Source organism: Xiphophorus couchianus, chromosome 6 (assembly GCF_001444195.1).
Source record: "Xiphophorus couchianus chromosome 6, X_couchianus-1.0, whole genome shotgun sequence".
Taxonomy (NCBI): Eukaryota; Metazoa; Chordata; class Actinopteri; order Cyprinodontiformes; family Poeciliidae; genus Xiphophorus; species Xiphophorus couchianus.
In genome coordinates this window covers 24,240,116-24,727,355 of record NC_040233.1, presented here as the reverse complement: position 1 = coordinate 24,727,355, position 487,240 = coordinate 24,240,116, and the positions used below count along the sequence as shown (strand labels likewise).

Genomic DNA, 487,240 nt, shown 5'->3' with positions numbered 1-487,240 from the left:
AAACACACCGTTTACTATGCTCTCAATGTACTCTGCAACATTTTGACCTTTTTTTGTCAGATTACAACCAAAAACTTCAGTGTATTTTATTTTGTTTTTTATGTAAAAGGCAAAGATGCATGATTTTTAAATGTTTTTACAAATGAAATACAGCCGCTCCGACTGAGTCAGTACTCTTTAGGACTACCTTTCACGGAGCTACAAGTCAAAAGTCTCTTGAAGGTCTGCACATTTGGACTGAGCTTTTTGCCCATTCTTCTTTCAATAATAGCTCAGTAAGTTTGGATGGAGAGCATCTGTGTTGTAAGACGAATCCTGCTATAATTAAGATTGCAATAATTGGTTACAAGTAATCAAATTAAGTTTATCCAAGTTTAAGTTGTCAAGTTAAGTAAAGTTAAGTGAAGTTTGACAAACTACAGTCACTTACTTGTGACCAATCACAATTTTTTTTAAACAATTGTAGATGTGTTAGGGGAAAATTCTTTTATTAAAGCAAATTACAGTATAGTAATAGGTAGCCTAATCTATCAGCAGGTATTAACTGATGCAAGGTAGGTTTAATACATCCTGTTGCCAATGACTCCATGTTGTTGTCAAAGAAATCGACTATAATCTGATAATTTTCAAATACTTGAATATTGTTTATATTCACAAAAATCCTAAGCAACTACAACTTATATGATTTTTGATATCCATAAAACTAATAGGCCTAATGAGTTTATATTGGGCCTATGAAAAAGAAAACAAAAGAAAAAACTCTGGGTCTTCCCAAAACATTGTTGTTCGATCAAATAAAGAAATGTTCACTATATATACTTCTTGCAGGATCACGGAGGGGCTGGTGCTTATCTCCAGCAGTCATTGGGTGAGACCTGGCTACACCCTGGACAGTCGCTTAAATTCATATTTCTAGGGATCATCCTAACTTTGGGGAATGCCCCCTTCACCTCTATAAATGAAAAAAAAATAAATCTTTGTCTCATATATTTCTTATAGTTACATTAGCTGGCCTAAAACAACAATAATAAGTTTCCTGTCTTTTCACGGGGTTCACATCGCAATAAATGGGAAGTCACGACAAGTAAATAACAGAATCATAATGCGCCTTACCTAATGTTATTATCAGGGCGCATCTCTCTGAATCATGCCCGGTGAGAGCAGTGCCACACCCTCGGGCACCGTTACCTCAGCAGCACCGGTACTGGGTGCTCTGGGTTGGTGTTGGTGGGTGGGTGTGATCATGTGACGCCTTCATTTCCGAGACAACAATACAACACCGAATCGGTCTGCATCGTCTCTCCCGCTCTCTCTCTCCCCCCTTACCTGCGCCTTGCTCTCGTTATGGCGGACGGCGAGAGGTCCCCGTTGCTCTCAGATTTGGGGGATGGTGCTCTTGGCAGCGGTAACGGCGGGGTTTCTCCCGGCGCTGGGTCCTACGGTGTGCCCAACAAACCAGAGGGTGAGTATGCAGAGTGATGCATCCTCTGTCCTTACTCCAGCCTCTGTTAGCCTAGCTTACCATAGCCTCTAGCACTGACTGGGCATTACGGTTAGCCTGTTAGCTTCACTATGACAGGGACTAATTGTGGAGGTTTTATGTTGCTTGATAAGGATATTGTACATAAAAGCATCTAATGAACACACTCCCTCTGATAAATTGTGTAGTTTTATAGAATTTATATGAACCAGGTAACCGTTGTATTATTAGCTTAAATGATGCTAACTCTTTAGCAACTATTTGCTAAGCTTTACCGTGAACTTGTTTTAATGACACTATTAGAATGAATATTTTTGGGGCATTCTGTTATTTTGAACAGTTTGTTTTAGCTAAATGTTGTCTCTGGGTGTCTAAATAGAAGAAATGGTAGCGGTTGGCTAGCATCCTAGAAACACCTGATTTGATGGACAGTAGGAAGTGACTACGGATGCTGCGGAGGGATGCTGCGACCCATCATAACTCCCAGGAAAAGCATTTAAATATTCAGAGAGAATGTATTTCACTTTTCACTAGCCTCTCGGTTTTCTCTGAATTAAAAAAAATAGAGCAGACAGTTTTGCATGCTTTCATATGATTTTTAGGTTAAGCTGTTCCACACACTGTAGTTTAGCGGCTCTCATCCGCATTCCAAGACTGTTTTTCTACTAAAGCTCCTTTCTGCTGAACTCCAGACCTAATCTCATTATCTTGTTTGCTGTAATGGGTTACTTGTCATGAGTCTTATTTTTTTCCCGGTCCACTGCATTTCTCTTGTGACTTCCAACAATCACACATTTGTCACACAGGCATTACTACTCTTATGTTTTGTATTCTATCCTCCTTGTTCAGGTTTCCCCCATTTCCCCAGTGCCAGTCAGCCCTCGGTACTCCTAGGGGAGGACCCTCCACCCTACTCCCCACTCGCCTCCCCGGAGAGCGGAAATGCCCCTGTTATCAGCTGCAGGGTGTGTCAGAGCCTCATCTCCGTGGAGGGGAAGATCCACCAGCATGTGGTGAAGTGTGGGGTTTGCAATGAAGCAACGGTGAGTTACTCCAAAAGAGTGTACAGCAAAATATGCAAAAAATACTCGGACACATAAAATAGAGGTACCAACTATTAGATCTGTTATCACAAATTAGTTTAGATCTCAGTTTACCACAGATTTATTGAATACTCAATTCCAATTTGTTGAAAAGACTTATTTACAGCGCTGTCTCCACCTTTTGCTTGAATTTTCAGCAGAATTGAAAATGTCAGAACAATTTAAATTAAGGTAATTTCCAAATCTGGATAAGAAGGAAAAACAAAGTATGGAAAAATATGTGCATTTCTGCACTTTTTTTCATATCCAATTCTCTAAGGATTGTATTCATTCATTCATTCATTCATTCAGTGAGTGAGTGAGTGAGTGAGTGAGTGAGTCAGTCAGTGAGTCAGTCAGTCAGTCAGTCAGTCAGTCAGTCATTCAGTCAGTCATTCATTCATTCATTCATGGATTCCTAATTGCACTTTCTGTACCATCTGAACAAACGTTTGTTGTAGTTTATTTTTAAATGATTGACCAAGGCATTCAACCTTTTTGTTTTTGTCAGTTTGTTTCGTTGTTATTCATTTTACATTTGCTGTTGTATTTCTAATCGCACTGACTGAACAACGTAAGGTTGTGTTCCGTTTACATGTTAGACCAAGCTTGTGAATCTGTTGGTGTATTTAAGCGCAATATACTAGTGCAGAGTTGTAAAATATATTTATAATTAAATACATTTATGTCTGTGTTTGAAATAAGAATTGTTTTAAGTTAATTCAGCACTGTTTTTCTGTATTGGACTGGTATCAGCGACACTAAACCTCAGATGTTTGTATCGGAAGTGAAAAAAGGGCATAGACCCTCCAAGAATAAGCGAGTGTACATTAGATGAATTTGAATTTTTATACTTTAATGTCAGGTCAATTACTGAGAAAACCAAGTAGCTGGCTCTGAAAAGCCCTGAAATGTTTACATGAAAATGTGTAGAAACCCTGTTTGCAGCAGCTACTTGTTGTATTTTACTCAGCTTTTTCCTACTGACATTATCATAAAGTATCCTGATGTTGAGCTTGTGTGTTTTTTTTAAAATTGTTTCAGAGTCATCCTTGTCTGGTTCATTAAGCTTACAGAAATCAATTTTATTCTTCACCCCTTGTTAAACGGGTATACAAAATTAAAAAAGGTAACAGGAGGATCTATTGGTATTAGATTTGTATCTGCACATGCAAATTTGAGACTTTTATCTTTACATTTTTCAATAAAAAATGTCTCCATTGTCCGTCTTGACAGCAGACTGGACTATACTTGTAACAGTGAAGCTGTTAAGAGGGAACAGAGCAGACTGTACTTCTTGAGAAAGCTTAGGTTCTTTAGGTAATTTAAGCTAATTTTGCACTTCACTTAGAAGTAAATAAGCCATTTCAATGTCACACTGGCATCAACATAGATTCTTGCTGTATCAAATATAAGTGGACAGCTCTAAACATGAACATCCAGTCCTGGTTTTAAAACGTACGCTGAGTCATTTGATATTGACATGGTTCAGACTCGTCGACAATATATCCAGTTATTTATTGCAAAACTTCTGATGCACTTACTGACGGATGTAAAATCAGTAAAGATGGATAAAATAGTTTGTGACTACAGAGTTTAGAACCAGATCAAAGGCATTGAGGTTGTTGACCACTCCAAAACTCCTCTGCTGTATATTCACTGACAGATCGCTGTTTGAGGCACAACTTGACTGTGAGCATAAGTGCTGTGTGCCAGCAGGCGTGCATGGCATTTTCCAGTGGAGAGCTAAGATTGTTGTTGTGTAACTGACAGCCCTTTTATGGCATACTGAGTAATATCAACTCCTATAGCAATCAGAACAAACATTACACTATAGCAAACATTAAGGCCTGATTATTATTTTTTAGAGAACCACAAAGATTTCAACAAGAAAAGAACAACAAATAATGATCCACTAGTTGCTATTTTCAATCGGCCTTTCGATTGTAACAATGCTGATTATTGTTAAAATGTAGTAAATTAAACTGACTGACTTCCAATTCTTATAAGACCTTTTTTAAATCCTTTACCAGACTCATAAGCTGCCACAATTCTCCCTCTTGAGGCCTCAGACAGCTGTTTGGATCTCACAGTGGTGTTCATTCTCACTTCATCAGTTAGGAGCACAACAAATTAAATGTCTGAGGATTAAACAGGAAGAACCTTCAGAATGCTGAGTCATTGGGCCATAATCAAGTGCAGCCGATGCACTATGGCTGTGTGTCAAATTAGCCAATTTTTAAAGGTCTATTGATTGTTTTATCACTTGAACCTTTCAGTATTGTTATAATTCACCATCTTCTTTCGGCTTTTCCATTCAGAGATTGCCTCTGCAGATCATCTTTCTCCATCTAGTCCTAGTTGGGGTTTTTTGTTGTTGTTTTTTTTACTTCTCCATGTCCCTAACCAGGGGGAGAACTAAATCATGCAGGATGCCGGCCCTCGAGGACCGACTTTGGATACCACAGTACATACTGTTGGTTATTATATACATAGGCCAAAAGTAGTGAGACTTATTGATCGTCATATATTTAATGAAATACAACTTTGATTTTTCATAGATTTTTTTTCCCTTACTTCCCAAAACTGAAAATTGAATAATAACAAAGCCTGAGCTCCAAGAGTAGCACAGTGTATCAGTCTCTGCCTCTTCAAACCTTGAAGGTTACAACATAACTGCAATATTGATATATTTTATTCTGTCTTTAACAACAGTTTGAATATTCAGTTACCTGTTAATACAGCTACTTATGTAGTTATTGTCTGCACCTATGTGGGATAACCTCCAAAGGCAGAGAATGTGTCACAAACTGTGTTGCACAGCATTCAGATCTGCCAGTTTCATTTCTCCTGCTGTCAGTTATACAGTCTTTATGTGGGATGTTAGCAGTGGCAGTCACCGCTAACTAAAAAGTTAGTTCTGTCATTGTTAAAACACTGCAACAACACGGTATTCAATTCAAATTATATCTGTCACTGAAAGATTACAATCATTGCTCACCAATAACGTTTTTGCATGTTTTAATAAAACATGTTTCAATAAAATGTACATGTTTTATTCTTTAGATATTGTATTTATGTTTATATGTTGTCCTCTATTGTCTGTGTTTTATTGTTTTGTGAGGACAGGAAGCAGAGCTGCTCAACCCTTTCAAAATAAGAGCATGGATATAAACGTCTTAACTACTTGAATTCTTACGTTAATAACCTCTGCATTATCACAGATGTTGAGCTTTATTCATCTGAAAGTTTACAAAGCAACCAAGTAAATAGTACTTTAGAATATATCAGGTAATATTAATTTTGGGGAAACTAATTGCACTAAATGTTTTAAAGCTAAATAAAATATTTGCTTTGGACTAGCGGAAGTGTGGCCACTACTGGATGTTAGGGTATATGCGTCTCTGTAAAGACAAAGAGGTTCATGTTAAATTTATGTAGTCTTGAGTTCAGAATCTGGATCTTATTTCCAACACTTACCTTAAGCATAAACAGAACAGTTCCTACTCTAATGACTGAGGTAGTTGTTTTAATGTAAAACAAAAAGGTAAAAATGAACGACAGACTCAAAAATAAGAGCTGGATTTTTCTTTTTTGTTTATTCCTCCACACCTCTGAGCTCCAAATTAATGTTCAGAAGGATTTGGTTGGATGAATGCAGTATAAGTCAGTTTGTAATTAGGTCTTCTTCCAAATGGCATATTGTCAGTGAAGTTTATAATGAAAATATTCATCACACGCAGCATTATTAAATAATTTAATTTGTAATCAGAGCTGATTTCTGCAGAGACAAGGACACGAACAGACATAAGCGACACGTTTAAAAATGTCTGCACGTACAATAGCTCTCATTATGCTTGTGTGGTAATTACAACAATGATTCAATTATTTGATGTAATGCTCTGAAGTCTTTTGAAATTATTACCTCTATCGAGAGATTGCAGAGTTGTGACAAGAAAACAGTTGCTCAGCCCAAACTTTACTTGCCAACTCCTAATCATGTGTTCGACCACAGAAAAAGGTTCCCGTTGATTGAAGTGGGGGGAACGATTTGACAGTTGCACTGATGAAATCGCTGCGAGTAATTTCACCAGCAATCACAGCTGCATTCACAGGTTGACGTGGTTCCTGGAGGGTGCATCGCTGGCAGTGCAGATCAATATGCAGATGGGAGAAGAAATGTAAGATTTGCATCAGCCTGTACCGATAAGTAATAACTACTTGCAGATGGAGGCAACATATGTAGATTTACACAATACATTATGTAGAGCTTGTGTAAACATGCACTGTTAGGCATGTTTTATCAAGCATATTGTCACCCAGGTCTCTAATTAAGCTGTTTTAATTCAAACATATAAGCACCTGCAGTTATTGAAATTAAATATGCCATTTTCTTTGTTTATTAACATCATTATTTGGGTTCTGTTAGGCACATATTGTCCTCTTTCATTACCGGTTGTTGATCTGCTCGTTATTGCAGCAATGTTTGAAGCTGCAGTGCACATCTCTCAATGTTTGTGTTCTTATTACATTAAAATAATTTCCATTTGAAGAGGGGTAATAGAGGAATATAGAGTGGGTATTGTACTGACTGAGTCTGCTAGTGGCTTTGATTCATGGAAGGATTAGAGAGACTCCTGATTATAGCTGTAATGTCCACAATATGTCATTCTTGATTACAAACGAGAGAACTAGGATTTATGCTTATAATAATGTCCCGGACCTTTAGCGGATGGCAGTAAACAATCCAATGTGTTTGTGTGTTTTAGCATCACCATTTTAGCTTCCCTTTGGCTCAAATGGTAAAAAAACTAACAAAAAAAAAAACAGGATCAGCTAGCATCCATCCTGCGGTTTTGGGAGAAGTATAAACCCATCTGAATGTAATCTGGATTGTCTCATCATTTGATCAATAGGTGGAAACTGACTGCAATACACATCATTGCAAGTCGAAGATTTTGCACTTAGGCAGATTTATACCAAAGCAACAGAGTTTGTATCAGACACAGGAAACAAAAGTGCATGATTTATTTTGTCAGAACGGGGTGAATAAACACCTAAAAAATATTTAGTTAAATGAAACCGCTCAGAGAAGTGCAACACAAGTAATGACATGTAAAAGTACAAACTAAAGATTCACCGATCTGATATTAATATCTGTATTGGTCCCAATATTGAAAAAAAAAATCTAGATCAGGTATTGGTGACAATGTGCCAGATCTAGTCAGTTTAATTCTCTGTTTTGTGCTCTGAACAACATCATGTTTTATTTATTTATTTTACGTCATATTTAGAATTATTAATTGCACTTTCTGAACCCTTCAAAATAAGTTTTGTTGCAGTTTACTTTTGCGTTTGACCAAGATAGTAAATCTATCATTTTGTCAGTTTCTTTATTTATTTATTTTACATAGGCTGTTATTCTCTTGATTGCACTGATTTAACAGACTAAAGTTGTGTTGTTTGTTTTACATGATTGACCACGTTTGTGAAGCTATTAGTGTATTTAAGTGTGCTTTATTGGTACAGAGTTATTAAATGCATTTTAATTTAGTACATGTATGTTTTTGTTTAAAAAGAAGGAAATGTTTAAAACCGTTCAGCATTGTTTTTCTGCATCAGATCGTTATCTACTAAACTTCAGATATTTTATTGGTAACAGAAGTAAAAACAGTGGATCGGTGCATCCCTGGTACAATTTCTTCTTTTTTTTTTTAAAGAAATATAAAAAAGGTCTGATTAAAACTTTATATGATGGTACATGTAGTGAAACAATCTGTGATTTTAAGTTGATGCCTTGAAGAAAATATACCATGTGCAACAAAAAAAATTATGCGCACCTTTAATAAGACACTCAAACATAGTTGGGGCTAAATAGCGCTCCAGTTTATTATTTATGCTTAATTTTTTAAAACATATACTTCTTATTTCACAAATCAAATGCAAAGTTTTGGGTGTTCTTATACCATTCCACATGCTGCTTAATTGGCTCTTTGAGTATTGTTTTATATTTGAACTCTTACTAGTTATAAATCACCACCTTAACTTGCAGTTTGTGTACAGTTTCTGCTAGAAAACAATTTTCTCCTTCCTGTACTATTTATTCATCCTCGCCCATCACATATAATTGGCTCGTTATCTTCTCCTCTTCGGCTCTGAGGTTCTGCTGCCTTCTGATCTCCTGAGCGTTTCTGTCTCCCTCTGCAGCCCATTAAGAATGCCCCAGCAGGAAAGAAGTACGTTCGCTGCCCTTGCAACTGTCTTCTCATCTGCAAAGTCACTTCTCAGAGGATTGCCTGTCCCCGACCATATTGGTGAGAAACTCTGTGTGCTTGTTTTCTGATCGCGAATGCACAGCCCTGCAGAACTCCTGTAACACACTGTCCTGCTAGAAGGAAAGAAAAGCAGAGGAAGCAAGGTGCAGTGAGAACAGCAGGCCTTCAATTAAGGCCTTTCTGCCAGCACAGTTAACATGAGGAGACCTCATTAGAACGACCGTGGCATGAAATTTTTACTTCTATTTCGCAAGTATTGTGAAATGTGGAAAGTCACTATAGCTCAGACTGTAAAAGTTTTTTGTTTTTTTTCCCCCTGGTATCTCCAACTGCATGCTAATTTTGTCATCCATATATCTGTTTATACTCAGGACAATTTTTAGAGCAATGGAGTTTGGATGAACAACGAGATTCGAAAAACTCCTCAGGCAATTTTTGCAGTTTTGACAAAAGCTTTCTGTCTACAGTCTCCAAGGTGCAAAGGAGATTCCAAGCCTCTTTAGAGAAAAATACATACAGTCTATCCCAAAACACAAAGCTGTCAGTCCTAATAAATGTATTGTTTTAGCAACTCATCCGAACTTTATGATTTTGATGCCTGGTTTGCTTCACAGAGGTGTTAGGATCTAGGAATTGATGTTGCAGTACAATCTTCTCCATTTTATCAGCACATGCTGTTTGCTTTTTATCTGCTGTGGATCATAAAGCAGGCTGCACTAAATACATGCAGACATAAGATCAATTCCAGCACATCGGAGAAATTTGAATCAAGACACAGTTGTCCTCTCTTTAGCAACAAGCGCAGCAAGTTCACCAACGATCAGTGATAAAAAACATAAAATGAAACTTTGTTTTAAGCCCAGTAGATATTTTATTTTAGTTTGGGAAATTATTTGCAATGAATGAGACAATTTACCTTCTAGGACAACCCTGACTATTTATATGATTTCTGTGTAATGTAACCAGCCATGCTTTCTATTTGCCTTTGCTGAAATGTTTAAAACTATAGGCATGAAAACTCAAGTTTGCCCACATTGAGAACCCAAAAATACTATTATGACGTCCCCTACCAGGGTTTACTCTCAAAATATAAAATTAGTAATGGCACATTTTCATTTTTTATATGAAGCCTTCGGCTGCAGTAAACTTTGCTGTTGCTGGTGGTGCACTGCCTGTGTTTGACAAAAAAGTTGTGAGGCTATTTTTTTAAAGAACAAAAAAAGCTTATTTTTCTACATCTGCGTATTACATTCCTGATTTAACCTCATGTTTGATTTCTTTGACGGTAACTGATTTTTTAAAGATGATCTTGGACTAACAATTCAATAAATTTCTCCACATAAAAACATTATCAGCAGGAGAAAGATGAGATTTTGTTGAAGACTGCAGCTGTGTGTGTCAACTTTAATGTCTGACTGGACGTTGGTGGCAAAGCCCTAATCTTAAAAATTTGCAATCAGGGCCTCAGAAATTTTTAGAGATGCACAAATCAGACGACTGGTGCTAATTTTCCTTCTACCCACAATAAACATTGATTTATTATTCTGTGTTTTGGTCTCTGTTCCTTAAGATTTAAAACTCCCAATTGTTTCGGTCTTTAAACACATCAACAGCACATACCTTGTTTGAGTTTAGTAATAATCATGCAGAGATTGGAATTTACGCTTTAATGCATCAGTGGAGATAATTTTTATTTGTTGAATTTAGAATCATCGCCCTTATCAAGAAAACAGCAGAACATGCTTTTTTGTTTTAAAATATGATCGACAAGTTTCAATCATTGAATTATAATAAAGTTTACACAGACGGATTTGCGAGTTAATCATGAGAATATAAACTGGGATAAGCAAGTTAGACCTAAAATAAAACTGATATCTGTTTCTGCAGGGAAACGGCTTGATTTGTGCGCATCTAATTGTTTAAAAAAAGATCTGAAATCAGGAATTTATCAAATAATAAATCTATAAATGCAGATCATAGTTAGGCTTTCGGCTACAACCTCTGTTGAATTAAATATATAGCTGTATTTAAAAGCATTACTCTTTAATTCTTGCTGAAATCTTGTACCGTTTTACCATTCTGGTAAACGTAAGTGGAAATATTTACATAATATTCCTGTTTTCACTAACATCAGCCTAATGGAGTATAATTGCTCACTGAGCTCTGCAAGCTGTTTCTGCTTATTGTGTGCATACTTCGTAGGCAACTTTCCCTCATTAAATGTTTACCTCCAGTGTCACTGTTTTGCATTCCAGCCAGACACGCTGACTCAACCAACACTTCTCCGTTCCTCTGTCTGATCAGTGATTCCGAGCCGCTGTCTGTGTCGGGTGAAGTAGATTTTTATGGAGGTTTTGTGTATAGTAATGAGAGAACGGGCTGCTGATGGATTTCATAAAGCCGTGGTGCAGCACGCCCTTGAGATAGCAGCTCAAAACATCAGGCTTTTTGACAACGCAGTTTGCCCTCACACCAAATTTTATCATGATTGTGATAATTCACTCGTGGTGGGAATGCTGACTTTGTGTGCCTGCCTGTCTCCTTCCAGTAAGAGGATAATAAATCTGGGTCCTGTTCATCCTGGGCCGGCCAGTCCTGACCCTCAGCCTGCTGGAGCCCGGGTCTCCTGTGGACACTGCAGCAACACCTTCTTGGTAACAGCTTTCTCCTTAAAAACACATCAAAATAATAAAGAGAAACAAATATTGTCAGAATTCAGCTTGCAGCACAGTCTCTTTTTTTGGTGAAATTTGTAAAAGTTACACAACTTCCTTCAGTCAATCAATCGCTGTGGTATTTGGAGGTGTATCTATGCTCCTCCGCAGCTGGAAGCCCAGCTCATCAATGTAAGTGTAATTTGGAGGCGTGTTTGTATCTTTATTATGATAAGTAATTTGTTTTATCGTTGTCTCAGTAACAATAAAGTTATTTCTAACATCAACATGTGAAAATCTCAGCCCTTTTTGCTCGACTTTATGTCAATACAGTGAAGGGCTGATTTGTTGATTAATTTTGGGAGCAACCCATTAATGATTAGATTGCAAAAGGTGCTTAGTAGGAGCTAAAACATTATCATTTGTGGAGTTTTGGATAGAACATATTTACAGACACAGGTTTCTTTTTTTATATCTTAAATCCAAAATGTATATATTCTTGTGCAGTTTTTGCTTAATTACTGCTCTGGGTATGTTGTACTTTTGACAAAATTACCAATTTTTAAAGGCATTCTCCAGTTAACGATTAATCTATTGCCAAATTAGTTGACGATTATTTCAATAATAAATTTATCTAATGTCAACCTTATCTTGTGCAGCTTTAACAAGGCCAAAGGTCATTAACATACCACCACTGCTACTACCATGCTTTTCCATAATGCTAGAAAAGCATGGAAGTAACAGTGTGAAAGGGACCCTGATATTGGGACCCATCAACAAGGCTGTCAAGTAAAAAATAGAGAAAATCATAAAATATTTAGAAGAAAGTAACTAACATACAGGTATGCGAAGCTTTAGGTAGACTGAAGAGCAGTTCCACTGCTTTGCTGACCAGCAGAATAATAATTAAAGCACATTGGCTTTTGTCTTTTTGATCCTCGGGTGACTTTTCTTCCCTCCAACTGAAGCATTCTGGGAGAATTTCTGCAGGTCCACAAGATATTTATGAAATATGCTGGTGCAAGTAAATTATTAAAAAGACAGGACATCCTTCCTGCGAGCCAAGAATGTGCTGAGTTATCGCTGCAGATCAATAGCCATAACAACACACTGCTGATGTATTGTGGTCATTTTGTGTTGAAGGGAAAGAAACATTTTTCCTTGCTGCTTTTTTAAACAATCTACAAGACAAGTAAAGATAGTTATGAAATATATGATGGAAGAGAGGACATAGGTTTAGCTCAAGAAGGAGGAGAATGGAGAATTGTGTTAAATATTGTCTGACTGATGCAGAAGGGGTTTTTTAAAGTTTAGATGAACGTTACACAACCGCTTGAAGGCAAGATGGCTGAATGAAAATACAAATCTGTGCCCTGGGTGGGTTTGTAAACTAATTAGTTTTCACCCAAGCAGTGATGATATGTTGTGTTGGTCTGTCTGGGATATATTTTCACTCATGTATATTTATTATGGAAATGAGAATAGAGTTTTAAGTACAAAGTGCCTGCTGAAGCAACAAACTGCAACGCCTGTTAGCGGGAAATAAAAAGCGATTCCCAGTGGGCACACTTGATAAGTTTTTATCACTGTAGCTGAAACCTTGGCAAACATGCAGCTTGCTTTTTGGCTCCATTTGATGCTCAGGGTGTTTAACTTTTGTGATTTCAGTGGACAGAGTTCACGGACCGGACGCTGGCCAGGTGCCCGCACTGCAAAAAAGTGTAAGTAGCTTTACGCAATTTTTTTTTTTTCTCATACACCAGCTGACTTTTTCTGTGCTCATTTTCTTTACCATCTTTGGCCTCTGGCTGAAGCTTTAACCTGCAGAGCCAGAAAAGACCAAACCTTCCCATTGGTTTTCAGGTGATAAAAAGCCTGAACTTATTTATTCCTCCTCAGTTTCATTTTGAATATGTTCTTCCCTTGAGGATTTAGTTTGAACATTGCTGCAGTCCATGTTTCTGTAATGTATAAATAAGCTTCTTAGTGTTTTTCACAATGTTCTTGTGATCAGCTGCAAAGGAAAAGAAAAGCAGCTCTGAGGTGGTTTAAATCACACCTTTTTAATAGCCAGGGCTCTGAGGCAGAAATTTGATTAAGATGGAAAATAACTGAATATAAAAAATACTTGTACTTTTTCAGACTTTATTCTCCATCCCATTAAGTAAATATTATATTTATCCATGTACCCAGTCGTCTATTTATCCGTCCACTCAGTCAAGTCATAGATTTAGAGATTCTGTATTAAAATACTGGCATCTGCAGCACATGAATTTGAAATTTCTTCCAATTTTGTGTTTATTGTTTAAAACGAGCAAAAAAAAAAAGTATTGCAAGCTTGGAAATTTTAAGTTGCTGTTTAATTTTAGTTTGCACATGTACAGTTAAACCAAAAACTATTTACAATAGGGTTGCACAGATTGCAGTTTTCTGACTGATCACAGGTCTTTAAAAGCCTGAGCTGCTGATTCTTATTTTGGCCACTACCCATTGTTTTATTTTTCCTTTGGAAACGTTGCTTAATATATTGAGAAATTAGCTAACTTGGAAGCAGAGGAGTTACTGTTGTCACCCCCTTTCAATACAGAACAAAATTGAATAGTGGTTGATTTTCAGATCTCTTCAAAGGTAGATAAGATCAGTGGATACGATCGATTTCACATATAGTTATTGACTGACCACAGATCACCCCAAATTAGATAATTGGTGCTGATTTATCAGTGCACCTCTGATGCATTCAGCTAAATAAATATGATTTGTGTTCACCTAAAACAGTTCAAGTGCCTTAAAAGAAATAAACAATGAGATGAAAGTGATATTTAGTGATGATTCATATCTGCATTATGGATGAAGACGAAGATGCTGGAATTATTCTTAAGAGTAAGTCCAGTGAAATTTATAAAAAAGAAAAAACGCACAGTTTGCAGGTGGATGGAGTATTTTCAGGTTATTTTTTTGTCTAAGTGGGTTTGATGATGGTTATAAAACATCTTTCCGCAGAACAAAGTGAGTGAAAACTTTAGTTTCCTCCCTCTTCGACATGCACATCAGCTCAGTGTCATAACCAGCAAACAGTCCGACTGAAAATTTATGGTGGAGTTTGAAAAAGAATGGTCCATGACAGGACTCCTTCGTGCAAAGCTGATCGGTCTGCAGCTGGGTGAGCAAGTTGGTAACTGATTGATGAAGGTCTTTGTTTTTCATTTGTAAGGTCCATGCCTCAACAGCTCAAACTGTCAGGGAAAAAAAGTGAGGGAAGAAAGAACAAAGTGCTTTTTTTCCACTTTATGATGCAGTCGTTTTTCCTGCAATTAGACTAAAAAGACTTAAGTCAGAAGTTGGAGACTTTTTTAAATTTAATTTTATCACAGCAGAACTCCGTCACTGTGCTTATAATTAGCTTTATTTAGGAAACTTTGTTAGGTCAGAATATAAATGGAAGTATTTCTGGAGGTGTTACTTTATTCCCTTGTTTACAGGGATAACAGAAAAAAAAAGAAGCAGTTGCTATTTCTTTACGTTTTAAACACGGAGCGAGGCCATATTGAGTGCTGTGAGTAATAACCCTACACATGCCAGCTCTAACAAAGCCATTGTTAATGACAACAGATGCGCTGAGCATTGTGAACATCTGCGCCTTTCCTGGTCATTAAAATGGTTGCTGTTAAAACATCGGATGCCGTGGTGGTTTTTGTTTGTAGCAATGAAAAAAATCAAACGTTTCCTCTCCTCCTCCGCAGATCCTCCATTGGACAGAGGTATCCCCGGAGGCGAAGTTTGTGGTGCTTTCTACTCTGCTTGCTGTTCAGCATTTCCACTGCTGGACTAATGGTGAGTGAACCCCAACAAGGATTTTATATTAGACGGTCGGAATACCAACAATCTTTTTTTAAAATGTTTTTATTTATTATGTATTTCCTAGGTACATTGTGTCATTTTATAGCACAATCAAATAATTGCTAATTTCAGTTGTTATAAAAATGGTATTCGTATAAAACATGACTTAAAAGAAATGTGATTTCCTAATTTAATGCCTTGAAATTGAGCCTCTGTCTCTTTAAAAACTTCAGTTCTTTCTGGAACAAACTCAGTTCCACTAGGTGTTTGGCAATTGCTGATGGCTAGTCTGAAGGAGCTGAGTGCAGGAGGAACAGGGGAGGACCGCTCTTTTAGGCTTGTAAATTACACCTCTGAGGAGCTGTGTCCTCGAGGGCGGTGCGTTTTCAACAGCTGAATGGTTGTGATGGAGATGAAAGGATTTCTCAAACATGTATGAAAGAATCAAAGCAACACTGTAGGTATGTTTCTGATGAGGGAATAACATTATAACATGATGCTAAAAAAACAAAAAGAGTTGATTTTACATAATACTGCCCATTTAAAAAGTCAGCCAAAAATAGATGGAAGCTGCAACCTACACCATGACCATCAGAGGGTGCAAGATGAGCACAACATGTGTAGATCTGCTTAGAGCTGTGAAGAAGCCAGTAAATGTCTCACCATTTAATCTAGTTTTATGAAAAAGGCTGTTTTAATTACAAGAACGATACAAGAGATGATAAACGCCAAGTCTTCATACGAGTGCACTTCATCAAATTTCTAACAGCATGTACCTAAAGGAAGGAGGCGCTCAAAAGGCATTCAGGATTTAATTTTAAAAAAGCACATTTTAAATGCAGGGATCTAAAGATTGATCTTCAACAGCTTTAACATGTGGAACAGGCGTTTGATCGGCAACAGAAGATGAGAGATGGGACCCAGAAAGAAACCTGAATCATTTAAACAATCTGGATTGTTCATAATTGAGATAAGAGCAGAAAAACTGATAAATAGGTCAGAGGAGGATGTTTTCTGACCTAATTAGTGTTTTAGTTTCTGTCTCAGGGATTGGTGTCATGGCCGACTGAAAACATGAACTCCAGGTTCTGAAAGAAACAGGTTTCAGTCCAACAGCTGAAGGTTTGACAGCTGGAAGAAATAACTTTGATCTGGAGGTTTGAAAACTTCTGATGGGGTTACATTCATCCATCCATCCATCATCATCCATCCATCCATCCAACCATCCATTTGTCCTGTCTTGTCCATCCATCATTCACCTTTTTCTCTCATCCATGCACTAATCCATCCATCCTTTCTTGTCCATCTATCCATTCATCATTTTCTCTCATTTACCCATTCATTCATTCATTCATTCATTCATCAATCTTTTTCTCTCATCCATCCATCCAGTCTTTATCTATAGTTTTATATTTAAGGCTTGCCCTCTACAGAATTTTCTGAGATAAATTTCTGATGAATTGTTTCTAAAACATATGAATCCTGAATATTTAAATAAGTCTTCATCTGTTTTCCTTTTTACAGCCATGGCAGTTTCCTTCTAGAGTTTGTCATTTGAAGCCTGTATCTGCAGTGAAAAAATGTTTCTATGAGTCCCCCACACTTTTCAATCCTAGTTCCTTCCACAGTTAATCGCTTTTACCAAATAAAATCTATTAAAGCTGGTGGCTGTAATGTGACAAAACGTTTACTGGGTGTGAATATTGGCTCTAGCTCGTAGATTTGTTTTATAGTTCCTTTTACATTACAGAAGAGGTTTTACACTCATTCTTGAATAAAATAAAATATTTAATACATGGCTGTTTAATTTTTTCCTGGGGTTTACTGAGAGCAATTTATTAGCTAATCCACAAAAATGTTAATATGTTAATCAGCAGTGAAAGTTTGCTGATGCTTAACTGAAATTCATTGAAGATTACAGCAACATAATTGGGCATTCCAGAAAAAAAACCTCTGCATATATGATTATGTCTTTACGCTGCTTGGTTACGTGGATTTTCTATGTGTGGACTGGAACTAGCCGATTGTTGTCGTAGCGTCATTTAAAGGGCCGGCTCTGTTCTGTCCCGTCTTGCTTCAGGCTGGAACGTGGGTGAAGGCGCAGACCTACCCGGGCATCTACGCCTCGTGGGCCGTCATGCTGCTCCTGGTTCTGGTCACCTTGGCTCGGGCCTTTTACTGGGTGTGCATGAGGGTCAGCCAGCCGCTTCAGAGCTTCACATAGAGGCCCGTCATCTGCCACCTCCCGACCCGACAGGACAGAGGAAAGATGGCTTCGAAACAAAACAGAATATACAGTATATATTTAATCCAACCCCCCATGAAGAAGAAGTTCTGCTCCTCCTGTCTTTTCCCTTCTAGTCAGAAATGTTTCCAGAACTGGAATGGTGGCAGCTGCAGCTGCTTTATTGTATCTAAGTGGATCCAGCCTAGTGTAATGATGTCCTAATCCAATCATCTGGCCAGTGTGGGGATCATTTTAACATTTTAACACTTGTTTTCCTCCTTATTCCCGCGCTGTTGATAACTTTCGGCTTCAGTCTGTGGCGCTCCTGTTTTTGTTTTGAGGTTATTCCCCATCAGTCCAGACTCAATGTAAAACCATTCAGCCTTTAAGATGTTCAAACTGCAAAACAACTGTCAGATGAAGCTATTAATGCCGGCTTAAGCCTCCCTTTGTCAATCAAAAGATCAAGAAGCTATAGAAAGTTCTCTGAAAAATTACAATTTAGTGGAGTACGGTCGTAGGCGATGATTTTGCCCCTCCTTAACTTTATGTTTATGTCAAATTATTCCCCTGAGACTGACTTTGATCCAAATCAGCTTGAAAGCCTTAAGAGGAGGTGTGATAGAAGGATTCAGCACACAGACATGCAGCTACGTCAATGAATCACAACAAAGGGGTGATGCTCCTTTTTAGAGCTGCCTGGCTGCATCGAAGGCAGCCCAGCCTCCTTCTTCAAAGATGGACCTAAAAGCAGATTTTCTCCTCACTTTTGTCCTTATCTCAGCAATAGAAGAAGAAGTAGTTGAAAGGTTTTTTTTGTTGTTTGATGAGAGCAAAGCCACAAGATTTATCTTAGACGTTTCATCTTGTTTTTTCTTTTTTTCTTCCTATCTTTAAATGCATCATATAAACCGATGAATGAAGACATTCCCATTCCCTAAAACATTCCATCATACAGGATTATTTTTGTACTTTTAGTTCCTTTTCACTAAAGGAAACAAAATCTGGTCAAATGGAAAGTTGTTTTGTTTTTTTAAACTTATTTTTGGTTGCAGTTCACTGCCCTGAATTTTCGTCCACTTTAATGATGAATTTTTTTGAAGACGGAGGCTGAGCTCTCATTAGTTACAGAATGACTAATATAAGAACAGCTACACACTACATATATTCTCACTCGTCCTGTTTGTGGTTCTGACTGCAGTTATGTTTTTGTTGTTCTCGTTTATGTGAAGTATGATGGCTTTTTTTTCTGCTGGATTGTAAATATTTATGTTAATGAAAAACAGAAGTGACTAAATGAATTGTTTCTTTGAGTTCAACACTAACTGCTGTGATTGTAAGTTTATTTGTTTTTAAGAGAGTTATTTTTGCAGCTCTTCTTCTGTTATGTATTTAATGGGCTGATTTTGTTACTAACCCAATGAGCCTCCGGACGCCTGGTTGTGTCCAAACGCACGTCGACAAAACTCACAACTGTCAACATTCTCACATGCAAATATTTAAATCAAGTACAAGATGAAGAGAGGAGATTAGGTTAAGCCGTTACACTGAACTGAGGTCGCAGACAGTTCTTATGGAAGTATCATTATTTATTATGCACGCTGCAAAATGGGATCACTTTTACATTTCAGTTACAGTTTTTACAGTCTTATTATGGATGACTTCTGACAGAGCGAGGTTTTTTCACAGCCTCCCTCCTTTGTATTTATTTCCAGTACAATAATCTAACCGTCTCCTTCTATGACCACAGCATTTATTTATAAGGGCAAAATGAGGTGAAAGTGATCCTTTTGCACTGGAGTGATCATGTTTTATTATCAGTGACTGCAAACTAGATTAATCATGTTAAATCCAATAATCAAGAAGCTGACTGATGCTCTTTTCAGAGTTTGTTTACACTCAAATAAAGACATGATGATGATGAACATGATGTATGAAACGGCTGGTCTTTCTTTCTTGTTGCTGCGTTTTCTATTAAGAGGTGCACCTGGGTTCTAGACCAGGTTTTATACACCACAGCCCAGGATGGATTTGAATTGATGCTGTTACTTTACGTTAGAGTGGAAAGCCCCACTGAACTCACAAATCGGTGCGAAATAAAATGAGAAGTGCATTTTCTTTATTTTCCAGGTGTAGAAAAGTATGGAAAAAAGCAAACAGGACAATGGAAAAATATTACTTTTGCAGAGTTTATGCTCCATCTCAGAGATCTGGTGTCTGCGTTATAGTACAGTGAACCTTTTTGTCATGTTGAGATGTTTTGAGCTGTGAGATATGATTCATTATCCTGCTGGAAGCGGCCATCAGAAGGAAACTCATGTTCACCAACAACGATCAACCAAGGCTTTAGTGTTTAAACAGCAGGCAGGCGCCACTTAGAGAAATATATTTAAAGATTTAAATTGTGTTCAAATTATTTAGCAACTGTGTAAATGAAAACTATGTTAAATAATTGTAACACATCAGTTGTGTTGAATTATTAGCACAGTAAATGTTAAATAAAATGGGTCATCCTTGTAAAGACACATCATTGTTGGATTTTGACTCAATTCACATTATTAACACATCTGTTTTAAGAGTGTAGCAAAAATAATTGAGATAATGCAGCCAGGTTTTGGCATTTTCAAACATAATTTATTGGAACTTCTTGCTGTTAAATAAATTTTATAACAATGAACAATGCGATAGCTGTCCATACCTAAGAGTATGTCTTGTCGATGTAGTCTCCAACCTCCATATTAAACTTCATCTGGTCCATAGATGTATTGAATTAATTGTTCTATATTATTCAGCTTTGTTTAAATTAAAAAAAAACCCAAAACATTGGACAAGTTTGACGATCATAAACTAATCTCAGTTACAGAATACTGAGATTAAGCCATCTTCTTTCTCTGTAGTGGGATAATTGAAGTTAATCTGAAAAGCAAAATTCAGCCTTTTCTCATTTTGCAATACCTCCATTAGTCTTATCGCCATTTTTTCCTCAATACCATAGCGAAATGTTTGAAAGCAGCTCTTTTTTTTACCCCCCTCACTCGACCAGGCCTCCTTTTCGGCATCCTCTTGAGTTTCATGCGGATATATTTTTTGCCTGGACACAAAGAGATGGAGGGATTAAGTACGAGGAGGAACCTTTCAGAAACCACAGCTCCCCGGAGAACGGCACAACCCTGGCAGGCTAAGAGGCCAGAAAGATAAAAAAAAAAAAAGAAACAGAAACTGATTCCAAAGCCTTCTGGTTTTAAAGTGAAAAGTGGCATCAGCAAGCTTTCATTCTGTCACACATGAATCCACACTCTGCTTTGGGGCATTTTGTTGTGAATTTATTGACTTAATTTTTCATTCATGAAATTATCCCCCTTTACCTCTAAAGAGAGAGACGAGCCATGTCTCCGCTCAGCTTTTATTCTCTTCTCTGTATTGATAGCTTTCCCCCCTGTGAGATACTCTGCTGACAATTCAGCTGATGCGGCACAGCCATAAAGCACAGAGGAGAAAGGAAATCTCTCATGTAAATCATCTCTCTTGTTCCTAACTCGGATTATTACGGCCAACCCTGCGATGAGATTTCATTATACGGCAACCAGTTACAGCAGGAGGTGCAATATTTTGTTCTAGCACCGCTGATTATGCCTTTTAAAGCACCACTTCACTGCTTTGGGGGACATTTATTCATTATTATACTAACAGCATGATGTGATTCTTTTAAAATATAGTAACACAATCATTTGAATGGATCTTCTATCATGAACATTTGAAGGAGCTGCTTTTGTCCAGCACATTCAAGTCCAAATTTCAGACAGGTTTTTGTATGAGCAGAAATCGCAGCTCTACAAATGGACTGTGTATTTTATATATTTGGACATGTTTGTAACACATTTTATAATAACCAGGCTGGAGGAAGATGCATAAAGTGAATAAAGCAACAGCAACACTGAGCCGCTGGGTTTAACCGATAAGGGTAAATGTTTCTAATGTATCAAGTCTACACAGCAGAGCGGCCTCTGGGTTTTTACATAATGCGATCCAAAGAAGGATCAAAAGCAATCTGCACATAAAAATGTTTTTACATCCCTAACCACCTGCAAACTGCATCAGCTACAGTTAAAACTGCCAACAAATCAGATTATGATATTAAAGAAAACTGATCTGCAGCGTGTCACCTTGCACCTGAAGCAAGTTGGAACTCAAAATATAAACCTTCTAGTTACTAAACATATATTTAAAGGTAATTTATGTTAAAATGTCTGGAGACAACATGGTACAGCATCTTGCACAGATACTGTTGAAACCAGATATTTCATTAAAAAGACAAACATTTATTTCTGAACTTGTGATATTTTAGACTAGAACTTAGCTGTTTTAAGTAGGTTAGGATTATGTTGGTTGTTTTTGTTGCTTTTTATATTTTCAAACTGTTGCTAATTTGGCTTTATGCTTAGGACGTGTCCAGACTTTGTAATACCATCTGTTTGTGATGCAGCAAATATCTTAGTACAGGTGAAATAAGACAAAACTAACTTACAAATAACATTTCAGCAAGATGTAGGAGCTTGTTTTGAGTAAATTCCTTAATATTAATGGAAAAGTATGAGTTCCATCGGTAGATTATTTCAATTACAGCAAGACATTTTTCCCATAAGTGAAATAATCTGCCAGTGGAACAAGTACTTTTTCATCAAAATGAAGGAATTATTTACTTAAAACAAATATCTTGCTGAAAGGTATTAATTTTGTCTTATGTCAAGTGTAGTAAAATATTTGAACAAGAAAAAAAGCCAAAATTACTTGATATGATTTTGTGTTTTTGCAGTGAATGTCGTCCAAGACTTGCAAAACTACAATATATTAAGTATTTTAGTTGAAATTTGACATGCTGCTGTATAAACATAGAAAAGTTTATCCTACATTCATCTCAATGTGTAAACATGATTGTGGTTAGTTACTTAAAGCATTTGCATGGAAGTGTAATGATTAATTGCTTTGGTAAGTTGCTTGAGTTTAATCTGTTAGTTTAGAACTGATTTCAAGAATAGTTTCTGGATGCAAAATCTCCTTTTATAGCATTACATAAATGGTAAGTTGGTAAGTTTAAAACCTCGCAGAAACTAAAGTGAGACATTCTCAACGGCAGAAAGGCCACAGGGATTACACACTTTTAGAGCACCATCACAATAGCTTCTCAACACAGTTGTCAAAGCGATTGTGTTTTGTCATTGTGAAAGTTCTTGGTAAAAGCTTACAAGACCTGATTTATTAGTTTTTATCAAGGATGAAGATGATATTTTTCACTGACATTGTGCTAGATGACTTCTTCAGAACAGGATATTTTGAAGAGAAAAAAGATCAGCATTACATTATAACTCTCATACCTCCTGAACTTTCAAAAATATACCAGCATATGAAACATATAGTTAGCTCATATATCTGGTAATTCAAAAACCGGGAACTGATACAGTGAGCAGGAAGCAGTCAATTTCATACAACCTATTTAGATTTACAGAAATTGATTTGATTGCAAATGAGCTTCTAAAACATAGTTTTCACTCGGAACATAAATCTGAATCTATACAATCTTTTTTATATAAGGTTAAAAAAAATCTGAACTATTCAGAACATGTGTCAAAAACATTCAGATGCAGTTAAAAAATCTGAAATTGTGCCACTCGGCCTATATCTGTGAAATATTTACCAGCATATGCATGTGAGGTTTGGGTGTCTGGGTAATAAGTCCAGGGGGGAAACCCAGGCATATTGGTAGGGGCCTGCAAAACTCCTTGGGGAGGTTCCCATAAGGTAACCTAATCAGAAGCCCATACCACTTTAACTGAATCCTTTCACTGTGGAGAGCAGCGGCTATATCTGGACTTACAGAGTCAGCTGCTTGTATCCATTATCTTGTTCTCTTGGTTGCGATCCAGAACTCATTAGTCCCATCATAGTTAAGGGTTGGGAATGTAGACTGACTATTAAATTGAGAGCTTTACTTTCTGGCTCAGCTCTTTTGTCATCACACACAGAATGGAGCACCATCCATATTTTAAGGCCCTAATCCATCTGTCCATTTCTGTTCTATCATACTGCTACTTGTGAATAAGTCACAGAGATACCCAACCTCCCCTTGAAGAAAATATGAATCCTCAATCTGGCGGGAGTAGTAGGTGTATTTTCACATCAGGACCATGGCTCAAAACTTGAGAAGCTGATTATCATTCTGGTCCCTATCTAAAGACACCAACAGAACCATATTGTCTGCCAAAGCAGATGAGACCCCAAAGGTTCAAAACCATATGCCATCCTCTCCAAAAGTATGCCTTAACATCTTCTTTATTAGCACTGCACTGTGTTAAGAGCACATACACAGTCTTGCTTTGAGTATATGAGATAAGATAGCCCTTAAACGCATCCCCGGTACCCCGTGTTCATCAACACCACCCACAAATTGCCTTGGGTTATATGGTAATAACACTTGGTCCACAAAACATATATACTGGAAACCAAACCTTTATGAACCTCACAGCAGTTCCATCAGTGTAAAACTCTGGTCCACTAATCCATAGCCAGAACAAATGCAACTGTTCTTCCTGAATCCAAGGTTCAACAATCAGTTGGAGACTCCAGCATCCTGGAGTAAGCGTACCAGGGAAGCTGAGAAGTATGATCCCTTCAAAATTGGAACCCACTCTTTGGTCCTCTTTTTTACAGGATTGAGACCAGTAATTCATGTGACATTGATGATCATGACAGGCCCACTATGTCCAAGGCCTTGAGCAATTTGGTATTAATCTCATCCATTTCTGGTACCCTGCCATAAAGGAGCATTTTAACAATCACTTCTTAAGTCGCGAGTGTCTTTCCCCAAGTCCTAACATATGGGAGGATATGATAATAAAATTAAGGACATCCACAAAGTGACTCTTCAACCACTCAAGAATATCCTCAGTCTGAATCAACAGACTGGAATGGTCCCTGTTTCCCCTTTCTGGGTCATTGTACATTTTGGTAGTACTTTGTTAAACCCAATCTGCACCCTTCTCTATAGCCACAACGTTGCTCCTGCAACCACAGATCCACTCTGTACCTGTCTAGTGTTTTAGGAGTCCCCAAAGCCAATCAAGACCTGAAGGCCTCTTTATTCACCTCTGCAGTTTTGCAGGTTCTGTGATATTCACTGCAAGGGGAACTAATCACCATAAGGCTGCTGCTCCTGGAAGTCACATTTGAGATGTAGAATCTTAACTTAACCCAATCTAACTCAGACCATGAGAGAAATTCTCCCAGAGGTGTGAGCTGAAGGTCTCCATAACGGGGGTCTCTATAAGGCTTTCCCAGTCTTTCTCACCTCTAAATTGAGCTGCCTTTTTCAAGTTCATTGTTCACCTCATTTGCTAAATTTCTCCTTTTACTTTCCTGCTGTGTTTGTCTGAGAGTGTGTTGCTCTGTTTTGTTATGCATAAACTGAAATCTCTTGGCAATTTTCAACAATTCATGAGACACTCTCGGAGAGCATCTCTTACTCTCAGTCTGTGGATATTGCAGCAGTACAAAAAAAGCAGAGCCATGCTAATGCCCTGATCCCTCTTACTTATAACAGGATTTGACCCTTAAGACTCACAGCATGACCCTCATCTGCTGCAATACCCTCATCCTGTTTAACCTACACTCTCACTATTGTCCTTTAGTCTCACACATGCACTTTGCAAACACACACGCATGGGAAAAATTTGAGATCGCACATAAAAAATTTAATCTTGACACACACATGGACAGATTTCAGGACCTCAAACCATCACTGCACTCTTTCCCATCCTCCCACACACATGCAGGCTCAACAATATGATGTAACCCCAGCTTCATTTTCTGCCTAACACCCAACCTTGATGGATACAGCTAAATGTGAATCGCAAACAACTGCTCCTGGCGCTGCAGAAGAAGAGGAAAGAAATGGAGCGATGACAAGGGATGGAGGAGGATAGGACAGAGAGAGGAGGATGTAGGAGAGGTTGCAGTGTGTGTGTGGTTTAACTCGCAGAGAACGGATGATGGGATTGCACGAGTAGGAGAGACAGAGTTGAAGGGGAGAGGCATGGAGGATGGAGAGAGATGAAGGAGAAGAGATTGAGCAGGCAGCTAAGCGCCAGATTAAACTCTGGGGTCGTCAGCTGTAAAACAAACAGTCCTTTTAGCAGGGATCAAATCTAGACTTAACCCTCCTCCCTCTCACTTTTTCCTCCCAAAGTCTCATCCTCCTCATCTTCTGTCCACACAAACACAGAGATTGGCACGGAGAAGATAATGCTGATCGCTGAAGTAGAAAGGAATAGCAGGAGGAGGACAATTTCTGTGGAAATGAAGGCTTGGGTTTTGTATTCTTTACCCTAAATGGCCCCTTCGAGAATGGGAAGTCTTTTAATACTAAGACAGAACTCTTTCATTATATTGTCTGCCTCCCTTATGTGCAACTTCTCCTCGGGATGGAGAGGTTATATAGCATAGAGAAAAATGAGTTTTCTTCATATATCTCATTGTTTATGTTGCATTTTTACAGTAATATTCCCCCGACATTGCTGCTCATCTCAGAACCCTGCTGCCTAGTTTAAATTTCTTAGTGATTAGGTCCGGATGCCTCCATCGGTCCCAAGGCTCAATTTCCAAACTGTCAGCTTTTATCCATGGCGCGAGGATGCTTCCTTTGTTGTGTCTGCATATTTTCATGTGTGTCCTGATATACAGCTTCCTCCACATTCAGTGGCAACCCTGCTAAGGCACAGAGGAAGAATGTCAAACACAAGAAGGTGCCAGAAAACCGGAAAAAGGAACTGATCCAAACAGATCACAACATACATGGAGAACTGGGACTACAATCGAGCACTAAGGAACTACAAAATACCAACCAAAAATCTGTGTAAAAAATAAGAACCAGAAAATAGAACTTGGACAAACTAAACTCAAAGTTCTTTTGGTCAGTACATCAGTAGTCCTGTGGGGTTTAACACTGTTCTAACTTTTTAGAGGGGCTTGCAGAAGAGTTGTGCTACAGTTGCCTTAAAATTCTAAGTCTACAACAATCCTAAAGGACTTCATAAATAATTGCAATGTTCTGTGCTGCTTATTTTGTTTCCAATGCTATCACTCTCTGCACTGGAGTGCCGCAAGGCATTGTACTAGGCCTTTTGTTTTATTTCTGTTACTTCCTACACCCAAGACAGTGGCAAAATATTGTTAAATTTGCTGACAACACAGTAGTTCTGGATCTTATCTTCAACAGAAGGAGACAGCCTACAGTACATAGAGGAGGTCTAGTATGTGGCTGATCACCAATAAACTTGTTGGTTTATGTGGCCTACTCATCTATTTGCAACAATTTCATATTTTTGTATGGAATAACCTCTCTATTTGCAGATATTTCCTTAGTCTATTTCTAAAATTTGAAGCATTTAAGCTTGGGAAGCTGAAATACCTAGCCCTAAGCTAGCTGACTTGCTATTGGCTGACACTTGTAAAGCCAAGAACAACATTCATTTTCCTTCGCACTGATTGGCTGCAAGCGCTCAGATATGACTGTAGATATTAGCTTCCACGTAATGCTAAGACGGTTTCCACTGTACGTATTAATGCATATTAGTATATATTGGTGTTTGAATTATTAAGTTAGACAGCCATAAGTCTTTTAATACTCTGAAGTATTTTTGGATATTAGAGTTATGCATTGGCAGTGGTCTCTAACTCTCGTGTATCATGTATACAAGGGAGCCACTGTATTTTCCATTTAATTTGAAGTGGGCATCAGTGCAGAGTGTTATCAGTTATAAATATCTGGGTGTCCATGCCTCCATTGACTGAATAAATGCTAAATTTAAAAGGCAAGAAGCCGGTACCACCAACCACTCGTTCTTGTATTAGGGATTGGTGCGGACTGGTACAAGAGGGACAATATAGTGTGTAAACTTATAACACTAGTTCACCAACAGCTGGTGCTTGTAGGAACAGAACCTAACAGGTGAATAGTTCCACTAGCTACAAATTACATAGTTTCTGTGAATTTTCTCAATTACTTCTGAACCTTGGATATGCCTTTTGTGCCATTGTACCTACTGTGAAGCTGAAATCTCAACCTCAGAATTAACAGTTTGTTTTTACTTTGCAGCAGATGTGGTATAGCTCATAGGACAAGGACCAGTTTGGTGTACCCCCATGTCTTTCAGACCATTACATGTAAACAGAGATCTAATATCTGTGATCCGTGTGATATTAATTTGGAATATGGCTTAAATTAATTTAAATAAAAATCCTGCCCCCACATATAAAGGTTAGCAATTAACCCAGAAAAGGTTTGGAAATATTTAAATGACAATTTGTAGTTTTGAGTTGTTCACTTTTCTGTCTATTCAAAACGTCTGGTTGCTAAGAAACAGAAATAGGTCATGACATTTCAGAATCTCTGAATTTTTGGGTTCATTAGTGAGATGTAGAGGTGTTGGTGAGAAGTTTCCCTGAATTTAGTTGAATCCTCGTTTGCTGTATATATATATATATATATATATATATATATATATATATATATATATATATATATATGGAAAATAAACTTTGGCAGCATTGGAGTTACAGCATATAGTTTAAAACACAATTACCTCTGATGCTGACCAAATGTATGTAAACTTTGAAATAAGTTACATGCAAAATCTCTAAAATATGCTCTTGTTACGCTTAGTAAATGTAAATAATATTGGTAATTATAACTAACCTACAACAAGAGAAAGTTTGGTCTAATTGAACTTCAGACAGTGAGAAAAAAAGTGTATTTTTATTTTTGATTTATACATATTCCTTAAAGACAGGCACTAGCTCCCCTTCATCCCTGCGAGGATAAACAGGTATAGACAATGCATTGATGGATGATGGATGTGATGGATGGATGTTCCTCTTCAATTCTAGGTTTAATCATCAGACACCACAACGGTTTATTCGGATTAAAAGCTGCCAACCTTCAAAATTATTGTTGAAAGAACCCCTGATATTTAACATCTTAGGGCTTCAGATTTATTTGTACAGTTGGACAAATAGGTTTTACTTTTGGCTCATTGAAATGAAATCCCGACAACTACTGAGAAAATGCTTCTTTCACCTGAAGAACATGAAGGCCTATTGGGTCAAAAGTGGAGTTTCAAAGGACTGTTCATGCTTTTATACCTCCAAGGCTTCAGCTACTGTGATGGTGTCTTTTCTTGTTTCAGTAAAAGAGAGATTTCAGATTTATTTTTATTTTATTTTTTTAGAATTTTTCAGAATGCTGCTGCTCACCTTTTAACCAACACATGCAAGAGAAATCACATTACACCAGTTTTGAGCATCACTTCACTGGATACCAAGTTATTTTTAGAGTTCATTTTAAAACTCTGGCCCTTACTTTGAGAGCTCTTCAGAGTCAAGCCCCCTCTTAAATCTCCGACCTGCCTCACATCCCTGCCTGAACCCTGAGGAGCAGATGGGATGGAGCCTGTCAGGGTGGAACATGCTGCACTGCTTAACTTCTGTTGACTCTTTTAAGAAGCAACCAGACGCTTTCATTCAAACATGTCGACGTTTCCATGGCTGTGGTTGCATTGTGCTTTATGTATTGTGTTTTCTTTTGTTTTTTTTTGTTTTACCCCTCCAGGGGGTCTTTTGTGGGCTCTAGTGTCCCTTATATGACAGTGGGCTGACAGGAAACGGGGAAGGAGAGGGGGGAAGACATGTGGCAAATATCGTCGGGTCCGGGAGTCGAACCCACGACGGCCGTGTCGAGGACTCAAGATCTCCAAATATGGGTCGCGCTAACCACTACGCCACCACGGCACGCCCCATGTATTGTGTTTTTATGCATCTTTGTCTTTTTGTCTTCTGTAAAAAAAAAGCTACCTCAATATCTTTTACTTATGTATCTGCTTATAGAAGACATGTATCATCTTGAAACAAACACTTAAGGACTTACATTTCCTCATTAAGTACACTCTACTCAATCCCTTTTGTACTTTTTTATTTTTAAGGTGTGATATACGTATGTAAAGTTCCTCAAACATATGAGTGCAGTTATCTTTTTAAGTGTGAGTGTGTGTGTGTGTGTATGATTTCAGTCCCAGAGTTTTTGCATGTGGCCCAGGGTCCCCTGGCAGCTAAAAGCACGACATTCAACTCAATTAGTGGCATGCATAATTGATAGCTGTCTGGGAGTGTATTTGTATTTACACTGGAATTAAAAGCCTCCGGTGTCAGCTATCACATCTGAGGAGCTGTAAGTGTAAATGTGTATGTGTGTGAAACTGCCCTGGAGAAGTGAATGTATAGAGATGCATGTGCATCACAAGGAGCCTTAGAGGATAGAAGATTTTTTTCTGCTGCAGGGAAAACTAATTCACAGTTAATCTCTCAGCAGCACAACACATTCTTTTGGCTAATAGGTACAAGACGAATGTACAACGCTGCGTTCACTGCAGCTACTTAAAACTTTGATTTAGGCGGATTGGTTACAAATGCATCTTCTCTATTTTCACATTTTTGGACAAAAGATTTAAAGATACTAACCTATTTTTATATCAAGCTTCGTCAGCAAAATTGAATACATTTCAAATTATTTCTAACAATCAACAAATACCTTTTACACTGTTCACATTTTGCGCCATTAAACCTGCAAAGTTCAGTATATTATGTTGACATTTGTGTGAAAGAACAATACAAAGTAGTGCATAATTAAGGATGCATGCTGTTTATTCAATAATGTCTAATAAATGTCAGAGGGCCTTATGGAACAGCTGAAGATAAATTCAACTCAGCTAAACTCAACTTATTAATAATTAGGACATTTTGAAGCCTTTTAGTTCTACTTGAACGGTTGAATACAAACCTTTGAGAACTTAATTAGTAAGAGATGTTGAACCCCAGGTATTCTCCTCCTCCTTTTACTTTATGATGGCCTCCATTTTGTCCATTTGCTTAAAAAGGAAAGTCAAAATCCAGACATACATATAATTGAGAGTCTGTGAAAAGAATTGGACACTGATGTTCACAGATGCTCTCCATTCAACTTGACCGAGTTTGAGCTATTTGCAAAGAAGAATGGGCAAAGATTTCAAAGGAATTCAAAAATACTCTATAAATCCTAAAGGGAAGTTTCTGTGCTGCATCTGTCTCGAGTTTTGAGTCAAGGGTCAATTACAAATTCATACAACATCTTAGAGATTTAAAAAAAAAAAAGAAGAAAATGTGGAAAATGATGAATCTTTCTGATTACTATTTTTTTAACAAATAAAATTCCAATAAAATAAACTTTTGTTCGTAATGTGGTATATTGTAAAAGGTGTAAAAAATTTTGTAAAGTGTGGTTTACTGATGAATGAGGAGAAGGATTCAGCTTCTATGCACCACAAATCTGGAATAAACAGAAAACGTCCAAACAGCCAAAACACTCAGTGCCTTTAAGTCTAGAATAAAAACCCACCTGATTAGAGTTGCTTTTGAAACATAATCAGTGAAACATTAATAAACAAACTTATGTGTGACGATAGCACTTGACAAAATGAAATATTTTAATTGTTGACTGTTTTCTATGATTTTTGTTTTTATGAAGTAAAGCCCTTTGAAATGCCTTGTTGCTTCCAAAAAAGCTTCAATAAATCAAATTTTAAAAATATGAATCATGTCATCAAGTGAGAATCATGAACTTACCTTCGCTTACTTTTAAAGTTGTGTAGATTTTTTACATCAACCTTAATTAAACCAAACAGAAAATCCCTTTAAACGGTGTTACTATGTGAATATGATCCTGAACACAACGTGTCAGACGCCTCCAGCAGACGCCAGTGCGGCAGAGTGCTGAGCAGTCTGATAACCTTGGTCAAAGTCACTGCCGTTGAGCAAAAAAGCAGCAGCAGAGGGGTGACAAATGGCCCTGGCACTGAGTTCATCACCTATTTGATTTAGCAAAGAGAAAACCACCCGTCACCTTCCCTCAGCGCCGTTCTGCTACCCCTGACTCGAAGTGGAGGAGGGAAAGTGCTTTCTCCTATTTCCTCCTGGTTTATTTCCCTCCAGTTCGTGCTTCACCTCTGCTTTGAACCTTTTGCTCTCTCGCTTGTATGGTCATCTACGGTTGTTATACTGCTAACGCTGTTTCTCCTCTCTGAGAAATAACTGTTGCTTACAGCAGATGCTGCCCTAAAGATTTATTAACTTTCAGTTCATCAGATTTTTTTGCCTCACTCTTTGAAGGCTGAAATCCCAGTATAAAAATAAAATCTTTTCTTGTCCAAATAAAATTCTTATGCCAAATGTCATTTCCTGCTGATCATTTAGTACTTTAAATGGTAACTGAACAGGTGTTAGACATAATTTATGCCTCTATATTGAACAGGATCTTTGTTTTTGATGCTTTTAATATATTTGATTATTTTGCATAAGAAATATAGTATGTAAATTGTCAAATCCTGAGAAATAGGAGGTGTTCCTTTTCTGTGTTGCTCAAACACAACTAAGGTTAAATTTGTTGGTCTGATATTAATTCATCCAGCTGTAATCTAGTTATATTGTAGCTATTAACACAAATTATGTCCCACAGGATAAAATGGTTTTTATGCCATGGTTTTAAACAGTATTTTACCTTTTTTATTGTAATAAAATGTAACCCTGTTACCGTTTTTTCCTTACTTGGTTGCCATATTGTATGTTCTGTCTGACTTGCAACACATTTTTCTTTTTATATTAATTCACCATTATAGGTAGGATTAGGCTTTTAAATGATGTCTATGTGACTGTTGGCACTACAAAATGTATTTAAAAGGGAGTGCCATTGTCTTTAAAGTCAAAAAGTAATTTTAAACCACCTTTCTGGCTGCTCGTCACAGTAATCAGGCTGATCAGAATTAGAACAGAAATTACAATGTCTACCTAAATACTGCCAGAATTTTAGTGTTTTAAATTACAGTTTTCGTAGTGAATTGTAAGCATCTGGGACTGACCACAAGAAACTTTTAAATTCCTTGACAGGGTGTCAGTTTATTATGTCTTCTTTCCCAGAAAACATTTCCTCTGGCTGCTTCTTCATCGCTGGATACAATACACATGTACAATTTTCTGTCTATGAACTCAAATTCATGTTGCAAGCATGAATGTCACTATGTTTACCCTTTGCAACGATTCAGTTGTGGTTTGACGACAAAGTTTTGGCTTTCCAACTCACGATTTTCACGTATTCCTCAATTTCTAACACGGTATAGAATAAAACGGTTGTTAGCTATAAGCCTGGAAGCTGAGCAGATTTTAACATATGCCTGTGACTTGTAGGTTTTGTGAAGAAGATCAGAGCTGCTGGAGAAACTGTGATGATTGTTGCCAGAGAATCATGACAGAGTGAAACTGTTTTAATGTTGATATTGTTCTTCTTATTGTTTTTTACAGTTTCTATCATAGTTCTATTTAAACATTTTTAATCTGTTTTTACATATTTATTCTAACAAATTGTAACCATTTTATTGAATCTAACCTTCGTTGGTTGCCATATTGTTTACTTTTTCTTACGAACTAAACAAGAACATCTTAATCAGTTTTAGAGTTTTTTTTTAGTTTTTGACCAAGTTTTTCTAATTCCTAATTTCTAATTCTAATTTTCTAATTCCATGAAGGAGGCAGGAAAGGGAGCAATAGGAGCCAAGAGGGTGGGGTGGGGTGAGTGGCTGGGGGTCAGATGAGACAGAGGGTTTAGGATCCAGTCCATCCATCCTTCAGTACTCCCTTGACTCGGAGTGGGCCGGCGGACAAAGTGATCATTGTTTCCCAGTTGGCGAAGAGCTTTCCACTCCAGTAAAGGTAACGGGACATTTTGATTTCTTACTTTACTGTTTTTACCACAAAGATGATTTCACAGCTAATGAAGTAATTAGTGAACATATGTATTATACTTATTCAAAATACTCTTTTTTAAATATCTTTACAATTTGTATTAATTTATTTTTATTTTGACTATAGATAAAATAGCATTCATAATTAAAGTGGCTTTTAATGCTCCTAAGCTGTAAATGAGCTGAGATAATGTTAAAAATTGTTTGTAAATGTTTATAATTTCCTTTTTGATGGCAGACCATTTCGAAGCTGGCCTTAAACGTTGGCCTAAAGGTGTGAAATATCCCGTGACCCCTGAGTGTCCTCCCACATGAGAGGAAAAAGGGAAATAAAGTAAGAGCTGAGGAGGAGAGATCGTTTTGTTGTTGCTCCAAGATAAGGGGATATTACAGCTTGTGGAAAGGAGCTTATGGCGGAGGAGAGACATGATTCACTGGGGAAGAAGTGAAGTGCTTCTTTCTCGTATAGATGAGCTTTTAGCCTTCCAGGGAGAACGTTGGCTGCAAATCGCAGAGGGGGCGGGGTGTCTATGTGGTGTCTCTTGTGTCTATGAGAAGATGATGTGTGTGTTTACCAGGAGAAATTATACAAAACTAACAAGAAGAACAATTTCTGCAGGGGGGAAATTATGCTTCTACATCCTGATGAGTTAAATATTATCTTATGCACCTCATAAGTTTTATGCATGTAATGAATATCATGAACTCAGGCTCATCGGTAACCGAATATATATGACAATAAATAAAAATTCAGTGACGAAGATGCTGAATTATTGCATCTGTTCGTCTGTCTTTGTGACAGATGCAGTGCAGCTGTAACTCCTCAGTCGGGCACCTTTCATCACCTTACTGGAGCCGAGGTAAGATTGTGTGTGTTTGTGCTGATTTTCATCTCGGTTATTTGCATATTTGTGGGTTGACATTTGCGTAGGAGGACTTTTATATGAAAAAAAAAAAAAGTTATTATAAATTCCCTCTCTGCAGAACCCGTCTCCGTCTTGCATTTTAATGTGATAAAAAATAGATTATGCGACAGACTGGCGACCTGTCCAGGGTGTACCCCGCCTCTCGCCCGAAACGTTAGCTGGAGATAGACACCAGCACCTCCTGACCCCACTAGGGACAAGGGTGTAAGAAAAATGGATGGATGGATGAAAAAATAGATTAAGTCCCAGCTCACATAAAACTCACAGCTGAAGTTATGAAAAATACAACATGAAGCCAAGTATGTTGAATGTGCAAAATCTTCCATCTATGTTACAAGTTTTATTTTTTTTCTATCATTTTTTCTTTATCTTTTTTGACACAAGCACAGTAAAGTTGTAGATGTTTTTTGGATTGTTATGCAATGGTTGTGCTGAAGCTTTTGAAAGTCTTTCTACCACAATCCAACTTTTTCATAAATCCTGCAAATGATTATAATAAAAAAAAATTGCAATAGTAATATATTTTTTAAAATATTCTAAGGTTGTCTTGATCAACATTCATACAGACTTATTGTATTTCTGAGACCTCTACAGCTGCTCAACCAGCTGTAATGTGTAAATGCATTGCTAATTACATTCTTTCATTCTTTATAGAAAAAATGCAAAAGCTTGGAGTATATTTTTATTGTTTGAAAGTTAAAAAATATGTTTAAATATCCCAAATGTTTTCAAAATGTATAGATATTGGTCTTTATGTGTCAGATAATTGCATTTTTTTATTATTATTATTTTAAAATGTATATAAAATTCTATACATTTTGGTGTATGTTTAGATAAAAGACCCAATAATTTTTTTCACAGTTCAAAAATCATAATTTTATGATTTATTGTATGAGGTTTTAAAAAGTTAAGCCTTATGCCAACAGTCATCATTTTTAAATATTTTTAAGACCTCAACCTAAGATGTTTGTACATTCATCATAGCCTGTTGTAAAGATTAATCAATGTATTAAATATATTTTTATCCAAATTCACAATGCATAAAAAAATTCAAATAATTGTTCTGTTGCTCTACTGTAAAGGTTCAAACAAACCACTAAACTAATTTATTTTTTTCCTATGACATTGAATATGGATTTGGAAAATAGAATAAATTATGCAGTTTTTTTTAATTGTTTTATTAAATTACCATACACTGTTCAGTTTTTAAATTGCATATTTTTCTGACTGAAGAACTTAGTTTTTTCTTCTGCATGCTAGCTCCACAGGAAACTTGTGTTCATGTTTTCCTAAAAGAAATGCTTCTTCAGGCTTGTTTCATTCTGGATCCAAATTATTAACAAATATTTTTATTGATTGTATGTATTTGGATGTAAAGCTCTGGTGCTACCACTTTGGAAAAGGTTTAAAATGTAGAAGACACACATGACTGCTGAGCTGCACCAAGTCAGCCCAAGGTTGTTTGAGGCCCCTTGCAGAATTTCATTTTCCTGCGGTTAAATGTACCAGTCAGCTCCAGCATTTCTCATAGTCAATTTATTCTTTTTGCAGTTTTTGATGTATGGAAAAAAATTTGATAACCTTTGACCTTTAATGACTTGAGAATATGCTGAGTGATTTTATAGTCTGTGTCTCAAAAGCTATAGGAGTTTGATGAGCTACAACATCTATAAAAACAAACAAACACAATGGTGGCTTTGATCCAAAATGGCTGACTTCCTATTGGGTTTGGACCATGGCTCCAAGAGACTTCTTTGTACGTCCTCACAAAATACACATGTGTGGCAAGTTTCATCATTCTGGGTTAAAGCAGAAAGGTTCAATTAAATTCTGGGTTAAATTATCAACCTCAAGCTATTGGGGTTGATAATTGGGCTTGGGGCTGATAATTTAAAGTATTCTAGGGGGCGCTGTAAAGAACTTAGGCCACATCCACCAGAGACTGTTGTGGATTCCTGATGGGGGGCAGATCAGGATCAATCCCAGTGAGTTTGGTGCAGCTCGGTTCAAATCCGTGGAATTTAAAGTCAGACACATTGCAACAGTGTCTTATGTGGCTTCACCGCAGACAATAAGCACAAAACAAAACATAGGGGCATGTATAGTATTTGAGTCCGTATGTATAATTGAGTAAATTATATTGGAGAAAATTCCTAATGAATTCAGACTTGTGCAAGAGATTCTTGTTTTAAGTTGCATGTTGCATATATATTCCACAGTGGGATAAGAACAGTTCAAATACATCATTTGAAACCCATAACCACAATTAGCATATATAAACTTCTGACCAGAACTTTCTTCACATTACTTAATAAACATGATGAAATTCTCACCTTCTGACAACAGAAAAAGAAAACAGAACGCAGGAGATTCATGACAGAAACGAAAGTGAGAACTGTTGCACTGGATTGCAACAGATTTCCAAAGTTGCCTGAAAATGCTGACTAATATCTGTAGCAGAGATAGAAAACCACATAGTGTACAGGGACCTTTCAAAAACAATATATCATGGAAAAATGAGATACAGTCATTCAGTTTTTCTGTATCTCAGAAAAACCAGGTGTCAAAATCCCTTGAAGATGTTTTCAGCTCTGAAACTTCTCTTCTCTTCAAATATCTCTTTAGCATGACAAATGCACAAAACTTTCAGATTATAAACTAGAAAATTAGTTGTAGTTAATTGCTAAAGTATGACATGGTATTGAACAGAATAGAAGTAGAAATCATTTTTATTCTTAACTTTAAAATAAACGCAAAATAATTAACTGTTCATCAGAGGTCGAAACAAAACTAAATAATAGAAATAATTATAAAAATCTTTGGTTTAGATATTTGTATAAAATCTGTGTACTGTTTGGTACACACTTGTTTGGTGTTTTATAAGAGCTTCTGTAAATACAAAATGTCGACAAGAGGAATAAAACTGCTTCCTATTAATCGACCACCTCTGATCTTAATATTTAATGCAATTATTTTAAACCTCGGTCACAGTAAAGAGATTAGAAAGTGCTGTCATATTTTAATTCGTTTTTAATGAGACAGCAGGTTAACTATTGCAGGTAAAAACACCTGATTTGTTTCATCAAGCTGAACCAAAGCAGCTTGTACAGCAGGTATTTGTAACACGGTTTTTAATGAGGAGTTAAGCTCCTGAACTAAAACACCTGTTAGGAGATAAACCTAAAATAACAAGACGACCTCAGACGAGTTGAATATCTTTTTTCCCCCGGGGTCCTACCGTGTAATTTGTCCTACCGAGAGCTCTGTGAGGCACAGAGCTTTCCGAATACACAGAAGTATTACTTTTTTTTATTGTACCGACCAACTTAACCGAAATCCTATAATCCATAGCAAGAGAAATCATCAGTGAGGAAAAATATGTTGAACTCAGATTTAAGGATCTGGGACGATGATAAATGGATCTCAAGGGTATTGCCTCAGCTTTTTAATAAGAATCAGATATTTAAAAGAGAACAAACTTTGCTTATCTTTGTTCCTATCTGGTTGGAAACGGCTTTATGCCAGATCAGTTTACACAGTGTGGGAATGAAATGGCTTTAAATTTGGAACGCTTTAATTTTTTATTAAAGCAGTGGAAATGATGGATACCTAATGTGTTAAGAGCCTTTTTTATTAACCACACTGTCTTTGTCTTAATTCTGCTGTTAGTCAGGTTCAGTGAAACATCGCATGAGGCTCTCTAAGGACACATTTGAATAGAAATGATTTCTGCAGAAGGTCAAAATGAGTTGCTTGTGTCTTTTTATCATGAGATAAACTGTTTCCCGCTCTATATGAAATTGGGCTTCAGCTTTGTAATGAAACCTGTGCAGGAGGTGCAGTGAGACAGGAGTGACAAATTCAAAATGGAGGAGGGTTCAGATCAAGAAGGTGAAAATGAGTTGCTTGTGTTTGGATCGTTTATCGGCAGGTTTGAAAGATGAAGTCAGGCAGGACTTTCCACCAAGTATCAGATATGCAAATGACATTGTGATGTTTAGAGAAACAAAGGAGAGCCTGGAGAGAAAGTGTGCATAAAAAGAAAAGTTTACAATGTAGTTTAAAAATAAGATTCTCATTAGGAGTGGAAAGCATTTGAAAAAGCCAACTTTAAAAATTTAGCAACTTTCCTGACAGGTGAAAGGTTCAAAATAATAAAAAGGAGCAACTTTTCTGCACTCCATTCAGCCTTCCTGTTATCAACAGAAAGTCTTGCTCTCTCACACAACCTGAATGAACCAACAATAAGTCCAAACATCTCATAGAAAACAGTTTTATTTTAAATAACTGTTAGAGTATTAATTGTTTGTAAGTAAAAAGATTTGATTTTCAGTCTGGTGGATGAAATTTCTCTGCTTAAATTTGGTGCAGGGTTAAAAAATTTTTTTTACAGTACTGTGTAAGGTATGAATTGCCCACACTGTAATCTCTTTCTTTGTTTTATCAAAGTAGCCAGAATTTCTCATGATATTTTATGGTGGTCTTAATCAACAATTCTTTAAAGTTTGGATTATTGGGAGGGTAAAATAAGGAACAGACTGAGGGGTCCAGTTGAAGTTTCTACTAGTTTTATACACTGCTCAAAAAAATAAAGGGAACACTTAAACAGGTGTTTAACACTTAAAGTGTTCCCTTTATTTTTTTGAGCAGTATAGTTTGACATTTCATCTCCTTCCCACAGCAGTGCTGTTTCCTGACTGGGCCTACAAACCAGCCTGGTCTCCTGGTTCCAGGCAGGTCCAGCTGTGGCACTTCCTGTTGGAGCTGCTGGGCTGCGGTGAGGGCGGAGCCATCGGCTGGGGGGGCGAGTGGGGCGAGTTTGTCATCAGGGACCCCGAGAGGCTGGCCAGACTGTGGGGGGAGAGGAAGGGCAAACCACACATGAACTACGACAAGCTGAGCCGGGCGCTCAGGTAAAGACTTACCATTCCTATATATGAGCTGATCCTGCCTCAAGCTGCTGCGCTCAATAAATTAAAAAAACCCTCCTTGGCAGTACAAGTTGTACGTATTAAAATGTAGCAACCAAAATGCCTCTTAGATGCACATTGCGTCTGTGAGAAAACAAGCAACTAAAGTGCCCTGGAGGGACTGGAGTGCACACATCAGCATTTCAGTCTGACACAGAAACACGTTTTGCTTGCAGATACTACTACAACAAACGCATCCTGCACAAGACCAAAGGGAAAAGATTCACCTACAAGTTCAACTTCAGCAAACTCATCCTCGTCAACTATCCAGGGTACCTGCCTCCGTCCAGCCATCAGGTCCTTATCAACAATTTACAGGGTTTCAGGTTGCTTTTTGTCATCTGCATTTCCTAAATAATTCGGTAAAAATCACAAAACCTTCCTAAAGTTATTTGATAAAGAGTTTTAAAGCCACATTTTTAGAAAGAAGACGCTGTTCTCCCTTCTTTTATTGGCAGTCCTAGAAAAGATATGCAAAGTAAACTCAGACTTTATTGCAGTAGCAGAATTTACCACATCACCGGGCAACATTGAGACACACAGGACAACAACCACATAACAATAATTCATGTAAAATAAAATCTTCTAAAGCATTTTCGTTATTTACATTTAACATTTTAAGCTAATCAAAATGAGTCTGACTTGTTTATTAATAATTTATGACTTCCTGTTTCGCTTTTCAAAATGGGAAAAAAAAACCCAGGAGAACATGGGATTCAAATGGTGAGCTTCAAAAAGTGTGTTGAACTTTTAAAGTGAGGAAATGACCAAAGAAAAACCATAAATTCAAGACATCATGGTCCTAAATGATTTAAACAAACAAAAATTAAACATCAACTTCACCTCTTCAGGCTGAGGGCCTGTTAGAGTGAATTTTATCCTAAACTCGTTGGGTCAGGGTCAAAGTTCACAGCAGGGGCAGCGATATTTATGGTACACGTTAGATGTTTAATATAGAAATAAACCTGCTAAAATTAAAGGTGCATGAAAAATTTCTTCACTGGAGTGAAGCATCAATTAATTCTAAGGCTTTTTAAGCTATAATTACCTTAAATGCTTCAAAGTAAAACATTTTTCCTCAACTTAACAGTTTTACAATCTGAATACCTGAAAATCTATTAAATAATGTAATACTGTATAAATCAAGAGTCTGACTCACCAAAGAAGGGAGGGAGTAGGTTAAAGGCTTAAGACAGGGTAATTATTTTATAAATTCTGCAATAGTAAGGATTATTAAAGAGGCAATTTGCAATTTAAAGGTAAAATGTGCTGCCTAAGCATGTAAAAATCTTATCCTTTTAGTTAGAAAGTGAATTACAGAATTCCATTTTAATGTCACAAAACTGAGGAACCACTTTCCTCCTTTTGTTTTTTTTAACCCTTCAGATCCTTTCATCTACATTCCTCACAGTTTTTAAAAAGTTTGAAAAGTTAAACGATGAGATTTCAATTAAACCTGCAATTTTAATTCAAATTAATACACCAAAAAACACAAGTTCTGTTGAGAAATGTGCTTGTTTTTTTAGACAAAATGGATCAAATGTGTTCAGTGTGTGACTGCAAGCACAACCTGGACTCTTTACTCCAAGCAGTCGCAGGCCAGGATCGGAGTAATCTTGGAATAACCCAGGCTTTCCATGAATTAGTCCTCGTATGGATCGCAGCATATGCTGCTCCCAAACCTCTATACGTCATGCAGAATTAGCCGTGACAGAACAGATGTGCTCGTTCTAACAGCCACGTGCACTGATGCTTCTCCATATGACCACAGATGCTGCTCATGGAGCTGTGCTCCGATAACAAGTTCAGAGAGTCTTCTCCTTATTCTGCAAGACAGTGTGACTAAATCATTCCAAAAAAAAAAAAAAAAAGAATCAATTAATCAAATCTCAGAACAGTTCTCTCCTTTAATTTAATCAATATTAAATGGGCCTCAGGGTTCCGCTTCTATTGGTGGAGAATGTTCTCCAAATTCTCTGAATTTTTGACAGCCGAGCTCCCCTGCTGATCAAATGATTTAGCATTAAATTAGGAATGAGTACATTTCCAGAAATAATAATAATAAAAATAACTTTGCAGTTTCAGTTTCTTTTCCATCATTTTGCAAGCAATTTCTCTTTTTTCATGTATCATGCTTTCTGTTTAAAACATGTGGTGTTCCTAATGTTTTGGCTGAATGTTGGCAGACTACATTGTGTTGATGGTTTCTTCCATCCATCCATCCATCCCTCCATCCATCCTTCCATCCCTCCATCCGTCAGCTGGTCCACAGGGCCCCGCTATGCCTCCCATTCCTCCCCTCGGAGAGTGGCCTTCCTCTCTGTGGAGGAGCAGGATCATTGATAGACAGAGGTAATCATAGTGAATAAAAATCACATCTTTAGCTCATCCAAAGAAGTGATTTTCTTGCTCACACATCTGGAACCAGCTGGATTATTTTTCCTAACCAACATATTTTTTTAATGAAAAATACAACAAAAGCTAAAAATCTGTTGGTCTGAAGGAGAAATTGAAAAGGTGTAATACCACACAATTAATCACCAAATATTGCAGAAGTACTTATTATCTGTAGCTCCTATTACAAGGACACAGTTTCTGTACTTGAATGCATTTCAGGCTGAAACTTAGTGACTATATATGAAAATAAATGTTTACATACAGTCACTATGAATATCATTCTGACACATCAGAAATTCAGAAAACGTGTGCTTCCAGTATTTATTTTTTATTTGTATACAAAATACAAAATTATTCAAATGCATATTTATAGACCCCTGAATTATTGGTGAATTCATGTGAACTTTTCCTTGGCAGTGTTATGCAAAACTAAATTCAACCTTGGTTTTAAATGTTGTTTCTGGCAAAGTGGGTAATTTTTTTGAAAAAAATGTAATTAAAATAGACAAAAAAAATCATGAATGCTAATAAATCACTACCACTGCTCATCTTGCTTTTGCTAATTGCAATAACTATAAATTCTTCTTTTTTATATTTATGTATCATGCATGTAATGAATCTCTTGATCAATTTTTGGAGAATTTTGTCTCTGAATAAACCTAAAGCTAATTTTCATGAAAAAAAAGTTTCTTACATATTTGTTAAAATTGTCGCCAGTAAAACTGTCAATATTGTATGAGATAGACAATCTGTGAAAAGCTCTGGACAAAAGCAACCAATCAGAGCCAGGAGGAGGGCTTTAGCGATGTCAATCAACCTTATGAACTAGTTGTTGAATATAATAATGGTGGAGAAACAGCTTACCGTCACAGGAAAACAGTTTAACCGCAGTTATCGGTGATCGTGCTAACTAGCCTTAGCATTCATAACAGGCTCTGCTGACAAGGAGAAGCTATATGGGTATGACTGACAGCGCTAAGACCTGCCTACTGGCTCTGATTGGTTGTTTCTAGTTAAGATTGTAAGAGGTTTCATACCGTCATGACATAGTGAGTGTTTCAGCAATTATGTAAAAAAAAAAAATTAAAGTTATATAAAACTGCATGTAACTTTAATAACAGACAATCTGTGGAAAAAATTAGCTAACTAGAAACAACCAATCAGAGCTAAGAGGCAGGTCTCAGCAATGTCAATCACATGTTCATATAGCTGCTCATCTTCTTTCACTCTCCCCCTTGCTGAGACCCTCCTCCTGGCTCTGATTGGTTGTTTTTGGTCGGGAACACCGCATTTCTTTAGAGGACAGCACAGGGGGGAGGTGGAGGAGATCCATTTTTTCACAGATAATCTGTCTCATAACAAACTGTCACGACAGTTTCAACAAATATGTAAAAAAGAAACCCATATTCTTTATAAGAGTTACATACTGCAGCTTTAAGGATAGCTGAGTGCTTCATGGTTTGGAAAACGGTTTTGTTATTGTGACGTTGACAGATTAAAATTGTGTGTCTGCGCGCCGCTCGTCTCACCGGAGACTCACATGATTGATGTTCCTCCTCCACAGCTGCTGGGCCTCTGCCTCACACCCTCCTGCTCCCCAAGCCGCTCCCGGTGCCTCAGCCCCTCCACGGCCCCTTCGCCTTCATCCCCGCTGCCGCTCGCCCGGAGGTCGGCCAGAGAGAGCCCAGGGAGTCGGGTCTAAATGCAAATGGCTGGCTGCACAGAAGCTCCGCAGACTGGGACATGAATCCCCACATAAGCTGGAACCTGTCAGGAGAGAAGCAGCAGGACGACGACAGAGTGGGGAAACATGCAGACTGAGGACAGGGAATACAAATGAAAGACTTTCTTTCATTAAATCTCTCCAGTTTAATTATTTTTGTCTTTGTTTTGAGTCATTGTGGCATAGTTTAGTACCTGTGGATTAAAATTCACCACATTTGAAGACTATTTATGGGCTTGGACTTCCTTTTTAATAGAACTACTGATAAACCCTGCATCTTTTATGGGGTGGCAGGGGAACTAAACTTGTAAACAATTACCAACATAGGACTTGTGTTTTGGTAAATAAATCAATGCACTTGCAGCATACATTATTTAGCTGTTTGTCTTGCTTCCTATCCCCCTGCTTTGAGCTTTATGAAAATGATATGAGTGGTATGCCATAAATGATGCATTCAAACAGGGACTGAGGAATTTTCATCAAAGCGGGTCCCACATGTCTGTCATCTATGCAGCATCAGGACCAGCTCCCTCTTCTTGCAGTTACCACTCCAACAGAGCAGGGGGCAGTAAAGCGTTTGAGATGCAGAAGACCTTTTACAGGGTTTGCTCCTTTACAGTTAGCCGGTGAATGAACCGGGCAGAAGGGATGCCGAAAAGTGAGGGAGGAGTCTGAAAAGCGTTTTAGTGCTGGAAGAGTCGTTCTCTTAAATCAGGAAGATAAAGCCACAGCAGTTTAAGTTAATTAAGTTAGCCTTAAGGATTGGAAGACAATTTCACTCGTTTTAGTTAGTTGTGTTTCTTTAGCAGGACTCGAAATTTAAGTAAAAACAGAACTAGTAAATTTTTATCTTATATATCCTGAATTGAATTTTTTATGAATGTAGATTTTTCTTTTCAATACACAATTTTAAAATATCGTAAATCAAAATTTTCAGGTAAATATGTGATCCCGGTATTTGAAGGCCACGTAAGGACGATAACTCTCATTAAAATAAAAAATAAATCAATAACTTTATAGATGTAAATAAATAATACACCAAAGCTTGTAATTTATTCTTTTAAATTCACAAATTACATTTATTTTCATGAAAAAAAAACCCGCCACCGACCCCTTAGTGCGCCGCTCGTCTCACCGGCTGGCGAATGGCGCAAAGCCCCGTTTCAGAGGGGGAAGCTATGTAGAAGGAAGATGTTTCACTCTGATAATATTTTTGGATATCATAAATGGGTTCATTATTTTTTTGTACTCCCACATTCATTTTGTTACATCTCATAAATATTTAAATGTAAACGACAAAAAACAATTAAAAATAAATGATTTTCCCCAATACTTATTTAACTGTTTCGCATTTTCATTTTTGATTTTGTGTATAACGTAAAATAATGTATAAAATGCCAAACATGCCATTCATCTACGTTCTGTCACAATTACAGAAACGATTACCAATTTTATTTAGCTATTTCTTTTTTTTTTTTGTTTCCAGACCGAAACGTTAGTTTCAAGTTATGTCACGTTATTTTTAGGGAAACGTGACTCCTCTGTCATGTTTTAGGATCTTTGACTGACATGTCATTTTGGCGCCGAATATTCAGTTATTATACCGCTCTGTAGCGCGGGAGTTGTATGTTTTCGCGTATACATGTTGGAGCCGAACTATAGTTAATTACTAAGTTTTAATTCAGCATCAAGCGAAGAAAGTGTTTAAAGACAACATGCAGCGGAGCATCGCGTAAGTAACGACTGTGTAAACAGTTTAAAGTTTTAATTTACTGTGTTGAAGGAGTCTATGTGTCTTTAATGTAATAAACACCCACGTAATATGTGTTATATGTTGTTTTTGCTGTTAAATTGTGTGTTAAAACGGTTCCTACCGCGACCAATAGCAGTGTATTTGTGTCAATAGTTGTAAGCTAGCACTAGCATAACATAGTTATAGCTAACTGTGGTTTAGCTCTCAAAAATGTTTATGAAAGTGAGACTCTTATCTTAACGTGGAGGTTCTGGGACGCTTTTCAGCTTGAAGTAGCTCAAGTTGTTAAAACATAGTGGTTGTGAAGAAGCTTTATGATGCTAAGCACTTGAATACACCCAAAGCAAGCTAGCAAGGTTAAAACACGGAAAAGCCACAAACATCTACGTGTTTATGGGGTTTTAATCTTGTATAACAACACAACGTTGCTCCGTAATTGTCAACTGGAAGTATAATGTTGCTGGACTTGCGTTGTTTCGTGAAAACGTGTTGCCTCTTAAATTTAAAGGATCTATTCATATTCCTGTTCTAGATCGTTTTTTCAGCCCAGGAGCAAGGCTAAAGACAGCCAGAAGAAAACTGCAGATGAACCAGTGAAAAAGTAAGTTGTTTTTCCATGTTAAATCACATATAACGAGACAATGCTGCAGTTGTTTCCTTTATCTATCTATCTATCTATCTATCTATCTATCTATCTATCTATCTATCTATCTATTTTCATCACAAAACTCACCCTCCATACTCAAAATCCACTGTTTGTTTACCAGATTCCATCTTATGAAGTTCATAAATAAAATTGCTGTCATTTTATTTGCCTATATTCACGCAGCAAACTGTCTAGGGAACTTTAAAAGTAAATTTGAGTCTAGTATGTATTAATATCGTTTTGCATTAAATTCTCAGCATAAATAATTTCCCCTCAAAACACTATTAATTGGACATTTTAAAAAAGGTAATCTGTTTACTTTTATATTGACAATTTATAACAAACTGCACATATTTGAAATACTTACAAGTTAATCTTAAAATTTTAGAATATTGAGAAGGAGTTCAATAGTTTTGCCATTCTTTGCTATAAATGAAACCAGTTCTAGAATAGCTCTGCTCACATCGGAGTAGCAAAAGCAAATGAGATGGATTAGCTTACTAACAGTTGATTGTGTCCTTTAGTGCATGTTACTGAGGAATATTGTCTCTGTTGTCCTGATATTGAGCTGTTAGCATATCATACAGCAACAGTCTTCAGTCAGAGGCCTCATCAGGTACGTTGTAAGACTGAGTGCTACTGGAGATCCCTTCTCCCCACAGCATCACCATCCACAACGACTGCGTGACATGAATTTGGTCAACATTAGTTTCCATTTGGGATAAATGAAGCATTTTTTAAATTGAATTGAATATTGTATTGAATCATTAAACAGAGAGAGGGATATTCGAATGTTTATTCATTGTAATCTGGTAGTTATGACTGACAAATAAATAATCATGCAGGTTTTATTGGTACCGTCCTAATAATTATGCAAAATTACTGATAAACTAATAAATCTGCATATTAACACCATAATAAGTTATTGAAACATATTTTAATTTTTTTTTATTTATTGTGATTTAGCTAATGTAGATAGATTTTTAGAGCATATAAAAAATTAAGTCTTTTCCTACCAGTAGGTATTTATCCTATTATCTATGATTTATTGTGATACATTTCTTATAAGAATTTTTATTTAACATTGTCAAGATAAATTACAATTGATTATGTTTAAAGCCCTCCAAAACTGTCCATATTGTTGGGATTGTTTGTTTTACTTTTATTCTCCACTGTTTATTTAACAAAAGTGTACCAGTAGATATCAATACATTTGAAAATATGATTAAATGCGGTTACTGTGTGCAGTTTACTGATACAAATCACACTTCTTTATGTGAATGAAGCATGTTACAAATGGGAATGTTTCTCAAGAGCAGTATTTGTGTTTGTGGGACTATAATTGCTGCGACACACTAAAAAAAGAAGTAATAAATAGTTCTTATTGTCACATTTATCATTATTACAACAGTATCACACAATATCGTGATAAAATCTTCATCCCATACCGCTCTCCCCTGATGATCAAACTATTTTTGATATATTTTGGCTGAATGCTAATGTTTTATAAAAGCTCTGTCTTAATGGGGATGAAGCTGCCTGAGTGTGAACTTATTTTCTGACACTCGTTGCAGTTAGAAGCTGATCAACATGAGGAACATATGCGGTTTTGGTGGAATAGCAGTTCTATGTAGATGTGTGAATTAGTTTTTGAAACCGTTAATGATCAGAAGATGCTGTGAAAACTTTTCTGCTCAATCTGGAGCTGCTTTGAAGATGATGTGTTCATTATCACTATAGTGTGTAATCTTTAAAGCAAGTCTTAAGACTCACTTTAATTGACTCGCCTTTATGTAATGACCCTCTTCACAGCTGTGACCGCTTTCCTTTATTTCTCTGATTTTATTTTTTTTCACTTCTTTTCCTGCTGACCCCCGTCTTTTTTTCCCTTTAATATTCTTCGCGTGTGGTTTGTGTTTATGTTCCTCACCGGTTTGTCTTTGCGTGTTTCCAGGCCCATAAAGAGCCCCTTGAAGGTGCAGAACGGCGTCCAGGAAGCGGATTCGCCGATCAAGAAGGTCGCCAAGCGCAGCCGGCAAATCGTGGACAGCGATGAAGACGAGGTGCCGCTTGTAAAAGAACAAGGCGACAAAGGTGCTCCCGCTAAAACCGAGAAGGTAAAAACGCCCGTAATAAATCCACTGGAGCTGCTGTAATGAAGAGCTCCCACAGGCTTATCATTGGCGTTTTGTTTATTTAGTGATGGGGGACATCACTGTTACACATCATTGTCAATAAGCTCCATTTTGAAAAGAGCTGATTATCAGCATTGGCTGGCATTCAACCACCTGTTATTTGATAAACACTCCTCTTAACCGCCCCGCTCACTTTGCGGGGTGACGTGTCTGCAATTATTCATTATTTTCTCTCGGAGGGGAGAGAGTGTGATGGATATGCGAGGTTAGTCGGTGTGACCCACCACTCTGCTTGTTTATGTGTGGCCAGGTGGTAATAATACATCCTCTCCTGTCCTGTTGGCAGCAGAGCATCTCCAGTAGAGATAATGTCAGTCGGCACCTGATAACTGCTTTTGTCTGCGATTTATCTGTTGGTTCAATTCACTGATGTCTAATTGCTCCTCTGAAACATGTAAAAACAGTGTCCAAAATTAACTAGAAAGAGAATTTATAGGCCAGTTATAGGTTTATGACTATAAAGGTGCCATAAAATGAGGCCTAAAAGAGATGAAGTGCTTGTCAGGGCCATTGGTGTTAAGACTGCTGTGGAAAAGCTCTTGATTCTGTCAGATTTCTTTTGTTCTTTGCAATTTTGTTGCACTTAAATCTTTCATATGATCAGAAAAAATCGTATCTGATAGCAGACATGTCGATCTTCCTAGCTGCTTTTCCTTTGACCATGTAATTGAGCAATAGGATGTTTTGAAAATTAATTTGCTTAAAGGGAACATGTCAATTTAGAAAAAAATTGTTAGGTGTTTTTTAGTTTTTATTTCAGAAAACTGCAAGGGAAACAAATTTTTCACATCACGAGTCACATGATCAACCAGATTTTACTACTGGCAGAAAAGACGAAGAAGTCGTTGAAGAATCATTGCGCTGCGTGTTTTTTAATGACTTATTGCCTGAATAAGATTATTCACATGTGATTTTAACTTTGCATTTCTTTGCGGGTTTTTTTGTTTACTTTTCTTTTTGTTGTTGTTTTTTGGTTTGCTTTCAGAATATACACAAAGTTGTGTGCACATTTGTAATGGAAATCAGCTTGTGTTTTTCAATTCAATCCCAATCTTTAGGATCACGACTCAATTCAGAAACCAATTTTTGTATTTAAATGATCTGGAGATTCTGTTTAAATTATGTGACTGACAAGAGGAAAAGATTTTAGTCTAAAAAAAAAAACAATAATTATTTTAAAAAATTGTCGGCATTTAATTGACACCTGATACCGACTCTATTATTTTTTTGTGTTTTATTTTGTTTTATCTACATATTGCTATTACCATTATTATTTTTTGTATTGTTTCTTTGCTCTTTTTTTATCCATTTATTCTATAATGTTATTGTTTTTTACAGCACTTTGGCGCAATTTTAAACCTGTTTTTAAAAGTATAATTAAATTTGACTTTGGCAACAATCTATAAGATTCCATACTGTATCAAATTCCAAAAGTTTATAAATCTATGAAAAACAGTTTGTGCATAAAATTCTGTAACTTCAGTTACCTGTATTAGGTTAGCTTAGATGCTTGGCTTTTTCTTGAATAAAAAAACATTAAGAACAAAATATTTTATTCCTTGAAAATATTCTCAAAACAATAATGTTATCGTTGTTTGCAACTTCTGGGACAATTTATCATCCAGCAAAACTTTGTAATCACGACCGACCTAAGAACAACCAAACTCTCTTCAAGCTTTTATATTTTCGCCATTTCAGTTCTTTCAGTTAAATGGTTTCAATTGAAATTGTAGTCAGCTATTTTCCAACAAATGTTTCCTGTAAAACCCTTTTTTAAATCAGCTCTACCTTTGGAGCTTTCCGTTTCTCCTGGATTAGATTCTAATTAGATTTTAATGCGAGATAAACAACTTTGTTCCTGTTCCCTCCATCAGGGTCATGTTTTCTTCCTGCAAGCTGCAGCTAAATAGCCATGATGTCTTATTGCCAGTTTCAAAGGTGTGTTTGTGGAAATGAAGCTTTATGTGGAAATAACCCTGGAACAAGTGATTATTAAGGCCTAGGAACGGCTAAGAGGTAGTTTCCAGTTTCTGCAATGAGTCGTTTTCTTTTCATCCTTGAATTATTTTCCTTCTTTTAATCGCTAAAATCTCTAAGTCGAGGATTTAAAAAAGAAGTTGTTGTTTTATAGATGAACGTTCCAGCAATTGCTTGTGATGCTTAATTTATTAAGACTACAAGCAGCATGTATTTAGAGGCTGATTTAAAATTACTGAGTGCTTTCTGTAAAAGATGGAGAAGATTTGATTCGAATGAAACCGAACATTTACTCTGGTGCTGAATCTGGTCTGTGTGAGACGCTCTGGATACTCTGGATGTGTGTTGTGTTTTTTATTGTTCTCTGTTTAAAGTTTTAAATCTGCTCTCTGTCATGTCCTCTCATCATACATCCTAATTTTTTATTTTTTTTATGATTGGAAAATGTCTGTTTATTTAAATATCTTAAATAAGTTTCTTTTAAAACTGATCAGTGTTTAAAAGAAAAACTTTGTGTTTTCCATCCCTTTAAGTAACAATTACTGATGCTTCTGTTTGTTTTTCAGACGGATGATGTGTTCAAAGCCGTACTCACCCCGTTGTCTCCAACGCCGGCCCCATCCACACCCGTAACCCTGGAAACACCGGAGACGTCGGCCTCCTCAACGTCGGCCTCCTCAACGTCGGCTTCCTCAACGTCTTCAGGGACGCCCAGTACTCCCAGTTCCACCTCCACGTCTAGAATTATGAAACGCAAAACTGGTCAGTATCCAATCGGAGTGGATTTTCATAAATACAAACCTCAGAATAACTTTCCATTTCATAGTTTTTTTCTCATTCTAACTAAAATGCACCTTCATTTTTATTTCATGCGTTCAGGGACGTGTTTTAGGGTTTTATTTTATGGAGACAATGAGCCTGGTTCTCTGATTGGCACATATTAAGAGAATAACCTTTGAAAACCTTTTGTTGTCTCAAACTCCTGTTGTTCTTTTATTCTGAATCAGCCCAAAAAACCTGAAATCATCTTAACTGAGTTCTTTCTTTTAATATACAGTATCTAAAATTTCTGCAGTGTTTAAAACAAAAAAAAGGAATAAATTTAAAAGTCTAATTCTTGAAATCCTTAAAAATGCTCATATTTCAACTCTCAACAGCCTGAAACAGTATTTAAGTTAAATGTTAAAGTTTTACATTTATCAATGAATTTTCATTAATATTTTCATTTCTGTACATATATTTTTAAGTTTATGGTTCTTAAACAATTTAATTAGGAGGAGGCCCTAATTAGTTAGGAGAAACTAATTTAAGTTGACAATTTTATATTTAACCATATTTTTTAAAATTTGTTAAATAAAAACAATCGGGTAGTTATGTTAACTAGTTTTTTCTTTTTTAATAATTTGTGTGGGTCTTAAATGTGAATTATAATCTTAAAATGTCTTAAATGTACTGAAACTTGAAAAGACCCGTTTTTCTAGATTAAAAAAACATTTTTTGAGTGTTTTTTGTAAAGTTAGAAAAGTTGATCAGTGTCTAAACACTGGTGCATAGAGACACTATGATCAGGATTAACCTGGTTTTAACTCTCATTTTTTTAAAATTATTTTTTAACATTTAAAAGAAAAATAGTGCTGCACTTTTTTAAGGTAATTGTTTTAAATCAAACCGAAAATGAACAGATATACTTGGCAGAGGCATGAAAGCATATGTCCACAATCTTTAACCTTATGAATTTATTTTTGTACAACAACTAACAGGCCAAAAGTGTCTAAAATTCTTCATTTAAATGTATCTTATAATACAAGTTTTGCTTTTCTTGTTTCCAGTAAAAAAAAAAGACAGGTTCTCATCAACTGAAAATCTGTTATTGTACAAACCAGCTTCCTTTGGTTCGGTTTTCTTTCATTCAGAATGCTGCAGCTGCTTGTTGTTCCTGTTTTAAGACGCGTTTGTTGGTTTGAGCTCAGATTAGGAATCACAGCTTCAGACGTTTTCCCAGTAAACTTCTCAGTGCGCTGACTTCCTGCTCAGTCATTGTTAGCAGCCAGCCGCACTTAGCAGCTCTCTCTCTTTTAATGGTAATTTCACATGCAGTTTATGGAGTCAGAGCACAAACAGCCTGTATTGATTTTCTCAGACAATTCTGCAATAACTGACAGCTGGGCAACATATTAGTCTCCACTTATACCTCCTGCTGACTCAAATGGGGGATTTTTATCAGTGTAAGTGGACTAGTTTGAGAAACTCTTCTGTAGAAATGTAGTTTAACCAGAACCGGTGTGTATCCAAATGACTTACAGTGGCAGTTTACCATCACTTTAACATTGACCAAATAAAAAGACACAAACACAAGTTTTTTCTCACTGTCTGAAGTTACATCAGACCAAACTTTTCTTGTTTTATTTTTGTTAGAATTAACCAAATTATTTCTATTTGCTAAATAATATAAACAATTTTTAGAGATTTTTTTTGTAACTTCCTTCAAATTTAGTAGTTTAAATAAATTTGTTCTGTATCAGTGATAACTGTCTTTTAAATTGTATGATTTGGGTCAAACTGACAGACAATGAAAAGGTTTACCTCTAACTTTGGTCCAGGCATACCTTTTATTGGTTTTGTTCAAACAGTATTCAGGGATTGGAATGGTCTAGTCAAAGTTCACCTTAAAATCTGAGGCTGGAAAGACTTGCAGTAGTGAAAAGTAGTGGTTCTATAAAATATTGACTCAAAGGCTGAATTTAAAATGACACTTTTTTGATCTCTATTTGTACAAAATGTTAGAAATGTTCCTTCAACTTCTCTTTTCTGCATTGTTTTGGTCTAACAGATGAAATCCTCACACAATTATGTTCATGGTTCAAGGTGACAAAATATGAAAATGTCTATCACTGCAGATAAGGATTATTTTAGTATTTGAGTATTCTATTAAATATTCTGATTGGATAAAAAAAATTGGCACATTCTGCAGACTTTTCGTTGAACTACTTCATCTTAAAAGCAAAAAATATATATTTTTTTGTATAGTTTTGGCTCAATTATTAGTTTGAGGGTGTTTCAGTCTGTTTACTCAAATTAGCAATTAATGGATTACTAAATTAGTTGACGATTATTTCAATAATTGATTAATTACAATAAATCTAATTAATCATTTCAGCCCTAGTTGTAACCTGATTGACTTGAACGCTACTCCTAAATGTTGCTGCAACCCGACAACAACGAAGACCTGAAGCCGAACTTCAGCACAGTTGAAACATTTTGAACTTTGACACCAGCAGGCGATTTTAATTTGTTCCTCCTCAAGCTGCTTGACTTGATCATTTGCTAGCAGGAGCCTAATGGGTGAAAATAATCATTCCTTCATATCGACGGGGGGGAAAACAAGACATTAATCTCAAGCTGCAATCATTAAAAGTTTGTTGAGCACAAACAGCTGACCAGGCTGCGGTCCATTTGGGTTTCATTTCTGTGTTGTCTCCTTGGACCGTCTCCCATTGACAACCTTTAGACTCGATTATGTTCCACCATCTCTCATTAATCCTATCTGCTGAATCACAGATAGGATTCAGCAGGCCCCCCGTCCTCCTGCTTTTATCATTCATTTCTGCATGTATTTGCATTATGATAATAACGTTATTACTGATGCGTTGTTCTTGCAATGTTTGGTTTCTGCTGACTGGACCGAACCAGCAGAGTGTTGCTGTCCTGGTATTGTTGCTGATTTTTTCCCCATTGATTCAATCCGTTCCCTTTTTGAAGTTTTCATGTGTGGATTATTGTCCCGCAGGTTCAGTTAGCATTTGATCGCCTCAACATTTAACAGTAGAGGTTTGTTTGTCTATGCTTCATTATTGGCAATAAGTATAAATTAGAAAGACTTTAATTAGGATTACTTTGCTTGCATTTTTTTGTCTTCCACACCTGCAAGATAAGCTCATTGGGTGAAAATGAAGGCTACTTGGAGCTAAAGACTTTTCTAACACTTCAGCTTTGTTTTCATTAAGGAAAGCAACGCTCCTTTTGCTTTTCCTTTCGCCAAAATAAAATCAGCGCATTCTCTTTTCATCATCTCGTTCCCTTTGTGTTGGATGGCTGCACCGTTCGGTAACAGGCGTGCCTGCTACCATCTCTGCCGGGGAAGCGATCGCATTAAAGCAACACACTAATTCGACCTGAAATTGCATTCTTAATGTCCCGGGTTAATGCTTTCATTATGATATCTGGAAGAAAAACAACAACAGCAGTGCTACCTTCGCTAGAATCTTAACAAGAAGCAAAACAGAGGCAGATGTGGAACGGAAACCAGAATTGCCCCCAAGCACTGCTGTTGCATACAATTATAGAGGAAATTACACTGGAACTGCAAGCTGCTTGGCTGCATAATATCTTTCTGGATGAAATTAGTGTTTTCATTACCAAAGTACGTATCTGTGACACTCTCTCTTCTCTTTTTTTTGTTGGCCTACATCTGCAGTAAGAGAGTAGAGTCATCCTGTTTTTCATCTTCACATTTCTCTCTGTTTAATCATGGCATAATTTCATCTGGGACCCCCTTCACTTCATTATTTTTTGCTTTTTTTTGTCTCTCTCTTAATTTAATTCCTCTCCTGATGTGTGCAGCGAGGAAGATGTTCCCCAAGAGGAAGCTGGATGAGAGCGAGAGTCGGAAAGGGGAGTTTGAGGTCGCGGAGGAGCAGGGTCAGCAAAACAAACGACCCCGCTTGGAGAGCAGTGTCAGCAGTGCAGGTACGCTTTCTTCCTCTGCAACGAGCCTGATAACAGAGGTCACATCCTGTGCAGGTCTGGAAGGCCCAGGTGAGCAGGGAAGGTAGAGGAAAAAAATAAAGCAACACATTGAGTAGTTTATTAGAAACCTCTGAACACAATCACTTCTCAGTTTTCTTTAGAGTGGCATTTTCTGTGATGGACCGAGAAAAAGTAGAGTGTGTTTCTCTTTAAAAAATAGAAGGAAAGTGAATGTGGGGTTGCCATTTTGTTTATTTTTTTGTAAATAAAATTCTGAACTTTGACTAGGACATTTTAAATCTTAGTATAAATAATTCTATTGTATTTTTGACTGTTTGTCTAATTTCTCCATTATTTTTTGCCTCTCCTTCCCAATTGAAATACTGTTGAGAATCTGATAATATTTAACTTTTCATATGTACAAGACTTTGTGTGAGTTTCTGGCATCAGCATTCTGCATACAATCAACTGATTATCCAAACAGATTAATAAAATGAGCTGCTTACATTGTAAGTTTTGCAGGTCATTTTATTGTTTTAAGTCTTAAAAATTGTCCAAGTTCAGTTTCCTAACTCAATTTGTAACGTTTAATCAAGACTGTTCAGTCTGTGAGATTCTCAAAAAAACAAATGATTCACTGAATGCTCATTTATGGACTAAACATTCAAAATCTTTTTTAACTAAACATGGATTACTTTCCAGCTTATTCCTTTTCAAAAAGGTTTACAACTTCAACAGTTTTTTTTTTAAAAGTTTGCAACAATTTTGCTTAAACCCAAAGACTATAAAGACTTTGTTGTATTTTCTGGTCTTTTTCTGTTGACTTTTTTATTCTGCTGCCATTTTTCTTTGCACTGCCACAAACTTTTCCATCTCTCCTCCACCAGTCTCCACTGGTGTTCCTGAAAAGGCTTCTTATTCTAATGGGTTGAACAGGCAGACTATTAATTAGTTTGAGCACTGCTGCCACCTAGTGACCGGAGGCTTGTTTATCATTCAAGCATGAATCAAGACACTTGACACAAAAAATCCCACCCCACAAAGTGCTGGTTTTTATCTTGATTTGTCCTTCAAACACATTTTTTTTCTGTCCCTGTTGAAGTTTTAGCAGCATCCCCAGAGCATGATGCTGCCGCCACTATGTTTGAAAATTACTGCTGGATTCCCTGGTTTTCATGATGCTGTTTGTTAACTAAAATTCTCTAAAGTTTTATTTCTTTCCACTTCATGATTATGCACTACTTTCTGTTGATTTGTTACAAAATCCCTTCGTTAGAACAAACAGGAAAAAAAAACAAACACTTTCTGGTTGCGACATGAAAGAATATGGAGAAGTTCAACGGTTAGGAATACTGTTTGCAAGGCGTGGAGTCTTAAAATTCAAACACCAAGAAAAAACATGCCACAAGTCTTGCATGAAATGTGATAGCACTGATGTTTCTTTTATCTAACACTTACAAGCTTCTCCAACCATCCATAAGAAATTAATTGGATTCACTAATTGACTAGGTGATCAAAAGGAAAATTGCAGTTATGAAAATTTATCAGATGGTAATCATTAAAAGCGTACTTTTTGCTTGCATCTCTGAGATGTATGCAGCTCGTAGCCGCCTGAGCTTCTGGTCTGACAGAGGAAATGTTTTAAAACCACATTAATCTTCTGTTTTGCTATTTCTGGAAATTTTCTTTGCTGGATGAAGAATTGGGAGAAAACAAGAGTATTAATGACTCGCAAATGATCCTTAGCTTCTTCCCTGACACATCTGTTCCTTTAATCCACAATAAAACCACATAATACAGAAACATAGGCAGCAAGAAGGCAAATAATGTGCAAATGAAAACTAAAACATTACAAGTAATTGGTTTTTCCTTCAAAGGATTATTTTATCTTTTAATTTGCTGGTGTTTATTTGGGGCAGTTCCTCTCACTAGGGCCCATAAAGGATCAGGGGAATCTTCCTGATGGCAGTTTCTGTTGCATTTAGACCATAGAGGAATGATAACAACCAGGCAGTTGTAAAGATGATTCCTAATGTTTTAAATCCATTTTTATATAGATTTAACGCCTAGAGGTGAAGATGTCCATTGGTTTTATTTTGTTATTTCGCTTTATAAATAAACAAAGCTAAATTGAAGCTTTGTGTATTTATTTCTAAAAGCTAACAGGGTTTTTTGTTCTATTTTGGTGTTTTTATACCATTGTACCACATGTCTTATAATTTTTTTTTTCTCCATGTCAGAGTTTGAACTCTTAGAGATCAAATTATCTTAAATAAGGAGAAAAGACATCCTAACTTGTACTTTCTTTCTAAAATGGCCATCATTATAGAAAAGGGAGAAAAAGGAAAACCTTACCACATGAAGGAAATCCTATTTAGATTTTTTTTTTTATCTCCAAATCCTTTTCCAGACCTTATATGATTGTCCCTCTGTAGCCCTCTATTTTTCTGTGTTTTATGGCCTAATTGGGCAGCTGCTGCTATAAAGGCTACCATGCATTAGTATGGATGTAATGATACTTAAAACTCCAAAATCATAGCAAGGCTTTATATTGAGTTCACAAGAATGGGACAGGATGAGAGTTTAAGATTATTTACAGATATTTAAGACTGACACATTTTTTGTTTTGCTATTTGAAGTTAAATCAGACTAACCTTTTCTTGTTTTAAGTCAGATACAATTATCAGAATTATTTCTATTTACTAAATGCCAGAAAACAAGAAACATTTTTAAGGGTCTTTGTAACTGTCTTTGTATGTTGTGTTTTAGCATTTAAGTTGAGCTGGAATCTTGTTAACCTTTGCAAGATTTTGTCTGAATTGCTTCAATGAACTGAATATTTATTATTCCTATGGCTCAATGACTTACTAATCTTTGCTATTGAAATAAAGGTTGTCTTATATTTTATAGGTAAAGTTTTTAAAGTTGGGGGATTTTTATGAAATTAGTGTACTTGTATCAGTTCATTTTGTTCTTCTTTGTGAAAACAATTGAGGTGTTTTATCATGTTCTTCATTTAGTTGTATTTTATCAGGAGGTTGTAGACTTCAAAGGTTCATTGTACCTTTTTCTTCATTAAGTTCAGCTTATTGAGGATTTGCTATTAATTAAGTGAGCTGTGCAAAGCACAGCCAACTTTTAAATGTGAGTGGCTTATTTGAACTTGAACAGCTTAAAAAGCACTTTGTATGGCAGACTTTGTATTTAATTTCTGAAAATACTGAAGTGATTGTTAAAAAAATTCCCCGATTCCATCTAGACCTTCTAAACTTTGACAGTCAACCTACAGAAATTGAGTTTTCCTGATATGCAGAGGTGATTTCAATAGGTTAATTCAACAAGAGGTTAAATCCTGTGTTTTTTAATTATACTGTGAATGACTAAAACAGGAAAATCCCATCACTGACCTCTAAAGACACAATGCATGTTTTTAATTTTAGCACAGCGAAGGGAAACCTAAATGCTTGCTGTTTAGCCAGAATGGCTGCACTGTATCAAAGCCCTTTTTAATTGCACCAGGATGAATGATTGGTTAAAAAGCATCGGAGTCCTTTGTTTTTCTAAATGAGTACTTAAGAACAGGGTAGTAATCCTACCTGTAATCCAGCTTGCAAACCAAACAATTCTGCTCCAGAAAGAGTTTCATAAATATACCCGTAACCTCCTTGATGAGTTGGAGAAGTGTTTTTTTGTTCTTCTTACCATCGATGGAGAGAAAAGTTTGACAACTACTTTATTCCCAACTGCTGCTTTCACTTTTCCCAATTTGCTGGTTTGTGTTTTGACAACTCATCTCATTAAGACCAAAATTATTAAGCTAAAGCAATACCACTGCTGGATGTATAGACATTTCTCACATTTTTTTGCTTTTTTAGATCATTAGTTTTCAAAATAAAAAGTAGTCTTCAACTAATGATTTCATTTATTGGAGGAAAAAGCTATCCAAACCAATCTGGTCTTGTATAGAAAAAAGTAACAACTGTCTTGTTAAGTTATGATGTAACTGTGATTAACCACTTTTTGGGGTGGGGGGAAGCCTAGTTTTATTTCAATCAGGCCTGATTGCTGCCAGACCTGAAATCATTTACATAACAAGATACGTCTAATAGGATGAAGTGAAAAAATATTAAAAGGCAACATATTATGACTAGAAGACAATGAAGGACTAATCAGAAACACATGAACTGACATCAGTTGATTTAGGAATTTTAAGGCCACTAAAATGAATCAAAAAGCCAATTGAAGACACATCAGGCACCTTGTCGTCACTGATGGAACCATGAAAACTGTTTTTGGTTTGTAAATAATTCTCCAGTAGGATATCCAGCAATCAGTTTGATGTTAAGATCAAGCCCACCTATGATATGCTGCAATCCAAAGCATACTCACAAGTCCTCTGACTGAGGTTTTGGAGTGTCCTAGTCAAAGTTTGTGCTTAACATCATGTTAAATATCATCCAACGTGGCTGAACTGAAACAATTCTACAAATGCCAAAATGCCTCCCTTGCGATGTAAAAGACACATTGCAAGTAATTGCAAGGGTGACTCAATCAGTTATTGAGTTTGGTGGCAGTAACTGCTTAACATGAGGCAGCTTTTTTAGTTAATTAATGAAATCAAAATAATCTTTTTTGTCCCTCAGGAAATGCAGGTCCACCAACAGCAAAGTGACCGTTAAGTTGAAGCATGTAGATTCACACAAATATAAAAATATAAAAACAAAAAGTAAAGTTAGCATACTCTGATCCAAAGAAAAGTGCAACTAAGTAAGATAATTTAAGAAATGTATAACATGGGTATTTCTGCATAAAAACAGACTATTTGCAAAGAAGTGAAAAATTGTAAACATTGAGCTTGTGGAAGCAGTGATTGTTATAAAATTTTACAGAAGCTGGGAGGAAGGACCAATTACAATGCTACTTAGTGCACCAAGGATGCAGCAGTTTGAAGTAGCTCCCCAGTTCATGCATGAGATCAGAAAGGTTGTCCAACAGCAGTGTTAGTTCTTCAAATCTAAACCGTCATTTGAAAAGTGTTTATTTTTCTTAAATGATCTTTGTTTAATGATACAAATCATGCAAAAATTGTAAACATTTCTAAGGGCACATATGCTTTTTCACAGCATTTATTTGTTGTGTTTCCCAGCTTTTTGGACAACCTTTTAGGAAATGTTTTGATAAATCCAAGATGGTAGAGCTAAATTCAGCAGTTTTTGGCTTTATTTAATGTGTAGCTCAGAAAATTAAAGTTTTATGCCCGTGTTCTCAACCAGCCAATACCATGACCCCGTCCGTCTGCTGGGAGTCGGTGCTACAAGTTTGTCAATAGCAATTTCCCCTCCTACCTGAGTGTCTCGAGTGAAAAGGAAAGCTCAGAAATATCACCTACAGCGTTTATTGAACAAGAAAGTATCTTCAAACATGGCCTCGCTTAAAAAAAAAGAAGAAAAAAATGGCTGCCCTCAGTAAACCTGCTGGCATTTATCTCTTCAATGACTTCACTCCCTTTCTGTCTTCCCCTGTGTAGAGAACACCGATGAACCCATGGAGGAGGGAGCAAAGGAAGAAAAGGTTGAAAAGCCAGTGGCTCAGGCTAACAGCCCAGACGAGGAGGTGGGGAACGAGAAAACAGAAGGAGAGAAGGCCAAGAAGGAGGAGGAGCAGGTAGAAGAAAAGATCTCTGATGAGAAAGAAAAGAAAGCTGAGGGGGCGGAAAAGAAAAATGAAGCAAAGAAGAAGACGGATGATGAGAAAGGGCCTTCTGTCGCCAAAGACAAGGTGGCTGAAAAGGACACGAAAGACACAGGGAGCCCAAAAAGTCAAATGGAAGAAAAAAAGCAGAAAGAGGCGAAGGAGCAGAAAGATAAGGAGCCAGCCAAGAAAACCCCAATCAGCAGTTTCTTTGGTGAGGAGAAATTTGCATTGCTCTGTGCTTGCATTAAAAATGTCTCCCAAAAAAAAAAAGTGCTGCGCTTTTATCTGTGCGAGAAGACAGTACATTTCTGCCCGTCATCAAACCCTTGCTCACCTTTTTCTGTTTCTTTTTCTGCCTTTATTAGCTCCCAGGAAAGCAGCAGTTAAGACAGAGAAACCAGAGAAGAACGAAGGAGAGAAAAAGACGAGTGCTGAGAGGAAGAGCTCCGAGGAGGAACAGAAAGACGCAAAAGGGTGAGAGAAGTTGTGACTGGAAGTTGCATCCAGCTCAGGTTTGTTTGGTCGGCTGCTATGCTGCAGAATCTGCAAATAAGCTATGTGAAGTAGATAATTTATACACATTAGGTTTCTATTGATTGAACTTCTGTTTCCATTAGATGCATAAAATTCACAGATCAGCTGAAATCAGGACAATTTGAAGTTCCTGTATAACACAACAGAGTTGTCATTTATTCAATTTTATTTTTGTGATCTTCATCTTGCTGAAGGAGTCTTTAGTCAATAATACATTTTAGGAAAATGGTAAACAGTAATGCCAGTGTAATGCACAATGCACTCTTACCATGTGATGTAAGTGGTTCCTACACCTGGAAGAGTTTGGCTTTCAGGATTTTTCAGAAATAGAAACAGGGCACCAGCTCATTTGCTAAATATTGTCCGGTTGTCTGTTGACCTCCATTCATCCATCCGTTCATCATTAATCTAATTATTCAAAATCATCTTTTCGTCCATTTGTTGTTCATTCAATTGTTCAAAGTCGGATTTCCGTCCACTCATCCTCTACTATCCATCATACGTCCAGCAATCTGATTGTCTCTCATCTCCCTTCTCTCCGCTGTCCATCTAATTGTCGACCATCAGTCATCCATCTAATTGTTTACCCTCCATTTGACCATTTTCCATCTGATCGTCCAGCGTTTCTTTATCTGTCATCCATCTGGATTGTCCCCCATCATCTGACATGGATCTGTCCTCCTGTTCTTTCATCTAATCATTTCCTTTCTATCACGATTTTTGCATATTTGGTATTAAACAGCTGAACTCTGTGGAAATATCTGCTGTAAATACAAAGTGAACTTTTATATTTATTGTTTAAAAGTATTGTATAGAAAGCTGAATCTTTATAGAAACAGGATTTTTATTTAAAAAATGGTGGAACTGTTGACTTCTCTCTTTTCCTTTGCCCCTGTTTTCCCTTGGAGACATTTTCCAAGGTACTGACTGTTTATGAACTAACACCCCAACCTCTCTGCAGCTACACAAAAACCTGATGCACAGTTTGTCCTGATAACTTCCAGTCTGTTCTTTGTTCCCAGTCATTTCAGCTGCAGTAGTTCTTCTCTTAGACCTCCAAACAGTGGGCAGTCTTCCCCTCTCATTGTCTCTGTCTGCTGGTTTCCTGAGCTCATTTGTGGAAATGAGATATCGAACAGTCTCTGTGTCTTCAAGTTGCTTCTAATTATTTGGTTTGAAATCACAACTTTTCCCTACACCAGAGCCACTATCTGTGATTCTGTTGGCCATATATTTGGAATTAGGAAAATAAGTTTGCTCAATGGAAACAAGCCAATTTTGAAAACTCAAATTTTTGGATAAGATGTTTTGGCTCTAGAATGAGGTGGTTCTTCAGCTCTATCGAAATGAGTGTATTTCGCAAAACTGCAATGGATCAACAGGTGGATTTTACTACTGGTAGTGGTATAAGGATGATGCATGTTTTTTAATGAGTTATCACGTGAACCACTTATTCACATGTAGTTTTAATTGCATTTCTTATTTGATGGAAACACCACAATTACAGAACATTAAGTGGAATATCGACAAAGTTTTGCATACATTTATAATGGAATCACAGCTATTCAGAGCTCCATGTCTGTCCTCTTTTTCTGCACATAATCAGTGACAGAATGTTCTCCTCCAGCTTAACTTAGAGCTGTCCTTGGTTTCAGTTGTATTACTAATTCATGTACCGGTAACCTTATTTGTTTCTTTCCTGACACTGAACACATCCACATACCAAGTTGCTGAGCTGAACTCCAACACTGAGCTCTTCATAATTTACACTCGTATCTAAAATGGAAATAATAGAATATTTTGTTAGGAAGAGCTACATAAAGCAAAACTTAAACTCAGTTTCATTGAATAACGCTCCAATATTTATGTGCATAAATATTGACTAAAATAAGGACTAGTTTAGCAACATAACAGAAAGATGGGGAGGAGGAAGAAATGGATCTAATTTAATGAATTCAGTGAGAAATATTCTTTTTTTTTGTTATTCTATCTTTTTTTTGTTTCTTGATGTATCACTTCTACTGTGATGTGAAACCAAACTCCATAAATACCGTCCTGACTACAAACAAGATTACTGTACAGTAAATATCAAAGAACATAAGGAATATGCAGCTCTGGAAAAAATTAAGAGACCACTTACAAATTATCGGTTCATGATTTTGCTTTTTATAGGTATATGTTTGAGTAAAATGAACATTGTTCTTTTATTCTATGAACTACTAATAAGATGTCTCTGAAATTCTAAGGAAAATCTTTTTTGCAGAAACCGAGAAATCGTCAAAATAATGTAAATAATGCAATGCTTTCAAGCCTCAAATAATGCAAAGGAAATATTAAGTTCATATTAATTTGGAAACAACAATACTAATGATTCAACTCAGGAAGAGTTCAGAAATCAATATTTGGTGGAATAACTATGAAGTTTTCAATGGGGTTCAGTGCAGCGGGCTCTTCATTTTTTCCAGAGCTGTACATATTTTCTTTAACACAAACATGAGGCAAGTTTGGATTAAAAACCTAGAGCATATTCCTTGTACAATTTAAGAAAAGACCCAGATAACTTGACATCTACTAAGACTAATTAAATGTTACTTAAAATGTCTAAACTCTGCAGTTTAAACAGATTCTCCTGCTTTAACATTCAAGTAGCTCTCATGCCAGATGCGCCTGTAAAATCTACCTGTTAAGAGATTCAGGAGGAACTGAAAGTCTCATTAATGTCAACTTCATAGTTTTACACACAGCTAATTAGGATCAGCTGGTTCATAATAATTCGCAGATAAAAAAAAACAACACAACTTTATGTGTGAAGTGCGAAATGCTTCAGCCCAGTAGGTGAAGAATAGACTTAATTACTTTCAGATTTGATTACCTGTACAGTTAATGATCATTATCATTAACCTGACAGCACTGTAGCTCAACTAAGAGCTGGTATCTGCATGTTTTAACATAATTACTGACCGGTGCTGGAGTTCATTATTAAAAACGAAGCAATAATTTAATATCCTTGGATATCGGCCACCAATGAAGCTTTTATCTCTTCTGAAGTGTTGTCAAACTATCATTTTAATCAGTAACTCCTTAGATTGTGACCCACATGTTCATTTAACAGATAATTAAACTGCTGAAGAAAATCCAACTTTAAATTTATCCAAAATGGTGTCCTTGTACGGACATGAAAGTAATATATATGCATGAAATTTGAATGAGTATGTTAGAAATATTTTAATTTAAATTTGTTTTCCTGTTTGTGGAATTTATCCATCATCACACCCTTTGTCAAAAGTAAAAATAGACTCTTCGGAAAAGAAAAAATAAATATTATTTGGAGTTCAGTACTCATCAGATAATGATTGAAAGATGCTGAACATAGACTGGAAATTCAGTCTATGTCAGAAAGGAGATTATTACATTATAAATATATTATTTAACAGTGAATACTGTCTTCGTTGGTCATTTATAGTTAATAGAGGGCAGGTTAGGATGCATAAAATAACATAAAATGTCACCAAATCGCACTATTTAATCCCAGTTTTTTTGGAAATCAGTGCTGCTACTTAAATTGATAGTATCCTTGCAATCTCTCATGAACTTTCTTTTTATTTTTATGGTCAGTTGTCATAATGTTACATTAAACACCTTTTACTCCAATTAGTTTGATTAGCCAGAGAGAGAAAATCAGCATTTTATAAAAATTTTAACTGGCATGGCAGACCTTACAGGAAGATTGGAAATTGGTTTCTTGTGGTGAAAGTGTCTCCAGGGAGAACTAACTCAGAGTCTGAGTCTTTTTTTTGTGATGGAACAACATGCTAATTAGGTAACACCTCAAAACAAGGATGTGAGTCTCTGATTTGGTTCACTGGTTTATTAGGAATTTGATAACATGTCCAATTTATACTAGAAGAAATCCAGGTTTCTCACTTTAACTACCTTCTTCTGTAAGGCAGGCTGCATTCATGGAGTTAAAAATGTGTGGCTAGAAATGTTTCTGATCAGAAGTTTGACTAATTTGAATGTTTTGGCCAAAACCTTTTATTTCTAATTACAATAGTTTCACTTTTTATCTTTCAGATGGTCAATAAGATGAAAAATGTACTTTTCTGTAACGCATGATCTGCTTAACAAAACATATATAAGTAAAAATAAATAATAATTATCATAACCATGGCCCTTTGAAAATACATGACTATATGGAGTGATTTGCACAGTATCTTACAGCAATCAGACCCGATCTCCAACCTGAACTTCCACCAGAACTGCTGGAAGTTCACTTCCAGCAGTGTAATCTTCATTTCTATAGATTGAAGTCATTGTATAATACTGCTAATGTCCCTGGGGTCGGCCGGAGGCATTTTTCCCTGGTTCAACTTGGAGATGAAGAAAAGTAAGGTAGAAATAAAAGCAAGAAAAAATCCCCCAGTCCTTAGATTTGAAGTAATCCAGTTATGATGTCGAAAATGTAAATATAACTATAAAAACTGTCACTTTAAAAATAACTCACAGGCAAAGTTATCAGTAAGGACGAGAGAGAGCAGGATAAGCTGTTCCTCCTTCAGCTGCCACAGCAGAGATGTGATTGATTGATTGATTTGCAGGATTTTCTGGCTTTAGCTAAAAGTTACTTTTTTTAGAGTCTGTCTCTGTAATTTGCGACATCCAAAGCAACACAAAAGCGTAATACTTTATAAGAAACGACGCGTCTTAGCAAACAAACTAATTATAGGAATTATGTCCAATTATCTATCCTTTTTTACTTGAAACATGTTTACTATTACAAAATGTGTTTCAAATTTTTAACTCTAATTTGAACTACTGTGCAAAGCTGAGACAAAAAAATCATAAAATTGAATCTTCAGGTGCTTTATATGCAAGGAAAAATCCTTTAAAACTACCTTGACGTTTTGACTACTTATTGAAAGCCCTATGAAGCTAAAAGCTAAAATAAGCTACAAGCTAAAACTCATAAAATTCATCCTGTGTATATACTGTAGCTCTCCAAGTCCTATATCTGTTCAATTTTCCCTGACATGGAGACCAACCGTGTGAAAAACAGATATTCTTCCTTTTTCTTAAATTAAGACAAAAAAAAAAATCAATTTGGAAGTAAATCAATATTTGTATTTAGGAGTCTCTGTGTGGCACTGCTCTTAATGGTAACATCTATGTATTTGCCTTCAGGGAAACTCTAGGTGTGATGCGATTACCTGTGCCATCAGCCACTTTTAATTACTGCAAAGCAAGTAATTAAACAACAAACAAACAGTTAAGGCTGTGTATAAATTGTAGATGCCTGCATAATGCAACTAAAGGTGGCTGCAGCTGCTCTAAGAGAAACGTCATGGGGATAAACTAATCTGCAGAAAACAAAATGAAGGCTTTTTATATCCTTTCTATGACGTTTCAGCCAGAAGGTGCTGTAATGCTGTTATTATTTTAACCTTTCCATGTAAAGTAAGCCAGAAGAAGCAGCAACAGCGTATAATTTATTTGTCTGTTCGAGGTCGTAGTATCTATTCCAGCCACAAACTATTTTTAGTTTTGGAAGGAAGCAAAGGCATTTCATCTGCATAACTATTTATTTTTCATTGCTGCCCTGTGTGCAGCAGTGAAAGAGTGATGGGAGAATGCATGCAAAATAAATTTCACAGCTGTAGTTTCCATTTCATCATGAATTCATGCCATACTGTGTGAAAATAACTTTTTAAGGCAGTTCAAAGAGTGTGTTTTGCAATTAATTAAAGTTTTAAAATCTGTGCATATGCTTTTCTTTTTTTTTTTATTTGATTCATTGCAAAAGTCGTATTCTAGAAATGTTTGATATTCTCCAAAACTCTCTCCATCTTAAAGTCGTCAGATCTTGCTTGACTGGCTTTCCTTAAACAGCACCAGTTTTTTATTTATTTGTTTATTTTTTGTTTTTATCTGGAACAATAACATGAAGTCTCTATTTAAAACATTTATTAAATCTTTCCAATGATTTCAAGTCAGATTTATTTAAATTTCCTCAATTCAAATGAAAACAATAATTAATTTGTTTTGTTTGGGCGATAAGAAGCTTCAGACAGCACTATTTTTATGTTCCTAGATGAAACTGAAAAGAAAAGGGGAACTCACCTTTACAGTTGCTGCTCTTATTTTGAAGGACAACTTCTCTTTCCAAATAAGAAATGCTAAAATTGCAGAAACCGTTGAGGTGCTTCTAACATCTTCACATTTCAGTTGATTTTCAAAAAAAATTTTGATGCAGTGAAAATTTTTTTCACTGCATTTTGTTATATAGTTTTTCTATTTTTTCTTGTTTATTCTGGTTGTTTCCTAATTTAGTTTTTATCGTTTTTGAAATATTCATTTATTACTGGGGGCTGGTTTGGTACGGCGATGATTAATTAATGCTGGACTGATATTTAATTGTTCCTGTTTGGTTTTTTTTGTTTTTTTTTTCAGTGAATCAACCTCAGGAGAGACGAACTACGATCCTTCCAGACCAAACTACCATCCGGTGGACCACGCCTGCTGGAAACAAGGCCAAAAGTAAGCAAAGCCTGGTTGTTGTTTTTTTTTTTTGCAGGTGCATCCTTGTCTTGTTTAGTATTAACGGGTAATCATAAATATCACGCTCAGAGTTCCTGCAGGATGTTAAGCAACCCTAGAAAAATAGATTTAGCTAAAAGCTATTTATCCCAGACTGTGAGATCCTATTGCATTAAATAATAAATACAAAAGCAAATGAGAAGAGGCAAAACATGCAGGAAAGTTGGGGCTAAATCTCAAAATAAAGCCTATATGTTTATACTGTGTATTTATTTAACAACTCTGCTAATTCACTCACCAGACTGTTTTTTTTTTTCCTAAGGACACAGCTGTCCCAACATTTGTCCTCCTTGCCCTCGTTTGATAACCTCAAATCAAAGCTTATCCTCCTGCTGCTCTAATTGCTGGTTGTTCCCAATATCCGAGTCAGCTAAATGTCGTCCATGTAAAAAAGAAAAGCTGTCATTGCTGCGGCTTTGCAGGCTAACTGCATCCTCATCTTTCTCCAGAGTGCCGTACTTGGCAGTGGCTCGCACCTTTGAGAAAATTGAAGAGGACTCTGGCAGGTAGGAGCTCCATGTGGAGGGAAAAACGGCAAGCAGCGTTGGAGGGAAAATGATTGCAACCCTTTTTCTCTGTCTCTCTCTCTCTCTTTCTCTCGCACATTTCAGACAGCCAACTGGGATTTTTTTGGAATAACAGAATGAGAAGGGAGAAACTCTGATCATTTAATTTTGTTAGCTTGGGGCATACAAAGTGGAAGAAATGTTGAAATTGATCTGCAGCTGGTTTAAAAAACTTTGGTAATCAGTTCAGAGAAGCAAAAATACAAATACTTCTGACAAAGAAATTCTTTCTGCAATCTAAATCAGACATACAGTGAGAAGTTTAAGTGTACTCTTAACGGTCATTAATCTTATTATTGTAAGCTTTAGAAATAGTTGGTTAAGCTGACTTGTTTCATGGTGGTATAATGATACAACATAAAACAATTTTAATAAAAAACAAATTGGACAGGTCTGCATTTCCATTGATCGTATAATCGCATTTTGACATTTCCAAAATAAATTTGCTTAAAGAAACTGCAAATTTGAAAAAAAAAAAATTGATTTTCAATAACATGTTTTGGCTCTAGGATGTAGTGGTTCTTTGTCAGTATTGTGTGTATAAACTGACCAAAACATGTGAAGTTGTAGAAAATTAATAGTTCAAATGACTTATTAAAAACCAAAAAATTAACAACATTCATCTCCAGTAACGAGTGCTCCTAGAAGTCCTTCAACAGTCTCAGAGGAATATTTGAAACCAGAGACTTTCTGCTATACATCTTGATTCCTATTTCTCCTTAAAGGATATTGGATAAAAATTGCCCCTAACTATGACTTCCTATCTAAAACTGATGTCTACTGTTTCACAAATGAGCTCCTGATATGTCTGGCCGGGTCCCATTAAGGATTAAAACCGCACAGACAAATCTCATTTCCTTCTCCTCAGTATTTACAGGATGGGCTTGAAATTAATTTAAGTCGTCCTCCTTGTCTATCCCCTTTGTCATTGTGTAGGCTGAGAAACATCGAGACGCTGTCGAACCTGCTCCGCTCGGTGCTGCTGCTCTCTCCAGGTAAAGGCTACTTCATCATGGCTGTAATGGTGAGGCTGACGCTGCTGTGCAGGCAGCTGGCTGCCAGCCACTCCATCAAGCGGAGGGCGGTGAAGCCAGGTTGCACATAAAAGCGCCGGCATTGTTAGTCTGCGTGTGAGTGAGTACGTTTACAGGAATCCCAGGCGTACCTGTGGGATTCCTGTAAAGACTATGCTGATATGTTGCTGCTTTTTAGTTTGAGTTTTTCTGAATGTGGTTCAGTACTACCGCCTTGTTGACGTCTGAGCTCTTGGCTTGTGTCCGCCTCGTTCTGTGTTCGGGGTTCTGGTTTATGAGTGTGTTTTCTTGTCTGCACTCCCACTGTGTGTTTATGTTTGTGTAGTGGAGTCTGAGTGTGTGTTTTAGGGATGAAATGATTAATTGTGATGAATAGATTATTGAAATGATCATCAACACTGCAAAAACACAAAATGTTATCAAGTATTTTTTGTCTAGTTTCCAGTGCAAATATCTTAATACATTGAGTTAAGAAAAAAACTATCTTGGACTTTTTAATCAAAATTAAGGAAGTACTGACTTGGAACAAGTCTGAAATTATGAAATCTTCAAGAAAGCTGCTGAGTTGGCAGCAGTGAGATAACTTTTGTGACATGCAAACGTGCAGACATGACCTGGTGGGCCAGTTTGTCAGTCAAACCTCTCTAATGGGAGAGCAGAAAAGGACAGCAGCTGATTTTCAGACCTTTTTTTGAGGTTGATAAGATCAGTGGATAAGATCGGCTTAACATGCAAGTATCGACCGATCACCGAACTCCCGTAATTAAAGAAATCAGAGCCGATTGATCAGTGCATCTCTAAAAATAATCTTTAGTTGGCTTGTTTTTGCTTCAGTTCATGAATGTTCTCTTCTGTTTTTCTGTTTGTCTGAGCTTAACACACACACACTCACTCCTTTTCCTAGACGACCTGCTGTGCTGTGTGTACTTGTGTCTGAACCAGCTCGGCCCCGCCTACCTTGGGATGGAGCTCGGCATCGGGGAGACGGTGCTGATGAAAGCCGTCGCTCAAGCAACCGGTAACAAACACAAGTGAAGGCTTGTGCATTCGCCGCCTCAGCTCCGCTCATCAGCCAGAGAGTCGGCCACCGCTCACCGTCTCGCTCTCATTACTAGGGCGACATTTGGACAAAATTAAAGCGGAGGCGCAGGAGAAAGGAGATTTGGGCCTCGTGGCCGAGAGTTCCCGTAGCAACCAGCGCACCATGTTCCAGCCGGCCAGTCTGACAGCAGGAGGCGTGTTTAAGAAATTGAAGGAAATTGCCAGCATGAGTGGGAACTCGGTGAGCCACAGAATAACATTTTCATTAGACGAGAACAAGCAGGGGGAATATATTGTCTGCCTCTTTGAATTAGCCCCAAGAAAAGAAAAGGGAAAAGATGTTAATGCAGTTGTGCAATGAACAAGAAATTACAGAGCCTTGCAAAAGCATTTATGCTGTTTAATCCATCATCTAGAACTGGAAGGAGTCACACATGCAAACACAACAAGAGCACCTGATGTGGTCCACCTAAGCTGGCAGGCTGAGATTTAGTCATAGAAGCAGCACAACAGGTACCTCTGGAGGAGCTGCAGAGAGCAACAGCTCTGATGGAATCTGCTGTCTGGAACATGTGTTGCTTATGCACTCTTTAGTTATAAGGAGAAAAAAAACAGAACTTTTCAGCTTACATTGAAAAAGATTGTGTGCCAGAAATGTAGCATTTCACATCACCTGCGACTCTCGTGGTGGTGGCAGTGTCATGCTGTGGGCACACTTTCTTGTAGCTGGAAAATGGAAGCTTGTCAGATATGATGTTGAATTGCGCAGAGTCAACTTGAACTGGGTTCAGTTTAGTTCCTTTAAAGCGTCTCTTTAAGGAACAGGAGCTTCTTAAAGAGACACAAGCCCAATTTCAAGGCGTTAAATTGCTAAGTCAAATTTCTTTTAAGCTATATTTAATATATACAGTATTGAAGATAACATAGTTACTTGAATATGCTGTAAAATGAAACTATGTGCCTGGAAAATTCATAATTACTCCCATTTATTTTACAGATCTTGGAAACCGAGAAACATTCTCTTTTAATTTTACAATTTTGCATCAATTGTGTTGATATAGCACCTATAATGTTGATAAAATTCATTGAATCTTGTGCTAATATGACAAAAAGTGAAAAGTTCTGGAGTTTAAAATGTTTTTCAAGGCTCTGTGGTTTCTGCCAGTTAGTTTTAGGCCAGATAAAGGAAAAGAAGGACATTAAAGTAAATGTGCATTGAACTGGAAATGACTAGCTTGTGTAATTCAAACAGTAGAGGTCTGTGAGTAAGTTGTCACCTGGCAGGAATCTCTTCTGTGCAATTAGTTCATTTTTCCTGCTTTGAACATGCATTTTCTACTCTGTGGTAACCTCGCTCTTTTTTAAATTTTATTTCTTTTTTCATATTTTCCTGCATTCTATCTCCTCTCGCTCTTCTTCTGTGAATCTCAATTTCCTCCCGCCTGCCTCAGGCCATGAATAAGAAAATCGACATCATCAAAGGCCTCTTTGTGGCGTGCCGCTTCTCCGAAGCCCGCTACATAGTCAGGTAAAATAAGACTCTCCCACACGTGCACACTCACACGCTCAGCTGCTTGTGTGACCATAGGCATCTGCATGTTTGTAGACCCAGATATACCACAGACCTCCCTGTGTGTTTCACTGTGTAACGCTTATCACGTACAGCAGGTGGGGGGAAGAAGTAGAAAGGCATCTGTGATGCGTGGTGTTGACGTTTTGGTTGTGACGGGCAGGTCCCTGGCTGGGAAGCTGAGGATTGGCCTCGCTGAGCAGAGTGTCCTCTCCGCCCTGAGCCAGGCCGTCTGCTTGACCCCGTCTGGACAAGGTAAACATCTTCTGTCAGCTCTTATCTTTCCTGCTTTTTACAGCAGGCGTTTCTAAACTGCTTTCAGTTTAGGCACCGGGACCTTTAAAATATATTGTGTCTTATCAAATATTAAACGTAATGGGAGTGTAAGAGCTGATACCAACAGTCTGAACTGAGGATTTTTCAAAATGGAGTTCATTTTTTATTCACCACAACTCAAGTTCAGACAGGTGCCATCTAGAAATGTGGACGATTTAAATATTTTCCAAACTCGTCCTTCAGTCTGTCCATCTATCCACCCTAGAGATGGGAAGATTTAGGCACTTTGTGATTTGAATTTAATTAATTAAATTCTTCTGAGTTTCTCAATATCGGGTTTGAAAATAGCATTAAAAGTCACCTATCATGGGTCATTTAACAAGTTAGGACAGGTCTATTTGCTAAATAAACCATGTTCATTGCATTATTTTGCACTATCTGTCCATTCTCTCAGTTCAATGACCACCTTTTTGCTCACCATTCATCAATTTTTTGTCCCTTCTCCATCTATTAGTTCTACGTTGTCTGTTTGTTCTTCATTTTCCATTCATAAGTCTCTTTTCTCTCATTGTTGGCCCACCTTAATACAATGCCCTGTCGATCATTGTCCATCGTCTGTCCATCCACTGATTTTCCATTACTGTTTTATCATTTGTCTCTCCTTCCGTCCATCTCTTTGTCTAGTACCAACCTGTCCCTCTGTCTGTTGTTTTTCTACGACTTTAAATGTTTTAAACTGAACCCGTTGTTCTTACGTTGGGTCTGGTTCAGACATACCGTGCTTTTATTCCAGCAGATTAAAGATCAGGATGATCTAGTCCTGAAGTGACAACTCTAGAGGCTGATTGAAGTTGGTACAGAAAAGCCGTGACATGGTGCTTTACCACAATGCCAAATCAGAAGCCAATTTGAGCCTTTTGTTGTTTCATAATTTGTGGGACCTACAGATAAGACCTGACTGTTGACCAAACAGCTACAAATGCCCAGAGTTGTTTAGTATTGTATCAATCAGAGTGATAGGTATTTTGTTTACCTAAATACAAAGAAAGAATCAATCAGTCACATCACTTTGTCTGTTAGCACTACAGTGCAGCTCGGTAACTTTTAACTTTTCTCTAGTATGATTGTATGTGAGAGTAAGAAGTTACAACTCACTTAGAGTTCACATATGGAGCAGAAGGTGTTTCATGAGTGTGAATAGGTGAGCGAGAAACACGGCAGCACTTTGTTCAACCTAGATGAGTTAGAAAAGTTGCTAAACTTATGGACTGATTACACGCCCCTATAAATCTAGAGGGGAAAAAATGGAGAGCAGGTTAATGTAATGTCTGTTGTGTTTTAAAATTGTAGCAAAAAGTTAAGAAGTTTGCTGCAAAATAAAACTTACTCCTTTGCAAAAGCCTTCATACCGCTTGAATTTCTAAATTACGAAATTGCCATTCAGTTGTAGCTCTGGAAACAGGAAAATCAGGAAGTGGACTTTATAGCAAGGCAGTCTGGGTAAATCTGAACCAAAACCAGCGCTCAAGTCTAGCGCTGGAGGGGACAATAACTCGTGATCGTCTACCAAAGACAAAAGAGAAATCTTGCAACTGCTAAAATCTAATGCCGCTTCATTTTTGTTTACATTTTGTAAAGGAGGAAGTTGCGCTCAGTGTCTTCTTCCTGGTGCAGCGCCACCACAGGCGAGGAGGAGGACAGGTTTTTCAATTAGTTTAGTTTCTTGACACAGTGCAGTGTAAAAGAGAACTGTAGCAGCTGAAAATGTAACAAATGTTGCAACTTCAAACAGAGTCTACCAGACTTTCAGGTGGGAAAACACAATTAACTTACCCACAGCTTGCATATTCCCAATAAAAATGTCTTTCTTTCCTTCCATTTTGAAAATATGTGCTGCTTTGTGTTGGTCTATCTAAGTTTGTGGTTTTGATGTTAAACTATATTAAAGTGTTGAAAGGGTATTTGTGTCTTGGAAGGCATTGTATCTGCTTTAAAAAAATGAGTTGGACAGTGTGAATGTGAAGGTTATTTTTCTTCCATTGAACCTTTCTTAGAAGCGTGCTGTTTTTCTTCCTGCTGTGTTCTGCTCTGATTGGTTGTTGTTTCACAATCTGGTCTCCGTTACTTTAAAATGACCAATGTTGAATCCGCTTCAGTTTTTTTTTTATGCTCAACATTTTTATTTTAACTTACTTCTTCTCAATCTATTTTGGAAACTTTCTTAAAGCCAGTTTTCTTTTTTCCTTGCACTTCTAGAATTACTGGCATTTTACCCACTTAACTTATTTAGACCTGAAGTTGCAAACTGTATGCGTTTAATTAACAGTATTCATTAACCTACTCCCCCCCTCGAGGAGTAAACCGAAAAGTCAAGGAGGTGACACTTAGAGGTGAGGATGGAGTAGGGGCATGTCTTATTTAGATTTTACATTTAAAAGCAGTGTTAAAATATTCATTGCATTAATTAGCAGAGTCAAATGTCAAAGCAGCATCTTTTAAGTGATAAAGCCAACAACGTACGACCGTAAGCCGACGCGGATGTACAAGACGAAAACGGCAACAACCGGTGGTGTGTAATCTGAGTCGCGGAGCATATTTTTTCACCATTACGTTGTTGGATTCATCACTCTTTCGGGGGACGTTTTGACAGCGCATCTTTCACCGATCGCTCCCAGCGCCCGCGCCGACTTGTTCTTACCAACACCTGAGACTCCAAATTAGACGGATTCCATCGTGACTTATTAAAATGTGTTGTTCTGTCATGACCGCTGAAGGTATTCAGTAAAAAGAGTCAATTAGACCCAGAGCTCGGTGGGGGAAATTTGCATTGATCTTTGCTCTGCACTTGAAATGTTTTTCTTATTTATTTCGCTGTTATTAAATCAGGCAGTTCAGCCAAGAGCAAAGTTTATTTAGTTTCTTTTTGTTTGGCTGCACTGGATCATTGCAATCAATCATTCATCTAAATGTGTAATTTAGTTATAATTTAAACATGATTGTTATTAATGTAACGTAATGAAACAAAATAAATAATTAGCATGGTAATGTATTTTAGCCTTTTCAGACACATTCAGACTAAAATTACATCTCTGGCTTATAAAGAATTCATCACAGAACATGATTCGTGTGCAGATGCACCCATTTCTTTTCTCAGTTTCTCGGGCTTCAAGGAGTCTCTGAACTGTCATCCAGTAAATTTTAGGTCATACAAATGTTCAAACACTTCCCCAGATCTGTTTGAAAGAGATTTTCCGCCCTCTATCTTTATAGGTTTCCCTCCTGCTGTGATTGATGCAGGGAAGGGCATGAGCGCTGAGAGCAGGCGAGCCTGGATCGAAGAGAAGAGCCTCATTCTGAAACAAACATACTGGTAAGTGAGGCCTCATCTTGACTCCCTACAATTTCTGTTTATTGATGCTGGAATATATTTATATCCCTTTAAATTCTACAGAAATGTATTATTTTTTCTTATCCCAAACCTGTGTTTGACAGCGAAATGCCAAATTATGACATCATCATCCCAGTTTTACTGAAAGCAGGCATCGACCAGCTGCCTAAACACTGCAAACTCACTCCAGGTAAGCAGCCAATCAGGAGCCAGGAACTTCACACTAAACACTAAACGTTGTGTTTATTGATCCTTTTCATGGAGGCGAGCCGGTTATTTTAAGTTAGATATTTATCAGAAAAAGATAAAAGCACTAAAGTAGGAATTAGCGCCTAATTATAAAGTTGTTGGAGCATGTGTGATAAGCAGCTCTGGCATCATGGTGGGAATTTATAGCGACTGCCATCTGCGTGGTGCTACATTGGGAAAGTAAATTGGCAGATTTTTGGTCAGTTAGTCGCTGTTGGCAGGTAAATGTCTGCTCAGAGTCGGGGTTTCTACGCAGGTTGGACGAATGTGGACATGAAATCAGGACACAAAACGTTGGATATCTTCGTTTCATTCCTTGACCAATGGTCTAAATGTTGTATCAATCCATCTGTCTTTGGATGGATCAGTTTATACATCCATCTTTTCATTCATCCACCCATCCATCCATCTGTGTCTCTCATTTCCTCTGTCCCTCAGTCATTCATCCACTATGGCTGAGCATTTATTGTACTGTTTATCATTTATCTTGATAAATTTCTTGTCATAAGAAGTTTGATTCGTCACGGTAAAAAAAAATACAAAATGGTTCACATCGTCAGCATTGTTGGTTTTTACTATTTTCTCCACTATTCAATGAAAATATCAATAAATTAGAACATATGTGTGCAGTTTTAGTGGTATAAATCACACTTAATGTGGAATGCTTCTCAAGAGAAGTACTTGTGTTAGTGGGGCTACTATTGCTGTTACACACAGAGCCATATAATTACCTAAAACAAGCAATAAATAGTTCTTATTGTCAATTTTATTGTTACAATAATAGTTGCACAAAATATTTGATAAAACTTTGAAGTCAATATTGGCCACTCCTATCATCCACCCATTTATATTTCTGTCAATGCATGGGTCAGTTTCTGTTCACACATGCATCCATCTCTCTGTCCAATTAATTGGAATCTGTAAACATTAAACTTTGATTTGTTGGAACGTGCAGACATCTGATTTGTTGTGAACTGATCATTAAAGGAGCTTGTACATTTTGTATCTTAGCTTCTCGCCCTGAAAGAGTTTGGGTTTGTGATTTGAATGATGTCACTCATCAGGTTTTTGAAGCTTAAATTAAGAACCCAAAGAGGTGTGAGTCAGAGAAGTTTGTTATCGGAGCCAAATAACAGTAAAGACAACTTATTCAGGTGTGATTTTTGTCACTCAGACAGTTGTCGGAGTGATGTTGATGTTTCACGTGAGAATGTGTCACTGAAATATTCCTGAGGTTTGAAAACTTCCTCATCTTTCCTTACCTGAAGGCCTGTTTGCACCAGCTCTGCCACGTCAGACAGAAAAAGATCTCTTCACGATGAAGTCTTTGACTATTTATTATTTATTGAAAAAATGCATTGAGCTGTATTTGTTTGGGTGTGAATTTCTGCTTCTTCCAAGTTGTCACACCAGCCTTCGTATTTGCAGGAGTCCCGCTGAGGCCCATGTTGGCTCACCCCACCAAGGGTGTCGGCGAGGTGATGAAGAGGTTTGACGAGGCAGCGTTCACCTGCGAGTACAAATATGACGGAGAGCGTGCACAGGTGTGTGTGTGTATGTATAGTGACAGAGAGCAACTGTTTGTTTTTCTTCCTCTTGGCATCCAACATATGCCTGCCATATTTGTATGCATGTACCTTTCGGCTGTGTGTCTATTTATTTATTTCTTAAATATGAAGTATTACTGCTGTGCACTCACTTAGCTGTGTTTGTGTGTGGATGCCTGAGCATATCCTTAAGATAAACACTGGTTCTGCTTTTACACTCTGCCTTTGGATAGAGGAAGCTAACGCTGTTAGCCAGAGAAGGGCGGCGGGGAGGAGTGGAGAAAGGTGAGATTAAAAGCTGAAGCAGCCAGACAAAAACTGCAAAGAAACAACAAATGATGGCAGAGGGCATGAGAAATATTTGGGCGACGTAAAAAGGCACAGCGAGACAGAGATTGTCATGCAAACGCCTTCAGCTGTATTGTTAATTTTAGGCAGTCATGCCAGTGAAGCTCTTTGAACTCCGTAGAATGGGAGAAAGAAAAATGAGCATGGAGAGAAGGAGAAACAGCGAGCCCTATGACGTCTCTCTGCAGTAGGTTTTACCTCAAAAAGCCAGCAGGGGGACTCGTGTTGTAGTACTCAGCTAAACACTCTGTGTGTCTGATTGGTTTGTGTCTTACCAAAGGATCCCAGTCTCTCCCTATGAGACAGCTGATGAACCACAATTATTCTGCATGCTTTTGATTTTTTTTTTATGAGTATCTGTTATTTACAGCTACAGAAAAATGTTTCTCTTTATTTAGGTCATTTAAAATACGTAAGTGCACCTTTAAAATTAAACAAATTTTATACAGTTAGTATCTACACTGGTCAAAATTGCAGAATAACTCTGAGCTGACATATATAATGCATTGACAAAATAATAGCAATCTAATGCTACACTATGCCGATGTTTAGTCTGTGCCAATGAAGATTCACCACAAGCAACGTTATGAGTGGTCAGAATGCACTCATTCTTGTTTATTGTGAAAGTTTCATATTGTAAGAATTATGATTTATTCTGACAAGAATAAATAAAAAAGATGTTTGTTGTATTTTTGGATTTGTTTCAATAAATGCAAAAGTATGATTTTAAGCTGTTACTGTGTTCAGTTTAGTGATAAAATCACTTCTTCATGTAATTAGCAAACTGAAGAAGCATATTTAATGTTTTTTAGCAACAGTATTTGTGCTTGTGGAACTTTGATTGCAAAGAAGTAATAAATAAATGAAATAAATATTTTTAAACTTTTATTATTACAATAGTACCTTAAAATATTGTGATAAAATTTAAAGTCCATACCACACACCACTACTTAAACCTACTTGATTAGTTCAGCTTATAATTGTTTCATGTTTTGGGCAAACTCCTACATTGTGTATATGGCAATGAACTCCTATCTTTCCATCATTAAGCAAGAGTTGGCGGGGTAAAAAATACCATAATCTCACTACAAATGAGACCTCATGGAGGATTATCATAAATGCTGATTGGTGTGCGCCCCACCTTCGCACCCTGTTCAGTGCATCGACTATAAATCCATCTATCAGGAACGACTCCACTCAGTCAGTGAAGTGCGCAGCAGAGCAGAGCGCAGCAAAGATGAATGCAGTAGGGGAATAAAGGTATATAAAAAATGATTTAAGACACCCTTCTTTTGTTTAGACTTTTTCTTTTTTGAATTTCCCTGGGAGATTTAAAAATAAAAATGAGTCTGCACAAAGAAACTGACACAGGAGTCACAGGATATAGGACTTGCTGCCTTGATCCAAACAACTCCATTCATCCAAAACATAATGTGTACCCCAATATAAACTGTATTTGATGTTAATGACTCCTCACTGTTATACAGATGGGCATTCTGTGCACTCTTCTCTGTATACTTGTGTTGTTCAGTTTTTGGTTATTTCAATAAAGGAAAATAATTATTTAAAATAAAAACAAGCCATGCTGGTGGGGGCCCAGAAAAGCCTGGCAGCCCGCCAGGCTTATAATACACTGGGGGAAACCCTGGGGTAAATGTGGGAGTGACCTAATTTATTCCTCAACAGTAGGAATAAAGTAGCATTTTATTTAACTAAAGTTAAATACATTTTTGTCTGTTTTCATCAGAATTCATAAATTTAAATATCCACCTGTCCCAAAAAACCCAAACTTTAATTTAATTTTCAGACAATTTTTCCACATGTCTGCAAACTAATCTGCCATATTAAACTTCAGTCATCCTCTAATAACATATTTAGAAAAACACATTCTTTACCAAAAATGTGAAATATATATTTAGCAAACTTCATCACTTAAGACTTGTGTGACAGACAAACCCAAACATGGCTAAATTTACAAATCTGTCTCCTGATGAGATTTTTAAAATACAGTTCATTTTTACTTTGGAGTTGTCACACTTTAACAATTAACACATACTGTTATGCATCTGCCTAATAAGGCAATCTGAATTTGAAAATAGGAACCCTGAGAGCCAGTTGTTGTTTCTTTCAGTAAAAGACAACACTGTTGTTACTGATTACATATTTGTGCTCAAGTTGTCAAAAGCTACATGTGATAATTGGCGAAGTTTCAACTTGCTCTCTCACTTCACAATCACGCGGCCTAACACCAAACTGATTGTTTTGTAGACATCCTAACAAAAAAGCATAATTGCCCTGCAGCACTTTTGAAGTGTAGCTCCATCTGTCCCTCGGGCGGCTGTCAAACACTCTATAAATCCCTGTTCTTCCCTCTCTTTGGTGTACATGTTCTCCACTCTTTCATTTGTCAAACCTGATATTAAAATCTCAGTGTTTACTTAAAGTATTGATTTCTCCAACTCATACAGTCATTGTTTCCCTCACAGATTCACATTCTGGAAAGCGGTGAAGTTCGGATTTTCAGCCGCAACCAGGAAGACAACACCAGCAAATACCCAGATATCATCTCGCGTGTCCCCAAGGTAAAACACTTGAGCATAGCGTTCTGCAGCTTGCCCCTCGGGACTGTGGAGAGATAGACGCCGTCTCTGCCACGTTTGTCAAATGAGGGCTTTTACCGCTGAACACATTTGTCTTTTGTTTTTGCTACTTTTTGTCAACCTTTTCTCTCATCTGTCTTACTTTGTCGTGCTCACGTGTTGCAATTTGAAACCTCTCATCTATGTTCAGTTGGTCCTTTACCTTCCTGCAGTCATTAAATTCTGCTAGCAGCTATAAAGAGAGCTTCAATGCACATAAAGGAGGAATTTCAAACCAGCTTGTGAAGTGACTTCATCTTTGTAATAGATGTGGAGACCCCCAGTTATTTAACTTTAAATTGCAGCTGTGTGTCGGCTCGCCAAATTGTTGAGAAAGAGATCACAACCACCTGAGGCTTTGGCTGTTTGCCTGAGGTTATCTGAGCGTGCTCACTGCCTCGGTGCCTGCTGAGTGTGTTTTTCTGCAACAGCAAGGAAGTGAAGTTCCACAGACATCCAAATCAGTCCGCTCTTTCTTTTCATTCACTGGTTTCCAATAATGTGTAAAACATAGCTGGAGTTTATTACAGAAAATTGTTTCAGAGTTTGCAGAAGAGAGCAGTCTTTAGACCGAACCGAAAGTTCAGTCAATTGTCTATAAAGTGAGTCGATGCCACTCTTGTCGGTTGCAAAGATGCCATGCCATGTGAAAAAATGTGAAATTTTATTTTTGTTTTTAATGTTTGAACAAGTTTGTCTAGACCTTTCACTATGCCACATTTTTGCTAGACCATAAACTGTCCCGCTAATAATTGCAATAACCAGTAATATTTTTGTTTCGAGTTAAAGAAATATAAACCTTTTGTAAAGAACACTTCCCTTCATTCTTCAAGTCCTATCTTCTCTTCCTTCTCTCTGTTGTCCTTCATTTATTCCATTTCTCCCTATGTCTTCCTTCTTTCTTTTCTTCCATTCTTGTCTTACCTTGTTTTTTATCTGTAAATATTTAATCTTTGTCCCCTTTCCTGCCTTTTTCATGTCTGTCTTTCTCTTTTTTCCTCATGTCCCACTTACTTTTCATCTACATACTTCAGTGTTTTCCAAGTTTCAAATGTAAAGCTTGTAGAAATGCTGCCATAAATCTGTAGTTAACTTTAGTGCTTTATTATTTTTTTAACTTAAAGGATTGTGTGACTGTGGAAAGTCGCCTGGAAATGTTTTAAGTTTGTGTTAGAACTCTGAATCAGGCTTTTCCAGACGAGTTTATTTGAAATAAACTCGCTCACATTAATGGTAACTTTTCTATAGTGTAACGTAAACTGAAGCTTCAAGAACAGGTCAAGCTCAGGACTTTTGGTTTAGTCTGTTCATGCTTTCTCACTGCTAAAAGCAAATATGTGAACTTATTTCCATATAAATGAACAAACGTTTGTCCTAAAAGGACAAAATTGGGAATTTACTATCAGAAATGCTGTTTTGGTCCCAATGAATAAGTCATGGTGAAATCTAATTGAAAAGAACACACTCGTAAAGTTGTTTGTGCACAATACTGAGCATTTTGGTGGTGATTTGCGGGGCCAGACCCTCATTCTGTTTGGTCTCTAAATAATCAAACAGGAAGTGGAGAACTCAGACCTTCAGTCTGTTTTAATAAGACAATACAGCCTTGCTGTTTGTTCAGGCTTACCTGTGTGATTCCTAACCAAATCTTTGCTTGTAGAGCTCATTTTGACTCTGCTTCTTATTTTCATACATACAGGCTTTATTTGTTTATTTCCTGACAGCACTAATAGGAGCTCTGGGAAGTTATTTGTGCAGCAAACTGTTCTTTTACTGTCTCACATGAAACACTTTCTGCTGGGTGGACACTTTGTTCTACCAGGTGGTTTAAGCTGCTGCTGATGATGATATGTATTCCCAGTTCAAAGCTGGCTGAGATACTTTACTCTTCCCGTTTTCTTGTGTCTCCCTGTTCTTTCAGACCAGACAGACCCCTAACTTAGTTTATTTCAATTTTAAAACACTTATTATTATTATTATTATTTGTGTTTTTGCTTTGATCTTAGAAAATATCAGCTGTGAAAAAGGTCTACAAAGTCATAAAGGTTTAACTATAGATATTTATTTTAAAAGCCAGGAGGGAGGCAGCATGTTTTGTAAGATCTCTACTTGTCTGAAATAAAAAATAAGTTCTTTTTACCCTTTGTGTAGTTCCAGGATCAGTTTTAGAAATTAAAGCATGATGATGGAGAACTTACCTGAACTCTGACAAAAAATAAACGTTTTATCCTCAGCCTGCAGTCCAGAAATCCTGTGTATTCATGACCTGAATGCTCATATTACACCCCATTCTTATCATTCTTCATAACATCTGCCCTCTAACAAATCCTTCAGAATGTCTTTGTTCTTTTTCTTTTTTTTTTTCTTCCCCAATTCAACTTTAAAGGCAACGTGACTTATTTCCTCTCATGCTAACCTTGTTGCTCCCGGTCTCCTTGTCGCTTTCTTACATCTTTTTGTTTAATCATTCCCTCCTTTTGTTCCATTCTACTTTAGGATACTTATACTTCTTATAAGTACTTCTAGTTTTTTTCTCCTCTTTGTACTCTTATCCATTCATGTGTCTTTTTCTCTTATCCTCTTTAGACTTTGAGGCCACTTGTCTGTAATTTCACCTTTTTTCCACCCCTAACTTCTCAAATGTTCACCTTTCCCCTTTTTGTTTGTGTGCCATTTCTCCTGACTGCTGCCTTCTCGATTTTTTAAAATATTTTTTTAGCTTTGGTCCTTTTGTGTCAGTGACTCTGTAAAAGTATCTTTCGCCCTCAGAAACCGGTTCTAGCGGGTAGTTTTCATGGACTATTATTTACCCCACTATAAACCACTCTGTTTCCACTGCATCTACCAGGCTAAAAATTGACCATCTTGGTAGAATTGTACCTCTGAAAATCAGCCCTGCTGGGCAACTAACACTTTTAATATTACCCCAAACCTATGAGAGTATGTGAATATGAGAGTTTGTTTCTCCTTGTACTTGCAACAGATTGCAAAATACAAGTAATAGCTGATACTTTGGAAGAAACTCAAATCAAACCAATAATCAGATCACACAGAGAGTTATTAGTGCTAACAGATTAGTGCACAAACTTAAACACAAAAAATAACTAAATCACAGCAGTGGACAGATTTAAGAGCACATATGGGAGCAAAACACCAACACATCTGACAAGTGTTCAATTACAAGTTTCAATCTGTATTTTTCTTATTTTTTGTTTTTACAAAATTTGTACATTTTTACTATTATTTTTTTTTTACCTTAAGTGCAAAATGTATGTATATTTTTTTTTGTCCAATTTCGGCTTAAATACCACTCTGAATATGTTATGCTTCCAGCAAATAGCCTTTTTTGAGTCTGTATACTCCAGTTAATGATTAATTAATTATTAAATTAGTTGACAATTATTTTAATAATCGATGCACCTCAACCGTTTTAGGCCTAGGTAAAACGGTTGAGTTTTCTGTTACTGAAAACTTCAATAACAGAGTTCATCTTTTGACCCATTTGTTTATAAACTGAAGATCAGGTGGACTGATACAGACTCATCCTGCACATGTTTGTCTTCTCAGGTAGCTACAAATGCGTAGCATGAGACTTTCTGTTTTACAGGTCCCCAAAAATGAATCATTTTTTCCTTTTCTTTAAGCTTTTGTGGCATTATCAACCAAATTGTAGCTTTCACAAAGCCTCAGCAGTCCTTTCTCAGTCTCTCCCTCCCTTCTTGAATTACTCAACAGGAAATAATGCAATTTAGGTAACAGTTTGTCCTTATTACCACTCTATTATTAATAGCTGTTTTCCTTTGAAAATAAGTTTTTGGTCTATTAGTGTAACATCTAACTCCAAGCACTCTGTAAATTTTGTCCCACTGTTTCATTCATTTCTCTTTCATAACGATGTGGGGGGAAGAGTGAGCGAGTGAGTGATGCATTTAGGAGAACTGCAGAAAACTGAGCTTGGTTACCCTTGGGGTTAACTGCAGATGGGCAATGGACTGCTATGAACAACTGTAATAGAGTATATTCTGCAGCTATAGAGATCACTCCTGTTTATTTTTGTGAGGAAAAGCATTCTTTGTGCGAAGAGAGAGGAAATTAAAGGCTGGACTCCTTTTTTAGAGCAATTTCTTCATTAATTTTGCCCTTTCTTGGAATTCTTTCAACTTTACCATCTCCTTTTCTAGTATTACCTCTGCCTAAATAATAGCCAGAGGTAATGAAGGAAAAGAAGGTACTCTTAAGCTCTGAAGTATTCAGGCTTTATTTTTGGATTGTGTGGAAAAGATGTATCATTTAAATAATGGGTTCATTTGGCCTTGAAATTATTTTCCTGTTTGTGCTGATTATGATTCCTAATTTATCGTATTTCATTTTCTCATGCTGTGAAAATAACCCCTGTCTTCTCAGAAAATTGATCACTGATCATTAATGTGGCAGATCATCGGTTTAAGAAATTGCTTAAATTAAACTTGCATCTCTTTTCCGGACGTTTCGTTGTCAGAGTAGAATATCTGTGTTCTTTGAAGACCAAAAATTTCTCTTCCAGCATTGCAGAGATGGTCTGATTAGATTCTCCAGCACCTTGCTGCATTATTTTGCATATTAATAAGGGGTAACCAATTTTTCTGTAGCTCCCACAGAGCCTTAGAGCTTTAAATTATGGATTAATATCAATACATAAATATTAATGCCGATCCATTAATTGGTAATTAATGCACAACTTAGCCTAATGACCTTATGGGCTTAACACGGTTTTAATATGAGACTGTTTCCAAACAACCTGTTAAAGTCTAATGTGTCTCCTGCTCTTAACTCTGATAAACTGCCTTGGATTTCATCTGCTGATTAACTCCCAGCCTCCTGCAGGCTGGAAATTTTTAACAACCACAGAAAAATCCCGCTGGACCCAGATTCATCCTCAAGATTTCCTTTAGCCACTCGGCTTGGTCCTAAAAATTAACAGTAATGGTCAGTTTAATCCGCCCATCAGTCATGTGGTTTATCCTGGACTTAAACTTGATCACTGACTTCCTGCCCAGGGGACTAAATGTCAGCTGGTGAGACATCTTCGTTAATGCAGGCAGGATTAACGACAAACAAAATGATTTAGGGTGAAACCTTTGGTTTTTGTTGCAGCTTTTCTGTAATGATGCCCTGCTGTATGTACAAGATGTGTTTGCATCAATACTTGTGTAGGTGTTGATTTTAGAAGTTTTTTGATATTTATGTTTTGTGTCATGTTTATTAGTATATATGTATTAAAAACAGCTTGGACAAATAGATTTAATATCACCATGTTTATTTTAATTAGCTGAATGATATTAATTCTGTTCTGATCAGGTTGCAAACTAATCTGGCTAAAAATGTGATCAAACAATTCGCTTGCAAAACAGACGGAGGTTGAGCACAAGTGTCTTTGTTGTCTTGTTAAATATGGAATATGATTATGCCTTTTCCAAATTAGGACAAGTATGGAAAGAATCAACATACATCTGTTTGTCTGTCCTTCAGTTAAATTCATATCAGTTTATTTATACAGCGCCATTCACAACTGTAAATTCAATAAGATGAACAGATAAAAAGAATTTCAGAGACATAATCAGCAATCACACAAACTTTAACTGAAATCTGACCAATCACCTTAATGTTTTCTTAATTTCCTTCTTTTTTTGACCAGTCACTGCAAATCGACTGAATTTTGGTCATAATATTGTGATGGTGATATTTATGATGCTGTTTTAGGTACATTGTAGATGGAAGACATTTCCACCAAAATCTTCAAAATTAAAAAAGAATTACTTTCTAGGAAGTTTTTTCTAGTTTTTTCTCCTAGCAGATATTTAAATTTTTTTTTCAAGAAAATATCTGAGACTGATATAAAAAATTCTGGGGGGTTTTTCTTGCAAATTTTTGACTTTCAAGCTCAGAAAGGTTCTTGTTTTTTGGAGAAACGTTTTGATATTAATCTTGGCTATATTTTTTTCTTCTTTTTTCTACATAGCCCTAATAGGCCATCATAGATATTGCCATCACAATTGTATCACCATTGCAACATTTTTTAACATCTTTTGGCCCTAACTTGTATTTTTATTTCCCCTTTTAATTGACTTAATAGTAATGCTTATATGCTAAATAGAAAGTCACAAATTTCGTACTAATGTTTAGGTTCAACCATTCATAAAGGTTTGAGGTTTTAAAACCTTCAAAAAACAGACTTTGATAGAAATATCTGCTGTGCACTCTTCTTAGCAAACTTTTGTTTTAATACTTCAAAATCCGACCAAGAAAGGGCTTAGAAGTGTGCTAGTATCAGCCAGTGGGAAATCTGGACATAAAAAAAATATGCAGGAACCCTCATCTGTTCACAAGAGGAGGCATTGGTCTCATACATCTGCTGTGCTACTGCTTCACTTATTCATGGTGTATCCCACCCCCTCAGGTGCACCAGTTCTTTTATTGTCAGAGACTGCCTTATGTTAACATTTTCTTTTTTTTTTAATTATTATTATTTTGTGAATCTTCCTTCTCCTCCTCAGCCTCTACGCTGATGGCCATGATATACAACGATCTGCTCCTTTTTCTGGTAGATTTGCTCAAGGTTTCGTCTTTATAGACCTATTATAGACCTGTTTTTTTATTAGCCTGTAAGATGAATTAAAGCGTATACTCTCATATTGGCAATGAAGTGAGTGAGATCTGACATCAGCAAAGCAGAGTTGCATCTTAAAATGCTTGTTTTACACAGCAATCTCTCTCCTGAACTGATGGTGATGCCTGCAGAGAAAATATCATTAACAGAAATCACATTATGATTACATTAGAAGACATTTCAGTACTGTAACTCAAACAGTTGCAACTTTTCAGCCTCACTGGGTAAAATGTCGGGAAGCTGATAGTCTGGAGCTCAGATTTTAAGTGTTTTCAAAGCAATATCCTGGATATTTCTAGGCTCATCAGCAGACATCTCTACGGTGGCAGAAAGGGGCAATGAAATGCAAAAGGCACAACAGAACAGCAAAAATTCACAAAAACAGATTGTGCTAAAATGTTATTCAGACCTTCCACTTTAGCAATAATTCCACTTTAGCATATCCAATGTTTTAGCATAGCTTCCGCTGTAGCTTATCTTCTGCTTTAGCTTATCTTCTACTACAGCAATAATTCTGCTTTAGCATAACTACTGTTTTAGCATGTATTATTCTTTAGCATAGCTTCTGATTTAGCATAGGTTTCACTTTAGCCTAACTTCGGTTTTAGCCAAACTTCTGATTTGGCATGACTTCCTTTTGGTGTAAATTATATTTTAGTGTAACTTTTGTTGTAACTTTTACTGTTGCATTGCTGTTTATGGATTTTGTTGATCCTTCTGGGCCACCGTAAGATTCAGTGCAAAATGTTTCACATTATAATAGTTCCTGAGGCAGCATAAAGACTTTCAGTTTTCTGATGGTACATTATATTCTGACTGGTCTAATTTGTTATTGTAAATTTAGGTTTTTCTAACTTCTTACACTTTTTTCATGCTACCAATTTTTCCTAATTGACTTTTGCATATTTATCAACTCCTTATTTTTATGTTCTTGCAGGTAAAGAAGGACTCTGTAGTGTCTTGTGTTCTGGACACGGAGGCGGTGGCCTGGGATCGAGAGAAGAAACAGATCCAACCCTTCCAAGTCCTCACCACTCGTAAGAGAAAGGTACGAATAAAGAGGGGCGTAGTAAAGGGAAGGGAAGACTATTAAAATATGTGCTTTGTCGTAAAAAAGAAATAGTAGGAGATAATGAGAAGAGAAAGAATGTGTGAAAAGGTTAAGAAGAGAAAACAAGACGAAGACAAAGACCCGAAGGTGGAAGAGAGCGAGATAATGGAGTGAAATGATCCGACAGACTGGGGGAGATGGACAGGGGAAGAGCTGGGAAAAAGTGGTAGGAGACTGATAGGTTAGAGGCAGAAGAGTGAAATGGATCGAGAAGGGAGGCTGAGATTGGAAATGTCAGCAAGGTGTTTATTCACTCCTGATCAGAGTAACGGCCTCTTTCCATTACACCAATCACATTAGGCGGAAACTGCTCCCTTCACCCTGTCTTTTCGTGTGCGAAATGACACCCCGCTAAATTTGGGAAGGAGAAATAAACGTGCGGATACGAGCAACGCCATGATGAAAATGGCCGAAATGATTACGTAGATGATTTTCTTTTTTGCTTGATACTTTTTCCTGTTATTATGCAATCATAATTATTGGTAATGATAGTTTTACGCACAACCTGATTATACATTGCAGGTGATAGGTATTTTCCTTTCGAACCTAAATAAAAGAAAGAACCACAGACAACGTATATGAATTTTACGTGGAGCTTTTGCAAAAGGGAAAGCTCTGAGAACTCTTCCTCCGAAGAATCCACAGAGCATTCTGATCTGCCCTCACAAGAGCTCCTGTTTTTATTGTCAAAGAAGAACAGGCAAGGGGCAGTCAAGAAAACAACAGAGGTCGTAAAGTTTCTAACCCAAACATCTAACAACCCAGTTCCAGATGTGATATCTGATCAAAGGTCTGAGCCCGGTTCAAATCTCGGTCAGTACTGTCAAGAAAACAAAATACGACTGCTCACAGGTAGTTACTAAATTAGGAGGTATTCTTGTAAAAGGATTTCAGGTCTGAGAAACTTAGTGTTATCTATTTCTCATAAAGTTGAACCGACAGTAGTGACCTCCAGGTCATTTAAAGAAGAGAACACTTTAAACAGAAAATCACAAAGATCTATAGACTTAATGTGAACTAGAGTAAGAAAATAAAATGATAATACCAAAAAATCTCTAACAGCAGGCTCTGGTGTTTTTTACCACCACAAGCTTGTGCTGAAATGAAACATTCGAGATGAGGACACAAGACCCGATATGCTCTAATTAAACTTCATTAATGAGTTGAGAGTGAAATTAATGAAAGAAAGGAGAGGGAGAGAAGTCTTTCAGGTTTTAAAGCAAAGTCTTTTTTTGCCTTGGCAAATAAATCTCTGACTCTGAAGTCAATACAGAGTGAAAAGCTCAGGAAAAAACAACCTTAGTAGGTTTTGGGCCACATGAGTATGAAAATCTAACCGGGAGAATAAACTTGCATTTCAGAAGTATTTGCATATAAAATCAAACTAATTAGAGCTCCTGATCTTAAGCTGATTAGCCAGTTTTTATCTTTATGAATTGCATTCATTGTATCTCTGAAAAATGAGTTATTGTACATTTTCTGTTTTCAACATTTTCTAACAATATAAGTGTATAGATTAAAAATGTCTAAGGTGTGAAATTTAAAATGTTACCTAGAATGAGGCTCTGCACAAATAAGTCTTGAATAATTGCAGCTTTCCTTGGTACCTTAAAAGGCCTCTTTTTACCACAAAACCAAAATACTTTTTAAAAACAAATATATGGACATGTTTGAACATATTATGTATTTTCACCCTCATATTGGGGTAAATGGTCTTTAACTTGCAACTCAACAACAAGTAACAAGCAGAATTCAGTCAGAAATATGCACATGTGGAGAATCAAAATAGGGCTTTCAGAGCTAAAACATTGTATTAACAGCCAAACAGGCATAATATGAGGTTTAATAGATTTAACCTAAAGCACATCAAAAGCTACTCTGCATTGGCAGAACCTTGATTTCTTGACTGTACTTGTTAAAGCTTCCCAATTTTTGTCTGGATGTGATCTGTTTTGAAAGGCCTTTGCAGCTGCTTCTTCAGAAAACTGTTGACAAAACGCCTCTGCACACCACAACTGGTTAGTGGTGCTAAAACTGGCATTTAATTAGCAGATTCCCATTCGAAGATAGACTAAAATACCTCAATTTTTCCAACATGAGCAGAAGTTGTTTATCTCGGACACATGTTCAGCCGTCCAGCTGCAGCAACCAAAAAAACTACAGTTGTTAGCAGGCACACTTTTTTTTTTAAAGCGACATGTTTCACTCTCCTCATTTTTTGGTCAAATTCTCTTCAAACCCACACCCGACTGAGAAGCATACAGCTTCGGGATGCACTTTTAGTCATTTCTGATACCAATATAGATATCTGAGGTTTAGTATCAGTCAATACTGACCAGATCCAGAAAAACACTGCTAAATTGACTTAAAATGTTTTTTTTAAAACAAGACATAAATGTACTGAGTTACAAATTTATTTGATAATTCTGCACCAGTACAGCACGCTTAATCACACCAATAGCTTCACAAGCTTTGTCAAACATGAAAAACAATTTGAATTTGTTGAGCTAGTTGAGTTAATGTAATTAGGAATATAACAGCCAACGCTAAATAAATGATAAAGAAACTGACCAATACAATAAGTTAAGTTAACTTGCTCAAACATGTAAAACAACAAGCTTCAACAAACCTTCTTTCTAATAGTTCAGAAAGTTAGAATTAGAAATTCTAAATATAATGTAAAATAAATAAGAAAGCATGACATTGCTTAGAGCACAAAACATAGAATTAAACTGAATAGATTTGTCCTTATGGATCGGTAAAATTGTCACCGATGTAAATTTTTTCCAATATTAGCAACTATACTTATATGTATATTAATATTGGATCGGCACATCTCTAACGAAGCTCCTATTGAATAAAATGTAAACTTTTGGAAAAACTATGTACTGTAAGTTTCTTGCTTTTGTTACAGTTTTTGAGAGAGAAAAAAAAGCACCTTAATCACCTCGGGATATATCGAGTCCAAAAGTGTAAGAACACCACTTAAAATTTTTTAATGGCATCTATAAATTTGCTAATTCCCGTGTCTTAAATTAGATATATGCTACAGCCTGTGAAATAGATTAACAAATATTTGAAGCAGGTGGTTCTGCCGAACTCGACGGCACTTCATTGTAGTGCAGAAGTCGAGGAATTTTCCCCACGGGACCGCGACAGAAACGCCTGTAATAAGCCAGGGTCTGGTGTAAGAACCGGTGGGGGTGAGCATGATTGGAGCAAACAAGATGAGGTGCAAGAAAGGTGAGATGTAGAAGGAGAAGAGACGAGCAAAGTAAGCAGAGGAGTCGAAAATAAGATGTGCACGCTGAGGAGGTGTGATGCTTTTAAAAGGCAGAGAGGAAGTGGAAATGCTAGGTGGGTAACTTTAAAGATGAACCGAGAACAAATCAAAGAATCCTTTGTAACAAATCCCAAGGTTGGAAGTAGAAATTTGTGGATACCATGTTTCTATTAGCATATTTTTGTCAAAATAAAAATACTAAAGAAGTGTGCTGTTCCTCTGCAGGATGTGGACGCCTCAGAGATCAAAGTCCAAGTGTGCGTGTACGCCTTTGACCTCCTCTATCTCAACGGAGAGGTAAGGCCAAGTGATACAAATATTACCCAGAGATCTCTCAATTGTTCCTCTTGTCTTTTTAAAAACTTCCACTCGTGCGAGTGCATATTTATTTATTTATTTTTGTTGCAAGCACGCACGTGTGCTCGCAGCCCCGCCGAGATGCCGGCATCGTCCTTGAATACCAATGACGGTGCTACTGGAGGCTGTAACTGGATAATGATTGTAACGCTCATTGTAATTCCAGTTGAGTGTGTCTTGATTGTGTGTCTGTCTGAGACTCTCGACGTCTGAGAGGGAGTCTGTTCCTCTTTCAGGCCATGTGTGTGCTGCAGATGGTGACTATGACTGAGTGAGGATGTGTTTGTGTCCTATTTATGCAGAATTTTTAAGTGAATTTCTTAAATCTGCTGAAGACAATGCTAATGAGTGGGTGCTCCCATCATCCTCTACAATGTGAGCTCTCCCAAGTGGATTGAAGCCAAATTGCATCATTAAAGGAGCTTCAATAACTCTTAAATCCTGCCTTTTCAAGGCTATTTACCTCTTAATTTGTTATTTATGCAAATGTTATATCTTAATATTTCTTTATGCTGAAGCTTTTTCTCATTGTCTTGCTTTTGTCCTAAGTGATTTATTTATTACCCACTGTTGATTTCATTTAGCCTCCTAAATTGAATATATGGACACAGCTATTGAGTTGGACTGCTATGTTTTTTGAAATTTCATTGAATAAATATTATTTTACGCTTAATAGCAACATATAATGTATTTCAATATATACCTGATTGCAAAAGTATATTTAGGTTTGAACTACTCAGTTTGGAGTTTGACTCAAGTACAAGTATAGAAAATAAAAATAATATTGATATTTTAAAGTATTGCTGAAGATTATATCAGCAGAGATTGTTATTTTGTTCTGTGTTTGATTAATCATGTCATCATTTAGGAATAAATGAAAAGTTTACATGTCTCTTAGATGAATTTAGATGTTATTCACGTATTACTATAGCAGCAACAAACATTGTCCAGAAACTCTGAACAAAACAAATTAAGAAACAATGTCGATTCATCCATCCAGCCACATATCTACACATCATTCAGTAAATTGTTTCCTCATCATCTCCCCAGCCATTTCTCCATCCATCCATTCAGGCTGGATGCATGCACATCCAACAACCTATGTTCATCATAGATTGTCCATCATTCATTCAATTGTTTTTCCATCTATCTGTCCATCCAACCACATGTCTGTTCAACATTCAATCATCCATATATCCATTATCCATTAATTTAGTTATTTTTTTCATCAATCATCTCTTAATCCATCCATTTTTCCATTCAGCCATTTTTTAAAAACATGTTTTTTGCCCAACAGATTTACTTTCACAAGTGGAACTATTCTATTCAACAAACATTATCTGTCCACCCATTTTCCACTCATTTATTAAATATTTTTCCATCCATGCATCTGACCTCATGTGTCCATCCGTGTATTCAGCATTAATTCCTACACCTATCAGATTCTCCCACATACATTTAGATGGAACTGGAATTGAAAGCTCTCCAATTCATTTTCCACTCTGCACAGTTCCTTCTCAATGTATGAGGGAGCATCTGATTTCTATTCTTTTCTTGTCAGGATGCAAGGAACAAGAGAACTACGCTTGCCTGTGTTTGAGGTTATATTAGAATAAAACAAATTACCTTTCATTCTGAATAATTTATCAGTGAAGTAATAGTCGTTTTTCTACCTGATAAGTTACCAACAGGCTTTTAAGTACGAACAAATTTAAATACGTGCACTATGAATAAACATGCACATTATTTCATTAGTCATCCATACAACAAATGTGCTCCTCTTGTTCCCAAGTTCAGCTGTGGTTTAAATGTTTTAAAATGTTGATTAAACATAAAGGTCTTCAGAGAACTTGAAAATTAATACTGAAAATACTTAAATGATAACAAGATGGTCTGATTCTTTGGCTGCAAAATTTTATGAAAAAATGTGGACAAGCATATTGTTGCTTAAAACAGTTTGTGTACTTAAGGTGACAAAAGTTATGCAATCTTCGTCACATTTTGAAACTTTTGGATTTGGGGACAAAAGCAAACAAAACTTTTTTTACTAAAAACTCCTTTGGTTTGATGTTGTTTCTGTAACCATGTTAAATTTTTGCATATATCTAGAAAAATACCAATTTAACCACACAAGAGGAAAAAACAAAAACAAAATATGTTTAAGACGTAACTTTTTAGATCAAGTTAAATTTACCGGTTAGACTTGTCACAGTAACAAATTTTGCAGGACAGTAAATTGTCCCCGTAATTATTGCAATAAACAAAATTGTGTTGTTTTTGAGACCATTTTCAGATAATGACATAATAATCCAAGTTTGAATCGATAAATTTTGATTCTTTTAAAGAACACTTAGCACTGGGGGACATATTTAAATATCCAAAATAAAACGCAACAACCAAAACTAACAAATGAAACCGAAAGAAAAGACACACACAACCAAAACAATCAATAAAGTTCATTTAATGGACACTGTCAACCAAATTGCCCTTCGAAAAATATTAATCATCAGAATGGAAATTATCAAGCTCATTTTAATTTATTATGCGATTAATTGATTGTATATTATGATCGGCTTAGTACCAGTTGTACTTTACTTATGACTAGATTTAGCTGTTGTACAACAGACATTTTCAGTTTCAAAAAGAAAAAAAGTCCTTGTTTACAGTTCAGAAATCTTTCTCCAATGATATCAGATGGTAAATTTAAAGGTTGGGAGAAATGTTTCTGCAGCCAAAACAGAAAGCTGCCAAAAATGCTGACTGTGTGAAACCATAACCCTCAGCTAAAACCTGACCAGCCACCTGGAGCTGCGAGTTGAGGACAGACGGGACACAAATACAAGTCATCGATCGTACATGGAAAATAACCTTCTTCCAGGCTTAACCTCGCCGGGGAATAGAAAAAACCAAGGGCTTCTTTTCACATTTTTCAACTGAACATCCTCTGATAACTACTTGTGAACCGGAAAGAACACTAAACATGATTTTATGGTTGAACGGAGGAAGCTTTGATATGACAAGAAGACTAAGGGCAATCCATCTGCATGACACATGTACCCAGTCTGCTTTCATTCAAGGCTGTGCTTTGATGCGTGCCACTGTGTCATTATATGCCACATTTTGATTTTAATAGCATAAACGCAACAGAAAATCTGTCATCATATAGGTAAATACTGACTTGATCCATACTCCATGCATGTTATGTCATATTAGGGCACAGACATAGCCACAGACAAACATTTTCCATTTTAACTATGTTGCAAAGATTTGTAGAATTTGCATCATATATGTCCTTGGATCACACAGAGCTGGATTTTAAATTAACATTTTAATTATTTACCTCACAGACTAAATTGATTCTCAAACCTCCAAGAGATTGCATCTGTAAGAAAATCCATCTTAGTATATTCTAGGCAATGTAAAAAAAAAAAAATCACTTATATGTTTGAGACTTCATTGTTCTGGAAGACTGCAGTTTCATGTTTACATTTCCTGCACACTTATTTCTACTGTTTCAAAGATGAAGGAAAAGTTTCAATTAAAATACAATTTAAATTTCACACCAAAGCATTTAAAGAAATGATAAAATATTCAGTGGGAAAAAATTCAACCTTAAATAATTGATTTTTACAGTCACTGGTGAGATGCTAATTAGTTCCTTTTATGTTAAAATATTGTACAGCTATTAGCCAACAGGAGGGCATTTCTCCTGTAGCTTTTAACGAATTTGATGTACACAAAGACAGATATTTGACCATTTAGTAGGACCGAAAGGTTTTTTTTTTTTTTTTTTTGTTCCGCATGCCTTGTCACCAACCCTTTGGCATTTAGGTGGTCTAATGGTTGTTGGTGAGACTTGGTGACTTTAATATACTTCACACATTTCTGCACCTTTGAAAGTGTTTGTTTTGGAGATCTTCAACTGATCTTTAGATAACTTTAGGTCCCCAACTGGCCTTGTTTGTGACACTTCCAGTTGTTTTAAACTTCATTATTGCTTTACCTTTAGATCGAGCCAGGTTTAGACGAGTGGAACTTTCTCTGTTATTTCCAGACTCCTGAAAACTTTAATTGAAGATGTCAAAGCCTTAATGGCACAGAATTCTTTTTCAGCACCAATAAAAGTAAAATAGAAGTAATTTTATTCAGATCAGATAGTGCATAATGCATGCAATCAATTTGGGAATAATTTTAAGTATAGTACACAGATCAGCTCGGTTTTGCAAAAGTTTCTTCCAGCTGAAGGGCACCTATTATGCAAAATTTACATTTGTACTTCCATTTGGGTCTCAACTGCTTCTAAAAACTGCCAAAATGCTTAAAAAAACACTTAGCTGTTTAGTTAATGTTTTTTTGGTGTTTGGAAAATAAACCATTTCCAAAAACCTCACAATTGTTATGTCACAATCCACAGGCACTGCACACTGGTTACCGAGCAAGTGATGCCAACTGCTGGAAAGGACAAGTATTACCATCCAGAAACCACTTACTGCATTCTTATTTATTGTGCAGGAGGCTCTACTAGTGCTTTTCAAAGCAGTATAGCTGTATTATTGTGCATCTGTTTGCAGCCATTGTCTTGTGCGAGTGTAAACGTTGAGTTGGAGGGGATGCGTGAGCAGCAGCAGCTTATTTGGATTAAAAGTGACAAGAGGCCCTAAAACATCTCATTTTCTTTTCAAATGCACTTTACAGATAAATTTGACTTGGATTTCTAGTGTCTTCCACTTTGATGAGTATCTACCAGAAGTAGGCTTGCACCACATTTATTCCCCAGCATTATACAAGGCAATGGCTTATTAAAAAAATCCCAAATATTGTTCAGCCCAACATTGCAAGAGTAAATAATAATAAAAATATAGTTCAGGTCCATTTATTAATTAGTTCAAATGTTCTTTATTCTACTGCAATAAAATCCAAACTAATTTTTATGTGTTTTTCCACATCTTCACTAGAAGTAACTGTTTTATATGGCACTCAGTACAAAAAGCATTAAACCTAAATGGCTACCCGTGTTCAGACATATTTAATTTTAGTCAGATTTATGTTTTGGACTATCAGGACTAAGAAGCAGAACAGCATGAAGAAGGCAGATGTGTTGATGTCATGTATAATAAAAATCCACATCTGTTTACTTTTAGTGTCTTGGCTGCTGTCTGTACACTTCCCAACCTAGCCAGGTTCTGACAGATTTGTCATATTTAAGAGCATTTGTCACCATTTAGTTAATTTTTCATCAACCCAAAATGGGAAACGCATTCAAAACTGAATATATAGAAAAAAGGAAGAAAAATAAATAAGAAACTGTGTTGTGCATGTTTGTATGCTTACATGGGGGCGTGGGTGTTTGTATGTGTGCCCAAAGCTGGTGCATCCAAGACTGTATTCTGAGAAAGTGCTTGTTTATACGTGTGTGGGCAGATAGTTGATGGTATTTCATCCTTGTCATTGCGAGCCTTCGAGCTATCAGGAGGAAACGGTTGTAATGATGCGGTTTTGCCATTTTCTAATGATGTTTGTGTTTCCGTCTCCGCGCTCAGTCCCTGGTGCGACAGCCGCTGTGTCGGCGTCGGGAGCTGCTGAGAGAGAGCTTCACAGAGGTGGAGGGAGAGTTTCTGTTCGCCCGTTCCATCGATTCTCACGACACTGACGCCATCGCGGAGTTCCTGGAGCAGTCCGTCCGAGGTCTGTGAAACAGAGGCAAACTTTTTCTTCTCGTTTTCCTTCCTTTTGTCATTCCTGTTTGTGTCATCTTCCAGTTTGTGTCATCTTCCTGTTTGTTGGCTCCCCTGAATCTCTTCGTGTGTGGGTGCTTTGAGTAAAAGTTTCATTTTATTTGTGTCTTTCTCAGCTGCCTTAACGTGTAAACTGTCTGTGTGAGTGTATCCAAAGCAGCGCCAGAACTTGTGGGTTGTATAATGGATTTATTTTGTGTTGTGTGTGTGTGTGATTCTGACGTATAAAGGATGTGTTTTCCTTGTGCATATGAGTTATGTCCCCGTCCTTGTCCACGGCCTCTTTGTTTCCCAAAACCCGTTTGTTTCCCTTTGAGACCCACCAACACAAAGGCACTCCGTATATCCAACAGATAATCTCTTAATTTCCTTTCTGCACGTCCAGATTCGTGTTTTGGTGCATTAATGTGTTTGTTTGTGCAGACTCCTGCGAGGGCCTGATGGTGAAGACTCTGGAGAAGGACGCGACCTATGAGATTGCTAAGCGTTCTCACAATTGGCTCAAGGTCTGTGTGTGTGTGTGTGTGCTGGCGTGTGCGTGCGTGTGTAAGAGTGTACTGGGAAATAATCTGTTTTTATTATACAGGTAGAGTGAGCAGCACTGCTTTTCTTATAAAGTAAACATGTTGCTGGGAAATTCTGCGTCCTGAAATTCAAATGGATGCTGCTACAGAAATAGTTGTGCAAAGTTTAAACATAGCAGCTCTGGTTTTAGTTTGAATAAGATGGAGGTGCCCTAGTATGACCCTTCAACCTTTAGATGATTCCCTTCTTCAACTGACAGCATCAGGTGTGTTGCAGAATAAAAATGCTATCCCTCTAGGACTGGATTGGAGCACTGATCTAAAACGAACAAGATTACTTAGGTCAGTATTGAAATCTTGATTATTTTAGGGCTCAAATGAATCCTCAAATAATCCTGATACCTCAATTACTAAAAACCCTCAAAGCAAGTTATCAAAGCATCATGAAGTATGTTGTAATAAATACTGTTAAACTATTCAGCACACAGTAGTCTGGTAGGAAGGATTTTCGTATTGCACGACATTCTTTTAGTCCAATTAATCACCACGATAATTAATGGAATACTCAATGGCTATGAATAATTATCTGCCATTCTAGATTATTTGTCGCAGACTGGATCTATTTCCCCTAAAGAGTTGCTCTGTGATATTTATTTTTAAATACATATTGAGCAGCAAAATATCACAGATAGTTGATGCCAATTTTTCATAAAAAGGATTAAAAACAAAGGATTTCAAGTGCAGTTTAACTATTCATATTTCCTTTTTACATGATCAATTTAAAGTGGATCTCAAAGTTCGACTTTGTCGGGCGTTTTAGTTGATTTTTCTGACTCTGAAGCTAGAATTTCCTGGTTTTGACTACAAATAGCCTTTCAAAGTATTTGTTGAAACTTTTGATTTTTATGCATGTCAAATAAAGAAAATACATTTAATCCTTAACAGGTAATGTTAAGGGTCATAAGTATATTTTTAAATTTGGTTTTTGGTAAATAATATCTCTGTAACTCAGAGTTTTTTCTCCCTTCCAGTTAAAGAAGGACTACCTGGACGGTGTGGGCGACACAGTGGACCTCTGCGTGATCGGTGCCTACCTTGGAAAGGGAAAAAGAACAGGCACATACGGTGGCTTCCTGCTGGCCTGCTATGATGAAGACAATGAGGAGTTTCAGTCAGTCTGCAAGGTAAATTTTTATGTTTCATCAAGGGAGCAGGAAACCAGTTAACTAGCTGCATCCATTTAAAGGCTTTATAAACATGCCAATTCAGATTTGTTACATAAAGAACAATTAAAAATCAGTTTGTTGAGATGGTCTTGCATTCCTCACAGAAACTGAAGACTTCTGAAGCATTTTCAGGAAGCAGCCGAAGCTCGCGTCTTTAGCTTTCACCCCCACATGAAAAGTGTGGGAGGTGGAATGATTGGATTAAAAATTGCATTTGTAGTGCAAGCAACTTTTGGATCAAACTTATCTTAGACAAGAAATTGCATTATGATACCCAAGGGTTTTGTGCTTCACATGTGCAATATTTCTGTAGAGTGTATTTCTTTCTTTCTGGGTACATTTTCCACCCAGAAAGAAGACTAAGAGTTGGTCTTCCTCTTAAGTCTTGGCTGGAAGAAAGTCTTTGTTTCTTGAGAGCAAGTGCCTCTCAAAATAAGTGATAAGCTTGTTGTGAAGCTCGCATGATCACTTCAGTGTTTAAGATATAAAGAGCTTAAGCAAGTTGCACAGTTTGTTCTCTACTCTGTCCTCTAACTTCCCCCATCTCAATTTTTTAAAATTATTTTCTTAATATTTTTATCCCTAAAGAAAAGAGAAAAAGATTTAGTTCGCTGCAATTGTAGCAGAACTGTATTGGGACCACAACATTCCTCTTTTGAATGAAGCACCTCAGCAAACCAAAACCTGGCTATTTGATATTAAAATCACACTGTTTCATTGTTTTAAATTGTCCAATTAATGCTCAAGTTTATATATAGAAACCTAATTCTTTGAAGTTCTACATATTTGAAGATTTTTTTGACATGAATATTGCTTTCCAAGCTCCCAGTGCCAATTGTGCATAGTTGATTGTTTAGTCATAACCTTAACGTCTTCAGTCACCTTTCTGTTAGTTTTTTATTTACATGCATTTCTATAATAATTTTTGCACATATTTTAGCTCTATGAAGGCCCAGCTTTCAATTTAGTTATTAACCTGCTGTTAAAACTTAATTCTTGTTTTTCTTAAAATACCCAGTGCATCACTTTATTCACAGCCACATCTGAAAACAGATGTGGGGAAATAATACATGCAGTCTTCAAAAATCTCTGTTTTATTTAGGAAACATTGCTTTATTTATTCATAACTTTATCTTTATGTCTCTATCTCCATCTCTCTTGGGTACATTTTCAGTACAGTCTAAAATCCTTTAGTATCTTGTTAGTTTGCAAATCTTTTTGAAATGTAAGACAGTAGCTTGTAAGACAACTGTAGCTTAGAGTAATCTTTGTTTTGATTGGATTTAAATTCCTAGACATAATTTTACCTGCTGCAGTTGAAGCGCAAGCAACTAAAGTTGGGCCTAAATAAAACACAAACATCTTTTTAAACCTTAATATTGTTTGTAATACTATTTGTAATTCAGTCTATAAGAACTAGATTATGGTGCAGAAGATGAATTTTTTGATTTGATGCCACCTTGTTTATTTGGTATTAGGAAAAATCCTGCCGAAGTGTGATCTGACAAGACATAGCATCTAAAGTCAACGCAATATTTTAACGTATCTCATGTTTTTAGTATTAAGCTGTTTTTACTCTTAAATGCAGAGGAGCTGCTCATGTCCTCGACCTTTTCACTGTCCGTCTTGCAGAGATTTCCCTCCCATGTTCCTAATAATAACTGCAGGTGAAAACAAAGTGATAAAATAAGCCTCTTTAACAAAATGTTCTCCCTGTAAGCTGCCTTCAATCCAGCATGGCCCATGAAAATCAGTGACATTAAAAAGTGTGTTTGACATCTTCACAAATTTTTATTTTTCAAAACAATAACAGAACAACTCAGTAGTTTTAACTGGTTTGTTTTCAATTCTTTAATCTAAAATCCTACATCCAGCTGGTTGCAGAGACAAAGTGGTAGCACTGCACCAGATTCTGGAATCGCAAAGTCATCTTATGCATTATTGCATATGTTAACCAGTGTGACACATCATTATCCCTCAGCTAGACATGAAGACTCCTCCATACCCTTAGCTTGAAATGTTCTGTAAAATAAAAATTATTCCATGTCAAAAGTTTGGGTAAAATTTTCCCCTTTTCTGTATTCTGTTCAGTGTAAATGTATTCATGATACATTTAAATAAATGTGGGGTTAACATGATCATAAAGAATCTATCATTGTTGGTGTTCTTTAATTAGAACATGTCCATATAAAGATACGACACTTCCAGTATCTAGTGATTTGACTCTGATTTTTAGGGTCACAATTTGATCCAGAAACGATGTTTAAATTGTGTGACTGGAGAAGAAGATATCATAAACAAATATATCATTTATTTAGAACTATTCTATAAACTTCTATGCTGTTTCAAATTCTTTCAGTTTATATTTTAACAAAAATAATTTTGTTCATAAAAATATATAACTTAAATTACCAGTAGTAGGTCAGCCTAGGTGTCTGACTTTTTCTTAAATAAAAAAATATCAAAGAGTTATTCAAAATGCGTACAGTGGGCGAAACAGCCTTCCATTGTGGGTGAGTGGACGAGTAATGCGACATGCAGAATACTTGCAAATAGGAGTAACAAAGTGGCAAAGACTTAAACGTATTTTAAAATCGATTTTGGAGCATTTGGAGTTGATTTAGGATTCACAGGACTAGGAATGTTGATTTTTCTATATAATCAATCTTGTCCCTTCTCGTCGGCGCGAAGTCTCAATTTCCCCGTGGCTCCAGGGTGCGGTCCTCTGCTGATGTTTCCTATGCTTCCTTTTGTTGAGTTGTCTCGGCGCCAGGGACTAAGAGCGAAGTTGTTCCTCTTTCTGCCGTCTTCTATACTATCTCAGCCCATAGTTAGCTGGCGTACGTGACTTTTTGCATGTTCGATGAGTCGGTGGAAAGTCCCAACCCTTCCCAACCATCAGCCCTTGCATGACGCACAGCGCTAACCTCGTGAACCTTTTCTGGCCTTTTCTGCAAGGCCATCTGTTTCTGCTCAGCTCGCTCATTACGACACAGCCGGCGATCCATTCAGGGGTCCTCGAGGGCCGGCCTCCTGCATGTTTTAGTTCTCTCCCTGGTTTAACGCACCTGGATCAAATGATGGCTCGTTAGAAGGCCTAAGAAGAACATTGACATGCTGAAAAGGTTGTCGGTACCACCAGGGAGAGAACTAAATCATGCAGGATGCCGTCCCTCGAGGACCGACATTTCTGCTTCTGTTAATTCATTCTAAATCAGTTTTCTAAATCAGATACACAATCATCTCATCCTCCACATCCATCACAACTCCGAGTCTACACACCCAGATCAACACATAAGTTTTATACATAATTATCAACCACAATCATCATGTTTGTATCAGCCTTACAGATTAAAATACACGACTATATGTCAGAAAATCATTCAGTGTTTAAGTGTGCACATATATATATTCAGTTGTAATTATACTTAAATCAACTCATAGATCACTTATTTCCCCCAGGCCTTTATGCTCTGTTTTCTGCGTGTACCTGGAAAGATCTCACAACCCTATGCCAGTTTTCACGACATTATGCACTTCTATCCTCATGATTGGTTTGCATTAGGTTTTGATTTTTTTGGGTAATTGCCAAAAGATTTAGACGCGATTTAATAATATTTCGTTGCATAGTCCCTTGCCTCCCTTTTTTAAATCTTCAAATAGTTTTTAAACCAGTGCTGTTCTGTAAATACAAAAAAGTCAGTGAAAATGATCCAAACAGAAAATCCAACCCATGTATGGTTCCGTATATTCATAAAAACTGTTATGTAAGCAAATCATTTTTACAGAGGATGACCTAAGGCAGAGTACTGACTGCAGTTTAGTACTTTTATCTGTAATTATATTTATAAAACAAAAGAGAAATGGTGGCATGCCGTCTGAATATCTCACTGAGTCGGTTGTGTGGATTCAAATCAGGAAGGACGTGTTCTGCAGGACACATGAACTGAACGACAGAAACATTCAGCTGAACTTGTGTAAATATGCCATTTATCTGTGTTGCTTTGCTGCAGCCCAGCAGTGGCTGCGAGCTGATGCTGTGTGACTGCAGCATCCAGCGCTCCTGTGTGTGCAGCATTTCATCATCTTCTTGCTCCCACAACGCTGGGCGTGAAGCAGAGGCAGAACAAAAGAAACCAGAGGATCGTACGTTAGCGTTTGACTCACTGTTTCTTTTTCCCCTGCAGATCACATTTATGCTCATGTCCTAGTGAAATGTCCTTGCCACAACATTCAGAGCCAGTGTGAAAATTATTGTAAAAAGCTGCACACAGTTTTATAGTTGGACTTTTAGATTCAGGTGATGTTAGCTTTGCAAAGACACCTTGGTGAAATCTTATTTCATTTGTTCCCTTTGGACTTTTTTCCACATCTTTATGTAAATCTAAACTTATTTGTTCGCAGTGTGAACCGTCAAATTCTAGTTTACCGAGTTGAAATATAAAAAGTTAAAATACAATATTCTGATTTCGTTGTATCATTTGTTGCCTGCTTGCCTAACAGGCATGGATGACTCAGAGCTACAGACCTTTTTACTGGTTTTTGACGAAAAATACAAAAAAACATTTTGGTGCAGAAGTGAATGCTACACAAGAAAGACATGAGCCCTACAACGTTTGGCACAGCATGAAATCAGAAGAATAAAAGGAAAAACGACCCTTTATCACATGGTTTATACTTGTGAAGGAGGGAGACTGAAATTCTGAGGATTCCTCGTAGTCCTGGAAAAGTGTGAAATTTGTTGTATTTTCCAGTTATAGATCATTTTAAGATTTTCAGACTCACTTCAGATTTCCATTTCTAAAAGATTCTGATTGCAAGACAGGCTTTCTGTGAAAAAAAGTCTGGTGCAGTATCACTGTTGCGGTTTAATATTAGCTTTTTATTGGATATTATTGAGTATATGGTGATAATTTTATAGTTGGTGTTTATGAGACTTGAAGGAGGAATTCTTTTGCACTTTATATATTCTAATAATAATATGAATAATTTTTCATGGCAATGACAAAGGAATTAATTGAATTCAATAACAAAAATGTGTATCAAACATCATCATTCCCATGTTGAGACCTAATGTTTTAGAAGAAATGTTTATTTTAGTTTTGTTTATTTTATGAATTAGTTACTTTAATTTAGTTTTGTAAATCATTTAAATTGAGAGTTAGTGTGACAATAGGTCTGTTTGTTCACTACAGTTCACTACATACTGTTATTTTGGGTCAGGAATGTCTTATCACTGAGGGATGGTAAGAAATGTCATTTTTGATTCCTTTGTATGTCTGGTAAATGTGAATAATTCCATCAACCAAGTTTGTTTTTATAGCACATTTCAGCAATTAGGCAGAACAAAGTGCTTTAAATCAGAACAACATAGAAACATGATAAACAAATAATAGAGCCAACAATTGTGAAAACCAGTAACAGATCACCATAAATACACGTCAAATATGTTTGTTAATGTTGCATTTATTACGATTCAAGAGCAGCTCTAAACAAAGCTTTGTAGTCTTGATTTAAAGGAACTCAGCGTTTCAGCTGTTTTGCAGTTTTCTGGAAGTTCCAGATCTGTGGTTCATAGCAGCTGAATGCTGCTTCTTTATGTTTGGTTCTGGTTCTGGAGATGCAAATTAGACTAGAACCAGAAGACCTGAGAGGTGTGGGAGGTTGATACAACAACCTTTTTTCAACGTACTGAATTGACAATAAATTGACATTAAAACTTGGGCTGCGGTTTGATTCCCGGCCCGGAGTCTTTCTGCATGGAGTTTGCATGTTCTCCCTGTGCATGCGTGGGTCCTCTCGATGGATGGATGGATAGATGGATGGATGAAAAACGTCTTTGAATTCCTAAAATTATTCTTTCATGGTAAAGATATCTTCCTCTATCGTCAAACTGCAGCCATTTTCTACAAACACGTTTTTAACGCCTGTAGGCCTCTGAAATGTTATCTCACAGTCAAACAGCACTATTGATTGGATTAAGCTGCTGGAGGAATTTGATTATCAGTCCAACTAAACAAACAAGTCACTATAATTGGCTCAGTGAAAGAGGTGTTGGGTTCTCACTCCTAACAAACTGTACCACAGCTGGCTCGCTAGGAGAACAGATAAATAATGCATAAAGGTCCCACAGCTGAATTAAACACCTCTAAACCTTGAATGCTGCCTCGCTCTTGTACAGTTAAACTTCTCACGGTCACTTGCAGAATATATCTCCCGGTGACTAAATGCTAAATTTTCATGATATGCCTACATTTTTTCCCCCTTTCCCACAGCGTGTGTCATCCTTTTAGGTGTTTACTGGTGTCTCGGCGAGTTCAAATCCTTTGAGAGGCGACATGACACTTTAGGCGAATCAGGCAGACAAGATGCTCGAGTTGTGGGGGGATTTGCTTGCCTTTCTGTGTTCTGCCTCCTGCTGCCAAATGTCTGCTGTCGCCCCACGAGGGAATGTGTGTGTATATGAGTGCGCGCCTCTCTTATCTCTTCTCATCTCTTTGCAGATCGGGACAGGCTTTAAGGATGAAGATCTGGAGCAGCATTACAAGTTTTTAAAGGTGAAGTAGAGCTGCATGAGTGTTGAAGTGAAAAGCTGGGCTAAAATAATCCAAGTTTCAGGACTGCTTTACCTTTTATTGTTTTGATACATTGTTCTTTTACAATCGAAATCATCCTCCTTAACACAGATGCTTGGAGAGAACTCATTGAAATCATTCAATGTAGGGTTAAAACAATTAATCGTGATTAATCGGTTTTTTGAATAATCGTCAACTAATTTAGTAATCAGTTGATCGTTAATTGGAGTATTTGCTGAGAAAATGTGCTTGAATTTCACCTGAATGGCATTAAAAGTGAAGAAACATAGCTACACACTAAATCACTTACCCAGGAGAAAACATGGCTGTGTTTCTCAAACCTCTTCAGGCTTAACCCATTAAACAAACACAGACCACCTAACTCAAGATTGCCCCTCAATAACACTACAATATATACAATCTGACATGAAAATATTAGTGTCTTAACTCAGTTATTTTTGTCTCCTTTGTTTATCTTCATAAGGGTGGCACTCTGTGTTTTGAGTTATTTGCATATTCTGAAAAAGTGGATTTTAAGCTTTCTAATTATCTCAAACACATAAAAAAAGAAGTTGTTCTTTACTACCAAGTGTCGCATGAATTAGTAACATTTTAGGGCTGTTTGTAATTTAGAAGCATAATAAAAGAAAAATAATTGCTTTGGCAGAAATAAAAATCCTCTTCTTAACAATTAAATATAAAAATTATCCACACGTTTCTATCTGTTGTATTTATTTTCTGATTAATTCAAAATAGTAATAACTGTTGGCACGCAAGCAGAGCATTATAAGCAAGAAAAGTCGTTAAACAAATGACTGTTCTCACCAATTGAGACGCGGTTATAGACCCGTTCAAAAGAATCAAATCATTCATGAATAACTTATCAAAACTCTTGGCTTCCTCCGATCATATAAGCCAGCAGTATCTTTGGTTTTTCTTTTGAGTGACCTGGTTTTAAACCACTTATCCATTATTATTTCTAAACGCAGTCCTTTGGTAAGCTAGCTGTATGCGTCGCATTTTGAGCTGAAGCCAAGGCAAATTAATAGTAATTACTTGCAATACCTTGCGGACCAGTAGGGGGCTTCTGGGGACCACAGTTTGAGAAAGACTGTTCTGTGGGGAAGAAAAAGCAAATAGTGAATGGATGTACAGTATTAACTACCCCAGTAGCTTTGTGCAGGAAAGAGGCAACAACAAAGAGTACATACACCTCATTATCAGATGCAATACTTTCATCAGAGGCTCTTTCCAGGAAGCTCACATTACCAAACACAGAAACCTTGAGCCAGGCTACAGTCTGCAAAACCAAGCAAAGTGCTTATCACTAATGCACGCAATAACTCTTTCAGTGGCTTTATCCTTAGAAGAGGCAGAGCTAAACACAGAAATATATCCAGTTGGTTTGCAAATGTGGAAATCCATGAATTACTGCTGCTTCACCTTTAAAAAAAAAAAAATGCAGTGTTGAGAGAAACTGTGGGGGCGTTTTCTGACTTTGGGTAATGAATTGCTTTTTCAATTTACATTAGAAGAGGTTTGTTCCAGAGCAGCGGAGCAGCAGCATTTTAAGCAGTTGTCAACCGCTCTCTGAAAATGATAGCTGTTGAGAGAGCCCGACTTCATTTGACTTCATCGGCTCATTTTAGAGCCGCTGTTTCAGCAGAGAATGGAGCAATTTGTCAAATTCGAAACAACATTTCTAAATATACGTTAATGTACAACCTTTTTTATTTATTTTACATCGACAAAGTAATCATTTAAACATTAGAGATTTAAGTATCTGTTGTGTAAACAGTCTCACAGAAGTAGCGACTGAGAATGAGGTTTAAAACTTTTTCTTTTTTTCCTGGAGCCGATAAAGCCTACACTGTAGAGGTTTGTAATGAAAGTGATGGATGGTGAATTAAAGCGAGCCGGTGGTGTGGCCGTGCTGTTCTTGTTGCAGCGACGCTGCAGGCCAATAGGACTCTTGGCAGGGAGACAATTGGCTTGTTTACACGGCTCTGAGTGGTAAGGTGCTGTGTTAGAATGAGGGCTAGCCTGAACCCTCGTTTCACTGCTCAGATGCTGATTTTTGATTCACTTGGAGGCTTTTTGACCAATAACAATGGAATAAAAGTGAAGCAGGTTGCTTTGTGCTAGCCCCAGTTTCCTGTTTCGCTTGTTAAAAAGCTTGATTTGAATGGATTGGATATTTTTCTAACAAATATTATCCTCTTCAGAGTTATATAAAGAATTGCTTTAGAGTTTTTACATTGTTTTGCTGACTGAACATTTCAACTATTGTTTGTGGTTTAAAAAAATGTAGTGTCCATTTTACAAGCCATCTTTATATTTTTTGTTTTAAATGTGTAGTTTTATTTAGAATAAAATTAAACAATCAGCACATTCATGTTCAATTAGACTTTTAATACTCAGCACTTTAACATTTAGTACTAAAACTATTGATTATTGTAAAATGCTATACTATTAATTTTATTTCTAAAATTGCTTCAATCTAAAACTATTTTGAATGTTAAAAAAGTTGCTGCTTATTTAGTTTTCTTCTTTCCTTATTAATCAGATGAATTAAATCATTGATAGTGATGTTTATGTATTTCTAGACGTTAGTCACAGAAATTACAGATATACGCTGATCAGAGACAAACCTGATTTAGCTTTTAAGTGGCCGGTCTAAGTTTCCTTAACTGATTAGTGTTTTCCTGCTATTTCGCATTAATACGAGAGCTGCTGAAGTTTTTCAGCCATGTCATCTATCCCTAAGGTAAGCACTGTCAAAGCCGCCATTTTGCTTGTCAACCGTGTTTTACAGCTTCTATTTATTTCGACTTTGAATTCAGGTCAAATTTACAACAAAATATCAGGGCTTGGCTAAGATTTTTTATTTTTTCCAAAAATAAAGTCATAATACTACAAGAATACAGTTGTAGTAATGGAAGAATAAAGTCATATAACAATAAAGTTAAAATAATATGATAATAAAGTTGTAATATTAAAGGAATGTAGTAATTTTTTGAGAACTCCAACATTAAAAATAACAAAAATAACAACTCAAAACAAATTACATCAAACAACATGCTATTTTCAGACTGAAGAAGTGGGAGTTTTCCATTTCTTTATATGAAACGATTTACTTGTTTTTATATATCTTTGATTTAACGAATTTTAAAGGGTTTTAGTTAGAAAAAAGTAACAATTTTCACCTCTGGATCATCAAAAATATAACAAAAACTGTAAAAGCAATCTGTTATGGTAAAAAAAAAAAAAAAGTATGCATAAAAAAACCCCCACTTATTTGTTTACTGCCAGCAGGGATGGACATAGTCTGTTCCTCATCCCAACAGCTTGTGGGAAGAAGCTGGTTAACACCCTGCAGGACCTGCAGCAGATGCTTGTTGTGGAGAAGCCACAACAAGCATCTGCTTGATCTATGTCTTTTTTCCTGAAGGCTGGAAGGGAGAGTGGGGGGTGGCATGCTGGGAGATGGATGGTGACGGTCCTTAAAGGTGGCTGTGGCTCTGAGAATGCAGCGTTGGTTTAAAAAGTTTCCTCTGGGAGGGGAGGGGAGCATCAGTGGTTTCTGCTGGCTCCTTTCTAGCTGCTGCTGTTCAAAGACTTGAAGCGTCCAAACCAGGATGTGAGTCGAGAGGTTGAGATATTTTCAGTGGTGCATCTGAAAGACACTAGCTCAGTGAGCTTTTCAACTACTCATTGCTTTAGTGTTGATAAAGTCTGCAAAATTTATCATTATTCTGATATAAAACCTTTATTATGTGGTCATTATTGAACTCTATACAGACATGTATTTATAAACATTTTAAATATATTTTAAAAATGCTTTAATTTCTATTGGTTACACAGATTATTCACTTTTTATTTCTTGCATATTAAAGTTTCACAATGGAACCTTTGTTTTCAAGTGTTTCTGGTACAGCAGTAAATCTGATGCACAAAGAGTGACAGATGGCAAATCCGCTTTTCTTGGTCAACTAGGAATTATTTTTTGCTTCAAAAAGCAATTTGATGGGACTATTGTTGTGCTTAATGGACTTAATGTCAGACTATGTCAGTCTATCATTGAAGCTTTTCAAGCCTAAAATAGCATCACAATGCTAAACATGTTGCACCAAACGGATGTCTACATCACTAATACCAGCGTCCACATTTCTAAAAAAAAGGACTTTTTTCAAAGAAGTTCCATAAATCGGTATAATAGCACTTTGCACCAATCTGATGGTTGAATAACCACATAACTTTGTTGTTATGAATAGCTTTCTTGTTAAGCTATTCACAAAAAAGGCTATTGTTTGGAAATATTTATTTTGTTGATGCATGGTTTTCGATTATGATGCAATTAATATAAAGGGCTTATGTCACTTTTCTTTAAAAGAAGAAACAAATTAATTCCCGCCTGCAATAAAACTAACAACAGGCTAGTAAAAAGACTTTAAAAATGCAGAAAATAATGTAAGAGTCAGAATATCTGTTAATAAATCTCAATAAAGTAAATGTTTGAAAGACAGAAGTAATCAAAACAATACAAAGGCCTGAGGGAGAAAAATGAGAAAAACATTAATAAAATCCACCAGAACTTACATTAAAAATAGTTGATTTTTAGCTCTCACCTTTCTTAAAATAAATTGTAATATTGACCAAACATTAAATTACAAAATAATTCAATGAATTTTTACTCACTCTGAAAGAATGCATTGAAATCATCACCACTGCTGCATGCAGCAGAGACAGCTGCCCTGTGTTAATATGTCAAGTTTGTAATTTCATGTACAGTGTAATTATTATATTCCTGAAGGCATGAGGAACACACATCACGTAATAGAGTACTTGACCTATTTAATGGGGTTTTCATTCAAAATGAAGTGATTTCTGCACTAAACTGACCCACAGCATCAACAGACTGTCTGAGGTAGATAGATACAAGCACTTGAATTAAACAGAAAGTTTCCTGAAAAGCAATTAAGCCACCAATTTTAATGTTGTACACATACATACAAGACTATGAAGTAATTATATGATGAAAAATTAGACAATTCATTCAGTGCTGCTTTGTTTTGTTTATACTAGAACCCATTATACTGGAGACCCTGGCGTTTAAAATACAAATTTGTCTATGTGAATAAATGGGATTCTTGTAAAGAAACTATTTTAAATCCATCAATGAAGAGCTTTTCTGTAGACTCAGTCTGGACTGGTTCTGTACAAATCAGGGAATGCATGCTAGCATGCCCAGGCGTGGTCAACCATCAAAGACTGTTCAATCAGCAAGGTGTGTGTAATAGTCTGTATAGTCACAGAGAAAGGCTGGGTAACCCCCAAGCAACGAAAGCCTTTCTCACATTTATCATGCTTCCTTTGATTTCAGTGCACATATTTTTGTTTTAGAGAAACGGAATTGGAAAAATAAGGTTGAAAAGTCCAGACATTTGCTAATTTTAGCTGTTTTTGATCTAGAAGTTACTATATAAAATTAACCAAAACCCAAAAAATATTCAAGGGACAAAGGAAGTCATTGAACTAAAATCTATAAATTAAAACAACCATAGACTATAGAACCATAGAACAACAATTTGCAGAGAATAACAGCCCACACCTGATTTCATTTATGGATTAAAGCAGATATTTCCATTCACTAAATTATAAGACACACAAACTTCTTCTTTTCAAGCTGTCTGACATTAAATCAGGCAAATTGTTTTTGGATAGTTAGGTTTATCAAAATTATTTCTAAAACTCTAAATTCATAAAAAATGTCAGCGTATTTATATAAGTATTTTTTACTTTTTTAAATTCAGAACTTTGTGTTTAAAGATGCAGAGTGAAGCTGGCATGAGAGAATGTCTTTTTCACGGTGAAACAGAGCTTTTACTGAGGATGGACTGAAAAGCCGCTCTGCAAGGAAGAAGCTGTTACTCCAGAAGCAACGCAAAAGTTCACAAATGCATTCTGGGACAAAGAATTTAATTTTTAGTTACATTTCCTGCGGTTTGATTGAACTAAAGTGGAAATATTTGGCCTTAATAGCCATCGTTACATTTGGGGGAAATTGCAAAATTGAGGAAGTCATTTAGAATTTTGCCGTTTCCGTCAACGTTTTCTAAAGTGATACTTCACAATGCCCATTAAAAACTGTTGATGGAAATATGGCTTCACTCTCATAAACAAAAGTGTCCCCAAAGTTGAAAAGATTTGCAGTTCTCTCAGGAAAAATGGGCTAATATCCCACAGGCTACTAAGAGAAGCATGTGGAAGGAAATCCCAAAACTTTTGACCTAAATCTAGTTTAAAAGTCAATTCCACCACATATCCATCTATTATAAACATATGAATTTGAAAAAAGTTTTTTAAAAAAAGCAAGAATATATATATATTGTTTTGTTTATAAATGTAAATAATTGTAGTAATCCTAACTGACCAGAAAAAGAGAAGGTTTAGTCAGATTTCCTATCAAACAGAAAATTCATCTTTTTATAGTGAATGGAAATATATGTTATTGTGCAATAACAGATATTTATTTGCATCTTGTTTGTAGTGAACAAAAGGCAAAAAGTCGAAATGAGTAAATTATACTGATAGAAATACAGTGTTGTCAGTGTTACATTGTTCTTATATCTTGCAACACTAGTGAGATGTTGAGCTTGTATTAAGCCAGTTGATTAAAAATAATGCTGACACTTGTCTTCTGTGAAGCTGCACTTCAAAACTTTGCCTTTCTACTGGATGAATATTGAGCTGCTGATTAGCATTGATAGTTGAGTTCTTCATCTTAATAAGTCTGAGTTTGACTCTCCAGAGCAACACAACAGCCCTAATAGGTGTTTCTAAAGTTCAGATGCATTTTGGACTAACACTAAATGTGTTTGCTTCTTTATTTTTAGGAGTTGCGTCAGAATAAAAAAAGTTGAATTATGTTTCTGAGTGTAATTTACAGACTACAACTCTGAACCTCGACAAAACTTATGACAATCAGCCACAACTTTTAATAAGACTGCACACCTGCCAGCTCATGCATTGTAATTCAGTGTGTATTAGAGCATTAGACCTACATTATTTATTCCTACAGTATAAATAATGTGCTGGGAAACAGCAGCACTGCTTTAATGTGACCTAGTTATCTGGCCTGCTACAGTCTAGTTAACAATTCACTCAGAAATGTTTTTTTAATCTAAATCAAGGTCAGACTGAGATAACGATTCACCTCCAGGAATGTCATTCTTATTCCTTGAACAAGATTTCCAAATGTTTTAATTTTATTGTTCACACTAAATGTTTTTGCTTAAAGTTTTTAAATGAACATTCTTGTTCTTAAGATCTTATGATTGATATTTTAAATGAGTTTTTATTGTTTTTACATTGGTTAAGTTTGTTTTGTAGCACTTTGAGAAGCCGATCTTATCCGCTGATCTTATCTACGTCGGCAAAGGTTTAAAAATCAACCTCTGGCCTTTATTTCTCTCCCATCAGAGAGGTTTGACTGACAGACCTTCCCATCAGCTCATGGCTGCATGTTTCCAGTTAACAACAGTCATCCCACTGTTACAACTCAGTGACTTTATTGCTGTATTCATCAACATTTCAGACAAAAACAAACATAAAAAATTGGCCAAAATCGGAACCGATAAGTTCGATTTATCGGTTCATTATCGGTTTATTAAAGATAGGCTTTATAAAGATAGGCCAGAAAACTGCAATCAGTGCACCTCTAATTTGAGATTTAAATGTGAAGTGGATTATAAATAAAATAGTTTTTTTTAAAAGAACAGACAAATATTTGAAATACCAGACTTTATTTTGTAATTGCATTGTCTAATTCTTCCATTCATCTATCCATCCATTTACCTGCTGGTTTGATTCTCTTTGTCATCCACCCTGTCTCTCCCTTCATCCTCCACTCTAGTCATTTTCCCATCCATCCTTCCCTCTTTCTGTCCATCAATCTCTTTTGATGCATCGTTGTGTTCCTGTTCTGTCTGTCCAGTCAGTCAATCATCCACCCATCCGGGTTTCACACTTTAAAACCTGACCTCTGTAAAAGAAAAAAAACCTTCTACAAATTAATGGTGAATTTTCATCTTTATATATTAAAACTTGTCTTAAAGAGACTGAACTCTAGAAAAAGAATGGAATAAATAAACAAGCCTGTGTTTAACATTCCTGATTTCCTGTTTTCTAGGAGCACACCCTGGCCAAGCCGCGCCCATACTACCGCGTGGACCAATCAGCCGAGCCCGACGTGTGGCTGGACGCTGTGCAGGTTTGGGAGGTGAAGTGCGCCGACCTCTCGCTGTCGCCCGTCTACAAGGCTGCCATGGGAATGGTCAGTTCAGCCGGCGTTAATCCGCTCCCTTGTGTGTTTCTGCAGATAAATCCCGTCAGTTCTGGTCTGCTGCCCTGAATGAAGAGTCATTATTAATGCGTCTTACTTGAGTTAATGAAACTGCTGCTAAAGAAACCGGATTTAGCGGAACGATACTTGTTATTGAGCAGTGGGTTGGCAGAGTAAAAACTTAGCATCAATATACAGCTCGGAAAATACATGGTATTTTAATATATTTGTCTTTTTTTACATTTGTGTCAAGCTTTCTGCTTTTGTAATTGTACAACCTGCACTTTGGATGAGGTGGAAGTGAAAAAAGAAGGAATTTACATATTTTCTAATCCTTCAAAAACATTGGATAAAGTCATTACATCCAGCATTTGATTCGTTTTCAAGCAGTTTTGGGTATTGGGTAAAAGAAAATGTGATACTTCAGCACATGGAAGCTAATAAAAGGCTTAGAAAGGCATAAATTAAACCAGGACAAAGGGTTAAGTCTTGCAGCTCGAATTAAACTCAACAAATGGGCTCATAATTACTTTTAAAGTCCTGAATCTTAAAAGAGTGCATTACAATTACAAGGAATAAGTGCTCACATGTACCGGCAGCTTTTTACAGTACTAAAATGGCTAACCCTGTCCTCAGGTGGATGCAGAGAAAGGCATTTCTCTGCGGTTCCCTCGTTTCCTTCGCATCAGAGACGACAAGAAGCCCGAGGACGCCACCACCGGAGCTCAGGTACGTGACGTTAAGTAGAAAACCAGCCAAGCATTAAAGCACAAAGCCTCCAGTACACGACCAAACACGCTAACCGGGCAGCATTGAAGCAGAAGGTTAAGCACGTCGACCTTCTGCAGTCTAAAAATGACTCCAACACGGTTTAAAAAAAAAAAAAAAATCTGTCATGTTTGTTTGGATCTTTTAAAGTGTCACAGAAATGTGACGCATCATAATCAATATCATCATGGTCACTTCACAAAAGCGGACCTGTAAAATTTCAAGGATGAGCAGCCCTGCAAGGACAGCGTGTTATTTTTTATTTTTCATGCAAGCGGGAGTGGATGCAGGAGTCTCCTGCAGCAGTCTGAGCAAAGCTGCTCACTGAAAGCTGCTGCTTCCTTCAGGCTCAGCTGCAGATTCAGACCAACGTACGACACTTTGAAAAATGTCACTGTTAAAGTCGCTACATTACAATCGCAACCACAAACTTCCAAGTATTTTACTGGTCTGGAATTAATTACATTTTAATCAAAATCAACAAAACGAGCAACATCTTCAATCCTGATGCCCTTTTTCCTGAATAAATGTCAACATGAGCTTAGCAACAAAGATATTTATTGTTTTTAATCTCTTGTTTATGTTTTTCAACTGTCAGATTCCTGCAAAATACTATTTTACCCATTCAAATTTCCTGTGTTTTATGAAGCCTTGACCATTCATGGAACTTCTTTAGAAATGTGGACTGCAGACGCTGACATTAGCGTTGGGGACGTCCGTGCTGCTGCTACATGTTTAGCATCAAGTTGCTACTTAAGGCTTGGATGAGCTTCACTGACAGGCCAACTCCTCTTAGCACAACTTTAACACATACATAGTGTTTTCAAGCATCTAATCAGATAATTTTTGGAAGAAGAAATTAACCCCATGTGGACCAAGAGAAGCAGCTTTGTCGTCTGTTGAAAAAGATTAAAAACGCAAGTTTTTGAGACTTCTTTTTTAGTTTCTAAAAGCACCACATGCCCAGAATTTATATTTAATTCTTTTAAATATTTATTGCGCAATGTTTCTCAGTAGGACCATATTGTGAAAAATGTTAAAAATACAAGATAAAAGTGATAAAATTATGAGAATAAAGTTGAAATACGAGAGTAATGTCATATTACGAGAATAAAATCATAATATTATGACTTTACTCTCCTAATTTTATCACTTTTATCTCGTTATTGTACCTTTGAACGTTTTTTAGCATGGCACTAATACTTTGTCGTATATTTCAGTCTTACTATACACCTAAATAAACAGTAAATGTTTGTGAAAAAATGAAACCAGATAATACGTAATGTTTTAAAATGGAAACCAACATCATCAACGTTAAGCAGAATTAAAGTACGGCTTAGTTTAGCAGGAGATTTAGACTATTTATTTCTCGTAAAGCATAAAAAGTATCAATTTGTTGTGAGAAATGATTCAAACTTGGTTTACATCTGGTTTAAACATTGGTGTAGAGTTGCTCTGATCCGGTTTTGACAGGTTTCAGGTTTTCTTTGATCTAATTTCTAATTCTGATTACCAACTCATACAAACAATATTTTTTATTCAGCAATTACATTGCAGATATTTAACAATTACATATGTAAACAAGGGGAAAAAATCACCATTTATATGCTGCAAGTTCATTAAGTTTTTTTAGAGGGATGACAAGATCAGTTTTAAGGCTTATTTGAATTTTTAGTTTCCATTTAATAAGTAAGTAAAAAATATGTAATTTTCTATGTTTTTCTTTGCTTTCCTTTTTTCATATGAAATAACCAAGAACATGTAAAAGCTCCTAAACAGAAAATTGACACTTTTTTTTAACCACAGTTCACCATTTAATACCTGCTGTTCTTTTAAAACACTGCAGGAGAATTTTGTTATGTTGTAAAAAATTGGATGCAAACTGATTCCTCGAGTCGCTCTGATGCTCACAAACCGAGGAAAAAAGCAGAGCTGTTGAAATTCACTGACTGTCACAACTTCACAGGGAAATATGCTATCTGACGCAGCGTCGGACTATTTTGATGCCGTCTGATTTTTATCTTGTTTCAGAGGGGAAAAATCTATATGAATTAAAAGTTTATACACAGGTCTGACCTAAGTTGTCCTTGATGTACAAACTAAGGCCGAAGATCCAATACCTCCTTGCCAAACCCAAGTCCCATCTGAACCGTTTTACATTCCAAACTGTCTGTGACTCGAATGCAGAGTGTGGAAGTGTGTTCATTGCTTTTGGGAATCAAGGTGGAACATCGGCAGCATGTAAATGTACAGCTGCTTCTCAAGAAATAAGAATGGCTTTCAAAATGTAATTTATTAGTGATTCAGCTCTAAAAGAAAACAGAAATTCCGTACAGTGATTTATTTCAAGCTTTTATTTCTATAAATGAAAACTGAAATCTCAATGAAATTACTTATAATGCAGAAAAATCATCTTATTGAAAACTATGTTCCTGCATTGTACACTAAGTAAGTGGTTGGGGCTCCTTTTTCAGAATAAACTCTGGAAACTCATTGCTTAGTCTGTTATAAATCTATATGAGTTTTACATTTTCACTTAAATAAAGTTGAAATAACATTCTAATTCACCGTGATGTACCTGTAGACAGAGTTTCCATCCAGTGATGATGCTCAGGATTAAATTAAAACATTGGAGTTGGAGGAAATCAGGAGAACCTGAACTTGAGACAGAACATGTTGGGCCCAGTCTGTTTCAGGTGGAGAATCAAAGCTTCACCTTGATAAATAATGTGATGTTTCATTGTTTTCCTGCTCTCTGAGCCCCCCTGCTGTGTGCCCATTATTCACTGTCCCACCCCGTCCCCTCACCTCTCTTCTCGACCTAAACCCTGATAAATGAACACACCCTCCGTCTCCCAGTCAGCAGCTCCGAGTCACCGACTTCAAAGCTCGGGATATGAATAATCAAACTGTTATTTTTAGCTTTTCCTCTTCATGTTACTGACCCAACTTTATGATCTTCTCCTCCTTCCCTCCTGCTTTCTGTTTTCCTCTCCCTCTATCTATCTGAACGCTGCTCCTCCTCGATCCCTGCAGATCGCTGATTTGTACAAGAAGCAGCAACAGATTCAGAATCAAGGGGAGAAAGCTGACCCGGAGGACTACTACTGAGTCTCTGCAGCCATATGATGAAAATCTCGATGTAATTGTAAATATCTTCTCCTTTTCAGTGTTGTTCAATGAAAATAAAGGCGTCTACCAGTTTTAAGCTTCCTGTAATTTGTTATTGATTTATTGAAGCTGCACGTTCACTCATTACGGTTTCCCTTTTGAGGGCGAAAATTGCATAAACATCTCGGCGCATGCCGTGCACATAAATCCACAAACCATCATCGATTTGGCAGTTACCGCTTTTAATAGATCTTTATCTGAAACTCACATTGCTAAAGCACGCAGGTGGCATACCAATACTTGTGCCCAGCTTCTTCTCCTGCAGCAGCAATAAAAAAAAAAAAAGCGCAATCGGAAATAGGAGGACAAGCCAAGGAGATTTCCAACTGCCCAGGAAAGTTATTAGGAACAGGAATAGATGCAGAGCTGACAGTTGCTCACAGTAGGACAAAAGAGAAGCCCTGACGGCGAGCATGGGATGGATGAAAATCTGCTAACTGTCCAGCCTGAATCAATCATAGACGTGAGGAGGAGACGGGAAGGGGGCCAGTTTGAGAGCCAAGGACGTGCGATTATGATGTAGAGAGGAGTTTTCAGCAGGATGATGATTTCATCTGAGAAATGGGTGTGCTTGTGACAAACTGAGACACTTCATGATGGGTTTGTTTTGATTCTGTTTTGTGAGAGTTTCTCTGAATTTTTTCCAAAACGAGTGCCTGTGTCGGAAATTTTTATCTTCTCAGGGAGTTTTGTTTAGCTCACAGGTACTCACATGGAGCAAGGACAACAGCTGCAGGGAGCGCTGTGAAAAAATAAAATATTGGCCTTAAAATAAACCGAAAGCATACCGGCTGCCAGGGAAGTTACAATAGCCATATTTGAAACATTTCTGTCAAAACAAGGTAGTGTGACAAGAAAATGCAACAAAAGTGTGAAAGTAGATTTGACCGTCATAGTGTCTGATCTGATTCAAACAGTCATCCCTCTTGTCGGGTGTTTTTCCTCACATTTTAAAAACAGCAGTTGCTGAAAAAGAAAAATCTGAACAAGTTGCTATTGCACAGTTGTAGGCAAGTCTCCAACCTTCCAGCCATCAGCAAAGTGATTGAAAAACTGTTTCAACAATCTCTTAACAATGACCAACCACTTTGACGTAATTCAGTCCAGTTTCGGTGCTCACCGCAGTACTGACACTGACACAAAGTGTTCAGTGATAGCCACAGTTCTGTTGGACTTCTGCACTATATTACTGGAGATCTGGATCTAAATCTGCTGCAACACCTGACTGGTTAAAAACCCCATGCTGGGTTCCCCTAGTTTTAATATCTACAATTGTAGGATCGGAAAAGGTCTTAAACTCTTTATTATATTTATAGATAAGAAATAATACTCAGAGACCAGTCCTTCAACTGCAGGCCACGGCGGGTGGAGATTTATAACACTGTTCCACAGATCATCTTACAGTACAAAGTCAAATCTCAAATATCTCCCCCAAATCTCATTGTATTCTTAGAGTCAGTCTGTTTTATAGGATCTCATTTTCATTGGTGTAAGTTGGTAAGTTTACTGCCTGTGTTTGACGTGTGTCCTTGCGTAAGAATTCTATCAGCTTTCAAATGAGTGTGTATTGGAGTTTCTTTGGGAATATTAAGACCTATTGACCTCCAACATCTGCTCCATTTCAAAGGTGCAAAACAAGCCAATTATTATTGTTATCTATCCAAACAGTTTATTTCCCAGACATTCTTCCCGTCTCACTTCGGCTTCGCACGCAAAGGGGAAGCTGGGAGCCAGGTCAATTTGACCTTCTATGGCACCAGATTTCCTCAGTACAAAACAACTCCATAAAGAGTATTTCCACTCTTACACAATCTACCTCTAGCTCAGATCATAACAAATACAAAGATAAGTTATTGTAACTATGCAGATGATGCCCTGCTCTACATCACAATGTCACCAGGTGACTGAACACATTCAAGCACTGAACAGATGAACATTTAAATGTATGGATGTGCCATATCATTCTCTCCAGTTGAACAGAAACAAAACTGAAGTTATCTTTGAACCAAAGGAGGAGCAAATGAGTCTGAACTCCTACCTGAACCTTCAGAGACACATAAAGATAGTTACAAAGTGCTGTGTTGGAAACATGGAACAATCAGACCTAGAATATAGAGATGGAAATGTAAAGTTAAAGTTTATTGATCTTTGAGAATGCGTCCTAGCATTATTATGAAATTACCGTTGTTTTACCTGAAAATGGTCTCAAAACAACATCATCATTTATCGCAATAACTTCTGGGACAATTTATTGTTCAGTAGAGTTATGGTGACCGGCCAAGCTACAGTCCTCAACAGTTTTTGTTTGTTTTTTTGTCCTCAACGCAGTTGTCCCTGGTTCAATTCCCTTCTCTCTTTGCCTTTTCTCTTGTCTAGTCACTGTTTAAAAAAAGGCCACTAGTGCCATAAAAACCATTAAAAAAATACTTCCTCAAGCTAATTTTCTTGGTTATTAGTTTAGTCCCTTAGCACTTACCATAAATGATCGAGTAATGAGGTACGACATAGCGAGCATGGCCAACCTGCTTCACATCTGCTCATGAGTGTTTTAGATAATGTGCCACTCTGCCCACATGCAGCCCCACATGCACGTTCAGTTCCCTGCTTTTAAGTGGGTGGACGTGCAGCCGGTTATCGCTCCTCTCTTGCATCAGCAGGAGACGACACTGAATGCAACTAGATGCAGGGGAATAAACCGAAAGCGCCGTCGTTGTAATTCTTGTGTCTGTGTTTGCCAGTTTGCAACTTTCCAGCTTATATTGGTCGCATTTACATGTGAAATGCTGCAGTGACTCGCTCGGCATGTGGCATAATGTCGCTGTTTTCACATGCAGAGTGGTTTGGATTTCCTGTCCTCAAAAGCATGTGAGGGTGCTGTTTGTTATGGTTTATCTGTATGCAAGTATTCCCAGTGTGTGGCTGTTGGTTTGCCCATTATTTCTGTGTGTGGGCCGCTCTGCGTCTGCTGAACAAGAACTTTGAGAAAGAAGTCATTGTAGCTTTGAAATTCCAAGTCTAGCTCTGTCTGCTGCTTATCCCCCCCCCCCCCCCCCCTCTTTTTATCTCTTTGTGTAAAGCTAGGCTTATTTTCTTAATGCCTTCCCTCTCCTTGTTTGTAATTTATTCATTTCCTGTCCTGCATGTTACTTCTGACACTTCATGAATATCATTAGCACATCTCTTTCTTTCTCCTTCATCCTTACCAGAAACTAAGGGCCCTGCTGGTTTTTCCTAAAATCTGAATTTCAAATGGCTGTCAGCTGTACTGTTGCATTTGAGGTTGGCTTGAACACAAAGCGAGAAATGGAAGAAGCCATAATAGAAATCAAACAAGCAACAGAGCATGAAATATTGAGAAAGCAAATATGTAATGAAGTCAGTTGCTTATTGTGTTTGCAGAATGATACTGTAGTAAATAGCTGAAGGTGCGGCGCAGTCGAAACTCATTTTTGAGCTTGTTTGAGGGAAAAGAAGCCTCCTCAAATGGCTGCATAAGACAGTTTTTAGATCCTCGCAAAAGTATTCACACCCTTTTTAATGTTTTTTTTCTCCATTTAGAGCCACAGATGTCAATGTAGCTTATGTGACAGACCAACACAAAGTAGTGAGTAACTGTCAAGTGGAAGGAGACAAATACATACATTACTTGACTCCCCAAAATTTAAGATGTCTTGTTCCATGGACACACTATTTCACTGATAGCTAATGTTTTTTAATCAATATTAAGGAATTATTGACTTAATACAGGCTCCTATATTCTGCTGAATAGTAACGTGTAAGTTAGTTTTGGCTTTCCTTCCAATTTTTAATAATGCCTCAGACAGTTCTTAGCCCAATTTTAATAGATACTGTGATCTCTTCAGATGTTTTTCTCCAATAGTTTCTTAAATAGACTAACATCTTTTCCACAACCATGGGATGGGATTTCTCCTGGGAACAGGTAAGCTTGTAAGGGTTGATTGGACTAAATACAAACGAAATCGTGTTAGAGGCTTCAAATGACTTTCGACTGGCCCAGTCAAAGTTTACAGCTAAATCCAATTGTCGCAAGATTTGGAAATTGATGTTCACAGATAGTCTGCATCCATCCTGACTGGATCTGGGTATCAAGCAAAGAAGATTAGGCAAACATTTCACTCTTGATGCGACAAGATGGTAGAATAAAATAAGTGTTTCTTGCCACACTTAAAAAAAAAAAAAAGGAAATCTTGCGGTAAAACTCTGGCAGCTGTGGTTGCCAGAAAACTAAAATTCCAGGTAAAACATGTTTTTCTTTCATGGTTTGATGCCATTGCTATTATTCTTGAAAAGGTTTTGTCTTAAGGAAAATAACTGGGTTTTTTCTAGAATTAAAACAACTTATAAAATCAATGTACTAACACTGATTACTTTCACATCAAATTAACATTTTGAAATTATTTTTTAGCCATGGATTTTTCCTGTCACAATTTTACTGTTTATCACTGATATACAGTATATATTTATTTTTACAATACTCACTTTTCTGATTATTATTACTTTTTTTTCTTCCACTTCAAATCAGTGATCAGCTTTGGGTTAAAATTCTTTGACAAAGGATTATTTTTGCAAGACACTGAGTGAAAGTGTGTGTGCCCGACGTGTTTGTGTCACTGATGTTTACAGAGGGGGGCAGCTGGCTCTCCTGCGGGACGTTGCTGCGCACCAGCCTCCTTTCCCACCGAGGTTCCTGCCCGTGTTCAAACAGCTGTGCTGTTAGTTCACATCAAGTCACCCGGCCAGGCCTGCACCTGCAGGGGAAGCTGCTTCAAACCTGCCTGCTCAGCGCCTGTGGTTTTTTCCACTTGTTAGGCACTCACTGGAGGCTCTGTGGCGTTCCCAGACAGAAAATGCTCCTGGATTGATCTTTGATCTGCTGCTGAAGGAGATGAAAGGCGAAGCTGTGCTGAAAGTGTCTCTGTTTTAGGATGTGTCCCCTTAAAGCGGCATTATGGATTATCTCCGACTGCAAAAAGAAAAAGGGGGAAGCTATTAATAAATAGAAGGAGCAAGGTTTCACCTTTCTGTCCTTATTTGCGCCCCGCCCTCCTCCCTCACTCCATTCTCCCACATAAGCTATCTGTCTTCTTCACAATACCTCTTTCTCCACCCCGAGAACAACGCGTTTGTTCTCCTCCACCGCCTCCCCGTCCTTTCTTTCCCTTCCTATCCCTCCATCCATTTGTTTGGTGCTCTCTGTGACATCTCTGCCATGCCAGGCCATGAGGGAGAGGAGGTGGGACAGGCCCTTCCATTGTCTGCAGCCGAGCCCACGGCATATCAATAGTTTTTGTTTCTTGAGCAGGAGCGTTGGCCAGTAACCTTTTGGATTTCATGATGTCAGATCTCCTCTTTTTTGCTACGCTCTTTGTATGATGTCGGTCCTAAATGTGAAAGATGAAGCTAAACTGAACCTGATACTTAATTTATAGGATGTTTCAACAAAAATGTGAACTTCTGCAAATAATTTGTCACATAGGGGAAATAATTAACATTTTTCAAGTGATGCACACCGATCCTGTTTGATTAAAGACAACAAAGACTTCCATGGTCTCTGAACTATGAAAAAATCAGAAGTTTTCTTCTGCTGTTGCAGATTGCATCACTTGGGATGCGAATATGAGTCATTTATGTGCGGCTGATGTCGGTTGCCTCAGCAGTGACAAACAAAACAAAAATACTCACTAGTTGCTCTCCGATGCGTTCCTGAACAAGAAAGCTGCTAAATGTCAGGGAGTTTATGCAGATGACTTATCTATGCAAGTGGGTTGGGGCCACTGGAAAAAAATAGAATGCTAACTTTCATTTGACTTCAGAATTAGGTTTTTTTTTATCTTTTTTATTTTAGAATTCTAACTTTACTCTCAGAATTGTCTTTAATTTCATATCTTGAGTTTTTTTCCTCATATTTTAGACTTTTTTCTCATAATTGTGACTTTTTCTCCTCAGAATTCTGGCATTAATCCTTGAATTCTGACAAAGAGTCTTGTTTTTCATTTTTTCCGGTGGCCCTAATCCTCTTGTAAAGTCATCTTCATCACAGCTTCTCAACTCTTAAGCCCCTAACATCACTCAACATGCTGCTATTTACTGTTTAGCCATTGACTTCAGCTCGGTCAGTCTTAAAGCCTCTATGTTACCACTTTTTGCCAATAGTTGTATTGCTTCCCCGCTAACGGCTTTTAATAGCTGTTTCAATTTATTTTTCTTCAGAGCTTGGAGACACAGTGCCTCCACTCATTAATCATTTCTTCCGTAGGATCCACTATCTGCATTTTCTTTTAGGTGATGTCAACTTCAAAGGTTTCAGAACTTGACATAAACACAGTTGATACTGCTGTTTGGTGCAGCCGCTGTTGATTTGGCACACTCTGCGTTTCAGGTTGCTGCACTGAGATGATGCACTTTTCAGTCATATTTTTGTCATCAGGCCTTTCTTTCTGTCTCTACTCGGTGGGTTGTCAACCTGTGTCCAATTAGGAAACCTAGATGGCACTTCTTTATTTATGTTTAATCCTGGCTCCCAGCCTTGACTTTTAACAGGTTTCTGGCCAATTGCTCTGCATGGCTCATTTGCTTTGTTTGAGTACGAAAACGTCTCACTTGATTATTCGGGCCCTGCAGCATAACTGTTGATTTAGTCATAACCGCTTTATGATGGGTTTATGATGATGGCAGTGCTTGTTGTTCCTTACTTCTCAGGCCCACGCTGAGAGACTCGTGTTAAAGGGGAGGTTGAGGGCAGAGAGGCACATTGCACACTGCACTTCATTGGATCATTGTTAGCCCCTCATTGGTCTTATGACCTTTGTTTGAGCCAGCCTCTGTGGTGAGTGTCTCCTCTGTCGCTCTTTGTTTTGTTTTTTTCCCCTTCGTCTTGACTCTCAGCCAAACCTCAAGCGAGCCCAGTTCAGAAATTGTCTTCCTGGTCCAGCTGCACACGTCAGCATGCTAGTCCGTTAGCATGTTAGTCTGTAGCGTGGTTTGGCTACTTCAGAGGAAACCTATTATGCAAATCTACACTTTGCACATGTGTGTACTTCTATTTGGGTCTTTATTCCTTCTTAAATAAGCCCACAAACACCCAGCCAGTTTTTGGTAATAAGTTAATGCTTTTTTGGTGTCACGAAATGAGCCGTTTCAAAAACCTTCTGAATATGCAATGTCACAAATCAGCAGGTACTGCGCCTCACCTGTTAGATTCGGTTTTACCGATGTATGCGCTGTACAATGGCTGCTGTAAAAGATAAGTCTTGCAGTTAACTTATAATCCAGAAACCACTTGCTGCATTCTCATTGATTGTGCAGGAGGCTCCACTTCTATTTTTTAAAGATGTACGGTTGTAAAAATGCGCATCTGTTTGCAGTCATTTTCACATGTGAGTGCAAACGTTTAGTTGGGGGTGTGGCCAACAGCAGCTTATTTGGATTTAAAGTGACAAGCCCCTAAAACATCTCAAAATAGGCAGAACTGAGCAGACTATATTTTCATAATCTTTTCTGGGTTTGTCTAGCAAATTTGTGACTTTTCAAACTCAGAAATTAGGTAGAACATTTCTGAGATGTTTTGGGGGATGTTAACTCATTTTCTTTCTGTCTACAATAGCTTTAATGTGCTGTCATACCAATATGCCCTCACAGGTTTAGAATAATGTGACGTTACACCCTCCAATCCTGACAACTGATCTGAAGCCTTGTCTGCATTGATACTAGAAAAAACACGGCAAAGGACTCGTGTATAATTTCGCAAAGAAAAAAAAAGTTAAAAGGCTCCACAGTTCAAGTCTCTTGCCTGCTGGTTCTTCTGTATTATTTAGCAGCAGATAAGCTCTCGCTCTCACTCTCGCTCTCTTACATTAGTGTGCTATATCACTGCCAGATAGAGGAATGGGGGGCCCTTCCTTCTGTATGTGATACAGTTCCTCCCTGCCAAGCCCAGCCTCCGCTGCCATCATTCGGCTGCTGACGAGTTTGGGTCCCAGCCACTTTCTGCACCTGCCAGACTCATAAAGAATCCCCCTGTTCCTGCGGGAGACCCAAGGCAGAGCCTGCCACAACTGTTAAGGACGTTGCGATTTAGACGTTCAAACCAAAGCTTTGACTGTCAACGGCGCCAACAACATGGCAGATGGTCCGTTTTGTTCGGCTGATCCCATCAGCGGGCCGTTTGAGGTGTTAAGATGAACGAGTGGTTAGGATTTGCCACAAGAGGCAAAAATAAATAAATTAAAGTTTGCCTTGGTTTTACACCGACTTGTTGCTTAATGATATGCTACTGTCTTGGTTAAGGGCTTATATCCTAAGAGATCCTTGAGTTTTAGCTCTGAATGTTGAACTTGAATAAAATTAGCTGAAGGGGATGGAGTGGACATCTTTATTTAAATCCCCTCCTCTCACTTGGATCATACATAGACTTCTGAATCACTTTCTGCTTTTAAGGACAACTGTGGGACAGTGATTTTTGCAGTTTTTCTGTGAAAAACTGGGTGTCCCATACTGCATTGTGAAGGGCAAGGCCAGACTGGGAAGACTTTTGCACAGGAAAATGTGTACTTCATGCTAGCAGCTAAAAGGAAACATTTTTATGATACATAATAACAGGAGCCATGCAGAAGTTTAATATATTTTTATTGCTTCATTTTTACATGTAAGGAAAATTTTAAAAATAATCTGTTAACAGCTTTTTTCAACCTATAACCTACAACCTATACACAACCCTAAAGCAGCAGTGTATTATGCAAAAATGAAGAAAACATACAGAAAACTACTGATGTTGTAGTTTTCTGTAGGACTGATTCTCTTTTCCCAACTCTTCTTTTTGTTAATATTCCTTTATTTCCTGTCTGACTAAGTTTTGTCCCCATATTCTGAGTTTTAAATTTTTACCCAAGACTTCAAAACTGATTCCATATTGGCAAATCTTCAAATTAAGACCAACATAGTTTGTTATTTTACTGTTTTTGAAAACATAGAAATCCAATAAAAAATTTCAGACATTCAGAACAAGACCTCAAACATGAGGGAGCGTTTTTTTTAAAAAATGAGGCAGAATCATGACAATGGTTTTATGATGGTACCTGTTTCATTGTGGTCCTTTTTAAGGTAATTGTAAAATGTACATCATAAATGTTTTATCTTTCTGTGCTGCCTTAGTGTCTTTTAGACTGTTTTATGTTGTGAAAAGCCATCTGGAGATGTGGCTTGCAAAATAGCTGAGGCTATAAATGTTATAGTGTTCACAATTTGCTTATAATTACACTTGTCTCCATGCAAATAAATAATAAAGAAGAAGAAAGTGGAGGCAGGAAGAGCCCAGATCATCACCACTCCTCCACTGTGTTTGACACATTGTTTATTCATATCCAACTTTTCAAACCAGTTGTATGTTATGGTGCCTTTATATTTTTATAAAGAAGTGGCCTTCTCCTAAAACCCTGCAACTATTCTTTTTCTATTTTTGTTATGAGACAAACTTTAACATTTAACATTCTGTCAGAGTGCTGTGGAGTCGGAGTGGAAACTCTTGGGGCTTTTACAATTTCTCTGAACATTTATGTTCTGACCTTGAGGGGAATTTGCAGCAATGTCAATGACTAAGAAGATTGGCAGCTGACTTAAATGTTTTCCACCTGTGAATAATTTTTCTTTCTGTAGAGAAATGGACTCTGATTGTTTGGAAACGGCCTTAAAGTCTCTCCCAGATTTACAGGCGTCGACTTCTAAGCCTCAACGGTCTCTGGTGGGGTTTTTCCACCTTGGGATTGTTAACAAGTTTGCAGACAAAAACAGACAAAACTAATGGCTCTCTGCAGGTAAAGTTATAAAAAGGTAAAATGGTAAAGGATATGTACTTGTCTTCGCTTTATCAAGTCAAGGACCCCAAAGCACTTCACACTACATTCACCTATTCATGCACACATTCACAACCTTTCAAATGGTGTATTAATTTTAGGTGGAAAAAAGGGAGTAAATTTCCACCACAAAACTCAAACATTTATCTAGAATGTTTGAGAAACATTCTAGAAATTTTCTAAAAAAAAAACCTCAAAAATTTCTGAGTTTCATAAGTCGGAAATTTTTGACTTTTGAAACTCAGAAGTTTCCACAAATTTCTAGAAAATTTCTGAGATTAATTTAAATTTTTCTGCTTTTGGAGCTCAGAAATTCCCACAATTTTAATCAAATTAAAATCAAATAAAACATTTCGGAGTTTCTTCTGGCAAATTTAGTCGTTTTTTCCATCTAATATGGCCCTAATACACCGTCATACAAACTACAGGATAGTAGCCACGGCTGCCCTGGGGCTCCAGGCCCTCTGTCCAAAACCAGCAGGCAAGGCGGGTGAAGTGTCTTGATAGAGGCAGACGGAGCAGGAAGCAAAGTGGCAACCCACCAATTATTCCAAGTAAAACCTGGCTAAGACGACATCCGATCACTTTAATAAGTAAAAATGTAAACTGAAATCTCTCTCCCATCTTTGCATCCTGTCCTCACATCAACCCATCTATATATAGCAGGGCTCTCCTTGCTCTCCTGCTCTGTCTGCATTACTGGAAAAGTGAGGAGTGGGCACTGCAATCTGAATAAACAGCTTTGTCTGAGCAGGAGGAGGCTGAAGAGAAAGAGAAAACTGGATGAAGAAAGCGCCATTGACAGACAGGCAAACACGAGTCAGCCCCTGTCCCCCTCAGGCCCCATTGTCTCCGAGTGCTAGACGCCAGCGAAGGACAAGAATCTGAAGAGAGGGAGGACAGCGAGCTAAGAGTTGCGGCTTTGTTTGGCCGACTGGCCTCAGACCCGGTGAAAGTGCACGCAGAGGAGAAACAGGGGTGAGATATGGAGATGGAGGAGAGAGCACTAGACTGACCTCGTCGGAGGATCTCCTTCATCCTCCCAGTAAACAGAAACCAAACTTCCCATTATTCCCTTCGTGACGTTTAATCATGAGCAACCCAACTGCAGACTGCAGATGGCCATGCTTCCCTCTCACCTACACTCCAAGTGTTAATCAGCACTCAATCACAGGATGACGAGGGTTTAATTTAACATGTTGCATCCATCATGCTGAAATGCTGCTCAGAGTTCGCAAATTCGCCCCAAGTCGCCCATTGTTCACACAATTAATTCAGCTACTGTACGGCGCAGGTGCCTTTTATTCTCCCACTTCAACGGATAATGTGTGTTAATTTGTTCCAGGGAGGAAAACGCAGAGCGATGGAGGATGGAAGGGAGGAGGAATGGGCCGGCCCAGGCCTGGGATGAGGGGTGTGGTTGGGTATAAACCAGGGGACAGTGAGGTTTCTGTTGTTGTCCTGTCTCTCCTGGCGTCCTGCTTCCCTTCATCCACTCTCTTTTTTTTCTGGTTTTTCCCTTCTCCTCCTTCCGCTCACGCTCTCGGTGGAGTTGGGACTCTTCCTCGGCAGAGTCCTGTCAGATTTGCAGCGTCTGTTCATTTTTTGGGGGGGGAGATCCAACAGAAGCCAGAAAACCATGCTGAGAGTTTTGGCGTTGGCGTCAGTGGTCCTCCTGGGAATAGGTAATAAAAGGAAAACAAAATCTTTTCACTTTTTCTAATTTTATTTCGATGAGTTGTCTAAAAAGCTTGCCCTGAATTTCACCTTAAAAGCAAAGGTGTTGAAATTATTTTCCAATTGATGTGAGGTCAAAGGTTAAATGAGAGAAGCTTTTCTCTTGATTGCTTACTTGAAAACTATTGAACCTGATGAAACTAAGGGAAGAATAAATGCTTTAGCATTGAATTAAACCTCTCTTTGCACTGAATTAGTACTTAACTGAGGCATTCCAGTTGCTTTCTGGAATTGTGTTGCATTGATTTGAACGGCGGTTCATTAAAATCTCCACAGAGTTAATTATAGCAAACTGATTGCTAGAATGTAATAGTGGGTGGGATTGGCTAAGTACTGAGCTAACCTGGTACAAATTTTCCTTGATAGCCTTACTCCATACTCTGTGTTATTTGAAAGTCACAAATCTGAGGAAAAATGCACAATAATTACAAATGGCATTCCACTAGGCTCCATTCTCAGCCCACTTTTTTTAAATTAAAGATCTATGTAATCTTGCTATCTTATGTTGTAGAGCATTTGAAAAGTATTACTACCATATTTTAATGGTACTAAACCTAATTATTCAGTGTCACCACATGACCACTGTTCTTTAGTCACCCAATTAGTGAATTATTAAGTCAGGATGTCCTTAATCTTAATGCAGAGAAAAACTCCAGAAGTTACTGATTTTGGTCCAAAAATGCAAGATTAAAGACAAGCACTTTAATTTTTTGGTTTTCTTTCTAAAAATGAAAGAGAATGTAAGAAACATGGTTGTTGTTTTGAGCTCTGAGCTAAAATTTACCATCCTTAATCAGTCCATCAATATATCAGCTATCTGCCAGCTTAAATACACGACCATGATAAAAGGTTTCCTGTTAGAACAGAAAAGCTGGTGAAAGCTTATATTTTCAGATGGTTATGTTGATGAGGTCACATTCTGATCAACACTAAGAAAATGGGTGGCATACCACTCGTCCTTAAATCTCTGCACTGGCTTCCTGTTCGCAAACGGATTGCTTTTACAATTTGGTCAGCACTACATATATACATCTCAGAGTTGCTTCTACAAAAATAATCCATCTAGGTTATTAAAGACCTCTTCACTTAGTGCTCCAAGTACCAAACTTAACAAGTGGAAGCAGTCTTTAGTTTCTACGCTGTAGAAAAATTGAAATGCAAAAAAAAAAACTGTTGGCTCCTTTGTATGAAGACTGAAAACATTATTGTTTCCTGCAGCTTTCCCATAAATGTCATATTTTATGAATTCATTTTGAGTTCTATTCATTTGTTGTATTTCTTTTTTTTGCATTTTACTGTTTCTTTTAATGTGATGCCTTTTTTTCTGAAAGTATATTTTCAATCTTTATTTTTTTCTTTACATCTATTTCTTAAAAGCACTCTAATCTAGCTAGCGTGTGAAAGGCACCATGCTAATAAACTTGCCTGTCCTGCATTAGAATCTGCTCATTTTTACATGCACTACAGTGCAATAAATTAACTGCCATCATCCATGTGTGTTACTTCACCATATCAGGTGTCTCCTGGTTTGAAAAGCAACGGTGTACTAATATTATGACTTTTAAACTGAGGTTTGGCTGTCAAACACAACCCTCCTCCCCATCCAACTCCTTCCTGTCAGCTATTTGTAGACATATATATTTTTTGTCAGAATTTTAATTAAAAATGTCAAGTCTGATTTCATTGACAAGCAGTGCGGGGGCTTTTTTATATCGCTGGAGGACGCTCGCAGCGAAAGCTGTGAACTTTACTCTGTGGGTGTTGAAACAGGCAGAACGCTCTGTGTGACTTCAGAGCTTATATACTGCGGCTGTGAGGATGCTGTGACCTGCAGAGGATCATCCACATGTAGACGTGAACACTGTTGAACGGTACACTTGGCTGGAAGTTTGCAAGTTGTTTGAGATGCTGAGTGAAGTGTTTGTCTAGGAAATTCAGTATTTGCTTTTTTTTCCCCAGCTAAAACCAAATTAGCATTGATTATTAAATATTATTCAAGCATAAGCAGTGCAGACAGTGAAGTCTACATTACCCAAATTAATGGAGAAAATTATAGTCGCTTTTGACTTTTAGAAATTCAAACCTTATTTCAGCAGTTGCTTGTGTGAATCAATGGAGGCACCAAGTGTACAGTTAGTCAATTTCAGTTCATATTTAATTATTTGTGAATCACAATATCGATTTAAGATCCTACTAATGAATGTGGTTTTATGTAATTGGTAAAATAAAATAAAAAAACAGCCAAAAAAACAACAACAATGTTCTGTTTGCGTAGACATCTCTGGTAAAACAGATTTTTTTAAATTTCTTTCTTAAAGGTGATGTATTATGCTTCCTTGAAGAAGTTAGGATATGCCTGCGGCCTTTGCAAAACATGTTATTTAAATTTTTTTGTACAAAATAATCTTTTGATAAAGAGATTTTAATCTGGTCAGTTCTGCCTGTTTTGAACTCCTTTCAGAACAAACTGTTTTAGGGCGTCTTGTCACTTTAAATCCAAATAAGCTGCTGCTGGCCACGCCCCCAACACAAAGCTTACACTCACATGTGACAATGGCTGCAAACAAGCAGAAGTAGAGTCTCCTGCACAACCAACAACAATACAGCAAGGGGTTTCTAAATAGTAAGTCAACAGCTAGACACTTGTCTTTTTCAGCAGCCATTGTGCAGCACAAGCAACGGTAAAACCAGCTGATGAATCGCGCTTGAGTTCCACTTGGGTTGCTAGGTAACAGGGTGCCCATTGAATCTGATTCAGCAATCTGGAGAATTTTGAAACGGCTAAATTTACATACACCAAAAAACATTAACTTATTGTAAAAAAATGGCTTTGTGTTTTCTAAAGCACTTGAGCAGTTTTTAGAAACCCAAATGGAAGTATAAAAGTATGTAAAATAAGAATTTATTTTATAATAGATCCCCTTTGATTTGCTAAGAAAGAATACATATTTGCATCTTCTTTGTGTCTTGCAGCACCCCAGGCATCCCAGGCCATTACTGTTTACACCAGCTGGGAGCGCCACGCCCTGGTGGGCTCAGACATCAGACTGTCCTGCACCTTCTTCTCCTGGCGCTCCATTTCCGAGGATGTTTCCTTCACCTGGAGATACAGACCAGACGGCTCCAAGGACAGCATCTCTGTAATGCAAACATTTACATTTACACACGATGTTACACAAAACCCACAGCTGCTGCTGCACAGGTGTGCTTGCAGGAGTTAAAAAGAAAAGAAAAGAAAAATCATAAAAATCAGGCTCAGAACTCTCTCAACAGAAACTCTTTAAACTTCTTGAAACATTGATGTGCGAGTTGCTTTCTCCACCCTCATCAGAGCTGTTTATGGCTGCAGCTGTTTCAGCAAAGAAGCTCCAATAAATCACAGTGCACTACATGTCCACGAGCCAACGGCAGACAAACAGAAGATGGCAACAATTTGCGAAATAACAGAGCATTTACTGGCTGAAAACACCTCTTACAGAGAGCCGCAAAAAGAGCCTGTGCTCCCATTTTCTCTTTTCTGCTTAAATAAGAGCTCTGTGTGTTTCCTACTCACCACTTGAGGCCACATTTTGGTCACAATGAGAACCATTAACAGGCATCTAGACTTGCAAACAATGATTGCATTTTCTGTCAAAGCTCTGTTTTGTTTTGTCTGCCTCTGCCAGGCACAAATAGGGGCAAAAAATGTCGAGCTTTTCTGAAGGGCTCTTTCTTCAAGGATTTTAAAATAAAAACAGAGAGCTGAGAGTTTGATTTTCTCCAGCATGCATTAGTTGAAGAAACTTTTTGCCTCTCCTGCAGCAGCCTGCTGGAGTTTAATTTCACTCTCCCTGCTCTTATCGCTCTATCTCTCTAATCTTTCTATCTCCCCATCCTGACCATGCCTGTCCACCTCACCTAATCTCTTCCTCTCCAGCCCTGCAGACTTTGTCCCTCTGTCCTCTCTCATTACGTCCTCCCCTCTCCTCCTTCGCCTTCATCTGTCCCCCCTGCAGAGTCTTCACTTTGAAACTGAGTTTTCATTTTATTTATCATCATATTTTCAATCACTCTTTTCTTTCCCCACCTTGACAGATTACCCGTTTCGCAAATCATTCTTTTTCCATGCTGTGTTTGTCTTTTCAACGTTTGGTAATCGATTTTAGAGACATTGATGTCAATCACAGTAGTCTGGAAGTCTAACATCAGATTGACCTTAAGTCCAGGAATGATTCTACAAATGTTGGGAATTGAAATGGAAAGAAAACCAAGTTCCCAATAAAAGGTTCTGTTTTTGGTTTTTCAACCAGAGATTTTAAGTTTTTGTTGAGACAAGCATGTGCGAAAAAACTTAAACCAAACAAAACTAATAGACATTTGTACATAAACATTTAAACAGAAATATGAAATATATTCCAATTATTTTTTTATTTAAAACTAAAAAGCAATCATTAATCCCACTGTTCTTAATAAAAGTGTAATATTGATTACAGTGAACCACCTATTCGCAGTTTAATGTTCACAGATTTTTCTGGGAGGTGACTCTAAATTAACTGCAGAAAACCCACCATACATTTTTTCATAAAGTACATCTAAAACACTTGGAAAAAAAAATGCAGCTTTAGAAGTTCAAACAATGCTACTCGACACTATTGGCTGGCATTTGTAAATTAGCCAATCCGGGAGCGCCATTTTCCTTGCCGCTGCAGATTGGCTGAACCCTCAAGAACAGAGATTAAGGAGATCATGGATGTTAGCTTCTGCTAACGGGGCTAAGATGATTTCCAGTATATATTAATTCTTCTTAAGGTATATTTGATGTATGAACTATTACAAACAGGCAGTCATAAATGTGTTTGGACGGGGTCTCAAGTATTCGCAGATATTAAAGATTTGTAGGTGGCTGTGGTTCGTAACCTCCGCGACACCCAACAGTCCACCGTGTTGCAGTAATGAAACAATGTTCTAAGCTAGAACAGATCTGTAAGATATTTTTGATTTTGCTAGAGTTCAGCAAAGAAATTGAATGTTTGAAGTTATTTTTACGGAATATTGTTCCTTTATGCCGTTTCTCATTTAATAGAGTAACATAAATAAAACAAGCTGCTATTAGCAGATTAAATAGCAACATTTGATTGCTTAGCTTCGTACGTAAAGGCTACAGTCGCCTGCTGATTGCCAGCTGTAGTTTTAATAGAGTTATTTTAATAATAGTGAATATTTTCTAGTGAGTGATTTTCACGGACTGAAACTTGTCATGACCTTCTTTAAGCCAGCTGGCTAGCAGTGCACATCAACAGGTGGAGGAAGGGTTGTACTTTCTCTGTGTTAAAAAAACCAAAATTGGCTATTACAGGAATTTCTCTAATTCACTCGCACACACCCCAACATGTGTGTGTTTGTGTGTGGGATTGTGAAGCTTAAGAGTTTAAACCATAGACATAATAAATCTAGATCTTTATTATGTCTATGGTTTAAATTCTGAATATTTCCTAATACCAATGACTCATGCAGACCCAGTTAATAAATTAGAATATTATTGAAAAGTCCATTTATTTCAGGAACGTTATCAGTATGTGAAACACAATATGTAGATTACTACACATAGATGAACCTTTGAAAGCCTTTATAATTTTCCACGTATAGCTAATGGCATTTTAAATTACAATATTACATCAGACCATGAAAAAAAAATTATTTAATATAGACATGTATCTTGAAAAGTATGTTTAATAACAGTTTAAGATTGTCACTTTTCAAAAGATACTTTAAATCTGACGCATCGAAACACATATTCTAATTTATTGAATAATATGACTATACTTTTAACAGTTGGCCCTGATACCCAAAGTGGTTCTTTACAAATAAACAAACGCTTTTGATACTTATTATTTTTCTATTTGGAATTTTGTAAGATCTATTTTTTGCTTAGCTTCATTTTAATAACATCTTGTTACCAATAGTTCGGATCACAAATCTTTTCCATTAGTCAGAAATATTGGAAATATTGGGAGACAATGGTCATCTTTCAGTATTTAATAATTACCAGTAATGTCAAAAATAAAATAATTTAAAATCACTCAAAAGCTACACTTTTTGATGAAAATGCATCATGTTTTTGGGTGCAGTGTACATTTTTAAGTGCTGTATTGTGATAAAACTTTAAATTACGAATAGTTAAACTCACATTTTGATGCATTAATGCATCAAAATTATTGATGCATTAATACGCAATTATAAATGCAAGGTACAAATTATTGTACCTTGCAAGGTACCTAACAAGGTACAAGCTAGGTACCTTGTTAAGCTTGTACCTAGCTTAACAAGGTACATGCTGACCTTGTTAAGTTTTTGCAACAGGCTCAGCAGCTGGATTTAGGTCTGAATATCCATTATATGAAGGTCTAAATCTGGAGCTTTTAAATGCATTTTCAAAAAAAACAACAACTGCAAACTTAATCAAAGCAGCATAGAATGATTCCTGATTAATTTCACTCCATAGATCCAGATCCATCAGGTACTCTTGAGTGCTATTGGTCAGCATTTCCTCCTCTGTCATCCCCAGATTGCCCACTTCGCCGGTGGTGAGGCCTACACTGACAACAAAGGCGTGTTCAAGGACAGGGTGGAGTTCGTGGGGAACCCGAAACGTCGTGATGGCTCCATCCTGATCAAAAACTTGGATTTCAGCGACAACGGCACCTTCACCTGCGACGCCAAGAACCCCCCTGACATCGTGGGGCGCCCCTCCAGCGTCCGGCTGCTGGTCTTTGAGAACTGTGAGTTAGCTGCTCTGATCCCATCATAGTTCTTTGCAAACATTCAGTATTCATACCTATTGAGCTCATCACAACCACAATATCTTATCTGTTCCTAAGGGACATGTTAGATCAAATGATGTTTATGAAGATCTTATAGATAAAGTTCAGATCTAAATCCTTATACTTGGTTTTGGCCTATCAGGCATATCAAGCTCATTTTCATTTTGGATCGCATCAAGATCATGAATGTCCTTATAGACACGGTTCCAGAATGTATTGATAAAACCCATTAACAAACTATAAAAATATTAATAAAATGATGTCTCTGCATTAGATAAGTACTTCTTAAAATTAAGTAATATTGAATATATCTTCATATTGATCAGTCCCTCCAGGATTTCATGACTGTTTTTGTGACTTTTTTAACTCAAAATCATTGATTTTGTACTCATTTATAGATATTTACAAGAAATTTTGCGAATTTCGAAGACTGAAGCAGTATTATAGCAGAAGTAAGAAATACTCCCACTTACAGGTGGGAGTTGGCATCACTTAAACTTAATGTTTTGGACCGTTTTTTCAATAAACCCACAATTATGAGTTAGTGCAAAAAAGGGCAGGGATTTTGCATAAATTTATACGTTTGTGGAATTGCAAAAAACTAGAGTGACTTATTGATGGAATCAATAAGTCCCTTTACAAATAAAAACTGCTTTGATTTGATTGATGAAATCATATTTAAGCAAACCACTGTCATCTTGAAGGCTCAATGTGTCCCTCTGCGGTTTAGAGGGCCACATAAGAAGCTATGGCGGGCCAGATTTGGCCCCCAGACCTTAAATTTTAACTCGTGGTCTGTCACATAAAATCACAATTGAATATGTTGAAGTTTGTGGTTGTAACAAAACCAAGTTGTGAAAGGGATCAGGTCCTCTGTGTGAAACTTTTGAAAGTTTTATATCGTCTTATATGTCTCAGTAATTTTTGTCCTATTGGAAAGCAAATATTTTTAGATTGGTGTAATTGCCCCAAACTTTGAAATTGATCTCAGTGGAAGCAAAAGAATATTTATCAGAGAAGTTGTCGCACCATTAAATGAAATCGATTACAATTTTATCTCAATCTTTATTTTAGACTGCTGTCACAGTCTGCATTCTCATTCTCACTTTCCCCAATTTTTCCCATCTTCTCCATATTTTCTCTCTCCTTCTCCCCCCATTTTTTTTTTTTACCTTCGCTGTATTTAAATATTTTCATCTTTTAGTCAACCTTTCTTCCTCCTCTGTTCTAATGTAATATATTACTTTGTTCCTCCTCCTTTTCATCCTAACTCCTTTATTGGCAATCCATATCTCCCTCTGATTATTCATAAATTATCTGTATTGATCTGATTCTCTCTGTCCTACTATCCCATCTTCCCCCTCGTCTCCTCCCTTCTTAGTGCCCATCCAAGCGGGTGTGATCACGGGGGCCATCATCGGTGTGGTGCTGGGCCTGCTGGTGCTGATTGTGGTCATCTACTATCTAATGAGGTTCCTGGTGGCGCGTCGCGTCTTCAGCCTTAGCGTCAGGTCAGTGCCCAGACTGTGGGGTCTCTGCAGGGGGCGGGAGCAGAGGCCGGAGCCCATTCCTGGCACCGACACATGTCTGGCCAAGGCCCTTTGAGCAAGGCTGAATCCCATTTCCCCCTTTGCCTGGCATACTTGGACTATGTAGTCTAAGATGTTTCTTTGGACCAGATAAGAATTTAAAAACTCTGGTTTTTCAGGGCCGCATTTTAAAATAAATGTAATATCTGCCCTTGCATTTAAATTGGATGAGTATCTTGACGCATAGCAATTAATTTAGTTATGTTTGATTCCAAATATGCAAGAAATTGCAACATCTTTTGCAACAAGAAAAAAATAACACTGTAATGACTCGCTAGATGTATTCCAGATGAAAAATAAATCTACAATGTACAACGATTATTTAACTAATTTAGTGCCTCAACTAGGTCTTACATTTTTTTATCTTAACAACCCATTACACTTTGTTTCAGGTTTCAATAGTGTGACTTGGTAAATAACCCTCCAACTTTAACTTACTCTACATTTAACATAGCATCCATAAATTGATCACTAGCTAAGCCGGGATGCTACATATTTTTTAAACATGAGTGCTACAGCTGACTGGTACAGAATCTATGCAACAGTGGGTCAAATGTCACAGCGGCTACCCAAAATTACCATTAATTAATGTCATGCAACACTATGCAAATGCTCTGTCTTTGCTCATGAAGATTCACTGAACTTGGAATTGTTCAAACCGAAAGTGAAACTGACAGTGTTGCCTACATCTTGAATAATTTAGATGATAATTATTTTACCACCTGCAGGTATTCTTGAAGTATTGAAATATCTTTGCCCTGCAGATTATTTATTAATTTAATAGTGGAAAAAAATACAATGAGGTTTTGACATTATGATAAAATTGGTGATGTAATCCGTCTATTAGCATTTAAGCCCCCAAATTTTTGTGTTTCAATAGTTGACATTTTTTACTTTTGAAATTCTGAAATTTTTAGGTTTTTTCTAGAAAATTTCTGAAATAATTTGGTGGAAAGTCAACAGCCCTCATACGGTATCATAAAGATGTGACAGGGCTTGATATTACACAAAATTCCTATCATTTTCTTTTTAAAGTCTTTTTCTGGAACAACTATACACTATGTAAGATCTTTGGCTATCAAACTAGGAATGCATTACCTAAATAAAAATAAAACTTTCCATAATTTAAAGTATTTCTGCTTTTATCTTTTATCTTTAGTACCATATTTCTGTTCTTCCTTAACAAACTTTTGTTTGTTTTCTACAAGTGGCAGGAGTCCGGATAACCTTACAAAACGGGATTCAACCTTACTTTGTTTTTTTTGAAGCTTTGAAACTGGAAGTTGATAACAAGCTTTCAATTAGATTTAATCTGCAACATAGCAAGCATAGGTCCAAAGTAGGAGGATTAAAAGTTGTGAGGCGACATTTTCTGAGTGGATAATCCACAAGATCATGACGATGATGGATCCATCGGCTTGCAAATTCCCTTCCCATCCTAACACATCTGGCACCTGGGGGCTGTGTCTGAGACAGGCCAGTAGATTAATATGATGGTCTCTTTATGATAGCTGGCAGGCAGTGCTGCCCTGTGACCACTGGAGGGAGAGATAGATACGACATCCTGACATTGTCTTTCTTTTGTCCCCTCCAGCAAACATGGCAAGAAAAAGAAAGAGGGATCACAGCAGAGACAGGCAAGTTTCCTCCTCCTCTTCCTCTTTTTCCTCCCTCTCCTTCAGCATCCTCCTCCCCTTCTCCCTCCTCTCCCACACATGCGTCTCGTCTGCAACGACAAGCTCAACAGATTGGCTTGCTGTCATCATCACATGACGATTTGTAGAGATTACAACAGCATTCAGCGATTGTTGAGAGAATTCGGGATGAGGAAGCATGTTGTCAAAGGGAATATTCATCTCCTCTGCATGGCGGTGCAGCCGACATGACGGTGCATAGCAGCACTCTGTTATAATCACATTCTCCCCAATGGCAGTCCAGGCATCTCCAGTTTGGCCTCACACTCGGCACAGCAACATTACAACAACAAAATAACATGCCATTCAAACCCTGCGCCCCCTCCAGCTCTAATAACCGCATTCAAGCTGGTAAAATCCTCTTGCTGTCTCAGCGTTCAGTCCGCCTTTCTATCCCGTGGCCCTCGCCCTTTCCTTATTTCCCTCTGGGTGGGGGGGGGTCTCAAACAGCCCTGGGCCAAAGAATCAAAGCAGCGGCTGTGAAATGACCCAGTCTGGGTTACGAGGACTAATGCCGGCGCTGCGGACTGAATAGAGCTGTGATTTGCTCGCAGTGGGGAAACAGACAGGAGCTGCTGATTTTGCTCACTGGGAGTCAAATAAAAAAATCACTGGGCCTATTATGGTCCAGGCTGTTATCAGTGTTTTTACGCAGCTGCTACGTAACAGAAATGTTTTTTTTTTTTTTTTGTCCCCTTCTCTTCCTTGTGGGAGTTCGATCGCCTCAAGAGGTGGATTAATCAGACATTTTTTTTCGTGGCTTGTATGCTTTTGTGAAAACAAGCCACCAGGGCAAGTTGTGTTTGATTACTCTGCGGTGATGTGGTGGGCTGCAGGGTTGCGTGGGAGTATTGTAATCGACTGGAAGCAGCGTGCTGATAATGAGGGGGGGGGGAGAAAAGTACGTCAAGGGATTTGAGTTCAAGGCATTTTTGTCAATTAAAACTCAGCTTTGAAAATGGAGACGCGCGCAGATACCCGAGTCGGGAAATCAAAGGTGCTGCTGTGACAGGATTGTCATTTAGCCGCAGGTAGATTGAGGCGGTGGTATGGCAACACATTGTAACATATAATCAAAGCACACACCTATCTCTAATTACTCCTTTTAGATAGCACTAATAGCTTTCCTCAGAGAGACTGAATGACATTACTAATTAGGAAATTAAAGTAATCTAAAATATTATTGCTACAAGTAAAATAAGGAACTTATTTAAGTGTGTTCTAGGAAAGCTAGGTTTGGGATAGGGATTTTTTGGAGTAATTTTGGAATGGGTATGGGAGTTCAAATAGAGTACAAGCCTGAAACTTTATAAAAATTATTTCAGCTTGTCATGGAGTTCTGCAGAGCCCCGATAATGAGCTGTTCATTTGATTTAGAAATAGGAATGCATTTAAAAGTTGCATGTCAATGGCTCTCAAGAGCTGTAACAGGAAATCCCTGCCTCATGCTACATGTGATATGACAAAAAGCACACTTGGAAGTTTGTTTTTGAAGAAGTAGATTCAGCGTTTTTTAGAATAAATAGCCAAACAAATCATGAACAAAGTGATTATTGTTGTTATTCTTAAAGTGGAGCAGTTTTCTGACATGCTAAGCTAATGATAGTTTAGCATTATGAACTGAATTATTTGCAAATAATTCCATTCATAACATATTTCAGAGTAGTTCCAGTTAATTATTGGCAAACTAAACTTACAGAAATAATGTTCTCCTGTTTTTTAAACATCGTTTTTTGAACATAGTGATAATCAGTAGTCAGTATAAAGCCAGACACATGATGAACTCTTAATATTTGCTTTGAAGATTATGTCTTAATAGTAAATGTCTGCCACACATGTGCATCTCCTTGGAGCCATATAGCAAGAATGTTGAGGCCCACAACTCTCCATCCTGCCTTAAAACAAGTTCCCTCATCTCTGCGGAGCCCCTCTTTCTCCCCCCTGTCTTCTGCTCTCCTTTCTACTGTCGTGTGATTGTCAGGTTTTTCTTGAGCTGCTCTCAAGTGCCTGCAGCGTGTGACAGTGCATATATGAATAAATAACTCGCCGCCAAGAGGACACTGGGATATTTGACAACGCTGTCATTTACAGTTACTCTCCTGCAAGCCTGTGCTCGGCTGACAAACACAGAGCAAAAGCAGATATTCTATCTGAGCTCGCTCTGCTTTATATTTCAGTTTATTTATTTCCCCTCCACACCTTCTCCTCTGAGATGATTTGGTTTTTGTTGCTACGCCACACGCAGTCGGACCTTTGGGATTTTATGGCCCGCTTATAAACGACTGATCAAATAGCCCTGATTAGGAGGCTCTGCTGACACTCAAGTTTCTTTATTATTATTATTTTATCAACCTTACTGTCTTTGTTTAAAGCTGCAGAAAGTAACTTGTATGAAGAATATATTTTTTACATGTTTGTTAAAACTTTCACCATGTTGTGACAGTTTATGAGACAGATAATCTATGAAAGGATCAATCTCCTCCACCTTGTCCCTGAGCTACCACTGCTGTCTGAAAAATGCACCGATCCCAACCAAAAACAGCTAGTGAGAATCAGGAGGAGGGTCTTAGCGCTGTCAATCAATGTCATGTATTTGCTGTTAAATGTGCTAATGGCAGAGAAAACAACTTAGCTTTCCAGGAAAATCGTTTATCCACCGTCAACAGTGGTCATGGCAACTAGAATTAGCAGCACACCATCCCCACTATAAACAGTGTTGGTGCCGTACTGCGTAGCAGAGAACAAAGGGGAAGAGAGGAAGATGAGCCACATGAGATTGTGATTGAAAGCGCTGTTTGTAGTTAGCACTGAAAGCTACATTTTTTTTATAGATTATCACGACATTGTGACAGTTTCAACAGATATGTAAAAAAATTTTTTTAATAAAAGTTACGTACTGCAGCTTTAACGGTTTGCGCTGCTTGCACTACAAACCCAGACGCTGTGTGAGGAAGTGAAAACGGGATTGGGGAGCCGGGTGGTGTGTGCCGTCACGCTCCCCACATTAGAGGATGTTGTGGAAGAAGACTTTACCCCTGCAGTCCCACTCAGGGAAAAGTTCCCTACAATAAGCACACACACTGTTCTGGAATGATAATTGAGTGCACTTGGTATCGATCTGAGCTCACACACACACACGCACACACACTTTTATATATAACCCACCCATTCTTCTCACTCCGTCTCCCTATTGCCTCCCACTTCAGTTCACTCCCACCCGCACTCTCTTTCTCTCATTCAGATTCCTTTCATCCACTCCTCCTGTCTTCCTTTCCTTTGGCTTCCTTGCTGACCATGGGAAGCATCCATCTATCTGTAAGCTAATCCCCCCCCCATCACTCTGTTGATTCCCCTTCAATTTCCTCCTCGATCCTCCTCCCTCTCCAGTTCTCTCCCTTCCTCCTTCCTTCAGGTCCTCGGGGTTCTGATCCACTTTCCTGCCGGACAGGAAATCACTACCTCTCACTCCTCATCTACCTCTCAATCTCCCTCCTCACCTGTCACCTCCTCTCTCTTTAGTATGCAGCAGGGGATGCAGCCACTTTCCCTCCCATGCCGCCGTCCTCTCCGTATTTCTCCACTGTACCTTACGTTTCCTTTGAAGTGCGCTCTCCACCTCCTCCCCACCCTGTAACCAAGGTGGTGCTGCATTCTGCCTGAGCAGCCTGGGGTGTGTCTTTACAAAGCAGGGCCGTCGTTAGCGTGGGAGCTCTGCAGAACAAAATGCTGGAGCCTGTTGCAGGAAGCATAATGGTAAACAATGCAGTGATGTATGAGAGAATGTAAGTATAATCGGAGATAATGACACCGGCTGGGCCTGCGCCGCTCCCCCGCTGAGCTGGGTGTCTGCTGCAGCAGGCGCCTTCAATCGTGTGCTGCCTTTGCAGGGTGGATAATTAAAAATGATAAATTCTGTAATGCAATCAGTGGGGTATTATTAGTTGAAGCTTCAGTGGGTGGAAACAGCCTCAAGTGGGCTTTCCAGCATTGACTAAGCTGATGTATTAGAGCCAAATTATTTCAGTCTCCGGGTTTCAGATCCGTTCCTGTTTACTCTGTTTACTCTGCAAACACAACAATGGAGCGGCCCACAGTTCAACCTGTGGAAGAGCATCTAAAGAAGCGCAATACTGTAAAACTATTACACGTGTGTGAAATTTCATTAATCTCCATTAGAGCATTATTGCACGCTTGTGATACTTTTCAATAGGTTAACTGACAGGTTAATGCACTGAAATACAGCTATTGTGAGGTTAAGTGTAGCCCTGACCTTATCTCCTCCTGGTCCAGGCCTTCCTGATGGATTTGTTGTGCTGAAGCGACGCAGCGTTTGAGTTTTCCACCTTCTGGCTCTTCCTTTTATAGATTTTCTTTTCCTGCAGATGGTTTCAGACAATGCTCATATATTGCACAGACAATTTGCGGAGCGAGTGGGAGTGAATTGTGGTATTACAAAAGTAAAGGTCCCATTAATATTTAAAGATAATATGGGTTTGGAAGAACAACAAAAATCAATGCAAAGCTGAGTAAGCAAATAGTTCCCTGATCAAATATACTGCAGTTTCTCTTTTTCCTCCAACTTTGATCTGAATATGAAGAGACAGTCAGAATGCTGGTTGGAGTCTTGTCCAAGTTTGAATCAAATTCCAGATATGGTGTTTACATAGAATATAAAACACTTGATATTTCATTCTGCAGCATATTTGCATTAAAAATGCATGCATTGATATGAATGTGTACATCCTTAATTTATATATTTATCTGGCTTTCAAAGAGCCACACTATCCTGTACTCCACTTTAGTAACAATTATTAAAAGTTCTCCCAGCTTCCTGAGGGCCTTTTTGTCACTGCTTTGGATGATTTTTCATTTATTCTCAGCTACATTTACAGAAAATTGTGCAGTGTGGCTTTAACAAAGTGTTTAAAGTGAACATGCACATGACACAATAAATTGCAGGTCTAAATAAACTTTATCGAAACTTGACTAAATCCACTTGTGAAATCTGGTTTCTTGTAAGGCAAAGACAAAGAAATAATGGATGACTTAAGATCAAGTATCTGTCATTGTGTTTAAGTGATCATCATCATGGTGGAAATTATGCTAACTTCCACTAAAGAATGAGAAACCAGTTTATATTCAACAGTGTCCTGTAATATCCTGGGTTCTCAGAACTGGAATCAATTATTATCATCCATGCTTTTCGAACATTAAAACTTAAATATGTGTCTGAGATATTGGGATTTCTAGTCATGTCTAGATAACCAGGAGTTTTTACATTCCATGTAAGCATTTCGTAAATGAAACCAAAATCTGGATTTAGAATAACAGGAATGTTCAATTATAGTGAACAGACTTACTCAGAATAATCTAACACAGTGCTATAAATAATCTAAATTTCTTATTTGCTTCTAGCTTCAACTGGTAGCATTTATTGAAGTAAATATGTGTAAAAAAAAAGCAAAACCTAAAAATATAAAATCCAGTGTATGAAAAGAGTGTAATGAACTCCACATTTACTTTTTCTGGAATCCCCTCTAGACAGTCAGTTGACAGTTTTGTTATGGAGACTTGATGGTTTTGTGTTTTTTAAATATTTTTTTATCCTTCCTAACCATCATCATTGTTTTTGGTGTCAAAATAATTACAGCTTTGCTTTGCACGCTTCTAGTTTTTTTAAAACATTCATGGGCAAATATGAAGGAGTGGCTTTTTTCTTATATACAATTCCAAATATTTGAAACAAAAAATCTGATTGGCATCACTAATTTTAATTACTCTACAGTAATAAAATATTAGAAATAAAATTCAGTAAAATTTTTTTTTACAGGAATTGTTGTGGGTGTCCATAATTCTTCCCTTATTTTGTTAAAAATATATATATGTATTTTGAAGATGGGATTTCTCTCCCACTGGTTAAAGTTGTTTTTCTACAGTTTTCAGGATGTGTAAGAATTTTTGCACATCTTTCTAGGGATGCCAACAAACGTACTTGGCTAATAATTTATTTACAGAACAACATCTTAATTGCTTCACTCTGAATTGAAGAATACAAACTAAACTTTTAATTTTAAAATTAAGTGTTAGTGTCCTGCAACACAGCACTAGTGTCTGCTACAATTGCTCAGACTTTTGAATCCAAATTACACATTGAAATATTCACCATAAACAACAGAAGACCAAAGGCAATGGAAATTCAGACATTTGTAAACATGTTCCTACACACTGGAGACGTCTATTCCCCCAATCAGAGGAAGCAGATGGTTTTACACATTCAACCATCTGGGATGTCTAAGACGTTTGACAAAGTGCAAGCAATTTAAAGAAAAGAAAAGAAATGAAAACATGGCAGATAATTGGTTGAATCTCTCAATCAGCCAATCAGATGAATCTTGTTTTAGGGAATGGAGAACATCCTTCCTCTTCTATTCTTTACCCTTTTTTAAAAAAAAAAAAAAAAAACATACTCTCTTGATGTTACTGATGCTAACGTAACACACTGATTGTTTTCAAACTAGGAATCCAAAAGAAGGATGCTAATTGGTTAGAAATAACTTGTTCTAGACATAAACATGATTGCATGATATTTATCGGGATATAACCCCAGTATTGCTTAAATTAAAAATAGAGATGGATTCAAATCTCACATTAAAAAAGTTACAAAATTTGCCGCGCCATCATCCTCTTAACTACTTCCTTTCGTCTTCGTCTTGGTTTGTGCCAGTAGTAACAACTGGTTGTTGATCATGTGACTCATGTGATGTGAAAAAAGTGTTTCCATTGCAGTTTTCTGAAATAAACCAATTTCAATGCATCCTAATGTCTATCAAAATTGGTGTTTTGGGCCCAGAAGTTAGATTGGAAACAATCGTCTGCAGCCAGAAACATGATTACTATCTAGTATCAGAAGAACAAAGCTGCTCTCCAACGTATTTAAAAAAATCTTCTTGGATATAATCCCTACATTTCTGAGATTCAGAGTCAAACTTTTTGATGACTTGGCTGTGAAAACCCACTCTGGCTGTGTGTGTGGGGGGAGATGATTGTGTGTTATTGATCAAATGTCACTCAGTTGTCACAGGTGTATGGAGTCTGCCTGCCACTGTGTCCCATCCTAACGCATGGTTACCTGTTTTGTCACCCCCGTACAGCTCTGGACACCGCCCACTCTCACTTGCTACCCCCTCCCCTAAAAGGACTGCGTCTCCCCCACCCCCACCTCGACCATCCATATCTCTCCCTTCTCTAAATGTGTTTTTCTCCTCTCTTCACACAGCTCCGCCCGTCCAGTTTAACTCCATCTCTCATCTTCTCACCTCTCACGTCCTCTCCTGCTGCCTTCCTTTCCTCCTGAAGTGACTCTCCTCCCCTTGTTTCCTCCCCCCTCTCCCCCCTCCGCCCACAGGGCCCCGCGCCTCCCGCTGACCCCTCCAAGGTGAAGGCGGCCGCCTCGGAAAAGAAGAAGCAGGAGTCTCGCAAGGATAAGAAATAGGATACGGGGCAGGGCTGGGGCGGGCTGCTCCAGCCCCTGCGCCAGGTACTGGCGGCGAAGGTCCGACCCAAACAGAAGCAGCAGCAAACTATCATCAAGGGGGCGGAGAAGGAGGGGGGAGGCGGCGGCGAAGAGGGATCTGGTCGGGTGCTTATGACCATTGAGCTGGAACTGACCCGGCAAAACGGGGAGGAAGGTTCCAGTGGTGAGGCAGGGACCGGGAGGTCGGCGCCGCCGGGCCTCCTCTCCCGCCTTTCCGAACGGTTCACCTTCAAATAACAAGAGAGTTAAACCACAAACCTACTTTACATCCAGCACTACAGCACCTGAGTCTCTGAATAAATATATTAAATCATATCTGCTCTTGTCACAGAATGTAGACGCTACTACTGTACGTGGGCCCAGATGTCACGATAATCTCTAACACCGGCCCGGATCCCTGACTGCTTTTGTTAGGTCATAAGATATGCCATTTGAAGCGAGACCCCGAGACGGCCCGGGCTTGATAACAAAATCTAAAAAGGCTGCTCCCTGGGTTTTGCCTCTCTGGTTCCTTTCATTGTGATCCTATCCACTGAAAAAAGCTTTTTCTCTGAGTGCGTCCGATACGCATCACAAATCCCTGGCTGCGGGGACAAGCCAATTTGCTCTTTTTTTCTTTCCTTTCCAGAAGTGATGTGTCAAACTCCAGCTTTCTCTCCTTACGCTGATTTCTGATTTTCTCCCACCCACACCTGTCCCTTCCCATTTCTTCCTCCTATTCCAATAAATTTCTGGACTTTCTTGTTAATTCAAATTACAGAAATGATTTATATGCTAACCACTCTGTCCTGTTCTTTCTCTTCCTTCCCCTCTTTTTCTTGCTCCTGTAGATAAAGGTCTGACTTCTCCATGACTGCCTCCACTCCTCTAGTCTGCTCCCTCTTTTTCTGCCCAGCCTGATGCAACCCCCATTTTTTTCCATTATCTGTACTCTCTCAAGACAGCACTGGCTGTAAGAATAGCCCCCCATATTTCACTGTGCAACAGTGTCAAATAATTTTTACAACGCCTCATCGAAGACGGCGTTTGTGATCACTGGGCTAACTGTAGAAGTCTTTAAGGCCTAGCTATGCACATAACTCGACAGACCACCCCTCATGTGTTTAAAATCTTCCCCCTTCACTTTAATGTTTACGACTCAATCACGTCCACCGAGCGGAGCTGCCAGCGCACACTGGACTTCACATAGAGGAAAAACAGAGCGTGATAGCCGGAGAGAAATATGATTCCTGCTCTCAGCCGACGCAGATAGAAGTTCAAGCCCCGGAGCTCGGAGGTGATTCAATCCTCTCACATTTGAGCTAATGGAGGTTGTCGCTGTGTCCCTGCCCAGGCTGAAGGGGGGCTATTTCTGGCCTCTATAAGAGAGCACAGGCTTACAGTAACAGCTGCACATTTTTCAACCAACAAGGGGGGGTTGGAGGTGGAGGTGATTTTTATTTTTTTTCCCTTCCCGTTTGTGCCTGAGAGAATGTCCGCGGCCGGCTCAGCGGCCGGTGACTGACGAACTGGAATGACGTCACGGCCTCCAGCGGCCGGCGGATGGATGCTCTCAGAAGTCTTACCGGGAAGAGGTGCAGCTCCCGAGTTATTTTAGGTCCAGTTAATCCACTCGCACGGTTTTCCTAATTATTTTCGTGTGTGCTGGTAACATGATATCTCTCACCGCATCTCCCCCCTGCCTCCTCCGCCGTCTCCACTTCATCTCTGCCCCCATCTTGGGAATCATCTCCCCCAGTTTCGCTGCCTCTGTCCTCTATGTCTTTGGCTTCCCTTTATCTCTTCCCTGTCCTGCTGTCTACTGAGTCCGCGCCGCATTATTCCCACACTGAAAAGGTCTATACACAATCCAATCTACTCTTTAAGCCGCTCCTTATCTGACTGGCAGGCCAACAGCTCAATGCTTCACTCTCATCCGTCCTTCCTCCTCTTCTGCATCTTCGTTACTCCCTTTACCAAACTCGGAGGCAGACGTTTCTTTCGCGCCGTCCTCCATCTTTGCCAGTGATTGACGAAAAACGCCCTCCTGCTTTGCCCTTCAAACACACCAGAGGCAAGACTTTCCCCTAAGTCCGGGTCTCAGTTAAACACCTGCATTCAGTACCTATTGTCATTTAGTACCTGCAAACAAAGAATTTCAAGGGTTAGCATTAATTCAAAATACTGAATTTTATATATAATGTACTTTATCATTTGCAGATGACTTCATATTTCAACCTTTATCAATGTATCAATGTACTGCAGACTTTTATGAAATATCTCAGATTATGAACCCTGATTGAACTAAGATTACTCTCCCTGACATTTTGATGTTGTATATTATTTATTGGATTCGTAAAATCCTATAGTAAAATCAGAGTAGGTGAAATAGACTTAAAGTTTATCACAATTTCTTGTGGTAATATAACAATAAAAGTGACAATAAGAACTATTTATTGATTAATTTTACAGTATGTATTACATTTATTGCATTGTTAACAATAAGATAAATACACACCCCTTTTTTTAGGGACTTGAGTGTCCTATTTGTAATATGCTTCATTAGGTCACCAGTCACATAAAGAAGTGTAATTCATGTCAATAAACTTCAAATCGTCGCAGCATGTAATCATATTTTCAAATTTATTGATATGTATTCAGGCATTCGGTGAATAAACTTGGGAAAAATATTAAAGCTAACAATCCTGACAAAACAAACCATTTTAAAGTTTCAAACATCATTAACTGGAATTTATCATGGTGATGAATCCAAATTATTATCATAATAAAAAAATGGATCCCGATAAATGATAAATAATACAGTAAATGCCCACCCTGACAGTATCAAATTTCAAATTATCAGTTGTCAAAGTAGGTGTGAAACGTCCTCGTGATAATTTGCCTGTATGAAACGTCCTTTACCAGATGGGTCCTTTTGGGTCCATCTGGTACGAAACGACCCAAACTGCAAAGTTACAAAATGGCAAAGATACTAAATGATCATCAACCACTTCCCCTTTGTCCCTGACCCTGATTTGCCCTCCTTTTTTGCTGGTTTGAAAGCCAAACACATTCCAACGCCCCCTACTGGCTGAGGAACACTCCTGCACTCAAGACGTCAAGCAGAAACTTATCCTTCAAGCAAGCTCTCTTCTGGTCGCAAATGTCCATGTATGTGTTTCATGTTACAGAGTGTTTAAAAAATAGATTTGTTATAATTCCAAACAATGGCAGTGAGTGAAGCAAATAATGTTTTCTGGGGCAGTTTTTACATGTGCACACATATGGAGAACATGTTTACCAAAGCAGGAAAGAAATGTAATAGTACTCTATAGAATATGCCGTTGTATTTCTGGCCTTGTGTGTTATGGCAGGTACTGTGTGGCTGTCTCTTGGGTGAATTTTATTCGGAGATGGAAGAAAATTGAGGCCGTGGTGCAGAGAGTGAGAGCGGATAGCCTCAGATTCATCATTCCATGGCTGGGGAGGAAAGAAAAACCACAGAGGAAGGTGCTTGCTGTGGAAGCAAAGCTTTGCAGGAAGAGACTTATCTGGCCTGTTAAGCCCTGCCAAAAAATCTGTATGTATCACTACAGATAGTCTGCTCTTCCCCCTAGAGCTTTTCTTTTAAAGGTGCTCCATCCCAACCCTGAGCCAAAGATGGATCGTAATCTGCGAGCTTGATATGCAGGACAGATAGCGCAGACTTGAACTTTTCCCTGAAAATTCATAACAGAAATAGGTGGTGTTGAAATCCACACATTCATCTCTTTCACTCGTCGCTGTTTCTTATCCAGTCAAATGGATTCGTTAGAATGTTTTCTTGTTTTAAAGCAAAGCCACACAGATGCCTGACATAACATGAATAGTATTTACTTGCTTTGTAAAATTATTTATATGCAATATAAACTGTTTTAGCTATAGTCTCTGATTAACATTTTGATTTGAAACAACTGGAGCTTCTTAGATTTTTTTCAATGCTCATAATAATCTAAGGACGCTAACATCTTTTTGACTCTGTATGTTGTAAAGAGAACACAAGAATAAAAGCCATAAGCACAGCTGTTGAGCAGTAAACCCAGCTGAAAATATCTATTGTTTTTTTCCCTTTTTTTCCTGAAATAATGTTTGAATTTGTTAAAAAGAGGAAATTCTTCCATGAGAAACACAAACGGAGAGAGTCGGTACAAATGCTCCTGACTGGAGGCATCGTCTTGTTGGAAGTTGAACCTCTGTCCAGGTTTTCTTCCAAGTTTGCCTCAAGTTTTACATTCATTTAAATTTCTATCAACTGGGAGCAACTTCCCAGCCCCTGCTGAAGTTTTCTGTGAAAAAAACAAATTCAGCCCCAAAATTTCTCTTGGGAAGAAAGGACTGCAATTCTTGCAAACTACTGGAAAAACTTGTGGAGCGACACAAAAATATTTATCCCATTTGTGCTGTTTAAAAGGCAAAACACCATGGGAAATGGTAAATCTGAGTTTGGATAAAAATCATATCTCACTCATTGTTTTAACATGAACTAAATAGAGATAATTTCATTAAGTCTAAGTGACCAATTTTATTTTGTTTTAATGTCAGTGAGTGAATGAAAGTTGTCTTTTTATGTGTGTGTGTGTGTGAATATTTGGTTGCAATTACCATATGATTGTTCAGATGATAAAAAGACAAAACAACAGTTTAGAAAAAACTATAAATAGCTCTATTGACAAGGGAGATATGTTTATACGCAAGAAAAAAAATAGTCTGATCACAGGCGAGGTCTAAAGACCATGATTCAAAGAATTCAAGCTTTCATAAAAATCATAAGATGCCACAAAGAACTACTTATTTTTTTCAGTTATAAATCATTTCTGTATTTTATATCAAAACAAAATGTCATAAATAACCAAAATTGTCTTTCCAGGAGTATCAGTAAGAAAAAAGAACATTTGTCAAATTGAAACGAGGGCATCTGTAAACATGTTTAACCCATTGATATGCTTTGCTCTGAGCCAGTTGTAGTGCTAACTGCATTTAGGATTGACTTTCTGCTAGAGGATTCAGGTAAATAAAGCCTCCCCACAGGATGAAGCTCATCATGAAATGGCTACCTTGGTGACAGTGTGTGCTTATGCTGACATTCAGTGTTAGTTTTCCACTTCACGTTTTGCATGCATGTAAAAAAAAAACGTTAATTCTGGTTTAAATTGATCAGATCACATCCTTTCCTCCCGAATAGTTTGTAGCAAACTGAACAGTTTGCCACAAACGGCTCTGAAGCTCCTTCAGAAATAAGATTTTTCTGCTTCTCTGATAAATTCCTTATCTTTCCCAGCCCGTCATTCAAGGCGAACAGAAATGTCTTGATGGATTTGCAGCTGTCTTACACTCAGTCATTTCATTTTCAGATAATCTATTGAACTATATTGTTTTTAACCTAAACCTTTTTTTTTTTTTACACTTTTCAACAACTTTATCAACAATCTGTCTGCTGAGTTCCTTCGTCTTCCAGAGGCTATTCTCTAACAAATGTCTGAAGCATTCACAGAACAGCCATTTCTATTTCCACATTAAATCACAGGTAGACTCTGCTTACACATTTGGTGAATTTTGTAGGCGACTGGTTGCCCTGGATTGTATTTGGGAAATGAGAGAACAGGAGGAGGATTACAAATGCATGCTACACTTTTCAGATTTGTTTTTGTGAGAGAAAAAAAAAACAGTGTGTCCCTTTCATTTCACAATGATGAAATGATGATGCCCTGTGCTGTGTTGGTCTTACATCACAAACTATTCAATTAAAACACTTTGAAGTTGGTGCTTTTATGTGAAAGAAAAAGGTTGTAAAGGTTTTGTGTGCCATGTGAATGTTCTTAACAGCTGGCAGGAGAAGAAAACTCATTAGAAAATAGCCCTGACTTTATTAGCAATCTTAGTACTTCTTGCTTGCAGCGACAGGAACGCTTAAGGGGACAAAATCTGTTTTTTTAAAATAGTGAACAAGAACCACCAGGTGGTTTGCTTTTAATGAAAGAAAGAAAAACATATAGAGTTTAATCAGAATAATTTTGTGCCCTTTACTGCTAAACCACATCCAACGGAAATTAAGTTAACCTGCAAAAAATGCTTGGCAGCTATTCACAACCTTTTCACATTTTTGCAAAGTGACAAAATGAGATATAATTTTCATAAAGGCTTAATTTTTTCTGACCTAACGAGCAGGTGTGGTTCAGTGAACGTACATGACCTTTTCAGAAATGCTCTGCTTCAGATTCAGACGCAGTGCAGTCGCAGACTTTAACTGATGCACCTGCTCAGCTGCGCCGTCCAGCCGGCCAGCTGGTGGGGGGATAATGCAGAGCAAAGCTATTTTTTTATTTATTTATTTTTTACTGTTTTGTTTAGGCAGAGAAAAAGGATTCAAATCCCTTGACATAGTATTTAAAGACACAATGTGCTTATGTTTTGAAAGGTTTTTCTTGATTAAAGCCTAGTTAGGTTCAAAAGCATACTTAAGATTTTGTCATATGAAACAGAAATTCACTGTTTACCTGGCAGAAGATGCAGAATATTATTTGTTTTGCAAATATAATTTCTAAAAATGGTAAGATTACTAGATTTTATTTTTTTTCGTAGGTTAAAATGTATTTTGTGGGTCAAATCTGATTAAATATATTTGAAAAGATCTGGTTTGGAAGTAATTCGGACCACATTTTATCTGTCTGAACTGGTCCAAGCTTTATCGACAAGCTGAGCAGAAGTTAATCAGATAAACGTTCGCTCACCATCCACCTTGTCACCTTTAACATGTTCTTTTTCTTTGGCCATGCCCAGTCCTTTTGCACAACTGAATACATAATTTAATAGATTTTGCAGTCTGCAGAATATTTTTCTTGATTTTAATTTGTTCAGTTAGTGGAAGAATAAAAAAGCCCTAATCAGCATAGATTATTTTATTGAGGAGACAACCTGTGTCTCCTCACCTACTTAAAAACACGATTTGAATAAAACACATGCACTCACCACCATTTTATTAGGTGCACACTGCCAGCAGAACTCCCTGATGCTTTCAGAAGATAATTCTTCATGGCATAAAGTAGACTTGGAAGAGCCTGAAACATTCCTCAGAGACAATGGTCTAAATTCAAATGATAGCATCATACATTTGCAGCGAATTTCTTGGCTGCATATCTTTATATAAAATCCCCTTTCCACTATGTCCCATATTTTCTTTTAAATATATTAAACATTGTGCTGGAGCTCTGTGCATTCAGGCTGAAGGATGTTGTGAGGATACACAAACCACATAGTATCTACTGCGACATTTGCTGACGCCAAAGCAACACCTCTCTTTAAATTCAACATATTTATGTGTTAAAATCCCATGTATCAGGAGTTTCTGATGTGAGATTCTCATTTCTTTCCCATTTTGACTTCAGCAACTCATCTTTACCATAAATGCCCAACTGCACTGAGTTGCAGCTCTGATTGGTGGATGTGCCATTTGCATTAACAGGCAATTCCACAGGTGTGCTGTGACTGAATATGCTGTATGCAGCAAACAAAGAAAGAACATGAACAAACAATAATAATGATTGAAGAGTTAATATGCAAGCACAAGTGACATCTTGTACCAATGGTTATGACAAAAGAACCAAACAAGCATGACTGAAGGTGCTTTGTTGTTTGATTAGCATGATACATGGAGGTTTGCTGTGTTGTCTGTTATGTTGAGCAGCTTGTGGAACATTATTCTTTCTCCAGTCAGCTGCAGGGCTTTTATGGGAGTCTCTAAAACAGAGCCAGTCTTCTTAATCTGCTTATTCCGTTTCTTTAAGTCACTGGCTCTGATGTGTTTGCTCCAGCAGATGGCTTCAAAGGAAATGGCACTACTTACCGAAGATATACACCATGTTGCTCCAAATGTTGAAGGAATTAAGTTTCACCGAGAAGGTAAATGTATTCTGTTGCTTTTTTTTCTCCCCAGGTAATTTCAGGCTTTCACTGCCATTTAGATGAAAACGGTATTTTGCTTATTCGTGCTGTTTCCAAAGTCCCTTCTCTTCTATGTACCACTCACATTAAAAATGAGTTGATACTTCTTAAAGCTGACCACAAAGTGATTTAGTCCTTGCTTATATTGTATACTAATTGTCTATGATTACATTTTCTGTTAAATACGATCAATTAACAAGGATTTCACAGAAGGCTTTCATTTTCCACGCTTTCTAGATCTTGTCTGTCCAGTAGCACAAGATAATTAAAACATCAACATCCCAAATATCAGACATTTATTGTGTTCGGCCGCTGAGTCACTAACATGGTAGAGGTTGAAAGTGAAGATGAAATAATGACTTACTTTAATATCTTTACAGCTTAAGGATAATAATCTTTACAAAGCTAAACATTCAACAGTTACTGTTGGCATAAAAACAAATTTAAGATGTATTTTTAAGAAATAATGAAAGCTTTTACTTCCTGTCATTGGGGATAATGAGTGTTCGATCCTCAACGAGCGAGTCAGCGTTCTGGCTCCCACAGATTGGTTGTGTGCACATGTGGTACGATCAATCAGTCAATCAATTAGAGATCCTCCTGAGCTGAACTCATTATGTTCATTAAGCACATATTTCCACAAAATCAATTTCTTCCTTTCCAGCCTCCCCTCCTCCACGGTCGCAACCAAAGAGCTGTCAAAGGATGTCAGGGACAAGATACTAGGTCTGCACAAAACTGGAAGGGGAAACAACAACCTTCTGCACTAAGCTGTGTGAGAAGTTGACAGCTGGTGGTTCAGTTATTGGCAAAAGATAGGAATAGGAAATTGCCCTCATCTTTAAGGTTAATGTATTATGATCACGAATAAGGTCAGAAATCAGCCCACAACTCCTCAGGAAGAGGTTGTTCATGATGTAAAAGGACTTACAAAGAGCAAAAATGGAGACACACCATGAACCTGCAGTAGAAAGGACATACGAAGAACTTGTCTCAGTTTGTCGGAGAATATCGAAAATATTCAGAGAAGCTTCTGAGGAAGGTCCTGTGGCTTATTTTGCAATAAATCATAGAGACTGGATGATATAACTGAAAAACATATCACTATATAATCATTTGATATCAGTCTATCTATAATTATTAATGAACTTTATGCTTGAAATATCCAAAATATTACCAAATCAGTGACATGACCTTTCCACAGTTTTCACTCCACTATGTTTCTTAAGGAATAATGAGTCACATTAGTGAAACCTTAAGCTGTTGCCGCCCCAGTTACTAAACAGGTTGTTGCTAGGTAACCAAAGAGTGAGTTAGTTGATGCCACCAACCTGGCTTACTACATTAAAGTACTATTTTCATTGGCAGATTATTTCACTTATTACATAGGGTAAATGTCTTGCTATAAGTGAAATAATCTGCCAATGGAACAAGTACGTTTTCATAAATATTAAGGAATTGTTGACTGAAAACAAGCTCTTACTTCTTGCTGAAAAGTTACTTGTAGATTAGTTTTGTCGTATTGTAAGTCTACTAATATGATTACACAAGAAACTAGACTAAAAATACTTGGTAGGATTTTGTGTTTTTGCAGTTTGGTAAGTGACCCAATACTTTTGGCGATGCAGTGTATACCATTTAGTTTTACAGAGCTCTTCATGACATGTTTAACCTTTTCTTTCAGCCTGGATGAGATTGTGGAAAATGTTGAAAGACCAGAAACCTATGTGAGGAGTATGGCACAGGATATTGAAGTAGACACTTTACAGGGAATTAGTCATATTGCAGTGCGGGAAGAACTCAAGCATAAAATCAAGCCTCAAAGTAATTGGCAATTAGTTAGGAGATATTTGGAGCTTATTTGACACAGGATCGTTTGCTGCATCTGTTGTGCGAGCCCAGCGGTTGACCTGCCGTATGTCGGAAAAGACGGCAGACTGTGAGCCAACCGAGACGTTGCATTGGCTTTGAATCAAGCTGAAGACTCAATGAAAACTGGATTCAGTGGCACAGCTCACTGCTTCGCTCATCTATTTGGACAACAGACACCAGGACTGCCTCAGAATCCCAACAGCTGAACACTCTGCTGCTTCCTCATTATAAACCTCGAGGCCTCTTATCGATCCCTCATTATCATGTTTATTGTAAATACTGTATGCGTTATGTAGAGAGCAAGGTTTCATTTGTAGCGCTGACAGCGGTGATTGATGAGCTGTTGTTAACCGAAGGGCCACGTGTGGGAATATTAAGCAGGTGGGAAAGCATTTGCTGATGGGGAATTGAGAGGGGAGAGAAACCCTGGGAATGGTGTGGGGCAGGGGATGTAAAGCTCAGGTTACCCAGAGAGAAGGGAACATTGAGGGGGGTAATGGGATATTTGGTGTGGTGCAGGGTGCCAGGCCCAAAAAAAGCCAGCAGCAGTGTCTTCTGCACATGTTGGTGGGAGACCCCAGCAGATCCCAGACCACCGAACTCGTCCTTTACTGTATAACCTGCAGACGTCTGGACACCAAGCATGGGCAGAGAGGTAAGTTCATAATCTTTTTTACAGCAAACAAAACAAAAAGCACTTTTTAAATACCTGTAAGTTTTAATGTAATAAAGCAATGGGTTTTGAACCAGACAGAGCAGAAGTGGTAAACCAGTGCGCAGAAGTGAAAAAGTATCCACACCAATTCAATATTTTCACATACTGTCATGCTACCACCACAAATTTCTGTATTTTATTAGCATTTTTTGGGTTATAAACTGACAAAATGAAGAATGTGTAAAGTTCAAGATGCTGGTTTTTAAAAATAAAAACTCAAAAATGTAGCATGTGCTTTTAGTCTTTGCTGTGCCACGTTGCAACAGTTTTACAACCATTCTACATCTAAAGACTTAACATTTTTAATATCAATTTTTTGAAAGAGATTAATCTCAGTCAGATTACATGAAAAACATCTGTAAACAAAAAAAATTAAGTCCTACAAACATAGATTTATGTTTAAACAAAATCTAGTATTTTCAGTCTATTCTAGTTCAAATATTTTGGTACACCTGAAATAAGACAAAACTAATTTACAAGTATCTTTTATAAAGATATAGGAGCTTATTTTTAGTACTTTTTAAAATGATTGACCTAAAACAAATGCCTATTTCTTGAAAAGTTACTTGTAAGTTTGTAGCTTTGTCTTATTTCAAGTGTTCTAAGATATTTTACCAAAACTAGACCAAAAATAGTTGCTAAGACTTTGTGTTTTAGTAGCGCTTCTTCCTTCTTCTCTTCAACTCTAATAAGCTTCAATCTGTATCAAAAGATATAAATCCCCACGTCATGATGCAGTCACCACCATATCTTCCCATGCATGTGGTGTGTTCAGGGTGATGTTCAAACGCTGGTCAGCATATTGAAAATATGCAAAATAAGGTAAAGTCCTGATCTCATTTGACCAAAGTAAACTTTATCTCTATTTTTCTATCCCAGATTCTCTAACCTGAGCAGTGGATCATCATGCTTTGTTAATATTCATGTTGTTGTTTGTTCTCTAGCTTTATTTAGTTGTATACAAAATAAATACAAATGCAAGTTTGTGGTTGTAGCATGACAAAATACTTTTACAAGACTCTGCTTGTATGTTGTGCTCCCAACATGTGTAAGGGGAATGAAGTCTGTGAGCATTCTTTAGCAACAAAAGCCCCCATCTCAGGTTGATGGCCCTCCTCCCCAATAAGTTTTGTTCCTCCTCGCTTGCTGTTTATCTGGGTTATTTTGTAATTTTCCCTGTATTCTCTCCATCAGGCCTCATTCCATTTAGCTTTATGGGAGGACAGCCTGGTAATCTTCCTCGTGCACAGTGGGGGGAAATTGCTATGCCAGACACATTTCAGGCTCTCCACCGGCTCTGCGCTCCCTCTTTGGCTCTTTTTTTGATTAGGTTTTCACCGTGTCACTCACGTGCACGCTCTCCCCTCACATTCTCCCGCCTTCACTGCTGCACTGACATGCACACGTGCTTGCTAAGAGGAGACTGACAGCGGCAGATGATTTCCATGATGCGCCATTCTTCCAACTGTTCCCAACTCACACACATACACACACACACACGCGCTCGCAAATGAGGAACTTCCACTGTGACAAAAAAAATCTTTTCCATATTCCGTGAATGGTTTGCCAATAGTGCTGGGAGATTGAAATGAAACGGCATACACAAGTCCATTGTGCTTGTAATATACTGCCATGAATGTAAATGTCCTTGGTTTAGGCTGCTGTTTGTTGTATCTGTGTTTTTCCACAGTGGGGGACAGAGAGTGGAGGGAAGAGGAAGAAGAAGGATAAGAACCTGGACGAGCTGAAGAAGGAGGTGGCCTTGGTGAGCAAACATGCCGCCCCTGTGCCGTGATTGATTTCATCTCCGCTGCTCCCAAATGATCTCCAAATAACGCTACGCCACAGACACCAGATTATTTAACAAGGCTATAAATGAAAAACGTGGCCCGTAAACAAAATGGCAATCCAACTTGCTCTGTGCAGTCGGCTGCAGACGAGCTGCAACGCCGGCCTGTTTCTCCTCTATCTGCTCAGCCTCCCTCTGGCTGCTCCGCTTTGTACTCAGAAAGACTCTGAATAATTTGTGGGCCACCAGCAGCCTGGTGCCGGGTTTCTGCCTTTCGCAGAGCTGTAGTTCTTTGAGGTGCTGTCAGAAAGCCACCAATCGATGCCCATGAAAACTGGGTTAAGTTTTACTTCTTGCACCACGTGTGATAAAGTAACTCCTGTCAATAAAAAGTAGGCCTCCATCTGATTAAAGGGGAAAATCCCTTTGAAACTGTCAACAGTGAGTTTTGTGATTGTCACATTTTACCTTCATCACTCTGCTTTATATACTTCTTCATTTAGTTCCTCCCATTTCTGTTGTTTTTACACAGTAAATCACCTTAATCACCACTAGCTGTTGGGGGATCAATACTGACTATAGCCCAATATAAATAACAGCTGAATGTTTTGAGAACACAAGGTCGTTCAGATGAGTTTTGGCCAAATTGCTTCCTGCCGACTGAGGTTTCTGTTAGTAAAGAAAGTGAGAGATTTTGCTCTTTTTTATGCTGGGTAAGACAAAACAAACACTGTTTATTTTGTAAGATTGACGCAATTCCCAGAGATGATTGCTGATTAATGTCTTACTGCGAACTTCTAAATTCAAAAGACCCCCAAAGACGACATGATTACAGGTTATTTGTGGAATATTACCAACAAAACTGTTTCGTTGCAAAACCATCAAATCCTACCTGATAAAGAGAAATTGATTGTCCATTTACTGGAAGAGGCTTTTTAAAAAATTGATGTAGTGACAAGACACCAAGCTGAGTTTCTGGGCTGTGGAAAACTAAACTGGTTGCTTAGTGAGTTTTTATGAGACAGTGCAGCTGTTAGGAGTACTTATGGGCAGCCAGTATATCACAAGGCAGAAACAGCAATCAGGGAGATTTCAGTTTGGAGAAACGGAGAGAAGTTCTTATAAAGGAGTCAAGCTAAAAGTCTCTAAGAACAGAAACTGTTCAATACAGATTTTCTTTAGTATCTAAAATAACTGAAAATTATCCTAATATTTTGAGTCTGCATTACTATTTGATGGTACACCATTATACAGCCCACGCTTTCCTGGAACATTGAGGCTACTTTCCAGAAATAACTAGGTCTTTTCTGGCGCTTACTGAGCACTTTCATAAAACCTACTGGTTATTTTTCAGAAGGATAATTAGGGTAATTAATGGAACTCCAAAGACACTTTCTTCGAGCTTTTATGCAAATGACTGGTTACTTTACTGGTCACTATTTGCTAGCCTCATTCAGGAGTCAGACCGTGCTTTGAGGTGGCTAGACAATAGAATAAGTTCCTGGAACATTATTTTCCAATAACCTTTTTGGATCTTACTGGTTACTTTCCCAGAATTGACTACATACTTTAAAGAACCAGGCTGCAGCACAAGGTGATTTACATTAAGGTACATTCCCTTAAACTTAGAGGTAAATTTTAGGGAACATTTTACCATAAGCTCCATATGAAAAGGGCTTTGCCGTACGTACATTCTGGCACATAAGCAGAAAGTTTTGAAACAAAAGTACCTGGAATTCCTTCAAATTATCCACGTTTGCCAAACAACTTCATGTCTACCTTTAGTTCGCCACTGAACTTCTGTCTAAGTTTTTATTTTAAACAATGGGAATTGTATTTTATCAACAAAAGGTCCTCATAAAAACCTGAGTGTGTAATAAAATCTGATTGCCTGCACATCATTTCACCAGATGGAAGAATAAACATTCTGCTAATCCCTGCAGAAAATGGCTAATATTTGTCAGGAGGGTTTACTTTACAGCAGCCCTTTGTACTTGAATGGAATGTGATTAAATGTCACCAGAGTGAGTTTGTGCTCTAAATTCTTCTGTAAAAGGAAAACAATTATGCCAGCTATGTTTTAAAGTTTATGTAAATTTAGACAATTCCTATGAGAACGTACAGTATATGTAGCTCTAGAATACTGAGAGCAGTGTAGTAGCTGTTAGCTGGTTAGCTGTGTGAAATCCAAATTTTAGGTTCAATTCAGCAATGGATGATGCAAATAAATAATTATTTTTCTAGATGTAACCATGATGTTTACTTTTTACCCCAGATTGAGCCAGATGTTTGCTTCAATATGCACAGACAATTTTGATGTTAGGTGTTTTCAACCCTGCTTCAGATAGCCATATTTTTCTGTTTAATCTGATTTTCACAGCTGTTATTTAGCTGAAACCAGCGTTCTTTGACCAAATTCTACAAAATAAGGCATTATTTTCATTGTCAGACACTCTCTCACTCAGCCTGGATACAAACATTCTTTTCATCAACAGAGGAAAGGATTTAAATTATTTCCAGAAATGATAACAATCAGTGAAAAACGGCAATATACTGCCAAGAACAAAATGTCACTTTGACCTGTTCTCCAGCTGCGCTTTCAGATAGACAAAATTGTCCCTTTGACTTTGTAAACATGTGACTCATTCTGGATTAGAATAAATTCACAAAGCACAATCATTTTACAGAAGCGTGCATTTCTGTACATTTGGAGAGCTTGCCTTATGAATAATATCATAAGCCGTCGCTCTTGAATGCAGCAGACATACATTTATAGAAAACAAAACTCATGCGTTTCTGCACAATGAGATGCAGTGGGGTCGGACATCTTTGACCTCTCTGATCTGTCATGAGACATGAATCATTTATTTGAATCCTCTGGGCCCGGTTGGAAACTGAGAATAAAGCATTTTTCAGTAAGACGGGGCAGTAGTGGGACTTTGCTTTTCCTGCAGCAGCCATACAGCTTCAGATCACATAGTATATAACACTGAATGACTCCTTATAGAATCATAACTAGTTTTCATTTCATGCTTTGCCAAATACGGACTGTGTTTGTGTTCAGCCGAAGCACAAGTTACAAGGAAATATTTTATCCTTGCAGGATGACCATAAAATATCTGTGGATGAAGTGGGAAAACGCTATGGAGTGGACCTGACACGGGTAACAGCACACACACACGGGCCTCCTGTATTTTCACTTACACACAAGCACACAATAAAGAGTTGCTATAATATCCCACATAAAGATGTAATCTGTGCTTGCCTTCCCTGGAAGGCAAAATGCAAACCGAGACCAAGCGCGTTTTTGGTTGATTTCGACCCACTGTGGCGCGCCCGGCTCACCTGGGCTGTCCTTCATCTTTAATCCCTCACACACACAAACAAACTTGCATTCTTTGATGCAAAAAAAAAAAATCCTACTATCGCATACACGGACAGACAAGCACATCACAAAGCCTTTTTGCTGTTGCCACATTTGCTGCTTGCCGTTAGGGTTGATATTGCGGCCTTGCAGGTGAAGTGAAGCAGATTTTATCTTGGTTAGATTATGAAAAAATAGAATCACTGGGAGCGCAGGTAAAGGTTCAGGCAGCACAAATGAATTCAGTGCGAGTTCCTAGAAAGTCTAATAACATTTTTGTATTCCAGGTATTTAAAGTATATAAAGAGATTTTATGTAAATCAGACCATGACATCTGAGTAAAATGTTCAATAAAGTCCCAGCTAAGGAACTCTTACAGGCAGAGTCACCCAGTTTATTGTGCTTATTGTGTTAAATAGGCCAGGCAGGAATACTTGATGCTCTGCAGCTGAAGCAGTAAAATTGCCTTTAAGCCATGGTAGAAACTGGGCCGTTGTGTTGTAAAAAGATATCCACTGCAAGCAGAAGGACATTCATCCCTAAAAATTGCTCTCCCTCAGGGCCTGACCAACGGCAGAGCTGCAGAAGTTCTGGCCAGGGACGGTCCGAATGCGCTGACTCCGGCTCCCACCACCCCAGAGTGGGTCAAGTTCTGTCGTCAGCTGTTTGGTGGCTTCTCCATCCTGCTGTGGATCGGCGCTGTACTCTGTTTCCTGGCCTACAGCATCCAGGCGGCTGTGGAGGACGAGCCGGCCAACGACAACGTGAGAAAATGCATGTAAAAGCATTTAGCACACTATACACACTGCAGCTCTGCCAAAGCACACATCTTCCCTACAGATGTGCTGACCCCTACTTCATGCTCTAATTTAGGGGTGTCCCCATCAAGTTTCCTGCCCTCTGAGATTTTGTATGATGCATACCATGGCTATTGCAGACAGAAAAAAAGGAGTAAACATCCACAAAAACAAAATCTAGAAGAAAAAAACAAGGAAATGTCTGAGTTTTAAAACTCAAAAATTTGTCATAAAACATTCAGAAATTTTCAAGAAAAAGTAAAAACAAATTGGAAAACTGGATTATCTTTGACTTTTGAAACTCAAAAAATCTCCAGCTTTTGAGACTCTATTTTCAACTTTTGAAACTCAGACGTTTCCATGTTTTTTTTTCTAAAAGATTTCTGAGATTAATCTAAAAATGTTTGACTTTTTTAGCTGAAATTACTTCCTTCTTTTCTTTCTACGATGGTCCTAATTCACCATCATAATTTTGAGTATTAAACGATTAATGTCCTGACCTGATGTTTCAAAAACACATTTAAAAAAATGAGAAGTGAAGAAAGAGCTTTGGCATTTCTTTTATATTTTATTTTATCCACCTTATTTATCATTTAACAGGCTGTGTAAATCACAAGTATATATATATATATATTCTTTTTCTTTTTTTTGGTGCAACAGTTTTGTTTGCACAGGTGTGTTGTTTTGAGACAAGTCTGATTATAACCTCACATAGCGGTAGGTACTGTTCCTATTTGGAATAACAGAATTTTTAGAATAAATATACATATACAGTATATTTGATCCCTTATTTTGATAGGATCCAGATCCTGATCCAGTCTGAAACCACATGATTGGATCAGCACATCCCTATTTATGGTTAAATTTTTTTCTCCAAGCTCCATTCATTTTGTTCAGACAAATCCGTGCAAACTGTGTTTTATTGAAGTTTTGAAGTATAAGAAACTATTCTCACTGTGCAGTGATAACATGCTATACACATTATGGCTGCAGTCAGGTGAACTGAAAAACATTAATTATCTCCTCATCATAGCAGCTGTCTGTGGGGGAAATATATTTGTTACATTCGACAACAGCCAGATTGCAAAAAAAAAAACAGACAACCGAGTCAGCGCATCTCCAAAACTGCTGCTCTTGTGGGCTGTTCCTGGTCTGCAGGGTTTACATCTGTCAAGCAGTTCAAGGAAGGAACGGTGGGTCATCGATGCACATAGAGAGCAAAGGCTGGCCTGTGCGGTAAAACAAATGAACTCGAAGTCAGTACTCTAAATACAGCACATTACAGTTTCTGTGAGGCTATATAGTCGCAGACCACTGTGGGTTTCCATGCCAACCTCTGCCCACCAACAGTGGGCATCTGAACATTTGAATCAGTCCAGAAAGGAAAGGAAGAAGGTGGCCTGGTCTGATTGTGATGAATTAGGTTTTATTTTACATCATCTGAATGGCTGGATGCATGTGCACCGCTTACCTGGGAACACGGGATGCATGGAAAGAAAAACACGCCTGCAGAGGCTTGTTCTGCTGGGAAAAGCTTGAGTTATGCATCACACTTACCATACTTGAAACCACCTACCTAACCATTGTTGTGGGTCATTTTAATAATATTCCCTGATGGCTGGGGCCACTTTTAGCTGGATAAAAGATCCTGACACAAAATAAAAATATCTCAACAATGGCTTTGATGTATTGACTTTGCCTCCAAATTACCCAGACCTCAATGACATAAAGCATCTGTTTGATTTACCCAGGGTCATCTTACAACTTCCATGACGAAAATTATCTCATGCTAACATCTTGTTGCTACCGTAGCTCATGTCTTCATGGGTTTATTGGGGTGCATGGTTTAACATGTCATGTTTAACACCCCATTAGACAGGCAATGTTATGCTTGAAGGCAAAAACAATCAACTTTGAGTTTAGTTTTAACAACCTGGTTTTATTTTTTTTTAAATTACAGTGTTCATTTATTTATAAAACAATAAATTATCTTCTGAGATGCTATTTCTTGTTTCCTATAAAAACAAAATCATTAATCTACTCAAATAAATTGCTCAAAGTTGCGTGAATGGAAATGGCTATAGTTATAGTTTTTGCTCAATTTGATGAACAATCAAACTATCAGACATTAAACATTCATATACAAAATCAGACTGTTGCTTTTTCTGCACAAACTCATCAGTCTAGTCCAACCCTGAGGCTTACGAAGCTTTTTCTATCTAAACCTAATGAAATTAGATGAACAAAACCATAAATCCAGTAAAAAAAAAAAGGAAACACTATATTTCTTTCCAGTCATGTTTTGTTCTGCCATCTTAAGTGAAGAAACTGTAGCTCCAGCATGAGCTAAATTATCCCAGGATAATTTAGTTTATTAATGACACAAATGCTTATATCAGCAAGATGCTATTCGTCAAAATATAATACAATAGACTAACTTTGCACTAAAATAGTTTGGTTATTAAACAAGCCTCCCTGCTGTCAGGAACCATCACTTACTCAACATATTTAGAGGATTATTGAACAAAATTGCTTGACAATTATAACAATACACCATAATGCCTTCACTTGTGGAAGGTTTCTCCCATTAAATGCAATATTTTTATTTCTCCATGCATTAGGTGCAGCTCCTGGATGTATGATGTTCTCTATATGCTGCCGGTTTAGTGAGAGCAAACGTGTGAGCTTTGCTGTCTCCAAAATCCATCTGCAAATGAGCACTCTCTATTGGTTTGCAGAAAATAACATATTTTGCTATGATTGACCAACATTTTTTAGAAGAGCGCTCATTCAGTGTGGCTATAAATAACATTGGCAAATTGGCAGAAAACCTCAACAATGCTTTTTAAAGTTGCTTCTGTTACCATCAGTAATGTATATTATAGTAGTTATGTATTTTTGTATTTTGTAAAGCATTTTAAGTGGCATTAAAAAGAGAAAAACAATCAAAAGTAAGCTATTAAAAGGCCCCCAGCAAAAAACACAACAACAAAAAACCTAATAATTGAAGAGCATTTCACAATTCATCTTTAAATGTTTGAATATTTGAAGGCACACTTCAACAGAGACTTTTGTCCGTGTTATAGAAAACTTTGTATTATTGAGCACATGAAACATGAATTTTGACAGGATATCAGCAAAAAAGATCTTTATTTATGATTGTATTTTAATATATAATGACTATTAATGACTATTAATGGCTAAAACAGGAGATAAACAACCACAAACACGAATGGACAGTCTTTTTATAATAAGTCTATAGGTTATGTTTGTCTTCAGGATTAGCACAAAATTTTAATGCACACCATTTTATTTTTGCAGTAAATCTTTGTTTGTTTTTCTTTACATTCTGTGTTGCAGCACTGCCCTTTGTTCAACACATACTCCTCTCAAGGGAGACTAATAAAAACATGTTGATGTGACTTTGACTAAACATAAGCTGGCAATATGATTCCCCAGGAAAATTACCTCATTATGAATAAAAGACGTAAATAACCAACATTTACTTAAAGTGGAGCGTGATGGGTAGCTCTTCTCTTCTAATGATTACAAAATAACATACTTGAAGGCATTCAGCAGCTTCACTTTGTCCTACATCTCTCAATAAAGATTGCCTCTTGGATTTTTTTCTTGTTATTTAAAGGTTTTATAAGCACTGGAGGCCTTTACTGAACAGTATTTTGACAGGAAAGAGAATTAGAAGATACGCAGCAAACAGGCCGAGGCTTTGAACCCAAAGCAACCTCTTCATGGTTCCCCTTCCTTAAAAGTTTTCCTGGTTTTGACTGTCTGCAGTGTGAGAACTGTCCCTGATTTAAAAAAAAACCAACAAATTCCTGGCATACCTTTGGAAAAGTACTCATGTCAACCATGGAGCAAATAGAGTAATCGCCACTCATTCTGCACCTTATGGCTCTGAGTCATAATGCAATCATCATTCAGCTCTGACTATTCTCCAGTCAGCTTTAAACCATTGCATAACATACAGTAGATACAGCCGTGCACACTCACGATAACCTTTATCTCCCTGCGATTAAATCTCTCCGTTCAGTTCTGAGTGTGTAAAGCTGGATGCTCTGGTGAGCTGCTTCAAAGCTCTCACTGACTGCAGCTTTGACACTTTGTAAAATTCAGACAGTTATTTAAGATTAAAATCATCTCCCACAGAGCCTCGCATATGCCTATTGTCGGATAAAAGCATATTATCTAGTGATAAAAGTGTTCTGACATTTTCTGGTGTTTAAAATTGTCCTTAAATTGGATAATTATTTGCACAGTTTTAAGCTTCATGTTTAGATGTTTGCATATTGGCTCTTTCATGCTTAAAATGCTCAAACTCACCTGCTGGGACAGATGCAGCACCTACGTTTCTGCACAGCAGGTGAGCGAAAGCAGCTTTCCTCCACAACAAGCAGAGGGAAAAATAAAGAGGAAAAATCTGCAAATACCATGAGGGACAAAACAGAAGCAGAAGCTGCAAAGAAAAAACTATGTTTGTGGCAAATGCTAACTGTGACAGGGGATTTTCTGAGGATACAGATTTATTTCCTGGTTCAGAACATTTGCACATCCACAGTAGTAATAAAAAAAAGTCTTTCAAAAGGGAAACAGCAAGAATGTTCTGTTATTGCACTCAAATAAAAGCAGAACCACGGAAAAAGCAAACTTCTCATGGTTTAAGACTTTTATTTTCCAGCAGTCCAAGGCAGAGAGTGCACCAGCTGGAGACGCTTTTATCCAGACTGACTGGCTGTCTTGTTTGCATCAGTGAGAGATGAACCCGTAGAAGCTTTTTTGCTGTACTGCTGAAAATAGATACTAAAAGCAAAACAACAATATGCCATAACATATCTCTGAAAATGATACAAGACTACAAAGCAACAGTCACTCTCTTGGTGGCCCAACGGATCACAATTTCAGACAGGTGCTCTCTTGGACTAAAGCTGAATGTCAAGATGACAAAACATTCTGTTCTACAGATGCGTGTGAACTTCTGTAGCTGCAGCGACTTGTATAAATTTTGATATCCCTTTGAACTAAAATGTTTATTCTGGGATTTTATTTGACAACCAAACATAAATATGTGGATAATTTTGAAGTGAAAGGAAAATGATGATCATCACATTTTTCATTAAAAAAACCAAACCCTAATCTTACTTTTAAATTGAACCAATTCAATTCAAAAATTCCCTTAACAGTAAACTTTTGTTATTTTACTCAGAAAATACAGTTTGTTTGGGGAGGTGTGAATTCATAATTGAACTCTGATAAAACCCAAACTTTCGTTTGGTCGAAGTGAACTCTGGTGCGGTTCGAATGCGTATGTGAACACCAGGCTGAGACTCCTCCAAAAGCAGGAAGCAGACTACAACGCATGGCATCCTGGGTAAATGCCAGTAAAACAAATGTGCAAGTTTAGGGCTAGCAGGGGAAATAGCTTGACATCATTTACCAAAGACCAAAGAGAAATCATACAACCGCTAAAATCTGAAAATACTCCTTTTGTTTCCATTTCGTGACGAAGGATGTTGTGCTCTTCTTCAGAGGTTTTTGTGTCGTTTCCTTCAGTGCTTCTTGGTGCAGCGCCCCCACAGGTGAGGAGGGGGAAGATGTTTTTCAAAGAGTTTAGTTCATTTCACACACTGTAGTGTGAAAGCAAACCTCACCAGCTGAAAATGTAACAAATGATGCAGAATGCAGATGTTCTGTGGTGGCCTTAAAAATGAGAGAACATTGAGAATAAGAAGCATCATGAAGTCCAAGAGGCACACCAGACGGATCAGGGATGAAGTTTTAGTTAGGTCATAGAACAATATCCCAAGCTTTGAACATTATAGAGCAATGTTTAATCCATCACCTGAAAATGAACAGAGTGACACGACTGCAAACCTACTAAAACATGACCATCTACCTAAACGACCAGGCTGATGAAGGAAAACATTACACTTAAAAGAAGCCAAGAGAGCCACAGGTGGGACAATCTTTAAAAATATAACAACAAGGCAATGCACCATACCCATGCTGGTATGGTGGGAACATCATGCTGTGGAAATGTTTTTCTTCAGCCAAAAGACAAAATTCTAAGAGTAAAATTGGTAAAACCCAGAACATCTGAGTTTTGGAGCACACTTTAACCTTTTAGCAGGACAACAATCCCGAACATTCAACCAGAGTTACAATAGAACGACTTAGAGGTACATTCATGTGTTAGAATGACCCAAAGTACACATCTAAATCCAGTAAAAACCATTCAATCTGACTGAGCTTTCACTATTTTGCCAAGAATAGTGGGGAAAAATTCATTCTCCAGATGTACAAAGCAGGTTAAGACATGCCTCAAAAGACCTGTAGCTGGAAATGCAACAAAAGGTATTTCTGTGCCACTCAGGGGGGTGAAACTGAATGGACAAAACACTTTTCAGAGTTTAATTTGTAAAAAAAAAAAAAAAAAAACCAAAACATTTACTTCACCTCATTCTTGTGCACTACGCTGTGTTGGTCTAAAATCCTGATAAGTTTGTGGTGTTAATGTGATAAACGTTGCTAGTGGTCAAAGGTTATAAATACTTTTGCAAGGATTAGATCTATAATTAACATTATGTTCTGAGCAATTTAAAGATGCTTTCTGTGCTCTAACATGCCTGAAACAAAGTCCATTAAGCGGGTAATGACGCTGTGTCCCCTGTGGCTCGCCTCTGTTTTCTTTCAGCTGTATCTGGGCGTGGTGCTGGCTGCCGTGGTGATCATCACTGGGTGCTTCTCCTACTTCCAAGAGTCCAAGAGCTCTCGCATCATGGACTCGTTCAAGAAAATGGTGCCACAGGTACGGTGATGCATTAGGTGGCTGGTGTAGTCTCAGAGCTTTCTGAATCAATAAGCTATCCCTCAAGTAGGGCTTACACACTCACTTGAGTGGAAACCTAATAAGCTTGCACAAAGGAAAATAAATGTTTGAGCCAACTCTGGATTGTGAGTGTGTTTGCATAAAAACTCCCCTCTCGTTATCCACCTCCAGCTCTTCGATTGCCTAATTCTTTAATCTATTTATGCTCTTTTCCCTCCCTTTCCTTTGCCTCTTTCCCTTACCTATCTTTTCCGTCTTCCTCCTTTTCTTCTATATCAGCTTTTAATATACTACTACCCCCTCTGGCAGCTTTTTTTTAAACATCTCTCTCCTCATCTTACTAAATCCTCTCTCTGTGCAAGATTCCCTGTCTCCTCCTGACAGTTTTTCTTCATCTTTATCTACATGCCAGCAAGCGATGGTTATTCGCGAGGGGGAGAAGTTGCAAATCAACGCAGAATTTGTTGTCTTGGGAGACCTGGTGGAGATTAAAGGTGGAGACCGGGTTCCTGCTGACCTCCGGGTGATCTCTTCTAGCGGATGTAAGGTATTGGACCGAAGGTCAAATCGCAAAGTTTTAAGGTCTCACAGGTAGTTCTAGTGGTGCGATAGTGTCATTAAACTTAAACTGGCTCAATTGTTTAAAGTTTAATTTGAGAAACTCCAAGGTTTGACGGTTTAAGTTGAGTGGATGTTTTAACATATTTAATCAGGGAACAGTTTGAGAATCTCATAGTTTGATAACCCTAAGTATAAGAATAATACAACCCAAATCTGCTTTTTTTTTATCTATATGTGATCTATATCTGACTTTTTCAAGGCAGTCTGAACGATCTAATTTCAATCTTTTCACAGTCCGATCTGTGCCACCTCCATATGTGGTACTAATTCGGATCGTTTTTGATTGTTTTCAAAACATCTGCAGTCTGAACAGTCATGTTGTATTTTACCTGGCTTTGATTTCATTGATAAGAGAAATGTCATAATTTTGTCAGATGTGGAAAATCAGGACGTAAACAATGGATAAAAATTATGATTATGAACTTAAGAGAGAATCTGTGTCACTAAACGCATCATATCAAAGTCAGACATTCCTTGCTCTGTCTAGCAAACAAACTTCTCAAAGGAAGTTGCAGTCAATGCTCCACAAAAGCCGTTGCTATTAGTGGTAAGTTCTTTTTATTAGCTTTCTTTATCTTATTACCATTTAATAAAACTGTTGGCTCCCGTTGCTGAATAAACATTAAAATCAATTCACAAACACTCCATCATAAACAGAGCGCAGCTCTTTGACGTCAACGCTCTTCTTCCTCACATTCAGGTCACTTTGGGGTTGTAAACTGTTCACACTGAAGCCTCGTTGTGGTTGAGTTTAATTAGCAGAATGAACGACCACACGCAAAAAATCTATTTCAACAAAAATCTGGAATTGAACATAACATTTTATAATAAGCGATATGAACTTATATGCAGAAATTTCACCTTTCCAGAAGGCCTTCACCGTGACAACTTAGCTGACGTAATCTTTGACCTGCGGATGATGTTTTGTTCTTCTAGTTTACAAATCAATAAGCTTTTGAAATGATTGCATCCTTGTTTTTTCTCTCCTTAATATATACATGCTGGCAACCTTGAACACAAATTACCTTTGGACAGTGATGTATGTTATCTGGTGTTTTAAAAAACCGTCCTACCAGAGCACTTGAGAGAAAAGGGTATAAAATAAATAATATAACATATTTTTGCTTGGATTTAATAATTTGCCAACAACACATTGATTGTGGCCTAATGATGATACAAGAGGAAACTTATTTGGGTCAAGCATAGACTCAAAAGACCCTGCCATGGACTAAAAAACATAAAGAAACATAAAGAAAATTTTTTTTAAAATCTTACTGATGATAAACCAGATGGTTTATCCAATTATCTCTTCACCTGCTGTTGTTTTCTTAAAAGTCAGACATTTTCCAAACGCTATTCTTTGAAGATATTTAAGAAAACCATCTGGAATTTCAGTTATAAACTGAGAGTAACCAATTAGGAAGGGGAAAATATGTCACATCAGTTATGCAAGAGCTTAAGGTATTATGATTTGGTACAGTTTACTCTAAAGGATAATTTATTTCTTCCATTCAATTCAATTCAAAACTACTTTACTTGTCATAGTCGTGGGCTGGAAGGCTCTCCAGTAGCTGTCAGTCTTGCAACACATCTGAAGAGGCCTCTGACTGAAGACTGTTGCTGCATGACAAGAAATTTTCTGATTCTCTCTTTGATTAATCAAAGAGAAGAGTAAAACGGAAATATGATGTATGATAAAAACTCGGAAAATAATGTATGGTTGAATTTTTTTATTTTTTATTTATTTTATTACTATTATTTTTTTTAAAGTTATTTCAAGACAAAAGAAATGTAAATAACTTTGCAAAGTTAGTTCACAAACTAAAGTCATGACATTATTACTTTGTCTTGTTACCATGGAGATGTTTTCTATATTTTTACTTTGCATTTGTGAACAGTTTTAACAAGAAACAGATGCAACATAAACTTTTTCGCAAACTGATTTTGACACTTCCTCAGCATCTTTACTGCAAATGATTCCTACGGTCTGCTGAGAATATTAGTAGTTTTATTAGTTTCTCTCATATTTGAACATAAACCAAAAGTCTGGTTGTAAATCCAGTAACATGAAAATTACAGGAGCCAAAGGTTTTATGATGATCTGTTGAAACACTGTCATTAGATTTTTAAAAAGTTATTATTAACATACCGATGCTCTGTTTTATTGCTTTTGGGTAACTGGGATTGGAATCTCACTGCTGTCCTAAGGGTTTTATAATGAAATATTTTAGCCTTTTTCAATTGTTTTGTTAAAAATATTAATTTTGATTCTCAAATGGAGATTTCTTAAGTAGGTCTTCTAACTTTATCCCATCAATGATGATCTATAGTTCTACAGGCAAACCAGTGTTTTTGATTATCCTTATCTCAAAACTACTTTTAGCCACAGTTATTAAATTCTGAAGTTCTCATCTTTTTATTTGCAAAACCGGGTCAAATCCAAAGGACAAAATCCTCTCTCATCTGTGATGCACTTTTGAGTTTCTCTCTAGAAATATTACAATAAAAAAATGTTCCTTTACTTTAATGAAATGCTAAAGTTTTTTTTTTGTTTTTGTAATGTTGGTTTTCTAATATCAATCAGTATTTTAAAGACCTTCTCTTTGGCCAGAATATAAATAGGATATAATTGCAGGGGTTTATATTTCTTAAATTCCCCTTAAACATGGAGGAAACATCAAAAAGTGGCAGAGTAGATATGTGTTCAAAAATGCAGAAAATGCTAAAATAAAAAATTGCTTCCTACTTAAATTTGGAGTTTAGACAGATATCTGTGGTCAGTAATAATAACTGCAACTATGGTAAAAAAAATAAAAATAAAATCTGGGATTGGACCCAGTTTATCTAGACAGCACACAGGATGTGGAGGAGATTAAAGAAGGTAGAAAAAAAAAAAAAATTTGGGAAACATCAATACAATTTCATAAAATGTTTCCAAACATATATTTACCTATAACTATAGAGGATGATGAATGGTGTATTATTGATCAAAATGTTAATATATTGCATATTAGTGGTACAAACCTTCTTCAGATCTGAAATTAAAAGCCACAGAAATTTGTCATATTAATCGATTTAAAAACGATTACTGGTTCCTTTTCATCGCCGTTCTAGTAATTCTCTCCACCTTTATCTCGTTGAATACGTCGGTGTCACTGGATAACGTTTTCTCCATCTTTCCTCTTTTTTCCTGTAAAGGTGGACAACTCGTCTCTGACTGGAGAATCTGAACCTCAGACTCGCTCCCCCGAGTTAACGCATGAAAATCCGCTGGAGACCCGAAACATCTGTTTCTTTTCCACCAACTGTGTCGAGGGTCAGTAGGCCAAATCCAACGAAGATTGCCTCTTATCTCCTCAAGATGGCTGTCTTCAAACTATTTGGTGCAAAACATTGTTATGACTCTCTATCCAACCATGAATGTGTTTCAGTGCAATAATGAGCTAGGCCAGCATTCCTCCATGTGTGCATCCTACACTAGAGTGAAGAATCTGATCTTTATTGCAAAAGGATTGGCACTGAGGCTTATATTTAAAATTAACTGGTTAGATTTACCTCTAGTTGAAATGCTTGTGAATGTGTTACAGTGTCAGATTCCTCTAAATTTATCCCATTCATCATTGCAACAGATTTTACAGGTGAAATCATTAAAGTGTTTCACCTTGTTGGGTTTGGAAGATATTTGTAAAAACTTTAACATTAATAGATATGAGAATATTTTGATCAGAATACAAAGATGTTCTTCACTTTGTCCTTTAAGAACTATGTAATTGTGAGACATGCATATTTTTTAAAATCCCTCAAAACAAAACAAATTTTGACTTAAAATCCATTACCTTCACTCACACTGTAATTTCACTTTTCATAAACATTACAACACTTCAACTATTCGACTGCTGCTTTAACTAACTACAGATAAAGAATTTATGGATCTTTAAAAGTTAAATTTAAAACTTTGTCAGAGGAAAAACATGACCTTTATGTGGCATGTTTTTTACGATGTAGCACTGGACAAAGTATAAGATGATTATTATAACCTGGAATTGCAATATGAAATAATTGTTATTTAGTAATTCAGTATTAATAATTCAATTAAGCTATTTACATAGCAGCATGCTTTATATTCAACAAATATTTGTAAATATAGGATCAGAGCTGGCCCAAGATTGTATGGCAACATAAGGATAAATTAGCCAAGCATGCTGACTGCCTAACATCAGCCGCCTGAGCATCACTGTGTTCAAACATTAAAATGTCTGAGTAATCAACACATAATTTAATGTTGAGCAATCTTGTCAATTTCCATTAATTATTTTAAGAAAACAGATAAACAGATAATTTTAGAAGCTGATTGCTGCAGATAAATAGTGAAGAATGAGTTATTTATCTGGATTATTTATTTTCTCCTGCAGTCATGTTTAGTCAAGAAGGGAGGAATTTATTCTTTTGCTTTAATCAAGAAGTCTATGGTTCAATTATTGTGAATTCTTGAATGAATATGGAGTTAAATGAACATTTTTAAATAATTTTAAATATGCTCTAAATGGAATTGTTGACTTATTAAAACTTGACAACAGAAAAAGGAACTAATCAATTTCTGACATTGATTTTGCCCTTTCATCTTTTTGTACCTTTGTGGTTTTAGACATTTTGTTCCGCCCATAGAAACATTGCATCAGGATAATCAATGAAAATCACTTCAGCTGTCAGTGGTGGACAGGTACAAGCTAGCTGAATGGATGTTTTGCTCAAACACTTAGTTTAGCATCTGTTTAGTTGCCCAGTCATCATTCTCTAGCAGGCACCTATAATTCACTTCCATCTATCATAGCTCTGCATTCAGCCGTCATCTTCAGCATTAGGCCTCCTTCATGTTCACAATATACATTATTTACCTTCTGTCATGACTTCCTCACTATGAACACTCATTATTCCCTTTTCATATTCCTCACAGAGACAGCATCAGGCCACCTGTCTGAAAGCTGCCTCTGACACTTTGTGATCTACCATGAATTTACTTTAGAGAGCTCCCATTACAAAGAAAAATATGTTGATAAAAATATTTAGCCTTTTTGAGGCTTCCAATTGAAATGCTTACCGATTTGATCAATTATTTCAGGCTTCCCTCTGTATTTTGATGTGAAGTTAGATGACCTTAAATGTTAGATTACTTTGTCAAGAAGTTTTTATCCAACTTTTAGTGTAAAACTAACTCAGAGTTTCTGCCTCCCATCAGGCACCGCTCGTGGCATTGTGATAGCCACTGGTGACCAGACTGTGATGGGCCGCATCGCCACCCTGGCGTCTGAACTGGAGGTGCGCCAGACGCCCATCAGCGTCGAAATTGAACATTTCATCCACATCATCACCGGCGTGGCCGTCTTCCTGGGCATGAGCTTCTTCATCCTGTCGCTTATCCTGGGCTACACCTGGCTGGAGGCCGTCATCTTCCTCATCGGCATCATAGTGGCCAACGTGCCTGAAGGCCTGCTGGCCACGGTCACGGTGAGGAGGGCAAAAGGTTTGGTATAATGGAAGTGGAGAAGTTTTCTGATTAGAGAAGTTTATTTTGAACAAACACACTTTATTCTAGAACAGAGGTGGCTAAACCGTTTGCCCTGAAGGCCAAAACTGGTGAATTTCTTTTCACCGGCTAAACAACACATTAAATAAATAAAAAAAACATCTTTATATCAAGACAGATCCAAAACATAAAAAGGATTTTGGACTGTTAACTTATTAAGAAAAGCAGACAATTTCCATAATTTTTGGGTCATGAATTGTTTTCTTGTTGGCCAAAGTTTTACCAGTTTTGACATGTGGTCTTGGATCAAACAGAATCATTTCAAGGGCCACAAATGGCCCCCAAGCCACACCTAGGACACTATTGCTGTACAGTATAAAAACACAAAATCTTACCAAGTATTTTTGTCTAGTTTTTAGTGCAAATATCTTAGTACACTTGAAATAAGACAAACAAAATTACGTAACTTTTCAGCAAGACGTAATGAGTTGTTTTAAGTAAATAATTCTTGAATATAGATTAAAAACATTTTTAAAAAAATTAAAAACACTTATAACAAGTGTTTATAACAAGACATTTTTCCTGTTTTAAGTTTTAAAAAATCACAGTGGAACTATTAGTGTTTGCATCTACATCCAAGCATTATTAACTTAAAACAAATGTGTTAAACTAGCTGAAAAGTTACTTTTTAAGATATTTTTTCTTCATTCAAATGTACTAAAATATTTGCACTAAAAAGACAAAAAATATTTGTGGGATTTTGTAAAGGAAATGTTTCATTTAGTTCAAATTATTAAAGTATAATACTTTTTTGTGGTGTCAAAAATATGCTTCAGGTTTACATTCATCATATGCCTGAATTTAATATTTTTGACCTTTTCATCAGATATTTTAACAGTCTTTTTCCAGGGTGGAGTGATTACATGATAATCTACACCAGGGATGTTTTGAAAAACAAACATTTACAGTAAAAATCTGAATTTATGTCCTTCTTATTGTTTGGCAAGATGTCCAGTAATGTGTTGCATCTTTACAAAATATTTTGAGATGCATTCTAAGGCATATGACATAAATCTAAATGAATATTTCACTGCCCTTCTTGTTAATGTTGCTAAAAATCACATGAATCAGTTTGCATAATACACACATGTTTTAAAAGGGTTAAATTTGAGGCTCCTTCATGCTTTGTCTAGGCTAAAACTGGGTTTAATGTGCACATTTTGGGTGATGTTCTCATTCTTCTTCTGACCATAAAACCTTTTCCTGGATAGGTTTTTATCGTCCAACATGGAGCCAGATATACATTTTCAGTGGAGTTTGTTGGTGTCGCTTTTCCAGCGGCAGGGTTGAGAGTTTGTGGTTCTTGGGTTGTTCTTGAACATCTTAACCCAATTTTCTTTCACCTCATGTGGCAGGCTGGTCCAGATAGCTGAAACGTGGACACCGTTTTTTTTGTTTTTGTTTCTAGAGGAAAGTGATGCCAAACAAATACCAAAACTGGTCGTGGAATAGATACAGTGGGGTAATGTTAGATAGATAACTGAATGATAGATAATGTTAAGCTTCTGGAATGACCTTCCCAAAGCTCCCATCTCTGCATTAAAAATGAATGCATAAAAGCTGGACCCATGCCAGGAAACAAGCCATTTTAAATAAACCAATTAAAATGAACTTCTGCCAAGATGAGTGGTCAAATCTCCAGACAGAATCTTGCCAGTAGCTTGCTGATGGCTACTTAAAAAAATCAGTAGTTAAGTTGTTCACTTCTCAAGGGAGATCTGCCAAAATATTAATGAGTGTGTATACATACATTCGTTCATCTGCCTTTTTGATTTCCCATTTTTAAGCTACCGAAAGAAACTTGATATTAGGCTTTCAAAGGAATAATTATAGTATATACCCTTTGAGACAAATCTTGTTGTTTTGCCACAAGCCTTTTGCGTTAGTTATATTTTCTAAGAAGAACCAAATAGATGCAAGAAAAAAATTAGTACATAAAAGTTGAACTTTATGGTGGATTGAATGTGATGTTTGATTTATTTTTGTGAACTCAACCGAATAGTTTTGGGTTACACAGAGTATGATTAGCATTTAAAGCTGTTTGTCAGATTACTTTGCTATTTGGAGCAAAGCAATTCCAACTACACTGAATGAAGTCTGGTGACTCATTTTCTCTCTCTCTCTCTGTCAGTGCAGTCAGTTGATGTCTAAAAAGAGACAAATTGGCTGTCGGGGAAATAACTTCCTTTTTAGAGCAACAGTAATTGTTTGAACATAGACAAATGATAAAAAAAGTTAATGTGTGGAAAATTGTTGTAGATTTAGAGATTGTCATCTGTCCAATGTTTTTGCATTCTCTCCTCCACACAGATGTTGCTCTTGCATTCAACCAAAGACTGCTTGTTCTTCAGTATTAGCTGATGTTCAGCCTGTAAAGATAAACAATATTTCTGATACTTTTCTTGCTTCTTCCCTTCACACGTTCATATTTTAATGCAGATTTGATACACATTCATATGCAGACATATTTATATGCAGATACGTTTATCCTGAGATTAGAGGTACGGTGACAAGCTGCAAAAAGCTCCCTGTTTTCTGTCAGATTACGTCACATTTTGCAGAACCCCTTGGCAATCCAGTACAGAGTGGAAAAAGTGTTTAGTGTCAGCTTAAGTCAGATGATTTACAACACATTCTGTATTTGATTTTCATTATCCAGGATGCCAGGTTCATTCTGTGGAAAGGTTTAGCTCAAGATGAACCCAATTTTCTAAGTCTGACTTTGATTTAGCCTGTGTAAATCATACAGTTTAAACCCAATGCAATCATGGTTTGAAAAAACAAACAAACAAAAAAAGCACCCACTATTAATTATTTCATTTTGTTGTGGAAACGCGGAGATCTCCATCCGGAGCTAAAATGATTTAAATCTGCTCTCCACACTCACCACAGATTTCACTACATCATTATTTATTGAACTGAGAAGGATCAAAAATTTAAACACGTAAAAGTACTCTCTGAAAACTCAAAAACCTCAGAGAAAGGAAGTGTATTAAGTGTATGTATTTACCAAAACTGTTAGTGGTTTAAAAAGCTGAACTTACTCTAATCATCATGTTTACTGAATAATAGTGCCAAACAAAATAGAAAACAATGAGGTAAAGATTACTTTTCATTACTAATATAGATTTTAGAGAGTAGAGAGTTATTGTTAGCAATTCTTTTTAACTTCATAAACTTGTAAAACTAGGGTTTGAGCTTTGTTCTCGCCCACAGGGACAGCTGTGTCTGACAGGGAGCTGCAGCATCCAATAAACTGAGTCCTTTATCTAACCAGCATCATAAACGGTGAAAGATAGTTAACATGATACAGAATGCCCAGTTTCATTTATGGACTCGATAATATGCATGATTAATACCAATTATAGAGCTTTACAAGCACAGAAGTGGATAGTAACCACTTACTTTTACTGGAGTAGTAATATGTTGAATTAGAAATGTGCTACCAGTGCACAAAGATATGCAGTGATTTAAAAACATTTTACAGTGTAAAATCAGGCTGGGCAGGTTTTAGTCGAGAACTCTGATACTTATCTCTAAAATTGGCCTTGATTGGCCTGGTTTGATTCTTGGGATTGGCTTGGGGTATTTCCAGTTGTAAACTTCTGATGCCGTGCTCTGCCATTTCATCTGCTATGTCACAGTCCTGATATCACATCACAGTCCTGATATTGTGTTTTTGGTTCATTAGTTCAGTTTACAAAACATGGAAATAGAACTAAGCCATCGTTATTGATAGTTGTTAATTACACCTGAGGCTTCCTGGATCCTAAAGCGCTCTCTGAAGTGATTCATAATGAAAAGTTGAAACATTTCACTGTTGAAATGTAGTTTTCCTTTGACAATAAGGAGGATGAGCTGAGACTGATGACAATGTCGTTTGAAACGCCATCAGTTGACTTTTCACTGGTCACAGCAAATGAATTAACTTTCAGCGACTGGTTTCTTTTAGCATCCTTCTGAATTTTAATGTGTATTTCTTAGATGTTTGGTGGAATGTTGCCATCAGTTTGAGTTCGTTTGTGTTGAAGAATCTATTGGAGCTTATGGTGTGTATGTTTGTCCAGTCTTTTTATTCTGTATGTGACTCTTAACTGGCTGTTTACCAATCAAACACACACACGCACACACACACACATACACACACCCATTCTCTTACCAGGCACCTTCACCACGCATGGTTTCACAAGCACAAGCGCTTGAATGCACCACTGCGTTCATATGCTCTCTGCGCTCGTCGACTAACAATCAACCATCCTCCAATCTCCTCCTCTTCCTCTCCTCCTTCATCCTCCCAGGTGTGCCTGACGCTCACTGCCAAGCGAATGGCCAAGAAGAACTGCTTGGTGAAGAACCTGGAGGCCGTAGAGACTCTCGGCTCCACCTCCACCATCTGCTCCGACAAGACGGGCACGCTGACCCAGAACCGTATGACCGTGGCCCACATGTGGTTTGACAATCAGATCCACGAGGCAGACACCACCGAGGACCAGAGTGGTAAGACAGAAATGAGTTCAAACAGGAGAGGAGCAACAGAGATCTGGAAAAATGAGGATTCACCACGTCAACATTTTTCTCAGTAAATGTTTCCAAGTGACCAACACAAAAAGATCAGCAAGCTGGAAATTAGTCTAGAAATTAAGTTTTATGTAATAAAGTATTAAACACTTTTACTCAAATCTAGCAGCTTTATTTTGTTTCTCTGAAGCCAGGATGTTTTCTTGGATCAAAGGCCCACCCTGTTCTCATCTACAAATTCTTGAAAGAAATTTCCAAATCTTTTTCTCCACTCATCCTTTCTTTAGTTGTATGAAGTTTGCCAGTATAATAAACATAGAAACTATCTCGCACCTTGACGTTCCCAGTCCCAAACTTCACTGTTGCTACTATATTTTGGTGGTGATCAGTGTTGTAATTTGTCTAGGTTCAGTAGAAGTGAACTCTGGTTCGGTTTGAATGCATATGTGGATGCCAAGTGTGGAGACCGCTCCAAAAGCAGGAAGTGGACTACAGTGCAAGGCATTCTGGGTAGATACAACCAAAGCAAACACTCAAGTCTAGCGCTAGCTGGTGAAATGGCTTGTGGTCTTTATTCCTACAATTTCTTAAATCTGATGACGATCCATTTTTGTTTACATTTTGCAAAGAAGGAAGTTGCGCTCATGTCTTCTTCAGAGATATTCATGTTGTTTCCTTCAGTGGTTTTTGGTGTAGCGCCCTCACATGGACAGGATTTCCTAGGAGTTTGAAAATGGATCAAATGTTGCTATTTTGGTCCCCAATCGAACCGAGTCTACCGGACTATCAGGTGTGAAAACACCCTAACATGCATTTTCTTCAACAGCCGAATCTTGTGCAGTGAGTCTGAAAGCAGAAATTTCAGATTTTTGAACTATTTGTTCTCTTCATGGAAAATGTGTTCCTGCAAATTCACTGTCTCTGAGGAGTCCCTTGTTACTGGTCCGTAACTCTTTAATCTCAGATTTTTAAATGTTTATTTTAACTTCAGTGAGATTTAGTTATGAGCTCATGGTCAACTCCGGTTGATGGTGAAATTGTCTTAATTTCTACTCACTGGATTATTGGATTATGGTCCTAACTGTGTTAAAAAAGATTTCCTTGTCACTCAGTAATGTATCTGTCTCACTGGGAGAGATACTAGTGAGACAGATAGGCTGAGAAATATTCTGACATATTTTAGCTGGTTTCTGAAATGTTCATGCCTTGTTGGATCTCTTTTGCATCATCTATTTATTTATTTATTTAGATTTCTTGAAATGTATCCAAAATCTGCTGTCAGTTTCATTATTACAAGCATTTTAGAAATACATTTACAGAGAAAAATGTTGATGTGTTTCCACACTTAGTTCCCCTGCTGTAAATTAAGGAAAGTTCAATTTATAGAGTGTGAGGGAATGCAGGAAGGAGGAAAGGGACCACCTGCCAAAATTCATCTGGCCAATATTTCCACTGCCAGCAAACATGACCGTTCACTCTGCTGGTTTCATTAATTGAGAAGAAGTGTGCAGTGGGTGGCACAACCCACAGCTCTTCCTCGGCAGGACTGCCGCCGCGCAGCCAATCGGATTCCTGCCTCCTACCACTGAAGGATATATCAAGCCAAAATTCATCAAGAAGCCTCCAGCATTAACCAAAAGGTTGGGCAGAAAAGGAGCAGGTGTTCCATGCATAATAATGAGCACTGACTACTCTGTCGTCTTTCATTGAGTAGCCGGTGGTTTTGAGAGAAGGAAACGACATGCTGCATTTTGTTTTTGCAACTGCTGCAGATTTTATGAGGCTTCTCCTCCCATGTTTGTCACTCTCAACCACTCCAGCCACAAACTGCCTGTCTGTTTACACAGCAGCACTGACAGCGAGTACTCCGACATGCAGGCAAATATGAAAAATGAATGCAGCAGACTGGGGGTCATTTTCAATTCGATTGGGTGGCTAGCCTCAAATTTTCATACAAACTATTTCCTACTAGCTCTTATTTTGGAGACATTCCAGGTAAAAAAAAAAAAAAAAGGTCTAATTTTCCAGACTGGGGAACTGAAAAATCTTTTCTGTCAAAGAAAAACTGTTTTCTTAACTTAAGTGACCTCGATACGTGTTATTTAGCTGCAATATCCAGTGCCACTTTGTGAACCCAGAGTTGAGTCAGTTGAATAAATACTGAATGAGCTCTGTTTAAATAAAGTCTAACGCAGGTCCCTCTCCACTGCTTCCAGGTTCTGGTTTTGACAAGAACTCTGGTACTTGGTTGTTCCTGTCCCGCGTGGCTGGTCTGTGCAATCGAGCTGTTTTCAAACCCGGACAGGAGAACTTCCCCATCCTGATGGTACACGCAATCCACACACAGTCTGACACGCGATATAACACAAGTTTTCCAAATGTTCCACATCAAGCTGCAGGCTCATGAATTATCTCGACTCTTTACAGCAGTGGCACACAATCCATTTGGTATAATGCAAGGCCATTATGAGCCGGCTTTTTTTATGTGGATCAACTAATGCATGCACATAATTCATGAGACATGATTTTGCCTACTGCTTTGCCAGTAGGGTGAAGTTAACAACATAAGGGAAGCGTCAGGTGAGCTGTCGCTCAGAAAGAAGCCTTGTTAGAATAAGTATTTGATCCCTATAAGTTAAAGAAGTACTGCATAAATATGCAGGTACAATATGAAGACAAGAGTAGACTTCTTAAATTCTAAGACTTTTTGAACATCTACTGGACTGAAAACGCTTTCATCCAATAGTCAATTTTCTTATTGCTTTCCCTCCAGCTAATAAATAAAATTAATTTTAGAGAAGGATCAACACATCATGGGACCAATTTCAGTGTTTACAACATTTATAGAAATGAAGCAACAGCAAGAAAGTAAAAAAAAAAAAAGTCAAATACAAATTCACCACATGCATTTTCTGCCACTGATGTAGAACCTTGAATCTTTTTCAGCATTATGAACCATTCTGAATATCTTGCTGTGAATTTGAGTAGTCTTGCCCTTTCTTGGCAGGTTTTTCTTGCTGTCATGTACTTTATATATTCTAGTAATTAATTCTGGTCTTCAAAGGGTCACTAAGAGTTTAGATGTTTGTTTTAATAAACCAACCAATGCTTTATTTCCACAAAATGTTACCTCCTGTTGTCATTTTGCTGCTGCTTGCGACACTCAGTGGTTTTTCACTTTAACAGCTAGTAAATATACATTGCACTGTAAAACAAATTAGTTTGATTTGCAGCTTCTCAACAAAATAGGAGTAATATCAATACCAATCAATGCTATTTTTACAAATATTATTTGTAACTTTATCTGCAGTGTTATCTCATGAACCTTCACTCCAATTCTTTTCACAGATTTAGATATCGGACAAAGAGAACATGATTAGGAGACTGTTTTCAAGTGACAAATTCAGTTATTAAGGTAATAAGGTAGCACTTTGGCAATATGTAAAAAAAAATGTAATTCCCGTCTAACCTAAGAAAACTGTATTTGGATTCTGCAACATTGGAAAACATTCAAACATTTACAAACTCCTTAAAGGTATGCCTTCAGATCTGAGTCAGATTTAAGTCATGATTTATAACAAAACCTTCAGTTTTTTGTCAGTGAGATGTTGACTTGCTGAACTCTTGTCCTGCTCCATGACCCAAGTGTATTTAATGTAAAGTAACAAATTAATGACTAGACATTTTCCTTTAGGGTTTTCTGGTAGTACAATTTCCATGATTCCATCAATTACATGAAATTTAAGGCATGTGGTAATAATAAAACACAATACCACCACCATTATTGACTGCAGGAATAAAATAGTTTATCTGAAGTGTTTTTCTTTTCTCCTTTTTTTTTACCTGATGTAATACAACGTGCAAATTTCTCAGTTTCTGTTCAGTTAGTAGATCACCTAGATGTTTTGAGGAAACTTGAGAAAGGTTATTGGTGTTCCTGTGTGAATTTGTCCCGTGGAGGCTGTTTTTTCCAAGTCCTTTTCTTACTCTGAAACCATGAACTCTGACTTTAGGGAAGCGAGGCTCGGAGCACATTAGATTTTGCTTGTGTTTTCAGACCGTTTCTAATAGAGATTTCTTCATTTTACTGATAAATGAAAACCAGAATTTGAAAACTGCTGCTTGTATTCACTCAGGTTGTCTTTGCTTGATATTAAAATGTGTTTAATGAACCAAAACATTTAGATATGAGGGGAAAAAAGAAAGCAAATCTGTTGGAAGCAAATTCTTTTTCACACTCCAACTTGTTTTTTTTTTTATTTCTAAGCACAAAACTCATTAAATATACAGAGCCTGTTCATGTATATTTCAGTGATACTCTGCTGTAGGTGCTAAAATAAATGTCAGACAAATCTCTGGACTCAAGAACCAAACAAGTATTTAAATCTGTTTCTACAGTAACAAACAACTTCACTGTGAACTAAATGGTTTCATTGCCTTTGCTGATTTACCTCAACCTGAAAGCCACTTCAGATCCGTGTTGCAGTGTCAGTTTAAGTGTTTCTTAAAAAGAAACATTTGCAAAAATGTTTCTTTTTAGCAAAAGAAAACAGAGGTGTGAACACAGAACCGCTGATCCTTCTGTGCTGTAACCTGAGTTTTGTTTAAAGATACAGGAGATAAAGGAGAATTTGACTTGTTTCTTGAAGATATTCCTCCTTGCATCTCAACCTGCTGAAGAGGATTAGGGAACCTGAAAAATAAAAATTCTGACTTTAATCTCAGAATTCTTTAAACTTTAATTTTCTGTGATCAAAAGTCAGAATATTCACCTGAGCTTTTCTAAAAAAAAACAACCAAAACAACAAGTAACAATTTCTTCAACATGTTTAAATATACTGAGAGGTTGAATTATTCTAAAATTATACATAGGAGATACTGAGAGAAAAACATAAATATGCATGTTAGTTTGGAAAGTGCTTTGCTTGACAGACCAACAGTAAGAAAAATAGTTCCACCTAACAAAAGTTGCAATTCACACTTACACGCTTAACCTCACGTGTAAACACACACATAGAGAATCATGCAGTACACCCTGAGAAATAACTCACCCACACTGACAAAAAAAACACACACTGCTGAGTAGGTAAGTCAATATTATCCCAGTGTTCTAGCAGCCGCTTTCCTCCAGCCTGTGCTTCATTGACCTGAAGAAATTCTCAGTGTGGCTCACAGTTATTGGATTACAACTTCTTCTGTGTGAGGACAAACGCCTCTGCTGAAGCCTGTCTGTCCCTCGTGGTGCCCGGCTTCCTCCCGGCGCAGAATAACAGATGTGTCTCCTGACAGCAGTCAAACACAGCAGTGCAGGCGCCGGCACCATTACTAAAACAAGTCCCCATCTGCACTTGTGAAGACAGAGAAATGGAATTTCCCTTGATCTATTTATTCATTCATGAAAAGGCACAAACAAGGACAAATCTCGCGGAGCGCTCGTCCTTGTTTCACGGCTGTTCATGAATGAATAAACAGAAACAAAGAGAAATTTCTTGTCCCCCTCGAACTCCCTCCTGGGTTTTTGGGTGTCAGGTCATCACTTTTGCACTGATTTTAATAATCCAGCATCAAGGATTGTTGTTATCCTCCTGGAATTTTCATAAAAGCCGATATGAGTGGTTTATCAAAAGAGGGTTAGTTAAAAATTGGTGACAAAACTCTAATTCAACCTTCAAAATGCACAAAAAATAAAAGCAAAATGAATCCATTAGGTGTTTTGTGAAATAGTATGTCTTGACATTTGTGTTTGTGGTACTCACTGCGGGGATGTTGGTGCAAGTAGATAACATTTATAACACTTTCTTAAAAAATAAATTTTTGTAGGTCAGCTTTAGATGCGCAGAAGTAACGATGTTACTCAGATTAATTTTAGCCTCATGGAAATAAAACACTCTACGGTTGCTTGGGACTTCTGCTTGCCTCTTATTTCATTCCTGTATGTTTTTGCTTGAAATAAAGTTATTGGGGGGGGGGGGGAGAGAGAATGTAAGGAGAAAAAATGGAACTGCTGCGTAAACAGTCTTTACGCACTTCAAAATAAGAGAATGAAACAGTTGAAAATCAAGACTTCTACATGGACATTAAACTTTTTTTACCTGAAAAATTACAAAACAGGCAAGTAAATTAGCCTGTTCTAAATTATTTTTTTAAAAGATGAATTTATGGGAAGCCAATTGTCCTAAACGTTTTCACAATTAGCTAAAGCGCTAAATGAAAGATTTGTGTCACTATTAGCAGATTAAGTATAATGATAAAAATTAAAAATTATTTCCATGCATTATTTTCCTTCCAAATCACAATTATTGACTAACTTATGTTGGTATATCACCAAAAAAACTCCAAATAAAATATATATTGTATATACCTGTTTGTGATTGTAATGTGGAGTGTACTTTAGCGAGGCATGACATTTGGAGGACTGAGTCAAAAGAACAACTGATGGGATTCCAATTCCTTCAGGTCGCGACTCTTAATAACTCAGCTGTTTGTAATAATGATCTGACTCATTACTCAAGCAGCATTTATCCATCATCGGGCCCTATTAAGTCCAAGCCTTTCTAATATCCAAAATATTAAAAACTGAGCTTGAGAGAGACATAAAATATCGTGCATTATCTTTTATCTGTGAACCTTTTTTAGTCAGTTTATTGTTTTGTCTGTATTTTCAGAACTAGGTTTTGGGTTTTTATTGCTTTTCTATAGCTTTGAAAACAAGCCTGTGGCCAAATCATTGTTGTTGATGTAGCTTCGCTGCCTGCATTATTGATGAGAACCATAATGTAAATAAGCAAAGTTTTCGAAGGTGTCTCATTTATACCATTAAATAAGACACTATAAAAAGTTTTCCTTCGCCGCTTTGCCATAAACACAAACCGGGAGTCATTTTTTAATATGCGGATATGAGTGACTGCGCTAATGTGATCCTGTGTGTTCCCCCAGAGGGACACAGCGGGGGACGCGTCAGAGTCAGCCCTGCTGAAATGCATCGAGCTGTATTCAGGCAGTGTTCGTGAAATGAGAGCCAGGAATCCCAAAGTGGCTGAGATCCCCTTCAACTCTACCAACAAGTACCAGGTAAACATCAATTCATCGATTCAAGGATTTCTGCTGGTGCTGCAGGGAAATCCCGTTGGAAGTTTGTTACTTTGGACTTTGCCTTGTATTTAAATTGAGAACACATCCATGTCATTTTGTGTAACGTCTAAACTTTAAAACACAAAAGAACATTTAAGATCCTTCTCTACTATACCTACCCCAATTCTTTAATAAAATTGTCTCCTTTCTTAAATCTGGCACATACTATTATATATTTTCAAATATATTAAATGTAGAGACTTATCCATCTTTTGCAAAACTTATTTGTTTGCATTTGTAAGACTTCCACAGGTCTATTTCTGAAATGTAAATTTTCAAAAATATTTTAAAAATGTTTACAAGTTTTAAAAAAAGTTAAACGTGGGTTTGTATGGAAGAGGATTTTAAAAAAAAAGGAATTCTGACTTTGATCTTAAATCTCTGAGATTCTGACAGTTAAAAATGTCAGATTTCTGACAATTATAAGAAAAAAGTCAAATTGAAATTAAAGTCAGAATTCTGACATTAAAAGTCCATTTCTGATATCCTGATATTCCTGAGAAAATAGTTTAGATTTTGAGACAGAAATCAGAATTCTGAGTGAAAAAGTCAAATTCTTCTTTTCTTTTTCAGTGGCCTTAACCCTTCATCCGAATTTTGAGTGCAGATACAGATGAAAATGAACACAAAGGAAAATTATCCAAAAATAAGAAGAGCAATGCAACTTTGCTAAAATCAAAGTGCTGCAGACTGACAATGCAAACTTAAAAGTTCATTGATTATTTTCAGTCACGTCTCATCAGGGTTGTTTTATAACTAATAAGCTCTTGGGTTATTAGCTGCTTACTTCTAACAGGAGCCCACTGCAGTCTTTATATATGGTAGAAAGCCTCGCTGACTTCCGTCCTGGCTGAAGTTTATTGTCTTAATTCAGTGTGAACGATTCCCTCAGGAATTACACAACTTGCAGAAATGATGGGAAAGAAACTCTGTTCCCTTGAAGTCCATCCCTCCATTTTCTATCCAGACTTGTCAGTACAGGGTTGTGGAAGTGGGGAGGACTTATTTTACATTAAAACATAAAAACTTACCTTATTAGTAATCAACCGAGTAGCTTCTTTAAACATGCACAGTGGTAGTTTTAAAATTTTATATTTCAAGACATATAAAACAAGAAATGAAATCAAATGTTTTATCTTAAAAAATCACTTTTGTCTGACATCAGTTTATTCAAAAACATTAATCACTCGTGATTTTTTCTGTGTGTTTTTTGTAGTATAATGCATTTATTCACTTCTAAAAACAAAATTAGCTTTTTAATTTTCATTTTAACGAAGATTAGAACAAGTTTGACCAAATACCCAATTATGTGACATGCTGAATTCAAGCGGGGTAGCAAATAGTCAATAATACATTGAATAAAGTAAACACAATGACTTTTTTATGTTTTGCTCAAGGGTATGGTAGCAATTACAGCTTGTGGATGTGTCTGTCACTGCACCAATAACCAGAGCACTAGAAGATCTGAGCCAGCGTGTGAACAGCAGTGATGTCTTACCAAACCAAGGACTTCCTGCATGCTTTATTACACCTGTTGTCAGACTGCAGGTAAGAAGTGTTAGGAAGGAGGAAAATCTGTTGTGACTCAGATACAAATGATCTGGGGGACTGTGCAGTTGGTCCTGTTGGAGAAAAGGTAATAGGAAGGTATATCACAACAACACATGTGAGAGTCTGATTGAACAGACGCAGCGTGAACAGAGGAGACTTTCAATGTTCGTTCTGTCAAGTCAGCCTCAATGTCACTTTCATTTAAATCAGGTGGAAGACTGTGACACCAGCTCCCCAAAAGGAAAAGGAAGATGTCTGACTAGAGCTCTTTTTCTCTGAAATATCACATCGCTATCCTTATCTTTCCTTAAGCTCTCCATCCATGAACTGGAGGACAATCCCTCTGGTCATCTTCTGGTGATGAAGGGAGCACCGGAGAGAATCCTGGACAGGTTTGTTGATCAATAATTTAATAGTAATGGAAATAGTGTTTTGTTTACCATTTTGTTGTGCATGGCAGATACTTGATAATTTTCATTTCTTGTGTAGGTGAACAAAAAAAAGCAATGCTTGTAAAAAAAAAATGCACCTTCATATATAAAAGTCACTGGAGCTTTAAACTCGCAGTGTTGTCTTAACGTATTAAAACAAGGCCAGGCGTCTTCTCTGTTGAATACAGTGACACGGTCCTTCATCAACATTGGCACACACGCCGCAGTTTTTTCAGATTTAATCTCACACACACCATCCGGGCCGCTGTAAAGTGTCACAGCAGCAACAGATGTAAATTAATCTGCTGGTGGAAGTAATCCACAGCAAATGCAACATGCCCTCATACTAAAGTGAAATATCACCCCACCTCCTACAGCCTGGCTGCTGCCGAGCCGGACTGTTTCACTCGCTGAAATTAGGTTGTACAGGTTCAAACAGCAGCTGTCTGTCACTAATCTTAGACAAAATAATGATAAAAATCTTCATAAATGAGTATCTGATATCACTTTGAATTATTGTTATGCTACAGTGTGTTTTAAAACTCATTCGAATTAAAAGTTTAAACAAAACTAATGATTATCCAAACATTATACCTATATATATACATATATACATTTGATCAGTCAGTGGTGAGATGACCATTAAATAAAATGTCTCTTTTTTTCTTTTCTGTCTTTTTTGCATAACATTTTAACTTGTTCATGGTCTATTAACCATTATCCTAATGTTTGCTATTCAACAACATATGATCAGACTAAATGGCCAAAAGTAATAATTAACAATTACGTTAAATCTAATCAAGCAGTATTTAATTAACTATTAACTTAACAATGTCTATTTAATTAAATATCCCTATGCCATACTCCATTTTTAGAGGGGGGCAGTTTATAACTGCTTATTTTGATAATTCAAGTACAGAATATCCATTGATATGCATTAATATGCATTAATATGCACAAACAGTCTTTTCCTTACAAAGAGGGTAAAACCAGTCAGTGGCAAGAAAAATGATTAACATTCCTTGATTGGCTGCTTTGCAAATGCAAATTCATAGCATGTCAAGTATTAAGTAAATAAATACATCATCAAATCATCAATAAAATAAATAAATGTTTCAATAATTTACTTAATAGACAGTTTATTTGTTATATGATATTAAATAATTAAAATGCAGGTTTATATATGTTCCAGCACGGTCCAGATGCATTAAAAGCATTTAAATCACATTTGATCGAAGTTTCACAAACTGAGGCGTAAACTAGTGGAGTTCAACAGATCAGTGACTTCGACTTTGATGGGCGAGTTTGACAGAATGATTTCATAGTGAAGCTCCAGGAACAGAAACAATTATATAATTAAATACACTTTAATTATTTATCTGCACTTGATATTACAAGTTTGAATTTTAACAGTTTAATGACATATTTAATAAATCAACTGTCTATTGAATAAATTATCTAAACGTTTAATTAAACATTTATTTCATGCTGCATTTAATTGTTAATGTTTTAATTTACTTAATTTTGTCCATTCTTGGACTCTTCATTGCCAGGTACCATTGAATGTGGATATTTCAGCTGACCAAGTTACATTATTTGTGAATAATTCTCTATTAAAAATAACAACTGAGAATAGTGATATTTTTTAGCAAAGTATTGGTGACAATTAATAAATCAAATATAATAATTAGCTATTATCAAGATTTCATCATTAGGTAATATATCTCTGACATTTTTATTCTTATATAATAACAAAAAGAAGATTGCATATTATAAATTGTTCGATATAAAAATATAGTGTTTTAGAATGTTAGAAAAACACAGAATCATAATTTCTGAAGGTATACAGTCCTATTTTAATGCAATCTGAAAAATAGTTGACACATTTTTCTCAACTGGACTTTACTGAACGTGGGAGTGGCTCTGAGTCTGTTGTTAAATGTTGCAGGTGCAGCACCATTATGATGTATGGCCAGGAGGAAGCGCTTGATGAAAACTGGAGAGATGCCTTTCAGAATGCCTACCTGGAGCTGGGCGGACTGGGAGAGCGAGTGCTCGGTGTGTGTTGCGGCATTAGAAGATGTGTGTCTCGTAATAGGTGGAGAAGAGCAGCAGTTGGACACAGCACTTACTTTTTATTATCTTCTTGGTAAACAGGGCAGTTTGCAGAAAATGTCCCCATAAAAGTGCAGACTGCTATCCTTGCAACAAAGAAAATGGCACTGCAGTCTGGCACAGAAAGGCAGCAGGAAACAGGACAAAAATGACCTGCGTTTATAAAACTTCCTTCCAGATCCGTTTGTGAAATGTTTTTCGCAGATTTACTATGAAGTGTTGGAAGACCTGAGCTAGAAATTGGGTTATGTAAGTCAACCTGGGTCAAATTCAAGTCTAAAATATAACATAATGTTGTAAAATTATATTTTCTCTTGTAAAATGTCAGACACCTTTTTGGGTAAAAAGTCATTACCTTAACTGTCTCCAGCATATTCTCTACTCTGACTCAGTAAATGTCAGCATCTTGACAGCAGAAGAAAAACCTTGGCGTATTTTTTAAAAAGTGCCATAGGTAATAATTATGTGCTATCATCATTTTGTAAGAGTATATGTCACTGCAGCTGAATGTGGAACATTGCCTCTTTTAGAGCAAGACCCTGGAAATCGTAAATTATTGTGTCTTGGTAATGCCTGGGGTGATGATGATCATGGGTTGTGTGTTTCAAGACAAAAACAACATGTTTTCTACATGTTTGGGATGGATCTGGCTTCACATCAAAACCAATTTGTTTTGTCTTGATGTTTTGGAGAAATGAGATGGATAATTGGAAAAGATTGCTTTTTTTAATCATAGTCATTTCTAATACAAGTGGGCAACTTTACAACTTTCACTTCCTCAGCAAAAATTATAAATTTTCTGTTTGCTTCTTAAAGAAATTTCCATAAATTATGTTAAAAATTAGGATTAGATTTTACCAATAAGACCTGCTTTTCAAAAGTAGAGATCATTGTAGATTGGAAAGGGGCGTCTCCTCATAATGGTTGGCTTGGTTTCCACCTGTGGGTCAGATGATGAAACATGATTGGTTAAAGTCTGAGGAAATTGGCCTTTAGAATAAGCAAAGAACAGACTGGAACTTATGATGCTTTCAACGAGCCATACTTTCACATTTATTTAAGAAGTTTTTGCCATATGACTCTAATCTATACAATGACAGGAGCAATTGTAAAGGTGCCAAAAAAAGATTTTTCTGTCTTTTTCACTTCCAATTTAATTTAGGAAATGTGGGATTGGTTCTTCAGATAGATATCTATTTTTATTGATCATAAAACCAATATTAATATTGGTAATTTTGGTAGCGTTTCTGGAAAAAATAAGAGTGAAGGTAGCCATAAAAATCTTCTCTTTTACAGGAAGACTTTTCTTTTTCTTAAAGAGCTGCAGTAAATTCAGTCCATGATGTGCAATCAGCTCCTTGATCCCCCTTCTCTTGCAGGATTCTGCCACTTGAATCTGTCTCCATCCCAGTTTCCTCAAGGATTCACCTTCGACTGCGACAACGCAAACTTCCCCACAGAGCAGCTCTGTTTTCTGGGTCTCATCTCCATGATTGATCCGCCGCGCGCCGCTGTGCCCGACGCTGTGGGTAAATGCCGCTCCGCTGGCATCAAGGTAATTGGTTGCACAGTTTTCAGCTGTCATTGTTGTTCCTGAGAAGCCCTTTCCTGTGGCTTTAGATATCAAGCTTTTTAGAAGGGAATATTGCACATCAAATGTCTTTTCATATCACAGCGTGTACTTCAAATGACAAGAGATCGCCTCCAGGGCCACGATCGATGATGACCTGTGGACAAACAAAGTACATTGTATAAAAAAAGCTCATGCCATAACAGTGGCATTAAAATGCTTTTGCCCATTTTTCCTTCTTTAGAGAACAAACCGGCAATGAGTGAGATAAGGTTTAGAAAAGACTAAATAACCAAATATGTATTTTTTCATGTACAAATTAAAAGCATGAAAGGTAATAAAGAAAAGGAATCAGTTTATTACGAAAGTAGTTTGTAAAAATCTCCATCTGGTAAAGTGCAGATTAATGACATTTTTAATCAGCGACAAATACACACAGAGGAAATGCTTTGTCAGAAAAATAATAAGGTCGGCCAAAGGAAGGTTAACAAACTGCCAGCAGAGATAGAAATTGGATAACGAGCAGAAAAAGCTGTTCTAATTCAAGGCAACAACTACAAATGCGGAAAAGGGATTTCACACATTTCATTTTAGGTGCTTATCGTGCTTCCTCTCGATAATGAATTTTTGAAAGACACACAATAATTGTCTTAAAAAAATACTAACTGGAGGCAAAAGAATGTGAAGGTGAAAATAGCTGGAGTTCATTCAGTAAAAGAGTTTTAACCTTTATTGCAAAATGTCTGCTTTGTTCTGGCTGAGGCTTTTTAAAAATATGTTTAGTCCTGTGTTTGTTCTTGGTTCTTCTATATGTTTACATGCCATAAATATGCAGATGTGATTCATTTACTTTCCAGATATTATGAGCAAAATTAAAGTAATTCTTAAGTAAGTTTGGTATGTAGAAAACTGTTTTTGTTATGCAGGAATAATTGCAACTCAACATTTGGGGTAAAAGTTCATTAGTCTTGCAACATTTCCTTTTCACTGCAGGTTCTTCAACAACATTTCCATCACACTGGAGTCCAAACAATAATTAGACCAATTAAAATGTTACTTTTGTTCTTCTGGAGTCACGTTCCTCTTAGAGTGTGAGAACAGCCTCAGAGCTGAAATCACACTGAGTAAACCCAAAATAATGACTGAGTATTTCTGAAGCTACCATCTTGACCTCTACAGAGTTCGATGACCAAAAGCCCCATTTGTTTTGCTTGATGGATTTGTTTCACAGTCACTAAAGTTTGCATTATATTAATCACTATTTTTAATAGCATCATTGTTTTTTTGTGTAAGCACATTTGTGTAAAATGTTTTTCATGTTATGATGTAGCTCAACCATGCTGCTGTGACACATGACACCCACATGATGATCCAGTGCAGTAAGATTCCTGATTTATGGGGGGCTTTCTGTCCTTAAACAGGTCATCATGGTAACCGGGGACCACCCTATCACAGCCAAGGCCATTGCCAAAGGGGTGGGCATCATCTCTGAGGGCAACGAGACGGTTGAGGACATCGCTGAGAGACTGAACATCCCTCTGAGCCAGGTTAACCCCAGGTGTGTCTGTGTGTCAGAGCAGGTTGTGGTTGTGTGCTCAAGCGTCGAGGGGCAACCCACTGTGAGATTGTTTGAGCAGTTCAGGATGTGAGCAGTGGACTGTCCCCGGGATGTGTGTCCAGGACGGAGTGTGTGCTCAAAGAAACGGCTGGCAAATATTATCATTCAAGAGTCAGATGGAAAGTTTCTCAAAGGTTCCAGATGCTGGTAAGCTGGTAAGCTGGACTTGGAAATGGGAAACTACAGAAAAAAATCTTTTTTGTTTATTTAAGTGGGAGAAAAAAACTAATTAGGAGGACAAAAGTGAAACTTGTCAATCTCAGACATGCATTTGATGTGGAAACAATGTTAAAATGACAATAAAAGTTGATTAAAAGACTCCTGCAGAGAGGTCTATATGGTCTGTCAAGAAAATAATTATAACATTGAGCTCCTTGTCTTATTCCTTTGGTTTTTGTGCAAAGAAGGGATTAAACTAAATAATTATGAAATGTTAATGAAAATGGGGGTGTTTTGTTCTATAGGAATCTTTTTGATTTATGTGGGAGAGAAACTTCTACATGTTTTTGTCAGGTCTGGGATATAAACTGAACACACACACACACATCTACACTAAGACATTACAGAAAATATTTCAAATAATGAAACTGATGATCAAATCTGTAATTAAGTTTTTACCTTATTAAAAATGTTTACTGTATGTAGAGTGGTGTATAGTGTTAAGCATGTTAATTGTAATTCTTTTTGATCCCTTCATCAGCCAGGAAATGAACACTAAGTTCTTGCTGTGATGCAGGCATTCTGCTTTTGAAATGACTAAATGCTTTAAGGAGAAGTATTATGTGTTTTCCACCCACATAGTAAAATTTTACAGCCCAGTCAAATATTGTTAGTACAGTTGTTACAAAAATGTTTTAGAAATGGAACATGGCTAAAGAGAAACTTGACTTTGTAATTTAATGCCTTGAAATTCGGCTTCTGTCTCTTTAAGAATTCCCTGCTTTTCCAACAATCTGCCTTCATATCAACATTCCTCTATTTAGTGTTTACAACGTCAGAGTGTTGGACTGAGAAATAGTTCATGTAACATGCTCCACATACACACAGTTCTGCCAGGTGTTTGCTAATTGCTGCTGCTAGTCTGGAGGAGCTGAGTGGGAGAATCAGTGCTAGATTCTCCCAAGTGTTTTACACACCCAAATGGTTGCCATGGGAGATTAAAGGATTTCTCAAGCATCTATGAAAGAATCAAGACAACACTCCAGATATGTTTTTGATGACTGAATAACATTATAACATGATGTAAAACCAAAAACAGTCTATTTTACTTAAAACCACCCTTTAAATTCTACCTATTCAGAGAAAATCCTGCAGACATTGTGTGTTAGTTGACACATTCAATAGCCAGGCAAGAAAATGTCAGATTACCCCCTTCCTAGCTTGGTATCGTGACTCCATGGTGTTTTTATTCATGTGTATGCTATTCACAGGGATGCCAAGGCTTGTGTGGTGCACGGCTCAGACTTAAAGGACATGAGCTCAGAGTATCTGGACGACCTGCTAAGGAACCACACTGAGATTGTTTTCGCCCGCACCTCTCCTCAGCAGAAGCTCATCATCGTGGAGGGCTGCCAGAGACAGGTCAGTGGGTCAGAAGTGTGTGTGAACGTGTGGTCGGCTCTTTTTTAGGAAGCATTCATCGGGAATTTAGTAAGCTGGTTCATGTGGCTGAATGCAAGCATGTGTGTCTTGTGATAAACCCAGAATGGGTGCACGAATGTTCCTGTTCACGTTTAAGTGTGGCGCTGTGCTTGAATAAAGGTGTGTGTAAGTGAGAGTATTTGTGTGTCCCTGCCATTTACTGCTTTCTATGTGTGTTCATTTGAGTGTTCTTGAGCTTTTTGTTTGTGCAGGTGGTTCAATGGATGAATGCGCGGTTTTGTGCGTGCCTGTGCATGTATGTGAGAGTTCCTGCAACAAGGGCTTGTTTGTGAGCATATGGCTTAAAAACAAGTGTGTCTCTGTAACGTTTATTATTGCCAGTATCTTAAACTCCCAGTCAAAACTCTGCTTTTATGCTCAAAAAGAATATTAGATCTTTGTATTGCACTCATGTATTGAGGTCATGCAACAATTCACCCCGACTCACTCATTCTGGCACCATGTGACTGAATGATTGCTACTCAATTTAAATTTTTTTTATTAATCTCCCCAGAGCTGCTGTGAAAAGACATTATTAAGACAGAGGGGGAAGGGCAGTACAGATGGTGATGGGAGGGGGGAAAAACTTTCTTTTTTTCTTATGGGCACAGGGGGCCATCGTGGCTGTGACGGGGGATGGAGTGAACGACTCACCGGCTTTGAAGAAGGCAGACATCGGCATTGCCATGGGGATTGCCGGTTCTGATGTGTCCAAGCAGGCAGCTGACATGATCCTGCTGGATGACAACTTTGCCTCCATCGTTACCGGAGTGGAGGAGGGTGAGTGCGAGGTGGAGAGACCATGAAAGAATACAAAAACAAAACAAACAAAAAAAAAACAAAGATGGCGGACAAAAGAAAAGTCAGGCAGAAAACAACTTCAAAGAAAGAGCCATGCGACATGAGATCATTTTTTGCCAACTATAAAAGGTTTTGTGGATGGAAATTATCCTGATTTCTAAGATGATTTCCAATAGAATTTGCAGTATATATTCAATGTTTAAACTCTTGGCCTTGCGAGTGAGTGTCCTCCAACTTTTAAATGTGTTTGTACTTTAACACACTTAACTTAGAAATTAGGTCATCAGCAGGACTCTGCAGAATTTGATGGCCTGCTGAACAAGTAATATAAACCCTTTGAATCAAGTTTGCTGGACCAAAAACATCAAAAATTGGAGGATTAGAGTCTGACTATGCTGAACAATAAACTTTACACATTGAGGCTGCACACACAGTGAATGGTACAGCTATCCATATCTTTAATATTCATATTTCATTGTTTCATGTTACTACTACAAACGTAAATGTATTTTGTTGGCAGTTTATGTGACAGACCAGGAAAACATTGTGGAGACTTATAATTTAGAAGAGAAACATATGTTTGTACAAAAAAGAAAAGAAGAAGGAGTTTATATTTAGCTCCCTTTAACCTAATGCCCTGAAAAATCATCCAATGAAACCAATTATATTAAATTCAGCGCAGTGTGTGTATACAGCACCAATTCACAACAAATGTTGTCTTGAGTCTTCTTGAAAAAAAAATTATTTCAATTCAGTCACACATACATTTCAATTAATCCTACATATCAAGAAATACATTAAACTCAGTTAATTATTAAAATTAGTTTCTATCTAAGTTTCTATCAAAGCAGATTGCATCAAGTCATTGATTTGCATCATTTACTCCTGCTGGACGAGAACAGCAGAAAATCACTTGCGTTATCTCGTTGACTCTACCGGTGTCCCTCAAATCAAGCATGCATGTAGCAACAGTGGAGAGAAAAACTTCCCTTTAATAGGAAGAAACCTCCAGCAGAACCTGAATTACTATAAATGGATATCTGCCACAACAAGAGACTTAATTGTTCACCGATGTTTAAATTCACTTATTGTTCTGTAAGAGCATCAGAAGTTTATTAGAGAATATTAGGGAACAAACAACACCATAAAGATGAAGCAACACACCACGAAGATCAAGGAAAAGCTTACTGAGAAGTTTAACACAAAATTAGACCCAATTATGAATCAGACTTGTAGGTTTTGATTTTTTGCCCGATTCTTTTGTTAATGATATCACCATGGGAAACAGTGCATTTGAGGTTTTGCCTCGAAATACATCCACAGGTGTGCCTGTATTAACCTAAATGTTGTAAATTAAGAAGCTTGAAAAGCCAAGACATCATTTAGGATTTCCCAAATTGCTCAAAGTAGTCTTATTGTATCAAAACTTAAGAATTTAATATACGTATTTTTATTTTTAAAATTTTTATTCTACCTTTATAAAAACTCATTCAGATTAAAAAACGCTTTTTCAAAGGAATCCAGCAACAAATACGACACGGAAAATGAACCTCCACTCAAAAAAATATGGCAAACATACAACTGTTTGTTTTAATGTTGAGCTTTTTAAATAACTATTATGTTTTAGTCGTTGCTTGACATTTTTAAATCTTACTTATTTTTGTGAAAACATAAAACATCCTTCAAGATGGGTTGTAAATAAAGAAACCTTTTTAGTATAGAATAAGAAAGAACTCTTTATAGTTCTCTGTAATTTGAACAGTATTCAGAGGATGTAATGTGACATGGCATTGCACTCTGGGATTTCACTTGAGAGTTACACTGACAGGCATGAGATGGGACTTGAGACTTGCCTTGGGTGACAGCCGTTTAATTGAACTTGGGTTGCCTGATATGGTCTAGGAAAATCTGTTTCTAATGAGGTTATGCTGATAAAACAGTAAAAGGGAATTGTTAAGTATGTAGAATTTTTATCCTTAATAAGGGGAGGAAAACTAGGGAAAGATGGCTCAGAACATACACTACATTTTGTTGTTAAAAAGACACATCTTATAATGTAGAAAGATAAATCATTTCAAAAACTTATTACAGCCTCAATGTGAAATCTTTGCTAGTCCTAATCCGTAGTCCAGATATGGAAAATACAGCAGATTGTTCTCACAGAAATTCCTGCAACTCCTGTTTCAATTTGCCAGGTTTTTGATGCATCTTTTACATCAGTTTTTGAGATGACAGTCTTAAAAGTAGGAAGATGCCATTTCATCCTATTTCTAATCAACGTTGGATGTCTTTATTATGTCCCTTAATGTCTCATCTGCACTCCTTTTATGATTAATACATTTCTACTGTGAGATTCTTTCAATCATTTGGGTAGGGTTATAATTTGCTAACTTGTAACAAATATGCAGGTGCAAGAAGAATCTGAGCATAAAGGGTGAATTTGTTTCAGCTGCATCAGATTCACTATCTTTGATGGAAGTTGTCAAGTTGAGAAAAGCATACAGTATGCAACCAGATTGGTCCTCTTTTTCATTTATATGAAAACAGATTTGTTTATTTTTCTATTGAATTGTGCAGGACATGTGAAGGTAGAAAAGCTTTATAATAGTTTTGTCACAAAAAACTGGTATTTTAACATGGATGTGTAAAGTTTGGAGAACCAATGTTTCTTTCATGAATTCCCATAAGAATTTTCATTATTAATATTAACACATCAAAACATTGTTTTTTTTTAAAAAAAAAAAACTAATTTCTGGATGAAAAAAACCCTTTCTCCCTCTGTTTGCGCACAGGTCGTCTCATCTTTGATAACTTGAAGAAGTCCATTGCTTACACATTAACCAGCAACATCCCAGAGATCTCGCCCTTCCTCCTCTTCATCATCGCCAGTGTTCCTCTTCCTCTGGGAACTGTCACCATCCTCTGCATCGACCTGGGCACTGACATGGTGAGCAGTGCAACAAAGGAAAAAAATTCTTGTGCAGTGATGCCAGTAATATTTTTTTTTCCTCTGGTGTTTAAATCTGAAAGTTTTACACGTTTAATTTTTTCTCTAGTTATGCCTTTGTAGTGTTTTTAAATCTTTTTTTTTATTCACTGTGACTTTATTGTAATTTTATTGCTCGAATCCATAATTACAACCAGTATAATGTTTCATATTTATCTCTTTTTACTAAATTATCCTGCAATTTTTGGTAAATTTTAGTAGTTCTCCTCATTGAAAGGGTGCTAATTGTAAGCATGTTGCATAGCTACGGGCAAGGTAAAGGTGACATTAAGAGAAATTGCGTTACTAGTGTCAAATATGAGAGCCTGGAGGTAAAAAAAAGAGCAACTGTTTGGTTTAATTTGCTCTTTCTATCAGTGGAGGAAATTTGCTTTTGGCTTTTTGCCGACGTCCATTTGTTGGAGCAGAACAAAGGCGACACTCACATGCAGATTTACATTTCACATGCCTCCCATTTCCAGATGCCAGTCTCTGCTTTGTATTTCCAGTTGCAACAAAAAGAGTTGCTGGCATGCTGCTTGCCTGAGGGGCGTAATCCATCATTACAGAAAGAAAGGAATCACAGAATGAAAAATTCAGAGGGACTTTTGTGCTCATTACTTTAATTTTTGCATTTTGTCAATCATCAAAACACCAGTAGGCAGTAGAAAATGGTACATCCTACAAGCCTGGAGTTAAATGTCAGTAGGTAGATGTTTTATAATTTCGTACTGGAAACTGAAGACAAGCTTTCATGTCTTGGAAAATTATCCATATTTCTTAAAACTTTTTCATATTTTGTCACATTTCTAAAAAGTGTCTCCCTCCATCGTCATCTATACCTGCTGGCCATGTGTTTTCATTATTGTTTAGATTTGATATAATAGATAAACACAATGTGGAGCATAATCCTGAAGTAGGAGAAGGATACATGATTTTACAAAATTTTGTTTGCAAATAAAGAAAAGGTGTAGTTAGTTGAGTCACGTATTGCTGTAGTTACAGCTGTAGTTTTTTTTTTTTTGATTATAACTCCAGCATTGCATTGACCTAAACCATTTTGTTAGTTTATTTGTTTCACAATCTAGCAAGGGTTATCCCTGACTTGTTTGGAAGCTCTTTGTTCCTTAATGTCCTCGTTTTAATAGAAAATCTGAATTAATTCAGTTCATAATTACTGCATTTATCCAAAAGGGAAATTAAATCGAATTACATGCAAGTGATCTCCATTTTCCTACCAGATGTTTTCTGGAAGTAATCGGCTCACTGGATTTTATTAAGGAGTAACAGAATAAAGGGGATGAGTAATTGGCCAATTTATTTTTGATTTTTACTTGTAAAAGATAAAAGCTGTGTTCTGTGTAATTCACAATTGTGTGCTACTTTGTGTACATAAAACCCTAATGAGACATATATTGAAATTTCCCATTATGATGTGACAAAATGAGAAAAGGTCCAAGAGATATGAATTGTTTTGCAAAGTTTGCTGTCTTCCGATTGCTCTGATTTTCCTTTAGGCATGGGATAATGGATACTGTTTATACTGTATGATCAGTATTATTATATTTTAAAAAAACCATTTACATTGACATCTCTAAGTAATGGGAATGAACATCTGGATATTTTGAACCAACATGAAAAAAGAACATCTTCACGCAGAAGAGTTGAAAAAGTGTTCATGCTGAAGTGCACAGTTAAATTTACTGATTTCCCATGTCTGCCAGTAATAGTGTTAACAGCTTGTTTACTGCTTAGAGCAACTCCTGGCTACAGGCTCAAGGACTCTGCAGAGATTTTACAGCGGCGACCAGCACATGGAGTCTGCTCTGATTATTTTTAGCAAGCAAGGGAAGCAGCGGCTTAATCAGGATGTTTATCGTCATGCTTAGGGACGCCGTATGAGACATTTGAAGACATTTGAACATCATTTCATGTGCACTTTCAAAACAAGATAGAAAAATATTTGTCAGACATTTTGTTCCAGCTTCCTCCACTGCTGCAGGTCAGAGGAGAGCAACACCAAAACAAACTGGATTTGCAGACAACACAGGACGTGTGCTCAGTTTCAAGCAGTGCCAAGTCCCCACCTCAAATCCCATCTAAATCCTGGAGATTTCCTTCCCTAAGTCAAACATATTGCTCTGTTGCTCACCTAGTAAACCCAGCCAATATGAGATCTTTATTACAGGAACCTTTTAACCCTTTTGTTTTATGAATGTCCCGAAATTCATCTCATCCACATATCCCTCTGTAATTGTCGTTGCTTTCTCTTTCCTCTACTTTTGCCCTTTCTCTTTCTCTCCCACTGCACAGTGATTGCATGATTATATCAGCAATAAGTCTGGTCCAACCTGCCTTTTTAAGGATGCAGCAAAAACAAATCCCTGCATGTTTATTGTTCTGATGTAAAGTAAGCTCTTTTCTCCCTTGTTCCTGCAGGTTCCTGCTATCTCCTTAGCTTATGAGTCGGCTGAAAGTGACATTATGAAGCGCCAACCAAGAAATCCGAAAACAGACAAGCTGGTCAATGAACGCCTCATCAGCATGGCGTACGGACAGATAGGTCTGTTCTCCCAAATCTATAAGCCTTCTCACCAGCAGATCTTAAACCTAAATCACTGTGACAGGCCTCTTGTATTGACTTTATAGAGATAATAAACATTTCTGTCATAAAAACTTAAATACTGACATTTATCATAAATTCTGGCACCTGTAAATGTTTAGGTAGGCGCAGTTACAGAAATAGAACCAGAGGTGAGCAGACGTTTCCTTGGTTTTCTTGTAATTCTTGTGACATTTACAGCAAATTGAGAGAGGCAAGTGCAGCTATTAGCACAACTTAATCTTGGTCATGTTTTACTGGTTGGCGCCTCTCTTGAACACGTGCTTCTTATCTCTGGTTTTATTTGGTTTGGGAATTGTGAAGGATCAAAGGCTGGCCCAATTTCATACGCTGTTAAATAGGGCAAAAATATGACAGGGCTTCACTTAAAACTGAATGAGCTCAGAACAGCCGACAACGAGCATCAATTCTGGGCATTAATTCCCGTAAAATGAAGGTGGAAAGGTTTGCAAGACACGGCAGATCACATTTATTAAAGACCTATGTAACTGGAGGACAGGCGAATTTAAATGTTTAACTGAAGAGGCGACCCGAAAGGTGACATTTAACAAGTACATAAGCAGAATTAACAAAATGAACATTATCAAAATCTACCAAATCAAATCCAATTTATTTATGTAGCACATTTATAGCTGCAATATGCAACTTTTATAACACATTTGTTGTCACTATGTAGTGATAGTATGATGTGAGACAGATAGTCTGTGATAAAAATCAAGCTCTTCTGCCTTCTCCCAGTGCTCCCAGTACTTACTAGAAACAACCAATCAAATCCAGGAGTCAGGTCTTTTGAAAAGACACATTTCATGGGTCTGAAAATGAAGAAAAGAAGAGATGTTTGTGGTTCAAATAGTCTAGTTGTGTCTTAGAAATGAGTCTCTTTATTGATGCACTTGTACTGAATACTGTATTTGGGATCGATATTTGGAGTTTATGATATTTGTTAACATTTTGACTGACGACGCTGCTACGTAACATAACGTTACCATCTTTTTTAATTGTTTCTTTTAATTGCTAAGGGATTACCTGACTATCTACGTTTTAATGCTCTGTGGCAGGGGTCTTCAACCTGCAAGTTGCTTTTTGGATACTTCACAATGGCTCTTTATAACTTTGACTGAGATGACTAAAAAAAATCAACAAACTCAAATATATTTACAATAACAACAACATAAAGGTTTTGAATTTGCCAAAACATGTAACTTTTATTAACTTTCAAACTATGTGCTTCTATTTATTTTATTTTTTTTTTTACAAAATTTCTACAAATATCAACATCCTTTGGAAGACAACGAATCTGTCTTATGTTCGCAAACGTCTTATGTTGGTATTTTTAATAGAACTAAAATGTTGACTTTTCAAATATGAAACCAAGTTTTTAAAGTTGATATCCATCAAAAATGAGAAGTTGTCATTCTTTGGACTATAAAGGTCGCAGACATCTGCTCTATGAGCTTCTGTAACTTGTGACATGATTACCAGCCAAATGTCTTCAGTGTCCATTCACTTTTCAAGCATCCAGCATACCAACATGAGTGAAGTCTCTAGAAAACATAGTGCCAGAGTAAGGAAGTAATGTTATTATTGGGTTATTGCTGCAATATTTAAGTGTGCAACTTACATGTGTGTATGCCTGTGCAGTACACATGTGGCAGAATTTTGCATCTGAAATCTGTGTCAGCTTGACTTAACAGGTGATTAAATGTGTATGCAGAATTGTTTAACACCTTGTATGGAGACAGTTCAGAATGTCTTACAATTATTGACTATCCATCTATTGCTTATTTACTGTCTCCAGCAGGGATCAATGACCTTTTTGCTGAATGGCCACAGTTCTAACAACTGTGCCATTATTAGCAGTGTTGCACCATTAATCTAGCAAAGTTTGGAAAATGATATATTTTCTCTTTTTAAAACAAATCTGTCACTGACACAGCAAGGCAGCCAGTTGCTGAAGCTGTCAAGATGCAGCTCACAAAAAGAAGGAAATATTAAAAGCAACTGCATCTTGCTTTTCAGAAACAACCCTTATGTAGGGAGTTATTTACCCACATATCGAACACAGATTAATAACCATCATCTCAGCTCTCTGTCAGACAGCCAGTCAGTTAGGTTCATAGGAGTCTCTGAAATAAGATGTCAAGGCATGAAAATATAACAGCCTATCTCCTAATATTGCCGTCGTCAGCTGTCTGGATCAGCATTACTCCCCCCAAAAAGCAACATTTAGAAGGCTGAAGACAGAGATGTTCACAACCATTACAACCTGAAAATATAAACTGTTTAGAGATCTGAGTCTTTTTGTATGGGCTTGTTTGGCATGTTTCTTTTCCTAAATGCTTCTTAATAACACCGGCTCAGTTGTTACACTGTGCTGTCATACGACAGATGGGAAATGATTTACATGATTGTCTGGAGTGATTAATGGCTCAATATGGATTTGACAGTGATAAAGCAGCTTTTGGAAGTAGGGATTCTTAAAACTTTACACAGCCTTTTTTTAGTGTTTGATGTCACTTTTGTCTCTGTCAGACAATGTGAGCTACATAAAAACATTATGATATAAAGACCTGATACTCGTATTATTGAATTCCAGCTTAGTCAACAAAGAGTCAACACCAGAGTCCTGTCTCCCCAGATAACTAGTTTTGTTGGTATCATTTATAATAAAATAACATGTTATTTTATTATTATTTCATCTGTTCTCTTTGCAACCTTGGTAGAAAAAGCCTAAGTAGCTTAATCTCAAACTGAAAAATTGAAATAGTCAATCTGTAATATATGTACATTAATTCTGATGGGGAAAAACAAGTGTTAAGAAATATAATTTCAAATAAAATCAAGCGTATGACAGCTAATAGTCAATGACATACAAAAGGGAAACCTCGTAGTTTTCTATAAAATGTCACAAATTTGTGCTACATAGAGGGAAGGCTCTTGCATGATTCAGGTTTTCTACATGATTTAGATCTGGAAAACTGAGGTGGTTATGGAAGACGGTTGTTTAAATTGACTTGTCCAGGTGTTTGGATAATTATCCTGCTTTGGAAACCAATGATTATCCATTTCAGTTTATGGTCGAGACCAACAAATTTTTATTTGAAATGTCCTTCAGAGATGTCATGATTTTGACAAACTTCCAAAGGATGTTTACTAGAGAAACAAGCCCACAGCATCATAAGACCTTTACCGTACCTAACAGTTGTCATGTGGACAAATTCATCATTTGCTTCATTCCAGAACCTTCTGGATTGTCTGCTCCATTTTAAGAAGTGGCTAATAAAAATAATCCTCTGTCATATTTTATTTACATCACAAGGAAACAGAACACAGTGGATTACCAATTAAAAATATTATTTTCAAATAAATTAATTGATTTATTTGTGATTCTAAATGTGATTCATTGATCACATTTAGTTGAGGTGGCAATTATAATAACATTGGTGTTTTTGTGAGAATAATTTATTTCTTACCATTAGACGTTTGTTCTCAGCTGAATAAATGTATTCACATTAAATGCTGGATTTTCCTACACTGCTTGTTCCAACACCCCTTTTCCAGGGACTCAGCTTCTTCCAAATTTCGCATGCTATATATTTTTGACTCCTTTATTTGTGAGTCAAAGTACAGAAATGTGAGATGGAAACAGAAATGTGAAACAACTGTGGAAGATAAATTGAAATGGGTCTTGAATTTAGCTCTGCAGCATAACTGAGGAGCTCACACCTCCAGCCTCCTGTTGTTCCAGGTTTGAAAGTATTTAACCAAATCAGCAGCATTTAATCAGTTTGAGTCATTAACTGAAATATTTATTGTATACATGATCACAGCAGGACTGTAAGCATAAATCTTCTCACGCAGTGAGAAGTAAACTCAGTGCATGAAAATGTGGCCATTGCACAATCTGTGAGCTTTTATTGTCAGATTTGGGAACCACTGGCCTAGAACAGATCTAGTTGAGAACTTTTGACAGGACTTGGAATTTAACGTTCACAGACATTCTCCCTTCTGCCAAAGCTTGAGCTATTTAGCAAAGAGGAACGTGGGAAAAGACTCTAAATGTAGAAAGCTGGTCGAGGAATATCCCAAAAAGGCTATTGCAATTTAAAATGGGTTTTGTAGGCCCCCTTAGCATTGCCTGAGGGGGCTACATGCAAACACACACCACATTTTTTAGATTTTTACTTGCAAAAATGTGGTAATCATGTGTCATTCTACTTCACGACACAATTAAGAAGTTTTTGTTGGTTTATCACATAAAATCCTAATAAAAGATACTGAAGATTTCGATTCCAATGTGACAAAATGTTTGAATACTGGACTGTTCATATGTTCTTTGTAAATATACCAGCTGCTGTAAGTGCACTTGACCAGCAGTTAAAAAATAACTTTAATCAGTTGGCACCTTTAAGCCACAGCAGAACAACAACCATTGTACAAACAGTGCAGAAGACATTTCCACAAATCTCCTCCAGGCTTTTCCATACAGGTCAATACAACCTGACAGAATATAAATTGTGAATAGAAATAAATGATTTTAATTTCTGACAGACTTGTGAGAAACCTGGAGACAACCATATTAATCAGGATGAATTGTGTTTGGAGCAACTAATGGACAATAAATGAATTTTCTATGCTAACATGACATGACATTTGTCTCTATTTTCTTTAAATTACAGTCTATCTGTTGCTGTAAAGGGGCATTAAACACAGATTTACATTTGCAAAATTATCATATGTACCGAGAAAATGAAATACTGGTAAAAAAAAACAAACAACTATAGTTTTAGCAAGTTGTAACTAAAATATATATCTATTAGTGTTGGTTCCTTATTAAGAAGTGGTTATTCTTCCCTCTAGGTATGATGCAGGCTCTGGCCGGATTTTTCACCTACTTTGTGATCTTGGCTGAAAACGGCTTCCTCCCAAAAGACCTGCTGGGCATCCGCATCAACTGGGATGACCGTGAATTCAATGACCTGGAGGACAGCTATGGGCAGCAGTGGGTAAGGGGCGAGAGCACATAGTCGCCAGCATGGCTTTATGAATATTGGGATTTTCATATAAAAGCAAATAAAACCTGCTTTTCCAACTTTGCAGACGTATGAACAGAGGAAGATCATTGAATTCACCTGCCACACAGCTTTCTTTTCCAGCATTGTGGTTGTTCAGTGGGCTGATCTGATCATCTGCAAGACCAGGAGGAATTCACTCTTTCAGCAAGGCATGAAGTAAGTAATCATCAGAACTGTAATTGGTTTTATTGTGACAAAAGAAGCAGAGCATGTGAACCACAAATGTTTACATGAATGGAAAGTATTGATTTTTGGAAATCTTACTGATCCGGATGTTGGTTTTCATTGTGTAGTCATTTCATTGTGTAGTCTTTTTTTTATTTTTGGTAGGGATGTAACGATATGAAAATGTGGGCTGAAATGGATATCTGATATCAGTGCTATGGCCAATAATCAATATGTTTTGATATTATATCTCTTTACCAAAACTGGACATCCGCTGCCCTCCTTCTCCTGACACACAAATGGGAAATAGATGGAAATCAATATCATCTGTTCATATTGACCTAGTTTTACTTATCGAACCAATATCACACTGCAAAAACACAAAATCTTACCAAGTTTTCTTGGTCTAGTTTGTCACGCAAATATCTTAGTACACTTGAAATCAGACAAAACTAACTTGGAAGTAACTTTTCAGCAAAATATAGGAGCTTGTTTTAAGTTACCTTTTGATGAAATGGTAATAATCCAGTGGAACAAGACACTTATAATATGGGAAAAATGGCTTGTTTCACCAGCAGATTATTTCACTTATATCGAATACTTTTTCATAAATATTAAGGAATTGTGTACATAAAACAAGCTCCTACTTTGTGCAGAAAATTGCTTGTAAGTTAGTTTTGCCTTACAAGGAATCCATGCACATAAGTAATAATCATAAAACATGATGACATTAATATTACTAGAATAATTTACAGGGCAATTGACATAATTAAATGTGCTTGACATAAAAATACAAGATGGAAAATAAGTAAACAAATGTTTCTTAACTATGCAAAAAGGAAAAAATAATCATCCCAGAGAAAAAGATCATTTTATGCCAATTCCTTGTTGCTTTATTTTAAGCTGTGTTCTTAGTGCCACGTACATCTTGTCTTTTCTATTTCTAACACATTTCCTAACGTGTGTGCAACAGGAACAGGATCCTGATCTTCGGCCTGTTTGTAGAGACGGCCCTGGCTGCCTTCCTTTCTTACTGCCCTGGGATGGACGTGGCTCTGCGCATGTACCCTATGAAGTATGCACCGTATGCACACATCTTCACTGAACCGAAAAATAACCCCTCAAAGACCTAATAGCTTGCCATTAGCCTGTTACTCTCAACTTCAAATGAAGTCTCTGATCTTTTTAAACACCACCTTGTTAGCCCCTTAATATTCAGAAATGACTGCAGTGAGTTTAACGATTTGCACTCTGCCTGTGACTCTTCGCTGTTTGCGCACGCCTTCCCTCCTCCCTGACTCCATTTTTTCCTGTTGCTCTCAGGATTCTGTGGTGGTTCTGTGCCTTTCCCTACAGCCTGCTCATTTTTGTTTACGATGAAGTCCGTAAATTAATTCTGCGGAGGAGCCCAGGAGGTAAGCAGTTTTAAGGATGAAAAGGTTTTCAGCTCGTTTGTTTTTATTGGATGAAAAATTAAGTAAGGAAACAACAGCTTAACATCCCTTTTGCCCATTTGCTATTTTCCACTAAAACTGTGGCTCTGATCTAGTGCTCATGTCTCAGCTTTCCAAACTGTCTGTGTAAAAAGTAAATGCTCCAAATAAGACTTTCCTCTTTTAATTTGAAACTCTCATGGCAGCTCTGTTTGGCATTAAAGTCCTAAAATCTCCACGCACACGAAGCCCCTCTGCAGCAGATGTTGCGCTGTATACACTGCTATGCAATTTATCAAGTACTTTCTAGAAGATATGATTAAACAGACACAGCACTATGTTATGAAAGTCTTTTCAGCCAATAATTAAAATTTTCAAATCCTCATTTATCCACCTGTAAGCTTCTTGGAGGCAGCAATAGCTTTCAATGTCTTGCTCCAGGACACTTTGACAAATTACAAGACTGGTTTTTAGATCTTATTTTCAGCTGGATGATGAGAAACGTCACAGGAAATCAGGCACAACTAAAAAACAGAAGAAAATGAAACATACATAAATATACAGGTGGGGGTTACAGCAGCATACAGTACACTCACCTGAGTGTGAATGTAGTGTTGAAATCAATATAAATCTGAAACTTTATGAAATGACCTGATCACTTACTTAACTTGTTTAATTTAAAACTGATACAAAAACTTTAATTTTAGCATCCATTCAAAGATTTAAAACTATTGATAATCTTGAACAGATTAGTCTGTTTTTCTAATTTCAGATAATCATTTTACCATTCTGAGATAACACTGCACACCATTCCATAAGAAATCCACATATCAAAATGCTTGCAAACACGGCAAAACATGATCTGTAGTGAAGGAAATAAGTATTTGATCCCCTGTTAATATCCAAGGTTGCTCACTTAGGAACAAAAAACTTTATCGGTACATAATATGGTCATGTCATGTACAGAACATGAACAGAAATTATGAGAAAATACATCACATAAAAGTTATTATTGTTTGTATGTTATTGATTGAAATATATTTCATTTCTTGTCCAATCTGAACTCAGAAAGTGGTGAAGAAACTTATGTTGGTGAGCACAGCACTCAGACATTTTCTGTAGGCGGTCACCAGGTTTTTATGCATCTCAGAAGGGATTTTAACCAACTACTCTGTACAGAAACTCTCTAAACCCTCTAGGTTTCTTGCCTGCTGCTTGGCAACTGGAAGCTTCTGCTCATGTCATTGATTTTCTGTTAGACTGAAGTTCCTTTTTACCCCCCAACTGAACATACCCAGCCACTCCATAACCTTAACATGGCTCCTCTCTGGCTCCATCATTGCTGTCCTAGCAGTGTATCTTGGGTTATACTGTCATGCTGGAACACTTATCCATGACCCATCTTTGGTGTTCTCCTCCTAGATTTAATAAGAAATCACACTGTTCTATAGACCCTTGATGTGAGGAAGCCATTGTATGCTACTAGCAGAAAAACAGTCCCAGAGCAATGTTTCCACAACGTTCTTCAGGTCATATCAACTCATTTCCTCCAAACACAGCAGGTTGAGATGATGCAAAATAGCTTGACTTTGGTCTCATCTGACCACAGCAGATTCTCTCTTCTCTGAATCATTAAGAAGTTCACAGGCAAACCAAAGAAATGTCTGTACATGCCTTCTTCATGAGTAGAATGTAAGATTTCAGTCCATTACAATGCTTTACCCGTGGTGTTCTTGGTTACTGTGGTCCTGTAACTTTCCATATAGCTGCAGGCTGATCCATTACCTTTCTTATGAATATTTTCACCCCTTCACCTCCTCATGTAGAGGTTGACTGGTGGTCATTTTAGGATGTATTCACACCAAAAAAGTCCTTTAGGTCTTTTGTTTGGTCTGGACTGAATGCAGACTTTATTTTTTTCATTTTGCATGGTTTGCTTTCACATTGTGCTTATTTGCAAGTGGACTATAATTTGCAAACAAAGCCACAATAATTGTGACAATAATTGCTCCCACTGGACAGAAATGAAGGACCGAGAAAAAACAAATATGGAAGTCCTGCATAACTGCAATACCATTTTGAATGAGCAGCTCTTTAACCACATGTATTGCAGTGGGGTATTTCTTATTTTGGAACAGAGTCAGTAAATACTGCTGCAAGCTGAATCAGGGAGATCCTCTGTGTGTCCTGACTCATAACATGCTGGCAGCAGCATCACTAAGCAGAAAATGGTGCGATTTTATCCCAACCTGTACAACCAGTATTAGCATTAGCAACATGGAAGAGCTTGTTTTGACCAAAATGCCAAGCAATGATGAATGGCGAAGTCCAAAAAGACGTATATTTCCTGCAGTTGGGTCGTATCAAGGCACAAAATCGAAGAACTTTTGATTTTAGTTTTAAGTGCAAATATCTTAGTACACTTGAAATGAGAAAAAACTAACTTACAAGCAACTTTATAGCAAGATACATGAGCTTGTTTTAAGTAAATAATTCCTTAAATCCATTGGCAGATTATTTCACTTATAACAACACATTTTCCCCATGTTATAAATACACTTTTGGCGAACCATACCGAAGTTCGTTTGGAAACAAAGACCGCCTCGAAATGTGAGTCTTGGTTTGGTTGATTTAGGATTTACTTTATTGTATTCTCACCTGCACAAAAGGTCTGGACCAAGGGGTTAAACAAACTCTGGTCCATTTGAAGTGAGCCTATTGTCTTAAAAGCTCTCACCTTCTCAAAAAACTCTGGCTGATGTTCATGGTATCCATCTACCTTTAACAGCTCTTTGATCTGTCCATGGTGGTTGGAGTTAAAGAAACTTATTCTGTGCACTTGTGTGTTTCATATATGCTAATAAATAGCTGATTCATCTGTGTGTAACATGGCAACATAAACAATCTCTGGGTGGCATAATTCTGGTTTTGTTATTCACTTGATTATATGCAAACTATTTTTTTTGTAATGCATTTTTGTCAGAAATTTATGTTAATACTGTCTTTTTAAAATAAAATAAAACTACTATAATGCGCTTTTTTTGCAAGTGAGCAAATGTAGAAAATAAGCAAGGAATCAAATACTTATTTTCCGCACTGAATTTGTCATGTTTTCTGTTGGCTTCTATAGCAGAAACAAATCATCAGTCAATCAAGCAAAAAATTGCTGCAGTTTGTTCGTGTGTCATTGTTTCTCGGTTTGAACCAGAATGAATAACAAATATGATGTAACTGACTGATGAATTGCTGAGAAATTAATCACAATTATGGGTGATTACTGTCAGCTTTTATTTTGGTGTAATGCAAAAGAGAACTGGTTGGGATGCAGGAACATTCAGCACCGGTTGCAGCTGTCTCATTGAAAAGTCCCATCGTGTGAATAAAGCAAAGGGAGTAACCTACCTTTAGTCTCTGACATGAATGAATGGCATCATTGTTAATTTTAGGATGCATTGTGAAACAGGATCTGCACTCATTTTCCTTTTAAAAGTTTCTATCAATCCAAGCTGTAATAAAAAAAAACCCAGAAGCCTGATGGTTGGTAAATGCAACTGAAAACTATCAGGAATCTAGTAGAATGCAATCGATTCAAGCCTAATTCTTAGGCTATAAAAGCTTCTGCCTGTGCAACACTGGAATGATTATTGCTTGTCTCTCAAGTTTGATTTCTAACAAAATAGCATTTAAATGCTGTTGTGTCAGGACAGTTTGTTCAGGTATTCTGTTTAATAAAAGGAGCATAAAATCACAGCTTATAAACGAGAAAATCTCTGTTGGTGAAATTCAAACATCCTCTTGACAGCTGAAATTGAATTTGATCTCAAGCTCAAGCCAACTGCTGCATATTCACCAGATTGTGATCAGAGTTTTAAGTAACCTTTTAGATCACTGTTTGCAGTCTTGAGGATAAACAAAGAAATGTAAAAAAAAAACACACACATGGCTGTTCAGTCCAGCTGAATCTTGAGCTGAATTCAGACCTTTCAACAGAAACTTGGCCAGGTTTAGATTTTTCTGGCCTCTTGCAGGACTCCATCTATCAAAGGTCGTAGAATGCTGATCCTTGTCCTACAATGCATCTGGTCATTAAGCCTTTTTGATGGATGTCAAGGCTTTTTGGGTCAGGCAGAAATTATTTCAGCTCCGCTTTGTTTGCCCCTACAACTGAAGAATCTGTTTTGCCCCACAGGAGTTTGCCAATTGTTGCAAAGTTCTGGTGAGAAGGAAAAGCTCATCCTGAGCAAGAATGACGTATTATTTTAGATCTTCAAATTATTTTATTGAACTATTCTGCTTTTCAGGGTGGGATGATTTCACAATAACTTTATATTCAATAAAGTTTCAAAACAACCACTGGGTATAAGCATTTCAATTTATAATGGATGTCCTCACTCTCACTCTCCCCTTGAGAAGTTTGGTTCTGATAGGGACATTTTTTTAAATAAAATAAAACGGTGACATTTTTCAACAAATTCGGTCACTGAAATTAAATGATATATTATTATGATTGCTGACCAAGGTTTTTGCATGTTTCCATTTGTATCATTGATAAAGTTATGAGTGGAAGATATCCTTCCAAACACCCTAATTTTTTAGTAGGTTCATAGATTTTCTTTAGCAGATGCAAGTCATGACTCTGTATCAAAACTGGTTTATTTCACGGCTACAATGGAAAATTGTTTTTTGTATCATGAGTCACATCAACAACCAGATCTTTTCATTGGTGCAAACCACAAAGAAGATGACGGGAAGTAATTTGGAGGATTATTTTTTTATTTTATTATTTATTGTGTAACCAAACTTAATCACTTGTGATTTTAATTGCGGCTCTTATTTAAATTAAACACCAAAATTGCAAAATGTTATTTTTTCGACACTAGCAGAATATTGTCAAAACTTTTCGCAGATTTGTACTTGAAACGCAGTTACTCATTTAAACAAGTAGAAGTTTAAAGCACAGACTTTCGAATAAAACAAAGACATGAACAATCTTTTTCTGGCAAGCCAATTTGATCTTCCGGCTGTAATCTGTGTTGAAGCACAGCGCAGTGGTTATCCTGTTTGCCAACGAGCTAATATCCAATATGTCAAACTCAGGCCAGGAAATAAACATACCTGATCACCCATCAACAGAGCCAATGCTAAATGATTGGAGAGGAAATTAAAGCAGGCTGATGAAGACTCTTGAGATATGCCCTGAAGATCATCCATACAATATAGAAACTTTACAATGGCTGAAAATCTGCTCTCTGCCAATGCGTCTCAGCTGATGAGGGGCAAGACGTGGGCAGACAAATACAATCCATGCTGACAGTTAATCATTTCTGTTAATCTGTGTGTCACGGGCTGCTGATCAGACTCTGAGTTATAAGGGGATTCATTTGGAAATGTACGAAGAGAAAGGCAATGAGATGAATACAAATAGAGCGATACAATGGGTTATTATGAAACCTGTCATTTTTTTTGTTCCCTGACACTTTTCCTCTGTTTTCTCCTTCTCTCTCTTTCTCTTGGTTTCTTCCAGGTTGGGTGGAGGAGGAGACGTATTATTAACATTCAGAAAATGTCAGTTTGCATCGTGTGTGTATGTGTGTTTTACTTCCGGGCTTTGTGAGGGTGAAACTGCGTGTGTGTCTGTCAGATGTAATATTGCATGGATCAGTTCACAAATCCGATTATCATAAAATACTGCTGAAAAGAGGCTTGTGAGTTGTTCCTTTCTTCTGTTTCATCAGAAAACATTTACAGCACAATGATGTTCTTGTCCACCTTTGTGCCTCACGTAAACTCTTACTGAAGTGATGTATTGTGGCCTTTGAGTGAAAAGCAACAGTGAATGATTTTCATCAGTTTGAAAGTTTTCAAATAAAATGGATTACTATCTATGACTCTTTGTTGTTGACTGTCATTAATTTTTTGCAAGTACATTGCACAGAACACACGTTCTCCTTTCACATGCATGAATTGCTTCCTCCAGGTCACTTCAGAATGTCCCTGTGGATCTCTGAAATTTATCCAAGACTTTTTGTCCCTTTGTGAGTAACAGCAATGGAAGCAATGTTCCCTCTCATGGATCATTCTCTAAACTAATGTTTGGTAGGCTATGAGATTGATCATACAACAGATTTTTAAATGTACATTAACATAGATCAAAGTAGCTTACTAATAGTGCAATTTTTCACCTACTATAAGTATTGTGCTGTTTATATTAAACATTCAATGTAATATTGCTCCTGGGCATTATTAATATTAACAGTAAGTGTTGCTTAGTGTAGTGTGCTTGTGTGTGTACACTTGTATATGTGACATACAGAGGACTACCTTTACAACACTTACCAACAAATGAAGGTCATTTGTGGAAAGTGAGGATTTTTTCCTGGTCTTCACTTTTTTTTTTTTGCTCTACTAGTTAGCTGTAGAGCAGGGGTCTTAAACTCCAGTCCTCGAGGCCCTCCTGCAACTTTTAGGTGTGCCTCTGCTGCACATCTGTCTGTGCCTGAACAGAATAATTAGGCCATTAAGGCTCTGGAAAACTGATCTACACAAGGAGGAGGTAATTAAGCCATTTCATTCCAGTGTTTTGTACCTATGGCACATCTAAAACCTGCAGGACTGTGGCCCTCGAGGCCTGGAGTTTGAGACTCCTGCTGTAGAGGTATGATGTGAATTAAGTTTTGGTTAAGGCTAGGGTTAGGAATAGACCAGTACTGGAAAAGTCTGGGTTAGACATAAATGCAGTTACTAAAATGAATGGAAGTCAAACAGTTTGAAATGCAACATGTACTTCTTCATGCTCCTTATTCTAAAACTCAAGTCCAAAACTGGTAAGATATTAACGTAAAAAACAGAGTAAAACTTGATGGACACATTTGCATTTTATTTAAAGACCATGTTCACTTCCAAATATTCCCAAGAACAACGCATCAAATGCATCAAATAAAATAGAAGTCTTATTAATTTAAATTCTGCAAAATATAAAATCAGGTACAGTAGGTCAGGGACATATTCATGTTACAATGACCTCTCCTTGTAACATGGAGAGGTCAGTATTTTTTTTCACATGTTACAAATAAGTCTTTAAAAGTTAAAAAAGGAAAAAATATTCCTCGATAGATATTTCCAACAAAGACTTTCTTCGAACTTCAAACCACCCCAAGACTCATCCTCGTTAGGCTGCTCTTTTTTCTTATGAGCAATCACGCTTGAAATATTTCCAATTATTAAAGGAATTCAGGGAATCCTCTAGGAGAAAGCCTTTGTATTGAGTGGCCAAGACTGTTCTTCATGTGGGTCTGTATGTGCACAGGGACACAAATAGTAAAAACTCCTCACAAGGAACATATTTTGCAAATTATACAAATTAAAGCACAAATCTACAGTGATGGTTGGGTTTTGCTACGGGCATCAATGTTGTCTGTTGTATCTTTAGCTTTTCTTTTTACATTTATTTTAATCACAACCTTTTTATAACAAACATTACTTGCTTGAAATTATTCAAAACAAAAAGCCATATTCCTAAGATAATCAACTAACTTAATTTCATTATTTTTATTAAATCTGCCCTGCTGAAGCTTTGAACAATTGCAGCTTGATCAATCTAATTAGCATTTTCAATAAAAGAAGAATACATCTGTTTGAAATTGGTGTCCTCCTCAAGGTCCATTTAATACCCTATTCAACCTGAAATAAACCCAGATGGGGCCCACATACACATGCTGGCTGGATCCAGTTTAACTTGCTGCAACTTGAATACCCTTTTAAAACATTCAGCGTACATAAAAAAAATATTTATAATTTTGCATTAAATTAATTATTATTTTTTTTTTTAAATAAAAATTTAGATCTTTAAAATATTTGAAGTGTGGTTCCTATAAAATGTTAGAAACTGTTAGTACCCAACCAGCAGCACAATATTTTAGTGACCCACATCGAATCCAAGCCTCTGGGTACAGTGTCCTGCAACTTTTAGATGTGTCTTTGCTTCAACACACCTGAGTGGAATAATGAGGTTGGTAGGACTTGGTTGTACACTGAGGTGGTAATTCAGCCATTTGATTCTGATGTGTTTAACCAGGGGGACATCTAAAAGTTGCAGGACATCGGCCTACAGGCCTGGATGTGAAGACCCCTCCCAAATGGTATAAGTTTTCTTTTGATATTGGCCCTTAGAGCTTCTTAATCTGCTGAGTCCAACTAATCTGTATTCATAAGAAGCAACAATGCTATGACAGCTATGCACTGAAGGTAAAATATTAACTGCTAATATCCTTTTAATAGGATATAACTTTTACTATTCTTTAAAACTTGACAATGTTTTATACAGTAAAAAAAAAAAAATGCACCAAAGATGTATTGACTTTTTTCTTCTTGTATTTTGGAATTTAATACAGTTTCTGTAACGGCTGCAAATAAATTTTTCTGGAATCTTTTGGATTAAACTGTGGTCGAAAATCAAATACATATTGAAAAATAAAATACATGCATATTGATATTTTTAAATGAATATTTTAAAATTTAATTTATTTTAATTGTCTAGATTCAACTATTATGCAGTTTTAAAAAGTACAAGCTCACATGCCTAAAGAAACTGTTTCGTTTACCTCAATCTGCCTCCTGTTTTAAAACACCCCGCTTGGAACAACAACATCCGCATCGTCACTTCCGCTCACTGCCTGACAAACATGGCGCTGCTTCTAAGGTCAGTACGTCTGTCATTTGTAACTTTTGGGCACAGGGACAGCTTTATTCCTAGTTTTCCCTGGGTAGCTCGTCACAATAACTTGTACAGGACGTAAATTTGTTAAAGGTGAGGACATTTGGAGAAATGTGACTTCACATTTCCGGTCATAATGGAACGTTTTTTATGAATGCTATGCTACATAGTTAGCCAACTGGCTAATGCTACATGTTTCCAGGAGCATTGAATCGCTCACCTAGAGGACTTTGGCTCTGAATATAATAACTGGCTGATTGAAACGATTGTATTTACCTCTTTTTACGTTTTATTGTGCGATTAGATGCACGTTTAGTCCGCTGGAGTTTATCCACGTGCTTTTAATGGGTTTGTATTCTTGTGTGTAAAGCTCTGCGGCTGCTGACTGGATGCTTTTCTGAAGAGGATGTCCTCTAAAATCTTTTTGTGAACAGAGGAAAGTGATATGAGATAATCAGTGTTTAATTTTAAAACATGCTCATGCTTTTAAACTACTTCGTCTCCTTCTGACCTGAGTTCATAAGAAGTGAGCTGCGCTAGTTATTTCAGTCAAATGTTTTGAAAGAAAGTACAATTTAAACATATAGATTGACATTAAAAAGAACAGTTTTGTAATGTAAAGCATTAAGGTGCTTTGCATTACATTTTCCTATAAATATGTATTACACAATGTGTAATACATATTTATCTAACTACATTTAACATTTTCCTTTATTTTTTTATTTGCAGGACTTTGTCTCGTCAGGGTGTCTGTCTCTCAAAACCTCACTACCATGTCCTCTACAGACAGTAAGTTTTGAACTTGTGTGAAAATCCACATGAATAATCTTTCATTTCTTACAGTAGCCTCTTTCACTAAAACAGTTCCTGGATATCACTTCTCTTTGAGGCACCTATGTCTGTTACAAATTGCTGGGTTAAGATTTTATAAAGAAGTTTGACATTATGGAACCAAAGGAGGCGTGAGGTGGAACTGTGGATGTGAAGTGTTTCCGTGCACTATTGTTTTTGAAACAATAACAAAAAAGTTTCTCTTGCTTCAAAATCCTTCCTCCTATTCCCCTCAAATAGTTCTGTTGTTTATAACTTCAAATCCCACAGCTGGCTGAGACAATGAAACATACACTATAATTGCATCACATCCTTGAGCCACAACGTTGGCTTTTCCTTTGATTAATCAACACAAATGGCATTGTCACTACCTGTCAGTTATGCTTAGATTAATCTGCCATTTCTCCTCCTATTTCAAACGCATCACAACTTACACTAATTTGTCTCAAGTCCATCTTAAAATGTTTTGTGAAATGGTCTACTGATTCAAGCAAACCAGTGAGCTGCTTTTAAGTTTGCGTCTTGAAATGGCCCTATCAGCTAATTCTTTTTTTAGGAATCTTGGCATAACTGTTGGTTCTTGTTTGACTTTAGATACACATGTTGAGTCTGTGGTTTGTTCCTGTTTATATAATCTGAAAAATATTTCCAAATGAAGCTCCATTTATACTCGCATCCTGAGATTGAGATCATCACTCATGCTTTATTTTTCATCTTTTCATAGCGCTGCATTATAAACACTTCTTAGCAAAACCTCCCTCGAACAGTTGCAAGTTTTTCAAAATGACAAAATCCTTTTAGTTTTCACATGTGACTCCAATCTAGATGCAACTACACTGGCTTCCAGTTCATTTTAGAGTGCACTTTAAGATGATTTTCCCGACTTTGAGAGCTGCTCACAGACAGGTTTCAGGTTTTATCAAAGGCTTTCTGCACCGTACATTCCCAGTGGCTCCTTGAGGTCCTGTGACCTGGAGCAGCTAAGATGAAAACAAAATGAGACTGAGGATCCGCTCAGTGGCTCCAAACTCTGGAACTCTTTCTTTGGGCTTCAGATTAGTGGTCTCTTCTTAAAAGCCAGTAAAAAAAATAATCTTAAGGAGAATAATGATCATAAAAATGTTTGAAGCCCATAAATTATATGATATAATTTAGAGTGACATTGTATAACTAAATCTTGACTAAAACTCCACATGTTTTATATTTTGAACTACAATAAATAAAACAACAAATTTGTGTAACGATGACACTTAAGAAAATGTAATGTTTACTGGTTTTCTCAATTATTGAATTTGGTGTCTTTTATGATTTTCTGCTTTTGTGTTTTTTATAATGTTTATCACTTTGAACTGCCTTGTTGCTGAAATGTGAATGTACAAATAAACTTGATTGCTTTAAATTACTTTATGAGAACTTTGTGTTGCGCTTAAATACCATTTATTTTGACTTGTTGACCAATATGAAATGGCTCATGATAGCTTTGGATCTGAAATATAACCAGAATAACACAAAGTGACCACACTCTGGTCTGATATTGATATAAGACATTTAACTAAGCCGCTATGAATAATCATCTTGGCAGATATAAACTGGCTCACAGTCAGAACAGTAGATTGCTCCATTTCATACCCGGAATATTCAAGTACAAATTCAGAAAAAGTTAAAGTAATGAAATGAAGATGGGCCAAAATGACCAGCACACAATCCAGTGTCCGCACATGAAAAGTGTGAAATAAGCAGCGGCAAGCCTCTGTTTAAATCATCTGTTCTTTGTTTCAGAGCTGCTCCAATGGGAACCACAGCTAAAGAGGAGATGAACAAGTTTTGGGCCAAAAATTCCAGCTTAAACAGACCCATGTCTCCACACATCACAATTTACAAGTACGTACAACCTGATTTTTGTGTTGTGTGGGTTGCTCAGAAAACTAAGCAGATTAAGATTACCAAGGTGTCAAACTGACCTCATTAGTGCAGCTTATATAATGTAATGCAATCTTTATTTCCTTACACACTGCAGATCTTATGCAAACCAAGAATAAGGCAAAAATAATAACACCATTAGGTTCATTTTGGTATTCAGCTGCATTTTCTGTCTTTAATGCCAATTAAACAGCAGGAGACGGCAGCATTGCTGTATATTTAGAGCAATAAACATCTTAATGTATTAATAGCCAGTCGCTAGCATCATAAAATCTGCAGTTAAGAAAACTTTTAATAAGTGTTTTGCAAGTTTTCACAAAGCTCTTTTTCTGGATTCATTTTCACTGTTTTCATTTTAATGAAGAGGGACATTTATCAGTTGCACTGACATTTCTAAAAATGTATTGTTGTTACCTGCTGTGGTCTAATAGTTGGATTCAGATTCCTTCACCGCCTTTGGCATAAACATAATAAATATATGTAGATAATTATAGAGACGTTTTACCTGTCATTAACTTGTAAATTTGCCTGTGGAAAAAGTTGCTGTCATGGCTTGTAGTTTTGTTGTACAACTCCTGTCATTGTTTTGCTATTTCACCTTTAATATCTGTGAAGGTCAATCGAGATTTTGTTTAGTGTTTGTTTCACTCCCACCTACAAGCTTATCACAATAAACTAGAAATATATCAAGAAAGTTCATTTTCCTTTGTTGTTAAAAAGTGAAACACCTATAATTTTTTTTACACACATAGAGTGATGTATTTGAAGAAGTTAACTCTGATAACTAATAAAAACCCAACATATATTTCTCAGAAAAATACAATATTACTTTTATACATCCAATACAAAAAGGATATTGATTTAGAAATTTGTTTATTCTGACAATGTTTCGCTAACACAATCATGGAGGAGACTGGACAATTGTCATTTCTAAACAATTTGGCTGTTCACAACATGCTGCATCTAAATGTATTAATAGAAAGTTTAGTAGAAGGAGAAAATGTGATGAAAGAAGGTGCACAAGCAACAGGAAAAACCACAGACATTAGAGGATTGTGAATTAAAACCTATTTAAGGTTTAACTCTTGTATTCAGATAATAGTATATTTTCAGTTCAATTTAGAAATCAAGTTCCCAGGGTTTGGAGGAACAATAGCGTATCAAAAGCAGTATCAAAGTTACTGTTAAAAGAGGTGTATTATGGAAAATCCACTTTTTAGTCTTTACATTATGATTATTATGTTATTCCTTCATCAAAAACATATCTGAATTGTTGCTTTGACTTTTTTATCCCCTGTGTGAGTATCACAAAGCACCACAGGCCCCACTCAGCTCCTACAGACTAGTGGCAGCAGCAATTAGAAAACACCTGTATTGTTCATAAAAATTAATTTTTCCATTAGCTGTGAGCAATATTGATCAACATTTTTAGAAATATTAATTTAAAATGTATCACCGTTTGTAGGGATCTATGTCATATAAAGGTTTAACATTTTGATATTTCTAACAAGTACTGCAGTAAAATAACTTTTTAGTGAATTCCTATTGTATAGATATACATTTTTCCCTGCCAGCGATGGTAAATATGTGGCTCCTGTGTTTGGTGCAGATGGTCCATTCCCATGATGATGTCCATCACACACAGAGGAACCGGAATTGGACTCAGTGGAGGTAAAGCTTGTTTCCTCCAAGTCGTGCTTGGTTTATACCATAAAGAAATTATTCCACACACAGACACTGCTTCCTACCCAGTTTGAGTCTGTGCTGCTATAAATCTAATATCAAAGTGAGGCTGTGCTTTGCAGTCACTCCTGATTGACCCTGAAAATCTCTTCAGGGCATTTTACTCCCATCGCTATTGATTTCTCTTAAGAGCATTTACTAGAATAAAAAAAGCAAATGTTGTTCAATTAAACCTGTGGATGTGAAAAGGCAGTTTAGCGGCTCTTAGTCTCATGCCTGCTTTAAAGCACTGAACGTGAATGGCGGTGATGCTGCACAAAAGAGCCACTGACATTGATGAAAGGCGCTGTGAAAGCTGAGTTAAGTTTTGTTTTGCATGTTTATGTATTCAATAAAGGTCAGTTCTCTGGGCTGCCACTTGCAGTGGCACACCCTATCACTCACTTATTCTATTCAACCTTCTGTCAACATATTATATGTGCCAGCAAACTAAAACTGTCACCAACTGTGAATCAGCTCTATACGCTGTATTTCTTTGCTTTAACTGTACTTATTTTACATATTCCAGCCATTATTTTACTGTAGCAGAGTTGAGTGAAGGGTCTTGCTTTAATTTGTTTTGTTGTTGTTTTCCTTTCTTCGTTCAAAGCTCAGCTTTGTGTTTACTTTAATATCCATTCTATTATTTTTTTTCTTTCAGAAAGGAAATGGAAAGACATTTAGTTTTTATTCATTCAGACAAAACCAATAGAAGCCAAGGGGCAAATTTGCATTCAGTGTTTTGTAATAGACTGCCAGTGTGTAGATGGTCAGATTCAGAGCCGCTGTTTGGTTTTCATTTTGAAGTTTAGTGTTAGAGAAACCAGAATTGAGGAACTCTATATGTTGGGAAGTAACAGGCCAGCCGTCTGACTCATTCATAGTCTTGTGAAATAAAGTAATGTATGACTAATGAGCCAGTGTGGAGAATTATGGTAAGAAAATAACAATATGGAGGAATTACCTTAACCTTATCCTGGTACAGCTGCCAACTTTCTAAATGTTTTTTTAAACCCTGGATTGTGTTATAAAGGATATACATAGAAATATCATTCATGAATGAATCTACCATCATTTCCATCTATCTGTAAATCCTCACCAATCCGCCTTTCCCTCCATCCATCCTTCTGTTTATCCTTTAGATGCATTAATACGTACATCCTTTCATCGATTCAGCATCCATTTGTCCCTCTTTACATTAGTCTATCAATTAATAATTGCTAACCTGCTTTTTATTCATTCATTTTCCAATCTGTCCTTTTGTTTCACCATTAGTACATCCAGTGATTCATTTATTTCTCTGTCTGTCCTCTCATCCATACATACATCTATTCTTCCATCTGTCTTTCTGTAAATAGCATTACGCTCTTACGCTTAGCCAAACATCCATTGTCTACATTTGTCCATTCATTCCTCTGTCCACCCATGCAGTCATCCTGCCATCCGTCAGACCTCCAACCTTTCATCCATGTTTTTTGGGGTTGTGTGCATGATCCGTTTCTGATTGGCTGAGTTGTTTTCTGCGTGTGTATATGTTGGTTTTTCACCTGTAAATGTGCTGACGGGCATTTAACCGGAACACATCCTCATTCCTCACACGAAAGGGGAATGATAACAGAATGCTGCTGAGTTATTTTTGCATGTTTGCCTGAATGACTCTTCCAACCAGTTTTTATTTCACCCATTTTTCATAATCCAGATGTACATATCTGCTGTCCATCCGTCTACCCTTCCTTTCAATGATTTTTAGATGTTACATACTTAGAGCCTGAGCTATAAAATTGACATGAGAAATGTGTTGAAACGCTGCACATTGTTTTGTTTTTTTTCTTTTTTTTTAAGCTCCTATATTTTTATTCTTCTTCACTTCTGTTTCCAGCCATTTCAGCCTTTGCCATGGCAGCGTTGATCTTGCCTGGAAACTACACCCACTACTTGGACCTGATCCACTCGTTGTCCGTCGGTCCTTTCTTAATTGGGCTGGCAAAATTCGGCATTGCCTTTCCCGTGTCTTATCATACCTACAATGGCATCCGTCACCTGGTAAGTCGACAAATATTGGACTTTGATTCCTCCCAATATACTCCTTTACCATTTTCATGCTGTTTAAGATTCTTAAGCCTATAGAACTCTGTAATGGTTTTGTTTTTGCATTTTGTCATGATTTCTCATTCAGCCTAAATGGAGATCTAATTTTCCTTTGATAGAAAGCTGATTGCATATTCAGGTATACAATCTGGCGATGCTTTTTCCGTTATGGCTTGCTTTATATGCATTTATTTATTTTTAATTTTTTACAGTATTGGGATATCGGGAAAGGCTTCAAAATTCCAGAGGTCTACCGCACCGGCTACACAGTCATCGGCCTGTCTGTCATCACCTCCATAGCTTTGACTTTGATGTGAAGGGATCATGGACTATATGAAGTGTAAAAGTTTTGTTTATACGTTGTGGCTTGCTATTAACCTTTCTTCATCAAAAATAAAGGATAATATTATGCTGTAGCCAGAAGCTGAGTATTTTTTTTCTTGCATTTAATTGTGCCGAAAACCTGTGGGTCATCCAGAGTGACATAAGGCAGCGTGCATGCAAATATGACCCAGTTTACCTCACACTTGGTCTGGGTGTGAATAACAACCACGAGCTAAAATTATATGCGACCTACATGTTATCTCCTTATTTGTCTAATCACTCTGTGACGTCAAATTCATTAATCACTTCTCCCTGCCTGAAGAGCTGCGACGTTGTCAGTCTGTGCAGGATGAGCCCTGTAATATTTGCGTCTGAAGAGCAGTTTATTGCCTCTCCGCAGCCTAAAGATGCTCGGATGCATTTTTCAAACATCGGGGAAGAGGAAGAGGAGTGTTGAGCCAGTGGTGGAAGCTGCGAGTGGGAACCTGCTCCTCACCAGCAGCTTGCCTCTGGCTCTACCTCCCTCTGTGCAACACAGGAGCTGAACAGCTTTTGTCCTGCAGTGAGAATGAAAGAGAGTTCTGATGTTATGTCAAATCCAAACCCCATTTATGAAGTAAACAGTAAAAAATGCAGATGGAGGGATGATAATAAGTAAAAGGGAAAATTCTGAGGCAAGCAAAGCACAAGCTGGTTCAAAAATCTGTTTAGATCAACAAAATTTCTAAAGAAACAGAAGGAAGATGTCTAGTTAGTCCAACAGAATTGGTTTATCAACCTATTACTGTTGACTCAAATTGAATATATGTCACCTTGGATGTAGTTTATTTTTCCAGCTGGAAAACTCTTCTTGATTTTAACGTGTTTATCGCAGTAAACCAGAGCGTTTCTGCAGTGACTGCCAAAGTTTGTAAAGCTCAAGTGTTTGTGCTTTTGATGGTGCTGAATTCCCTTCAGATTCACGTCACCTCCATAATTGGCCTAACGTGTCTATATTTAACCACTGCCAGCTTAAAATAATTATCTGTGTAATGCTATCGCTTGAAGATCTTCCTGTATGTGTGGTCTGATTGCAGTGAGTTTGGCATGTAAATTACTTCCTACATGGAGTCTAATCAAAGCTATGGGCACTTTTTGACCTCTGCTGGAGATCCACTGAGACTACAAATTGCTATTAATATGCAATGGAAAATTACTTATGATCTACTGTACACTGCAGAAGTATTTATATCTCTAGTTTTGTTGCAATCTGTCATCTTGCAACCTAAAAAAGTTCAATGTGTTTATCTCGCTTTTATGTGGATTAAGAAATATAAGACCACATCTGTGAAGATGAAAGAAATTATACAAGGTTTTTATTTCTTTTTGTATCCAGTTACTCTCTGAAATCATAGTTACACATATTTGGTAGAAACCCATCCATCCATTGTCTGTTCACCCTTGTCCCTAATGGGGTCGGGAGGGTTGCTGGTGCCCATCTCCAGCTACGTTCCAGGCGGGAGGCGGGGTACGCCCTGGACAGGTCGCCAGCCTGTCGCAGGGCAACACAAAGACATACAGGACAAACAACCATTCACACACACACACACACCTAGGGAGAATTTAGATAGACCAATTAACCTAACAGTCATGTTTTTGGACTGTGGGAGGAAGCCGGAGTACCCGGAGAGAACCCACGCATGCACAGGGAGAACATGCAAACTCCATGCAGAAAGACCCCGGCCGGGAATCGAACCCAGGACCTTCTTGCTGCAAGGCAACAGTACTACCAACTGCGCCACTGTGCAGCCCCTGCGCCACTGTGCAGCCCCTTTGGTAGAATTTGGTAGAAACCCAAATATGTGCAATTTATTCTCGGGACACATACATCTGCCTTATACAGGCAGTAGAAGTTGGCAGAGGAACGCAGCAGACAGGTTAGGAATACATTTGTGAAGAAGTTAAAGCAGTGTATCTGTTTATGGTCATTCACCTGACATGACAAGTTGGCAAGGAAAGCAAGAATTGAAAACACCCAGAAAGTCTCATGCTGACTCTGGAGGAGCTACGGTGATCCAGTGGAATCTGTTGTGTGGACAACTTTTAGTTTTTTGTTTTTTTTTAATCCTCAAATATTTTCCTAGACAAAGCAGAATTTTTACTCGTTATAGATGAAGACAATTAAATTGTTTTATAAATTGTCTGTAGTTTGGTTTGTTTGGTTTTAGTGAGATCTAAATAATGAATTATCAGACGTATATGCAATTAATAATTATACCGGTATTTCAGCAATTTATGATTTGTCAAACCACAATTGACTACATCAACCTGTCCAAGGACTGCAGATGGAAATTAGCAGTTTTTGACTAAAAAATGTATGAAATGTACATTGTCCCTGTAAATAGACAGCATAAATAGAAAGTTGTTGATGAAAGAAAGCAAGAATAAAATCTCCTTTGCAGTTTAGTGGTGGTGACACTGCAAACATGGAGGAAAGGCTTCTGACCAAATGAGATAAAGTGGTGGTATCATCATGCTGTGGGAATGTTAGCCTTCAGGAGCCACAGCAATGCTAATCGGAGTTGAGGAGAAGATGGACGGAGCCATCCAAAGCAGGATCATATGTTACAATAGACAAATTAAAGTCCAGACATCCAACTTAAAATGTGGGACATGACTTAAAAATAGATGTTCACAGATGTTTTCCATCCAGTCTGATTGAGCTTTGAGCTATTTTGGAAATAATAGAGGGGGAACAAACGATTTCTAGACAAAGCCAGAAGAAGAGATATGAATACTTTAGCAGGGAGCTGTAGGTCTTAAATAATTTCCTGTTGTACGTTAAAAGTAATTTGTAGTCCCAGTGGATTTCTAGCTCAGGTTGAAAACTGCCTGTAGCTTTGATTAGATTTCATGTAGGAAGCCATTTACATGTCAGACACCCTGCAATCAGAGCTAAGAGAACTTCTAAGACATAATGTTACTCTGATAATATGAATACTTTTATGAGGTACTGGATAGAGTTTAAAACGGCTCGTTTGAAATCTAAATGCTTTAAAAAAATGTTTGTATAAATCTATAACTGAGCTTATAAGCAATCTTTTTATTCACTTCAAGAAAAGAACTCACTAGCTTATAACCATTGATGGACATACAATGCATCATCTCAACTCCAGTAATTACGGTATTATGATATTTCAAAGAGAGAACATGCCTTCAAGCAGCAGAGGTTTGATTCATGACGGCATTGTGGAAATGTGGCTGCAGCAGCACCCCCTACCGGCGGGTAGCGGAAAATGTGCAAGGCTGCGGTCCTGATGCTGAGGGATGGAGCGGATGCTGCACAGCGATGGGTGGGGGAGCATAAAGCAGGTTTTGATGGAGAAAAAAATGTGCCTCAGTCTCTGTGGCGCAATGGAATAGCGCGCTGGACTTCTAATCCAGAGGCTCCGGGTTCGAGTCCCGGCAGAGATGTATGTGTGTCGGTACAGACTTTTTTAGGATGACGCAGATTGAATTTGAATCAAGGCAAATGTGTCTTTTAGCCTCTGCGTCTGTGATATTTTGTAAAAGGTTTTTCAGTCTGCTGGAAACAGAAGATGAAGGAAGATTTGACGCCGTCTATGAATCATATCCAATTTTAAAAAAGCTTGTATGTAAATGACAAAAAACCTTACAATACAGCTTTTAGTGCACCAGCACAGCACACCTTTTCATGCTCCTGGGGCTGCATGCTCAACTGCACTCGGTCATCACACAAACACAACAGGACAAGTCAGTTTAGTGCAGCCTCACCGAGGCAAAGTCACCGTTTCAGCACCTGGAGCTGTCCGCTCCTCATGTGCAGCGCCAGCAACAAAGCATTTAAAGCCTTTTCCGCCCTCATAACAAGTGCTTAATGATGCCAGATGCTGCGTTTCTGTTCTCAAATATGGTGTAACGGCACAGAGAGGGAGAGAGATGAAGTGTCACTGTGACAGGAAATGGTGCCGTTTTATGACTGCCGAATCCAAATGTTGTGTTAATGTAATGGAATCAAAGGGCTGACCTCTGTTTAATGTATATAAAAAAAGAACAAAAAGGTGGATTTTATCTTTAGAACAGCACATTGCCAAAATCTGGAATCTGGATGTACGTTTCATTTTTAAATTTTTCTACATTGTGGAAAACAGCTGGTTCCTTAAAGATCTCTTGTCCCGACTCGCCTTTTGTTGCATCTTATTTTGTATTTTCCTGAAAACCCCTAGCCTCCCCCTCGAGGATTCCTTCTTTTTGCAGCCGCCACCATCCATGTTTAACCCCATCATGCCTCCCCACATGCAAAACCTAATCCGCCAGTAAAACTAATCCTTAATCCCTCTCTGGCAAGTTGAACAACCCTGCCTCCCCTCCACCCCTCCATCCCTCCACCCCTGTTATTGCTCCTGATTCCCTAACGGGTCACATGCATGAAATGTCAGTAGCCTATGAAACGTCAGAACTCCAAGGAGTTCCCTTTGTTAAATAAATACACAAACAAGTTGTTGCTGGTAAAAAATAAAATAAAGTAAGTAAACATAAAATCATATGCGGCATATTTGAGAATCATTCAGTTTTTTTGACATGACTTTTTATGCATTTTTAAGAAAAGACCCCCAAGGCCAAACACTGAGTGCCATGATTACCATATTGCAAATTATGAAGCCTGTGGGAGATAATAAGGAGCATATCTACCAGAAATGGGTAATGGCTCTATATCTGCCGATAAGAAACATCATACCCCCACTGAGAGCCGTGACAATATGCAGCAGATGACCTCCTCATTTTAGGAAATGAACCACTGTGTAGGCTTAAATCCATCAGATAGGTGTCTACACTATAAAAAATGACTAGTGAATTGGGTTAAATTAATATTTAACATAACCTAAACATTTATATTAGCATTTAGCTGAAGATGTTGGTTCAGTCAATCATTGTTCATATTATCCGGCAGGGAATGGAAAGACTGAGGATATGTTTATATGGGTTTATGACTAAAAATTGAACAGGAATGAGCTGAGAAAGATTATCGTCCTTCATTGTTTATTTTAATAAGACTGAGCATCTCCCAGCAGAATCTGGATTCAGCCCTGGAGCAGAGGGATGTTCACCTGCAGCAGATGTGAGAAAGACTGATTAGTTTGTGTCTTCATTGTTTTGTTCCTACAAAACGTAGAGGCACAATGTTTTTGGCATATTTCAAACAAAACAAACGAGGATAAAACATGTTTTTTAAGGTATGCCAATAAAAATAAATTGACAACCCATCCAAACATCTGGCAGTGATTTTCCATATTATAAGGTAGAGATGAGTGTTTTATTCTTATCTTTGTCAAAATTCATACAAACAGTAGATATTTGCTCATTGTAATTGTTTATTTTTGTGTTGTGTTGAAAAAAAAACCCATATAGCTGAAGATCTTTAAATTAGAGGCTAGGCTATGACATCATCCTTTTTAACAGATGCTTGTAGGTTTAGTACAGGAAAAAAATACAACAAAATAAAGCTTAATCATTTTCATTTTTGAAACTTATGTAGTGTTTATAAAACATCAATTCTCGACCCTTGAGCTTTGGTGACCCTTTCCAAAGACCTTGACTCTGTTTAAACTGCTACATCAATTTCAGCAGCTAAAATCTACCAGTTAATTTTCTCCAGTGTACTCTGTATCCAAACTGTAGATAAAGTGAACATCGGTGTCACAGTGTTGTTCTACAGCAGTGATAAAATTCCTCAAAGTCTGATAAGGTCACTATAAAGTCACTGTGAAGTGTTACAGGGACGTTATGGTGATATTTCAGTGCGTTGAGATCACGCTTCCCATATCTGCTCCATCTCCTTCATGTTGCTCTCAGCCAGTAGGCCCCTGCTCTGGGCCTGTTATCCCGGCGGTGTGGGCCAAATCGTATTATAAACCCCTCCCTCCCCCTCTCCATCTTTTCCCCTCTCTCCTTGTCCCCTCCCCTCCCGCTCCGTCTTTCAGACAGTCTGTTTTTGCTGCAGTGAACGGTAACCGTGGAGAGGCAGAGATAGCCTACAAACAGTGGGGAAAGAGCGAAGGAACAAAGCAGGAGAAACAAGAAGAAGCTGGGAGATTATTCCAAAATAAAAAGAGAGAAGGCACAGCGGTGGGGGAGAAAAAAAAAAAAGAAACCTGCGCATCAGAAGGAGAGTCATTATTGGAAGGGACCTTACTGGAAACCAGCAACAGAACCGGACTCCTGAGGAGGAATATTACGGTGTGTGCGTTCAAACCGTGCGCTGCTTCAGTTTGTGTTGTGGTTCGGGGTTTGGCTGTTGGCTGTGTGTTTGGGCGGACAGGAGACACCTGTCAGTGCTGACGCTTTTGCGTCTCCAGGAATGTCTCTCTTTGTGTGTGTATGTGTGTGTTTATGGGCACATTACGCAGAGCAAGATCCTAAGAGTGTCTGCGTGTTTTGGTAATTTACTCCAAAAATGTGCGTTTTCTTGCGCGCTCCTCGGTTGTTTTGGCTACGATGTTCTGTGGGAAAAATAAGGATCACAACTCGCTGGGAGTGAATCTCTTCCCAGCAGCGGCGGCGGCGGCGGCAGACTGGAGGGTTTTTATTTCCTTCTCCAAGTACGGAAGAAGATCTTAGAAACATTTGTGTGGTACTCGTCGCAACGATACAGGTAGCTGCCAATGTCAACTGTTGTTATGATTATTATCGCCTCTGTTATTACTTTCAACACAAGTGCCCAGCGGGAACTTGTGTTCAGCACGCCCATATATACAGAGAGAGAGAGAGAGCGTGGGTTATTTCCCATGCATTCACTTGCTTGAGTTTTGTTTTTATTTCTCGCCATCACTCAACAGGAAGGGCTGGAGTAACAATAAACATAACCCACAATCCCCCCTCCTCCTTCCATTCCCACACATCCCACTCCATGCAAAATGCTGGGCTCCCCCCCAATACACACACACAGAGGCGCACACATGTATGCACCACCCAGCTTGCACCCCACCCTCTCTCCTCTCTCCGCGTCCGTCCCGCTGGCTCTAACTACCGCCGCGGTTCGCTCTCAGCGGTGAGCGCGCCGCAGATGGACAGAGGGCTCACCTCCGTGCGGGGCTGCAGCTATTTTTAAGAAATGTGAGAAAGGGGAAGCTGAAGGCGTGCGTGCGTGTGTGTGTGTTTTAATATGAGCGAAAGAGAGCGGGAAGGGAAAGCAGCAGTGCCAGAGCTGATTTTATGCCCGACATTCGTGTCCAACGCCGAGCAGAGCGCACCGCGCACACAGCTAATTCTCAGCGGGCAGCAGGTGCATCTTTGCTCTCGCTTCCTCTTTCTTCTCTCCTGTTTGTTGTCCGAGGCAGCGCTTCCTTTTTGCGTTACATTTAATTAGTGGGGGTTTGGCCATGAGCTGTCCAGAAACACCCCTATATCTCACTTCCAGTTGCGCGCATGAGCTCGTTAAAGCGCAATAAATTCCCCAACATAAGAGGATAAGACATCTTCTTCCTCCTCTCCTTACACCACGCGCCCCTTCTCCATCTCCATGTCCATCCCTTTCTTGCAGCTTGGCTTCATCAGTCCCTCTCTCCTTCTCCTCCTTTCTCAGCCCCCACCCTCAGTTTGTTATGACAAAAGCAGATCGATGGGTACCCGGAGCGACGCGTGAGTAACGGGTGGGCCAACCGTTTATTCACTCAGCGGCTAGGGACGCAATTAGTGGTCAGTTGGCCTGCCCGGTCTGCCTGTTGTTTTTAGCTTCTCCATTATGTCCCCCCTCCTGCAGGTGACACTCCAGAGCCTCTCTGCCCTCCTGAGCTTTCAGTGAGACAGGCGGATCTGCGTGCCCGACCATGGCCTTCCCATCAGCCCCCTCTGCTCTATGGATTGTCAGCTTATTGACTGCACTATTCACAGCTGCGGTTCACAGCAACATTGTCAATGGTAAGCACATCTCTCTCTCCCTCTTCATCTGTCTCTCTTGTATTCTCGCAGTGTCTCTCCTGGGGCCTCTGATCTCTCTGACCCTCTCTTTCTGCCTCTGGTGGAGCTGCCTAACTGTCCACTTGTTGTTTCCTGTATTATGAAAAGGGAAGCAGAGGACCGTTATTAAGCACATGGGACACTCCCACCTCCCCAGACTCTCAGTGGAATTTTGTGCAGTTGCGTTTTTTGAGGAATGTGTGTATGACTTCAATGTGGAGGTGGAGTTCAGCGTGCAAGCTCATTACAGTTTCACCTAAGCTTGTTTTTCACAAATACAGTGCCACGCAAAACTTGAAAAAAGTGTGGCATATATTTAATTTCTCTAACCTAAATGGTGAAACTCTGTAAAAACTTTGTTGAACTAATATTCACTGCTGTTGCATCAGCAAATCCAATGTAGACACAGTTTTTTTTGTCTTTGTGAAACAACTCAAGCTAAAGGTACATTTTTGAGTCTCGCCAAATATTGTCATTTAGATTTTATGGACATCTTTCACAAAGCATCATGCTGCCACCACCGTGTTTATCTGTGGGATGATGTGTGAGGGTGAAGGGTAAAGTGCAGGGTTAGTTTGTTTGTAGATCAGAAAAGTCTGATTTGGTGTTATTTTATCGTCACGTCTGTAAAGTGATGTTTTTGCTCTTTCTGCTTAGAAAAACAGTGTTAGCTCAGCTAAATTGGACAAAGAGTGTCTGTGAAGATCAAGCTTGAAGTGTTGCCAATGATTGTTGGTTGGATTTGGGTCTGCGCTTTGACTGAGCCATGAATGAATATACTTTGATCTTAACCATTTCATTTTAAGTCTGGCTGTAGGTTTGTTCCTGCTGATGTGGAATCTAGTCTCAAACTTGCAGGTTTTATTCCAATGTTCCCATCAGCTATAACCAGCTTCACTGTCACTCCTGGAGAAAAGATTCTCATAGAATGAGACAAACCTTGTCCTTAGAGCTCACTGTCCTCTCTGATTTGATGTTTTCTTCTTGATTCCTTATTAAGGGTTTTTGCAGAACTTGCTAGGAAAGTGAATCAAGTGTGCTGGAGCAGGAACCCATCTGAAACATGTAGCTTGGTGGTGACTCAGTGTGCATTCACAGCAGCCCTGTTTTTTCCACTTTAATCAAACTCTAGTTTGTTTACCTAGAAAGTCCAGTTTGTTTGGCGAGGTGTGAATGCGCAATCAAACTCTGATGTGGACCAAAAAGCAAACTCTGGTTCACCGACAAACCTAAGATTGAAGTGAACTCTGGTGCGGTTCCAATGCATATGTGAATGCAAGTGGCCTGGAAACTACTCCAGGCCACTCAGAATGCCCTGTGTTTAGCACAGGGCATTCTAGGTAAATACAACCTAAATGAGCATGCAAACCTAGCTCTAGCAGGAGAAATAGTTTGTGGTCTTATGCCAAGAACAAAAGAGAAATCAGGCACTCCATTTTTGTTTACATTTTCTGAAGAAAGAAGTTGCACTCATGCCTTCTTCTGAGGTTTTTGTGCAATTTTGGTCCCCAATCAACTATGAGGTGTGAAAACACCTTTAGGAGCACACGTTTTAGAGATAAAAAGCACTCTTTTTTTGCCACTCTTTGGTAAAGGGCGACAGATTTGCCCACCTCCACTGTAAACCTGCAATTGGTTTTGCTGGATTTTATATGGAGCTTACAGAGTAAATGGGCTGAATACTTTTCTAATCTATATTAACAAAATCCCAATAAAATACATGGAAATTTGGGGTTGTAAACTGACAAAATATGATAAGACTCAAAAGGAATTAAGTTTCCAAAGCCCTGCACACACAGAGAAAGCGAACAAAGTCTTGAGTTTCTGTCTTTCGTTCTCAGCATCTCGCAATATTTTTTCTGATGCTCTGCAAACCATCTGTTTATGTTGAAGCTTCATACAACCTGGAAAAACAAGGCGATCATCTTGTGCTTTCTGAGATTGCAGCCAAACACGTTTCCACACACTTTGCAGCTCAGATACGGAACACTCGTCATGGCTAAAACTGTAACTGCGGCTGAGGCGGATGGTAAGAGAGGATTTGATGAGAGAAGCACTTTGTAATGATATCATCCCCGCTGCGAGTACCAAGTGAGCAGGAATACACTGTCCAATGTGCTTCCCAATTACATAATTCTCAAGTGACTGCCTGCCGGTAACACAACCTTCAGAGGGCAGTTTGTACCCGACACAAAATGGCGAGCAGCGATTGGCCCTCGAGCCATTGAAAATTGATTGACACAGGTAATATGTTGTTGCCATTTTCTCATTACAGTTGGGGTTTTAATTGCACAGAGTGTTTGGCACAGAACAGAGATAGATTTCAGCAAGCAAGGAGCCTTCTAAAAAAACATTCTCTGATTTGCATTTGGACTATATGCTCTTAAGGGCCCTCTGCATTCAGCTGATCTCGCCTACACATTTTTTGCAATCACACCATAAATGAGTACGATATGCACACCCGCACATCTTTGAGTTTCTTCTGACATCATTTATCCGTATGAGCAATGTTTTAATTTCTTTTGAATTAAGTGCTGTTTAGTTTCTGTGCAAAGATTATTAATGTGTTCCTCCTGTGGACAATCCGGCTGTGTTAAGATGAGTAAGAAATTCAGAGCGCGGTGAGCTGCTTAAAGAGAAGAAGAGGAGAAATGGCCACCCCAGACTGAGCCTCTGATGATGAAATATCAAACTCTTGTCAGTTTGCTGACCCAGACACGTGTAGCTCGTCATTGAAACCCAGGTAGAGGTTCATTATTTGGGCCCCAAAATGATTCTGGCTCCCGTTCAGAAGCGTGTCACATTTGATTAAGGTGTGCCCACTGGGAGGCCTGACCATGCATGACCAATTCTTGCTTTAGTTTCACCTGAGCACTGTTTTACATTATCATGTCAGTCAGCGAGAGTAATTAAGCCTGAGACGTCTGACAGCATTTAGGAGATGAGAAAACACGTCAAAGAGTGAAAGTGAAATGCGGGATGAGGGATGGGGCGCTGGCCTCTACTGCGGCTTTAAACTGCATGTTTTAACCTAAAGTGTAGCAGAAATTTTTTCCGGTATAAAACTTTAATTAAAATCAAATTCACTCAATACAACTACTTTGAAATAAGTCAGAATCACTTAGAATAACTTAGACAATAGAATCACAATATTTCACAAAGTGAACAATGTCTCTGAATACAACACTGTATTCAGTGTCCTGAATACAAAATGAAATGGCAAACTTGGTTATGGATAAAGAAATATACACGCTTACAGCGCCCTGCAAAAGTATTCCTACCCCTGAACCTCTCACAGGATTTTTCCATAATTTCTCTACATTTCTTCTTCCCATCAACCTCAATCAGTTTCTCTGTACCTGCTAGAGAAAACAACCCCCAGCATGATGCTACCAACGCCGTGTTTTACAACAGAGATCTTATGGGATAGACCAAATGATTTTGCAAACATCTGATCAGAGAATCTTTTTCTACATGTTTTTTGAGTCCCTTAAATGGCATGTGGTGTCTTATAAATGCAACCTATTATAGCTTTCTTTGTGCTACTCTTCTATTGAAGGCAAACTGTGACTAAAAGTTGCCCTGGTTACACATTCCCATCCTAAGATGCAGAGTTACAGAGGCACTTTGGCTGAATCTCCTATTGACTCAGCCACTTCCTTGGCCTAACTTTGGTAGGTTTATAGTTGAGCCATAGGTTTTTATTTTCTCAATGGGACTTAACATTTTTCTAGCACATTCTTAAATCTTAACCCCTGACTTGTATGCTGTATTTCTTGATCTTGATCATATTGTTTGGTCACTAATGTTCTCAATAAACATTAGTTTGAAATAATAAATAATTTATTATTTGGAGGCTTCTGAATGAATTGGATTGTACTGTTTTGTTTTTATAAGTATCAGAATGGCTGCACAGTGGTGCATTTGTTAGCTCTGTTTTCAGGGCCTTTCTGTAACAGGTTTGCATAGATGCATGTGACAACAAAGGTAATTGCCCTCAATAAATCTTAAGGGAGCATTTCAAATCCACAAACCTGTATTAGTTGAGTAAGGTGCTGGAAAGCATCAGGTGCAGTAACACTGATGAACCTGGAGAAACTGCTGAGAGCCTTGGGGAGTTTCTCTTTTCTACCTGAAGGGCCAGGTACCCTAGAAGTGGGTTGTTAGGTTGTGTCTGTTGAGCATTTGTAAAATCTGTGAGAGAATTGGTCAGTGACTGTAATTATCATGCCCAGCCTTACCCATAACCTCAACCGGTCTCCTAGGTGAATGATTAGAGTGGGTTCCTGCATCATAGCTTCCTCCTATGATGCAAAATATGCATGTTAGCATAATTAGCCACTATAAATTGCCTGTAGGGATGAGTGTATTATTGCACGATTATTTTCTTGGCCTGTGATGGACTGGTGGTCTGTCCAGGGTGTCCTCTGCCTCTCGCAGAGTGACGGCTTACTGTTTTACACCGCTTCAGATTTCATTTAACGGTTTCAGACTAAAAGCTGTCAGTTTTTATTTCTAAAAATTCTTGAAACTATTTCTCTACTTCCTTCTATTTCACAGATTATCTACTTTCTGAGTCTGTCACCTAAAACAGGTTAAAATACACTGAAGTTTGTGGCTGCAGCATTAATAGATGTGAAAAAATTCAAGATGGACGAATCCTTCTCAAAGGGACTGTATGTTAATCTTGTATGTGCAGTTTTGCAGTTGACATGTGAGTAATGCCCAAACAACCGGGCTGAACTTTAAGCAGGAAGTATAAGCCTTGAGCACGTGTCCATCGCTCACATCTGCTCCGATCAGTCTGATTGGTGTTGTTGTGACTCTGCGGCAGAGCCGTTAAGTAGAAGATGGATTAGAGTGGTTGAGTAGTCAGATAATGGGTCTTCATAATGGAGAAGTCCACAGAAGGAGGACCTGGAACAGAATGGTCTACTTAACATAAATAATTCAGCATTATGTATCAGAGAGGAAAAATGATTAGCTCAGCAATCAATGTTGGAGCAGATGAGCCTTCTGAAAGCAGGGGAGCTCATTATTGCTCGGCTGCTTGAGTCTTCAGCAAATTCAATTTACGAGGAATCTTTTGTCTCAAACAAACATGAACAAAAAAATCTGAAAATGTTATTTTTAAAGGGGCAGTATTATGTATTTTCCAGTCACATAGTGTAATTTCATAGCACAATCAAATAGCTATGTTGCTGTCAGTTGTTATAAAAGTGCTACGTATTTACTAAATATTATTATGATTTAAAATAAATCATACACTTTTAGGAAGTTATCACAACAGTGCTCTTCTATTAACCGTTAAGCATTTTTACTAGTGTTGCAGATGTGCAGTTCCACCAGGTGTTTGCTAATTCCTGCCGCTAGTCTGAAGAAGCTGAGTGGGGGAGTCGCAGGGTAGGGTGGCACTGTGAGGTGGAAACTTGGAACCTCAGAAACTGCATGTCCAAGGAGGAGGTTGTTCCAGGCAGGTGTATTGCGCAGTTGAATGATTGCCATGGGAAATTAAAAGATTTCTTAAACATGCGATTAAAGAATCAATCCGACACTCCAGATATGTTTTTGATGAGGGAATAATGCAAAGCTCAAAAAAGTCAATTTTACATTATACTGCCCCTTTAAAGCATTCCATTGAATCTGTGTCATGACTCCTGACCAACCTCTCACTCCCAAGTCCCTCATCTCTTTATCATATGAATGTCAAGTCATGAAAAGGACAGTTGAGTTTTTTTCTCGACTCATCTGCGAGTGGGCTTCCTTAGAGCAACTGAACGAATCAGGGAGACACTAATTGCATGCCATTTGACATATCCATTTCCACAGCTGGATGTGCAGCCATGCGATGTGGATGGAAAGTGCCTCTCAGAAGGGCACAGATTAGGCATGCAATTGGCCGGCTGTGCCCTGGTTCTGTAATGTTGACCCAATTACCCCGGGGCTGTGGTGGGGAGCAGAGGGTCGGTTCAGTCGACAACAAGCAGAGCGACGTGCCGCGACCTCCCATCAGCCACCTGGCTCTTAGAATCCACGGCATACCCCAGCAGGAAGTTTGCTTTTGTGACCAGAAACATGCCTAATTGTTTATTTACTCTACGAGTTCTGCTGGTCGGAGCCACTGAATGACTCCCGATACCTCCAGCTGAGGCTGGTAATGAATAAAGATTAAAGGATGGGAGCTGTGTGCACTTGTTGTTTGTGTGCTAAGATTTACAGGCGGGAAGACTCTGCATGTCTGCCAGCGGTTCGCTTTATCCTCAGACAAAATGGGTTCCTTCCCCATTGGACCAGCCCTTTCTCATTGGCTCAAAGCCCACTTCCTGTGTGCACTGCTGTTATTTGCTGTTGACTTCCTGTGTGCCAAGATGGGGGAATATTTGGCTAATACGCTTTACAGCTAGCACACAATAGCGGTAGGCGGTTTGGATGAGAGGCCTCTGCCTGTTAACAAGGCTGACTGATAAGCAGTGACTCATTAACAAGCTGAGGTACACAGAGCCTGGGGGAATTGCCGCCTAGCCACTGTGACATTAATAAGAGGCCTAAGCTATTTTTCCGTTTGGCTCCAGTGGTATAGGACTCAACTATTTTGGCTTCTTCTTAGTGTTGGCTATTTAGAGGCTATAGTGTTCTTTCATCTGTTGCAGACATTGCTTACCTTGTCTGAACTGAGTCTGGGCTGATCAGTATTGTCAGAGAGGTCTACAGTTAATGGCATCTGCTGCGTTATTGGAAAACTAGACACCCCTCATTAGCTTTCTCCTGATTCAGAAACATCTGGGGAGGAACAGATTTAATTCTTCTTCCACCACTATGCTTCAGTAGTATATTCTACCCTATATCCTGGGTTCTATTAAGACTGATGAAGGTTCTGACATTGTTTAGATCCAATTAAGTATCTTAAACAGGTTGAGTACATTGCTGGAGAGGTTGAGACCTTGTGTTTCCTGTCAAAAGTTTACCTCCAAAGGCACATTAGATCCATTGTCTTGTACTTTTATCCTGCTTTGATCCTGCAAGTGTTTTGTCGTCCAGATCAGCTTTGTGGTAACAAATTGGATCCCGATTGGCTGACATTAGATTGCAACAGATTCCCGTCTGGCAGAAACCCAATTATTTCTCCTGTTCATCATGCCGATTAATTAAGGCACTGTGGCTGATTGATTAAACTTCTAACAAAGCTCCAGCCATGGGCGCCAGGGCCCTTGGGAGGATTTTCATCTCGCTTTACACCCACTAGTGTGTCTCCATATCGTCGTCATAGATTTACAGAGCTGCCATAGGCATAAAAGAAGGGAAACTGAAAGCTCCACTAGAAAAACTGCATTTTCTGCAAAAAGGCATTGTGAAAGCTATGAGGTAAAGTAATGAGCCTACATTAACTTAAGAACATGAAATGACAGTTGAATTGTACAAAATCATTTCAGATTTTGCTACAAACTTGTAAAATACATTCCAAAAAAATACAATGGCTTAATACTAAGTTAATACTTTTTATGGACTTTTTCAACATTACTTTTTTATTAAATAAAAAATTTATTTATGCTTAATTACATATGGTGAAATATGAAGATGACAAACTGAACTACATGGATACAGCTTAACTCTGTCAAGGTTTTTCAGATATTGAATTGTCATTTATGCTGTTGTAAAAATATTTTTTGCCTAATTTCTTTGCAATAAGTTCATGCAAATTGTTCCCTAGTTTTAGTTTTAATTTAGAATAATACCTTTTTTTTAGACAGTTTAATTACGATCTTGCAGTAAAATGCATAGAAGGAGTCTTAATTTTTCACAAATTTGGTAGGTATAATAAAGTTAAATTGTTTAACTCTACATTTATATATAAATTACTCCATCAGTGACCACTTGTGTTATTACTTTGGGAATACAAACTTCATTCTAACTATTTTTTTGCTTGACCATATGTTTGTTTGAAAATCAAAATGTCATGAAATGTTTATGACATTTGAATTTGACAGCTGTGCACCCTCGAGATAAGAAAAATAATTTTTGTAAATGTTCATCTAAGAATTCTTAGCTTAGCATGTATAATTACTGTAGTTGAGGTTTATTCTCATGTAATAATGTCTGATCCAGCTGATGGCTTTCAAACAAAAAAGTAACAAAGGCGACTCACCCACCAAATCTTAGTCTGAAAATAAAAATAAATCTATTCCAAAAATATGCAAGTGTTCTGACTGCTGTGGTGAAGATTTACTCAGCTCAGGTTGCTAGATGCTTGAATTTGAACGGGGAATTGATGGCATACTTTGTGATTAAGTTGGCTAATAATATTCTGAGCAGTTGGGGCACTAATAAATCATAAAAATCAATCCAAGGTGGTTAATTGAACTTAAGTGTGGTTTTTGTTGTGATCAGAGATAAAAGCAACACAGATACTTCAAAAATGTGAGATGACTTTATGTTCCAAGAAAACCCCATTTCATTTCTCCAAGTTTAGATCTGATTTGAAAGATTCCCATTTATTTTCTATGGAAAAAAAAATATCTGTAAAAAGTTAAGCTTTTAAAAAAAATTAAAAGTTGGAAAACCAGGTATTTGACGAATGAGGTGAAAGTTCTGAAAGTTGAATGCAGGAGTTAGTTTCTACAGAGTTGCAGCAGGATCAAAACATGCAAGTGTTTATAAGAAATATTTTGCCCAACTAAATATGAGGCAGTCAGATTGTAGAGGTATCAAGAGTGTCCAAAGAAGTCTCCATTATACCTTGTCAATTTGAGGAAGCTCACACCCACCGAGACCCATTCAGCCATTGAGAGATTACATCAGGACAGATCAATCTTGCTCGCTACCATCATAATAATAGCAAAAGCCATTTAGAGACTGTAAGAGAGAAGGGCTCTTGAGATTTTACAAAATGTTAACAGACTCTGCTACCTCTCAGGTGCTATTAGGAGACAAATCACGCTGCAGCAGCTGAGGGTCGAGAAAATTAGGGGTCCTGCATTTAGCGAAGAGTCGGCTTTAAACCATCACTTCACAAAGACGCAGTGGATTAAACAAAGCCAAACAAAAACGCCAGCTTTGAAATACAGTACATTAAATCGCCTCTTTTTCAACTAGAATCCTTGTTTTTGCAGTTGGCTTGTCTTCTTGATCAGGTTGCACTCTTTCAAATCCCCCTCACAGCTCTACCTCCAAATGTCATATTCTATCTCCTAGAAATCTCTGTGGGAGTGATTTAATAGATTGCCGTTGAGATGGAAATTACCCTTTCTGTTGTTGATGCAGCTGGTCAGATCAAGGACCTTCTCTCTGAAAAGGTGTGTAGTCATACCTAAAAGAAAGTTCACCCTCTATTAATTTTAGGATTGTTTTCGGGAGACATAATAAAAATAATATTTCAGAGTTTCTAATTTCTGTGAATATTTAAATCAGACCTCAGAGCAAATAAGCAGATTCATCACCGCCATTATTTTTTCAAGAAAAAAAAGACAAAAAATTGAGTTGTACAAAACTAAGTTGGATGCCAAGTTTTGACCACCTCAATAATAAAATGAGTTTTGGCTTTTTGATCCTTTTTTAATAAAATGTCAAGATGGAAAGATAGTGAACTTTGCAGCAATTCACTACAATACCAGACAATGCAAAACTCAAACAAACTGTGAAAACATCTAAGGGCTCCATGTTAGTCTCTGGAGGACTCAGTGAATATGTTAAATGTTAAAGTGCCAAGTCTTTGTTTAAAAGAGTGGCCAGAACAAATTTCCTTCCCTCTAAAAATAGAGTATGACATCACAATATGAAGAGTTGCATATGACTGAACCATAGACCTCTAGAGAAAAGTCCATTGGTGAGACAAAATCAAAGTATAGATGTAGAAATGTTTGAAGAAGCCCAAACACCTCATTTAATAGTTAAACTCAGTGGGCAAGGGATAATGACTTCTTTTTTAGTAACAGTACCTGGATGCGTTGGAGTCATTGATCTGGCCCTGAGCTAGTCTGAATACTCAAGTATTCCACAGTCAAATGTGACTCCATCTGTATGGCAGATCAGGCTTGGCCCAATCTTGTTCATGAAAGCAAAGAAACAATATTAAACAATAATAAGTGGTTGAAAATGCTTTCACAACTGTGTAAATTAGGATTACTTTCGTTCAAAGTGGTAAAGGTTGCTGTACAACATAATGAATCATGGAGTGCACTCAGGTTTTCACACATGGCTTTTAAATTTTGACTTCATTTTGAAAACTTATTGACAGTAGTGAATCTGTTGTAAGCTTTTGGACACTCAAAGGGGACCTATTATGCAAAATTTACACTTTTCACATTTTTCTCCTTGGGTTTAGGTTTCTACTGCTTCTGAAAAACAGCCCAAACGCTTAAAACAAACCACCCAACCGGATTTTGGAGCAAAGTTAATATTCTTTGGCGTCTGGAAAATGAGCCATTTCAAAAACCTCCGGAATGTAATGTCACAAATCACCATTCACGTCCCTCAACTAGCAACCACAATTGCTGCTGGAAAAGACAAGTGTTTTGCTGTTGACATACCATCCTGAAAACACTTACTGGATTCTTGTTTGTTGTGCAGGAAGCTCCACTTATGCTTTTCAAAGATGTACAATTGCATAATTGTGCATCTGTTTGTAGCTATTTTCACATGCGAGAGTAAATGTTGAGTTGAGGGTTGTGGCCAGCAGCAGTTTATTTGGATTTAAAGTGACAGAGGCCCTAAAAAGGCTAATATAAGCAGAACTGAGCAGACTACAATCTCATTATCTAAATTATTTGGTGCAAAAAATTTAATGAACATGTTTTGTATAGACAATAGACCTATATTAACATTTTCAAAAAGGCATAATAGGTCACCTTTAAAGCTAACCTTGAAAGGACCCCACCTTTTTCTCCTGATCTTTGAAATGAAATGTAGGGTGTACTTTTTTAAAACCATGACTGAATGTGCTTGCTGTAGTCATTGTGTTTCTGTGTTAAACTCTGACCGTGACGGTGTGCCAGAGGACGTGAGTGCATGGCTGTGGAGTACAGCATTTTGTATTGATTGAGTCTGAGTGCCGAGGGTTTCCCCCGAGCGCTGGAGCTCCACCACCAATGAAACAGCAGAGGCTGCTCTTGTTTATTACCCCTTTTTGATGATGCCATCACTTCAGCTCATAGAAAGCCAGTGTGTCTTTGGGGACATCTTATCACCGATACCACAGCCATAAAGCCCTTTTGAACTCACCTGTGTGCTGTTGAGGGGAGTGTTCTCCAGTCCGGTTTGTGTCGGGGATATTGCTGTCTGCACGCTGGATGTCCGGCTATTGAGTCACTACTAGCGCGGTCATGTATGGAATCAGGAAAAGCGTCGTAAAGCAGGTCTCTAGATGACGTAAAACCTGATGGGTGTTGGATCCATGGAAATAAATCCTGGGAAATCATATGTTTACATTATATTGTCACATATCTCTGTATAAGTATCCTCTCCCCCTCTGAAGCTACAGCATCACCATAAATAACATAACTTTAAATGGCTCTGGGGTGTTTGTAATTTCCCACTTTATGATGTAAGAAGCGAAAGAACCGAGTGCTAGCTTCAGCTTTAAATCTGAGAGAAATCTATTCTCACTGTGCAATATTGTTCTGAAGCAGGGCTGAATATTGTCTTCTATATAAAGGATGCATTTATTGTTTTAGTTGCAAGTTTTATTGTGAGGCTGTTGCATCATTATTAAAGTTTTCCTATTGTGAACAGCAACTCAGAGGTATTCATTTAAGCTCTCTGGTGCACTGCTGTGCTTTTTATGCTTGACGATCACATCATACTGCTCTGCTAAAAGTCTCCTTCTTCCAGTACGACTCTGCTATTAAAATGCAGTCTGTATCATTTAGATAAATGCCTCTTACAGTAGTCTGCACTTTGAGTGCGGACTTCCATCATCATTTAAGATGGAATTGTAATTGGATCAAAAGTTTTTTCATTCAGCCAGTTCAAGAACAGGTAGTTACCAGTTTGCATTGTCTGAAAGAACAACTATGACAGGTGCAGGATCATTACATCCTATTCTATAGAGCCGACGTTTGCTTTTCAGTGAAGTGGAAAAGGTCGTCTTTTACGGTCCTATCCTGGAAGTCCACAAAAATGATGACATGGGAATTTTTTCCCCCAGCAGTTTGAAGCTAAATATTATATAAAGGAGATAGAAGTGAGCAAATGTTGACAGTAGAGTTTGTTATATAATTTAAGTTTTAGTTTGGAGTTCTTGCACTCTATGCACCCTTATGAATAAAGCATAAGAGGTTCATGTCTCGTCATGATTTAATAAAAATAGAAAAATGCATCCGCGTGTTCCGCATGTGATTACACATATCTACTTGTAAAATATGTTTCTTCACATTGTTAAAGCAAATTCCATATGTGAAATATATTTTTCCTTTTGTACATGACATTCCACATATGAAACATCTTGAAAATATTTTGTATGTGGAATGAGTTTGACATATGATTCACATGTCAATATGCAACACATACCTGCCACATGCTAAACACTTTACTTCACAAAATAATTTCCACAGGTGAAACATGGGAAAATGTTCCACATGAACATTTTTAATGTTATTAATATGCTGCATCATTCATGAATATCATAAATACATTACGTTATAACTTTCACATATGTAATTTGTGAGAAAACATTTTATATGTGATATTTATTCCACATGTATTTTAGATGTTACTGCATGATATAATTTCTGCTCCCCTGTTCAGAAAAATGTTTCCAAAGAAACACTTGTTGGCAAACAAGCTTCAGTCTAAGGGCAGAGTGAGAATCTTAAGTGTGAAGAAAGGCCAGTTAGGAAAGATGGTCAGTTGAGGATGGAGGGAAACTCCAGTTACAGCAGGGAATCCTCATGTTCCTTCATTAGACAGAGCTTTTTTGCAGGACAGCTGTGGCTCTGTGAGATGAGTAATCAGCAGATTGTGAGTTTGAGTTCAGTTTCCCCCACCACATGTCGAAGTGTTCTGGTGTAAAGCAACGAGTTGTTTTCTAATCTATGCAGAAAATATATAGTGAAGTGTGTGTGGGTGCGTGTGTGTGTATGTGTGAGCATTTGTAACTGCAGCTTGGGGAGTGAGTCTTTTATAGTTGAAGCTTTTTGCGTGGTTGTTGTGACCAGACAGTTGAGCTGAATGGACACTTCCATCCTTATGCTGTCGATGTGTTACAAAGTCATGCTTCAAATAGACAAAATTTGCTTCCGATAGGTCACATGTAAATTATACATGTGCTTAATAATTCCCATGTCATCACGTGTTCTGAGATTTTGCTCTTGTAAAGCGCAATATTTGTTTTCAAGGTAACGAGAAGATACAACCACATTTTATTGGCTTTCAGCTGTTGGTTTCATCTCTGATTGTTGTCTTCCTTACAATTATTTTAAAATAAGAGTGTAAATAATATCAAACCTTGCTAATGTCAGGGTTATTATCCAATTTCCTCATTTCAAGCCCCAGTGCATGCCGCCATCCAGACAGATTCTCTCTTGATTCGATACCGGTGCTCCTTGTTAGAATCCTTTTATATAATGAAGTGCTGGCAGTGATTGTGACTCACAGGATGTATGATAGATAGCCTTCTCACGAGATCCGCTGCTTCCATCTCTTCTTGCCTTAAGTGGAGGCCTACTGATGAATAAAAGCATATTGTTGCTCTTATCCTTGAGTTTTGAGAGGGCCAGACACATGCTTTGTTTCTACTAACAGCTCCTCCTTTCTTTGCTTCAAGGATTTTTTTTTAAAAGATGCTGAAATTTATTCAGTAGCAGGTACAGAAGCAAAGTGAGCAGCTCTCCATTTATCAGGGTTGAAAATAAGTAAATAAGAAGAGTAAATGCCAAAAGAAAAAAGTAGTTATTCTGATGTTAGGATTCCCTCCAAATTTATGCACGTCTGCATACCTAATTTGTTTTAACAGAAGTGAAGCTCAACAGAAGCAACTGTTGTTGTAATACCCAGTGAATGTTTTATGGTGGGAAACCTTTAAGAAGACTACGCTGATTTCATTTTAATGAGAAATACAGTCAGACACAGAGTAGGAAGCTACAGCGAGGAAAAGGTTAAGCATAATTTAAGGTCATCCCATCAATTAGGCAGAGAGCACTCTACATATGGAGGCTTTAAATTCACACACAGCTCCGTGTCATCTGGGTTTACATTACCTTGAAAAGCTTATGTAAGCCTTGAACTTTTTCACATTTGATCATTTTTCAGCTGCAAACATAAAGGTAATTTAGTGGACGTATGTACAGTATGATAAAACAAAAACAGTAGTCTTTAACTGTGAAGTGAAAGTTTACAGAAACAGTTTTATAGATATTTTATAAATAAAACTCTGAAAACTGTGCTGTACATTTGTATTCAGTCCTTTCACTGCAGCTACAGCTGCAATTCTTTTTGGTTTTGTCGCTGCACTGTTTTACTTACCGTCTTAAGCTTTGTCAGATTAAATAGAGAACATCCAACAAAAAATCAAGATTCACACAACTTAATAGAACTTTAAATCTGTCATAACAGAGTTAAAAGAAAAAGTCAGAGACATACTGTTATTTACTCATATTGCTAGTAGTAGTTAGTTTGGTCACTGAAGACAACATTTAGGAATTTTCACTGTTATTTGAACCTTGAGAATCTCCTATATTTTGTTAAAAAGTTACTTGGACCTTCCTGCTTTGCTCATTAGTCATTCTTGATTTCATGTAGAGGTATCAGAATAAAAGGAGCTAAGCACAAAATCAATTTGTTTGTAAGAAATAGTTAAGACGATGTATCATTTTCCCTTCACTTAAAAATTGTGAACTATTTTGTGTTGCTCTATCACATAGTCACAAAAAATACTTTGCAATTTGTATTTTTAAAGCAGCAAACACATAAAAAGTTCTTTTTCGGGGCACTTGTACATCCTGAATCGGGCCCCTGACAACAATGAAGGTATGTTGAGCACATGACGGGTGAATGTGCGTTTTGGCGACGGGGCCGTCGCCTCGCAGTGTAACTCGCCGCTGCTGCACCGGTTGAAGACAAAAGCACCAAATAGGCATCTCTAATCTCCCTGCTGAATGAATTGGAAACAAAGAGAGGAGGAACGCAGACACAGAGGCTTGGACACACATAGGATAAGCTGATTACCAAGGAAAAGAGGGAAGGGTGAGAAAGAAAGAGAGGGAGTGTGGGAGAAATACAGAGGGATGCACGTGAACAAAAAAAAAGCTTACAGTAAGGGGGCAGGAGGGCAGGGAGATGGAGGCGGCGAAGGTTGGAGGGGAAAAAAAGTGAGCACTCTCTAATGATGGGGTTCAGAGACCAGAGAGAAAATGAAAAGAACCAGCAGCGAGGGAGGAAAAGAGGAATAAAGGTGAATGTTGAAAAGGATGAGGCACGGCATGCTACACAGAGCATGCGATAGGAAAATGAAGGTTATGCATATTTGCCTCTGATATCCTTCTTAGGCACGCGACACAATCAAAAACAAGACATTATGGAAATGTGAGGCAGCTATGGCAATCTAGCTGCTACCTGAGACATCTCATCTCCTCTGCTCAGCAGTTGTTATATTTACAAATGGAATTACACTCAATCCAGGTGCTGGGGCTAAATATACAGCTAATTAAAATTAATGAGATTTACTTAAAAAAAGAATATGCTCCTTTCATAAGCTCCTTATTTCTTCATGAGAATCCGCAACACGCACTGACACATGGGGCTTTTTTTTAGCAGTGCATTTAGAGATACACACAAACACACATTCACACCTCGATTTGATTCACTCTCCTTCACTTGGTTTTCTCACAGCCTGCTAGGCAGAGTATTAAGAATGCCCGCGCGCTCACAGGCGTGCACACTGACGCCCTGCCTGTCTGTCTTTTGGCCGGCTTCGCGCTCGCACCGACTAAAACATGCTCCCTGTTCAGTGAACATGCAAGTTCCCGACTGTACGTCAACGCGCACACACATCCATATAGGCGCATTCACAGGGAGCCTGGGAAGAATGTGTAAACAGATGCTAACACACCCAGAAACACACATACAGGTGTTTTATATTTATGCATGAAGACACAAACAAAAGCTCGAACGCTGCTTCACACGTTCTCAAGGCTCCTCGGTCTTTACTTAAACAAAAATACTTCTCTGGGCCAAGCTGTTGGCTGCCAAGGAGAAAAAAATGTTTGGCAGGCCTGCCGCTGCATGCAGACACAGCCTGGCGGTTGCACCTTGTATCACCTGTGCATCTACACCACCTATTCATACCCCTTGAACTTCTTCCAAATTTATCACGTTATGCTCTCAAACGTGAATGAGTCACTTTGGTCATTGACTTTCTTGCAAACATCCCCACAGCATGATACTCCCACCTCCATGTCACATTGTGGGAATGGTGCATTAGTTTCTTGCTACACACAGTCTTTTGCAAGTTCAGTTTCAAACTCAATCTTTCAGTGGACTGTCTCCTTTCATCTTAGCTTTAACTATTATGTGGCCTACAGGAAACTGAATGGAACGTCTTTTAGCAGCCTATCAAAAATGGTTTTCTTCTTGCTACTTTTGAAGTGACTTTAGCTTGAAGTCACTTTATAAAGTCAGATTTTCAAATGGATCTATATTATTTTCTAACCTAATTCTGCTTTAAACTTCTCCAGAACTTTCTCCCTGAGCTGTCTTGTTTACTCTTTGGCCTCCATGATGCTGACAATCCAATCAAGTTCTCTAACCTCCAATGCTGACATCAAATTACACACACTATTCACTAATTAGGTGACTCAGGAGGCACTTAGCTGCACTTATCTTTATTTTAGAGTATCGGATTGAGGGTATGTCACAATTTGTCATGGTTTTCAATTTTTATAAATATTATAAACATAAATATTATTTGCATTTTTCTACCTTTAGAGCTATGCACCATGATGTGTTGGTCTATTAAGTTTATGTTTATGATTCCAATATGACGAAATAAAACACTTTAAAGAACTCTATCATTTTCCTGGATGGTTTATCCCATAAGGTGATGCCCTACTTGCAGCACTCTTACTTGCAGAGTGCTGAGCAATTAAACTGCTCCTCAGGTCCTCTGAAGGAGTGGCAAAGGGACCCTGGGAAAATGACACAGCTCAAATTAATCACGCAGTTTATTAAGTAACTTTGGTGTCAGTGGAACGCTGCTGCCCCTGCCACAAGTTGTTGCACAACATGGCAGGCTTACCCCTCGGCCTGTTTTTGTACACATTCCTACCAACACATGCAGCAATTTCCACACACACTCAAGAATTTTATGCAAACACAAGCTTACCCTCCCCTTTTTTTTCCTCCTCCGCTGTCCCTATCTTGGTCTTTTCCGCCGCTGCTTCATTTCCCAGCCTGCTGAATACTTGAATGTCATTACGACTTCTGCTATCAAAAGCAAACAGCAGGGCAGCATTGAAGAGCACTTGTTATAGTTCCATTTTTCCACGCTCAGAGTGCTGTTTTGACTGCTCCTGCCGTCTTTCTGGCTCTTTCTCACAAATTGACGGGCGTTTTGGAGGGACAGATTTATTGACAAACCTCTCGCTGTGAGGCTCATCTGGCCAGTGTTGTTATTGGAGATCCCCCTTCCCCCCGCCCTCTGTATTTACAGCAGAGTTCCTCTCCGCCGGCGCGTGTGTCAATGAAGATGACTTCGTATCTACGACTAAACTTGATCTCATTCGCGCTTTGGCAGGCGCAGGCATTTGAACAATGTAATTGAGTTAATGAGCGACACACCCTTATCTGCTGTTTATTCACACAGGCAGCCTGAGGTGTGACGGATATCAGCTTCTCACACAGGCTACTGTATGTTTGATGCGTCCCTTGAAGGAGAAACATTGATAATGCAGTCAAACTTCCTTCAGGCAAAGAGTTGTGATGTGTAAAACAAAGAAAAGAGCAGTTTATACCCTGCTCTTTTCTTTCTATCTTGCTCAACAATGAATATTAATTTTTTTTTTCTTTTCTGGTTTGTTTGTTGCAGCTCGGCATTCGGCTCCACTGAGCTATTTTCAGGTTGATATCTTCGCAGGCGGGGTGGGGAGGTGCACGGCGTTGTTCGCGGGAGGCGTCACGCTTGACTTTGTGACAGGGCTTGGCAGTGAGCCTGGGAGAGAGCGAGAGAGAGAGAACATCTTTCTCTTGTGCGAGAGGAGAGTTTGGTGACATTTCCTGGTTGTTCCCTGCGGGGGGGCTGAAAGAATTAGAGTTGGTCTGTTTTCATCAACCGCCTGCTACAATTTACCGAGACCCTGTTTGAAAAAACGTCACAAGGTCAGTTGCAAGTCGGAGGACGGCTGCGTCTTGACATTTTCGTTGGAGTTTTGTGGGTTACTTCTCGATGGAGCAAACATGTAAACCATGGCAACCCCCTCTGTGACCTACCAACCCATAGTGCATGGAGTCTTAAAAAGGGATTGTGTTTTACAGAGAGCGACTGCAGAGTCAGGACCGGTTTATCAAATTATCTGAAAATACCAAAGATAAAGCTTTTAAGAGCACCAGAGTGAAAACATAATTGGACCAACCTTTTAGTCTAACATGAAATGTCATGGTGTACAGCATGCATGTGCTAAATTTGCAGAATGTAACTTAATTGGTGTTGTCCAGTTTACTTGACGTATTCAAGGTGCGTTTTAGGATTTAAAAGTTTGGCTTCATCTGCTCAACAGTACTTTTTGTTTGATGCCTGACAGCAGCGTAAAACATATCGCAGCTACCCTCAGTCTGGCACACTGCGCCTTATTAATATAATAACAGAAAATATCCTGAAACTTTTTTGAGTCAACAGGTGGATTGATTTGTTGATTTCTTTATTTCTGTCTGATGTGTAGCTTTTACAGGATTTCACTTAATCAAAAAAATTTTTTATTACATCATGTTTTGGGAACTTGTTGAGGCTCTGTAAGCTTTTAGAGATTCATTGCCATCTGTTTTTTTTAAGACGTTGAAAGGTGTTTTATCCCCACAGGAGCATCTGCAGAATGGTTTCAGAAATTTACCAACTCCTTCAGACAGTTAAGATGAAAAATAATAACGCCTATGGTAAATTTATATCATATATTTTTAACTTCACCAATAGGTTTGGCTTTGACAGGAAAGGACACAGGCATTTTTCTGAAATAAAATAAAACATAAAAGGAACATTAATTCCGATATATTTTAATAGGTTGGAAGCTTTAATATTTATGCTGTAGTAATAAATAATACAAAAATCCCTCTTGTATGTAAAAAAAAAAGAATATAAACAAAAACTATACCATTCTCAATTGTTATAAAAAAAAGTCTAGTCTCTGAGGTTGGAAGATCTCAGTTCATAAACAACAAGATTACCTCAGAGTCTATATCAGATACAAGACATGACTTTGACAGGTTACTTTCAAATGTAAATGTTGGCTAAAGATTGCTTTAAACCTGAATCTGCCAGCGGTTTGAATAGTTTTGGTCTTTAATAGCTCCCGTCTAACTCTGCATATTCAGCAGCAAAGTCTTTATTGAACCTGCTTCTACTGAGGAAGACAGAGGTTAGAAGCAGCAGCAGACTAACAGAAGCTTAAACCCTGTATTGAAGTGACCCTTTAATAGCAGGTTTTCCAGAGGTTACAGTTAATTGGGTGAGGATTTACAGTAAAGTGTTTCTGCCGCTTCAGGTTTTTAAGACCTCATGTTGCAGCTGCATTCAGCTCAGCTCTGTCAAATGTGACTGAGAGAGGCCAGAGGAACAAAATGGCAAAGATGTCAAAAATAATAATATTCACAGATTTATATATTTACAAACTGGATAATATTCTGAATTTTACACTGGATTATTCCAAGTGGTTTTTTTTTTCAAGTTGAGCAACAGATTGTAGCAAATTATTTTAACAGATTTTTTTTGTTGTTGAACAATGACAAAATAGAGTACCTTGTATTTTGTCATTATTTTTATTTTAGAAATTAAACTAAATTTAAGTTACAAACGTGTATTTGCACAAACCTATCATATTGTTTTTGCCAAAATGATAAAATATTTAAATACACACATAACAATTTCATCTTTTGTCCTGACAATAAACCAAAATAAACTTTACTCTTACCAAAATTCTTTAAATTTAATTTAAGAAATTTGCATTCACAAAGATCACTTTGCTTTTAAGCAAACTGGGAAACTCCAGATGATAAAGTGATCAATCAATCAATTAGAATTCATCAAGCCCTTTTAATACAATTAAATGAAACACAAAGTACAACTTTCTACTACTAGAAAGTCAAGACATAAACATTCAAACATTCAATTCAAAATTGATAAACTACGCAAGTAAAATGAGATTTATTATGTTATATTTGGCCTCAAGACAACTAAATAATGATTAAACATAATTAGACTTTATTTAAGTATTGAAATATCTTTATATATTTAAAAACAAAAACAATAAAACCAGGAAAGTGTAAACTTGTTTGAAATTTCATGAACGGAAAAGTAAAATAGAATAAAATAAGAGACAAGTACTGAAGTTCAGGTAAAAGCCAGAATAAAAGATTAGCTGTTCTCTGGTGTTCAGGAAGGTTGCTCAAAGGTGAGGGCTCTAATAAATTAATAAGGCTTATCATGAGTTTTGGTTTTAAGTTTAAATGCTGTCAGACAGCCTTTATCAGAGAACCTGGTGGGTCTGGAGGGCTTTTATAGTAGAATTAAATCAGATATGTTGGAGTGAAATCATCAATACTTCCATCAATACCAATAAAAACACCTTAAAATCAAATCTAAAATGCACCAGTAGCAAGGACATCTACTTTAACATCTGTGTGATGTTTGCGTTTTTCGTCCTGGTCAGCATTCTTGCAGCTGAATTTAGTAGTAGCTGTGGTGGAGCTGTGCTTTCCTCTAGAAGACCAGACAGAACTGCATTGTAGTAATCAATATCGGATGTTACATAAAGCCTTTGTTTGCTTTTCTAGTCAAACTGTGGCAATTGTTCCTAGATATATCATTTTTGATCAAATATAACACATGGATTATTTATTCTATCTGATGAATTGGTTACCAGTTCTCAAAGCTGAGCTACTACTTTTTCTTTCTAAATGTATGTGATAAAAACTGAATGACTACATGAGTTCTGTACCAACATGTTTCAAAATAAGGTCGTTACTCATTTGGAAGATAATTTCCCAAGTTTAAAAAGAAAAGTTCCAAAGGTCCAAAGTTTGACTTCCTGAATCAAGTCTTTAATATTTCCACCAAATTGCAGCCTGCAATGGGCCAACAGTCTAGCAAACTACTATGAGAGGCTTGAAGAAGGACTTAAAGAAAGTAAAAAAAGAAACACTTTCTATTATGATTCCGTCAGATTCCAATTACAAATGATTTTGGAAATCCTCACTGACCTAAAACAAGTAAAGGTTTAATATGAAAACCTTTTGGCAAAATATGTTATATGGGAATAACTGCATTTAACTATATATCCCTTTCAAGTAAAAATAGTTTATTGGTGTCCATAAAAAACACTAACCCCAAAGGATCACATTCAATTTTAAAGTTGAGTTAAAAAACATTCTGATGCATGCAAGAAAAAAACTAAATTAACCCAGAAAAACAATTCACAGCAAGGACAAATTAGCTTCTGGGGCTTATTCCCATTGCAAGTCACAATGACAGTTTTTATACTTGCTGCAAGAAAAATAAGGCAAAAATCTGCAGATTAAAGTTTGCCTTCAGCTAAACTCTCCAATGTCAGTGAAACCCTCTGGGTGAGACAACACTGTAATTGGGATCTCTATGCTTTATTGTGTCTATTTGTCCGGAAATGTGGCCTCAGCCAGACTCCGTCGTCCTCCAACATCTGCTCCCCTTACAGTGTTTGACTTTAATGTAGAGGAGTGGCTAAGTGTTCAAATGTCCTGCAATTTCTGTCCTTACAAGAATCCAATCACTTTCTGTTTTTTTACTGGTGCCTGCAGAGATTAGCCCCAGTCAGCCCAGTCATAAACATAAGACTGACACATCCCTTTTAAACAATAGACAACTGTCATTGCATATCTGGGCAAAGCAGTGCTGCGTACACAGGACATACTGCGAGAGTGAATGACTGACAACAGAAGGGAGTCCTCTCTTGCTTAATTGTCACTCTTCCAAATTGGTTCATCCTCTCTAAACTGCACCTATCAAATCCTCTGTCATGAGTGAATTATTTAACTCCTTCCAATCAACTGATGTTGTTCACTTTGAAGGGAAAATTGAAAGCTTCACCTGAATCAAGTGACATCTTCAATTTCCATAAAAAAAGACCTGATGAAGGAACATGTTATCTGTGAGCAGCTTTCAAACATATAAGCACATGAAACCAAAACAAAACCAATTAAATATTTTTGGAGCCTCTAATTGTACAGAAAATGCATGAATGAAATGCAAATAACCACTTTAATATCCTACAAACAAAGCTGCACTGGTGCATCTACATAGAAATACATCTGAAAAGAGTTTAAAAATCTTTTTGTGCTTATTATGGCTTTTGCTTAACAGTACGAACTAAAATGGGATCTTGAAAGCTCCATTTAGATACTCCTAAGATCAGTAATTCATAGTGCCAGATGCCACAGACGGTGTGATAGGGTAACTCTTTATACACTATGTTTCAAAGCAAAGTCGCAGACACCGTCACTGTCAGAGGAGTAAATCCATTAAAACTAGAAATAAGAACAGTGATGCAACACCTGCCATTTGTCAGATGATTTCTCCGCGAGCGCTGTCTCGGCTGCTTGCATTTCTGAGTTTCCAAACCTAGTGATAGAGCTGGTGCAGAGACTTATTCACAGGGGACTCAACAATGCAGCAGATTGTGTGATAGAATTCAATAGGAAAGGTCAGAGGAGGATGGTGGTCTACTGAGAAAAGATGCTTGTTACTCAAAGAATAGGAATAATTTTTATCCAGTCTTGGATTGTGAGGCATATTTGAGATATTTCACTTGCCACAAACTGAATGCAGTTTGTTTAGAAAATGCCAATTAATAAAAAATTTCATCTCAAGACACTTTTATAGACTAACAGATGCAATCTGTGTTAATTACTTCATACAGATTTGGTCCAAAAATCTGATCAAATCAGCCCAGTTTGATGTAAAGCATACCTGAATATATACGGAAGAGGATTGAGGTCAATGTTGACATTTTTCACAAAATTCTGACTTTAATCTCAGATTAAAGTCTGAGATTGGCTTTGGAAATATCTTCATATTTTTCACCCTCTCCTAGTGGCAATGAAACCCGCATTAGCTTTAAAATCTTGCCCAGAGTTGTCAGAAACCAAGTAAGACCATGTTATACATTAGACTGCATTTTAAATTGAACATTCTACAGGTTCAGTAAAGCAAAAATACTTCAACAATTCTGATGCCTTTCTCTCTGCATCAGTGTTCTCCTCATACTTTAATATTAAAGTGTTTTATCATATGCTGTCAAAATAGGCGAAAAACTAAAGGCCTCACTGGAAATGATAATATACAGCTACTGATATCCCAGCTTGGAATCAAAGCAGAAGAAAGCTTAAAAAGAAAAAATCAACCAATACAAACTGAGGCAGACATTTAGAAGCACTAAGCCAAAGGCATAAAGCTGACATGTCTGTTGGGCTTGTAACTTTATTAGGTTTGGTATCAGAATCTGATCAGTGGAAATTCATCTGTGTCTCCAATGAAACACTAAGACTTCTGCTTCAGTGGAGTTTATTGGACTCATTTCTCATCAGAATCAGACAAAGTGGAGCAGTGGAAGTCAGTTTGAAGTACTCAGTTTTTAGACCAAATGAGAAACTCTTTCATTAAGCCCCTAGTTTATTCTAGCTTTCACCTTTAGTTTGTCTCTTTCCAGAACGTCACTTCAGTTTTTACTCAAGTTTTCAGCAGCAGGTCAACCTGATTGGTACAAGATGAATAGGGGAGATTGTGTGTAAAGCTGACCGTTGCATTGCATTTTGGGATTTGTAGTTTTACTGTTTTAAGGCAGATATGGCTCTTTAACTCTTACCTTGGTATTTCTGATCTACATAGGAACTAAGAGGTCAAATCTTTGACCTGGATGTAGGTTGATTCCTCTTGTGTCCATATCTCAACAGGTCAGCTCTGCTGTAGGTGTGAGGATGACCAACAATATGTCGGTAATTTGCTGTAATGTAAATTTTGTAGGGCTGAAATGAATATATAATTGCATTAATCACAATGAATTGATTATTGAAATAATCGTCAACTAGTTTAGTAATCAATTTGTCGTTAACTGGAGTATAGAGACTCCAAAAAATTACCATTTGTTGATATTACAACATATTCAGAGAAGTAATTAATCCAAAATCGGACTAAAAAGTATATGTCTATACCTTTGCCTGTAAATATATTCTACACAGAACTCTTGAAGTAGTAGTTTTAGATTAAAAAATCTCTTATTAAGCAGAAAGGGCTGAGCTTTTCACATGTTGATGTTAGAAGTATTTGTAGCTGTAGATGCATCCTTTACTATGAATTATCAAGCATGCACTAAAGAATACTGTTTACATTTCAGGCAATAAAATGTTTATTTTCTTATTTTGAAAAAAAATAAATTGTTTAGTTGAATCTTTCAATGAATTTCTAATGTATTTAAACATGATTAAATAAAAAGTGCAGTGCAAAAAGTGTAATTTTTTTATCCGATTAATTGATTGTCAGAATAACGAAAAATTAATCAACAACTAAAGTAATTGTTAGTGGCACCCCTAATAATTTGTTCAACAGAAACTGTATAATGAAATGCAACATAATGCATATTTATCTTATAGCTACACCAAGGATGGAGTCATACAAATATTTTCAAGTTGTACCATGTTTCCTCTGAAGTCCTACGTGTTGAGTGAGTTTTAAAGAAGAACAGAAGGTCTGTAAGAAAATCTAATTGCAGTTCATCGCAAGTTTTCATAGTGGTGCTAAATAAATGTGCAAATCGAAAAGGATCTCAAGGTAATTGTTAGGATTCAGCCTTTGAGGAAAGTGTTAACAATTTGCATGACAGACTAATCAGTAATACCTGAAAAATATAAATGTGGACCAGAGAGTTAGAAGACAGACCTGTAGAAAAACTGTGCAATTTAGTAGTTATAAGCAATAGCAAAAAACATTGTTATTAATCTGGAAATTAGGGGAAAAATACATCTGAAAAACTGTAATGATAATGACCACGTGTCAGCATCCTCTCCTCCAGCCAACTGTGTTCTACTCAGAGTATCCATCACTGAAGCATCCCTGCCAGATCCAATGGCGAGGGGACAAATTACCATTTGGAGCAGAACCCAGCTATAAATGCAATTGGATTGGATTTGAAACTTCCATCCCAGCTTTGGCTTTCAACAAAATAGAGTCCGTTCTACTTCTGTTTTTTTGCCACCCAAGGCATCCGAAAACAAGATTAGATAGAGGTAGAGAGAGGTATAGATACATTAGGCAGGAAGGAAGCACAGTCAAAGGAGACAGGAGGAAAATAAGACTTGTTCAGGCAGCAAGAGCGCCTTGGATTTTTAAATTGGAAAGGCCTTAAAATAAATCCCAATTTAATGCTGTAAAAGGTGTGAAAATGTGTGAAATGCTGATTGTATAAGAGGTCATATTTTTCCACAACTGTGTTATATGTTTCTTTATCCTGTATGTCTCAGCTCTTGTTATTTCAGAGCAGGCTGTAGTTAGCAGCACAAAAGACAGTGTAATGTTTTATTCATCATTTCTGCTTTAGTAAACAACATTGGACTTCATGTTCCTCAACACACAATTTCATGTTGTCCCTTTTATTACGCCGTCCATTTATAATTTCACAATTGTTATTCGCTGGACTGAATTGCAAATGAGTTGCTTTTGGCAGTTTTATGGTGTTCTGCTTGTCGCATTGTAAGATCTGCAAAGCCGTTGCCACGTTTTGACAATAAAGTAATTACCATAAACAAATCGCAGTATTACTGAGGAAGATTGTGGGGGTTTTCTTTGCGGCTTTTTAGTCATCGTCCAAGTCGGAGTTTAATGGAATTCCTCCAGAATGTGAACAAAACTTATCATCTGCCTCGTAATTAACATGTATTACTCATATGTCTATTTATCTGCATAACCTCTGTGAAAAAATGAACTAATGGCACAAAAGTGTTGAAGCAAGCAATTTACCATGATAAAATTGCAGATAGGATAAGGACAGTAAATTAGTAAAAAATATTTATGTTAGTAGCAAGTCATATGGGCATTTATTAAAGAAAATTCTGAGAAGACTTGAGGGTAAAGAACAGATTTTCTGTTGGTTTCTACTAGCAGAAACAACATGTAATCAATTAAATTCTGATCAACAAACACATGAAGGTGAAAACACACACACACTCACACCCCCACACCCCCACGCACGCACACAAACAATAGACAAACAGAAACGTGCATAAAATGAAAGTCACAGAAAACAGATTAAAAAAAACGTACTATATAAAAAACGATCGCTAAAGAAAAATGCTGAAATCACGGACAAATTATTTCACCCCATGAAACTGAAGCCAAAGAGAAAATTTGTGTTAGTAGCAAAACAACAGAAAGTTAAAAATGCTGCAGACTTGCTACATAAAATAGATGTTCTCCAGACACCACTGGAGTCTGGAGTAGTTAATATGCTGCTGTAATGCTGTAATATAATAATGTAAAAGACTGCGTAGTTGAAAAAGACAAATTACTTTCTTCTGGACATTCTGTTAAATCATAACATCCCATCTTTCCTGATGATCTGGTCCCATATGATTTGGTGGTTTAATAATTTGGTTAATCCTGGAAAGGAACCCAGTTAAACACACACATTGAGCCAGGAATACTCTCTATTGAAAAAACCCAAAGACAGCACTAAAGGTAAATGGCCACAACAGCTCAGGTACTAACTGAGTCCAATTAATAGAGTTAGTCAGAACTAAACAAGGAAGCAGTGAACCAGGAGTACTTTCTATTAAAAAGAAAAACAGAGAACATGTAGTTTATGGAAAATATATCTTAATCAATGACTCCTTGCCATATTTACACTGCACATCAAAGAAACACTGATGTTGGTTACTTTCTATTCAAAGAGAACCAAAGAAATTAAACAAAAGTAATGGTAATAAGAGAAGTAATGGTAATAAGAGCCTAATTTGTCTCCCAAACTGCTACACAGAAACATTTAAACAAGGAATTACTGAGACTAGCACATTTCTATAGAAAGATTACCATAGACAGAAAATATTAACGTTAATGGCAGCAAGCTGCTCGGTCTAAGAAAGGAAAACAGGTAAACACAGAGGCACTAGGCAAAGCGTACCTTCTATGGAGATGAGGGCAGTAAAAAAAATTACAAAAATCTGATATTTTAAAACTTCATTTGAATCTGTATTGCTTTTATTTACAGGTACAGCAGCTAAAGATCAGCAGCATGTTTGGCCATCTGGTGCGTTTCCAACATTTTCTCCATTTTTGCTTTCTTTTCGGCCTCGGCTGACTCCTGCGGGACATGCTCAGCTCTTTAACTGCTGAAGTTTATTATGTATCTCTCTGCCTTTTGGTGCTGAATATTTAGTGTGCTTTCTGAAGTAATTTTTCTTTGAAAAACAGCAGCTTGCTACCACTACAAAACAGCAAAGTTGCTGGCTGGGAGCTAAACACGAAATGCAGCTCAAACTAAAGCCCCTCTTAAGCTGAGTGAAGCTGAAGATTTAGGTGATAATTCTCAGTTTTTTCCCGCTCAACACAATCACAAGAGAATGTGTCACATTGCTTGTTAAACTTTTGTTGGAGACGTTTGCGTTATTACTCCTGTCGTACCAGAATACATAAATGAAATATGAAGTTTCACTCACTTCTCTGGTTTTTCTGCTTTGAGGTTAGATACACAAATTTAATTGGATTTGCAGGTGACATAATAGGAACCCATCAAACCATTTGTGTTTAAGATCAATGAATAGCATCGTCGTGCTGTAAACTACTGTAGCTGATCCCAACAGGTCTCTGCTTTCTGCAGTTTAATAAGGCAGATTATTGTATTCAGGCCTTTTGTGGGTAATTTTAGGCTTCCAGAAGGTAACTTTTCAGTTTGGCAACCCCGACTTGTCAGCAGGAGATACATTAGCTCATTAGTGAGAGACTCATTTGCCACTAGTTGTGTAATGTTGTAATCATTGCTAATGTAAGTACTGTACAGTAATCTTTTCACTCGTCTGACCTGCATTAATACCAGCTATGTGTTTGTTATGGAGATGTGCTTCTGATTACTGTGGCCTGCTCACCTTTTAAACTCACAGAAAACTTTCTGATGCTCCTTTCTGGAAGTTGAAGCCTTGATGAAGATGCTTTCAGATAATTGCTCAAAATGAAGACGGTCTTTGCAGGATCTGCATGATACCCTCATACAATGCTGGGTGTTTTTTCTGCTTTTAATGCACCATTTAACTTCCAGAAATGATTAAATATTCTTTATGAAACCTGCCGAGAGCCGACTGAGGCAGAGACGGTGCGAGAGGCGCATCGATGGAGGTCAGCGGTGCTTCATGATAGTTGTCTCGGAGTGTAATGTGGTTTGGCACTTGTGCTTCCAGTCAGGAGGAGGCTCATGGCTGGATTTGCCTTGAGGGGCCGGATGGTTTCAGAATATAATTGCATAGATGCTCTCTGGTTTCTCTGGTTTCGCTGATTGCTGCGGTTAAGCCTTTTCCCTCCCATTTCTTTCAACTTCATTTTCCTCTCCCTGAACCTCCCTTCATCTTATCTGCCCAGAATCTGTTTCTTGTGTCCTGGATTCTTCTGCTCTCTCTTCTGTTGTTTATATCCAACCCTCATTGGGTTTTTTTCCTCTCTCTCTCTCTTATTTTTTTAATATTCCCAAATTAGATTTTTGATCACTGTTTTCTTTTCTTTCTGAACCTTACCCTGGTTTACTACCTTGTTTTAAATCTTCTCCGGTGTCTCCTCTTTCCATCATATTCAGTTTATTCTTAAATTCTTCCCTCTCCTCTGTTTTATTTTCTCTTTCCATGTTCTATTTTTATTTCTCATCACTTTCATGCTCCTTTCTCTTGTTTCCTCTTATCTCCTCCCTCCCTCTGTCAGCTTCTGTGCTTTCCTGTCCTCCCCTCTCGCCTTCTCCTGGTCTTTTTTGCCTTTGTCCACATTTCTCTCCATTCCTGCTTCCTTTCTCTGTTCTCCCTCTGTTTTTGTGCTTGCTGTTTTAGCATACTCTGCAGGGAGCACTCCTGCGATGCCAATTATATTGACTGAGGAAAGGGAAAAGGAGAAAGACGAAGGAGGAAGAGGAGGGAGGATTGGAAGACCTGTGCACGCACAAATGCTTACATTCATGCTGATGGGAAGAATGAATAAGGAGACTGGGTGGGGAGAGGGGGCAAAAGGAAGAGAGAGGGATGATGAAAGAGAGCGAGAGCTGGGAGGAAGAGGACAGAGAGAAATTGGAGGAGAGCGAATCCGTCTGTGAGTGTAATAGTCTCCCGCTGCCGAACCCGGGGGAATTCACTGACTGCAGAGGGGAAGAGAGAGGCGAAGATGGAGGGAGACAGAGGGGGGAGGGATGGAGGGTGAGAGAGGTGGTGAGATCGTAGCAGAGGAGCAGATAGAGAGATACAGAGAGAGACGACAGGAAAAAGAAAAATGACTTCAGTCCTTTCCTCTTAGATCCCAGCTTGTGGCGCTCCACTCTAGGCAAATATGGTTCATGACGTTAAATATGATTCAGCTTCATCACCGACTTTATGAATGGAGGGTGAGAACTATATCACTGTTATGTACTGCTGCGTCTGCTTGAGCTCAGCCTCCAGATCTACGTACATTTTTGAAGCCTGTGCAAGGCCCGTCTAGACAAGCAGATTGTTTGCATTTTAGAAAATCAGATGCAGAGATTTTTTCCAGAGGCCAACAGAATTTACTTTGGCTTTCAAGGAGATCAATAAAACGTCCCACACCTGTCTATAATGGCTGATTATCTCATTTCTCTTGTGATCCATTCACTATGGAATTCACTTGTTCCTTTCTTATATTTAACTTTTAAGTGTTTCTTATTTGAGCTATCCTTATCATTTTTAGAACACTTTTATTGCAAATTATCTGTTTTCTACTGAAAGAGTTTTACAAGTTGTAAAAAAAAAAAAGTGAACCAAAATTGTTTCCATGGCAGTGGAGAAAAAAAAGAAGCTGCAGTTCATATGTTTTTGTTGGAGAGTTACACCTGCTGTTCCAGTTCTTTATAAATATCTACAGCACCATATTGGCACGCCTGATAAAGATGTGTGAAAAGCCTTAAAATAATCCAGTCCTGTTGAGCAGTAGCATATTCTCACTCTGATATATTGAGAAAAGCCCAACTTTATTTTTACTATACATATTCAGACAGAAACAATATATTCCCTTATATCCTTGAAACTACACTTTTTACATTCAGTTTTAAAGCTCATAAAAGCATCAATTATAACTTCTAATTTGTAATCCATGACTTCTTGTCAAACTGAAGTATAAATATGATGTGACACAGATGCACATTTCTTCAAACTACTCTTTGAAAATGGGAAAGATAAAAAACTTGCCATTAAAACAAGGAAGATGTGTTGCTCTTCATTAGTAAAGAAATAGTTTAATTAAAACAGCTGCTTGCTTGAGGTTGCCTGTATGTAATGTCAGAGGAATAAATTAAAAATTTAAAACAGCTGAGGTGCACGAGGTTAATATATAAACACATACAAAATCACACAATACTTTTACTGCATGAAAAAAGTATAAATATAAACAAATTTTAGTCAACCAAAACAACTTGAACTCACAAAAGAACCTTGTTTAAATATAAAAGGAAATCTTATTTTAAAAACACTGCAAAGAGTAAAAACTTGTGCTCACTTCATATTGATCATGAACTTTGTTGATTTTCATATTTTCCATGTTTTATGGACGTCTGCATAAGTCTCTGTCAGTGTTTTTGGTTTTTAGTGTTCATACTCCTGCAACTCAGGTCCTGAGAATCTTGTTAAAGTGCATGACATCATGAAAATGAAAAATGGATCATCACTGGGTCTTTCAGCAGGATAATGATCCAAAGTATTTGGCCAAATAAACACAGAAATGGATTACCAGGTACAAATTGAGAATCGTAAAACATTTGCCATCTTAAGGCTCCCACACACTATTGCATTGCATTGCAATAGTGCCTATGTGCACTCGAAGCGGACGTCTGCTGGACATTTCAGCCTAAGTCTAGTCCTCAAGATACTGTCCAGCAACTTTTGAATGCATCCCTTCACTAACACTCTTGAATCATATGGCTGAATTCCTTCATCAGTGCATCATTCAGCTCTGCAGAGACCTGGTAACAAGCCAATCATTTGGCTCAGGTGTGCTGAGGAAGGGATGGATGATAGCAGCTCTCAAGGACTGAGATTCAGAAACCTTGCCCAGTGATGCTATAGCTCATAGGCAGAAAGGACTGGGGGCTGATTACTGAATGACAGACTAACTGACTCTCAGCTGTCCAATGAAAAATATGCAGTGTGTAAAATATCAAACAGAAGCTGCTGTACACATTCAGCTTTGACAGCCTGTTTGTTGGATTGCCAAATTTGACACAGTTTCTCACAAGAAAAATGACAGCATCAGATGTTTCTGCGAGTACCTCCTCCTTAAATTCAAGCAAAAACACACAGTGGGAGCTGGCTGGGGCTTTTGTTTTAAAATGTCAGTCAAACATTTTTTTCTTTTTCCATGTCCAGCATCATGACAAAGTGTTTCCTCGAAGCAGCAAACGTATATAACAGCAGGCACTAAAACATAGCAGTAAAAGCACACACAAGCATAGCCATACAAATTAAGACTTAGCAGCAAGAATAAAACTTTATACTCCACTTGAGACATCACATTGATGTAGAAATGTTCAATAAAGACCTTCTAGAGAGAATGCATGTGTTAATGGTTGTGAAATTAGCAGGACTGTCTTATTTGAAAGGAAGCTCTGAATGATTGTGAAATTGTGATTTCAAGAAGAGGATAAACTGAAGTAGATCATGGTCATGGGATGATTGTCCAGTTCACAATCTTTTTGTGCATCTGAAAAAGGCTCATAAAAGTGTCCCTTCGGGTGTTTTGTAGGGGGTGTTGTAGGAATATTTTGCAACAGGGTTACTTTTAAAGGATAATCAATTTTTGTGCACCCTAAAGCAACAGCTATTTCCACATTCTCAACTTGTCAAGCTTGTTCCCAGAGTAGTTTGGGGCAGTCATGGCAGAATCCAAACCTGTTTGTGGTGTTTATGGACAGGATGTCAATGCATAGCGACAAAGAGGACTGTTTCTGAACCTTTAGTGAAGTGGACCTGTTGGCATCTATAACAGCAGTTTCCAAATCCAGATGTCCTTACAACTTTTAGATGTGTCTCTGGTTAAACACATCTAAGTCAAATAATATCATTGGGAGAACTACACTGCATACTGAGGATATGATTCAACCATTTCATTCAAGTGTGTTGGGCCAGGGACACATCTAAAAGATTCATGTCACTGAACCTTGAGGTCTGAATTTGAAGACCACTGATCTAGAGCAAGCATCGGAGTGGTTTACAGCTGAATGCTGTCTGACTGGGTTGATAGTGCGATCCTCTAAAGTGCATTCACACCAGCCTCTTTTAGTCAGTTTTAATTGAACTCCAGGTTGTTTGCCTAGAAAGGCATAGAAAGGCCGGCTTGTTTGGGGAGGTGTGAATGCGTAATCATACTCTGATCCCCCTAAAATCCTAGGTCTCAGGTCAGTTGAAGTGAACTCTGGCATGGTTCGAATGCATACGTGAATGCTAAGGCAGCGCAGTGCACTATGAGAAAATACAACAGGAGAAATTGCTTGTTGTGTTTTTACCAAAGACAAAAGAGAACTCCTGTAACCACTGATATCTGACGCCACTTCATTTTTGTTTATATTTTGCAAAGAATGTTTTCATCAGGGGTTTTTGTGTCCTTCAGTGGTTCTTAGTCTAGCACCACCAAAGGCAGGGAGGGGAATAGGCTGCCCAAAGAGTTTGGTTCGTTTAACAGAGTGCAGTGTGAAAGCAAACCACACCAGCTGACAGTGTAACTAATATTGTAATTTTTGCCCCCAATCAACCCGAGTCTATCAGACTATCAGGTGTAAAAACTAGTCTAAGGTAATTTTTCTGATTAATCTTTGCCTGAAGTAGATGAATTCAAACATCTTTGTGTTCAGCGATTGGTATTAATGAATGAACATTGCATTGGATCCTCGTCAACCATAAAGCAGCCACAGGTTCAACCTGCTGTGGTGATGAAAGAGTGGATCCAAATAGTGAAGCTCTTGATTTACTATTCTGTCTACGGTCAGAATCTCACCTTTGATCTTGAGATGGATAATAACCAAAGATTCCTGAAACTGGCAACTGAATTGAACTTCTCCTGTTGGTTGGCCAGAGTCAGGACGAGAAGTTGTGTCATCCAGGTGAAACTCAGCTTAAAGCTGCTGCTCCTATTATGCATTGAAATGAGCTAGTAGTAGTAATTCTGGTATCTGAATTACATTCAAAGTCCATCTGTAATGCATTGATGGATGGATGGATAGAGGGGTTTCTTGGACAATTCTATCAAGAAAATTAGAATGTTTTATACCTCAAAAAATGTTCAAAGACATCAAGATTTTATGCTAGAGTAAGAAAGAGTAAGAAAACTGATCTGACAGATTGCCATGCATTTAAAGTTACGTAAGATGCAAAATTTTTGCCATCTTTCTCAAAGTCAAAAGCTACCATAAAAACCCTTTCATGCCAGGTTTAAAAGAAGTCATAGAAGAGAGCTGAAGAGAAAATTACAGTTTCCCATCTGATCTACAGTTCTTGTGACTCTGCAGAGGTAAACCTGCAAAATTGGGCTGTTTTTCATATTTTTTTTTCATAATCTCAGCTTGGTTTCCAGGGGGTTTTAAAATGTCATTGAAGGGTACAGCATGCGGACACATCTGTCTAATGTACATCCATCACACCATCTGGGCTCGAATGAATGAAGATACAGTGGCGGTTGTTTGGGTTTCACTCAACTTTTTGCCTTTGCAACATGAATTTATGGCACACATTAGGGGCTGGATGATATATCCAAGTTGTATTTAGCTTTTTTCGTACAAGGGTAGCAGATTATCAGTCTGCTGCCTCCAGTTCACAGCTACAGAAAAATAGCATCCCGGAATACTTGCAGTAAGAGATTTCTCATAGCTTTAATTATTCAGCTGCGGGTTTGCAGACATCTGTATTCTTCAGGACCTAATATATTTCAGCCCTCAGTCCTCCTTAGCATCAGAGTAATGGGTCATCTGATCTTACTGAGATGTTAAGCGTTTTATGGTAGGAAATCACTTGCAGTGTTCTGTAATGCTCGGAGTGATGTTTCAGTGGATTCTCTACACTGCTGAGAATACAATTTACATTTTTTTAGCATGCAGTGATGAATGTGGTTTGAATGAACTGTATGAATATATTACGGTAAGTAGCATCAAATGGATGTTACCTACATAGAGTTTTTTCAGGAATAATGCTTTGAGGGTTTTTTTTCTGAGAGCACAAAAGATTATAAGTTACATAAATAATTCCTTGGCTGATAAGTGTTCAGTCACCAATTTACTATATTTACTGTGATATAACAGTCTTGTATTATCCTGTGTGTGGCATGTGTGGGAGTGTTCTTAGCAATGCTGCTTGCCTTTTTAAAATCATTTTGGGTCAGGGGTCAATCTTTGAACTTTCAGTAGAGCTCCAGCTAAATGATTATTTAATTTAATCCCTATTTAATTTACTAGAACCTAAATAATAACAAGGTTGGAGGCTGTTGTGTGCTTTTGCAAAAGTATTCCATACCTCTTGAATGTTTTCGCATTTTATTACAATGTGTGGTAGACCAACACACAGGGACATATGATTATGAAGTAAGATGCAAAGTACACATGATTTATTTATGTTTTTTTATTAATAGAAATGTAGAAACTGTAGCATATTGTTACCCCTCCGAGTAACAATGTGGTAAAGACACCAATTTCTGTTAGACTTGGGTTGTGTTTTTACCAGTTTTGAACTTTTGAGATCAAATTTTAGGCTGTTTTTCATTACAAAGTAGATCCAGCTCTGTCTGTTTGAACAAAATAATTTTTAAATTAGCTGCTAAATTAGATTAAGATCTCAGTTTTGACTGGTCCATTCTAACACAAGAATAATTTACACCATTTCATTGTATTTCAGGCTGTAGCTTAAGAGTTTTGTTTTGACCAAACTTATGGTTTTTCCAGTCTAACATACTTTCTTCCACTGCCCTGCATTTAGAACCTTCCACCTTTCCTTGAAGGCAGTCCCTAAGAAAAGCTTTCCCATAGCATGATGCAGCCCCCACCAAGGGTCATAGTGAGGGTGTGCTCAGGGCGATGTCTACTGTTTTTTCAGATAATGGATGGAACAGTAGTTTGTGTGCTATCCCATGCTTGGTATGTTGTTTCATAACCTAACCCTGCTTTAAATTTCGTCATAATTTTATCCTGTCTGCTGAGCTTCTTGGTCTTCTTGAGGCTGTTTGTTCAAGTTCTTTAATAAGCACCTGAAACCTTCAAAGAACATTTAAGCTGAGATTACACAGACAGAAACTTTAATTATTTAATTAAAATGATACATGGCAGAAATTGCACTAGATTTTATTTAGGGTTATCAAAGTAAATGCACAGCACACTGTTAGCCCTAAAGAAATTAATTAAAGTTTGTTGTGACATGACAGAATGTAGAAACATTCAGGCAATATATTGTAAGTAGTGTACATGGAGGTACAGCTGAGAAAAGTGGTAGAAGCTGCCTGTTCCAGCCACTTGTACAATATAAATTATAAAGCAATGGCGTCGATGGTTACCAGATGCTCACTGGGCTGCCCCAGTTCTCTGACATAGGAAGTTGTGACAGTTAAGACCACAAGGAGTGACCCCAATTAGTAAATTAGCCCACGAGAGGCACCCCAACAATGTGCCAAGGCGCCCCGCCAGTCGCCATAAAAACCGATAAAACCGCCACTGTCCAGCTTCTATTGTTTCACTGTCTGCGTCTCTGCTGCCATTGTTGGAAACAAAAAGCCCTCCCCCGCCCTTCCTCATCTTCTTCATCGTTGCTCCCGTTGCCTTACTGTTCCATTGATCTCCTTTGTCTTGACTGGGAGTGACAAACCGCGGGGGCCATCTGAAAGGTTGCGTTCGTTAGGTTGCTGCTTGCTGCTGCAAGGTACACACATTCCCGCAGATGTCGTAGATGGAGAAGCAGGGGCGTTATGGCCACACACAAAGGAAGGACACACTTTCACAAAGTAGTCCCATGAGAAGAACAAAAACATGTCTGGGGAGGAGTGTTTCCATGTACTTACACACATTTTCGATGAAGGGGAAGTGGATCTTGCACAGCACGGAGCTCAGCACACACTCTGGAAACTTTAGTCTGCATTAACATTTCTGCTACTCCCGGCTCTGCTCCGTCTTACTGTGTAGTTTCTACGTTGACATACGAAACATGCACGGTCTCCCATCCACCCAACGTACGCTCCTGTCAAGAAACCTTTCTTGGTTCTTTCATGTCTTGTTGCTGAGCAGTCAACAATGGGGGGAGTGAAACAAGAAGAAAGCAAGAAGAAGGTCTGCCTGAAACAAAAGAAAAAAAGGAGCATCCAATCTCATGTAACTCGGCAGCAATTACATGTCGAAAAGAGAGAACTTTTTTTTTAGTGAGTTTGAGTGGAAACAGTCTGACAGGAGGGATGACTTGAAACCAAAGAAACGAGCTTCAAAGGCATCTGCAAGTTTTCATGATTTGTAGCAAGTTTGTATCAGAGCAGGTTTCAAATGATGTTCTAATTTTGTAGGGGAAAAAACTGAAAGTCTTTAACTGAAGAACTTCAATAAAAAAATTTTATGCAATCTAAACTAATGGTGGTTTTGAAGAGTGTGGATTGAAACTATAAAATATTTTTCTGTAAATATGAGGTACTCAAACACTCAATCTCTCTGTCAAATATCTAGCCATTCTTGAAAGAATACATGCTAATCCATCTTTTAAATTTGAGATTGAAGGACAAACTGGCTATTTTTGTCTTTGTTTGAGCACACAGGCTGCTTAAAGTGTATGCTCTGAGTCTACAGTAAGCATAAAAGGATTTTCATGCCATGCTTGCATGATCAGATTTGCACAACAGTAATCCAGGGTTGAGTTTGAGGACAGCGTCTTAAAGAGAGCCAAGAGAACTTTATGGTTAGCCAAAACTGTTCTGCCTTTTAGGCTCTGTTCATGTTCAGTGAAATAATCCTTAAATTTAATAAACTTTTCACTTTCAAAAATAAATTCTACAATAACAGTGTGGTATAAATCATCTCTAAGAGTTAAGAAGTTAGGGATATGTTTAAACACATTCTTTGGGCAATCTGGCAGGCAACCTTTACTTTAAAATCCAGTTTTAAGCTCTGTTGATTTATTCCTTGAACTCTTCCTGGATATTGAACAGGCCATGTGTGGCGACTCACTAGTTATTCCTTGTGGCAAAGTTGAGCCATTAACCCTCCTCACCCCATCACTTCTCATTTTAAAGGCCTCTCCTGATTGAAAGTCTGCCGTCCTGTTCCGATGTAATTTCTTCCATTTTCGCTGTTTTTCCATGAGGAACCTTCTGTCTGTTTGCGTTTGTCGGCGGGGACCTGGAAAGCAACAATGACGGAGACCGGGGTCACGGTGTGTGCCTGTGCTAGTGTACCTGTGGGCACTGAGGGCAAATCCATTTCTTAGGTCAAGCTTCAGGTCATCCCTGTTGTCCCGGAAACCTTGTTCTGGCAGGGTTGCTTGGCAACAGCCCTCCTTTGTTCAAAATGTTTTAATTTGAGGTATATCTTGCCTCATAACCCCCCGGCTTACTGCCTCATCCCCCTGTCTCTGGTTGTCTCAGTCCCTCTTCCCCTCCTTTGTGTTCCTCACCCTAATGTCTCTCACCCTTTCATAATCTCCGCCATATCCTGGGCATCAAGGGCCCAATCCATCCTACAGCTGTTCTGAAAGTTTTGGGGTTTTAGAAATGGGTTGGTGTCTGTATGAAGGTGCAGGATGAGGCATTCTGCAAGGTGTCTGTGTGCTCATTTGAAATAGAATTTTATGTGCAGTGCATTTGGAGGGTTTCCAGACAATTGAGGGTTTTTTTTTTAGACATTTTCTTAGGTTACAGACTCACCATAAAAAGAAGTAGATGCGGTTTATGGTTTAAAGCCAGAATCGATTAATCTGCAGACATTAGGTTGTAAAATGATTTCCTGAGTCACATTGGTGAGTAGAGTACACTGCACATCTGCAGTGTGCTGCTCTACATCACTGTACTCAGGATGAGGGATTGCCGGAAAGTCAGCGCCTCAGTGCGGTCGCCTGGGCTTCCTTAGATAGATAACTTGTTAGCAGATTGCATTACATGATGATGGAACTTGACTGTATTGTATTATTGTGATAATTTTAGACTGGTCAGTAAGGAAGAGCAAGCTTTACTGCTGCAGTTCTAATGCTGTGGAACAACCTTCCGCTTTTAATTAAGTACGCCCTCTCTAAGGAAGTATTGAAATCATAACTTAAAGAGGGAGGAGAGTTTATGTAAAATCAACTTTTTGAGCTTTATATGATGTCATCATGTTATTCCTTCATCAAAAAAATGCGTAATGCTGCTTTGGGGTTTTTGTCATGCATGTTTGAGGAATCTTTTAATCTCTTGTCCCTAAACACTTGATCTCACAGAGCACTGCCAATTTACACAAAGCTCCTCCTATATAGCTTCCCTCCCCCATTACACCCCACTCAGCTCCTTCAGACTAGCAGCAGCAGCAGCAATTAGCCAACACCCGATGGAACTGCGTGTGTGTTGAATAGTTGTAAAAGGCATAATGAGAAGTACTGTTGTGATGACATATTAAAGGCGGATTGTGGGAAAGAGCATACACTTCTTAAAGAGACAGAGGCCTAATTTTAAGGTTACAAATTATGAAATTATATTTTTAAGTCGTGCTTGATATATATAGTACTTTCATAACAGTTGAAGGCAACATAGTTAATTGATTGTGTTATAAAATGGCACTATGTGCCTGAAAAGTACATAGTACCATCACTTTAAGTAATTTTCCTGGCTTTCAAAAGCAAGTAATGGTTTTACATTTTCAGGTCATTTATGTTTTAACCTCATGCTTTTAGTAGCTCTTCATTTTATTTAACTTTTTTGGTATTTCTATAAGTGTTATTGTAACGCTTGAGCTGTTTTTAAATATGTTTTGTTGATAAAGTTGTTTTATTATAACAATTGCAATTGAATTGGAATATATTTAAATGAAGCTGAATCTGTCTTCATGGCTGGGCTGACTTGATAACTTTAAATCAAATATGCTTGTGTTATAAAGTGCTTTGATTTGACATTTGTTTGTGAATTGGTGATATATAAAAAAACTGAACTGAATTGAAATATATAATCTAAGAATGCGTATACAAAGCTGTGCAGTTTCGGAGTTAGTCTTAGACAGCAGAGGTCTGTTTATGGGAGCGTTCACTTAGACAGCTCGCCGCCTAAAGTCATTGTTTCTTTTGTTCACAGCTGCACGGTAGCAGCTTGGAGGATCTTTCTGGCAAAATAACATCACCATCTCTGTAGGGATGTTATTAATGAGAAGATGCTCATCTCTCCATGTCATCCATTAACTCTGCTGGAAATTGCGGCCAAATAATTCAAACTTCATTTAATCAGATCACACTCTGTTTTTCTCTTTGCCCTGCAGTCCTTCAGGTGACTTTTGGCAAACACCTTGTTGACACAGTCCCACCATGATGGTCTGCAGACAGTTTTCTCAACATCATGTTTTCACTTCAAGATACACAATTAACTGTGAGCCCTTCAATAGGCAGGTGTCGGCCTCTTTTAATCATCCTCTTCTTTCACTGATTTCAGTAAGGCACAGATGGACTCCTTTCAAGTGTTTGAAGCATTTCAAGGAGCAGTGGAGCAGAATGCATAGGCCACAGCTTAGTTTTGTCATAACAAAAGGTCTGTAGAGCGTCACATCAAAGTGTAAAATAACCGCATTGGCCCAAAGCAAAAAGCCTGGAAGATTCAAGACTTTCTGTCTGAACATTGCACACATTGATTTGTAACTTTGTACAATATGATGACAGCTGTGAACCAAGAAAAAGATGAATAAAATTCTCAATGTACTAACTTTGAGTAAAAATATCACAGATTTTAAATTAAAAATGTGTAACTTGTAATTTAGTTTTTTAAAACATAAAAACAACAATTAGATACTGATTGGGCTGCACAGTGGCGCAGTTGGTAGCACTGTTGCCTTGCAGCAAGAAGGTCCTAGGTTCGATTCCCGGCCGGGGTCTTTCTGCATGGAGTTTGCATGTTCTCCCTGTGCATGCGTGGGTTCTCTCCGGGTACTCCGGCTTCCTCCCACAGTCCAAAAACATGACTGTAAGGTCAATTGGTTTCTCTAAATTCTCCCTAGGTGTGAGTGTGTGTGTGCATGGTTGTTTGTCCTGTATGTCTCTGTGTTGCCCTGACGGACTGGCGACCTGTCCAGGGTGTACCCCGCCTCTCGCCCGGAACGTAGCTGGAGATGGGCACCAGCAACCCTCCCGACCCCATTAGGGACAAGGGTGAACAGAAAATGGATGGATGGCTGGATGGATAGATACTGATTATCACAGTTCTATACATGTTTTCCATATAGTATATTTGTTGTTATTAAGTTTCAATCAAAACATTTTGATTGGATTCTTGCTGAACTTAGTCTTTGTTTTTAAATATTTTTTTTTATTGTCATGCAACCTTAATTTTCTATTCTTCAAAGAGTAGCACAAGGAGTTAGCTCATTTTGGTTGGGCTATTATTCGAACTGTTTGCTCAGGAAGTTGAGCTTCAGCAGGCAGTTTAATAGTCAATGTTGGTAATTATTGACTTATACTTTATGCATAAAACACATTTAAATATTGAGTGCAGGACAAAACCATTTTCTTATGGGCTGAGATGCACAAAAAAACAATAAGTCTCTTAGAAAAATCTCTGCTTTGGGAGTCAGAAATAGTCAGATTTTCCCATCCCACCAGAAGTATTGTTTTTTAATGGGATAAGATGAGCAAACCGAAGTGATATATTGTCAAATATAATAATATAATTATTTTAACTGTGACATTTAAACAGTTTCTTCTCGGGACAAGGTTGCCCTTGGTATAGCACTCTGTGACAGTTTTGAAGGATTTGAATTTCAACTCAGCAATAGGAGAGAAATAAGTGCTGTGATTAAGCATCACCAAGGGTATCACCATTGATTTGGATGCTTTTCGTTTATTAAATCAATATTCTCTCACATTAGTAGTTATGGACAGAGGTCATTCGCCACACCTTTGGTATGCGTGAAAGTGTTAAAAAGCAAATTGTATGCTGCACTGTATTCCATTTGTCTCAGAAGCTGGAACTCAGATCTACTTTCTATCTAAATGGACAGCAGAAAAACAGAAATTTCAACTTCGCAATACAAATATAATGAACTTACCATTAGGTTTTTCATGGACAAATGTCTAATCAGAGTTTGTTTTGATTGGAAACCTTTAGAAAAACAATTTGGGGAAGCAGTAATTTTATCAGAATGTAATTAAATTGAAACATAGACTTTGATAATAAATTATCACCCAGTCTGCACGTTTGTTTCATGCTAATTTAATATTGTGTGAGTCTGATTGCTGTTTTTGAAGTTGGTTGTTTGTGGAGGGGCAGATAGAGGAGGTTCTCAGGCTCCTGATTGCAAGTTCAGAGATCTTTGTCAAAAGGGCAGACTTCTGGTAATTGACTACTCACTTCTTTAAGAGGCCTATTGGCAGAGGCACTCAGTGCATTTGCCAAGACATTAAAGATTTTACTCTTTATTTTCCTGTGTTTGCGTGTGTTGGGGTGCGTGGGTGTGTGTGTGTGCGTGCATTTCTTTCAGTGTGAGGGTACAGATGGAGAGATAAAACTCGCTTTTCCTTTTTGTTATCAAATGATGATTTCTGATGGCTGAGGTTCTTTTGAAGTGGGCTTGCTTACTGGTGCAGAAAAGAGCTCCTCGCAGTCAGTCTGTAGCCAATTCATTTTGATTCTGAAGGTGCTCAGTTGGCACAGCTGCAGGAAAGTGAACAAAATTACCAAAAGGCTTTGCACTGTATTCTAATATATGGAGGAAACACTGCCAAGATGTCTGCTGATATATATACGGTAGAAGAAAAAGTAGCTGACTGGTCAGCTTTCCATTCATTTGCTTATCTAAGGTGATATTTGCAAAGGATGCAAAACGGTGGACCGCTAACTGCATTAAAGCAAATAAACTGAGCTGCATATCATTACCAAATGGTGGCAGCATACTCTATGGATGCAATTTAGTAGAAAAAACAGTTGTCCTACCAATAAAGCAAACCGTATAATTGCATAACTCAAGTGAACCTGCAAGACAAAGAAAAGCAAGATACCTTTTTCAGGTATTACTTTCATCTCATGGGAAATTTTGGATATTACTACATAGAAGATGCTCATTAGTTTCATGACTTTACTGTGTGCTGGCTCAGACCAGAGGCAGCCAGTGTGTTGCTCCACTGTGGCTCTGTTTCTATCCAGACAGTTTATCCTTCTCTAATATGCATCAGGTGTTGTTGAAATTTAGATAGAAGCATCTCGACAAGCATAAACATTGCCTTGAATTTTCTACATTTTTGTCATCTTAAACCCAGTTGTGTAAAAAGGAAGCTGGTCAGAGTTGATGGGAAAATGGATGAAGCTAAAAAATTTTGTGACTGCAGGACAGACACAAGACAGGAGTGGAAGTTGATGGTCACAGTTGTTCTCCTTCCAGTCTGAGCTATTTTATGCAGAGATTTTATTCTGTAGTTGTGCAAATCTGTTAGGACCCCAAAAGGCTGGCAGCTGTGACTTCAGCCAAAGGTGGATATTGTCTCTAAAGGAGTCAAATGGATACCATAACATACTTACTGGTGGAGAAAATGTAAAAACTGCTTAGCAAATTATTTACTTTGTGTTGGTCAATCTGGAAAAATCTCATTAAAATACAGTGGAGTTTCTTGTACAAAATGTGAAAAAAGTTCAAGGAGCAGGAAGCTTCCATGTAAAACTAAAAATCCTCAAAAGATCCAAAAGAAGGAAACTTTTGACGGGAGTTGCTGTTGAAATGTGAAGTGGTCTCTTTCCGAGGATTGTCCTGTATCAAAATCAGTTTGCAGTCAGCAGGGCATAGTGGTGCAATGTGGTATTTACCCTGTAACTCTAAAATATGTAAATCAAGACGGACATTTCTTGTACAAGTCCAAACGCTGTCAGAGAAGCACGAGTGTTTGCTCTTGAGCTGTAAAAAAAAAAAAAAAGAATACCAGTAACTACTATTTTCAGGCAGTAATTATTAAGAAGGCTTTTCTCTCTGAGCGAAATGAAGTTGCTTTCACCGCGCTGATAGTTTATTGCTGCTGACTGGCCATGCTACAAAACTGCTTGAAGCTGCAAAAAATAATATTCTTGTTTGCCCAACATAGCCCCGGGTTTTCTGTGAGTAAATTATTTCTAACAAAGTCTTTTGCAGACTGATTCTGCATGGCCAAAGACAAGGCCACAAAAAGCAGAGTCTAATACAGAATAAGTTTTACACTTAATTTACCTTTTTTTATGCCAGATTTGAAATTGCAGTGGAATCTGACAGAATTATTTATTGGTTTTATTTTGCTGACTGCATATAGCAAACAGGAATGTAAACATTCATTACACATTCGTTTGCTGTCCTTTCTTCCACAGTAATGGTAGCTATGGACCACATGGTGATTAGAGGAAAGATTTTCTGCTATCATGTCTCTGGACCTTCCCAAAGTATTTATACTCCAGAAATGGTCTAGTTAAATTGTAGACGTGATTTAACTAAGGATGCATCAATCCACTGTTCGCACTTCCAAAACCTATATAGGTTTAGTATCCGCCGATAATGAGAAAAACTGTGCTAAATTTTTTAAACATATATAAATGTAGTCAATTTCTCATTTATTTGATAACTCTGCACCAGTACAGCACACTTAAATACAGCAATAGCTTCATAAGCTTGGTCAAACATGTACAAACAACTCAACTTTAATTTGTTCAGTCAGCTCAATTAAAAGTATAATAGCCAATTTAAAATAAATAATAAAGAAACTGAAACTGACAGAAACAATAGGTTGAATATCTTGGTCAAACATGTTGACATAGCAACAATTTCAATGTTGACCAAATGTTTCTTTCAAATGGTTTAGAAAGTGCAATTAGAAATTCTAAATATATTGTAAAATAAATAACAAAGCATGATGTTGCTCAGAGCACAAGACATATATTTAGACTAAATATATTTGTGTGCACATTGTTCCATTTAATTATTTTTGAATATCTGGACCGATGCCGATATTAATATTGGATCAGTGCATCTCTAAATTTACCTGAGAAGCTGCTGTAGGACTAATAAATTTCTGATCACAAATGGTTTCCATTGAAGGTGGTTGTGTTTTAGATAATTTGCAAATTTCTAAATGTCCAAAGCTGGTAGAGACATACTCTAAACTACCTGCAGGTAACTAAGTCTATAAAATATGTATTCTGTTTTTCCCTTCCATGTTTTTTTTTTTTTACCTAACTTATAATTACAGACAACTTCGTTTTGTTCTGTCATGTAAAGGTCAAATAAAAAACACTGCAGTTTGTAGCTTAAACACGATACAAAGTTAAAAAGTTCTAAGGACATGAATATTTTTGCCAGATTGTTGAGTGAACTCAACCAGTCAAGTCAATAAAGCCTGACATTTGGCAGATCCACAACCTTTAAAAGTTTCTTTAGATCCCCTCCTGTAGCAGAGATAATGTTAGAAACAATATGAGAACAGGAGCTGATTGATCAAAAGGAACATGGATCCAAAGCAGTATTGACCTGGGTTTGGCTCAGGCGCAGGAAACACACACAGGGTTTCTCATGCTACAAACTTACAGAAGATGCTCTGTTGGTTTGACCAACTCATGCTGATAATCTGTTTTTATTAACCAGCTTATTTTAATCAACAATTCACTCTCCTGTCTCTTCTTGTATAGTCCACTTACTAGGCGTCTTCAGAAGAGTTCATGCAGGAAAGCTGGTTAAAAGGACTCGCTTTAGTTTCCTCAGCTCTTATTGTTGATATTTTTCTCTACCTCATCATGTCAGCATGTCTCTACTTTCTCTTCCAATCTCTCTGTTTCATTTCTCACTTTCTGCTGTGCTCCACTTCCCTCCGTTTTGCTCTTATTGTTTTTTTTTAGTCGTTTCGCCCCTTTCTAAGTCACCCTGTCATATCTCCTCATTGCTCTCATCTATCTATATATGCTTATTTCTGCCATGTCCTTCGTTCACCTCTCACTCTCCGCTCGCCTCTTTCATTCCCTTCTTCCTCAGTTTTCCCCTGTGCTTTTTCTCCATCTCTCTCCTACCTCTCCAACTCACTCCGTCTTTCTCTTTCTTGGCAAATCATTATTCTTTCTCTTTTGTCAGCAGTGATGCTGCTTGCCCTTTTCCATGAGCCGAGCCCCCCTCCGCCCTCCCTCCTCCGCTCACCCCTCGCTCCTCTGTCTTTCTCACTGCACTGCTCCCGTGGCAGAGTGGGGCGGCCGGCTTGGCGCCTCGATGTTGCTGCTGTTGCTGCAGACACTCTGCTGGGATGTGATGCTGCTGGTGTGCTGCCGGCATGTTTGTGTGTGTGTATAGTGAACATAGAGGGGGATGAGTAGTGGTGGTGGAGGGAGAGTTAGCCGGTGGAGGATGAGAACAAGGAGGGAGATGGTCTAAGCTTTGAGCTAACTAAGTTTGACAGCCACTAGAGGAAGGGTAGGTTGTTGGAGGTGGTAAGAAGGAGGAGGTCGTGATTGGCAAAATCCCCCACATTGCTCAGGCTTCACAAAAAAAGGCGGGATGGTGTAAAAACTAAAGGTTAAGGAGTTTGTTTGTGCTAAGACTGCAGGCAGGGGGTTCTCAAATCCCCAAGCCTCTCTACAATCCTGCCCACCAACCGTCTCCCCACTTATGTCGCTTATTTTGCCTGACTAACCTCAAATAACAACAGGAGGACAACGTAATAAGAATTTTTATATTCTTATTTAAGCTAGTGGTTAAATCTTTCTGGTATATCAGTCAAACTCATCTCACACAGTTTTTTTTAAATGCAGAAAAAGTAAATATGCATTTCTCATTTTCTGACACCATAAATCAAACTAAAGCTTTTCTGTTTTTGGTAACTTACTGTTAGAATTTTTTTTTATCAACTAAATACCAGAATAATGAGGGAGATAATTTTCTTACAATTTAGAGATTTGTATACATATCACTCATATCACTGTGGATAATAACACTTTGTCACCTGGTTCATCCAACATTCTCACAGCAGCATTTGTTTTTGTTCTGAGTTTGATGTAGATTTTCCACACAAACAGATATTTATCTGACAAAAAGGAAATCCATTTATAGGGAAAAATGGAAACAAGGATCTGAAAAGATTTCTGCCAGTTTCCTAAAGTTCATCCTCATCTCTGACATGCTTGTGACTCCATACCAAACCTGTAGTTTATCTGCCATTGTGTTCACTAATGCCAGCTGATTAGCTCGATTTCTGCTTGTTGTGATGTTATCAGCCCCAAAATACAAACCAAGCAAAGCTAGGAGTTTTGACCCTTTTAACTATCTTCTATTTGATCAAATCCTGCTGTGGAAATCCATACTTTACTACCCAGCTAGGTTTTTATTGTCAGTGTGAATTTGCTAGAAAAAAAAAAGTATGCTATGATGGTGTCAATAAAATCTACGAAGCTGCAAAGATTTTAGTTGAAAACGAAGCCTTTCATCACACTTTATGAGGCAAAGAAGTGCTTGTCAAAGAATGGGAATGAGTGGATCTGATGTAAATCGTTAATTTTTGTTCTGCAGGAGATATCTGGTTTAAATTAGCATATTTTGCCAGAGAAGGCGGGAAAAAAGGGGGACAAAAAGTGGGGAACAAGGCTCCTAGTGTAGGATCTAGAGGTGGGCAGAAGGGCAGAGACATGCACATTTACCCAGGGGGATGGGTGGTAATCGAGGGGGGGACAGCTGGGCATAGATGGATGGTGTGGGGGAGGTTGCTCTGTGTCCGAATGCATGTGTTTGTGTGAAGATGTTCTCCATTTCTCTAAAAGAAATAGTTGCATGTTTTATGTGTCTAACTTGATCTAGTGTGCTTTAAGTACCTTATTATAAATGGATGTTTTTTTTCTTTTAAGCGCTTTGTTTGTTTGCATGACACAAGCGTGTACATGTTATCATTTGTATTTTTTTTATGAGGATCAGTGTGTGCTTACAGTAATGGGGAGGAGGAAGGGCGGAGCCAGGGGTGTGTGGGTGTGTGTGTGTATGTGTGTGGTGGGGGCTTCCTGGCAGAAAGTGTGAGAAGATGCTTCTGTATGTGCGTAATGGACTGTGTCATACCACAGCGTATCAAACCGTACACCGTTGGCTGAGTTTCTCATCAAATGTGTACAGCTTCTGCGGCACCGTGACACATGACTGTGTCTGCCGCGCACAATTCCCTGCAGCTATGCTAAGAAGTGCGCACACACACACACACACACACAAGCACGCACCCACATGCAGATAAAACACAATCTCATAAATCACACAGGTGCACATACTTTGCCCCACGAACGTGCGCACAAATAGATAAATTCCTCCCGGCAAAACAAATACAACTGTGCTCAAACACACATGCATGCAAGCAAATCCACACTGATAATAAGATTCTGGAGGCTCACACACATCCACACACAAAGAGTCACTCAAACTAAGATAATTACCTCCCGGCAAAGAAACAGCCACACTCTTCTACAGCAAAAGCTAAAAAAATAAAAAATAAACAACACAAAAATCTCTGAATGTAGGTCTATAGGGGCTTGCATACACACAGAGAGAGACGTGTGTTACAATAAATAAAGTTCATTAACCTGAGTTAATTAGCAGCAGCACTGCAAAGCCACCCTGGGAGGACAAAAAGAAGGAGGGAAAGAAGGAACGAGGGGATGGGTAGAAGTAAACGAGTTGGTTTGGAGCAGAGGATGAGGATCGACAGAAGGACGAAGAGGTGAGGGAGGACGAGAGGAAGCTGAGGAGGAGATCAGGGCAGATGGAGGCAAGGAGGGGGGGGGGAGGTAGAGGGAGACAGATGGAAGAAGAAGAGAGAAGGGGGTGAATATGTTAATTGCCAAGGTGGTTGGAAATATTTAATGTCTGTTCTTTTTAAGGCATACAAGACGGAGTAGTTTTTAATTAAACGAATAGTTCTGATCTGTTTGGGAATTGAACTTGTATACTGACACAGACCCAAATCCAAATCTGTAAGCATTGCTTATCAGGATTATATTTTTATTTGCACAATGCATTTCAGCTGAGACATAAGCATATATGTAAGAACTGACTCATTCCAGGAGCGGATTCTTTATTCCGCCTGTACTTTGGCACAGCTTCTCCTGATATGGAGTGCCAAGTAAGATTAGAGAGCTCCTAATTCAGGCACAACAGAAAAGACTCTGCTAACCTTATTGCTGTGTGTCAAGACTGCTGTTAAATCACTGTGCTCCAAAGACTTCATGTGGGCCCACAAGTCAGCCTTCCTATAGATTACTTCAGCTGTACTACTGCAGTAAAGAATTGCTTTAAAAGCACATTTCCTGTGCAATACTGTCCTAAAGAAATGTCAATGGAATAAATCAGATGCATTTCATAGATTTTTTTACTGTTTGGTTACTCTTTATAACAGTAAAAAAAATAGGCTTTTATAGTTTAAGAATGTAAAATTAATTATAATGTTTTATTACAACAATCTGCTAATATATATTTGCTGCAGTTTATTAAGCATCATAAAGAAACACCTATGTGGTGACCAGACCAGGGTGTACTCCATTCATAATAGTTTTGAGGCACTTTATTTAAAAAAGTCTCAGTTCAGTCCAATCATTTAAACAGATTGAAAGTTGCTTACATATTTTTGTTGTCAGCAAATTTCCTTCTAGCTCAGCTCTTAAATTGCTTTCCCATTTGGCTGCCTGGAGTTCCAGGCAGTTCAACTTTTCATCATTACAATTTTCCCGTAATTATAACTTCTTATGATTAGATGAACAAAGACAAAAGTAAGGTTCACATAAAACAAAACTAGAGGCTGACTCAGAGAAAATGTTCCTGACAGACTGGCCCAACTTCAACCGAAACTGTAATGAGAAGTAAATGCTGTATATATTCACACATAGTCACAGTGCTAATGTGACTATATAATATTGATAATTATATAGTCGCCAAAATAATTTTCTCCAACAATGCATATGTATACATACTTAGCCTATAAGGTAAACCATAGCATAAAGTCGAGCTATAAATCTAACTAAAAACTCAAATCTTTGTGGCATTTGTGTCTATGGTCTGGGTCTGCATCAACCATTAGTATTGTTAATCAGTAAAAGGCTTTGCAAAAACATCCATAACAACACAAATATTTTTAAGTTAGAAAAATAAAACAATGAAGAACAAGTGAAATATTTTTTAATTTGTCTGCACTTCATTTTTAGTCTCTCAACTTTTAGCACTGCACTTATGTTTCTTAGTTTACTTGTTGCTGCTCCATTTTCACAGATAAAGTGGACTAACATAATGGTGCTTATAAGGGTGGACATTTCTTGTATAATTGTATAATTGTGATACATTTCTTATCATGATAAGAATTCTGATTTATTGTTACCATGATAAATTCCAATTAATGTTGTTTAAAAGCTTACCAAAATAAAATTAGTCTCTCTATCTCTACAAAGATAGGCTACGTCGTCAGAAAAAATATGTGTTACTATTAGTTTTAATATTTTCTCTGCTGTTTTTTTCATTAAGAGTATCAATAAATTTGCAAACATGATTAAATGCAGTTACTGTGTTAGTGATACCAATCACACTTCGTAACGTGACAGGTGTACTAAAGAACGTGTTACAAATTTTTTCTGGAACAGTATTTATGTGTGTGGGGCTAGGCTTACTGTACCGCTCAGTCACAGCCATACTTAAAGTTATCTATAAAAGTAATATATAGTTCTTTTTTTAACTTATCACAGGAGTACCAAAAAATATACAATGCCACATGATACAACCGAATGTCCATTTCTCACACCCCTAGTTGCTTGTAGCGTCAGTGATTGACATGTAATTTTCCACAGATGAATGAGATCATACCAGAGCCGGCCTAACGCAAAGCAAACTGAGCTTTGCGATGGTGGTGATGGTGGTAGGACTCTGTCCTGTACTTGGTGGGTTGCCGGTTCGAGCCCCTGTTGTTGCATCCTTGGGGAAGACGCTTCACCCACCCTGCCTGCTGGACGGAGTCAAAAGGGCTGATGGTGCTGGTGTGTGGCAGCCTCACTTCTGTCAGACTGCCCCAGGGCTCCTGCAGGTCATTCATTTTATTTATACAGTTGTACAATTCACAACAAATGTCATTTGAAGATCCTACTGCAATCCTGTAGCTTGAGACCTTCATCTTAAATATCGGAATGACTAATTTCATCAGAAAGCGTCTTTGTTTGTCCAGAAAAGCTCCATATAAGTCTAATGCCATTTTGTTTCATAAGCAGTCAGAGCTTCAGGGGCTCCATGTAAATGATAAAATGTTTACCAGGACCATAGATCTAGAATTTTAACTTTTGTTTATTGAGAATGATAATTCTCTTAAATGTAATCTTACAGTTTCAGCAGAGATAAATTAAGACTTTTAATATGATAACATTTATATAAAAGATTTAATGGGAGAGTTTACTTTGTAAAAGTGCAAATAATTATATTTATAGTTTGACAGTTGGGTTACCATGCCTACAATCTGATACTATGAGTTTAAATTTTGTGTTTCAGCGTGGTTTCTTCACGTTTCAACAGAATTGCTGCCATCGATTTCCTTTAAGCTCGGCCAACTACACGAGGCCCCATTTACCAGATTCTCAACAGGAAGTGGGGCCCCTAAATCCTTTTCTGCTCTAGGCCCCTTACTGCCTTGGACTGGACCTGCATGATGATCTGCAGTAGTTACACTGTGCATTTCTCTGCTGGATGCAAGAGACAAACAGGGAGATGTAATTTGTGTCCCACTAGTGGGGGCAAGGTGTTTCATGACGATTGTACTTATAATAAGTGCCATGGAGACTGCTTGTTTTCATAGGCCGGGCTTTATGGGATGAGTAAATTTTCCCCACGTTTTCTGAGTCTTTGCTCTGAGTTCTGGCTAATTGGAGCAGAGGAGAGATAGAGAAGACCAGTGATATGGCGCAGTTTGAGACAGTAGAGGTGCTGCAAGACAAGAGCGTCCTGCGTGACAACAGAGCGAGGGCGAAAGCTTTTCTATGGGCTGAACCACTGGCCCACCGACAACAATATGTTGTTTGATAATGGTAAAGGTGATGATAAACAGAATTCGTTGCTTCTTTTTTAGATAACTGTATGGCTGTGATTGCATGGCACTCCTGTCAGACCCCCACAAACAAATCCTGCTCTTGAAAAACATCCATTTGTAATATGCTTCTTCAGGACAGCAGTTACATAAAGAAGAGTGATTTGTATCACTTAGCTGCACACAGTAACTGCATTGAATAATTTTTCAAATTTGTTGACATTTATTGATGGTTTCATTGAACAAACTGTGGAGAAAATAATAAATATCACAATTTCGACAAGTTTTTTTTTTTGGCTTTTAAACATCATTCATTGAAATTTATAGCAACAACAATAAATCAAAATTCTTTTCATGATAAGAATTTTATTACACTAAATGATACAATATGATGACTGCCAACTACTATCCAAAGCTGTGAAAACATAGATCTTTGTGAAAGAATCTGCTTTGGTGTGATAAGACCATGTTCATACTTTAGGCATTAACTACAAAAAGTAAATTTGACACAAAAAACAGCACTGAATATTTAAACAGTGGTGACGTCATGAACTGGTATAACTTTTCTTCAGTTGAAATTTAGATATTTGTTCAGGTGGATCATTTTAGCCAAAAAGGTGCGGTGTAATCTTAAATACTGGAAAAAAGGAGGGAGTTTATACTTTAGCTCATGAGTCCAGGCTTCCATATGAGTTAGCAAAGGATTGACATCATTAAAGAAAATTAAAGCTTTAGATTGACAAAGTCAGTGCATAGAACTTAATCTGACAGAAAAGCTGTGCTGTAGACAAGAGATGTCGTCAGCTATAAGAAATATTAGGGCTGTTTATAAATAACATTTACAAAATAGCATTTTCCTGAGACTGATATTATTTTGTTTTTATTAATGTCACACACAGGTTGTGAAGCAGCTCATGAATATGTCAGAATAATGTATAAAAAGTAAACTGCAAAAACATGCAACATTTTGAAATATTTTGTTGACAAATTTGGTTGTAGTTTGGCCAAATTTTCCTTAATCCTCTGTTATAAAATCTCTGCCACAAAAATCGATATTCATCCATAAAAGCACCTTGAATGCAGGTCATAAATGCCATGGGAATATTGAATCTTTTTACAGTGTTATTTTGCACAGTATACAGTTCAACTTTAATCTGTGTGAAAATTTCTAAAGGAAATCAAACAGAGTAAACCTGTATGTTCTTCCTCTTGTCTTTCCTGGGTTGAAGAAGTCTGGACTGAGCTATTTAGGTAAAACATACTCACACTGTTTGAAATCTTCTTATCTAAACTCTTAGAAAAAAAAGAAACAGAAACAAATAATCCTTTTTTCAAAGTAAAAAGCTCGTCTTTATGTTTTTCTGTCTCTTGACGCTGGAGAGCCCTCAAGCTCCTCAATTTCCCTCTGTTGTCTCACTCCTCTCCCCTCCCTTTTTTTTTTCACACAGTCCCGGTTTCCCACCTCGTTTTGCCACCCAGCCGCCTCTGCATACCCTTATCCATCCATCCTTCCCTCTCTGTCGGCGCTCCCTCCCTGCCTCCTCTCGTTTGATATCCCAGTCAGCCTTCTACCTCTGTGTTCTCTCACCTTGTTGCCGGCTATAGGGAGGGTGTAAATTGTGTTGCTTTAAATACCCGTGTCTTCCTCTGGCTTACAGCTTTGGTTGGAGATGAAGAAGTGGGATGTGAGGAAAGAATAAAAGGAGCTGGTGTTGAACTCGGCGTCTGCAAAGGATGGAGAGGTTGCTCCTTTTTATTTTTGCAGCTTGAGTGTTTAGCCAGACTTAACCATTTAAACTGTAACTGAACTTCCTTCCACTCCTTTAATTCCTGCTGTTTGGGATCCTCAAATAACCAGAACAGCTGTATTTATATCCAGGGCTCACCGGGGTCAGATTCTAGTGGCGAGCAACTCTTTTAAGATTTCTGTGAACTATTTTGGTACATATGGGCTGGGTGCAACCCTTTGCACTTATACTTCTTAAACTTTTTAACTTAAAAATCAGCGTATAACTCAATCTTGTTAAATCCACCCATCTCATCTCATAGGTAATGGCTCAAGTCCATTTAAAATATTGTTCAGAGTTTGATAAATTATCCTAATGTGGTTTCATTCTACCCACATCATGCTGCAGCTTAATTAAGCCAGAATTTATCTTTGATTAATTCTGACTGTTAGAGCTAACAAAGTTACCATCCTCACATGGTGACTAACTTCCAAATGATTTGTATGCATTAACAGACCTTCGGATTTAATATGCAGAGGGCCGTTTCATCATCATTAAATTGTTTCAGGTTTTATGAGTCCTTTGAGGAAGATTAACCTTTTATTTATTAGCGTACATTAATTGAAATAAAGTCAGTGTGACAGGCTGCAAGTCTGATCTTTGTGTGATGACTGTAGCTGAAGTTGGTAAAGTTGAGTACTTTGCTTAATATGCTGCTGTTAAAGTATGAGATGCAGTCTTTGCTTTCAGATTTTTGCTTCTTCAACTTTTAACCCATTTTCAGATCAAATAGACTTTAAAAATGTATTTTGAATTTTAAGATTGTTTGAAACTACTAGCTCGAAATAACATTTTAAAGGATTTTTTTCTGCTTTTGACAAAACATGTTTTTTTTCTCTATATTTTCACAAACATTTACTGAAAAAATAGCATAAACTGTGATAACTTCACATCCAAATTGGGAGGATATGTTGACAGGACACACAAATCGGGCTTTTACAGCAGCAGCAATGCATTTCTTTTTACAACAAAAAGAAATGCATTTTTTTTAAAAATACCTTGGTCCATTTGGTTCACAGACTATGTTGGAAACAACAAACTAGTGGAACGATGTGCACTGATCAAATAAAACCAAAATGTAGCATTTTGGTTTCCATGGAAACAAATGCTGCATGTCCTGAATACACCATCCCCTTAGTGAACCATGGTGATGGCACCATCATGCTCTGGTGATATTTTTTTTACTCACCAGGTGCAGCTGGTCAGAGTTGTTGGAAAGATTGATGGATGAAGAAATCTGTTGGCTGCACAAGATTTGGAATGGTCCAGTCAACGTCCAGACCTGAATTCAATTGAAAACTGCCTCCTGTGAATACCTAGAATCCATCAATACTGGAGGCCTCATTTAAAAATGTTTATAACTATATTTTAATAGTTCAAATATCAAATATACATTAAAATGCGTTAATACCCACATTTTCTTTCAGACATTTCAGATATGACCCTCAACAAAATCTGTGACTAGACAAATTCTTGAATACTGGGATTGGGTGAGGGTCCATTGTAATGTTTGTAGATGCTTTCCATCCAGTCTGATTAATTTTGTTTTTTAATAAAAAAGAAGAATGGGAGACAGTTTCAGTCTCTGGATGAGAAACGCTGGTGAGGACAAACTCAATTGCACCATAGGTGTTTTTTTTTTCTAAATGTCAACTCAAATGTTAGTAAATACCAATGCATAGCACAAAGTTTGATTTCTGTTTGTAGAAAAAAGGTCAAACGATGTATAAATTTCACTGGAATTCATTGAGGTTTGTGATTGCAATGTGAAAAAGTGTGGAAAAGTTCAAGGAATAGTTTTGCAAGGCACTGTTGTAATGTTAGAGCATAAGTAAAAAAAACACTATGACAAAAAATATGCTAATTTGATTTAATGATCTAAAGCTGAATGTCCTCTTATAATCATTAGCGCCATTCTGAGAATATTCCTCTCTAATGTGTCCTCTTGTTAAATTGTCCCTAAAGGCTGTTTTGGTTCAGACAAATGTCACACACAGGTTATTCTGAGAGAAACAGTCAGCAGCTACCAAAGGCGCAACATAAGTTTGGGCAATTTGTCGGTGCTCATTGTGGTTGGCTTGATGACTGATGCCTTGGGACAGCCAATTTGCTCAAAGTGTTCATGCCAAGTTGAGAAGCTCATGCGATCAGCCACAAGAATTAGACCAGGATGCTATTAAAGGAGACACTAATCCACAGGGCACTTGACCACAAATTCAGGCCTCAGCCGTCACGCTGCTTCAGTAAACTTACCACAAGGTCACAGCTGCATTAAAACGGCGTCGACTTCCTGACATGTGGGGCTCCTGGTGTCTAAGTCTTCTGAATCCTGCTGGCAAGCAGGAGTGATACCTCACGAGCTGTTATCACTCTCAGTCCTCACCGCCCAGAGCAATGCTAAAGTTTTTTTACTCTTCTAATAATTTATGTGTTCTGATGCTGAACTCATCTTCCATCTTTAATAGATGGCCAAAGTTCCTGCAGGCATCTCCCTGCTCATGTTCTGCAAATGTGTGTTTTTGATGCTACGTGTACTTGGGTTTTCTCACCTCCTCTTTTGCATCCTCACTTCATGAGCCCCTCCCCATCCTCTTTCATGTCTTGATGGGAGTTCTGCCCAAGCACATTTAAGCAGATGTTCTTCCTCTGAAAAAAAAAAAAATTCAATTCCACCAGCCGTGCACGAATGTGATAACACCCCACGCTCCATATAAACCTGTCTCCCGCTTGACAATTTGGTTCCAATTAAACTATTTATACACGCTGTATTTAAGGGGTGAGAAGACCGCTCGAGGCGTATCCTCTTATGAGATGCTCCCTCTTTTGACTTGGTCTTTTTTCTTCACTTATGCTATTATTTTTTTGTTTTGCCCGAGCACCATTGCAATTTGAAGTGCATGACATGCGCGAGTATGGACGGCTGCACTCAAGGCCTCAATACCTCAACTTGGGAATAGGTGCATCAGTGGCTATGTTCGTCATTACTCACTATAAATGGGAGCCTGCATATTTTACTAACATCTTTTGCTCTGATTCACAAAATCATTTGCCACCCTCGCTAAACGCAGTGTAGAATTAGCCTGTACCATCAACCGTTATCAAGGGAGCACTGTTAAATACCATAATTTAAGCCTATTTGAATACTGTTACACACCCCAATGGTTCACTCATCAGTAGTTTTCCCGTTTCAGCTCCAGCCCTCAGAATCCCTTCATTATGAGGGGGGTCATTTGTATTCTCAATCTTGTTTCCTCCGACCTGCTAATTTCCATAGCGTTGGAGCCCATTTTGCAGGGGCTGATGCTTATGCATGTCTTTAGAAAACTTGATGCAGATATCAATGAAAAGGGATAAAAATACATCAGCGGTATGAGTTAGCGCTGTCGTTGTTTGTTTGACATGTGGAGAGGTAATGCCCACCACACTCTTTCCATCTTTGAAAGTCCCTTAGGTCGTGCAGGTTCTGGGCACCACTGACTTATTGCTCCTACATTGGCCTCGCAGACATACAAACAGATAACCATTTGTCAGCTTTTTTTGTCCCTCTGACAAGATGTCAGTGTGCACACACGTTGTGTCTGTGCTCTCAGAAAGACAGATAGAGATGTATAGATAATCTGACAAGCAGAGAAAGACATGGGCGGTGGGAGACGGAGAGAAAGAAAAGGGAGGGAGGCAAATAACGCGGTTTGAGGGTTTATCTGATTTGGGTGCCGCTGCGTGATACTGGTTTTGATTGTGTTTACGTAGAAGTTCACTGTTGCAGCTCTCCAACTGTCTTTTGTGACATTTCTCTTTTACCTAGATGAAGACCCGCTGCAGCCCATGACCTCGGATGAGACGGTGTCCGTCGGCGGTATGGTGACGTTGACCTGCCGAGTGGCAGAGACTGACAACTCCTCGCTGCAGTGGTCCAACACCGCGCAACAGACTCTGTACTTCGGAGAGAAGAGAGGTGAGAGTTATTTTGTTAAGCTAGAGAAAGTTTAAAGAGAAACATCTTGAATGCAGTGACAACAACAGGCAATCACTGCTAACTGCATTTTAGCAGCCATCGTTTGCTTTGACTTTGATTTATCCAACATGACTAAGAAAAACAGGTTTTCGCCCTAACACAATGAGGTCGATCTGTTCATCATTACATCACTACAACAGATTTGTGCCGCCTCTTGTGTTTCAAACAAATGGCTACCTTTGTTTTAGCAGCAGCAATCACATAATGCAACATGCCAGATGGATTGTTACTACACAGGACCAGCTGGGAAGATGATGCTCAGAAGTTTTTTGAGAATGCTTAGCGATTTCAAAATAAAATTGACTGTTTATTGGATGGATAAATGTGTCCTTCACTTCTTACCGTGGGGAAACGTTAGTAATTCCTGGATCCAGTTGGATACTCTCTAGTTCATATAGAAGTCATATTTTATTACAGGTCTGGATGAGCCTGGTAACATATTTGCATTTAGAGACCTTACTTCCTAAATTCCTAAGAATAGGTTGCTCCAATCAAAGTAATTCCCCTAATTTTATACAAGTTTTCATTTGTCTGTCCAAAAATTCATACATCTTAGACAGATGTGCCATAGTTCTACAGTATGGATTTGCATTTCATTTTAAAAGCAACCAAAGGACAATGGAATGTGAGTGTAAAAAATCTTCCTATTATCTATTACACTTCATATCTGCTGATAACTGTCATTATTGAAAGCTGATTGGAGAGGAACTACTGTATTTCAGCTCCAAAACATAACATCGGTTGGAATGTGGAAAAATTAACTGAACCTGCTACATAAGAAGCTGTGACATTACTGAAATATGATTAGAGAAACAAATGTTTGTGCTTAGAAAGAGGAAATGTTCTTTTTTTCACTTAAAGATGCCTCTAAATCACGGTCTGAAATGGAAATGTAAAGCTCTTTTTTGTGAACATTGGATGTGTTTGAGCTTGTTTTTAAAGTGGTGACTGTTGTAAGATCTCCCTAAGATGCATGAAGCAGCGATATATAAATGGACTTTGCTAATCTAAATCATTGCAGAGTAAAAGAAAACATCACACTCTTGTGCTACTTCTGTACAAATCTAATTTTCAGCCAACGACTTGCAATTAAGACGCTTGTTTCTGCACTGATGTTGAACAAGGCGCCAACAATCACTTCGAACATAAAGGGGTCAGAAACTTTGTTGCTGCAAAAACTTTCCAAACAAAGACCTTGGGCAGCCGAGAAAGCCAAAAGGACAGTTTTGTATTATTGCTGGAGAGCCACAACCGCTCGATAAAGGCAACAAAAGAAAGCACAAGACACAAAAAAACAAGGAGTCTGATGAATTAAAGTGCATCAATGTGTCCAATTATAAGAGCCGCGCCTAAAGATTAACTGTCTCAACTCTATGATAAAACACTGTGTGCAAGCTGGGCGCTTAAAAAGGAGGTGATCTGTTTATGGGCTCCTTTATTTGACACGGGAGCAGTATTTATAGCAAAACAAACAAAAAGACTGAAAAAATTTAAATAAAAGTCTTGTATAGTTCTGCTCCACACAACAGACTCAGCAAGTTTGAATGAAAAGAGGAGAGAGCTTCACAGATGGATGGAAGATGTGTTTGGATTGTTGGTGAATTAGAAATAGAGAACATAGTGGAGACAGGAAGACTTTCTCTTGCAGTAATTTAGCACTTCACAATAGAAGCCAAACAATCACAGGGACAAAGTTGAGAATAGTTGGGATGGATCTGACTGCAGACTGAGGAGGTTTTTCCCGCAGAGTGCCAACACTGTTGCAACAGACGATTTGGAAAACAGAGAGAAAATGTGAGAAGGGGTGTGCGCGTGTGTGTGTGTGTGTGTTGGGGTGTAGGGGCAAGTTGAAGGACCAGCAAGTTGTTACTCCTGCTGCAAAACGAAAGAAGAACTCTTCTCGCTCTGATGCAAAACTTCAAGTTGGTTTCCTGCTTTGAGGTGAATTGAGAGGAGGATTAGAGGAGAAGGTGGATGCCAGGGAAATGAACATAAGGAGAAAGAAGAAAGAGGGAGCAAAAGTAGAAGTTGTCCCTTCCAGACACCCTCGTCCTGCTGCAGCACATCAACTTACAAGATTTTCTGTACTTTGAGAAACAGAACTGAGATAAATGAGAAGGGGAAGCTGGTAACGAACTGCAAGCATTTTTTAAATAATACTTAACATACCTTTTTACATTGATGCTCTGATAAGAAACTTTTTAACAGTAACTAATTCATGTCTTTGTGTTTCCTTGAGGTATAAATATGACATGACACAAGCCAATAAGAGGTCCAGTTTTCTTATTAGCTGTTGTACTAAATGAGAATAAGAAAAGAACACTCACATTGACAAATATATGCTCCTAAAAGCCACAAGAAAACATCAATTTGTGAAAATTTACTCTAATTTACAGTTGTAGAGGAGCAATTGCTACATTTAAATGTAAAAAAAAACAGAAAGGAATGTAACAAATATACCAGGAGGAGGAGAAACGTTAATCTTGAGTCATAGCAAGATGGTGAGTGAGGTTTGAAAAAAAATCTCCAAAAGTCACAATTAGAGAACTGAAGCATGTTTTTCCCAGTTAGCAAGTATCCAGTTTAAAATAAAATATATCTTTATTTTAAAGGGCTTTTATTTGGTGTGTGTTTAGATGAAAGCAGCATTCTGGATACACAAGAGAAAGAAGCAGTCAGAGAGAGACAGGCAAGCTAATCTGTTAGAACAGTGTGACTGGCTAATGTTAGCTGCAAACAAAACCAGTTAGCATCTGCTACAGCTTCCTTTACCATCAACGCTTCACTTTTTTATTTTATCTGGACTTCATTTAATCTTGTTGAAAATCTAAACTACTTAGACTGATCAAACCTGAGCTGGATAATTTTGCATTGAATTCGTCAACATATACGCTTAAGGAAACATTTATTTTATAATAATAATAATAAAAAGAATATATATATATACTGTATATACATACATACTGTATATATACTATATGTAGTATATATATATATATATATATATATATATATATATATATATATATATATATATATATATGAAAACAGTTGTTTTGCAATCATTATTTTTATATATCACAGTCTTGGAATACAGTAAAAGAAAAAGGCAGGCAAGATTATTTTTGGTTCATATAGGAACAGGGCTATTGCCTAGCAACACTTTTAATTAGACTTCAACATGTTAATATTGACTTCTTCGACCAAATTAGTCATTCAGTGTTGAAATAACTAAAGAAATACATATCTAAGATATGTAATAATATTGTTTTCTATTTTGCTACTTGAATTTTAAAAGGACTTCTTCACATTTCTTTGGTTTTTCTTCCTTTTTTTGTTTTATTTTGCTTGGACTTACACAATTTTTATATCATTTTGGTTTGTTTGATATTTTTTTGCAGCCAAAATGTTGAAAGGCTTTTTTTTAATTGTTGAAAACTGAGGCAAAATCCTGACATTTATATACAATATAGAACTGATTTATATTGCACATTTAACAGAAATAAGTGAAAGTTACCAAATTACTGAGTAGAGCTAGTGTAAACCATTTTTCATGATATCAAGTTCTTCTTTCCACATTATAATTTCTTGTACTTTTATGTACTTTCTGAACAATGCATCAGGCAAACTAGGAAATAACTGAAACAAAATGATAGAAATATTTAACAAGTAAAAGTAGTTATCACTCTCTACATTCATTAGGGCTGTTTTCTGTAGTAAATTGAATTCATCCCTGATTTATGAAGGAGGGACAACAACAAGGTAATAAAAAAAAAACGGCCCAAAAAACAAAAAGGTTTCCTGCAGTAAAAACTTTTCGCCAGGGCCGTTCTGCTCGTTTTGAGTTTCAAACTTCACCATTTTCTCCTCTTGCCCAAAGACTCATGCTTGGTGGCAAACTGAATATATATATTTTTTAAAGATGTAGAAAGTCCAGGAGAATCAGACACATCAAAGAGGCTTAAATAAAAAGATTTTCAGCTCCAAAAACCTAAGTCATGATGGAGTAACAAGTGGAACTGAACATTCCTCTTTGCTCCACTTTCGGATATGATAAATTGAGATGAAGCAGCGAGTCATCGCCGCTGGCCCGAGCAGTGGAGTCCAGACACCTTGTCTCATAGCTGAGACAGCAGGACAGAGAGGAGGCAAGAGTATAAAGGATACACCAGAGCTGGAATGAAAAAGAAAAGATAATAAAAGACTTGATTGAAGAGGGGCTGAAGAAGAGAAGGAGATGGGAAATGGGAAAAATCAGAACTCCTTGCTGTCTCGTTCCAGCACAGCCCAGCATGCGCCGGGCTTTGGAGCGGAGGGGAAGTAATAAGTGGCCGAACAGTGTGTGGAGAGATAGCAGAACAAAATGATGAGGGGAACTTCTTCACAGTGACGCTTCAGTAAAGGAACTAAGAAACGGGTAATCACGAACTGAAGGAGGGATGATCATTTTATCATAACAAGTAGCTGGATTAAAAAATGTTAAATAATTTTCATGTGAATATTAACCAGGCTACATCATTAAACTGAGCTTAACAAGAGAACAAGGGGGAAAAAAAGGAGCATCTAAAAACCAGGAAGATATTAAAGAGAAGAAGGGAAAGAAAAAGACCTTGGATTTATTGATAATAAAAACACACTATTCCCTCAAATGATGTGAAATATGATGAAATATCTTCACCGTTCCGTGATATATGAAATGTTGATCTTGCTGGCATAATCACAGGGCCACATCGATTCAGCCTAGTTCTCGGCGGCGGGGCAAAGCCCCCACGACTTTTATCAGCCAAACAAAGCCTTTGATATCAGTTCAATTTAACCCTGCTTTGCACCAGACGAGAGGTGGCTCAGAGAGAGAGAGAGAGAGAGGAGGGAACAGTATGTGGCCACATTTAAGGGATCTTTTTTAAAAAAGCTGCATGTGAGTGATTAGAAAGACAAAAAATAGTTAAAAGAACAAAGCAGAGGAAAGCAGTCTGGTTCCAGTGGAGCAGAGCTAATGAGAGTTCTGCAACTATAACGGAGATAAAGATGAAGCAAAACAGGAAATTAATTGTTAAGGGACATAAAGCCCAGCTGAGTTTATTAAAGCAGATGCAATGACCAAAAAAAGAAAGCTTCTTTTTTTTTTTTTTTTAGTAGATACTGTCTTGTATTAATGCGAGGATGAAGGTTTTGTGTGAGGAAAGTGTCGCTTCTTGGCAGAAATGAATGATATGATGACTGTCGATGCAGCTTGGCTTAATACACTTTAAGGCCTTAATTCTGGATAATTTATTTTAAGACCCTTTTAAGGACCTGCGGATACCCTGGAGGAAACAAGTGTAAGTGGATAGATGGGTAGATGAGATGAGAAAAACAGACCTGCTAATAGAGGAGATTAGACAGCTGGGAAAGCATGGAAACAGATGGGTTCCTGCATTAATACTGCAGGACCAAAAACACAAGAGACATTGAGACAAAGAGATGGACATGAGGTGAGAGAAAACAGGTGGAGAAGCCAGAGCTAAAAGAGAAAGTCTGTTGCAGGAAAGGCGAAAGCACAAGACCTTACCGATTCCTTGTGTTTATTTATTTTTGTTACATTTCAATGCTTGATCATCTGACTGATATTATTATCAGATAAATATAATACAAAATTCTGTTTTTAAATGATGATTTCAGTTATTGTGGAAGAAAAAAATCTATCCAAATAACCCTAGCTGTATGAGATAAAGCAATTACCTCCTTTGATTAACCAGATTTTTAGAAACCCGAGTTCAGTTCCCCACCTAGATATTGTCACTATTAGACCCATAAAGTTAAGAAATCACGTAAATTGCTCCTATCTGACAGCATAAGATAGGCTGAAAGATCTAAAAGGAATCTGCACGCCATTAAGATAAAATAAAATAAGATAAGATGAGATATACTTTATTGTCCCCTACGGGGAATTTGTTAAGAGCAGAAATGAAGCGACTGCAAGATAAAAGTGTAAACGTACAATACAGTTCATAGGAATACAATTCGGACAGATTACAATGATTTTTATACAACAATTAAAGAATCAACAACTTCAAAAATATGTACACCAGGAAATCACTAATACCTATCAGAGTTGAAAAGATCACAGGGTCATTTTTAAGCCTGTTGGACTCTAATCAAACCACGGTAAGCCATTATCTGTGAAAGAAACAAAACATTTAACAGTTATTATTATGCATTATGCTTAGCATTATGCTTAACGCACTGAACCAGCACTTCCGAGTTAAGATCAGTGTTCATGATTCAAAAATAGAGGGCAGGGTAGAAAAAATTCAGCATCCATGGAAGAGTCCCAAAGTAAAAAATAAAAACATATCTGACCAAAAATAACACAAAAGTCTGTGTCACATTTACCTAAAAATAAACATGACACCCCCACCATGGACTGTTCTCCCTGCTGCCCTCTGGAAAGAGGTTCCGCAGCGTCCGGTGCAGGTCCACCAGGTTCCGAAACAGCTTTTTCCCACTTGCCATCAGACTGCTGAACTCTTAACTGGACTGCACTTAAAATCTGGTCTCCACTTTATACCTTGCACATGTACAGAGCTAAATAACATATATTTTACTGTCACTCCTGCACTTTATATTTTATATTTTATATTCATATTTTATACTGTATTTTATTTTATTCTGGAGTAACCTCACAATTGAAAGCTCAAAACATTGTCCTGAGCCGTATGCAACGAAATTTCGTTCTGTATACACCCTGTGCATGCAAAATGACAATAAAGTCAGTCTAAGTCTAAGTTTATTTTGTCATGTTAGCTTTTGGGGAAAATAGTTGACACACTGATGAGTCAAATGTAGAATGTTTTGGGAGGTTTGTGTCCCGTTACATCCGGTGTAAAAGTAACACAGCATTTCAGGAAGAAATGGATGTTAGAGACCTGAACATATTCCTGTGATGGACAGATGAAGCCATGAATTCGGCTGTTTACCAGACAAATCTCGAAGAAGAGTGTCATCTTGTGAGAGAGCAGTGATCCAAAGCACAAAAACAAGTGCACTATAGTGAATGACTCAAAAAAAAAAAAAACAGCAGGATTTGAAATCACCTAGTCAAAGTCTGAACCTAAATCTGAATGAAATGATGTAGCATGGCCTTAAACAGGCTATTTGTATTCAAAGACTCTCCAATGTAGCTGAATTAAGACTGGTCAAAAAAGAGTATCATAATTCTTCCAAATAAGAAAAAAAAAACTGATTTCCACTTATTGCAAAAGATTATTGGCTGTTATTCCATCTAAAGGACAATTTCTTTTCAAATACAGCCTCCTAACATCTTTCCCATAATGAAATGAAATCATTTGAAAACTGCTTTTTGTTTTTACTCAGGTTATGTTTTTCAGAATTATGTCATTTATTTCATTGTCAAAAAAAACCCAACCCTGAAGAAATCTGTCAGAGGAAACATTTTTCACAGTCCTGTGCATCTTGAACATCTGTCAAAGATTCCTCTTTCTAGTGCAAATTTTAAAAATAGCTTGTAAGTTTCTATGTCCTCCTACTAAATATAATGCCTCTCGTCTGTCCATCTGCAGGCACTCGTGCTTTCTGGAAAATTTTCTGAGGTTTGCAGAATGAAACTAAAATATCTTAACTGAAGCTGAACAACTTTATTTTTAATGTTGCATCACGCTTTATTCCTCATTTAAATTGTCTGAACCAGGACTTCAGAGCTCAATGAGTAAGGTAGAAGGAAACGTCTGAAAAAGTGTTCCTATGACAAAACCACTGAAAGATTTAATTTCAACCCCTTATAATGGACTATCTGTAACTATAACAAATGGGACCACATATTTACTTGTTAGCCAACGATTAACTTTCAGCCAGACAAATAAGAATTAATGGGGATATTAGTTTTGTTTCACTGAAGTAAAAAGGCTTTAGAGAAACACATTTTTTCACATGCAGGTTAAAAATCAAGGCTTACGGGGTGTTTCTATGCCTAGATGTTACAAATGAGTAACACAGTCTGAAGATAAAAAAGACAAAAATAACTTCAAGAACAAGATGCACTGAAGAACAGAAAATCCATCAAGTAAACAGGAATTTAAAAGAAAGTTGCTGAACAAAAGGAGTACATGTTAAAATTTAACAAACAACAACCAAATTATGTCAAAATTACCTCAGATCCCCGAATATCAGTCACAGTTGAACTTTGTCATTTTTTTTTTTGATAAGGCTAATTGTTCTGCTCAGAAACTAGGCAAAGTGAGCTAATAATGTGTTTCTGAGCATTTTTGTACAATGTTCATTACTGTCTGGGACTGATAAAAGGACATAAAAACAATTCAAGAAATCAACTGTCGATTGCTACAGCTGTCGCTTCTGTTTACATGCAGAGTCGTCACGCTCCATTTTAATGTCATACTTTTAGAAACACATCTGTTGCTGCTTCAAAATTTGAATGCAAAAAGTGCAACACATACGTTGTTACAAGCTTCAGTTGTAAATATTAGTAAATTCACTGAGTGCAAAGCTGATTTAGAGCTGGTCATTCAACTTCTGTCTGCAACACAGTTAGGTTGGGTTTTATGTCATTCCAATATCTAATTTCTCACTTGAAATACAGAATAAAATCTATCAGAAAGCAAAGCTGGCAGCTGAGGGTTTTTTGCAGAGTTAGCAAGGGCTCTGCAAAGAGAAAGTTTCTACAATTCAGCAGGAAGGAATGTTAAATGTCCTTTTATCACTGAAAAGGAGAAAAAATAGGAACTAAAAATGAATAGGATGTCTTCAAAGGCAATGAACATGATAAAATCTGTACCACTTTGAGATAGTAAGACAAAACATCACCTCTAATCTCACTCTAATGTTCCTCTATTCTCCAATTTAAGTTAGAAATGATTCCATCTTCACTACTGTTTCTCTATTGTACTAAAACTTTTCTCTTGAATATTTTTTTATATAAATTAAATCTTTTCAGAAAGTTTGAAGAGACAAATTTGAACTGAAATCCCTCCAAATCTAGATTGCAGACAATAAACTGAACCTGGTAAAGGATTTTACATTTTTTTAAACAAATTACCCCACCAGAAGAAATTGAGTACTTGCTCTTAGTCAATCTATGATTTTATTTATTTGTCAAATGGTTTCCCTCCTTTCCATAAAAGCATATCAGCAGACATCAGACAGGCTATCATATGCTTTGGAGCAATTTACCAAGGTAATGGCTCTCTGGTGATTCACAAACCAGACGGGAAAAGACTCTTCCCTGCCTGGAGGGAGGATGAAGTGGGCAGGTTTCAGCTGTATTGATGACTGTGATTGTAGCTTATTCATTTAATCTCAGCTAATCCTAACCGTTTTTACAGTTTTTCACAGGTAAGCCATGTTAAAGAGTGGCACATCGTCTGCTAAACCGCAAGAAAACAGACAAACTTATGACAGAGAAAGATGCTTCTTTTAAAATGTGGAGCATGAGCTGTTTTTCTTTTTTTTTTGACATTTCTGAAAAACTATTGATCCACATCACATCAGTCAAAGTTTTCCCGACGTCTTGGAAAAAGCACTCTGCAGAGTGCATTAACAACAACCGTAACGGGACCGAAAGGCTGCCGCTGAGACTTTTCAAATCTACTAGCACTTGAAAGATGGCTTTTCAACTGTTTCTGTTTGAATTTTCGAGACTTTCATTTTTCCATGTGTCCTCAAAATAATCTTGTGGAACATGAGTGCAGAAAGATGGAGGAGAAAGGCACAAAGAGAATCCAAAGTGGAAAATAAAAAATGAAATTGCTTTTTTTTTGTTTTAGGTTATTGAAATAAACATTAAAAAAATCCCAGTGTGAAATATACACATTCTCCCCTGCAGAAATACACATAAAACCAAGTGTAGTGAGGCAGACATGAGCTCTGTTGTAGTTTAATATTTTTCTTTAAAGAAGGAAGGTGGAGATTTCTCCTTTTTTTCCTGAGTTTGACATTTTGGCACTCATGACCTTTCACAGGTTGTTCAGAAACACTGGACCGTAAAACTACAGAAAAAGAACTGCAACAGAGTTATGACTGTGAAATTTTTTCTCCCTTTATCTTCTTTTTTGACACCACAATGAGAGTGCCCTTCTCTGTGTTTCTAATTTATTCACACACCTAAACTAACACAAGCAGACCTCAACAAGAACTAAAATATTGCATATTTTCTCTGTAAAAGTCATGAAAGCAGCGATGAGCTAGAATTTCATTCATAACAAACTTAGGAAAAAAACATTTTCAATTTGCTTGCTTAAGTTTATTAGCAGAAGTAAGGATGAAAGCGAATAGGTATAAAATCCACAAGGAGCTAGGTATATTTGGGTAATATAGTTAGCTTTTTGTACATTGCTAAAAGGTATTTGTGTTGCCAGAGCTCGTGGGAGTGTGCTGCTGACTCAAACAGGCCTCAAAGAAAATTAATTTTCTCCTCATTCACTGGCCTGAAAAATGTCTGTTTCATTTTTTCTGTGCTAAGATGGTTGTGGCTTAGCAAAGTGAAAGTGCAAATATCCCTCAAAAGCTCAAAGTCTGTTGAAATGAATACACTGTGAAAACATTAAACAGAGTTTCAGGTAATTGAAATCATGTGATAAACAGAAAAATGCTTTTTTATTTTCTCTTAAGCTGTCTTAGCCAAGATTCTGATTCTGCTTGTTCGAAACTTCTTTTACGGATATTTGGCCCAGCTTTATGAGTCAGACATCACTTTATTTAGAAACCATATGGGAATTTTTCCAGAGAAACAAAAAGCTAATTAATTTTTTGGGACTTATTTGTGTCTCAGCAGCACACACTCATGATATCACACTGCAACCTTTACTTTTATCCAAACTGATCATGAATCCATGTTAGGAATAAATCTGGGATGCATGTAATGCAGCTTTTTATCTTGTCAAGGATGTTGGCTTATCTAATAACACAGTTATGTGGGCCAAAACATGAAAAAATGAAGCAGGTTTTGTGGAAGTAGGCCAAGCCCAGTGGCCAATGTGACTAAAGGAGTTCTATCATCCAGGAGTAGCTTTTAGTTTTAGATACGAATGGATGGATAGATGGTCGGTTACCAGACGATCTTGGCATACTTACCATCAATGCTATATAGATGGTAAATGAACTCTCCCATTGATCAAAAATATTATTAGCTGAATTGATCAGATAATACCTTTTACTTCCCTGCTGTCAATCCTTCAAAGCATGCAGCACAGCAAGCTGAATTCCTGTTAATCAGGTCTTTGAAGTGTCAAATTAGGTAATGCTATATCAGGTCATTCTGAAAATAATAGGGTGAGCCAAATGGACTTAGAATTTTATTGCAATATTTCTTGGTACTATTGTGATAAAGATAAAGATTATAATAAAAAAAGCGATTTATTACGTATTGTTTTCTGTAACTGTATGGCTGTGACTGCATGGCGCAGCATTCATAGCACCACAAACACAAATTTTGTTCTTGAAAAAATTTCCTGTTTAAAACAGGCTCCTTCAAGACACCACTCACTTAGGAAAGTGTGATTTATATCTGCATACAGTAACTGCATTTAATCATACTTTCAAATTTTCTGACATTTATTGATACTCTCCTGGAACAAACAGTGGAAAAAATATAAACAACATTTCCGATCATACTGTCCATTTTTTAAATTTTTATTTACCATAAATAACTGAAATTTATCATAAGTTAAAATTCTTATCAGGAATGGCTGGAAAACATATTATGTATTCCACAATATCAGATGCATAAAAAGTTTTTACTTAAAGCAAAAGAAACTTTAACTGGTTCTACACAAGACTTAATGGGTCAGTCACTCCTGAAGTTGTTGAGAACCAAACAAGTCAGTGTCATAGGAGATGGAAAAAAGCCACCAGAAATGGATAAAATCAGTGTACTGCTTGTTTATCTTGTTGCTATTCTCTTGTTTAAATGAGTTTTAACAAAGTTTGTACCCTTCAATCATTGATAGTTGTGGTTTGTTTTATGTGCGGGAGTCCTTAGGGAACATTACCATTCAAATATGCTGACTTGTAGTTGCTTTCATCTTCTGCTTCCGGGATCAGATTTTGGATTGAGCATGTGTGGGTGGATTCCTTCAGCGCTGCACCTCAACATTACGTTGAGAAGAGGAGTGTTGAGGAGGAGCAGCTGTTGGAGTCTAAGCAGAGGGGGACCAATTTGCATTTTTAAAGATTTTGTGCATAATAATCTAGGCAGGAGATTTTAATGAAAAAAATGATAATCTTTTTATAAAAAAAAACTTTGTAGGGTTTTAATCAGTGCTTAGAGATAAATTTATATAAGTCGGTAAAAGTTTCTCCCTTAGGTGAAACCAATTTTTTTTTTTTTATAGAGAACCAAGGCCCTGTGCACGCTTATAAAGCAAATACAAATTGCTTAATGTTACAGACTGATGGTTTCACAGAATGTTACAGGGAAGCCTCTTAAAAATAAATTATGAAGGGAAAAAAAGCCCTTTTTATTCTAGTAGCAAACTTACACTGAAATATTGTTAAAATCCAACCTTAAATGTCAGTACATTCAGCGAATGGAAAATCTCACATGAAGAAATTATTGCTTTTAACAAAATCACTGGTGCCTTCATGAGCTTACCTAATTTAGCCATTAAATAGGCATTAGTTCCAACATTGTGGGCGCCGTGCTATCAATACTTTGCAGCAGTCTTTTTTTGGTTCGTATTGGGAGCTCCTTTGGTAAATCATTTTCACAAGATTGGAACACGAAGACAGAGTGATCTTTGACCTTTCCTCCTTTCACAATTTCCTTCTCATGAGCCGACCTCACAGCTTTTCTATAGGGCTGGTTACTGAGACGGCCGTGGAAGACAGGTTGATGTTTTCTTATTGTCTGGTGAGCAGCTGTGCTGATTTGGCCAAATGGTCTGGATCAATATCTTGCTGAAAGACTCATTGATGACCCATTTCCAGTTGCTGGCAGAGAACTACTTTTAATTAAAATGGCTTAGTGAAGAGTTCGAAGTCTTCAATTGGAGATCTCTAGGGCTGAGGAATTGGCCCACAGCATCTCAGATCCTCCACCTTACTTAACAGTGGCAATAAGATGCTTTTCAACATATTAAGCCAATGGAGTGTTCTTATAGAAAAGCTCAGTGTTATTATCAACTGACCAAAACACAATATGCCAGGTAAAGTTTAGCAAAATCCACATGTGTATGCGTTTGATGGTGGGAGAGAAAATACTTTTTCTGGCCTTGGATCCCAACTAATAGGTTTACATAATATCTAACGGTTATTATAGGTGACCCAAAATGCCACCTTACCATTATTATTAGCATGCATTGAGGCAAAATAAACTGAGGTTGTCAAACATTGTTTTTATACTCACATAATCACATGTTTTCAAACATATTATTTCTCTGAATTTGATGCCCTTCTCTCAAATTTAAACATGGAGGAATTTTCTTGTAACCATTTGCTGACCTGAATAGACCAACATCTGCTTTACTGAAATGGTATGTTCTCTTATCTTTACCATTTTGAAGAGTAGCTTGTGGAAATAAGCTTGTGTCACAGCATAGGAATTGTCAGTAGGACCTACAGTATATTATCACTATTTATTTTGTTAAAACACATTTCTCTTAACTTTACATTTTTATTTTCTTACACTGCAAAACCACAAAATCTTACCAAGCCTTTTTGGTTTAGTTTCTAGTAAAAAATATCTTAATACACTTGAAATAAGACAAAACGTGTGCTGTCTGATCGCAGACAGTGAACCAAACTACTAAATTAAAACCTAAAAACACCGCTCACCCTCGTGTAATTAGCACAAATGCCTTGAGGGCAGGTTATTATGAACTGCTAAGGGTAACAATAAATATTTCACAGAAACTGAGGTCAGGAATTCATGTAACTTCTGGCTTTTGGCTTTAAACTCACCTCTTGCAAAAGCGAGGATGTGCTACATCAGGGGATTCATCTTTTTTAAACATAAAATAATTAAAGGATGTGAACACACCTCTCTAGCTATCAAAGGCAGTCAGATAAAAAACACTGCAGGACATAAAGGGACATCAGTTGGAAAAAAAAAGAGAAAAAAATCTCCTCCTGCTCTGCGTGAGTCTGATCTTAAATGAACAGTGAGGGAACGTGTCGGTATAAAGACGTCCAAAACCAAAACGCTAAAACCAACGTATGGTAATTACCTCCTCCTGAGTTTTTTTTATTTATTTTTTATTATACATTTTTAGGACAATCATTAGTGGGAGTTTTCCATTGCTGTGTAATAAGCATCAGAGGTGTGCGTATATTAGAATATTAGTAGTTGTGTTTTAATTGACCATAAAATTGCATAAGATGGAATTACAAAAACAAATGTGCTTATTTGAATCACGTCAATTAAAAACAACAAAAAAAAACGTATTGTGTAAGTTTTTACATTAGGATTTTTTGGGGGGGCTGTTTCAACATTAGTGCATTTCACAAAACTGAAGTGGAAATACGTTTTTGCATCACTTGAGCAAAAACTTATTTTTTGCTCATTTGATCGCATGATCAACAACTAGACATGTATATTCTAGATATGCTCCACAAAAAGAAACTGTAAATAACTGCAAATAGGCAGGGGTCCACTGAACAGTATTTAAAATTTGGATGAGAGCTGATGAAACCCAATAAACTGTTTTGTTTTTTATTATTCAATTTAGATATTTCATAAGATCTATAAAATGGTTGATTAAAATAGCAAAGTCAACTTGCTGAAAATAATGTCCATGTACTATAAAATATATTCACTCTCTTTGGTTAGAGTGATTGTTTGTCTTCTTATACCACATTTTTCACTCCACCTCACTTTCCATTAATATGCTTGGATTAGCCACTCTGGATTAGCCAACTTCTGTTGCAAGGAAATTAAATGAGCACATTTTAAATCAAATTACTGAAATAAATTAATAGTACAGAGATTGTCCAAATTCCCTTAGATGCATGTGTACATACTTGGATACTTTGTACATATTGTGTCTAGTTTCTAGTGCAAATATTTTACTACATTTAAATTAAGACAAAACTCAGTTTTAATTTTTCAGTAAAATATAGGAGCTTATTTTAAGTCAATAATTCCTGAATATAGATGAAATAAAAGTACTAGTTCCATTTGCACTTAAAACAGGAATAACATCTTGCAATAAGTGGCAAAAAAATCTGCCAGTGGAACTAGTACTTTTTAAATCTATATTCAAGAATTATTGACCTACAAAACAAGATAATATCTCCTGCTGAGACGTTACTTTTAAGTTAGTGTCATCTTATTGACACTAACTCAAGATATTTGCGCTAGAAATTACACAAAAATACTTGATAAGATTTTCTGTTTTTGCAGTGGGATGTATTAGTTGAAGCTAATCCATCTTGGAAGCTTTAGTTTCAAGTTCAACTCAATGCTCAATTATTAAATTTTTACCTCTTGGGCAGAGTTCAGTTCATCTTTCACTTTTTGCATTTCCCCCATTGATTTTGCATAATTCTTTTGGATGAAAAAATGTTTAAGGTTGGCTAAAAGACACAAATGATGTCAAAGAAGTGGTGGGAAAGAGGCCAAGGTGAATCTCACAGATTGGGAAGTGTGTTTACCAAGTGTTTTGCCGTTGGAGTGCTGATCCGGGATCAATTTACGCCTTCAGATCAGCGAGTACAGTGTGATCAAGGGAAGCCTGCGGTCACTGAACCCCAATCAGCTGTCGGAAAGGCAGGATAATTAGGGAGCTGGAGAGAATATTCACAAGCAGATGGGAGGATGGAGGCGACATGTGTGGGAGCGAGGGAGAGAAAGAAGAAGGGAGGCGGTCTCTTTTTGGCAAGGGTGTTGGCTAAATGCTTGAAATGTAAAACAAAACTAGACAGAGTTGAGTGGTGAGGAGACGGAGTTTAAGGGAATCATGAAGGTGGGAATGTGGTGAAGGTGGGATCAATGCGGGCAACTGACAGAGAGAGGGAGAGAAGCAGGAGGGAAAGGTGCGATGCAGATTAAGGCTGAACCAAAGAGGCAGATGAAGAGATGCAGAAGCTGCGAGGGAAATGGAGACAGATATATAAAAATATTGGTCTGTAACTGATGTAGTTTGGTTCAGCATCACAGGTTTCCTGCCTGTTGTGCCAATAACACAAATTTGAATTTAAGAGAGTTCTTGGCAGACGGAAAACTGCATAAGGAGGCAGGAGGCAGATGAAACGCGGAATATGCACTCAGTATGTGTTGGGATAGAATCCCCCTCTCCCTGAATGTTTGAAGTTGAAAGAGCATGGGAAAGATCGAGGGAGGAGGAAGAGAAGTTGATGGAGGAAGAAGGAATAAAAATAGCTGCTGTGACCAGATCAGCGGTTGGACATTTGGAAATTGTTGCGTTTCTGGTCGGAAAAGTTGACATACAACAGATGCAGTAAATAAGCAATGCATGCTGACAAGGAAATGTTCTACTTGACATGCAATAGACATGCAAATGCTACATCTTAGCTTAGAGAGATGTTTGCATTTCCTAAAATGATTTAGAAACCCTACACAGTCAACATGCAGAAAGATCTTAAAGCTCCAGTGCATAAACTCTTGGCTTTCTCCAGATAAAAAAAAAACAAACAAAACATTTCAACACACAGGTATTTGTAGAGCTATTTCTTTTGAGTTTAATAAACATCAAATTAAATCTAAAACTGTGCAGTCTGCCCTCTTTAGTACTGAAATGCTGAGACTTTATTCAATGTGGGAGTTAAATTTGTTGCTTTTTTAAAGAAAGTTTATGCAAGTTTCAGTAACTTTAATGATAGACATTTTAAGATTTAAATTCAGGATTTACATAAATTACAATAAATAAGTCGTGTAAATAAACTAAGTAAGTTACTTCAAATGTACTTGCCCAAAAAACTTTAATCAAATTAAATACAAGATTGTGAATTTAAGTGAATGTTTTTTTCTGCTCCTTGCTTGTTTTACATAGGTTGCTCTGCTTTGACCTCTTAGTGTCATTGTATTCTATTGGAATTTGATGGTGAGACCAAAACAAAGTGGTACATAATTATGTAGTGGAAGGAAAGAAACATGGTTTTCAATTTCTTTTCCGAGTCATTTACCTGCTGGAGCTGGCAGTGTTTGGACAGCAGCTGGAGGGTTAAACTCGACTTGACAGGGAATAACTCTGAGGAGGTCAAAATTCATTTAAATGTTAAATTACTCTGAAACAAATCCTCAGTGCTTCAAAGATGAAGAAGAAGAGATAACTTAGCTAGTGACATCAGTGGGATTTTTGTGCTATTTTGAGGCTAGTGAATACTTTACTGTGTTTTACTTACTTAAGATCACTTGCTTCTTGGCATTTGCCCCTTGGACGTCCTTGACTATTGCTTTGAGTGGTTGACCGCAGGTGCTTAAACTCATACACCTTCAATGCATTTTAACATCAGCGACACTTTGTGTTTTCCAAAACAGAAATATTCTTAAGGCTAAACCAAGGGTTATACTATATTTGTTACAATCCACAACCAGGCAGTTTTTCCTGCATGTGCCTAAAGCTAAATTCATGATTAATGCTTCCACTCACGTGCATTCTTGGCTTGATGCATGCTTCATTATCTTTATCTGTCCACCAGCCCCCTGTGGCAGACAGAGAGTGGCTTGCATAAGTGCACAAAATGTGCACACCGACTATGCATGTGACAGGTTAAATCTCCCATTCAAAAAAGCAGCTTAGATGAGTTAGACAGAGCAGAAGAACAATAAGGATGCTTGATTTGAGGAGAGCTTCTGCAGGAGGATCTGTGTAACACTCAGAATGCCTCAGTGAAAGTGTAGAGAGATGTCAGGCCTATTTAAAGCATCCACATGATAACTTTCACATCAGCTGACTCCATTACCGGTGAAGCTATTTGAAAACAGCTTGAACTTTCGCCGAAGCCTGATCGTTTCTTTAAAAATAATGTGGATACAATTAATTCAGGTGCACCAAACAGCAAGACGGACGATCAGAATGAGTAATGTCGCCAGGAACTACCAACAGAGAAAGAATGACTTACCATTCAAGGTTAAATGTAAAAAAAAGATGGAGTCTCAGTAATTTCCTGTGAAATGCTCAACAGGAGGAGTAAATGCTGCGAGTCAATGACTCGATGCAACCTGCTGGGTTTCCTTAGATATAGAACCTTTTTAATTAATTTGAATAATAAACTGAACTCGACTGCACTGCTTCATAAGTAGATCATTTGGAAATTATGTATTATTGGGCTGAGATTACTGAAGTGCCTTGAGATGATGTTGTGAATTGGCGCTATATAAATAAACTCAACTGAATTGAACTGCTCTGGCTTCTTCATGTAAATGCTTTACTTCACATATTAATTGCAACTAGTGGATTCAAAGATTTTTGTTTGTATCTTAGAGACGCTACAGGCTTTGGTTTAAAAGAAGAACAACATTATTTAATACCCTGTGAAGAAAAACAGTTGGAAGTGCTGAAACAAAGCATTTTTTTACTGCATGAGTCATAAATGAACTGCACCTGGATGCTTAGACCCATAAAAACTGTTAGCACCAATGCTGGAAATGAGGCTGCAAAGACCAGACAGCTCCACTACAACACATTGTCTCTCAAACATTTAATTAGTTCAACATTTTTACCAGCAGTTTAGTTTTTTTTCTGTTTGGTTTGCAGATGGATCCTAGTGTTGCAGTAGCCATGGCAATGAAGGAATGTAGATAATTAAATATGTTTGATTAGATTATTAATATTTATATCTGATAAATTATTCAATTGAAATTGCATCAGGACATTAACTAGGCTTTTTACACATGAATTATCTTTCATGTTAGCTCTCAGTTTGTTTGGACTCTTTTGCAGCTTGTACCAGGTTTTCCTCCAGTGCTGAACTGCGTCTTGCTCCGCCCATTTTCAAGTACTTTCCCTGTAACTGCTGACACAGGACAATGCTGCCTCTGCCATGCTTCAGTGCGGGGGTTAATGTGTTCAGGGTGATGTGCAGTGTCAGTTTTCTCCCATGCACAGGGTTTCACATGCAGACCAAAAAGATAAATTCTAGTCTCACCTAACCAGGACTCCATTTTCCACGTTTTCTCTTACCGACATCTGAGATCCCAGGGTCCGCTGTCCTGCATGTTTTAGGTGTTTTCCTGACACACCTGACTTAAATGAATAGGTGATTACAGGTGTCTGCAGCTCTTTGTGGCATGCTCTGGGGTTAATTCAATCATTTAAATTAGTTGTGCTGGAGATGGATGTAAAATACACAGGACAGTTGGCTCTGAAGACAGACTGGAAACCACTGCTCTGTGAGTTGTGTCACACTGTGGATGGAACTTCTTTGCTTTTAGCCACTTCTCAACCATGCAGCCATCCCACAGTATGAAAAGTAGGTTTTTTTTCTCTGATAAAAACATGCATTATTGAATGCTATAATTCAAAATAACAAAAACATGTTGGATTTTGACTTTGTTTATGTTTTTATTTATAAATCGTTAATATATTTATGCAAATGTCCATTGCATTGTATGTTTGCATGAATATTTAGTGTGTGTTCTGGCAAAGTTTCACATCCAACCAAGACCAGCAGATAAACAAAACTCAGCAGCATTCCTCTGCCATATACCCCCGTACAAATGTCCTGTCCATAAATCCTGTTTATACACAAGCTCAGAAATTCATTACATCCCTTCACCATTGAAATAAAAGCTAAACATCAGAGCGCGACCTATTGGCAGACTATTTACCTTACCCGCATCAGACTAAACAGCACCAGCGCACGTGTGCAATTTTCAGGGGCCTCCCGATCGATATGCCCCCGTAACGAGATATGATATCGTTTTTGAAAATCCATCACACCTGTAGGTGCAAGGGCCACGCATCGTTTATAATGAAAAGAGAAAGAGATGGGGAAAAGAAGAAAAAGAAGGGAAGGGGCCTAGGGTGTGAAAAGATTAGAAAAGTGTGAGATGTAAGGGAGGAAGATGAAGGAGAAGAAGTAGGAGGGGAAGAAAGAGGACTGAGCAGAGACGAAGGGAGGAGAATTAAGGAGACTGATAGCTGAGCACAAGGTCCAGCGGGCGGAGATATGTGTGCGACTGTATGCCTCACAAACCCACCCAAAGTGGGGAGCTCATGAAGACTAATGTTATGACCTTGCGTGGCGATAAGGCATGAAGATAAAGTAGTGTTGGATAAAATAACTGAAAATATACCAAGAGGAACAAAGGTGTGTCTGTGAGTGCGCAAGAGGGAGCGAACGACAGCTGAACAGACTCATGAAGAGACAGAAAAAATACGAACAAACACAAATATAGCTCCACCATAAGATAAATAAACAATAATGGGAGAAAGACAGATAGGAAGCAAAACATTGCAGTGACAGTGCGGTTACATATCAATCATGTGTCCATGTGTTTCCTCATATTACCTCATATTTCTGATTTACAAATAATCAGCAGAGCTGATTATGGAACATCAAGTCAAGATAAATGGTTAAATAAATAACCTCTACTTTTCTTTTTGAAAGAAATATCTTATTATTTTCTTCTTGGTTATGTATGCACATGATTTCTCTTGTCCTACTGGTTACTAAGACTGTCACAATAAGCAATCAATCAATTAATCATATAAATTAAAATGAGTTCAATCATTTTTATTCTAATGAATTTTGTATTAAGTGACATGATAATCCATATTATTTATGATTTTGGTTGTCGGGTTTTATTTTTGGACATTTAAAGTATGCTCCAGTGTTTAAGAGTCTTTTGCAAAATTGTTTTTTTACCCCTCCAGGGGGTCTTTTGTGGGCTCTAGTGTCCCTTATATGAAAGTAGGCTGACAGGAAAGGGAGAAGGAGAGGGCGGAAGACATGCAGCAAATGTCATCGGGTCCGGGAGTCGAACCCGCGACAGCCGCTTGTCAAGGACTCAAGGCCTCCAAACGTGGGTCGCGCTGTCCCCTGCGACACCACGGCAAAGCCCGTCTTTTGCAAAATTAACGTTTATTGATCACAGAGAGGAAAAGCTATTACACCATTATCAATATACAATGCTAATGGAAAATTGTCTCAAACATATTATTGTTTATCAAGATGATTACTGGTACAATTTATCGTCCAGCAAAATGTGTTATTGTGACACTTGGTACTTGTTTTCTTTGTGTTAAAAAACATTCTGAAATAAATAAATGAATGAATAAATAAATAATAACAAATACATTTAGGGATGCGCCTCATCATCCAGTGAGAAATGTTCCATAATGATGTTTCCCTTAATTAGTCCTGAATACTTGTCTGTTTCATTCTTTTATCCCATTTCAAATACAAGCGCAAACAGCTGAACATGAAACGAGCTTTTATCTGACGCAAAATGTGCGACAGTTCCTGTTGAGATAAAAACATTTACTGATAATGCTATATTTACAGTCTGAACATGTACAAACAGCCTTCGTCCACTTCTCAGTAGGTCCAGCATTGTTTACAGCAGCAGCATTAAAACATTCAGCTCTGTTTATCATTTCTGTTTCATTAAGCAGAAATGATTATAAAGCATGAATGTTGGAAAAGTGGTCAGTATTTCAGCCTAAATCTAAGGAGATAACTCAGCATAACCTCAGTTTAACTTACAACCATTAAAGACATTCAGCTCAGAGATTCAAAAGAAAACAGTAATGATTATTACACAGAATGCATCTTCATTTAACATTGAACACATTTGAGTGGAAATCTTGGTTTCATTTCCTCACATAAGCAGAATTTCTTTACTTTTGCTAACTGTGAATGTCTGTCTCGTCTCTAAATCGGGTTTTTTAGACATCTGCAAAACATTTTTAGAAGTAAATTTATTCCGTGTTGGTTGGGGAAGTGTTTCAACTTTCCTGGTCAGACTTATTGGGGTCTCTGCTGTTAGTGCAACAGTGATGCTCTCTTACTTCCTCTTCCTTTCAGCTCAATCCATTGGTTTTCTATTAGATCTTGATCCTGAGACTGAGACAACTATGACAAAAGATTAAGTTTATCTTTTTTGAACTATTTTTATGTTGTTTTGGTTATAGGTGTTGTACAATTATCCTCCTGAAACACTCGTTGACAATCCATTTTCAGTTTTCAGTCAGAGCCACCAGCTTTTTTAAATTTAACATCTGGTATTTTGTCATGCACCCCCAAAAAGCATCCCAAGAGCCTTTAAAAGAGGAACAGCCCTCAGCACCACAGATCCTCCACCATGTGAACAAGGGGCACAAAGTGATTTTACAAACATTTCCACCTGAAGCATTTGCTGCTGGGAAACTCATTATAGCCTTTGTGGATCAAAGCACAGTGCTTCAGTTACAGTTCCTGCAGTGTTTAGGAAACTCCACACATTTATACTTGTAATTGTATGACAAAAAAGACCTTTGCATTTTTTTGGCATGTATATCCAGTAGTTTCTGCAAAATCTTCATAACCCCAAAAAGCCGCTCTGTGCTGCAGTTCTCGAACAATAAGTTCTAGAGATATTTAATTTTGAAGTTTTTGTAGCTTTCATCTGACTGTTAAGATAAACTTGGGCTCTCGTCCAGCGCAGTGGCTGGTAGCTGAGGGAGCTGGGCCTTTGGGTTGATACTCTTGGGAAACAGACAGTCCAGGATCGAGGATATCAGAGGGAGACAAGATGGAGGCCACTGATGATCTTTAAACGGCACAGCAAAACCATAAGCAACAGAATTCGATGAGTTTTATGATGCTGCTGTCATATGTAGGTGGAATGGATCGTGTCTTTAAAAGAGGAAACCCTGACCATGAAGTCATACACTGCAGGGGAATGTTTAAAGTTTAAACCATGTCCAGCCCACATTATGAGGATATATTTGAAATGATTTCTATTTATTTATGTACTTTGCTGCAACATAGCTTATTGCATTCTGTCAGAAATAATCAGTTTATTCCTGAAAATCTAAGATTTATTTTAAGCATCCTCTGAATTGTGCTTTTGGTTTTTGAAATTAGTTTTATGTTGGTTGATATGAAGGCAGAAATATGACTAACTTTCTAAATTTCTGTATTCATCAAATATTCAATAAATCCAGCTAACGTGTTTACTCTGTTAAGTGCAAATCTTTGTTGATGCAACATGTTCTTGCATGATAACTTTGAATGAGGAGCAATATTCATGAGATTATTCCCTGCCTGAACATGATTTGCTCTCTCAGGCATTGTTTTGTAAAAGTTCTCGGTACAATGGTGACGAAGTATGAACTGTAAGCTTTACTGGTGCAGGAAGTCAGACGGGTAGAACATTCTCTGCAGATAGAAACAGGCAGGTGAGAAGACAGGAAGGCAGGCGGCAATCACACGGCACAAACACAGCAGAGGTCAATGCTATCACGGAAACGAGCCGTTATTTCATAGCATTTCATCATCATCATCGTCTATCTCAGTCGTTTGTGCTCTTTCCCGCTTTCATGGCAGGATTTCTCATTGATGACAAAGCCATTTATGTCTTTCGCTTGCTCCCCCTGCTGCCGCCACCCTTCCCTCGTGATTTCTTCCTTATCCTCCTTGCTATTTATGTTTCCTCTGTTTGCTTTCACACACTTTGTCTCGTCTCATTCTCAATTTGCATTTTTTTTTCAGTCTTTTTGTCTTCCGATGCCGCGTACCCAGCTTACATCTTTGCTATTTTTTGCCACTCTCTCCTCTTCTACATCGCTCGTCCTCCTCTTTCTCGCTTACATCATTTTTCTACTCCGAACACCTCAGCCTCTCTGTTTCTACTCTTCATCATTATTATGTCATTCACTTTTGATTGAAATTCTGTGCACCCTTTAACTTACTTTCTTACTTTTCTTTTAACAGTTATCATTCTCACTAGATACCAGGCTTGTTTCTTTCCTTGCTTCCTCCAGCTGGTATCTTCCCTCCTTCTTCATTTCCACTCCCTCCATACATTTTTACCTCCTTCCTTCAAATCTCATCCTAATTTCCATTTCCCATATTCTTAATCCTTCCTTCCTGCTACTGCTTTTCATCCTGTGGTTTTACATCATCCTTCCTACCTTAGCTGAGTTCTATTTCCTTCTCATCTGCCAGGCCCCGTTTTTGCAATATTTGAAACTTCATGTTTCCATGTGTAATTTTCTTCTTATTTTGCTCCTGTATTTCACCAATTTCACCAGTTTTCGCTCTATTTTTTCATGTTTTCTTCATTATTAGAAGGCTCTCCTGTCGGTGTAACATAATTTCAAGATTGTATTTTCAAATGCATTTTTTAATGTATTTATTTATGATGACAAGAGATGATGTAATTCTCTTGATTTCACATGTGACATGTACCAAAGAGAGATTTAAAAAAAAAAGCTCTCTTTTTGAGCCAAACATTCCAAACATATGTGTGTACATTTAAAAATGTGAAATACTGATTTTTAACAGTTCATTATGCTTTTATGGTTGCTGTTTTGGCTTACATATCTTTTACAACATTGATAATCACATTTCACCAATTTACATTCCATTTTACACCAAGCTGCTAAATGTGAACTGTAACATAGACTTTACCAAAAAAAAAACACATAAAAATTAAAATAAAACAACTTTTCCTATTGTTTGTACTTGTAGCATTTTTGTTTTGAGCTCTGTCACAACCAAACATGACTTTTAATACTCCGAATGTTTGCACAAAACACATGACTAATAGGTGTTTCTTTTTTTATTTTGTTGAGCTGAGCAGTAAGAAGTCTCCCTAAAAGGTCATGGTAACCCAGCAGACTGATGTTGATGTTAATAAAGCAGATTGACAGCAGGTCATAACAGCCTGCACTTTAAACAATCTGGCAGCCGCACAAAAACATCTGTCGCTAAAATGAAACATGTATTAGTGCACTATTTAGGAGAATCCCACATCTGTTTTATCCTCAACATTTTTTTTTTTTTTTTGCTCTGAAGCTGCTGTCATGCTGTTTCTTCATGTACAGCAGTGTATCTAAAAACATGAATCTAAACTTGAAGAGCATTTAGTAAAACATAATATGTCACATCTATGAAGTATCTGTGTTACCTACTGTATGACACGCTAGAGCACCGTGTTTTATGCCGTCAGCACAGGAAAAATAGAGAGATTACAGTAGTTCAGATGGAGCTGTTTAAGCCTTTCAGTGTCACAAATTGAGTTCAACTTCGTCAGTGCAGACAGAGTGTCTGCATAGCAGGTAGTGTCATCACTGAATCATTACATTGATATTTGAGAAGCACCTCAGTAGATTCAGTAGCAGTGACATATATGGTGTTTCAGGGTGGTGACATTTACAAAATAAATGTGTGACAGCCGGCTTGGGTGAAACTGTGTATGCTACAGTTCAACAAAGGTCAAAACGTAAACTTTCAAAGTAAACGCAACATAAAACCTGCAGCAGGTATGAGATCCAGAGAATCAGGATAGTTTGAGCCCATTAAATCCTCCTTTTCAAAGTAATTCTCTAAATGTCTTCATTGAGTTGCTCATGGAAAACACTAGTTGAGGTAATTTGTTTAATTATGGCTGCTGCACATAGGGTTTGTGCAATAAAATGCAGGTACAGAAAATTGATAAAATAATTTTCCCAACATGGCAAAAATATTAATTTTCTGTTTAACTTTTCAACAATAAAACAAGATGATTCATTTTTGTTTATTTCTGCTTGAACAAGAATTTACTTTGAACTGATTAAAAAAGCAGAAAAAAAAAATCTGAACCAATTCTGTGTCATGGCCATGGCTCTCAAGCCTCTAAAGCTTTAAATTCAGGTCTTGTTTAGGAATCTCTGCTTAATAAATTTCTGATCGACCTCTCAGGTCTTGTAAACAGAATCTGTTAGTTGTTCTTTGCTGAAATGGTGGGACTGAGAGTTTGCTGACTTCAGTTGAAGGCTGCAGAATGCTCTGTCCTCTGGGAGTCAGGTCAGCAAACTCTCTCGGGTGTTTAAAAGAGCTACAAGGCTCACTGTTCTGCTTCACATCGTGTTTCTTTTTAAAAGGTTGTTCAGTCTTAACTGTTTTGGTTGCTTTTGGACTCTTCTCAGCCATGTAATGAAATATGCTGCTTTATACAAGTAAAAAAACCCAACTGATTCATTTGATATTTTGGGGAAGAAAATGCTGAACATCTACAGACTACCCCATCCAACAAAAAAATGCTCACATACCAGCTCTTAAATCTTCCTTAGCAATTCATAAGGAACATTTCTAATTATTGATATCTTGCTCTCCTTGTCTTCAGCCCTGAGAGATAACCGCATCCAGCTGCACCGCTCGACTCCCACGGAGCTTTCCATCAACATCTCCGACGTGCAGCTGTCTGATGAGGGCGAGTACACCTGCTCCATCTTCACCATGCCGGTCCGCACGGCCCGGGCGACTGTCACCGTTCTAGGTGGGTCACGCAAACGCCACAACAGCACGGCTTTAGCCGCGCCGCACACTGACAGACGTACTGTCATCTCAATGAGGACGTTGTAACTTTTTAATGCGGGCTTAAAATAAACCCTGCAGCTGTGTGTCAGGCATATTTTAATATCAACTCAAGCAGAAAGAAAAATGAAAGGTATGTGTGTCTATGTGTCTCATAAAACGCTTTCAGAATTAAGTAGGATTTTTGGTCAAAGACAGCCTTTTCTTCTTTCTGCCTTTTGGTAGAACTCGTAGCTGTCAGTCTTCTGTCCATCTTGGTAATTCCTCTCTGGGAAGTTTATATTAAGGTGTCTTCCTTTCTCCTATTTGCCTTGACTAGATCCCAAGATGAGGTATTCTGAAAATGCTGCTTTGTTCTCTTTGCAGTGTGACAGTCTTGCTTGCCTTGTCAGTCATCAATCTCCTTTGAGACTCACTAACATTTGTACAAACCAGCTTGACGGTAGTCTCCGTTAATTTCCCTCATACGCCTGTTGGAATTTTGACAAATTTAAATATACGACTTGAGGCTTTTGGCACTTTTTTTTTTTTCATTTTCTCCATGGGGTCCCTGTTGTTCCTGACGATTTCATGAAAAAGTAATTACTTTTGTTGGACTGCAGGGTGTAAATAAAGGCTGATCAGCTTGCAGAAGTTTAACACGGCCTGTCTAACTGCCTCTAAATGCCCTTGATGCGCCGCTGGGATATTTATCCCACTGAGCTTCAGATCCAAGTTCAGTTTGACCCTGCTGACAGCCTTTGTTTTTGCATCTTGTAAAAAAACAGCACACAGCCATTAGGCAAAGTATTGATATTTTAGCCATTTAGTGCTGAGTTTCTATAAAATTACAAGACAAATTCTTGACATTGTAGCAGTTAGGCAGGAAATATCTTAAAGTCTAAGTCTGTGCAAAAACACAGAAGCCCACATGATGCAACCTGATTTTCATTAGACTCAAGTAATCTAAGTTTTTTTATAAAACTGCTTTCAGTAACATATTAGATGAACTAAAAACGCATCTTGTGAAGCACAACTTTTCCTGGCAGATCTGCATTGTCTCAGAGCTCCATATCCGTCCGGTTTGATGCTGATCCTTGTTTATGTTGTTAACCTCTGAGCAAGGCTACGACCTCACGTAACTCTCTGGTGATGATAAAGCAGTTCCACTCATCCTCAGTGAGATGAATGTTATTACCTATTTGTGATGCGTCCCTGTAGAAGACAATAAATTGTGGTCACCATGGCAGTAGAGAATGTGCCTGCTCATTGGACATTGCACTAATTGCCCCCACCCCTCTACAAATACTCTTTATCGTATTGATTTTGATTTGTAAAGTTATTGTTGTTACTCAGCATTTGGTTTCAGTGGCTGCATTTTATTGTTTCGTTGAGAGCAAAGCAAAGGCTGCAATGCAACAGTTAATGGCTTTAAAGTACAACCACAATGGAGACTTGGAGTTGGAAAGCAAAACACACTTGCTCTGGCCTTCCAGAGAAGCTGTGGTGGGCTTGTTTACAGTCAACAGCACTTGCTAATATCTCAAACCACCCTTGGCTAATTTGACTCTTGACTAATTTGTTTTACACTAATATATATTTTGCCCACATGTTTCTTAGTGTCAGTTTATCTGTTTGGGAATTGATAAACAACAAAGCCAAAGATATAATTCAATTCAAGAGTACAATATTTTAGAGGTTTTGTAGAGTATAATCAGAACAAAATGTCTATTGAACAAGGACGACTTTTCATAAATGGAAAAATGGGTACCATACAAGCAAAAATTGCAAAAGCACAAAATGATGGAGTGACAAAATGACTAGCAGTTGTTTCTGCTTGTTAGAAAACTGAAAGCAGTCCTGTTCTATCAGAAATCATAAACATGATTCAGTATTCTTGTGTCTGAAATCCAAGACTGAAAACCTTCCTTTAAGACTGCCAGTGTGGGGAACAAAAACTATTGAAGACATTTATGTTCAATAAATGTGTTGGAACATTTATATCTCTAATGTTCCAATTGAGATCAAATTTATATTCAAATCTCAGTAATAATCCAATTCAACCACAAATACAAATAAATCAACACAAATTATTCCATAAATTAAGTTGCATAACAGAGATGCAGCTTATTTAATGGAGGATTCTTTGTGTTTGTTAAACTTTACATTAACTTCTGTTTAAACAAGAAGAATGTTTATAACTCCAAGTTTATTTGTGAAAAATAAAAGTTTCATTTGTGTTTTCTGCTCTGAAACTAGCCAAGAAGTTCTTGGATGACGACCAGAGCTGCCAAGGATTTCTGCCTAATTTTTTTTGGAAACTGCTCTAAGTAGAAAACAAGAGATGCTAGAATTGAAACGTTAAGGGTGGAGCGGAATGGCTTAAGTTTGCACGGCTGCTCTGTTGCTTGAAAAAAGCCAAAGGGCTTGTTCTCAAATTTAACGTTATTCATTCGGGATTGGCGGAAGCATCCTCGAACATTCATTTATTCAGATTGCTTCGCGGTGATGCAGGGTTTAATGAGGGAATTAAACGTAGTTGCCCTGGACAGCATTGGGAGCAGTAGCCAAAAGAAATGTTAAGTTGCTATTTTGTAAGAAGGATGAGGAGTGAAGCCTAGTTTGCTTCAGCTATTTTAAATTAACATGAGAAACACTCCTTTCTGTTTCATTTCATATTCCTGTAATTGTGACTCAAGCATTTTTTTTCTTAATTCACTGTAGTTGACAGCTGTGACACTGTATTCTGCGTTTCCTAAATATTTCATGACCTCCGAGAGAGAGCTGGCCTATTAAAAATGTATACTAAAATGTTGAAAACACACGAATCTCCACGGGAAAATTGAGCAGAGATGTGGAGTTTTTTTGGCAGAGCTTTGTTTGTTTGTGTGTATTTTAACCTTGTTTTGACGTGAATGATTTGACTCCTGCACACACAATTACACATCCGGACACAACTGCTGAGTATGGCCAGTTTAAAGGACTGTGTCGGTGAGTTCAAAATCTGTGTCATGCCTGTGCTCTGTCTTGAGAATAATTTATAGCAGCTTTATTCTCTTTCTCTGAATATAAGGAAAGGGTCTCAACACGACTTTTCTGGCCAGTTCTATGTGTGCAGTATTATTCCCTCATTAATATTCAATGCTACTTTTCTGCAAGGGAGCTTCCGCACATAGTGCACTACATCAAATGGTGGTACATTAAAAATTGACCACGTTTGTATTTTTTTGATGTACACCTCAGTTATTTCGTTGCGCTTTTTAGTGCTGCTTGTGGGCATCTCTGCAGTGCTGAGGAGCTAATATCAAAGAAGCATTCTGATAAACAACAGTGCTACCAATGGACACATTAAATTCAATTATGGCACCCATAACAAGTGAATTATATTTAGCCATGTCATGCAGCATCACCAACCACTTGATCACATCATGTAGTCCTCTGCAAACGGTATATACTGCCTTATTAGATAAGTAACACGTTTGTTTTTAAGTAAGTTAACTTACACCAGTCATTTGTTGTGGATGGTGCAGCCCTTGAATGTAAATCATAGGGGTAAAAAACACATAAATATAACTACAGACGTTCTTCTTTGGAACATTTTCACTCACTGTCTGCTTTTCTTCAACACTGCAGTGACAGCAGGTTGTCCTGTGTACATGTCTTTTGGAAATAAGAAACAATACAGCACAAACCTGACTGACAAATCACACAGAGAAATCCATCAGTTTTCAGCTGATCTGCTCCATGCAAAATGTTTTAGCTTATAGTTATTTAAGAATCTCTGCTGATCCTAAAATATAATTTTCTGTCTGACAAACTGTCATTTACAGCATTTTTCACTGATACTAGCAAAGAAAATACAAACAAATAATTTTGTGCAACAAGCTGTTCACAACAAAGTGACCAAAGATCAACTTTGAAATCTTAACTGTGCAAATTTTATGGTTGAAAAAAATAAATAATTGAGACTTATTACTTTAATATATTGCATACATCTTGGCTGTTAGGAAGTAAGGGAAACTTGCCATTCAAATGACTGAAACTCAGTTCTTTTAACCCTCCTGTTATGTTGCGGGTCAAATTGACCGGTTTTAAAGTTTAAAAATTTTTTTTTAATAGTTGGAAGTATTTTTTTTGCATGAAACTTTTTCTATTTGTCCTAATAGGAGCACTCTACATATAAATTAAAAATGGTTCGTTTTACACATTTGCACTCCCCCCTGCGTCTACATATTACATAGATACTGTTCAGGTCAATTTGACCCGGTAGTCTAGTTGAAGAGTGAAAAGAGTCAAAAAATGTCCAATTCTATATGTTTCCTTGCAGCTATGAGCCGTATTTCACCACACACACACAAACACAACACACCACACACATACATGCACACACGCAGACTTCCTCACTATTCTCTTTACTTCACTAGGAAACTGCGAGAAAGCAGGTGTTCATACAACTTTTGACGAGAACCCTTTCGTTCCCGTGGGCAAACTCCACCCACTCTGAGTGACACTCAGCAGATGTGGAGGAAAACATAAATACTTTCTGCATGATTCATTTATCTTGATTTTAATCAGCGGGTCAATTTGACCCTGAGCAGTATGCGTGTCTCAAGTTCAATTATAAAGATCACCCATTGGAAAAAAAAAAAAAATCTAAATGTAATATAAAAAAAATTACAAAAGATTAACTTCAAGGAAATTATTGTTTTTTTTGTCTAGGTTTTTTTCATAAAAAAATTTTAATTCAATTTCTTTAAGTGCAAATGAGTAAGTTGTCGTTATTGATCCTTTATTTGTAAGAAATAAAAAACATCATTGCACAAATATTGATTGAAATGGTTAGTATTGGAGTTAATAATCCAGTTTTTTGGAGGAATTTTTTGGTTTCTGACACTACTGCATGATTAAACACTCCACAGGTCGAATTGACCCAGGAACTTTATTGCTGTACCTCAGAAATGAGCATAACAGGAGGGTTAATCATCTACACTGATAGTCATCTGGAAAACCAACTCAATGTTTTTATCTCATGTAGCAGTTACCTTAAAGTACTTTGTGATATCATCAATTATAAGTACTACATAAAAAAAGTTACTTTTGTGATGAAAATTACCCGTTGAAGTTCAATCTAAGCAAAATAGGACGAAAGTGGCTTTAAAACACCAAACTAATATTTTAGCTTAAGCATTGATATATTTTTGTAATAATTAATTTATTTATTTTACAAGATTGTGATTTACTTTTTATTGTTCTATAAAAAGAATTCCATCCATCTGCACATTCATCCATTCATTCATTAGAAAAATGAAGATGATCTTGTCAATTACAAGGTTCTTTGTCGCTCCTCTTGGCATCCGTTCTTACTTTGCTCTCACATTCATCCTCCTCTTCCTTCCTGTCCAAATTTTTCTTGCAATCTTTCAACTACATTTCTTTTTCTGACTATATATAAATATGTATACATATCCATCGCTCTGTTTTCAGTCTTAATGCACAAGATGGCAGTTTGCAAGAAGATGGCAGACGAATGTTCGTTATTTAAAAAGCAGAATGACAGTAAATTCTGCCAGCACTTGGAGAAAGTGCTGCCTACAGTGACTCCAGATGGAGTTTAGAAAGTTTTCTTCCTTTCCCCTCAACTGTAATGGCGGTGATGAAGAGGCCTACTAAAATATTTGGCAGACAAGATGTGTGGATTATTTTTGCTGCCTTTGTTGTGCTCGCTTTGACTCGTGCTTCAAGTTAAGATAGTAATTAAGCAAAAATGTGTTTAGTTTTATTGCGTTTGGAAAAAACATCGCTGGGAAAGAAGAAATGCATCATGAAATTTTGGTTTGGCTGGAAGAGCTTGACGATTCCTTTGGCCTCTGTTTTTTGTTTGACCTCTTTGTCCTTCTTAGTCTGGAAGGCCATGGAAACCTCAGCAGAGCAGCTGATCTGAATGAAAGAGGAAGTCTGCTCTGCCTTGCAAAACTGTTCACATCCATTACGTCTATGGTTCACTGAGATTTTATGCGATAGACCCAAATAAAGTAGTGCATAACAGTGAAGTAGAAATTAGATAATTTTTTTTCTTGGTTTTCTAAATTTTTTTGCAAGTAAAATTATGCAAAATGCATTGTGAGTATGTATTCAGCCACTTTTACACTGATACAAATAAATCCCAGTGGAGCTAACTGCCTTCAAAAGAAACATAATTAGTAGCATACATACTCAACACTCTAGCCCCATTGTGACACACGGTGGTTTCAGCATCATGCTTTGGCACAAGTGTCTTTCATGGGTTTTTTTAAAACCTTATTTCAATTTCTCTTCACTTAGCTATTATTCCCCTCTTTGTGCTAACATATCACAAATATCCTGATGTGATCAGTTGAACCCTGTGAATGTAACTTCATAAATTTTAGCAAGGTAAATCCCACCGTCTCGTTGTAAGTAGATCTCCATTTTGCAAACTAATTTATTTGATGATTTGAGCCAACCTGGATTACCAACACATTGCTGTGTATTAGCTCGATTTGAATTGTAGAAGTAGCATTTTAAAGAGATGACACAGTATTATTCCTCTCGTAGAATTAATTGCGTTCCTGTGAACATCTCAGCGGACTTTCGTCTGCTATTTGGGGACTTCTCTCCAAATATTAGACTACTTAATATGAGTGCCACAAGAATTGTGGGATTGTTGAGCTAATGAAGGAATTTTTTTTGTCAATCATTTCCTTTTGGGAGCTTCTTTAAGCTTTTGTCATGTGTTCAAGTCTTGGAAAAAAATAATGTGGTTACCATTTCAAATTTGTCACAAGAGTGAAAGACTCTGGGGCGAATGACCTCTTTTACTTCATGAATAAAGAAAAAAGGTGAAGCAGAGAAAGAGTGTACTCTTATTATTATAGTAAAATTTCCATGTAAAATGTTTTTCAAAATGGAATTTGCAGCCTGTTGTAAGATAGGCTGAATTGTCATGATTAAACTAAGTTATGTCATATTCCCAGTGAAATATAATTTAATCTAAAGACTGCTTTACAAATGGAAACATATCAATATAAAATGTTCTTGAACTTGAACTCTGAGGTCCTGCAGAGTTGGACTCATTTATTTATTTCATTAAATGTTGAAGCCAGTTATAGTTGTTACTAGATACGTCTGTTAGCAAACTGTAGAAAAGCTGTGTAATATGAAAAGCTGTTATTTATTCCGTTGTCGCTAAAATATTTGACAGTTTCATTATCTGCAGTGTTTTCTTGACGTTGCACTGTGGTCCAGCAGCTCCACTGTTCATATTTATCATTGAACACTAAGTCTGTCTTAGTTCTGTGGTGAGCTTGGAAAAATATGGAATGAGAATCCTAATATTACACAACATGTATTTTCACTCTTTTGCTGGTTATCAGTTTGGCTATCAGTCAGGTAGCCAGGCAGGAATGGGAAGCACATTTTGTGAATTTAAAACCGTAACTTTTTGAGACTTTGGTGTTCTTTGATTTTGTAAATCGCCCACTCATTTCCATGCTGGCTGACTGTTCTCGACACATTTTCATTCTAACTGGGACTCAAGGTCAGAACTCCTTGAGGCTGTTTTTAGTCGAGGAACTTGAGCCAGCGTAGAGCTACAACTTACATGGTAGTCAATTGCATGTCCAACCTGCCAGAGTGAATTTATACACCAACAGCAAATGTTTCTTTTAGATTTTTTCCTCACTATTTCAATGTTTAGTTTTGAGACATTCGGAGAACAGATCTTTGTATTTTTCATACAGAAAAATACCAGTGTTAAGCTGCCGCACTGTGTTTTATCTTGCCATGTATGTCGACATATCTTATATAGATTGTGTGGGTCTAAATGTGAACAAATCAAGCATGTTTTGTGAAACCTTAAGTCCTTTCAGTGAAACGTTGAGGCTATAAAGAAAGAAAGAGTGCGTGAAAAAAGATTGTAGCAGCTTAGTCTGGTAAGGGTTTTAAAAAGGAGTCAAAAGAATCAGCCATACATAGAAAATGGTCTACAAGTGGAAAACATTAAAAATAACCATCAACATGCAGAAGTCTGGCTTTTCAAACAAGTTTATCCGGAAAGCAGACAACAGCATGCTAAAAAATGGAATCATGACACCTAAAGCAGGGTTTCGATATGAAAATGTTGGCTGTAAAACCAGAAGGAAACTGCACAAGTTTAACTTTCTTGGGACATTTGCAAGGAGGAAACCTTAAGATGTAGTAAAGTTTGCCAAGGAAATCGTAAAGGCAGGCCATGAGTTTCTGGAAAAAATATATTTTCTATACACCTGAACAGAAGACATGTTTGGTATAAACCAAATGCAGCATTCCAAAAAAACATACTAATTCAGTTATTTATTTTTAATAAATAACATGCTTTTTATGAGATGTCTATTTTTCTCTGCATAATTGTGTGCTACAGTATGAAATGCAAAGAAATTCAGTGCTGGAACCCAGATAGGCTGTTGTACAATAAGCTTTTCAAAGAATACACATAAACAAAGGCACAACAAGTTCTCTAACTTTAAAAAAGTTATCTCAAGGTTTCCTGACCAAACGCCACCTCTATAGATGTTTGCTTGTTTGGATGCTGAACATGTTTAACCTTGTGTCTCAGGAATAAAAGCAGCCTCTGTTATAGTGCATTAAATGTTGATGGAACAAGTGCAATTTTAATCAGGAGAGTCTGGTTGACTCTTGACTGTAAGCCCTGCTTTATTGATCTGTTCTTTTCTACTTTTCATGCTGCTTTTGTTGTTTATGTTTGCTCTTTTAGATCTTAGAGCACAGTTTTCATTGTTGTGTGGATCGATTTGGGCAAAATAGTTGGTTAGGTTTGGGAAAATATCTGATTTTGATAGGTCTGATGTTCCAGGACATATTAGAAACATATTAGAACTTTGCCTGTGATTGTAAAGCAGCATTATTAGTTTTCAGTTTTGTCCCTACCCAGGTTGCCCACTCAACTTTAAGCAACAACTGTCTGGATTGCTACTAGTCAGAATATATTTAATACATGGATAATGGAAAATTATAAAATCCACTCAAATGTTTGGTATTTCAGATACAACCATGTCAGGAATTGCCTGCAAATAACCCAGTGTCCTATCCAGGAGGTTTATATCCGTACTGTAACTTCAGGTTTTCCCTCTGAGACGGAAACAGTCATTATCTGTATAGCCCTAATTGGTCCCTTGTCAGCAAAATAGAGAAATCTTCCAGTGCAGGAGGCGTGACAAACACTAATAAGTCTGGGCAATGGGTATGATACCTTGGAAGGTCATTTGGGCTGCTGTGCACAGCCATGAAGCATTTTGGGTACAAGCCACTGCATCATTATTTTTCCTTATCTGGCTTCTATCTTATATAATAAATTCAAGCTGGCCTTTAGTAAAATGGCTGCTGTATCATAGTGTTCTGTTCATCTTCACTTTTACCCAAATCAATTCACCATAGCTCTGCAAACATATGCAGCAGTTGTTGGAAGCTTTGCCACAAGCCTTCAGTTATTGCTGTTTCTGGCTACAAGGTGAGCCCTGCAGCACAAAAGTTTTCCCCTGGTCCTCCTGCTTACTCTCCACTATTTATGCTGCTTTATCTCTCTCCAGGTGTGCCCGGTACGCCTCAGATCTCTGGCTTTGAAAATCCAGTGCCAGAGGGCGAAAAAGTCACCCTCACCTGCACCAGCACGGGCAGCAAGCCCCCTGCCAAGCTGCGCTGGTACAAAGGAGACATCGAGGTGCAAGGTGAGTGACAGAGGAAATTAGTTTGCATGCATGCGTGGATGTGTTTATTTGAGATTTTATAAAGTGAGGTAAAATAACCTGTGTTGGAGTCAAGTTGATGCACTCTGAGGTTTGGACTTGTGTCCTTGTGGGAGGAAGAGCGAGGTTTTGTTGGATGCACGGATGTGGCTTCTGCTTGCGTATCTATAATTATGGCCTATGTGGCTGTGTTTCCAAGTGTGAGACAATGATATGGGTGCAGATATGAGTTTATTTTGTGTGTAAGCCGTGCTGCGTGTGTGTCGTGTCCTTGCCATATTGCTTTGTGCCTCTGTATGCGACCTAAACCTGTAAATGTTTGTGTCCAAGTGTGAGAGCAGGCTGCTTGTCTGTGTGAGAGTGGGAACATGCTGAGTGGATCTATTCCCCTCTCTTTCCTCTCCTCTGATCCTGTAAATGTGGATTTTTCCAGGGGCTGTGCACGATGCCTGACAGAAGCATTTACCCCTCTTGATCTTTTTCACGTTTATCACATGACAACCAGAAACTTTAGAATAATGCACTGGGATTATATGTGATAGGCCTACCAGACATTTCAATTAAAACTGAAATGGAAGGGAAAATGTTGCATGGGTTTTAAAAGTGTGGCCTCCACCTCTAAATAACATCAAGTGCAACCAACTGCCTCCAGAAGTCTGTGAATTATTAAAAAGAGTTCACCTGTGTAAAAGACCTCTAAAAGACCTCAGAGGTCTTTTAGAGAATATTAGGGAACAAATAGAAGACCAAGGAACACTGCTGACAGATCAGGGAGGAAGTTTGAAATGAAATGAAATCTTTATTCATTTCAAACACGTAAAATGTCAGAAAAAAATAAAATAATCATAATAATCAAAGATAAAAAACAAAACTTCCATATGCAATCCAAAAAGGAGTAGGAAGAAGAAAAAAGCTTAATTCTATCCCCAATTGTCTCAGCCAAATACTGTATGTCCCACATTATACATATTTACATGTCTAATTTCTATTCATTCTGTATCTATACAATTAATTTATTATTATGCAGTCGACACCATGCTTAGCCAATACAGTTTTCCGTAACATATCCATAGAAGCTACATTAATCTTCAACAAAACAACCAAAAGCAAAATCTTTCCATCTTCCTGAATACAGGACATATTAGCTACCTCTGGACTCAGGTTGAAAACATCTAGAGGTCAGAGGTTAACCTTCCATCAAAAAGCATTCCGGAGTAGCCAATGATGGTTTGGATTTTTTTTTTTTCCTTCCCAAGCTTAGATATTTATATTAAACTGCCTTTATATTGAGAGCAAAGTGGAACCAAAGTCAAATTTATTGTTTGTGTGCAGAAACGTTGGCTATAAATCTGATTCTGGTATTAATGTATAGAGAGACCCAGACTTAAATACATTTGAGAATCTGGGGCAAAACTGAACACAGATGTTTACAGACACTCTATCAAATCAGACAGAGCTTGAACTTTTTTTGTACAAGGACGAGCTGTACAACAAAACTAGAGTACTATCAAGCCCACCTTTTTCTTATTTTTATTTAAAAGAAAACCATAAATCATTTATTTTATTAATTCCACCTCCCAATTATGCACTACTTTGTGTTGGTTCTTCACATTGATGTTTGTGGTGTGAATAACTTTCCCAGGCATGTACTGATCTGGTTCTTATTCATTTAGTTGCCATCGCTGATGCGCTGCAGTATCTGTAATTGTGAGAATGAGAGCAGGCCGGATGTAAGCGGGGATAGAGACGCAACGGAAGCTTTTTAGAAAAAGGCAGGGCAGAGGAGAACTTAAAGGGATGTGGTCGGACAGTCAGACAGAGACAGAGAGAGCTTTGCATAAAGTTATGCTCAGTGACTATTCGATACAGATAACAGGGAGAAATGAGCAGAAAAGAGAATGAAGATAGAAGGAGGGAGAAAGAGAGGAAGAAAAAAAATTAAGCTGCCTTTTTTTTCTTTTTTGCTAAAAGGCAAACAGATTATTGAGTTTCCCATCGGCTGACTGTGACTCAAACTTATGGTAACAGCAGTGGTGGCATCTTTCCAAATTACCACCATGTTTTCTGTAAACCCCTGAATAGTTGTTGCCTTATTACTCAGAGGCTTTCTGCTTTGCTTTAGTGAGCAGACCAAACATGTTGGCAGTGTAAATTCTGCTGCCCTCTCACTGCTTCCTCCATCTGCCTTATGAGAAGCTCTGCTGACCTGCAGCGCTGACGGCACTTCAAGTACAGCGCCCTCTTTCTGCCAGCAGATTGTACTTTCCATAAATTATTCTGTTTAGTATTTTGAAACTTCTATTCAGTATCGCTTTGTATTGTAATTATTGAAATATAATACAGTAATACAAAAGTATAAAGATGTATTGATGTAAAGATGCCGCAGTTAGGCTTTGTTGTGCAAAAACACTCATCTTGTCCAGATGCCTTGGCAGTGTTGTTATAATTATGGATTGAAAGGAATCAAAAGAATGGGCTAAAGCCACAAAGAGAAGAAGGAATGGGAGAGCTGCCCGCCTGAGGACAGATTATCTGCTCCTTTTGTTACAGGCAAACTAAAAACAGGAGACAGAGAAAAATGGGAGCAGCATGAAGAGGAATGTGCCTTTTACAGAGGCTGGAAGTCTGCTTAAAGACTCAGTTTACCCAAAATACCGAAAAGAAATGCTTTACCTAAGCTTTAAAGGAATGAATGAAGCTTTAAAGGGGAACATGTTAACTGCACCCTGAATTTTTCATATTCCTCTTAACTTCCAGTTCATTTTTCTTTTGGACTGTATCAGCTAACAAAATGGTCTGTTATCTTTGAATTACATTTACTATAGGCTTATCTGCACAGCATTATTTAATACCGCTGCAAAATATATTGGGTTCTTTCTGTAGATGAAAGTAAAAATTGAGTGTTTGGGAAACATGGAGAGTTTGTAGCATATCCAAGGCCAGGGCATGCATGGGTTGCTGATAACATCCAGAGTTTCTATGTTCACCACCCAAATATAACATTGTGGCCACTGACAGGTGAAGAGAAAACATTAATTGTCTTGTGACAATGGTTTCTGGCATTAGATAAGCATTCTGACCTTGTGGACGATTTATTGCAAGGCTAGCTGTAAATGTCTGAGGACCTTCAACCATGACCGGATTGTGAAGGCTCAGACAAATAAGATGTAACATTCCCACAGCTGCAGCTCAGGTGGGACTTTTCTAGTCTGCAGAAGAAACGGGATGCACCAAAGTGGGCAGGTGGCCAGAAAGAAGTGGCAGGTTTTTTTTTGTCTTTTAGGGTTTTTTTGTTTTGCAGGTAGTTTTTTTTTTGTTTGTTTGTTTTTGTTTTCCTTCGACCATGACCAGTGACTGGATGGAAACTGAAATATTCAATATTTTTCTGATTAGTGAACTCAAACACAACTGTGTTGTTCTGACCAAACAAGCTTTATTCAGGGGACTATTACTCAGTAAGGAAGACTGAAATGTAGCTATTTTCAGGATGAGAATTTAAAAATGAAATCAGATGTATCTTTGAATTACATAAAAATAGTATATACAATTTTTTTAATATAATATTTTTTGTCTCTGACACGTCAAGATGCAATTTATTTATTTATGCTAAGAGTTATTAAGAGCAAGACCTAAAGCACATAAAAGAAGGTTGAACCCAATATAAAAAGCTTCTCTGTCAGGTTTCAAGCTCTGTCATAAAACATTTTGAATTCAGAATAATTGGCACCTTTTGTTGAAATCTCAGCATTATAGTAACGATGTAATCACTAATCTAGAATGCAAAACTTTTGTCTGATTGCAACTGCTTTCTCACATGATATAATGCCATCTGTGCTCCATACATAAATAATTAATGACAAAAAATGTTTTGAATAATGTTCCTGTGTTTCTATAGTTCATTTAGATAAATTGGAAGTAGTTAAAATCAGTGTCACCAGGCCAATGATTGGAAACTTTCCAGCAAACTATGATTGGTGCATCTTTACTGGGAACCTTCAGTCTGAAAAAGGAAAGGAGTAACTGTCAGCCAAGATGCAGTTATTCTGATACATGGCTCTGAAAAGTGTACAAAGACCTAAAATGTTTTTTGTGGTTATTATGTCATTATGAATCTTTTCATAGCATTCTTTTCACCTTTTATTTTGGCATATTACAACTAATAAAACAAAAAGAAATTGCTAAAAGTTAAAGAAAATGTGCAATAGACTAGACTTAGACTTAGACTTAGACTTGTACTTTATCGATCCCTTGGGAAGACTCCCTCAGGAAATTGAAGTTACCAGCAGCTCCCAGGCAAAAAACAAAGATAACACACAGTAAGTAAAGTGCAAAAGAATACAAAATACAAATTAAATACTGAGGTACACACTAAATGTGAGTAACCAAAACCTTAAATTATGCAAGAAAAACCTTAAATTATGTAAGAAACAAGGAATAAGAATATAGAATATAAGAATATAAGTAAATATAAATACAACACAAAAAAAAATATATATAAGAATTTGGCAGATAGATTGACCAGTGATATCGTATTGCACTATGTGGTTTGACCTGATAAGTATGGAGAAAAATACAAGGGGTCACTACTCCTTCCACCCTCTGTCCTGTGTCACACCCCCCCCCCCCCCCCCCCCCCCCCAGTGAGGAATTGTACAGTCTGACGGCATGGGGGACAAAAGAGTTCTTAAATCTATTGGTCCGGCACTTGGGAAGCAGCAGTCTGTTACTGAACAGGCTCCTCTGGCTGCTGATGACGGCGTGTAGAGGGTGACAACCTGTTTGTTAAAAATTGCCACCTTTAAACACCTTTTAGATTGCAGTTTTTCTTTCAGTTATCTTTGTCATCAGTGTATCAGCATCCCACATCATGACTTGGCAATATTTGCTGGCTCAACGTGAAAAAGATCTCCAGATTTATCAGATTGTGAAAACATTTCTTCTCTATAACCTTCTTCAGGCTTCTGCAGATTTTATTTCATATTTAGTTGTGGGCTCTGGCTAGGTCATCCAAATTGTAATTATCCTTTCTTACTGTTGATTTAGCTATATGCTATGCTATACTATGCTGTGGTACTACAAAATAAAATCCTGCTTCATTATCTACTGTCTTGCAGACAGCTGGAGGTTTTGGGCCAAGATGAAATAGTAATTGCAACTATTCATAATTCAACTATTCATATTCATATTCATTTGACCTAAGACTCCATTTGACTCCTAGCTCAAATGAACCTAAGAGTCTGTGTGAAGAAAATACTATCAGCATCTTTATTTACTGAAGACGTGTTCTTGCAGTGTTGTGTTTGTGCCATATATAGGATTTGGAATTACGATCCAAACATTCACGGTTGGTTTCATCAGACAATAGCACATTCTCCTACAAGGTTTGGGAGAAATGCTTTTACCTTGAGCTTTGCTCTTCTGCCAAGACATATATGAGAAATAAAGGGGATTGTTTTCAAATGTAGAACACAACCACCACTTCACAGATATTACTGGAGGTCACGTTTTCTCCAATTATTTTTGACCACTATCATTGTGCCACAGTGTGTAAATATAATGCTGTGAATATTTTTAACCTCCCCTCTGAGTGACACCTTTTTAACCTTTGTCACTTTTCTGGAAGCTATATATTTATCTAAAAGTGGCAAATGAGTAAATGTCAACTCAATCCTGCTGGAACCAGATTCACCTTGATGGATGCCAAGTGTAATGTCAAGAAAACTGCTCACTCTCAGCCAAAAGGTGCTTCAACAAAATATTTTAAGGGTTGTTCACATTTATTCACTGCAGCTTCTTAGTGTTCTGTATTTCTTTTCCTGTGATAAATTTGTTTTTCACCTGAACTGTGACTGATCAGTGTCACATATTACGTGGAAAATTAATTTATCATTCTGATTTGGCATTTTAATAGGTTCTGAAAGCTACTCTAAAAAGGTCTCAGGGCATCTGGTACATCCAAGAATGTCACATATAAGTTCATGTGAGAGCAAATTGATCAGGGTGCCTCTAGCCATGAAGGATGTTAACGTGTGAGTGTTCATGTGGATAGCCTGGTCAGTGAATGCTGCTTACTTGAGGAGTAGTTGGCATCATGATTCAGGATGTGAAGGAGGAAACCCAGCAGAGGCAGTGTAATGCTGCAGGCAATGTTGTTTTGGGAGGAAACCTTCCATCCATCCATTCATATGGATGTTATTTTTCCACATGCCACCTACCCACCGAAGCATTGCTGTAGACCAAATCAAGCCTAGTTCAGTCACACTTAAATTACATCTCCAGCTGTTTCATAGTACTGTCTGTTTCTCTTTGTCCCTTTGATAAGAAAATATTTTAATATTTTTTTGCTGGAGGCCTTTATGAAAATCGTGATAAGTGCCTAATAAAACCTATTTCAGAGACACGTTTTAACCAAAGATATTAAGTGTAAAATATTTTCCCTCTGACTGCAGTGTAGAAATATCACAAAACGTCTGAAATTCAAATGACTTGTACTGCATAAGCCGGTGAGGTATCTTATATTCCATTTAAAGTAAAACACCAGGCTAGCAGGGACCATAAAAGGAAAAGTGCAGTGATGGATCCTGGCTCTCTAAAAAAAAATAAATATATGTAGAACAGTTACAGAAAGCCAAAAAGGTGAAGGATCAGCAGTTTGGAGTGTAATAAAGGGACATTATGAAATGACTATTCAATATTTTATAAAAGTATAGATGGATACATCTATTTTCTTGCTGTATTTGATACCTTAAACACAGATATAAAGTGTTTTGATTGTGGAATCACTGCATGGTGGGAAGAAGTGAAAGTCTTTGTGACAGGATTTAGCTCCGTGTAGTCGCTGACGGAAAATTTTAGTGACTTAAACTTGATGGCAGCTGGTGAAGGTCAATGAGCAACAGAGTGATAGGTGTCCTTTTTGGCTGATCAAACACCAGACATGCTGCTGGATTCTGCACCGTCTGAATCGGCTTGATTGTTCTTGTTGGGAGATTCCTAAAAAAAGACAATTTTGTTGCAAATATCAGAAATGACTAAGCTATGTGGTCTAGTTATGGGGAAAAGAAAGCAAAGTGATGCTAATTAAAACACTTGAATATTTGATCAGCATATGGTGTGATCAGCAGGTCTGAAACTTGCAGGTGTGTGTTAATACAATGACCTGATGGAAAGACAATAGCAGTAATCTTTGAGAAGCAATTGTTGTTGGCCATCAATCTGAGAAGGGCTATAGAGCTGCTTCTAAGTCATTTGAAATCCATCCTTCTACATCGATTACTCACCTTCTATTTAAAAACTGCCACCACAAAGGAAGGGAAATTTCAAAAAACCTGAGAGCTCCATCTCAAACTCTTCATCCCCCAGTTGGCATGTTGAATGTTAAATTTTATGTTAATAAGGTTAGAAAAACCAGAAAAAAAGTATATTTTCCAAAATGTTATGTGGCAGCAAAACTTTGATTTACCTTCATTTTAGGAATTCTCAAAATGTGTAGAACAACAAGTTGGAGCAAAGCAGAAATGCACGGTCAAGCACGGTGTTGGGGGTGGGATTAGTCGAGCTCGTTTTTGCAACTGCAATTTGAAGTAACTGAGTCAACGATGCTTACCAAAGTATTATAAAGTCAAGTGGGAGGCCATCCATCCAACTGCTGAAGCTTGCTCTAAACTGACTCATCAGTTGTCTAAAAAACATCAACCAATTTCACAAGGAAGAGCTGAAAAAGAAGAGAAGAAAGGCCAAATAAAAATCCAGAGTCTGACCTAACTGCAACGTGGTAACACACCTCTAAAGATATCTGTAAAGAAAAATGTTAAGAGATTCTTATAAAAATCCCAGAAAAAGGTGCTTTAAGCTACTGCTGATAAAGGTGGTTCTACAACCTACTGAGTCATCCACTGACCTGTGAGTTTTTCCTGCTGTATCAATATTAATGGAAACTTTATTTTCCCTATAACTGTAGGTGGCTTGCAGGGTCAGATACGCATTATGTGTGCAAACTGAAATAACCAAGAGACAGCTGGAAGATGCAAAGCCGGTCATTAATCATGACTAGAAGGGCTGGATTCAAAAGTAACACAGACATCTATGGTGTATTTTTGGAGGAGTTTTGGTGAATGTGCCCTTTAGAAACACAAGCACACAAAGAGAGATTTAAAGGGAATCAACTATGAATGATGGTGTGTTTTAGGCCTCACCCATCTGTCCTGACATTGCACAACACCAATCAGTCATTGCTGGAATGACAGACTAACACACATAAACCACTTTAGGTTCAACACACAAAACCTGCGGTGATGGAGAGATTATAATCACTCACCTCGCTCGTCTCCGGCTACGTGGCAGAGGAGAGCCGCAGGTCAACGTGTTATTGTTTCTCATTCATGCAGTTTTATTTTCTAGACGTCTTTTGACTTTGGTTGGATGTTGGAAACAGGATGGGTTTTCTCCAACATATTTCTGACAGCCCAGACAGTAGGAGGGAAAGAGAAAGGAATGAGTGTGACTGATGTTTAGCATATGCGCGTGTGTGAAGAGAGAAGGCAGCAGAGAAAGAAAGATGCCTTGTTTTAAGAAAGTGATGGTGAGGAGCTGACGAGAGAACAGAGACCGGCCAAGAGCAAGCGAGGGAGAAGGGCAGCATGTGCTCGCGCTTGTTCATAAAAATAGACAGAGCGATTGCAGGTATACTAAGAGAGAGATGGAAGCTGCAGAAAGCGACGCGAGGCAGAGAGAGACAGACGGAAAAAGAAGACAGCAGAAGGGGGAATTAAGAAAACCAGTAAAGAAGAAGAGGCTTCTTTGTGGCTGAGCAAGAGCTGACTTGGAGGGGAGAGGATGAGGTGAAGGGGGACCAATTTTAAAGAAGGGACAGGGACTAGGGGAGCGCAACAGGATAGAGGAGAGAAGACGGAGTAACGGCTGATGAAATAGAGAGAGAAATCCAGAAACAGGATTTAGATAGAGAGAGAAAGAGAGAGTGGACGGAGAGCAGGAGAGAGTGCGGTAAAAGGGAGTGGTAATTGAGAAGAATGAAAGGCTAAGAGCTTTGAAGTCTGTATTAGTTGTACTGTGTGAAAGGGCTATGGATCATTTAGTGACATCGATGTATTGGATTGGGGATAATGGGGATTTATGGTGGCACTTAAAGCCGCAGCAGCTGAATTTCAGCCCAAATTGTCATAATGCACATGGGGAGGATGTTGAAGGTTACATGGGCGTGTGTCAGTATGGAGAAGTATAATTAACAAGAAATTGCAGGTGGGGACACTGATGAAGCAGGAAGCAACGTAAGGCTGGGGAGAAAAAAAATGTAAAATAAAAATAAAATCTAATTAGAATTATATTAAAGTTTTGTTTTACTGAAGATGTCGCAATAAATGTATACATTTTGTTCAGCAGCTCCTCGGAGACTCCTTTAATTAAATATTTATTATATAACACCTTCTGTTTCAGCCTTAAGGATATCTTGAAATAGCCTGGAGACATAAAGGATGCTGGTGCAGGATGTAAAATTAAGGGTCTCTGAAATTTCTCATTAAGAGTCTGGTTTCAGCAGTTACTGCACAGCCTTTCAGACGAGAATAACATCAGGCTCAGTTATAGAAAAATCAAATCTGGTTGGGGCAATAATCACAATATTAATAAATCGGTGCCATATTTTTAGACAGTTGGGGTGGTTGTTTAGTTTAAATGTGTAAACAGTGATATATTATCACAATTCCAACTGGAATATTTATAATTCATAAAATTCTCATTTTAAATCTGCATTTTTAATGTCTTCTGTTTTAAGGGACATATATTACATTCAGTGGGAAAGTTTTAGCACCAACTGAAGCCCCAAAAAGGAGAGCAGATTTTGATGCATTTTGGTACATACTCAGACATGATGTGATGTGTTTGCTGGAGCGCCCAGCAGTCAGTCAAAACAGTGGGTGAAGGTCACCAGACATGTAAAATCTAAGACTTCATCAGTATTATTTGAAAATTGACTTGGACTCAATAACTGAGACTTGATTTTTCAGGGAGATTCAGAACTCAGAGTCAGAAAAGGTTCAAATCAAACTATTCATGTTAACTTCAGATACATAATAAACACCAGGCAGACCAGTCTTCTAAACCAAACTCTGTCTGAAATGACTTCAGGCAATTTCAAGACAAAATAAACTTAACATGCTTCCAACATCGTATTCTCTTCTTCTTGAACTGCCATCAGTACCCAGCTGTGATCAAAGAAAGCACTACATATAATTACATTTCATCTGAAATTCAACATTCACTCACTAAATTGCACCTCACTTATGTTGTGATTCCTTACGTACCTTGGAACATGTTTACTGTCTAGACTTAAGAACAAAGGCTTTAAATATAGATTTAGAAAAAGCTTTGAAATGATTGCACATCCTTCAGCTCAGATTGAACAGAAGAGCGCCCACCAAACCTCATTTTTAAGGCAATATATAGTACAGGAGTGGGCGAGGTGAGCATGGAGGTTAACAACCGTTACCTACTTTTACAAGGAAAGTATTTACAAAGACAAAATTTAAAATGCTTTGTTTTATCTGGAATAAACAATTTTTGTTATTTTTTTATTAATATATTTTTAATGCAAATGCACAATTATATTCCACATAAAAGTAAATACAAAGTTACAATCAATTTTCAACAATGCAGAGCAGGATTTCAATTCCTAACCCGCAGTGGCTCAGTGTTATAGACAGAAAAGCCATTAACAGGTGAGCGGATGCAGCTGGGGAAGGAGCAGGTAGATGCAAATGAGGAAGTGATTAACAGCTGGGACAGGGAACAGAATGGTGGCTGAGGTGAAGTGAAAAAACAAACAAAAACAAAGAGATTGAAATGGGAAAACAAACTTGAACAGTAAATGAAAATAAATGATTCCCTGGAGAAACAAATCCAAAACACAAACAATGAGAATGACTGAACTAACACAAAGAATAAACTAAAACAGCCAGTTAAAAGAAAACAAAGGAATGATTAAAAGAGAAAAACATTGAAACTAAAAGTCCAAACAAAGAATCATTGCTTGAGACCTGATTTGGGCTTCCCACTCTAAGAATTAAGAAATGACTTGACTTGTCCCTCACAGAGGAAAATGTTTAACATTTTTGCTGTATCTCGAACAGTGACAATTTTAAGATGATCAGATATTAGCTACCTCATTACAGAGACAATTTCTGCTTCGTCAAAATAAATGTAGAACTGCGCTGCCATGAAAGATCACCCGTGCATGCCATATCATCTCATATTGTGCCTTAAGGAGAATGCAACACATAACACTTGCATGATCCGACGACCCAGCCTTCTGCAAACCCACAGCACGACCACCATAAAACTCAAATCAAGTGCTGGTAATGCAGTCTGATGTATCTATGAGGCATCTGCTGTAACTGCTTGTAAAATATCACTGCACTCATGATACCACTTACGCCCTCAGGTTCCTGTTCTTCACTTATCAGCACCTTACGAACCAAATCATTTGCATTCCTCTCACTGGTCTGAATGTGCAAAAGACCTAAGCCAAATATGATCAGTAATTATACATTTATTAAAAACAAAATGGCTACAAGAAAGCTGCACCTACCTACAGCGCCTCGGGTTGAGCAAATCTAGCATTGTTGGATGCCACTCCATTTTAGTTTTGTAAACAAAATTAAATCTGCTTGACAAGGCTGTTAACTTTATGGAGGATATTGGTCTAATAAATTCATCTGACAGTTTATTTTCCTTATGTCACTTAGAACGTGACTGAATTTCAGAAGGCTCGTCTGCATTTGGACATTACTGTGCGTCGTAGATTTTCATCTCACCCACTGACGCCTGACATTTTAACGAGCAACTGGCGGGTTGTTATTGCTTTGAAAATGTTGGATTTCTGTTTTATTTTTCTCTCTTCAGTTCAGGCAGTTTAATTTTCTTTTGTGAAGAACGAATAAACGACACATGCAGGTACAGGGAAATCAGTCTCTTATGTAAAGCAAAAAAAAAACAAAAAGCTTCTTAAAAATACAGTATGAGCACCACAGTTTACTGGATGTTTTTTATCTGTGGTGGAAATTGTACATACTTGATCTAAAAGTTTTTTTTTTTTTATTTGAGTGCAGTAAAGTACAGAAATGATAGAGACTCAGCAAAAAAGGACCCGATATACAGTATCCAGCAGCTGTAATCACTCAGAAATCCCAGGGCTCCAACTTTCTTTGGAAATTATGACCTGATAACTCACTTTACTGCTTTCACTGCTCATAATCTGATTAGAAGGGATGAGTGATGAGATTCGGTTATTTTAAAACCTTCCTCCTCTACAGGGGAGGCCTTTAGCTGAGCATGTGTTTCTTTTTGTTCACAGTTAGATATTTTCACACCTTTGAGAGGCCAAGCGGAAGTTATATTCTCTACATTTAGCAACTGATCAGCTTTACTTGAATATTCTTCATCTAAATGAAAAGAAACTACAACAAATTAGAAAAATTTAAAATGCCTGAAAAAATCCAGAGTTTATGGGAAAAAGCATGAGGAAGCTTCAAGGAATAAAGTGAATTTTAAGAGCCAGGAGTGACCAATGTAAAAATGAAGCACAACACATATTTGCTTAAATCTTTAACTTAAAACTGTGACTCAGATACACTACCAACATTAGTACAGTATATAAGTCCCCCCTGGTTTGATAAACATAATCTAAAATGGGCTCCATATCAAATTATTCAAAGGTCACATGCTTGCCTCATGTTGCCAACTAAAACAACCCAAGTGGGTGCCGGATAATATGCTAATTTTGCTGGTTCAGCACCCACTGGCATAAACAATGGCAGAAACTCCCATTGAAACCATAGAAATATTGTGGACAATCCCAAATGTAGGAGTTTGTTTACGCCTCATCTGGACCCCACAAAAATTGCCTTTATTAAAAGGACAGCCATTATTTATTAAAACACTTTTAAATGACGTGCACATTATTAGATGAACATAAAGTGCTGCTGCCTTCCTCTCTTCCAATCACAGTTTAGAACCTCGGCTTGTTAGTCTTCGTGGATGTGGGCATCATCAAAAGAAATTCATGGGTATAATTGGGAATCAAAGTTGAACTTTTGCCATCTTTGATTCCAGAGTGACTTTCTGCACTGTTTACCCTTGATATGGGCAGCTCTGAGGTTCCCACTGTGTGACAAACCTGAGTAAGCACATCTCAGTTTCACATTACAGTATTTCCACAAAAACGTAAAGAAAGATGATATAAAATGTTCTGATTGCTTACATGTTAAACAACAATTAACCATGCAGTATTTTTTCCTGCCATCTAATTAGAAGGACTTTAAATCTTAGGAAAATCTTGATAAACCTCAATAGGACTGACGAGCATACGACTAGTTTGCAAAAATGTTAGATCTCCTTTATTACGGTAATATTATGTTTTAAAGAGCAGTACTATGGAAAAACAACTTTGTTGAGCTTTAAATCATGTTATAATGTAATTTCCTAATCAAAAGCATTTTCAGAGTGTTGCTTTAATTATTCGTAAGGTGCCATGGAGAAGCATTGTTGTGGTTATATGTTGAAAGGGAGTTTCGGAAAATTAAGTAGTTCTTAAAGAGACAGAGGCCAGTTTCACAATGTCAGTTCAGAAGGTAAGAAGGTCCAACATGGAAGTAGCAAGAAGTAGCGCTTAAGGTGGTGAGTGGGTGCATTTTAAACACAGAATGAGTTTTCTTTGTGGTGTTATTACTTCACTAAGCCACTTGTACTTACATATTTTTAGTTTCTTTGCTCCAGACTTTTGTGAGGACAGCAGAAAACCACTGGTTTCTTCATTCATGGTTACAAGGCAAGAAGGTCTGGATGTAACTTGAGTTATTGAAGTAGCCAATGAAAGAAGTAAAGTGTGCTGGATAAGTAATTTACCCAGTCCATGATCAATACTAATGTTAAAATGACCAACAAGGCAAGGCAAAGGATTTATGTTTTTCAAGAATAATTGCATTGCTTTTTACATTAATCTCCAACCCTAAGCATAAGTTCCCACCTATGCTTTATGTAATCTTTCTAACCAAAGTAACAATAATTGCAAACTCACACTATGAAAACTAATTTTAAAGCCATGATTTTGGATTATTTCTCTTTTTGCACCTAGGGCTTCCCATTTTGCTCCAACCTATTTACATGGACAGCGGTACCAGATGGCCCTTTTTTTTCTTCTTTTCCCCCCCAACACAGTCTGGGTCAAACAGACCGAAAGATGCAAAGTAGCAAGTATGCAGCATCTGTTATAATATATGTATCTTTCTAAAGCCTCAGAGCCAGTCAGTGGTATAGATTAGCCCTTTTGCTGCCTTTGATTGGTTCCAGCTTTGACATAGTTGATATTAAAGGCAAGTAGAATAAGAATATAGATAAAATTACAAAGGAAAATATGAGCCAATCATCCCAAGTAAGGAGAAGAAAATTGTTCTGTTTGACAGATTTTAAAAAAATTGTTCACATATTTTACCCCACAGTCACAGATGAGAATCATTTGTGAATGCATATGAGTGAAGTGGGTGGTACTCCATGCATTGCTGTGTTATTACAATTGACTCTGTTGTCACTTAGTTGATTGTACAATGCTGAATTGCTGTGTGTAAGCACCCGCCTTTAAAGACACAACCTTTTTTTGCTTGGTTTGTGTAAATTAACCAAAGAGGATTTGCACCAGCAAGGTGTAACCCATGTGTGTGAAAGACTTGTGAAAATCTAATCTTAAGAGTTTATTTTTACAACTTTAGTAGGATGTTGTTAATTCATGTTTCATTCAGTACAAGAAAACATGTTAATCTTGTTGGTGGATTGATTTCGTTGAATACTGAGGCGGTGTTTTTGACTTATTTGTTCCATCAGGTGATGGATTAACTGACTTTCTGTCTCAGCTCTCTGATCAGAAGCATCAATCTGAAAGACTCTGACCAGAGATACTGCCACATCCAACTGCTTGATTCTGCTAATATGATTATTCTCTGGTGGATTGTATGCTTCAGGGTGGTTGCAGCTCATCTCTGTGGCATCACCAACTGAAGGGCTGTTTCTTCTCCACATTGTTCCAGTAGCCTACCTATTCTTTGCTAAATCAAGCAAGAGGAGTTTTATAGAAAATTATGTGTATCTCATGAAATTTTTAGCAGCTGCTGGAGTGTAGTTCCGCTTAAATATTAACAAAGGCAAAAGCTGCACACACTTTAACTAATGCTGGGAAAATATGATCAAATATTAATGTGAATTTGAATGATTTATCCTTCATCAGAAATGTTACTTTCATTATGTGACTTTTGCAATTGTCTTGAATTTTTAAAGATTTGGTAAACTTTTGAACTGGTTTCGAGTGAACAGCAGCATGTGATATGGCAGAAAATACCTTTGCTTTATGTAATTTTTTCTTTGCCTTTGAGCATTGGGTTGCATAATCCCTTGCAAAAGTATGAAAACCTTTTAACTTTCTTATATTTTTGGCACATTACGACCAAAACACAGATTTATTGGACTTTTGCATGACGGACCATTATTGTGAAATTAAAAGAAAATAATTCATTACTTTTCCTTTCTTGATAAATAAAACTTCAGAAAAGTGTAGTAAGCATTGCACTTTAGAAAAGTATTTATACGAGTGAATATATTCAACTCACTCCTCTACAGGCATCTTTTAACTTATAACACCTGACAATGTTAGTTATAAAAAAAAAGGTGAGGTTTTTTAAAGATTGGTGATTGGCCAGAAACCTGCTATCAGTGCACCTCTAGTTTAACTTACAGCTTGCTGGTCTTTTCCAACCTATGGTAATATAAATGTAAGCATCTGTGAGAAATATAACACTTAACTAATAAGCATCTTTTCAAAATATAAAATGAGAAAAGAATTGCAGAGAGAAATTTTTACTGCCTGACACATTCAGTACTTATTGCTGGTTTTGCTTTTATGTTTAGTGTCTGCATGTTTTTCACAACTCTTACTGTTATGAAAATGACCAGAAAAGTGGGGTTGAGTGCGTGTTCATTTGTTTGTATAGAGACAGGTTGAATCTAAACATACGGGCCTATAAATGGTCAGAAATATTTATTGAGTTCTGGGTCAAAACATCAATGAAGAAGGCAGTTGTTAGCAATTAGTTAATGATCTTAATAAATCTGCCTTAAATTCAATATTCACTTTCGTGTTATGGCTTTTTCTTTGGCTAATGATGAAATCTAAAGGAATTATCTGGACAGTCAGCTACTAATTGCTTTGTTTTGTTTATACTTGCATTCCTCTAAAAGCTATTTAAATAGTTCTTAGTATTTTGGAGTAGTTATGGGAATTTCAGAAAAAAGTACTATTCAGATACAGAGAGAGTAGTATGTTGTGTGTTTTTGTTTTTACAAAATTGAATACTATTGAAACAAAACTACAAAAATATTGACATAAAACAAAACATATAAGGTAAAAATTGAAAGTTAGCTTTTAAAAAGTTTTTTTATTTATTTAAATTCCAAATTTGATTATTGTAGGAATTTGCTTATTCTGTCTGCCTACCTGGTGCAATGCTGTGATAGCAGTAGTAGCAGGTGCTATCAAAAACTGAAAGTAAAGATAAAAATAAAGCCATTTGAAATTATTGAACTCTTATGCTGTATTTACTATTCAAAATAAATTGGTGCCATCCCTGTATAATAATGCCTTGCTTAACTCCTACTTGGAACAGGTGGTTTCTTGGTGTAGTAAGAACCAATACTGATCAGCAGATGAATAGTTCAAAAATATACTGTAAAGGAGACAGCCTGCTCACTTTTAGCTAATTTGAATATTACACAGAAATGCTGACAAGCAGTGAAATGATGCTTATAAACATAAGAAACAACTGAATAAAGTCAAGCATGTTTGCAAAATAAGTGAGAGGACAATAATCACACTGGATCAGAGAGGAAGAGCAGTAAATTGGTTCAGTTTATTGAACTCAATCCTAAGGCGACAGTTCTTTTTTTTCTTTCACGGTAGCACCGACAGATGGTTATTAGTGTCCCATTTTTTAAGATGGCTTCAAAGGGCAACAGACATGCTGAAATGTTTCTCCAGATTCAGAAGCAGGATTATAATTACTGTTCAGAACAACTCTTCTCTGTCTTCTCTCAGCTTCTGTGGCATTTTCCCACACAGCTCTCCTTTTTCCAGCCTTTTCCAGCTCGTGTTCCTAGAAACAAATTAAGTAATAAGTAACTTTTTTGGCTTCATGTGAATGTTCCCCATAAATGATGCAGCTGTACTAGCTTTTTCCTGGTGGGTCTGTAGGGTTAATGTTATATCGCAAAAGGAAAATATTATTTCAGATTTATTGACACCCATTGGAAATAATCTACATGTTGTGGCAATAGCAAAACCATGAAGTGAAAAAACACATTAGGACATTTTTGTACATTTATTTATTTGTCTGCTTATATTTTTTGTACAACCCCAGTTTACCAGTAAAACATCACTTATTCTTTTACACCACTTCACGAGGGTAGACCATACAGAGAGTAATAAGTCTTCTCTATATTGTACTTTTCCTTTCTGCTCACCACACAGACTTTCTAGGATGGGGACTGAGATGGGTTTTTTGTGTTAGGTGAACTTTTTCCTACCATTTGGCAGTATGCCTTTGAATCATCATCCTACATAATAACCCAGTGATGGTCTATTTTACGTTTTCTGTCAGAAGCCACTAGATTTTCATTAAAAAGTCTTTTTATTAAAAGAAAAACAAAAACAGGCACACAGCATTACTGATCGTCCACTGTACGTAAGGGTTCACATGAGGTATTTTTTAAGGTATTCTTCTTTTGGTTTATGCTAGACCAACCTGGGGTTTTTGGTGCTGAAAAGCTCAATATTAATCTCATTTTGAATAAAGCACTCAGAGCCAACAGTTGTAAGAAATGTATTAGAACTATTTGATACCTTGCATATTGCAAATCTTAAACACAACTACATATTTTTTCCATTTTTCAAAGTTTTGGGGACAGCTAACCTTTGAAAATTCCAGTTTTGTATCTTACAAAGTCAAACCTATTATTACTCTTTATTTACCACTCTGTTAGGTTTACCAGACGTCTATATTTCCCTTGATAATCTCATAATGAATTGGAGAAAAGGGAATCACAAGAAAATACACAAGATTGCTGTATTTGGGAAAAAACATAATCTATTGTTTTAAATTTTCCTTAATGAGCACCTTGAATTCATTTTCGGCACCTTTGGACCTGAAAGTCCCCATTAAAACAAAAATGTGTGGCTTCATAAGAGTGGTACACAAGAGCCAGTGGGTAAACAAAAAGGGTTTCACCATTCCCAAGGTTAGATTCTGGAGATCCATTGTCTTTAATAAAGCCAGTATGTGCTGTTCTTTGTGTGTGCAGAGACAGAAGGGATAGTGGGAGAGACAGGCTGCGGCGAAAAGACTGGCGTTGGCTTATTGAAATGCACCTGGAAAGTAAACTAATTTTCTCAGCGGGTCAGAGGACTGGTTATGGTAATAAAAAGAGAGATGTCATTAGATTCAGAGGTATTTGAAGTGCTCTCTGGTGTGGGTGGAGGTAGAGGGCCGAAGGAGGGAGGGCAGGGGGGCAGCAGAGTGTGAAAGAAAGAAAGAAACGTAAGGTGTGTGTTTTTCAGTGTGCTTCCCTGCCACTATCTCTGTCTCCTCGGAGGGTAGTTATTCATAAGCTTGACCTACATGCGCCCATGCTCATGTGTGCATTCGCGAGTGTGCTTGTCAACTCATGCAGGAGTAAGTGCCGAGGTTCTGGCCCGTTCTCCAAGATTCACGAACCACTTTCACGGTCTGAACCAAACCACTCGGTCTGATATGTCTTCCTGCAACAGATGGAGATCTTGAAATCGCAGTCTCAACCACAGTTATGCTTTTATACTGGAACTGTGGTTGATTTTGCGGCTTCATACGTTCACTTAAGCATACCTGATTCTTTTCCTCCAGCTCTCAGAAATGTAAAATAAAAAATAGAAAACCCGAAAACAGCCAATACAAAAGCATACATTGTACAAACAAGTCTAAATAACTAAATGTGGCTTCACCAGATTGCTTATTCTTTTCCCTGAGAGCAGAGCTGCCCCCTTTTTCCCCCTCCTGTCCAATGCGATGGTTTATAACCAAGTGAAATGCAAACGGTCTCCTAAGCAACAGCGAGCGAGTGAGCCCGAAGAAAGCTGAGGGTAGCAGCATTAGATCTTTAGCCTCTCCTGTCCCTTTGATGTCCCTCAGCCTGAGACGTTACAGGCAGGCCCGGCTGGTAAACATGAACATGAACAGGCAGTTTGAAGTCTACTTGACGTTTGCAGACAAGGTTATGAGTAATGAGGCAACATTTGCATGACAGAGCTGCCATCATGCGATTCGACTGTATTGAAATTAGTGTATTTTGTAAATGCAAACTTTTATTGCATCACACGAGTCATGTGATCAAACATTGGATGTTACCACTGGTGGAAAAGATGAAGAAGACCACAGAAAGTGGTAGAACGATGAAGCGCAGCATGTTTTTAATTGACTTATTGTGTGAACAAACTTATTTATATATGATTTCAATTGTGCTTCTTGTTTAATGGAAACACTGCAAATGTGAAATTGTGCTTTTTCAACATTAGAGGAATATCAACAGTTTTGTGTACAGTTGTAATGGAAGCACAGCTCCTGGACCGAGTGCCTGGTTTAGATCAGGCTAAGCTCTGATAATTAAGCAATTTCCTCCATTCTCAGCAGCTGTTCTGCTCCTTCTTTATTTCTGCATTGGATAATAGACCTAGTGCAAAAGTGAGTGACAAGACAGAAAAAATGTTTTAAATAATTTTAATTAGGATTGTAAATGAGTCAGTTTTCACCTGATGGGCATTTCTCAAAATTTTATGAAAGTATGACTGGAAGAATCACCTAGAAACAGCATTTCAAAGCCAAGGGGCAACGCTATGGATTGTGGAAAAACTGATATGACATCACCCAACCTAAAAACCTCGTTTCACACTCAGTCAACACACAGCACTGAGTAGGAGAGAGAACTACCTTAATTTGTTTGAGTGGTTTTTATTAACATTTAACTCTTGAAACAATTCGCAATTGGAAGGTTTGAAGGAGAGAATAACCAACCTGCTTTGACATTTCTAACCCATTTTTTGCAAAGCCAGCACATAGAAGGTCACTTTTTTCTGTTTCTTTCTTTCCCTGTGCTATATTATCACCAGCCTTCAGCAGAGGGTATTTTTTCTGTGCAGTTTATAAAATGCAAATTACTGTGCTTTTTCTGAATTCAAAATCATTTGGCCTGGTTTAATTTAAATCAAATTGTTATTTAAAATTATTTATTTAATACATAGACTATGAATAAACTTTATGCTATTTATTTTAAAACATTTAGGCAGACTAAATATTTGTCTGCCTAATACAAAATCCATGTGCAATTTCTCATTCAAATGTAGGCAAATAGCATCAGATAAGACATGTATCTGCTTTGTATAACTATTTTAGGACTATACTAGGACACATTTACTCAACTTTGCTCGCTTTTAGCACTCACAAATACCTTTGTGAATTTCCCAAAGGTACAAATACCTTTTGAATACTCAAACTGTGCCACAAACAGTTAAAATAGAAGGCAATTAGGGCTGAAATTATAGTCATCAGGGCTTTATTTTCCTCTTTAGTGAATAGTGCACAGTGACTTTTCTTAGTTTCCCATAGTCCATTATAACATCTACAAATTGCTTCCATTTCCTTCACTGATATTCCCATAACTTGTTGGGATAATTAAGCTGAATGAATGGGCTTAAATGTGGATCAGCTATGGATGATAAAATGGGGGTTGCTAGGCAATTTTCTCAGACTAGTCAATGGCTGAGGTGTAGTAAGGAAAGCGGAATACTTTAATTGCAAATTTGCACCAACACATTATATTACTGTAGTCACAATACGGATGTATCAGTACAAAGAATGACCTTTCAATAAAAGAAATGACAGCTATTTTGTGATATTATAGTAACACAATCACCGGTAAGAATAGGTCTGGTTCACATGTGTTTTGAGGATTTGGAGAAGGTCAATGACGTCATCCCTTGATGTTTTTTGTGGGGTGTGCTGTGACACTGTGGGGTGCTTGGGTTGCTTTGGAGACGGATACAGTCTTTAGATCAAAATTATCAATATACATCATATGTGTTGGTTAATGTTCCACTTAACATTAATGCTAATGTTAAGTGGAACATTAACATTAACATGTTCCACTGTTAATGTGGAACATGTTAACAGTGGAACATGTTCCCTAAACAACATCCCATCGGTTTAGGGATGTTGGAACCCTAAACAGATGGTCTTATAGTCTAAACTAAGAGGAACTCAGTATTTCAGCTGTTTTGCAGTTGTCTGGGAGTTTGTTACAGATTTGATGTGCATAAAAGCTGAATGCTGCTTCTCCATGTTTGGTTCTGGTACTGTGCCTGCACAGCAAATCAGAACCAGAAGACCTGAGAGGTCTGGAAGGTTGATAGAATAACAGCAGATCTTTGAAGTATTGTGCTGCTAAGCCGTTCAGTAATTTATAAACTAACTACAGTATTTTAAAGTCTATTCTCTGTGATACACAGAGCCAGTGTAAGGACTTTAGAACTCGGGTTCTATCTTCCTGGTTTTAGTGAGGACACCAGCAGCAGCGTTCTGGATTGGCTGCAGCAGGAGCATAGATATTTTAGGCAGACCCATGAAGACACTGTTGCAGTAATCAATGGGACTAAAGATAAACACACAAATGAGTTTGTCGAGATCTTGATTCTCTTAATCCTGTAAATGTTCTTCAGGTGGTAGAAGGCTGACTTTGTAACTGCCTTTATGTAGCTCTGAGGGTTGGGGTCAGAGTCCATCACCACACCCAGATTTTGAGCCTGATCACTAGACCATTTTACTTTTAACCCTTCCATGTCCTTGTCTCCTCACTTTAGGGCGCCCTGACGTAGTCGAGTCCGTTCCAGATGACCCCACTTACAACGTCAGCAGCGAGCTCACCCTGGAAGTGACTGCTAATGACGATGACACCAAAATCTCCTGCGTCGTCGACCACGACTCTGTGAAACATGGGGAGAAGAAGAGTGAGCAGTCTCTGCGGGTGTTGTGTAAGTCAACTGGGAGACTGGAAGGTTTGCTGGGAGAATGAATGGTGAGAAGATAAGACAGGTACTAGTATCTTTGATGGAGTTGCTTCTTCATTTTGAAAAGCATGAGAAACATCCACCTCTTTTGTAGTTTGATCTAAAATGTACCAGTCTGTTATAACAAGAAGAAGACAGAAATTTTACCTTTCTCGCCTGCTGCACTCAGCTAGAGTTGAGCCACAGTGGGTAAGAAGAACACTTTATCAGCTAAAATGAAATCACTAACTGAAGATGTGGACTCTGTATGAATACTGCCCCCCTGTGGGCAAGGTGATGGTACTGCAGCTCAGAGGTAAAGCAATGCTATTGTGTAAGGGGGTTATGTCATAGTAAGATGATGCATGCATAACACAGACGATAGTAGATGGAGACAGAAATGAATGGGACTGTCTGTGGTGTGAATGTACAGCTCCTACTCCGGTATTATGTAACCACAGTGTGTCTGTCTGTTCGTCTTCCGCTTATAGATGCCCCTGATGTAGCGATCACCCCTGAGGAGAGGATGGCAATAGAGGGGCAGAGGTTTTCTCTGCAGTGTTCAGGCAAAGGCAACCCTGAGTAAGAAAAGCACACACACATTCCTTTTTCATGTCAACCATTTTACAGAAATAAGCTCATGTTTCTCCTGACACATTTGCCTGCAGTCTGCATTTATATTTACAGATAATTGTTGCCATGTTGTCTATTTAAACACATATTTGCACTATGTCAGGTTACAACCTAAATCTAACAGTTTATTACTGGTATTTTATGTTAGGTGAACACAAAGTACTGTTTTAAAATGAGAGGATAGGAATTTGTGGTTCTACCCCTAAATAATATCTGCTGTGCCTTCAGAAGTTGAACCTGTGCATAAAAATCAAGCCTCAGAGATCTGGTTGAGATCCTTATTGAACAAACAGCATCATGAAGACCAAGGAACACAGAGAAAGGTTTAAAGCAGAACTTTTCAATCATTTGAAAGGGAAAATAGTATAACACAATTGTAAAGCTACCAAAATATGGGCGTCCACCTAAAACGCACAGGTTAGACAGGAAGAGCATTACAAAGACATGTAGCCAAGAGGCCCATGGTAAATCTAGCCTTTATAGAAGAGGGACAAGACAAAGGCCATAGCTGAAAGAAATCCATAAGAAGCCCTGTTTGCATTTGCAACAAGCCATGTTGGGAATACAGAATGAAAAGTGATTTTGGGGCCTACTTTAGAAATGCCATTTGCACACATTGTATGTCCCCCTGATCACACCGTTCCCCAAGGCAAAACATTGTAATGGTTTTATCATGCTTTGGGAATGCTTTTCTTCAGCAGGGATCAGGGAGCTGGTAGGAGTCAATGGGAATGTTGATGAGCCAAGTACAGGGCTGTCCAAGAAGAAAACCTATTAGCAGCTGCTAAAGTCGTAAGACTTAAGCGGTTCTACTTCAACAGGATAACACAAGTTTGTACTTCCAAACTGCTGACGTGACCTTTCCTGCTTTTATACACACTTTCCTTTTGAGTTGCTGCACTCATTTTTTTTCCCTTCACCTTGCTCTTTTTTATTTTTAAGCAGTTATGGAGCACGGTGTCTAAATTTTAAACTGCTCCCACATACTCAGGCGTGCTGTGTGATTTTGTGATCTGCACAGACTCTGTGCTCACAGTCTGCAGACGCCTACATTTCTAGTGACAAATTCCTTCATTTCCCACAATCCAAATTGATGAGCTGGTTGAGTGCTTAACCTCATTTATTCTCCACAACGCTAACGACCATCAGTGTTGCACAGAAAGTATCAGTCACAACATAAAACTGCTACTGTACATGTTACACAACAGGATGTTGCAATCTTATCAAAGTGAGGTGAGTTGGTTGATGTTACCAATCTCGCATATCTGGGCCGTGAGAAGTTGAGCGGCTAAAGCCTTTCCATGACTTATACACCCCGGAATGCCATGTGATTCTGAATTGTAGTATTTTCAAATTGATATTGACCATGTTTCTATTGTGATACATATTATTATTGTTTCATCACCCAGCCCAACCAGCAAAATGTATTTGTGCAAAGTTTTGACCCAGGTGTCTGAAGGCAAATACATTTTCAATGTTATAAAAATTTGGAACTGTGTATCATTTTCATTGACGCACATTTTTACGTTGGTGTATCCCATAAAATACAATTCAAATATATTGAAATAGTCATGATATGACAAAATATGAAAATTCTTATTGTGTTGTCTACTTTTGCAAAATTCTGTGACTTCTATGAGACTACAGCTGAGCTGAAGCTCTCAAATCTCTGTCTAATAAAACTGTGACAAGCTTGAACTTAAGGTTATACATCATTCTATTTTCTCAGAGAAAAGCAATAGAGATCCTCTTGTAGGACTTTTGTGAGCTCAGATTTGACTTAAAGTATGTTTTTCTGAAAAAAATATGACAACTCTGTTCACAAAAAAAGACTGCTGAACCGAGGGTCAGTGTTCATTTGGGCCGCTTGGTTTAAGGTGACAGGATGGGGACACTGAATAGCTCTGGGTGCCAAAGGTGACACTTTCACTTCTGGTTGTACTCTGACATCCTTTTAAGGAAGAAATACAGTCTTTCTCTTTGAATCTCAGCAAAATGATTCTATTAGGGCTTCATGGTGGTGCAGTTGTTTGCACTGTTTCTTTGCAGGAGAACGAAAAGAAATAGGAAACAGATTAAAATGTAGAATGCATTTTAATCCAGAACCTTTTTACTTGTTTGCATGTTCTCCCCATGCATGTGTGGGTTCTACCCAAGTACTACAGCTTCCCTGTGAAGTTCATAAAAATGTTTTGTAGGATAACTACTCTACCTAATGCTGCTGTTAGGTATGACTGTGTCAGTGTGTGGTTATTTATCCTGTGAGAGGATCTGCTTAATATCCCTGCGCCGATAAGCTGACAAATGGAAGAATGGATAAATATTTAACAACAAGACCAAATCATTACCATTAAACAGTCGCTCTGATTTTACAAAGATCTCAGCTCAGGGTGTTTTAATGCAACCACGCTGAGTTCTTCATCTGCTAGAGCCACACCAGCACAAGTTGGTTCATGTTGTAAATCTTTATAATGGTAAGCGGAACAATTGGGGCTCAGTTCAAAGGACCAAAAAGCACGACACCAAAGGCGAGGTGGCACAGACAAAAACGGGAGCTTTACTTCAAAAAGAAGATGTAAGGTTACAGAAACCAGGTGGGAAAAACAACTCAGGAGGAGCAGCCAGAGGCAGAACCTGATACATAGGAGGGACTCGTCAGGAATAGCAGAACACTGAAAAGTGACAACACTGAGCTCAGAGGAGAAGACTGGTGACCTACTGCGGGTTTAAATACTAAAGGGCTGATTAGTGAAGTGGCTTCAGATGAACAGAAGAGAGAGTAAAAAGGAAAAGATCAAGTTCAGACCCTCTCAGACTCAGACATCGCAGCTGAGGGAGTGAGTTCATTAGTTTTTAAGATAGTTTAAAACAGAGGAACTAATGAGACACACCATTGTGGATGCCCGCGTTGCCTGGAAACAATGCATCATCACTGCAGCAAAAAATTACTTCCTTTTCTGTCACATTACAGAAGATATGTATTATGTTCTGTCATCAGTAAAAAAACATAGATTAAATGCTTTGAGGATTTTGCTATAAATTTGATGAAACTGCAGTAAATAACCTAAGTACATTGAATTCTTCCATCAGCATTTCAAACATTTTTCCCTGAATTTAGAACAAGTCTGAAAACTCAGAATATATAACAAGGCTCAAAGAATTTTAAATAAGGCCTTTGATATGTCTGTATCAGAGCCTGAATCCATCTGTGTCAATTGCACCTCTCCAAGTCTTCATTTGTCTCTTTATGTTTAAAGTCTCATTAGGTTTAAGCAATTTACTGACTACCTAATTAGCGTGCCGGGGTAATTAGGATCTTTAAAGGAAAAGCAGCTTGGTCCAAGAATCCTTGTGTCAAAGTCACTTACAAAAAAACTGTAGCTAGGTTTGAGGTATACATGTTACAGTTCTATCTGTTTGGGTGGGATTATGTAAAAACTAAACTTGTATTTGATGTTATTTAGGAGAGAAAGCCTCATTACTAAGTTGTTTAAATTCTTGGAGGAGGGTGGAGGACTTGAGCAGAAGGAAAATGAGGTTAATGCAAAATGGTATGAAATGTTAATAACTAACTTGCAGTAGACTTTTTTAGTGCCTTCCTTTTGTATGAATACAGATAAGTTCTTCCTGGAGGCTAAAGTTAATGACTATGCTGAAGGACACAAAGACCCAAGTAGATTTTTTTCTATTTAAAACAACTTAAAAGTATAGTCACACTATTATTAAATAATTATTCACAAAGAGCATCCTTCACAATTTTATTGTGGTGATGGGAAAAATGAGCAAAATGCAATAAAAGCTTAATTGCAAAAATAGATGCATTTTAAAAAAATGTAATGTAACTTTTCAGATCATTTAAAGATCTGTAGGAACTTTGGTTTCTTTAAACAAAAATGTTTCATTCTCTGACATGAAACAGATGCCCTTTTTTTATCCATTCTTTAAAATAAAGAACGCCTCATTCAAATGAGACATGTGTTCATCAGTAAGAAAACATCAATAAGAAAACACCTGTCAATAATTAAATAATTTAAAATGACTCAAACTGATACAAACAAGGCTGGGTTAGGTGCCATTACCACCACACACAAAAGGAAGGGAGATGGGGAAAAAATCAGCAAAAAGGGCCTTCATTTCAATAATTTGGTACTATTTACAATAAAACTGGTTGCTACAAAGAAAAAGGCCTGTCAATGTCCTACCATCACAAATGAAAATATATGGGGTCTGCTAAAACCTTCCAACACTTTATGTGGAATTGTTTTGGTGAGGCTAAAACAGTTTCTTTGGTGAAAAGAAAATGTTCCTGGGGGAAATGTTGTGAACAGTGGAGGATCTGTAACCATGTGGGCCTATTTCTCTTCCAAAAGCCCAGGGATAGGATGCATCATGGACATTTTAAAGGCTTATAAAATAAAGGTTTATTCAGCCAGTGTGACATTTTTATACTGGAACTGTTAAAAATTGTAAAAATGTGCTTGAACTAGCCTCTCACCTCAGGCTGTAGGAAGGACTGATAGATCCATGCTAATTTAATACAAGTTAGCCAAGATAAATATGTACTGCAGGCAAGGTTTTGCTGCTAATAACCTTAAAACAGAACTTTCTAAAAATACAATACAGAACAAGAGCTCAGTATAAAGAAGCAAACATGTAAACACTCTTGAAATTTAAGCAAATGCATCAAATTACATGGTAGGTAAACAATCATTAGCACCAATAAACACCTCAAAAATATAGCTGCACCTGCAGGGTGCTTGTACAGGAACCAGCCATAGAGTTTAGAAACACTTCTAAGTAATCACACATTAACATGTTCAATTTCTGACAACTGCCTGAGCAAATAGTTACTTGTTCAAACATGACTCAGGGAAAAAAAACATAGCAGCTGCTTGTACAAGCTCTCATGTTTTCACTCATATGGTTTATACACAATTCCTCTGAAGGCAACACACACAGAAACAAGCCAGCGTCTTAAATCCTGCCCACACAAATATACTCTTCCACTGGCCTCTCTGCATTATAGATGAACCTTCATCGATCCGCTCTGCCATCCTCTCGCTCCTCTCCCTGCCTCCGCCCATCCCCTCCGTTGTCTGGTATCTCTCCACTGGCGTGTCACTCACACCTCGTTCGCCGCTCTCCGCCTTGTCACGCCGCCTTCTTGCCCTCCTTCTCTACCACCTCTATCCGTCCTTTCCCATAATTCTCCTTCTTCTCTCGACGTGCACCTTTTCACCCCGCCCTCCCCGTCAGCTAGACCGTCCTGTCATCCCTTCCCTACTCCGCCGTCGTCGCCCTGTCATCGTTTCACGGGAGGGCTAAGGAAGAAGACTAACTGCTAAGTTTGACTGTCAAGTGAAAAACAGAGGGGGCTGATGAGAAGGAGGTGATTGTCATTGCATGTATGCATTGATACAATAAAAGTGGCTGTGACGGTAGTCCTACGGGCAGATCTGCTGAGAATCTGTCTGCGATACAATAGCACTCAGTGGATGAAACCATCCCTTTGAATTATGCATGCTCTTACATGAGAAATGGCCCTGTGCTGCAGTAATAAATGGCTCTTTCTTGTCATAATGGACTTGTTCAGGAGATTCTATAAATATACTTTAAGACTAAATATCATAATATTTTAGAGTAAAGAAAAACTAAAAACCTTGAAAGTATAAAATATGAATAAATCACAAAATGCATTTCCACAGATTTTTATATCAAATCAGTCATTTTAGAACACTTTTCTAACATAAAATCAGTCTTTGAGTCATAACTTAAAAACTGCCTTTCCCTACATGATAACAGCATATCATCAGTAACAATACTCACTTGATGGTTATCACCATCTATCACTAAATAGAGATTGTTTTCTTTGCTAAAAAGACTGTTTTCCAAAATATATTCAACTGATGTGTGAGCTAAATTAATCACTGATCCCTTCAAATGTTCCTCTTATACATTTAGCTGTGATAATTAGCTTTGGGAGAGGCTACTTTTTCTATACTGTTAAATAAATGAGAATGATTTAGTTTTGTTGCACTCTGACTAAAAAACAGTATTTCAACTTAATTTTGTATAGATCACCATATAAATCTACTTATTTAAACTCAAATCTGAGCTACAAACTTTGCTATCATATGTTATGCTTTGATGCCCAAGTTTGGAGTTTGAAATACAGTGTCACTCTTACAGAGTTTCCACACCTGATAGGCCAGTAGACTCAGTTTGATTGGGGACCAAAGTTGGAAGATTTGTCACATTTTCAGTCAGTGTGGTTGGCACTTTGTATGCTGAAAATGTGCTATATAAATAAAATTACCTTTACCTTTTACCTTTCACACTGGACTTTGTCAATCGAGTCAAATTCTTTGGAAAACCTGTTCCCCTCCTCACCAGTGGTGGCGCTGTACCAAGAACCACTGGAAGAAATTACACAAAAACCTCTGAAGAAGACACAGAATACAACTTCCTTTATGAAATGAGAACAAAATTGGAGCACTGTCAGATTTTAGCAGGACTTCTCACTTGTCTTTTGTAAAAGACCACAAGCTATTTCTTCCACTAGCGCTAGACTCTTGTGTTTGTCTTGGTTGTATTTACCCAGAATGCCGTGCATGGTAACTTTTGGAGCGGTCTCTGGCCTGCTTGGCGTTCACATATAAATTTGAGAGCCCACGTCAACTTAAAAAAGACCAAAGTTTCTAGGCAGACAAGAGTTAGCTTTTTTGGATTGCATCAATTTTCAACGCACACTTCTCCAAACGAACTGGACTTTCTAGGCAAATGAATTAGAGTTCGATTAAAGCAGACCAAACAGGGTGGGAGTAAGTAGAGGAAGTAATAAAAACTATGATGTGTTCTTTAAAGTATAATAATATATTATTCATAGCTAAGTTTCAGAAAGTGCTATTTAAAAAAATAACAATATGTAAGAAGAGGATGGCTAAGCAGGAGGTGGAAAGGGAAGAAAAACAAAGAGGGAAAGGAGTGGTAGTGTGAAGTGAAGCGAAGCGACGTGTGGGTGGAAGGGAAACAGAAAGATATGGTGACAAGCAACAAATGACCAAGACAGGCAATGAGAGAAAAAAAACAAGAAGAACTCAGTGTGTATTTGTGTGTTTTAGCATCATGTTGTAAGGCCCATTTTTGAAGCAAATACTACAGTGTGAGGGCCCCATTCTTCTTATAGGTCCCAAAGCCCCATAAGAAAAAGGGGCTTAAATCTAGGGGCTAGATTTAGGGCTAAGGTATGATCATAAAAATGAATAAAAAATGAATAGAACTCGATGCAAAGTCCTTGTGAAGATAGAAAGATATACCATGTATGTCTGTGTGTGATAGAAAAAGAAGAAGGATTGGAGCGTGCTCAGTTGTGTGAACAGCGGCGTGTGGGTGAACTAGTGTCCAATCAAATCAGATACAGACTGTCCCTGCAGCTGTCAGTCAAAACCCAATCACTGCGACAACACCTTTCCTCCGACACACCCAGCCACTCAGCTCCTTCGCCTCCCGTCGAGCTGCCCTCCCCAATCAGACTCAATAAATGTCACACTACATTCCCCTATCCACACTTTTTTTCCCTCAGTAGTTTCATCGTTTTAGGTTTAAAAGGATGGCTAAGCGTGTCAAATTCTTTCTGGTTTCTTTGACGCCCAGCAGCAAGAAGGAAAGGCAGAAAATCTGCGTTTTACAATCTATTATATTTCCTATCTATTTGATCAACGCAGCCAACAAGGGTTTATAATCTCATCATATTTCCAGTCCTCTAGTCATTTTACAAGTTAAGCTCTTCTTCCTGTGCTCATTTAACACATTTAAAGCTGAGAAGGTTTGAAGAACTAAAACCTGTTTCATGCGAGCATCTGTAAGTGTGCAAGGTCATGGTCAGCTTTACAAACAGCAGGAGGCGTGTAATACGATTACAGTAAGCTGTAAATTATTTTAGGACATGGCTGCCGATGCCTTATATCAGTCTGTCACTGGTTACATTGAGAAAACCTCTAGCGCTGTAGCTATACCTACTCTAATTAGACATCTGTATTCTTATGATAACGAAAAAAATCATTCCTACGCGTTGCTCCAAATTAGATATTTGATGTGGTATTTTATGCATTATGTGGATGAGTGTAATAGTGGATCCAAAATATGGATCCATGCATTCAAAATCTTTTTTTTTTCAACATGACAGAGTAATTAGTCCGACATTAGCACTTCAAAGTGAAATAAAAATAAAACAATAAAAAGGACATGAAACTGTTTAATAGAACAATTAAACAGTTGATGGAAGTGACGAAGAGACTCGTATTATAACTTAGGAAAATGTAGTGTTCTCTATCTTAGAGCTTTCTGCACTGGACCCTAAATCCATCACAGTAACAATAAATTTCAGCATCACTGACTTTCTAAACTAACAAGACAACAAGAGCTGGCAGAAATTGCATCACTATTTCCAGGCTTGCAGTTAAAAAGAAATCAGTTTATTGACACATGCTTGTGTCTGTGCTTCAAAATGTTAGGAAAGGTCTCCTAACAATGTAACTGCGCAGAGTCCTGCTGCATGAGACAGCTTTGTCTGGATGATGTTACACACATAACCATTGATTTCACTTTTTATGAACAATTCACAAACCTTTTTGATGGCTCTGGAAGTGAGCACTGTTACCGTCGGCTGCTTTGGGTGCCAAAAAGCAGGGAAAACTACCCAGAAGAAATAAATACACACATGGAGCTTACAGTATGCAAGGGCTAACCAACCGGATTGAGAACCTTAAGAAATATTTCATAAAATTTTATCAAGACATTGAAAAATATATATTTTTTACCTGTATAGGGATGTAGAAAAAGATATTTTTTAATTATAGCATTTGTAGAAGACTGTGTGCGTCTAACATGCGCTCATTTCAGATTTCTCATCAATTGAATCTTCCTCGGTCAGAGGGAATAGGTCAACTCCAGCAGCGCAGCTTAGAAGGTTTATTGATGGAATAATTGCAGGTACATGGGAGATGATGGTAGAGATGATGATGAAGTGGAGATGGTAACAATGTGCTTATATTTGGTTTCGTATGTATGCGTGTGTGTAGGCGTGTGGGGGTGTGGGTTATGTGAAACAGTAGAAACAATAAAGGTGAATATTAATAGCCATGAGGGCAAAAACGGCTACACATAGATGGATGAAAATGGCCTGTAGTAACACAGAAATCAAATAGAGGGCACCATAACACCACACATGAATTATTGGTCAAGTGCAATAAACATACAAATAGCAAAAACCGTCAGAAAATATGAATTAACGGTAAATTTCCTCATATACTACTATAATGACAGTATACCTGGCAAAGTATAGCATAGAAGTTGAAAAAACTGTATACTTTCATAATAAAAATGCACACAGGTTTCATACACATGGGATTAAGGAAGGATTGATAGTGGATGCTATTTTTATGCCACCGAGCCACACAAACACAGAAAATCACTTGCTGAGCTACGTGAAATTGGAACTACAAAATGAACAAATGCATCATGGGTAATGTAGTGCTAAACAAACGGACTGACTTTTAACAGCAGTACATTAAGTACAACTTGACTATAAGAAATTACCCCAGATTACTGAGACAATAAATGTTGAAGAGCTAAGAGATCCAGATTATTCCAAGTCTTTGGTAAAAATATGACTACTCTTAAAGTCTTTTAAACTCCTTTTTCTGCATTTGAAGTTGAGATCATCAGCATTTCAAAATTTCTTGCCTCTGCATTCTACAATTCACAACCTAAATACCGATAAGAACGTCATTAAATATAACCATATACTTAAAAGAGGGCATTATGAAAAATTGACTTGAGCTTTTATGTTAATCCCTCATAAAAATATATCTGGAGTGTTGCTTTGATTGCTTCACACGTTTGATGAATCATTGAATCTGCTGTGGCAGAAACGCGTTACTTGACTGTACTATAAAATGGCACTATTTGCCTGGAAAATCAATATAAACGTAGATAAGTTTATGTGTTTCTGAGATGACTCAGCTCAATATCCTGCAGGTAAGATAATCATTACTGATAATATGCCACATAACCTCAATGAACTTCACAGAAATGTAAAATATTTTTACTCTGATAACTTAGTTGGTGTTCCTCTGCTGCACCGTCTATCTGACCTGTCAATATCCTCTACTGACAGCTCTGAGCACAACAGCTGTCAGCAATGTCAGCTCAATGGCATGAGTCATAACAATACGGCAAAGGAAGTAGCTGAAACTTTTTACTGTTTCGTTTCTTTTTTTCAGATAGATAAAGTAAGTAGATACTGAAATTAATCTTTTTTTTTATTATTTTATTTTCCCAACATAATAGAGTGAAGCCTTGCTGGCTGATTCTAAAACCTAATTACTTAATTTTGTTGATGCAGTAGTGTAAATTTAATGCAATTCAATATATTATCTGTATTTATTTTGTCCTGAAAATATATTATCACCTATTTGCTGCATTTTTGCCAAGCTTATTTGATGCATAAATATTTTGGTCACTTTTTCTTGTTTGATTTCAGGACCTTGTAGCAGTATTTTATAAAGGTTTAAAGAGACCTTTTACAGATAAAGCAGCAGAGAAACTAAAAGTTATGTGTGATTTTTGACTATGATCCCCTCTGCTATTACCAAGTAGAGAGTAAAATATCTGCCTTTAAAAGCAAGGCTTCACTTTCTTTTTCTCCACCGCTGAGTTTCACTGTTGGATTTTTAATGCTTGGCAGGAAGTAACAGCATCAGAGCCTCTTTTGTGAATCGTGCTGCCTTATGAGCCTCAAAACCCCACTGCTGAGAGCAAATGGAATCAAAAGAGTTTAACTGGATCCATCTGCTAAAAAATAAAATAAATAAACTTGTCAGACTTTATACAGCTGAGAGCTTTACAATTTGATTAATTATTTTATCTACTGTTAAACTCTAACATCTGAAAATAGCGACTGAATCTAATCTGTTATCTCTATTATCAAATCTGAAAATAAAGAATCTTTCATGCAGGGGTCATGATCATAAAATGATCTTCAAATTTGAGCTAATGGATGCTTGCTAAGCATAAAGCTCACACTAAAAGCAGATTTTATAGCCATAAAAGAATACTTTACACATGTTTCCTGTGACAGGTTCTCTGTGTTCTGACCCGTAGCCGCTGTAAAAGAGATTAGCTTTACATTCAATAACAGAACACAAGCTACAGCCGTTAAATGTGAAGTTAATTGTTCAGTTAATTGCATATTATGTCACATTTGGAGGCAGCGTAATACAACAGCTGATTACATTTTATAGCAGGTAACCAGACGCACTTGCTTTAAATGCTTAATGCTTGGATAATCTTTTTTTTATTTGTCTTGGGAGTGCTGACTGAGCACGTGAGCCTGTCTTTGGCATTTGTATTCCTATAGGAAATGCAAAACTAACAAAGCAATGCCAAGTGTTGAGGGACTCGGCTATTGTTTGTTTTATTCTAGCTCTATGCAGGTTTTAGAAAGAGAGAGAGTTTTTAGCTCAAGTTATTCAGTTTTTTTATATTTGGTGTAAACAGACAAATTATCAGAAGAGGGGACAAACGTTCACTTCACTAACGCTTTAAATCTACAGACTGCACCTTTATGTGCACATTTCAGAGAGCAACTAATCAGTCCAAGACATCCAGATCCGTCCCTGATTCAGACTTGCCGTCATTGTAATTACTGTACAGTGCTTAAGGACTTTGCTATTTGCATAATTGATTCTTTTATCAAGGCACGTCTCGCTATCTTTCTCATATACAATCTGTTACGCCAAATGGATTTTTCTAACAAGGGCAGATCTGAAGCTCTGATTCTGTTGTCTCCCTCTCACTGCGTTTCGTTTCATCTGCTTTTGGAGGAAATACCTCCGTCTTTTCGATCACCATACTCGCATTTTCTTCAAACACTTTTTGTTCTTTCTTCAATGCCTTTAAAAAAGGTGACCATTCCTCCTAAAATTCTTCACATTTCATTAGGAAACACCTCAGAAATACAATATCAGAAAATATTACAAAGACGATAATTTTGGTATGACGATAAAAGTTGTGATATGTGTTTATTTTGTTATCAGCACTTTCATCACCCTGTCTGACCTTTAGCATTTTGGACAATGCCCTTTGTGTCCGGTGTGAACATCTGCAGCACTAAAGCTCAGTTCAACAGGCTAAAGATTACATTAGCATGCAAAATAAGAGTTCAGGACACTTTGGATGTTAGCCAACAATTATTGTACTCCATAACAGTCCTTTGTGCTATGAATACTGCGGACACAAATATTGTAATGACATATTTGCAATAGATTGTGCAGCCCTACACAGACATCAATGTTTTTTTATGAGATTTTACTTGATAGAAACACAACATAGTGGTTTTTCCGTTTTAAACAGCAGCTTAAGATCAGTCAGATTGCATAGAGAAGATTTATGAGCTTCATGTTACAAGTCTAAACTCTGAGGTGGATTTAGCAATTTGTCTGGATCCTAAATATGTTTTCCTGTAAACTACTCTATTGTAGATGTGTTTAGTTACCCTGTTGGAAGGCGAGTCTAATTCCCCATCTTAAGTCTTTAAAGTTTCTGACAGGTTTTCTTCCAGTATTATCCTGTATTTCTCCTCAAATACCTCCATATTGGTGGCATATTTCCTGTTGTTACTGAAAAAGAGAATCCCCAGAGCATGAGATCTCCACTGCCCCTTTTTACTGTCTGTGGTGTGTTCAGGGTCATGTGGGCCAAAAAAGTTATGTTTTTGTCTCAATTAGGTTAGATCACCTTCTTTCACACCATTGACTAGTAAGTCAACTTAACAGAGATGTAATAAGAACAAAAACAGCCCAAAAGATTCACTTCTATAGCTTCTGAAGGCATTTTTTTCTGTAGATTCTGTTTAGGGGAATAAAAGTAAAAAAAGAGTTGTTAATAGTAAAATAAAAAAAATATTCCATGTTTTATCTTTGTCTTGTTTATAACATACAATCTTAATAAAAACAAGAGCTAGTGATTGTAACATGATAATCATAAGATTTCCCTTTGTTTCATCTGTTGCTGTTATCTTTTTTCTGCTCTTCTTTCTTCTTCTTGAATTTTTTTCTCTGTTTCCACCTCCTCCACACCTTTCTCCATCTTTTCACTCCACTGCTTCCCTACTTTATTTGCAAAGTGTGCACATCAAGCAGCTCAGGTTTCTCGTTTCATCTGTCTCAGGCCCACCATCTACTCCTGGGAGAAGGCGGAGGGAGAGCTCCCCCCACTGGCCAAAGCCGATGGTGCTTTCTTGTCCTTTTCAGTGCTCAACAAATCAGATAACGGCATGTACATCTGCCATGCTGACAACGGCATTGGGAAGGGCAGAGGGAGCTACACACTTCAGGTGCAAGGTAAGGGGAGAAACACTGAGGAGAAGTGGGATTTATGTAGAGACAGGGATCTTTTACGTTTCTTCATCATGTTTTTTATTTTTATTTCTTCTGTTGTTTGTTGTGGCTTTGCTGGTACGTCCATCTTTTTTCTCTTCTGATTTCCTTTTTTCGTTTTGTTTTGTTTTTCTCATCCAACCGTGCAACCATAACCACCAAACCGCTTTCGCACATTGTTGCGCCTCTTTCCCTTGGCTGTTGATGTGCCGTGTTTGTTCAATGCGTTGGTCTGTTTGTGTGTTTTATTTTTATTATTATTATTACGCTTTGCTTGCCTATTGCTCTTCGCCTTGTAACACATATTCCTCCACCTGACCCACAAAGACGACCCCGACTCCTCAAACGCAGTTACCCCCACGTTTCTCCCCACTTCCATCTCTCCCTCCTCCCCACCTGACGTCTTCCAAGGCTCAGGGTCAGACTTCAGTGACTTCATCTCCACCTTTTCCCCTGACTCTTCCCCTTTGACTGCTGTGATCTCAACCACCATCCCACCGTCTTCCACCACCACCCTCTCCAACGCCCTTTTCCCTGACCTGCCTTTTTCCCCTGACTCCTCCCCTCTCATCCCTCCATCCCCTGCGACTCCCTCCCTCTCATCCCCCACCCCCTCAGTTTCCGTCCAGACGAACGGAGTTTACACTTTCACAGGTAAAACCAGTTCCACACTTGCACTCACACAAGACGTTTAGTAATGGAGTGGAAAGATGGGGGGGGAAACATTAAAGTCACTGCTTTGTTATTTTCTCCTTCAATACACAGACTGCATAGCTGTCAGGGATACTTGTTTTATATGCACACCCATGCAAACACTCCTAGAAAACACACAGTGATGGACAAAAATTGGATTTTTGTGGCTGTTTGCAGCTATTTCATGCTTTTTTTTTCTTGTTGTCCTCTTTCCTCTTATTGATATTCCCTAATCCTTAACCCCCGTATCCTCAACATGCACTCCTCATCTTTGTCCATGCATCCGCTCCTCCATCCATCCAACCCTTCATTCATCCATCATTCATCTAAATATTCAACTGTCCATCTACTCATCTTGAGAAGATGATGCACGCAACTCGACAGGTATAACTTTTTCCAGCAGTCTCATGTTTGTGTGGGTGTCTGTCGTTTTCAACCGCCTGTCTGTGCATCTATCTGTCTGTGATGCTGTCTTGTGTTTGTATGTCTGATGTACTAAACACTTAAGCAGAAAGATGAATGAAATCCCCACCCACACAGCATACAGGTGCTTTTTAATGCAGTGGGACATAACTGAAAAGCCCATCTATTTCAGTCCTTTTCATTCAAAAAGCGAAATTCACATGTAAATTAACAACACAGATGAATACGCCTTAAAGGGGACCTGTTAGGGAAAATTCACATTTTGCACTCTCATACACTTCCAAGTGCTGAAACAAAACCCAGCAGCTTTTGGCAATAAGTTAATATTTTTTGGTCTCTGGAAAATGAGTTGTTTCAAAAACCTCCCTTTTGTTGTGTCGCAATCGAAGGGTACGGCGCGGTTACCTAGCAACCCAAGCGGAGCTCCAGCACGTTTGGTCAGCTGGTTTTACTGCTGCATTCACTGTACAATGGCTGCTGGAAAAAGCAAGTATTTTGTTGTTGACTAACCATCCAGAAACCACTTGCTACATTCTTGCTGGTTGTGCAGGAGGCTCCATTTCTGCTGTTCAAAGATGTACAGTTGTATAATTGTTATTATAATTATAATTTGTTTGCAGCCATTGTCATGTGTGAGTGTAAACATTGAGTTGGGGTGTGGCAGCTGCAGCTTATTTGGATTTCAAGTAACAAGTCGCCCTAAAACAGTTCATTCTGAAAGGGACTCAAAATAGCCAGAACTGAGCAGACTACAATCTCATTATCTAAAAATGATTTTATGCAAAAAATGTAATGAACATGTTTTCTATAGCTCATAGACCAATCATAACCTCTTCAAGGAAGTATAATTGGTCACCCATAAGCTTTTGTTTTTTGTTAACTTTAAAGAGTATATGTTACAGTTATTGGCCTTTACATTTAGCTTTTAAGAAAATTAGAATATTACCTAAGACCAACAAAAAAAAGCATGTTATGGCTTATACAATCATGGAATGGACTGCTGCCGTGACAGTCTGCATGACAGCAGTCCAGCAGACACACATAGACATCCTTCACAGTGAGGATAAGCCACAAAATGGCCTTGCTAAAAAAGCTGGCTGATCACAGAATATAAGCATATTAATGGGCAGAAAAACCTGGTGAGGATTCTCTTGGAGTGGACTGTTGCTGGTGACAAAACAGAATAAAATGGATATAATCTTAACAAAAATGAAAAAAAACAACAACAAAAAACCAGAACATAATGTACAAGAGAAAGATGAGAAATGCCATGCTCATCAATGCAGGAGAGCTGAAGGCTGATCACCAAGTGAACATACTGTACAGCTTATGGACATGATTTTCATGAGGCCAACAACTCCTGTTTATTGGTCTATTAAAACACTGCATTATTATAACATTAACATTTTCTGAGTAACTCAATTTTGGAGTTTCATTAGCTACAAACCATAAACTTCAAAACTTATAAAAAATACTCACTTGAAATATATCAGTGTGTGTGTAATCAATCTGTGTAATATATGTGTTTCACTTTTTGAACTGAATTACAAACTTTTTGATGATATTCTAGTTTATTGAGATGCACTGGTGCCTTCCTGTGGTTCTTGTGTTTTTGTCTGTCTGGTGTTCTGGGGAGAAAACAAATGTTGAACTCTAGAGCAGGACAATGAATTTTTTAAAGCAGCACATACATGACATACATGGACAAACCGCCTCTGAACACAACAAGACGTCATGCACTCGCATTTCTCTAAGACATGCCAGCCAGCATGACCTCTTAAATGGTACAAGTCATTTACACATTGTTGTACTTTCTATGTGTGGGGGTGTGTGTGTCAGTGTGGTATAGGTTGTGGTGGTGCGGGCGCTGGCTTTGAGTTGTTCTTGGGTCTTGTCTGCCTTCCTTTGATGCTGACAGCAGAATTTATTGGCTCATTCCCATTCTCGCCTCGTCAGCATGCCCCTCTCACCTCCACGCCGGCCATTCAGAGTGTGTGTTCCACTTTAAGTGTGCTTTGTCTTTTCCTTCCACTTCTCCCTCACTCGTCAAGCTTTTCCATTGTTCTGCTCTCTGTCTGGTTAGCTCTTGTCACGTCCTATACTTCTCTGAGAAATAGAAGTGCTACTCCTCCTTGCAAAGTTGGATGCTCATCACATCAGCTGGTTGTGGTCTCGCTCTTTTTTTCCCCCCATCTCTGCGTTTGTCATTGCATCTTGTTACTGTAGTCACGTGGGGTCTCCAAATAACCTTTGTCTTTTTTTCTCCTTTTGTTTGGTCCTTCAAACACTCGCCTAATGGAATCCAACTTCTCCCCTTGATTTCGCAAAGTGTTTTATGCTTTTTATGTCCCACACGTTGGGGAAGTGCCACTTCAGGGTTGATTTTATCTGAGTGACTTTCTTACAAACACCCAGGGCTTTTATACAGCCTAAAGAGACAGGCGAAATAAATGCTGTGTCAAATTGTTTGGGCTGCAAACTGATACCTTCTCCAAGCACTGAGAGGCCAAAAAGGCTGGTGCAAACAGAAATGGTGGGAATAAAACTTTAAATCTTTTGTGAATGGCATGAATGGGTGAGTAGTTCTACTTCGTCACAGATTAAGGAGGAAAGCTGCCTTTTTCAGAAACACACAAGCAACTAGTGACTATTGATTCACAAGACTCACAAATAAAAATGATTTTTTTCTGATCATATTAATGATAGATAATAAAATACATAGATAGTATTTACTAATAGGTGGTCATATTTATTATTACACGTTTATTACCATTATTACTACGTTTTTTCTTTTTCTCATGGATAATTGCTCTATGTTTGTATGTTTTTGTAATGTTCACTGTTTGATAAATATATTAAACAATAATAAAAGTCATAATTACCATGATGACCCATAATGCACCTTCATTCAAAAGGACGCACTTTGACGTGTTTTGCAGTTAAAGCAAATTGCTAAATAACAACAGATTTAGGAATAAAAATTAAGGAGAAAAAAAGGTTTTTACTTCACAGCAACTCTTTTTCTGATATATATTGACATTTAAAGCATCTTCATTAAGAGCAAAATGGAGCCGAAGTCAAATGTCCTGTTTGTTTGCATAAACCTGGTGAATAAAGCTGATTATGACAACTCATACATGAACTTTTCAGAGATTAAGATGTTACTTGGTATGCATTAAATAAAAAGTAGCATTTATGATGAATTAAATCAATTTCATTCAACATATTGTATTGATTTTGAAAGTGCAACAATAAAAGCCTTGGAATAATTTGATACCAGAAACAGACAAAAGGCTGCACCACACTCTGGATATCCTGGTCATTTTAAGCCCCCAACAAGTTTCTCTCTCTTTCTAAAACTTGCATAGCATAACAACAGACAACTGGGGAGATTTCACCCAACATCTGGAATTATGTTTGTTCCCGTTCACAGAAGGAAGCTGTAAGCTGCACATTTCTGTGTAAGTTAGGCACAAACAATTTTTAATGGCGGGTGATGAAATTGCGACTCTCTTTCTCCTGGCTTTGTTTTTGCTTCTCTGTTTTTGTCTGGTGAAGGTTTGCCACAGTGGGTATTATATTCTGACATATTTCTTTGCTCCCCTGTTCTTATCTTTTCTTTTTGCCTTCCCTCTGTCACTCTCCCCATTATTTTCTCCCGCTCTATTTCTGCTGCCTTTCATCATCCGTCTTTCATTTCCACCAATATTCATCCACCAACCCCAATGTTTCTTTTCCTCTCTCCCATTACGATTCCTCTGCTTCTTATACATCGAGGAATACTCACTGTCTTGTCTCTTCTCTGTTTTCTTCTTATCTCCTCCAGTTGTATGGCTGCTACATACTCTTACTCTTATTTTTCCCTTCTCTCGGGTCCTAACTTCTTCTCTTCTTGTCATCCCGCCCCGCCTGACCTCCTCTGAAGACACGACAGCCATGTCGACATCTTCGGGCGTGGACCATGCTGTGATCGGAGGGGTGGTGGCTGTTATCGTCTTCATCCTGCTTTGCCTCCTCATCGTCCTCGGCAGATACCTCATCAGACACAAAGGTCAGCAGCTTTGCACAAACAAACCCGCAGATGCACTCATACATTCATGTATGAACATACAGAGAGACAAGCTGGCATACATATGGATGCATGCAAAAATATGGCAACATATCATCCCCACATACATGAATATAGAGAGACTCTGTACGCAGGGACATGCAAATGATTTTGAGTGAATTTGAAATGTAAACGATAGAAGATGATGACGGATGATTTTGAAATTCTTAAAGTTTATCACATGGCGTTACTCTGTATTTTAGGTTTTCATGTGACATTAACGTAAAATAGTGTTGTGCAAGGAAGTATAACATGGTTTTCATTTTAGTTACAAATACAAACCTGACATTCTGTTGAATGCAGGCCTTTCCACATTGATACCCCTAAATATAACCCTCTACAAAGAACTAAGAACTACCTTCAGAAGTCACTTAATGAGTAATTAAATTCCACCTGTGTGTAATTAAATCTCTGTGTAAATATGTCAAGGTCAAGGTTTTAGAGGTTTGTTTGAGAACATCGGTGAGCAAACAGGAACATAACGACCAAAGAACAGAGCAGGCAGTTTAGAAATAAAGAGGTAGGGAAATTTACATCAGGATTAGGTTTTAAATCAATATCACAAGATTTGAGCATCTCACTACTCAGTCCGAAAAGAGAATACTATGACTTCTGCCCCAATGACAGGTCAGTCAAAGGCAGCATTATTTTGAGATGGAGCAAAGAAACCCATAAAAACTCTGGAGAAGCTGCAGAAGTCCAACACTGTTGGCAAAAAAAGGAATAGTTGTGTATTCTATAAATATACTTACTTAAGGAAGGTAAAAACAAAGACATTATTTAAATAAAGCAAAAAGAAGTAGAGGTAATACTGCATATTTTGATAGCAATCTAATACTGATACCATTATAGATACATATTTTTGAAATAGGGTATATCATCAAACGTCTGACTTTTAGGTGTTTTCTTGTTTTTCCTTTGAATTATTATTATTATTATATAAAACAATTCAATAGGGATCACACTAATATCAATCCAATTCTCATACCTACTTAATACCAATAAGATCAATATTTTAGATCAATCTTTGTTCCTCTAGCAGGAAGTCCTGTCTGCAGGCTTCCAGAAGCCATATTGGGAAAAAGATCAGATAAAAAATGAAACTGTTTGGTTTGCAGTTGGCCCTGAAACAGGCTCCTCATCATGACACATGGTGGAGACATTATGCCATTCCTCATCAGGAACTTTGAAGCTGTTAAGAGTCAATGGAGGACGGAGCTAAATATAAGCCTCTTATGGAGGTTAGGGGCTACAAAAGACCCCAAAATGGAGGTGGAGAGTCAGCTTCCAGCAGACACCGACCATAAAATCAGACAACCACAGCTGTTTTCCTCTTATCTGATCTGAGCTGGGCCTGTCTAATGCATTGCTTTCTTTCAGCTTCATGATTATGCAGCATTTTGTGTTGGTCTGTTACATTAAATCCCAGTGGAAGCCATTGAAATGTGTGGATGTTACATTACAAGGCACTGTAAGGACTCTACCAAATAGGACATGGTGGGTCCTGGGCACTGTTTTAAAATCCATTATGGTGGATGTGTTGCTTAAACCGGGCTGTGAGGCGCCGAGCCGACTGACGTGCAGAACCCAGATGGCTGTTTTGTGATGTCATCACGGCTCTTTAAATGAGAGGAAGCCTGCTAAATGAAATGTAAATGTATCTGGAGCTTTTGTCACAAGACATATGGTGACCTAGATAGAAATATACTGCAATCATGAAGGAAAAAACTGACTAGTTTGGAGAAAACAGTGAGTGGTAGAGATATTATATGAGTTTTTATGACTAAAATGTTTACTTTGGTATTAGTGGGTGAAATGTCTTTACATCTGATTACCTTATTGACAGATCTGTGCAGTTTGTGCATCCTGTTCAGACCTCCTGTTTCCTACATGTTGAATCCTGTAAAAGAAGCCCCAGTGATACAAGCTGATGACAACTCATTACTGTTCATTACATGTTTTGTTTACTCAGCTTTCTTTCGCTTCAGATTTCCTCTGACTGGCAATTAATTAAGTCACAGTTATTTGGGCAAATGAATAAATCATATTGTTGTGATAGTAAAATTAATTACTCCCATCCCAGGGTGAGTTATTAACTCAGTGGTTAAAGTTTTGTGAGAACAGTAGAGTGTATTTAGTTTCTTTCTGTTACACGTTTACTTTCTGTCCCTAAAAGAAATTACTTTTGTGCTTCTAATGGAAATCTTACAACAATTAACTGCCACTAACTGAAGATTACAAGAATATGAAGTAAGAGCTTGAAGATTATCCAGAATATTGTGTGATTATAATCTGCTAGTAATTGTGCTAATGTCCATTTTATTTCCCAGGTCACTCTGTCTGGCTCAGTTTAAGTTCCTGTTGCTGCAGCTCCATTATTCAGCTGGGACACACAAAACTAACCCAGAGTCTGGACTGATTATAGTTGCCTATTGGAGCTAAATTCAGATCAATGTATCCTGATTAAACAGCTCAGTATTCACAAATATGCCTGTACTGAAAGTTTGTGTCTAAATATGTAGGTTTATTTTTGTTTAAATAATTGTAAATGCCTGCATTGTTATATTTAAGTCAAATACACTGAAATTATGAGCTTATTGCATATGCTGTAAAAGTGTGTTTCCCTAAGAAAAGCTATACAAAGTTAAGTAAACACAGTTTATGTTGCTGCATTAAATATTATACCTTATACATATATGTCCAACTCTGGCTTTAACATTAACAAGGTAATATGCATTACTGTTAGAAATTAGCTGTAATGCCTCCACAACTGTTTTCAATCAAAACCAAAGTTTAGTCACTATTGCATTGTTTCGCACTAAAACTCTCCATAAAATTCAACTCCTCATTTTAATATGTTTAGTTAGGGGTGCAAAAAAAATCCTTGAATTGAATATCTATCCAATCTTACATATTGGATAGATATTCGGTATAAACATTCTAATGTTGGAAATGGAAAAGAGAACATCCCTTTAAAGTAAGACAGATATGTGTCAAATTTTCATAATTTGGGAAATAGTTATAGGAAAGACATTTGAACACATCATGTTAAAGAATGAACTTTAATATTTAAAACAACTGCAGCAGAGAAGAAAGAGAGTGAGGAAAATATCTCTAATATCAACATGCCTGAATCGCAGTAAACAGGGGCATCCTGCAGTCACCTGGTCTCCAATAGCTACCATTAGACCCCATGTACATGCAAATTGAATATTTGAAAACTTAAACTGGGACATCATTTGGTCTTTTAACAGGATAACGATCCCAAACAAATTACCCGATGGTTGATTGTGGCTATTGACTGTAAGCTGCAAACTTTGGATTTGGAAGAGCAAATTTAGATATAGTATGATTTCAGCTGTACTTTAGAATAAACTGATTTTGGTTGGTTTAGTGAACTTAAAAATTTAGTTTTTCCTCAACAGAAAGGCACTGGTGTTGGTACGCTAGGTTTAGTTTGCTGTCAGATAATCAAGAGAAAACTTTTTTTATCATGCAGAAACATACCAAAAATTAAAAACACCATTGCTGCATTCTGGGTTTACTGGTTTTTATGATCATTTTAGTGGTCTATATAAACATAAATAAGTAGGCGGGTTCTCCCCACATCCTTAACCAGAATGTTGAAGCAATGCCAGACCTCATTCCCACCATCCTTACACAGTTGATCCTTTATGACTTTATCTCACAGAAAACAGCTCTGTGGTGATATTGAAATGTCGATTCTGCATATTCTGAATAACAACTAGCTCAAAAAGATTTTGGATAGTAAATAAAAAACATCATTAACTGGTAGATTGATGTTTCTGTTGGGCTGATTATCTGTCTCCGCCGCAGTAGTTCAGACAATTAAACCACCAGAAAAGCAACGAGTCACTGAAAGCTCTCGTTGTATTTGCTTAGGAGCCACACTGGAACATGATGACACAATCTCATCTCAAACATCCCATCCTACTGGGGACCTACACTCCCAGTGGTTGACTTTTATGGCCTCTACAATCTTTCTACTCCACCCTTTTCCCCTCTGTCTCCGGCTCACTGGGTCACTCTTTTTTCTCCTCGTCCCACAGGAACGTATCTGACCCACGAGGCCAAGGGTTCCGACGACGCCCCTGACGCCGACACGGCCATCATCAACGCTGAGGGAGGTCACTCCGGAGCCGAAGAGAAGAAGGAGTACTTCATCTAGATGGGCGGGGGGACAGTGTGGTGGTGGTGGGGGGGAGAAAGCGAGGAGGAGGAGGAAAATTTGGAGGATCCAGCTGGAGGAGAGAGGAAAGGAAAAACCTCCATTTGTTTTCACAACAGCTTCAGTTCTTTACTCTGTTGAAGGGATGTTGGCAAAGGAAGGGAGGTAAAGAACTGTGGGCGGAGCTTCAACTACCCTCTTTGCATTGATACAGGGAAGTGAGATCTTTTGCACTGACATTCGGATGAACTGAAGTTACACACACACACACACACACACACCCACCCCAACACACACGCACACATACATGATTCAGTTCTTGTTTTTCCGCACAGACTTGAACGCTCGTAGATGCTCAGATTAACAAAGGCGAGCTTCCTACTAACACATCCTGATCCATTATCACATCCTCACATAAGCATCCCTTTTTTCAACTGTCAGCGCAGTGAAAAAGCTAAATTGTAAACCACATTCTGACATCGTCACGACCTCTTTCCTCCTCCACAGTGCAGCCCAAAGCGGGTCTGCCCCCGTCACGTTCCTGTCCTCATTCTCTCTATCAGAACAAGGCAGAATCCCTCCTTAAACTTGCTTAGGGTAGACAAAATTATTGATTGGAAAACTTAATCTCCTTCCATCTTTTTTTAATCTTTCTATGCCATCAAACCGCTTCCTGCGGACGATCAGATTTTTCCACAACGCACCACCACAAAAACTTGCAAAAATAGCATTCCCACCTTGCGCTGCCAAGCCCAGGGCCTCCAGTATACATATATAAATATATATAAATATATAAATATAGAGTTATATAGCATTCTTTTTACTTGACAGAAAACATTCGGTGTGTTGTAAATACACTTTCTGTTCTGTTATTTTTCTGTCACTCTTCGGCGCCCTCTATCTTCTCTCATGCAGCCCGTTTCTGCGTCACAGAAACTTATATACTCAAATATAAAATAGAAAAAAAAAAGCCTGCCTGTTTTTAATACATGCGTGAAAATTCAGAGTCAAAACGATCATTATCTTTGGGCAAAAAAAGACAAACATGTAACAACCATGATGTTGCAATGAAAACTAACCTTAACTGCAAATATTTGTACAAAGAATGTTTTTCCTATTGGTTTGTTTGTGTTTTCTAAATTTGTTTTGGGATTTTCTAGGGAGATTTTGTGTTTCCTGTCAGCGTCTTGTTGTGTTACCGTCAGTGTTAAGAGTTTACAGTGTCTGCTGGTTTGTCAGTTCAAAAGCCTTTTTATTTGGGCATTTCTTTGCTTGTTTTGTTGTGCTGTGCTCCGTGGCGACAGCTTCTCCCTGCGTTGTCAAACCGAACTCTAATCGGTAGCCAAGTCTGAGTTAAACATTCAAAATGAGTTTCATAGAGTTTCTTTCTTGTCTTTCATGTAGTTTCCCTTCAAACTCAGCCTGCTGAACCTAACTTTCACCTTTAGATCGCCTTTCTTGGCAAGGCCATCTGGCTCTAAATCCACTGACTAGGGGCTTCACTGGCTTTCTCTAAGAACCTGCCATGTTTGCTGCTCCGGGGTAGAGAAAATGCTCACAGGACCTAACAGGGCTGTCTACATGCATTATAACCAAGTTCCTGGAAAAAAGGGGGGGGAAGAAAATCTCTTCCCGCTATGGTTTTCTTGTGTGAGCAGGACTCATTCGCCAGCTTAGCGAAAGCTTCCCATAAACGAACGCTGCTTTATTAAGGTTGAGACTTGGCCTTGGCAGTAGCAAGCCTTACTTGGCCCAGGCATGGAAATTGATTGCAATCTAACTAAGAGGCTCTGGCTGCAGGTTGTACACATGCCAAGGCTCTGTTTGGCCAGACAAGGATTTCAGGCTGCTCTAACACTCAAGAAAGTCATTTAGGGAACCTAATGTCCTCTTCTACTTTTCTCCTTCCCCCTCCACTCGTCCATTTCTTTTCATACTTTAATCAATCAAGCTGTCTGTGTCCTGATCCACCTTCACCCTGTCTCCCCTCCTCTCGTTGCTCCTTGCTTCCTCTCCCCTCCACCTCCTTGCTTGTCTTTAGCTCATTGAGAAGCCTGTGTAAACGGAGCTGTGTGAGCTGAAAGCTCTCTGTGGTTGTGGCATGTAGGAGATGAAATCACTGGTCAGTTTTACAACCTTCAATACAAAAAAAACACAAAAATAATACCAAGTATTTTTGTCTGGTTTCTAGTTCAAATATTTTAGAACACTTGAAATATGACAAGTAACATACAACTAACATACAGATAACTTTTTAGCATAGAAGATTGTTTTAAGTAAATAATTCCTTAATATTGATTTAAAAAAATACTTTTTCCACTGACAGACTTTTTGATATATAACAAGACATTTCCATAATATAAGTAATCTGCCAGTGGAACTACTTTTCTATCATTATTAAGGAATTATTGACTTATAATAAAACGAGCTCCTACATTTTGCTTAAAATTTGTTTGTAAGTTAGTTTTGTCTTATTTCAAGTGTTCTAAGATATTTAAAAAATACATGGTAAGATTTTGTGTTTTTGCAGTATTCCTGTATTAAGTGTTTCTGCTACCTAAGAGGGTTTTGTGAGTTTTTACTGAAAGAATTATTGGCTGGGATATGTTTAGCTGATGCAGATAATAGTGTTTTTGGTATTTGCAGCCATACTGTCGCCTCAAAAGTACAGCGTCATGGGTTCATACCTCCTGCTGCTTGAAGTTTGCATTTTGTCCCTGCACCTGCCTGAGTTTCCTCCAGGTTCTCCTTCTGCAAGTCCAAAGACAGGATGCAGTTAGGCTGCGAGTGTGCATGAGCAAATCATCATCCCAGTTCGTCTCTTTGTGTTGGCCCTGTGACGGACCAGTGGCCTTTCCAGGGTGTGCTCTGCCTTTTCCCTGTGGCAGCTGGGATAGGCTGCATCACAGGCGTACAGTCCCTACAGCAGTGGTACCCCAGCCCTGGTCCCCAGAGTCCGCTGTCCTGCGTGTTTTGGATCAGCAGTTTTCAAACATTTTCCAATAAGCACTACCTCTGTAAATACGAATGTTGCCAAGCACCACCATGCTGGCACTTTTTTTCAGTACTGCATCCGGATTTTGACTTGACAGTTTTCATCTATTGGCTCTGGATGCTTGGATCAAGGATTTAATTATGCATTCCATTATTCGTTAGTTGACATTTTCAAATTGGAAAGATGAATACGAAGGTCTTCTGTAGTTTCCCAACAACCCGTACCTAAAAATCCAATATGGCTCCAGCCAGTTGAAAGCAAAAATAATAAACAGTTAATTGCACGTTTGTCAGTGCGCATCTTAGTAAGTTTAGTATCAGATTGTGGTCTGCAACCTCTGTTAGTGAACAAAATATTTTACTGTTCAAATAAACACTAAACAATACATAATAATAATTACCCTTTTATTGGCTGCATTATGTTATGCATAAAAATGCCCTTTTCTGTCAAACAAATTCTAAAACAGGTTATTAATTTAAATATATACACATGTCACAAAACATACATTTAGATGTCTGGTATGAAAATCCGCTAAATCAGGCATTATTTCAAAGGACTTTGACTAAGAGATGTCAGCAAGATGCTCCCAGTATAATCTTTGGTATGTGTTGAAATTGTGTGAACAAATTCATTATTGAAATCTTAAATGTCTTGAAATGCTAACAAATACTCTTTTCTTTTGAGCAGCTTCTGTTTGAAGTTAAGATTATTTTCTATTCAATTCAACTCAAAAATACCTTTTTGATCCCAAAGAAAAATTAAATATGGTTCAAATGACTCATATAATCCAAGCATCTTCAAAGAGTCGTTTCGGATGTTGATGCTGTGGGCAGGAAAAATTAATCTACAGGATCCTCTGACTGAAGACTGTTACTGTTTGACAGTCACAACATGAAAACAGCTCAATATTCAGGTAACAGAGATGATATTATACAGCAACATGTCTTGGATAACACAATCAGTTTTTGGCCAGGACTGCTAATCCACCTCAGTTGCTTTTGCCGCTCCTTTCTAAATCTTTGTCTGGCTGCATTTTTAGAAAGCCGGGAAGAGAGACGTTAGGGTACGGGGTGTGATCCTTGTCACCTCCTTTCCAACTCCTCTGGGATTTTGAGTCCGGTATTATTTAAGCTTTTGAGACAATAATCATCTGCATCTGGTCACAAAAAGTATATCTTGTTGCTACAGTTACGCATCATAAGTTTCTGAAAGTGAAAAAAGAGCAAATTTCTTTCCTGCTACACAACATCATCCAAAACCAGAGGGATTAATTGTCCAAACATGTAATGCCTCATCCATCAATACTGACAAATGTCTACAAAAAGATCAAATCAGAACTAACAGGACAGAGCTACTGCACTCTGCTTCCACCACTAGTGATACAACTCTACAAATTAATTTATGTAAAAGCATAATAATTATTTTTTTCTTAAGAAAAATCTGAATCTGCATAATTTGTATATATTGACAATGTCAAAATTCAGAAAAAAGAGCAATTAGCGCTTCGCTAAAAACTCCTCCAAAGGAGTTGTAGCTTAAGATTTCATTGGTGATGTTTACCTTCTCCTCTCAGTAATTAATATCTCTAGCTTACATTTAAAGTTGAATGGAAACAGAACTAGGAAGAACTGAGAGAAATGTTACATTACCCATAAAAAATAACCCCTAAAAAATACTTCAGAACTGTATTTGGAGTAATAGTAACAACATAATTGTTGTGGATATCTAATGATCACAAATATACAACAAATATATTCACTGTAAAAAATTGCTACATGTCTTCAGTTACCAAAATCTCTGTTTCCAATGTGGTCAAGATGAGCAAACAGGGAAAGTATTTGTGAATGTCCCAGTTAACACACACCAGGGTTATAAAGCAGGTTATGGATTATAAAAAAGGCTTCTGAGGAACTTGGTGGCACGCTAAGGATGCGGTCTTTGAAAGTCTATGTGCTGGAGCAATACGTCCTCAAAAAGTGCAGGATATGAGGATCGGGGTCTGGGGACCACTACTCTATGGGATAAAGCAGGCAAAGCTGATAGATGGGTTTTTTTAAAATATTTTTTTATTTAATTTGAGTTTGACTCAGCTTTTCATCTCTGTTATGGTTGAAGAGCAGAGAATCAGCTCTGTCTCAGAGAGCTTGTTGCACACTTCAAAGACGTTAGCATCGAACTGTATTTAGCCTCAGTCCACTGTAACTCTGCTCATGCTGGAGAGAGGAAATACTTGCCTCCTACTTAAAGTATAATGTCTTTTTAAAAACTAATGGACCTGTATTTGCCTGTAATTTATCGTCCTGTTCTTTGTCTTAGTTAATGTGCTAGCATGTAGCTTGCATGAGGAATGATTGGAAAGTGTAGATACTGCTGGAGACAAGAAGTGCCGACAAGCCACTCTCCTGAGACTTCGCTGCTGCCCTCTGTTCTGCAAACATATGCTGTGTCCCAGATAAATCCGCCTGTAACCTCCTCATCTCTGCCGCCCAACCGAGTACGACTCTTTCTGCTTTTTCCTCCAACGCCCCAACATGAAATCTGCATTTGTTGTTGAACTGGGATGCGCAGTCACTGAAACTGTATTTTCTAGTTTGGGTGTGATAACGACTAACTGTCCCCAGGTGCCAGCAAAGCATCACTTCTCTTCTCCGTCTTCGGTCAGTTTTAGCCGGACTGTCCCTCACTCAGAGTCATCATCTCCTCTTGAAGCAGCTCCAAACAAGCTGCCTGTCATTTTCCCCATTTTGTAGAGGAAACTATTTACTTTTTAAGTCATGTTTTTTAAAAGCTGTGCATAATCATCAGTGTTTGAGTTTCAGTTTGGTTGATTATCTTTTTTTTTTTATTTAGATTTCCCAAAACTTGAATGTTAGAATTGTAGTATTTGCATTTATTTTCTTGTTTCAGCAACCATTTTTATATATTTTCCTGTATATAGTGTTGCCTTTCTGGAAACTCTTACATGCAGACCCATACAAACACTTTACACACACACTATGGATGCATTAACACACACATACATGAATATGCACAGCAGGTATGTCTGCTCCTGTGGTGTGTGTGTGTGTACTTTAGTGTGTGTGTGCCTGTGTTTGTGGATGGGTGTGTATCAAATGACCCAAACAGACTCCAGAGACACTCTTAATGTGTTGCATTCACAAAAATATTTTTATTTCCATGAATAAAAAAAAAAAATCCTATTTTTTTTTCTTATTTGGATGATAAGTCTTCCTTTTGAGTAAATATTCATATCACATGGAAGTAGTGTTGTTGTGTGTGTTAATTTGTATAAAAAAGGCAGATGATGTCATCAGTGCGCAACCCTGACAGACGCTGTGATGGGGTTTGAAACTGTTGGCTGAAATGTTCCAAAAAATATTAGGTTTTGTTTTGTTTTGTTCTCCTTCTCTTTTTGTTAGAATATGAGTTGAGTTGTTGACTTCAATAAACATGAATTTGGGTTAATTTCATCTGCTTGCTGCTGGTTCTTCCTGATTAGAAAGGATCTCATTTAAACTGCGTTGCTGGTTGGAAGTGAAGGATTTGTCTTTGGAGACGGACGGTTTCTCCGTTTACGTTGATGAGAACTGGAAACAGAAAAGCAAACATACTGTTGGATGCCCCCTGTCCTAAACAAAGCAAAAGTATAGGACAAAACTGAAGTTTATCCCTGTTGCTTTACAATAATAAATTCACTCAAATATTCACATTACTATTATTATAACAGGGCAAATAAGTGTATTACAATGACGATGGTGACAAAAATGCACTACATAACTATAAATAAACTGATTTTCATCAAAATATATTTTGATGAAAAATCAACAGCACTCTCCTCTCACACAGGACACAATTATAATTAGAGGAGATCCTTGGGGTTGCAAACAATTTCACAAAACGATACCACCGAAGAAGAAAGAAAGAGGAGGGTCTACTGATCGTAAAGTTACACACTTACAACAAACACAGTGGTTTCCATTGTGTTTAGGGCCAGGTATAAGAACTATCTTAGTAACAGAAGACACAACCAGGTTACATGTTAATTCAGGATGTCTATGTTGAGTTGTTGAAGGGAAAACACATCAAAATAGATGTGAAAAAAGATATAATATTAAACAACAAAACAAGAAGTATATACTTTAAGTATATCAGTCAATCAATCAATCAATTTTATTTATAAAGCACCTTCCATACTAAAAGCAGCACAAAGTGCTGAATAGATAAAATACTATAAGGAGAGATGCACTTGACACAAGATTTTTGAGTTGACATTATTATTATTATTATTATTTATTTATCTATTTATTTTTTACTATGTTTCACAATATTACTTTCAGCTAACATCAACATTTGAACACAAAAGTAAAAAATTGCTTTGGAATAAAATGCTTTTCTTTGTGGAAAACATTTTTAACACTGATATTTAATACAAGTAATAACTAAATAAAGAAAGTAAATAAGAAATATAGTTTTGGACCTCTTGTTAGGCTGTCTAAACCGTCTACAGGTCAAGCAATGCTTTTGATTCAGTAACCAACCCAATGTATCATGGAAGAAGTTGATAGGACTTGTTTCACATTTTTTGCGCCTCGCAACTACACAACATGGCCACCAGAGGGCAGTACAATACAGTGAGTCAAGTAATCTTGGTTTTAATACCGCAAATTGTGTTAGCGAGTAAATTGGAAAGCCACTTTCCCATTTGTTCTTTCAATTTAATTTGTTAAAGGAGTATTTTATGTACGGATATTAAAATTTCTCCTGCTAAAGCATACTTACATTACATACGTTTTATTTCTGTCTGACATGACAAATCCATCATTTTGAAGTATTTTCACCATTTGTCTCTTGTTTGTTCTGATATATCAGTAAGTAATAACATACAACTGCTGCAATTTTCTGTACTTTACGATAAAACTGAGACGACAAATATTCACCCATAACATTCATATGACAAGATGAAAAAAACAATGTCGATATTCTGGTTATCCGAATTCTGAAACGATACAATTACTGATAGTGCATGCATACGTTTCTGGAATTTACACAAATTAGCTGCTGGAAATAATTTCTAAGCGAACACTCTGCTCATGCTCTCCAATTATCCCTATTATTCATCCCTAACTTTCACAGTAACCTTCAGATTTTAAACTTAAAGGGTCTCATAGTTGAAGTTTTGAGGGCAAGACCGCTGTTCCTGGCACCGTCGCTGCAGCGCCCCCTTCCCCTCTGTGGAGCATTAACTGAGATTTGGAGAGGGGAGGCGTAGAGGTGCTGGTAGTACATGAGAGAGTGGATGTGTGCTACTGATTGCCTGTGAGAGGGGAGGGGGGCAGAGACACGCAGAGAGACAGAGAGGGTTAGAAGAGGGAGAAAGGAATTCAGAACTGTTTAAATGGGAATCCAGAGCGCAGCGAGGACAGAGGCTGCGGACTGAGCCAGCAAAACAAAAACAACAACAACAGAAAAAGTGGAGACAGGTTTATTTTACGCACGGGAAAAGTGGGAAGTAGTTGAAGGAAAGGAGAAAGAGGCATGGGATTTTTCCCCTCTAAATGTGTCCTGTTTGACTCTCATGACTCAGAGAGGATTACTGTTAAACTCAGCCGCTCTGCAGGAATTGATGGTGTCTTCTAAGAGAAACGGAGCCGAGGGGAGGAATCTGAATGCGCTCGACTGGACCATGCCAGCCTTGTGGATCCTAACTTTGGCACTCGCTTTCAACCAAGGTGAGTAAAAGATGAAGACCCACAGCTGAGAAACAAAATCGATGGACATCAGCGAAAAGTTTGCTATTAATTGTTTTCTTTTGTTTTCCTTCTGCGGCTGTGCGCTCCGATGGTCTCTTTATGTCTCATGGCACTACTTGCAATGCGCGTTTTTATGCCTGGCATTAAATCCACGCGCATGACTCCGTGCGTGGAAATAGTGCTACAGATTTGTACATCATTAATACATCTCCATAGAGGGGAAGGAAAAATCATTTCGGGGGGTTTGTCTCTGCTCATATCCAGGCGCAAACGGCGCTGTCCTTTTTCTTCCGTTACGCGTTTTCTTAGGCAGAGATCTGGACCATCTGCACACGACATTGCTTTGACGTGACCTTTAAAACGCATGAATGGGTAGATTTGGATGGAACAAATGCGGTGCGGGTCAACGCAACGCAAGCACACGCACGCACGCGCATTCACGCACAATTTGCGCATAAGCTGTCAGTGTGGGGATGATTGATGAGGCGAGGATCTAATGCACAGTCTGGTCGCTGGGCTTTAACATCAGGCTCATTGGATCATTTTTCAATGCGTGCGCGCACGAGCTAGACACGTGCCTTTAGTCACACTGGTGTATTTTGTGTGTGTGTGTGTGTGTGTGTGTGTGTGTGTGTGTGTCTTGTGAGAGTAGAAAGAGCAGCGCAAGTGTCCCTAGAGAGAGAATGTGTGTGTGTGGGGGTGTGTAAGTGTGTGTGCATCTTTTTTCTTTGCATGCAGGTAGAGCCTGGCGCACATGAATGAGGCCTTCCCTTGCAGCTGCCAAGAAAAATTCATATTTTACCTGAAAGACTGAGACATATTCACTGGACTGGAGAAGAGTCCTATTACTAATATTAATGCCCCTTTTTATCGATCACCTTGATAGATTACCCCCTCACTTGCTCTCTCCTTCTCTCTAGACACACACAGTCTGGCGCACATCAACTGAGACAGGCTGAGTGTGTGTTTGAGTTTGGGAGCAGTCATGCCTCCAAAGACAGGAGTGATTTATTGAGGTGGTCTGATATGAACAGTTCAGCCTTATAGAGAGTCCTGTGTGTGTGTGTGTGTGTACCTGCATCACCTGGGTCCCTGCTGCTGCGGGCCGCCGGTGTGATGAACCACAGACGATGATCTGCCTGGACAGTCAGTCAGAGGAGCTCCCAGGCTGAAGCACACCTGACCACCTGAGTGGAACGTGATGGATGAGGCAGAGGCCCAGCCTGGCTTCACTGTTTATTTTTGATAGTCAGGTTGGAAACATTTGCCAGAACTGAAATGTCTGAGAGTTAAAAATTTGATTACCGTCTGTAGCGCCCCGCAAAAGCATTCGCTGAATCTATACTGTGTTAATTCACCTTTTACTGCAATTACAGCTGCTGTTTTTGCTGAATGTCTCTCCAGCTTCACAGAGCTAGAGGCTAAACATTTTGCACATTTTTTCTTGTAAAATTTCCAAACTTGAGGAAGTTTAAAGGTAGAGTGTCTGTAGACGTCAAGTCTGGTAGCAGATTACTAATTAGATTAAGTCTGAACTTTTACTAGGCCATTCCATGAATATACTTTCATCTACACCATTCAATTGTAGTTCCAGCTAAATGATCGCAGGGCTGGACAATAAATCAATCACAATATAAATATCGCAACAGACATGTGATCAATATCAATAGATAATACATCTGATAGAATATTCAAAATTCAATGTATAGCACGTTCACTGAACTCAGATCCAGAACCACACAGTATTCTGGGAAATGAAGGCAGAGGAGTGTTTGTGAATATAGTTACATAAGTCCTTAAAAATACACAATGGTGTGGAGTGAAAACTGTGGATATACAGGAAAGATCATGGCACTAGATTAGCAGTATTTCATATAGTCTAAATTTGAAAAAAGGATCAATAATTATTGATAGACAATGATCGACATAGACTAATACGAATTGCTTATATTGTGATTAGTCTTTCAGAGATATTTTCTAGCCTTAAATGGAGAGTTTTTTCCAGCATTTTGCAGGTTTTCCTTCAGTTCTGTCTTTAGCTCCATCCACATCACTGTAACCTCTGACCATCTTCTTCATGCCTTCTGAAGAAAACCATTGCCACAGCATGAAGGTTCCATGTTTTAGTGGTGTGTTGATGATAATGTGCGGTTAGTTTTTAGCCACACACCTTGATTTCACAATCAGGTCTGTGGCAGTTTTGGTCTCCTCTGGTCAGAGCAACCTCTTCCACATATTATATCTGTGCTAAACTGTAATCATGACCTCGTTGTCTTTGTTAGTTGTGCCATTCAGTGGACAGACACCCAGCCAGTTCAATTTTTTTCGTGCAGTGTAATTCCAAATTATTACTGGAAAATTTGTCTACGTATGAGTTCTTTTTCGTACAGCATATTCTAAACAACATCCAGCTTGGGAAGCTAAAACAACTTTGCAGAACTTAAAATGTTATTGGCTGGTGTTTGCAAAGCAGCCAGTCCAAGAGCACCATTCATTTTCCTTGGCACTCATTGACTGTTGCCGCTAAGAGCGGAAATAAGGAAGCACTGAGTTGTCCTCTGCAGTAGTGCCAAATGACTTCCACTCCACAAAATAATGCATAATAAGGTATATTTGGTGTTTGAATTATTAAAATAGGCAATTATAAGTCCGCTTGAACAGAGCTCTGTGAAATTCAAAGCAGAGAGTTTTGTTTTATTAACTAACCTTGATTTGAACTGAACTCTATAACTTCCTCCCTGGCTTATCTGCTGTTCTTTGGTCTTCGTGATGCTGTTTGTTCACTGATTTTCTTTAATAAACCTCCGACACCTTCCACTTCAAAGTTTCCATCTGGTAAAATTTCAATAAAATACATCGAAGTTTGTGAATATAACATGACAGAGTAAGAATAATGTACAACACAGCTCTGTTGGTCGAAGCATCGGTGAAGTAACTCTGGGAAAAGCTAAGGGTTTTTGTATTCTGTTGTTGGATGGCTTAAAAAGAATACACATGGATAAAGTAGTTCAGGGCGGTTTGAAGTAAGGGTGTACATAATGGAAAAAGAACAAGACACAAGAGAGATAAAGCATCAAAACAAAACAATAGAGAGCAGAGGGAAATATGTTTACAGCAGAGCAACGTCAGACACAAAGAAAGCAGGCAGAACAAAATTTGAAACTCCAAAGAGATAAAAATGGGCAAGAAGAACTGAGTAGAACAGGACAAAACGAAAGCAGCAGAACAAAGGAAGGAGAGAGCAGACAGAAGGAGAACAGAGCGGAGCATCGGTGTCTCCTGCTGAGCCGGTGTAAGCCTGTAAATGTGATCAGCGTGAATCCGTCCCCTACATCCAGCAGCTGCAGCCTAATGTGTGTTTAGCCTGTTTGGACTCTTCCAGGTGTCTGCTGCCTGCCTCTCCGCCGCTGACAGCTCAGGCTGCCTCTCTGATTTACTGCTCAGTCTGGTGGCTTTCTCACACAAACCCACCGCTTCTCCGTGTGGTTGACCAGGCATAATCTGTGGGTCCCTGTAATTACCGCTCAGCCTGTATGTTTGTCTGATATGTCGCCAGTTGACCGCTGCGCTGCCAGTGCCGGTCTGGCCACAGGCGAAGAAAGAGGCTCATTTTCGATTTCAACAGCAGTTTTGCTTGGGCCGAACATTTCTGCCGCCTGATCATGCAAGCGAGCAAGTAAAGCAAATCCTGCACTGCAAGCACCTGTCCCATCTCCTCCAACGACCCCCACATGCATCCACTTTCTTTTGCTCCCTTTTCCTCTTCTTTCTTTTATTCCATCACAAGAGCAGGGCAGAGGCTCAGATAGAAAGAGACAGGCCATAAGACAGGGAGATGGAGGCAGTGGGAGATGAAGAAAGAAAGAGACAGCGGGGCTCAGTCCTAATCTGTTGACAAGAGGGGATGTTTGAGGATAAACAGAGGAGAGCTCAGAAAGTAATGACAGAGGAGAAGATGGAGCTTTTTGCCTCAGATAGCAACCCAGCTGGACCATTAATGTTTGATGGTTTATATTAGCAAAAGATTTACACCTAAACTGGGCGCCAGGGCCGTCTAGAGATCCTCTTATGATATAAAAGTGTTATGTTAAAAGAAACCAGACTTCCTTCAGATTCCTGAAATGTCCCATCTTTCATCCAAATACTTGACTAAAGTCTTCTGGTACCCAAAATACAGCGATTGACCTTCAGGACTTGTAGACTAACAATCAGTCATGGTGATGGAGAAACTTCCCTGACCAATAATCAGTTGGCACCTCTTGATTTAACAAATCCCCTCTGCAGTTGTGTGATTCCTCCCTGAGTCATCAAACAACAGAAATACTCCCAGATAAGATGGGAAGTGGATAAACTCAAAATGTTTTTCGCTCCATTTACAACATGTAAAGATTAGAGGATGTTGTCATATTAATGGATTGCAGTTTTGCAACGACACAAAACAGGATTTCATCAAATTTTATCTGAGTTGTCTCATAAGAAAAGATTTATTCTAGAGTATTTACAGATAGGCAGTTATAGAAAGGATAAGCTTGGCTTTTCCTGGTTTGCTGCAAATGATACAGCCGACCCGCAGGTTGGGCTTGAGGTCAAAACAAGATTTATTAGATACAGTAGATATATAAATAACTTTGTTAATCCCCTCAGGGACGCCAATCTCTCCTTGTACTGCAACATCTTTTTCACCTGTTTCTATGCAGCTCAGTTAGTTGATATGAAAAACAATGTGTAGAGAAGCTTCTCCACTGTTTTCTAATTAACATAGTTTCTGATGCAAAATGCAGCTCATTTCTACACATTTACAGCAAAATAATGAGACAATTTTAAGAAAATCATTTTTTTCACATAATTTCAACATTTGTAAGCCATTGAAACGTATGAAACATACTTTTTTATTTATTAATGTAGCTTTATTTACTGGGAAATTGCTTTATGGCACAACTTCACAGACTCCCAAAGTGCAAGTTGTAGGTCAAAGGTCTGGTGAAACTGCACATAAAGTTGCTTCCTAGTCTTTACCTCACCTGATTTCAAGACTCTGAAATTACATTTTAACACTTTCCAACGCTCCTCACAGTATGAGATGAAGACAGGTGGTTTTTATTTGTTACCTGTTGTGCAAAAAGCCAAGAGATTAGGATCTAATCCACTTGCTGTTTAGACTTTTTTGTTTAGTTAATGAAATGAAAACTCACTACGTTGTGAGTCACAAAGTATTTGCTCATCTGCTTTGGCACAACTTGAGTTTCTCAACTCATTCTTCATCTGTAAGAACAAGTTGCTTTAACTTTCCTGGGAAGGTTTTATGATGCAGAGGATATTTTGTGATTCAAAAAGAAAAAAGAAAAGTAATGTTTGCTTAAGTCTGTGAGCAAAATAAAGTCCAAGTTAAGTTTCTGATCTATCAAGAAGCCTATTTTTTCTGCTCTTTTCTTTTCTTTATTGTTTTGCTATTGGTGTACGTTGTTCTGTTGATGCCAATTTGATTGTTAGAGAAACCAAACTAGAGTATTGGAATATTTTTAAACATCTGCATCAGATAGCACATGGCAATTGATTTTAAATAGGATGATATACATATAATATTCAAGCTGTGCCTGTAATAAATATCGCATTACTAAGGCAGCCGCCGGTTCCATGTGACGCACAAGGTGGCGTTTTTACACTTGAACACCTGACCACAAAAATGTCTGCACAAGCCACTGAATGTGAAGCACTTTTACAGTTAATAGCTGTTTTTAAAGTGCTTTATAAATAAAATTAACATTGACTGCAATCAAGACTAAAAGACGACTTATTTTGTCTTGTAAGAATTGAGACAACTGCATTGTCTTGCAGTTTCAGTTTTAATTTGAGTAAAAGATTAAGTAGACACATTCACCCATTCTCTCACAAACACCCACAGATGTATACACTGATACGTAGATCTTGAGGCAAGTTGGGGTTGAGTGACTTGCCCTACAGCACATCAACTTATGACAGGCGGAAGCCGGAATAGAACCTACAACCTTCTGATTGCAAGAGAATTACCTATTGAGCAACAGTTAACCCTCCTCAACAGATTACAGCAGATTTATTCTTTTTCCTGAAGCCACCAGGCATTCCCTTACAATGGCTGCCGTTATCTAAAGCAAAGAACTGCTGAATTCAGTTAAGCACATTTTTTTAGACCTCAATCTGTACAAAGCCAAAAGTCAGCTTGGGAGGACCTCTGGGCTTCTTCTGTCTTTTCTTTAAGATCTTGCAGAACAGTGTTTGTTCTTAGTCAAGATGCAGGAGCTCACATTTAAGTATTTATTCAACATGAAGTGGCTACATATTAGAGAAAAACGAGCAATTCTAAAAAATCCCCCCAAAAATGTTAGTACCACTACATTATAAAAACCTAATGAATTCCTGTCTTTGGAGAGTTTCAGCACTGATGAGCATTTTTTGCTCAGGCGGTCTCAGAATAAATCAAAGCCCCGGACCTCGGCTATTAGTGGCTGGCTGTACTTAACGTGCCATGAAAGCAAGAATATCGGGTCGACTGCTTCTGTTGCTCTAATTGGATGGTAAAAAATCTACTTCCACGATAGAACACTGTACTCTCAAATGAAAATCATTAAAAAGCAGCACAGCAAGCCCTGTTTAAAAGCAGAGCGGGGGCTCAAACATCGTGACGCCAGGCGGAGCTTTGTGTATTTGTGTGTCTTTTGCTTGATCCCAAATCTTTGCAGTACCTGACACATCTAATATCCTTATGCTTCGAGATATGTGATGTAAAGTGACAAGAAACAGCAATTAAGAGAATAAATAAAGTAAGCAACATAATTATCCATCACCTAATTCACTACAAGACATCCAAATCATGGGATAATGGTGAGGATTTCCCCTCTTTGCTCGTCTACCTCTGCTTCTATGTGCTTCAGTGTTCATGCGTGGGCGGATAGATGAGGCTAAAGAGTATGCAGATTTTAACAGAGGGCATGGATCATATTAGGGCTGACACCCGTCAATCTGGCGGATATGTCAGCCGAAATGGGAGCAGAGCCAAAGACTTGGAGGGAAAGGAAGGAGGAGGAGGACAGGGGGAGATGTAGGAGGAAGAAAAAGGGGCTGATGAGGGTAGAAGCTGAAGAAACAGATGGAGAAAAAATTCAGTCTGAAGGAGGAAGAGGGTTAGTTAGGTAGGAGTAAAAATGTCGGAGAAAACAGAAGACGAAGCAAAACGGGAATGAAAAACGATGGGTTTACAAACTGGTAAGATGAGAAAAGAAACAGAAAAAGGACTGCACAAAGAGAAAAATAAACATTTGAACCGTTGGAACAGGGTGGAATGATTTGATAAAACAACAGACTCTCCAATCGTTTTGTGGTCGTTAACATCTGGCATCATTCTGGCTTTGGCCACTTCTCTTCACAGGTTTTTTATTGGTTGGTTTCCGGGACCAAACACATTTTCATTTTACAGTAACTACAATCTGAGCGCTTCAAAATCTCAAGCTTTACCATCCTGGTGGGTATTCTTAATCGTGCCAATAAAGATCTAGAAGAAGAAGAACGACAACAAAAACAAGACCAATGAAAGAAAAACACAAAGTAGAGAACAAGATACAGTCTTAACATAAGCATAATGTCCAATGACATTTTAGAGCATGTAAACTATAATGTCAAAATTAAATTGGTTGTTTGAGGATTGTAGCAATTCAAGGGCAGATATAATTTGTTAGCATTAGTGGAAGTAATATACAGTATGTGATTAGTGCTTTAGAGTTGGCGCACAAACGTTTTGGTTTGCTGTGCCCACCACTGCCCAGACAAAATGATTCATCTATCTATAAAGCTCTTTTTCAGAAAGCTTTCAACTTTTCCATGAGAACAGAGCACATCCTCTGACTCCAGGACAACAATGTCAATAGTCAATGGTGACACTGCTTTAAAGCCATTTCTGGATCATAGCTTTTTGAGTAATCGTGGTTCCTGCACTAGTCCTGATTATTTTAGCCAATTTGTTTTTCATCTGAAATTGGTAGTTGAAAGTTGAAGTGGTTGAAATAGGAGAAAGTTCTCAAACAACAACTTGTTTTGGATTGGATAAAGCAGCTCTGAACTCAGCTACAATTGAAGGTTTTGAACGATACTAAAATACTTAGACCACTCTGCTTTGGATAATTACTATTTTCTATTATAGTCAGAAGCTTGATGGTTACAAAATGCATGAAGTTCAGGTACAAGCGTACAATTAACTTAATATCAGTCAGGTTTTGTGCAATTTAGCCTTTATTTGTAATTTTGAGTATGCCATTTTTAGAAAACAGACAAAACATTTTTAAAGCTAAATTAACTTGCAGGTTTATGATGAGGATTTAAATGAATGATTAAAAGCACAGAATCGAGATGAGAATCATGGCTGGGATGAGTTTATGTAAAATTCTGAGTAGCACAGTAACTAAGGAGAAAGACAGGTGGCGGGTGGATGAATAAAAAGAGGGCAGCAAAGTGGAGATGATGGTTAAACAAGGATCGTTAAACAAGGTGGAAACAGATGGGGACACAGAGGAATGGAAATAAAGAAGGGTAGGATACGAGAAAGCAGCGATATTTCTGGAGCAGTCAAATCACGTGGAAAGAATACCATCAAAGAAGAGGAAGGCAAGAAATGAGAAGGCAGGAATCAGATGAGAACTTTGCAGTGAACAAAAAACAAATGTAGGAGAGCGGGACAATAAAAAAGGAGAAGCTGATAAAGAGAGAGGAGATGAGATATTGCGAATGCTGAAGGGAGTTAAATGTGGGAGCCGAGCGGCAGTGAAGGAGTAGAAGAACAGTGTTGGGGGGCAGAGATTCATGTTTAGAGAGGGTCGCAGAGAGGGAGCAGAGGGAAACAGCCAGCCCTATTATAGATGGAGCTCTCCTGGGAAAGGAGAGCCTGTAGTTTTCCAGGCATTTCCAGAAGATTTCTGAGGAGCACGCTGCAATGCACAAACTGCCGCCCTCAAACTGAGTCCTCAGCCCTCCAAGGATAAATAAAGTGGGTCTCCTTTCTCTGTGTGAGTATTCAATAAAAGTGATAAAAGGCTGGGAGTAACCCTTCTCAGCTTTTTTTTTTTTAAATATATTTTTTGGAAGTGAATGTGAGAAACCAAACTGGCCACCCTCTCCAAGGAGAATCTTTCAAAGAAATGCAGACATCAAGCATAAAAGCAGCAAAAAGCATGAAAGCGCTTCCTTTTATACAAGGAAAAATGTCAACGAAAAAGGCCCACGAGATCAAATGAGCCGAGTGTGGAGGTAGTTTGTGTTTCTGCTTCCCTCAGTGTCTCTCTGTTTCTTTGTCTGCCTGTGTTTTCCCTCACTCGTCTGTCTGACAGACTCGCGTGTGGAGGTGAGAGAGAACAATTGAATGGGCCTCCCACGTAAAATCCATTCAGAGACATCTTGAGGAATAAGAATGAGAAATTGTCCTGCACAGTGAATTAAATCAATCTAATCCATTACAAGATCACTATCACAAGGTTTTCCCTTTTGTCTTAGCCCTGGATTATAGATGCTGCTGGCTAAGTGTTTGTGTGCGTGTATGTGTGAGTTTGTACCTTATGTAACAGTGTGATGCTGTTTCCCCACACAATCAATGGAACAATTACTCGTTAAAGTAAGAGCTTTAGCTCACAGATTGCTCACATTTTAACATTAGCATTTTCAGTAATTGACTACAGGGGTTGGGTATTAGAGGCAGTGCTTTAAAACTGGGTTTTAGGAGCCTTTCCAGATGTTGAAAACTGACATTTATTGAACATTTTATTGAGAAATGTAAAAACTACTTGCAAAGCGTGACGTGTGGATGGTCATGTTTTATCATTAGCATCCAAATAAACTGTGGTTTTTGCTTTGTTTGCATGTTTCTTTTTCGTTTTTTTGCAGAAATGTTTTACAGGAACGTGAAGACTCAAGCAGTCAAAGCAGCAGATATCCGCCTCCAGTATCAATTCTGGTTTTAGTTTTAGTAGCGCCAAAAAAATCTACATTACACAGATATTTATGCACAAAGCATACTTGAAGGTGTAGATAATCAATCTTGTTATCCTTAGAATGAACTTTAGGAAGGAAGGAATAAGCTGGTTCATTGACACAAAGGTGCATTTGTGAGAAAAACTGTTTCATGGCTCTGAGCTGCACCTGGCTAACAGATATGTCATCCAGTAGATGATTTAGTCACTTCATTCGCTCTCTTTCCAGGTAATGAACCGCTAACGACATTCTTAGCCAATTCTTAATAGGTCTGGAGTGATAAAGCGCAGAGTTTAGCTGTAAATGCCTCCACTGTGACGCCTCCTCCAGAAGCCAGAGCTGCAACTTGCCAGATAATCAGAACTGACCAAGAGTTGGCTGTTAGGTTTTCAAAAACTTTAATTTTATACTAAATTTAATTACTTTTTCTCCTTCAGTAATGTATAATTGACACATCAACGATAAAAAGCAAAGATAAATATAGTTTGGATAAAATACATAAGTTTACAAACTAGTTTATAATCTATTACAAACCCATTTCCCCCCAATTAAAACTAAAGTTTATGTTAATGTTAATTTCACACCCAACATACTCCATATGAACTTGTTCCACTTTCATGTTACATTTTGCAATCTATCGAATATTACCAAACTTAATTTCCTTATCTGAAACTTAGCATCTGTAACCACGTGGCTTACTTGAGTGGGCATAATGTTGTTTTTTATTTCTTCTTCTTATTGAAGTCTCAGTGGATCTCTCTATCCTTTTAATCTGTTCCTTTGGCAGATTGTAAGCAGTGATAAGAAAGAAGCAGCAGCAATTTTAAAGATGGAGATGGACAAGATGATTACAGATGATGAAAGCTGGGATCCATCACCACCCACTCTGTTTGTGTTTCCAGCCTCCCTCTGTCTGTCTATCTCTCTGTTCCTGCTCGCCCTGCTCTTATGTTTTAATGTAAGTCGATAACTATCAGGAAGTGATAACACCCGGGCTCCACTTGACTCGCTGAGGCTTGATGAGGAGCAGGAAGAAGAAGAAGAAGCATGGTTTCTGTGAGGTTAGGAGGTGAGGTGGAGGGTGACAGTATCTCCTCCTCGGTGAAGCCTGTTACGCTCGGTTGCTGGAGAGATAAGCGAAGGTGGCAGCGAAGGGGGCAGCGAAGGGGGTGGTGACGTCACAAATCTTGTCCTCCTGGCGATAAATGAAGTTGTGGCGTCACAGGTGGAGATTATGTCAGGGGGAAATCTGTCATTGTTCTGGAAAGCAGATTAAACCAAGAGGTGCACCTTTGCCGTTTGTTCTCCCTGCTGTTTGTGACAGGGTGTCGCTGCTGCAAATATTAACTTATCATAGTAGGAGAAATGAAGGTGTTACTAATAATATTAACGTGACTACTCAGCCATGACAGCGTGACAGTGAGTCAACAAGGGCCTAGAAACTGAAGCAGCTAATTGAAATTATTTCATGGCTAATTTTATTATTCGTATCTGTGTTTTCCACTGCGAGATGTCAAAATGTCTCCCAATAGAAAGGGCCTAATGCACTCTGGGAAGACTTTCGCAAGCACACTTTGTGGATTTCTGTGTGTGAAGCCACAATAAGCTGCGGGGGCCAAAGGAAAATAAAAAGAGTAGGTCTGTTTGCTTCTGATTGAGGCAAACGCAACGGAGGGCAAACGAGGGAGGGAGGTGGGCACGACGGGGTGAGAGGGAAAAAAAGAGAGAGGAAGCAAGAGGAGAGCGAGAGAGAGAGAAAAAAAGATAATTTCTTAGCTCTTCTTTTAAATAAGTCTGTTTCTATAGCAACCATCCAACCAGCCACCAGAGAGAAGAGGGGAAAGTGGGGGTGCACCGGAGAGACGAAGGAAGGATGGAGGGAGAGAGTTACCATAGCAACGGAGGAAGAGGGAAGAAAATAACTTTTAAAGTTAAACTTGAAAACAGATAGGAGAAAAGGTATAAAACAAGCAAAGGACAAGTGAAGGGACAGCGCTCAGAGTTGAGCTGGGAAAAGTTTAATGAGATTCGCTTCGATTTGTTCAGTTTGCCTTATTGGAAGTAGAAAGAATTGTTTTGGGCCGACCAGCTTGAGTCTTTTCAGTTAAATAATTAGGGTAAAAAATGCTTTTGTTTTACTGACAATACTTTAGAGAAGCACTTTATTAATTCTGCCTTTTGTTCTCAAATAATGTCTAAATATGGAATAATTGCCTAAAGTCATCGCTCCTAAAATTCAGCAGCAGATCATCGTGTTGTAGAGCCACAAAGAGAACTTGATCTGGAGAGACCGACTCATGTTACCCTTCTCTGAGAAAACTTACTTTATTTTCCACTTCAACTATAAATATCAGGGGGATTCCTATCAAAAACGCTCTAATACCCATCTATACCTATGTCAGCAATAATGACAGCACTATTAACAGGAAGGTCCATGGCTAAAGAAGTGCTAGGCTAAATACTAGCAGATCAGAACTAAGTTATAAAAAGAAATGAGAAAAAAAGCACTTCATATTTCCACCATTTGTACTTGTTGTTTTTTACAGAATAATATTCTTTCTCTTATGTAAATATTTTAGCGTTGACTTTCTAAGTCACTTACAGCAGGTGATATTTTTTACATGCTGAGCTAATTATTCTGAAAAGGATAAAGACGTTAAATATTCATGTGCTGAATTGGGCTTAAGGGTGGTAATTTGAATTCATAACCTGCAGTTTAAGACAAACTTGGCAGTGTGCGACTTATCTGAGGATGCTGGTTTCCATCATTAAAGGCCTGAGACTTGACTTCATCTTGAGATAAATTACTTATGAGCACTTCTAAGTTAAACAGAGACAGATGGAAAAACCCTGTTAACAATGGGTTTTTTATATGCCAACATGTGCAAAATAGGCCTCTGTATCATAGTTTTAATAATTCTTAAATTTCCTGTCTGCACATACACGCTAGAGTATTTAACAATATTCAACATAAAATTCCTTTTTTTTAAAATCCCAAACTTTTCATCCAAAACTGCAGTGTGGATAGGAGTTGCAAACATAGCAGACAGTCAAGCATAAATACCCATGTTAGTCTGGAAAAGGCCTCAATTAACTGCAGAGCAGAAAAGCAAGAAGTTGAATTGGTGAGAGCAGCCAGATGTAACAACAATGCACATCAAGGACAAAGTTGCGGAAAGATGAACAGTGACAAAGGAAATCCAGTTCTACACGAATGAAGTTGTTCTTTGTAAAATCCTTGACAAAGGATCCACACCAACTAAATAACACCAACCATCACCAAATAGTCACTAAAACACCAAGACACAAATATAACAAGGTATTCAACTACTAATATCAGTCTGACATGCTCAGTTCTAGTTTTCAGAAATTAGCATTATCTGTTTGTTTTCCAGCATCAATAAAACATTTGACTTTTTTTTTTGCAATTTAAATGTGTATACATGCTCTTTGATCCAGTAGGAGTATAAAAATTAATAAAACTGCTAAATATAATGAAGTGTCGCTTAAGCAGATGATCTTTGGAATGTTATGGGGAGCAAATAGGATGTAAACAATGAGGCTAAAGCTAGCTTGCTAAAGCTAGCATCATAATGCTTACTGGAAGTTGAATGCCAATAGTTGAGGAATCCTCACCAAAACCGTTGCATCTCTGAGATGACTTTAGCTGTTTTCCATCACTGGTGCCAAGACTCATTCATAATGTGACACCAGGAGCAACCTGGTCCTGGTGTCACTCAGGGATCGTAGTTTTTGTCTGGTGATGTAGCAGCTCTCCGCATTACATCTTTAGACAATCGCCAAACCAATGTTTTCATGGTTTCACATCCTCATGTAATTCAGTAAAGTTTAGAAATGATGTTAGCATTTGGAAAACATCATGAATACTTTTAAAGTTTTGCCTAGTGCTACAGCACCACAGTGTCATCTCAGGGCATCCTAACAAAGCAGCCACACATGGCAGGCTAGGAGTGAGACCAGGCTCTCCTCTGTGCAGCAATAACAGCAGGGGCTTAGTGGCACTATACTGTATAAAGCCAGGTGTAGCCTGTGCAATTTTGGGCTGTCACGGATGAAAGATGACCGGCTCAAAACAATTACGGCAATAGCTTTGGTCACGGCTCTGAAGTTATGGCCCTGTAAGTCACACTGTAGGAGGGGTTTAAAGTCAGCTTTTGTAACAAACTTGCAGCTGGACATGTATCTGAAAAACAGCAATTCAGGAGCATCTTGCAAGGTTTGTCATGCTACATCCTACTTTTATGATTGACCCAGCCAGGTAAACGGAGCCAGATCGAAAATAAAATGGTGCCTTGAAAAAGTAAGACTGGGTTTTGTTGTGAAAACCCCCAGCTGAGATAGAGGTAAAGCATGAAGAATCCTCGCTTTGGAATTCTAATAAAGAAAATGTCTATCTGGGTTGTCAGCAGAAGCCTTTTTTGTTTGATATGTCCTCCAGCTGTTTTTGTGACTGTTCCAAGTGGAAAGCCTGTAATACTGCTAAAGGGAAGGTATCACAAACATTTAGCCTACAAATGTCAAACATGATGTCATATCCCTGTTTAGAGGTCCTTGTCACTTCCAACAGTAAGGATTTAGGTCTGGTATTCCACATCAATCATCTGTTCAATTGAGTAAATTTTATTTAGCTAACCCAACATTATGAAAAAATATTTTAAGGCACTTTAAAAGGCAAACATGTCTAATTTATCTTTATTATACCTTAGTTTTACATATTTATAGTGTGCCACATTACAAAAAAATGTCATTTCAAGGGATTTTATAAGACAAACATGTCAAATTAAAATATATTGGTAGAGCTTCAAATTAAATTAAAAGCAAGCAAATTAATTTCAAAACTACAGAATCATGTAGTCGCATTCAGATTTAAAGTACAAATGGTGGATTAGAGTTAAACTATAATTCAATACAATTAAAAGTCATCTTATGCCAGTTGGCATAAAGTCATCCATCTCACTCAAACCCAGCCAATTGCGTCAAGTCTTCAAATCTTAAAGAAGCACGTGGCAACAGTGGCGAGAAACAACTTCATTTCAATAGGAAGAAACTTTCAGCAGGACCAGTTCAAATATGAGCCGGATTCTATCCAAACTGCTGAAATGTAGAAAAACACGCAGACGTTTTTCTGGTTAATGGTACTTTCTGTGGAAAGCAAAAATAAACACAAACTCCATTACAACAGCAGACTTTCCAATGGCTTTGTCAATGATAAATAAATGCAGACCCATTGGGACAGAAGTAATTTTTATGATAAATAAAAATAAATAGATATCTTACAACAACTTTATCCAGAAAGGACAACTAAAAGCAATTAAACCGAGCGAGGTGTACCATATTTGGGAAAGAGAATAAAATGTGTACTTTAATAGCAGCAAAAACTCCATCAGGGTTTCCATTCAGGGCAGCGACACAGTTTAATACAGATGCACTGATCCAGGAGTACTTCAGAGGATGAGAAAAACAAATGGAGTGCATGATTATTTGCAGAAATAGACTCATCAGCGACTGTCCGGAAAGGCACTGGACATTTTTATCCATTAAAAGATAAAAATGTGTAGGAACAATCCAAAAGGTAGCAGCAACAATAATTGCAGCTAGAGCATAACAGCTGTTAGCAGTCGCAATAAAATAAATAAACGTGCCTTCTGAATGTCTGCATGTATTCATACTTAAGTTTCTATGTGTGGGAGATGTTTATGAAACGAGTCTTCAGAGATATGGAAAATACATAAAGAGCTAACAGCTGTTCCTGCATTCAAGTCCATTAATTACCAGGAACAAACTTCAGTTTTGTCATTTCTTTACCATTTCCCAGCAGTTCTCTAAATGCTCAAAATCTTCCCAAGCAACACGGCATCTGATATTTAACAAAAGCTAATTTTGGTTTAACAGGTTGCTGGTCTACAGCCTGAAGGTCATTGTTCACGTCCCTAACTCACTGCAAAGCCTCATAGTTTAACCGTAATTTTAAACGCCTTTTCCGTTTATGCTCACGTAAAAAGAGTAACTTTAAATTGTACTTCTAAAGGCACATAAATCTATTTAATTAAACCTTATCTATTCACAGTAGGCCCCCAAAATGAATTAAAATGTCAAACTATTTGAAATTAATATCCCTTACGCCACTTGTTAATAAAAAAAAAGTAGTTCTTCTGTTATACTGCTCATAACTGTAAAAGGGAGATAAAGACCAAGGGAGCAGGGGAATATGGCTGTACTCTATAGAGCCTGTGTGAAAGGAGAGATGTGAGCTGCAGCGATAACAGCTTTGGGTATATTGCTTCTTTCTGATTGTCCATTCCCGGCTCTTGACCACACATGACCTCCATCTCTGTGCAGAGTCAGAAATGAGACGCCGAGGGAGGGAGGGCGAGAGAGAATTGATTGAGAATCCCAGAGTTCACACAACTGCGAACACAAAGGCCTCGATCTGTTTCCCCAAAAGCACTGAAGCAACAGGATGATCCGAAACTGAACCCGACTTAGGATCCAAATCCTTCAGCCTGGTCGCCCACAGGATGTCTAGCTCAATTGTAGACGTAGAAATGAAACTCTATATATACACTACAGTAGAAAAACTAAGAAGCCTGATTTTTTTTTGTATTTTAAGTAGTCTCACTTAAGGGGCAGTATTATGTATTTTCCAGCCACACAGTGCCACTTTATAGCACAATCAATTAACTCTTCTTACTTCAGTTGTTATAAAAATATTATCAAATAAGAAATTAGACTTTATAAATTAACGCCTTGAAATTTGGACTCTATCTCTGAAGCTCAGACTCTTTATGACGCTCCACTTTCTGGAAGTCATCCCAGTACTTGCTTCTCTACGAACCCTCTAACAATGTTTTTGCCAGCATGGCACTGGGAAGTAGCTCCTGCAGTGAACTCAGCAGATGTGCAGTTCCACAAGGTGTTTACTAGTCCAGGGTGCCTAAAGTCGGTCCTCGAGAGCCGGCATCCTACACATTTTAGTTCAACGACCTTTTCAGCATGTCAATGTTATGCTTAGGCCTTCTAATGAGCCATCATTTGATTAAGGTGCGTTAAACCAGGGAGAGAACCAAAACATGCAGGATGCTGGCCCTTGAGGACCAACTTTGGGTACTCCTGGACTAGTCTGAAGGAGTTGAGTGGGCGAAAAGCGGGGAAGGACTCCACTGTGAGACGGAAACTTGGAAACTGCAGCCCCAAGGTGGTACTAGATCCACCCTGGCATTTCCCACAGCTGAATGGTTGCCACAGGAGATTAAAAGATTTAAATTAAAGCAACAATCCTGGTATGGTTTTTATGATGGAATAGCATTTTAACATGAAGTTATGCTCAAAAAATTATTTTACATAGTACAGACCCTTTAAGAAATAGTTCTTGAAGTTTTCTAAAGGTCTTTGAAGAGCTCATGATAAAATCTGCAGCAAGTGAACTGGATCTGAAAGTCAAGTTCTCATGAAATAGGAAAAAGAAAAAATCCAGTAAAGACCTGACACTGGACCAGCGAGAGATGAATCATCCTTGCAACCCAAGAACCTCTTGCTGCGAGGCAGCACTGCGACCCACCTCACCGCCCTTACATGGCTTAGCAAACAAGAAAATAATCCTTTGAAAATGGTCAGAAACTGGAGGGAACACGAGAAAAGCCAGTAACATCTTTTGCACAGTGCTATAAGTAGACACGTTGTTGCTTGCTGTGGTTTGATTTGAAAATCAGCTGGACGTTAAAAGAAAGGAAGAAAATCAGGAGAGCCTCTGTTAAAAACAGCAGTAGCACGACACTCACCTGATGAGGCTTCATGGTGTTCATGATGTCTGCTAATAAATATAGAAGAATCAGGAATAATACCATTCACAAAAAGTCAAAATGATGCAAAAATTTTTTTCCTAATTTAAAGCTCTTTGCTGTAGTTCCCTGATTTTTTTTTCCTTTACCTCCTGTTCCGTTGCCCTCACTGTGCAGAATCGTAAGACAATTAGTTTTTTTCTGCATCCAGCCTTGTTTTTCATAGTTCACATGTTTTAAGTGTTTTAATAATTGCTCTTAGTGTAGATATTTGTGGGGAATAAAATATCTTGTAAAATGCTTAATGACTAAAGTGGAGCCCCGGTATTCACTTGGGTTAGGAACCACAACCTCCTGCGAATAACTAAAATACCTGAAAGCTCCTCTATAAATACTTATAACTGATGCTGTTTTAATAGTTCAGCCACCAAATTTACCTTAAAATGCATTAAGTGGCGTCTCTCTTTGTACTAACGCAGAAGCTAACATCCACAGTTGGTAATGAATGCTTAAAAAACATTTTAGCCTGTTTTATGGCTGCCTACATGAGCTCCATGTTTTTAAGTAATGTGCATTACTTATGGTGGCCTTTTTTCTTCTTTCTAGCTGTTTGAATCCCCCTAGCTGGCCTCTGTCAATACTAAAGCAGCTTGAGGTGCTTCTGAATCATTAAAGTCCTCATTCACTCCATTGATCATTGAATTAAGAGCCTTGTTAGACAGCCATGCACATGTTTCTCAGGGATAACAGGGACTTTTGGTTTTGAAAGTCTGACAGCTCTTCGGGTCAATGCATTATTTATTTTACATTCATGCAGAAATATTTAATTTTAAGATAATTACCTTGCTCAAACTATGGTAGCAGCACAGCTATTTTATTATGTTTCTTACTTTGCATTTAGACCTCGATACAAAGATATATATATATATATATATATATATATATATATATATATATATATATATATATATATATACTGTATATATGCTTTGTGTTTTAGAATTAAGAAACAAAAAAGTTCAAAAACACTTCCCTTAACACTACAGTGTGGGTGTAGCTGTTCTCTTTCTCAACCGTATTTGAACTTTTCACACTAAGCTTTCTGTTTCCGCAATCATAAAACTGTGTTTTCTTAACAGCACTGAATATATCTTGAAGATTTGTCCTTTGAAACAGCTCACAGTTGTGCACTATACAAAGCAGGATTAAATTAATGAGGTTTGAAAAAGAAAGATCTTTATACTATTCCCCACGCAATTACTTAATCTCTTGTAATTGGTCTCCTTGTTTGAAGGGGAACACACATTTTCTGTGTCCCCATCTTTTCTATCATGAGCTGAGAGAATACATTTGTAGACAGAAAAGGTCCAAATGTCTTTTGAGAATATCCTAAACATACAAATCCACACAGCTTAGTCCCTGAACAGTTATGCTATATTTATTCTGATTTAAATTTGATACACTGGATTGCACAAGGCTAATTATTTTTGAGGAAAAACAAGAACAGTTCATTTTTTTCTCGCTAAATTAACATTTCTGGAATGAGCTTTCAGTGCACTCATACATGCCAACAAAGAGATATTATATATATATTTTATTTTTTTATTATTATTTATTTATTTTTTTATTGCTGTGCTTTTATGGTCCATGTGTGGTGAAGTAACCAAAGCAAATAATGAGGAGCATGTTCTGTAGTCTCAACTTGGCCCACACAGATCAGCTGTCTATTTTAAGCTATAGCCAATGGCGACTGAACCATTAGCCTGCAAGTAACTGCAAGTCAGTTAGCCAGCAGCTATCTTCAGCACTCTGCAATTATTCTATGTATAAAAGAACATAGAATAACAACACAGCTCAACAATTATGAGCTGTGTTGTGCATTAATGACTAAATGCAACAGTATTTATGCTCCAGAAATATGATATTATAAATAATAACATTGAGGACAATTTTGTTATCCCACCCGAAAAAATCTGATCTGTGCCACTTCCATATGTGATATTAAAGTGCCTGCAGTCTGAACGGTCATGTCACATATTTTTTCCAACTTTTATGTCATGGATGTGAGACGTGTCATAATTCTGCACCAGAAGAAGCCAGACGCAGTAAATCAGGATGTAAACAATGGGCAAAAATTATGAATTAGGAATTTATGAAAAAGGCCTGTCAGTAAAGCACATCACAATCTCACCACTCTTGGCTCCGATTATGCATCCAAACAGATACGGAAGTTGCAGTCAGTGCCCCACAAAAGGCTGTCGCTGGTAGTTGTGCTTTCTTCTTACTAGCTTCCATCGTGTTATGTTGTTGTGACAATACCACCGGCTCACATTTGATCCATAAATGACTTCATCCATTATTACATCGGTAAACGATGCTCTGCTGTGTGACTGACATCAGCATTCTTCTTCAGCACATGCGGGTCGCTTTGGGGATGTAAATAGTCCACATCGAAGTCTGATTGTGGTCGGGTTTAATTCGTAGTATGATTTGAGTATCAAGACGTGCCGTGTGAACATAACCTTTCAGGCTGAAAAAGCCTTGAAACTGCAGTGAAAGTTTCAGCAGAAACACAACCCTAAACCTGTGAAGCTGGGAGAGACATACCCCAAAGGACTTCCAGGAGTGATTGCAGCAGAAGTGGTTCTACAAGTATTGATCGAAATAAAACCATGTATCATAAATCTATATGAAATATTTTGAGTTGTGTGGTTGTTTCATGACAAAATGTAAAAAGGTTCAAAAGGTAGAAATACTTTCCCTTGCATTTTTGGTATTTATGTAAAGAGATTTGAAAGCAGTATGTGACAGTTGATCTGATTAGCTGTTAGCATCTGTTAGCTCTTTGTTCTGTGTCCCATGTCATGCTCCATTGTGTTCGGTGACAGCTCTCAGAGAGACTGTGCTGTTGCTACAAGCTCTTTGTGTAAATCCTCAGGCTGTGTTTGGTGACTCTTTTTTTCCTGACAGTGACAGTTCCTGTAGTCAGCAGCACATTCAGGTCAAGCAACTTGACTCATTTCGTCACATACTCTGCCACAAGTGCTTTTGCTCTCACAACGCTCTGATTAAGTGGTACAATAGTCGCAAATCTGCTGGCGTGTTTTCTGAAGAGTAATTACCAGCTTCTGATAAGCGTTTCTGGGGAAGTTTCCCAGCTCCATGATTTCCACCGAGGCTTTATCTCAATTGAATGTGATTGTCTTTGCCGAATTGGCTCAGCCATGATCCTGGAATCTGGCCTTGTCTCGCACACATGATAAGACAACAGACTCCCTTGTACGCCATCCAGCCAAGAATAACGCTACAAGCTGTAACAATTTACACCATCCATCAGGGTTTCTCCCAAACCTACATGCTTTCTTCATCTCATAGATAAAACTCCAGCTTCCTGGTAATGACTCAGAATTTTAAAAAGGCTTTTTGGAGTCAGTAACTGGCTGAAGATAAGGAAAGCTTAGGTTTTTCGAAGCACATCGTGTGTTAATAGTCTGGGGGTGAAACGGGGTGTGATGAAACTCTCCCAATGAAATTTCTGTATTGTTGGATAGCGAACAAAGATAAAAGAGAAATTTATCTTGTATCAAAATTTAGGACCTCCCTTAAGTTTACAATACATGTTCTGAACTCCTATATATGACAGGAAACAATATGTCTCTCAATAACTTTAGTTAAAATACACCATACTGCGTTAAGTACACACAAATTGAAGGATAACACTGAAAAAAATGCTGTTATTTAAAACATAAAAGGAACAATTAACCCAAATGCATAATCATGTCATCCCTTAAATTATGTTGATTTTGATATACAGATGAAACTCAAATTATAAATATCATCTCCAACAGAGGCAGGTGAGGCCTGAGGTACTTTAGACTTTAGGATTTTTGACTTCCTGGATGAGACATAGATGTTCTCTTGTAATTTTGGTAGACTGACCTCTCCTCTTCTTTATTTGAGGGCAATGATTTACATTGTGGTTCTGTGGAGTCTGTTGTTCTATTTCCAGAATAATAGATTTTAGATTGATAGAATGATTTAGATTGGTTAGAAAACCTAATGTTGTTGAACTGACTCTTTTTGGTGATTTTTATTTTCTGAGTCTGGCAATAATTAGCCCAGTGGTTAGTGAAATAATTTGGTAAATCACAGTTAACGTTTGATTTCACAAAGGTGGCAATTATGTTTTTACCATATTTTTCAGGGTACCCTCTATTATTGCGAATTGGTGGAATGCATTTAATTTATTATAATATTTGTATAATAGATTACTGAAATTAAGTAAAATAATAAAAAATATTGGAATTATTATGATTTACTGAGGTGCATGACTGTATTTCACAGGTTTTTCACCACATGCTAGATGAAATTACAGTATATTTGCACCTGCACACAACATAAACACAGTGATGCAAACCGATCTGCACAGAAATGGGTGGGATGTGATGAAAAATGAGGTTTCCCAGCTTCTTAATGCATCTCCTCTCTGTGTGCGAGTGTGTCCTTTTTTGCCGGATCCCTCCGTTTGTGTTACCATGGGGACGGCATGCTTCCTATATCCCCCCCCCACCCCTCACACACACACACCCCATGTACCAACACAGACTCACACACACCATCACCACCACCCTCTCTTTTCCCTCTTCTCTTTACTCGCTGGTTTCAGTGTTACCATGGTGAAACATGTCTGTCTCCTCTTTCCCTGCTACCTGTTTCACATCTCACTGGGTCACTCTCAGCGTCCGCCTGCTGTTTGTGCGCCCTTGGCTCAGCTCTCTTTGCTTTCTCTTTCTTTGTTTGTTTGCTTGTTTTATGTATCTGTATGACTTTTTGTCTGGCTGTTTTTCCACCACCAGTCCCTGTCGGTGTTTGCTTTTCTCTGCCGGCTCACTGGCTGTTTGTCTGGCCACCGGGCTTTTCCACCTCTAATCCCTCCTCTCCTCTTTCTGCTCTGCTGCTCTGCTCTGACACCCTCCCACCACCACCATCAGCCTCTTTCCTCTCAGCTTTTCCTTTCTTTTTTTTTTATTCTCCCCCTCCTATTCATTTGTTTGCTCCCACATCAAAACATCATCCAGTGAATGTCACCAGGAACACACAACATTAGAAAAAAAGAAATAAAAGGGAGGGATTTAGGTAATTTTCACAGACGGCAGCTGTTGCTATGGTGACACAACTTTTGGATTTGAGGCAAGAGCAAGAGATGAATGGATGGATGGAAAAAGGAGGAAAATGTGTGAGGGTATAAAGAGAAGAAAGAAAGTATTCAGTAGGTTTATTTAAAAATAAAGAATTCTTGTTGAAAATGTTGCATGATAATAATAATGGTAGAAAAATCCATTAAGTATTGAAAAGATTCACTGGCAGTTCTTGAAAACCAAGATTACTTTTAAATGTGATTTTCCCCCCCTCAAATCTGTACTTACTATTGCAGTAATTAAATGATTTCAGCATCAACATGTTGAACTGATAAAGAGCATATATCATCACTCTTACATTTCCTTCTCAATTGTGTTGAGGCTTGAAGTGTTGTTACTGATACTTATGGAACATATAATGAATATAACTCAAAAGCATGAGTGCATATAATGACGTCCATCCCAGACAAAATCAGTGACATGCAAACTCTGGAACTTGAATTTGTTGCAAATCCAGTATGCTTGTAACAGCGACAAAAACTGTGGTCCAAAAATTCTGGCAGGATTCATATGAACTCCAGTTTAGACCAGTGCTGTTACTCTGATGCACTCAGATCTCATTACCCCCAATCAATATAATAGCTATACTTTACATCAAAGAGCTGCAAGTCTCACGTTTTTCTACATAATCAGTTTCTGTTTTACCCATAAGAGTTTATCTGTACTACACCGTGAAGTAACTAAAACTTCACGGTGTAGAAGTTTTAGTGACTTTTAATATCTGTTGTATTAAAAGGTTGCTCTCAGCTAATTCTACATATATGAAGGGAAGCTAAAGTACCAACATAGAAACAGAGTATCTTAAGCAAGAGTATCTTCTTCACTTTGCTCTGACTGAGAGAAGACAACTCACTGTTACAACTAATTATTGAAGGCGGATTATTTGGACAGAAAGGTTATCGATTTGTTGTGATCTGCAGACATCCCCCACTGACAGAAGACACAGAAACAGCAAAAACCATAGAAAAAAAGCTTATGTGAGAAAATTTGTGCTCACAAACAACAGCTATTGTTGCTTGAGTAAGTCACTGCTTGAGTTATCAAGCCTAGTCCTGCAAAAACTGTTTTATGTCCTCACTTTTTAACTTTAAGGAGATCTTTCCCTTACATCCAAGGTTTCATTTGTTTCACATCCTATGAAAAAATGTGTTTCCACTATAATTTATGTTTGATGGATGAAAAAGAAATATGTCCTCTTCACGTTTTCTTCCACAGAACTCACCCACATTTCTGCTTGCACATCCATTCAGTATATTTCTGTATGTCTTCATTTACCGTGAAACATTTCAGATTGTGTGGTAATATATGCTGTATCATCATCATCATCATCCCTATGTGGAATTACAAATCTGTTTTTTGACTCTTCTATATGAATAAAGTCTCTAAGATTGTTCACCTGCCTTTAAAACATTGAAAAGGTAGATTGTGATGTTCATACTTTCAAGCTTTTCAGGCTTTCTGGCTCTAAGATGTGATGATATTTGACTTAAAGCCTATGAGTCAGTAAAATCTACAGAATGCAAATGATCCCTCCCTCCTAAAGCCTCTTTTTCTTTATTTTAGTTAATCGTTTTTCAAATGCGTTCCCTCAAACCTCCTTTTGGACAGACCCCTCTCTATCCTCCCGCCTGCGTGTTAATGCATTTAGAAAAACCACTTTATTACAGCATGCATTTGAATATGCATAGTAGGCAGGCAGAACGGGTGAGTTGGTGGGGGTTGGGGTGACTGGGGGAGACTAGAGCCTTTGGGTATTGATGCAGAGCTGTGGAATTAGCTCCAAAACTGCTATTGATTCAGGCAGGGAAGACTGGAATATGAAACACAAGCCGGAGACGAAAAAAGGGCAAAACATCTTATCAATGAAGTTGGAGAATAAAAGAGGGAATATAGGAGAATGAAAAAAGAATGGCAAACCAGATTATCAGACTGCAGAGAATTGAATTAAGGGGGAGAGAGAAGGAGCAAGTGGGTGAGGAAAGAAAAGGAGATTATGAAGCAACACAGAAGGGGGAGCAAAGGAGACAAAGTAACAAAAGTAAAGAAGAGAAAGAACAAGCACAAGAAACCCATGGAGGAGTAAGAGAGGAAGACATGATTAATGAACGAGAAGAATGAACGAAAAAAGAAACTCAAGCAAACAAAAGTGTGAGGAAAGAGTGCTGCTTAAGCCTGAAGACGCTAAACCCTGCACCACTGGACACTGCAAGCTGTTGATAGGAGGACTAAGTTAACAAATGTCAAAGTTTACATTTCATTACAGAAGGCAGGGATGGAGAAAGAGATGAGGAGAGGAAGAAGAAGAAGAAGAGGGGGAGGGAAGGAGGGAGGAAATGCCATGCATTCCATTAACTGGCCACAAAAAAACCACAGAAAAACGAGAGGGGAGGGGAGGATACAGCAGAAAAGAGAGAGATATACAGGAAACGATGGAGGAGAAGAGGGGAGGGATTAGACCACCATACATCAAGAAAGGTAGCGATAGAAAGGAGGTTAGTGGTGGTGGGGGGGTTCAAGCAAAGGAATGAAGTGCTTGATTCATCACTGCTTCAGCCGTAGTCCTGACCTTTGAGAATGGAGTTAATGTTAGACAAGGCAGCACTTAACATTCTGGTGGCCTTCATGTTTGTTCTGAAGTCGTCAAAGCAAAGCTCCAGATTACAGCCGCCCTTTGTTGATATCAAAATTGCAGGGCTTTACTGTGCTCTTACTGAGCGATAATAAGTTGGCAGAACAGTATTTCACTTTCTTATCTAGGAAGACAAAGCAGGTTTACAAAAACTCAAACCAATGCTAAAGGCATTAGTTTTTTCATATCTTGAAAAACTATTAAAAATACATCAGAAAGTATCACAAAAAGTGAACCTTAACAAGTTAGTAGGATTTTCCTTTTTCCCCTGATGGCTGTTGTTGTTTATTGTGTGTTTTACAGCCTGAAAATAGAATCACATATCTGTTAACCCTTCAGTTACAATGTTTTCTTTTTTGTCTTGCTTAGGTATTTTAAAAACATTTGGGTCTAAATGTAAAAAGCTAAGACAGAAGTCCAGTCACTTTTATGTACTATGTGATTTTTTTTAATATATATTTTTCCCCGTTTGCCTCTTACTGCTTAGGGGTGAGTAAGTTGCTTCATTTCTTTCTTTTTTTTTGACCATCTTGAGCTGAAAGTTAAGTGCTTTATACAGAATCAGTGATCGTCAGTAATAAACTAGGACTTTGTCCTTTTATCAAAACAGACAATTTAAATATTTTGTCATACCATTCCTACTAATGGGATACCACAAGAAGTGTCAGCGTGACAGGAGTTTTCTCTGGTTGTATAGAAGTATTGAGTAATGCAGCAATGCCTTCCCCCACCTGTTGTTGTGCACTGTTGATCAGCTGGCTGAAAGGTTACCCTTTGTCTCACTTGCGTGAAAGACAAAGTTCACTTTTTGGAAACATTACCAGTTGCGAAAAATACAGTCATAGTCACTCCCATTCACTCCTTTTTAGGTAACACTTTTAGAATGACAGAGTTGGCGAGTCAGTATCACGTCTGTCCAGGCTGGCAGACAACCACAGCTTGTTAGACTTCCAGCTTTACTCTACAGCAGAATGGCAATTAAGTGTAATAATTTTTAACTATTACTAAATCAAACAGGTGTTTGTTCTGTACTTTTTCCTAAGTAACAAATCATAAGTATAATAGAGACCATTATGCATATTTTTGCAGCAATTTTGTTGTTAATCAAAACCAACTGAATCATGTTTTACATTTTTGCTTTACTCTTTGCGATGATGATGTGATTTTTGTTCTAAGTGTTCATACTGTGGGAATCTGACACGTCTGGCTGTACCTTACCGGAAAATAAAACATTAGTTGAATTAATCTGAAAAAAGGCCCAGCTTCTCTGCTATGTCAGAGTCTTTACCCTCCTCCATGCCACTAGGGCAACTACATAGTGCAACATGTGATAAAATAGCATTGTTGGATCAATGGGATGAAATTGATGTTACATTTAAACATGTTGAATAAATCGCATCTCTATCTGGCAATACTCGGGTTGTGAAAGTTACAAACTTGTCCAAAGAAACTGTGGCAGAGTGACATCCTTAGCAGAAAGGCAATGCTTAAACTTTTTTTACTTCAAGCTGTGTATTTTTACGTTACTAGAACGTAATATAGATATGCATTGATGGCTATGCTGCTCTTGTGGGCATGAAATTGCTGCTGTGTGACTGTATTTATTATGGTTCATATTTTGTGGCATTGTCTTTTCAGTCTATCATGATGTGTCTCATATGACAGGGAAATACATCTTAATTCTTTCAGTATGTAAAAATATCCTCCTTAAGTAGGTCTGTTGTGTCTCAGAAAAATCCCTCAAAAATTCTAAGCTGAAATAGTTTCTTCAAAACTTTCTGAATCAGATTGATTTTATTTCATTAACACAGTTTCCCTGTTAATTAATCTTTCATCTGGGTTTGTTTTGTTGTTTTATTTGTGCTTAATAATTAAAACATATTTATAAAATAAAAGAACATGAGCTTAATAATAATTAAATAATCAAAACATACACCTCCCTCGCTTTAATAACCTCTTAGTTTAAAATTGTTATCTTTGTTCTGACAAACACCAAGTCTTTGATTTGATGATGAATCGTTTGTCAAAGAAAAGGGATCAAATGATCTTAAGAATTTAATCGAGACTGAGCTACAGCTGTGCAGTTAAAATCATTTGAAACAAGTTTCCTAACAACAGAAGCCATTCATAAAATTAAACCTTACCCCAGGCACCGTTTTAATAGATAACAAAACCTTCTTCGATTCACGCTACTCACACCTTCCCGCTATTAAGTTTCTGTCACTGTACCAAAGCTTTGTGTTCAGTCTTCAAAAGTCTTTAACTGAATTCAATTTGGGACGCAGGCTTCCTTCTCTTAAGCCGCTCGGCGTGTGCTTCGCATCATTACTAGACAAAACTATTACATCAAAAGTAGTTTCCTAACATTGGGTAACTTATTTTGTTTTAAAAATGTTTATTAATCACCCTTTTTTTGACGAGTCCTTATGAGCTTCAGGTTGTCACCAATAAGAAATCTAACACATTTCCAAAGACCTTTTCTTTGGATTGCATTGTCCAGTGAAAGCATCACCGCATCCACTCTGTGGGTTATTTATGAGAGGGCTGCACGCATCTTTCATGCCCTTTGAGTTTGTCTGTCAATAGTTGTATTCCCTTGGTTTTCTCCAATGAAGCCCTTCTTGGTTCAGTGGGCAGAATATGGTATGGAGTCAAACCAACCGTTTAGATTGCTCCAGGTCAGCCTGAAGCTATTTAAATGTCCTGAATGTTTTCTTTTTTTCACTATTTGGGCCGACCTTCACTCACTTTTCTTAAATTGATTTCCGCTTAGCAACATATCCTCAAAGAACCTTAGAAAGTTATTTGAAAGTTAAGGTTTTGAAAAAATACTGAATGAACTCTTTCACAAAATGAAATCTGAGTTCATATTTGTCAGTAAACAAAACTGCATTATTCTTTTTAACTTCCAAATCAAGAAACATGCCCAAATATAAAAGTAAGAAAGAACAAAATATGAAAATATTGGCACCCACTTTAGTTCTTAAAATATCCAAAACATATCCCCAATTTGTTAAAACTCAAACTCTTTTACACCATCGTAGACCAGACCAAAATGCTTTCCATCCATCCAAAGCTTAACAATCTCCTAGGATGAAATGTTTCGATTTGTATCTCTTTTCAACTAGATATCAAACCATAAGAAATAACTGGCAAGTCTTTTACATCACTTTGGAGGAATTTTGGCCCAGTTTCTTTTGGAAAAGTGTTTTAATTCAATCATGCTGCATGGTTTTCAAATCTAAGCAGCCTTTTACAGGGAATGCCACAGCATCTCAGTAGGCTATAGGTCTAGACTTTGACTATGCCACTCAAAACTTTCAGTTATTTATTGATTTATTTTAACAAGTTGTCAACTGTGTTAACACTCAATTGTCATGTGAATTTTGACTGAACTTTCAAAATGTTGCAAAAAGGGGGAAGAAATGTGAGTTGTGTTTCCATCTCCCCTGTAGAAATGTACCTAATCTGCAAAAAAATAAAAGAAATAATGTTGTTCTTAACTGAGTCAACAACCTTATTCAAAACAATACATTTAAATGTGACTGTAGTTTTAAATTAAATGTTTTTGTTTCAGGAAATTAGCTGTTTTCTGGCCTTTTTTGTTCATTTCTGTTGCTTTTTAAATTCAAAGTGAGCCTCGTTCAGCGTAAATACTGAACAAGGTTCTGCTGATGTATCTTCCAGCAGTGTCCTTGCAGGCTTGGTTTGTCGTCTTGTAGCTGCATCGATATCACAACCGAATCTGCTCAGCAGGAAAAGGAGAATGTGGATGTTTTTCTATCGCTATCACCCTGCAACAATTTCCTCACAGGATTCGAGCCAAGATGAGTCAGTTTGAGGCTCAGTGAGGCCTTGAACAAATGCCACAGATACACAGCAATCCTGGTTGTAACAGATTTCATTTTACACTCAGAGAATTTGGTCAGAGCCGTGTCAGAGAGAAAAGCTTCTGATTCAACCAGAGAAGTAAATGGTTTATACGTTTTTAAGAGTGTTATGTTTCTAAATTACCCTATGTTCAAATTTTAAATTACCATGATGTATGAATAAAAGGTTAAACACTGTATTAATCTTTAACGTAACATTTAAAACCAGGAATTTAGTGCACAGATTTGACTATATTGTGGATTTATTTTTTTTTCAAATACACAAAGGATTAAATAGTAGCTTTTGCCCCCTTTAATATTTGGATTAAAATCCCTAACAGGCTTCGTGTCAGCCACACATCTTTTCTAGCCGTCCACAAGGTTCTCCCCAAAATTTCTCGTAATGTGAACCGTAGGCATCAAATTTTCAACAAGTGTTAGGTCAGAGGTTTGGGGAGACGATTCCAGAAGCTTAATGTCAACCTGCTTTATCCATAATACCCTCTTCCTGAAACAGTTCCACCAATATCCCATTACGATGTCAAGTATAGTGTTGGGTCTGTTGTTCTTCCATACGTACAGATGAAATAATGAATGAGGATTATTTAAATCAACAGCGGCATGTGTCATGTTTGGAGGCTGATGATGATGACCCAAATGGCAAAAAGACAAATGCATAATGGAGACTGTGTCCAATGATTTAACTGTTGGACTTACAAACCACAAGAGAAAAGTCAGCAACAGCAGAAACCAGCTGCGAGTGGAAACAAAAAAAAAACAGGAGTTGAAATACCGTGGAGATGTGATTGCGGTATGGAAACCAGGTGAGTACAATCAACAGAATGCAAAGCAGCTGGGGAAAATCTAACCAGGAAACTGTGGAAAGATAGAATAATAGGCACAGGAAAAACTGAATTGAAACACAGAGGATCCAATTAATCAAGAGTTGGAGAGTAATACCAACCTAAACCAAAATGCACAGGACACAAGAGAGAACCAAGAAACTCTGTTCAAATGAAGGAAGTAATAAGGAGAGACAGAAACAGAAACACTAGAGAAGACTGAAGCATTAAAACCCAAAGGTCGTCACAGGATGGTTGAAACTTGGACACAACTAGATGCTCCAACAGGACAACAATCCCAAACACATCAAAACTGGTGTTGGAATGAATAAAACAGACAAACATTAAGATTCTAGTAATGAGCTCAATCTCATTGGGCACATGTGAACTATGCAAAAAAAAAAAAAAAAACCTGAATCTGTGCCTGGAATAAACGCATTTAAATGAACCTTGCCGTCTTCTAGTTGGATATACAGCCAGTATTTCACAAAGGGTTGTTAATGGTCAAGCAAAGTGTTTGGTTTTGCTGTGGTTTGTTATGGGAAATTTATCCAAAAACTGGTGGTTTAAATATATATATATATGTATATATAAAGTTAAAAATTGCTGACTTCAAACTTGTTTTTAAGAATCATTTGAGTTCTTGGTTGTGCTGTTTGTTCACTCCTGGAAAAAAAAAACTAATTGCAGCATCAGAATCCCAAATTCTTCCATACGACAATGCATGCACTTTGGACCAGAACCTTTCATGGAATAAATGACAAACAGGAAAACCACTTAAGAATGAGGAGAGTGTATAACTTGTTTGAATAGGCTAAACTTTTCATTATTTGTATTATTTGTGATTGAATCACGTTGTGAATGCAGGCAGAGAGGAAGAGAGGTTTAGTCTGTTTGTGTCTGTGAGTGTTTGGAATCAAACAGCGTTTATAGGTGAGGCTGTTTCTGCCTGTGCATTAAAAAGTTCTGCGGGTAAACACTGAAATTAGTTTATTTGAGCAGTGAGGGAAGCGGCGCTTTGTGAAATGAGGTGAAAAGATTAAGTACACGTAAGCACACTTAATGTGGTAAGAAAGAAAGTAGTCTGCATTCTTGAACTAGACAGGCCTGAATGATGAGATTTATTTCTTTGCGCTGAGAGAGACGACTTTGACATTTTCAACCCAGTTACCGATTAAATCGTAGCAGAACTTTCTTCCACATAACTTTTATTGAGAAGAAAAATAATATTAGAATGAATAAGGATATTTTAAGGTCATGAAAGGTGATCCTTTTGAATTCCACCACTAAAATGTTTCACACAGATTTTTTACGTACCATATGCATAACTTCCTTGAAGGTCATTCATGTGACAGCTTGGAGGCTGCTTTGGCATGTTATCTTGGTTTGATAATGCAATCCACACTGTCCTCCCTCAGAGTCTCAGTTCTATCATATTTAAATTATGTGAATGCTATGATTTTTGCTGAACAACACACTTCAACACCAAAATTGTAATGAGCTCTCATTTTAACAGAGGTAACACTTCTGTGTTATTCACACCAGGAACTTCAACTTTAACGTAAAGGTCCTCTGGAAAGCATTGAAGGGAGTTCATAATCATAGGATCTCCAAATTGACTTTTTTCAGAAGTGCAGAATGAAATGCAAACTGCACTGGGGATTAAAACATATTTTTCTTTTAACCCTCCTGTTATGTTTGTTTCTGAGGTACAACAATAATGTTCCTGGGTCAGTTTGACCTGTGGAGCGTTTAATCATGCAATAATGTGAAAAAATCCTCCAAAACATTTTTGTATCTGATTATTAACTCCAATACTAACCATTTGAATCAATATTTGTGCAATGATGTGTTTTTTTATTTCTCACAAATAAAGGATCAATGACGACAATTTACTCATTTACTCGTTTGGACATAAAAAAATTTAGTTTACATTTTTTATGTCCACTGAAAAAACCTACAGGAGGGTTAAAAGTCACAAAATATTTACCTTTCCGTCTTTTTGTATTGTATTTTTGTGGTTCTTTCCAAAATCTTTAGAGTAGTAAAGTTTCTCCTATTTGTCACAGCAAATATTCCATTATTGGTAGTGTGATCAATCTTTTTGTTTTAAAAAACATTTTAAAAAAACAACTTCCTGGCAACACATCTAAACAAGACGATGTATACTGGCACAGTAGTTGAATGAAGTTGGCTCTAATTTAAGACACGGCAGCTTCTTTATTTTGAATGTTTCTGGCTTTTTTCTTTCTGACTTCAGACTGAATGATGGCTGCTGGGTTGTTCCAAGGACACAGTCTACTAACAGAAATCATGTTAGATATTCTTAGCGTTGTCTGAAGAAAAGTCTGATGAATACTTAGATTAAAAAAAAGTATTCATGAAACTTATTTACAGTGCCAAGCAAATGTATTTGTACTCCTCTAAATTACAACCAAAAACCTATGTGTATTTCAATTTAATTTTAGGGGAAAGGCCAACACAGAATTGTGAAGTATCAGAAAATTTGCGCGGTTTTTAAAATAACAAAAATGTAGAATGAGTCCTGTGCATTAGTACCAACCCCCTCTACTCTGCTATGCCTAAATAAAGTCCTTCAGAAGTCTTCTCATTGGAAAATAGAATCCAAAATTAAACCTTTTGTTACACTGTGTGGTTAAAACTGAAAAGAACTAACACTACATTGCCCTCAACTAGCCATCCCCACTGTGAAACATGGTGGTGGCAGCATCATGCTGTGGGGGTGCTGTTATTTAGTAGGGACACTGATCAGCTACAATAAATATGCAGAAAAAGCTGCAATTAAATGGTTTAGATTAGGGGACATCACTGTGGCAGCATGACCGCGTCAAAGTCCAGACCGAATTCCAATCAAGAATCTGTGGAAAGACCTGAAAACTTCGGTTTTACATGGATGGCTGGGCAAAAAGTGCAGTCTCTAAATGCACAAAACGTCAAAGGACTTCCAGCTGTGATTGCAGCAAAACACAACTCTATAAAGTATTGACGTTGGGGGCTGAAGACAAATGTTCACCACACTTTTCAGACTTTTATGTGTTAAAAAAAAAGAAGAAAAAGAAAATTTACTTCACAGTTCCATACCGTTTTACATTTCTCTGTGTTGTAAAATTCCATTGATGATTATGACAAAATGTTAAAACATTTTAAGGAGTATTAATACATTTGGAAGGCAGAGAGCTCATCTTCAAGCCTTTCTGGGGGTTTTTCCCAGAAGCATATGGTCCATGCTTACAGTGTGGAAACAGAGGACGGCGTGTGTTCGCTGAGGGCATGTGTGTGTGTGTGTGTGTGTGTCTGCTCTGAAGTGTTGCTTCCCTGCTGATAGTCCTGTGACTGGGATCTCCTCCCACCTGACTCCTTCAAATCCTCCTCAGCCTCCTTCATGCTTTCTCTAATGAAAAACCTTCTGTTGTCTGTGAGACGCACAGTAACAAGCCCGCTAAGGAACAAACACACACACTGCCACACACACGGCCAGAGATGCAGAGTACTTAAAGACATGCAGACCCCAGTAAGTGAAAGAAGAATGTACACAGATGTAAGAACAAAGAAATTCATCAAAATGTGTGAAAGGAAAACACACAAACTGTCCCATGACTCCATGTCTGGGAGCAAAGAGGCACTTTTTCAAAAGACAGAGTCCTCCAGTCCAAACCCGCTGAGATTTAATTTTCATTCCTCCCCTCCAGCCACTGGTTTTAAAAACCAGACTTTCTGATCTTAGTGAAAAAACTTAATGAAAAATTCATCAAACTGGTTGACAAGCCTGTGATTGTTTTATGTTTTAAAGCAGTAATGGCGGCATGTGTGTGTGTGTTTTTATCTGCAACATGAAATGGAACTGATGCACCTCTTCTGTGTCACTGCTAATGTTGCAAGAATCTCTAGAGAGATGTCTCACACACACACACACACACCCCACACACCACTTATTTACAGGAGCAACCTTATGTGCTCTCTGATCCACACAGACTCGAAAATCCGAATGTTTCAATCTTTTAACATTCCAGATATACCAACATAGACACACACACTTAATTTAATATTTCTGCTCTGCATCGTGGGAGTTCTGGCACTCAACATTAAAGCAGAAACTAGTACACTTATCTGATGTTGGAATAAAGTGGCAGAAATCAATTCTGCTTGTCATAACCCAGAAACACATAGAAAGACATCGCAACATGCTCATGAAAAACAAATCTTCCTATGCGTGCATAGGCGTGGGAGTGTGTGTGTGTGTGTGTGTGAGTGTGTGCTGCTGTGGAGGAGCAGAGGTTGACCTCAGGCTACCAGCTAATTAAAACTGTTCCAGAGAGATGAAGGAGGAGGGAAGGAAAACAGAGGAAGAGGAGTAGTTAGGAAAGAAGCTGAAATGAGCGAGATGGAGAGAGGAAAACGGGGAAATGACAGAGAAACACCAGAAGGCAAAAAGAAGGAGAGAATTAAATCTTTGTGGAGTTTTTTTGAGTTTCTGGTGAAGTTTTCCTTTATCTAAAAAGAGGAGGGAAGGAATGAATATGTGAAGTTTTGCACCAAAAAGAAGAATTTTTGTTATGTATGAGGAGATTAAATCTTTTCACAGCAGTTTAGCTATGATTTTCTGCAGCATATGGGCTTTATTTTTGTTACAAAAATGCAAATGTCAAGAGGAACATTTACATTTATATTGCCTTCAAGACGATGTTATTATCACACAGATTTTGTATTAGTTTATCAGGCAACATTCAGAAAGATAGATTGGTGCTCAAAGGGATTTACAATAAAATTAGAAGGATTAGTTGCTTCAAAAACAAAATGAAATTATTACCAAACATTATTAAAGCATTTTTCTTTTTGCTAAAGTTAAGAAGAAACAGCTATTAAAAAATCTAATTAAAATGTGGATTTTAGAAAGTTTAAAGAGCTTTTATTTGTTTTTATAGGAAGTAGGTTTACTTTGATCTTTCATGAGTTTTACACATAAAATCATGTTGCTTTTATTATCTCTAACATTTACTTTTGTGAACATAGTGTTGAAATGATTTACCAAACTTATCTTTTATGGAAATGAATCTTAAAATAATTTTCCAAAGCATTCATTGCTTCAGTTTAGCAAAGTTTACAGACATAATTTCTGTTGCTCCACAGTATTTCAATAAGGTTGGGTTTTGGACTTCAACTAGGCCGTTTGAACCTCTTCATTGTTAGCATTTTCAGCCACTGTGTTGCAAGTGTACTGCTGTGTTTTGCATCATGGCTTCTTCTATGACCCAGTTTGGTCCGAGCTTTGGCTGGGGCTGAAATTCAACCCGGGAGCTCTGTTTGGAGAGGCCTTTCATCCCACCGCACAACGGACCAGAGTGGAACCATCAACCTTATTAACAAGCAGTTTATAAAAATAAAAGCAAATATAAAGAACAAAACCAATCTCCAAAGGAATGCAGACCATGAAACCGTCCAACAAATGGAAACCGTCACAACTTTAACAGCTGGAAATTAATTTTCCTTCAAACATATGCTTAAATAGCTCATGACAAATCTGGCAAAATAGTTTTGTCCAGAGTGAGTTTTCATTATTGTGATCAAAGATGTAGATTTTACTTGCTATGTACTTTGTACAAACTTGTGGATATGAAAAAAGAGATTAAAATCGGTCTCTTCCATCAGGTAAATGAGAATACGAAAAATTCATCTACAGATTTCTCAGGAGAAAGAATCAAATATGTTTGAAGGGAAGTCATTTTTTTTAGATGTCAAAAAGCTGACAATCTTTTGATCCTAAGAGGTTGATGTAGTGCTAAGGAAAGGTTATCCTGTCCCTCTTTTACACCTCCACTGTCGCTGTCTGATACGTAACAGTAACCATGACACTCAAAACACTTTTTCAAAGAATTCATAGAGTTAAAACACAAATAGAATATAAAAATCAACTTAAGAAAAGATATTAAAGTTATATTAAAGGTATTAATGCTTCCAGTGGCTATCAAAGGTTAACCAGCCCACCACATTTTCAAAATGAAACAAATTTGGTGTAAACTTTCCTGCAAAAATGTTAGCTGCACAAATGCAGCACTATTAATTCATATCAGTTTTGTTTGATTTTGAAAATGTGCGGGCGGCAGGCTGATCTCTGCTGACCTTTGGGAACTTTTATCAATACTTCTGAATTGACTGCAGCACAAATGGAAATGTTTGCTGCTCAAACGTTTGACACCAGTTTCCTTTAATTTGGAGAGGGTGGGAGGGTCAGCTGGACCCAGGTCCATCATTGTTAGGGGAAATGTTAAACACCATGTTGGCAAAAGCAAAAAATAGTTATTATGCAGTGTAATTGATTTTAATGCAGATAATATTATGCAACCACTTAGCTTTGCAATTATTTTTCACATTATGATAATGTTGCTGTAAATGTCGAACACCATTTAACTCTCTTTAAGTTCACCGTACATCTGACATCCTTCATCTGCAACTTGTATGTGATGAGGAGTACAGGATATTAAAAATGCCTACTAGCAATTAGAAAGTGCATTATTTTTACATAGTTGGCAGAATGTAACATTTGTAATTGTTTGTCTGGGATTCCATATGCATTAATTAAATTAAAATACTCCTTTCCCAATGTAATATAAGACTTTTCCTGTTTAGTTCAGTAAAGTCTGAAGACGTAAATCTGTGGATAGGAAAAGCTTATCTTTTGGCTCCCAATACAACAATTTCATATGCATTTAATAGCAAATATAGACAGTTTCATGTGAGGCGAAGATATCTTCCTGAAAAATCTGTGTAAATTTGAAAGAAAGACAAAGGATTAGACAGATCTTCATTTACAAGGAGCAGAACATCCAACAAGAATAAGTGCTGCCAGAGCTCCTCCCTGTTTTTAGACCCACAAAGAGTTTCCCATGCTGCAGCTGATTTCCCTGACAGCGACATCACCAAACACTGCGAGTTTTATAACAGCTAATGTAACAGCTCTTTTGAAGCGGGTGTTTCTAATGAGTCACCACTGCCGAGGCACGCTGCAGGCAAATCTGACACCACAGTTAGCAAGGAAATATTTGGGGTCATCACTTTGACCAAGGCGTTTGGTCGGACCGGGTCTAACAGAGCAGCTGAGGACGAACACACAAACAGAGCTACTGACGGCTCCTCAGCCCCAACTGTCTGTCCGTCTTCTTGTCTGTCTCTCTGCTGTCTGCTCGGATTTGTGTCCAGATGTGGATCACCATGTCTCTTTTATGCCTTTTCTTCTCCCTCTGTCATTCTTTCTCCTCTCATCTTTTTTTCTGTGTAGGCGTGCCCATCGGTCTCTGTCAATCACGTCTGTGTGTGTGCGCGCTCATGGATGGGTGTTTGTTTGCTCTTTAACTTCATGCCTTCCCCAGCTCATGTCTTCTCCGTCTTATCACTCCCTGTCTTCGCTGTCAGTCTGTTTATTTCAATCCGTCTGTTTATCTGTTTATCCTGATCTTTTTTGGCTCTTTCCTTTCTTCTCTTTGAGGTTGTGTTGTGGGGTATTACACGCACGTACACGCAAACACATAAGCACGAACACCCCTAGTGAATCATTCTTGCCTTCCTTCTTTAGGGCTCCGCAGGGACATGTAAGTGGGACAAGTGGGGAGAGAACAAACATCTCAAACTTCAATCTATGTTTTTCTCTCTTTCCTCCTCCTTCTATGAACCCCGACTGGCTGGCACACATGCAAGCACATGAGTGAATATCTCCTCCTCTCCTTTTTCCTCATTTCCCCCCTTTGCTCAGACCAATCAGTTTGTTTGGGATCAGCATGTGCTTAACACACCATCACAGCCAGGGGTCCACATCTCCATTATGCACAAAAACTGAGAGTTAGGCAGGAAAAATTTGCTCATTTTTTTCCCCAGAAACACACAAATGAATACACAATCTGGCACACAGGCTTCTAAAATTGCTAATTAGCTTGTTAAGAGTGAAATATTTAAAGTAAACCATGTATTATGCAAAAAAATACATCGATTTTGTATTTACTGTGTGAATAAAACATGAGCATTCTGTTTTTTCTCAGTTTTTTGTTGCTCTCAACCTGAAATCCCAGGGCCTAGTTCAATACAATAAAACCTGACTCTTACTGTATTTAACTGAAAATAAGAAAAATATCAACAAAACAAGATAAACTTCAAAAACAACTGTAGAGTATGTTTAAAATTGACAAAATGCAGTTGGGAAAGCCTTTAGTTATAATCCCTTACAACCTACTCACAAAGATATTTGCATGAACTAAATATGTGAAAAGCTAAGTTTAAATGTTCATATAGTTCTTAAATGAGGTATTGCTCTAGCATTTAAAAATAGTTTTGCCTATTTTTATGTGTGTCTGTGTAGATTATAGTCAGAGAAACTGCTTTGCATTTACAACAACCTGAGCTGTAAAAATGCCCAGAGAAAAATACCCTCTGCTGAAAGTTTATTGTAATTTTGGTGCAGGAGACCAAAAACAAAAAACAGAAAAAAAAACGGATTTGTTGTTGGCTTTAAAAAAACAAAAACAAAGCAGGAATCACAGAATATTAATTCATTTTCTGCTCTTGTTTATAACCCTGTAATAACATTTTAAATGACTGAGTACAAGCTTTTGGATTTTGAAACATTCCAACAGAGGTTAATGGTTTAAACTGAAATAAATTTACTCTAGCTGAGCTGTTTCAATGATACTGTTGCTACCAGTTAGCTCAATAAATTTTTTTTATTGAATATTTATAATATTTTTAACTTTAATCAATATTCACCTAGATCAAACACATCATTCCGCTCATCTTGACTGCATTTTGATTTTTTCTTTTCAGCGTACTGCTCTACATTTATGCAGACACAAATACGTCCTTCAAGTCTAGCAGACTTTCCTAGAGAGGAAAACTGCAACCTGACACATAACAACTGCACATTGATGAATATGTGCTAGACCTAAAGGATGCATTTGTGTCTGCATAAATGTAGAGCAGTAGGCTGTGTGAATCCCGTTTCTATAAAAAATAATAATAATAAAAATGCAGTCATATTAAATCATACAGAAATTGATAGTAAATTGCATGGTCAGTGGACATAATTATACTCAGTTTGCACATGTTTATATAAAGAGACATGTTTTTTTTTTCAATTAACATTTTCTATACATTTTTCTTATAGTGATACAAGTTAAAAAAAAGTCTTAAGTTAAAAAAGTCTTAAGTTAAAAAAAAACAATTTGCCAGTGTTGAAAATCAAAAATTTTAAAATAAAATATAGACCTTGCAAATAGCTTGTGTACAAATTATTCCTTTTAAAAATCCAGTGTAGCTTTTTGTCTGAAGTTTTGTAAAAAGAGAGAGCAGAAAGAAGTTTGTTAAAGTCTCAGCTCCTGTCAATACCTTATAATCTCAGAGCTTGATTCTTGACTTCTTCAAAGAACTGAAAAACAAACATCAACAATTCAAAGAAGCTGTAGCTTGCATTATTAAGAGTGAATTATTTATTTACAACCTTAAAACAAAACATCATTCATTTCCAAGCAGGAGGAAATAGAAGGGCTTTTAAAGAGGCTCTCAACTCCAAAACATAACAACATGCATGTCGTATGCTGGGCTTCTCAAAAAGTATAAAATGTATGTGAATTTTTTTTTTTTTTTTTTTTGCTTGAACACAACATTCGGGAATGCATACATTAGTGTCCATGCCATATTCTTTGTGTAAGTCTAATCATGATGTATTTGGCTCTGACACAACTCCAGATATTTTTTCCTCTATATCTACACAGCTGATGTGTGATTCTGTAATACCTATTTGCTGCCAGTAGGTGGGATCAACACTAACATTTACAACATCAAAACAATAAAGAAAACAATCTCAATGGCTAATACTGCATTCTTTTTGTACTCAGAAGTCAGATTTTCCAAATTAGTAATTGGAAATCTAATAACAAGAACTCAATTGAAATCAGCAGCTCAGTGTGGATTAGTACGTCTGATTAGCGCAGACTGAACGTCTGCATAGCGCATCATGAGTTTAAGAAACGTTATTAAGTCTAATAAGCTGTCCAATGCTATCCAAATTTTGTTATGCAAAATTTCAAAAGAAAGGGACTTATGTGTAGTATCCTCTTTTGGTTCACTACCAGGCGTATTAGTCCAGCTCCTGTATCCTTCAACATTTAGACGCATCCCTTCTCCAATGGCTCGTTACCAGGCCTCTGCAGAGCTGAATGACATGCTGATGAGGGAATTCAGCACTTTGATTCAGATGTGTCAGTAAAGGGATGTAAGTAGGCGATACTGGAGAGTTTTCTCTTTTACTTAGCTGCACATCTTATGCTTTTGAAATGGTAGGTGATAAGCAGTACCTTCATACTGGTGTTAAGGGTTTTTTGTTTGTGCTTTATTACGAATTTCAGAACAGCTCCTACTTGAAGGTATTTAGAAATGTCTCATGGCCTAGCAGTAGACAATCTGGTGTTAACTGTGTTGACATCTTACTGGTTGCACTGACATTGAGTTCTTGAAGGTAAAACACTCCTTCACTTCCATCAAATGAATCTTAACTGCTAACATAAAACTAATGACATGCCCTAGATGATTAACAGTGTTTGTACTTTTATTAAAACAGACGTGCTGATGGGGCTGTTTGTTGCTCAGCTTTGCGTTTAGAGTGAGATCTGATAAGTCAGGACAGATTTTACTGCCAGGTAGGAACACATGCACTGAAAACTGTCCGCTCGCGACCCGAAGCAGCCAGGAGGCATGTTAATGCCACATCTGAAGAGGGCCTCCGGTTTTCTTGGTGGCAGTGTGGAGCTCCTGTTGAATACTCTTAACACTTTAACACCTCCCGGCTGACTAATGTGGACTTTTTTTTCTCTATGAATGTAAAATGCACCATTTTTTGGCTACGTGTGGCATGGCACAGTTTCCGTGGACATTTACTTATAGTCTAGAAAATATGTTTCACAGCTGTAACATCCTGTTTTACAAGCACAATATTATGAGTGCTCTGAAAGTTAAATGTAAAACAATGTAGATGTACTACAGGGTAGGAGTCACAAGAGTGGATGTATTGTGGTGGATATTTTTTGGTTGAAGAAAAAAAACACAACCTGATGCCAGTTTATGGGAGACATATTTCTCTCTATTATTGAAGAAAGCTGTTTTCTTGATGATGGCAGTGATTCATTGGACTTCACTGTCTGGCCAGGCAGACAGTGAACATATTTTAGTCCTAAAATATTGGTTGGCCTAAAATATGACCAAGAAATTAACTAGCAACGTTTCTTAAATAACACTGAGAGCCCATAAGCTCTTGTTATTGTGAGATTGATGATGTGGGACGACTTTCTGTAGGATTTTAGGGACATTTGGTTGCTACTTCAGCAAAAGATGTCTGGCTTTAACTAAAGTTTATCGAATAATGCTATTCAATCACTGTCAATGTGTGACGTCTGGTGAATTGAAGCTGAAGCTAGTGTTAGGTGCCGTGTATAGAAAGGTTAGATTTTAAGCCCTTTTATTTTCAAGTAAGAAGGGGTGTTGGTTTGACAGAGTCTGCTCACAAACTGCTTTCATGCCTGACTGACACTTGGTCACATAGAAGTTACAGAATCTACCACATTTTTATGTCCGTTTGGCAACATTTTGGTTGCAAAGAGAAACAGAAAACTGGATGAAAGACAAGATTGGTTGTAGGCACCAATTTTTTTTGTGAGACAAAAAAAAAAAAAACAGCAATCCTTCAACATTTACCTCCAGCAAATAGCTGGCAGCTGGCTAACTGTTAGCCTCTTAGAATGCAGAAATGCTAATTACCTTCAAGGCATCCTATGAGTGAAAAACTAAAGCTCTCTTTCATAGTTGGGTAAATTAACTAGAGTGCTCATTTATGGCTAAAATCATAACAAATTAGAACTGAATAATTCCACCCTCAACCCAGAAATGAGATGTTGTCATTGCATTACAAAAAAGTAAAGAATAGGTTTTCCCAAAATTTTTGGTAAATGCTTGTTTTGTTCATATTATGTGACATTGTGTGTTGTCTCATCTCAGGAGCTTCATGTTACATCACGACTCTAAAATGTCGCTGTAAAGGTCAGTGTATAACTTATTTGCTTGTAACATTTGCTGTAACTTTAAGTGGGTGGTGAGCAGATCTTTCTGCACAGACTGACTGACAATTTTCTTTGCATAGTTGAAAATAAGTGACTCATTGGAGTTATAAGTTTTTAATCTCAGCCGTAGAATACAATAGCTTTCATAAGGCATATGGAGGAAACTGTGTGTGAAGATACTTAATGTGAAGGGTTTTAAACCACAATGGTGATTGCTGCTTGCATGTCTCTCCTCAGCTTTGCTGAAGCTCTAATTGCTTCTTTGTCCCATTCAACATAAGCAGTACGGTAGCATTTTCAAATCTAAACAAGGAAAGTACTGCTGAGTGTCAGCATCTTGCTGCAGACTGTCACCACAAGCTCCAGGTTCTGAAAGAAAAGAAATGTGCCACCTACTCAAAACTCAGATTTCATCAACATAGAATAAAATTTCATCTTTGGAAATGTCATCTTTTTTTTGCTTTTAGGGGCTGCAGTTCTTCTATTTCTTACTCTTGACGATAAGTAGACTGTCAAAAGGGTTTTTTTTCTATCATAGGTATCAATAACTATACAATGGCAACTGTTTACACAACTTGAAAAAAGTTTTTCTTCTAAATAGAGAAGGAACTCACCCATTATTGCTGCAAGCAGTGTCGCTTTCCTTGACACTTTTAGACCACAATTTAAATGAAGCAGTTATACGGAATACCACAATATGTTCTTATACAAATGAATAGAAAAAAAGTATTTGGATTTTTGCCTTTAACATACTATTTTTATTTTTTTAAGAAGCTCCATTCTGCCTGAGTATAATGTACCTCAGCTAAGTAGAAGGCAGGGAATGTGGAGCTTTCTCCAACTAAACCCTGCATTTCAAATGTGAAACTTAAACTGAAAATGTCCAAATTAGCACACGAAGACCTGAAAGGATTTTTTTTTCCATATTTTACTTTCTTTGCAGTACCAAAAGCAGATCTTCAAAGCCTATAGTTGCTGAGGTATCTTGCAGTTACATCAGAGGGAAAAAAGTGATGAATGTTGAATGGTTCTGGGCTGTGAAGTTTTGACAAAAAAGGGCCTCCAACGCAAAGCTTTGGCAAGCTTTCACACTCTTTCAATGCAGCTGTGTTATACATATGCATTAGGAAGTGTAGGAACTGCAGGAAAAATGTCAGGCAGTCTCTGTGGAAGGGAATATTTGAAATGGAAAGGAAGGATAAATCACATATAAAATATTTGTTTGCTCATCAAGAGTGAAGTTTAAACATGTTTAGTCTTTCCGACTCAGACGAATACTTGCAGTCAGAAGTTTACATATGCTCATCAAGTGCATGAATCTCAGTAAGTTGGGGGTTTTTAATTATTTATTTTACCTTCTTTTTCATTATAGTGGGCTAATTATACAATATGCAATCTCAATTTCAACAGCTTGTATGTATTAGTTTGATTTTTCTGTGGGTCTTATGTTCCAAACAGGCTCATAATTATACATACAAGCTCAAATGTAAGACACATCCCAATAAATAAGTGGATAAGATTATTGTAGGAAGTTACTGAGGAAGCCCCTGTTTTCAGAGATCTTGAGGAAAGTCCTTGCATAATTCTAGTTTGATATTTTACCACTCCTTGCATCAAAACTGACAGACCTCATTTAAACTGCAATTTTAAAGGGATACTCACCCAAATATCATTTAAAGTCTATATATATATATTTGATCTTATACCCATCATGAATGTCTAGTCATTCCATACTTATGAAAAGGAATGGTTAAAATCCATAGTTAAATGTCCAAAGTTGATGCAAGTGAAAAAATTCATTCTTCACAATGTAATGGTATCCAGAATCCCTGGAGCGTTAAACTGGGAATAAGCATGCTATGTTTTCCACAGAGCGGTCACGTGTACACAGAACATCTTGCAATGCAATTCTTAACCTGAAGACCTTTCCTTTTTAGCATGAGTGTGCATAAAACTTCTAAAACTTGACATTTACATTTGACTTTTTTTTTTGTTTCTGGAAAACAGCCCAGTCCTTCTTACTGCAGTATTACTGCAGTAAGTCCATGAAAATTCACTGCAACTTATTAACCATTAGATTAAACAGGATGAACATCTGTGTGGCAGAGCACACTCCATTTTCTATTATCATTAGTACTAAAGTCTTCCTCATTTGCTGCTGAGGTTTTTTTTTTCTGTCCTGGCGTCAGAAGCTACAACGAGGATACTTCTCCCTTCAACAATTCACTTCACAACAAAATCCCATCTCCTCTGTGCCTCAGTGGAGCTCACATCACCAATTCTTATTGAAGAGGAAATCACACAGCCATTGCCTTAGTGAGGTCGTTATTTGGATAATGACTAATCTACTCCTGACTTGATTCCATTGCTCTGATCTGCCATCCAGGTTGGAGACAGAGGATGTGACTAATGATGTGGCTGCGACGCAGCCTGGAAATACACAAAACACACACTCACACTCAAAGTCACTCACTTGTTTATGAGCAGTAAACGCATATTTGAAAAATTTCCATTAATGACAAACACAAAACTCATCTTCTGTCAAATTTGCTCCAGCATTCCATTAGTCGGTTTAAGGGAATCATGTCAAAACAAGATAGTTGTTGCAAACATGTGAAATAAAAAACAACAGTGACGAACCAGATCTGAAAATCACTGTTGTGTAGAACAATCTGACAATGTTGCTGTTTTCTCCACACACATCCAAAAGACAAGCTTTGCAGTAATGAAGATAAATCCTACTGTACAAACAGTTTCATGATTATTCTGTTCGCTTGAGCAAACAGATCAGATAAAAGTGGGAAAGATTTAGACATGAGAAAGTATTTATATTGAGATGCTGCAATCTGCTTAATGTGGGACATTTAATCCGGTCTCAATATTTGCCATTATCAATATTTTGCTACATACTGTGTTACTTTTGTGGCATACACTTTTATGAATAAAAGCATAGGAAATATCACTTATAATCACCTTCTAATCAGCTGGAGAACTGAGAAAAATCTATACATTTAAGCAAAGATGCTGCTGAAGACATTGCAGCTTTTAGGAGGAAATCCATTGGTAAAACTTGTCGGACAAGGTGCTACATCCAGCAGCAAGATTACTTGGGGAAAAATGTCATTTAAGAAGGGTTTCTGCTTTGAGCAGTTGGTTATTATTCAGGAGCAGAATCACAGTCACATAGTGTCAGCACATAAGAAATGTTCCTTTTACTGATACGAATCATTAGATCATCTGTTTCCTGTCAAATGTCTGAAAAAATATATTTTGGCAGAAAAGAAAAACTTTTCAACTCTAGGAGAAAATATCCCAGATGTTAATACAAAAAATGGTTAGAGTAGACCCAAAAGATATAAAAATATGTGATTATTAAATCTACTTCGACAGTAGGACTGTATCCATTGCTAATTATTAGCAATAAATGGGATTTTCTAGATGTTAGCATTTGGCTAGGGATCTTGTGTGATATTCAAGCATACTAGCTGTGTTGTGATAAATTTAGAACTGTAATGTGTGGTTATTCATCCTCTGAACCATGTTCCAGGTAATTTGGTAAATATTGGGATGTGCTAATTACTGTGCTCAGTGAAACACTAACCACCATTTCAAGTAAAGGTCAATAAAGGTGAATTTATTTGCATTTTGTGCAAAATATGTTATAAGTTTTAAACAAGGGTGCAGGTATGTTCTAAGGACATGACAGCCATACTGAATTTTGAGTAGAGAAATGTCCAACTTTCCCATGTTTGAGTTCAGACTTTGGTGAATGAACTTGTTTCTTCATCTAACCTCAAATTTATGTTTTGACTTTTTGTCATCCCTCAGGGTGAGTAGTCTCCCCTCCCCTCTGCCATATTACAGCTTGTAGGCAGTAATATTTCTTTCAGCTTTTTTGGAAAGTGCTTTTTCTCGTTGGCCTGTTTCTGGGTTTGCTTTAATGAGTTTCTTGGAAGTGAATTTTATTTGCTAAAGGGTTTTAAGTTTTATTGTCCTCACATTTTCAAAATGTCCTCAATTAGTTCTTATTAAACTAGAAATGCCAAAAATCACACACTCATCTTAGTTATAGAAATACCATTCAGTTGGCCAGAGAGCAGCAAACCTTTTCTTGATCAGTGAAAAATAAAACAGTCTTTTTGTTCTTACTTATTACATGTATTAAGCACTAAGGATCCCGTTTATAAAGACATACGCAGACAGTGGGTATTTCATTTTGCTTAGAAAAAAACAATATCAGATTTGCATACACAAATTAATTCATTTTGAACTTCCTGCCTCTATCAAGGAACACATAAACCATCTTATTTTATGTGTGATGATCTTTAAATTTAAAAAATTGAGTTAACTAGTCAGCTTGCAAAGAAAAACAACAATTGCTATTAGCCAGAAAAAAGTCTGATTTATTCATTTCCAGTATTTTATTTTCCTATTTTATTCTTATTATTATTATTATCAAGTACAACAATAACTGACTTGCCCTTTCAGTCACTTTTAAGGGCACCAAACACACACATGCAAACACACAAGTATAATGTTGATATCCTTGCAGAGGAAAATACTTACACATGCAGAGAATTGCCCTCCTCTCCTCATGTTCTTTTTTTTCAATATGTGCTCATTTGGTGATGTTAATGCAAGTAGGCATGTACAGTGTGCTCTAACCGTGCAGGGAGGGTAGCGTGTGTTTGTGTGTATTCTGATGCAAGTGTTTATGCAGATTTGTGAGCGTGCACTCGTTTGTGTGCACTTACTGCTCTTAAAAACCAATTAACAGCGCGCGGCAGCAGCCACCCCCTCCTCCAAATGAAGAGGTGAATTAAACATCACCACAACCAGATGGAAAGAAATCAGAGAGAAAGAGAGATGGATAAATAATTGAAGACAGGGATGGGGGGGGAGTAGGTCATAAAGAAAGGGGGAAATAAAACTGAAGTAAGAGATGAAATGAAATGTAAGAAACAGAAGTCAATTAGAGAGACTCAGAGGGAGCTTTAGGGAAAAACGAAAGGAAGACAGGGCAGGAGTTGCTGGCAATGAGTCAGTGTGATCCTTATGTGTTTTTAGAGAAATGTGTGTGCATCTATCCCACTCAGAGGAAAAACAGTCAAAGAAACACAATCCGGCTGTTTGAAATACACAGCGGTATAATTAGGTTGGTTGCAGCACAGTTATGATTAGACCAAACTCTCTTCGACTGAACTGAATAAGCTCAACTTTGACATCATTCTTTATGCATGCGTGATTCAATGCGTGTGTGTGTGCGTGTGTGTGCGGGGGGGTGTCTGTGTGTGTGCGCGTGCGTGTATGTGGGTGGATTCGTGTTCTTGAGACTGAGAGAGAAAATTCCGAAACCAGTTTACCAATAAATTAATAAATAAATAAAGAGTGCTGCCATCACACGGATCACACTAGAGTCGCTTTTTTTTTTCAAATGATGCAGTTTATTTATATCCAAGTATAGAAATAATGTGAAATATGTACAAAACTTTTCAGAGTTTCATTGTAATCACTTCTATCCATCACTAACATTACAAATCCTGCGCATGACTACAATTAAATTGTATTAAAATGAACTGAACTGATTTGAATTGGATTTGGACTAGATCATATACTGTTGTTGTATGTTGCTTTTCACATACTTTTTATAAAGTATATAACTTGGCTGCATTAAGGAAAAATATGTTTTTTTTACATATTTGTTAAAGCTGTCAATATGCTGTGACAGTATAATATGAAACAAATAATCTGAAAAGATCGATCTCCTCCACCTCCCTCTTATCCTGGTCATAAACAACTAATTAGAGCCCAGAGAAGCATCTTAGTGCTGTCAATAATGCTTGTGTATGCGTTGCTAAATGTGCTAATGGCAGCGAAATAACTTTCTGTTTCAGGTTAATCTGTGGTTTTGTCTCAACACAAAGAGCTGGAAAAAAGAGCTATCGTGTCCATAGTGTAATTTTCAAAGTGTAGTTGTTTACGTGGGGGTGTGTTGACAAATGTTTTAAAGAAATTGCTTTTGTGTTGCACTTTGGTAAATCGTGACTACTAAAGTTTTGATGTGTGTGCATACATCTCTGTGTATATGCTTTCAAATCCTATGTGCATAACTTTTAACAGTCTGTGTGCTACTTAGTTCCTGCATATAAATGTTGCTGACTTTCCCTGGTGTCTGTGTGTGAGAGAAAAAGAGAGAGAGAGAGAGAGTCTTCCAATAGCTTCCTGGTTTGCTCTGCGGTCGGCATAACGCTGCTCCTCTGTGCTTCTGGAAGTGTTTGTGAGAGGAAATAAAAGCCGTGCTTGGCGGCGGGGGGACACTGGGAAATCATGGCGCTTCTGTTTACAACAAACACCAAGCGAAGTGGGACACTCAGCGACAGTCTTTGTGCATGTCCCTGTGTGTCTGCCCCACTCGGTCCAACTTCATCTCTCTCTGTCTGATCTCCTGTACGTCTCTGTCAGATAAACGCCGGGTGCTTTGGAGACATAAATGTTGCATGAATTATATTTCCAAAGCATCAAATAAACAAGCAGAAGTGAACTTTGCACTGCAGGAAAGATGCAGTTATTGGTTGTTAGATGCTGACCTCTGCGATTGAAGGACTGGAGTGACACTTGGCTTTGTGATGTAGACAAAAGTTTGTTTTTAAGTGTTTCAGAATGAATTTCAAATATATCTATTTAAACAGGATGGATACAGTCAAAAAAAAGTCATGACGGAAACATGCTTTTGAACTTTCCTCGCACGTACACGTCTGATTTCACTTCAATAATTCATCTCTCCTGTCTCGGCTGTCATTCTGTGACATTCTCTCATGACAGTCCTTTGTGTTTGACATTTTCCTCTGATGCAGCACAGGACATTCGGACACAGAAAATAAAATTGTGCATGGTGGAAGTTAGTGAACAACTTTCATTTGCAAGCTTCATTTAGATGCTTATTTGAATTTTTAATATTATTTTCATAAAGCCTCTTAATCGGCTTGTCTTTGTCAGCTTATAGAATAAGTATGAATAGGCATCAAAGTGATAAACACATTCACTGAGCTTTACTTTTGAGGAAAGAAATATGTATGTGTTTCTGAAATCGGGTTTTCTTCAACCCTGTCCTGGAAGTTTCAGATTTTTGAGTAATATTTTTATTCCCATAATTGTGTACTGAATAAGACTGCACAGTTAATCTGAATATTTTATTTATTTCAGTCGCATACAATCAGAAAAACCACATAATGAACAATTATTATTAAAAATAGGATTTTGTCATAATTTCTGAGGAAATTGTGCAAAATAGACTCCCATTTAAAGGGGAAAATGATATAGAAATTGTAAATATATGAATGTGATCTAACTAACCCGGGGTTTTCCTAACAGAAATTGAGTTTTAATACCAATTTAATGACATTCACTGTGAAAAAACAGCTACATAAAGGCTGATTTCTGTATTACATATTCAGCTGAAAATCTGGTCTTTATGTCACGTTATTCTAAGAAAAAATACTCTTCATTTTGGTAGATGTTACTGTAGGAAAACCAACATTTTTTTCTATTTATAGTATTTTTGATGTGTTTAAGAATAAAATCAGAGGAATAAAATCCTAGATAGAAATATATATTTTCTACAAAGGCATGGTAGCTGTTTCTTCAGGCTGCTACATCAACAGAGTTAGCTGAAGTCTGGCAGATGTTGTACATTTCCTCCTTCGCCATTTTGTTGTTTTACAGTTTTGGTTGATTTTATATTCAAATTATTTAGGTTATAAAAGTATTAAACTGTACAGGATGTCACACTTGATTGAGCTTCACTTAGTACCTTTAGTTGTAATTATTTTTAAAACATCTACCCTCTGACTTAGAACAAGCTGGACTTGAAAATGTTGGAAACCTTTGACTATTTTGTAATGCTAACGATGATAATCACGCTTATATACCTTAACATAAGGTACTAAAGGAAGTGTCAAACAATTTTAAATAATTTTGTTTTTGGTTCCTAATTTAAATGACTAATGAAAACTCAAAGATTGGAAAACTAAACGAATTACTGTCACTGTTTTTACAAAACCTGGATCTTAGAAATCAGCTAATCAATGAATTTAGAAGTTATTGGCAATTTTAGAATGTAGCCTACTATTTAATTTAAAAAATACATAACAAAAAGACAAATGTAAACAAGAAGAGTAGTTAAAGACATGTAATTTCTTTTGTTTGCCTTATCTGAATTGGGTTTCTTAAGCGCTACTGTAAATCACAAAGTTCACAAAACCTCTGAATATTTTTTGACATTTTACTTTGAAATTTTGTCATAATAATTCCATCGAGCTCAGAGGGACACCTATTTTTGCTCCTATCCAGGTTTTGCCCTTTGCTGCCATTTTCGAAATAGCAAAAATATTCACTTGGCATACAGAGCACAAAGAGCAGCAGATATGCATGCAGGCATGCGTGTAAACACAGACAATGTTCTTATGAGCCCACATGGAGATGGCATGCCCTCTCCTGCCTGAGAATGATGGTTGAAATGGGAGCGCGCTGCAGCCCAGAGGCAGAGCTGCACCATGAATACAGGGAAAGGGTCAGCGCGGCTGCGTTTGGGATGGGGATTCAAAGAATTAACGCTCCAGGGTTCAAATGGCTGTAGTTTAGGGTTACAAATATTACAAGCCGACTGCTCATTTTCACATAACGTTGCTTCACTTCCAGAAAGTTCTGTTCAGCCTCAGGCGGCCATATTAAAGTTGTACCGAGAGGAAACAAATATTGCATTCTCTTGTCTAATATGAGGATAGGAGAGAGTACTTGAACTCCTCGCAATGATGTTGCTTTACATATCAACTTGAATTCCAGCAGTTATTGCATTAAAGTTTATGCTTAATAAGAGAGTTATCAATGGTGATTTTTACTGTGACAGTTATTTTTCTTAACCACGATTAGCTAGGGAAGGAAATTCTGAGAGCCGCACTTCATTTGCACTTTGCTGCTTTATTTTTTCGCTTTTCCTCTCACATCCTTGATTTTACTGAAAATGTGTGAAGTGCTTGTAAAATAGACATTCACCTGAAAGATAACACCTCAGCGTTCACAAGAGAGCGACAAGTGGCATATTGGGAGAGAGACAAGCCATAAGGTACAATCAGTCATGACTGGAGTGTCTTGAATTCCAGAAGCGACGAGAGCTTTGGATTCGATTTGCATGAAATGCAACTTCCTATTCTAGTTCAATCAAATCGTTTTATTCACATAGCAAGTATCTGATTGATGTCACTTTTCTTTCTAAGATGTGATCTCACTACAATACATACAGTTACATGCAAAATGACATCTCAGAGGTGATGTTAAAACCCTCATAAAATAGTGACCAACAATAATAGAAAACATGGCTTGAGGGATTTTCTTAATGGTACTTTTTGCCCATCAGCGCAAAAATAAAAACTGGCATTATATTTCCAAAGGGAGATAAAATGGTTGGTCAAAAAACCGTAAGACTTTCTCGCCTTATTTGAATTTAGCCTGCTCTTTATTGACTGTTCAGTACAGGCAGTACCAGATCAAAAAACAGTTGCAGAAGTCACTGGTAGCTGTTATTTTGGAAGAAGTGGGCAGATGCTGTTTCAAAGATCATGCAAAGGTTTAGCAGGAAAATGACAAACAAGACATTTTGCTTGTGCACTGTGACTCCTCAGCTGTTTTTATGGTAAATGAGCCGTCATCGTGACACAGCCTATAGATGTTACATATGCTCAGTCGCTCACTTGCCAGCAAATTACCAAATGCAATCTCAAAAGGTTAAACTTTACTTACTTGAATGTTACCAAATTGGAAGTTTATAAGGAAGTTTTTGTCTGAATGTAGTTCTGATGACTGATGGCTAGAATGTTAGCATGTGGCGTGCCTTTCACTACTACTGCTAAGTAATCCAGTCAGACAGTAACAGCATCATACATAAGTGTTAAATACTGTAAATGAGTCCACAGTTTTCTGCAGCATCAATAGCTACAAAACTTTATGTTGACTTCAGATTAACTTAAAAATGGTGATGGAAACGTCTGGGTTTAGCAGTTACCTTAATAATGGCATTTGTCTGGCTGTGTTTTGCCAAGTGTAAAGTTTGGTGGAAGGGGTATTATGGGTGAGACTGTTTTTTGCAGAAGGATCCTTAGTTTCATACTAAAATGTTTTAGAAAGTTTTAACATGCCTACACTTTTGGGATAATTTCTTTCTGTTTCAATGTGACTTCGCACCATTACACAAAAAACGTCTACAAAAACATAGAGGAGGAAATTTGATGTGGAAGGACTTGACTGGCCTTCACAGAATCCAGAGCTCAACCCAATGAAACTTATTTGGGATGGAAGAGAAAGGAAACTGCATGCAAAGCCTTTTCAGCCAACATCAGTGTCTGATCTCACAAAGGCACATCTGAAAGATTAGTAACAAATTCCCATAAACTCAAATCAAAACCCTAAAATCTTTCCAGAAGAGTTGAAGCTGTTGTGGCTCCAATCATATTAAACCCAAAAGCAAAGTCATTCAGTGGCATTATGTGTGAAGTCAAGTGAATGACTACATTTTGCAATATACAGTTCAAAATAATAGGAGCTTATTATTAACAACCTTTTGTCTCTTCCATTGTTTCCCCACAAATTAAAGTGGAAGGAAAATACACACTGTTTGATATCAAAACAGATTGAAATTTAAATCCTTATATAGTGTCAATTCCTAAAAAGCCTTGATATGTCTTTTTAATCAACTCTTAGGTTTAGAGTGTAATTTGCATACTACAGATGCTAGTTTGACTTAGCGCTATCAACATTGTCTGACCCTTAAACTGTATTCTTGTTTCCTTAATGCAGTCAAACATCTAAAAAAATTCAAAGCTGAGAAAAAATACAAAATTAATAACTGATTATTGTGAAGAAGGAAGTGTCTAAGAAAAGCCTTGAACGCAGAATTAAAATTCTTGTAAGTTTCAAACATTTTGTGGGCAAAGTTGTCAGTACTTTTAACAAACATTTACTTAATAGGCTTAAGCTGTCAATAAATGCTTAACATTAAGTGACAGAAAACATTTTAAGATATGCCAGTTTACTGTAGATTTTTCTTTATTTGCTTTGGCCTACTTGCTTTGTTCAACTCATAGTTTCGATTATCCAGTGATTATCACTAAATATGGTTTTGTTACTCAGCTGGACATTTACTTACTAATTAAGTTGGAATTAATAGGCGTAGTATGACAGAATTTGTTGGCTTTACAAAAATGAGTCATTTGTTCTTAAATTTTTCACTAATCTGTAAATGTCTCTTTAAGCTTTAATTCCTGGATTTTAAAGAAGAGATTTTAGTACAGCTCTTCCATCTGAATATTAATACTATGCCTCATATTTAATGTTGTTCTAAGATTTTACTATTACATATACTTTCTTCTTAAGTGATTTGAATGGTTTGAGAGTACCAGATGTCACCAAAGCTTTGCCTGAGGAGAAAAAAGACCAAAATGAATAAAAGTGATTATAGAGGATAATATGATTAGGCATCCCTGGTTTTTATTGTGAAGCTCCATCTATTGTACCAGTGGGTCATTATATGATGAGAGTGTGAGAGGAGAACATTATCCCCCCGGGTGATGATGCTGGGATGGAAACGATGGAAAAGATGTGGCTAAAAGAGACGGCCGAGTGGCAGAGACAGCTGTGATGAAACGAGAGCTGGAGTAGTAAAGAAACACGAAACGATGGTTCGATTAAATCATCCAAATTTGAGCAAAACGAGATTCAAAAGTAGCAAAAGAAATATACAGTCATTTTTAAGTATGTTATTTTGTAAAAGCCAGATGCACAAACTCCCAATAAAATACACTTAAGCTTGTCATTGTAATGTAACAAATTGTACATGATTTTAAGCAGTGAACACATTTAAGGATATGTACTGTTGACTGTAAACCTACAATGCAACAAAGACCAAGCAGTAAGAAGAAGAGAGTAGTCTGAAACAAGAGAAGAGGAAGAGGAGAAGATATTAGGGGGAGTGTGCGCGTGTGTATTTGGGATGGGGAGACAAGTAGGGTGGGTTTCCCGTAGGGTTAATTACATCTCTGTTCTCTGTCAGTGTGGCTTTCTCCTCTGCGCTCTGAGTAGCCGCTTCAGGCTGACAGGCCACACACGACATGCCCACATTCACAAAAATGCACCCAAAAATACTCCCACACACACATTTACCATTAAATATCACGACACAATAACAGAAAAATGTTCCTCCTTCTACTTTTTTTTATTTCTCTTCTCTCGCTGAGAGAAACTGTAAACTCACAGAGGTGTATCCCAGGAGAAAACTTGTTGTTGAGAGCAGAGTTCTACACGCAGAAGAAAGCCTGTGCTTGTAATAGCTGTTAATTTTGCATAAATCATGCAGAACATGACCCACATGTAAATCACTCATGTCAGCAGGATATCACTTCCCAGCAGCTTCTTCTGCTTCTCCAAGGGGAACAGCTTTACTTTTCATTGTTTTGTCTGATCTATTATGTTTGTCTTTGATTTTTTTCAAGAACAATGACATAAAAATGTATCAATATTTGACATACAGTAGATTTTAGGATGCAATATGTTGTCATGTAAACATATAGTGTTGGTATTCACACAAGTTCTAACAGTAAAGCGAAACTAGTTGATCAAATGTTAGAAATATATCATTTGTGGTTTTTCTAAATTTACTATGGATTTGTGGTTCACAAAAGTATGACTGCAAGGGAATTTATCAAAGAAGTGACATCTATCAAAACATATCTCTTCACAATATTTTAGGGTTTATATTTAGACATTTAGCTTTGCCCAGAGCCTCAGTCGAACAAGAATTTGACAGCTTTCAAAATCCTGGAATTATATTCATTCATCTCCGTCTTCTCGATAAGCGGGGAAAGAAAAAGGAAAGAAAAAATAAGGAAACTGTTTTTTTCAAAACTTATTCCCTTTCCTATTGTCTAAGACTCCGTTCCCTTTTATCCATCCATCTTATTTTTGTTTCCTTTCCTGCTTCCATTTTTGGATTTTTCCAGGTTCCATATTTGAATCCAACCCAGTGGCTAAATATCTGCCTTAAAATGATTGTGAACAATTGTATTCACACTTTATAAATGGTGCTGAAGAGAACAGAGAACTCTGGGAAGTTATGGAAAAGTTGAGACTCTACTGAAGCACTGTCTGACAGACTGTGTACATCTGAAAGGAACTTAAAACCGTTATCAACCCTCTCCTCACCCTAAACTCTTGGGTTAACAAAGATCACCCAACAGAAGGTGTGTGACAGTACAGAAGGTCACAAAAACTGTATAGATTAGGTCCTGTAAGGGTAATGCGGTCTATTTTGTATGTTAATGTTTATGACACCATCAGGAACAAAACACTGTGTGTGGCAGGTCTGGAAGGGCCTCCAGAAAATAAAAGAAACTTTTCTTCATTGTTAAACATTGGGTCTATGCTGTAACATCAATGAAAGGATCAATTTTAAATGAACCAAAACTCTAAATTTCACATCTGTCCAAACATAGAGAACCTATTCCTGAGCAACAGTAACTCTAAGCACTCAATTTGCTTTCAAGTGAATTTTGGATTTTACTGTAGTTCAGTAAAAATGTTTGTTTGAGAAATCCCACCAGCATTCCAGAGTGAGATCTGATCTGTGCAGAGCAAACAGCTCAAACTTCATCAAGCTGAGTGACTGAATGAAACGGAAAATACTTCGAAACACTTAATGCTACTGAAGGTGACTGCGTCACATCATAACAGTAAAGATTGCCATACATTTAATATAGATATACAGTATGTGTGAACTTGATAATTTACCTTGATAAATTATATTGAAGTACAATTTATATACTTCAATATTTTCTCTATTTTTTGTAATCATTTTACCATTCATTAGGACTTGTTTTAAATGTGATCATTTTCATGTTAAGCAAACTAAAAGCCATTATTTTTGCCACAGTTTGCATCATTGTCAGTAGCTGCATTTCCATTGATCATATAATTAATAAATTATATGATCAATATAATATAATAAATTCACTTAATGGAAACACAAAAAATTTTGAAAAAAAAGTCCTGTTTTTCGGCTGTATTGAAATTTGTATATGTAGTTAAAGTGCAATGGAAATACTTGTTTTGCGTCATACAAGTCATGTGATCAACAACATGATGTTACTACTGGTGGAAAAGACGAAGAAGACGACAGGGAGTGGTAGAAGAATTATGGTTCAACAGGATTTTTAAAGGATTCTTGTGTGAGCAAAGATATTCACTTATGATTTTAATTAGTTTTTTTATTTATTGGAAACACTGCAATTGCAAAATTGTCTTTTTTCTACATTTGCAGAACATCAAAGTTCTGCGCACATTTGTAATGGAAATGTTAAGATGTTTTTTAAATAAAATTAAACCTTTCACTACAGCTCTGTAAAATATGTGTAAAAGCAGAGCATCAAGTTTTACCCACTGGTACTTCTATGATTTATCTTTGGCAGTGAGGTTGGGAGGCCTCCTTCCCATCACCCTAGTCTTTAACTTCCTCAAGATTCTTTATCAGATTTAAGGGCTGCGTCACTCCAACATGTTAATATTACTTTCACTCAGAAGAAACACATTGATCCAATTAAATGATGACATCAAACATAAATCTGCCAGATATATGATAAAAGTTGGGTTTAACTGTACATAAACCACTATACTCATACTATGTTATGATTTTGAGTTGCTGATGGGATTTATTTCACCTATAACCAAATTTTTTGGGACGTTTTAATTGGAATGGCTCCCAAAAAGAACAAATATGTGAAATTCCTAATAGGAATTTATCTTATAATTATTTCAGTATTTAATCATTACAGATAAAATTTTTATTCTAATGTTGCAATAAAAAGTTATCCTGAATGAGAGCATGTATGCACAAGGGAAACTCTTTGAAATTTCTTTCATGAGCTTAATTTTAACCAAAGCCAAGCAGCCTTACTTAATAACAAGGAAGTGCTTTAAACCAGATTTTTCCCTAAATTTTAAATAAAAACACAGATACCAGCAGGCGGTCGCTGCAGTTGTCCTCTGAAATCAGAAGCAAAGACAAAGTAACATCAAAGCCCTCCTTGTGAGAAGTCTGGAGATCCCAGCCCCTTCTGTAAAGGAGCTATTCACACAAATAACACAACATGTGTAATCCTCCTGACAAATCAGGAAATCTCTCTGTTGTGTGCACCTTTGTGGTTGAATCCCGCAGAGATGCGTCCCTCAGATCCACGCCCTGCTTTATTAACCAGTTTTTTGCCTTAATTAGCTAATAGGATTGTTTTAACCATGATCCAAGAACAGAATAGCCCACGGGAAGACAAACACCGACGGTGTGGAAGTGTGTGTATGTGTGGGTGCACCCTGTGTGTGTATGCATGCAAGACCGAATACATACGCCTGTATTCTCTTTGTCAGGAGTGAGTCGATGAGATGTGTGTGTGTTAATGTTCACAAGTGCATACATTTGATGTGATTGATCGCCGCTTGTGCCTGATTGTGCATGCATGAGCCCTTTCACGTGCGTGTGCATTTGTAATCTGAGGCAGCCACCACTCTCTCTCTCTCTCTTTCTCTCCGCCTTAATTAGCGTGGCTTCTTGCGAGACTTTCCTCCAGAATATGAAACAATTTTACCTGATGATGCAAACAGCTGAAAACGCTGCCTCCCTTCGTGCCTCGCCTCTTCACCTAACACTTTCTTTTTATGTGAGAGCGTTAATGGCTGCCAGTGCTACACTTGTAGTTTTTATATCTGTGCCTTTTAGTGGTGCAGCAATTGCCAAAAGGCTTATTTTGCTGCAGGAAATGTGTGTATGTAAGCAAAATCCTTTGTACTGTGTGATGAAAAAAGCTGTATCACAACTCGGCAATGATGTTCCTGCAGCACAAGAGCTGGCTTACACACCAATGCACAGATGCACACAGTCCAACACACAAATTTGAGCCTCGGAGAAGTCCAAGGAAAACCTTGGAAAGAGGGCAAGAAGGAGACAAAGCAGCGGCAGAAGGCACCGAGGAATGACAAATATGGGAATTTAAGGAACTGAGCTTTGAGCGCAGCCAAAATATTGAAATGATTAATAGGATTTTATAAAGTAAAATCTCTAAATCCCTGTGTATCCTTCCCCTTGGCTGATATAGTATTCATGTGGACATACAGTTCCCAGCAACAGAATTCATACTTCTTTGATTTGCTCACATTTTTTTTATGTTACAACTACAAATGTCCATTTTATTGACAATTTATCTGATAAACCAACACAAAACACAATTAATTAATCACAATTAATTCTTTCAGCTCTATATTAAACCTCTCCATAACTCATAATATCCCAAGAAAATGCACTAAAGTTTTTGGTTGTAACATTACAAAATGTAGAAAATCTAAAGGAGAATAAATACTTCTGGAAGACACAGGGACTCCACTCAGACAGGATTTATATTGAAATGCCCTCGTGATAAAAACAAATACTAAAATCAGACTATAAATACACCATATACTCAATAAGAGCACACAATAAATTACTCCAGCTGCCATCATATAGACAGACATGAGTCAATAAGATTAGAGAGGCTGTGTGTCGCTCAATACGGCATAATAAAGGATGGCAGCTCATGGCCAAGACGCAATGAACAGATCCTAAAATTGATTTCCCTCTTTGTCCTTCTGTTGCAGTGTACTGTGTGCGATTCTCCCAGGAGCCGGCCGACCAGTCAGTGGTGCTGGGAGAACGAGTGGTGCTGTCCTGCGTGGTCTTCAACTACACGGGCATCGTTCAGTGGACCAAAGACGGCTTGGCCTTGGGCATCGGAGAAGGTCTTCGAGGTAAAGGGAGGGGGAAGAAACTGTGTAAAATGAGGAGGGAAAAAAGGTCCTACTTTATTCAGCTGCAAAGATCAAAGGGGAGTAAAGAGGATAATTAATTTAGATGTGGTTTTGGTTCAGTTAGGGCAAAAAGAAACCTGGCAATAAGGTGTTATGGTTGAAAAGTTTAGTTTTTACAGAGGTGATTGGTGTAGCATGCAGGAGAGAGTTAAATGCTCAAAAATCCTCACTAGTGACAATCTGGGCAAAAATGAGTCCGCCGTATCATGGTGAATTAGAGAAAATCCCTCACACTGCTCATAAAAGCAGACACGCATTCGCATTTACATTTTAAGCCGACACGCACATCCGGACCAACTTATTGAGGGCGAAACAGAAGAATACCCTTCAGTTCAGAGGAAGAGAGAGCGTCACATGAAACCAAAAGAAGTCGGAGTTATGAGGTCAAACCTTTTCCACACAGAGAAGCAGCTCTCTCTGGTGATCAAAGGGATCAGAAATGAAAAATTAATGAGTTAGAGGTCAGAAAAAAGTAAAAGAACTTACCTCAGTTATTTACATGAATAAGATTTTGGCTACTAAGGTTTACTATATAGCACTGTCGATCTGCTGTTACATAGATATTTTAATTAAAGATGCATTTTTGGAAAAAATTCAGTTGTCAAATAGAAATTGGCTCAAAAACAGCCTAAGATCTCAACAGAACTATGGCTTATCTGTATACTATGGCTTATCTGTATATATTTAACACTTTAGTGGAATATGATTAAGAATACGTCTTACGTCAAGACTTAAACATATTCCGATGAACTAAGAATCATACATTAGTTGGAATGCTTATTTTTTAGTAATGCATTCATTTGTCTCTCTTTTTGATCAACACTGGCTACATGATGATGAAACATAACATGTCTTTAGCAATATCTTGGGGGAAAATTAAGAATGTCCCTTGTTCATTGTTATTTTTGTAATAGAGTCAGTATTTCACATCATTTAGTGGGTAAATACATCAGTTCAGGTTTCACTTGTACATTTATTCCGAGTTTTACACTTCTATAACTTTAAAGTAGTGCTAATGCAAATTAAGCAGTAAATATGCTCCTTTCTTGTGTCAATTTGTGCTTTAAAAAATTCCTGTTCAGTGTAAAAATGTTCAATATGTTTGATTTTCATCTAGAGATTATGAATTGCAGCCAAGAGTTATTAAAAACCAATAAAATCACCCTTTAGTCTTCAGGAGTTGATGGGAAGGTGATGTAGATGCCAATAGCATTGTTAGCGGCTAACAGTTAGTCATTTTTGACATTTCCACGGTGCAACAGAACAGATCACTCCTTCCTCATCTATCACTGTGTTTCAGTTTCATCCACCTGGTGCCAAAAATGCAGACAAAAAATCAATTAGGTCTTCTTTGCAGCTTTTCTAACACTATCACTGCCTAGCCCATCTTTATAAGTTTAGACTGTCTGGTGTTACATGATGAGACAGATTAAATATAGATCGGCAAATATGTTTCTTCAAAATCTATCTCAAAGATTCTGTTTGGAAATCAAAGTCAAATGTTGATTTTATTTACATTTTTCCTCTGTTCCTTCATGCTGTTCTGTTAACTCGTGTGAATTACTAACACTTGGATATTGGAAAGCATTCTTTGTTTACAGCCTTTTTTCACACCTGTCGAAAACTGTTGCACGGTGCTTTAGCACAACCTACTAAAAATACCAATTATTTACTTGTTACTGGATAGTTTGGGAGTTTCCCAACGTTGCAAATGAACGTTGGTGTCTGAGCTGGAGTTGAAGTGGTTCAAATGTAGCTTTCTGTTCAACTGTCAGGAAATTCAAGAAAGGAAAGTAAGTATTGACCCAGGCTCCATTCACCAAGGGAGATAAACTGCTGATTCAGACTGATATCTTCTGGCAGTGAAGAGAGCACTCTGAGGAACTCCTGTATCCCACCAACACATCCTCTGTCTGGAGAGGCAGAGCGTCAGAGGAAGTTAAGAAGCTCCTTAGTGACAAGGTGCTGCGCCTGGATAACATTCTCCCAGAGCTGGTAAAGGCTCTGACACTGAAGTGTAGCTCTGGCTGACATGACTTTTCAAATTACGTGGAGATCAGGAAAGTGCCAAAAAAAGGGCACAACGCTCACTGTCCATAAGTAAGCTAAGAAAGATTTCTGAGAAAGAAGTTACTGTACGATGTTCACATACAAAACTCTTCACATGAAGACCTTGACCATCATCACCCTTCACAGCCCAAGGATCACCTTTGACTATATGCAAAAAACATGCTTTGCTTAAAAGTGCCATTTATAACACTAGAGATGAATTCATGTGGTTCCCGATCACAGTTTGAGTGATACCGAGTTCTAAAATGTATCTGACAAATTAAAAACTTCTTCAAATTGAGAATTTCAGGTAAACAAAAGTATTTTTACTTTACTTTCTGCTTTAAATGCAATTTAATTGTAAATAAGGTCAGAAACATTTAGTGACTTTTACGCAAAAAGCACACGTGACACACCTATTCATTAAACGTGGCCAAGTACAGCAAGCATCCAGTTGCTCAGCCTCAGGATTTGTTTTCTGAAAAGGAAAAAACAATCCACCTCCAAAATTTAGGAAAGTATACATTTCTTAATATGCATGTTTAATTTATTGCAGGTAAAGCAAAAATAAAACGACTTTATTCTGTATTTTGCTTTTTTTGAAAAATCTGATTGAAAGTTTCAATTCAACAATTTTGGCGTAAATGTTAAAAAGTTTGGACATCTCTGTTGCAGAGATTGAACGGAAAGGTTTTGGTTTTTTGAGATAGAGGTGGAGGATGGGTGTTGATCATAGACATGAACTCTGACCTTTTCAGGAAACAAAATATTGATCAAATAGTTCTTGTATTCACTAAATCCGGCAGCAGAACTACTTGGCGTTAACTTCTTAGTATTGCAGTTTAGTGTCATATATTTAGTGTACAGTATCAGTTTATCAATACATGAATTATTAATAAGCAGAGGGAACCTTAGACCATATGTGAGTGAGAGATGAAGTAAAAGAACATATGTTGCTCAATAAAATAAGAGTTTTCTGCTGTAGTAAAACAAAACTTCTGATGGGGACATTTCTGATTGCGAGGCTGTTTTTATCAACTTTACTTAGTGATCAGCATGTTTAACTCAGGTATAATTGCTAACTACATGAGCAGGCTCTTGGTGTATGTTCCAGACTAAAAATATGACTCTACGGTGTCTAAATCTTCCAGCAGGCTGCCGACATTTCCAAATCCTACGTAATCCACGGCAGGTAGAGGTTGAAGGCTCAGAAGGATGAAATAAAGGAACTTTCTGTGATCCTGTTGCTGCTGAATCCCCTTGTTGCTTCTCTGTTGAGCTCAGTGTTTCTGCATGAAACTCTCTCCTCTGTTACAATTACATAACAGTTTAAGACAATTTTTAAATCTATAATTGTTTGCACAAAACACATAGCAAAGAGCTAAAATGAATTTCTTTCTCTCTTTACCAAAATATTGTCGAACGAAACCACGCTCTATTATTTACTCTGCTTCCATTACAAATGGTCATTGTTTTTCATTATTAGGAAATCTGGAAAATCTGATCAATTTTACTAACAGTTTTTGGCTGTGAGCTTATTTGTTTGGATTGGTTACGAGTCTATTTAGCACAGTATTTTACTGTTACATTCTGCAAACCTGCAGCCTCAGAGTTACAGAAGGACGTCTTTAGCCTCTTATCAAGCAAACACTCCAGCTCGGCATGCGCAGAGTCACACTGTGATGATTTCACATGTGACGGCGATCTGGTGCTCAACTCATTTTACCTCGCAGGTTCAGTAAAGGTCAGCAGATCTTTTTTCTGTTACTGCCGCTCATCGTCACTTTCAGCTTCTCAGATTCCCTCTGTTGCTTCCCCTTCCTTTTCCTCGCATCCATTTCTCCTCCTGCTCTCTGGTGGTCATTTATGCTCCTTTTGTCCTTGTAGCCCATCACAACACTGTCCTGCTGAAGACCACTCTTAATAAGCATGTTGTCCTCTTTGTCTGCTTTTTAGCCGTCCATCACTGCCTCCTGTCCACTTTTCAGACCCAGCTGCCATTCCTTCCTTCATCCCCCGTCTGATATTTATGTTTATGTCGTGCTCTTGACCAGCATGTCCAGCATATTGGAAGTCTGTAATTTATTTAAGTGTGTAATGAATATATCATGAGCCAATGAAGTGGCGCAGGTGCGTGATGTACGTTGGGTAAAAGGGGTTTTTGGGAAATGTGATCTGCATGGCTAAATGTGGCTGTTTTGGATAAGTGTAGGCATACATTGTGCTGCAAATTCAAACCTGCAGCTCACCCACGCGTGTGCCTTTCATTAAGCTAAACAGCTCAGCAGCACTTAGTTGTGCAGACAAAAATGAAATGCGTTAATTTGGAAGAGATTCCCATATAATCAATGCACAGGTGCACATTTAGACTCAGTGAATACCTATAAAACACACACTCATCTGTTCTCCACCTGCAGACGTCAGTGGTATCAGTTTATTGTTCTTCCTCCTGCTCCTTCTTCCCCTTCTCCCTGGGGTGCTTTCACCTCTGCGGTTGCTATGCTGCGAGATGCTGGAGTGGGTGATGTAATCTCCACTAATACTTTTGCCACCCCCACCCCCCGCACCCACACCTTCTCCTCCTCCTTAACTCACCCTCCCAACACGCCACCCTTCTTGTTTTTCTCTCTGCACCCCAACCTGCCTCCCTCCCTCCTGAATCCATGATGTCATGAGAGGATCGGGCACGTAGGATCAATGAGTGCCCCCTAGTGGGACGTCACGCTCAATTATGTCTTTGTGTGAGAGGCGATGGTTCAAACATAAAGGAGGGGGAGTGGGGGTGCTGCTGTAATTGGAAGAGCGCTGCCTGTAGTTTTGCAGTTTTCAAATCACACAAGGATTGATTTGGCACTTTTCGTATATGCGACTGTGTTTGATCCGTCTTTCTGCAGATGTTTATCTATATATTAGTGAATGTGTGTGTGTTTTTACCATCTTATGTGTGCAAAGGAGGCACATTTCTGATCTCCAGACAGTGCAGTTAAAACAAAAAGAAGTCTATGAAACATCTGAGGTAAACGCTCAATGTTCCCAGTGTGGTTCGATAACAAGCGTTGACATTTCCACATAACGGCACGTCCTACTGGTTCTGTTTGCCGCCTCTGATTCATCTAATCAGATTTTGATTCAGCATTTATCTGTTTCTGAAAAGCTTGTATCTTTTGCCTTGTGCTGTAAACAATGCAGGTAGGCGTTAGTCTTTCACACATTTCAAAGAAAATAAAAGAGAATAGTGATGGATGATTAATACATGACATGTCTGCTCTTAAAAAATGAAGGAACCTTTGAGGAGTAATTGATGATTAAGGATGTTAATTAATGTAATTATTAGGAATTTAACAACCAGAAGCAAAGCTGCTTCATAAAAGAGGTTGATACTCTGAACATTCTGGCACAGTTCAGCTCCTGGATAAAAAAGGTGTCTCATTACCCTTTTTCATAAAATAGTTGTGTCATAATCCTGCAACGATGAGCCACAGCTCAATAATTTGCGAACATCTGAGCTTTCATAATTCAAGCCGGTGTCACTGGCAGGGTCGATACAGAGATATACATTTCTAAACGTCCCAAAAGGTTAAACACATCAGTGGTATTTGATGGTATTTTAATTTTGTTCTATTTTCAAGTATAACTGCTGCTGAAGTAACTATAATTACCTGAAACCTAGGGATCTTGTCTCTGCAAACTTTGGCATGAGTTGTCCAATATCCATTAAATATGCACTGCTAAGAGAGATTCACACAATTCCTCTTCAACACTGGTCTACCCCTAACAGAGTTTGTTTTGTCTGAAATTCACAGATAATGCTCATATTTCAGTCAAATAAATCCATGCATTTTATTTACACGTTACTTATATATTGCATATTTCTGACCATAATCCGATTCCTTCTAGGTTTAAAGAGGAAGTATTATGTGAAATTGACTTTTTTGAGCTTAAAGTTATGTTATAATGTTATTCCATCATCAAAAACATACCTGTAGTGTTACCATGATTCTTTCATGCATGTTAGAAAAATAATTTAATCTGCCATGGCAATCGTTCGCTTTAAAGGGAACCTAGCGCCATTTGAGCTGCAGCTCCTCCTCAGAGCTGCAGTTTTCAAACAACAGAGCACCTCTACCCTGCAACTCCCCCACTCAGCTCCTTCAGACTAGCCAGCAATGAGCAAACATGTGGTGGAACTGCACATCTGCTGAGCTCATTATACAAGCTACTTCTCAGTGCAACACTGGTAAAAAAACACTGTGAAAGGGTTAATAGACGAGCCATGTTGTGATGACTTCCTGACGGTGGTGATTCAAAAAGAGCAGGAGTTTTTAAAGAGACAGAGTCCCAATTTCAAGGCTAAATTATAAAGTTGAATTTCTTTAAGGTCATATTTGGTATATATAGCATTTTTATAGCAACTGAAAGTAGCATAGTTACTGTGGTATAAGATGGCTACTGAATGGCAATTATGTGAAAAATATATAATACTGCCCTGTTAGGCTCATTCAAATGGTTGATTTCAGAGCCAATTTTGGGTAAACTAAAACATCACACAGAGGAAAATATTTGTGATATTTCTGTTAATTGCATCGTTGCTGTGCGTCTCTTGCAGCCTGGCCCAGGTATCGCGTGCTGCGGGCGCTGGACACAGGCCAGTTCAATTTGGAGATCTCACATGCTGAGCTGTCAGATGACTCCCTGTACGAGTGTCAGGCCACGGAGGCCGCCCTGCGCTCCAGGAGAGCCAAGCTCAACGTACTTAGTAAGTGAGCTGCTTCTGTAAGAGCAACGGTCAAGTTGCTCTGTTTTTTTTATATCATCCTTTTTCTTCTATGGACCTTTGAAATGCTTTATATTTGAGTTACGTGATGAAACTTTGGGATCTTCTCTAAGCGTCAAACAAAAGAGGGTCATAGTTGGCCATGACTGTTTTAAAGCAGGTAGCTTAGCACCATTGCACTCACAAAGACAGTATTTAGATATTAAACTGTGTTTCTCTTGTTGGAATCATATCACAGATCTAAAGTCTTCTTAATGTGTATAGACAGTATGTGCTCATAGACAGATCTTCTTGTAGGAGAAGGAGCTCCAATTGGTGCAGCCTAATCATTAATTATTACATTTCAAGACTTTAAATGCAAAGTTCTAAGTTCAGGAAGTTGGAGAGCAACTTTTGTCAGCTTCCCAGGCTTTGACACCAGACACACCACATTCCCTGCTTCCTCAGTTGGTCAGTCAATCAACTTCCTCTTCAGCAAATATAGCCATGCAGCCTCCTAAACAACCAACCGTCTAATGTCTTCCTTACATCACCAAAGGTTATTCTTATCTCCATCAGAGACCTCTGCACATACATTCAAAAATAAACAGATTTTCCTGAAGCAAGAGAGGCCGCTGCAGATGTGCACAGCCATGAATAGCCTAAACATGTTCAGCATAGTTCCACATGTCAAAGTTTTCATTCTTCCATTAATTGATGGACAAAAAGTGTAACATCTTGGGATATAATGAACTATTAGCTTATTTAACTGATTCAGATCTCAATTACTTGTTTTGTTGCTGTGTTTATAATTTACTTGCTTTATTACAAAATGTGTTTTATAGATGAGATCTCAATGAGACAACCTGTATAAATACAGGGCAAGTAAAAAAATAATAAGATATAGAAGGAAAAAAAGCACTTCTGAGACATTAGGGTCTTGACAAAAGCTGAAGTCTATTAGTAAGACTCCAAGTCAAGCTGTGAATCACTGGAATGTATTGAGTAATTAATGAGTCACTGCAGCCCATGTCTTGGTAAAAGACAATGTCCTGCCCTCAAACTTTACCCAGAGGGTTATTTCACCGCACAGTCATCAGAAACGTCTAAGGAGTGTTCATAAATTACACTTTTTTTCTTTTTTACTGGTTTCACATAAAAACTTTGCCACCAGAGTCATTCTATTGACATCAGCTCCAGCAGGAAAAGAGAAATGTTAAAAGGAAAAAAATAAATTATTAAAATAAATTTTAAAAACAATCAGATTACTGTGTGGTTAAATACATTGCAAACCTGAAACTGGGATCGCTGAAATATGGTTTTGCATGTTTATTTTTTTACATAATGCGTATTTTCTTGCTTTATTCTGTCCAGCTACATTTCATATTCTTGCAAGTTCATTATAGATTGAAAGTAGAGTTTTTTTACCATCAGAGAATATCAACCTTAAGATGAACCCCTTCTCTTATGTAGGTATCAATGATATTTAAGGTCATAAAAGTCTTGAGTTTCACTAAAAAGGTCAAAGTGGAGTTCATGCTCAGTGCTGCCAGAATATTTTGAGATATTAAATCAGCGAGAAGGTTAAAAGTCAGAAAAGACTCTCCTGAGGAAAACGCTCGAGAGCCCTTTTGGACTTTTCAGAAGGTGACATTGCACTTTGCTTTTGATTGGTGAGAAAATTTCCACTTCTAAAGTGTGAACTTCTTTTGAAAGAAACTTATAAGAGCCAATATTCCCTTGACCTATGGGGAAAAACTGGAGTGTGTGTGTGTGTACAGATGTGGCTGTTCTTTAAACCTGAGTGCCCTTGCGTTAAAGTCAAGAGTATGGATTTGTGTGTCTGTCCTGCAGTCCCCCCTGAGGATCCGGTGGTGGAGGGAACGCCGGAGCTGCTGCTGATGGCTGGAACTGCATTCAACCTGACCTGCGTAACCCGCAGGGCCAAGCCTGCAGCTCACATCCAGTGGACCAAGAATGGCATCCCTGTGGAGGGAGCACACCACTCTACGGTGACTCACACATGCAAACACACACACGCACACAAGCCCTTGAATGCATGAACATATTAACACTCACACAAGCACTGAGAAGAAAAACCAGAAACCTAAACCAGTTTATAGCATTTAAATATATGCAAAATGTTTCAAAATTGCTTTGAGAAAGACATTCTTACACTACGCTTAATTCTCACAATCTGCTCAACAATAAAATCCAGATTCAACATCTTAGCAGACACAGAACTTGTTTCGCAAAATAAGGTCTGAAACCTCCTAAATGCAAATCAGAGACAATAAAAGGAACAACTTTATGCCTTTAAAGGAGACATATAAAGGAGTAAAATTATCACTGTGCCACAGTTTCTTGCTGCAGTGCATTGGTTGAAATGAGAGAGAACTTAAAGAAATAGGAGCATGCATCTTGAATAAATTATCAATAAAATACAAATTCAATGACGGATACTTTTTACTTCATAAATATTATGATGATTATCCAACATAATAATAATGACAACAATTATAATAATAATTTACAAATCTAAATAATTCAGTATTCCCGTAGCTTCTTTGCTAAATTACAATGTGAAGCCGTTTAAAACAAGTCAGTTACCTTTTAACAAAGTAATGAATGAAACTGCACCTCTGACACAGCGGCTTACTTTCAAATTCAGTTTTTTTAATAAGGAAATCTTAAATTAGACCAACCGACTGTCTTCAGGACCAATACAGTCTAACAATGCAAAATGATGTCAAATTTTGCACTACAATCACTTGTTTTCACAATCATTTCATTGTGAACAATGACTCTACACTCTTACTTTTGACCAAATAAGGTTCTAGTACCACAATAATTATGTCTAAAGAAGGATATTGACTAAAAATATACAAAACTACTTGTAAATGGGAGCAGCAGTAGAGAACATGAAGAGGTTTCTTCTGATATTCAGGTTTCAAACTTAATGGAGTTAAACTTGTTAGAGAGAATAGTTGCAACTTCTTTTTGAAGATTTTTATTTTTGAAAATTCCCAAAACAAGGTAATATGTGTCAGAAAATCATCCTCCTGGTGCTGTAACTCTGGTCTACTGCACAAAATAATTTTTTTTCATCAAGTTTTATCTCATAAATGCTAAACTCTGGATAATTTGGGTATAACAGATGCTAATGAAAACTGAAAGGTTAATAAATGTTGAATTAAACATACAGTAATAAGTTTCTTCAGCCAACTGTATTTGAAAATGTGTACTCTTTGTTATATACCTCAAACAGATATTGTTAATAAACAGCTGCTTGTTGTTTGAGATCAGCAAAATACGGCCAATAATCTCTTGCAAAAAAAAATGCCAAGAATGGAAAACCTGAGATTTTAATTAAATGTCATGTTCTTTGTTTTTATAGTTAAACGGCTGATGGTATCTTTGTCACAGAGCATGAGCGTGTCGCACATAACCTCAGCTCATAAACTTACATAAACACAGTAGTATCAGCTAAGCCAAAGGATCTGTTGTTTTTAAATTGCTGAATTATTTTTAAACCAAAGAGGAAAAGCCATGGGATTAGAAAAAATCTCCCTTCTCTCCATGTGCCTGATTTTGTGCTTTCATCTTCAATATATGAAGAACAGAAAACTTTGAGTAGTTTCCAGGAAAGCTAATTGTGTATCAAACCACAGTAAATAGTCGACAATATCAAAATCTGAAAAAAAGGGACTAATTGACAAAATATATGAAAAGTAAAAACATATTAAATTTTATTTTATTTGTCAATAACCACCACTTGTCTATTTATTTCTAACAAGGTAGAGAAAGGTACAAATTAAAAAGCTGGTAGATGTAGATGAAAAAAGCAGGAAGAAGCAGCATTAATTATTTATTTGGCTATGATGAATTTATGAAGCATTCAGAATCAGTTACAGTTGCAGAAGTTAATTCAGGCACAGGAGGTTGCAAAAGGACACAACCAGCTACAATTCACTTCTGGGTAAATATCTCAACTATACAACTGTTTTTGGCCATTTCAACTATTCTTTTTCTTAAACATTTGCTCTGCAGAGACCTGCTGCCATATCTATCGCTGGTTACATGGATGGAAGTTAATTTCATCACACTTTACAACCGATAATACCGAAGCTATTCAGCATAAAAAACATTCAAAAATATTTTTAACTTTTCATAAAGTCACACAAGCAGATTGAATAATCAGAGTATCATGAGATAATAATGAAATTATGAACAGCTCAACACCAGCCACACAGTATTCATCCACATGTCAATGAAAATATGTTGCTTTTTTAAACTAACTGCAAATATATTCACTGTTGTTTTTAAGTGCACATAAACACATTCATGAGTAGGCATTTCATGCCATAACCTTAGGTAAATATTGTATTTGATAAATATAAGAAAAGCTGTTTTCACAGACTAAAAAGATGGCATATCAGAAACTCAAATATGAATTTACTTGTTTGCTGTTGTTCTTTTGTTCAGCTATAGGCGAAGGTTGTCTGCAATATTTACATGTTTACTTTTAAACGCTGAAGGGGCTTCTGCAGCTCACTTTGCCTCAGGCTGAATGAAAATGATTCAGGTGTAGAACATGGCAGGCATTTGAATATATAAACACGAAGCACAACTGTTGCTAACAAGTGAATTAAACCATAAGAAATAAAAGAAATAATGAATACGAAATATCCATCTATGGATATGGAAATTTGGCTATTTCTTCCCTTAGAAAGGGTTAAAATTCATCTTTTTTTTTTCAAATTTATTCTCAAAGTATTTTTCATTTAAAAATGGAGAGCATTCAAAGAGAAAGTTCATTATTCAACTCAGTTCATTTAATTTTACTTTATAACATGAAGAGTACTTTTACTGAGAAATAAGACCTCAGCGTACACAGTTAATGGCAGCAAAGCTCTGTCAGTGGCTTTGATGTAGGCAAATGGCAGCTAAACAAGAAGCTCTGACCTGGGAATTACTTAAGATAATAAGAAGAATAATTCATCATCCATGTCATGTAATAAATCCATAAAAGACACAGAGAAACACAGAAACACTGAGTCAGGAGTACTTTCTATGGGAAACAAAACTGAAATTGCACAGTCGTATCCACATTAAATGCTCATGTGACTCATGCGATGCAAAAAAAAAAAAAAAGTGTTTTCTTTGCAGTCTTGCCAAATAAAATTGAAGTAAACAAAAATCACCTCATGCTAGGTCCAAAACTTTATGGCAAAAAGCAAGAGTTTTTTTTTTTCAAAATTGGCATGTTTTCAAATGTATTTTTGAAAGGTCAAATTCAATGGTTAATGGAAATGCAGCTATAGTTAAGGGTAGCAGTAAAAGTGATGTTGGCTCTGTCCAGGAAAGAAAAACTGCCAAATGCAGCATCACCGAGTCAAGAGCTCTTTCAACAAGAAAAAGAAAGCAAAAAGAGAGACTTAAGATTTAAGTTATTGGTTTCAGTAAAATATGCCAGCGGCTTCATCCAGGAAAAAAAAAAAAATATATATATATATATATATATATATATATATATATATATATATACTTATAAAACTCTATATAACTCTATATAGAGTTAAAATAATAACTAAATAAATAAAATTATTGCAAAATCACAAGCAAATTCCCAAAAAGCTAAATATTTTTGCAAAAACTAAACAGATATGCCGTGTACATAAAGAAACAGCTTCTTCTTTACCAAGTCACTGCTCTTTGATTCTGTGAAGTTACATGCCAAACACTTGTTGCCCTGCACACTTGTACCTTGCTTGTAACGCAACTTGAAAGACCCAAAGATCTGAGGCGTGTTTTATTGACCTTGTAAAGCTGAGACCGCCTTCAAAACGCTCGCAGAGACACTTCTGAACAACCCAGGAGCTGCTCTGGTCGACACCTCGTGCACTCTGATATTTTGCACTCTTTCTCCCGCAGTCAGACTCCACGGGATCCTGTTCTCTCTCCCGCTCACGTGAAATCATGCCTGCAAGCCTCTCGCTCACATATGCTCACTCATGTTTTATTATGCACACAGAATCAGCATCAAACACTCGCACTCCAACACAGATGTTTTTACATCTCTCTCAGACGGTTTTATCCCCCTTCCACACACACATGTGGTCATGCATATTTCATCCTGCTCCTGTGTTACACCGTTACTGACCGCTCATTCATATTCAGAGTTGGCTAGTAACTAGTTACATTCACTCAGATACATTTACCTGAGTAGCTTTTTGGAACAAATTTACTTTTAGGAGTATTTTTACTAAGCTGTACTTTTTAATTTTACTTGAGTAATTTTATTATGAAGTTTTTCTTCTCTTACTTGAGTTAAATTTCTGGATTTTCTACCCACTGAATGAAAAACAAACATGTTTTAACCAAAAACCCACCAACCCAAAACTTCAGAAGTTTTATATTGAAAGAAACCAATTTGGAAAAGTGTTTCTTTTGCCTGATTTTGTTATTTTGTAATTATGTTATTTATATGAATCATTTTGGTCTTTAAAATACCAAAATCCCCACATAACTTTATATTTTGATCCAGCTGATGAGGTAATTTTTAAATATTAAATGATTGATATTTTGATTGTTACTCAGTACTTGAGTCGCCTTTTTACCAAATAATTTCTTACTCTTACTTTATTAATTTTGTGAATGGCTACTTTTACTTTTACTTGAATAAAAATATGTTTAAGTGGTGCTACTCTGACTTGAGTATAATTTTTGGGTACCCTGCCCACCTCTATTTATGTTACACAGTTAGGAACTTGACAGATGGGGGAGCTGTATTCACAAAGACAATACCTTCTTGTTTCAACAGATGGGTTAAAAACAGATTCGGGTAAAAAAAGAAAATCATTTTTTTCTTCTCTGTAAAGTATTTTTTATTATTTGACCTAATTTATAACTTTTCCTTCACTCTACCTTGTTATTTCTCTTGCTGTCTCCCTTTTTTCCCCCCATCATTTTTCACCCTTCTCCTGCACTGTTCTCATTCTTCACCTTTCTGACTTTTCTTCGTCAAACAGGAGGTACTGCCAGACAGGAAGAGAGTGACGAGCCGGAGCTATCTCCCCATCACTCCAGTCGACACTGACAGTGGCAGCAATTTCACCTGTGTGGCCAGCAATCCAGCAGTGCCAATGGGCAAACGAGCCACTGTCACTCTCAACGTCCACCGTACGTGGCTGCTCTCCTCTCTGTGGTTGTTAAGAGTTAAAGGACCTAGTCAGGTGGACAAAGACGAAAAACAAAGCAAAACCGCTGTAATGATAAGTTTTTAAGAATGTTATTGCCACAAAGCTCGATTTTTTGCTTTATTTCGTATAATGTGCTACTTGACATGTTGCATTGACATGTTGCATTTCCTATTTAATATTTTAAATATGTGCTGCAAAAATAAACGTGAATAACTTGGATTCACATTCCACAGAAAAATCTGAATAGTAGGGGGTCCACTGTATCCAGAAGCAAACAAATATATTATTTCAGAATGTAATTTTGCAATAACATTTTGAAAAGCAGTACAATTTGAGTGAAAAATATGTTGTGTAGGTAGACACCAACGTGTTAAATACGTCTCAGGAAAGCATCTTTTATGTTAAACTTGTTGGCTTGTTGTACTTCAGGTCCTCATTGATTTATGCAAAGGAAATAAGAGATTCACTCTGTCAGTTTCTGCTTACAACAGACTCTGAATCTGTATCTCCCCCCTGTGCAGACCCTCCCACTGTGACCTTGTCCATCGAACCTCGCTCTGTCCTGGAGGGAGAAAGAGTCACATTCACCTGCCAGGCCACCGCCAACCCGCCCATCATGGGCTACAGGTCTGATTGATGACAACTCTCATGTTTGCACAGATGGCGAAATTAAAATTCATGCGATTACCCTGGGGAAATACTAAAGTTAGACGGTGCCACTGACCCCGTAAGGAAGCCTCTTTTATTAAAAAAAGAAGAAGCTGTGCCACTGACCTGATGCTGTGAAGGCAAATTTGCATCATTGTCAGTGACTGTAAAACTAAAAAAAAAACAGAATTTACAAACAGAGCATGTACAACGTATTCTAAGTGACTGGTTTTTGATTTTCTTTTTTTTTTTTTATAAATATAAATATCTATTTTGCTTTCGTGTTATCAAACAAATTTTAATGTCAGTTAAAAGTAAATGCAGTTTTAAAATATTGGAATATAAATGGAAAAAAGTCTTTCCAAATTAACCTGGTCCTATGTGCAAAGTCATTGCCCTCCTAAACCTAACAATTGGTTGTGCTGTCCAACAACTGCCATCAAGAGTTTGTGTTATCTGGCAATGAGTCTTTTATAACTTTGGAAGAATTTACACCCACTATTTATGTTTTAATTCATGAATATTGGAAGGTTTTTGATTGTGAACAGCCTTCAAAGTCATATATTGAGATTGACATGACGCAGGCCTTGCCTCCAGGCGAAAGTAGAGCAAAACTCTGACAGACAGCGTTATAATAGCAGATAGAGGAGCTCACTGCGTTGACACTCCATTCCGGTAGGTGGCGGTAAATACACTTTAGGTTGGTTTGCCATCCGGCAATAAAATACAAAAGAAGAACTCAATGCCTTACCCCAGACATTTTTTGAGTCATTTCTGCCTTATCAGCTGAGACTGAGAAAAATCGACAGGCAAGAAAATTCTCCAAGGAGTTCTACATCAGGTCTGTAAGATTATTTGCGGGAAACAACGGAGAAATAAACGATAAAGCAAAGTCTTTCGCAGCCAGAGGAAGAATGAGAGGCAGAGTGTGAAAGCTAACACTTGACGTATTTTGCACGTACAAAACAGGTGAATAATGACAGAAATAATAACTGCTGGAGACACTCTGCCTTCAGAAAATTAAAAATAAACATTAACATAAAAATGTGCTTAAATGTAAATAACACAGTTACTGTTTTCATGCTGAGCTACTATTGGAATTTACACTTAAAATCAAGCATCATTATTAATCTTTGATTTGACTATCAATAAGTGACAAAAAAGCGGATGTTTATAATTTACCTTTCTGCAGACGAACATGTGGTAGTTGCCGTTGATCACAGTGAATTGATCTGGACATGAGGTGGCTGCAGGCCTTGATCCATTTCTTGCATTATTCCAGAGTACGTTTGTGTTTTGGAAATGCAATAAATTATATTCCGCTCTCTAAACGCTCTTGCTAACGGCTGTCAGTTGCATGTTCCCCACTGACAACATTTAACCATGATTTCCTATTATTATTTTCCTCGAAATCTCTCTGACCGCAGCGCCTTGGCGATGACTAACCCGGGGAATGTTGACGGAAGTTCAGTTCCTCCTGATAATGGGCGTGTACTTCCGGACAAATTGCAACCGCGATTGGTCAGTCGCTGACAGACGCCCTACAATAATTGATAGGTGGCTTCATATCAATTGGATTTCGGTCTGGAGTTTAACTGGGTCACTCCGAAATTGTCGTTTTTGTTCCTTTTTGGTTTTATAACACTTTACAGATTAATAAATGCCAATAATCTTCACATCTTTTTTTCATGTTTCTTCTTGCATTGCGCTTTTTTGAGATCTTTAAGCCTACACCATGTTGCCAGACAGACTCTGAGTGTTTTTTTATTCTACAGGTCATCTAGTCACCAGGGTAGATAAATTATTTTCTCCACATTAGGGCAGGTTGGTTTGAATAGCCTCTTGCCCTAATTCATGAAATTCATATTTGAAATCTAAATTGTTGAATTTATAAAAGGTTGTGTGACTTAATATGTTTGATTTGAAACATTTAAGTGTAGCAAAAGGACAAATCTGTAAGGGGCAAATACCTTTTCACAGCACTCTATTTATTCAACAGATTTTACCACATATAAAAATATCCTTTCCTCTGCCAATCACTGCAGCCTAGACGTCTAAATGAACTCATATCTGCATTTGGTTTTAATTGTAGCTCAAGATGTGAGGAAGGTTTTGATGTTGGTGGTCCTGCAGTGCAACATTAGCAGCCTGATCGGATGATCAATGCCAATGGGTTTCCTTTCATCTGCTCCTATCTGCTCGTGTTCAATCTGAGGAGCTGCTCCTGAATCGTAATTTCTGCTTAGAGAACCAAATTTGTGAAACTATTGAACATTTTGTGTAGTGGAACGGAGAGTTTTATCGTAAGCGACATCTCCGAAGCACTGAAAGTGCAAAAAAAAAAGGCTGAGGTCTGAAACTTTATCAGAGAGGGTCCTGATGTGGGAACACTGCCAGATACTTAGGCGCAGAGCCTACAGAATGTGCATTAAAATGTCATTCTGTGGAGAATGTGCAATATGGTGATATGATTTTCAGCTAGATATTTGGCAAGCAACCATATGGATTTCAGAAATTATTCTTAATTTATTGCAGAGTTTCCCTTGAGCCGGAGAACCAAGTCATATTTTCTTTTACATTCATAGAGTGAAAATCCCACGTTAAGATCCTCACACAGCTTCTGAAATTTTCTGCAGACAGACCAACGTAGTAATGATTTGCAGCCGTGTGAAACATGTTAAAGGGTGTTGTGTTTTTCTCCGCCAGGTGGGCTAAAGGTGGCGTGCTGCTGGAGGGGGCCAGGGAAAGTGTGTTTGTCACCACAGCAGATCATTCATTCTTCACTGAGCCCGTGTCGTGTCAGGTGTTCAACGCAGTAGGAGGCACCAACGTCAGCATCCTCGTGGACGTGCACTGTGAGTCAATAGTAAACACTCATGTGCTGAGGAGGACAATAAAGCTGCGTTTCACCTAAGAAAGCAAGCTATAGCTTTGTTTTTACTTAAATAAATAAAAGGCTTAATGAAGTTGCTGACAAACCATTTGTAGTTATGTGGTGTAATTATGGCTACATGTCATGACTCTTGTATTAAGTGACAAAAGAGTTCATCTAAAATAATTGGTTTTAAGCTGTTAAGTATCATTCAAAACATTTCATAAGGTTAAGGTAATTCCAGAAGCTTTATCAATTCTAATTATAGCTTTGGTGTGTATCTGAGGTGATTTTAATGTAGGAACACTTCGGGCTTGTCCAAGATTCAACCATGTAGATGTAGATTTAGGGCTGACTCACAGCAGCCTGTTTAGTTGCTTTAGTTGAACTCCACCTTGTTTGTCTAGAAAGTTTGGTTCGTTTTGTGGAGGTGTGAATGCACAATTGAACTCAATTGAACCAAATAAGCAAACTCTGGTCCACCTAAAAATCTAACTGTTGGTTTCGGTTAAACTGAACTCTGGTGCAGTTTGAATGGGTCTGTGGATGCAAGTGGACCAGAAACTGCTCCAAAAGCAGGAAGTGAACTTTAGTGCAGGGCATTCTGGGTAAATATAACCAAAACAAACATGAGAGCCTCGTGCTAGTGGGAGAAATAGATTGTGGTCTTTTGCTAATAATGAAAGAGAAATTCTACAATCGCTAAAATCTGACACCACTTCACTTTTGTTTCTATTTTACAAAAAAGGAAGTTGCGCTCAGTGTCTACTTCAGAGTTTTTTGTGTCATTTTCTTCAGGAGTTATTGGTGCAGCACCACTACAGTTTCCATTTGACACAGTGCAGTGTGCTGGAAATGTAACAAATGTTGCAGTTTTGGTCGTTAATCAAATTGAGGCTACTGTACTTTAGCCTTCCTCCTTATCCATAGTTTTTGTCATTGTTCTCAAGTAGTTCAGTCTTTGTTTCATCTGATGATAAACCCTTTCATCAGACAAAAGGGTTGTCTATGGTTTGTCTTTGCATTCAGCTGAAAATTTTACTAAGTTGCTGTGTGATCTTTACACTCCTGAAGAAAGAACACTTAAAATGCATCCCTAAAAGCCTCAATTTTATATAATAATTTAAATTTTGAAAGTATTTAGCTTCATGACCACTGTGTATCCTTTCAAAATAAAGAAGTAGTATTTAATTTTCTTTATTGTTAAGAGTTTATAGTCAGTGGATGATCATTAAGCTTGCTTTGTTTTTGAGAATTTAATGTTTTTTTGTCATTTATGTTGGTTTTTTTTTTTTTTTTTAGTTGGTCCAATTCTGGTGGTGGAGCCCAGACCAGTAACAGTGGATGTGTACTCAGATGTTACTTTGAACTGCAAGTGGTCTGGAAACCCTCCTCTTACCCTCACTTGGACTAAAAAGGGCTCCAGTATGGTAAGAGCACAGCATGGAAAAATGTCCCAATAAGTGCACATCAACAGAATTTTATACATTTATATTATTATATTATATCATTTATATTATTTATGTCCCCCCACAATTTCCAAATGGGAGAAAATAACTACCTGCCTAAACTTACCAAAACCTACAGTCAGAGCAATAATTAAAACAACGAAAATGGTAAGGGAGGTAGAAAAAAATCTCCAAAGCTTGTTGTTTCAGACTTACAGCTAAGAGAGGCATCTTAGGGCCACCAAGTCTCCGTAGAGGAAATCTATTTCACATCCCCACCAGGAGTTCCAATAATTGTGGAAGGTACTGAAGAATTTGGCTTCACTGCGCATTAAGAAGGCAGATTTCTGAAGTGTTTGCTCACGTAAAGGATTTACTATTAGTTCTGAGACTTCTAAATCTTTAATTCATGCCCCAACCATTTAAGAAAAGGCTTGGGGAAGAAAACCTAATGGTGCCTGCTGAGTGAATCAACATGTTTTATGAATTAAACATAGATCCTCCTCCTTCCATACTCCTTCTCTTTATTGTTCCCTTCCTGAATATCTTTACATCACAACCAGCTGTCCTGTTCTTTATTTATACTTGCCTGTATTTCCAGGTTCTCAGCAACAACAACCAGCTGCATTTGAAGTCAGTGAGCCAGGCCGATGCAGGCCAGTATGTCTGCAAGGCCATCGTGCCGCGCATCGGAGTGGGAGAGATCGAGGTTACGCTTACTGTCAACGGTCAGTTCATATCCGCACACGCTGCTATTTATAGTCATGCTGATATTAGCAGAAACATGGAGGATGTAAAACAGATCTTCCCACATGGAGCTCAATTTTGAATATGTGCCAAGTTGGAAAGATGAGTAATTAAACCACTTAGACCTCCATGATCTTTGTTTGGTGTTATGTTATTCTCAATATATTTTTTTTTCCCATGCCTGTGTTGTTTAGTTCACATTTGGTCAACTTTAAAATGTTTAAGAGCTTTTCCAAAACATTTTTGATACATAATTCTCCTAACCTGAATTAGGAGGTTTAATTCAGGTTAAACCTCCTTCACGGTTCAGTAATCATGGACTTATCTGGTCACAGATTTTTTTTTGTGGAGCATAACCTCAAATTATTTGACAGCATATGTACAGTACTTGAAAGAAAATGCAGCTTGAGAAGCTAAGTACCAAGGTGCAATGCTACTTGACATAGAATAGAATAGAATAGAAGTACTTTATTCATCCCAGCAGGGAAATTACTTCGCAGTTACAGCATAGAGATAAGACACAATAACACCTACCACTGAGTAGTAGTTGTAGATAAAATAAAAGATAAAATATAAAATGCTATAAATTGTAAAAATATAAAATGCTGTTAATATAGAAGCAACTTAAGAGCAGTCCTTGCAAGATTTAAAAAATGCAGATATGTATATGTAAATATATGTACAGCAAGTGTGACATGAAGCAGCAATCCAGTATTTTACTTCATTTTCTTTGGGACTGTTTGGCTTTAAGCCCAAGAGCGAAGATAAGAAAGACTGTAAATATTAACATTTGTTAGGAGGTTTTTGTGTAGTTTCCTTTAGTAGTTCTTGGTGCAGCGCCCCCACAGGCAAGATACTGAACTGGTTGCTCAAATGATTTGGTTTGTTTGACAGTGAAACCTCACGATCTGAAAATGTAACAAAGTTTTGGTTCCCAATAGAACCTATTCTACCAGTTGTGAAAACACCCAAAGATAATAAAAGTGATGGCGATGAGTTTCTAGCTCTTACATTCAATACAGGTCAAACAGACGTTTGGGTGGCAGAGCAGCTTGGCTGCAGACCTGGAGGCTTTCAGTTCAAATTCCACTCCCTTCCTTCCCAGGGATAATCAAGGGGGCAGGAAGGGCAGGAAGGCTATCCAGTATAATACGTCTGTCAATTCTGTGAGCACGCAGCTGTGGAACGAGTGAGGCTGTGGGGCAAAGAGAGGTGCCAAAAGGACAACAAATTATGTTTTTTTTAAATGATGCAGGAGGGTTTCCAGATCTGACTTTATTTCAGATGTGTGCCAGTGACTATAACATCTAAAATTTCAGTTCCTTAAAAATATTCATACAGGTTCAACTTTGTGGTTGTAAAGTGAAGAAATGTCAAACAAGAAATAAATCTTATGCTATAAGCTACCACAACGTATTGTATAACTTTGAAGTGGAAGATAGATGACATGGTTTTCTAAATTTAAAAGAAAAAAATTTAAAGTTAGTATGACAAGAATTGAGCACTGTCATTCTGAGATATTCACCACCCAATCTTGAGTTTGAATTATTTTTCAAAGAAGAATGAGCAAAATTCTTGAGATGTGCAAAGCTAGTGGAGATACCCTTACAAAAAAATGCAGTTTTAATTCCAACAAAACTCAGAGGATTGAATACATGATTAAATGTATTACATGTTTTGAGCTCTTTTCAGAATGAGCTCTTCAAGAACTTCCTGTCATTTTAAACCCACATAAGCTGCTGCTAGCCACGCCCCACACCCCAACGTTTTCACTCGTACGTGAAAATGGCTGCTAACAGATGTGCAATTATACAACTGTACATATTTTAAAAGCAGAGGTAGAGCCTCCTGCACAAACAAGAATGCAGCAAGTAGTTTGTCAACAGCAAAACATTTGTCTTTTCCAGCAGCCATTGTACGGCAGTAAAGCCAGCTGACTAAATGCCCTGCAGTTCTGCTGGGGTTGCTAGGTGATGGGCAATGCCGGCTGATTTGTGACGTTACATATGGAATACCAAAAACTTCTTGCCAAAAAAACATCTGGATGGCCTTTTCAAGCACTGGAGGCAGTTGAGATCCAAATGGAAGTACAAAAATATGCAAAATATTAAATTTGCACAGAAGGTCCCTTTTAATATCAACAAAAACATCACAATATCCACTTGCTTTTAGTGATCACACAAACCCGGCTGCATCCTCTAAGGAGTTATTCATATTTTAGCAGAGGGAAGTCACTGCATATAACATCAGCCGGCCCGGCACAGCTAACCGTTTCCGACAGCTTTTGCTGGGTCAAGACTGCAGTTGACACTTGGTTAAACACTGCCCTGCCATAGATACTCATGAGCTTAGCTTCGGATTTATATCTCAGCTTTGGATTTCCCCCGCTGGTTTCACAGCTGCTTTACTGTTTTGTATCAAGCTTGATTGGATCATATCATGCTTTAATTATGCCCCTCCGTCCAGCAGCCGAGTCGCATCCTTGTAACTTTTATTTAGTCTTGTCTCATCACAGAACAGGACACTGTGTCACAGTCACTGCATTCACACTCTTTTATTCAGGTTGACAGAGAGCGACAGCGCTGCTGTAAGCAGATTTATGTTTGCTCAAAGTGTCGGTAAAACCAACAAATTATAAAATCTTTCCTCTGCTGGAGTTTCATAAGTTGCTTTTGAAATAATAGACATTTTTATGGAATAATCAGATTTAAAGGATTCTGAATTTATGTCCCAGATTTTGGAGAAAAGAAAAATGTCTGAACAGGTTTTTTGACAACTTGCTGCTGTAAATGTTCTGTAAATGTTCCCTTCACATTCAATTAAAAATGCTCTGACACTTCGAATGCAGGGGGTCCTCTGACACGATGTTGACTGTTATGTTAGCACCATTTACCAAATTTAAGAGATGTGAAAGGCCAGAGGCAGCTCGAATGTGCAAAAAGAAAAAAAAAACTGTTTATCAAAATCTGCTACACTTATTTGATCCAAAACATTGGAGGTAAAAGTCTTACAGGTCAGCATATCAGATCTGTTTCCCAGCAGATGTTACAACTTTAAGGGTAGATTCAGCTCTGACAAACTGATGAGATGCATTTTCTGAAAAATAACCACTGGCACAAGTGGCTCTTTTTCATATGTCCTTGCTTGTTAGCCGACTGAATAATTCAATAGCAAGGGCCAAACCAGAACAGTGTCACTTTGAAGGATTTACTGAAGAGAGTTGAAGACGTCGTAGAAGACAAAAGTTGGTACATTTTGATGGAATCATCTGGAGTCTTTCTGCTGAAAGCTACTGAGATTGAGATACAAATGGGGATTCTGTCTCAAGAAATCCATTTCCTGAGCAAAATAAGGAAGTCCTAGATTTCTACCTATGGAAAATGTTAAGAAATATGAGGTAAAGGAGATAGGGATGAGGAAGATATGTACAGGGGAGATCTGGGTGATGTATGAAGGATTATTGGTGGAAGCGTAGAGATGCAGGATAAAGTTAAAGATGAGAGAGGTAGGAATAAGGCAAGGTGAATAATGTCAGTATCAATGAGGGACAACAATCTGAGGGTGGTATGTTTAAGAGAGGATGGAGGTTGGGATGAAGAAAGGGGGGGAATGAGAACTGAGGTTAGTGGAGATGAGTAACAACAGAGATGGATATGGAGACTAAAGGGAATTTGGTAAGGAATATGAGTTAATGACCCGGGACTCAGTGCAGATGTCCACCGGACACCATGTACGCGTAGTCTGTGTCACACAGTAAACTGCTTGATGGAAAACAGTGTTCACATCGAACTGTTTTGTATGCAACACCAAGCTAATATGGTAGAGTAGAGGGTGGTCCCATCATACTCTCACAGAAAAAATATTTGTTCAATCCCAATCCTGGGAAAGAGTAAAAAACAAAATTTCTGTCCCATCCCACTCACGGTAAAATGGTTCCTACTCTTGTCTCGCTCTGGTTGTTTTTCTTCGTTTAGCCTTTAGGCACTAAATTTTATCAGATCATACTACTGTAAAATGAGTTTACTTTAATCTTCAACTAGTAACAGCGAGCTTTCAGAATCATCGCATCCATGCAATATCCAGCATTTTCTTCCATAATAAGCTCAGAATCATATCTATGTTGGAACAAAAGTGTATCTACGTTTTCTGGATTGAACATTTCCCAACAAAACTGAAACTTTGCTCAGAACTTTTTGTTGCTAGCAGCGTCTTGGCATCTGGCACCAGTCCACCTGACCTCTCCAGAAGCCGAGAAAAGACTGGAAGGGTTATCAGCTTAATCATTCGTGTATTGTAGCATATGGGTTTGATTTTTGATCCTCCATTGCACTGTGGGCTTCTGGGTCATGTAGTTCTTTTAAGCACAGGCTAAGTTAAGAAAACTAAGAAATGGCGGCACCTGTCATGGCAATTTTGTCTATTGTATCATTCCTGTTCCCGTCTGCTCCCGTTAACTTTTTATCCTACTCCATCAAAATCACGTGATTAACAGTAAAATTTAATCCCATCCTGTGGGAATCTAGAAAAAATGTCAGCCTGAAGTCGAGCAATCAGTCTCAAGAGAGCATGCCGTGACTGCCGCTCTCTGCAGCAGTGACAGGTGTGCGGCGGCTGCCCACACACATCAGATTTTGACTCTAACATGCTACTCTCTCCTTCTCCATTATGCTTTTGAATGTGATTTTACCTCAGAGCATCTCAGGTGTGTATGAGTAATCCCCTTTTCTGCCTTGTCGTGTCTCTCCCAGGCCCCCCCATCATCTCCAGTGATCCAGTTCAGTACGCTGTCAGAGGTGAAAAAGGAGGGATCAAGTGTTACATCGCCAGCACCCCCCCACCTGATAAGATTGTAAGTCCATCCTCTGGAGCTGTAATCTTCTCTAGAGTTGCTTGACCTCTTGTGATTGCATCTCCCTCACAGGGAATCCTGATCAAAGCTCCCAGCTCCTGGAAAACACTCTCTCGCTTTACCTTGTGTCACTAGGTGTAAAAGACAAGACGGAGGCGGCATTGTTCTCCAAGAGTGTCACTAATATGTGAGAACGAGCTGTTTCTCCTCTATAGAGGAAGGTGGAACTCATGAAAACAGCTGCCGAGGTGTGTGTTTGAAGTCAAAGAGGAGACGCACATCCTGCTGTTCAGATCAAACTGAAGCCAACGCAGCAGAGAAGATTATAACAATTCAGATACAGCTTCCAAAATGTTTCATTTTTAAGTGAGATTGGATGAGAGCTTTCAGTCCTATTACCAAAAATTATCAAGTGGAGAAAATCGTTTTAACATTAAAAAAAAAAAATCTTGACATCTAATTTGCAGCTCTGCAATAAATGATAACCAATTTCCCACAAATCTTTCTTCCCTTTCTTTGCCAGTAGCCCAATGCTGAAAGTAATGACCTCTACAGATGTAGTTGGTCATTTGGAACGCTTTTTAAGCCGTAACGCCTCAGTAAGTGCCGCTGCAGCATTAAGGGAGGCTAAAGTAATTTAATTAATGGAAAACAGAGTAGCTGCAGTAAGCACTAAAGGGCACCAGGTGGCAAATGTGAGTGGTCATTACGAAATAGCTGTTTGGTCCACATCCTTTGCCAACTGGAAGCAGAAGTGTGTCATTTCCATAATCTAGCTTTGAACTTTTGCAAAATGGAATTTATAGCCATTAAATACTGTAGATTCTGTTTAGAAATGTACATTTTGATGATATTCACCCCTAGATATGAATTGCACTGTGTATAGCAGTTGTAAAAAGTAAATTTTTCCAGTTTGATGTTTGCATAGCAAGAGCTCCATCCCTTCGACCCACATTTCAATGTCCACCTTTATTGTAATAACTTCAGAATATTCATAGCTTTTCATACTTTAAAAAAAAACTTTCATTCAGGTGGACTTTTCTTATGATATGTCAAAAATGAAAAAACAGGTAACCTTGAAAAATGTGCCGGAGGAATATAAGCAACTTCATTAAAAAACTGTTTTCTACCTGACACATCTGAAGAACGTGCCGCTGTTTTTCTCTAGATGTTTGGACCAATCTAGTGTCTGCAACTTCAGTGACCAGAGAAACAGGAGAAGAAATGACCAAAGCTCTGCACTTTGCTCCATTTTCTGCACCCTCTGCACATGGTTCACTTCCGCACTAGAACTCCAAAGCAGATTGTAGACTCAGACAGGCCAACCAGAGCTACTGCAGCTAAATTTCCATCTGTTTTTGGTGTCAGTTTGCCATTGTCCTCTCTTCAGTGGCCCTAAACATCACAGATGCAGAAGTGATCATGGAGATCATGGAAAATATTTTCTAACAGTCATTTCCAGATGTTTTGTCGCTAAGTTATGAACAAAATTGTGAAAAACAGCAAAATGATCCATCCAAGCCTTTGGTTTCAGTCGCAGGACGATAGCTTTATACTTCCACATCTCAACAAGATTTGACTCGCCAACAAAATTATTTGCTAAAATATCAAATATAAAAGAGCATATCAAGTTTACCATATCTTCTGTCTCTGCTTTGTGTTTTTGTGTATGCAACATCTCAGTTTTTCTCCCCTGTCTGCATGTGACAAACAGCGTCTTAAAGAATCCAATGTAATTTGTTCTGCTGCTGCCAGACTTTGTCTACCTCGGCAAACCGTATTATCACAGAGAGGCGATATTTGCTTGGTTTAGCCATTTTTGGAGCAGATCTTCCTTTGTGTGCTGATTGAAAATTAGATGTCGTTGCAAATTCTGGACTGCAGAGATCCTGCTAAGCAGATAGCTTTGTAAATTTGCCCCCACAGCATTATAAACAAAACACAATAAGTGAGGTTGCAAAACTTAAACGTTGTAGATATCAGATACATCATGGCATCATTTATCAAACCTCAATAAAAGAAGAATGACCAATACAGCGTTACACTATGAAATAGTTTATGTTCTGAGGTCCACTTGAATGCAGGAAGCTGAAATTTAAATGTGGTCCGTGTTTGAAAACGAGCTCTGAAAGATATCAGTGACTCTGCTGACCTGACAGCCTCGGCCGGATCCCTTCAGCCTTTAGGAACTTTGATTCTCCGTCAGCTCTCGTTTTTGGCTGGAAATATTTACAGCTCTCTGCCTGAGGACTACAGTCTTCCTGCTGAAGACTGGGTCACCAAAAGGTCAGATACATAAGAGGTTGATGCCAGAAAGTCAAAAGTTCAAAGTGGTATTTTGAAAACATTTTTAAATATTAATGGAAAGTGTTGCAAAAAGATATACCCCTGGAATTAGGATTTCTTCACGCTTAGTTTTCAATAAAAGTCTGTTTGCTGAGTTTTGTACAATGTGGAGCTGATAAATTGAATTTTAACTTGAGACATGTGAAATAGTTAGACTTAATAAGGCAAATGCATTCTTCTTTATATTATCCTCTGACTGCAAAATCAACTTGTTGTTGCAGATTACTCATAAAAAATAGATTACCGTAATTGTGATCCAGGCTGTCACATTTTTCTCAACTCAGTATGTCGGACGAGGCTGCATGGATTAAAAGGTATAGACAAATGATGAATAGATGAATAGATGTGTTGTGTTCTTCTAACTGGTTAGCAATGCGTCAAATATTCTATCCCTACTTCCAATAATTAATGTGAATGCTTCCAGTAGAAGTTTTGTGAGGGTAAAAGGAAAGAAAACTCCTTGAAAAACTGTTTATACAGCCTAAAGTTTTCCAAATTTGCTCACTAATCTTCTCAAACAAACCTCTGAGGCCTTCAGGGAGGGGAAGGATTTATACTGAGATCAAATTACACACAGGAGAAGTATTTACTTTCCCTAAGAAGCAACATCTCAAAGCAACAAGTTGTTCAGGATTTATTTTGTGGTATCTAGGTAAATGAGTTGAATACAAATACAAGCCACACTTTTGACTTTCATTTGTTAAGAAAACTTGTTTTTCTATAACTTAAAATCCCCAAAAATATACAGTAACGTCCTGAAAGTAGCTCAGGTGTGACTTTAGTTGGAAATCCCCCAAACTTCAAGCAACATTACCTAAGTATCCATTGTTTAATTTTGATGTATTACACAAAGTGTGTCTTTGTACTCCTGTATGATTGAAAGGAGTGCCTCTCACATTGCCTTCTTGGAAATTTGTAATTTAATTTTCTCTTCAATTTTTCAGAATAAAATTGGATTAAGCTAGTTTTTGTTTTGTTTTGTTTTTTCATTTCTACCTCTTCCTGGAAATCACTGGAAGAAATGCTTGATAAAACTACAATTTATTCTGAACTGAATGTTTTATAAGATCCTGGCAGCGTAATATGTTATTGAAACCTTTGAGGGGAAAAATAGAGCAATCTATAGCAGTAACAAAAAGAAGGAACAAAAGGAAAAAAATAAATCCATTATTTCAGTTTGACATCTAGAATGAGTGAAGAGGGCTGTGGGGGAGCAATAAATTGAAATAAGAGGAAGAAGGATTGAGGGAGAGTAAAATTTTGTACCTTTCAGCGTCAATTATCCAATTGTGCAGCTCCGACGTGACAGAAATCAGAGCTTTTAGAGCGATTCAGCCCCCTGCTGCACTGCCAGCGAGCCCGGAGCGTATAATGCGATACGACATTATAGTCCAGGCTTAATGCAGAGACACGGGGACTCATAAAATATGGAGTGCGGTGCTGTGTGCGTGCTTGTGCACGTGTGCAATGAGGCAATGACAGACTCAGAAACAGCAAAAAAAACACAGACAGACAGAAGCGATGCAACATAATTATTGTTAGAAAGAGAGATTTAGAGGAGTCGACAGTACAGACAGACAAAAGGACGCATTAGATAAAACTGTCATGAAATAAACGAAATATTGGCGGGATTTTGGATTTGTAACTCAGTGAGTCATCTTTTTATTTTTTTCCAACACCATTTAAAAGGAACATAAGCCTAAAGTATGGCTGGATACATATTTGATGTTGTAGTGCTCCATATTTAATATGCTGGAAATTCCTCCTTGGCACATTTTAAGTGGCAAAACCTGCTTGAGATTTTAACACCCATGTACACCTGCTACACCGTGTTATCTGCGTTCTGATTCCTTCATGAGGAATTCATTCCCTTTCCAGTTCAGGAAGTTGCAACATGACAAATGCAGGTGTAATTAACCTTTATCAATACCAAGCAATCAGTTTTTAAATCTTTGTTCTTGACTATGTCTTTCTAGATGTGATTTTTTTTTGTAGTTATCAATTCTGGGGTGAAGTGAAATTAGCATTATTGATCTTCTTCGAAGGAGCTGTGTTCAAACTAGATGTTTTTGTGTCCCAATCTGAAATCGGTTTGGTTTTGTTTTCCACAGGTTTGGGCGTGGAAGGAGAATGTTTGGGAGAAGGAAAAAGGCACTCTGATGGAGAGGTACACGGTGGAGCAGAGCAAACCGCAGGCCCAAGGCGGCGCCGTCCTCTCCACCCTGACCATCAACAACGTCATGGAGTCTGACTTTCACTCCCCGTACAACTGCACCGCCTGGAACTCATTTGGACCTGGAACCATGATCATTACCCTGGAGGAGAAAGGTATGTTGGATCCAAACAGTGCTTGCTTACATAAACAGTTAGATCCTCAGCATACAGAATTAAAACCTGTTTTCAATCTTCAGGATGTCCAGGATTCACTGAATGTCACTGTATCGCAGAATTAAAAAATAAAAATTATTTCCCTGTATTGGTTACTACTTTAGTACTGCATGCTTAGTACTTGTGAAATTTGGTTTTGTGTTTCATATTTGCACCAGAATGATTTCTAGCAATCTGCAGAATTTTACCTCTGCCACTTTCTCTTACTGTAAGAGAGAAAACAATACTTCTTCAGTATTTTTATGAGTTTATCATTAGCATGCACTCAAAAATCAATCTGTTTTTCACTGGTAAGTTTGACATTATCATAAGAGGGCTCTGAATCCTGAGGTTGATGTTTGATTTTGTTTGTAGGCATTTAAATGTCCACTATAAACCCTTTGCACAATTTGGAGATGTGTGCACACCTGGTTGCAATAACTGAGGTTACATGTGGTGGCATCAAAAAAGACAAAAGACTTGGACGTAAAATATATATTGTATATTTAAAATATTTTATATTAGGCAGCATTTTGCAGCTCAGGAAGTACAGGATAGAGTCACATTTAGTTGAAATAATTGCTCTAGTTAGTATTTAGTTTCAGTTTGTTGCTACTTTAGACAATGTCAGTCAATTAAAGAAGAGAAGAAACATATACTGGTATTGCAAATCTAATTGTTCATAGTATTTTATCATGTTTGCACAAAAAATGTCATTTCTAGTTTAAGTAGTACACGCTAATATTCTATAAATGTTAGATAGAAAACGTTGATAGAATATTAGAATGTTCCATCTACTGTGTGGGACTCAGAGATTAGTTGACTTTTTTCTTTTTATCAAAGATTAAGACTGAGTCAAAACTGTTGTGATAAAGCGAAGAATAAAAACTTTAATTTTAACCAGTTCCCCTTAAAACAGATGAAGTTGTGTGACTCAGAAGGACCGCTGCATGTTCCTCGTCTTTTCTTGGTGGCTGTTGTGTTATGAAATCTCAGATCTTACATTATATTAGAGAAAATGGTTTCTCCATGCTCTGTCAGTCTGATCCTGCTCTTATTCTCTGCGCCACTGCTTTCCACAGGCTTTAGAAAATCTACCAAAACATCTCAGAGAGCGACAGAGTTTTGGATTTATTCTTTACAGACGTCCACTGAAAGCGTTTTCATCCCCTTGTCTGACGAGCGCGCCTTATCAACATAACCAGCCCTCAGAGATTCGGCTTTGAGCGAGGACACAAAAAGGATTTTCCCTTAAAACTGAGCAGCGTCCTCGTTAAGTTTTTGTGCAGCAGCGAAGCCGCAGCTGTCCCTCAACCCCCGACCCTTCTTCTGCTTGTGTTCGTTTCAGATATTGTTCCAGTGGGAATTATCGCCGCTAGTACAGTGGGCTCCTCCATTCTGCTGCTTATGATTCTGCTGGCACTCGCCTTCTTCTTCTACCGCCAACGCAAAGGCAGTGAGTTGAAAATTGTGTTTTTTTTTTAATGTTTGTTTATGGACATGCTCACACTTACTCTGCCTGTCAGTCTTTCTTTCATCAACAACCCCTGCTCTGTCATTTTTATGTTACATGAAGTTAATGACATATGCCATCCGCACAGCATTTTATTCAAATGAGATTAATGAATATTCATGTTATATGGCAATCGGCCTTAAATCGCCCACTTTATGTTTTCATTTCCTTTTGCTGACATTGACTTGCTTGATATTCTCTTGCCACTTGCACACGCAGGATAAAGTAGCGACATAAATAAGAGCTCTGAAACAAAAGCTTTTAAAGGTGAATGGCATTTAAATCATGAATTTCTATATGTGTTATTTCTATAGCCAGCGGCAATCCAATTAGTAATTATGAACACACACCACGCTTCGTCAAACCAGAGATCTAAAAGCCCTGTTGTGGCTTTCAGATGTTTAATTTCGAGCTGCTTCACCGGAAATGAAGAAACAGGAAAAGACGCTGAAGGTGACTGGCAGAGTCCCCAGAGGGATTTTCAGGGGATAAAAGTACATGCTCTGGTTCAGAGCTGATAAACACGGCTACAGAAGAGATTTTGTTCAGAAAGAGAAACTCAAACAAACATTGTCGTCTCTGCAGATAAACAGTCTCCTGTTTGTTGTCTGCGATGGAGCTCGAGACTTCACAGATGGGAATCTTTTCTTTTAAGGTTTCTGGCAGTGGAAGGGAGTTGCTCATGTTGGCAAACACTGAGCGTTCACTTGTGTAGACTTGTAAAGTGCAGTTCTTCAGAATAACGAAACAATATTAAAGTCATGAAGATTTTTTTTAAACAAAATGTGATGCTTAGTTTGTAATTAGCAAAGAAAACATATAATTCTGAAAAGAAATATTTAATTTCAGCCTCAGCATCAAGGACAACAGCCTTGTCCCTGATGGGGTCGGGAGGTGCTGGTGTCTATCTCCAGCTACGTTTCAGGCGAGAGGCGGGGTCACCCTGGACAGGTCGCCAGTCTGTCGCAGGGCAACACAGAGACAGACAGGACAAACAACCATGCACACACACACTCACACCTAGGGAGAATTTAGAGAGGCCAATTTACCTGACAGTCATGTTTTTGGACTGTGGGAGGAAGCCGGAGAACCCGGAGAGAACCCACCATGTACAGGGAGAACATGCAAACTCCATGCAGAAAGACCCCGGGCCGGGAATCGAATCCAGTACCTTCATGCTGCAAGGCAACAGCTCTACCAACTGCACCCAAATCTACTTCCATTTCCATAAACAAACCATGTCATATCCATGTATTTAAAGCTGTAGTATGTAACTTTTATATGTTTTTTACATATCTGTTAAAACTGTCAGTGTAACAGTTTTATTCTGACAGTGTAACATGAGACAGATAATCTGTGAAAACATTATCTCCTCCACTTCCTCCATGGACTGCTATTGGCGTCTGAAAAAATGCACCGCTCTGACCAAAAACAACCAATCAGAGCCAGGAAGGGGGGGTTAGTGCTGTCAATCAACTTGATGTACTCACTGCTCAATGTGCTAATGGTGGAGAAACAAAATACTGTTACAGGAAAACCATTTATCCGCTATTATAAATGGGCATGCTAACTAGCTTTAGCATTCACAACAGTCTCGGGAAGATGCTGCAGCGTAGCAGAGAGCAGTGGTGAAGGTTAAACAGCGCCACATGGAGGATCACTGACAGCACTAAGACCCTCCTCCTAAGTCTGATTACAAATATGTAAAATTTTTTATATATAAAAGTTACATACTGCAGCTTTAACTGTTGTGTCTAAGTAAATATTTTTCATAGTTAAGAATTTTGATGCATTTTAACAGAAATCTTCCAGAATAAATATGATTCAGTTTTGGGTTTTAATACTTCTGAAACTTTTACATTACACCATATTGTGAAACATTTTTTCCCAGGTCGCCGAGGTGTCACACTCGGTAAACCAGACATCAAGGTAGAAACAGTCAACAAAGAGACCCACAGCCTGGAGGAGGAGGCAGCCAACGTCTCTACAGCAACCAGAATGGTCAAGGCCATGTACTCCGTAAGTAGACTCCCATCTGAGTCACCGGGGGCGGCGGAGAGGAGACATACGGGTCATTGGCCTTAAATGTACAAATACACAGACAATCAGGGCGACATGGCAGGAGGGGCTCACACACACACACACACGCCCGCACGCACATGCACACACACCAAGGAAAAACTGAAAGCAGAAATAATCTTAAATGTCACACAAAGATAAGTATTCTGTTGAAAAATCACAACCCCCTTTCAAAAAAAAGAATAAAAATTGCATCTAGTCAACATCTTGTGAAAATATTCACACTAATTTACATGCAATAAAACAACAAACTTTAATGTATTTTTGGGAGATTTTACAAATACAAGGCACAGCATAATCGGGAAGTGGAAGGAAAATCCATGGCTTCACGTTTTGTAACAATAAAAATCTGAAAATGTGGCATGCATTTTATATAACCTCTTTGCAGTTCCACATTTTCCAGCAAGTCTTTGTTGAAAACATCTTTACCAGCATTTCACATATACAGATGAAACTTTTGGTCCATTTTTTCAAAAGCTGCCTGGAAAAGGAACGAAAAAGCACTTTTCAAGACAGAGTTTCAACTGAATTTTTATCTGGACTTTGACTAGGCCATTCTCCAGCTGGATAGTTAGAGTTGTGGGCCAGGTGGAAGGTGAACCTCCGTCACCGGTTGTGACTGTAGGCTTTAACAGTGGCTTTCTTCTTGCCACTTCCGTGAAGACCAGATTTTGAAGAGTGTTGACTAAAGAGTCTTGTTCTGTCAACAGATTCTCCCACCTGAGTTGTGGATCTTTGCTGCTCCTCCAGAGTCTCCATAGGCCTCTCAGCTGCCTCTTTGACTGATACTTTCCTTGTCCTTTTCCACAATGATCTCCCTGGCCTGTCTGTTGAACTCCTCAGTCTTCATGATGCTGTTTGTTCACTAATGTTCTCTAACAAACCTTCCAAAAATAACGATTTATTTAGTGGTATCAAGGCAGAGGTAATAAAATACACAAATGCACACAATACTTTCCAGTAACTTCAATAAAATATTTTAAATGCACAGTAGATTCTGATATTTGCAGTAGTTACAGACCACATCCACCTTCTAAAAATGTTTTAAACTGCCTAACCCTTAACCCTAACACCTAATATACCTTAATATGTACTAATGTTGACAGTGGAAACTGTGTTAGCACTACAGCAGAAGATATCCTGTACAATCTTCTTTATCTCCACTCTAGGGAAGTCAGCCAATCAGTAGCAAGGAAAATGAATGCTGCACCAGGATTGGCAGCTTTACAATGCGAGCCGATGCCGTGTCAAGTCGCATTGTGCTGAAGTTTTTCAGCTTCCAAAGCTGCATGTTCTTTTGAATATTTTAGATATTCTGTCCTAAAAAGTCCACGAAGAGACAAATTTTTCCACAAAAAATGTGGAGTTTTGTTGCTCAGAAAACTCCTCATATTAGTTAATTTGTGAATCCTGAACCAGAAGTAGATGGGGGAGCGCTGCAATGTGATAAAATGTGAAAATTCTCAAATATGAAATTCATATTTGCATACTAATGAGGTACTTGTGAAATTTAATGCTTCACTAGATATACTTCTGTTACTGTTTCATATAATCATCATCATATATGCTGTCATGCCCACTAAAGCTCCCATGAAGACATAAAAGACAAACATACACCCATTCAATCAAAAATACACACTCACTTTAACATTGTGCTCCTTTTAGAAAATCTGTGGATGAACCGGAGAATCTAATCGGCGGCGCCCCTTTGAGAAGGTTTCAAACCGCAGCCCAGAAGCGTTTATTCTCCCCACAACTCTAACCGTTTCTCGTCTTTCACTCTCTTGGGATGAAAAAGCTGAAACTCTGTTTTCCTCTTCCCTCCCTGTCGTCCTCTTCCTTTCCTTTCTTCACCCTCCCTCTTTCCGTGTGTGTGTTTCGTTGTTTGATGGTTTAGTTTTTGCCCTCTGTTTCCCTCTCTCCCTCCACTCAGCCATTCAAAGACGACATGGACCTGAAGCAGGAGATCAGGAGCGAGAGCGACACGCGGGAGGAGTACGAGCTCAAGGTGAGATGAGTCAGCGAAGGGGTTTTCATGTGCTGACTCCAGAGGTTTTCAGGAAAACAATTATCTGCAGCATCTTTGGCATCATTTCCTGCATGTTGCATGAGCTTTGTGGTCAAGTTCATCTCCCAGTTCCTGTAAGGTCTTGTTTTTCCTGCAGCACAGCATTTTCAAAACCGGTCGAAAGGTTCCTGTTTGCAACAACAAAACTTTTATTTATCATGACTTTTTAAACTGTGCTGGGAAACAAAATCCCCTTATCTTAACAGTCTTTGTTTCATAGAAAGGTTTTTCTCAAAATAGGCCTTAAATATTTAAAGCCAAAAATGATTCTGCAGTCTAGTACATCATTGCTTTTCCTTTAATATTCTAAGCTGAGCTTAACATGAATACATATTTAGTTTCTTGGAAATTTTATATAAGCTTTCCCATTGTGGTCTATGCAGAAGCAGTATTTGTGACTATCTGAACATCTGTGGACCAGAATATTGTCCAGAAAAAGACAAAACAAAAATTATGGCATAAAAATGTATCTAGAGAGTGAGGGTCATTGAGTTTTGTGTCTGTATGACATTCTACAAACAGTTACTTCTCTAAAATTATATAAAAACATTAAAAATGGTTCCATTGCTTCATTAAAACATTCAAACAAACATACTCATTTTTTCTTGATTCATTTGATTGCTGTTCAACAAAAGCCTGTTAATCAGTCATCAACTGGAATCAGACGTACTGAAGGAGAGGAACATCATAAATGTATAGAGAAAGTCAAATAAAATTTATTTTTATGGCACAACAAGGCAGTTTAAAGGGCTTTATACCATAAAATCATCATGCCGTCACCAACAAACTGATTAGAATTGCTTTTCCCAGATGTCTGAAACTTTTCTGTTTCTTACGACTGATATATCTCACCACAGGATCCAACTAATGGCTACTACAACGTCCGAGCCACCACCCACGACGAGGCGCGTCCCCAGTCCCGTGTCGTCCACTACCAGGGAGAGTTTCGCCCTCCAAACCCAAACACCGGGCCAGGCGGCGCCACATCCGGAGGACCTTCAGCAGCGGTCAGCGGTGCAGTTCCTCCCAGCGCGGTGCCAGGCTCCAGGGCAGGCTGCTACGACCCTCGCCCGCCCTCCAGGATGTCCCACGCTACCTACGCCCAATTCAACACCTTCTCTAGGGCGGCACAGAGGCAGGAAGCTCCTCCAAATCCTGCTCTCCCTTCACCCGGAGATTACCCCGGAGGAGACTGTGGCCTGCTGGACAGCTCAACCCAACTGCCATACGACAGCTATGGATATCCCTCCCAGTATCCTAGCTACCGCATGGGCTTCGCTCCTACCATAGAGGAAGGGCCGGCCTATGAGATGTATCCGACGGGACAGGGGACCGGGTCGGGCCCGGGAACGGGACAGCAAAGTCCTGAAACAGGTTTGGCAAAGTACGGTAGCTCCACTCGCTTCTCATACTCGTCCCCACCGTCTGACTATTCCCACAGACACACGCAGAGAATGCAGACTCACGTGTGAGGAAAAGCCGACGCGCTTTCCTGGATTTGCTTTTGGCATCACATCCTGTGTAAATCCTCCCGTTCTGTGCGTGGATCTTCAACAATCCGTTTTCCATTGCAATCAGCGCATGGAAAACCTTTTTATTTTTAACAACAATATGACTCCCCAACATTTAGGAAAGAAGCAATACATGCAGAGTGATCTTCACCCTGATTCACGCCGGCCTCCTGTCTGTTGTGGTTACCCATCAACGAAAACAAAAGCGAGATTCACAATCAGGAGATGAAAAGAACAAGAAGAGCACTTTGCCAACTTGGACCACCTCCCTTCACACCCTCCTGTCTCTGTAAATAATGTGAAATTTGGGCCATTTTAAAGTTATATTTCTTGTATAAAGATATAAACAGCAAACCTCTCAGCAAGCCAGACTTTTTGCATTTTCTGACTTACATTGCTGAACACAAATCCAGACATACAACCACATTTCTTTCAAATAAATGCATCAAAGAGTCAGCTTGGACTATAAATATAGCTGCCACTTTGCATTAAAACTTACTTCATGGCTTTTTTTTTTTTTTTACAAGATCTACCTTGATTTGAGTGGGACAGTTCGTCTGAAGTGATCAGATTGCCAGTTCCTATGTGCCAACACACAAAAAATAATTAAATGGTGTCTTTTCTTTTTCAAAGCGTGGACAATGAGGTGCTCCGGGTGACAGGATATTGTACAAGACAAACGGAGCAGTAGCAAGCGTCTCTTTGCTCCTTCTCCCGCTCATATTGTGTTTCTGTCATCATCATCCATTTCTATACCTAATATTTCACCTAAAGTCAATGCTATAGATAGTGTTTGTGAAACAAGGTGTGGTGGGAGCACCTTTTCATTCTATACATTTCTGCAAATTGTGCAAAAAGATACCTCCCCTATCTTCAAGTGTTAAAAAAACAAAAATGTTCCTCTCACTTGCACAGTAGAATAGATCTTTTTTCCATATTTATACTGAAGCATATGAAAAAAAAAAACAAAAAAAAAACAACGGCATTCAGAAACATTTTATAATATTTTTATAAGGAGTTGTGGACCAAAGGTTCAGCATTTTGGGTGACACTTTTTAACGTGTAACGCGGCGTTACGGTCGGAAACGGTCCGAGTTCCTTTAAAATGAAACGGTTTTTAATGTTGTAGGCTTAACGTAGAAAACTTGAAGAGCTTCACCTCGAAATAACAAGTATCCAGCTGATGCCTGCTATGGATATATTTGTTTGGCGTGAAACTCTTTCTTTGACTTCCTGTCTTCTGACTGGACTGCCTTTTTTCTAAAGCTGGTGACGACATTCAAAGCGACGGGCGTGGAGCGAGCAGCTGCTCGATTGGAGCAGCCCTGGTAACTTGAGAAGCAGCGAGAAGGTTTAAATGTAGTCTAACATATCAAAGTGAGGTAGAGAGGGTTCTATCTAGCTCATATGGTACTTTGTACTATTTGTAAGTATGCTGATTTCTTTCTCTGCAACAGAAACTCTGCTGGTGTCTTATGTCTAAGATTTTTCATCGTGTTATGTCAGGTTTTGGTGTGCAGATCTGGCCTTCAAAGCAGAACTTGGTACTCAAAACTTGAAAATCTGAGGGGCTAAATCATGCAAGTTCCTCTCCCTCCTCTAAGTTGTGCTCAATGATGTTGTTAAGCTGTTAACTGTGAGACAGCTGTTCTGTTTAAACATATAGCGCCCTCTACAGTTAAAAGAACCCCTTGTAAAGATATGTAAAAAGCCTCATTATAAAGGCATATTTTAATTGTTGTGGCATAATCTCAGTTTGAAAATATTTTAAAAATCCATTTATTAATTTGAGTACATATATTACATGAGAGAAAAATATCCAGCACTAAGAAATCATTTATTGACAGAATCATCTGGATTCCCTTTGCTCTACTTGGTGAGACATTTCTGATCATTTGGCCATGTTCTTTTAATCATTATTCTGCTAAAAGACCCAATGATGACCTCTTTTCCATTTTTCTGACAAAGCCAATCAGATATTTATTCAGAATATCCTGGAATTTCAAAGAATTCAAAATGTGATGCACTTTAAAATTTAGACAGTGAACATTACAGTGGGAGGAAATTTTCTGCACATTTGTTATTCCTTTCACATGAAACCCACTGCGAGCTGGTTGCCAAAATGTCCAAAGCATTAGTCTTTAGCATTTAGCAAACTCTGCATTTTGACATTTGTGATGGTAGGACAGAAACAGAAACATGTTTTCCTGCATGCCTCCAAAACAACAAAATGCCAGTTAGGTTTCCTTTATTGTGGAGATTTTTTTTCTATTACCTCCCCTACCGTTATAGTTCATGTTGACAAGAAAATCTTGGATGCTAATGCAGCGTTGTTTGGTCTAGTCCAATTTTGAGAAGTGTTTACATGTGATGTCAATTATATCTGAGGCAATAAAGAAAAAGGTTATGGATAAATACTTCAATAATCCCAGACACCATAAAAAAATATGCAGTTTTATTTTTCAGGAAAAAGCTGAAAAGTGGAGTAACAATGATTTAAAAATAAATTCTTATTTCTCAGTGTGAGATTATTTTTCTCTGCTTAAATGTACTTGAATTAAGTTTTTCGCATGACCCCGATTTCTTAGCAAAAGTCTCTGGATTGCAATTTTCTTACACCTCAGTGAGGTGTTGGTGTCGTCTCGAACGGGTCAAGGCATTTCTTATTATACTTTCTAATATCAGCTATTAAACCCCTCAGGTTTAATATTAGAGCATTTAAGCTTTTTGTATACTAAGTAAATGAAAAAACAGATAGATTTTTTTTTTCTTGCCAAACCCCCCCCCCCACTCCCAGTGGATTGAAGTTATTTATGTTTGCACTGGGCGCTTAATGAGATTCGACTAAACTGCTCTCTTCATCATCATACCAACTCAAAACGTCATATTTTATGGTGACAAGAATTTGTTTGGCGGAATACAAGAAAAGTGTGTCAATAATCACGATCCCCATGTTATAAGCTTCCACCACATTAAGTTCGCTTTTTTTCTGGACGAACATGAAGACAATAAACCTTTCTATTGCACCCATCAAGAATAGATTCTATATTTCATTTAATACCTTTCCAAAAGTTCCCATCCTGCATGCTTCACTGAGCAGGTCAATTTAAAAGGGGCAGAAAGCAATAAGGAGTCACTCACTTGTATCTGTATTCTACATTTTGGAGCAGTTAAAAATGATTGTGCATTAAATAAGACCCCTGGCTGCAGAGGCTATCAGCCACTCCAGAAGTAATCATTGACTGTTTATATTTATCAGTCGCCCCATCAACCCTTCATGGTATATTATGGTAATTGTCTGCAGAGGGGCTATAAAAATGTGTTTATAGCTCTTGTTTTCTATAAAGGCAGAGAAAGAAAACCACAGCCACGCCGGCTTGTATCTCAGAGGCAACCTCGTAGCTCCAAGGTCACGATGTAAACCATTTCAGCTGGGGTAGAACACCAGGTGGAGCTGCGTTTTAAATTTCAAACTGTTATCACCGCCGTGGAACTGCACACCGTAATCTATTTACAGCCTTTTTACAGAGTTGTAGCTGAGCAGTATTTTGCATCTGACTTGCAATCTTGTTACAACCTTGCGGAAGGATGAGTGAATTTGACAGAGAAGGTGCTGAGGCTGTTGCACGCATAGCCAATTCATGCAGGTACTTGGGTATTACCTGTGGTGACGGTCTGTTGACATTACAGTTCATATAAAATGTTAAACACACACGGCCGATGCTTGGGTACAGTAGTGGAAAAATAACTACTGGTGCGTCTTAATACATGAAAACAGCATCAAACCGTAGCTGAATTTGAAGGAAATATGGACACATTTACCTCATTAGGTTGTTTTTCTGTCTTTCTTTTCTATCCTCCATGTGTTTTTCTCTGTGCAGTGTGTCCTGATGGTTTCTTTCAAACTTGCTGCCATGTGTCAAATTAAAAGCCATCTGCCAGCTTCCAAATGTCAAAGTCAAAACAGAGAATGAAATCACATGAATAATCGCAAACCTTTCTCTTGTTGCTTTCTTCCAGATTTCCATCATTGCTTCTATTTCTGGTGTCTGTTTTATAGAATATATAAACATTCATGACTTCATGATATTCACTTTGTTTTTCTGATTTATTTTTATTTTAACCAAATAAGTGTAAGTTTTGTATTTACTTTGTGGTACATCACCAGTTGAAGAATGGACCCGTCCAAAGTGTCTTTCACATTATAAAACACATTCTTTGTTGGTTCTGATTTAATTAATCAACTCATTAAAAAAAAAAAGTTGGGTGTTGAACATCTGTGGCCTAAAGAACTTGTCAGTCATGCTAGAAATAGCCTGAAGTTGGTCTCAAGTAGGCCAACCCAGACTAGGACCGGGCCAGACCCATGCTGGGCTGGGCTGGGCTGAGCTGGGCCGGCCCAGACTGTCTGCAGTCTTGACATCCAGTTTTACTGTGTGAACCTTTCAATGAGTGCCAAAAAACCCATCAACTGAGCAGACATGCAAATGCAGCAGCAGTTTGTGTTTATTCTGACTCTGTGTCTTTATGTGTGGATAGATTCAGACAGACACACGTGTTTTTGATGTCCAACTTTAAAGATGCATGTGTGTGTGCGTGTGTGTGTGTGTGTGTGTGTGTGTGTAGGTGTGTGTGTGGGCAGTATGCAACCCAAGTCATTAGAAACATGTTTGGACCAGTGGAGAGAAGAAATTATGGTTTGACTGATAATTTCATATTTTGGCCAGTCACTCCTGCGGGTATGAAGGAGACCATTCCTGACTACAAGGATAAAGAAAATGAAGATTTTCCTCCTAGGTGTAATTTTTAACAGCTCATATGTTATTTGAGTAAAATATTGTTGCTTTAAGTACAGTTTTTGTTCAGTATCTCATCATGATAAACCTTATTTTTAACAGAAGAAGCCTATATGATTTGGCTCCTTTTCTTGTACTTCAGCTTTAATCATATTTTTTTCATTTATATTCAAATATAAGACAAAACTGATACCTACAGCTAATAACTATTGCTGTTTGGTTGTGATGCAGATAACAAGAAAACAAAACAAACATGTTGAGGTGAGGAGAAGTTTAACCAATGGGTTAATACATCGATATATTTTGATGTGTTATAAAAAGGTTTAGGGTTAACATTTGATATTTTATCTGCCTTTTTGTGTAATAAGAACAGCTAAGTCCTGTATTTTTACTTAACATAAATGCTATGCAAATGCATAATTTACTAATGAAAATGCTAAATAAAGTCATGCTGTACTGTGTGGTCTGCACTGACGAAGAGTCACTCACATCGGCATGCCTAATGCTTGAAGTGCCTGTCAGAGGAGGATACTTGGACTTTATTTCTGATTAATTCAGTTAAATAAACCACATATTGGTTCTCATATCTCTGCATAGAGAATTGAACCTTCATCCCAAGATGGTCGGGAAGATTTTAGTTAACAGTTAGCACTAGTTAACACTAAAACTGCATTTTATCTTGACCAAATATTTTGATGTTTGCTGAATTATCCGGTGTTTTTTTGTAAATCGTGTTAATTTAGAGGTCTATGTCGCACTTTTCGAATTAATGATATTTTTTCCTCTCATTTTAATTTTAGGAAAAGAGCCAAATCATAATATTGATTTCTTGGAGAGAAAAAAGTCATGATTAGTTTTAAAAGTCATACTGTTTGTCAGTCAAACCCTAGCTGAATGGTGGACAGATGTTGAACGAGGAACCGTTTGGCCTTTGATTACGTGTAAGGAGTCAGAACAGAAAGCTTGTTGCTCATCTGGCTGCAGAGCCTGTCTGCTCTCTGCATGAGGGAACAAGATGATGTTCTGCTTGACGCTTGACGTTGAGTGTCTGATTATCACTACAGTGAGAAAGAATCCATGATGCACTTAAAACTGCATGGAGACGAAGAGAGTTATGAGGCAGATAATGAGTGAGTTCAATCAACCGTATATAATCTTCATTCTCCAGTTCTTGATTTGTATCCCTATATATTGTTCACGTGAACTAAGTTTTGTTCGGTACTAGTATATTGTTTTTGTTCAGAAAAAAAAATGTGTGAAAACAAACTTACGAGATACTGAAATATTGTTTTTCTTTCACGTTTTCTGTCATGTTTTTGTTCAAATTCAATGTAATTATTTTTTCACGATATAAAGAAAATAAAAGATGACACAGTTTCATAAGAAGTTTGCAAAAGTCTTTTATTCAGTTTGCAATTAATGAACTCATTCTGTGGCTAAATTAGATGATAGAATAATCAACTTACCAAAAAAATATAATTAGTGTTTTTTATTCCTGAAATAAAATGCTAGGAAGTTGTTAGTTTAAGAATTTTATCTCAACAAAGACAGAATAGCTGAAATCATTCTGTCCACGTCCTGTATGGCTGGATTAGTACTTTTTCACAGTACTGTGAGTTTTTCAATAAAGACCTTTGAAATTTGTGAAATTCTTGAACTTCATTACATCATAGAAACATCTGACAAAAAGATATAGCAACACAGACACAGTAAAGTTTGTGGAAAACAAGATTTCTGACTGCATCAAAACTTTTGCCCACAACATGTTTTAATAAAAGTTTCTGTATTTCACATGAAGTTTATTCAGGTCAGGCTGACTGCACTCAAACACATTGTTAGGAGTTTCTGGAGTTGAGCAGAATGAAGGAGAATGTAAAAGTGTGTCTAAGTTTAGCACAGAAGTATTAAGGAGAATAAAAAGCTGTTTCCCTGAATTTGAGTTCAGCGCATACAGCCACAACAAACACCTGCAGAGTTTCTCTTGTTCCTTTCATTTTTTCCCTTTGTCTTGAAGCACTGCTTTCTTTTTCTCTAATATCCATCTCTCGTTTATTTTTTATGAAATGCTTTTCTGATTTTCTCTCTCCAGCTTTCCTCTAACCTTCTCCCCGTCTTCCTGTCTCTTCTTGTTTAGTCACTTTTCAGGGTTTTCCTGAAAACATCGGTTTTCTGCTTCTAGCATCTTCTCATCTCACTCTTTCACCTCTTCTGCTTCTGCATGTCAGTACAGATTCTCACTTTGCCACATTTTCATGACTCTTTCAAATTTCTGTACAGCTTTTCATCCATTAGAGGAGCTCTAACCTACTTTTCCTCAGCTTCACCACCACCTTTCTCATTGTCACTTCTCTGTTCTCACTTCCTTCTCACATCTTTCTCTCTAACCTTTTGTTTTCTTTGTTCATACTTTCTCCTTTGCCCTCTGTTAACGTCTCAAGCTTTCTGCCTCTAATCTCATGTCCATTTTTCCATCCATTTTTTGCATTTTTATTGCTCAACCTTAATTTGTTCCCCTTTCCTCTGTTTTTATTTTCCTTTTTAAACTTTTTTCTGTTAAACCTCAAACTTCCTTCTAACTCCCCTGCCCTAATAAATCATTGTTTTGTCTTTATAGTTTCACTTTTACTTTTTTTCCTCAGACATATTTCCAGATATGTTCTTGATGATTCTCGGTTGATTATTCAAAATGCTTTAACAGAAGACAGCTGCACTTCTTTGGAATGATTAATGCTGTTTAGCAATAATGTTATTTTTCTTATTTAAATTGTGCACATAAACATCTTTACAAACTTTTCTTTGAAATTGTATTTTAGTTTATTACTGAGTCCAAAGTGCATTAAAAAGAACAGTGTCAAAAGTTGCCAGAATATGACATAAAATAAGATGAAAGTAGTTATAGAGAAGTCTCCACAGGGAATGTAAGCTTTTATAATAATTATTTATGTTTTGATTTATCCAGCGAGGAGGAGGAGGTCAGCAGAAATGTTGTCTGAGAGCATAAACTTGGAAATCTAACAAACCAGCAGCCTTCCTAGGGATTTAAAAACATATTGCTATGCACTTTGTCTGAGATCTTAGTCTGCTTATGTCATTTATAGCCCAATTTAGTTTTTTGGCACTGGAAGACATCCAAAAAAATGTGTAGGGAAAAGGAATTGAATGAACATCCTTTGCACATGCTCTACCAACTGAGTCACCCAGCACCCAAAGTCAGTGTTTTACAGTAGTTTATGGAGACTTCACACAAGTATTTTATCTGGTTTCTAGTGCAAATGTCCTAGAACATGTAAAATAAGACAAAACTAACTTAAATATAACTTTTCAGCAACATAAATAAGCTTGTACTATGTCAGTAATTTTTAAAGTATTAGTTCCTTTGGCAGATTTATTCATTTATAAGATATTTTTCCTGTTTTAAGTGAAAAAAATGCTAGTGGAGCTAATATTGTTTGTACAAGAATTACTGATTTAAAGACAGCTCATTTATCTTGTTGAAATGTTGCTTTTAAGTTGTTTTTGTCTGAATTTAAATGAACTAAAATATTTGCATTAGAATGTAGACAAAAAAAAGTCTTGGTAAGATTTTGTGTTTTGCAGTGCAGAATCATGAACAGCCTGTTTGAATTCAATTCTCAGTGAAGTGTCTACTATATTTTTGATTTTTCTTCGTCTCTTGCTCCTGTTTCTTTTTTTTTTTTTTCATTTTGATGTTGAATGAGAGTTCCTCCAACCGTCTCCTGGGTCTGAGTATTTTGATCATGAGTGTATTTGCTTCGTTCTCCCTCTCATTCTTGTCATTGTTTTCTCCTCAGTTACCTTCACCTCCTTTCTTTTTCCTCAGGTTTTTCTCTTACCTTTCATTTATAGCCCTCCATAAAAGCTCGTTATCTTCTTCCTTCTCTCCTCACGTTTTTCATTTTGATTTATCTTCCTCGCTCCTTCAGTTTTTTCCCCTCCTATCTCTCTACATCTTTTTTCCTTTCTCTTGTCCCATCTTTTCAGTTTATTTCTTTGAATCATACTCTCATTCACTTTCCTCGGTGTGATCTTTACCCTCTTTTCTTTTTCAATGACAGCAGAGAAAAATCAAGTAAAGAAATTACAGATATGACCGGATAAAAGGACAAGGACACAAGAAAGGGGCAGAACTCCACTTCACTTAGTGTGAACTTCTGATTATCATTTTTCTTTCCTTCCATTCTCGTTGAGGAGTAATATCTGGAATAACCTTCATCGCTGCACTGTGGACCCTCTCTTCCTCCCCCTCCTCTTCCTCAAACTCTTTTATTTCATCCCCTTGTTCACATTTGAGGCGGCCGTTGGAAGGATTATGGCCCCTCTCATGTTTGGCACGGCTCTCGCTGCTTGAGATATATTATCATATTAGTAGAAAATGATGTAATGCGTTTCAAGACATTTGTCCTTCGCACACCCTCTGTCCCTCCGCAGATGATGTCACAGGCTTTGTCTACAGGCAGAGAAGTTGTCAAGCAGATTGTGTGGGGTATTCCTTTGTTTGCTTGCTGTTGCTGCCACCCTGTGGCTGGAGAGCAGTATGCAGAGAGGAGAGGATGAGGGTCGAATTAGGATGGAGGAAATTATTTATTACTGATCTGGAGGATAATGGGACTCATAACAGACGTCCTTGGTGTGTCGGTGCTGATGGGTTCTGTTTGGTCAGGGACAGATGGAAAGAGACAGACACATTGCA

At 37.7% G+C, this 487,240-nt stretch overlaps 8 protein-coding genes, 2 long non-coding RNA genes and 1 other non-coding gene across 20 annotated transcripts; 9 read left to right on the top strand and 2 right to left on the bottom strand.

Annotated features, from left to right (window-relative positions):
• The first annotated feature begins 1,035 nt into the window (after window positions 1–1,035).
• Window positions 1,036–34,037, top strand: pip4p1a (phosphatidylinositol-4,5-bisphosphate 4-phosphatase 1a). Of its 2 annotated transcripts, none has more exons than XM_028019435.1 (7): window positions 1,036–1,462; window positions 2,330–2,523; window positions 8,770–8,876; window positions 11,386–11,491; window positions 13,160–13,212; window positions 15,232–15,322; window positions 33,212–34,037. In XM_028019435.1, the coding sequence occupies exons 1-7, from the start codon at window positions 1,345–1,347 to the stop codon at window positions 33,275–33,277; spliced, it is 735 nt and encodes a 244-aa protein (XP_027875236.1). In that variant the 5' UTR covers window positions 1,036–1,344; the 3' UTR covers window positions 33,278–34,037. The 2 variants fall into 2 exon arrangements, with proteins under 2 accessions (XP_027875236.1, XP_027875234.1); XM_028019433.1 differs by lacking the exon at window positions 33,212–34,037 and adding an exon at window positions 17,409–19,485 and having other exon boundaries at window positions 1,048–1,462.
• LOC114145812 (ETS translocation variant 3-like protein) lies at window positions 33,666–43,811 on the top strand. Its single transcript, XM_028019436.1, has 6 exons — window positions 33,666–33,761; window positions 34,230–34,287; window positions 39,035–39,266; window positions 39,500–39,620; window positions 41,585–41,675; window positions 43,285–43,811. The coding sequence occupies exons 2-6, from the start codon at window positions 34,230–34,232 to the stop codon at window positions 43,539–43,541; spliced, it is 759 nt and encodes a 252-aa protein (XP_027875237.1). The 5' UTR covers window positions 33,666–33,761; the 3' UTR covers window positions 43,542–43,811.
• Window positions 43,812–44,998: 1,187 nt separating this feature from the next.
• On the top strand, window positions 44,999–118,017 carry lig1 (ligase I, DNA, ATP-dependent). The gene is made up of 27 exons (XM_028019423.1): window positions 44,999–45,175; window positions 45,729–45,797; window positions 47,797–47,959; window positions 50,581–50,776; window positions 54,635–54,760; window positions 60,288–60,665; window positions 60,820–60,928; window positions 67,436–67,522; window positions 68,032–68,088; window positions 69,085–69,143; window positions 70,087–70,200; window positions 70,298–70,464; window positions 71,675–71,751; window positions 71,957–72,048; window positions 75,340–75,439; window positions 75,562–75,647; window positions 77,135–77,250; window positions 80,088–80,183; window positions 87,824–87,934; window positions 91,506–91,577; window positions 97,178–97,322; window positions 97,796–97,878; window positions 98,928–99,080; window positions 105,626–105,679; window positions 113,889–114,032; window positions 114,678–114,770; window positions 117,846–118,017. The coding sequence occupies exons 1-27, from the start codon at window positions 45,159–45,161 to the stop codon at window positions 117,918–117,920; spliced, it is 3,039 nt and encodes a 1,012-aa protein (XP_027875224.1). The 5' UTR covers window positions 44,999–45,158; the 3' UTR covers window positions 117,921–118,017.
• Window positions 118,018–129,292: 11,275 nt separating this feature from the next.
• Window positions 129,293–151,275, top strand: mpz (myelin protein zero). 4 transcript variants are annotated; one of them, XM_028019438.1, is made up of 7 exons: window positions 129,293–129,534; window positions 132,560–132,726; window positions 136,131–136,344; window positions 137,768–137,897; window positions 139,570–139,612; window positions 147,075–147,206; window positions 148,034–151,275. In XM_028019438.1, exons 1-6 carry the CDS (start codon window positions 129,489–129,491, stop codon window positions 147,159–147,161), a joined length of 687 nt encoding a protein of 228 aa, XP_027875239.1. In that variant the 5' UTR covers window positions 129,293–129,488; the 3' UTR covers window positions 147,162–147,206; window positions 148,034–151,275. The 4 variants fall into 4 exon arrangements, with proteins under 4 accessions (XP_027875239.1, XP_027875238.1, XP_027875240.1 ...); XM_028019437.1 differs by having other exon boundaries at window positions 147,075–151,275; XM_028019439.1 differs by lacking the exons at window positions 147,075–147,206; window positions 148,034–151,275 and adding an exon at window positions 146,821–147,061.
• A 6,255-nt stretch (window positions 151,276–157,530) lies between these two features.
• Window positions 157,531–216,291, top strand: atp1a2a (ATPase Na+/K+ transporting subunit alpha 2a). The gene is made up of 24 exons (XM_028019424.1): window positions 157,531–157,686; window positions 159,437–159,511; window positions 162,639–162,698; window positions 163,460–163,663; window positions 170,406–170,519; window positions 170,953–171,087; window positions 174,360–174,477; window positions 176,398–176,666; window positions 181,044–181,242; window positions 183,480–183,589; window positions 188,200–188,334; window positions 190,258–190,337; window positions 192,325–192,434; window positions 193,871–194,046; window positions 195,483–195,619; window positions 197,110–197,260; window positions 197,932–198,100; window positions 200,914–201,068; window positions 203,547–203,670; window positions 208,591–208,736; window positions 208,831–208,961; window positions 209,944–210,045; window positions 210,294–210,385; window positions 215,928–216,291. Exons 1-24 carry the CDS (start codon window positions 157,675–157,677, stop codon window positions 215,954–215,956), a joined length of 3,033 nt encoding a protein of 1,010 aa, XP_027875225.1. The 5' UTR covers window positions 157,531–157,674; the 3' UTR covers window positions 215,957–216,291.
• Window positions 216,292–219,024: 2,733 nt separating this feature from the next.
• sdhc (succinate dehydrogenase complex, subunit C, integral membrane protein) lies at window positions 219,025–226,097 on the top strand. Of its 2 annotated transcripts, none has more exons than XM_028019444.1 (6): window positions 219,025–219,101; window positions 219,846–219,905; window positions 221,727–221,828; window positions 223,477–223,538; window positions 225,469–225,632; window positions 225,890–226,097. In XM_028019444.1, exons 1-6 carry the CDS (start codon window positions 219,085–219,087, stop codon window positions 225,992–225,994), a joined length of 510 nt encoding a protein of 169 aa, XP_027875245.1. In that variant the 5' UTR covers window positions 219,025–219,084; the 3' UTR covers window positions 225,995–226,097. The 2 variants fall into 2 exon arrangements, with proteins under 2 accessions (XP_027875245.1, XP_027875246.1); XM_028019445.1 differs by lacking the exon at window positions 219,025–219,101 and adding an exon at window positions 219,188–219,209.
• Window positions 226,098–229,380: 3,283 nt separating this feature from the next.
• trnar-ucu (transfer RNA arginine (anticodon UCU)) lies at window positions 229,381–229,454 on the top strand. Its single transcript has one exon. It is a non-coding gene; the product is annotated as a tRNA-Arg (tRNA).
• Window positions 229,455–231,971: 2,517 nt separating this feature from the next.
• cadm3 (cell adhesion molecule 3) lies at window positions 231,972–379,635 on the top strand. Of its 4 annotated transcripts, XM_028019430.1 has the most exons (11): window positions 231,975–232,238; window positions 233,761–233,918; window positions 291,141–291,290; window positions 317,578–317,730; window positions 327,350–327,487; window positions 349,500–349,670; window positions 350,177–350,267; window positions 363,549–363,721; window positions 364,814–364,834; window positions 368,799–368,924; window positions 373,052–379,635. In XM_028019430.1, the coding sequence occupies exons 2-11, from the start codon at window positions 233,828–233,830 to the stop codon at window positions 373,168–373,170; spliced, it is 1,233 nt and encodes a 410-aa protein (XP_027875231.1). In that variant the 5' UTR covers window positions 231,975–232,238; window positions 233,761–233,827; the 3' UTR covers window positions 373,171–379,635. The 4 variants fall into 4 exon arrangements, with proteins under 4 accessions (XP_027875229.1, XP_027875231.1, XP_027875232.1 ...); XM_028019431.1 differs by lacking the exon at window positions 364,814–364,834; XM_028019428.1 differs by lacking the exons at window positions 364,814–364,834; window positions 368,799–368,924; window positions 373,052–379,635 and adding an exon at window positions 364,085–364,803 and having other exon boundaries at window positions 231,972–232,238.
• On the bottom strand, window positions 334,143–335,280 carry LOC114145819 (uncharacterized). The gene is made up of 2 exons (XR_003595770.1): window positions 335,112–335,280; window positions 334,143–334,498 (listed from the first exon to the last, which is right to left on the bottom strand). It is a non-coding gene; the product is annotated as an uncharacterized LOC114145819 (long non-coding RNA).
• Window positions 379,636–381,458: 1,823 nt separating the features above from the next.
• Window positions 381,459–481,712, top strand: kirrel1b (kirre like nephrin family adhesion molecule 1b). Of its 2 annotated transcripts, none has more exons than XM_028020803.1 (15): window positions 381,459–381,894; window positions 441,072–441,221; window positions 447,937–448,086; window positions 449,938–450,095; window positions 455,115–455,265; window positions 455,807–455,912; window positions 458,640–458,788; window positions 460,108–460,235; window positions 460,855–460,981; window positions 465,749–465,849; window positions 470,307–470,523; window positions 471,911–472,018; window positions 473,967–474,094; window positions 476,052–476,162; window positions 477,080–481,712. In XM_028020803.1, exons 1-15 carry the CDS (start codon window positions 381,741–381,743, stop codon window positions 477,692–477,694), a joined length of 2,553 nt encoding a protein of 850 aa, XP_027876604.1. In that variant the 5' UTR covers window positions 381,459–381,740; the 3' UTR covers window positions 477,695–481,712. The 2 variants fall into 2 exon arrangements, with proteins under 2 accessions (XP_027876604.1, XP_027876605.1); XM_028020804.1 differs by having other exon boundaries at window positions 381,460–381,894; window positions 476,088–476,162.
• Window positions 440,607–447,505, bottom strand: LOC114146586 (uncharacterized). Its single transcript, XR_003595920.1, has 2 exons — window positions 442,445–447,505; window positions 440,607–441,241 (listed from the first exon to the last, which is right to left on the bottom strand). It is a non-coding gene; the product is annotated as an uncharacterized LOC114146586 (long non-coding RNA).
• Window positions 481,713–487,240: the final 5,528 nt, after the last annotated feature.

What these genes read in the sequence shown, in the direction of transcription:
- pip4p1a (XM_028019433.1), top strand. Translation starts at nt 1,345, where the DNA reads ATGGCGGACGGCGAGAGGTCCCCGTTGCTCTCAGATTTGGGGGATGGT. An exon ending in GGGTTTGCAATGAAGCAACG is followed by an intron (nt 2,524 to 8,769) that starts GTGAGTTACTCC and finishes CTCCCTCTGCAG; the next exon opens with CCCATTAAGAATGCCCCAGC. An exon ending in ACTGCAGCAACACCTTCTTG is followed by an intron (nt 11,492 to 13,159) that starts GTAACAGCTTTC and finishes TTGTGATTTCAG; the next exon opens with TGGACAGAGTTCACGGACCG.
- LOC114145812 (XM_028019436.1), top strand. Translation starts at nt 34,230, where the DNA reads ATGCAGTGCAGCTGTAACTCCTCAGTCGGGCACCTTTCATCACCTTAC. An exon ending in AAGCTGAGCCGGGCGCTCAG is followed by an intron (nt 39,267 to 39,499) that starts GTAAAGACTTAC and finishes TTTTGCTTGCAG; the next exon opens with ATACTACTACAACAAACGCA. An exon ending in AGGATCATTGATAGACAGAG is followed by an intron (nt 41,676 to 43,284) that starts GTAATCATAGTG and finishes CCTCCTCCACAG; the next exon opens with CTGCTGGGCCTCTGCCTCAC.
- lig1 (XM_028019423.1), top strand. An exon ending in GGTGCTGCTGCTCTCTCCAG is followed by an intron (nt 69,144 to 70,086) that starts GTAAAGGCTACT and finishes TCCTTTTCCTAG; the next exon opens with ACGACCTGCTGTGCTGTGTG. An exon ending in ACAAGGCTGCCATGGGAATG is followed by an intron (nt 114,033 to 114,677) that starts GTCAGTTCAGCC and finishes CCCTGTCCTCAG; the next exon opens with GTGGATGCAGAGAAAGGCAT.
- mpz (XM_028019438.1), top strand. Translation starts at nt 129,489, where the DNA reads ATGCTGAGAGTTTTGGCGTTGGCGTCAGTGGTCCTCCTGGGAATAG. An exon ending in GTCTTCAGCCTTAGCGTCAG is followed by an intron (nt 137,898 to 139,569) that starts GTCAGTGCCCAG and finishes TGTCCCCTCCAG; the next exon opens with CAAACATGGCAAGAAAAAGA. An exon ending in AGGGATCACAGCAGAGACAG is followed by an intron (nt 139,613 to 147,074) that starts GCAAGTTTCCTC and finishes CTCCGCCCACAG; the next exon opens with GGCCCCGCGCCTCCCGCTGA.
- atp1a2a (XM_028019424.1), top strand. An exon ending in ACTGGGAGAGCGAGTGCTCG is followed by an intron (nt 192,435 to 193,870) that starts GTGTGTGTTGCG and finishes CTTCTCTTGCAG; the next exon opens with GATTCTGCCACTTGAATCTG. An exon ending in ACAGCTATGGGCAGCAGTGG is followed by an intron (nt 208,737 to 208,830) that starts GTAAGGGGCGAG and finishes CCAACTTTGCAG; the next exon opens with ACGTATGAACAGAGGAAGAT.
- sdhc (XM_028019444.1), top strand. An exon ending in CCACACATCACAATTTACAA is followed by an intron (nt 221,829 to 223,476) that starts GTACGTACAACC and finishes TGTTTGGTGCAG; the next exon opens with ATGGTCCATTCCCATGATGA. An exon ending in CGGAATTGGACTCAGTGGAG is followed by an intron (nt 223,539 to 225,468) that starts GTAAAGCTTGTT and finishes TTCTGTTTCCAG; the next exon opens with CCATTTCAGCCTTTGCCATG.
- cadm3 (XM_028019429.1), top strand. Translation starts at nt 233,828, where the DNA reads ATGGCCTTCCCATCAGCCCCCTCTGCTCTATGGATTGTCAGCTTATTG. An exon ending in AGGAGACATCGAGGTGCAAG is followed by an intron (nt 327,488 to 349,499) that starts GTGAGTGACAGA and finishes TCCTCACTTTAG; the next exon opens with GGCGCCCTGACGTAGTCGAG. An exon ending in TCAGGCAAAGGCAACCCTGA is followed by an intron (nt 350,268 to 363,548) that starts GTAAGAAAAGCA and finishes CATCTGTCTCAG; the next exon opens with GCCCACCATCTACTCCTGGG.
- kirrel1b (XM_028020803.1), top strand. Translation starts at nt 381,741, where the DNA reads ATGACTCAGAGAGGATTACTGTTAAACTCAGCCGCTCTGCAGGAATTG. An exon ending in CATTACCCTGGAGGAGAAAG is followed by an intron (nt 470,524 to 471,910) that starts GTATGTTGGATC and finishes TGTTCGTTTCAG; the next exon opens with ATATTGTTCCAGTGGGAATT. An exon ending in TGGTCAAGGCCATGTACTCC is followed by an intron (nt 474,095 to 476,051) that starts GTAAGTAGACTC and finishes TTGATGGTTTAG; the next exon opens with TTTTTGCCCTCTGTTTCCCT.